The sequence below is a fragment of the Drosophila santomea genome, chromosome 3L, assembly GCF_016746245.2.
Source record: "Drosophila santomea strain STO CAGO 1482 chromosome 3L, Prin_Dsan_1.1, whole genome shotgun sequence".
NCBI lineage: Eukaryota > Metazoa > Arthropoda > Insecta > Diptera > Drosophilidae > Drosophila > Drosophila santomea.
The window spans coordinates 19,182,840-19,734,378 of record NC_053018.2 but is presented as its reverse complement, the minus strand read 5'-3'; the positions used below and the strand labels follow the sequence as shown (position 1 = coordinate 19,734,378).

Sequence of the window (551,539 nt, the reverse complement as noted above, 5' to 3'; positions counted from 1 at the left end):
TTTTATACAAAAACATTAGGAGTTTTCTTTCTTGCCCGTTTTTTTTTTTTTTGTATTACCCAGAAGCAGAACCACAAATTGTTAGTTGCCCACGTGTCGAGCAAATGACTTTCTACAACTCAATTTGAAGGCCACAAACGCCCCAAAGAATAACTCGAACACGTTTTCTATTGTTAATAAGTGTGTGTGTGTGTGTTTTTTTTGGGTAAGCAATTTTCACGCTGATTGGTTTCCAGTCATTTTTCGTTGTTGCCTTCGCCTTTCATTTATTTAGTTCTTGGGCCAAACAGAAAAAGTCAAAGAGCCCAGCCAAATGTCAACCACCCTTCGCCGCACTTTCGCCCCTTATCCCTTGTTGGTCCTTTGGAATTTATTAATGAAATAGCCCCGTCGTCCTTGGCCTGCGAACAATTTTCAATTTCCAATTTTCCACTTTCGGCTTTTCGCTTTTGGCCTTCGGGCGAAAATGCGTTTGTCAAATTTCCCATCGAAATCGAAAGAGGTCAAACTTTATTTGTACCACGTATCGTACGCAGTTGCAATTACTGCATCAAATAATCGTTAGCAATAACTAATTAAAAGTTTACCCAGTGCGGATAATTTCATTTCATTGCTAACTTCTTTCCTGTCGCAATCGATTACATATTCTCCTTCCCCTTCACGGCCATGAAGTGGAATGTGGGTCGTAGATAACAAGAAGTTAGGCACTTTCCCTTCTAGGGGCGTGGCAATTTGTGTGGGCGTTGCGGTCTATGTACGGAATTCTCTAGGGCTAAAAGTAAGGAAATGTTTGAGACAAAGTCTAATGCTGGGAAAAGGCGAGGAATATGGGGTTGGATTGCGATTTTTATCAATGAACGATGGCACACAGTTATTATACGAAATCAGTGGGCGGCCTTTCCCTTTTCGTCCTTTTCGTGGGAGAATTCTTATTTCTTGCGATGTGATGCGTGTCATTTGGCCAAGGATATTGGTAGCGTTTCCAAACATTGGGAGTCGAGGAAGATTGAATACTCTTAGGAGAAGATGTGGCTATTTTATTACCGGGTTTTCTTGAATCAACGTTGTTTTTGTAACAAATTTAACCGAAACTGTTTATGATTTAAAAGAGTAATCCTTTGAATCCTTCTATTCATAAAATCAATTGAGAAGTAGTTTCATTTAAATAAGAAACATGAATTTACTTATGCAGGGCTAAAATTTTATTTAAACTCTTGTACATTTAGACATAGTATTCATTTTAAACGAAATTTAAAAATAACGCATTAGTGTTAAGGGGGGGGTAGGGTTTTAAAGGGAGAAAAAAACAGGTTTTTACAGATTTTTTTTTGGGCGTACGGTAAAAGTAAATTTATTTCTGATTATTGTACATTAAAGAGTAGTATTTGAACTATATTCTGTGAATATTGGTTGAAAATATTGAAAATTGACCGAATGGCAGCAATTCTTCGTAGGCGCCTCAGAAAAAATACATTTTGCGGTGCACGTCATACCTCAGCACTGGATAATCTGATATGAAATACCCAACGTTTTTCCATCAATTTTTATGTCCCTCTAGGTATCCCTGTCGAGTTTTTCCATTTATTATAATTTTTGAACTTTTTACAAAACTTGAAAGTGAAAATACCGATTTTTGGCCAAAGTTCATGACTATTGTTGTTAATAATAAAAAAATTAAAATCAAAAACGAAAAAATCTCGACAGGGTTACCTCATAAATTATGTAAGGAAATACTGTAAAAAATTTGAGAACGATCGGTTGAATAGATTTTGAGATACAGAGTGCACCGACTCAAAAAACATCGATTTGAGAAAAACGTGTTTAAAGTTTTTGTTGCTGTCTTCCCTGCTGAGGGATTACTCAGGTTGTCGTTCGAGACCCGCCTACTTCCAAAGCTATATCTTTGTGAGTTTTGCTCCGATTGACTTCCTATTTACAGACAACAATCTTGAGTTACTATACTTTCATAATATGCAATTAAAAAAAATCACTTTTTTTGAACCCTCAAAACCCTACCCCCCCCTTAAGAGTGGCCGTAACAAAAAAGCCTAGTTAAGGGTATCGCAGACTTTGACTAGAAATCGAGGATAGAATTTCATTCAGTGAGCCATCTGTGGCTTAAAAATTCGTCCGCTTTTCAGAGCTGGCATCTCTTCTTCCCCATCGTCCTCATTTGGGAGCCCATCCAGTGGCCAGAAGATGCTGACAGCGTTCGAACTTTTACGACATCGGCATCGAGTACCCGGCTAATCATAACCGATAATGGCCGAGAGGCGGATTTTTGTGCTTTCAACTATCCATCCGGTAGTTAGCAAGTTTATTTTTTCGATTTTTTGACGGGTGACGAGCGTTTGCTGCTCATTAGGGCGATACAGTTGCAAGACTTTTGGTCCTGGCGAACTTGCTCTTTATGGCGGGGCTGTGTGTGTATTTGTGTGAGTGTGCCGGCGCACTTACACTTAATTGAATCCTGCGGGCATGGTGTAAGGATCCCAGTCGATGGGCGGTAAGGTGGTTGGGTGGCTGGGTGGTTGTGTGGTGGTGAGCCCCTGAGGCATGCGGCATGCCAAAGCGTTTAGCAACCAAATACGCTTTACTCCCGATTTCCCTCTGCCCCTTGGACTCGCCCAAGTCTTTGTTGTTGTTAGAGCTCACATCCTGCCGCCGGCGCATCCTCATCTCCATCTCCATCTCCATCATTCCGTTCCCATCGACACTCACATGCACATCCTCATCTTCATCCTCGTCCTCGTCCTTGTCCGCATCGCCATAGTCATCCTGTGAACCATGGAAGAACGAGCCACTGAGCGAGGAAGCGAGCGGCTCTAATTCAATTAGCAAGTTCAGCGCCGAAGCGGCAAATGGCTCGTTAAACACGCTGTGTTTTTGTTGCTCCTTACCCCCACTCTTTAAATGCACTCGGAAAACATTTTTAATCTATTTAGGAAATTTTTATGTCATTTTGTATTAATGTCCTTTCTACACAAAGAAAGCTATATTCTCATTTATAAATTGTCGCAGAAAGGTTTTCCAAATGTATGTGCCCCGATATTCTCCCTTTTTTATATTTCAGTTTACCTAGTTTATTCAGATAAAAAGTAGGTTTCGTATATTTGTCGATTACCTTAAAAAAAAGGTATAAGTAAACACTTTTTGTAAATGAACTTTGTTTAAAAATAATGGTCCCTAATTTGTATGAATAACCTGCTTTGTTATTAATATTATCATAAAATGTAATAACTTTTTCTGGTTTTGCCTAGTGTATTAGTTCAAATGCAGCATTTGGATGGTCTCTCCATCTCCTAGCATTCGGGTTTGTCCTCCTGCTTAATACCACTTCACTTGTGTTTGCTCGTTTTTTAAACATGTTTTATTACATTTTTTTCGCTAGCAGGCGCCATTTTCATGGCACCGGAAGTTGCCACACGCACAAAGAGACCCCCACACACACAGCTATAGAGTGTGTGGCAAAATGAGCAATGAGCAAATGAGCAAAATGTTATAAATTGCCAAAAGTCCGCTTTAGCGCTAGCTCCCTCCGTTTCCGGGGTTTTTCTTTGTTCTCAGCGGTTTTTTGTTACCCTGTTTGCTTTTGCAGATAATGCACGGTAAAATCTTGCGCACTCTGGTCACTGACCACCCAAATGTGTGGATTCAACTCCCGTTTCCCACAGGATAATTATGAGCTATGTTGGGAATGGCCTGCTCACAGTCTTACCTAAGATTAATTTATGCACAAATAACACGAGCAAATTATTCGCTTTGTTCCGCAAATGTTTTTCAAGTGAATTGTGTTTGGTCAGGAAACGGAGGAGTTGTAGACTTCGCCCAGCGTTTCATCTTCCACTCCAATATCTATGGAGATTAACAAGCATGTGGTAGTGGCCTCCTTTCCACACTCTCTTCCCCATCCATTCCTTCCCCCAATTCTGACCATAATCGGCTTTTCTTGCCAGTGGCCGGCATATGCCCATCGTTAGCTGGATATCCTGGCTGTCTGGTTTGGTCGCAGGACCAGCAAACGGGATACCGATTTATCAATCCGTTTGCCCTTTGCAGGCGCTTTCTGCCGAATTTCCCTTTTTGCTTTTCACACATTTAGTTGGGTTTCAGTTTTTCGCTTCGACCTTTTTTGCACCCTTTCTGTTTTTCCGCCAGCTGCAGCGGCAACAAAAGTCCATTATCCTCTTCGGCGTTATCGGTAATCAATTTCTGTGGACCATCGACGGAAAAAATAGTTTCTAGCCTTCCAGCAGCGGACCAACAAAGGCGGTAGCTTGCAAAAGTAACAACAACAGTAGCAATTGTTAGTTTTGAAATATGCACGACCCTAACCCGCTCAGCCACCCAATCGCCACCCACTCAAGGCCCACTCAAACGCATGGAGTCTAACAAAAGCTTTTGAAGTGCTGTTTGCTGTATTTCCATCACCCATGACCTACACTGCCAAAAATACTTCAAACTTACACCTTTTGAGAAACTTCTTGCCAATCATTTGGGATAAGGATATATTTTCTCCAATATAAAAACGTTTAATTATAAATTAACATTTTAGAGTCAATAAGGCTTTGATTAATATTTTTACTATTTCATTTGTATTTAGGATATTTTGCATTCAAATGTTATTAGTATTGTTTTTACTAAGCGTGTTGTAAATGTCAAATAAAGAAAACAGACATTTTTTAAATTTAATTTCTAAAAGACTTGAATTATTTTAAAAGAAAAATCCGGTTTTTAATCAATGTAAAACCAACTAAAATACATTGTTAATTGGCTGCTATTTTGATTTCCGTTTTTAAAAATTTTAGATTGTTTAAATAGTTTATTTTCATTATACCGCTTGCATTTTTCCTGGTACACGTAATAATTCAATGGCAATGTGCAGCAATTTTCGGTGTTGGTGCCGGTTGCTGTTGCCCAGTCACTTACACAGTTGTCGAGTTGTTGAAAGTTTGATTTTTTTGAACTAGCTTTTCGCCATTGCCGTTGATGTTGCACTCGCAATTGGCTACAAATTGGCTTGTTGAATTAGGAGCGAAGTCTGAAATGGGGGAGGTTCTAAATCAGGACTCAGCCTTGCGCTAGATTTCAGCTGCAAGTGGTTCATAATTGAATTCGAATAGCTGCAGGAGCATCTGCCAGGGATCTGCTCTCACAGATACAATTACGTTATCCTTATAAACGTGCCCTCTACACACACACGAACACCTCTCCTCCAGTTCTGTCTGATGAATTATGCAGATGCCTCTGCAGCTGCTTCTTCTTTTGTCTGGCTGTTCATTTCAGCGCAGTCCTTTATCCTGACGAGAAGTATTAAAAGGCGGCGTCGGGGAAAAAGTGAAACTGTAGCTCCGTCGCTCGCCCCAGTGAAAAGCGCTTTTCAATTTGGTGGCCTGCCTCAACAGAACTCAAACCATCTGAATTGGACTCTCGGCTTTCACTTTTCAATTAATTCTTTTGGCGGCCGACTTGTGGTATTTTATATAAGCGCTCCCTGGTTGCCATTTCAATGGGCTGAGGTTCAGCAAACTGGTTGGCTAGATTGAGCGGGAAGTCTGAAATTTAGTTAGTATTGGGAAATTTAAAAAAAGCAATAAAATAAATATCTATTTTTTTTAAGATATACTTAAAGTTAAGTAGAGTAGTGGTTAAACAAGATAGTAAGAAACCAATGAATACGAGTGCATACTTATAATACATAGTTATTTGCACTAAATAGAATATTAGACAACGTTCTTTAAGAGCTTTACCATTATTATATATATTGCATATATTAGCTTCAGTGCGATCTTCCTGGTAAGTTACCTGTTTTGCATTTTCCTAGGGCCAAAACAACTGGCTCACCATTTTTTGGCTCTGCCTTTTTATGTGGGTCAGTGCGGAATTTGGCTGGCGCTCAGAGAGGCTGCCAAGCCACGTGACTTTGTGGAGCAATTGCAGGGGGCAGCAAAGTCCGGGGAGAACACTGTCCAAAACCACGGCAACAATGTGGGCCGAGTGTGTCGATTAGCCAAATTGAAAATGACAAGCTGGAGGCGAACAAGCAGCTCCAGAAACTGGGCCAGGGAGCAGCTTATTATGCTGAAGATGATGCAGTGGTGGTCTGGGATGCAATGGTGGTCTTTGGAAAGGAAGCCACCAGGAAGTGGGTCAACTGCTTACCGAGTGACTGCCAATAAGGGCGCAAAAGGGAGCGTGTGACAAAAATAGGAAAAAAAAAGCAAACAAAAATGTTTATACCAGTGTATATGTTTATACAGTGTATATAAATGTATTGGCAGATCTCAATTTTCAGCGGACCACTCGGCGTATAAGTAATTTTTTCTAAGCGGCTTACAGTGCATGGTCCACTCTGTAGTATTTTCAGGACGAACGACTGGGGCTCAATGCTAAATCCGATATGCGTTTTATTTTGGTTAACTGCACATCCAATAAACTACAGAAAATCGGAACATGTATGGGGTTAATCGGGGGAAAAGCTGTGGAGCGCCTGAGAGGAGGAGAGGAGAGATGACGTTGTGTAAATATTGACTTTTGAAAATCGAAATCGTCAAAATGTTCATAAAAGTCGAATGGAAACCGTTCAGCGCAGCAAATATTTGGCTCTGTGAGCAGACATGACTCCACATCCTGTCCCCCAAGCTCGTTTCACGATTCGGGATTGGGGATTCAGGATTCCGGATTTTTCGACTGCGTCCTGCGGATGTGCATGACCATGGCAACTTTGACCAGCAGCCGGCAATCGCTCGCTTTCTCATTCTGACTTCAGCTTGCTGAAAATCACAGCGTATAAATAATGAAAACCGATTTAATTTTTAACAGCTGCAGTTTGTGTGTTGTGGAATAGAGAGTGTGGATGGTCATCGCGTGCTGGACCCGACTTCTTTTCCCCCCTTTTGTCGCATGCTGACCATCTCGCCATCCCTCAGTCCAAAACCCGGTTGAATCCCAGATATGTATAGGAACTAACCATAGTGGAACGACTTAAATGCTCAAATTTCACACATCATTTGGGCACGACTTGCAACCATGGCTGGGATTTAAAAGGATTTGTAGGGGGTTTCGCTGATGAAATTCGGGTCATCAATTATGGACATGCACAGGTGGTTGCGGTTTGTGTTCGAAATATCAAAGGTATGGGGTTACATTGATATTTGGGTTTCCGAACTGTTGTGTGAAATATTAGTTTATGTGTCTTAAAGTGTAAAACTATATCACTCAATCATCATCGGGTAAAATATTGAAGTTCCAGCTGAGATTAATTAGTACGACAATATAATCGACTTTCTTCGTCGTAAGTTTACACAGTAGGTATTTCAATATATATTTGAAATAACTATTTTGTCGTTTATTAGGAAAGTATGATCAGAAAAAGAGAAGAGTTTATCTCCCGACGATTATACAATATATAACCTAAAGCAAACTTTCCTTTTTCTTTTCAATTACGTAAACTTACTAAAAAATACTCCGTATATGAATACTAATTAACGTTCTTTCTTGAATTTCAATTGAAGAGATATGATTAAACAAAATAATAAAACATATATTTTCGTTATTAAGACAACTGCTCTACAGAAATATCTTTTAGGACATTAACATAAATTTTTCTCTAATTAACTACGCTGGTAAATTGATCCACAGGTTGCACTGCATAAAAATATGACTTAATGCCTTTATTTAGGGCCGTCTTAATTGGTAATAAAACTTGGTTGTAAAGAGGTAAGTGATTCGTTTTCAAGTTTAAAGCTAAGGACAACTTAGAGCAGTTTTCTTAGCTGCTCGATGGAATATAGCTGACAGCAAAGTTGACATTCATTATGGAGGACAAAAAGGAAAAGAAGGAGACAAAAGCGGAAGCTGCTTGGCTCGCCATTTTCTTCTTCCATTTCCGCCATTTCGTCGCTGGGACAATGGCAACAGGCGCTGAATTAGCAGTGGGTCGTAGGTAGTATGAGGAGTAGAGAGAGTCCTGTCCGATCCTGGAACTCCTCTGGAGAGTCCTGCCTCCGTTTGCTGCCCCTTGGCTCATCAAAAACTGTTTGAAATGAGTTTTTATTAGTTTTTGTTGCTGCCATTTTTTGCTGTCACTTGTTGTTTCCCATCTTTCGTTCCGTCCTTCCCCCTGCATGTGTATGGGTGTTTTTTTGTATGTGCGTGTTAATTAAATTTCAAATGCACAAAAGAACTAACGACACGTTGAGAGGAGCTTTTCTGAGAGAAGGGGGAATGAATGGCGGTGGAATAATGCCAAACCCATTCTCGCTTTAATTGCATCCATGTGTGTAAATGAAAATGTTTGCTGTGCGCTTTTCCTCATATTTTCCATCTTGTCCCTCTGTTTTGGTATTTTTGCATTTAAGCAGCACGAGTTGCAACAACAAGGGATGTGTGGCAAGTTCAGCGGCAAAGATTTAGTCGGACCAGCGCCAAGTTTCTGACCATAAACTTTATTCCGGGGCGTCCTAGTAAAATGTTTTCCTCTCTGCAGCCTCTATTTCCTTCTTTATGTATGGATGTTGTTTTGTTATGGTTTTAATTAAGTTTTAACTGGCTCTAGACCAAAAATGCACCACACCATATCTGAGCTCTAGGAGTTGGTATAATCTACCCTCAACACGTGGAGAAACTTTTCTTTCTTGATAAAAAATGTTTTGACTGGTTTTCCCCGAAATAAAAGGTGATTGTTACAACGTACTCTACTTACTTTAAATTGATAATCATTTTCTATGAAAGTTTGTGTTGGTTGCTCTCATCAATTTTCGATTTAACTGGTTTTGATTACTTTCAAGGTTGATTTCATTTAAATGTTTTCATCGCCGTAATGGAACATAAAGAATATATGTATTCTTGATTGGTTTCAACAGTCATGTTCGTTTATAGGCATTCAAAGTCTAGTCTCTCAGTTTCAAAGCTATGTGTATGCATATCGGAACGGACCGGCTTGGAAAACTATATTAAATAGCTGCTTAATAATCGAAAAATTGTTGTAAAAAAAAGGAATAAAAAAAATATTTCATAGTATAGCTTTTATAGTACAGCAATTCATTTTTAAAATTAGTATAGACATCACAGTTTTGTTGTTTTGGATCGTGTTCCAATAGGGTATACATCAGTGGAGCTTAAGTACCTAATCACTGCAAGGGTATAAAAGATTCGTCTTTCCAATGTTATATTCCTTTCTCGTTCCCTTTAATAACTATAAATTTTAGTGTAAAAGCCTGTACACAATGGAAACCGAAATCCTGCCCATGAGGCAGCTTTCAACTTTCGGTTTCGCTTGGCCTGGCGGAATCTAGTCCCAGCTTGAGAAGGGAAGAGGAATATTTCGAGGCTGCTGCTGCTGACATGCGCCGGGGAAATTGATTAATGCGACTTGTAAATGGCGCCAGATGGGAAACGGAATGGGAGCGGTTAGTAGTTCCCTGGTTCCGCAGCCCGATGTAAACGGTCTGCAAATGTTGACTCGAAACTGCAGCAATTTGTGGCAGAAGTTGTTGCGCCAAAAGTGTCACATGCAATTGGGCCCCAAGTCAGGCGCATGTTGAAAGGACTCTCGGTTATGGGAACACCTATTAGCCAACGACCTGTGTCCTTGGGGTGCGTTCAGTTAATAGCCTACACCATAATTAACAGCCGCCAAGTAAACAATTTTAATGTTCGCTCCCGAATGAAAAATGATTTTTGGCCTTTGTGGCCTGTTTCACGTGGCAAGGCATCATAAATTTACGGCCCGCTCTACGGGTTCGAAAATTTCATTATGCGAAAGTGAGTTCCGTTAATGTGTTTTCAGCGGAGGCGATGAAGAAAATGCGGGAAACTCAAGAAAAGCCCCGGCAGACATACAAAATTATGCACAAGACAAACAGTAAACATTACCGACGAGAAAAGCGGGAGCGACGAAGAAATAACAAGGCATTTTATTAAGGAGCCAGAACTAAATGTGTTTATATACCAGTTTTTTGGGTGGTGATTCTAAAACATTACTTCAATTTGTGTATGCGTCCTTGACAAAAAAATGTAACAAACCTCCGCCGTTTCTGGTTCCCATATGTATTAATATTAATACACAGGGCAAAGTTTACCCGTGGAACTTTTTATTTATAACGGGTGTTTTTTTTAGAGGTATAGAACTTTAAGTTGGCATTACTGTTCAAGATGGCGACCGATTTAACAGCTGTCAAGTGATTTATTCTCAGTTTGGTTTGGCAATTCGTCATGCGTGCTTACAAAATCCAACTCGTGCAAGAATTGAAACCAAACGATCATCAAGCAAGGCGTAGATTCGTCGAATGGGCCAAAACGAGATTGCTGTTGTTCCCGATTTTCATAAGCCTCCAAGATCTTGTGATTTAACACCGCTAGACTACTTTTGTGGGCTATGTAAAGTCATTGGTCTATGCGGATAAGCCACAAACGCTAAACCATTTGGAAGACAACATTCGCCGTGTTATTGCGATATACGGCCAAATGTTGGAAAAAGTCATTGCAATTGGACGTCAGATTGGACTACATCCGAGCCAGCCGTGGCGGTCATATGCAGAAATCATATTTAAAATGTAATGCACAAGATTATCTTTCATGTCAATAAAATTCATGTCAATCGAATAATCCATCGTTGTTTTATTGCAATTTAAAGTTCTATACCTCTAAAAAAAACACCCTATATTATTTTGTTATTGGTGCCCAACGTTTGTGAATAATGTTGTGAGGCACTGGCACCAAACCGATCTCTGATTTAATTTGTGGGAGAGGTAGGTGCGCTTTTTGCTTACATTGAAACCTGGTAAATAAAATTAGGATAATAGTTGGTGAAAGTAGTTTGATTAAGCACAAGAAGGTTATACCCTCGGTCAAGTGACCCAGTGCCATTAATAATGCCCTTGAAAGATATGGAAAGTAGATCCATGAAACGTCCTTCATCACACAAACTTGTTAAAGGTAAATGATACCTTTGGGATCTGCGTTTGATATTGCATGCAATTTAAGCTAATAAAACATAAACTAGTTACTGGTTACAAATGCTAGAGTCAAGCTATGAACGTTTACTCGAACAGCCGCCAGGATGAACATGAACCAATTAGCCAGTTAAAACATGGCTACCAGTAAAATAAAATATGAGTCACGGCTATCTCTTGTAGTTAGCATAGCTCCTTGGGACTAACTTTTATTTAAGAAATATATTAAGTCGACTTAAATCTACATTTATCAAATGTATATTCACTATATAGCAAATTTATACGGCGGGAATAAAATTGCCGCTTTTCCTACAGCTTCATTTAATTTATGCCAATAAATTGCTTCAGCGAAAACAACATCCATTTCCGGCGGAGGCTGTCAGCTTACAATTTAATGCCAACACCCTGGACTTGCATATAAATGCTGGGTAAAAATAAGTTTGCTGACTTCGAATTGGCTGCCTACGCAGCAGCTCCTGTAACGCGAAATTTGCAATTTCTGCATTAAGTCAACAGGGCGAATGAGTGCTTTCCATGGGGATTGAGTGGCAGAGGAAAAGCTGAGTGGGAAAACCCGGGAGAAACGCTGCTGGTGTGACATTTGTTTGGTTTTAATTTCGGTTCAAAGGTTGGCATGGCTGCCAGACTCCCGCTTTTGCAATTCCCCAAACCAAACTCTACGGCCGATGAAGTGTTTTGGGTGGACCATAACACTTTGCTGTCGTCGCAAATGGTGAATGCAAAATTGAAATATTGCATGAATTGCAGGAATGCACTAAGCCATGAAGTAACCACCAGCCTCCCACTTCCAACTTTCCAGCTCCAAGTGCAAAACGGGCATGTCCAACACACGACGTCGTGCAACTATTTAATAAACATCAGCAGGGAATGGAGGCTCCATCCCTCCGCCATCTGGGAGCCCGCACCTACTCCACTCATTTTAGCTGCGGTCGGAGGAGCTTTTGATGTCTCGCTCGGCTGCATTTAATAAGCTGCCGGAACGCCAAAGGGGAGGAGGGCGTGGCCGGGTCCTTTGACTCCAAGTCAATGAGGAAGCCTTTTGGGATTCCACGATCACGGTTTCTGGCTTGCAGATATACACTATCATTGGCAACAGTAGGGAGTCAGCGTTGAGCTTATGTGGTTTTTAGGGTTTCGAACTTATAGTGCTCTTCAAAAACGAAATAAAACATTTAATACTAATGCAGAAGTATCTCTCCGGTATCCCAAATGCCAGGAGTAAAGTTTCAAAGTGAGCTTTATAAGTTCTTTCCAGCAAATTTAATTCTCCATAAATTCAACCTCGTCAATGTTAAAATCTTGTTTTTTCACGCAACACACTTCACCTTTGGGGCAAAGACCCACGGGTCTGTTTATGAAGCATTCTTTCTGATTCACACAATAAGCGAGAAGCGAAGATCTGGTTATATTTGCATTGGTTTCCTCACAAACTGAAAAGTATAATATACTTTTTAATTGTCAGGGATGAATTAATATAACGAACTTACGAAGCGGCTTGTATATATGGCCCTGTACAAATCCGGTGCTAGTTGTCGCTAGTAAGCACATGAATACGACCTGTCTAATCATTGTGAGGGGACAAAAGGAAGATAGTTTACTTTCGAAACTATTATATATTTTAAATACCGAGGCGGAGAAAATGTAATAGGCTCCGTTCTGGTTGAATGTGCCCATTTATGCATGGCATTTTCCAGACCTTCATAAATTATATGCCCTTCGATTTGTTGTGCAATTTATTGGATTCCTGCACAGTTTACTCTCTGAGTGCGAATGGAATACAAAGAAAATGCTGTTTGCGAGTGCTGGTAAACAAAGAAAACCCACTGCCAACAGCTAAGCCCGTCCCTTTTGGTTCTTCCAACTGCTCTGGATGGATGCCAGCTGCTTGTTCGGATGGGTGGGAATCCACAATAAACCAGGTCCAAGCCAGGAACGGAACTACGAGGAAGTGACGAAGGCAACGGCAACGGCGACGGAGCATCTGGAGCGGCAGCAAAAACCCAAAACTATTTGCACTCAACGGCGGCAACAAATGTTGCTGCGGTGTTGCCTTGTGCTACTTACGGCTGCCACTTGATGGCGATGTGACTGTCGAAGCCGATGTCGGTGTTTTTGCCCCAAAATACAGCATCCTCGCCAGCATTCGAAGCCAAAGTATTCCTCGCCGAGCTGAGCAAATATGGAGGCGCCTGGTGATGTGTTTACAAGTTTGTGAATTGTTGTCATTGTCGTCATCTGGTTGGGCTTCAACTGGCTCTGCGGCCCCCAATCTTGGCCAGCACTCGGGTGCTCAGTCCCCGCCCGCTTTTCATTACCAATGGCTGGGAGTCCCCTGCCCCCCCTTTCCTGTCACCAATTGCAAACATCAATCAAGCTGCATTATGCAAATATTCGCTTGAAAGTTGCAACAAAAGCGCATCGAGCTGGGGAGAAGTGAAAGACGACAAATGGGAAATCGGAAATGGGTTTGGGTTTCGGTTCGGGTTTTGTGTAGGGTTAGTGTTTTTCGGGCGCTTGAGTTTGGATAGCAGCCTGTCAGACGTCAAAAAGCAGTTGCTATCCGTTTCACCGCCCTCCATATCCCATCATCCATCCCTGCTGTCAGTTGCATTACTGAGACAACAAGACTAGGGTTCATCAGCTACACTTGGAGAAAATACTGCCTATGGCTTTTTAAAATGTATAGCTTAGTTTTTTAGAAATCGAAGTATTTTCTTGAAGCAACATATTTATCTGGTTTTAATTTTTGTATAGTAGCACTTAAAATTCGCATAAAATTCCATGTTAAGTGGAGTGTGGAAAAGAGTTGGAAAGAATCCCCAAGAAAACACACATATCAATTGTACATCATTAAACTAAATAAAATATAAAGAACTCAGTGTATTTCACTAACATTTTTGAAGTGAAAAAATGTCAACATTTTCCAAGTATTGAAAAAAGTACAGGAAATAGAAAAAATAGAAGTCAGCTGCCAATAGTTCGACTCGACGGTATTCAATTCCACTGATTCTCTGGCTCGCCGTTCGCCTGAATTAAACGATAACGAGTTTTGGCTTCCATCGCTTCATTTTGAAACTAAAAGCAAGGGAAGGGTTGCCGGCTGCCAACTCCAGAAAAGCTAAGAGCCAAGAGCAAGGAACCGGAGCACTGGAGAACCACAGGGCCAGGAGCCGTCTTGGTTTATGCGTTAACTTTCGCGACTTTTGGGGTAGTCGAAAGGAGAATTGGAAAAATATATATGTATGAGTTGCATTGCAAAGAACAACAGGACGAAATTAAAACGTCTGCACCGATTTATGCCAACATTTTAAAGGCCAACTTCTACCCACAGATCTCTTCACATACATGCATTGGAGGTATTGGAGTACCATGCAGCAAATCCATATTTTTCCGAATTCCATTTCATTTGCTTTTTGCAAAAGTTCCAACGGAAGTGGAGTTCAACATTATTTTGCTGCTGACAATAAACAAAGGTAAAATCTTCCTGGATTTTGCAAAGGGGCGTGGGAGGCGTGTCTCTCGTCTGCAGTTTGTTTAGCTCGCAACACTTTGTCGGAAACTTTGCATAAAGTTTGCGTTTGGCCTTATTTTTTTCGTCCCCTTTTCGTTTTGGAAAAATCGTGGGGAAAAGTTTTTAAATTACTTTTACGATTTCCGAACAAAATGCAAGACACACAAGAGTGCAAAAATTGCCGTGTGCCGTTAATTGCAAGCAATTTGCGATGCATTAAAAGTTAAGGCCAAGTCTGGAATCGGAAAATTCTCGGCTTAAGCGCAGCGAACTCCGAAAATTGCAATTTAATAGTAGTTTCGCTATTGAAAGTTCGCTGATGACGGAACACAGTTTGAAATTAACATGCAATTTTGATGCTGCTGCAACTTCAATTCGTTCCGCCCCCGGGCCACGCCCACCTTTGCATAATCCTTCAGCTGTTAAGTAGTTCTGCTGAGGGAAATAAACAATTTAATTAGGCAGCACTGTTCTGGCCGTGTGTGTCTGCGAGAGAAATCAAATATGCGTAAACATTAGCTACAAGATTGCGGCAGATTGCCCCTGCCTCCGAAACCCAAAAACACACGCCCAATATCTACATACATATCTAAACACGACGCAGGCATGCGTAATTAAATTTACATGAATTTGATATTGAGCACACAGCTCACACACACGCTGAACACACACACACACGCGTGGCTGAATTGCGCGGCCTGCAATTAACATTGCCTACTTGCCGGCGCAGAAAGCAGGAGGCTTGAATTTCTGTTGCCTGCTTTCGAGCGCTTGGCTTGGAATAGAAGAATAGCGTCTGAATGCGTAGCTCTTTTACAGTTCGGGTCAGGATATTAGCACTGACAAGTTTAATCATGTGTGCTATTATATATTTCAATTAAATTTTCAATTTTGTATGCTGCAAAATATGTGTATGTGTGCCTTAATTTACTAATGTTTAAGCTGGAAGCCAAAAGTATTCTCCTGATTTTGTGCGAATGCAATCGAAGCAAAGTTCCACATATGAAGTGTCATACAATTAATTCCCAATCAATTAGTCATACTTTTAACCTGAATATGTTTAGTTCTGCATTGTTTTACAAAGGGTGTTCTGAAAATTAATGTGCAGTTGACAAAGCTGGAAAACAGAAAAAGATATTAATTTTGAAGAACTTTCAGCCAATTCTTTTGGCATTAATATTTTGTGCTGCACATGTAGAAAAGTATGGAAGTGAGACAACGCACTGGCACAAATGAACTGTGGCAAAAGTTCATTGCGAGGGGAAAAGTTTTGGCATTTGTGATTCTCCGTCCCTCCCTCCTAATTGGCTGTGACCCCGCCCCCCTTGTCGGGCCCAATGAATCTCTAATTTGGCGCATTTCGGAGTTCATAATAATTAAAATTACGCGCTGTCTGCAATGTTGCTTGTACCCGCCGTTGTTGTCCTTGTTATATGTATTATTTATGGCTTGCGAAACTTTGTCCTTGCGACTTCTGCCTTTGACTTGATGCCAACTTTTTGGTTTTCGTTCGTGACATTCATCAACTTTTTGCGTAAATGTCACCAAATCAGACGAGCGGAGGAAAAGAGTTTTAAATGGAGATATAAGTCAGTGCTTTTGTCACTTTTCGAATCGCATATCTGATTATGAAAAGCGATTAATTTCTGTGAAACATTTGCACTTTTCTGGGTATGCTGATTGAAAAAGCTTATATGCTGGCGAACGAGTTGTTGGAAATTCTGTTCGACAAGCACACGACAACAAAGCGAAATTTTGTTATTATTTTTGTTATTATTCCAGCTCTTGGCAATGTCAACAGTTTTGCGCTTTTATCTGTTTGCACAGCAGCCGGGTGCCCACTCATCCGCCCGCTTTGCCTACAGATTCAGTGTGTGTTTAACATAAAGCGATTAATTGCTTTTCATTAAACTCAGCTCGTATTCCCCATCTCATTTGCCACTCCGCCTTTTGCCAGCTGCGCTTATTTAACTTTTAATTTGAAGCCGCGCTCTGTGGCAATTTGAAAGTGTGTTTACCTTGGGAAAACGGCGTGTGCCAGAAACTTAAGAACAGTCTTAAGAAAGGCTTGAATGTACTCTATATAATGTGGGACGATTTTAAACCTATTCCACACTATGTGACTCACTTGTATGAAAACGATAGACATTCATTTAGAATCAACACAGGAATTTTTGGCGATGCAGTTGAATAAGCATAAACTTATAATTAAAAAGAGACAATAAGAATATATAATTTATCACAATGTGAAAATTTGAAACAATGGTATTAATTCAGCTCCAAAATTGTATCTTAGACAACACAGAAAAGAATAGTTTTATCTAAACCAAAAATGTATATGCAAATGTTGCCTTTAACAAATCACTTTAGCTGACATCAATAACTCAACTAAATGCGCACCAATTTGAAGAAACCCCTCGTAATGGTCCGTTAAGCAGTCTGCACTGTGAAAAATGCCATCTACAACCAGACAGGTGGGCAAACAGTCAGTCAACTGGCAAATATTTCGCCCAGACAACGCCCAGTCAGTGCAGGTCAAAGGTGGCTGGAGGTCAAGGCCGGGGCTACACAGGCGAATTTGAGGCAATCCTCGGCTAGACGATGGGACAACAAAAACAGCTGGCCAAGTAATTGGCGTGGGCCTAACTGCAGGGCAATCAACCGGGCTAATATCCCTGGCCAATACCATCGCTAATACCAAAATAAGCGATATATCATCTTATTTCAGCTGTCTGCTGACCAATCGTCTTCTTTTATGGCCTCGGGAAAAACCCATCAAAAGCAATAGAAACTTTACAACTTGCAGACATCTTTTGGGTCAGAGACAAGAATTTTGAACTCGACTTGACTTCATTGATGGCCAAGCAGTGGCCAGTGTAGCATGTTCGTGTATGTAAGCGTGTGTTTGCATACGATGTGGAACATTGGCCCTAAGTCCTCTTTTGGACATTGGCCATCCGATTAAGCTTGCACACCAGCAACAACAGAAGTGCATTGAAATCGAGCAAACTCTCGGCCTGAAGTTTCCGAAAAGCATTTCCTTGTCACCAACGAACTTTTCGACCCATTGTGCGCATTCCGCCCGCATTCGGCCAAACAAGGACCCTGCAGGACCAGCCTTAGCCTTGGCCCCCCGAATAAGCCATGGCTAACAGACTGCTGTTATTAACCACGTGCTTTCCTGCAAGTTGGCGATTCTGCGCAGTGAAGTACACGGTCCTCACGGTCTTCGCTCTCTGTGCTATGAGCTGTTCCCAGTATTTGGCTCACGGTGCGTATGATTGATAAACCAAAATAAATATTTGCCAGCCTCCGCAATGCATAAGGGGCCAACAACTCGGAGACCTCAGCTTGAGAGTGGCATTTGGGGGGCTTTTTTAGGCGTTGGTCGCACGTCGTCGAGGGGCTGTGACCTCCCCCAAGCTCTGGGGGCCTTCCTCCAAACATCTGTGTTATGGGCACAAATTTACACACATACCTACATACATATATATGCTCAATACAGACTGACAGCAGTGACCTTGAGGGGGCTTTTGCATTCCCTGTAAAGCTAGAGAGCGCGCGGCTCAGTGTATTTGTGTGCGTCACGTGGAAGCAGTTTGGCTTATATATTACAAATATATACGGAAATAAATATATAAGTGAAGGTGCTCTTATTTCGGCTGAACACTGGCCACCTCGGCGTTGTAAAGGCTAATGGAAATTTAATTTCTGTTTTGGGGGGGGGCATTAGCTTACTCTGAGCGGCTGCCATGATTATTATGCTTATTATTTTGAGAAGCAGCCTCAGGTGTCGATTAAAGCTGATTAACTGACACAGAGCAGCTGTAGTGAAAATTGCGGTTTTCCCTACCAACAACTGTCAATGCATTAAATTACAATTTAATTGTGAAGGCTGCACACCCACAGGATGTTTCTCCAGGATTTGCAACTGTCAACGTGACACACTTGGGCCAAAGGGGGTCCTTCCCACAGTTCAAGCAGTTATTTATGCCTTTTGAGCATTTGTACTGAGCACTCGGAGTTGTACAGTTCAAGTCATATGCAGTGGCAGCCACACACATAAATTGCATTTGACAAGCTCCGTTGACTTTTATGAGCATGGATTGTCTTTGGCCCTCCTACTAATTAGAGTCATGTCCTGGGGGTTGGAGGAGCATCACATTTGGGGTGGTTCCTCGTTTAAAGGGGAGCCATGTCAGTGGCAGGCTGCAAAACTGCAACCGCAATGGGAAAACTTTGCGAAATAGAAATGTTGCAAAATATTTTGAAGTCAAATCCCCTCCCTTTCCACCTCTTTCTCCATTTGCCATCGCAATTCTTCATTTTCCATTTTTCTCCGTTCCGGCTGAAACAACTTTTTGTTTCGTTCAGGTTAAATGCGCGCGAATTGTTTTTTGGCCAGCAGAACTTTGTGATTTAACTTTTGAATAACAGCCAAGAAGGGCAAGGGGCTTTTGGGGGAGAAGCCAAAAGAGAGAGTGTGCCAAAAATGTAAGTGAAATTCTTTTTCAGCTGACTCCGCAGACAAAGGATACTTGCCGGTGTCGTCCTGTTGACTAGTTTGTCATTTGCGAGCGCACTCAACGGCCAAGAGATAGTCAGCATCCAGGAGTTTCTGTTCCTGAAAATTGGGATACGTTTAATGCTCTAACCTTTTTATGCAAATTACTTTTTCCTCATTCATCCAGTTCCTGGTTCCTGGGTGTTGCAGCACTTTCCTTCCTTTTAGTCACATTTGCGGCTAGAAAGGCAAACATGCTTTCTGCTGCGTTCTCAACTTTTCTGTCCAAGTTGCTAATCAACCTGTTTGCTTAGGTCTTAGGACCATGTCCAGGACCTGGGCTAATGACCAGGGGATTTTTAATTTGTGCACACATGCTGAAACGTTGAGTGTAATTAATGCGGGCAAGATCAACCGCTAATCTAATTAAACAATGTTTAAATGGCGTTCTTTAGTATCACTTTTTGCAAGGGGAAAATTGTGCATTTTTATTATATAGTTTTCTTAGAGTGGATTATTTTTCCAAAGGAAAGTAAGAAAGGAAAGCCTTGGGCTTACCATAAAAATCTTCTTCTTTTGCTTCTTTATTTGCATTTCGTAAGTGAAGTTTGCTCGGCTATACAAGCTGCTTTTTATAGAAAGTTATGAAAAATATAAATTTGAGAGCAAAAGTTTCCGTTGGTGGTCAGTAGAAGTGGAAGGGACCAAGGCACGCGGTTGACCGACAATTTATTACAATCACGTCAAAACTCATTTGAATGGCCGGCATAGTAGCCGCAGTTGCCGCCCATAAATCAGATGCTGCACTGCAGCTGATAATGCTGAGAGTCGCTGAGAGTTGGGAGCTGGGCGGAAGTACAACTCCAATGTGGGCCATCTGCTCAATCGAATGGCTCGCTGACTTCTGGCCAAAACAAACGCTCAAAAGCAGCCGGATGCGCTGCTCGCTTTTTTGGTTTTCGGTTTCTGGGTCAAAGGCAAATGGACCAGACGTGGAGGAGCCCACATTGGAAGGCCGCATGAATCACAGCGAAAGTTTCCGAAAATTAAAAGTGAAAGATGCTCGAAATGTTACATAATTCTCAAACAATCTGGTGTACCTTATACCTCAACGAGTAACGTTAAATGGAATAATTAATTACATTTTCCCAGTTGATTAACGACTACTACACACCTATACCACTTAACGACGGTTTTTAAGGTCAATTTAACTTAGCGACAATTATCATTCCAATTGTTTTAGTAGATTTATATTGTAGGCATCATTTGCTGTCTTCCTCAATATGTGTAACTCCGTTTTTACCTTTCAGAAAGTACTACTAAATATGCAAACAAGTTCTGTGCCAACAATTGGAGATTAAACAAGAGAGAACGCTATAGTCGAGTTCCCCGACTATCTGATACCCGTTACTCAGCTAGTGTAAGTGCGAAGGACAGTTTTTGGCGGTTTGTGGGCGTTAGAGTGGGCGTGGCCAAAAGTTTTTTGGCAAATAGATAGAAATTTACAAGACTAATACAAAAATGAAAAAATATCAAAACATTTTTCAAAAGTGTGGGCGTGGCAGCTTTGGGCGGTTTGTGGGCGTTAGAGTGGGCGTGGCCAAAAGTTTTTTAGCAAATAGATAGAAATTTACAAGACTAATACAAATATGAAAAAATATCGAAACATTTTTCAAAAGTGTGGGCGTGGCAGCTTTGGGCGGTTTGTGGGCGTTAGAGTGGGCGTGGCAAAAAATTTTTTTGCAAATCGATAGAAATTTACAAGACCAATACAAAAATGAAAAAATATTAAAACATTTTTCAAAAATGTGGGCGTGGCAGTTTTGGGCGGTTTGTGGGCGTTAGAGTGGGCGTGGCAACCTGAATCGACAAACTTGCGCTGCGTCTATGTCCCTGGAGTCTGTATACTTAATCTCAACTTTCTAGCTTTTGTAGTTCCTGAGATCTCGACGTTCATACGGACAGACGGACAGACGGACAGACGGACAGACGGACAGACGGACAGACAGACGGACGGACAGACGGACATGGCCAGATCGACTCGGCTATTGATCCTGATCAAGAATATATATACTTTATATGGTCGGAAACGCTTCCTTCTGCCTGTTACATACTTTTCAACGAATCTAGTATACCCTTTTACTCTACGAGTAACGGGTATAATGAGACTGCTAACACCCGCTGCATACGACATGATTAATGGAATTTTCGTGTCTATCTAGTTCGCTTGTGGGTTGCAAGCTCAAGATCAAGATCATCTGTTCCTCTGCCATGGGTGCAACATGACTAGGCTGTATGCAATCCAGTTAGTAGTTAGTATATAAACTGGGCTGCGGTTGGGTTAAAGGCATCAGTTACTTGGAAGTCACTACCAGTCACGGATATCCAGTTCATCATGCGCTTCGCTCTACTTGCTGTTCTCCTCATCGGAGTGATCTTCACCATTGTGTCCGCCGGCGGAGGCGGAGGTGGCCAAGGAGGTTGGCAGAAGAATGGCGGAGGAGGAGGTGGTGGAGGCCAAGGAGGATGGCAGAAGAATGGCGGAGGAGGCGGCGGTGGTGGCCAAGGAGGCTGGCAAAAGGGCGGCGGTGGCGGCGGAGGTGGCAAGCATGGAGGTGGAAATGGTGGTGGTGGCAAGCACGGAGGCGGCGGTGGAGGTGGTGGCAAGCACGGAGGCGGCGGTGGCGGTGGAGGAAAGCACGGAGGCGGCGGCTGGTAAATACCAAAGATCCCCAAGCGAACCACCGAAAATACTCCAGCTACTACTATTTAGGACCTGGTTCAAAGAGAGTTCTTTGGCAGCGTTGTCCTCCTAAAAGCAATACCTATCTCTCCTCTCTTCTGTACTCAATTGCTTAACTATGTGTTTTCATTACTTCCTTGTTTAATTTAAAAATAAAATTCTTTTCCTGCAATACAAAAAGCCAACATATTTTACTGGCGGTGGTCCACTCTCAACCACTTCAAGTACTCCCAACTCTAGCTTCCTGCTGCACATAAAAACCATTTTCGGGACTTTGCCGTGCCACTCAAGAGAACCTGCATAAAGCTGCACAAATTGACTTGTTTATGCGATAATTTCGTGGAGAAACTCCAACAATTCGATTATTTAGTGATTTCGAGGGATTTCTAAAGATTGCCAGGGGAAAGGCTCAGAGAAAAAGGGGGGGAAACACTAAAAGAGGATAGTCTGGGCAGCTCACAGCTGTTTCCAGCTCGACCTGCCTCGGAAAATAAAACAAGATTTATTTAGTTGGTTCGGCATTAACTGTTGCCCTTTTGTTATGGCCAAGATGCCCCTGCCACTGCCACTGCCCCAACCGACAGGAACTCTTCTATAACGACTTTGTATTCATGTGTGTGTTCCGAAGCTTCGGAAGGAGCCAGCACATAAAACTCGGATGGGTTTTCTTTTCATTAAAAGCGGATTTACGCACACACACAAAGTGGGGAAAAGGTGGAGAAAGACACAGGACGGAGGACTGAGACTGGAAGTGAGAGCAGCTTATTGCACAATAAACACGAAACCAACCCCAACACCAACCCAAACCCAAGCCCCATACCACACATGCACACAAATTATGAGGCTGGCCAAGCGAAGAAAAGTCCCTTTGGCGTTCGGATGCTGACTCAGATACGAGGAGTTTTTCTTTCTTCAGCATTGACAAAAAAAATTACCAAAATGTTCCACATTCAATAGCCTTTTATATATTATAGGTGAGGCATTCGTATCAATAATAATTTCGCAAATAAATTACTTTTAAGTTTTTTATTGGATTTTACTTGCAATTTAGTAAAGTTCTTTTTATGAACTTTGTTAGAGTGCACATTCAAATAAAGTTATTGAACGAGAGTGTGTAAAATCGTTTTCTGTGTAAGAACTAAAGAAGAAGATGGCGAATCCACAAAGGCGAGGGATATGTTTGGTGGCCTTTGCGTGTGCTAGTCGTCAACTGGTCAATGTTGTCACAGACGAATGTCAACAAGAGATAAGCCATTCATTTTATTCATTCATTCTGGGCCAGCCCCCAGATCTCCGCTGCCCATCGTCCTTGGCAGTTAACTACTCCGTAATTTGAGACTTGTTTGCTGTCACTCGAGACGAAAATAATCGACTTTGCCACGCCGTCTACTCGCTATCTAGCCCTATCGCAATCCTCAAGGAATGTCGGGCGCGTCTTGTGTCAGATTTTGCTTTGCGAAGCGAGCAAATAAAAACACGTATACGCAGGGTGGGCCCTGTGGTCCTAAGAATTGAATGCGCCGAAGGATACGTCAATTATCGCGGCCAATGATCAAAATAAGCTGTGTATATAAGCCCCTTCGATTGGTGTTGTAAGCCGTCAGCAGCAGACGAAAGTTGCCCTGTGTTGCATATGATGCATTTTTCAACTTCTTAAAAATTGTTTTATGAGAAATGCTCCACTTCTTTCATGCATTTTTTTAAACTATATTTAAATATCGTATGGGCTACCAAATGTGGTAACACCATTTCCTAGGGCAGAAGAATAGGAAGCGAAAGTCCAGTTGTGATATTTTTTGTGCCATGGCTTGAATTATTTTTTTTGTGTGTCTGCACACAAGAGTAAGAAACCCAAAGTCCTTTTGCTAATTATGCCACAGAGTTTTGCTGTTGACTTCGCCCTGCTCTTGCAAATAAATGATAGGATGCTTGGTCAGCTCATTCACATCCTGGCCATGTTTGTTGACCATTTCTTGGGCTTTTGGCCATTTGCCCGAGACAAAACAAATGTTCCTGCATCCGGAGCAGACTCCTTTTGCCATTCGACTGGCCAGCTGGCTGTCTGCCTGGCTCGGCCTTACACATGTACCCGACTTCGTCCTGCGGCGACCGCCTCCAGTTTTTCTGTGTGGCCACGCCAAATGCATTTTTCAACTGCTGACCAGGGCAGCAGTCGCAGCACTGCAAAATAAACTAAATTTGTATTTTGTCCATCAGCGTATATTATTAAGAACCGATTAAGAATGGATAGCTTATCGATGATATATTTAAAAACCCTAAATTTATGTTAAAGCTTACTGTAAAAATTAAAACCTCGTTATTCAAACTCACAAACTCTCGAAATACAATGTTGTTACATTAAATAGTGCTTAAATGTGACTTTTAAACGCATATAAGAATGACATATCATGCGAGGCAGTGAGTGTGAAAATTGTTTCCAGTGTACTGATGACTCCAGTACTAATGCTTCTAGTCGGTCGGCCGCCTCGTTAGCCACAGCAGCTCCAACAGGGCTGGCGGATTTCGAGGGAAAATGGGTTTGGGCCAAATGTTGCACGGTGAAAAATAACAGAGCACCGGATGTGTCGCCTTTCATTCTTGCCTCCTGCAACATCAGTTGGGTTGAGTGCTGTTTGACTTGCGTATAAATGCAATTTACAGTTGCAGGCGACGCCTCATGAATTTTAAGGAGCTGGCAACTTGAACAGGCTGCCACGCCCACTCGGAATTACTTTTTCCGCCTCTCAGACCCAACACCATTTTGGTTGCTGTGTGTGGTTGCTTGGGTGGTGTGCGATAAATGCGTTTCTTAATTGTGTGAACTCATTTCTGATAGGTGGGCATATTGTTACGGAATTGCAGAATGCAATGCAGAATGCAGAATGCCCAAATGGATATTGAAGAATCGAAGAAGATCGCATATTGCGTATACGTCTACGTTCCGGGTATTTACAGTTTGCTGGCCCTTTATTTATTGCACATGTTTTTATTGAATTCTTCCCAGACAGGCAATCGAAGGGTAGGGAAGGGAGGGAGCGTTATAAATATTTATACCCGTTCGTATAACGTATAATATTGCCGGCATTGTCCGGTGGGCGGGTACTGAACTGAACCAGGAACTCCCTCTGGCCGATGGTTTTTAAATTGATTTCTCGCATCCGTTGCGCCAGGGCCGCCACAAACAGACAGCCAGCTTCAGTTCCAGTGCCAGCCATACAAAAAATATATATAAATATATATAGCTACGGCTTGCCGATCCCATGACCCGCGATGGCCAAGCATTTATCTTGCGACCCTTTTGGGACTTCGCAGCCCTTTTTGCCTTGGCCTGAAATTGGCTTGTCCGCACTTAAATAATAATCAATTCTATTAAATTATTGAGTAAGCTGCTTTCGCTAATTGTGGGTGGGCGATTGGGCGGCCAGCAGCAGTTATTACAGCTAAGTTGGCCAAAAACTTTTCCTATTTTCCCCTTAGCTGCGTCCTTGGTCTGTCATCGTGGCTGGATAAACTTTATTGCCAACTTTATTTTCGCATTTCCTTTCAGGATTTCAGAATTTGTCATTGAATTCCCCGGAGCTTTCCTTCTTTCTCTATCTCGATATTTTGACTGTTATCTGGCGCATTACTGTGATTATTGTCGTTTCAAAAAGGATGTGGTAGCAGGATACGCTAGCAACATGTGCCTCATGGTTGCAGTCCCTTTTCGATCCGCTTTTTTACACTCTTATTTCAACTGGTCTGAATTAAATTGCTTGTCACAGATAAATCAACAGAGGTTGCATATATTATGCGCTTTTTTATTTCAGATTTAATAAACGAGATGGCGAGATGAAAAATGCAATAAATATATGTATATGGCACCGCAGACAGCCTGACGTCTGTTTAAAATAAAATATTTCTTTAATAGCTTACAACGAGATTTCCTACATGATATATTTAATGAAGCTTTTTTGGCTGGTCTGTCGCATATAAATATGTTTTTATATGACACGACCCACAAGCAAATTGTTATTTAATATATCTACAATGTCTTAAATAATCCCAATAAGAATCTTTTTTACAAAAATATAAAATTTGTCGAAGGCTAACTAAAAACTATTATGTGCCACTTAGTCAAATAAAATTAAATTTTTATGGTGATATCCATAATAGCCTTAAATAATATTTAGTCCGAAAAACATGGCCCTTTTTGGGATCTTACAAATAGGTCTTACGATCATACGTTAAATTATTCTATTTTGATGAAGGTTGGACCCTTCGCTCTCTCATTATGTTAGTGTGGCAATAGGTCATTGAAGGGACCACTATCGCTCTGTATAGAAACACTTTGTTGCTATGGCTCAGCTTGCTCGGCAAGTTGCTCCAATTTTATTGGTGTGCTCCTTCACGTAAGCCGCTTGTCCAGGGTCAATCCCAGGTACTGCGCCTGGGGAGATTGAAAGATGAGCTGTAGTTTATGTCCTATAGATTAACCCTTGGGAGGATTTTGTACTTTAGGGAGAAAACACATTGCTGGGACTCAACTGGAAAGTTGAAATTAAGCATGCAAGTTTGTTGACCCATGTTTTGTTATTTATTCATTTTTTTTATTAGTCTGTTAAATATCTCTCGATTTGCCTAAAAAAAACCGCCAAAAACTGTCAGTGCTGAAGTCTCTCTCTCGCATATCCACTAGCTGAGTAACGGCTATCAAATAATCGGGGAACTCGACTATAGCATTCTCCTTGTTATGGATTATGTATATGAAGGAACTATAATCAACATTTGCTACATTAAGATACATTACTCGGGCTGCACCGAGCACTAGGCGCACCGGCAACGCTTTAAACCCAAAAGTGAGTTGGGCAGGAGAATAGAGGGCAACAAGCATTATATGTCAATGGCAACCACTGTCGCTACCACGAAAGGCTAAGGCGCCACAGGAATCGGCGGGCAAACGTCCTTAGCAGTAGTCGCCCACCAGTGTGGCTTAACCGACCATACTTGATCTCCTTCAAGGAGGGTGAGTGATTGTCCCCTGTTTGTAATTGTAATACATTTTTAAGTTTAGACACAAGCTCACAAAGGCGGAGTTGAATCCCCGTATGCCTTACATTTCTTTAAACATGTCATCCTAAAAGTATGCTTCAATATTATACCAACAATTTAACAGAGCTGTTAATAGCATTGTTATAGCACAGAAAACTAAAATACAAATGCTTCGAATTGAAAACTATGAAAAGCCGCAGGACAAGAGAAGAACAGGAATACAAAAACTCTCAAAATTATCCAACAAATGCAAGTAAATATTGTTTATGGGTATTCCTAAACGCCGCACAGACAAACTTTTAATGAGTCGAACCAACATGGAGATTGGGGAATTGGTGCTTTTGAGTTTAGCATGAAATTTAATTTGCACTCCCTAAACTAAACTATGGACTGCAAACCCTTTTGGGGCTCGGGGGCTTTCGGGATTCCGAGTGCGGTTTGAAAATGATTTTGTAATATTGCACACAAGCGGGGCGCTCATCTGGAAATAGCTGAGCGCATGGCACAAATGCGCATAAATAAACATTCCAGGACGAGCATTCCTGTGTTCCCGCAAAGGGATAATGCGATTGGATGGGGGAGTTCGGTGGGGTTGGTGGGTACCATGCAGGTAATAACCGGATGCAGCTAATTGAATAAAGCGTGTTTAAGCCGGGACATCGCACACAGGACATTGCACTCGGTCCTGGGATGTCAGAAAATCCGTTAGCCCCGACGGAATGCAGTCCGGTTCAGCTGGGAATTGCTCCTGGTCCACGGAAGCGGAAGTTGCACTCTGCTCATGTGTTAGTGTGGCTTCGTATATGGCTTAATGGTTTAAATATTTAAATTTTAATTTGCTTAGCGTTAGCAGTGTGTGCTGCGAATAACTCTTCATTATTATAAAATAAATAAAGTTAATCTACTATAAACTTTGATTTAATTTTATTTAATATTATATTATTTTATTTATATTATTATTTAAAGAGTCGAACCCCTTTCACTTCGTTAAGACTAAAGCAATGTGGCTCAATGGCTAATCCCGAATACATTTAGCAAATCACGTACGACACATCAGTTCCCGGACATATAAGTAGAGGAGCGCAGGCGACTTACCTGCTTTGATGTTACAATGATGATTAATGAAAATAAATCTATTGAATACGTGCTAGGCTGCCCCTTTTGTCGCCTTGGGTGCAAACATAATACCCCTAGAAGCCCAAAAAAGACTTACAATTTGTTTCCCTTTGATTGATTTGTCGAAGGCAGCCCAAACACTTCCTAATTGTTAAACTCAATGATTGGCAAAAAAATGGGTTTTATGAACTTAAATTTAAGGCGATTTTTGACATGTTGCTGGCATCGAGACCGGAAGTCCATGTGGAAGTCAGGAAAACAAAAGGGAGAATCGTTGTGTGAAAGCCCCTGGTAGGGAAAATGCCAGAGGAGAGGTGGGAAGGCAAAACAACAATTTGATTTGCCGGAAAATCAAATCAATTTCAAAACCGAAGCCTTGGGTGCTCGAACTGTTTACGGCTGACTGGGCTGGCTAATTATTTTGGCCAGTGCCCACAGACGACAGAGGAGCAAGGGGAGAAACGGCTGGAAGAGCAGGACATGTCCGGGGATCAGCATGCAAAGTCCATTTACCATCAAGTGACGCCTACACAGAAGACAGATTAACTAGCCATGTTGCCATGGTGCTATGTTGCAGGGGTATCCCCCCATTCCGCTCCCAAAAAGGCAGTCGGCCCAAAGTAGATTACCAAATTTAACACTTCATTGGGTATCCTGGTGCATGGACATGGCCTGTTGACAGCTCAGCCCGTTGACCCTTGGTCTTTGACATATTTAAAATTCCATTTCATATACCCGCAAACGCATCACCAATGGATATTTCATATATTTCATTTGCCGTTTTTAATCAAATTCGCACTCATCGCGCTCGCAGTCCCATGAAATATTCAAGTTTCGGCTGTCAACCAGATGTTGTGGGCTGACACTGCCGATCTGGTTCGGAATCGTAATCGGCAGTGGGATGTAGGATGTGGGATAGGGATATCATCCAGCCCACTGTCAGCTGCCAAAGGCTTCGCATTTCATTCGCTTTTTGGCAGGCATTTTTATCGCCTTTCGCATATATGAGTTTTCTCTTTCCTACGTTGACAATATTTTTAATGAAGTTCCCTCTGCTTCGGATTTTTGTTTGCCGGCACGAAGTGTCAAATTAAAATAATCAGAACATGACAGCTACCGGTGTGCTGCGAAATGCCAGTCCCCCTCATCATTAGGCCCACGCCCGAAAAAAATAAACTTGAGCCGCAGAAATATGTTTCATTAGCGCGAATTTCGGCGCATTTCTTGCAACTTACTTTGTGCGCTTCATTAAAGCGACAAATCCGATTAGGTCAGCCCGAAAGTGTTCCAGTTCCAAATGCCCCAAACTTTTATTAAAATAAATTGAAAATCAAATCGAACGTGAACCGCAACATGAACATTAGGCGGCCAGCGACTAAGCATTTAATGTCAACCCCCGGGATGTTTCCTCATCTCCGCAAAAAACTCCGCAAAAATCACCAAAAATCCATAACAAACACCAGGCAAAATAAATAAGCAAACGAGAAAAATAAGGCGAAACTGCCAGCCAGATCAGCGAATCTCTCGGTACCCTTCTCAATATTCTTTTCGCAAGGGTTCGGGCCGACTGGAAACTTGAGATTTATTAATTCTTAGAATGATTCCTATAAATTTGTCTCTGCATCTGGGTCCACTGACCATCGGATGAGCTGGGACTGGGGAACGGAAACTGACAGACCATGGAAATCTTGAAAATCTTGGGGTCGCCAACAGCACATTTTTATCCAGATAAAGTGCACTTTTGGCATGGGGTATCGGGGAGGGCGGATGGGTTAGTAAAATATGTTTAATAAGCGAAAACGCTCAATTAATCTTTGCTATCGGGGAGATACAAATTTCTTGGATAAAAACATTTTTTCTTCCCGTTTATTTTTCGCCATTATTCTTGGGTTCCTTTTTGACCTAGTCAGCTGAAGGTGGGATTAACCAATTATGATGAACATAAGGAAAATGTTTAAAAAATACTTGTATTTTATAACAGTGTAGAAATATTACCCTTTACTCGTAGACTCTACGGTCTTTTTTTAATTCAATATGCCAGAAAAATGTGAAAATTTAGTGCTCGCACTTCCAGTAACGGGTATCTCATAGTCGGGGAACTTGACTATTGCGTTCTCTCTTGTTTTTGTTTAGACATTATATATTAAGTATATGAATTTATAAATAAACGAGAACTACAGGTCTGGGTCACAAAACCAACAAACCCAACGAAAGGTTAAAAATGTCTTTGATGTTCCAGCCCCCAAAACCAAATCCACTGGAATGTATCTTATCTGTCAATGCAACTCACACAAATATCGCATTTAAGCTATCAGCTTTTATGAAGCTGCGCTTGGTTGTTACTATAACTATAGTTGCTGGTTGCTGTTAGGTAGTTGCGGCTTGCAAGCATCGCTGTTGCGGTTGCTTGTGGCCACAAAAGCTGCAACATGGATACTAAACCGTGGAGCAAACAAAACTCCCATGCATCATGTTTGGTTACCTAATACATTTCTCATATTTTCGAGAAACAGCTGAGCTTGGAGGAGGAACGCCAAGCACCTGGCATCTGTTGCTCTACGCTTCTCCCTTCCTTAACAACGTCCCACTTGCAACTTGCTATTTGCCACTTGCCACTTGCAACACCAGCCAACATCCACTCCCCCATGTAAAAGTGTGGCCCTACAAATTGCTTCCTCATTGGCCTCAGCAATTAAAAGTAATGAAAAGTTGCGCAGGGCAACAAAAAGTCGCACCACCACCTCCCGTTGCCCATTGCCCAATGCCACATCGTCATCCGCTGCTCCATCATCAACGGCTTCGGAGGTCTGGACTCGGTGGATTCGGTGGAATCGTTGGACTCGTCGCATTCGGCGGATGCGGAGCTGCATTAAAGTCAAACAACGGTAATTATGCAAATTGCAAAATGGAGCGACTGCAGCAACGAATGCAGCGACAGGCAACGGCTGTCAGCTGGGTTCTTCAGCCTCAGATCCCTCCATAGCCCCCATCGGCATCCCCATTCGCCACTCCAGATCCAGTTCCAGGCTTAGTCCACTGGCCACACATCGACCGCGACGTCGCCTTCGCCGGGGCAAGTGTTGCCAGTAGGAAATCAAATTAGCGCGCCACACCGGACAGCTCTGGCTACTCCCCTACACTGCCAGAAAAGTACTAGTTAATTTGGGAGCATTAGGTTATGTGATTGTCGGGATATATAGTATATATTATTGTGTATATATTTCTATCTGACAATGCAATACATTTTTTACCGAATAATTCGATAAATATTTTTCAGTGCATTCCTAGCTCCTGTACTAGATTCCGACCGCAGATATGGCCAGTTGTTGCTGCTGTTGCAGTTGTTGCGGTGACCACCGGCACGCACAGCAGCAACTGCACCACTGCAACTGGAACTTCACAACTGCACAACTGCAACTCCAGCTGCAAAGCGCAACTGCTCTGCATGTGGTGCTCATATAAGCAAATGTGATTATTGGTTTCGAGGCATAGAAACAGACCACAAATGAGCGAAGGATGAGGACGAGTGGGTCAGGAGGCATTCGACTGGAAAAGGAAGCTTTGGTCAGCGGAAAGACAGAAAGTACAGGAAATGGCCTCAAGCGATCATCTTCTAAGCTTTTGCTAAGCCAGAGCAAATTTGTTCCTGATGTGTATGTGCACGTTTTGCAAATGCTGCAGTTGTGACTTCCATCCGAGTGTCCAACAAAGTGCCTGAGGATTAATTTCCAGCAGGCAAGTGTTGTGAAAATATGGGAAGATTATTCATGCTATTTCAAGCTACTTGCTGAGTAGGGAAAATAATGTTTGTGTACGATGCTCCCCACAGACACGGATACGTAGTCAATAAAACGTTTTGTAAGCAAACAATGGCAAACCTGCATTTATTTAATCAATACCTTTTTTACATAATACCTTTTAGTTTTAAAAAACAAAAATACGGCCAGTAATAATTGTCAAGTTCATTGCAAATCAATCAGTCAAGAATTCCAAGTGAACTTTTAGGGCCAAAACCCATTTGGACACGTGGTCCACGACTGACGCAATTTTAATTAGTTGTGGCGGCTCGAATTGGGAACGCAATTCCCGGCTAGGGACACGTTTTTGGATAACGGACGTTTGACGACTCTAAGCCCTCTGACTTCTGGCCAGTCTCTTCGATTGCTTCAATGGCCCGAACTGGCTCGCCTCCAGGCCATAAACTTGAACTCGTTTCGCTGCGTTTGCTGCGACTTTGCTGCTGCTGCCGTTCCTGTTGCGGAGTTGCTGCTGGGCCTTTTGGTTTTGCTGCTGCCGTTGCAGCTGCAATAAACTGGCGGCCACTTGCAAGTTTTATGGTCAGCCCGCCTCGTTGCCGGACTAAGGGGAAATGCAAAATAGCGGAAATGGTTCTGCCTGAAAGTGGAATTAGAAGGCAAAGTGGCCACCATTTGAGGTGTTGAAAATGGCCAGACTGGAAGGTGACGTCTCGGACAATCTGCCCTGGGTCCGCCCATGACAGCTGCGCTAATTGCAAACCGCCATAAAAAAGCGCAACATATTCAAAGTGCTAGATGGCGAAAGATTCCAGGAGACTGAAAATCCCTCCAGTGCCACAAATCGTGCTCGACCAGATGCATTTTCCAGAAGCACTGCAGCAGATTAAGTTCGAAAAAGATATATATAATTTTTTTTATTTTTTAAGCAGTTCTGCTAAGTTTAAATTTAGAAAGCTTTAACTATCGGAGGTGAGGTATAATTCTATTCGTTAAATATAAAATTGAACTTCAAATGAATATATTTGCTTTGCAATAAACAACAGTTTCTATACAAAAACTTATAAATTAGTGTAATAAATGCATTTAATTCAAGGCACTTTAATTTAACCCACCATGAATAATCTTATTTAACAAGAATTCCTGCTGTCTGCTGGAATTATGTTAAGTTGCGGACAGTGGACATTTCCAAAAAGACTTTTCGATGACTAACATCATTGAAGCTGCATGTTAGAAGTTCGGTTTGAAAGTCCACCTCCAATTCTGCGGTTGTGTTCTGTTTCTCGCTTAATTGGCATCGAATTGCTTGGATATTTCAAATCCAAAAACAACATTGATGGGGCTGGGGGCTGGGGGCCGGGGGGCAGCAGCAGCTCATCAATACAATGGCCCAATCCCCTTCCGCGGGAGCATTTTTCAAAGTCCGAGGCGCGTTAACAAAAATCCTTTTGAACATGTCTGTGCTCCTAATCAAAATTCCAAAAGTCATCAGCCCTTGTTTGCCGACTCCACTTTGGGCACCCAGTTAACTGCTATCCTCCACGGATACCCATCCCCATGATCGAGCCCCTCGATCCCCCAGTTGCAGCTTAATGACTGCCGGCCAGGAATTCTTTAGCTGACTTGTGGTCCACTCGGCCGGCGAAACGCAACAAAAAAGGACGGCAGAAATGGATTTCTTTAATTTATAATTTATTGATGTTACCGATTCCCCGATCCCCCAATTCCCCGATGTCCCTGTCCTCTGAACCAGTGAATTCCCCACAATTGCTCATTAGGTGCCGGGCATTAATCATCCGGCAGTGACCCAGAGAGACGGCCACTAGGTCATCCGCCTGGATGGGGAAAGTAAACAATTTAACGCCCTCTAGGCAAAGTCCCGAAAACTTGCTAATTATCAACACATTTGATGCGATACAAGATGGCTTGTACGGAAAAGGGAAAGCGGGCATTTTAAAGTTCCTTCAAGTGGGAAGAAAGGATTTGCTAATATACTGGAAAAAATCTGGCAAAGCAAAAATGATTTTAAATACATTTGTTAGAAGCTTTAGTGTTCGACAATATTTGGACGCATTTTTTAATCGGATGTTATTATGTTGTTATAATATTATAAGATAAGAATATAATATTATAAGATAAAGAAGTATAAATATTCGAAGGCTGGTAGACCATTTCCAAAAATTCAATTCATGTTCAGTTATAAAAGCGATACTTCCTTTTATGTATTTTAAATATTTGTTGAATATTTTACGATGCATTCCAATTTGTTTACCGTGTAGATTGCGAAGGGGATAAGCCAGCAGCAGAAATCCAATTTCGTAGCACATCAGACTGCGCCACGCCTCCTTTAACGCCCCAAAAAAACTACCGAAGTAAGTGCTGAACCACCTTGCAGAACCCCTCTCCACTCTCCCCTTCCCCCACCCAATCATCTTTCTCCGCTTCCCCATTCCTCACCACTTCTGCACCCCGTGCACTTGCATTCCCTATTGCGTTCTTCCCTCGTTCTTTGTTTCCTTCCAGTGCGTAGCTGCAACGCAAAGGAAAAGTGATTAATTTTTGATATTGTTGAGGAGATTGCCTATAGGGGGACCGAAAAGGGGAGCATTGGATGGAGAAAAGGGAGGAGCGATGCAGGTGCCGCTGGAACGAGTTAGAGACACCACACCGAAACAGGATACCCCTTTGCCTCGGGTTCTCGAGGTCCTCACCTCGAGTTTTACCTATATATATGTATGTATATACCCTGCATAGCATCTTGTTCCTCAACACTCCTTCGACGCGTCTCGCTTCAGTCTGCCAGCTATCAATCAGCTTTTGACATTTTTAACTGGAATTTCATGAAAATTTATTCGATTTTAAATTAAAGACGAAAAAAGAGTGAAACGGAATTGCGGGTAGAGCGAAAAGACAATAAACAAGGACGGAGCAGTCCTTGATCCTTTATTAGCCCACAAAGGCTACAAGGCGCCTACAAAATACCAGCAATTTGTGGAATTTACATAAAAATTTCTGCTTTAACCAGTTTTATGTTCTGTTTATTAGGTGTTCTCGCTCAAATCCCCACAGAACGCAGAACACAGAACGCAGAACAAATAAAGAACCTTAAATGGCAATTTAATGAACTCAAAATCCATGAAGTGAACGTCGAGTATTGGCCATCAAAATTCATTTGCACTCGAGTGTTTCTGTCTGTCAGGCCAAGACCAAAATCCCATCCCGAAAGTCCAGAGAATACGAACCCAAAACTGGATCTCTGTCCGTTTTAAGCCGCTTAAAACATCAGATGATTGCGGCTGATTAATCAGAGGCAAGCATTTAAGCCCCTAGCGATGGAGCAACGTTTATTTGGGCCATAAAAGTGTCATTTATCAATTCGAATAAAAATGAATCTGTTTCTGGGTCCCCGGGTGCCCGGGTCCGCCACACGCAGTAGGTAGGCATTCCTGCACACACTTCATTCACTTTTAATAGATTTCGCTTAATTGGCCGCTGCTTTCTTTATGTTGCGACATCAATCAACAGATACTCAGAGCTCAATTCATAGCCTATTCTTCTACGTGTTTCCACCAAAATGCAGCTTCAGTTTCAGTTTCAGTTTTGGTTTTACATTGGCCTCGCGCATTCTCAATTTGGGTTTATTACCCATCCGATTTCCACTGATTGGGCTCCAATTTCCAATTTCTCCCTCGCATCAGTTCTTTGTCAATTTTATTTCTAATTGGAATTCGTTTGGCGAGCCAGGTGGGAAACTACAATCTAACCGCAATGCCATTAGGCCAGGACCAGCCTTCCACTCCACTCCTCTCCTCTTTCACCCAATGTCCCCGAGCACGCACAAAATCAAATGGGACGCACAGAGCTCCTGTCCGGTTTCATCCTGGCGTCGAACTCCTGTCAATATTTGCATTAATTCTCTGCGCTACGAGCACGCCTCGAAAACCCCGATTCGGGGCCTAGCAACAGCTGTCTGTTCAGTAATGGACACTGGACTACAACTAACCCAATAGCCAACTGCACGACTACACTGAGAACAACTGGGATGATTGTCAGCTTGTACACTTACAGCTTAGCCACATAGTAATGTATACTGCTACTCATGGACCATGGAAATGGTAAATTTCAATGGACTTTTAAAGACGTTTATTTAAGAACGTCTGTATATTTAGTTGAAGTTGGGTTTATCCTAAGTCACATTCTCAACTATGATAGCATGATATGCATTACCGAGTGAACAACCTTTTCTTTTCAGACGAAGCTCTTTATTTTTCACCCCGTGTACACCCAGGGCGCTTAACTCCTGCTGCCTGCGGTGGTCGGATGACTTTTATTCGTAAACTGAAACAGAAACTAAACCGAAACCAGGAAAAGTTGTCGAGCAGCAGAAAGTAGAAAAAGCGTTTTTGCTGCGGTCTCCGAAAAGGTGGGGAGGATGGGAATTCGGGCGGAGTAGAGTATATTTGAGCAAATTTTCTGCCTTGTTGTGGTCAGTCACCCCTAACTGAGTATCCGCTAACGTTTTTGGATTATATTGCTCGTACAACTTGGTTTTTGTTAATTTATTTCAATTAGCAGAAGAATGTGACGCAAACTGTTTCCGATGGATGGGCCAGCTGCAGTTGAAAAGCATCAGCAGCAGCAGCAGCAGCAGCACGACTGACACATGTCATACATACACATACCCCCATTTCCTTCCCGTTGCCATCCCCCTGGCCACCCCCGTTGACCACCAGTCAACCGCATTAAGCATACGCCACCGGACAAAAGGCAACTTTAACTGTGGCTTTTTTGCGCTTTTCCAGCTGCTTGATTTTATGGCTCGTGACAATTGTCCGGGGGGCTTTTTTCAAATACCCCCACCAGCTTCGCGATTCTCGCATTTATTGTGCAGCAATTGCATTTAAATTTGCCAGCGAATTTCGTTTAATTAACGTCAACTGGACTGGGGCTTGTGCCCCATGCCCCATGCCCCATGCCACTCGTCTATTGTTATTTTGCAATGAGGCTTGAAGCCTCGCCCTGAACTTGGTCAAAAAAAGACTCTGCTTTTAGTTTCGATGATTTGCAAACTAAACGTATCCAAACTTTCCTTCACATGACTCGCCAAACTTTGGCCAACAATTTTCGGTTGTAATCGAAACATTTTGAACTGGTCGGCGAGGAGTTTTCATGCATAGCTGCACAAAATAGTTTGCAAAAACATGCTGAGCATCGTGTAGTCTCTGTTAGTTCGAATAAGAAGAACTTTATGCAGATGAAAGTATACGGAGTCCTTTGTCTTCCTGTCAAAATATTGGGAATGCAGAAAGGGTCTCCCCCGCATTCAGCCACTTTTCAAATGGCGGTCAGATCAAAACAGCGACATTGCGAAAATTTATGAGCTACACAATGCACAATACACAATACAAAAGAGCAAAACACACATGTGGCAGACACGAGACGAAATCGGATGAAATACGTACAGACAATCGGCCAGAGAGCGATGAGAACCCCTTTGGATCGTTGAATAAAAATGTGTTTGGGTATGAAAACGGAACGAAACGAATGGAAATATTTCATTTTATGCTCATAATAATGACACCAACCAACTTCAGGGGGCTGCGACCCGAACCAAAAATGTTATAAAATGGTTGATGATTATGTGAGCGATTCAGCAGACTTCTGTCTATAATGTGTGAAGTTTATGAACTACCGAGGAGGCATTGTAAACAAACCAAACCAAAATCCCGAACGGCGCGACGGACATCTGGAGTTTTTTCAAGTGTCCGCCTCATAAAAAAGACATCAATTTCGAGTTTGTTTGGGCATAATAATAATCCAAGGGGCGGCAGAACGAGATCTACGCGAAACTCATTAACAAAGTGATCCAACAAAACATTGTAATTATGAAGACGCCGCCACAGAGGAAAGATGCTCCACAGTCCCAGAAGCAATCTTCAGATCGGACCAGCGAACGTGCTTCTCGATATGGCTCGAGGCTATTTTCAGCAGCATTCCGTAATTAAATTCTTGAAATGGACTTGGCTGTGGACCAAGTGGAGGCGCAATAGGATCCGCATTGGGCTCTGTTTTTAATACCCATTAACTTTAGCGAGGATACACGGACCCAAAACTAATGTACTTAAGGAAATGGGTAACTAAATAAATATGCGCAACTGTGCTTACATTTTAAATTTAAAAAAACATTATTAATTATATATCAGATATTGACAATATCAACATTGCTATAATTCTATTTTGAATACAGTTCTTGAAGCATACTTATCCCTATCTCGGAAGCCGTACTGGTACTTCGCAATGGCAATGAACATTTATTCCAAGTGCATGACACAAAATCCATTGGCTCACCCCCAAATTTGGAGTACAGAGTAGATCCCCCATTTGGCACTCTTTTTCGTTGTTTTCGCACATGTTTGCATTATGGTTCATAATTATAGGCGCTGTTCGTGTGCCAGTGGTCGGTCGGTGGAGTGTGAGTCTGTGAATCTGTGTGTTTGAATGTCAGAAGTTATGGCTTCCGAAGTGGGCGTGTGCCACAGCCCCTTCGTATTCCGTGGGAGAACGTACGAAAATGAGTTGGCAATAATCGCCGCTGGCCACACCAACGCCAACGCCCACGGGGAGAAGAATTCTTCACCTCTTCAAAACGAGATGGAAACCGAGATAGTCCACCTTTCTACCCGCGACTCGAACTTAACAATTTAAAGAACTCTGGCGGCCTTTGTTTTTGTGATTTCCAGTGAAACATGAAAACGGCAAATGAACTACGAATGGTCGGCAAAGACTAACTACTCAGGGCCACTTCAGATGGGCCAAAAGCGGCTGATAAGACGAACAAGGGGTACAAAGAGCACAAAACCCAAGCCGAAACACGAGAGTGTTGACGACCCAAAAGAGGCACTTTCAAACGAGACTTGGTACAGTAAGGTCTCCATAGCGAGACCGTCATATTTACTATGTCATATAAATGATGCAGCTTAGGCAAGTCGCTTCTTAGTATGAATATTAAAGGCGTTCCTATAACTTAGCTGTCAACATTGAGAATCGCATAGAAGAACCCTGTTACCTCTAAGCTATCAGATCTCGCTGGTAGCCTAGGAATATGTATGCTAAAGTGATATATTACCTTGTTTTTTTACGATTAAATTGAACTCGATGTAATTTTACTGTACTTGAAGGAATTAAGAAGGAGAATGGAATGAACTCATACCTTCCATACTCCCGTAACTTTTTCCAGATTCTTCTTCTGCTTTTTAGCCACTCGAAATGATGTTAATTTTGACAGAGCAAACAATTGAAATGAGACAAAAACACAACCTGGCGCTGAAAGGTGTACCCAATCGTCCCATCTCACTCCCGCACTCTGTGCACCTCTCTCTCACTCCCCATAAACCCAACGCACTCGACGGGGCTTGTTTCAAGTGCGTGCCAAAGAGGCAAGAGACAAGAGGCAACGCCTGATTAATTTGAACTGATAAGGCTGTCATTTGCTTTTGTGGCTGATGTGTACGCTGAAGAAACGTTGCGCAGGCGCAGAACATTTTCCAGGTCATAGGACCGACAACAGAAAATTCCCTTTATCTTTATCGCATTTTGAGTGAAACATGAGCAATGTTGTTACCATTGTTGTTGTTTACCGCCGGCCACGTTCGAAAACAATTACCCCACAAAGCAAACGGAGAGCGAATGAAAGGAGGATAGGCCCGATAAGCATCGAGAAAAGGTTTTAACGCATCGTCAACAACGCCACCAGCCACCACAACGCCCAGCGGCGACTTTTGACAACTGGCAAGCGGCAACATCGGCAATATCGTGCCGCTTGTCCGCTGTCCGTTGCGAATTTGGCGTAAACTCGCGGACGGAATCTGCAGGGCTCGGTGATTGGAGATGCATCAGATCCTCCGATGCGCCCTAATAAAGTTGTTCTGCCATGTTGCTGTTGCCTTTGATTTTTGATTTTGTTTTTGGATTTGCTCCTCCTGCTTGCAACTTCTGCTGACCGTTAAGTATGTTTGGCAAACGCTAATAGCCCGCAGCTGCGCTTTGCAACTATCTGTTGGCTATCTGCGATCGTAGAAGCAGAGTCGGGTGGAAAGCGCCTGGAAAAGCACCGCCCGACTGTACATAATTTAGCCAAGTTGGGGCCATAAACTGCAACGGCAGCTTTAAATTATGAGCGGGTTGGCAGCAGCAACTGCAGTTCATTTCGCTGCCTCACATTTCCAATTATAGACAGGGAAGCATATTTCACTGGCTGACTTGGGTATGCGAATGGAAAAATACCCATTGATGAAAGAACCGTTTATTTCTACTGCTATCAAATAGTTTTAAATTCTTATTTGGCAACTCAGAAAAAAGGTTTTAAAGAGATTGATTTTTATTTATATTCAACTAATCGTAACTATGCCCATTATACCCATCAACTACAGGGTATGGCCTGCTCTGGCACTCACCCCGGCCTGGCAGTTGATCTAGTCTGCTGCTCGTTTCACCTGTTGCTGATGCCAAACTGATGGCGATGCTTGTGATGGTGCTGGAATAGCGAACCCCATACCGCATCCACGCCCGATCGCTGGCATGCACAACATAAATTCAGGGGCTGACACACTTGGGTTTCGAAGGAGAGCTGGAGCTCCATCTCCATCTAAATCTCCCCAGGAGCTCCTGCTGCTGCACTAATTTATAGTTTGCGGACTAGGCTGAGTGACTGACAGGCAGGCAGGTTGAAAGAGTGGCAGGCCAGAAGGACGCTGCGACAGACGGACAAATTATTTGCTTGCCGTCGCGGCCAAAAAAGGTTTGCTACCGGTTCCATAAAGGCTCGCAGAGATTCGATTCAGAGCTCCGAGGTGGCTGCAAAGCTAAGGCATTTCGCTGGCAGGCCAAAATCGAATGCAAACCCCGAGGTTGACAGGGCTGGTCGTCGATAACAATCGCTCAGATACATTGGGCACGCAGTGAGGCCTGCGCATCTACGAGATACTTTGCGTTCCTTATCGTCGATCAGCTTGTTTCGGGCATTTTCTCGTGTAATTTTCGCCTCGTCGCCTGCTCTGCATACAAATGAGTCCGGAAAAAGCCGTTAAAAATACAGAGCTTGTTGGTGGAGCACTTGCTGTTTGACAATCAAATCCTTTTCCCAAATACCAGCCAAGAGATTCAATTAAAATGATGATTTTGCATAAATCGGGAGCATGGGAACGGATTCGGGGGAGTCGCCACAACTTGTATCTAATGAATCACTTGGCCACAGCTAACCGCAAATTAAATACTCTTAGACAAAAGAAACCCATCCGCTGTTAACTCTGTTTCGTGGGCGGCGCCAAGTCGAAATGAAAAAAAATACTGTGCTGCCTTTTGTTATTGCCACTGGATTTTCGGTTACGACTTTATCTTTCATTTGCGCTTAGATATGATGAATGAATATCCCAAAATTAATACAAAGAAATGCGTGTGCCAGAAAACTAATAGTGGGAGCTGTAGCCCTCGGGTTGTAAGGTTTTCCAGACTGAAGTTCATTAAATTCTGAGATCCGTAAAATATGCAAAGGCGTGCCCAAGCAAAGCAGATTATCTGAGGGCAACTGCAGCAAACTGACTTTTAATATATGATAATTAATTCATTATCGATGCTGCGACTCCAGACGGGCAGCCCGACAGCGCTGACAAGGATTTCACTTGCAATTAAAACGAACAAGGCACAAAAGCTTCAGGACCAGCTTCTTGTTTCTCCTGGCAGACAGAAAGGCAGACGGCAGCTTTCATTCATTAAAGCGCGCCCCAAACTGAGCCCCGACATGGACTAAAAACTGATTATCTGCATATAAGCCAACTAAGAACTGGATACAGCCACTGGACAGCCACTCTGTCCGCATCAGCAGCGAAAAGGCAAAAAATAATTGCCCAGAACTGTTTAACATATCACGAGAGCCGGGACTCGGAACGGGGGGAAAACAGCCGTCGAGTGAGTCTTTTATAAAAATTCGCAACATGTCATTGGAGCCGAGATGCCGTATCGTGAGGATTGGAGGTTTGGGCACCCTCAACTCAGCCGGCGGACGGAGAGCATTGTCTCTGGCTCTGGCTCTGGCTCAGGACATGGACATGGACATCGTCGGGCATCGACGTGGACATGTCAATGTCTATCTTCCTGCAGCTGGCTCACTCGCTGCCCTGTCTGCGAACCGTGTACCGCTCCGTCTCTGATCCATATCGGCCAAAAGTTAACGCTTTAGCGGATTAAACATGGCTTTTAGCGTTAATTAACAACGAATTTTCGCAAAAATGCAAACTGCGCACAGCAACAGGAAGCTGCGAGAACAACAAGTAGACAGAATGTTCGTTGACACGAAACTGATAAGCCGGCCAACCGCAGCAACATCGATGGGCTAACAAGTCGAAAACATCGAGGTTCAAGGACCCTCGGGGAAGATTTGCAATCGGAATTTCTGTTTGCCATTTTTTTGAATTTTTAATGGCCAATATTATACAAGTGCAGGAGACTTAAAAACCATTATAAACCAGTTCTGTGCCAGTTTATTTATTCTTTGGTTGATGCAGTTTAAGCCATTCAAATGTTTGGCGAAATTCAGTCATCCATTGGAATTTTTAATCAGAGTCAGCCACTCTTAAAACCATTTAACATAAAGAATCCATCAACAAAAGGGTTTGTTAACATTTATCGATATTTTTTCGCACCTAATAACATTGAGAAGCGCAGAGAGGGGTTCCGTTTAACAGTATATAGCTCAGTGATAGCTCGATACCAATTTAATTGACAACAGTCATATAGTTGATTGCAGCAGTTTGTTTCTTTGTTAAATAGGTCAATCTTCAAAACAAAAGTTTTAATAAAATATTCTGTTTTATTCAAGCAAACTAAAATGTAACAAAATGGTTTAAACATTGCTTAGTTAATTAATCTACTATATACATGCATTTTGCTTGATTAGGCAAACATTAGACTGCATTACAGTATTACACAGCAGAGGGTCAAGCGGTCTCTCTGAAGCTAAGATAACTTAAGCCTAGACTAGACCATTAATTTAACTACGCACTAAGTCGATTGGAAGAATCGCGTGTAACGCTATAGGGAAGCACTTGGAAGTGTTGGAATTGCAAGACCTACAGCTACAGTATTTCTTATACCATTAGGAAGCACATCTGTCCAGCTGGAAGCTGCTCAATACACACATATATACAAAGAACCTTATGTCGTTGCTCGTATACATAAACTTAATGTTAAATCACAGTGGCGAGATTTGATTTTGACGCCTGCCCCATCGGTTCACAACCGACCAAGTGCAGACGTGCGCCTGCAACAGCCAAATAGGATCCCCAGGGACTTCGGATCGGGATCATCCAGTTCATCTGGGCGGGCAGAAGCTGAAGTAGGGGAAGAGCTGGCAGTGCAGGGAGTAGAAGCGCTTGGGATCGGTCTTCATATCGAAGCCGTCCACCTTGATCACGTTCCACTGGTTTTTCATGTGGGCATAGCTGAAGGACACCTGGTCCTGGAACGTATCCTGGCGTATGAACTCCATGGGCTCCAAGTGCGAGTGGAAGTTGTCCACCACGGTTAGAGGGACTTTCAGAAGGTGTTCTGTTTAAAAGATAAAATATATAAGTTCAGGATCGTTTTGGTTTACTCCGTGTACAAACTTACCTATAATAAAACCCATTGTGACATCATCCGGAAAGCGTATCTTGTCGCCAATGCTGATAAACTTGCCGCCACCTGCTATGGGTAGCATTTTTAAAGTCAGGGCTCGACTGAGGCAGAAGCCAGCGCCGCCAGTGGCGAACCAGAAGGTTATCTTCTTGTTTGTTGTCGTGTTCTTCTGCAGATCGAAAGAAAGAGGAGAGGAGGGGCGAGATTAACGGAAGAACTGGTTTATGAATGGGTCCCCCCAAAAAAAAGAGGATGAGTGTACCAAAGGCTAAACTCAAATAAATATCCCTTTTTCCTTCGCCATATTTCTGGTTTTTGGCAATGGCCCAGAGAAAATTGACTCGAATTGAAAGACGAAACAAAAAAAAGCTTAAGACCGAAACGTGGCTTGATTAATTGACCATGTAAATGGACATGTGCGAGCTGGAAACTTAATACTCGGGTCTGGACCAAAAGTAAACCGAGACTCTACAGGATCTTTCTCCCGCAAATGAAGCGTAAAGTTTGGGGTTTTTTAATTATGCACGCTGCTGTGATCAGGGTTGGATTGGCTTGGTGTGCCAGATTTTGAATGGATTTCTGACCACGCAGTGGCGTTGCTTGGCTGCTTTTGCTCACATCCCTGGCCAACGTGGCTAAGCCGGGAAATCTATGGCCTGCACATTCATTACGGGATCAGTTCGCGGTATTTCAAATGGATCGGTCTGGAAAACGGGTTCAAATTCGGACTTGAACTGGGACTCGGATTCAGGTTGGTGCTGCTGCTGTTGCTATTGCTATTGCTATTGCTATTGCTATTGCTGTTACTCTTTTGCCGCGCCAGATCATATCGGTTATTAATGATAGCTTGCGCTGGCAGCTGGAAGCCAAATGGCGGCATAGACAAATGGCCCTGGTGGTAACATAAATAACGGCCACGGTTCGGCTTTTGGGCCGGGCCAGAAGATGGAGAAAGGCGATCGCAGCCAGGCTTGTAATTACGAGCTATATAGGAAAATATGCAGAAATAACTGGCATTTGCACTTACGCTGTCCAAGTGGATCTCCAGCGGCGATGAGATGCTCGGCTTGCCCAGATACCAATCCACACTGGGACTATACTCGTCCAGCAGTTTGACCAGCCTCGGCACATTGACATAGTTGTCATCGTCGAAGTGACAAAACCACCTGGAAAACAGTAACAGAGAGTTCAATTAAACTAAAATTACTATATTTCGTTTAAAAAATCGTAACATTTAAAGACGAGCAAAGATGCCAGCTCACGTGGATTTAACACTAGAGGAAATGACCTGGATTGCTTTGGGCGTGCCTGAGTTGACCCACGTAAACGTGGCTGTGCTCCAAAGTCTCATAAATGTTCTTCTCAAGAAACTCAACTGCCAGAATGATATGGTGAGGATAAGTGGCTTCGAGGGCAAGTGTATGGAGCGTATCCTCGAGCAGTCCAAGATATCTCCACTGCCCTTCGATGTGGAGGCAATCGTTCCCATTTCCGAGCAATTGGACAAGGTGCAAGAGTTGGAAAAACGCATCAAGGAGCTGGAGTGCAAGTTGGAGTGTCACTTTCAGCAGATTCGCATTTGCAACAAGGCCAAGGACAAGAAGTACAAGATCAATCATGCCGAACAGTATGCCTCTCCTTGCGAGGATCTGTGCACCGTTTGCGACGAGGACAACAAGATAGCCTGCAGTCTATTGGCCAACATGGACTTTATGAAAAAGCTGATGCGACGCATAGCCACACCGATTCTGACCCGAATGGAGGAGGTCAGCCTCAAGCTGGAGAAGTTCTACATTACACTTCAGTCTTTTCTCAAACAAACCGAAGCTCTGTTTAACCGTTTGGAAATAGTCAAGCAATGTGTGGTGGAGATTGAGGGTCTGAGGACTCTAGTCCAGGAGTACAACCTCACTTTCCTGGGCACCATGGAGGAACTGCAGGATATGCTGGACAGCAAGCTGGATAAGGTGCACATGCCTGCTCTAAAGAAGTATATACGAGATCGTTTCGATGACATAGACCGCCGGCTGAGATTGATTGAGGATAAGGATGCATGTCCCAGAGCCGCTGGATTTATCAATACGGGGCTATGCTGTCTATCCTGTAATAGTCCCAAAGTGGGTGCCGATGTGGGTCCTCAAACAATGGGACTGTTCCCAGACGCTCCGGTCAGGCACATGCCTCCCAAGTTGACCGGTTCACCGGTCAATTGCCAAAAGACCGTGGTCTGTAGGTCCGTCGAGAAGGAACCCACCTTAATGGTGCGGGTAAACAATCTCGATTTGAGTGTCCTTGCACATCGACTTAGTCGTCCTGCCTCAGGAAAAGTCTGCAAGTTGCCCGAAGCTAATGACGCCATCTATGGCGTTCGCAATTCCTGTATATCCGGTTAACTTACTGCTAGTACCCATCCAAATCGATTAGTTTATGCAATAAAGAATACAACGCCAGGCTGTGTCCGTTAAGCCGCATGTAAAAAGTGCACTAATTTAGACTGCAATTACCCGGGTTGAAGGTAAGAGCTATGTCTGTAAAGTCAGATAAAGATCTCAAGTCCGCGAGTGCAGCTGCAGTTTTTATAGTGACAAACGATCAGCCATATCCGGTAGCCCACGGTGGACTAATGATGGCATTAAGCGGCCAGCGGCAGCTGAAAGGTCCACGCTGACCATCATTTGCTATGGGTGCAGTTCCCTGTAGTCGAGGGGATCCCCTTAGGAAGATATCGGTGACGCGGGAATTCACTTGGGCTCCGGAAGGGGGAAGAAATTCGCAAGTCATACTCTGCGGAATTTCTAGTAATCAGATTTAGTACGCTTTTTGCTGTTTAAAAGCCTATATTTTAGTTGCGATGTTGTGAAGATCTAGCAGAGAAATACTATATGTTTAAGAAGAGATACACACTGATATTAAGGTAAAGTCGGACCATTTAGGATCTTAATCCAACAAGGACTTTATTTTTATATAGTACCTTTTCTTTCTAACATTTCTGTTTGGGGATTTTCCTAAAGAGTATTATCTTCTTCGACTAACAACGCAAGTTTCTTGGGGTTAAGCGACTTTCGTCGAGCTCGTAAGTATTCAATAAAATCGAATCGAATCTTGGAGGATTGGCTTGTCTTGGTCTTTTTGTCGTTGCGTCTGTTGGGTAATTTAATATAATTTTTATTGCATAAGACTAGAGTAGACAAGGAGGTGGAGCTCGTGTGTGTGTGGTACTCAGTTGATGCTACTCCTAAAGCCTGGCATTCATAAATTGCCTGGCTGCATGATGTTGCTGCTGTTGTCTACGACTTTGGCTGCCATTGCGGCTGCCACATGCGATACCTGTGCGAAAAGGCCGCAACTCCCCGAGTTTTAGCTACCTCTTTATCCCTCCGACATCTATGTCTCCCCCACCCAACCCTTAGTTTCTTCGTGACGCATAAAAATGCGCGTTTAATTTGCTTAATTATGCACAGAGCCACAGCACCTCCGTTTTTCAGTTCCCCATATACGCTTTTCATAGGCAGCTGCTTTCCCTGCTTCCAAATTGAAATCTAGACGCTGGTTTATGTTTGTTGTCGTTTAATTAACGCCAGTCCCCCTCTTTGATTTCATTGGCATTTATGAAAATGTTTTCATTCGGTGGTTCTTTCGATTCGGGTTATCAATTAGGGGATCGCTGATGTGGGGTTTTCTCCGATTCTCCGTGTCGAACACAGTTTGTTTATTTTGGGTTTGTCGGCTCTCTGTTTCTTTGTTTCTCTCTGAATCGGATTGCACTTCAAAGCACTGGCAGAAAATTATATGCATCATCTTAAATTAATAATAATTTAATATTTAATGATTTGTTAGAGTCCCAGAAACGGTCACTAATTAACTTGTTTCTTTTCATTGGCTTTTATATAAATTTTATGTCATATAAAATCAATAAAAAACCCTGATTTAAAACAAATTACTTAAATTCCTTCTTTAGTTTCATTGTTTAATTAAACAATCATTCTTATTTAATTTCCCATATAGATCCATACCAAGCGTGCTACTCTTAATAATTGCATTTATTCTCAGTAAAATCCTCTTCAAATATAAATAAACATCCCGAACTTTTCTGTCAGTGCATCGGAGTGTGTGGCCGTTGGCCGCGAATAAGCTGAAATGCGAAACGAGTGCACACTTTAGTTTATTTCCATAGCCGTTTTTCCAATTATTCGCGCTGCTGCAGCAGCTGCCTCTGCCATAAAGCATATACATAGCATATAGCTATAGGTTTAACCGATGCTGATGTGGGCAGATTTCGATCAGTTCGCCAGCTGGGCTCTTTCGTTGAAAAATCCAGCCCGACCCACACTTAGCCCCCTTTCACCCACTAAAACATAAGGAAAAAAGTTTTAAAAAAGAAGTAAAACGCTGGCGGGGCGTTGGCGGCTGCGTAGTCATTCCACATTGCAGGCGAAATGAGTTTATGTCTGGAGCCACAATAAAAAATGATTGACGGGGCACTTCAAGTCGGCCAAAGGAGATATATCTGGAGTTGAAGGCAGGCAGGCTGCCCAAAAGACGCGGGCTTAATAGATTTCGCATTAAGAGAGCGGCAAGGCAACTTAGTAACGAACGAGCTGCCTGCACAGCGCTAAAAGTATTTTGACAGCCGGCCAAAGATAAGCGATCGCCAAAAACCTCGTCAGACGACGATGACGAACTGATTTCATTCGGTTTCGGGTTCTGTTTCTGTTTCTGTTTATGTGTCTGTTTATGTTTTGTTTTTCGACTCGAAAAGTCGACTCCATTTCGGAAATGAGACTTGGACAGGCTCGCCTGCAATTAGCAATAAGTCAGCTGTCATCTGCCTGAACAGCAGAAAGTATCTTTCGGTCTCGAGTTTCGCGGATTGATACAAATCAATGTGTCATTTATGCCTGTCTGTGGGGGCAGACAACATGATATTTACATTAAGCGGCCGTCCGACCACTTAAGTCAACCGAAATGTTTGCCTCATCAACGGACTGCATCGAGAGTCGAAGAGGGAAATTAATCTTTTTCTTTTAATGCAGCTAGCAAAGCTTTTCAAGCGCAGGGGAAAACAGAAATTTGTGTGTAAATGGATACTTTCATTTATGGCAATCGTTACAAAATTATGCTTTTATTTCAACGAGCATGTTGCGGTAGCCTTCAACTGCACCTTTTTTAAGTAAATACCTGCTTAATACCTTTTTAATATACACTGCAGTCAAAAGTTTACAGAAAAACACAATAATATGATTGATAAAGTTGGAGCTTGCTAGACAGGTTGTGATCGTGTTTCATATTAGTTTTCTATCATGTTTTGTAACAATTAGATGGTACAACATTAGATAATTTGACTTATTAACCATTTTTGAACATATTATATTTTTTCACCATTTTTAATTTTATTTCTTTATTTTAGTGCATTTTTTTTGTGCACCCAATGAGTCAGATACTTACAAAGCCGTGCGCCTGCGCATCTACAAAGGCATTTCTGCCGGGCGGCTGGACAAACAATTGAAAGGCATTTGTCAACTGGCGTCTCTCCCGAGGCTGACAAAGCAGATCATTAATTCTGGGACAGAGTAGCTGTATCTTTGTATCTATATATCTTGTGGATGCGCGCACTTGAGCCCGCAAATTGAAGGCAATTGCCGGCGATTATGCGAATTTCTGTGGGTGTGAGAGTGGGTGTGAGAGTGGGTGTGGGGCTTGTGTTGGCGATAGGCGCTAATTGAAATGTAGAGCAAAGCAATGCAAGTCCACTTCCCGGATGTGGAGTAGCAATTGCATTTCCTAGTCCAACTCCAGTATCCATATACATACGTATATGTTGCTGTCACTGTTGCAATTGCAGTGAAATTGCCTGTTTCCGCTGCCACAATTCCGACCAAGATTTGAGCATTTTTTTTTAATGTTTCTCATGTGGCGACACAATGTCAACAAATGCATTTTGCGTTCTCCCTTTCACCATGGAATCAATTGAATAATTGGGATTGTTGTGGTGGTTCTGCCACAAGTGGCAAATAAATGAAATTGATGCGTTTCTAAGCGGCAAGAAGGGGAAGTGTTGGTGGTCGCCCCTTAAAGGAAAAACTGTTTAGCTTCACACGCATCTCTTCACTCTCTCTATAAATAGCTGCCCCTGGCCGCAAAAAAAACCGTGGAAAAGAGGGAAAATTTTCTCACACATTGCAGCCAACATAAGCATCTGGATTTCCCCACTCACATATGTGGGCAACCCTCCAGCCAACAAAGTGCATTAGTGGCATCAAACCGCGATTAAAACTGTCGCAGCCATAGATGGATATTCGAATGCGAGTGCGAGTGGCTCTATTATTTTATGGCTCAATATGGGATTAACCCCAAGTCGGTGCGGCTGGGAGAAAGGGTCCGGCGTGGCCGCCTGCCCTGGGAAATTTCCCTGATGAACCGTATCGAAAAGCGAGCGAATCCAATTCCCACGCACCCACAGACTACTTTTGGAGTAGCATGCAGCAGCATTAACATCATCATCATCACCATCAGCTGGGGCTTGATTGATGCGCCCCAAACCGATCCTTCGGCACCATTTCTCGTTTGCCCCATTTACATCTTATGCTGTGAATATTACGCATATTACGTGTTGTAATTACACCCAGGGTCCGGGGTTCCCGAAAAGAGGCGCTCTTATTATGTCAAAATGTTGATTACGAAACGTGCTCGGTCGCTCGGTCGAGAGAGTATCCGTGAGATGCGAATGAATGGCGAGATGCGGGGCAACCTCGAATTGCAATCAGATAAGTGCCCGTTTATACAATTGCCTGACAAGTTTCGCCAGCCACATTAGGTGTGGCCAGCAGCAGGCACACACCCAAGTCAGCCAAGAGATAAATAAGAACCTGAGACAAATAAATCGAAAGAGATTAGGTCGGGCAGCTTTGACTTTGGAATTCAGAGTCGAGAAAACACACAAAACTAATTAATAAAATACCCCGTGATTGGGAGCTAAGCCAAAGGCAAATGTCGCACACGCACACGCACACAGTGGGGCACATGGAACCTTTGGCGCCTCCGTGGCCTGGAATTTCTATATGCTCACATAATTGATGATTGCTGCTGCTGCTGCTGCTGCTGCTGTCGGTTTTTTTGTGGGAGTTCCAATGGAGTCTTGACTGGCAGGCCAGGTCATCGCCTAGCTGTCTGTCTCTCTATGACTTGCAGTTGCTATTGTTGCTGCTGTAATTTTAATTAAATTGCACTAATTGTTTGGTATTATAATGGATACCCAACACCGACAAGCAACAGCAACAGCAACAGCAGCCAGCAACGGCAGCAACAGCAACTGCAATTAGCCATTCAAGGCGAGCGAAAGGCAGTCCTCCAGCCACCGCACAGTGGGGCAAATAATTCATGTTTGATGGCAAATAAATTCACTATCACAATTCGCAATTCGCAATTAAAAACAACCCGCTGGATTTGCATTTAATAGTGCTACTTTTGAACGGGACGCCCCACGGTTGCCGAATCCAATTGCGAGCAACATGTTGCTGCCGTGCGTAAAAGTCGTTCAGCGGCAGCAGCAACATTCAGTTGTAAAAAGCATGGGGGCAGCATGAGGAACAGCAGTAAGCAGCAAGCAGCAAAGCACAAGCAGCAAAGCACAAGCAGCAAAGCAGTAAAGCAGCGTGGCATAATTGCCAGTTCGAATGCACGTTAATTAACCTCTTTTTCATGTTGTGCTCGGCTTTTTCTTTGGCCAGGCTGGGATTTTGCTGTTGCTGCCTGTTGCCTGTTGCCAGCCGGCTCTTAAACGTTGCCAATCAGCCAGAAGGATGCCCGGACAGTTTCCTGTGCCACCTGATACCATTTCATATCTCTTTTAGTCTCATTTTTGCTTTCTTACTCGCCGGCGACTGGGACCCACCAGCAGCAGCAACCGAAGCAGCCACTGCCTCATCTTGCTCATAACTGCACATTTTCATTGCTGGCCATTTATTTTGTTTCAACAATTTGTTGTAGTGCCTGTTGCCGCTGCTATTGATTGCATGCTCCGCGCTCGCATAATGACAGTTTCAAGTTCTAAGCCAAAACGGCCAGTCAACTTAAGATGAAAGCCAGCCCAGCCATCCCATTCCATCCCATTGCGACTCGTCTCATTGCAGCAGCAAAGCCAGCTAGTCTCGTCATCCTCATCATCTGAAGTCCAAGCATGTCCAAGTTGTTCTAGATTTCTTGGCTGCAGTTGCTGCTGCTTTTGCTCTTCGGCGTAATTACAAATAAGCAAAAAAAAAAAAAAAAAAGCGAAAAATATAAAGGAGGGAAGAATTTCTAGGCTGCTCCTTTGGGCGCTAGTTGAAGTGTCTTTTCTGGTCCGCTCCTCTTTCTTCTCGGACTGCGGTCGCTGGACAAGTTTTGAGTGGATGTTGCTGCTGCGTCTTAATTGCGCAAATTAGAACGCATGGCAGCTGCAGCACAGTACAGAGCACCGGGAACCAGAGAACTGGGTGTTTGTATTGGTTTGTATTGCCCATGGATAGAATGATGGGCTTCTCCTGCGGTCGCTTATTAAAAGCATTAAAGTCTATTATTACAGCAGCAGCTAACCACAAGGAGTCATTGCTCTCGCTCAAGTTGTGCAGCAGAAACGCATCGAACGGGCATCAAGCCCTGTAAATATGACAACATTTTAGGGGAGCCAGTCGAGATGCTGCTGCTGCTGCTGCAGCTCCTTTTGCTGCAGATGCAACTTGCAACATGACCTCTTAACTCACCAGCTAACGCCATAATTCTGCGTGAAATTGAAGCTGAGCACACGTATGGATATCCAATCAAGGGGAAATTACGAAGTGAAGACATTTTCATACACGAATATACATAAATGGTTTTTCAGCATCTCAGTATCGTTCCTAATATATCAACTTCTACTTTAGTATCTTCTTTTTTGTATTTAATAATACTGCCTACATAAACTCCATATTAGTTGTCACCGCTTAGTCGCTAAATTCCAACTATTTATATCCACAATATCATAAGGTATCATCTATCATAACTGAGTTTAATAATACTTACTTTTTGCCACTCTCCAGGAAGACATCCAATTCGGCGGACATTTTGCAGCAAAGCGCCTTGCGAAAGTGGCCCTGTGAGCATTTCGTGTTGATGAGATGGCCCTCTGAAAGTAGAAGAGAGATGAAGAAGGGAAACGAGGTGAAAAGGCTGATAAAGATTGGTAATTAAGCGGGCCAATACAAGAAACAGAAGGAGCCGATGGTCGATGGTCGGCGGTCGGTGGCTGGTGGCCGTGGGCCCACTTCTATGTTAATTAACTAAAAGACCAGGCTTCGCAGCCCCAGAACGAACAGTAGCTTGTTAGCCGAGAATGCCGCTCATATCCAGCGGATACATTTTGTATCGTTTGACAGCCGCCGCCGCCGCCGCAGATAAAGATGCCCGAAGAAAAGAAGCAAAAAAAATACGTATAAAAAGCGCAAAAGCAGAGCAACGCACAAAAACTTTTGCGCCTTAATTGGATGAAAATTGTTGAAATATTTAAACACAAGACAACTGGGGGACTGGAACTTATCCTTTGTCCAGCCAGCTCTGCACATAACTCAAAATCCCCGAGCGTGTTTAGCCGAATCCTTTTGGCCTAATCAAAATACCAAAATGGGTCTGCATGTCTGTATCGCATCTGAGTTGTTTGTGTGCGAAACTTGAGATCGTCTTGGGGTCTAAGGTTCTGGGGCCTGAGTTTTCTGTCTGCAGCTCTGTTCTCCATCCTTGGTCCACTGTCTGCTGGAGTATGCAAAATGGAAATACATACAATTTTTTGAGCGAAATTGAAATTTGAACTTTTTTTTTAATTAAAGCCCAAGAAAATCGAAGCGCAGCCCAGGCTGCAATTCAATTAAAATGCGGGTGAGTGATGAAGCTTCCTCACTCGCTGTGCTCCTCTATGCGATATGGAATTTATAAACTTTAATCGGTTTTCGGATGGTCCAGACAGTGGCCAATATTAGGCGGTGCCGATGGGCGTGGCACTTGGCTGATGTGAAACTTAATTGAGAACGGCCAAACCGAAGGCAACGGATTGAAAATACAAGGGATCGGGTTGATTTTTGGGTTCCGAATCGGGATCGAAAGGTAAGAGGTTGGTCGGTTGGTCGGTCGGTCGGTCGGTGTTTGGCCAGGTAAAAGGCTGTTCTTCTTTTGTGATAAATTCGATTTTCTCCGTCGCTTGGAAATATAATTTTTGGGCAACCAAGAAAAATAAATAAAATAAAATCATCACGATGGAATCGGTTAAATAACTAATGGCTTCCTCTACTCACTTGTCTTCTCCTGGTAGTAGTGATCATCGGTGTCCGTGAAGAACCAGGTCTGCAAAATAAAGGAGAGGGAATCAAGTTAGTCGATCCGATCGATATTTGCATAATTGTGGTTCATGTAAATTACAAGAAATCGTAGCATGGGAAACGTTGTAGTCTTTGTAGTCAACAGCCAGCCTACTTCTTTTCACTCGTCAGACGACGGCATAATTATTCAAACACAAAAAACGCGTTGGGTCAGCAGCTTTTACAAGAAAGCGTCCGGCAATCAGATAACAAAATTCCCACACACCCTGATGTCTTCAAAAGCGGTCCAAGAAATAACTCAAGCAAAAAGGCCCACAGAAGAAGCGTCTTTTTTATGCATCGCTGACTGCGGTAGGGTTCTGAATTCTCAGGAGGTAGTATGCACAGTATTTCCCGCTCATTAGTGGCTTTCTCCAGACCAAGCACATCCGAGCCACAAAATCTATTTCGCGACATTGCCCCAAGGGTTTGTAAGTCTTTGGTCTTAATAAATTTGTTACTCCAACAACTCAATTGGCTCCAGTTTTCCCTTAATAACTTTTTGCCTGTGCCTTTGTGTCAAATCAGGCGAAAATCGCTTTAAAGCTTTGACAAGCACACGAACGCGACTATATAGCTATGGTTATAGCTGTTGTTGTTAGCCAAGTTGCTGTTGGCCATGTAGCTGTCGTCGTTTTGCGAAGTAAGAGGCACGGCAACAACTTGGGCAAACAATACGCCCGCTCCACAAGCATTTTGAGCAACGACTTGTAACAGTTAGAAAGTCAACGTTTGCCAGTTTGCCTCCACTTGGAGTTGGAGCTGGAGTTGGAGTTGGAGTTCTTTATCCACAACATTGGAAGGCACACACATCCAGCACACCAGCAACATCGTCGTCGCTGAATTTTCATGGATTTTTACGAGATTTCCTTTTTTCCAGCTCACTTTTTCCACTTTTTTCTTTTGAGAGAGTCGTCGGGATGCTTCCCCGCTTTGGGGCGAAAAATGTTAACACCATGTTGCCGGCTTGTTGTTGCAAGTTGCTGCTATTGTTGCTGCTGTTGCTGTTGTTGCAGATGCTGCAGTTGCTGCAAAAGCTGCTGCGCTGCAGTTGCAGTCCGCACTTGACTAGCTTTTAATTTATGTGACTGTTCCAACTGTTGACAAACAGCATTACAACGTGTTTCGCAAATTTATGGCGAAACTTGGCCGCTCTGATGGAAGTGTCCCATAAATAGAGTTCTTTAGAACGCCCAGTTAATTGAAAGAAGCTATTGGAAATGCGAAGCCGAAGAAATCAGGGAGTAACAGTGTCTCTTGAAAGAGTAGAGATGCCAAGCCATTGAGGGTATACAGAATCGAACATAGCTGGGTTTACAAACCCAAAAATACATTTCATTTCAATTTCGCCGTGTTATCTAAGATTGCTGCACAATGTGTCATTTAAAGATTCCCATAGACTTGTTGTCAGATTAATGTGCTCTTGTAAATCGCTTAAAGTCCAGACGAGGTATATTGACTTCATAAATTTGGCCAACACTTGGTAGCAGAAATCTGCAGAGTTTTGCTGGATTTTCATGGCGTGGCATGCACTCAATTGGAACGAAGCGATTGCCACAACAATTCGTTATGTTTTCGGCGCCCAAGAGGGAAAAAGCCAACAGTTAAATAGGCGGCCCAGGAAAAGCACAAGCCAAACACCACACCAGTTGGCCAACTTCAGTTTTAGCCGTTGTTTTTAGTTGATGTTTCCGTTGTTGTTGTTGTAGCTGCAGCTCCACTTGGCCAACAGAGCAACAGCCGCAACAAGCAATGCATTTTCAATGGCGTCTGCGTTTCTAACTGCAGCTGCGGGCCAAAGGCAACTGTGGCCAACCATTTGGACAATCCATTCAAGCATTTTTGGCCGTTGGCTCTTGCCGTCCTCTTACCAATGTGCTTTGTTTTTTCTCGGTCGCGCTAAAATTTAATGCCCACCCTAGCAAAAACCCCTCCCCCATCCCCTCCTTTCAATGCGCCCAATCCTCAATCCCCACCTGGAAAGCACGTGGGGTGCGGTCAACTAGCCGCGCATTCGGTCTGCGGTTGCAGCTGGCCTTACATCTAGACCAGGCCCACGCTGAGCAACTCGCCAATTCCGAGTAAACCACCGGATCGGCGGCTTTGTCTGCATTTTTCTGCATTGGCCGAAACCGAAGGAAAATACGGAAAATTATAATGTATGGGCAGGGGGCGTGGACAATGGATATGCTTTTCCAAAAACTGTCCGATGCACCGCGAAGTCCAAGTGAAAGTTGTGCCAAAATGGATGGTCTCAGGATGTGACTAATTTCGTCGAGACTGCCAATAAAGTGGCCGCTGGCTGGGCGGAAAATGGATTTATTGATCGAATTTAGGAAGTTACCCATTACCCGTTTTCAAACTAATAAAAAACCCATCAAACTTAGATGGCAAAATTTTGGGCAGTATTAATTTAACCAATGCCGCATTGTGTGGTGATAAAAAGTTATACAACTCAATTTTTAGGTCATAACTTTGTTATACGTTTTACATTTTTACGATGAGTCGAGACAAGTTGAAAAAGAATGACAAATTACCACATAGTATTTTACATCTTTCAAATAACTTAGCAAATAGTTCAACTACATTCCGAGGCTCTGTTTTTGTAGAGTTTTAGGGCATGCCAAGCTCTCAATCTTGAACCCAAATACTCGATAACAGCCTGAAGATTAACCTCTTTGTACCTACAAAAAAAACTCTTTAAAAACCATAATTTATTCTGAAGAAGTCAGTAGGTGCTTCCCATAACTATAGGCTCATCAGCAGCTACGCACACGCATCGTTCAATTCAGGAAGCGACCACAAGATTCTGGGCGTTTCGCATTTTGCGTAATCTTCTCCAGCTCCAAAAACCACAAAGCATGGGATTTTAATTATGGGTTTTTGGGTTTTCTCTCTCTCTTTGGTTTTGTTCTTTGACCCTCCCCCGAAAACACCTGCTGACCCCGGGCCCTGAAATCTTTCTACACCTGAAGAGCCATTAGCCCTGGGCAAGCGAGTGTTAAATGGTCAGAAGAGACACAGCAAGAAGCAAATGAATCAATTACCTGATTTGTAGTGAGTCAAAGCAACTCTCTGAAATCGAACAGAGGAGGTACTCAGCATTCAATTAATGCGATGGCGAAGTGATTAAGAGCCAATCAACCGGCACATTTTGAATTCGAATTCGAATCGAATTCTCTGCTGTTCTGTGGATCAACAGAACATGCCATCCCATTTATATGAGGTATGAGGTGGATATGTGGATATGTGCATGCCGATATGTTCGCAGCGCAAATATGAAATGTGACAACGAGAACCATTAAAGAGGAAGTTGCATGCGGGCCTTTGAGGGATAAAAAACGAGATGAGTTGGGTGGGCGGGTCGTTTGGTTGCTTGGATGGACGGACATCTGACGAAATTGTGTCGCCGCCAGCAACAATTGAAATTCCAATTTATTGCGAATTGAATTCAATTGAAGAGCATTGAGAGCACAACTCAAACAGAGCAAAGGCCTCGCCAAAGTTCAGGCACGGGCTGTTACTATACGATAGCCCATGAATGCGTTTCATACCGTCGGTCTCAGTATCAACAATAAACTAGTGCTAAACCCATATTTCATTAAAGTATTCACGAGTTTTCCTTTACAGAAATTACTCTTCACGTCTAAGATTATCATTACACAAAATATTTTATCATTTAAGACAGAAAAACCTTTTTATGCATCCCTGTTTTAAAGCACTTTAGCGTCATGTCCCACTGTATGGAACAACTGCTCCATAAACATTCGTTTGGCTTTGAATTGTATCTCGTGCGTTGGCGGCACACTTTCGGTACGACTATGGTCATTAATTGGCCTTTGATTGGCGTTGCATGCTTAGCCACATTATTACGAATCTGAATCCGAATCCAAATCCAACCGGAGCAGCTCAAATAAACGCTAAATTCTTAACCAACGAGGTCGGACGAAGTGCGGATGGCAGTTCCGTGTTCTTCGTTATGAGCAGCTGACACAAGCAGATCTGCAGTACTTCATACAGTGGGCCCGCTGGTGATTCATCATTGGGCAATGGCCGGGAATGGCTGTCAACGTCAAAGAACCGTGAACTAGGAACCAGAACCATGTGCGTGGAGACCAGTGATTCAGCCGTGCTCAAACTCAGAGTAGCGACATTAAGGCGCAGAAATGCCAGCAAAGGAGCCGAGTTAATGAGATTTAAGCCGCAACTCTGGGACATGGCGCGTTTAGAATTTAATAGCCACAACTGGTGACCACGACCGGCATCACAAAAAAACACCAAAGAATATCAGCACCGAGTGGTCTATGTGAGTTTTACGACATTGTTTTTCCAGGGAGCCGGCGAGCAACTACATGTGAGCCTAATAAAATGCGACGAGCTTTAAAGAAATCTTGTTTTCCCCAGAATCAACGAGAAAAGAAGAAGCCAAGTGGTTAACTGGTTCCGTTTCCATGCGAATCAATCAAACAATAAGTCAGGCAGCCAAAACTGAAGCTTCATTAAAAGTAAATGTTCAATCTAGACAAGCAAATCGAGACAACCACCCACAGGAACACTCCGTGGACAAGCTGTCACTCCGTGTTCGCCGATCTATCCGTAGACTGGGATTCCGAGATCCTGAGATCCAGTGCTGACATTTGACATGCGTCCGCTGCCCCAACAAATGAGGCAAAGACTGCTGCGATTGCTGCCACTGTTGGTTGCATGCAAATCGGAGCTGCTGCGGAAAAATGGTAGCCAACGCTGGTCCAAAGTCAGAGCAGGTCGAGGCAAGAGTCAGTGGAAAATATCCAAGCGGGAATAAAAACGAAAAACGAAAATGAAAAACGATTTCCCTCCTTGTCTTAGCCGCATTGGGCATTCAATCAAAGTCGAGCTGCAGTTCGGCTCTCCATTTTTGGCCAAAACTATTTACAGTAATTTATGCTCATTTGTAAGCATGAAAAATTTGAATCATTCATCAAACGTCCGACAAACAATTGGGCGGAAAGGGGGTATTGTCAGGTACCAGATCTCTCGATCTTAAATGGAAAATATAGCCCTCTAAAGACTTTGTTAAAATATAGCTTATTAACATTACATTATTAACATTAGCTTAGAGTAGGTCCTTAATGTTAATTATTTCCGAAATTGTATGTATTAAACATTCATTGGTGTTACAAGACATCTTCAATATGAGTAAAACTGATTTGTTTGCTATTTATACTTTATTTAGGAGCAAGCGAATTTGAAGAGTAGTCCCTATTCTTAGGTATAAATAGCTCTCTTGAAGGTTTCTTGCTCTTTTGTACTATAAATGCCCACTTATTTCTTAAATAAATCCTTGCCAAGTGACATATCCAGTTCAGAAACGGCAAAGCCCAAATCCTGCTTTAATCGTCGGTAAAAGTTGCTCCCCACGGATTTTTATTAGATTGCTATTGAACGCACTTCCCACAAAGAAAGAGTACCCACAACCCAATTGATCCCCAATCCGAGCCATCTCAAAAAACAAGTTCAGCGTTGATTCGACATCGGGTTCGCCAAGTCAGGCTTTGCCCTTTTATGGGCGCTGTCTTGACAACAACACACAAAACATTAATCAACGGCTACAACAACAGCGAAAACAGCAACAAAAGCAGCTACAACATCAACAATAACATCAGCAGCAGCTGCAACTAGCAATTACAACAAATTGTTTTCAAACGCTGCTGCCTGCGCAGCCAATCAAATCGAACGCAACTTTGAGTTGTTGCCTGTCGCTGCTCCACATTGCTGTTAACCACACAGCAAATGACGTGCAACAACATGGGGCACAGATTTTCCATCAAAATAATTGGCCAAAAGCGAAAGAAAATCGAGGAAAAAGATGAGAGGAGCTGGCCAATTGTTGCCGGCGATATGTTGCTGTCGATGCTGCCAAATGTTGCACAGAACCGACTTATGTTGCATGTTGCATGTTGAAGGGTGAATGTTTCTCAAGCGTTTAGTGTGCAAATTGTGGCAGCCAATCGATGGCGATGGCGATGGCATAAACGATAACAGTTTCCACCTAAAATAAAAAAGGCTTTAAAGTTTAAAACGCTCTTTTATTTTTTAAGCTCCTTTCCGCTCCTGAGGGGTTTGCAAATAAGAGGGGAAAAAACCCCTTTTATTGCTGTTGCTGTTGAAAACGTGCTCGTCAAGCATTTTTACAATTTTCCAAAAGGTACTGTACACACACGGGCATATTCCCTCGGGGGTTATTTATTTGTGTTTTCGGTTCATGTTTTTCTTTTTTTGTTTTATTTTACTTTTGTGACGTGGTGATGTTGCTGCTTGGCTGCAATGCCAGCGAGGAACGTCAAATGGAGGGGACGAGTGCAGTTTTGTGTAAACAATAACAAAACACATTTGTGACGCGTGATTTTGCATAAGTTGGCACTTGAACACCAAACTGAACAATGACTACCATAAATATCCTTTCACAACATGAAGCTCTCTGACCGCACGAAATTCGATTATATTTCGGCGTAGCAGTTTAGCAGTTTAGCAGTTTAGCACTCAATGAAATCTTAAACATAAGCGATCGTTTTGGGAAAGAAAAAACAAATGCTATTAGCCGTGTTCGTAGTCGGTAAGCCCCAAATGAATGAAGACATTTTTATGGCCAATTAAGCGATCGCCAAAAAAAGAATCATAAATCGCCGGACATAAAATTAACCAAAGGAATCAAATCAATTCCCGCCAGCTTAAAAACTCATTATGCAAATTGGCCATGGCCAAGCCCAAGCCAGAGTTGCCAAATCTTAGCAAGCAGATCTCGTCCAACCTTTGGAGCTCACCCCACTTAGCCAATTGTCGCCCACCCGCCGACCTGGCAGCAAATTAGCTCCAGCTAATAGCTGATCGCCGGTCGATAGATCGATGTGGCAGACTCACCTGATCGCGGGCCAATTGGAACCAGGTCTTGATGATCAGCGCCAGCCGGGTGTCGTGATAGTTCTTCGTCGTCTTCACGCTGATGAAAATGTCATCCAGTTCGGTGACCGGCGGCTGGGGTGTCGCAGTGACCGCTCTTTGGGACAGATCGCGGAGCAGTTCCCCATTCCGGCTCCTTCTGGCCAGTTCGGTGAGCAGCGTGGCCGTGGGCCGCTCACTGACCTCGATGTCGCTGAAGTTGAAGCTGCGTATATCCTTGCGGATTATGACCGTGGTGGGTGAGGCAGCCGGAGCTCCCGCCCCCGGCTGAGTGGGCGTGGAGGACTGCACGTAGTCCTGTAGCAGCTGGTCGCGGTGTGTGGTCAGGGCTTCGCTGGAAAGGGCATCCACCTGGCTGTGCGGCACCTGCAGAGAGAGAAAACTCATGTAAGTAATAATAACAAATGTAAAAGTAATGGCTAAGTTTTTACAGAATAATAATACAAACTATCTATGAGAAGTCATTGACTTGAAAGAAAAAAAAACACTTTTTCCAAGACTAAATCTTAAGCCCTGGTGTTCTAAGAACAACACCCTTTTTTCCCAGTGTGAGCCGGAAGAAATATAGCAAGTGGCGTGGGGTTAATGTAAATTTGTTGTGTAAATCGCACGTAGGGCAATAAAAAGATGAAGACGCCCCCGCTCTATCGGAGACACTCAACTTGAACTTCAGCTGGAACGGGGACTGGTGACTGGGGACTGGGGACTGGGGACTAGGGACTCCCACTCCTCTCCAGACTCAGCTTCGTGCATTTTCACCTGGCAAACAAAGGCGAACTTCAATGGCAAACAACAATGGCAAACAAATGAGCGGCAGCAGGCAAAATAAACAACGGCAACACCACCATAAATGCTGAGTAAGAGCAAACAAAATGGGATCGGGATTGGTATTGGGATTGTAACCGGGGATCGGGATTTGGATTGGGATTGGGATCGGAATCGGAATAGGGATGTTCAGAGGAAGAGCAGAAACCCACTGAGATTGCTTTGAGTCGGAGTGAACTGCTTGATTAATTTCCACTGATAACAGGTTCATTTGCTTTTGTTGTCGGCGGTTATTCAATTGCTCTTCTTTGAGAGTTTCCCCCATTGCTCGTTTTAATGGCCCTCCACGAAAATGGGGACAGGTGGGGCGTGGAGTTTCGCCTTGATTGAGCCGGAGATAAAGGTCTGCTCGAATGGGAAATACCGCGGGCGAAAGACGGCCCAGTTCTAACACTCTATGCAAATCGTAAGGCAACTTCCGCTATAAATCTAAGCTCTATCTTCCCCGCTTTGTCCCGCCAAAAAAAAAGAAGAGATTTCTCTTTGGAACCCGCTGGCTTATATTGCTTCACACGATATTGTCTCGTTGATAGCCAGTCCACAAGTTGGGCTCATAGAATTTTATTGCCGCACGATCGACAGCCAAACGGTGTTCAATATAATGGCAGCTCCCTAATGAGGAAATCGGGAGTGAGACGATGAGACGATGAGACGATGACAGTGGCAGGTGTAAACTGCCGTCGTCGCCGATGGGAAACCGAAACTCAAAACCCGAAGCAATTAAATTGCTGAAATATTAATTTGGCTGCGGCAGAAATTGCGAGTATGGGAAATCGCACTGGAGATTTGCTCAAGAAAGATAGCAGAGAAGTCGTGACTTGAGTGAGGGATTCGGCTTAAAGCCAAAACAGTGAAAGCCACTTGGTTATATAACGCAGAGAACGCCTCTTTCAATTAAGCGGGTTCCGTAAATTCAAGGTTCGGATCGGATTAGAATGTGCGCCAGTTTTCCAATCCCCGACATGATGCAAGTGGCTTAACCGTACAAGTATGCAAATCAAGTACACGGACTACGGACTACGGACCACGAAAACAGCAATGCCTTGTGACACTTTTGTGGGATTTGCGAATTACTCGAACGTGATGAAACTGAACAAGCCCCGATACAGATACATAAGTACATATAGCTACAGTTGCGCACTCTGATTCAGTTGGAAGTACAGAAACACGTGTGGCCATATATGCAGGCCGCCTGCGCATTGTACATCTACAAGGTACAAAATACAATAAACAGATACGAGCAAAAAGCATTAAAAACATATAGAAATGAAGTAAACATGACCACACATAAAAAAAAAAAATTAAGCAGAATGGAAAAAGTTGATAAAGCTAATGTGTCTAATAGGTCTTTAAAAGGTATCACTTTTCGTTAGAACACTTTTATTCCATTACCATATATAATATTTTATTCCAACACTTTAGTAACCTTTAAAATTCAACAAGAAAATCGATTATTTTCGAATAGAACTCGATTTTTTTCTTCGAATGTACAACCTACAAGATACAAGTACCGGGTGAAAGGTGATTCAATAGATATAAAGCCGAACCCAAAATCCAAAACAAATTTAACACGGTCTACACAATAGCAACAGCTGCCCCCCACCACGCCCACTCGAATGACTAATGCTTCATTAGCCGTGTGATTAATATGTTTATAAACATTTCCATGTCAATTAATAACGAGCAAACCATAAGAATCGAGTGAAGAGGTGCGAGTGAATAATATGAAAGGGCGCCAAATGGAATCTACCCCGCTCAGGCGACCTTTGTGAAGATTAATTGAGTTAAACTCTGGTCGCCATAACGGAAAACATAAATCAGCGAAATTGAAGAAATCGAACAAATCAAAGGCATTCCCCAAAAAATGCAATCAGAACCGTTCGTTCGCCTCCAGCTGGGCGAGCGGGAAAATCTTCATTAAATGCTGTTTAACAATATTATCCGTAAGATACGAATCTAAGATAAGATACACACAACAACAACAGCAACCAGCCAAGCAGCCCAGCAGCCAGCAGCCAGCATCCGAGCTCATCCAGGCTCAATTAAGCGACCACCAAAAGATACCCAGATACCCAGATATGGGTATCTTTTACTCCGTTGCCCAGCTGCAGATACTGCTCCTTTTATCAGGCGCCTTCCGCGGCTTAATGTCGTCAACTTTTTCGGGCTGATTACATGAGCGGCGCGCAGAAGGAGGGTTTTGTGGATCGAGGGGCCACGGAAGGGAAGCTGGAACCAGCTGCAGCAAGTTGGCCATGGGAAGTGAGGAGTAGGCACCTGCTTTTGGCCAGGCCAAAAACAGGAATCACATCATCATCGTCGTGGTCTTTGTCTGTCTGGCTGCCTCGAAGGCTCATTGTGGCTGTTGCTTTCCTCAAGCTGATTTGCATGCTCCTCAGCTCAAGAGTTTGTTAATGTTATTATGTATTTACCATGCACTCGGAAAAAATGTTTGAAAGTCCCTACTGGCAAAATAAGTCTATAGAATAATAAGTTTATAGAATTGTTAGATCTCGTATCAGAAGAAATCTTTATTGTCCTACTTCCTATCTCTTAAATGCTAGAAGATAATCTATATCTTTGTAACATCAGCATGTTGATCCCAGTGTAGCTACAACAAACTACTCAAATCAATCAGCAACTGATGGCCATTTGGCGCGCCACTTTAAAGAAATTCATAAACAACCAAATCGTTTGACGATTATTATTCATTTCGTTTCATTTATGATTTATGCGTCAGCAACACGCGACATGGCAAACTGGCAAGCTGGCGACCTGGCGACGTGAGTTGCAACTGGACATGAGACATCAGATACTGGGAATCTTGGATAGGTGGGGTTTGTGGGGCTTTCGGAGGCCCCCATGAAAACCCCCACCCAATTTCGAAATTATTGCTTTATCAGACGAATGCCAAGCCCAGTTTAGCGCGAGTATGTGTCCAGTCAACTGTTTAACTGTTCAACAGTTCAGCAGTTCGAAGAATCGAGCCAAGACAAGTCAAGTCAACAAGCAGCAACTTTTGCGCAACATTTAGGAACAAAAAGAGAACACTCATATACGAAGTACGAAAAGAATTAAGCAAATTGTACTTGGCATGCAGTTTTTAAACTGGGACAAGTCACAGACCTCCGATGGGACAGAACTTCAATTGAAAAGACCAACAAGAGCAACCAGAACAAGCAACAACCCAGCAGTTGTCGACAGTTTTTTATCCGGCTCAGCATTTAGTAGTGCGATGTGTGTAGCACTAATTCCTGCCAAGTTTCCGGTTAGCCCCGAAGCAGAAAAAAAGAGCGGAGCAACTGGAGGAGCCACAACGTCAACAACATTGTCCGAATTAAAACAACATAAAGTTTTTAATTACACTAGAAGCAGCATGCGAAAACATTACCGAGGAGCCTCCACCACCAACTCACAGAAGCCCCCAAGTTGGGCAATTGAGTTGCAAATTGAGGAGCCGGAAGGTGGTGAATGGGCCAGGGGATTACATGGGTATTTTTGAGGATGCTGCAGCTGATTCAATTATGAGCTCTTAGCTCTGTTGCCTTGGATCTCCGATGGAATGAAAAATGTAGGGCTTAGTTAGGGAGTTTTGTCAGCAGAAGATATAACTGCGGCAGGAAACTATTAGGCATCATTTAGCAAATAAAGAAATTATTTAAAGAAATTAAAGGAAATTTAAAGGAAAAAAGTAATTCGGATTTTGTTAACCTATTTCTGATTATTTGAAGAGTTCATAAAGTATTGCAATCCAAGACAGTGGGCACATACATCCCTTATTCCAATTTCAAGGGTTTTAAAAATAGCCATGCCAAAAGGTGTCACAGGAATACCTATTCTTCTACTATTTTGGAATGCAATACGAAGCTAAGTAAGCCAATTCCCACGGACCTTAACTGTTTGATATGTGTGATACGACTGACAAGGTTCTCCACTGGACGAGTCCGCCTTGCAATCCCCCCTCGCAACCCACACGTTGGTAATATAAGCACACAATATTTTAATACACAAAAATGTATGCAAAAACCAAAAGTAAGAAGAGAACAATAATAAATGGGCAGAGCAGACAGGGCTCAGAACCCTGACAGCCCTGCAATCGGGCAACTGAAAGCTTTGGCGACGCTCTGCCGACGGCAAACCAAGAAATTCAGGAATGACTGACTAATCGAAACTGGGAATACTCTGGGGATTGGGAATGACGAGGGAAAACTATCCGTTCTAGGAAGGATTGCCAAAGGTGGTGATTTAAAAATACATACTTCAAGTATATTGTCAGATATATGTTAAACAATAACTTCAATAGAACAGAATAGAATCCTTGAATCAATCAACTACAAGGTTGATTAGAAAAAACAAATTTAGAAAGGACTTAAGAATCAAACCACTAAGCTAAACTAAGCTACTAGAACCACGTTCTGCACCATTTCTAAAGCAACGAAGTCTCCAGTTCCAAACATATGCTTACGTTATACCGGTCCTCATCAGCAATCTTAGGGTATATCCTTTTAAGAACTTCCCAGCCAACATTTGTGCTTAATTATGATACCCCCTATTAGGGTATGAGAGCGCAAAAAGCCAAGCACCGAAACTGTTTTATATGCAAGGCAAGGGCGTAAAAGGTTTTTTAACGGCCAAAGCCGGACGTTCGACGCATGCGCAGCTGCAAAACTCAACTCGCCGGCGTTGATTTATGAAAGTGCACGAATCGACGTTGATCGGGATCGGGATCGGGATCGGAATCAAAGGGGGATAATGCAAATTGGCTGGCCTCTGCAGCGTTGCAATTTATGCAGATCAGTTTCGAGCACACACGTATGACAGTTTCGCAGCGCTAACAACACCCACGCACACTGCGAATATGTCGCCCACTCGAACTCGCAACTCACTTGGATGCCCGGATATCCGTAGGCGCTCTGGTAGAGCAGCAGGGTCATATAGACGACGGCGACGGCTAACATCATGGCTTGCAGGATTCGCTTGAAACGTTGCGGTGGCGAGAGCACAGTCAGGCTCATCATACGGTTACGGACCACTACGCGCACATCGAAGCACCGCCGATTCGATCACTGGGCAGATTTTATATTCCAATATTAGGTGGTTCTTTTCCTCGATCGTATGAATTCTACTCTATTCGATGTCTGAAATTACGATTTCTCGAGTTATTTTCGATTTCGCAGCACGCGCGCACTGACGTCTTGCTTGTGGCAAGCTTGGAAAGCAACTGATTGTGGAAGCGCGATTCGAGTTGGCTTGGCGGCTCTGCTCGCTCTCTTTCCAGCGAAAATCGTAAACAAAACAAAAACCAGAAAGACCAGTAAGCGGTGAGAGAATATCGAGAGGGATAGAGAGAGAGATTACTCTTTAGCTGCTCCAATTGGAAACGTATGCCGCTGCAACTGCAGTTTTCCAATGGGAGCAGCTGGCGCTCTCTCCGAATCCGATCGCCGCTCGCTCTGTCCCTCTCTCTCTCTCTCTCTCTCTTTAGCTTGTGCCACAGTAGCTGCCGAAGGCAATTTTGATTTGCTCGTGTCGTGTATCGCCCCCCACTTCGCCCACTTTTGATCGGAATCGGGGATTCGGAATCGTATAAGACAGCCTTTGAAGGTCCCTTTTCCAGTTGGCGGACGTATCCTTAAAGTAAACATAGCTCAACTGACTTGGCAGCGCTCCAAATGCGGTGACTTCCTGGCTAAGTCATATACATATATATCCCCACTCCCCCCCAACTACCCCAGCCACGCCCCACCGCCCCTCGGCGACGACAATTCCATTAAAAGTTGTACGTTGTCACTTTGCGTTAACTTATCTGTGGAGCATGTTGTGCGATCGCATTTTTATTGTCGCCATTGTCTCTCGCTCTCCCCATCGCTCTTTCGCCTGGCTTCTTTACCCTGCCCACACAGGGAAGCCTACACACACTAAAAAATTACACTCGGAATAATAAGTGGAAGAATTTAGGTTTCCATTAAAAAACAGAGAGCAGTGGTCTTTTATATATACTTTACTATACCTTTTAAATAGCGTGTGAGTCTGTGGAAAACTGTATGGTTAAGTATAGTATATATGGATAGTAATTATTTTTAAGAAAAAAAAAACCATATATAAATATATATATAAATTACTTAAATAGAATACTTTTTATAAATTCATTTAAATCTATTAGTTTTTTAATCTACATCCTTTGCTCGCTCCGTGCATCAAATGCATCCACATCTCACGTGCGTCGGCAGCGTTCTGCGACGTTTCTTTGTCGCTCGCTTTTTGTGTAGCACTTGGCCTGCTCCCCACTTGACAATGCTTTGCATGCCGGGCACCATCCAGTATCTCCCCGTTCCACTGCTCCTCCTGCTCCTCCTGCCCCTCCTGCTGCTCACAGCCCATTCAGCTCGATCCCAACCCATCCCAATCCGAATCCCATCCTGCTCCTCACCAGCTTGTCATATTCCATGTTTGTGGCGGCGACAAAAGCTTTTGCGGCCGCCTCTGCCTGCGTCGACTGCGCTGCGCTCACAATCAGCAACTCGGCATCTTGTTCGCTGTCCCTTTGTGCGCCTTTCGCCTGAATTGCATTAAGCAGAGTCGCCGGTGCACTGCAAGAAAATACTGAGTTCATATTTAATTCGCTTATAGAAGAACAGCATGGAAATGCACCCTTAAATGGGGTTCAAATTCAGCTTAAAAATCAATCCAACACTTTAGTCAAACAACTTTCAGGATTCTTCTAGACTACAACTAAGTTATAAAAACTAAACTAGCTAATCCGAAATATAAAGCCTTGTTAAAGCAAAAACTTCATTTTACGCAGTTAAAATCTAGTTTTGTTTATCATGTGAAATAAACATAGAACCTTTACAGAATATACTTATGCAGTGTTTTAACTAACTAAAGTTTCGATACCAATACTGTGTATTAGTTTTCCGATTTGGTTTCACTTGGATATTTCTAGCAGTGCAGGGACGTTGGTAGCGGCGACGCAGGCCATTCCAACCTTGTTCTGCCTCAGAAAAAGACATCGCTCGGCTGGAATCAACCGCTCGCTTGCCACGAAACCCTCGAAACCCTCAAAACCCGCGAAACCCACTCCCCATTCCTCCGTATTCCGCCCACTCCCATTGCTCATTTTTAATGTGCAATTCCGTATGTACAGCTCGTAGCCATGGCCACCATTCCGCTCCCAATGTGTGTGTGTGTGTGTCTGTGTTTGCATAGCAGCTTGGTTGCTAGTTAGGCATGTGCCACCTCCAGCTTCAAGCTGCCAGTTCCAAGTTCCAAGTTCCGATCCCCAGCCGCCAACTTCGGCTGAAAACCCCAGATCACAGCTTAGTCTTATGACCAAACGAGTGCAGCTCCGTTTATCGGCGGCCTAACCTTGTTAGGATTGTAAAATGTAAACCGAAGGCGTTGCCTCGGACTCAGTGCTCTACTCGGACTTACACAGGCCGAACGACTCTGGGATCTCCCCCTTAAAAAATGAAAAGATAATTGTCCGCCCAATAACACTTTTGATATCCAGCTTTGAGTATTGAATTCCCTTTCTCTCAGTGTAGCCTAGCTCTAGCTCCTTCACCGATCGGCTGGGCATGCAGCTAAATTTCGCTCGACTGGCACACGCTCAAGATGCCTCCATCCGCGTCCTCGTCTTGGTCCTCAACCACGGTCATCGTTAATCGAAAACGGGCTGCGCCGTCGCCCTGCGGTTACGAGTGTCGCCAGGCCAAAGCGAGCCGCAGATTGAGTGGAGCATGGGGATGCAGCAGGGTAGAAAGGGGGGAGGGGGGTGCTTTCGGGGGATCCACGAAGGGGCCTTTAAGCCTGGCCAACAACTGTGCGCGTGCGCAGAACAGCCAAGCTGGCAATGTGTTCATTTCGGTACCATATTTCGTTCGGTGGTGCAGAAATGATGCCCGGTAGTCATGCAGCTCGAGCAACTCATGAAGCAGTACACCGGAAAATAAACCTGAATATTTATTTTATTAACTCAGCTTCTAAAAACTTGTTTTGTTTTATCAGCAACCATTTCCCTACAGGATCAGAAAGTATTGCCAAATAATCATTAATAATACAGAATCAAGGCATTATATAAAATACATGGAAAATACACATTTTTCCAGTTCTTTCGCTGATCGCGAGAAGGTCGAAATTAAAGCGAGTATTTGACTGATGGACTGACGCAGTCTCTGTGGCCAAAGTGAGTGACTAGTTGACTGCCAGACACGCGGCTTGATTGGACGCCTTGTCCACGTCGGCGTCCAGATTCAGATTCAGATTCAGATCCACGTCCAAGTCCACAACCGCACTCGCCTCGATGTCCGCCGAAAAGGGGAACGGGAATGGGTGGGCTTACATTTGGACCCGTTTGGTCTATGAAAATCGGAATGGGCACTGAGCACTGCACACTGGGCTTCGAAATGGAGGCAAATCAGGGACACCAAACGACCGACACCCAAGCGAGACGCAGCGGTTACACATTCGTCATCACAGTTGCAGTCAAGATAATAGCACTTCTTCTTAAAACAAATTGTTATCTTCCAGGTATTTTAAGAATATGTGCATAACTTTTAAAAAAAATATGACAAAAATAAAACCGATTGAACCAATTGTCTACTACTTCCAAAGTCTTGTCTTGTTTCAGGATTAGACATTCCCAGCAGCTTAAATAGCAAAACATCGCAATTATATTTTTGACATACCGTTCTAACTATCTTACCTTGCTGCTATTTCAATTATGACCTAACATTTTGTCCCAAGGTGTATTGCACATCCATCCATGTAAACATGCACTATTCGCATTCGATTTTGATGCGTATTGATGGCTGCCCAACCAACGTGACTGACGCTAAGCAGCTCCGTGATTAATGGTTCCAAATTAGTCAGTGTCGCTTAGTGGAACGTGGAGCTCGCCCCCTCCGACATCTTGGACGTGGAAAATGGACAGGAAAAAGGGGAAGTCCACGGCACTAGAAGCAGCTTAAGCGGATTCATTAAGACCAACCGCTGGAGTCAAAATAAAAGTCAATTACGATTCATCACAATGAGTTCGTACAATTGAAGGTAACAGATCAGACCGGAGAAAAGCCCGAAAACAGAGAACAAAATAAAAATTAATTTCGACATTGTGTTTACAATATCATCGATCAATAACTGTCAACACAGCGGTTCGATTTTTTGAGGCAGTGTTGCCCTATGTGAAGGGTATATGAGTTTTGATAGCCAGTTAGATGGGGAGTAGGATAAGAAAGTGTGCAGCGTTCCTTCTTTTCGTTAAGGTAAATATTGCGAGAATCGCATAGAAGGCCACCTTGTCATAATCCCCAATTCTCAATTGCGATTTTTTTTGTACGAATCGCAACGATATCGAAGAGCACATCGATTTCGGTTCGAGCACGCCTCCAATTTCGCTGCACCCATAATGTAATACAAATTACATTCCTTGTATTTTACCGATTTCTTTACCAATTTCTGGGGTTCTCCGATTTGAGATTGCGGGCGATGAGAGTGGAGATGCGAGAAACTGGAGACCACCTGGCGTCTGCAGACCCCGCTAATTGCACTGTGTGTACGCAGGGCACAAGGAAAGTTGCCAGGTGATGATATCAGCATGATCAAGCACTTAAGTAAGTACAAATGATTCCCCCTTTTTGTGCTGCTCCTTCCTTGCCCTTCCACCCCCAGTTAGTTGGATAGTACGGAAAAGTTTACAAATTGTTGATTCAACGCGGCATGAAATCGGCTTGAAACTTTGTACAACTTTAATTAACCGATTTCTGCCGACACAGCGCGGGAATGGTGGTAAAAGTCATAGAAATAAGTTAAATTACATTTAATCCGATTAAGGTCCAGCTCGCTTTCGGCCAAACGATTCGATTTGTCTCGTTTGGAAGGGCTAAGACCGCCGATGACCGTTCGATCGTATGGCGGCAGATGGTTCCACTCACAAAGTTCATTAAAAGTGGCCAAGTTAATGCGCTGGGCAAACAACGGACATAAAACTGGAAACCCCGATACGAAACTCAAGCCTGAACTCGTTCCATGCACACTTGGGCGGTGATTTTTCCCAAAACCTAATTTTCAATTTACCAAAACAATTAACAACAAATTTTATTGGCTTTTAAGCCAGTCAAACACTCGAAACAGTGAGCGCATCGTAAAACCGGGAATATGTATCTCACAGAATGCCGCTATTGATCCAGCATGTTTGTACAGACCCGAAGATTTGTTTGCTTTTCTATTCTTCTAAAAGTACGTGTGTATCTTTTAATTAACAGATCCCGGAATGGGATCTATAAAACAGTTGTAACCGAATCCGCTCTACCTATTTGATTTGTTTGATTGGCAAATGGCATGGATATCACTTGGGCTCGGGTCGGTTTTCTTTGCCTTGCATTACCAACATGGCTTCATCTGTAAATCTCTCGATGGGCAAAGTAGGTGCCAGCTAGCATGTTGTTTTGCATGTCGAAATCAGCTCCTATCCTACTGGCTACTCCATGCTGCTCCATGGTGCTCCTTGCCGATCCATGCTGCTCCATGCTGCTCCACGTGGGCCAAGTCGCGGCCTAGCCACTGCAACTGCCACAACGTGCCATAAATTTATGGCACTACTAAAAATAGTAGTGGTAAATGGTAGTCATGGAGTGCGCAGTCCGGACTCCGGAGTATCTGGGCATCTTCGTGCTGTTATGGCGACTCTTACATTATGTTGCCTTTGTTTCCAGTGCGCATTACATGGGAGAAGGACGAGAATTATATGCAAGTGAAAATGCCATTTAAAAGCAGATAAATAAACTTAATGCGAACCAGCGCCGCAGGAAAGGATGAAAAGTGTCATTTCTGTGGATATTTATGTCTGTTATGGGGGCATTCCATAGAGTCCAGTGAGGAGTATCCTGTGGCGCAGATGGAAGGAGAACCCGCCTCCACATCGCAACTTACTTGGCCAACTCTATTATTAGGCCCAGCTGAGAACCGTTAAGCCACAATCTACCTGTGACCCCAAATTGGCCCTTGCGTGCCACAAAACAGCGTCTGGGCCATCGCCATCGCCATCGCCATTGCCGTCTGATCTTAGCCCTTAAATGCTGCGTTTGCGAAGCGCAAAGGAAGCTATAAATAACAATTAAATGTATTATTAAACTAATTCGAAAATGCAGCTACAAGAGGACGAAAGGCAGTCAGTCATGCGATCTCCAAACCTGCCACATAAATTTTTGGTAGCCCCGCTTTCTAGCGAACTTGGCCGGCTAATTTACATTTCGCTGTTGTGTGTCCGTGTCGCCGTTGTTGAGTAAAAGTACTCAAGTCAAGCCGTCGAACGTCGTTTTTAAAAAATTGTGCCCCACGGCCAGAAGGCACAGCCCCAGTTTTTGGGCCCCGTCATCCCGGGACCAATCAATTATGGAATCGGTCAATGATCAGCATGGAGCTGCCTACTCCCGCCTGCACGCAATGGCCAAAAGGAGTCGGAGTCGATCGATGGTCACTCGCTGGCCGGTGGACCATGGTCGCGAAAGCTTCAGCAACTAACTTATAATGACATCAAATTAGCTCTTTAAATGAGTACTAGTGAATTAAAAGTCTTTACGAACCAAATATTCATATTCAAATTCGTACTCCTTTTATAAGAAGAGTGTAGTGAAAATCATATTCATTTCCTTTCAGCACAAAAAGAATCACAAAATGACATACTTCGATATGTAGGCCTTTTTAATATCAATATTTATAACCCTACTACTATCCTACTACCGCCTACAAAACATTAAACAAAAACCAAAATCATATTGAAGTTTCTTAATGCAGAATGTTTATTTCGGTGCTCTGCTTAGCGGGATAGCAACATATTTATGGTTCTTTCAATGAAAGGTTTTACGAACTGAACATCTGTATAGACACCGGGATACTTTCTGCTGGCACAACCGATTCCAAAAGACACAATGCCGCAGACTTGCTTATTGTAAACCAAAGGACCTCCTGAATCGAAGGTGCAAGCATCCCTTTTTCCCAAAACTGAGGCGCAAAACATGCTGTCCGAAATGGAAACTGCGTAGAGGGAATTCGATTTTTAGCAGATTGTTTTATAAATTCAACGCAAAAACTTGACACTGTAAAAACATACCAAATATGTCTTCGCTTTTATAATAAAGTCTAGAAAGTACTTTGATGTTACAGTGCAAGCTTTCTCACCTGCTTCCCGATAGACGTCGCTGCACAGTTTTTTTTCAATCACAGGCACTGATACGGATCGCAGCATAAGGCTCGGACCATCGCTTTCCGATTGGGTCATTCCCCAGCCGGCAACGACCAGGATCATTCCCGTAGTCAAGGGCGTAGAGCACAAGGATATAGTTGCGATGTTTCTTCCCACCATGGGCCGATTCAGCAGCAGCACAGCCACGTCCATGCTCATGGAGGATATTGTAAACTGGCTTGACTTGATGATGCGCTTAACTTGACGGCGAACGCCTTTGTCGCTAAGTCTCGAGATGCCACCTTCCACACTCCAGGCTTCGCTGAGGTCTCGCTCCTCAAAACAGTGCGCCGCCGTCAGAACAATTAGTTCCCTGATTAGGGCACCGCCACAGATGAAAGTGTTGTAGTAGCGCATTGCCATTAGGTAACCGCCCAACTTCTCGTTGGTGGTCACTCGGCCACCAACAACTCGGGTTTGATAAGCCCGGGGCATCACTATTTTGGCCAACTTATTCACGTCAATGGTCTCGTTGAACTTCAGGGCATAATTGTGCATTGCAGTGCCAATCAGCAGGAAGAGAACAGAGAGACGTTGCATTACGAGCGCTAAATGGATTCTAACAGCCGCTTAGTATCCGTCAGTATAAAAGTCGCATTAGGCAAACTAATTGAGGTGTAAAATATTTTAATGAGAACTTTTATTAATACATTAACGGCCACCAGTTGATGCTCTTCTAACAAGTCAGTTTGCAAGCCCGTTTAAAATATCTCCGTTCGTATGCCATCTTATATGCTTCTGTCTAACTGTCAGAAAAAACACCCCATAATGTACATAAAATACATATTTTTAAATTATTCGTTTTGTACTGAGCATGTGTTTTAGGCCACGCCTCGGTCTAAGAAGGATCACGAAACAAGTTCAAAAATGGCTTACTCGACAGCAATATCCAATGAGTACGGCCTCAGTTGTGGTCCAGTATCACGAAGCACCAGACAAATCAGAAGGTGACCGAAAACATTACCGTGCCCTGACCTTATCGAATGGATTACGTGCTATGCTAGTAGCGGATTCTTATACTGATGAGCCCTCAATTCATCGTGCTTCCAGCGAAAGTTTGAATTCCTCTATCGAGCATTTCCACGGAAAATTGGCGGCATGTGCAGTACTTGTTGGCGTTGGATCATTTAGTGAGCCGCGACAATATCAGGGATTAGCTCATTTTGTGGAACATATGATATTTATGGGATCTGAGAAATTCCCCGTGGAGAATGAATTCGATTCGTTTGTGACTAAAAGCGGAGGCTTCAGTAATGCGCATACTGAAAATGAAGACACTTGCTTTTACTTTGAGGTGGATGAAGCCCACCTGGATAGGAGTATGGATCTATTTATGAACTTAATAAAGGCTCCACTAATGCTTCCTGATGCCATGAGTCGCGAACGCTCTGCCGTGCAGTCGGAGTTCGAACAGACCTATATGCGAGATGAGGTGCGGAGAGATCAGATCCTGGCGAGCTTAGCTAGTGAGGGGTATCCACATGGCACATTCAGTTGGGGTAATTTTAAGACCCTTCAAGAGGGCGTGGATGACAGCAGGCTGCACAAGGAGCTTCACAAGTTCTGCCGAGATCACTACGGCTCCAACCGAATGGTAGTTGCAATTCAAGCTCAGCTGTCGTTGGATGAGTTGGAGGAATTGCTTGTTCGTCATTGTGCAGATATTCCTACCAGCCAGGCGAATCCCATTGACGTTTCCCAGTTTAATTACCAAAAAGCCTTTCGAGAGCAATTCTACAAGGATTTATTCCTAGTTCAGCCGGTTGAAGATGTGTGCAAGCTGGAGCTAACTTGGGTGTTACCCCCAATGAAGAACTTTTATCGCAGCAAGCCGGATATTTTTATTTCCCAACTCCTTGGTTATGAGGGAGTTGGAAGTCTATGTTCTTACCTGCGACATCGTCTCTGGTGCATTAGCGTTATGGCAGGAGTTGGTGGAAGTAGCTTCGACTCCAACTCAATATACTCCTTATTCAATATATGTATATATTTGACAGACGATGGGTTCGAGCACATGGACGAGGTGCTAGAAGCCACATTTTCGTGGATTAAGCTTCTTATTAATAGCGATCAACTTCAAGCTTCCTACAGGGAATTTCAGCAAATTGAAAATAATAATTTTCGGTTTCAAATCGAGCTACCCTCTATTGACAATGTTCAAAGCATTGTTGAGAGCTTTAACTACCTGCCTTCAAAAGATGTACTCACAGGACCTCAGCTATATTTTCAGTACGAGGAATCAGCTATTGAGCTTCTAAGACAGCATCTAAATAAATTTAATTTTAATATAATGATCTCATCCTATATACCATATGAAGAAAATGATTACGACCAGAAAGAGCCTTGGTTTGGAACTCAATTCAAAACCATCTCTATGCCTTCAAAATGGCAAACTTTGTGGGAACAGCCAGCGACTTTAAACGAGTTGCAATATCCGCAACCGAATCCCTTTGTAACCACGGATTTTACAATACATTGGGTAGAATCAGGAAAACCACATATTTCCAGAAGTCCGAAGGCCTTGATCAGAAATGATTTATGCGAACTGTGGTTTCGCCAGGATAACATTTTCAAACTTCCAGATGGCTATATAAACCTGTACTTTATCACTCCCTTAGTTCGTGAAAATGTTAAGCAATATATGTTGGGAGTACTTTTTACATATTTGGTGGAGTTCCGAATGGCCGAACAATTATACCCGGCATTGGAGGCTGGTCTTACTTATGGCCTATACATCGGTGATAAAGGATTGGTTATGCGTGTCAGTGGCTACAATGAAAAGCTTCCCCTGTTGGTAGAAATAATATTAAACATGATGAAAACTATTGAGCTGGATACTGACCAAGTGAATGCATTTAAAGATCTTAAGAAGCGACAAATTTATAATGCCCTAATAAACGGAAAAACTCTCAATCTTGACTTGCGACTTAGCATTTTGGAAAACACGCGTTTTAGCATGATTTCAAAATACGAAGCCGTTGATGATATAACCATAGAGGACATAAAAACCTTTAAAGATCATTTTCATAAAAAAATGTATGTAAAAGGCTTAGTACAGGGAAATTTTACGGAAGATCAAGCCAAAGAGTTAATGGAGAAAGTACTTTTCGCATATGAAAGCGAGAGTGTGGACAATATATCGGCCTTGGATAATCACTTACTGCAAATCCCATTGGGATCACACTATTTAAGAGCTAAAACGCTTAATGAGGATGATTCGAATACAATTATAACCAATTACTACCAAATAGGGCCGAGTGATCTGAAAATGGAATGTATCATGGATTTGGTGGAATTAATTGTAGAGGAGCCGTTTTTCAACCAATTAAGGACTCAAGAGCAATTGGGCTACAGCTTGGGAATTCATCAACGAATTGGCTATGGTGTGTTGGCCTTTCTAATCACAATAAATACCCAGGAGACGAAACATCGGGCCGACTACGTGGAGCAACGTATCGAAGCCTTTCGGTCTCGAATGGCTGAACTTGTCCTACAGATGAGTGATGCAGAGTTTTTGAACATACGAGAAAATCTAATTAGTGGAAAGAAGCTGGGCGACACAAGTTTGGATGAGGAGGTCCTGAGAAACTGGAGTGAAATTGTCACCAGAGAATACTTTTTTAATCGAATAGAAACGCAGATACAAACGCTGGGTAATTTATCAAAGGAGGATGTTTTAAACTTCCTTCATGATTATGATAAAAATAATTTAAGAAAACTCTCTGTTCAAGTGGTTGGAAACCATACTAAAACATCTGATTCGACAGCCCAAGCCAGTCGTTCCGGTTCCTTGAGTAACTTATTAGACGATGTTCAGGACGATATTGCAAATGAATGGGTTTCAGCTAAGCCATTGACCGATAAGATCAGACTTGAGTTTTTAGGAGAGAGCGATGACCCTTCAAGCATTAAGGATATTTATGCCTTTAAAAAGTCTCTATATGTCTTTCCGCTGTTCAACACCAATCCAAACCTTGCAAAAAAATAAAATCATAACTTCCAATAAATCTAGTTCGATTACCACTGCTTAAAAGACTTTTTAACGTTGCTCAGCATGATCAGTTAATAAAATGCTTTAAAAATGTATAGTCTTGTTGTAAAGCATAACCAGAACAAATTATGATTCTCTCCTAATTCATTGTGAATATGAACTAATGCCGGACTACGGCATCCAATCTTACCAGAGAAAATATGAAGCATTCCAAGCTAGATGCCTATAAATTACCGAGGCTAATCCGATAGACCGGTATTAAAGGCCGATATATTTTAAAAATGATTTCCAAATGAAGAAAGCTTATATTCATTGCTTTTCTAGCAACGCCTTAATGCTCTTCTCGATAAAAGGCTTCACGTACATAACATCCGTGTAGACGCCAGGATAACGTTTGCTAGCACATCCAATGCCAAAGGACACTATCCCACAAACCTGCTTTTTGAACACCATCGGTCCACCTGAGTCAAAGGTGCACGCATCCTTGCGTCCCAGCACAGCAGCACATATCATGCTATCAGTTATTTTAGCTGTAAAATGATGAAGTATATAAAATAAATAATACAAAAGGCCAATTTAGGATCCATTTTAACTTACCCATGGGCTGATAGGCAGCGCGACAGTTCTTTCTGTTAATAATTGGCACCGTCACCGTACGCAGCAAGTTTTGAGGTCCACGTCCCCGGGGAGCGGTCATGCCCCATCCGGAAACCACCAGTTCTACGCCTGGCTTAAGGCTCACCGAGCATAAATCTAGTTTACCGATGTTTTTACCCGTCATGGGAGTTTTCAGCAGCATCACCGCCACATCCATATTCATGTCGTCCTCTCGAAACTGTTCGGACAAGATAAAGTCCTTAACATGCCGTCGAATACCTTTCTGATTGAGACTCGACATGCCGCCAGCCACAATCCATTGGCCTGGCTGCATTCGACCCAGAAAACAGTGGGCAGCAGTGAGGACGATGTTATCCTTGAGCAGTGTACCACCACAAACAAATTCGTCCTCATAAAGCAATGCTGTTAGGTATCCGCCTAACTTGGTATTTGTGGTCACTTGACCACCAATAACGCGAGTCTCATGTGGCGGAGGAAGTACCAGCTTGGCCAGCTGTGAGACATCGAGGGTGTGATTTTTGCCCGGTTGCCCACCTACATCCGGTAGGGAAAGCACTATTTTCTCCTGTTGCTGACCGTTTACTTGGATCGAAATTAGAGTGCAAGCCAGCACGCAGCAAACCAGAAGACATGTCATCGTTCACAGGGAGTGGAGTGGAATGCCACTTCCTCACTAAACGTTTCACCCAAATCAGTACAGAAGTGTGGCGAATGGGGATAATCCGAGACAAACCGTACTTATCAGCGACACAGTCCAATAAGTATCAGATATAATCTCATTATTTAATTTGAAAAATTTAATCACCGTTTTGCCAGCAACACCTTAATGCTCTGCTCGATAAAGGGCTTCACATACATAACATCCGTGTAGACACCGTAGTATCTCCTACTGGCACACCCTATTCCAAAGGACACGATGCCACACACTTGATTTCTGTACACCAACGGACCGCCGGAGTCAAAGGTGCATGCGTCTTTTTTTCCCAGCACTCCGGCGCAAAACATGCTGTCTGTCAAATTAACTGCAAATAATTAATGTTTTTTAAAATGCTTCTTAAGACTTATTGTCTACATAAATGCGGGTTAAATACCTTTTAAAAGTATATCAAAAAGCTTGTGACTTTCCCAATCTAAAGTTACCAAAGTTATTAACCCGTTGATGCCCTGCAATATTCCACTCACCCTTCGGCCGATAGGAAGCACGACACGTGTTTTTATCCACGATTGGCACTGTCACCGTGCGCAAGAGTTTCTGTGGGCCAAACTCATAGATATCGGTTAGACCCCAACCGGAAACCCGGAGTTCCGTGCCTGGCACTAGGTGGTTTTTGCACAGTATTAGCTTCCCAATGCTTTTGCCCCTCATGGGTCTCTTCAGGCGCAATATGGCCACATCCATGTTCATGTCCTCCTCCCGAAACTGGGCCGACTTGATGACTTCCTTAACTTCACGCTGGATACCTCTATCACTGAGCTTGGAGACGCCGCCGACGGCCAACCAATCTCTGATCTTCATCCGGCCCAGAAAGCAATGCGCCGCTGTCAAGACGATAAGGTCATGGAGCAGGGTGCCTCCGCAAATGAAGTTCGATTCGTAGCGCAGTGCGATTAGATAGCCACCCAGCTTTCCATTCGTAGTGACCTCACCACCGACGACACGGGTCTGGAAAGCGGGCGATTTCACTACCTCTGCCAACTTTTTCACATCGATGGTCTCGTTGAGGTCCTGGGCAAGGACATCTGTGCTGGTCAGAGTGACGGCCAGCAAGCAGTAGAGCAACAGGCGTTGCATTGCAGACGAGGGGTGGAGAGCAAAAACACCAGACTGTTTCTGACCAACTACTCTATTAAAGCGTTGAGAAACAACTTAAGCCAAGCCAATGGAAATAATTCGAGACTTCGTTGTACGGCAATTGGATTTAATTGCTGGTAATTGGAAAGTGTACACTGTGGTCTGTGTTTGTTTGGCAGTTGCTAATTGAGCAGCGTTCGCGGATCTAGGAGAAGCTCAGGGGTCTGATCTCCTGAAGGAGCTGGCGAAGATAGTACATCTGGTTGGCATCGCGATTGCGCATATCCGTGGCATGTGGATACATGGAGTTGATCAGCTGATGCAGATCCGAGTAGGTCTATTGGGTAGGGATATTAAATACGTTTTGTTACAATATTATTGACATTCGGATCTCACCCCAATGTTACGCCAGGTACTTTTAAAATGCAGCTTTATCACTTTGCTGTCGTCCGAACAGAGCTCCGAAACTTCAACGAAGGTCGAGACCTCGGGCGTTACGCGGACCGTGACCTCCGAACCATCGTGAACATCCCTGGTATTTCGTAGACAAAGCACGATATCCCGATCTCTCGCTAGACGATTCCACTGGCTGCGGCTAAACTTCATCAGCTTAATGTGCACGGCGATGGCATCGTAGATATGCAACTCAGCCGCCAGGTGCTTCTGCGAAAAATAGCCCTGATCGATGTAGAAACAAGCGTCGAGCTCCGCAAACACGTTCAGGTTCATGTCCTGAAGGCGCTGTTATGGGACGACAAAAAGGAAATTATCTCTGGGAATTATCTCTGGAGGTTAGACATATTAAACCTTGCGAAGCTCGACGAAGTCCGAGATGGGTTTATCGATATTTATATACTTGAAGGGTCTAGCAATGTACTCCTTGGGTATATCAATCGCATGGCACCGGATGCCATCCTTGCTTATGAAGAAGACAACACGCACATGGTAGGTGTCCAAGGTTAAGATGATCTCATCGGGACTGCAAGGCAGACACAAAATATAATAATTATGCTAGACTCAGCTTAACACCCTACTTCTGCTCGTTCCTCTCCAATTCCCAGTGACTGAAGGGGAAATGCGCGTATCGTCGATAGGCGAATCCGAAGTGTCCCAATCGATCTGTCTTCACCAAAAGCACCTTACTTTCCCTATCAAAACTTGACTCCAGAATGAACTCGGTAGTCCATTGGGCGACTTTTATGGGCTCTGAACTTTGAGGCAAAGTCCGCGGGGGCAGTCGACTATCCTTACTGGTCTTAAGCAATTGCCCACCAGTGTCGCTGGTTTCACTAAGTTCGTACTCTATTTCCACCTGTCGAGATACGCTTAGGGTGCTTTCCTCCAACCCTAACTGTCTGACAGACCGTCTTCCGAAATAACTCTGTCGATGGGATCGAGTCGTAGGAAGGGGATCCGATAAAGATTTCTTGCTCATTCTGACGGCGTAGGTGTTTTGTTCTACTATTCTTCTCGGAGCATCTATGTATTTGTTCTTAATGCCTTCTAATGTTCTTAAAAGGCCAATCACGGTAGTATCCTCTTTCGAACTATCAATGCGGCCAGCTTTCACATGCAAGTCGGTCATCAAAGGAAACTTCGGGTACAGTCGTTCTGGATTGGACTGATCTTCGTAATTGAAACATAGCTCCTCCATTTGTGAAGATCCCACTGAGTCGGTCAATCGCCTTTTGTAAAGTTGAACAGCCGGTGTTTTTTTCAAGGCCTGTGCTTCCGTCTTTTCATCCTTGAAGTCTAGCGGGAACTTAAGCGAGGATATCATTCTGGGTAAACATTGATCCTGAAGAAGGCGAAGATTTCTTCTCGATATTGGCTCCCCCAGCAGCTTAAAGTTTTTAAACGTACTCTCATATGGTATCTGCTCCGTTTCCATAGCGCTCTGCCGCACAATTGCTAGAGCAGATGGGCGATAGATATTGATGGAGTTTTCTCGAGCCGGCTGGTGGTATGTCGGCTTGTTACTTTCTGATGACCTTTCTTCTACCGTGCTTACAGGCCCTGACGTGGTAGTCACTCCGTGTACCGGTTCGCTTTCCTTTCGGAGAGACTTTCGCATATATTTTTTCTTTTTATCTACCTTTTTTACCAATTCGTCTTCTTTGACTTCCTGCGGTCGTTCTATTTCACTCTCAAAAAATTGGCAAACCATGGGTTCTCCCCATATACACAAATGATCGGGCACCTTGAAGGTAAGAAAGTAATAAGGTAGCTCATTTGGCTCCAAATGCAGTGGAACATCAGAGGCTTTCTCGAATACGGTGTTACGCTTTATATCTGCTTCGATTCCCAACTTGGTAGATCGTCTACTAGATTCCTCTTCCTTCGATCCGTCCAAAATATTCAGTGACTTCCGCAGAAGGCGTCCATCCTCATGCAGCGTTATATTACATTTCTCAAAAGCGGTATGTTTAGCCTTTTGCACAAAAACCAATGAGACTATGCCTCCTATGATGATGAAACGACGCAGGTTCACCTATAGGTTCCATTTTAAAAAAATCAAAACGTTACCATTCTTTTAGACACATACCTCTGATGGCTGTAAGTTGATATTGTCTGGGTGGAAATATCTATTAAAGAAGTCAGAGCAATCTCTTTTCTCGTGTTCCAGAAATATCTTGTGTGGATCAGGAAACATGCCAGCTGGTAGCTCTTGTGGCATTTTAGGCGGCTTTGGAATCTTTGCTCTTTTCTTCTGAGGTTTCTTCTTCTCTTTTGCTTCGGCGTCGGCAATAAAACTGGAAAAAAATAAACGTTACGTATTACGACAATATGGCTTTATTCCTGACCCTGTATATATTTACGATATGGCCTCATTGTAAGCTCTCATTTCCGATTCCATGCGGGTCACGAGTTCCTCCTGTATATCCATCTGGGTCATCCATTCGCTCATTACACTATCTGCAATGTCCACCAGGCCGCAGTTTGGGCTCATAGAACTATCGATGACCAGCTCAAAGCTCTTGGCCAAATGGGAGAGCGGATCGAAGAAAGTGCGCACGCACCGCAGAGTGAGATTATCGCAAAGCACACTAAGTGGCAGTTGAATAGTTACACCCACGCAGTTCAAATTGGAGTGCATTAGCGGTAGCCTTAAAATAATGATTAATGAATCTTCAGATACTCGTAGTCCCAATAAGACAACGGCATACTTCAAGTAATTGAATCGAATGGGTACATCCTGCAGTCCCCATATCTCCAGGTCGAAGTTGCTGCAATTATAGCAGTAACTTGACAAGATACTGTCCTTGTTTCTACGAGATAAGTGCAAAGTTTCGATCAAAAGGGAAGGAAAGGAAAATAGAAATTCGCATGGCCTACGTCATCAAGGCATCAGGAGAACAGACCACGCGATAGGTCAGCTTGTCAAGGAACCTATCAATTTCCCCATAAAGTTCATTTGGAATCTAGACAGAAAACTAAAACACCTAGATTCCTAGAACCGTAGCTCCTATATACAGTACGATTTTACCTTATCCAACTCAAGGACTTGAAATGTTGGCAGACGTACCAGCTCATCATCGTTACGGAGAACTCTTCCTACCCTTTCTATGGTTGCCAGAATTTTTTGCACTGTTTCATCGTAGAGCTGTCCTATGTTTGGCCTTAATTTTTTCAAGTTTTTACGGGTCATATCCTCTCTATTAGGTGCTTGAGAGAGTAGACTGCGATCGTTCACAGAAAGAACCCAGCTTACTTCATTAGCGCAGGACTCCTGCTCCTTATAATTAAGCTGGAATATGAATTTTCGAATTTCGGCAGGACGACTGGGGTTAGGCAATCCATCACAGGCCAAGTAACTATTCCATTTGTCGTTACGCAACTTTTGTTTCTGAAGTACCCTGTGCTCTTCGATGGCATCTGAAGAAAAGACTTGCTCAAATTCTAAATATTTTACAGATAAGAATTATTGCAATACTCCACCATCAATAAAGGCAACACTCGTTTTAAGATCCGCCAAACGCTGCATATACGTATTTCTTCGGGCCATCCACTCGTCCTCCGAAAGAAGTTCCACTGTTGGTTTTTGGGAAACCGCGTCCTGGTTTTTCTTTTTTACCATTTTTTAACAAGTTTTTTTGTGTATTTTGTATAAGTGTATCTGGGTCAATTAACAAATGTAACTGACAGCATAGACATTTTTTAAAAATGACTGTAATCCGACAATATGAATCATTGTAAAATTTATACAGAAATCTTGACAATCCTAGGAGTAACTTAAAGGACGAATCTCATTCAGAAGCCTTTTAATATAGACGAAAAGCATCGCGTCTTTATTGGAACCCTCTAGGGAATGGGGATTTAGCGAGTAAATGGCCTGCCCAAAGTCATTATAAGTCTGCAATTAGGGAATTGTTGATAAAAGGCCTGAGAAGATTAAACATATATTCACGTTAACGTTCCGCCAAGTCTCCTCGTAACGAAGCTTGACCACATTCACATCATCGGAACACATCTCGGAGATCTTGACAAAGGTTGTCTTCTCGGGTGTAATACGCATTGTGACCTCCGAATAGTCCGAGTTGTCCTTAGCTATCTTCATGTCCATGATGATGTCACGGCGTTGGGCGAGGCGATTCCAGCTGGATCGGTAGAATTTCATCAGCTTGCATTGCAGGGCCATGGTATTGTAGGTGTGCAGCTCCGAGGCAATGTGCTTGATCGAGAAGTAACCGTTTTTAATGTAATAACTAGCATCGTTTTCGGCAAAAATGTTTAGGTTCTTTTCAATGAGCAACTGAAAAAGAGAGAATAGGGCTAAAACACGTTGCAAGCACTCCACAAGCCTACCTTTCTCAATTTGCGAAAGTCCGAGATTGGCTCAACAAAGTCCAGGTACTTCACCGGCTTGGCAGTATATCCTTTAACCAGATCGGTCACATAGCCCCGCACTCCTAGGGCTGTGATGTAGAAAATCATTCGCACGTGAAATGTGTCCAGACTGAGTATGATTTCATCTGGACTGTATAGGATGTGATTTTTAACATAAAGTATCTAAGCGATGCGTTAGACCACGTACTTATCCTCACTTGGCTGTATACACCAGTCGCGGAATGGAAAGTGCTCGTATCGTTTGAAGGCCAATCCGAAAATTCCCAACCGATCCGTCCTAAAGGTAAGTGTGTTTGTTTCCAGATCTATCTGTGATTCCATGATGTACTTTTTCGTCCAGTGATCTAGCCATTTTGGAGGTTCACTGTCCACAGGACGAGTCTTGTCCGTATCGTCAAACCTGGATGACTTTCGGGTTGATCGCCGTTTCATCGCAGAACCACTCCTAGAGTGCCTAGTTTTCGAAGCCCTTGGCAAATTAGTGTTTTTAAGCTTTATATCTGATGAACTTATGGCAATCATTATATCTGAGTCATTTATTTTGGTTTTAGCATCTAAGCCACTCCTTCTGCCATTTATATGTGCAAAGGATGACCTCTCCCTAAAACTTAAAGCACTTGATCTTCCATCAATACTTTTGATTTCCCACTTTTCCGCCTTTTTCTCGGACTTCTTGGACTTTTGGAGATCAACTTGATCTAACATTTCTAGGGGCCTCTGCAAGTATTTTTCTTTGATGGTCTCCAAAGTGGACACTAGTCCACACGCCGTGGCTGTATCCGCAGAATTGAAATATGACAAAAAGTCAGCAGTTGCGAACTCTAGAACACCCGCCTTGTCGAAAATAGGAAACGTCCTTTCTGGGCGATCTTGCGTTTCAAAATCAAAGAAGACTTCCGCTGGTGTTTTAGCTTCTATAGTTGTTTCGGTGTCAGACCTTTTTACTAGGCGGTTTGGCTTTGCCTTTAGAGCTTCGGCTCTTAGATGGTCTTCGATGAATTCGCTTGGAAACTTAAACGAGGAAATTATGCGAGGCAGACAAATTTTTTCGAGCTTTATAATTTCTATCTTATTTAACGGCTTCTCCAAATTGAAATCCGTTATCGGTTCTCCCCTGGAAGGAAAGGGTCCATAGATTATACTCTGCTTTAGAAGTGATTTCAGAGGTGGTGAAAACTGATTAGCCAATGTCGATCGCACACTGCTGTCCTCCCTTTTGTTTAATTCCGTTGATATACGTATGGGAGAAAGTAAGTTTAGCGTTACGAGAGTGGCCCCATCTGGAGTCCTTGTTGGGGTCTGGAGCTCCCTTAAATAATGGCACACTTCGGGCTTGCCCCACCTGCATAGATCTGGCGGCAACTGCAGGGTTACCACAAAGAACGGCAGCTCATCATCATTCAGCTTCATTTGGGAAGTACCGAGCGTCATTCTGGTGTACTCGGTAAGTCGGGACTTTCGATTATCTTTTTGGGCCACCACTTGGGGTATGACCTCTAAAACACGACCCTTCTCGTGCAGGATGATGTTGAACTTCTCGAATTGCGTTTGGTCCGGTCGCCGCACGAATGAGATGTTATAGATTCCGCCAACAATTATACACTCCCTAAGATTAACCTAAAGGAAAGTTATTAAAAGATATCAACCGTTGGAAACGTCTACTCACTTCCTCAGGGGTCAAACTAAGATTGTCTGGATGGAAATAGGTTCTCAGGAACTGCTTGTATTGATCCTCTTCGCGAAAAAGGAACTCATTGAATATTTCGGGATACATGCCCTGAGGTACAAGGGGAACTGTCTTCGGGACCTTCGGGATAACTATCTTTGCACGCTTATCACCATCGCCGCCCTTGCCAAACTTGGCCTCCTTGGCAGCCTGCTCGGTTCGCTCGACAATGAGCTGCATGAGTTCCTCATACTCCGCCCTCCTCCGATTCATGATGTTCAAGGTCTCCTCCTGGATATCGTTCTGCATCAACCACTCACCAACCACAGACTCCTCCATGTCAGTGAGTCCAGCATTGGGCATGAAAGCGCTGTCGACCGTCAAAGGTTCGTAGCTCTTGGCTTGCGGCGATTGGTGGTCAAAACTGGTGTGGACACAGCGGATGGTAAGACAATCCCAGAGCGCACTTTGGGGTACCTGAACCTTGACACCCGTTTCCTTAAAATCGACCATCATTAGTGGTACTCTACAAGAGATATGATTGAAAACTACTAGTCAGGTGAAAGTTACTGCGGGATCTCACTCCAATTGCTGAAACAATATGGGAACGTTGTAAAGACCCCAGAGATCCATGCGCCATAGATCACATGAGTGGCTCCATCTAGCCACTATTCCATTAACGGATCTTAAAGAGATTTTGAATATATTTAACACACAATGCAAATAAAACACATACTTCATATAGGCCTTTTGCATGCGCAATATGCGATAAGTAAGTCGATCAAAGAGGCTTTCAATCTCCAGTTGGACATCTCTATAGACCTGTGGGTCGCTCATTGGATTAGTAGCTCTTAAATTGGATGACCACCCACTTCCAAAAGATCAGTCAATACATTTTTTTGCATGCGTTCCATTTCCACCTCATTATCCATCAGAATATCCATCTGCTGCAATACATCCATACACTTCTTTAAATTGCTCTCAAAATAGGAACCAGGATTATCAACAGCGGTTCGCTGCAACACTGGTCGCGTTAAGTCCTTTTTGTAAATATCTTGTGTTAGAATACTACGCTCGTCCACCCCCATTGTCCAGTCAATAGAGTTCTTCGTTTCGATTTCTTCGAAGTGACGAATTTTGGCCAAGAAAGTTCGAATCTCGATTGGGGATCGCACCTTGGGCAAGCCATCACACCGAAGAAACTGATCCCAACGCTCCTGATTCGAACGCTCTTCCTCTAGCAGTCTAAAATGCAGGAGAGCCTCTACAAAGGGGATCACGATTTTTACCAACCCTATTCGAATTGACCAATACTTTACTTCTGAATGTAGAACAGGCTGCAGCAATATCGTGCATTCGAATGGTGTAATTCTTTTGACGCTCCATCATTTCAGCTTCGCTTATCAGAACCGTTGTTTCCGCATATGTCCCACTTTCTTTTCCCATCTTAACCTTTTTCTCCAAATAACTGGTATTAGTATCCTCCTAAACAATTTTTATTGTTTTTATATTTGTGTGTATATTTTTGTTGTTTTTTGGTTGAGTACATGTATACATCTGAAAGTTGAAACAAGGATTGTGTAGAAAAAAAGGTTGGGTTGCTTTGAAATTAATTGATAAAATACCATCTCGCGGAAGAACAAAAACCAGCAAAGAAATCTATAATTCTTTATGAAATCCCAGCCACTCGACAAGAAACACCATATAAATTTCTGTGCACTATTTATTTTACTCAAGATCAGATAGTATAGATGTACAAAATATATTGAAATTCTACGAAAAGCTTAAAAGCCGTATTTCTTTGAGCATTCGAGTTACATAATATAGAAGAATGGAATCCTTATTCCGCACTTCTGTGGCATTCGGCACCATTGAGTTTATAGCCTGATGTAGATCCGTAAAGTTCTGCAGTTTACATCATTAGCATTCCATATATGTACATTTGATAAGAAACACAACTACTTACTCCAATATTTCGCCAAGTGTTATTGTAGTTCAGCACAATAACATTCACCTTGTCTGAGCAATTTTCTGAAATCTGAACAAAGGTGGTTTTCTCTGGAGTAATGCGCATTGTGACCTCTGAATAATCCGAGTTATCCTTGGCGATCTTCATGCCCAAAATGATATCGCGTCGTGGGGCGAGACGATTCCAGCTCGATCGGTAGAACTTCATCAATTTACAATGGAGAGCCATTATATTGTAGGTGTGCATCTCGAGAGCCATGTGCTTCATTGAAAAGTATCCGTTTTCGATGTAGAAACTAGCATCGTTCTCGGCAAATATATTGACGTTTTTGCTAATGAATAACTGCAGAGAGAAGCCGTTGAAATTGGAATAACCCCATTTACTGTAGGCTTACCTGACGCATTTGCCGAAAGTCTGATATTGGCTCCACAATCTCCAGATATTTAACCGGGTTGGCCGTGTATCCCTTGCTCAGATCAGTCACATAGCCCCTAACTCCCTTGCATGTGATGTAGAAAAATATACGAACATGGAACGTGTCGACGCATAGTATGATCTCATCAGGGCTGAAAAAAAAAGGGAAGTGAGGAATATGGGTACGCCTCTGGATATTTACAAACGCACTTTTCCTCATTTGGCTGCAATGACCAATTACGAAACGGAAAATGCTCGTACCGCTTAAAGGCCAAACCCAAAAGTCCCAGCCGATCTGTCTTGAACGTAATTCTATTGGTCGCTTTATCGATTACAGTGTCTTTAATGTACTTGGTTGTCCAGTGGGTTACTTCCACTTCGGTCCCCTGATCAGTCGTTACTTGGGATTTCTCTGAGCTGATACTACCTCGATCCGACCTTTCCGCCCTAACACTTACGCGGATTCTGTCACCAGCCCTAGACAATTTACGTTTGTCTTTCTGTCCTTCTGCTAATTCATCCTCCTCCTTTAAGCCCAATTTTTTTTGCTTCTGTTTCTTGTCCTGCTCGTCGGGCTGGCTTAATAGGTCGACAGGCTTTTCCCGATACTTCGATTTAATGTTGTCGAATGTTTTTAGAACTTCGAGCGCAGTTTTGGGGCTAACAGGACCTGGTTCCGAATCATCCACGGGAATGGGATATTGGATGGGATCAACTTGTGGAAAGTGGGGGAACATTCGTTCCGGACTTTTCGTCTGCGAATTATAGTTAAAATCTAAGATCTTAACTTGATTAACGACTTCCTCTTGTCGTTTGACCAAAGCCTTTGGGCCCTGTCTGAAAAATTCTTTTTTTTCATCTTGAAGGTCGGCGGGAAACTTAAACGATGAAATGATCCGGGGTATACAATATCTTTCCAACGCTCTAATTTCCATATGGTTCAGTGTTTTCTGCAGCTTGAAGTTCTCTAAGGGAACTTCGGCTGTTTGAGCCGTTCCCACCTTACTCTGTCTCAGGAATGAACGAAGACTAGGTCGAAATATGTTTCCAGAATCACTTGAAATTCGACTGCCCAAATTGAGCGCACTCTCCCTACCGGCATATTCCGAATGCTTTATAATACTTTGCATGGTCGGCGCCCAGAGGGATTCGCGCTTGTAATCCGTCGGAATAAGATCCTGCTCGGTCATATAATGGCAAACCACGGGCTCACTCCATTTGCAGAGATCCGCGGCCACTTGCAGGGTCACGATGAAATATGGAAGTTCGTCATCCTCCAGCTTGATTTTGGTGCCCCGGTAGGTCTCCCTGGTTTTCCTGGCTATTCTCGAGCTACGCAGCGTTTCCTCCTTTATATCGGCCTTCATTTCTGTCAGTATGTGAACCACACGTCCATCCTCGTGCAAGACGATGTTGAACTTCTCAAACTGAGTTTGGTCAGGTCGTCGGATGAACATAATGCTGTAAATGCCACCAAGTATGATGTGCTCCCTAAGATTTATCTTAATGAGGTGTAAAGGCATTATTATTATATAATTATTTAAATGACCCGAATTCAAATAACTAACTTTTTTTACTCACTTCGAACGGCTGCATATCTAAATGCCGTGGATGATATACCTCATCGAGATACCCTAAGTACTGGCTATCCTCCATTCTGAGGAAATCTTCATAGATGTCGGGAAACATGCCTGTTGGAACCTCTGGGGGTTCTTTCGGTGCCTTTGGAATTAAGATTTTGACCGCCTTGTCGGGATCAGTTTGTTTGGCCGCCTTAGCTGCCTGCTCCGTTTTCTCGGCGATGATCTGCATCATGTCCTCGTACTCTCGCCTCCTCGCTAACATCAGACTCAATGTCTCCTCCTGAATGTCGTGTTGCATGTGCCATTCGTTGACAACCGATTCCTCTATGTCCACTAACCCAGCGCTGGGATAATTGACCGATGCTGCAACGGGAGTATCGAAGCTCTTGGCATTTTGCGAAATGTTATCGAAATCCGTGTGTAAGCTACGAATAGTTACGCAATCTGTAAGAACACTCTTCGGTATCTGGACTTCAACACTCGTGGCTCTAAATTCGGCCAACATAACTGGCAATCTAATAATTATTCCGTGCTGTTACTAATTCCGAAAACTGCTTCCTTCTGGGCGTTACTTACTCCAATTGTTCAAAAATAATTGGCACATTTCGTATTCCCCACAAATCTATTCTCCATGGGTTACACATGTAGCTCCACACAGCAACCCGACTATCCTTGGATCTAGGGCATATAAAGGTGGTCAGATAACCAGATACCCATTAGATAGATTTATACAGACTCCATATATGCATCTTGCAGTCTCAACACTCGATAGGTTAGGCGATCAAAGAGGTCACTAATTTCCGTCTCGACTTCGGTGTAAACCTATAGAGAATGGGCTCTTACTTTAGCTGATTGATCTGAACAACATACACCTACTTCAATTACATCTCTCTGTCTTTTTTCTGACATTCGCACCATTTCAGCCTCGTTGTCCAGCATTGCATCCATTTGCTTCAATGCATCCAAACACATTTGAACATTCCGGTCATAGTGAGTGGCCGGATTATCTTTGTTGAGCATCATCATACGTCGGGTTCTGTCCACCCTGAAGATATTCTGATTCAATATGGAGCGTTCGTCCACCGACAAGGTCCAGTCCATCGAATTATTCGTTTCAACGTCATCGTAAAAGCGTATTTTGGAAATAAATGTTCGTACTTCGACGGGAAGATAGGGACGTGGCAACCCATCACAACGCAAATGATGCTCCCAGTGCTCCCGGTACATCCTCTCAACCTCCTGATCATAGAAGTCGCGTTGGGCACCTGTATCAAATAGGTATTATATTGTATAAGTTTCGTTTTTGTTCTTTAATTGATACTCACCCTTGACCAAGTCCGCACTAACAGAAAAATCATTTAGGCGGCTCATGTACTTAGCTTCTCGATCCAATACCTCATTTTCGGATATCAGAGGATATCTGAGAATCGGATCCGCAGCGGCTTTGACCGTGGACTTACTTTTTCTTTTTACCATTGTGATATCGTATTGTATATCTCGGTAATGGTAGTATGGTGAGGGAAGTTGGGACCTACTGATTTTGGCAAGAGTTATTTATTAATAGTAGCTACTCCGTGCCTACTTGTTCCATTCATAATAAAAGCGTTCCCAGCGAAAACCATCTTAAAAAGTATGTAAACTTAAGAAACAATAGAGTATTTAAAAATATTAATGGTATTTTTTAGAACTTTAATTTCGAAATTGTATGTTCCTGTGTAAAGTGAAAAATGCTCATTTCAACAAATTTGAAGATTTTCTCCTCTGGCTGAGATCCAGAAACTGAAAAATCCCATAATTTAATGCCAAACTTTGGGCAGCTAGGTGTGGATGTGGGTGCAAGGGTCCGCCCCAACAAAGAGAAAAACGCAACTAACCACACGAATGTGAAAGATTTATCTTGGCCTTTGCTGCATTCGTGCCAAGAAAAAAGCATATCAACCTGAGACCTGAGAGTGGTGAAAGTGTAGATGCAAAGCCGAGGATAAGACCCAAAGTCGAGTAGACTCAAAGCTTAAAAGCCAAAAGGCACAAAGACAATAGCTCGTTTCCAATAAATTGATTAAATTTTATGTTGCATTGTGGGCAAGCGTATCTCTCCCAGGCTCCATTTACATACGAAGAGCATGTTACGTGGCATGTCAAAGCCCGACGACCATCGACATGTCTGATCGATTACATTGATGAATGAATTTCAACAAGCCATTCCAGCTTTACTGGACGTCAAAGGAGCAGGACAACGACGTGGACATAGTCTCCTCCACAGGCACCAGCATTCCACATCCGCCAAAGCCTGGATATGTCGATATCTCGCATCTCGCATCTGGCATCTGGCATCTGGCTTTGTTTATTTGTTGCAAGTTGTCTTTTATAAATAAATGTTGATCCCAACATACAGCCATCACAGTTGGTTACCAATTTAATGAACTTGGCTCGGCCAAATTGCTTTACATTTCATTCGCCTTTAGTGGCCAATAGTTTTGACACCTTTACCTTTAAGTGGGCCCCTACTTACTACTCAATATCCATGGATCCCCTTTCTTTCGACTTGGAGAAAATGACGAGCAAATCACTTGACTGCCATGCAATCATTCAATTATAATTTGCAACCAGTGAACAAGGAGCAAGGTCTACTGCGAAGTCACTCCGCAAATAATAACGATTTCGTAGCCCACAATTGGATGACTTGCCACGTAGCTCTACGGATTGTTGCAACTGGCAACTTGCAACTAGCTAACGAGTTCGGCCAGCAATTTTCTTCCCCCAATCGAATCGAATCCAATCCGCGGCGATCCAAAATTGCTAGCGCGCAACTAAATCGAAATAGAAGAGCTAGTCAGCTTCGCGCTCCGGGCAAAAATAATTGACATCTGTATAAGTCTGCCATTTGAGCTGGAGGAGTCGGAGGAGCACTGGATAACAAGTGGCCAAGTTGTGCTGTCCGCGAGTTTGTCGTCGTCTGCCAGCCAGACAGACCGTCTGTCCATTTTTCACCTGCACTCCGATTGAATTTCAGCTCTGATAAAATATACCTAAACTGATGCAGACTCACATAGAGAGAAAAAACCATATATGTGCATCTATATTACCAGAGAATGCTAGTTGATACGTAACCTTACAGCTTTAAAAAAAATCCATTATATACAAATCAACAAAGTTTCCTGTTTAATACTTATATAGTTTTTATTAAATTTATAATGCATTTTATCAACTAAGTATAGTAAGAAGTAAGAACAGAAAAATATAAATTAAACAATTTGCTTCAATAAAAGCTGGGAATTTCGTTAAATCAATTAGTCAATAGTCAAGATAATCAAGACATTATTCTTTAAATAAATTAAACACAATTTTTTGTCACAAAAATAAATTTAATTTGTAGTTAGATACATATGAAGTTAATCTGAGCTTGATGAAATATATGACCGAAGATACACATCATAATGATACAGTTGGTGAAGTTGTTTGAAGTCGAAGACTCTTCTGGAAGAGACTCTCCGGAAAAGTGTCACTTGGTAACTTGCCCCTCTGGTGCACCGGTGGACCTGCCCCTTTTAAAATTAGGCGGCGCTTTCTAATCGAAGTCAAATGGTGGCCGGCAAGAGGCTGGCATGTAAATGTTGACAGCAACATGTTTACCGTTTGCCGCTGTTTAACATGGTAAAACACCCCACCCCTTCCCCCGAATCGCGTTTTAACAATGTGGAAACTTTTGGCATTTACATGAGAATTGTAAGCGCAAACAATTTGAATTTTTTTGTATCTTTTCCTCCTCTACCCCCAAAAACATAGTATGAGCGTAGATGCAGCTGCTGTAGCTGTTGTTGCTGTTGCCATTGTTGTCCGTCTTGATGGTTGAGCAACAAATTGAGTCTAATTAATTTTCAGCAAACTGCAAAGACTGAATACATTGTCTTCCTTCATACCCGAAGAAAACTTGGGGCTAATTAGCATTTCCAATAGAATGCTTTTTATAGGTTTCTCTAACCAAAGGTAACGCAAACGACATCATTTTATTTTAAAATTTTACAACATTAAAATTTGGTTTTTAACTTGTTGGCAAGCAATTCTAAAAGAAGGAGAATTAAACTAGAACAAAACTACTCACTATTAATAAATATCTTCCTAGAATATATTACCAATTCCGAATATTTTGTCAAACAATAAAAAAAAACGTATATACCGAAACAATTGTGACCTTTTATGTACAAATTGATAGAATACTGTAGGGTATTAACAGTGCTTCTATTTCCCCTTTCTTTGACCATATTACTTGTCTGGTCTTAACGGTAGATGAATGTTTAAACAATGCACTGCCAAATGTAAAACATACCACTGTTGGAAATACATAGTTGAGTTCTCGAAAATCTATGCAAAGCGACATCAAAAGACGAAACGGCCATTTATCTAATGCCTTAGATATGCAAATCACCAAAATTCTTGACTTTGCTGGCTCCCAGTTGATTGGCTGCCTCCATAAGCTCTGCTTAATTGTTGCATTTCCATAAAATGTGATCTTTGTTTGGGCGTACCAGCAGCTACCTTCAAAGGAAAGTGAGCGTGGAAAGTGGAAAAATACATATACATACATACCCATCCATTTATGATGGGTTTTTAGGTCTCTGTGTCAGCGAAGGGCTCATTTTGGTGGGAACTAAACTTGGCCTCAACTCCAATTGAAACTCGAATTGGAGTGAAACAGTTGCGGCCGCCAAATTGACTTCTCGTGTCGGCTGTTGCATGCCACACCCAGGCTGCGCAGATATCGCCTGACAGCCGGCTATCCGCATTTGCAATCCCCATTCCGGCATCCGGATAGCTGGCCATTGGTATCGGTATCTGGTTTATATGGTGCATATGGCGGATGGCCAACGCCGGTGGCGAAAACTCAGCACTCAACTGGTCTTATCACTGGACAGGCGACGCTGACAGGCGACAATTTGCATGGCGACCAGGGGATCTGAACTCGGATCAAAGAACACTCATTACGAATGCGACAATCGCTTCCATTGGACAGTTGGAAGTTGCGAGTTGTGAGTTTTGAGTTACCAATGAGATGCACTGAGCGAAGTAAGTAACTTAAAAATACAAAAGGTGGATTTAAACTTAAACGAATTGATTTAAGTTTGAAGAGTACTTCTTTAAGCCCAAGCAAATAAGAACAATAAACTTAAAGTAATATATTTGGTATACTTATATATTTTAGATATTAAGTAGAGAATTTCCAGCACTAAGCTAACCATCTATTCATTGTGTAACCCATTTAAAATCGATCAGTTCTTTGGTGTTACTCTAAAATATAGTTAGTTTAGTTAGTTATCTTTATAGGGTAAATAAATCAGTCAACGTCGTGGAACTTCTGAGCTATAATCTCTTAGGAAAGTATTTACGTTCCTTAAAATAAACCAATATCTTTTTTCGACATTGTGCGGTTCTTTCTACTCGTCTAGAAAATATTAAATAATTGTACGATAATATTAAGTGGTAGCAAGTAAGTTGCCAAGCCCTTATAAAGAGCTACCCTCTCTGGTAATGCCATCAAAATGTTTTTGACACTCTTCTTGGTAACTATTCTCCTAAGTGGAGGCCAAGGAACTCCAGTCCGTTCTCGTCCAGAATATCAGACGGACGATTATTATACTTATGAAGAGATACAAAACTACCTTAAAGGACTAGCCGAAAGCTATAGTAACCAAGTGAAATTGACAAACGTTGGAAAATCCTACGAGAACCGAAACCTGACCACCATTACAATATCAAACGGAGATGGGCGTAAGGACAAAAAAGTAATCTTTATAGATGCCGGATTTCATGCCAGAGAATGGCTAACTCATACTGCAGCCCTAAATATCATTGATAAGTTGGTTGTGAGCTTCGAAGAGAACAAGCACCTCCTGCAGGACTATGACTGGGTTATTTTACCTTTGGTGAACCCTGATGGCTACACATATTCGCGATCAGGAAATAAGTTTACTAATGAAATTATTGATTGCTTATTCGCGCATACCAAAGATCTCGCAGTTAAATGTTGGCGAAAGAATCGCGAACCCAACAAACACGAATGCACCGGCACCGATCTCAACCGGAACTTCGGACATGGATGGGGTAAAGGAGACTCCTCGAGTGATCCATGCCAACCGACATATAAGGGTCTTTCCCAATTCTCGGCATCGGAATCTCAAGCAGTGAGAAGAGTTCTTCTCGACCTGGCAAACAACGGACGCGGCGTATTGTACCTTTCGGTTCATTCCGCTCTTGGCGAAATTTTTTATCCATGGGGATCGGAAGAGTAAGAATTCGAAAATATATTTTGTAGAACAGATCTAAATCGAAACTCTTTCAGAATCAAGGCTGAAAACTACAAAGAGCATGAGGAAGTGGTCCAAGCAGGCATAGATGCCATAGCCAATGGAAACTTTCAGTTCCCCTCAACTTACAAACAAGGTCCTTCACATAGCCTCTACGTTTCCGGTGGATGCTCAAGTGACTATGCTTATGAAGCTGGATTTCCCTTATCACTCATTTTGGAGCTTCCGGAAGAAAGAGGCAACTTGACTTTCGGGTTCCATCCGCCAACGAATCTTATTGGGGAGCTTGTTGAAGAAACTTGGATCGGTGTACGCGCCATTGCAGAAAAAGTTATGGACAAGTATTAAAGCAATTGGAATTTTATTAGGGCATATAATGATAAATATTGAGCAAAATGTATGTTATTGTATGCTTTGGAATTCTGAAATAAATATTTCTGATGCTGTTGAAGGAAAACTATTAAAAAAAAAAGAAGAAACATCCATATTCCTCAAACCAACAAGCTTTTTTTAAGTGCCTCTGTGCCCGTCTTCTTGGCAGAATAGATACTTTCTCGGTTAGCGGGGCGTATGAGTAATGTCAGGTCATCATTGTAGCGGCAAGACACTGCCGCAGCTGCATTCCAGATCCCACCAAAGCAAAACCAAATGAAATGCAAATTTTAAGTGCCCCATGCAGCTGGAACTGCAGTTGAAACTCGAATCGAAAATCGAGCTGGATGTCGAGGGAACGAACGGAAAAACTGGACTTGGGCGTGGAGTCCAGCGGGGAAAGGAGATCGCAATGACGTGGCCGGATTGGTTTAAAATAAATGTTATTATTTCGATAAGTTGGCGTGTTTTTGCGGCTGTGCCCACATTTAATTATGCCACAAACCGGACAGCAGAAAAAGCGAACGGCAACCAAAATCAATATCACTTCGTGCCGAGTTTTTAATGAACAATTGTCGGGGCACACAATTTTAGCACATTGTAAATAAGCAATTGAATTGGCGCTGGAGTGGCGTTGCAAGCTGTAAGTGAGTGGTACGAGCGCAACGATATCTGCTCTCTGATCCCAAAAAAATGAAGGAAAAATATAAAAGACACAGGCGCGAGCCTCCCGACAGTCGTCGCCCCATTTGGGCTGCATTTTGCGGGCTGTTCGTTTTAATCAAATTCACATTAACAACAGCAAAGGCTGCAACTTGAACCACTGCAACACCAACTGCAGCAAAGACAGCAAAGGCAGCAATTTTAGCGCAGCTGCAGCAAAGAAGGCAAGTCACAACTTTGTATGAGACACGCTAATCACTTGGCTCTCAAATCGGGTATAACAGACCAAGTGCAATCTTTGGGAGGCCAAGATGTGCGTAGCTATGAATTCGAGTGCAAAAAATGCGGTTAGAACTTTAGCTTATTAAAACATAATGCAGACAGTCAGTAAAAAAGGTTTGCAGCTATATCTAGTGGTTGTATAATAATTATTAAAGGAAGTAAGAATTTTTAAATATTCACGACTTTTCATATACAGAAATGTCGGTACATGTTAAAAAAAATATTTATATAATTTAATATTAACTGAATTAGAAAATAGCGGGAAATGGATAAACGATTTATTTAACACTAGTTCGGAGGTGAAGCCCATCAATAAAACTACTTATATCCAGAAATCTAATATAATTCGCATTTATTATTATGGTTCACATTATTTCATGATCGATAATATCGTCCCTAACGTTATGGTCATTGTATCACCATCTGAAGCACCATTAAGCCTTGTTTTATCTACCTCCACGGAACCAAGTTGGTCGATTGAGTCGATCTCTGCCGATGTTCAGTTATGGATATTTATAGTTTTTGTCTCGGTACACGCCCCAAAAACATTGGCAAACACAAAAACAATAGCCGCCTGCTTGGACAAGTTACCAAAAATAGACCAAAGCCGGTGGAACCGAGCGAAAAGGCAAAGCCAACTGAAATGGGTTTGCAGCTGAGATGAAGAAAATGTTATGAACAAGTTCGGTGTGGTTAGTCGGAAACTGCCGATAATTGCTGTGGTTTTATGGTCGAGAGTAATTCTTACACATATATAGAAAATAGCTGAAGTGCAATTCGCGTTGGACATTTACGGTGATGGAAAAAACCGGACCGAAAGGCACCGATAATTGAAAATGTAGTTCGAATGCGTTTGGCGATAATTTGCATGCCCAAGGTTGACGCCTCTAATTGCAGGCAAAGAAATCCACTGGGCGGTGCATCAAATTGCGGGTTTATGCCTTTCCGAATGCCGGTTCGTTAAGCGGACCTGACAGTTATTACTATGTGCCACGCCCCATAATGAACCTAGGACGCAGAACTAGGGCTGTGCCACATGGTCAGGCGGATACTGATAAGCCATTTGGACGGACTTGGTTGGTAGGTAGGTAGGAAATCGCGATTCGCGATTCGCGGCCGCATGTGGCAGTGCAATTTATGGGATCAACAGACCCGTTAGTGCCAAATTACAAATGGGCCTGTGGCAGCCCAGTGCGAAAGAGACGTGGCAATAACCAACAAGACATTAACCCTAAGCAGCCAGTTGCGGCGCATGCCTCGATGCCTCCGATACCTCCGATACCTCAGATACCCCGATGCTGCGATACCTCAACTGCCCCGATTCCTCGATGCCCCAAAGTCGGTGCCCCAGCTGCAATGCGTTCTGGCCGCATATGCTCCATCGCCCAATAATTGCCAGCCTTAAATCTGCTTCCCTCCTTGCACTCAACCAAATTTATGGCTACCTCCCTAAAACTTTACACATGTATAAAAAACCAAAAATATTAATCAAATATTAGGAAACAAATTAATTAATTTATGTTATTAAAAAGTAGCTTAGAATGTCTTCTTCATTAATAACTATGTACAGATTTATGTTTGTGAGTGCAAATTGTGTTAGATCTTTTTCTGGAAAGACCAATGTGGTTAGTCATCAATATCTTTCAAAAAATTCCACTCATATTTGCCGAGTGCAGTTGCACACAATCTTTGGCGAGCGGCAAGGGAAGCTGGAGTCCAAGCCTGTGGCGATTTTGCCAGATACGAGTGCAGTTGCAGTTGCAAGTTGGAGCTGCGGCGATCCAGCGGATTGCCACAACGTCAGAGCGACGGACGGACGGACGGACGGACGGACGGACGGACAAACGGCTAGACGGACGGACAACCCGAAGGACGGGTTTGCTGGCCACAAAAGCATAAAACAATAAAGTTGGGCGCTGCGCAAAGAATAATCGCATAAATCATGCGGACTCGCGGCGGCGTCTAAACTCCACTAACGGCAACGAGGCTAAAGCTCCGTACCTCTGCAAGAAGTTTGAACGGCACAGTGGCAATAAACCGATTGCATACTGCGATTGATACTGCTCAGATTGTGTGCTTAAAAGTAAACTATTATTTTAGTATATAATTTTACTTTTTCATGCTGCTACCATGCTGAATAGATGGCAAATTGGATCTGGGGATGCATATAAACTACTGATGACGATCAGTTCAATATGGAGTAGTTTTCATAAATATGGTTAAATTAAAAATCGATTAAACTACCAACATAATGTTAAAAGACCTCTTGACGATGTAGTCCAGTGATCCAGAACGCTTTACATGCATATAAGCCACATTATTAAGACCCTAACCTATGCAGTCAGCTCAGTGAATTTGGAAAATATAAAAACTAGATGGGCAGTGGAGCAGCGCTAATCCGCGTTGACATCTCGCCCGTTGTATATGAACCGCTTGGCCCACTGTGCCACAATGCAGCGGCAACACTTTTCTTGCCTTAAGCCAAATTTATAGCGATCTAAGTAGGTATAAAGCGCTCATTTTGTGGCAACAACAGCAAATGTGCAGCGACGACGACAGCGGCGACTTCGACTTCGTTACGTTTTCGAGGAGTGGCCAACAGGAGTGCGGCTATTGTTTTGGCCAAAAGCCTCCAAGAGAAAACCCCCCAAATCTCCTTCATCTGCTGCTATTGTTTTTGCCTTTGTAATTTCTTTATCCCGTTGGCAGTGTGGCTCTCTTTGGCCAAGAACAATAGAAATGCATTGCACGAAAGCCGCCAGGAGAGAGCGGGCCAAGAGAGAGCTCAGGCTGATGTTAAAGCCCAAAAAACCTGCGGCTATTCCAAAACCGTTGACATGCACAGGAAACAATTAGGGTATATTTCTTAATTCGATAGCAAAATAGTAAGTAGTATGCAGTAGCAAAACAATATTTCAGATTTTTTCTTTAATAATAATGAATGAAAATAAAGAATTCTAATTAGATAATCAAAAAGAATATGTAATCCTCTTTATATTTTGTATTAATATTATTTCAATGAGTTATTTGAGTACATTTGCATATTTCTTAGTTTAAAAGCTAAATGTTTTCTCAGTGTGTTAGAAAGCGGGCGCGGTTGCATATGCAACCAAAAAGGGGGAGAGTCGAAAGGCGGCTAAAATAGGGTTCCTACCTCTGCTCACTCGTGCGCGATTTAAAAGAACTTCTTCCTGGGACTTTCAGTTCGTTTCTGTGCTCGGCCTTCGTTGTGGTAAACAGTTGGCCAACACTCAATGGGGCGGGGGGAGCAGTGAATAACTGGGACAGTTTGGGCCAACCGAAAAACAAATCCGCTTAAAGCACAGCATTACATCCAAAATCTTTGTAAAAAAGGTTTTTACATTTTTTAATGATTTAAGTTATTTTTTTTAAACTTCAACTTTTGGGAAACATCTTTTTTAATTTATGGATATTAAAGTTGCTTTGACAAACACTTACACATTAATTTCTTCATAGATGTTTGAATCCCCAATAATAAAAAACGGCTATGGAAATGTTTTTTCTAGCTTGCCCAAAGACAAGCAAGAATTTCCTTTTATTTGATTAGTTCGGCGAGAAGCCTGCACTCCCGATTCAAGCCCAACCAATTGGCTTTCTAATTCCGGCCAAAGGGGGTCAGTTTGGACAACTTGAGGCAGAGAAATATCGAGAAAATCAGCTATTAATCACTTGCTATGACAAAATGCAAACCAAGGAAATGGATCGAGTCCTTGGGAGGGTTTCCAAGAGAGGTCGGTGGTAAGAAGTGTGGTATCGGGGTGTTAGACAGGTCAAACCGGTTTAATGCCGCTCCATCGCCTGATCCTCCCGCTTGGCCCCCCATCTTTTCCAGCTCCTGCTCCTGCTCCTGATACTCGGCTCATTATTATGCGCGCATTGTGCGTGGAAAGGCAACAGGAACTGGGCATTGCACATGGGCATAGGAATTTCAAAAGCCCAGGGCCCAGACCAAAAACTTGAAGCGTGCTCCGATTCTCAATTGCTGGCAGTATGGCACGGTATGGTGCATATGCCTCCAGGGACAATTCATGCAGCTGACCGGCGGAAAAAGGGGCAGCAGGGGGTTCACTTGGGGGAATCGTAAAAGGAAGCCAGTCTGGCAAAACTGCAAACTCGCAATTAAACAAAGCCCTTGCTGCACAGACAACGCATCCCGGTGGCAACGTGTCGGCATTGCATGTTGCTAGTTGCAGCAGCAACATCGCAGAGGCAACAACTCCGCCTCAAAGGACTCGAAACGCATTTCCGCCGACGCTGACAACGTCGCTGCATTTTGCATTTTATGCAAACATCGCGTATCGGGCCGATCTCGTTTCGACTTTGGGTGGAGACCATTCCCATCTCCATCTCCATTGGCCAAATGTGGTCTTGTCATATTTAGTTGGCAGAACAAAGCGTTCGCCATAAGCGCTTGCAAATCGCCAGCAAATCGCTGGGGAAACGCTGTGCTCACTGAACATGCTGCATTTTAAAGCGTTTTTAAACGCTAACAAAACGGAGCACAACCGTGAATGCATATATCTTTAGAAGGGGGGATATTTGCATTTAGGCGTTTTTTTGACTTGGGAATCTAGAGGACTGGGAGTCATTGGAGCTTTTAAACTTACTTTCTATTAAAATTTACAGCATTAATGTTACTGTTTGGATGTATTAATTACATATATTTTTGATGGTAAATTTTAAACAAACTGAATATTAAAGATAAAAAACTTATACCTGATTACAATAAACTGTAGATCTTTATAGCGCTTACATGTTACACAATTTTAAAGTATAAAACACAGAGCTGTCAACCCCAATTTCAGATGCTTTTGACCTATAAATCCTTTTGGTTTGGGTTGAAGCCAGAAATTGCTCAACCTGAGCACCATTCTCCCAAAACCCAAACTGTATCCCAGCGGTTGTCCCAATTTGATTAAAAAAAAAACCTGAGAGGAACTGAGGCGTGGTAGAAATTCACTCGCCATGTCCACAATGCAAATGAGGTCCTTTCAGCGATCCTGGACATTGGTGCCTTGAACAGTTCCATCTCCATCAGAGGCCTCATCATCCTCGTCGCTGTGACAATTTAACACACAAATTCAGTGAAGCGTCAACTTGGGCAGGCATAAATTTACAAAATTCACCGCTGCCAACTCTCCCTCGCCGATATGTGCTTTAATTTTCCTTTTTCTTTCAGTTTTTCCTTGCCAGTTTCGTTTTTTTTGCTGTACGAGTCAGTGAAGCGAAAAACTTTACAATCCATCAAATTAATGGAGCAATGTGTCACGAGGAGCCCTCTGGAGCAGATTCCCTGCACTTCGGACTGACAAACCGAGTGATACTGCTCCTTTTGTTCCTGCTGGTGAAATGTCATCAACTTGAAATTGTAAATCAAGCAAAAATTGATTGAACAAAGCGCTGCGCTTGAGGAGCCAAAAGAACTGAACAATGAAGTTAAAGGCCCGGGGAATGGGAGATGTACCCGTGGAGAGAAAGCCAAGGGGACCGACACTGACAATCTGTTGAATAGATTTGTGCACAGATTATGCACTTGCACCTTTTAGATGCCACAACAAACATCCTTTGAATGAGAAATCGAGGCTCTGTGGTGCTTCTAAGCAATGGCACTGGAAAAGGGCGTTTAACATTTGAGATTTGATCCGTATAGTTATAATCATTCTTTCAATAGCATTACGTCTTTATAAAGTGTATTCATTAATGTAAGAAATATTTGCATTAATTAATAAAGTCTTAAATCGAATCAACATAAATGCAAATTAAATTAATTTTCTAGAAATCTATGTCGATTTTGCCAAAACCATCGTTTTGACCAGTTAAAAAACTGGATGCTATTACCTATTTACCAGTTGAAAAAACTGGATGCTATTACCTATTTAATAATCGTATTTTATATGTTCTTATATAAGAAAATACCTCAGATTAGAGGTGCTGTTTCCTGTAGCCAGTAGTTGTTTTTTTTAACAAGGAAATATACAGTTTAAATCGAAAACCAATCGGTAAATCATAAAGCTGTGTGCGACTGCAATCTGTCAAAAGTGTGTGCACTCAAAAAAAAACGTAGCCCTGCGGCAGTGACAAAACTTTCGAACCTTTCACCTGGTACCTGATAGTACGAATTACAATTAACACAGATAATGTGCCGCTGGGTCAGCCCACTTGGCACCACATGGCCACTCCACAACGTCACAACATCACCACATCACCACGTCCACCGAAAAGTCGAAAGGCCTCCGAGAAGTGTCCCCACCTTGTCCAGGGAACTTGCAACTTGGGAACTGGGCGCTTGGGTGCCTGCGACCGCCTTTCACTACACAGAAGTGGCTTTAATGCAGTTTCCTGGGCAGCGCGGCGATGGCATAATGAAAGTCCTACGCCATTGCCATGGGTGAAAAACTTTCGCAAATATGCAAATCGTCCCACTGCCATTTGCACGTACAAATGTAACGAACATTTTATAGACTTATCACGCGACACGCGGCCGACGAGAGCGGTCCATAAATCTAAACGATATGCGCCCCATTGCCGCCCACTTGCAACTTGCCACTTGCAACTTGCCACTTGCGATTTGCAGTGCTGATGGTGGTGCTGCTGCTGTTCATATTGCTGTTGGTGTTCGGCACTCAGAAAAATTACGCTCAATTTCATTCAATTCTAAAAAGTATATTTTCAAAAGGTTTAATAGTTTGAGCAGTAGTAAGGTAACAAAAAATATGTCTAATGATGTTCATAGGCTTAATAATAAACAAATTGTTTCTCTATATCCCCTTAATTGTATCCAAAAGGATTTTTAATTATTCAGAGACCTAAGAATCAACTTATTTATGAGGCAAATTTGCTTAAACAGACTAAGAGCAAATACGTATTTGACAACTATAATCATGGGGTTTCTTTTTATTACAAATAGTTTTGAATTATTATAATTAAATATATACAAATATATAAAATGTAGAACAAGGATCGTTAGGATAGGGTACTTTTAAAGATTTTTTAAAATATGCTTTGCTTCAATTCTTTTTAAATTGAAACGGCTTGAAAGTGCCTAATAAAGTGCGTAATATTAAAAATTCATTTTTTTCCCAGTGTGATGTTTATGCTTCTGCCTCTGATTTCGCCTTTTGCTGATGTCGACGTCGTCACGAATGGCAACAATTAATTTTCATACGCAGACGCAGTTGGCCGTCGTGGCTTTGGGTCTGTGGAGCTGTGGTGCTGTGAAGATGTGGAGATGTGGAGTTGAGGCTACTCTGGCAGGACTGAGAGTTGGATCCGCAGACATGTGCACGGGAGTTTCGGGGTCTTCGACAGAGGCGACAAACAAATTGCACATCGATGCGACTGAGAAGATGTCGACTTGTGGCATTCTAGGAAAATAAATTTAAATAAACGCAAGCTCTCCCTTCCTGTATTTTATTTTCTTCCTTTCTCAGAGGACAAAGCGATAGCGAATGAGAATTGAAAATGCAAATTTGCGCGAAAATAAAATCAAGTGAAGTGGCAGCAGCAGAAGCATCAGGATAAATTGCTGAGCGGAGTGGAGTGAAGTGGCTTGGAGTTGGGGCCACAAGTGTTTTAACAATGTTTGCATGGCGCATTACGTGATTTGGCCTCCGCCCACAGCTCATCGCCCTTCCCCAACTCCTGCCGGCTCATCCTCAATCCAATCGCAATCCTCCCACTTGGCTGCTCCTTGCGTGTTAGTACCGTGTTTAAATTTGAATAAAACGCAATGCGAAGACAGCGAAAACAGCGAAAACAATGCGATGCCTAGTCCAGAGATCAGGTGATTTTGGAATGCACTGCGATTGGGAAGTGAATCGGCTCAATCGGTTCAATTAGGACATTTTTGAGGATTAATTGCACATTATATTTCGTGAATAGATGTACAATTCTTTTCCTTTAATAAATGTAATATCTATGAGATATTACTGGCATTAAATTATGCGGGGATAGTTGGGTCATCTTCCTTGTTTTTTATATTGTATGTCCTCTGGTGATGACAAGTCCCTTAGCAAAGTGGTGATACCCTTTTGTGGGTACAGTATACCGGCGATAAGAACATCGCATCGAAGTGGGTGTTTCTGGCGGCTGCTACCACTCGATCCCATTGACGCCTCCGCCTTCGTCTTGGCCCCTCACTGGCTATCATCGCCTCCGCACTCCGTCCTCTAGACTCCAGCACCGGGTCCTCCAAGAGCCACCAGCTCCCTTGTCTGCGGAGCGACACTTTCCGAGGCTCTGGGCGTAGATAACATTCTTGGCCGGCGACATTTGGCATGTCTGGGGCTTCCTTCGCGTCGAGAGTCGATAAATTAGCGCATGCATCTTCATTTCGATGGTTGGGAAGTGCATTAGTACCGGTGAAAGGCTTTAGCCGGAGACCTGGGGCCAAATCAAGAACAATGGGGTTGCAGGATGCCCACAACTCCGTTCAACAACAGCGTTCTCCTTTTCCATTCCGCTGCTGAGTCATTATTAGAATCTGCAGCTGCGATTGCACCGGCGGCTCAAATCCAATTACAATGCAAAATCAGCAAGCACACACACAATGGTTAGGGATTGTTGGTGCCCAAGACGCTCCGAACCTGAATACAGTTGCCTCCATTTCGATCGGCAATTTGGCCTTAGCTCCGGACATGGCCGAAAGCCGCTGGCGAGCATTGTCCACTCTCTGTGGCCTTTCTGCTTTATTATAGCAACGCTTATACAGATTAGAATAAATCAACTTGTCCCCCCGCGCAACGACTAGACTCGTTCTGCTCTCGTTTTGCCTGTCCGGCGATCGGAGAACACTACCGGCAACAAGAATCTAAACTGACCAGTATGCAGCTGCCTTGCTTGTGCAGAGAAAAAAAACATGAAATCTGATGATTTACATCATTTTTAATACTCTGGATACATTACCATTTTTAAAAGCGGACATTGGAACAAGTGCAAAATTAACGAAAAAGTATAGGAGGCATAAAACCATATAAATGATTCTTAGATTATTATTAAACATTTACGTTTATGTTTATTTTTTGTTGTAGTGTAGTATCTGAAATCCAGACCCTGGACTGACCACCCTACATCCCAGATAGTTCGCCGCAGATCCCCATTAACTGCGCACCGACCAAAACGATGTAAAAGCGGAGATAAGCAGGCAAATAAGTTGGCTTACGCTAGAAAAGGAATTAATAATGCAGAAATGATGCGCTGCACTTTTCAGGTTGCAGGTTGCTTTAGGACCGGACGACGAGGATCGGAAATGCGAAATGTATTTTGTATTGGGTATTGGGTAATGGAGAATGTATAACAACACCATTCCAATGATCTTCGGAGGAATTCGCTGTACTCGTTGTTGCGGTTGAAACTTTTCTGGAGCTGCAAGATGTCATTAAGCTTATATTTACATATGGTTTAGCCAGGTTAAATATGAAACGACTAGCAGATACTCCTTGCGAGTTTTCTTCCTTGCTAGACGAAGAGCGAATGAGAAATTTCATTATTTTCTGGCATATCCATAGAAATTATGGAAAAAAATAATAAAATAAACAAATATATAAAACATATTCAAAAGTGACAGTTTAGGGCGGTTTGTGGGCAAGACTTAGAAATAAACACGCAGTGAAAATTTATGTGGCTGGAATCTGCAAGCTTGATCATACTCTTTCTAGCTTCAGGAACTAATAGGATCGGCTATGGATCCTGATATTTTATATGGTCGGAAACTAACTTACTACTAACTATCAACTTCAGCACATTTAATTTATACTAAGTTGGCATTACTGTTCAAGATGGCGACCGATTTAACAGCTGTCAAGTGATTTATTCTCAGTTTGGTTTGGCAATTCGTCATGCGTGCTTACAAAATCCAACTCGTGCAAGAATTGAAACCAAACGATCATCAAGCAAGGCGTAGATTCGTCGAATGGGCCCAAAACGAGATTGCTGTTGTTCCCGATTTTCATAAGCCTCCAAGATCTTGTGATTTAACACCGCTAGACTACTTTTTGTGGGGCTATGTAAAGTCATTGGTCTATGCGGATAAGCCACAAACGCTAAACCATTTGGAAGACAACATTCGCCGTGTTATTGCCGATATACGGCCAAATGTTGGAAAAAGTCATTGCAAATTGGACGTCCAGATTGGACTACATCCGAGCCAGCCGTGGCGGTCATATGCCAGAAATCATATTTAAAATGTAATGCCACAAGATTATCTTTCATGTCAATAAAATTCATGTCAATCGAATAATCCATCGTTGTTTTATTTATATAATCTTACATATACATACATGTAACTTGGCACTTAAGTATCGTCGAAGGTCAAAGTTGTTAAAAAAATTGTTTACAACTTTATAGCCCTATTTAAACTTCTCTGTGAGACCCTAACCCCAACTCCAACACCACCTTGAGGCTTAATGTTCCGTCCAGTGCATCGGAGAACATAAACTCCAACACTTGAGCGACCAACAAGCATTGGACCCAAGCAAATCCTACAAATTAAACGCATTCAAGTGCAAGATGCAGGAATTTTGATTGGGTCAACCGAGTCGGAGAACTCCGCGCGGTAGCTGAAAAATGCCATAACAAAATGTGTCAAGTGCCAGACATAAATGCCTAAGTAAGAGAGCTCTGCGAAGAGTGGAGTAAAGAACGGACCCCGAGATTGGGGAACAATGATGCCGTTCGGAATCCTCCTGCTTGGTTCCATGGCCTGCGGCCCTTTTGCTGTTTGCACTCGCCATTCGACGTGGGGCTGCTCGAATCGAATCGAATGGAATCGAATGGGCTGGATCGCCTTGGATCCTTGAAACAATAAATTTTCGGTGCGTCACTTTTTGTTTGCTTCTCCCGTTGGCAGGCTTTTGGTTCTTGTGCCGAGCCTTTCAATTAAAAAAGCGCAATTGGGGCTATGCGGGCTAGCCAATCGCTGGGACTTGTAATTATTTGTAAGTTGCACGCATGCGGCTCCAGCTCTTTCTTTCTCATTCCGAAGTCAACGGTCCTTTCTGAGTTTCCATTAATTTACATAAAAATATCTTAATTGCGAGCCAGCGACAGCGGCAAATCGATTCGATTCGATTTTTTGCGCTTATCAATGCGATGTCATGTCGCCGACGCCCTGAGCTCAGAATCCTCCAGCAGTACACTGAAAAAAAAAGAAATCTATATGTTAGACGCAGGATACATTTACAAAAGAGAAATAAATATAATAGAAAACTCCTCATGCTTGTTTATGTACAAGATGATACTCACAAAATTAATTTGAATTTTTAATATAAGTTAGTGAAACAAATTTAGAGATCAGAGTGATCTCTCCTCCTTTCTGAAAAACGTACGAGTCACCACCACGTCAAGATCACCATCTCGGTCCACATGGCATCCACTTCCAGGGGGCAGCAACACATGTCGGGCGACACTTGCAACCCGCCAGTTGTGGAGCATCCGATGTCCTCCGTCCTGCGTCCGCTGTCCAATGAGCCCGACGACTCCTTTGTCCATGCATAATCGCTGATAAATGTGGCTTTCGGTGCTGCAAAAATGATTTGTTGATAATTAATGCAGTCGCCTTGGATGGGGGCAACAAAAAATGGGGGACAAACTGCCCGAAACCCGTTTGCCGCATGCCGCTAAAGAAACTTATATGTACGAGTATAAGAACAGCAGCCAGCAATTTGTGCCACTGTTGTTGTGGTTGTTCTTGCTGTTGCAATCAGGCCTTAAAGGCAATCAACGCACAGTAATTCATGCCGCCTGACAGCACCAGCTCCACTCTCCAGACTCCGACTCCAGACTCCAGGCTCCATCTCCAGATTCCAGATCCCAATCCCAGTTCCCATTCCAATCCAAAATAAGCCAAGTGAAAATTGTTTCCTACGATTTTCTGCGCCTGCGTCACGCAGTTAATTGTAAATAGTGGAAGGGGGCGGTGAAGTGGGGGGTGGGGCCAACATGATCGCAATTAATGGGGCCAAAGTTAGTCGGCTGCTTGATCGTGGACACTTGATTAATTTGGCACGCAATGCGATCGGTAAGGAAAAAATTTGTGAGCAGAGGGGAAAGGGAGACAAAACTAAAATTACAAAAAAAGACTACAATACAAATCACAAGCACTTTATACATTAGGCAGTAATAAAAATATCAATATCACATATAAAGCTATATATGTATATTCAGAATATCACTGAAAACTATACATAGGTATCCTGCTCCAGTGCTCTCGAATGGATTTTATGTAGTTTAGAGTTATTTTGTTTTGTGCTAAGTACCTGTAACTTGTTTTTAAAAATATATGTTCGATTACCAGATATTCTTAAGCTGAGTTCAGCAACTTTTCTTAAACCTAATTTCTTGATTTAAAAACCACCAGTCAGAAGACGGGTGCTTAATAGCACAACTTAAATACAACTCTGTTAATGGTGCAGCCCTGGTAAAGGTATTTATACCTTAACTAGGCAGCCCTGGGAGCTTTCAATTTACGTATTTTATTTCTAACTTCGTTCAACGTCAATCTATTTAATTGAGCAATTTCGAGCATGAATTTGAACAAAGCCAGAAATGAAATGATCACGATGTCCGAGCAAGTGTGCAAGGATGCGGAGCAGTGGCAAAGGGGGATCCAGAATGGTCAGGTGGCCATGAGGCAAATCAGGACCATAAATCTTAAGCTATTCAGCACGGAGAATAAGCTCAACAATGCGGACTCCCGTAAGGAGCTGCAGATCACGGAGAAACGAATCAACCAGTTGTACCAACGCCTCCAACGTCCTCTCGCTACGATAGACAAAATCTTGAAGACCCTGACCGAGATCAGGGACAACACTGCCAGGATGTTAAGCCGCTTGACCCTATTTTTGGACGACGATACACTGGCGAAGCACATGATCACGCCCAAGCTCAAGAGTTCCAAGCTTCTGGTGGTGCTGCAGTTCCTGAGCCACCGTTACGATGCCGAATGGGAGGTCAAGGAGATGGTCGTGAGTAAGTCGGCGATCGGGCATGGTTTTTCTTTTTGGTTCTATCAACATTGGGCCAATCCCAGATTCAAAAAGACAGTTGAAAAGAAGCTAAGAGGTAGAAGAACGCGTTTCCGACAATAATAAGAATATATATTATTAATCTGGATCACTAGTCAAGTGGATCTGGTCACACCTGTCTGTCCGTATGTCTGTCCGTATAACCGCTGTGGTCCCGGGAACTAAATATAAAAGCTAGACAGTTGAGAGCATGCAGATTCTAATGTCGCCTACGCTTTGCAATATTATTGCCACGTCCTCTCTAACAACACCCACAAACCGCTAAAAACTGTTATAATAAATTATTTGTCTTTTGGACAACTGCTACAACTGCAAAATGCACAAGTTTCCAAAATGAGTGCTTTCTTTATTCCAAGCCAAGAAAACATTTTTAAATTTCTCCTTCTCCTTTCAAACACTAAGCTAAGTACACAGTATGTGAACAGTATGTCTGTTGTTTTTTAATAATCAATAATAGTCATCGATACTTATGTTCCTTGCAGACGACCTGGAGAGCATCAGCAACTCCTATGAACTGGATCTTGTGATGGATTGCTGGACCATTTGCAGTCACGCAGGTGGTCCGGAGTTCTCCAACATGATGCGCGAATATTACCTGATCATTGATCGCCGGCAACCTTTGGTGAAGTCTGTGTGAAACGAGGAAATATCCTATTTTCGGTATACCAAGAGGGTCAATTATATTTAAATCCACTATATTAAGAAAACACGTTTTAAATTTGATGTTAGTTTTATTTGAAAAATTGTTTTTTAGTTTGTATTTGTTACCGCCTGTTTGCCAAACAAATCTATAATCTGTAAAGAAATTACAAAAAATTTGTTGTTCCTTTTTTGTGTCGTTTTTGCTTTGCACATTTAAAATTTGACCCATTTTTTGACCTTTGCTATTTGCTCTTCGATTTCGCTCTTGTTTCGTTTATGACTTGGTAGCAAAACAAAACTTAATTGTAATTTTACTACAACAACATTTTGTTTTTGCCCTTTAATTCAATTGTATATATTATATAATATGCAATTCTGTAGCTAGATTTTGACATTCATGTTCTCGTACAAATCTCGATATATATTTGTATATATATAGTGTGTGTATGGTGTCTATAACATGCGCTCTTTTGTTTTATAAACAAATGTCTATCCTCACTTGAAATTGCTCCGCGTCCTTCGATTTTGGGGATTTGTTTTGTTTTCGGGACTCATCGGTCGGATGTCCTCGAAACTAATTTAACTTAATAATTGCATACTAGGCTAGGCTAGTAAATGTTTTCCTCGACAACGCTTAATGCACTTTTTTGTTTGTATTTTCCTTTGCTTTGTGGTTTTTCTGCTTTTCTCTTTTTTGTTGTTTAATTTTTAATTAGTTCTCAAGCCTTAAACTTGTCCTAAATTAACTTTACAATGAACGTGTATAACTTGTAGTCGCTCGCCTTTCCTCAACTTAATCTCCAAGTGAATTCTGGTTGTCCTTAGTTTAATCTACTCCGTATTTAGAAAATGTTCAACTCGTAAACTGAGTTTTATTTATTAAAAAACTGTTCCCATTTTGGTTTTAAATCCATATCCATATATATTTTTCCTTTTGTTTTCTTTATTTATTTATTTTTTTTTGGTTTCGTTTGCTATGAATGCTTGTTGTCAATTGTTGCGGTAAATGTTTCAAGTTGGCTTTCATTTTTCATATTTCTGTTTTCAAGACATTTGTTGTGCTTTACACTTAATTATTGCTATAATTATTTGCTTTTATTGGCGCCCGGCAAATTTAGTTTCCCGGGAAAAGAATGAGAGAGTGTGTGGCAACTGAAACCTTAGCTAGGAAAAACTTGGCAAGCACGGTAATATCGATCTCTAGAAAATGATTGTAAGCGGTTCCTTATGTACAGCGTGCACTTGCGTGATATATAGATATGGGTGTTCTATGTGGGTTCTGGGATAGTTGGATCTGGATTTGGAGGCGGAGGCGGAGGCGAAATCAAATGAAATAATGAACAATCAGGTTTGCAAACAAGTTCGGTTTATTACACAAATAAAAAGAATACTAAATGAAATCGAAACTACTTAAAAGATATGCATGTGGGGTGTTGTGTTTCTATGTTGGTGTTGGTGTTGATAATTACTAGAAAACGTCTTTGTAATCGTAGGTTTTGTTGTTTACACAATTTACGCTAATTAAAATACACAGGTAAAAATAATTTCATTGTTTAATAATTGTTATCTTTCTTTACTTAATTGATTTTGTTTTAAACTTAAGCCTAGCGAAAATCGTTTAAACGTGCAAACTCAATTGTGGTTGTTGTGTTGTTGGTGAGTGTAGAAAGCTTTCCCGTTCTTTACAAACATTATTATTAATTTGTACACATTTTCGTTTAAGTATTCCATTATTAGAAAATTGGCTATGTGAGTGGTGTGTTTGTGTGTGTGTTAGTTGTTTGTGGGTTGGGTTCAGTATCTGTGTGAAGTACAAATGTTTCCCTAGGATTATACGAATACAAGAGACAACAAAAAACACACGAAATTAAAAACTCTTCCTAACCGCTCATCCTAATTCTACTCCTGTTCTCGTTCTCCACTTACTCCTACTCCTTCTACGTCCTTCTTCATCTGCGCTAGGCGTCCAGATATATATAGTTTTTATATATGCAATTTACAGTATACAGTTTCAGTTAATTATATGTTTTGTTGTTTCCATTGTGTGGGGCGTTTAATGCGTGTGTTCGGTGTTGTTTTACACTTCCTTCTTGTATAATTTAAATTTAAACTAATTCTCGCTTTGCACAAAAATTTACACAATTTATTGATTTAATTTATTAGATTTAAATAGGGTCTCCTCCTCTGCTTTTCCAATTTGTTGTAAACTAATTACTAATTGTATAATTACACTTCTGTTTTGTTTTGCTGCTGCTGCTGGTTTGCTGCTTACGGCGAATTGGTTGTAAATATGTACAAACTTTGTTACTTATGCTAAAATGTTTCTCGCGTTAACTCCACTCCGCTATTGTATATATATGACCTATATGCCTACATGTGTGTGGTTGTTTGTTTGTTGTTTGCTTTTCGCTATTCCATTCGCTCCTCTTTGTATATTTATAAATATTAAACACTAATCGAACGCCAGCCTATGTATATGTATAAAAAATAAAATTAAACAAACAATTCTTGCACTTGACACTTTTACAAATTCTCGACGACTAATAAATAGTAATGCTGTTGCTGTTCAAAACTTATCGGTAGACGATAATGTTGTATCCGCCGCTCTTATCGGTGATCGGTTTATGTTTAGTTTTCCTGTTGATTATGCTAAGTAATCTGTGCGTTGCGTTAACTGCTGCTATTGCTCTGGTTGTTCTGTTGGTGTTTTTGGATTCTGTTAACTTCTATTCATGGTTACTTGGTGTTGATTCTGTTTAAGATCCTTTCTGTTCTGAATTCTGTTGTTCTTTCAAGATTATATAGCTAGTGGAAGTTCTGCAAACGGAAGCATGCGACTGCGTTTGATTGATTTAAATTTTAGGTGATCCGAAAATCTAAGGATCTGAGAATCTTAGATCTGAGAATCCGGACCTTAGGCTATGGCAGCCGTCAGATAGTACAGATCCATTAGCGTCTGAACATTTATGGGTAGACAGGAGAGTCGATCGTGTGTGTTGGAGTCGAGCGCCAGCCAGGAAAGGGCATTGTATCCCTCGAGGACGAAGCGCAGAACATCCGCTGTGAGAATGGAGTCTAGCGGATGATCGTTGGCTGACTGATGTGCATTGGTCGAGTTGAGAATATCATCGGCAGACTGTATACTGGGCACATGGAGATGTAGGGCTGTCTTCAGAAACACGGGGCAAACATCTTCTAGATGCGGACAAGCGGACCAGAACCAAGCGGGCATGCGACCGGTTGGCGCCGTGGACACCATGTAACCCACTGATATTGGCTGCTGGTTAAGTGAACCAACCTGAAATGGTAGGTAAAATTAGTAAATGTTTTAAGTCAGTGGAATATAATGGATAACCCACCTCCTCTACTTCCTGGGGCGGCGTGCATTTGAAGTTGTTACCGCCTGCGCTCTGCCAACTCCGATTGTCATCCATGCGACCCGGACTACCATGATTGGAAACTCTGTCCATGTGAGCTGATTTAAGATAAACCTTTAGTATCCGCATTTAAAGACCAAAATTAAAAAACACTTACTTTCCCAGAACAGATCTCCAATGTCCGCATCGCTAAAGTCCTCGTTGCCCTCTTCCTCGAAGGTTAGGAAGTCGTCATCTACTTGCGGCTCATTTTGGAACTGGCGCGTAAAGGGCTGCGAGCAAGAAAATAAAAAGATATTATAACCAATCGTGTTAGATAAAGATGGATAAAAACTTACCGCACAGACGGCGCTAGTGGGAAAGACCAGGATGTGGGTGCAGGTCACGTCCTGTGGAGTAGCTAACGGGTTCTGCATTGAAATCTGTGAGAAGCGCTCATCTGGTGTAAACTGATCGGGCATCACGCGCAGCTTGGCATCCGGCTCCAGGGTCACAAGACAAGCACTCAGGATTGTGGGTGGATACATCAATGTACATTGTTTACACATATCCTTAAATTGCTTGGATGCCTTTTGCAGCTGTTGCTTGCTGAGCAAAAAACTCCACGACTTTAGTTCACTGTGTCCGATCCTTCCAATGCGGCCGATCACCAAACGCCACATTTGCGATGTCTGCGAGATGATTCCCATGATGAAGTCCATCAATTTCCTTAGGGCCACATAGCGAGCAGGAGCTTTTCTTCTCCGTGCACGATTTGGCACATCAATATTAATGCAGATCTTCTCCAGCATCTCGCCCCTTTCATCAGTGGCGGTGGCCAAAAGCCAAGCCTGATCCTCGCTCAGGCAGTAATTGCAATACATCACCGAATAACGATGTTCATTCTGACCATGCATACTTCCCGCTGATCTGGAGAAGTCCGTTTTGTCATTCCTCTCGTGCATGGGTGCAAGAACAAAAGGAGCCGTGTACATTTTGTAAGCCCGGCGATTGGGTTCATCCTTTGTCTTGAGAAACGCCTCCATATTAGCCGCCGTTCCAAAGCCAGTGAGACTTTTTACGGATTGGGCATGCACCAGATGCCGCCGGCACTGCGAAAATATATTAAGAGCAAGGCACCTAATCTCGTCCGAGAAACGCTTTCGATTGCCGCACGGTCCCAGTTCCATTACCGATTCTAGCGATATAATCTGTATGTTCATCTGCGATCGCACTGAATCAGGAACTGCTTTCAGCAGTTCCGCATAGCAACGAAGCAGAGCAATCAAAGCCAAACGCTCCAATTCGCAGCTATCCGAGGCGAAAGTGAACGGATTGACCACATAAAGGACAATGGCTGACGGGTTGATGTCCTCCAAAGTCTCACCCATTCCCAATGGATCTCCAAGGATCAAAGCGGGTTTGGTATCACCTGCTGCAGTGACTCCTTTTCCCACTCCGGGTTCCTGTTTTATTTCGTTGGTCTCCATCGGTTGTACTTGAGGTTCTGTACCCGGCTCCAGCTTGATATTATCAGTGCTTAAGTCCCCGCCAGGTAATCCGCTGACTGAAGAGCTATTCGAGGAGGAAGAGCTGCCTCCTTTGGTGTGCGAGTTCCCAGTGCCATCTGGTGGATTCAACAGCGTTTTATCATTTGGCACTCGACTCAGATATGGAGCCAACTGGTGAATAAAGGCAACTGCATACCGACGAATTTGCTCCGCCAGAGCAGCGTGCTCCAGGGTACGCAGCCAATCATCTAAAGGGGTCGTTTCCCGATCCGCGGGCACGTTGTTGCGAGCAGCGCCTACCTGAAGGAAGCCTTCCCATCCTCGAATGGGCGTGTGTTTTCCCAGCTTGCACATCTCGTAGGTGCTGCTTAGTTCCCGGAAATAGCTGCGAGTGCAACTCACCACATGCTCGTTGTCGGGACACACCACCACGTAGACAACATCCCGGGCATAAGAGTACGGTTCCAGGAGAAACTTATCCCAATAATGGATAGAGTGCGGTGCCACCGAGATCCAATCTTTCTCGTAGCCCACCACCACGGATGGTATCGGTTGGGGCTCACATTGTCCGGATGCACGGCCTGCCAGGCGATGGAATTGGCGCCAGGTTAGCGGTCCACTCACCGTGTTGTACGAACTGGCATCCTTGGAACCTGAACCGCCCCTCGATTTGCAATGGAATGCATTCTGCAGCATCGGCTGTATAGCATTCATGGTGCGTACAATCTCCTTATTGCTACGGGTGAAACCGACGGGAAGATATGGCCACTTGTGGACTGTCAACCGACCAGCACCAATACCCGCTAGCTTGTGACGCAAAGCAGCTGGTGGTGCATGAAAAGCTGTGAGTTGCTGTTGCTGATGAGAGCTACTGCTACCATTTCCATGGAAGTCCATCATGTTGTCCATACGTTGGTTTTCGAATGCCAATCTCGACTGCTCCAGAGCCAAACTTATAACGTCGTGTGCATCCATAAACTCTAGAACATTTGCAATTGATGCCAGTGAAGCAGTAGGTGCTCCATTGGTGCCGAAGATCCTTCGTTGACGGGACATTCGCCTCCGATGGGACTGAAGAGCTCTGTGCACCGAACTACTAGATGTTTGAATAATAGAGCACTGATCCAATAGCAGGTCAAATACAGCATGAGCCAATTGCTCCAGTTGACCACTAGGCAATCCACCCGCTCCGATTTTTTCCAAGGCAGAGCTCGGTTCTCCAGGTCCCTGCTTGATTTGGTTTTTCCTGCTAAGACTCTGGATGATACTGAGCAATGTAGGCTGCTTGTTCCTGCCCGGATCATCCGCGATGCCCGTGATCTCCACCTCATCTTCGTAAAAGAGTCCAGCGCGATGAGAGAGTCTTCGATTGACCACTGCACTGAAACCACACGTACATTCCACGGGATCATCGTCCACATAGCCGGTGATATGGGGATTACTGCTGGGCGGCGTGCAAGACGACGAGTTCGAGCCGCCATTCGGACCATGGCCATGTCCGGAGCCAGCTCCGGGCATCGAGGCTGAGGCTGGCGAACCCCCAAAGGCACTGATCATCCGCATGCCGCCAAAACCGGCGGAACTGGGTCCATTGAGCATTCGCTGTCCAGCCGCAGCACCTCCAGCTCCGGAAGGGAAAGGATTAAAGCTAACGCCTGGCAGGGGTACATATACTCCGGAATCAGCTCCGCGAATATTGCCGATCTTTTGTGTATCCGCATTGCACACACACACACTGCTACTATCGAAATTGTGATCCCGAAAGACATTCAAGGCGGTATCGTAAAGCAGTATGTTAACTAGGACAGAATTTACTTCTGGTAATTCCTGAAGCAGGGTCGAGGATCCGGCTGTCATCGTTGTTCCACCACTGGCAATGCCCGCATCGCCAGTGTAAGGTATCATACCCATGTGGCCGCCAGCTCCTGTTCCGTGACCCACACCTCCCGCTGCTCCGCCGCCCATACCATGCATGTGTGGATGCTCCTGCGAGTGAAGCGGCCGGTTCAAGTACGACGATGTGGAGGTAGCGGGACTAGCCACAGCCAAGTCATAGGGATATGGCGGTGGCGGATGCGTAGGAGTTGCCCTCGACATTGGACTACTTCTGGCGGCATACGGACCTATTCCGGGTCCCGGGGAAATTGGTGACATCCCCGCTCGGTGCATAAGCTGCTGCATGGATGCCCCAGGTGGTGCTTGTGGGCAGTTCAACTGATTCAGCAAATACTGACTGCCACCACTGCTCAACGGTTGAGGAACAGTGGAGGGCGTTAATGGTGTCCTCGGCGCCGCTGACAGGAGATCATGAAGATGCTGATGCTGGTGCTTCTGGTGGCCAACTCCTCCCGCTGCCGCCGCTGCTGCTGCGGCAGCAGCTTGTTGTTGCTGCTGATTCTGGAGCTGGAGCTGCTGTAGTTTCTGCTGATGCAATTGGATGCGCTGCTGAAGGGCCTGATGTTTCTGATGCTGCTGCTGTTGAGCTGCCGCTGCTTTAGCCAATGTAGCTGCTCTTGATTTGTGACTACTCCAGGTGGGTTGATAGAAGCATCCCGTAGGCAGAGTGAGCGGCGGCTGTGTTTGACTGGGCAGGTTGGTCAATGGAGCATATCGCGTGGAGCCTACAAACTTCTCCTGTTGCGGTGCTCGGTACACATAGTCCCAGTCATCAATGGGCTCTTCCATAGGGCTACCCAGTTCCAGGTTATATTCCTGCTTCACCATCTTGGAGACAGTCTGAATGGCCACCACGGTGACGGGCGCTTCAACGGAAGCCAGCATAATACTGTTGCTAGGGTTGCTACAGCCTGTTGTGGTGGTGTTGATACTACTCGTGATAGTGGTGTTGCAGGTCGTGGTGATACTACTGGTTATATTGGTTGTGGTGGTGTCCACACTGAGATCCGTCATGACCACGTCCGTTTGGCAGGGACTCGAGTTCGGGTGCTGCTGTTCGTGAGAGGGTGGTGTAGGAAACATCTTAGTAAGATCCTCCGCCTGAATATTGCCCGCTCCTGAGGCCGCAGCTGCTGCTGCCGCTGCCACGGCCGCACTGGCCACTGCTGTGCTCCGTTTGAGGTCTTCAATCGTATTGGTCACAGCACTGCAGCCACCATTCGAGGGGTTATTAGAATCGGGCGGTGTGTGGATTTGCACGCTGCTGCACTCGTCGTTCGAGCTCGTTTCAAACAACTGCTCCAGATCATTGAGAGAGGGATTCAAACCTTCAGCTGTGAAGAGATTACCCCCGCTACCACTTCCTCCACCGCTGCTGTTGCCGCCAGAAGATTTCGACGTTTCCTTGCAAGAGGGGGAATGCAATCCGGGCTCTGTCTTAATATTCAATCCCTGGAAGAAGCTGCTGCCATCGGCTTCTACATCACTGCCACTGGCAGTACTGTTGGCAATGCCCACTAGTCCTCCGCCGGAGCTGCCAGCCGCCTGTCCTACACCGCCTGCTCCTGCTGAGCCTGCTGATTCATCCAAAGAGAGCAACTGCGAGCCATAAACGGATCCTGGCGAAGGCATCACGGGCTTCACGTGGGTTTGCCCTTCGTAGAGGTTCTTGGCATACCTAGGTCGCCGTTGCTTTTCCATTTTCGGACGTTTCACCGTGCTATAGTCCCTGTAGTTGTGAAAATTCGAAAATAAAGCGATGTTTAGAAAAACAAAAAAAAACACGTACCAGTATTCCTGGTACTGAAAGTCGTAGATGACCTCCTTAAGCCACTCCTCGTCGTAGAAGCTGTCCGGATCCTTTAACGTCAGCTTTGGCGGGTTGTACAGTCGCTTAAAGTTGTTCAAGGCCTCCGTGGTGGAGGTAACACCTCCGACCCCCCGACCTTGAGCACCAGGTTCCTGCTTGATGGCCATAGCCGCCAATGGAGTATGCTGCTGCATCTCAAGCTTCTTGACACTTATAGTGCCCATTCCATTCCCTCCAATTGCATTTGAAGGTCCGCCAGATCCGGCGCCGCCAGCTGATGTTGCTGCCGTGGGCGTGGCCGGTTGCTGGGCGGGCACACTTCCTGGACCCGTACCAATGCCTTGCCCACCAGCTGCTCCTCCGCCGGCCGCATGATCCGTATAGGAGGGCGGCTCTACGCTGGGCGTCTGATGAACATAAGGCGAGGCCGTAATGCTCTTGTTGTCGTGCTGGTCAGTTGGCGTGGGAGCCGGTGTATTCTTGTCTAGCAGGTGGTCTATAGGCGTCGGCGGCTGTTGCAGATTGGAAACGGAAGTTGGCGCATGAGGACTCATATTGAGCAGCTGTGAAGTGGACAGAGATGGACATCGTGTTAGTGAAACAAGTTGGCTAGGGGTCAGCACATTTGTTTTTGGGTCGTCACTTTCACTCACTTGCTCAGCTGGCGGCACGGATGTCGGTTGCGAATGCGCCGAATTCGGATGCGGAGAGGGAGCTGGCGTTGCCGGTGATTCCACGGAGGCCACCGGCATCGATGAATCGCCACCCAAGGAATTGCGGGAGTACGTCGAAGCTCCGCCATGTGGTGTTCCATGAGGTGTATTCCCCAGATTTCTGTCGGAATAGAAAAACATGTATATTGAAATTAGCATATTGGATAAATTATTTTAAGATTAAGTGGTGTCTCATTATTTATCGAAAGGTTATGTACAATGTCTTATCTACGTATAATGTAGCTATGTATACAAAGGTATGCCAGTTTATTAATCATTTAAATATATATTATATTACTTGGGATACTCCAGCAACAGAAGTGCCACAAAATAACCATAGCAAAATTAATCATAAAACCATATCCATTGTTTTAGGATTAGATGTAATAACCAAACCGTTACAGCTGCAAAATAATATCGTTTAAAAGAGGTGCTCTTTGTTTAAGTTTATATGGAATTCCAACTACTATGGTGTCATAAAAGATAAATACATTAAAATAAAGTTTGAAAATCTATTTCTAATTTAGCTTTAAGACACTCCAATTGTTTGTTCAAGTAAACTTTAAAAATTCTTTGCACACCCATATAGTTTATATAATATGTGCTTATGTTATTTACAATAAAGAAAACCAGCAAATAAAACTAAAATCATTCCACAAAATGCATCAAACCTTAGAGAATTGAAACAAAGATACATGCGGCACCAAAACCAAAGTATTTAAACTCAATCCAGTATCGAATACGAGTATTTGCAAAACGGGCCATGAGAAAATGAGAACGACAATGGGGAAGTGGATTCCGGGGTGTACGAGGGTGGGGGGCAGTAGATTACTAAGCTAGGCTAGGTGCTACAAAACGTGTTGTATGTCCTCGATATGGAAAATATTATACAATTTGTTATTAGGCCGTTGCTTGCAGTCTTTTGTGTTGTAGCGTTGCTTTTTAATTTGCTTAGAATGTTGCTAGCTTATTTACCAATTACCAAGAGCGATTAAGTGAATTGGAATTAGAAATTGTTATTTCAAGATGACGACGCGTGAATGTTTGTGTGTGTGTTGAATCCTTTTTTTTGGGGGGGAGACGTGATGAATTAAATGCGCCCCTCTTTTGATTCCAATGTGTTTCGCAAAGGGCAGAAAAAATATTCTCAAAACTAACAAACAAAATAATAAAACATTAATCCAAAGGTTAACAGAGCGTGTGAACCGAGTGGAAATAAAATTATATTAATGTGGATAAAGAGCGAAAGTTAGAGGACTTGTGGTATATATACAGTAACAGCCAAAAAAGTAGCACTCTAGAAGACACCTTTCTCTAAATATTAAGATTTTTAGTTTTATTTTGCAAAGGTGCAACAGATTAACAGATCATAGATATCAAGTATATGTTCGTAAAAGAAAAGGCCAAAGTTTGATTTTGGAATACAACTCATTATGATTTTGGTTTGTAAGCATTTTTCAAATTTGTATTTTTTTTTGGATGCACTAAGATGCAAGTGGATCTTAAAAAAGTGACTGTTTAAGCAAAGTCAGCCGTTCTAGAGCAATGCAATTCGAAAATAAAAGACCTCAAAACGTTTATATATGAAAATGGATCCCATAGTGCTCTTATTTGATCGCAACGGTATGTTAAAAAAAGAGAAAACTGATAAGCGTTAACCTAAAATATAGGCAGCACTGGCTATAATGAACAGACGCCACTTCACTTCACTCCACTCAACACACAAACCTTTGTTTTGGTATATTGGTGTCTGTGGTGGTGTTGCTGTGGCTTTTGGCTCTAGAGGTGGAGGCCGTGGAGGAGGCGGTGGATGCCAGCGAATGGAGCAATCGCTTGTGGAACGGCACATTGTGACGCCGGGGAGTGGCCGCGGAAAAATTGGAGGCGCAAGTGTTGCCCAGGGAACTGGAATGATGCGATGATGTGACTGCTGTTGCCGGCGGCCCAGGTGTTCCCGGTCGCTGCTGCTGCAGATGCTGCTGGTGGTAATGCTGCTGCTGGTAGGACGACGACGACGAAGATGATGAAGATGACGAGGACGACTTATTGCCACTGGCACTGGTAACTGCTGCTCGCAGCGCAGGCGATCCCAGCGGTTGCTGCGGTCGCTTGTTGTTGCTGATGTTGGTAATGCTGCTGCTGCTGTTGCTACTGCTGCTGCATTGGGCGCTGAAATTTGTTTTTTTGGTTTGTTTCGGGTTTAGACACTAGCAACACAATACATTTAACGCTTCACTTTCGTAGCTCTGTCGCTTGGCTGAAGTTTTTATTATTTGTTGCTGCTGTGTGGGTTAGGTAACTCAAAAGAAAGTTGTATAGAAAAAAAAAAAACGGAAAAAATCTATTGCCTATCGCATGCAGAGATAACAATAAACATAAGGTCAACTACCGCCTTTAACTGCATATTGTTTCTAGGGTAAAGGTACTTTTTTTAGCATGCCATCAAAGCGGGTTCGTTTTGGTTTATTGGGTTTTTTCTAATTTCCCAAAGGAGCACAACATCTCCACTACATCAAGTTTATATCGATTTTATATGCAATTTAAAAAACATTGTTATTATATTAGAGGCAGCAACAAGATATTTAGGGGTCACAAAAAAAACAAAAACCGCGCGCAAGTAAAAGACGAAAGGGTATTTTTAAAATCTCTAGATGGAAACTTGTTTTTTTTTACAAAATGATTGCATTAGATGTGGAACTATAAAATAATATCAAAACACAATCACGGTAATAAGTAACGATAGCATATGCCATATATGTATATCTTTATGCTTTACTATTTTTTGTTAAAACCAAAACCTAATCAGCTTCTTAAAATTAAACTTGCTAACAGCACCCAAACTAACAGAATGAAATATTTTCTCGGATAATTCCAGACTCTTGAACTACAATTTGAAAACTTCTAGAGATTGGATAAATACCCTTGCATATAGAGAGAAAGAGCATGGCAGGAATACTCCACTATAATTTTAAAGAATCTAAAAGATCGAAACTCACTTGGTGCATATGCAGGGTGCCTTCTGCATGGGATCCACAAAGTTCCAGAGCTTTTGACGTTGCTGCTGCTGTTGCTGCTGAATCTGCTGCTGCACCAGTTGCTTTGAGTCCTGCTGCGGCGGTTTATTTAGCTCATTCTCGTCGCCATCCGCAGATGATGACACAGTTCCCGAGGCGGTAGTAGAAGAAGCAACTGCTGCTGCCGCCGCTGCTGCATCCACATGAAGCGTGTTCATCACGCAATCCTGCCAGGTTCGTTCCGGCATTTCCACGGCAGCCGAGGCGGGTATGTGAGTATTGTTGGTATTGAAGGTGAAGCCCGAGGTGGGCCTTTGATCATAGTAGGGTTGGAAGGCGAGACGTTCCAGGGCGCTGACCGCTTGTGGAGCTGCCTTGCGGGATATCTCTTTGGCGGCAGAAGATGCAGTAGCTCCAACTCCTGCTCCTGCTGGAGCATTGAGGGAAGCTGGACCCAAGGGAACCGCTGTTGCAGATGGAGCTGCGCCCATTGCTGGAGGAGCAACGGCTGCTCCAGGTGGGCAGGAAAGCGAGGCCAGAACAGGTACATCAGCCGCCGCTCCACCCACTGGGCTTTGCATCTTCTGCATCTCGACGAACTCCATGTGCTCCATGTCGTCCAGGTCTGTGACTAGTACGTAGTTCGTGGGATGATACATCTTATGACCACCTGGGGATGAAAATTAAACCAATTAGACTGCATCCCTGGAGAGAAATTAATCTAAAAGTATTCACTCACCCGACACCACTTCCACCACGGGTGGCACGTCCGTGTTGTCCTTATTGCACAGCGGAAAAAACGAGGCCCAATCCTCGAGGATCTTCTCGGCTATGGGATCGCTGGCCTTATAACTATTGCCGGTGAGTATGCCCGCAATTCCAAAGGGCGCCAGCATCACCTTACGCGCGTGCGGTGGTGGCGCTGCCTTGGCCGCTCCTTCTCCGCCGTCCAGTGCCTCCATGCCGGCTCCATTTGGATCCTGACCAGGATTAGGCACTGCTCCGCCTGCTGTCGCGGTAGATCCATTTGAACCTGGCGGAGAACTGGTCGCTGCAAAGGCTGCCGCAGCTTCGGCCAAATGCTCCTTGGTCAGCGGACGCACGGCGGGATGCTCGCGCAAATCTATGGAGGCACAAACGGTGTCGCCGTGCACAAAGAACGTAAATGAGAAGGACAAGTGCTGGGAGCTGCAAAAAGATTGGAAATGATTAGCAAAGTGGTTTCATGGAAGAGTTAAGCCTATAAGCCCAATATTTTGTTAAAAAAAGGTATTTTTGTTCATTAAAAGATTGTTAGAAATGTAGTTGTAGTAATGATATTAATCGAAAATTCATAGTTATGAATAAACTGAAGAATATTGATTCGTTATAAGAGAATCAAATAGATGAGAAATGTCGCAGGAAGAACGATACAATGCCACAAGCTTCAATGTCATTGCACAGAGTTCCTGTTCATTATTCTGGGATATTGCCGTATTGTGAACTTGATAAAATTTTCAGCTTTTTTACAAAAGATAACGCATATATCCGAACAGTCTCTGTATATGTATACCGAATCTGTTGCACATCCAGGCACATACCTGCGTCCAAAGAGGCGATCGCTGGAGGTGCAGGGCTGCACAAACCATTTTCCAAAGCGGACAATGTCCTTGGTAAGCACGAATCTGAGGTAAATTTTGATATAAACATTAGTTTAAATTTGATATTTATTTTCTGTATGATTCTACCTCTCCATGAGATTGTGCAGCGCCTTAAAGAGCAGCGATCGGCACTCGTAGGTGAGAGCTCCTTTCCAGGTGCCATTCCACAGCGCTTGGTTGGCTAAGAAATAAATAAACAAATAAATAATAGAAGAAAGTTATTAATGTTATATTAATTTTTAAAATATATATTTTATTCTTTATGGATCTAGGGTAAAAAATAAATAAATACTTAGATTATAAATCTAAGTAAAATCTTATAAATCTCTTTAAGGTGTACTAGGATTTATACATGTACACAACTTTTTGACAACAGTTGAAATCAGATCTTATAACTTAAAAATCAATAGGTTATTGCCTTATTCAATGTTGTCAAGTTTAATTAACTTGCGTTGGCGTATAAAAGTCCTTATATTCTTATAAGTAAAACGTTCCCGAAGCTCCAATTCTGAATGCATCTTCAAGCGCCAGGTGTATTTCTCTATTTTGTCAACATCTAGTTTTTATTTGATTTCGGGGCTTCATTGAAATGTAAAAGTGGAAAATACCCAAAAACAAGTGGAAGAAATAACCAGAACTAACAGCAAGAGAAATAATGAGAAGAGGCGTCTACAACGTAAAACAATCAGCCTCAAATGACCCCTCTCTTTCACAACCACTTTTCTTCTCTCTTTCTTGTACCGACGCGCGCACGCCTTAAGAAAAACATAACTTTTAAGACTATTCAAATTTGTTATTGTTTTGTTTTTGTTTTCGTTTTGCATTTTTATCGTTTTTTTAGGAAAATGACAAACAAACTTAGAGCGAGAGGGGTAGAATGCCAGAAAGAGAGAGGCACAGAGCGGCCCAAAAAAAGCAAAGCGGTGGATAAAGATAAAAATATGTGTAAAACGGAATATGTAAAAATGCAGCATGAGAAGAGAAGAGATGTAAGAGGTGGAAACAAAAAACCGCCAAGCAACAAAACAAAAATCCGAAGCGGAAGTGCAAACACTTGAAACATAAAGAAAAGGCAGTAGAAGACTGCGGGGAAAATAGAAGGGAGGATTTGTAAAAAAAAATAAAAAGGAAAGTCTAGAAATTTTTGGAAAATTCCTAGCATCCACCCCCACCTTTAACGGACACACATACACTTTCAAATATACTACGGGGTAAATCTCTCTTTCGCTCTATCTCTTCGATTCCCACGCGTGCATTGATTTCTCCTGCTTCTTCTTCGTGGGTCAACAATGTTGCACGGATAATTACGTAAAGGTAAATAACATGGACAAATAACAAAGCAAAAATGGCTTAGCAGTATGATAACTATTCTTGTTGTATTTTATGGCTACTGTTTTTCCCTCAATGAGATCAGCGTGAGTTTTTTTTACAACGACGCTTAAAAACTCACAAGCACACTTTGGCTTACAAGGGCAATGTACGATTATGCCAGTGTGTGTGTGAGTGCGTGAGAGAGTCTGCCTCCTCTCTTCATCCTCGTCCACCTCCTCATCCTTACCACTATTATTATTCCGCCATCTACATGTTCCCATGCCTATGCTTCCAATTTCCATCCTGCAGGCCGGCTCTTCTTAGTTTCTCTTCTTCTCTCAGGTCACACACCACACATACACACACATTGACACACTACTCAACGGCGAAAAGTTCAAAGCTCGCCAAAATTATAAATAAATGTCCGCAAGGGTAGGCCTGTGGAAACAAAAGCAACAACAACTGCAGCTTCAGCCACTCTCTCAGCAAACAAACAAATAAAAGGAAATCAAGAGACGAGCGAAGCGAAACGGCAAACAAAAAACAATACTGATGCAGAAGAGTGACTTCAAGCGATAGCAAACAAAATACAATGTTCTCGCAGAAGATTTTATGAGGTGGTAATTTAGAAAGATTCAAAGGATGTTTTTAAAATTTTCCGACATCACAAAATAACACAAAACATTTTTTTTTAACGTTTAAGTATTGGAATACAAAGTAAATGTTTTCTTTTTATGGGATTTATAACTGTGATAACATGTTTTTCATTAAGCTTTCTTTAGCTTCAATGGACTGTGGTACCTTCTCCCACCACAGCTGCTAAATATCATCATATTTCCCTTTTTCCTTCTTCATAGGAACAGGAATTGTAATCGGGTGAATCGGAATCGGGGAATCGGAATCGACGGCGACTGCTCAATGCAAATTCCACAAACACGTAGAAGCTGTCTGTGTGGGTGTATTTTTTTTAGCACGTGTGGTTTGTGCACATGTTGCTGCTTCTCTCCCTCTCCGTTGTTTTTAAAGAGATGGTAAAGAGGTGGCAAGTCGCTCTGTGGAAAGTAGCGAGTAAGAGAGAGAGTGGTTGTTTGGGAGACAAAGTGCCGCTAGGCGTGCACTCGTTCTTGTTCACCCACACACGCACACTCTCTTTACTGACCTTTTTGTTTGTGGCCCAAAAAAAAACATTGCTATTTTAGGTTAGCATTTTGCTATCGCAGCAGACCTCCTCTCCTCTCCCGCACTCTCTTTCTAAGAATGTGTTTGAGAATTTCACAAGAACTGTAACGTGTAATTAAGAGAGCGTTATTTAGCAGTTTTGCATTTGCGTGACACATAATGAAAACAAAAAACGAACACACATAACAAAAAGCAGCAACAAATGTTTAATCAAGGTCAATAATCTGAGCGCACACACATTCAAAATATGTTTAGTAAGCGCAATAACAAATCGAAAAGCCAAAAACCAGGTAAAACCACACGAATACAAAGACTTAAAAAAAAAAAACAACTACAAAATGAGCAATAAAGCGCATTGTAATTAAGCCCACGATTGCAAACCAGTTTAAGCTCATCGGGAGCCAAGAATCGCAAAAAGAGAGAATCTCTCTGCGACTCTTTCTCTATGATTTGCAGAGAGCAGCACGTAATTAGTGGCTCCAATTGTGAAGCACACACACACATCTGCCCCAGAACACACACACATAAATGTGACAGCTGTTTAAGGTAAAGTCGTATGCCATCGGAGTGCAACAACAAACAGTTTGAGTACAATGACAACAAGTAGTGTGTGCGGGTTGTTATTTTATTATTTTTAAACATAAATGGAAATTGGGGGTGTCCTTTAATTCTTCAGGGTATAGGTGTGTTTCACGTTGACGTCTACTGTGCTTTATAATGGTAAAAAAAATTATGGAAAAGGCAAACAGCATGAAGGGAAAAAAACGCAAAAGCAATACAATAAGCATGCAAATTAGTTTACTATGGCAGTGAAAGGTGTATTTAGAATAACAATAACTACATGAAAAACACATGATACATTCATACATATTCAATTAACAATACAAACAAAAAACATTTGTCCTTCCAAATTGTAAAAAAGATTTACCACACTCTCCGCGGAAAAAAAAATATGTCAAATCAAGATTTTAATAATGTGGAATCATAACTAATTTTAAAAATATAGAAATTACTTTTTACGGAATATTTAAACCTGAACTTCATCTCAAATTACTCAGAAATTTAAATTAATAAAACTCAATCGTAAAGAACATGTAATCCTAAAATATATTATGCATTAAAGTATCATTTTTTATTCCACTGTGCTGACTGGCTGAGATTTGCGGCGTTGCCGTTTTCATGTACAGCAAATCAGAGAGCTAGTAACAGTAACAAGGTGTTCTCTCTTCGTCTCTCCGCTCTCTTTCAGAATTTCATTCACACGCATTTGCGGGCACGCACACACACACAAAAACAAAACGACAATGTTTTTTGCCAGTTGCGTTGTTTATGGCCGAAAAAGCTATAAAAAGTATACGAAAATTCGACCAAAAAACGCAGACAAAGTAATGTCAATGCAATTAGTCAATGTCCTTGTCATTAAAAGTGCAATAAATAAAATAACGCAATGACAAAGGCTAACACGAAAAACAAGGCGAAGTCTCATCAGCGGTGGAATCAGCGGTGGAATCAACGTGCATTCAACTCTCAACTCCAGACGGTAAAAAAATGCGCGCCTCAAAAGGGGGCTAACGTATGACGGCAGAACAAGCTAACTGTAAAATCATTGGGCCACAATGACGTAGGCAGATATGAAAAGATACAGTCGGACTTCCTTATCTCGTTCGGAAACTTCAAAGAGAAACGGTGGGTAAATGAGAACTTCTGGAGGGCTACACGGATGCGAAATTTTTAGTTCTAAATAGGAATAAAATTGTATGTTTGATCAAAACACTATTGAAAAAATTATGATCTCTTACATATGTACACAGTACGACTTATAAATAATTATGCATTATAAAAAATGTATACGGCTACTTATTAAAACTTAAAAAGTCCAATTGAAAATTTTTTTTTAATCAATTCTCCAATGAATAATAATTACTTCTGGGAATTATTATAAGGTAGTTATATATAAGGTAACTTTTTATGATTTCAAGTAATAGCCTTCACATTTTTGTTGTATTATTATATTAACTTGTGGATAATAAGGAACCATTATATTTTAATAGTAATTCTTTGAAAGACTGTGATATCTTTAACATTCATATTTAATAAGATAACGGAATTACGGATCTCGAGCGATCGCGGTTGCTTAGTGGGTAATGGAATTTGCCATGGAAAAGCCGAAACCTCAATTTAAATTCTACGTTGAACAATGTACGTAGTGTAGTACGTAGTTAGCGGTCAGAGATAATGAGGCAATAACAAAAATATTTAATAAATAGTAGCCACACGCAATGGCTGATAAGAGACGAAAGAAATGGAGATGGGGTGTGCGAAAGAGAGCGAGCTTCTTTCGAAGGCCAGTTGTGTGTATTGATATTTAACAACCCTCGAAGGAGCAAGCGAGAGGGGAGCAGAGCAGAAGGGGGAGCGTGAGAGCACCTTCCTTCTTCGTTTGCATAATTACCAGAGAGCGACGGAGAGCGAAAGAGAAAAAGCTAGCGAAAACATTGCAAATGACAGGTGACGTTTCGGCATTACTGCTTCCTCTTTCCTTCTTTGATGCACTATAAAAGAATTGATAAGATTTAAGGAATATTAAAGGGTTTTAATGTAAGCTCGGAAAGCCGAGTTCAAATATTTGTAATTATATTATAATATTATTAATTATTATAATATTTAGTTAGGAACTTTTTAACATTTATGTTTAGAAGACACTGTTGCAATTAGCACATTTAATCTTAACATTTACATTACGTTATTAAAAAAAAATTATGTATGTATTTAACACATGGAACTTTTTATTTCCGTGTGAAAGTCGATGAAAGAGAGGAGACAACCGCCTACGTTTGACAGTTGTTGCTTTTTTCCTTTTATTCTTTCTCTTTTCTGTTGCCGACGGTTCAATACGACGCCATGTGAGTTGAATGACGCCAAAGGAAAATGAAAAGGCGAGGAAGAAAGATTGCGAAACGACGGGGATGGAGAAAAACGTAGAGAGAATCAGAAGAGCAATAATAATAATCATCTGCCGCAATCGAAATGTATTTTGCGTGTTTCTCTGTTTGTTTGTTTGTGTGTCGCATTTGTTTTGGCTTTTCTCACACAGATTCACCCACACACAAACGTCAAAGAGATGGCAAATTTGTTGTTGCAATTGCATGCGATGGATGCGGCCTTGAAGCTTTATTAAATTCATCACCCACTTGGATGTGTGAGTGAGAACGGGTATGTGTGTGTCAGTGTGTGGGGGTGAGAAAGGGAGAGCAAGAAAATACCACAATCGATCTTAAATGTAACACATAGCATTCAAACTGGTAAATAGTTTTACTTATTTAGAAACTTCTACGAAAATGTCATATTGTATACCTCGTAGCTAATACCGGACTACTTAAACCTTTGTGCTTTACGGCAGATCGTTTTAAAAATGTGTGTAATTCAACGCTTTATAATCAGCGTAATAATAGTTTTCAAAATATGAATGAAACCGATGTAATTCCGATGTTCACTAAAAGCAGTGTTATGAAAAAATAGCAACAAAATTCACCATGGCTTAGAAATAACATTATTTTTCTTACTAATATTTTGATTTTAATGTTCACTGGTTGGGTTTCGATCGGTTTTAGATCGCTGGGCATGGCCCAGCCAAGTCTATTTTCCAAAAAGTCAGTGAAAAAAACGTCGCTTACGAACAGGGACATAAAAAAAAAATACCTTTATATTTCTTAGTTCCTCATGCACTGCTATTTTAATGAACACAGCTGTATGTATATTTCATTAGAACCTTCTCAAGTCCAGAAACTTACCCGCCACTCGGAGCAGCTCGGCATCGACCAGTTCACTGAGATCGGGCTCCTCGCCGTACCAGAAGATCCAGAGCTCTTTGGCGGCGGCCAGCGAAAGGGGCGGGTGGACCTTGGTCGACGTGGTCATCTCGAAGTTTAAGGCATTCGGGTCGGCGTTGTCCGTCTTCGTGGATTGGACCCTCCTCCACACGCACAGCATGTCCGCCTGGATGCATCGCGAATAGGAGCGCAGGATCGGGTCTGCCAGAGGATCGCTCGATGCGTTCGGTCGCTCCCCGTTAACGAACTTCCGCCACTTTATTCCACATAAATCAGTCTGCAATAAGTTAATAGAGAGTTAGCAGGGAATTAGTCATAAATGCGTATGTAAGCAGGTAATGGTAGCCAGACTAATGCCCAATAGGTTCTGTAATACACTCTACTGATAACTATCGCTCCACTATCTATATATATCTGTAGGGAAGTTCCTATCATTTGTTTACCCTGCCGTGACAAACGTTCCGTGTCTGTATAATCTCCTTATAAATGACGTACGGAAAACAGCAAATTCCTAATTTAAGACATGTTATCGCAGACGCTGTTAGCGAAATCTTAAAAAGATAAACTTCACTAATAAAAATCTACATATTTTATTTCCAATAGATTCATTGAATGGAATTTTAGTGATAGCTGTGTTTGCTGATGCTTAGTGTAATAAATGTGAATTACAAAATTTGTTTATTAAAATTAAATGTATTGTATCAACAGTGAACTATAAAATGATTCTCTACAAGGCTAAAGTGATCAAGCTCATTTAGATCCCTTCAATATGTATAGTAATTTAATTAACTTATCCAACCAGTCCATTCCAGATGAATAAACTGTTGTAAAATCGTAGATGCTATTTTTACATCGATAAATTCTTTAGGTCTTAAAAATAAAGCCTTCATCATCCCAACCCATCTGACTCACTGAGATTTTAATAGTAAACTGCTTTATCGGATTTTTCATTAAACGCCAATTCTAACGATGACGTTAGATTGAGTTACGAATTGCTAATTTTGTCACGATTTGAGAATCGATGGAAAGTCAAGCAAAAAATATATTAATCTGTTACATTTTTTTTGTAAATACGAAACGACATAATACAGAAACTTTTCTACACAATATCTTATATCTTGAATACATCTTCAAGAACTGTGGTATAAAGACTTTTAACAAGTGTATTTCAATATATGCAAAAACGATAATAATCTTGAGTTGTTGCCCACTAATTTACCAGTGTTGCGAAATCTTTAAAAACACACACACATGTAAATACATTCCTCATTGCACTTGGCAGCAACAACGAACAACAACAACAAAAACAGGCCAAGCATAAACGACCAAAGCGAAGCTCGAAAATCTTCCGCTGCCTCGCAACTCAAAACAAAAGCACGAAAAAAACGGCAGAGGGTGGGAAGGAGGAGTGGGGAAGAAGGAGGAGCTGCAGCAGAGACATGAGAAACTTGGGGCACCGAAGAAGAAACAAAAAGCGAAAACGAGAGAGAAGCGCGGAGAAAAAGAAGAATGAGTGACTGACTAACTGGGCTTATGTAGCTTGCTGGCTTTTTAGCTTTTTTAGCCATCTGGGGTCGTCATTGGCTGATTCCGCTGCAGTTGCGTTGGCTCTATACAGCAGTCCCCAATTTTACAAACGAAAAATACTAGACTTCCGCACAAGACTCCAATTTTTCATTAATATAAATTTGGCAACAACGGTACATATCAAACTATGGCTTAACCAAATTGTGAATATCAGTTAGCAAGTCCAACTAAAACCGCAAGTCAATATTAAATGGTACCTTTCTATAACAATGACCAACGTAATTGAATCTTAAATCCTATTTGAAATATTTGAAGTCGGAATGCTTACACTGAAAATCCGTTCAATTTAAATAACGAAAAAACAAAATGATGTATCGCAATGAACTTTCAATATTGGCGTATGTAGGCTTGCACTTCTCCATCTCAATAGTTTGTCAAAAAAGTAATTATCACCGATTATTAAAATCCCAAGATTTGTGTATTCCTAGTTGTACACAATTCAAGTGGGGGAAACTAGACCTATGGAGGTTTTAAGATGGTAGAAATTGTATAAAATAGAAATAAGTTGCTGCTGTGGCAAGTGGCGAGAGAGAAGGCAAGCAAGCAGTCTGAAATCAATGGGCCAAAGCGAGATGGCGCCAAAATAAATAACTGCACCTTCAAACACCCACACACCCTCACATACGTACTGGTAGGCAGGCGGCCGCGCACGCACACAATCAGAGCCGAAAGGTATTCCCCCAAACCGGCCATTCTCCCCAATTCAATTCTCAAGCCCTCTCTTTTTCCGCCGTCTTGACGACAAAAATGTATGTTCCACATTCTTCCGCTGCTTGCTTGGCTGCTCTTCGTTTTTGCCATTTTTGTGTGTGTTTTCATTTTCGCTCTCATTTCGACTCGCTGCTTTTTCTTCGCTTCGAGTTGGTTTGTCTTTTATTTTTGGGCGAGTTATCTCGTAGGTTGATTTTTTCTATCTTTTATCTATCTTCCTCTCCCTCTCGCTTTTTGCAATCCTTCAACGAGAGAGGAGGAGGTCTCTGACTGTTATCATTCCGACATTCGCCTGTGTTTGTGTTTGTTCACGCGCGCGTGCCTCTCAAGTTCAACTTGCTCTCGCGCGCCGTCTCGCTCTGTCGCCACGCTCTCCATCTCGCTCAGAGAAAGTTTGGCGTTTGTTATTGTTTCGTTATTTCGTTGGCGTCGGCCCTCTCCCCCTTCTTGACCATCTCTCTTGCTGCTCCAAACTCTGCAAGAGAGTTGTAAGCAGACACAGGCAGAGAGGAATAAAGAGAGCGGGGAGTGGAGCAGGAGCACGTTGACTTGTATTGTACGCATTGTCGTCGTCATCGCCTCCTCTTCTTCCCTGACTATTTCACTCGGCTTTTCTGTTTCATTTTTTCGGCTTCTGCGTCCCCTCTCATTTCTGCTATCTCCTCTTTTCGACGCGAGATTCATTAAAGAAATATGCCAAAGCGGAGAGACAACAGCGCATTCACTAACTAGCTGGGCCGACAAACTAGTCGTCGGTCGTAGTCCCCGAGTCTTCAGTTTTTAGTCGCGGGTCTAGAGTTTTCAGTTTCGACTTTGGGTCTCGGGGAAAGGAGAACCTGTTATGGGCCAGAAAGTCACCGAGCCGCAGTCACGAAGCTACCCACAAAGTCACAGAGCAATAATTGCTGTGGGCTGCCACAAAGACACCCGTTTTTACTGCTACAGTAAACACCCGTAATCTTCTACTTTTATTTACTACAGATATCTATCATTAACAAATATCTGGAACTTCACTGTGTTGGGTAGAATAAATGTTTGACGTTTCCAGGAACGCTTATTTATTATTATTGCCGAAATAGTATAGTTTATAGATAGTATTTATTTCATAGCAGGGGTATCTGCAGCGAAACTAAAAATATCTTTTTACAATCAACATATGTATCTATATTTAAAATTGAAGCCAAATTTAAGCTGATTTTTTATGTCCTTCTTTACGTTAAAATGTATTTTTAAATTTGTAATTAATTAAGACAACACGTATAATTAAACTCTTTAGAAAAACGTCTGTTTTAATTAACACTCTACCAAAAATGCAGATACCATTTATATTGCCTTTTAAGCCTTACAACAAAATGACAATTAAGTGATTAAACACATATCAAAACTCTTCATTTTGAATGGTTTGAATGGTTTATGAATGGTTTGATATTGAAATTTTACAAGATAAGGAAATTACTTTTTAAGAACTGAAATATTTTGAATAACCTATAAATAACAGCCATAATTTAAAGTTTAAATATTACAATTAAAGGTAAAAGACCTTAGGAATGAAATAACCTCTCACAATATAAAACTTTAAAAAGTTCCACTTTTGTTCAACAGCAGGTTTACAAAAATACAAATATATACAAATAACAGCATATTTCTGTAGGATATTTGCGAAGAATCTGCAGCGATAACGATAAACAGCTGTGTCTGACCGGCGGCGTCTACATTTTAGCTGCCAATCGATAAGAGAGAGAGATGCCGAGCGAGGGTGGGGAAGAAGAGGATCCCATGATCGGTAATTTAAATGATTGTCTCTGTTTGGGTGACACACCCCCGCTAGCCAATAAGCCCCCCACACCACGCCCCCTCTTGAATCCTCACTGACCTAGATACTGTAGCAAAAAAATAAAGCCCATTGCGAAAAAATAAAAAACAATTGCACAGAAAAACAACACAGTACTCACCAAGGCATAAAAGTTTGTGTGGCAATCCTCCAAACTTGCACCGTTTGTCTGATGATTTTGATGCGTCATAGTTCTTGGCTTGTTTTCTTCGCACAGCAGCAGCACCTCATTTTCTCAACGTTGTTTGCTTATAGTGTATTGCTATTATTGTTATTTATCCGATGTGTTGTTATTTGTTGTTGATTTTGATATTCTCTAGTATTTTACACATTTGCTTGCTGATTTTTCTCCTCTTTTTATTTTGGATTTGAATTTTTTATTATTGATTCTGCTGCACGCACACAGCCACACTCTCACACACACAACGGTATAGGCACGGACACACACGCGAGAGAGACGACACACACGGATACACAAATAATGAAGAGCTCTCTTTCGTCTCGTTTCTTTACTTTCGATATTTTGTGGTTGTTGTTGTTGTGGTGTTGAATTTGTTTGTAATTAGCTATTTGATGTTTGGTTTTGATTTGATTTTTATTATGTGTATTTTATATTTATCTGCTCTCTGGGGAGAGATTTAAGCGTAAACGTTGCTTTGGCAATGAAACACACATAATGTAAAATTAAGCATGTTGCTTTGTTGTTTTATAGCTGGAATATAAGAAGAATTAGACTTTCAATGCACTTTTTTCCCCCGCTCGGTATTTGTTTCCTTTTCCGTAATAGCTTTGTTTATTACTTAATTTTCTTATTGTTTTAACTTGCTTATTTGTTGCTACACTCACTCGCACACACGCACATAGATCACAATTACAAGGGTTCGTTCATTCGTTGTTTCATTCATGCAAAAAGAGAGCAAGCCGAGAGAGAGCGACTCAGAAAATGACTTTTTTTCAACCAAAGGCAGCGAGTATACACCGCACACGCACACACACACATTTACTTCCAGAAACACACAAACGACGATGAAAGTCGTTGGATTTTCGTTAATCGTTGATGTAGACAAAAAAATAGGTAAGAGTTTGCGGCTATATTCCAATTTAGGCCCAGCTATTTTTTGTTTTTCGGAAAAGAAATACTTTTTCAGAGCTCAAATTAAGATGAGTAATAGGGAAGCACCAACACAAACACTCGCGCGTACTGTGAACACATGAAAGTCGAGGCAGCGGTTATTATTTGGTTTCAAAAAATTACAGTAATTTAAAATATATATTTGTATTTAATCTATTACTTAGGCTTGAGTTTCTTGCGCTGTATTTTGGGTTTTTTGCGCACAAATGACGAGTCAGAAATTTCCGAACCGACTGCGAACGCTGGTCGCCACACACAATGGAAATTTTGCTCGCCTAGCTTTGAATCGGCCATATATATGGTATATAGCCAGTATGTAGTGTAGTTGTGCCAGCGGCGAGTGGCGAGAGAGCAGAAGAGGCGAGTAGCGGCCGAATTCGAATAGCGGCTTTTGCTCTTTTTGCAGAGCAGAGAGAGAGAGAGAGGTGAGACGGAGAAAACAAGTTTTACCAGCTAACTGCATTTGCATTGGTGTGCGTGTGCGTTAGTGGCGGCGGCGTCTGTTTATCTCGCTCTCGCTCGCTCTTTGTGCATCTCTTGGGGATGCAACCATTTTGAGCGAGAGGCAGACAGAGAGAGACCGAGCACATAGATCGATTAAATTAAGGGAAAAATCTCAAACTAAAACGAAACTCGAAAGAAATCCGAAATTCCATAAATTATGCACTATACAACACTACACAGTCACACACACGCACGCAAATATGTAGTGTGCGAAACGTGATACATAGACGGGCAGCAGCATTCCTCTCACACACACGCACCAAATATACACCTACATGGCAGAGCAACCACTTTCGTAGTTTTCCTTTCGCCCCGTTTTCTCTGTTTCTGGGCAGTAATGTGTGTGTACACATCAGATTTTCTGATTTTGACTTTCGGCCTCTCGAAATAGCCGAAAAAATGCCACCGATAACTAAAATCGCACAGTTGTTGCATATTCCTCTTTCATACACTCTCCTCTTTTTCCAGCTCTTTTTTTCAATCACACACACACACTAGCATGGGCACATCGCCGGGGCAGCGACCGCTAGAGCAATTAAAAACCATTAAACATTTCCGCTGTCACTGCTTTAAACCGTCTTGAAAATCATGTAATGATTTTGCGCCACAATTATTTGTCAAACAACGGCACTTGGGCATTATTATTTATATTTAATTTGCTGCAGCTCTTCTCACACGTACACAAACATACAGCAAACACTCACACCCTCTCACTTCTCGGACAATCGCTTTCGCATTTGCATTTTTCAAACACTTTTCTACGTTTTAATCGTTGTTTTCGGTGTTCCTTTCGTTTACCGATCTAGTTTTGGATTGACTCTTTACATTTGGTGCCACTTTCTCTTTCGCATTCGCATACGGAAAAATCTGCGATCGATTTTTATACCAATTCGCAACAAATATTAGGGAAAACTTGCCGTCGGCGGTAGAGCCAGTGTTGCCAGGTAGCACAGACAGAAACGTACTAAAAAGTTGGCACAAAAGCGCTAAAAAATACCATAGAACACTAATTCTATAAGATGGAAAAGTTTAAAATATTACTTCTAAATTTAAGAAGGTCTAATTTTTTAATTGTTTTGTACATTTAATATATAAAAACAAAAAAAATAAAAGCTCTCTTTAAATTAAGTTATTTTTGATTATGACAACGAATCCTTTTAACTGGATTGTTTAAGTGTGTAAGTGCGTAAAGTGATTGGAATTAGGTGTAAGACTAAAATTATTTCTATTCATTAAAACTCTTCGTGTTAAATGCGTAAACTGATTGACTGATCTTTCCTTTCACTATTCTTTCTTTTATATATTATTTGAGAAAAAAAATGTTAATATGGAATACAAACTATGATTTATGATGAAATAAATTTATAATTTGAAAACTATCGAAACGGATATAAATATGTTTTGTCACCATTAGCATCCAATTGCATTGCATGCAGTAGCCTTTTGTTTCCCATCCCTAGAGTGACCGTACTCCTCATGGCCAAAAACTGTGCACCGAAGCGGCACTGCCGTGCGAAAACCTGTTCCTGCTCAAGACCGCCGTTAAAACACCCTCCACGCCGGCCCCTCGGAATTCCATGACACTGCGTGGGGCAATAAAAACAAACAGAACGCCTGGCGGCCACCTGAGAGCGGAGCAGCGACCAACTGTAAAAGTGGGCCGCTCGGGAAGAAGAAGCGGCGGCGGCAGCAGCAGGTGACGCCGACAGCGACGTTGACAGAGACTCGAGCAGCGACGGACCGCGCAGATTTCACTTTTCGACGAGCGGTTCAACGGAGCGGAGCTAAGAAACACGGTTTCTTCACAAGCAATTGCAAACAATTGTCGAAAATAGACGAAAATAACTAGAGAATTGCCATGTACCGCACCAGTGGGTTAAGGATTATGCAACAGCTGCGCCGCAGGATTCCCGCCGAGATGCAGGCAGTCCAAATGGTCAGAGCTGCGCCTGCGCTGCAAACTTTCACTTCTCAGCGTTGGACTTCGACGACGACGGTCAGTGGAAAGCATGCCAGTCCACAGGTTACGACCCCACCCCCGAGACACGACTGGAATAGGGCGGTCAGCGAGGCAGAGCGTATTGTCGGCTATCCCACATCCTTCCTCAGTCTGCGCTGGTTGCTCAGCGACGAGATCGCCAATGTGGCGCTCCACCTGCGCAAGCTGGTGGGCAGCGCCCATCCGCTGATGAAAACGGCCAAGTGAGTGGTGCTGAAGGACTCATAAGTCGTTTTAATTTACCTGAATCTCCCTCTTCAGGCACCTGCTCTACAATGGCAAGAATACGATGCAAGCTTGGGGATTGATAGTGCTCCTGGTGTCCAAGGCCGCAGGACATGCACCCAGTGTTCCAGACGTGGAGCAGGACAAGAGTGCCGGAGTGCTGCACTCCCAAAGAGCTTTGGCTGAGGTCACCGAGATGATACGGATATCACATCTGGTTCACAATGTAAGTTTTGGATTAAAAGAATGCATTCGAAAGTGACTCGTCAACTGCGTGTCTGCGTATGTTTATGCAAATGAGTTTAACTTTCCTCAAATTTACTTGACGGAACTGACGAAATGAACATCGATGTGTCATTAAATCAGTAACGGATATTTCATGCTTAAAACAAAAATATTGTAATGGATTCTTAAAATAATTACATTTTATCGCCTATTAGAGCGTGGTTAATCTGCAATCGAGCACCCAGGCTGGCCAGGATGTGGACACCTACGACGACATGTCGTTTGGCAACAAGATCGGCTTGTTGACTGGCGACTATCTTCTGGGCCATTCCAGTGCGGAGCTAGCCAATCTGCGCAACCAGGAGGTGGTGGAGCTGATCTCGTCGGCGGTGCGAGACTTTTCCGAGTCGGAATTCATTGGAGAACGTGATGAGCAGAACAACCCGCTGCCTTATAAGCCAGGAACCTTCCAACGACCATCTCTCAGCGTTGGAGTGGATTTCAACGAGCACGACGTGATGACGCCAATGCCGATAGCCCAGGTTCTCGGAAATCCGGAGGAGGAATGGGAGTGCCGTAACATACTAAATGCCGGTAGCCTGTTGGGCAAATCTTGCCAAGCTTCGCTAAAGCTGGCTGGACAAAGTGAGGAACTGCAGCGGCATGCTTATCGCTTTGGAAAACATTTGGCACTCGCTTGGCAGGCTTGCTTGGATGCCGAACCTTTTCAATGCCCCCAACTCCCACTAGATGTTACTTTTAGTCTTGTTAGTGCTCCAGTTCTATTCCACTTGGAGCACGACCCGGGGATGTATTCTCAACTGGAGGCTGGCAAGCAATCGGTGGATAACATCGACTACGACAAGATCCACAAGGCCATTCTAGCCGGGCCCGCTTTGACCAAAACCAAGGAACTGCAACGAAAGCACACAGCCGCCGCCCTGGCTGTTCTGCAACATTTCCCGGCGACTGACGCTCGACAGGCTTTGGAGAACATCATTCTGGCCATGCAGGATCTCTGATCCCAAACAGTAGTTACTGATTTTTCACGGGTTCAGGGCTTAGAATAGTGATATTTATTCCGTTGGGTAATTTTCATCAAAGCAGACATTGTTGACTAATCTTAAATGGTTCATTTAAAGTAATGTTAAATGTTTTACTTTTATGAAATCTATGTAATGCTTTATGCAAGTACACAAAAATATAACTTTTTAAATCGTTTTGTATACAAAAAGTTAATTTTTATACACTACATTCAAATATAACACATACGAGGGAAAATATATTTCGTCAAGTAAAGAGTTTCTACATATTTCTATTACATAGAACTGGATTTTAAAACTTTTGAGGCTTTTATTCCAGATACTCAAAATACATATCCAATCCATAATTCTCCAAACTAAATTTACAAAGCCATTAGTTTAACTCCAGTGATATCTCAACTTAACGTAACAAAGCCATCATTTTGTAGATTATTAAGGTACATTGAAGGGCAATTTGAATCTAGCAAGCAGAACGACTTCATCTGCGCTTTAGGAATTTTAACGACTGGTGATCTTGATGAGAACCAGTTGCTTGCAGCGATCGTACTCGAAATACTGGGGGAAATCCAGAGGCAAGTGCTCCATGATCCACGGCTTGTTCAACGTCTGTCGGACGAGGTACTCGTACATTGGAGCCACCGAATCACAATCCTCCAGAGTGAACACATAGCGCTTCTCCAGTGCCATGTATATCGTTTTGGGTCTTCCAGTTTGGCGACCCCGATCGAGGAGATTATCCAGGACGGAGATAAAGGCATCGGTAAGTGTATCGCAATAGATGACATCGGCAGCTAGGATTATATCACTGTTGTCTATGGCCTCCAGAAGATCCAGTGAATGATCGTTTTTTGACGCGAGAAAATCAAACTCCAGAACTGAGATTGTACCACGAAGGAGTTTGGCATTTCTTTGGACATTGCCGCGGATCAGCTTAAGTATGCATCCCAGATCCACATCCGTGCAGTAGATCTTTCCGGGGTTGTGTATCCCGGCGGCTATGCTGGTGAGGCCCACACCAGCTCCCAGTTCCATTAAGGTTTTTCCGGAAAACTCATCATTCTTAGTGAAAAGGTAATCCGCCAGAAGAAGGGCTCCCCGCCACACCTGCAGGCCCACCAGTCGAAGCTCCGTGGCCTCGGAATGTTCCAATTCGATCACGCCACGTTTTGGCCTTGGCACCTCAAGGTCGCCGTCCTTATCCGTCCTAATCCCCGCCAGCTTCTCCTCCGGATAGACGAATCGGAACTTCGACACCACCTTACCGCCGTCGCGGGTCGTCTGGTAGTTGTTCTCTCCGTAGATCTCCGACGTGACCGTGAACATGATCGTGTTATGTATGCGGCCAAGAGCATAGGGTATATGAATTAAATGTTGCGGTCGGTCGAGACATCTTCCCCGGGCGTCGTGGTCGATTACAAAATCGGTATCGCCAATCGGCAGACGGAAATGTCTTTGCACTCTGTCTTTGCACAGTGGGCCGGGTGGGCAAATCATTTCAAAAGAATCAAATTTAGTGTTTCATATTTTGGTCAAGTCAATTAGGTATGGAACCTCTTCTGAAAATGTTATATGTTACACTATTTGCACTCAATTTAAGGCAAGCATCGAACATCACAGCATATAAAACGTATACTTCGGTCGAGCTTATATTAAATTACAATTATAGGTAATGATTTGTGTTCATAATTTTTAGGCATAGAAACAGATAAATAGACTTAAAATTACAAATCACTAATTGTCAGGCATAGTGGGGATTGTTTTTATGGTGATGCCATTTATAGCCAGAGTCCGACTAAACGTAGCCCACTGTGCCAGTCAGCTGTTCGCAGTGCTGGCTTGCAATGCAGAGCAACCTGGTCACACTGGCCATTTAGGCGTGCACTCTCGGCAGAAAAAACTACAAATCGAATTTAAAATAATGGAAGATGAGGACGATTCCGTCGTGGAGGAGGTGAGTACGTGAGTGGCATTGTCAACCCCATGAGTAAAACGCCCAAAAATTCCCGCCAGATTCCCGTCTTCTTGTCGAAGAACCTGAGGGACAGCTTGTACCTCTTTCAATACCCCACGAAAACGGAGCTCCCAAACCACGATGATTCCGTGATTGTCAATTGCTGTGTAAAACCAATCGCCCAGGAGGTGAAAGTGGACTTCGGTCTGGACATTGAGTCGGCCCACTTCGATCGCTTCAAGGGCGAGCAATTTGCGGTGGCTGCCGACGGAAAGAACACCTATGGAGCAGTGCCCCCAAAGGGTCAGGAGCGACCCACCTACAAACGTGGCATCATGGACAAACAGGCCTTCACAAGCTCGCGTTCCATAACCGATGTGGCCAAGTACATAGTGGGCATCTTTACGGATCGGGAGGTGCATCTGTCGCCACTCACTTCCATAGTCCAAATGCGCCCTGTTCTCAGCCACTTCGATAAGGACGACAAGCGCAAAAAGGCGGAACAGAAGGCTCAAACGGAAGACACGGACGATGACGAGGTGCTGCAGCAGGTCACGGTTAAATTTGCTCGCGGTAATGCCAAAAACAGCGGAAAGGAGCAACGTGCTGGCACCTACGACGGTTTCGTCCAACGAATTGCGGATGAGCCTTGGTGCGAGGCCTACTGGCACTCTAGGGCCACGCCCACCGCCGAACTGGAGCGCCAAAAGCTCTTTGCCACCAGTCACCACGGCAGTTCCTCTTTGGCTCTCGCGCCTGGCGAATATCTTCGAAAGCTTCTGCCCTACGACGAGCATGTGCAGACGGTAGCCCCAGCTGCTGCTTCTGCTGCCGCCCAAGTACTTCCCGTCTACAACAAGGCCATGCTTAAGTCCATGCCGCTGCTGGAGCAGCTTACAGTGCTACTGAGGGATGCCCGGATGCTTTCGTTCAGCGATGTCATTAGTATTCTCGCCGAGCACGTGGATCCGCATGTGGCTGCCGACAAGGTGCTGGCTTTGCTGCCCCAGGTGGGCATCCTACTGCACGGCAACTGGGTGCCAAAATCCGAGGTGGTCTTTCCCGAGAAGGTGCTCTCCCATGCGAACGGTGTGTCCGCAGAGCAGATGATTCGCGCCAGAGATTATATAGTGAGTTCTTGTACGGCTGAACGATCACTTATGTACTAATCGTCTACATTCCATCTGCAGCTCTTCCGTTTCTCCCGCACGCCCTACCTGTTCCGAGCTCAGGTGATGGCCGCCACCCAGTTACCTCCTGCGGAAACACTTGACGTTTTGAAGACCGTGGCCCGAGTGAATAACACAAAGCGCTGGGAGCTGCTACTGCCACCCGATAAGGAGTTCGAGCAAAAGTATCCGGAACTGGTTAGCCGACAGGAGTACCACTGGACCGCTTCTGAGCAGCACTACAACGAAATGGACTGGGCTAGGGAAACCAAACGTGTTCGCAAACGATCGACGAGGAAGAGCGAGTCCCAGTCACTGACCTCGTCCATGCCGCCACCCGCAATGAATCACTCAACAACTGGCTCCGTGGATGCGTAGCATCGGATGATGATCTCCCAGAGGCGGAGGATCGGAAGCACAATTATACATCTAGGCACTAATAAAAAGACCAACAAGTTTATTTTTGTTAAAGAAGTGATTTTGTGATCTGTTCTATAATTTCGCCAGCCAAAATGTTCCTATTCGATCTGGTCACCTGGTAGATGTTCGATCCTGCTGACTTTCTCAGCTGCTCCACCAAATCCACTGTTGATCTCTCGGGTATGGTGACCAGTAGGGTTCGCTTTTCCTTTAGAAGATCAGCCATGGCCAACTCAAACCGCTTGCTAAGTAGCTCCATTTTGCCCACTTCATCGACGACCAGCAGATCCGGTTCTGGTTGGGAATCCTCGATGCCAAGTAGTGGCAGAGCGAGACTTTCAAAGTCCCGCACAAACACTGAATACTTTCCCACTTTGGGGCGCCGCAGCTGGTCTCCCGGATTCTCACGAGATAGGATTCCCCGCTTTCCGGACAAAGTGACCACATCGAACCCGATTCTTTGGCTGATTCCCTCACCGCGCACTTCCTCTGTATAGAATCCTTGAAGAATGCGTCCTTTATCTCGCAGAGCCGAGCAGATTTTATGGACCAGTGTGGTTTTACCTACTCCTGGAAATTATGGTACCAATTATGTCTAGCTTATAGTAAATATTTTCTTAGTTTTGCTTGCACCTGGTGGCCCTGTAATTATAACAGTTGTATTTGCGTTTTTCATGTCGCCTTATTTTTGGTTTAGGATTTTAAGGAATATTCTTCAGAGGAACTAGATCAACCAGGAATGGATCAGTGACAGCTCCAAAAAATATTTGATTTCTAAAAAACCCAAAAATCAATTACTATTTAGAACTTGCATGGAGGATTACCTTAAGATACTTAAAAGCCTTTTATGCACCTCTTAAAAATTGTATAAAACCTAAAAGTTTAAAATCAAACGGCCGTTTTCGAATGTCCCATTTGATGCGGTATATTTAGTATGAGCACGAAAGGGTATTTCGATTGGCGCGCTCTACGGTCCCACTGCCGGTATGCCGCGGCGCCCCCAGCACGGCCACACTGTTTCCAAACGTCGAACGAGAAGCGCGTTGTGTTTGTTCGTCGCGCGTGAATTGAAAATCCGTAATTCCGAGAATATCCGTAATCTGCCTCCGATCCGCACCAACTGTTGCTCGCGATTTGTAGTGTGTGCTGGCTTCGCTTTCGAGGCAGAGAATAATATACCAAGGTCATTCAATTACAATACGAGTGAAGTTTTCAACTCGCCGCAAGCTGCATTTTCAGTTCTTTATTGTGAGATTCAAAGTGGTTCTGCCTGTTTCGCTGTTTTATCACCCCTCCTCCACCTCTCCTCATTCGCGCGAGTGCGTGTGCGTGGCGGGGCTATAATGTTTTGGCCACAAAAGCATATCAAATAGGAGTGCAGCCGATCCCCGCAGAGGTTATAAACAAAATATGTCCGAGGCCGATCTGAAGAATCTCTCCCAGAACTCGGATGGCGATAAGGAATTGCTGCTCCATCAGACCACGCAGTCCCTTCTGATGGCCAGTTCCATGATGTTTGTGGAAAACCCTGGCGGAGGGGCAGGCGCATCCGGTGGGGGTGTTGCCCTTCCTGGAACCGTTTCCCTGCCCCTGCCCCTCTCCATCGCGATGCCCCATCACCATCTCCATGCGATCCCCTACAATGTGGACGAGCTGCTCAGGGAGAACAATGCCCTGCACTCCAAAATCAAGGAGCTGAGTCTGGAGCGCGATCGGCTGCTTTGTGAAGTGTCCAATCTACGGCTGGAGCTGGATATGTCGGAGCTCAAGCGGCTGCCCATCGATCTCGATGATAAGTAAGTGCCTCACTATGATAACCATACCATCTCAAAACTTGATATACATACATATATTTTATAAGGGTGAATTCGAGGCATATAGCTTTTCCTATTGGGCATTCAGAGTATGGGATCTTCCAATAGGAAAATATGGAATTCTTATTAGCGGTTGCAAAATCGTTTTCGATGTGTTTAGGGTGCCAGAATATTTGCTGTTCTCAGCACTTTGATTTCAATTACATGTTTCAAACGAATTTGTTCCATAATGTTTTTAATTTGCCAACGACCAGTTTTTAGAATTTGTATAATTCTTAGCTAAATACTGGTTAAAATAATAAGTTTTATTTGCATATTTCCCCGTTTACTGATTGCCAAAACATTCCGTTAAGTAATATAATCAGTCAAGATATAGTAATCATCTTTAAATTTATTACATTTTGGAACAATATATTTAAAATCGTTCAGTTCCCCTATATAATCTGCGATAAAAGCTCTTATCTGAGCGCATTTCGCTTTCAAGATTCGTGTCAAGGCCTTTGATGTGTCTTTGTACGTTTTTATTTATATCATAATTTAATCTACGCATATTTTGAGTTTCAACGCCGAAGAATCATATCTTCTTTAGCATTTTAGCAGACCCACAAACATATTTGATTTTTTGGGATCGTCATTTTTGGCTGCATTTCCGTGACCCCCGACCCCAATGCTTCCTTGCCCCCGGGTGTCGCTGTTGAGTCAACTTCTGGTTGAGTCACATGCATTGGTCCCCTTGTCCTTGTCCTTGCCACCTTTGCAGCTGCAGGCTGACAAGTCCGAGTGCGACTTCTGGTTTTTGCAACCCCTTTTTGCACTCCCGGCTACCTGTGGGCTAATCGACACAGACGCGGTCGCAATATTAAGTGCGCCTTTGCCGATTGGTATTTCCGTACTTAAAAAACGCATGCTTATCTTCGCCAGAACACTAGATAATGTATTTTTTTTGATGCCAAATTGAATGAGTCAGTTCTGCTGTTAGAACTACAGTTGCTCTCCGCTTATCGATCGACCAGAATTCTCTATTTGTTTAGTTCTATCGCCCGTGTTTCCCTTGCTGATAACTAATGTGAGTGCTACTTCGGGCGATAGGAGCAGTCTCAAGAAAATTCAATGTTAAGACCGAGTTTCGATCGCTTATTTGGGGTCTTTTCTGGGGAGATTAACCCGCCAAATGCTCGGGCAAACAAGCAAAGAAATATTATAAACCATACGCCTGGCATTTGCCATTGACAGCCGAATAAAGTTGGAAGTATCTCAGTATTCGTACCTGACTTTGCTTTGCATGCGGTCATGCCCCACCGCAGACAATCTTTAAATACAGATATTTTTCTATATATTTACACATACATATAAATACATATACAAAGTGGGCGCAAATAAAGCGCAGTTATCTTTTAACTGTTTTCTTTATTTTCGGGGCTTCTTGGCCTCTAAGGTCTGCTAGAAGAATCGTGGGCTCTTCCAATTATTCGCTTTGCGTTTTCTGTGTATATTTTATTTCTCGGTTTTTGCAGCTCACCTTCGCCAAAACATTTAAACACAAAACACCAGAAACTTTTTCCCTGGCGTTCATCGAAGTTGCAGATACTCTTTGTACTGTTACTATAAAGAAAAACGATTGTTTATTACATTGTACTTGTTTTATAATCACTCTAGATATCTTCTAATCGCATAGTTTTGTTTCACAATCATACATATGTATGTATAGAGTAGAGCTCATTCATTTGAGAGCTCTTTAATTTGAATAAAGATATTAAGTGGGTTAGTTAAAAGGCATAAGTAAATCAGGACAAGCAACAGAAACATTAACCTGTTTCATCAAACGTCCTCTATCTGCAAGGTAAGTTTTCCCATTTGTACCTTCATTCTTACCTTTCAATTAGCGAATCTAAATGTAATGTGGAAATGCTTACCAAGGCTTAGATCCACTTCTAGATTAGTTGCACAAGATAAGCTGCACGCACCCAGTTGGTATATCATCTTTTATTATGGGAAAGAGTATGTCACGATGATACATTAAACTCAAGATCAGAGATGTTGTTGAAAATGTGCGGGCAGCTCTTTGGCTTATGAGTAAGGTTCCGCTGCTCCGTGGTTGTTTCTTCTCTCTGGGTAAACTTCTTCACTTGGCCATACACACTTCACTCACAGTACGCTGTGAAAAATGAAAACTATTCTTAGGTGTATTTAAAGTGTTTGTGACACAACATTAATGTATTTTACGTATTATCATCAATATAAACAAACAAATAAACCAATTTAAATGAATGTACTTATCTTCGTTTGGCAGAGAAATATTTATCTTGATCTTTGTAAATATCTATGTTCCATTGATATAACAGATAAAGTGCAAAATAATTGTATTATTTAACAGTGTAGTCACAATGTCGTGGTTTAGCTTGCCGCAGAGTTCAACTCATTAGCCAGTTATCATCATCTAATAAAGCAGACACACGCACCACAGAAAAATGGGAAATGTGGAAAAGGGGGGTGGAAAACACTTGCCCATTTGAAAAGTGCTTTCGACTTTGCTCTGGGTCTCTTTGCGATAATTAAGCGAGTGTAGTGGAGAGTCTATTAATTTCGTACGCCCCCCTTTAAAATGGTCATGAGAGAGGGGGTGGGGTAGGGGGAGAGGTTTCCAGGGGTGGGGTGGGGTGGTCAAGAGGAGGTGGATGGGATAACGTTTTCCGACTACTTAATGAGTGTGTACTGTATTCTGTAGATTTAGTAGGTGAAGTAGTTCTCTGGCCTTCTTACCACTACTACTCTTCTGTTTCATTTGCATGCAACATTTGGAGTGAAGACTGCGGTTGCCTTATTACAAAAGGGGCGTAGTTGAGGGGGGTACGAGGGGACTGGAAGTTTGATGGTCAAAATGGGAGCCATGCGTGCTGCGAATATCTCTGAGGTTTGAGAGCAAAACTTTTGTTTTAATTAAAAGATACGCCAAATGGACATGCAAGATGGGGGTTGGATCATCTAAATGCACCAGCAAGCAGATGGGAACTACATTGAGAAGAGGGTGGAGTTGGAGATGAGATAATAATTGCATTAATAACATGCTGATTTTTAAGTGATTCCCTTTGTAGTCTTGGTTTCTATCACAGATCCAGATGGTTTCTTAATTGCGGCTACGTTTTTTGGTGTTAACCCATAAAACCAATCAAGTAAAGGCGGTACTTCTACTTTTCCGTGTTCTTCTTATGGGTGCGAAATATTTATTGTGGTTTGTATTGGGACTTTGATTTCCAGATGGAAATTATCGATTACTATTCTTAGGGCAAAAGTCCAGAAAAAACTTTTAAAAATGTACAGAAGTTTAAGTTGTGGTTTATTAAACTTCCTCCTTGTTTTTGTAAACCCTGTTACTGGTTTAAGAACAATTTGCGGTTTTTGTTTTTCGTAATAATGCCTTCTAAAATGTAATATGTAATCCTTGAATATATGAAGCTTATAAACTTGTTTTTCCATTAAACGCCTAACCATTTATGAATTTATGTTGATTAAACACAAATTGAATACAATTCTCTAGCTATTTCAATTATTATGACAAAGTATTTACCCATCACCAGTAATTTCTCTCAATTATTTCAGATGAGGAAGTGTTTAGATACCATAACTTTGCTCCCAAAGTTCTCGGCTGAAAATTAACACAATTAACTTGATCGCTTTTCTGGGTTATTCCAGTGATCCTCGAACACATCTGGATAGTTGGGGGAACCATGTGTCGGTGCTCCAGACTAGACCATTTATAATGCATGCAATAAGCGAAAACGAATTTCTCGGTTTTCAATCGAAAAGTGAGATCATCGACGCGCTGGCCAGCCGAAGCACAAAAGAACAATAATTAAAATCATTTATATGAAATGTTTAATAAACAATGTCATTGCCAAACGGTCCAGTCTCATGTGTTCCAACTAAACTGTCAAGTCACAGCTGAAAAAAGAGCTTGCGAAAAATTCCAGTTGGCTTAAAGTCTTTGGGGGATTAGTTTCCAACCGAACCATGTAATCAATTAGAGGGCGTCCCTCTCTGGATTTAGTCTTTTGCATATGTTACGTACTTTTTTCCTTTTTCCTTTTTATTTGTATTTGTATTTGTACACAACTCGCGCAGCTCGTTACGCAGATACTAAGATACAATGATTGATGAGACATGCGCTCATGATGTTGTCCCTGCCTAAAGTGACAACTTCCGAGTCGATTTTCCCCATTCAGCGGAACTCGCTACCAATTCCAAATCCAAAATGCCAAGTCGAACTCTTATTGCTCCAGTGGCTTGTCAATCGTGTTTGGCATTGACAGCGGCCCAGTACGCTTTACATGGCTATAAGTCCCGGTCTTGGCCATCTTCAAGTAATTTTTGCTCAGTTCTGACGGCTGCGCATGCGCCCCAAAAATGGCCATCATGGTGTGCCAGTGATTCGAACTACAAACTATAATGGTCAAAAAACACAAACTGTGGGACTCGCTTTTGTCTCGCTGACTGAAGGAAGTTGCGCTGACAATAATGATCAGCTACTCTAATCGTGTCTATAGGAATAGCCCCAATTTTGGGGGGATGGTTCTACATGGTTGATTTCGATGTGAGAACACGATTGCACGGGAAATGTTGTACTTGATGACTCTATTTTAACTACTTTTCGGTGTTTTAATATCTAAAATAAATTTCTTATGCAATTTATACAATTTACACATTAGTTTAAGCAGTTTAGCTATCATACGAAAGTCACCTTTGAATAATTGTATTGTTAATGACATTCTCTTGTTTGTATCCCATTAAAATGTGTCACACGTTCGAAAATCAATTAATGCTTCATCAAAATAGTTCTACCCAGTAAAATCATGATGATTGATGCTTGCAGCTGTGTTGTGTAACTTATACAGCCGATGACTAATTTTAATTTTGAGACTAAGTCCAATTGTTACTACCTTTTATTGTTGCAAAAAAAGTTAACAAACCTCATCAAGAACGAGTTTGAAATCCATCGAAGGCCATAAACAATCGAACGGATTTCCTTTAAAGGCTAACAGAAATACGAATAAAAACTAATATATGCAGAATGAGGTTGTAATATAACAATCATAGATAAATTTCATTTCGTTTTAATTTTTTGAAAAATGAATGAATAGCTAATGATTTTAAGTTGATGTCTATATATGTTTTTAAACGGTTTTTGGTTCATTAATGTAAAATTGTTATTAGTTATTGAAAATTACGATTTTATGGTTGCTGAATAACCGTTTACCCCCAACAATTTGAAAAGGTCTAAGTAACCATTAAAACAATCCATTAGAGGCTTTTACTATGTAACTATATTGTTGTTTCCACCCCAATAAACTTTCATCACCATGTCGTGAAGCCCTTGAGTCCCCTGTCTTATCTATGATGATGGTACTGGGTGGTCGTTCCAAGACAGAGTCTTTCAAAACGTCTAGGGCGACATCTTTCATCTGCTTATCTGCACTCCACTCCACACTTATCTGTGCTCTGGTTTTAGTGCTTTGACTCACTTATCTTAAAATAAAATACATTTTCGCCTGCTAAACTGGCAGACAACTTCCGGTTGTGGTTGCATCCCCAGGGCAAGAAGCCAACCCCATCCACCCACTTTGGAGGTCACCAATCGTGCCCGCGTTCAATCAATTAACACTGCCTGGAGTCGTAAAGAAATCAGCAAAGTGGGGGAAAACAAATGAGGGGAATTTTTCAGAAATAAGAATAACTAAATGCAGCGACTTTGGCACTCCACCCCAAAGTTTTTGACTTATTAATGTTGTAAAATTAAATGAAACCATCTAGGAAAAATATTGAAAACTATTCTGTTTCTTTCGTTCTCTAGGCGTGAACGTGTATTTTGTGTACATTGACCCAAATTTGGGGAGATCCCCCTCTATCTTTCGGTTGCCTTTCATCGCCATGGTTGAGTAGCGTACTTGGGCCCCTGCGACCCCCTTTCAGACATGCCCCAAAAATGCGAGTGCCAAGAAAATGCGTTGTTGCTTAATTTTCCCCCGTTTCCCCCTCTTTTATTTGCCAGAGTGCAGCGCCCTCGCTTCCTCTTCCTTGGGCTTAATATTCAAATTTTATTTGTTGCTTTCCAAGACAAATTAAAAGCTCAAAAATTCAACAGCTGTGGGTCGTTGCGTTTCAGTGTTGTCCAACCATTTGACTAACAATGTACAAATTAATAAATATATTTGAAGTGATATTGAAGAGATGTACATATTAATGTATGCTAAATGTATACAAATTTAAAACAAAAGTATAATTACATTATATTATTTTATATTATTCTATTATTATAATATCTACCATCTGGATATCTATAGATATCTATTATATCTACTTCTTGATATGCAGTTCTCTCAACCTCGAATACTTCAATAAATATATTTTAAACATTTAAAGGTTATTTTTCCTTACCCTTAAATTTAAAGTTTTAAAATTAAGGTGCGCATAAATTTGTCTAATTTTTGGCTACTAAAAACAGCCAAAAAGAGGGCAAACTGTCTGAGCTGTTGTGCTGCATTTGTTTGCGTAGGCAGGCGCCTGCAGAACCAACACCAAAAAGCCATCATACAAATTCATTGCGATTTATATGAATTTTTGTGGGTTTTTCGTTTGCGTTTCTTCGAACTCACTTTTGTCTTGCTCATCAGTCATCTGAAAACCAGAGCCCCAGGCCCTTCTGCCCCCCAATATAAAACGGCTGGCATTTCTTGACCTTACTATTCCATTGTCTGCGCAGCCCGATCGCCAACGTCAATGGACGCAGTTGCGCAGACGCCAGAAGATTGGCGCTGCTTTTGTTTATCATTTTTATTTTTTTTTTAGTTTTATTAATTTTATTGGTGACCCAATGGAGCGTCGCAGCGGCGCCGTTGAACGCACTCGGCCGAACGCCCACAATGTATAATAATTTCGTGTTTTTAAATGCTGTTTATGTTGATTCCATTCATCGAAGGGGAAAAAGCAGCGTAGTAGCGAGCCAAAAACGTAAAATGAAAACGAAAACGAGTCGAAAATGAGAGACACATGCAAATTGAATATTTATTTTTGTAAGGCGAACTGACCACTAGAGACCTGGCCACTGGTTATTGCACTGGGAAAAATAAGGCACATCAATGTTAGTTGTGGCACAACACGATATAATAAAAAGGAGAAGGAGGAGAAATGTACTACATTTAATTAGAAGGAGCCCTTTTAAAATACTATTCACCCATTTAAAATTAATTTAGGTATAAAGTACCATTTATAATATATTGGCCTCAATTTGTGGGCTACACTTTTCTCTGCGCGTCGACAACCAAACGCTGATGCTGAGCTGGTTAGCAACTAACCAACCAGAAGATAGCCATTTATATGTGCCATTAATCGATTGTCAGCAGCCTCGTCATGGTCCGCGATCGCCATTGCGGAGAGTGTAGAGTGGATTGGAGTGACTGCAAGGGGAGGGGGGACACCCGGAGGGGCAGGTGTGTTGACTGACAACCAGTTACCTGTCGCCAGATACCCTGAAGTGGCCAAGAAGCTTTGGCACTTTGATGGGGGATAGATCAGATCGTATTACTAGAGCTTATAAGATCAAATCGCGGGGAATCAAAATATCTTTAGTTTCTTCTTGACAACAAACATTTGTTCTTTGTGCTTTGACAGAAATCCAATACTATAAAATGGCATTTGTTGAATTCTATTACGTTCCTTTTTATTTATTTTATTCATATATGATTTCTTAAGTTATTCAACTAATTAAAATAAAAGGCAGGGCATGAGTGGTTCGATTCCTTGGCATCACTTGCGTATTGATTGCCGAGTTTCATTTTGCGCCTGTGACTGTTTTTAATAAGTTGCTCTCGTATTCGATTTCTGTTTTGTGTTAAACGCTGCGAGAGTTGCATTAGCGGATTGCATTACCCATTTGAGACCGTGCAACTGGCAATCATCACTGCCATCATCATCGTGTCAATACATCGATGGTCATTATTAGCCTCCACTTTTGCCGTGGGAAGGCAAACAAATGTTCGCTCAATATATATTCATTCGCTGCCGGATTTCTCCTACACCTGAAGCCATTTATATACATATATAAATAAATGAAAGGGGAGGGTGGGGGATCCGACAGGTGAAAATTGAGTTACCGTTAATTGCCACGGCGTCTACGACCTGCAAGTCTGGAAATATGTATAGGAGCACCCACCCCCGTGATTGCCACACTTAATTAACACCCAACCCATCGCATGACAAATTGCAGATTGTTATTTTATATTTTGAAACTCGGGAAATATCGCAGGCTCTTCCCGTCCTATTTTCGGGTGTTTTACTAACTCCAACTTGGTATTAGAAATTCGTGTTTGGCGCATTAACATGCCTACCCGACCAATTGAAAAGTAAAGCATTGGAAACTGAGGGTAACTAAGCCAGCAAGCGCCCCCACACACACTCGTGAGGCTGAATTTTCCTTCTCATGGCCGTCGAGAGCTCTAAAAATAGAGTTTAACAAACTGAAAAAATATTCCACCACATACAACGACACGCACACACTGACAGAATTACAAATTGTGGATGGCGGGGATGGTGGAGCAACTCTCTGGTCCCATTTTCACATTTCAATTTAACGAACACACACACACACACATCGCTCTTGCCTCTCATTCTCATCTTGCATTCAGATGCATCCTCGAAAACCTCCGCCCTGCAATCTTGCGATGATGTGAGACTATGCCAAAAGGGAGCAAATCCCAGCACACTTTTTCCGCGGGCTCCCTACGTCATCGTCCTGTGCAGCCAACATCCTTATACCTTCCTCATACCCTATACCTTTGTCCTGCGATTGGTCGCATTTCGTTTGCATCAAAAATCAGGGGTGTGGACCGACGGGAACGGTTCCTGAGAGGTTAGAACTCGCTAGTTATGTAAAATGGACCGCATTAATTGGCAATCAAAAGCAGATTCTGGTGATCACGGATTTAACGATTTCATAGTAATTAGGTGAGATGATCTCTGTGATTCCACTGTGAACAGACCCACTTTCAACTGGTAGAACACAATGTGAGAAGGGTAACTCCACTTTTTTTTTGTTACCAATTAGAAGTGTGATCCATCCTCATTACCTAAGAATATCAAAGCTAAGGCTTTGATCCTCACACGAAGAACTTTTCTTTGAAACCCCACTGCGTAGGTATTTTGCTGCACCACTGTGAAGAACCGCCGTTGGGGAGCAAAGGGAGTTTCCACCGACTGACTGATGAGCGAGTTCGCTGGCATGCATTCTTTGTCCTCACGGAGGATGAAGTGGGTGTCTGGAGGGGTGGCGTCCTGAATGTTGCAAGCGCCGTGGAGGATGCCAGCGCCTGCCACTTGGGCACTTCTGTAACAGCATTTCTGTTTGTTTTTGTTCAGCTTCTAAGGCTAAGCACCCGCGTTCCCTTTTCACCATGTCAAGATCTCTGGTGGGGTATGTGGCATCGGATGCTCAGTATGTCAGCCAAGCAAACTGGAATATGTATACCAGAAGGTACGAGTATCTATTGGATTCAATAGATTCGTCAATAACTCCTATCAAGTATTAAGTATCATGTATCGACAACTCGTCGATACAACTTATACAAGACTAACTTCCTGCTTACGCAAGCGATAAATTGCTCTATCATGTCCGTTTCCGTGTCCTGATCCAGGGATCAACCCATAAACCCCGTGAATAGTCTCATCCCCCACGATGTCGTTTCCTTTGTGAAACTTGACACCTTTGTGAATCAGGAACTGTATATGATTGCGTAAAATGCACTCCATGTAAGACTTACAGGGGAATGGAAGTATTTTCCTAAGCAAAGTAATAATGAACTTTTTGTGTCTTGTTGTAAGGTATGTATTTTACCGGAAGGTGTTGTTGTTCGATTCTAGATTCAAAAGCGAATAAAATCCAATATTTCAACTCTAGTTAGGGTATTACGAATTCATTGACTCAATGTTTATTTATTTTTGCTCGCTGACTTTATGTGTTACCATGCGCCACCCCAATGATGTTATGCATCGTGTTCCCCATGATGTTTCCCTGCCCTCTCCTTTCCATCCCAACAAGTCTCATTTTCTCTCCTCCAGTTCATCTGCATGATGTGTCGTGGGTACATGGAGTGCTCTTTAGCGTTTGCTGACATTTTCTCTTCTTTTTGGATTCTTTTTCTTTTTGCAACAGAAGCAACGATATGAGGGGTATGATATGTATAGAATGATGTAGCATGTTGCACATGTTGTACATACATACGTATATAAGTGTGCAGTTGGGACGGTCACTGCTCCAATTCGTCTAAAAATGTAGCCATGTATTTTAATAATTAGTTTTTATATATTTCGCTCTTGGCTGCGTTATGTGTGTACTGGTTTTAACCAGAGCGTTCTGCATCTTATTTTCATGAATTTATTAGGGCCTTGTTTATAGCCTTACTAATTTGGTAAGGTGTTAAATTAAACGAATGGGAACATTTTGTACGTGTGTTTGTTCTTGATACCGATTTAAAATAAAGTATAAGTTGCTTCAAATCAAAACTTGCACTTTAAAAGATAACTTTTATAGATTCCCCTATTAACCTGAGTTATTGTAATCCTAATCTCTCTATCTCATCATGATCATTGATTTATATGCTGATATATCTGACAGGAAGCTAATAAGGCTTAAGACTTGCTCCTCAACGTGCAGTTCGAATAGTAAACACACGCCTCGCTAATAACTTGTCATCTTTCTGGAACTTCATTTCGTACTAGTTCGTTCCACAAGTTCCCTAGTGCATTCCCTCGATGTGATATATGTCCACCACCTCCGACTGCTCCCAACAGCCCTGGGCGTTCTTTCAATATTATGACAGCCAAGAGGGAAAATCTTTTGTTGCCATTGCGCTTAATTCATCTCGAGCATCTCGAAGTTGGTCTTTCCTTTCGCGCAGTAGTCCCTCTTCATGTTCATCGTCATCATCTTCATCTTTTCCGCGTTTCATTTCCATTTGGAGAATGATAAAAAAAGAATGTGAAATTATTGTGGCTGCTCTTTTCTGTTTATTCATCATAAGTTGTGGATGAAGATGAAGGGGATCATCCTCGGAACTTCAGCTTTTGTTTGTTTTCGTTGGTTTTAGGTGGGGCACTGGTCTAGTGGGTGGGGTGGGATTAAAACTTTTCCTTCTTATCTGTCGGTAAATTGTATTCTTTTTTTTTTTTTGATATCCTCGTTGGCAGTTGCATTTTTGATGCGATTCATTGTCAGTTGACCCAATTCGATGGGCGTGGACCCGAGGCAAATAGCTCCCACACTAACACCCCGCCTTCTGCTCCTTTTGTGCATCGAGAATGACTTCCCGCCTTTCCACCAACATTCCCCTCAGGCCCCTCGTTGCAGCTTGGTGAAATATTCGTGTCTTGAGAAGCCATTCATCGTTTTGAACTTCTTTCCAAGTTGATTTCTGTTCACACAATAAAAGGCACGAAGTGGGATCACTGGGTGGCGGCATCACTGAGGAAAAACTTACATACTACTTTTGGTAGTAAGTTTCATTTGTAAATTATCAATAACCTTTACATTGCTTTTTAAACCAAAATCCTATTTTAGATACCACAGCAAATATACTGTGAAATGTTAGTATCAGACAATTTTTTTCCCAGTGTAACTAACAAATGCAGTTTGCAATTACCCACTGTCGATGTTGTTGGCGCTGCTGTTGTTGATTATTAAATACTTTATTGCTCGGGCTGAATTTGAAAACTGCGCCCAAGAATTAAAGTTGAAGGCGCTGTTGATTTGTGCAGCAGTGAAGAAATGGCGGGAAGAAGGGGTTTGTAGAAAGAGCTGGGAGAAAGAGACCTTTGTGTGGGTTAGACTGCATTAGGTTGCATGCAACGGGGCCATAGAAAGTGCCACCGAACCGCCGAACCCACTGAACCCACTGCTAGCTTCCCCACGGAGAAGGCAGCGAGACTTGAGCACGCACCAGACACGCAAAATAAATATGGACATATGGACGGGAATTTCCAGTTGCGGATGGAGAAGGGTGGTGCAGTTGGAAGCTATCACTTTTCTGGGTTTTTATGCTGCACTTCTCTAATCATGGGCACAAACCATATGGGAACTGTGTCTGCGCCTGGGATTCGAGTTCGAGTTTCATTGGTAACGATGTTGTCGGGTGACCTCGGGGTGATACTACTTATTGTCAAACAATCCAAACTATGGTAACTATGGTAATCACCTCAATTATTTGGCTCAGTACGATTACCCACTTTATAACTTAATATGAGTTGATGAACTGGGTTAGGGAAAAGTTTCTCACAGACTATATGGCATTATTGCCATTAATACTAGGGTTTGCTTTTGAGTTCATCTAAAAATTAAAAGAAAATCTTATTATAATATATTCTTGACTTATTATATTCTATCATTACTAAATATTGGTTTCAATTAATTTAAAAATAATTTTTAGAATTAAATTAAATTAGTATTTAAATAAAATAAAATTAGAATTGGTATTTATTATCCAGCGTAACCAAAGTGATTCCTTTCAGGCCCCAATTTTGACCAGTGCATTTTCTTAGGACTTTGGCATGGCAATGCCGTGCGCTCTCGATTTATAACTCTCTTCTCGTCGGCTCTCTCATTAGCAAAAAGGGGTTGATGTCGGTAAATTTCCGTTGTTATTCGCATTTTGCAAGGATATTCAAGAAGGGGAATATTTGAGGACATCCTGGCGGTTGCATTTGCATAAAACATATTTTTCGAACTTCTTTCTGGAAGTTGCTTTGCTTTGCTTTGCTTGCTTTTCCTTTTTATTACGATTTAAACAAAAGCCGCTAGTGAATTGCAACCCTCTCTTGACACGCGTCTCTCTCTTCTTGACTGCCCCCAATTTAATTTCTCCCTCTCTTTTATGCTCTCCGGAAATTGCCTTTAATAGTCGTTTTAGAATGATTTTGAATGTTCACTAAATTGCGTCGTAAAACTATTTGCGAGGCGTTTTCCAACAGGCTTTTCTCAGGCTCATTAAAATGTAGCGGGTGGAGAATTCCCCACGTTGGGCGCCAGTAATTTTTGGGGCTACATTTTCGCTGCATTTTCTCACCACATAGTTGCATTTCGAATATTTTTGCAACCCCCTTGGAGAGGAGAGAGAAATACAGAAGGAACAGAAAAAAAACAACCCGCAGAAGACATCTGTCTGGAAAACTCTCTACATTTTCTCTCGGCTCTCACTCTCTCGATTTTCTCGAGCGGAGAGTAAAGGAGCCGCTTTGGCTGCCGTCGACGCCTTCAGTAATGGAAATATTTTACCCAGTTCAGTACTCCATTTCAGTCAGTTAGCCGACGTTAGTTTTTCGCAGACGCTTTTCCGCCTAGCAGTATTTATACCCAACAAAAATGTCTAAAATTACCTAATTAGTAGGGAGTATCCCGCAGACTGCTTAAACAATATAAATAACACCACTTAACAATACAAAACAAGTGCCGCAGAATTTTCGCAATTTAACAAACGCCACGCCCCCCGCCCCTTGCGTACGTGTATGTATTCGCCTGTCTGCCGCCTCTACCGCAGTCGACGTCGCTGCCACCGCTTAAAAATCCCCAAAAACGTCCCTTGAAATCATATACATATATATATTTTATATACCCATCTACACTCAACGGCGATTAAAAATATATCGCGGAAAAAAATATAAAAACGAACTTCAAAGTGAAATTCGAAATTCCTCACCCTCGACGTATTGATTTTTCGTCATCTTCATATTTATCGGTGCCAAAGTGTTTGTATACCGTCCAAAAACAAAACACACTCACACACAAGAACCTAGTTCCAAACACAAAACATATATAAAAAAAAAACGATTCCGTTTCACTGAACATTCTGCCTTAAATTTATTTACCTAATACATAATTGAAGAGGAGCAACTAACTAGGGAATTAGTTAGTGGGACTTGCTTTAGTTCCCCCAATTCGCCACCCCCAGAAAACAACAACACATCGGCAGAATGAGCAGCTACACTGCCGCCCAGTATTACAAGACCACCAATATGATTACCTCCAATGAGATTTACTGGTAAGTTGCCCTTGTCTATCGGAATTCTTTCTTTGATTTCTGTGAGTTGGCAAGTTTATGAGACATATTTCGGAAGGAAATGAAAGTGAAACGCAGTAATATTACGCACTTTTGGTTAAATAATGTTGGTGCCTTATGCCTTACAAATAATATATGTACATTTGTGTCTTTCTTAGCTATTATATATATTAGCAACTTTATATAACAATAGAAATGCTAGTAGGTAAAACCAACTTTTGTATTTTCTATAAATAAACCTTTGTATCCTAAAAAAGTCGCATTTAAAAACAAATTTCTTAAGTGTATGTTATGCATAGTTGTTACGAGGACTGGTGGGTCCTTACCAAGTTATCCTTTAATTTTTTGTCGAGTGTATTATCCTTTTTGCACTTGTAAGAGCTCTGTCTGCCCACGCCGCCCCCCTTTTCCACTCACCAGATTTTCGCTACTAAAGGGCCAGAGTTCAAGGTTCGATTAGTTTTTCCCGAGGACAATTGTGACGCAATTGCTATTTCTTACTCTCATTCTCTATATCTCTCTCTCTCACAGCTTTTCAAAGCTGAAAAAAGTCAATGGCGTTTCGGTCTGCTCCGCAGCATCCGAGCCACGCCCCCGACACCGCCCACGCCCACTCCTCCGTCCCCCTTTTCAGTGCCATCAATAGTGCATTTTTGATGGGCTAATGCCCACACACGACGATTGCCTCACACTCGAATGGAAAAACAACAACGAGAAAGCGGCATATCCATGGCTTTTGATAACAACAAAAGGTCGAAACCGCCTTTAAACGCCCACGTCCACGCCCACACAACTCATCCAAGTTTTCCCATCGTGGGCGTACATCTCTCTCTCTCTTTCTGTCCTCTTCTCCCTCTCTGTCGCCCCCGAAACGGTTGTTAATTTGCCGCACTGAAGTATGCAAGTAATTTTTCGACTTTTGCCCTCTCGCCTCTTTGTATGAGAAATGCTTTTGTTTTCCTGCACATTTTTTGAATTTTATTTTTAAGCAGTTTTTTTAAGACCTTGTTTCTGAATAACAAAAATATTTTGCTCGGCGTTATGCTACTGAAATTGTTTGAAATTGCCAAAAAGTATGCAATATAGTTCGCAAACAAATGCAGCGTAGTTCCACAGTTAGCTGCATAGATGGCGCATGGTGATGGTGGTAGCGCTAAAAAGCGAAATATTCCGCTCTCTAAAAGTGAAAAAAAACAAACAATTGGCGAATAACAACGGCAAGCTGAAATAACACATTACAGGGAAACTAAATCGCCGTTAAGTTTTAGAAACAAACATAACAACTGTAGAAACTGCATGTTGCAGCAGTTACTTACAGCATTTTGAGTATTAAATATTAAGACAAAGAAGATATTAAAACATAATTACAAATTGATATTTAATTATTTAAAAATATATTCAATTAGAGCGTCAGGTAAAGCCACGCACAGTAAAATTGAAAAATATAAACATAAACCCAAAATTCCTCAAGCCCAACCAACTTTCCAGAAAATCTTAAAAATTTCTATTTATGTGGCATGGTCTGTGCAGCACACGAACCTTGAACTCTGGCATTTTTCGTGCACAAAATACATACGGTATATATAATGTTGTTTTGCACGGCCTGAAGTGGGCAGCATTGGGTGGTTGGTGTTATGTAGATGGTGGATGGTACGATATAACATCAGAACTCCCACGACGAAGGCACGCTCATGGAAATTCCAGCGATAAACACGTGATTATATGTACATAACCGTCAATGGCTCTGTGCGGCACAGACAACATTATCTAATCCAATGATAGTGCCCTCGAAAGAATAACATTTGTAGTTAGTGACCAACTGCCTTTACAATATCCGGGTTAGTTCAGTTATCGACCAGATAAGCACAGGTGTTACAGCTCGGTTCAGAGAAGAAGAAAATGTTGTTTAACGTAATAGAACTAAGTTCAAAGGTGTAGTATAGAAAAATAAAAATATGAGTAGACATTAAATTTAAAAAAAAATGTAACATTCGTGGTTATACGATTTATTTATTTTATAGATTCTTTATAGCATGACTTTTAAGATTTTTTCCACTTCCTATTGCATGGTTATATTTTTAGATATGGCTGATTATCTTGAATAGCAATTACATAGCGCAATCAAGGCTAATTAATCGTGGGTGCGCTTTACAAAACATATTTAATAAACGATAATTGTTAATATATATCCAGACAATGCAAGGTTCAAAATAAACCAACATCGGAAGCTTGCATAATTTTTTGTTTGCGATCTCGACTTTCAAAACTTTGCATATATGTACCTATTTGGCTGTACATATGTATATGTATGTACATATGCACAGAAATATGCAAATTAACTAAAAATTAACTTAGTTTTTAGTCGTGAATTCCAATTCCAAATGAGATCTTAATTTATAACAAACAAATTTCAAACGGATTTCTGGTAGTTTTAGGACCTACGGCAATTTTACTAGCAGTTTCCCTACTCTGAAAAATATAAACTAAGGCGGGGCTCACTAATCAAATTGCAGCAGAGGAAATGTATGCAACTGAGACACCCAGTCTCCCTTTTGGAATTGAATATATATCCGAATGGGTAACAATGAAAAGGTTCAATAAAAAATAATTGCATTTCTCCCTTTTGGTTTTGTTTTGGGTTTCCTTGTGAACGCGTGTTATTTAATACGAGTCTCGGTATTATTCCGATTACTAGATGGCATCTACTGTTTGACAACTGTTTCTCCTCCATGCGATGGGAAGTGTTTTTGTATATTATTTCGCTTTCGTCCGGGCTCCACTTGGATCATTATTCTCAAATCTCTTACCCCCGTGCCCCTCATTGCACCAGACTTTTCCAGTAGTTGAAAGTCGTGGGATTATTTAACGACTTTCTCACTTTTACTTCTTTACCTCCATTGTTGGATTGTCGCTGAGCTGTGCTCTGGCTGCCCTATTCCGTAAGGTGATTACTCCGGACAGTGATTACCTAGACCACGTGACCCACACCACTGACGTTTCCACTTTTTCCGACGTTCATTGGACGACTCAGTTTGCTTTGGTCCAGCGCTAATTGAATGCCAGACTTTGGTGGATTGATAAACGAAAAAGAAACGTGCACGTTTAAAGCAACCTGCTCTTTAAGGTACACGGTAAAAGGGTTTAGTAATTCTTTTGAACACTCAATCGAAGGTTTTATCAAGAAGTATTCTCCAGAAGATTAACTTTAATATAATTGATGGTTACCTGGTTAAATAATGAGAAGAAACTGTTAAAACAGTAGGTGTGCAACTTTTTCTGTATGTAGATGAGAAATCAAATCGATTACTTCCCGTTTTCAACTGGATCCCCAGGTAGTGCAACCCCCCTTCTCCCTCTTCTCCATCACTACTTTATAGGCTTCTGGGTTTGTAGGCCTAATGCAAAAAAGTAAATAAATTCAGATGAGGTGTTCCGAAATCAAAAAACCCGGTGAGCATCGCCGCATGAAAGCATCTAAATTAAAAGGCGAAACCAGTTGGGGAAGTTGACGTCATGCATGTGGGCGGCAGAGGGGAGGGGCCATTACTGGGGCCAGAGGATGGAGAGGGGGAGCGGAAAGTTGCCGGTTGCCGGTTGGCACACACCAAGCAACTAGCCAAGTTAACCAGTTCTTGCAGCAGTTGCTGTTTCTGATTCCATCGCCGTCGTCCTAGTTATGTATGAGCCAAATTTCTTGGAGCCGGCTCTTTTAGTCGGTTGCTACTCGCTTCTTGAATGCCTATCAATCGGCCCGCACCCGCCACGCCCCTTTTCCAGTCGGGCACCCCCATTTTATCAGAGAGTACGTGCACAATAAGATACAAATTTTCAGTTCAGTATTTTTGTTGAACATTCATGGGCTTTAATATAAAAATATTTTAATATCTTAATGTAAAATATCTATATGATTTTCTCAGTCATACATTTATTAAATATTCAGCAAATATTTGGATCGCCGTATGGCGTTCATAAGTCAACGGTGTTTCTTTCTGTGTAAGCTGAGCCAAGAATCAAATGCTTAGATTTCATTGTTGTTTCGTTTTGTTGTTTGCTGCTGTTGCCCAATTCAAGCAGAAATTTCAGACTTGCTCGCAAACGCATTGTTGTTTCCAGTTGGCTCTGTAATTTGCATTGAATTGAAACTGACGAAATGCAGCCTGGCAATGCAATTTCTATAGAATTAATCAGGCCTCTTATTTGACTTACCCTGGAAAGGGTTTTAAAAAGGCAGTAGCTACCTGATGAAGTCCAGCGATCGGTGGAAAGCCATTGACCCATGGATCGGAAATCCAATGTGTACATAATTACTTGTTATACATGTGAGAAATAAGATCTTCGGCTGAGGTATTGAGTTAAAAGAAAACAACATATCAGGCGATCGATTTCGTAATTATAGAAAAGGTTTAGCAGAGAACGGGTTTGTGTGTTTAAATATTCTTGAGAATTAAATATATATCCTATATGATATGCAAAGCCATTGGAAATAACAGACCCATCAAAAGCAAATTGAATAATTACTATCGACCACTTCCAACAATTATAAAACTCGGGTTCTACCGAATTACCCAACAGCAGTCTATTCACTATTTTAAAGCTCTTTCAAGTTCATTAGCTTCTGTTCAAAAAGGCAACAAGCAATCAAATCAAGTGGAATACCACGAAGTCAGAAGAAAGGCAGCCAAACATTCACCAACCATCCAGAAATAGTAAATGAACAAATGAAATTCGCATAATGATGACCATTTGTGTGGATTATGTAAAGCTCTCGAGATTTGTCTTCTCCAAGCGATTTCAGGCACAAACAAGATGAGCCAACAGAAGGGCGGGATATGAAGATACGAGAAGAGTGCGAGAAAACAAATGAAAATTGGGAAATTCAATTGGCAGATAGGCGGACGAAAAGTAATAATAATAAGCAGCTTATCGCTTGTAAACATGAATTTTCCAAAGAAAAATTCAAAATGAAAATCAATGAAGAGCCGCGAGAGTGGTAATAGTTAACAGACTCCTACACCGAGGAAAATGCGCAGTGCGGCAGAAAATAAAATATGAATTGAAAGTAGATAGTATGTTTCGAAGCCTAGTCATCGTATTACGATGTAATCGAATTAATTGTGTATTTACTAGTAACTGATAATCATAGATGAGTACAGTCACATTATGTATTATTTGGTTATATTATTTTCTCTCAGCTGATGTTGCGGTTGCAGTGAGGGCGGTTGTTTTCAGTGGGCGTGAGGTACGTGATTTAGAGCCTAACGAGCCGAGCAGCGCAGAACCCTTGTGGGCGAACTTTCCCAATGTGCCACTTGAGCAGCGAGCGATTCACAACCGCCGCTCGTTGATTGATGAAGGCGCCAGTGGCGGTGTGGAAGCAGCTCCACAAAATTAAAGAAAAACTCAACCACTGGGCTGCCCATCGAGAGGGGGAACAACAGGGGGTGGTGGTGCAAAAGGTGGAAAGGGGAATTGTTGGTTGGTTTTTTGTTGCCTCCATTCATGGCCAGCGCCACAACAAGTGACGCGCGGTGGGCAAGGCGAAGTGCAAGTGAAAGTGAAGTCGCGGCCATTCCGATGCGAGTGAGTGTGAGTACTCGGCTTCATGAAACCACAAAAATTTCCCACTAACATAATTTTGTATCTTTTGTACCCCCCTTCTGCCCCAGCTGTTGCTCTTTCATGTTTTTCTTTCAACATTTTCATTTGTATCCCATCATCCGTCACTGGCTCATCTTCGTGCGCTATACTTTTGATTTAATTGAATGAAAAGACAAAAAATAAATTTGGTAAAATCCGGACATCGAAGCTTTGTATACTCTTGTAGATCGATTTTCTCTTTGAAAGGTGTGATGTGATCTCATTTAAATGATTTGGTGATTACTGGAAACATATAGCTGAAACGTGTTTTTACAAAATCTTGAAAACAAATTTCCCTATTTTATGAAAAAGTTTTCCTAAAAACCATGTTATATTTACCGGTAGCTTCATTTAAGAAAGCCGGAAACAGTATGAAGCACTAACCATACCGAAAAAAGAAAGATGGATTTGCTCAGATATTACGATTTCTTGGAATCGATTTACAGCATCTTTGCAAAATCTGTGAAACTAAATCCAGGAGTAATAGGCATACCCAAAGTACCCCTTGCAGTGTATGGAGAAACTTCCTAATGACAGGGGCGAGGAAATCTCGATTGTGATGTGACGTGATCGTGATCGTGATCCGATCCCTTGCCCGATATCGGCCCTGTCAGGCTTCATTAGCTGCGCTCCAGAGACTCCGGCGCATTGTCTCGCATTTTGTCTCCCAGCCAGACCTGCGTTCACTTTCTAATGAGCCCGAAATGCCGGCGATTCGGTGGCAGTGGTTGTATAGTATAGTATAGGCAGTAGTAAGCCGTGTAGCCATGACCGAGCAATTCAATGGCCCCGCCAGCGGCAAGTTGAAGGTAGGAATCGGTTGGTTATATACTACTATACCATACTATACTGGGGATCGTAGCGGGGACCTAAGCTCTCGCAATCGTTTTGCTGGCTTTTCTGTTTTGGGGCGGACTGAAGGTCTCTTGCTTGGTTTGGCTGGGTTGCTGTGAATATTGTTTAGGTTCCTCCTTCCCATCTGCCCGCCCTTCGTCTGTTTACAAATTGGGTTCAAAATGCCTAAGGTCAGGCGAGCAGCGCACACAACGTGTGGGAATTGGGGGTTTTGGTGGGGGCCAAACGAGGTAATCGCATAGTTAGTAACTACACACGACAGAGCTTTCGCGATGCTTACTAGGGAAATATAAAATGCGTTTCATATGTGAGATACTCCGGGGCAGTGGGGAGATTTAAAGATTGCTAGGGATCTGAACGTGGAGATCGTTAAAGTGGTATTGGAATTAAAAAGCAGCAGCATCCCATGGAAACTATTCTGGGAAACGATATTTAATATTTATGAAAATGATGATTCTCATGTAATTATTCAGCAAAACGTTGCCCTAAAGGTTAATTGTCAACAATAGCTGGTAAGGCTCCGAGCACAAATAAAACCCACTAATATCAGCTGTTTAAGCTGATTTCGCCAGGAAAATAAATCACTTGCAAATTAAAGATTTCTTCTCCCTGTTCTGGTCGCACCTGCGACTCCTGCTGATGGCTTTGATAAGTTGAAATACCTGAGGCGACCCTCGCAGCACTGGGCTCTGGTTGTGTTTGCTTCTTTGGGGCTGTCATCATCGTTGACGGCTGTTTATTGTTTCATAACAGCAGAGACTCGGCCCAGACGAGTATGGCAAATGGGTTTGTGTACCTTGTACCTAATGCGTTAATATCAGCCCGCTTTTGGAGCAAGGGATAGGGGTGGGGGCTTTGCAGGGAACAACTGTGGCAAAAGTTTTGGTTTTATGTGTGCATATGTTTACGACTTACGAGTTTTAACGATGCCGCAGCTATGACAGCGTCCGCAGTACAGAGAGATAAAAACGAGGTCACTTTTGTTTTGATACGATCAGATTTCAAATGGATTTCGAATTATTGGCTCTCCCTGTTTAAAAATGGGGCAACACACCATTGTAATTTCGTTTAAGACTATAAAAATTGGATAAAATGTGGTAGCGATAAATAAGAAAAGTGTTTAGAAATTGGAAACCACCATCCCATCCTGAGCTTTTTTAATACGTATTTTCAAAAAGTGCTTTAAGTTTAAGAGGCTTGACACAGTTGACTGCTTAAAACCAAGCTTTTAAAGTTATATTATAGAAAACATATTTAGACCAAGTTTTAACATTAGTTACTTGGGAATATTTATCCATCATGTTTAGTAGATATATTCAATAGTTATGGACTCGGACTTGTTGCTTGACTTTTGGGATCTAGTCTTGGTCATTAAAAGCATATGATAATTGTTTTCTGTGCAGCAGCAGGTTTCAATGAAAAGTCAAAACAGGCCGCAGGTCCGGATATAAATGGTTTGTTGTCTGAAATACACATACAGATACTCCGATACTCGGATACTTGGACTCAGCCATACAGTCATCGGGCTTAACGCTTGGCTCAGTCGCTGAGCGGGTCGGAGTGAAGCCAGTGAGGCATTACGCTGCCCATTTTGTTAGCGGGCCGCCGCAAGCGACTAACTACCAACTAGCAAGTTTCAGGGACCAACTGCCAAGAGAACTACCAGGCCGCAGTGCCGCACACTTGCGCACATGCCTCTCCATATGGCACATATGGACGTCAGCAGTGAAAAACAATAAGAAAACACAGCCAGTAAAGCGCCCCCGCTCGCCCTTCGGCGCTCGTTAAGTGCGGTTCGCTCGGTTCGTGAGTCACCTGAGCGTAACGTAAGCCCAGCTTATTGTTCGTCCGACTACGCGCAGCCACAATCGATATACCCTCTACTGGGGGTATTGTCGATCGGTGATCGCTTTTGTAGAACATTCTAGGGTGTTATATCGGCGGCAATTAGCTGTGGTGTTTTCGTTTTTCCAAACTATCTATTCAAAATCCCATCTACCAGTTTACGCAGTTTTCGCAAATGGTCTAAATTTTTGGTGTCTTAAAAATAATTACTATATTTATACATGTTTATTCCATTTAGCGATGTATGTTTTATTAAATCCAACGTGATCGCTATAAAACATAAGTTTTAAGGAAGTTGTATCAAGATGAGATATAACAGCTAAAATGTAATGAATAAAGATCGGCTTACAGGGTACTAAATCTTCGACCTTCCAACCCAGAGACCATCTTTCATGTTTTGTTTTTGCCACAGCACACGCTTTTAATGCAGGGTCTACCTGTCCCTCTCCCTCCTCCACTCGCTCTCTCATTTTCTCGCTCTGCTCTCCTGCAAGTTGCAGCAGCTGTTTTTTCCATTCTCCGTGAGCCGAGCTTTGCTCTCTGCGTATCTTATTATTTTTTTTTTCAATTTTGAGTTTAGCTTGCGATTGTGATTGGATGTGTGTGTGAGATGCGGTCGTTTGCATATAAATTTACACCTCTTTACGACTGTTTTTCGATTTATGTGTGTGCGTATTTCGGATCTGTTTTGCAATTACCCAATTTGACAATGGAGTCAAGTGGGAAAAACACTGTTTGCTCAGGCCCAGCGTTGGAAACTTTTTCAAAACGCTTTTAGATCCGAGTCGAACTCATTTTCGTTCGCTTAAATATGCAAATATCGTGGATAATTGAGCGGCTTACTTTCTAGAAGCTGCTGCACTTCAACGGTGGGTTATATGGCGGGTTATATAATGACAATTAGACCCACTGTGACAGCACACGTCAACGCTTATGAAAATGTGAGAGCTAACTGCAGGTAAGTGCACAGGTGTGTGCGGGGCCGAAACTCATATAGAGGTAACTAGTAAATGTATATACATTGTTTCGCTAGTTCTGTACCTTTTTCATAAGTGAGTTGTTTTCAATACTGGGACCTATACTTGTAATCGCTAAATAATACAAATAGTAGATTTAATTTTTATTTATGCGTATATGCTATCAATATTATTAAATTTGTACTTTTGGGTATATTGATTCAAGTCTTATTTTAAAATTACAGGCACTATCTACAATAAATCAGTTTTAAAAATTGTTTCTGAACAGGCATTTTATTTTTGTTACTAGTAGATAATTACAGCTTTGAATTTCTTTGTAATAACAGTAGAAGACAGCTTATTAAATTAGTGGTCAAGGGAACAAGTTTTCTGTATGCATGTTATTTTAAAATTTTGATCTTTGAAATCAGATCAAGTGGAAAATAACAGCTTAGTATCCAGAGTATTCAAAATAACAACAATATTAGCCAGTGTTTTAAGTGGCCCACAAACTTGGCCAATAGGCAATAACAAATACAAATGCAAACTCAGCAGCGGTAGCAGCAACAAGCTCTCTTTCCACGCATACACCTGCATTTTCCACCCCACTCTCTTTCTCTTTCTTATCTCTCTGAACTCGAGGCTCTCGCCGCAGTTTTGTTTGTGGCTCAGTTTCATTCAAAGCTTCGAGGAGGCAGCATTCACGTCGCTTGCTCGCTCGTTTTGTTGTTTTCCGTTCGATTACACCTTTCTCAGTCGCCGTTGGCAGCGCTGCCCGCTTCGCAGTCGCCGATCGTGTGTGTTTCAATATATACCAAATATATTGTTTAATTAACGCAGTGTGGCAAGCGAGTATACGAATACGAAAAAATAAATATTTGAAAAAGTATTTTCAATAAATTGAATGAAAATTTAAATTTGAGTGTGAGTGCTAATCGAGAAGAAATCAACACAATAGTTTAAACAAAAACGCAAATTTCCCAACACGCATCACCACTATTTGTTTATTAATTTGACATCGCTGTCACCGTGACATGCCACAAAAATAAATCAAAGAAAAACACAATAAAACAAAACGGAAACAAGCCACAATTTTTTGATGTAAAAAAATATATATAATTAAAGAGAAAACCGCCTTTCTCCAAGCGTCTAGTGTATCACAAAAACAATAGTGCCGCCACAAGCAAAAAAATACAAATAAAATAAAAAACAGTAGCGGGTGCAAGGGGGAGAAAGAGGGGTTTAGAGAGCGGGATCGCTGGAAAGAGCGGAATCCACGGCCACTGCCCCGTTACGTTTCGGCAAACACACAAAAACAAAAACTGAAAAATCCGAAAAAAAAACACCTCATAAATCGCGTGTGTTTTTTGTATTTCCATGTGTGGATCCAACTGGAAATTTCTATTATTCTGTAATTGAATTCGAAGCACTTGCTTCGGCAAGATTTATTTTCAAAGTCGAAAAAAGCAGGCATTCCTGGAAAAATCCGCCCACGCTGACCGTCAAAATCGCTGAATCACTTCACTGATTTAGCATAAAGCCAGCTGTAAAGCGGTTCACCTTTTGAATCATCCTTTGTTGGCACTTAAAATGCAACACTTGTAAGCACTTCAAGTGATTTAAATGGTTCATAAAGATATTTTAAAAGCACTTAGAACTTCTTATTGTGTCTCACATCTCATTTGTTAAAGAACAATGAAAATGTTGTTTAGAAGAGCACGAAAGTCTTCTACGAAGTATAAGCTTAGTTTTCAACTAAAAGTATAAGGCAAATCCTAATTTTGAAGAAATATAAAAAAACCCAATTGGAACACTCTTTTCTGGAAGTATCTCACGAACTGAATAATATATATCTATTCCTATTGGAATAAAACATTTAGTTTAAGAGTATTAAACGTTTTTCACTCGTTTCGAACGGTGTTTGGTACTTTATTTTCGAGATCAGCTGATTCAGTGAGGTAAACATTGCTTGGAAAGCCAAAAGCCTTTGATCCGATTCAATAAATGTTGAATCAGTCTTTGAACTCTCTCTTGTCTTTGCTCACTCTCTTATCCCGTTACCAAAGAAAAGTGTGATGCATTTTTGATTTTGAATCACTTTGCTTTTGGTTTAAAGATTTTTGTGTGACGTTTGCTCTTTCGACTGCAGTTGTTGGCTCTTTGTGTTGCCTTTCGGCCAGGCTTGTATAATCGCTTGCCACCCAATTACGCTGCGTCGCCGCATTCAATGTTTGTTGCACATTGTGTTTCCACTTCCTCTTCCGTTCGGAGAGAAAACGGAGACACTGAGAGGGAGAGAGAGAGACAGAGAGCGACTGGTGCCGGAGAAAGAGAGGGAGTATATTCGTGCTTTTTGTTACGTCCGCCGTTACTAATGACACGAATGTGAATAAAAGCATTGAGCACGGGCTGTCCCTCTTCCTCTTCTTCCGCAAACGCCCCCCATCCCTAAAACACTGAAAAAAACTATCATGATTACATGGTAGTACTACCTAATTGCATTTCAAAGTTTAAAGAAAAATTGATTTCTAAAGCACTCATGATTTGAATATATTTTATGAATTTAATGAATTCGAGAATATAATAATTTTTCCGCTGCATAAAACTCTCCAGTTGTTTCCCAGTATTTGGTTTAGAGCGAGAGCGGAGCGCAATGCGAGTAATTATAAATTAAATAATTATACAACACAAGCAAGAAAACAGCTTTGCAACTGATTGTGGCTGCCGACGCAGTTGTTTTTTCCCCCACCTGCAATCGCCGCTGCTTTTGCTGCTCGTGCAGTGGAACACCTGTAAAACAAAGGCAGCGCTATCTGCCACAATAGATGCAACTCTTGCAACCGAAAGCAATCTAAGCCAATGTCGATGTCGTGCTCCAGAGCGGATGCAGCTTTAGATGTAGTCAGCAGAGCCCCAAAGCTCTGTACACATGGCATATACTACACAGTGAATGCTCTCAAAAGTCCACTTTCGGAATACAATTAAAATTTATAGCGACAGTAAACCAAAAAAGAGAGAACTATATTGTCGATTCCCTCAACTACTACATACCCATTTCTCAGCTAGATGGAGCATGGGAAAATAATTGTAACTTTTTAGCCAGATCGACTCGGATAGTAGTCATGCTTAAAAATATATATACTTTAGAGGGTTGTTCTATCTGCTACATACTTTTCAACGAATTAAGTATACTCTCGGCGAGTAGTGGGTATGCAAATTTGGCAGGAAAACGTTTTTGATACATTTTATTAGACATAACCAAACTAAATTTATGAAATGGAACCTGTACAATCTATTAAAAGGAAACAATAATAGAACAATTACACTTGAGTAAAAAATAATATTAATAAAAGAATATTCAAGATTGCCATTAAATTTGATATGTTCTTATGGAAAATTCAATTGCAATGGCTTAAGCCATGGCTAATTTAATTATAATTTTGATTAGTTTTTTACCTAAAAATAGTTCTTTCAGAATACAGAAACCCAAGCCTTTACTACCAAGTTCTTTGAATGTAAATTACCTCCTATCTGCCAATTAACCAAAAACCACTGCACTTTAAAGTGAACCAGAAAGCCAACACAATTTTCGTAAAAACTTTAAAACAGCGAAAAACTTGTTCAACAAAATTGCAATTACAAACAAAAGTTTCTAAGAAACGAACGAAGCACACAAAAAAAGAAAAACAAAAGGGAAAACAAGTTGGGACTGTTCTAGTCACAGCAAAACACATCAGCAGAAACAACTAGAAAAGCCACAACCACTAATAGTTGCTAAATAACACAAATATTCAGCTTTTAGCATTAGGTTGTTCTTTTTGTGAGCTTGTGATTTGTATTTTCTTGTTGTTGTATTTTCTGTACTTTGTGAGTGGGCCCCGGCAGCAGCAGCATTCTAAGCGATTGTGATTGAGAACTCCCCTGAAGCGTTTGCACCCGTACACATATTGGCAGTAGGCGACTTGTTTTGGCCAATAATTCCATGACTTGTTCCAAGGCTGGGCCCGAGTCGTGAGATTAAGCGAAATTCGTTTGTTTGAACAGCTTTTTACTCGATTCATTCGGTTCGTTCGGTTCTTATGGATGGTATATGGTGCGAATGTATATGTACATATATTCCATATGACGAAACACAAAAACCAGAGACAGTGGCAAGTGTTGTCACAATTGTAACAGAGATGTCTCGCGATCGTTTTCAAGCTCTTGAGACTCTCGAAAAAGGTTCTTGAACTTTACGACGAAATATATATTTAAAAAAACAAAAATCCACTCTTAAGAAAGTGTGGGGTTTACGGCCCGAGATTTCCATACATACATATTTATAACCATATAGAGATCTTGATCTTGGGACAACAACGCTCTCATACGTATGCCTGTGCGGGGTGTATTTCCCTTTCTATTCATTGTTTTCATTGCGAATTCTCACGCACTTCGCAAATAAACCTCATATGATTTATGATCACGCGGCCTTTGCCTTTGTGTGCAAAGTGGATCAGGTCAGTAGATTGCTAATCAGCTAATCCGATCGTGGGTGATCTGAAATAGTAAAACTAAACTTGGGCACACTGCCAGGTCCACTTTCCCAAGGCACGTTTTTGGGGCCTTCAGTGTGTCTGGATCAATGTGGAATATGTCGGAATATATCGGAATATATCGTAGTATGTGCAACTGTCTGCGCTTGGTGCCAAATCGATGTTGTTATGTCCGATGTCTGCGTGTCTGACATATTCAATTTGAATATTGTTTATTCACCAGTCCCGCTTCCACATCCACTTCCACTCTCTCTGGCCTGCTGTTTCGCTTTTTTCCTCATTTTTTCAGCCTGCTTCTAGTCTGCAGTTGACAACTGGCGGCTTTTACTTGCGATCGCCGAGCAACGATCAGCAATCGACGTTGACCCACAAAGCAGAACAGCCGCAAAGTTGATTGAATGCGATTGCAGACTGTAAACTGCGACTCTCTCATTGGGGCTTTAATAAACAAATACAGTTCTGTTTTTGCAAGTATCATTCGCCACCCTGTGGGTTCATCTCAAAAAGTGCTGTGTGATAGTTCAGGTTGTTGGTTCCAAAAATTACTTTTTAAAGTGGTGCATACAAGTACGTTCAAGAAACAATACATGGTTTTCTGTCAGTAAATTTCAGAGATTGATGCATCTAACTTCTGCATCTAGCGTGGTTATCTAATGATTTAGTTAAACAAAATCCTCAAATTAAGTAACTGCTGACTCAGTTGGAATTTAAAATTGCTTCCAATTAAAATGTTTTGACATCTAACGACAGCCCATATATGTATGTCAACTTAATTAATTCCATAACTATCCGTATTTGACGTGTGATTCATGTACAAAAGGTGAATCAATGCAGTTGAATGAAGCTAAATGTAAAGACACGAAATTCGAAAATGGTATAGAGTGTATACAACGATTCTTAGGTAACTTTTGGCTATCTGGGGTATACAACAGTCTGTAAGTTTCCCGAGAAACTTATTGTTCTAAGTGATCTGGCGCTCTCTCTCTTTCTCATAGTTTCATATATTGTCAAACTGGCTTTCTAACCCCGACAATTGCCAGTCATAAAGCGTGTTCTATGAATTGTTTTTATGACAAGCGCGCTTTTTGAAGGGCACTCTCAATCGTTGTCGTTTCGAAACGCTCGCTCTTTACGGGGCGTATACGCAATACGTGAAGAACAAATGTGGTTTTGACTAACGGAAGTGTCACGGTGAACAAATTGCAATTATTATCAAACAAAATGCTTTATCTTAGGCTAAAACGCTGACTTTGAATTGTGACCGAAATAGAAGTAAAAAACAAAAAGAATGTAGCCGCGCGACGCGACTCTTGGAATTCCAAAACTAAACCAAAGATAAAATGGCAAAGAATGATGCGCAGCCGCTCGTAAATAAATTAATACACCCAATCAACAAAGCAACGAAACGACAAGAAAACAAATCAATTTGCAAATGAATAACCGAAAGTAACCAGCCAAAAAGCGAACACAAAGGGGAAATTCCAATAATAATAATAAAAAACACAATTGCATGTCGACGGTGAAGGCGAAAGTAAGAGCCGTTGCCCCCTTTCACCCTCCGAATCGCATGAAGAATTCCACAAACCACAATGTCCAGGTGTGACAACCACAAATCCCGCCGCCAACAGCTGCCCGTTCCGGCGCCCCTGTCCTCCTCCTCGTCCCGCTCGCAAGGACACCACCACCACATCCATTCGAGCAACTCGGATCTGGGCGGCAGTGAGTCCTTCCTGCAATATTGCAGCGACAGCGAAAAGAGGCCACCGCCTATTGTGGTGGTTGTGGGCGATGGCAGGAGCCGGGTGCGTCGCGTGGTGCGCACCGCAACGCGGCACGTCACCGTGGTCAGTCTGTCCACCCGGCACAAGGAGACCCAGACGCACACCTCGCACCATGTGACGGCTGTCAGGTAAGCTTGGGGCTATCCCAATCCAGCTGTGCAGACACTTAAAAAAACTACGTTCGATTTCTGGGATAATAAATAAAAGTTAAATTTTGTTTGCAACCTTGATGCATTCATTAAAAATGTGTAAGGCAAATTAAACATGTTAATCCCACCATGCACGACCAAAGATATGTAAAAAGGTTTATTGCTATCACCATTTGAATATTTTAATGTGATGAAGTGGGATTTGCAAAAATATAATATGTATTTTGTTTGTTTTTCACTTGTTGTTCCACGTTTATGGGTTTTAATAAAAAATTTATGTGAAATAAATATATTATATTATATTTTGTAAACCCAGTGTTAAAAATCAGTTCAAAAAATTTAGTTGACAAATTTCATATATTGACAGATGGAAGTGCGCATTATATAGGCAATATAAATTAGCTTACAATATATCTGCACATCTTTGTTTTAGGGTTTTGAAAAATGTGCTTCTTGTTCAACGAATTCTGGGTAATCCGTTTCCTGCCAAATACATTTTTTTTCGAGTTCAAATATTTGTTCCAAGTGGTGGGCTTATCGCGCCCATTTGTTATTATCCGTTATCTTTATAGGACCTCCACATTGTTCTTGGGTCTGCTGCTGTTTTATGGGCCGACTATTCTTGGCCCAGTCAGCGAGTATCGGTGGAGATAAACCCGCTCAATTATTTATTAATACGCGCGGTATCGGAGTGTACTGTAAATATTTATTACTGGACGTTTAAGTCTTTGTTTTTATAGAATTCCTTGAAGGAAATGTAATTCGATTTAATTATGTGACGGCGCTACTGGTACCAGTAGAGTATAATTAAGCAAACATAAATGTTCTGAGAACTTAGGGTTTTTTAAAAACCTTAAATAATAAACATCATGGGTTTGAAACTTGTCTAATATGGGCTGTAAATTCATGTGGAAGCTAAGATAGGCTACCCCTACAAGTCAGCAAACAGAAAATGTGGCATACATATAGGCTTAAGATTAAGTACATGCGATCCACATGTAAAATTGCTGAGAATTACAAAAACAGTAAATGATATATAAATAGAATGTATAAAATGTAGTATATGATTTTCCAGTCAAGTTTTATTTATTTTTGTCTAAATTTTGAACAAGTTTTTGGCTGTCACCTGGCTCTCATAGACTGAAAAACTAAAAAAAAAGGAATGACAATGGAACTATTTGTTCGGCACAACCTTCAAAAGGTTGAACAGCTTACGACCTTCGAACTGAAATATTTCCTTATTATCTACGCCATCGTCGTCCTGATGATCCTGGGTGTTCCACTGGCTTTCTTACTTCAAAGCAAGGGCTCGGCAAGCGAGAGGGATCGTTTTCAATTGGAAGCCAATCGATCGCGCGACAATCCACTGAGGGGACAAGCCCGGCGACGAATCCGGGATTCGAGTGCCTAATAAGCTTTTAATATTGATGTTGATATTCATGGAAATACATTGAATGCGGCGCAGCAGCGGTCTGTTTGTAGTTTTTCTAGTCTCAAACCCCCCAACCCCAAAGTGTCTGGCCCGCTTGTGGCACACTCCATAAACGTAAAGCCCCCTTTCAAAATGCACATAAACCCGAGAACCCGAGAAATCTAATGTAAAATCAATAATAATTACGCCGAGTAGGCCATCGGCGGTTGGGTCACGTCAACCGATTTGGACACTTGTTGCATACGAAAACAGGAGGAAGTCCGGTGCAGTTTTGGCTCGCGAGTGCCAGCTGAGATACAAGATACGAGCTAGGGTACACGAGATACTCAGATATTCAGATACTCAGACAGATACACAGATACTTGTTGGGATGGTCAAACAGACGGGCAGTCTTGAAAATTTAGCTCCACCATGTGCAACGTGCAACGGCAAACAATTAGGGCGACGTGTGGCAGATGTTTTTCTTTTTCGAAAGCAGGACTCTTAAAAAATCAGAGGGTTGCGGGGAGGGGGAAGTGGCTACAATAACAAGCCAGTTCGGCAGGCAAAACTACCTGCCGTTGTTGTCCTTTCAGGAATTGAAAAAATGTATACGTACATCCCAAAGAAACCCATGCAAAGCCACGCCAGGTGCAGCTGGAAAACTGGCGAAAAGAGTGTAGAAGAGATAGGCAGCAACAAGGATGCCCCTTTCAATTTTGTGTTTTCGTTATCCTTCGGCTTTCCTGCTGATCCTGTTTTTGTCCAACTCTCGTCTATAGGTGCAAATATGCAGCTGCCCTCGAATTTTTCAATCGATCTTCTTCTGGGATGGTCCCGCTGCGTGAAGATTTCTGGTAGTCATTCGTATTGCATACGTAGATAATGAATTAGCTGGGATTTTCTGGCAAATCGAATTACGATTTCCAAGCTAAGGGAAAATCAATATAATGTTGAGGTGAATAGATTAAAGGAAAATAATGTTCTGTGGCCTCATGTTGTGGAAATAAATGATTTAATGGCATAACGAATCTGTTTCAATCTCTTAAACAAAATTCAAATCGAATGTATACATGCGTTACTGATATTCGCAAATCAATATATTCTGAAAAAAAATCTTCGTAAATCAGGAGATTAGCACAAGTTCAAATGTTCTTGTACCTCTGCTTTAACTATTACTTCACTTTAGTAATTTGGAGTTTTCTTCAATTCATCCCACGCAAATTCTACATCCTTCAGATATCACTGCCAAACGTTTCCTTAGCTATTTCCCCAATTGTTGCTTCAATCCAATAGCTTTGAGGATCCCTGTGCCGATCAATATGTTTGTCATCGTGGGCTAATCACTTCCCTCACTTTCCTTCCAACATATGGCGGGACTCTCTCTCTGTCTCTCTTTCTTACTCTACCTGTTTCGCTGTCTCGTTTCAATAATGGATCCTTTTACGCTTAGGATTTCTATTCTTTGAGTTAGGGGTAGTACAATTGTTCTTTTTGGGTAACCCGACGAGGGCAACACAAAACAGATGCATTTTGTGTGGGATTCGGCGTATACGTATGTGTAGGATGATCACCCACACGCACACACACACTAATTTAATGAGCCATGCGAAACACGTTTTTGGAGGGAGCGAGATGGGTAGAGAAAGAGATGGGTAGACAAATATACAAGAAGTATCGCTGCCGACGCGCTTGCGCAGTTAACTTCTTCCTCTACTTTGGTGGATCGTCGATCACCTTGTCGAGCGGTCGTCGAATGCTCGGTTTAGTTCAAACGCGAGCATCGCCGGGATCGGACGTTACCTTGGCCGACTATATACAACCTATATAGAGCTCCCTTCCGCCGGGATTTGGTTTTTTTAGTGCTTCCCCTGTCGTCCGAGCAAACGACCGAAATTCAATTTGAATATCATTGTAAAGCGATCGCCGGACGCGTATTAATTAACGATATAGCGGCGATATTGAGATTCTCTCAGTCCATAACTGTGTCACAATGTGTCTGTAGAAAGACCACACCACCGCCTAGTGCATAAATCTTGAACGTTTTGTGATATTTTCCTCATCATGATCATTTGCATATCGGGTTTTATAATTGGCGAAAGGTAGGAACCCATTGCCTGACCCAGAAAACGAAAGTTCTCCAATCGTCTACATAGATAAGCAAAAACTAAGGCTTGGTTTATTTATAAAAACTGGAAATTCCTTAGATGCCATGTTGATATGAAATTAAAGTACCTTCTTTAGGTTACCCTTGATTTGTAAGCTATTTGGATGTGAATAGTTTCGTGTGGCTCTCAAGAATAAGTTGATTTATATTGAAAGAACTGTTTTATTCGGTATAAATATAAATATATATAAATATATGTACAAGAAATATTTTTATATATTTATATTTATACCTAAATACAATTATAGTGTAATGTCTAAATTAAACACCGATTACTCTTGACTCAAAAGCCGCACTTGTGCTTTGAATGTTTGCTTATCAATTTCGATAGTGAAGCTTGATAAAGCCATTATTTATGCCTTAGTTTTGTCGGTAGAAACGGACTGTTAAAACGTAAATTAGTTTAATTCAAAACTTCAATTCAAGTTGTGTTCTAATCAGTGTCCTCGTCTTTCCACTTGCAGCTTTCCCCAGAAGAGCCTGGAGCGAAGTGGTTCCACCCAGTATGAGCTGGCTGGAGCGCAACAGCCGGGATCAGCCAACGCCTCCACCTGCACAGATAGCGGCAGTGTTGGCGGCTATGTTTACCTGCAGAATCACTACGCCCCCGGCGCCCACAGCTCCTCAGCCGCCATCAACTATCCTGCGCAACAGCATCCCCAGATGGTCTACCAAATCCAGCAGTATCCCACGTGCCATCAGCAGCAGCAACAGCAGCACCTCCAGCAACAGCAGCACTTGCATCAGACCGGCGCAGGTCACTACATGCAGGTCTCGGCGACGGGTGGTGGCCAGTATCATCATCACCACATGCTCCACGGGCACGGGCATCATGCCCACCATCACGGTGGGGCGGTGGTCATCGCCGGCAGTGGTGTGGGCACTGGCCTGGGATCAGGAGCCACCAGCGTGATCATGCAGCACCAGCAACAGCAGCAGCAGCAACAGAATATGCACAAGAAGAACTCCATCCGGAACGGCGGAGATGTCCTCAAGCGAACTCGAGCTCAGTCGGCGTAAGTATTTCCTCCGGGGATGTTGACAGTTTGGGGTGCATTCAGCTAGCAATTATGTGCAGTCGGATAGTAAATATTTGGAGGGACAAGGGAAGATTTCCGGGAACCGTTCTTATCAAAAAGTATAATTTGGGCGGATAATTCAGAAGGTTTTTTAAATACTATTTTATCGAAATGTGTACTTTATAAGTAGAAAAAGTAGAAAATAATGATAAACAGATGGTTCTATTTTTAATACGGTAACCAAATATTATAGCATGACTTCAGAAATATTATTGAATAGATAAGTCAAATCTATGACTTTATTTTTAGACCCACATTTTTTGTTCTAGAAAAAGTGACTAAGCTAAATCAATTAAATTAAATTTATTAAATCGGAGACGTACACTTTTCAGTTTTCAAAGATATGAGCAGAAAATCAGCAATAAACTTATTCACAGTTTTGTTGTTATCAGCTATAAAATATTTGCCATGATTAAAAATTCATTATCTCGAGAATGTGTACTGTATACAAACAAAAAACGAACGGCAATGCTTACATTTGATTTCAGTGCTTAAATTTTCTTTATTTGAATTTGGGAATGAATGTACTCCCTCTTAAAGAGACAGTTTTTATTTTGGCATTAATTGCATGATTAAACCATTTCACCATTTTTGTTTAAACAATCCATCAAGCTGAGGGTTAGCAACAGAAGCTCGTCTGCTTATCTAATTAGTTATCTGTGAAAAAGTAAAAGTGTGCCTCCGGGGGATTGACCATTCGTCAGCTGAATGAGTTTGAACTTTGCCCGCTCGTTGAGGACTTGAAAAGTCATCATTGGATATACAGGTGGTATCTTAGATTAGGAGCCGTCACAAGATAGCGACGTCCTTGCAAATATTTGTGCTACTGCAGTGCATCTTCTCATGTGGGTCGAGGCAGCTGCATAATGTCTAATTCGGAAAGTTCTTGTTGCTCGATAGTTTGCCATTGGGGGAATGTCCCAGAATATGTTTTCAAAACAATCTTTACAGCGCCGTGATGAGTAATTTTGACTGTCTGCAGATGGAGTGGAGTATCGATCGAAAGTAACGATTGCTTGTGGCGCGAGGCATACAGCAATAAGCAATATTATTGCCTCTCGAGAGGCGAATGTTAATCAGGTCGATAGCCCAGAGGGGCGACAGTGACGACGCCAGAGAGAATTGTATTTCAAAGATACTCGTGCGCTATCTTATCGGGCGGGGCAACAAAACATTCGGTCTCCGGCGTAGACTTTTGTCAGTTATTTGCAAATTTCCAGCCAAGCAAGCACACATCGCACCATCCATTCCAACACACCGGATGCCTCCAAATACTTATCGGATATATCTTTTCTCATCACCCCCAACAGCTACGAACTCTCACAAGATCTGCTCGAGAAACAGATCGAGCTGCTGGAGCGCAAGTACGGCGGAGTGCGAGCCCGTAACGCAGCGGTCACTATTCAGCGCGCCTTCCGTCACTACATGATGGTCAAGAAATTCGCCTCGATCACGGCGATGGCCAAGGCCGAGAAGCGTCTAAGCCGACGGATGGTGGTCACAGCCAGTAGTCTTGGCTTGGCGGAGGAGGGTGCCTCCTCCTCGTCTGCCTACGGGAGTGCCACGGAATCTCAGCTCACCGAGCAGCAACAGCAACAACAAGCGCAGCAGCAGCAGCAGCAGCAGCAACAGCAGCAGCCACGTGTCACAATCATGGCGGGTCCGGCGGGAGCAGCTTCTCCGGGTTTATCCCGGACGCCACCAACGCGCTCGCTTTCCATGCGGGAGCGACGTCAGCTGGACTGCAGTCCCATACCGCGTAGTCAGTCAGGTGAGTCAAGATAAGGGACGTCTGCCACCTGGATAGCAAATAGTGTGACGAAACTTGCATCAGCTAGGTCATTTATTTTCTTTGCAAGTTAAAGACTAAATACAGGTATTGAGACCTAAGGTTTCGTATAAAGATTTTCATTTTAATCCTTAAGATTTCAAAAGGTTATATTACTTAAATGCAAAGGCAATCGTTTCGCATGAAATCTTAAATGCAGTCCTCAGTGCTGTTCATTTTGTCTTGAAGTGTTTTAAATACTTAACAATTCGCCGAATTTGCTTTGAGTTCTGGGTTTACTTTATCTGTTGACCCTTGAGGTGACTTCAAAATAAATATAAGTTAAACGATCTCAATGAATTTTACAACGTTGACTTGAAGTGTACGTATACAATTAACTGTAATGTTAAATGTTATATTTTCAACATTCAGAAAAAACATTATCTTTATGGTCAAATACGCCATGAATAAACAATAATTGCGTCTTAACCTTGTTTTATCAAACACAAATAGATATGTTAAGCTTATAAGAGAGGTATTTGGTCTATAGTCAAAAGAATGTTTTTTGATCTTATCAAAGCAATCATGATTAACTTCTTTTAGAATTGAGATTACCAATAATATATATTCAAACTACACGTAAAGTGTAAACAAACCGTTCAGAAGTGCTATCTTGGAAGTTACTGGTTTCAAAACACTATTATCCATAGGGCATAAAATCGTAATACGTTTATAAGCATTTGACTAACATTTTCCTATTTGCAGGAGCGTCTCCCGCCTCCATATCGAGCTCGACAGTCAGCACATCGGCTCTAGCCTCACATCCACATGTTAATCTGCTGCACGCGGCAGAGCCACATTATTACAATGCCCAGGCACTGCCTCAGGGGGCTGCTTACTACACTAGTTACCATGGATCACCGCACGACATAAGCTATGCCAGTTCGGCGGACACCTCGCTAAATGCCTCGTGGGTAAACACGAGCGGCCACTCCCCGCACACGCCCTACTATTCGGCGGCCCAGATTTATATGCGACCCAAGGGCGGCAGCACCACGCCCACGCCCAGCTGCAGTGGCAGCACAGGGAGCGGCAGTGGAGGCAGCGGGAGTGGCAGCAGCAAGAAGGTGCCTCCGGAGGTGCCCAAACGCACCAGCTCCATTACGGCACAGCAGCAGACACAGCTTCTTTTGCTGCAGCGCCAGACACCGCCACCTCCTTCGCTGCTGAGGACGAATGGCCTGTGCAAAACCGCCGAGAACGGCAGTCTGACCTCCGTGCAGAGTTCCGGATCGGATTCGAGTGTTACCTCAGCGGAACGCAACCTAAACAGCGATTTGGGCTCGGATCGCAGTAACTCACCGCATACATGGAAACGAGGAACAGCCCTAAATAGTTCCCAGCAGTTCTCCACCCACTCGGCAGATTCAGCGGGAGCGGTGTCTGGTGGAGGAGTTGGAGTTACTGGAGGGGCCGGTGTTTATGCCGCTCAAATGCAGGCCGCCGTTGCAGCAGCTACAGCGGCAGGAGGAATACCACCAGCTGATGACCATGCCATCTCCTCGCACACGAGTGCCGCTCAGTATGAGCAGCATGAGCAGCAGCAACACGAGCAGCAGCAATTGCAAGCGGCAGCTGCAGCTGCAGGAGTGGCACAAAACTACAAGATGTCTGAGACGATACGCAAGCGACAGTATCGCGTTGGACTCAATCTGTTCAACAAGAAGCCGGAGAAGGGCATCACCTATCTGATTAGGCGAGGATTCCTTGAGAATACTCCGCAGGGCGTCGCTCGTTTCCTTATCACCCGTAAGGGTTTGTCCCGGCAAATGATCGGCGAGTATCTGGGGAATTTGCAGAACCAGTTTAACATGGCCGTGCTCAGTTGCTTTGCCATGGAATTGGACCTCTCCGGGCGGCAAGTGGATGTGGCTTTGCGAAAGTTCCAGGCCTATTTCCGCATGCCTGGAGAGGCTCAAAAGATTGAGCGGCTCATGGAGATCTTCTCACAGCGCTACTGTGAATGCAATGCAGATATAGTAGGACGACTGAGATCATCAGATACGGTGAGTCTAAGAGCTAATTTTAATTTGGTACGATCTCTAATTTATGTTTTCTTATTTTAAAGATCTTTGTCCTGGCTTTTGCCATCATCATGCTGAACACGGATCTGCACACACCCAATCTAAAGCCGGAACGTCGCATGCGCGTCGAGGACTTTATCAAAAATCTGCGCGGCATCGACGACTGTCACGACATCGACAAGGACATGCTGATGGGCATTTATGACCGTGTCAAGTCCGACGAATTTAAACCCGGCAGCGACCACGTTACTCAAGTGATGAAGGTCCAGGCCACTATTGTGGGCAAGAAACCAAATCTAGCGCTGCCCCATCGTCGTCTTGTCTGCTATTGCCGACTCTACGAGATTCCTGACGTGAACAAGAAGGAGCGACCTGGTGTGCATCAGCGCGAGGTCTTCCTGTTTAACGATCTGCTGGTCATTACCAAAATATTTAGCAAAAAGAAGACCTCTGTGACGTACACATTCCGCAACAGTTTCCCGCTATGCGGCACCGTTGTCACCCTTCTGGACATGCCCAACTATCCGTTTTGCATTCAGCTCTCCCAGAAAGTGGATGGAAAGATCTTGATCACCTTTAACGCCCGCAACGAACACGATCGATGCAAGTTTGCCGAGGATCTTAAAGAGTCCATTAGCGAGATGGACGAGATGGAGTCGCTGCGCATTGAGGCCGAACTGGAGCGCCAGAAGTCGGCGCGCAATCGAGCACCTGGCAATGCGGAGAATCGTGACAGTGGCGTGGCCGATGTGGAGGTCTGCCCATGTCCGTATCAGCCAGGATCCCAAGCAGCTGGTGAACAGGCTCCAAACTCCGCTGATAACTCGCAACAGCTGAAGCGCAGTGCGCTGAGCAACAGCCTTCTCGACATGCACGAACAATGTGAGTTTACCTCATTATACGTAGCAAAAACGCTTAGAGCTTAAGCTTAAGTTCAAATGTGATTTTTAATTTGTTAGAAAGCATGTATTGTTTAGTAGTTGCTTAGATTAAAGAATCTGTAGACTTTACTGACTGGTTTTTGTATCACCTTCCAGTTGGCAATGAGAAACCTCAGCGTCGTGGCAGCGTTGGCTCCTTGGACAGCGGCATGAGCATCTCGTTCCAGTCCACTACAACCTCCAGCGCTTCGAGGGAAAATGCCGCTGCCATTGCGGCCGCAGCAAATGCAGCTGCAGCAGCCAAGATGCGATTTAACATGCCGCCAACGGCAGCGATTGCCGCGCCCAGCAATGTATATGCAGCGCCGGGAATGCAGGCGTATACCCACGCCAACTTTGTGCAGCAGTCACAGGCCGCTTACATGTTGCAGCAGCAGCAAATGCTCCAGCAGCAGGCACAAATGCAAGCTCAGGCACAGGCACAGGCCCAAGCACAGGCCCAAGCTCAAGCTCAGGCGCAGGCGCAGGCGCAGCCGCTTACAGGCCGAATACCGGGTCGCGAGCGAAAGGCATCGCGGACGGATGAGAACGGACGGTCGACGGAGGTCTAAGTCATCTAATGTACATTTTAGTTATTGAGCAAAGCGATAATTATTAAATATATATAGCATATTGAATGAAATATCTGTATAATCCGAATCGAAACGACCCGAACGCCATTTTCTTCAACACCTAACCCACACACAGCGTACGAGTATATAGTGAATTCTTAATGTTCCTTCGTTCTCTGCTAATATTAGTGTAAATAAATTAAACATTTGTCAGTTTTACACTATCTACACACTAAAAATAAGTTTCTAAAACTAATTGTATATACATCAACATACTATAATACACCCACAATCTATGAAAATTATTCTCTAAATATGCATATGTATTATTGTATAACTCTAATCTTCTCCAGACACTGTAACACCAATTTACCCATGGGCATCTTTATGCCCATACCCGTTTTGATCTATCCCTTTACGAATTACAAAAAGCGATTGGCGAATGTAGTTTGATTAGCATATACTAACAACTCTACCCCGATAAGTGCGCGCTATGTATATTATATATTTGTTTATCCTACATTTTCTCTGTGTAACTAAAAAATGAAGTTCGTGTATACCGCGTGTGTGTGTATATACCCTGAATATTAATTTTAAAGCAATTAGCTATAATTATTCATATTTATAGAGCCAAAACTACCCAAAACCCAAAACCTAAAATATTAAATACGAATATAACAAACACGAAGTATATGAAAACAAAACAATATGTATATGAAAAAGCAAAAGACTTAAAAATTTCAATAAATGAAAAGAAATAATACCAATGATCAGTTGATCGTTTTTATTTATCTGCTGGGAGTTTAAATAATTTAGGTATTTGGTTGCTAGGTGAACTCGAATTTCTGAAACCCCCATGAAATGCAGAAAGAAATTATAGATTTACTTTAATATCGTTTTTATTAGTGATTCAACTTATTTTGTATTATTGCTGACTTTACTAATTAAGGCCTTGTACAAAAGTATTGTATTTCTGTTTTAGTGCTAAATTCTAGGTTCGTAGTACATCTCTGTTCTCTTGCGGTTCGCGTCAGTATAGATAGGATTGCATTTTGGGCGTTGTTAGTATAAACAATTATTTTGAATAATGTACACAAAAGTAAGGATGATAACATAGCGATTTTGTGGATTTTTACATAAATCGGATTGCTTAAACAGAAGCCGCTTGGCGGTGTCTCTCTGGTTGAAAGCGAAATACGAACTGGCATATGAAATAATAAGCATTAAAATTAATCTAAACGTATTTTGGCACTGTAAATTAAAGATTGCTTCCGATAAAACCCTAAAGAAAGATACATACAAATTGCTGCTATCGTCGAATGGGGAAATCAAATTGTAATAAATTACACAAGATTCTTGCCAAATGCGGACAGTAGATAACTCCTATCTAGACCCTAAGATCTTGTCGTTTGATTAAGCTAAGAAGCTAAGAGGCTAAGATGCTCCGAAAAACCCACAGCGATGATCTCTGTTGGGGAGGAGGAGATGCCTTTTCTCTGGCCTAGACCATTCCGAAGTCGGTGCAAACGGATGCAGTTGGTCCTGCCGTCGCTGGCTGGTTGTTCTGCTGCTTCTCCTGCGAATTATTTGCCACCGCTGCCGCCGCCGCCGCTGCTGCCATGTTGAGTTCCACCAGGGTGTCGATGCTGTTGAGGCTCACACCCTGAAGGATCTTTCTCGCTGCCAAGGAGGTGAAGTTGAAGGACAAGTCGGTCAGACTGGGAAAGTTATAAAGCTCTTCGCCGCCGTTGGCCAGTACGCTGCCCATTCCTTGCTCCAAAGATTCCTTGGTCAAGCTGAGTCGTCTATCGATGGCCTCCTTATCAATGGACTTATCATTCGCCAGATCTTTTAGAGCCAAGTTGGGCTCACTACCCAGTGGATTGCTTGATTTGTGTAGCAAATGAGCCAGCGCCAGTTCATCGCCATTCATAGAGCACTTCTGCAGCTGACATACAGACTCGTAGCACAGATTCTTGAGGTCGGTACTACTGTTCATCATCATGTTGTTGCTCTGGGAGGCACCCACATCCTTCGAACTCTTCTCGTAAAAATGCAGGTTGCCCACCGAGCCGGCAATCTCAAAATCCTGCTTGGCCAGTGCTGCCAGTTTATGAGGAGCATCCGCACTAGGCGAATTCGGTTGGGATTCATTCTTCAGCACGTTGTTCTTGTACGCAATGCCATTGGTCAGCTGGAGGCACAGTTTTCGACTGTTGTTCATGGTGGCATCGTTATTGGTGTTCTTGGCGTACTTTCCTCCATCATAAACAGGGGTCTCCGGTTCAGGAGGACACGTGCTCTCTGGGGAACACTCACTGATGAAGGATATGGAGTCGCAGGTTTCCGAATTGGCCTCCGTTTCACTAAGTGGCTGCTCGGAAACAGTTTCCGGCTTAACAGGCGTGGATGTGGCCACTGGAGCAACGGAAGTCTGCTTGGACAGGGTTTTCTTGATGATCTCTCCCTTCTCGTTCGTCATCGTCTCATTGTTGATGATAAACACATTGGAGTTCTCCAGCATCTTGCCGTTCTCCAGGGTAATGACACTCCTTACCGGTGAGTTTTGGACAAAGATCTTGGTGCTGGGTATGCTTTGATTGCCATTCGAGGTGGTAACCTGTAGTGTGATGGAGTTGTTGCTGTTGGAGGTGGTAACACCATTGCTTCCACTCGCCGGATAAATTTCCTCCATGATGCGACTAGGCGTACTGGCTCTTTGTCTCTGCGCCTGTGCTTCGGCCACTCGTGCCCGCATGGCCTGATGACGTGGTGTCCCCCGTGGAGAACCGTTTAGCAGAAGAATCGAACGAGAACTCCCATTGTTACTGCTCGATGGTGGTGCTATCACCGCCGTGTTGGTGGAGCATTGCGAGTCCAGACTAGAGTGGCCGCTGGTCTTTTGGCTAAAGGACACCTTGCCGCTGTCAATACTCGATGGACCGCTGGCGAGCATCGAGGTCGTCTTGCAGGACTCGAGGCTCGAGGGACCACTGCTTTGCAGGCTCCGGTATGTGGCCTTGTTGTCCAGGCAACTGTTAATGATCAGTCCGTCCGTGTGGCGCTTGGCCGCCGTCGCCTTCAGCGTGGCGGATCGTGATGGCGAGCTCTCGAAAATGTGTTTCCCAATCACCGACTTCTGTGCCGTCTTTGGCGGCGTCGGTGTCACAGATCCTCCGTGACCATGACTCAAGCGCGACGAATGATTGGTCTTGGCCGTGGTGGCCGGAATCGACTGCGTGGAACGAGGTAGCGAACTGCTGCAGTACACCGGCGATCGGCGGCGGATGGGCGAGCAATCCCTGGAGGAAATCAGAAACGTCGACTCGCTGGACATGTGGCGTCGATGGCGACGGGGCAACGTCGAGGAGCGCTGGCTCAGCTCTGAGCCGTCGTAGAACGTCGAGTTGGACAGCGTGTGAGCAACGGGCATGTCCTGTGGATGGAACATAAGGAAGGCGTTAGTACTTTGAAAATGTGTGGCCCACTACTACTAAGTCACTAAGGTCTTACGTGCTCGGCCGTTTGGGTGCCGACGCTGTGGAGGTGAACGGCTCTGGTGTTGAACCACTCGGCTGGAGGGAACTGGGCCGAATAGGTCTCTATCTGCCGCTGTTTGGCTCGACCGCTGCGTCGGAAAAGTCGTGAGAGCAAAGATCCTTTTTCTTAAAAGGGGAAAAAGCCGTTGAGATAGGTTCTTCATTTTTTCATTTTTAAGATTCCTCAACTCACTGGGTGATGACGAATCTGTGCTTTGGTATTCCGAGCTGCTGCTGTCCGTGGTGTTGAGCGTTTGGGCGTAGGTCTTGGACAGACTTCGCGTGGAGGCGCAGCGTTGCAGGCGCTTCGAAGAGCCAAAGAGCCGCAAACTGTGCCGGCGTTCCAAGCTGCGCGGGGTCGGAAACGATGCACTGCGTCGCTTCGCCGCCCTTGGATAGATGATCTTGTCATTGGGATTGCCTGTTAGTAATTTATTGATCGATTGCAGATTACACTGGCTGATTTAATTGACGTGGATATGTGTGTAGTTACCGCCACAGATCACATCCGCCAGATTCGTTTGGATGCACTGGTGGGTGAGGTCGCCGTCCCGCTCCGTTGAGATTTCTCCGTAGAGAGAGTGCAAGGCCTCGGAATTGGACATCAGCATTGTGCGTGCCTCCTGGGGAACCACATCATCACCGTGCTGCTGCTCCTCCTCCGCCAGGTGACCATAGGCTAGGCTGCCATTCAACTGGTGGTGATTGCTGCGCGGCCTCGAGCGACTTCGTCGGCGTCTGGAGAGGATTGGTATTTGGTCAATGTATTTGTATTACCATAACGTTCAAAATATATATGTATTTCATTAGGTAAACTAACTCTGGTGTGAAGATGAAGTATCCCTTGGAGGTCTGGTAGATCTTCTGCTCCTGCATCAGCTGGGCGAGGGAGTCGTAAATGACCTCGGTGGCCGGCGTGGTCATGTGTGGGAATCGGGCGCCCAGTTTGCCGCGCACATGCTCAATGGTCGCCGACTGGCCCTCGGCGGTAAGGTCCATGATCACATCGCAGAGTGCCTCTGGAAGCGGCGTGAACTGTCCCTGAACTGTTGGCGTCACAATGCAATCGTCAATGTCACCTGGAAAATGTCAAGGAGACAGGTGGTATGGTCAGAGAAAAACCAAAAACAAGTGCAACTGGCCTGCTTATATGGCTAATCACCGGACGAACGACTGCCCCATTTGGTCACCTAAACTGCTCGCATTTTTTCCAACGAAATCGGCTTTTCATTTGCTGGCATTTTGGGTGGCCACCTGGGAGAGTTGCCTTGACTCGCTTGGCATTTGGCCACGTTCGATTGACGGGGTAATTAAACCGCCTGAATGGAGTTTTACTTTTTAGTTATGACCTCTCGGCTGCCCGGAGGTCATGCGAGGTCTGCTGCGAAATGCATGAGTACACACGTCTTATAAAATTGAAAATACAAATTCAATTTTCATTTTTTTAAAGTTTAAGGTACAAATAGGTATGAAGAAAATCTAATTCTGGTACAGAAAGGTACAAATTGTATTGATCTTCATAGCATATGTGGTATATTCCTTACATGAAAACTAATCATTAAGGACTATACAACAACCTGAACATATTACCAAAGCTGAAAACATTTTTCCGCCTGTAGTTGCAGCATCAGCTACTGGCGTCGCCTTATATGGTCGGCGCATCGTTCACGCGGCGTATACTTAATTAAAACGCTGTAGCATCAGCCAGAGAAATCAAAACAAAGAAAAGAGCTCTGCACACCTTGCTGTCGTTTCATTATTATTTTTACCTGCGGGTGCCGCATCGTGCCCGTAAATAAAATGCGCCTCCACAAACGCTTCCTACTTGCAACTTAACCTCTAAAAAAGTGGCAAAAAACCAACGACAAGCTACGCCCCCGAGGCAAGTGCATAGTGGTGCATGCCTCAAAATTGCAATAATAAAGAGGGAGAGGATCGACGGAAACAGAGACAATGACATAAGACCAAGGCGGCTTGATGGCGGGAGGTGTGATGACTGCAAAATCAGACCAAGTGTGTGACGACCTCCGTTTTGGCCAGGCCAAGAGAGGCGGGCGCAGCACAGGCACTGACACAGGCAAGCCTCTTGGCCACAAACGTCCTTGCGGCAGTTGCATAATCAATTTTTCAAGTTTTCACTTTCCGCTGCAGCCTGCAGCTGTAAAATTACACAGTGAATAATGTCACCTAAATAGGTAAAGAAATATATTCTTGATAAAAGGTTTCTAAGTAGAAATGACTTATTTATTTATCAGCCCAAATATTTTTAGTTTCTGATTTGCCTACCATCCTTTAGCTTTAACTGGTGTATCCCTCTGAGGTCATAACCTTGATGCCTATTTTTGACGTATTTTTAACCTATTTCTCTCGGTGCACCAATACCCGGCAGCAATTTGCGTCAGCAGCCAGAGACAAAATAAAATGCCATGTGGGATGCACCGTCGTCAAGGACAATTAGCCGCCATATTCAACGCAGTTTGCAGTTGGTTGCTTTGCGCTAGCAGCTTGGAAGTTGGCAGTTGCAAGTGGTTAGTTGTGAGTTGTGAGCCTTGCAGAAAAACGGAAAAACAGAGAAACAGTCGCCTGAAATCCGCCTTTCCCTCTCACTCGCACTTTCACAATTTGCAAATTTGCTAAGCGATTAATCTTTGGGCCGCATTTGCGGCATCTGTGTTGGGCGTCACTTGGAGCTGCACTCAATCTCCATCTCGCCAGGCCCCAAAAACATTTGTTGTCCACCACTTACACGGATGCACTCCCTTTTTCGCCAGCCGAACAACCCACCAACTTGGCCTCCAGTTAAACTCGACTTGGGGATTTATTTGAACTGGCTTATCATCTGGCACACTCGCCTCTTTATAATACATTTCCCATTTGATTTCGCCACTCCGCAATTTGCCATTCGGCGCTGTTTGGCAGCAACGCCCTGATCATAAATTTGCCAGTAGTGCAGTAGCCAAATTGGGGCTAGATAAACAAATATGAAAGATGGCTGGGCAAACACGAGTAATATATGGATATGGATGGAAACTCTTGCGGCTTCCAGATGCCGCCAGTCATCCAAACGTTTGGCTTTCTGGCCAGAGGGGCGGACTTTGAAATGCTATTTGGCACAGGGCGCAGTTTCATATTCGAAGGCTACACTTATTGGGAAGGTCACGGTTTTAGACTTTAATTTAATATCGACTAAACTCCATATATGAGAAAGTCAAACCCATAAAAATGCAGCTTGAGATATTTGAATGTTTGTTGAAGCTTTTGCGAATGAAGTGTTTGACGTGGTACCTTTAATAAATACCATTTTTATGGGAACCTTTAAGGTTTAAATTTTAATTTTAATTTATTTAAGGCGTCCGTGACTAATTGGGCACATTTATTTCTCCTGTTATTTTAATTAGCTGTTCATTGCACAAGCATATAGCATCAATTTACTTGACTTAAAAGCTTTTTTATCTCATGCGTGTCATATTTGTGTGTTGCTATCAATTTTACTTATAAGGAATATAAATGCCAAAAACATGCTTGTACATCAAATAAAACATTTAAGTGGGGCTGTGGCTTGTTCTTACTTCTTATATAATATGAGATGCTTAAAAATACAACACGTCGTGATCTGAAATATAACACCATAGATATACCATTTACCATTTATATATCTATTACTGCTTTGGCTGCTGTATGTAAGACATATATGTACAGCTGCTATAGAAAGAAGGCTTTTGAAGAGTATGATGCAAATATGCTTTAGAAATGAGGTACTAAGGTACAAAGACACATGGGTATATAGACTTGACTGTTAAGCATTATGTATTGGATTTGATTTCAAGCCTTTTTGTGACATTTTCTGTTTATCCAAAGATTTACTTACGTATCTAATCTCTCTGCGCTTAATATAATTAATTTAATTAAGTCCATTAACTTATTTTCTTTATTAAGTCCATTACCCCTCAGCAATGGCAGCATACAAGATGTGGTATTTGAATAACTTGCACCACACTCTTCCCACATCGAATATCTGGCCAAGATCAAGGCCTCTGCTGGGTTCCGACTGCCCCTCGAGCACGCGCAACCCACTTTCGATGGATTCGCTCTGTGGTTGGTTCGATATTCGTACCAGTATATATCCTCCGATGGGGGAGTGTTATATGCAATTTGTTCGGCTTATCCGTGGGCTGGATATTAGCCGGCGGTTGTTGCCACCCCGTTGCAATTAAAATTAATAAACGAATCGAAAGGCAGCTCGTGACGCCCCCGCTTTAAAACATAAGGCCAGCGACACTGGCATTATCAATTGGCATTTCATTTTGATTTCGGAGTGCATTTCTCCAAAGCCGAATGCAGTTTCTATCGCCGGGGACTTCGGCGTTTATCGATTAAGGAAGTGTTAATTTATTTGCTCCTCTCTTTCAGTTTGCTGCCCGACGGGCAGAAACAAACTGAAAACAAAGCTGGTTGAAGGGGGAAAATAGTAATAAATTGCCATCGATAGCCAAAAATTATTGATTATTTCGAAATGGACAGCGTTATAAGTTTATGATGCTGCCGTGGCATCGCTGGCGGTTATGAGATCAAACAGAAAATCCCCCACTGCCATTCCACTGGAAAAAGCTAAGCGAAAATGTGCCAACAACACGATGGGCGCACAAGATTTCCTCTTTATTTTTTAACGTTTTTTCTTTTTCTAATAATAAGAGACAGCCGCGAAGGAAAAAAAATCATACATCAAGATTATTGTTACTCGCGGCAATTGCATCACAGTAATGGCCAACAAAGCAGCTGAAGACAACAAAACAACAACAACAACAAAAACAGAAACAAAAAATGGAAATCGTAAGAAACATTTTTCATTTGCATAAAAATTCATTGCAACTACGAGTACAAGCGCTAAAAATGTTTGCTGCATGTTTGAGCCCCATGGGGCTTCGGGGGTGATGGGGGGTGATTGGGGGTGGATGCCAAGGAGGGGGTGGGCCTGCCTTTAGTGGGAGGCTGTGTGGAAAACAACCTTCAAGCTACAAAACACTTGACTCCGAAAAGCCAAAGCGAACAATCCGGGATCCGAGGCAACCAAGACTACGCCGCGTTGACGGCGCTTTGGTTTGATTGAACACAAGGATATGTGTCCGCCGGCTAAAATAGCGGCGAAAAATCGCAAAAGACTTGTGTAAAAAGCACAGAAAAACTTAAAAACTAAAGCAACAATAACTTAAGCCTGGGCAACAACAATTGCAACTGTGGCCACGCAACACTTTCACTCTACTTAAGACGGATGAAACTGCGGCAAAAAGGAGGCGGCTCCAGGAGGTCGAAAAGTTGTGGAAAATTGGCGGGGAAAAGGAGTTGAAAATCGAGGGGAAGTGGAGCGTGGAGAGGGGAGGGGCTGGGGCGTGGGGCAGGGACGGCAGGTTGCCTTTCAGACACCATCTATAAAGCGTTGGTGGGAAAAACGCGGCAATCGTTTTCACGTCTTTTTCATATTTATTATCATTTGCAAGTCTCGTTTGGCTTTGCTTCGGTTCGGTTCGGTTTTTGGTTTTCAGTTTTTTTCGATTCAAGCTGAAAAATGCAGATGAAGCTTAGGAGAAAAAGATTTTCCAGCTGCAGGCAGGAGTTTGTCATCTGGGACAAAGACAGTCTTTCGTTTTCACTTGGCAATTAATCAATCAGTCTAGGTAGTCAGAGTTTTTGCACCAAGCTAAAAATCAGTTAGTCAGTGAGAGTATTTTATTGTGATTTACAATTAGGAAAGTCGTAGGTGAGTCATTAGTTAGTTTTGGTTGTGTTTCAAAAAATTTAAAAAGTTTTAGACTAAGGACAATCTTTTAAATAATAATTTAATAAAGGTCGTTGATTTAGAGTAATAAAATTTTAAAATGACTTTTTACACACTATTTTTAGATACATGAAATGGAAAAACAAAACCCAAAAATATGTACTATGTTTTTGGTATATATATATACCTTATATATGTATATACCTTATATATGTATATAGCATATATATATACCTAATAATATTTTATATATTTTAGTATAATAGTTTCATCTCAATTAAAGCCTGATTTCCTATATTGCTCCCATTTCAACTGCCATTCCTGGAATGCATTTTTACATAAGGAGTCAGGATCACCACCCCCAAGACCGCCCCATTGTTGACCCACCTTACCCCTTTTCATTCCCCCTCTTCATCAACATCTGGAGCAGTGCAGCAGGAACAACAGCGAAATGTCTGGCGGCCAAACGAAGGCAATCACGATTTTGTGTCTGAAACGTTTTTTGCGCGTTTTCAATTTCCCATTTTGGTTTTCCTTCTCGTACCGCTTGGGGGTGGTGGGTGGTTGGTTCGCGGGGGGAAAGGCCACGCAGTTGCTGGCAAAAGGAAACAGATACGCCTGTCCGCAGATCGTACAAAACAAAAAACAAAAATAAAATAAAAACACAAATAAAATGGAAATAAAAATAAAAAGGAGAGCTATGGCTTTAACTTTTTGGCCGGCGCTTGTTGCGTTCGTTGAGGCGACGCTAATTGTTTCCGTCTGTTAATAAAAATATTTCAGATCAGTAACAAATTGAAAACAAGGCAATGGGGATAACGAGGGGGAGCTGCTGTTTATGCAACGCCTCACGAAATGCAAATTGACATTTACGTGGTTGCAACACTAGCAACCAGCAAAATGCCAGACAGTCGGACATTGGGCCACCAGCTTTTTATAGCCTGGTAAATAAGGAGCAACACGATTTGCCCACAAAAAAAGCAATACTACATAAATAACCAAATTCAAGCCCAGTCCGAGGAAAGAGAAAAAATAGTTTGGCGACACTTTTTAACGTCCCTGTTCATTCACCGCTGTGTGTTAAAGGTCAATGAGTTTGGGCTTCGGTTTGGGTTTGGGTTTTGGGTTTGGGTTTGGGTTAGTGGACCTGAACCTGGGAGCCTGCCAAGTCTTTCGTGTTGTGCAACCTCCAATTGGAAGTTGCAGATGATGGGATAAAGTCAGGCCCTAGAATCGTGTCGCATTTGGCTAAATTGCCAGCCATTTTTGGTGCGTCGCAGCAGTGGAAAACAATGGCGGAACTGTACGATTTTTCGCAGAACACTTTCCCGCTAAATGAGGGAAAAGTCCGTCAAGCGTAGCCAAGAGCTAAAATCAAATGGGCTGACCTCATTAACCGAAGGGTTTTACGTAGAAGGGGGTAATCAGCGGTGTAGACAGAAGAATAGGGGAGAAGACCAGCCTCGGAAGAAAGAGAACAATAAAATTACAATAATCGCTTGGGTAAAGCTCTTCAGAATGGTGATGAGGGCGGTGTTCAAGCGACCATGATGATGATGAACTTGCGAAGACAACTCCCCAATGACAATGACTCCTATACTTTTTTTGGCAAGCTTGGTTACGCTTTAGAGAATTTCTCCCCCTACATAAAAGGTTAACAAACCTTTCAAGAAATTGGCCAGAGCTTAACGGTGAAATTATACACCGTCAAATCTGCACAGTCAAAGGAAATATATGGCACTAATGTTTGCTTACATCTTTGATCAATATTAATTCGAAATTGATTGCATGACGAACACAGCAGCTTATCATTAGAATTGACAACAATAAAATAAGTTGCAATTATTGGTAAAAAATGTACCAAATATACCCACAAGCCCAAACAACAATATGAAATGTAAATAAGAATATATTTGAGGTGCTAAATAAAATGTGCATTTAAGTTGGTAATTTTTTCAACGATCGCCACATTTTCATTTTATTTTTCCACTGTACTATCAGAGATCTCGTGGCAGCCCATCTGCATGTGATTGCCACTAGCAACATTTGACAGACACTCGATTTTCGCATTTGCTCGACCGTTCGGCTGCTGTTGACTTGGCTGATTTCTACCGACTTGCGATTTGTTAATGGCTCGAATATTAAGTTACAATTATCTGACGGACGGGCGATCGATGATTGTGGCTTCTCTCCAGATCCAGTGTCATGGCCACATTTCACTTTCAGCGGAGATTCAGCGACGAGAAATCGTGATGAAATTGATTTGCGGCTCTTTATTTTTTATTCGCCATCATAGTTACCGACAGCTCTCGCTCTAGCTGTCTCTCTCTCTTCACCGATATCTCCCATTTATATATTTTCTCGGCATCTGGGAAACTGCATAATTTTTCCGCTTTCCAGCTATTTTGCATTTGCCATTTGTCTATTTTGCCTTTCTGGCGCTTCCACCGATATTCCGCTGTCAAATTGCCAAAGCGGCAAGCGACGGCATTTTCAACTGATTTTCCTCTGATTTCCCCCCAATTTTCCCACCCACCACCAGTAAGAAAGAAAAAAGTCGAGTCTCCAGTTGGCTCTTTAACACGAAACTGAATTTAATTTGCTTTTCTTCGTTTCTTTTGCATTTATTTGGCATGTTTGTAGTCTAATTGAGCGAGAAATTGCCGTTGATTGATTGTTTTGCATGCAATGTGTTATTTGTTATATTTGTTATTGTTACTGTTACTGTTACTGCCATTTCAATGGTTGTTTTTATTTCCCACTTCGCAATGCTTAAGTGCGATTTAATCAACGTTCTGTAATTGTTGGCCAACAATTTGCTATGGAGAGCTATAAATCTTTTCCCCTTTAAGATAAATGTATGCTACTTCTTTTGTATGTGTTAGACCAAAGAAAACTAAAAATCTTAAACGCAGAGAAGTCTTTAAAATGTTTAAAGTCGACTGGTGTCAAGACTTTACAGTTTGTTAAGCATCGACAAGCTGTAAAAGGTTTAAATAATTTTTTAGTGGCAGCCAAACAAGCAGCATTAATTTATCACTGCGCTTCAATATAATGCATTCGAGTATTGACAATTCCCTAGATGCAAGACTGTAATATTATTTTAATTTAAAGCGACAACATTTTGAAAGTTAATTGTTAAACAGCGCCATAAAAGTGGTGGACAATGTTTGCCACAACATGTACAATAAATAACCATTGGAGTGTGTTTAAGTGCATGAGACTTAAATTTATGTCATTACTAATTTTAGTAACTATAGCTATCTTTCTGAATTACTGAGTGCTCTATTTGACCTTGTAACTAAAATTTACGTGTACAAAAATAAAACATCTGAAGTTCTAAGAACTTGAAACCTCCTCTCATGAAAAATGTGTTTAGCTTAATATATCGCATATATCGTAAAAAATAAACAGTTAATGTAAACCCATTGAAATACTTTTTCCTGTGCCCCTTAAGGATTTTGTGAGTGTATCCAGCGTGGTAATTGTTAGGTCTCCTTGTTGGCCAATGGAATTGTCATGTTTATGGTAATTAACAGTTAATGGGTTCTACGCCATTGCAGTTGTTAATTAGCAAACATGGAGCGGATTCTGCAGGCCACTCCATATGTTGCACACTGTCTGCATTTTTGTGTGTGTGTTTTTGAGTGCAGCTCTCTGTTTGTGCAGCGATATTTCCTCAATTGAATTTCACAAAGATAAACCGACAGTATAACCCCCAACCAAGAAAATATATTGCTGTGAGTTGTGGCCACAAATCGCAGCTTATTAATTCCCCAAGCAAAGTTCGCCAAAGGCCTTAGAGTTTCCACAACTTCGACGATCTCCGGCTGGCCGGTCATTTATCAAATCATAGACTTGGTTGGCAATGGACTTTTCGGCTTTGAACCTCGTCGCGATGGAAGTGTGAAAACCTGGAGGTGAGAAGGTGGAAAATGGGAAATGGGCAACGGCAGCATCGCATTAACTGCACAGGTGTCCACTTAATTGACAGCTAACGAGGCACAGAGGAGCAGACCAGTGACCATAAGCCGGGCCAGACACATAAATATTTGATGAAGTGCATGTCGCTTTGATTGCAGAGGAATAATGCGTCGATTGAAGGGGATATTCGCTCAAATATAAAATTTCATAAAAATATATCTAGTTAATATTCTACACTACGTCGTACTTTTTTCCTCTGTCTTATTCTCAACTTTCTACCTTTTATAGTTCTTGAGATCTCGACGTTCATACGGACGGACAGACGGACGGACAAACGGACGGACAAACGGACGTACAAACGGACGGACGGACAGACGAATCTAGTATACCCTTTTACTCCAAGTGAAACGGGTATAATTACGTGTAAGAGGGGAGCTTTTATTTTTTTACTGTGTAGACTAATTTATTGAAAACGAAGTGGTCAGGACTGGGTTTATTACAGGTCTGGCCTTTTGATTTATTTGCCTGATCAGAAAGGAGGTGGCAAGCGCAGGTGTTCCTTGTTGCAGAGAGGACAAAAGCCCAGACTTGATGGTTCCCCATCACATGTACAGGAATCTTCACTTTTGGCTTGAGGATTGCAATATTCGTTGAAAAGGGGTAAAAAGCGATTTTTAAGGGGTTCCTTGTGGGTTTGTTTATATCTTTCTGGGTTGCGAGTAAAGAGATCATCATCTGAATCTGAAATACAGCCACATAGGCTAGATCTCACTGGTTCCAGCAATCTCTGCCTTCCCCCACGAGTACGTTCCTCCTCCATTAAAGACATGGGTGAGGGAAAACGCTGGCAACTCCCTCGCAGGTGATTTATTTGGAGTTTCTCCTCGAGATCGTGCTGGGCCATTGCCAGGATGCACCAGATGGACGCACCACCGGATCCATAACGCTCGTTGTACTTTCTCTGCTCTTCGTACATGAGGTATCTTAACTGGTTGATTTTTTCCCAGCGCTCAAAGTCAATTTTTCGCAGTTCAAACGCAGCTTCCTTCCTCTTTATGTTTTCAAACCTTAGGTTGAGCTCCCCATCAGACATCCCTTCCACCTCGTGGGGCATCATCTGTAAACGTCCTGCCCAGAAAAGAAGTCGCCGTTTGGCCAATTCGCGCTGGCGATTGTAACGCGAATCACGAGCATACTCCTCTTGGACTGAATCATCCATTGATCTACCCTCTACCTTTTTCCCCCCAAAACCACAAATTTTGGCCAACCAAGTTCCGAAACTGAGTACTAGGCTTGCTACGATCTAAAAGGGGGAAGACTCACCCACTGAGCTGATTACATAAGTGGCTGGTGGCTTCAGGACACTTCGGGCAAAGGCTCCTCGCAGGACCTCCAGTGCACAGGGCTCAGCCGTAACCAGCAGCATTCCAGGCGCCACATGTCCTGCGTATTTCAGCGCTCTTGTGGCAGCAGTCAAAGGTCCATTCCACCAGCATTGCGCATTGGCAGCTAGAAAGTTCTGGAAAAAATGAAAACAATAAAATTCAAAGCTCACGAAAGGCTAGTGGTAACTGATGATAGTAAAATAGAAAGCCAAAAAATTGTCTTAAAGCATTTATATACTGTTGGTGCATTCAAATTTTACAACCTATGCAGGAAGCTCGAAAGAGGGCATTTTCCACCGACTGGTCTTTACATATATTTCCAGTGGGAGTCTGCATCTCATCAGCTAATTGACAAATTGCAGAGCACCGCGTGGCATAATTGGTGTGGTGCTGTCTGGCTTAAAGAGCTATCCATCTGTGGGCGTAGCGAGCGGTAACTGCCTGATGGCTGGCAACCGTCAATTAGCTAAAGCGGATCGCTGCCACGCCCCCGAAATGAAGGCGGGAGGGATGGTGAGGCGCCACAAAAAAGTAAGACCAAAAGCCGCTGTCTCATTGCTGGGAATATTTATTTTTTTGGAGCCGCCAAAAGCGAATCGAATCGCAACGAAACGAAACAAAATCCTTAACACGTTCTGGCCCACAGTGTTTTGTATGGAAAAGGAAAGATATGTAAAGGAAAAGTGTGAGGTGTGCGGAAAAGTGGTGACTGGGGCAGCAAATAAATGTCCAATTTGTGCAGTGACAGGAACACTTGAGGCACGTTTTTGATGTAAACACGGACAAAAAGGGTCGAGAGTCACAGCAAAAAGCGACGGACAATGGAGGCGGATGAGGATTGGGACTGCTACGCGGACTGGGAAATAAAGGGCAAGAGATCGATGTAGCCGCTGGAGTTTCACGCTTTGTGGCTTTCTGTGTCGCTAATGAACATCATCCAGTTTGAGCGATTTGACCTTTTTCTCGATGGGCCATAGAGGGCACCACGGGGTGGGCATCTCCCCAGGTATTGCCATTTCTTGTGGTCACTCCTCTTGGGCTTTAATGTCGCCTGGGTCTGGTATGCCGCTTATATAAGTTGCATGGCGCCCCGCCTCCTGCCTCCTGCCTCCGCCATCACCGTAACCATCTGCATCTCCACCTCCATCTCGATAGCCAAGATGCCCATCCATGCCCATTCCAACCTTTCGCCTGGGGCTGCTCAATTAATGCATGAGAAGGCGAAGAAATTAACTCGTCATTGCCTGCCCGTCAGGCTTTTGCTTTGGCTTCGGCTGTCACGCGCCGCCAGATGGCGCTCATCGTACACTCAGCGAAAATCATGGATATCCCTTGGTATTTTTGGTATCACCCTTCGGGGTATTATAAGCCTGATTTGCCAAGGTTCACTTATATTATTATCTCATGCATGTTGGAATCCTCGAAGATGTGAACTATGCAAGATCAATGAAGAGGGAATAAGTGAGTACAAGTCCGAATGGAAATGCAGTTTTAGTAGCCTACAGCTTTGTTGAAATGTAAAGGAATTTTGAATAGATCTTTTAAGCATTCCCTACTTATCGCAGATCTTTCTCATGGTGCAGTTCATCCTCCAACCATCACCATAATTATAGTGCTGCATCATTGTAAGACACGAGACAAAATGCCAAAGACAGTCATCAACAGCCTACTTATAGAGGCTTTCCATCGATCAAAGGGATCTGGTTTGGAGCTGCGCTTCGAGTTGGGGTGTCTGAGTTTCTCATTTCTCGGAAGTAATGCAAAACTTTTAATAATCAAATCAAATGCTTACGCCGGCCTGTGTCGCGCGTATGAAAGTCATTTTCACCGCGGGCTGAATTTGAAGTTTCGCTTTTTGGTTGCTCTTGATGTCGTTTCATGTCTTTTATTATTATAAACCTCTTTTTTTTCCTCGCGTTTGTATGTTTGTTTCGGGTGGCGGCTTTCGTTTTGGGACTTTTACTTAATTTCATGTAATAGAAAACTAAACAACACAACTCCCACAAAAGTAATGCCCAAAGACAAAACTATCACCGAGATACTGTAGTGGCAGAAGGCCTCATGTGGGGAGCTTGCTGCTGCTGTGCTGTGCTGCTGTGCTGCAACAGTTGCTGGAGTTGTAGATCTCTCGTGTGTGCCGCATAAAAAGATAATAACAATATACAAACAAATGCGCAGTCAGGCAGTCAGGCAGCCCGAAAGCCGGAGATTGCCAACCGCTGCCTGATGCGGACTAGGGGCTTAATAGAGTTATGATGAAGTATAATAATCCTTGACCTTTCCACCAGCCAACATCAAGTTGCAGCTACAAGTCAAGACCGCAGCTCTTAGGCACACGTCAAAACGTTTTTGGGCTCTTTGTGTTTTCCCCCTCCACATTTGCCGTTTTTATTTGGGGAACCCTTCATTTGACTTTAAAAGGTGCCATTTAATTTCGCTTTTGGGAAGCGACTGGCTCCCAAAATGAAAACGTTTCGCTTTTCTCCAACGGCATGTTAAATAGCAACGTAAAATGGTGACATGGGATTTATTTTTTGATCATTGGGTGTATGTTTCAGATGCGGATCAACTTTGCTAAAACTATAAATTTTAACTATATATTTTAAAATATCATCCGGGTCGAGGTCACGTTTAATTATTGGTTTCTAACTTTTTTTGCTTTGACGGCACCAAAATTATAAACGTCCATATTTCCTGGGAATTTTTAGTTATCAGTTTTAGGCGCAATTTAGTCTTTTTTTTTATCTTAATGGTGTGATATCTATCATGGGAGAGGCAAAGTTTTATTATAACTATTATGGCAACCTTACATATTTAAGAGGCCATTAAAGCGACGATTAAAGTCCAATAATTACATAATAGATAAATTATTTTCGCTAATCTAAAAGTTTTATGATTTAAAATGTTCTCTGTGGTGGAAGTTTAAGCTTGCTTTTTGTTATACTATTTGTCATAATTAGTAACTTCTTAATGGGCTATATACATATATCACTATACGTTGTTAAACGTTTGGATTAAGAAAATTATGGGTTCCCAATTAATAGAAAATCTCATTATTTGAATAATTTTATATTTAACATTTTCCTCAAAAGCTAATGACTTTGGCGATAATAATAATTATTTTGTGGTTGCTAAAAGCATAACGAAGACTTAGTAAGTTAATTATTTTCAGTGCTCGCCAGGCAATTTATTTAATCTTCTATTCCCCGTTGATTACTTTTGGGATTACACTTATTTTCTGCACTCGCAGCTGCAAATGAAAGCGCTCGTTTCCAATTATTTGAGGATTTCTCACGTCCATAACTTGTACATGAGCGCCCCAGGACAGTTCCGTTGTTTGTGCCTTATCCCTGTCATCATTGTTTATTTGGCTCTGGTCAAGTGCCAGACAAAACCGAGGGTTGAGTCCATAAAACGGAGCGGCCGTCGGAAGCCGCAGCCAGCATAAATACAGGACGAACAGTGCTCCGTTCCAATCAATGCGGCTGGTCCTGATAAGGATACAAATTGCATGGCCATGTCCGAGTGACGCCCACTTCCTACTCTAGATTCCCAACCACCCCTTCCTCCTCCACCCTGCGGCGGAATAAGATGTGTTCGGCTGAATGACTGCGTTTTTCTCGGACTTGAACTCGATTTGCACTGCACTTAAAATTCCTATCGGATTTAGGGGGCGCTGCACCCCACAGGCAATGACTTTGGTCAGCTATCGAGGGTTGCCAGGATGCCAGGATGCCAGGGTGCCAGGTTCAATGACCAGATATCTACTACTTTTGGCTAAACATGCGATTTGTTTTATTAGTTTTCCTCGAGCAAATACAAATACAGAAACAACACGAGCACAAATACCAACAGCTGTTGGCAAAAGTCCTGCCTGACTGCAAGCCTTTCTGCCTGCCAAACAATAACAGATCCCATGGACTGTGGCCTGGATATCTAGCAAGGCATCGCATCTGCAAATATTTCAACTTTTTGGCAGCCCATTGCGGTCGCTATTTTTGTTGCAATTAATAATAAAAACTTTCAACTGGAAAAGCTAAAAAACTCTCTCGAACTCTCTTCGTACGAATATGCCCGCTTTGTGGGGAAAAAGTTTTGCAATTGCTAAAACTTCTAAAAAGTAAAATCTAAAAGGGAAATGAGTAAAATGATATGAAATGCTTTCGACCAAATGATACCTGATATGTGAATTGCGTTTTTTTAAACTTTGGGGAGCATATTAAAATTGATAAAATGTTGATTATACTGACATTGTACGAATTTCCTAAAGTTGACTATGCTGACATTCTACGAATTTCCGAAGAGGAAACATATGGCGCCCAATGTGGGGCACTAATAAAATTAAAGCCAAGTTAACCTGTTGCTTAACAAGATCTCCTACCAGATCGGATACGGCATAAATAAAACTATTTTCAGATCTAGTTCTTGGATCTAAAACGATCTATTTACACAAATACGAATACGTCTTGGCACCACAAACAGTGGGTATATTTATGAGCTCTGCATTGACATATCATGTTATGCATGCACAAATATATATACATACACAAAAGCTATCAGCAGTGAAAATCAGCACCTCAATTTAAAACCAAAGCGTGAAAAGTGTATTAGAGGTTGACGTGGGGCGACGACGATGACGAAGGCGTCTGGGAGTACTGTGGGAACAATCCAGTGTGCTGCAGTCAGTTCAATTCTACCCCTTGGCCCCTGTAGAGCCTTCCAATATCTGGATTTTTCACTGCACCTGTAGTAGGTTCTGCAATGGTTTTTATGTGATTTGCCTTTATTGTTAGTGCATTTATTGTTATTTGTTGCTGCCTTTTGTGTTTCGGCGTTGAAGCTTCGCTGGCACTTGCTGAAATGTCTGGCCAAAATGAATACCAGGGGGCATTCGAGGTCTATTTGGGGCCTTTGTACTTCGAATGCGGTGTCTGTCATTCACTTGCAGGTAGTTAAACACCATATATATGAGTGTGTATAGCATTTAGCACGCAACTTGCCTTAAATGCAGCTTACCAGCCATTCTATACAAGCCTTGTCATTCAATCTATCAGACAAATCATGCGATCAGGGGAATTCATCTAGAAGATTGCCCACCAAGTTTCGCGAAATGGCTGTCAAAGTTGCTAATGAGAATCCAGCTGAATCCGACTGGGGGATGAGTGTACTGTGAAAATGATTAAAGTCTAGCTTCAATTGTTGGCTTACTACAACTTAAGCGAGGAAAGCGTTATTATGGGCAATTACTGCTCGGTAGCAGTACAATTACAATTGTGATACATTAAGAAATTTAAATTTCTCGCGGAAACTTGCAATCCATACAGATTCTAGGTGAATCATTCTACTCCTAATTAGATCAGTAATTTGTTAGCAAATGTCTGATATAATTCGGTTTATTTCAATAGCTGGGATAAGTTTTTCCCTTAGAAAAATTAAGGTTTCAACGAAAACCACTTTTGCTGCCCTTTTTACTCCCCCTCACAAGTAAAGTTACAATAACTCGTGGCTTTCATATTGGTTTGCTCTTGTATTTCCCACTCCCGAATAAACATGATCTCGCAGACGCGGCGAGAAGCATGAAGATTGAACTACAAGTACGTGGCCCAATGTTTCGGCTTTTATTTAATGCTTTTTGGCTGGTGCTGCAATCTCGGTCCCCTGGCGTGACCGAAAGCAAATAAATAAATGAAGGAGAAACGAGAGCTTCAACTTGAACTGAACTGAAGTTGTTTGCCACTGGACACCAATGGCCCCGAGCGACCTTGTCGATGGAAATTATGCAACCGGAGGGGCAAGCGAATGGCAAGCAGATGGCGGCAGGTGGAGCGGCAAGCGATCTCTGTTCAATGTTTGTCAATCAAATTAGTCGCCGATGATTGCAGTCTAAATTAATGAAATGCAATCATAAGGCGCACGCCAACCAATTAAACCCACTGACGACAAAAGTAAATTTGCGCTTAAACGATTGCACCATCGATTCAATTTCATTAAGCCCAATCAAACCAATCGAAGTTGCGAGGGAAGGGGTTAATAACAATTCAAATCGCTTTTCTTTTTGCTTTTTCGTAAGAGCCGCGTGCCGATAAATCAATTTGCTTGGCTCTGTGATTTGTCTTCTTTTTTTCCTGCGATTGCCTGAATTATATTTGAACAGTATAGAAGTAGCGGAGCTCCAAACTGTCCAGTTGGAGTAAATTGATTTCGGAGCAGAAGTTTTACAGGAAAATATTCTTTAAGTGTGAGCTGTACTTCATCGTCTGTAAAATCGGACTTTTAATTTACTAAAGATGATAAATAAATAATTGGTTTGTAAACTCAGTTGGTATTTAACAATTTCTTGAATAAGAATACAGCTGGAAGGTATACTAAAAACAGTTGTTTTAAAGCATATCAGCGAAAGTAGTCGTTAATTTCAAAAGTAAATTTATAAGTTTAAGTTTTCAAATTAAATTTGGATTAGGTAGATGGTTTTTTAAATTTATTTGTAACATAAAAACTTTGTTCAAAGCTTCCTTACTTTTTTATTTGTTCAATAGGTGATCTCATAAAATAATATACAGCCTCCTAAACAAAATATAACATATGCATATGTGATTAATGATTCCTATTGTAACGCCCATAAGCCTATGAAGGATATCACATTGTATGTATGTCACCTGAACGTGTCGCACTCAACCTTCCTTTTCCAAATCGCTTGTTTCATAACGATCACAGGTTTACCTTCATTCTAGACTGATCAAGATAATTCCGTTCCCATACTCTCCATTTCCCATATATTTTTCCAGAGCCAGTTCTGCTAACAGTTCATTTAGGTTTTTTATTTTTATTTCTTTATGATTTTATGGATCTGCCTTGCAGTTCTCAGGTTGGCGGTTCTCAGGTTCGCAGAATGGCAGAGAGCAACTCCCGCGCTCTAAACATGACGCAATCAGTTCGCATCCGTTGAGCTATTTCAAAACTTGTTGCAGGCTTATTAATTTGGCTCGGAGCACCGAAAGCCCAGCTAAAACAAGTTGATTTAGGTGAAGTAATTTGCGTGCAGCCAGACACTAAACACTGAAACCGAACACTAAACACGGCAACAGAAAGCAACAAAATTAAGCAAAAAACCAGAGAAACAACGAAATAGTTCAGAGATCAGCTCGGGGCACTCAGGAGATCAGAGTTTGAAGTCAAGTCTGGTCCTCGACTGTTTGTTGTTCGATACTTAAGTTTTTTGCATTTAGTTTTTGTATTTTTGCCAAGTTCCAAGTTTCAAGCCACGCCGCACGCCTGACAAATTTGCGCGAATAATAAAAACAGATTTTAAATGCCTGGAAATTGAGTCTGGCATTGCGGCCTTAAATCAGTTTCCTCTCCAGCTGAACTGACATTTAGAGTGTTTGCTGGAAAAAAGGCAACGTGATCCCAAACTCAACGCTTAAATAGGAGAAACTTTATGGGCTTTGTCTATATTCAGCGCATTAATTATTATTATTGCTAAAACTGTGTGTTTTTTCCAGCTTTAATTATGTTCATTGCTATGCTGCACATGGTCGTTAGGAAAGTAACAAATATATGACATGAACATGTATAATAACAACGAATTCCATTTGATTTATCGATCTTTTAATTGCGACAAAGCTATAAAACTTTAGGTAGTGTCAAAATGTTTGTTTTTGCTTGATAATAATAATTAGTGTCCACGGTAAACAAACTAAAATAGATAGTTTTTGGTTAATAAGTGTATTTATTAAGTGCAAAATCGTGTTTCGTCATATAAGTTAATATAACAACTTTTGTATGTTGAGGTTACGCAATCCCTTTGGTTTTTGCAATACCTCCCGATTTGTTTATCATTTGTTAAGATCGGATCACTTGATTTTGAGTAATATTGTAGAAAATGTTCAAAACCAGAAGTCTCTTAGCTGATTTTTTACGTTCGGCGAGGCCTCAAGGTTTTCAATAAAGTTATAATGAGTACTCTGTTTTGGGCACAAAAAGTGTATATATATTTTTTATAGGCAGAAATAAAATGTCTCAATCTTTGTTCTTTAACCTTATCATTGTATTGTAAGCGTTTCTCAGCGGAACAAAAAGTTTTTAAATTATGGCACGCCCTAAAACTTGAGAAACATCACCGGAAACTCTTGCCCATTCGATATGGTCGGTGGTTGTGCAGAAGACCCGCCTTAGGGAATGTATATATATGTATATTTATATATGTACATATATATCTCCCTTCCTCAATTCGAAGCGCCGGCACCTCAATCTACATAATTCACACTTCATTGAGCTTGAAAATTTACGATGAAATACTCGGTAGCTGCATTATTGCTGCCCCGAATCGAACTCTTCGGGCTTCCCATTCATCACTTGGTATTTTCCCATTCAAGTTCTGAACATTTTTTTCATCAATTCACGCATTTTTCTCCAGCTCTGCCCTAAATGCTTTTGGCCCCTAAATCTTTATATATGTGTACACATTCATAGTTCTATTCAGAGCACGCTCTGCATTGGCTCTTATCTTCGGGTAAACTTCACAGGCCGAACTGAGGCACGTAATATTAATTAGCCCAGCTCGAAACTCATTCGAAATACCCACAAATTAGTGCCAACGACTGTTATGTTGTGCCTTCTACTTACAGACAAAATAACTTAAAAAACTATATTAACTCAAGGGAATGTTTATGCGACACTTTTTAGTATGCAAAATGCAAAACCTAAAAGCAGCGCAAAAAACAGAAAATGAAAGAAAAATACAGCATAAAAGCACAAACGAGAACAACAGAAATTGAGCTTAACAAAAAACAAAGGAGACAGGCAAAATAATAAAGCGGCACCGCCTTTTCATGTATCACACTTTTTGGCAGCCAGCAATTAAATTGAAATTAGCCGGCATTGTGAGAAAAATTAAGTTATTCATAGAAAGGTGTTGGTGGACATTATCTCGCCAGAAACTAATAATAGACCTTGTAAGTCTCACTCTCATTATACAAGTTATTTTAGTTACTATACCAGTAACAGCAAAATGGGTGTATTAGATTGAAGAATAATAATACTACATTTTAATTCATTAACTTTAAAAGTAATGAATGTTTTAATTGGGTCTATAATAACTTTTCATTATACATTTTTTTAACTATTATTGACTATTATGCCTAGCAATTTTTCCTTTGTGAAAAATCCATTAAAAAGATCCTAATTATTTAATATATCCTTTCGTTGTATGCAGAGTTGTTTAAAGCGCATCAGTAGCCAAAATATGCAATGATTTACCAGCTTTTAGCTTATCATTTTCACCACATCAATTAACACTTCTTACTTGAACTTGTCAGAATGACGTCATCCCGATTGGCGATTTGTGCAATAAACAATGGAGAGAACAACAATAAAAATCAGCAACTGAAAAGCTAAAAAAACACGTCGGAAGCAGCAGCATCGGTCACAATAAAAGACCGAAAAAGCTGATTTAAAATTTTAATTCGTTTTCCAGCCGGTAAGAAACGAGTTTAAATGTCACCGAAACGAATAAAGCTAATAACTTCGATCGTCTGCCTAAGGGTTCCATGAACTCATAAGTTATTTTGGGTAGTATCTAGGGGCAAACGGCTTCCTGGCCAAAAAGTTTCGGAGACTTTGGCTTCTTTTCGAAAGTCATCAATAACAAAAGCGGTGGGTAATAAAGAAAAAGGGACAAGAAAATGGCAAATGTTGCATGTGCAATACGTTTGTTGCAAGTGTTCAATGTTTGTTTGTGGCATGGTCTGGGTCTAGTCTGGATGACGCCCTGGAGAACGGAACCCAGCAACCTGTTAGGGGGATTTGTTGCCCCGTTTCGTTCCGGGCCATTTATTTTCATGGGAAGTGGTCGCGAATAATGGCGAAACCCCACCGCCACCCCAAAACCCCAACGTAGCGACCTTGAGCGGGAGTTACAGTCCATCGTCACCTCCGTTCGCCGTCTCTTTCTGCCGCAGCATAGTGCCCTCTTCCTCGCTCTGCCTCACGCACTTTTTGCAGTTCAAAATGGACAACCAGTCGGCAAACCAGTTCCTTGCACATTAAAAGCAGAAGGGGCTGAAAGCAACGCGGGGGCCACACTCGGAAAAACACCAGTTAAGAATCTGATTCAATCAAAAGAGTCCCTAATTATATTTCAAACATTAAAGCTAACTTGTATATGCTATACATCATTTAGGAATCTTTTTCAGAGACCTTTAAAAACAAACAACATTCAAAGAAATGGTATTCTTAAGAATTTCAATGTATATTCTAGGAATTCTGTTTAGTTTTCTAATTGGTTTTTCTAATTGTCCTAAAATTTTGAAATCATTAAGCATTCATGGTTTTTATAATACTTTCTTTACCCAATTTTAAGTTATTCTTTCGCGAAATAACCAATAAATAAATGGTAAATTATAAACACGTGTTTCCTCATGGGAATTATGTTTAAATACTAAGCGCTAATAAATGTCAAGTAGTTTTTACATAGACATTGATTCCAATATAAGCAAAACGTAATACCTATGTATTTCTTATATAAAAGTTTGTCTGACACAGTTTCTGTGGTCTAAAGCATTTTCAAGCCAGAAAGTCCTAGTCATGTGCAGAAAATCGGAGGACTTCATAGGAGAAAACTCGAACGGTGGTTTTCTCTCTGTGCACCAATCGAAACTCACCTGAAATATCATATATCCCGAGTCGTACATCCAAAAGTCCTCGGGCGTGTGGCCGGGCTTGGTCAGCTGAATGGCCAGGCAGCGCTGCAAGATCAGACGGCAGCGCTGTGGACCACCGGGTGACTTGGTGCCCATTTCTGTTGGTGTCTTTCTGCTGGCGGGTTGCTCGGTGGCTTGGTTTCTTGGTTGCTTTCCCAGATTTTTTGTTAGCCGTCTAAAAATAACGCCAAGAGTTCCGACTTAAGGATCTGGCACTGCGCGCGTGTGTGTGTGAAAGGTTCTTTTAATGGTCAAGCACTGGGCAGTGAACAAAAAAAAATACCACACGGAGGAGAACGCGATAAGAACGAAACCCGTATTTGCAGAGCTGTATCTCTTTTATCTTTTTTGTTTTGCTTTTGGCCAAGCTACACTTTATTTTTGCACACTTCTTAGACCGGACTTCTGTTGCTTTTTATTTGGGAAATGAACTTTTCACATCAACATCATATTATCCCAGCATCTCCAACGCGAACGCGACGCCTGCGCACTAAATCACTCAGCAGTACTCACTCTCGAATGCGAATGCGAGTGCGAGTTGCGAACCGCACCGAACCGAACAGAACCGAACCGACCGAGCGACGAATTCAAACTGAAGTTGCGGCGCCAAGAAAAGTGGCCTCACGACCGCTCTTTCGCCGGAGAGCGAGAGCGGCGTTTGCGGTGAGAGCCAACTCGCCAACTTTTTGGAGACCTGAAACGATAGAAAAAATCGGAGAGCCCGCTTTAAAACCTTGATTATTAAATCAATTAGGTGTACGAAAAAAGGCAAAGAAAAAAAAATACTAAATTTATAAACTGGAGTCAGGCCGCCGAGATCGCTATCTTGTCGTCGTTCTGTCTGAGAGACAAACGGGCTCTGCTCCTAATAACATCATCACATCATCATAGTCGTATCATTATCGTTAACTGTAAGCCGTGTTTGGCAACTGTTTTTAAGCCACACAGTGGGGCTTTGAAAATTGTCATTCTGCATAGCAGAACAAAATACTTAACACAAAAGGTGTTCAAAAACGCCTCTTTATTGACAAAATATTTTACAGGACCTCTAATTTTCTTATGGGTATTTTTCATGGAATGTGGCATGTGACGTTATGATAGGAACTTTAATGCAGTTGTAAAGGCGCATAATATCATTCTGTCACATCACTAGGAATAAACCCATCTTTGGAGCCTCCACTGTATACTAATTTGTTGGCATTTGTTTTTGCATTGGGTTGTGTACATTTGGATTTTTTTGGTGTGTCTTTCAATCTTGGTTGGCGCTTGAAAGTCATTTCCTGCCCAAATTGCCGGATGAGCAGATGACTCAAAATGGGTTAATTAAAAACCATCTAGCAGTGATTTTATTTGGGCCGATGAAAAGTCATGTGCCCAAAAGAGTTGTTCTCAATACCACAGATCTCATTTAGAAACCCTACGGCGGTCAGATTCACTAATGGACTTTGAGCGCATGCGAAATCTAGGAAATGTCAGAATAGTCAGTCGCATCCATAATTGCGTATACGCCATGTGCGCCGACTGTCAATCACAATTTTCATGCAAATTCGTTCGCTTTCCGCTTTCCGCCCTGTCCAAATGCATTAAGTGGAAATGCATTAGGTTGACTGTCTTTTTTCGGTGCGTCAGACCAACGGAATTTGCATAAACAATTACGATTTAATGAAATTACACGATAAGGCGAATGGCGAATGGAGAATGGGATTTATTTTAATTTCCAGCACTACCCGTAGCCGCATTTGTGGAGCCATCCATCTTCCCAATTCGGTCAGAGCGCACGCCACAGCCATAACAAGAAAGTTTTGGGGGAAGACAGGCCAGAAAGCGAGATTCGTTTGGTTTGGGACCAATTAAATGGTGAGATCACCGCCCACATCTCTATACTATATATGTATATACATGTATTTACACATATGTATGTATATGTACGAATCTACCTTTACGATCTACAGCCACACAGATCAAGTGTGTAACCCCCTTCCTTTTGGGCATTTTCTTTTTATTATTTATTTATTGCGGCTTGTATTTGTCGACCCATTAAGCGTCGGCCTTTGTTAGAAAACACGTTTCTTCTGGCCACATTCCAAAAAAAACTAAAATATGAGAATTTGCCAGCAGCTCCGCTGGCAATCTTTTGTTTGTCTTACAAATCACTAACCATTTGAATTGGTGAAACGCTGACCGCCAAGCTCAAAAAAAAGGTGCTAAAAAAATTTACATAAATTATTATTAACAATTATAACCAGCAGTTGAGCTCCCAAAAAATACGACAGGTTTACCATGTTCTTTGGAGTTTTGGCCCTCGGGCTCTTTTTTTTAAAACTGTCAGAGAAATATGTCAGCTTCGGTTTTTCTTTCAAAATTAAATTGCGGATTTGATGAACTTAATAGAAAACCAAAAATATACCTGTCACCTGAAACAGAAATGTTTTCGTACACACTTTGACAAGGCTATTAAAGACTTCGGACCACCTTTCTTTTTTGGTTTTTCTATACTTGTCTTGCCGTGGGCAATTCTCATACTTTTGAAGGCTTTGCCTATGATTCAGTAATTAAATTTGCACATTACCACATTGAAGTAAGATTTCGAGAGGTTTTGGTCAAGAGCCCGTTTGCGAATGCGCAAAACAATTGAGCAAGTCCTTGAGGTTCAGCCTTGAACTTCAATTGAGGATCGTCATTATGCTTTTAAAATGGCACGAAAACAAATCGTTCAATTACCAACTGGCCAGCATTTTCTAGTGGTGAACTTGAACTTTAATTTCCGGCAGAATGAAAGTTCTTGCCTTACCCATTTTAAAGCAATCGGTTAAGTAAAAAATATTTTCAAGTCCGCTGGAATTTTTAAATCAGAAATTTGGTGTGCTAGATCTTAATTTATGCCAATGCGAAATCAATTAACTTTGCTAGTGCTTTGTTTAAACACAATTTATGTCGTATTTATATGCATTCTTTATGGTTTTATAAACATTTGGCTTAAGACCAAACGAATCAAACTTTAAAACAAAACTTTTAACCATTTTTTAGCCGTTACTCGTAGAGCAAAAGGGTATACTAGGTTCTTTAAAAAGTATATTAGTATGTTACCCAATACAGTATACACTATATATTCTTGATCAGGATCACTTTGGCCATGATCTGGCCATGTCCGTCTGTCTGTCCGTATGAACGCAAGATCTCTGGACAAATTAAAGCCAGAAAGTTGAGATTAAGTATGCAGACTCCTTCGTTTTAACACTTCCTCGTAAGTTTTCATCTTAAATGAAATGCATGCAACATTATTTACGACTCGGAACCGTCATCACTGGATTTCTGGATTGGAATCCTTTGCTTCATTATAATGAGGCTTTATGCCGCCGCTCACCTACACCTACATACGACATACTCCCCCGTCGATTATATTTGACAGCTTACTTTCAATTGCGACATCTAGTTAGCGCAAATTTAAGAGTGAAATAAAACAACACGATCGCAAAGAGTGGATCGAACTGGGGATCATTGAATGGCTGACTGGATGGTTGGATGGATGGATGAATAGCTTAATGAAGCAAGAGCCTGTTCCGCGGTTCGTGGTTCGTGGTCCGTGGTCACTCAACGCGATGCCAGGCTCTTGGCACTCCATCCGATCCGATCCGATCCACCCGCAAAGCACATCACCCAAAAACCCCCTTTGTACCGCTTCATATTTCAGTTGTACGGTTCAACGACAACGACTTCGCCAGGTTTGGCGGGGGAAACGAGGAGCAGGGGTGGCGATCCAATTGCCGCAATGTGGCAAAGCAATCGATTTAAGCGCCGCATAAATTGAAGCTGGGGCTCCAACTTCGAGGAAAACCAATCCAAAAGGTTCCTCCATGTACAACATGATGAATTGTTTTCTTTGTCGACTTGTCGACTGCTGCGCCGCTAGTGGGCAACTTGGAAACTGAAAACTGAAAACTGTGGCAGAGAAGTGCAAAAACTGAAGGAGATCGCTGAATGACGGAGTGGGGCTGCGATGGAGTGGGTGGTTAGGGTGGTTTGGGGGCAGAAAAGCGGTGCGGAAAAAATTGCAAATTGTATCAAAAATTTAAATTTTCGCTTTCATTATGCGGCGGCAGCTTGCGCTCTGCTAATAGACCAACTGCCATTGTGTTTATTTTCTTTTCTTTTTGCCTGGTTTATATCTCTTCAACCAACTGCCAACTAGGCATTTCCCTATTCAATTTTGACAGGCGCGTTTTTATCCAAGTAATGAGCTGCATTTGTTAAGTGAAATATCTTTAAGGTAGGGCTTTCAATAGTTAAGCTCGTCTGATGCAATCAAAAATAATAATTTGGGAGTTGTTAATAGATCCTAAAAGGCATAAAGATGTAAAAGAATATTCAAGTGTACCAAAAGCACTCTTAAATAATTTATTGTTTTTCTACCGCATTATAAGGATTTTTCTTCCCCAATCTGAAATAATTGTGTGACCATTCTCATTGAGCCCACCACTCGTATACGTGATGTGAATATCATTCGCGTTTACAAACTGATGAAGGCTGTAAAAACGAGTGAATAATTATAAATCAAAAGCAGCAAAAAGTAAAATGAGGAACACAAACCCAAGTCGAGGATTGTGGGGAAATACCAATCCAAAGACAAAAGCAAATTTGAGAAATGCCAAAGATGCTCGGCGAAGCCAAGAAATTACATGGCCATGTGCTCCTCACGGTATGCCATCTCATAGACGTGGAACAGTGGTCCAGACCACGACGGAAGATGCAGATTGCCGGCGGAGATGGGCCTGGAGACGGAGTTCGAGTTGGAGACGGAGCAGTAGCCGGAAAAAATGTCTGCCAGGCGGAGACACTGCGGCAGACGATGCAATAACACCAGGAATCTTCATATAGAAAAACTTGCCCGGTCTAATGCTCTATAAGATGTTTTTTAAAAATGTTTTCAAATTACATTGCAAAACATTTTTATATCAAAATAAAATGCATACTGTGGTATTTTTAAAAAACAATTCAATATTCATTGCATAGAAATAAATTGCTTCGGTTTATTGTAATGAGCAATAAAGTACTTTTATAACTTAAACACGGCATACGTATCTTACGAGTATACAAAATTAATGTATTCTATTATTTGCTTTAATTAGCCGTTAAATTTAATGATTTTTTTAAGATTATGTTGCAATCATGACAACATATCTGAGTAAGGATGTCAGAAAATGTTGCTAAACTTACAATATTCCCGTATAAAAATTCCTGGGTATGTAAACAATATGTTGGCGGATATTATTTAAGTACTTTCAAAATGCATTAAATCCCTCGCTTCTTTTTCATATCCCAATGAATCGACCAAGCTATAATACCCGATTTTGATCGGTAGTCAACAGAAGCCGCTAATACTAACCATTGATAACACCACAGCACTCCACACGCTCACACACACAGTCGAGATTCGTTATGCAAGCATCCAGTGCATTGCATCTTCAATTTCAGCATTCTTTCGCCAGTCTGCGTCTGCATACTTGCCGCTTCTGCTTCTCCATTCCCGCTCCCCGTTCCGCTTCCCCCCGCCCTCCGCGCTGGCCCACAAAATCCATGGAGCATTCGCATTGATTGCGCCGCCTGCTTGGAGCTTCAGTTTGACTTTAAGTTTACCGCGTGAAAGCAAACAAACACACAACAGGCTGCATATATAAAAAACCGAAAGGAAAGCGTAAAAAGTAATAAAATCAACTGAAATTGCTTAACACCCTGAGTAACGTTAAAATGGTTAGATTTATTTATTTGCTCGCTGCTGGGAATATCAAAACCGATTTAAAGCCTCTACCGACATCAAAAGTCGTATCATTAAATTGTGTGAATTTAATTACAATGCTTTGATTGGTTTTAAATATAAAGGGAATTTGTTAGATACTTCTTAGTCCGTTTAAAGTTTAAATCCTATTTTTTTATGTTTTATACGTTTTTATAATAACATTTGTTTAAGAAAGTTCTTTTGTTTTATTATAAGTAAATCAATTCGATCCGTAAAATTTTCTGTAAACCTATTGCTACCATTTTAATTGGGCTTGACTAGGCTAAAACTTTAATAACATTTTCGTTGGTTTTAAGAATTACAGTACTTATTTATGCTTGCAAATACCACGAACAAATATACATATGTATTATACCATACTAATTAAACTCCTTCTGGTAGCTGATATTGGATAGCCGCCACGCGCTGTGTGCAATTTGATCGTCCGTTGGGATTCGATTGGCTTCCCATTAATCCTGGGCCACAAAATGCAGTCTTCGCGGAGTTTTTTGTGTTTATTGCCGGTGGTTGTGGGCAAGTTTTGTCTTTTTCCTTGTCTCGTTTGTCAGACATTTGACAGTTGTTTGTTATTTTTGCACGTTGACTTTTCTCCGACTGCGTCTGTGTGTCATGTGGCTGTGGCATATTTTCCATTTTCCCCATTTTCCATGCCCCCACAGAGGTTGCCTAACAGACGCCCACTGTCCCATCGCCGCCTTCCGCGCGCCCCTTTCCCATTTTTTCTGCTACATTTTGGATTTCAATTTTTATGGCAAGTCAAATTTTTATTTTTTGTTATTTCCTTGCAACCCGCTGCATTTATTGCCATTTTCGTAGTGAGTCGAGGAAGTTGGAATTTGCATAGAAAAATGGAAATTAACAAGACCATTTGACTGGCTGTCCATCTAAGTCGGGGTCTTTCTATCAGGCCGTCTCTTTCACGCCGCCTGCATGGGTGCTATCCTGCTCTAGTGCAAAATGTTCGTTCGTCCTGTTTGTACATTTGTCCGTGTCTATATTTAGCTTTATGTAAACATGTTTGACCAACTGAACTGACTGAATGACTGACTGCCTCAGTTGGGAATGTAACTCCCCCTCAAAAGTCCGCACCCTCTCTTTCTTTACCTGTATATCCAACTCTTTCGCCGGCTGTGATGTAATCTCGGTAATGCATGCGACAAACTTTCATCTCGAATTGCAAAATCAACGCAACACGAAATAAAAGATCGCAAAGATCGGCTTACACAGTTTGAATAATAATTAATAAATAATACTTAAATCGAAGAGGTATTTCTCTCCTCGAAGAGGTGAGCTCTATAAAAAGACCATTTCTGTTGTGGTTGTTGTTCATCTTAAAAGTGTTTTGCTTGGGATCTCAATCTTTGGCTTACAGCAGCTGAAGTGAAATTGCTCGTACTTAAGATGTTGCAGATGTTTCCTACGTGACCTCGAAGACAAACCTCACGTACAAGGATTTCTTTTTTTGGTGTTGACTTGGCCAATATACACCACTTATATAAATAAGTATTTGTGTATCTGGTATCGTGGAAAGTTAAAATTGATACATGCATTGTCAGCACCATCAAAATCGGTTTCCTTATGGATTCCAATATTTTTATAGTCCAGTCACGGAAATTCGTATAATGAAAGCCAAGGCGGCAGGACAAAGAGGGATCTCTCAATAATAATATATTCCGTGCTGTTCTCTAATGTCAAGAGAAGTCCTTCCTATGCTCAAAGTGATGTCATAATCAAATATCAGCCGACAGCCAACTGAAAAGGGTATCAGAGGGTATCTTCAAGAGTCAAATTAATGCACGTTTACTTTGAAAAGCGATTTACTTAGTGAGGAAAGCTACTACCAAGTACCTGTGGTAAAAGAAAAATGAAGCTACCACCTCTTTTTAAATATATTTGATTAATTACAAGCTGAAGAAAAAATACCATTCAGGGTTAAACGCTTTTGAGGTCTTTCGTCACTAGACTGAAATTGTACCTTAACATTTGTTCTGTACCAGACTGTAAATGGTTTTTTTCGATCTAAAACTAAAAGCAAATGCTCCAAATTGAAACACAAACCCCAACGAGTTCAAGAGACAGTTGGAGCAGGTTAGTTGCGATGATGATGCGGATGCTGATGGGAACGGGGAGGCGATGGAGGGGTGGGAGCTAAAAGGAGTCACTAGCAGAGCACGACGAAATTAAACAGGCTTTTCAAAGGCGAGGGGGTGGTGGGAAAAGTAGCAGACAGCAGTCAAAACGGACAGCAAATACAGTAATTAGATCACAGCACAGACAGTCAAAAGAGTGCAGGGTGCGGGGATAGTGACGAATAAAACGAGGAGCTGGAACGTGACTGAAGAGAAGGAAGCAAGGAGTGGGAAATCAAATTCGAACGGAAAGAAATAAACGAAGTGAGAAGTGGACTAGGAAGCATAAGGTAGGTCAAGCAGTTGGCCTGCAAATCGTTTTTGCTTTTACATATATTTTAGTGAGTGCTTAGCTCTAGATTTTAAGAGGTATCTTTCACCAAATATGTATTCCATACACATAATTCATATTTTAGTTTTTATTAGCAATATAAAAAAATACGAATATTGCGCAAACGAGCTGTTGGCTGTGCGCACAAGTGCACATTAAGCAGGCTCAACTTTTAATTAATGCAATAAATTATTTCCGCAGAGCATAAAGCCCTATAAGGATAGAGCTATTTTGCAGCGTAACTTACAAATAGCCGAAGTCCACCCCCACCGCCCGTAAAATCTCTGGCTTCCTGCCAAGAAATAAAAAAAACCATGTTGCATGTGAGGCAGCTTCCTAATCGACAACGATAAAAAGAAAAACAACAATGGACACATTCGTGTGTGCGAAAAAACTATACTCAATTACTCAACAAACATAGTAACCTAGTTCATAAAAAACAACTGCAACAAATGCTGTTAACAGCAGCGGCCAACAAGAAAAGCAACAAATTCATTTTCGCCTTTGTTGTTTTGATTTTTGCTTAGGTTTCGTTGGCGCTTTCCACGAGAAAAGTCCTTCAAGCGTGGCAATCACATGGAAAACGCTCGCCGCCGTTGTTGCTGATTTATCGTTTTCATTTTGCAGAGCTTGTTGGATGTTGTAAAAGGAAATGTCAATTCCGCTGCTGCTGCTGCTGCAAATGTGGCTGCCCGTTTGCCAAACAATGCCGGCGAAATAAAAAATACCCCAAACCTTTAGGGGGGGGGAGAAGCGGGACATGCACCCACTAATGTAAGTCATATAACAAATTTCGTTGCTGGGCTACTTGGAAAACAGAATTTCGTGTGTCTTGGCAGCTGGCCGAAGGGCACTCTTCAAAAATATGCTTTGTTATTTGGCAACATGTCCTTTAGAATGAAATATTACAAGGAGTACTCATATTTCTAAAATTCAAAATAAAATAAAAGAAAAGTAACAAAAAAAGAAGATATATACCAAAGATTTTGAAAACCATAATTTTGAATTAATTTAATTTCATTTAATTTTTGTTAGAAATGTATTAAAATTTCATCCAATTTTTGATCTTTGCTTATGATAGAAATTTAGTGAAATTTCATCCAATTTTTGATCTTAACTTTTAATACAAATTTAGTAAAATTTCATCCAATTTTTGATTTTTTGTTTCAAAAACACAACAATTTTATTTATATCCGAATATATAGTAAATACAATATAATATTTATCAAGTTTATTTTAATATATAACAAACATATGTAATTGCAGACTCAGCTTTTTCTAAGCCACACCTTATTTATGGCTGTGGTTTTTCAATTAATTCTCAGTAGCTATTTTTTCGAGTGCATTTGGAAACGAGCATCAGATCTGGAGATTCTTTGCCGCCCTTCGTGGAGACTTTCTCCTACCTCCGATTCCGATAGCGATGCCACCGATCTGCAGCCTTTCGGTGCCTCCTTGCGTGATGTCCAGCAATGTGCTCAAGCCTGTTTTTTCGCCCTGCTACCCCTGCCACCTCTGAAGTCCCCCACGGCCCCAGTGGCCCCATCTCCCTTTTGTTTTGACCCTGCCAGAATTTGTTAGCTTAAGCAGAACAACAGGAAAGCCAAGAGAGACGCGACTAAGGCCCAAAGCGAAGCGCCGTTTCAGTCTGGGAATGGGATCCCATGGTTGGGTACATAAATACGAGAATGTACATATGTATGGAGCCTGGAGCTCTTCAGGGATCGTGAGTCAGCAGAGTTTTGGCCAAGAAATCTGCTAAAAATATAAGCCTCGATGATGATTTATTGTTTGGCTTATTAGAACGAGAGGGAGAACTGCGATAGGAGATCGGATTTATGCTGTTGACTTTAAAGCGCTCGAACCGTGTCTTATTGGAGCTTAGTGACTCACCGCGGGCCAGAACTTTCCACTCTATGAAAGGTGGTATGCGAAAATGAAATACGAGTTTGTAAGTGGGTGCTTTTTAGCACATCCACTTCAGCTGGTAATTGGCGGCATTTCAAACTCCAATAGTTGGTGCTTCTGATGGTCCTTGGTTCATTAGAAACTTGTGAACTGGCGTTTTCGTTATTTAAATAATAAGCTGTCATTGCTCGCTATGCAATTATCATTTTATCATAACAAAGTGTTTTTACAGACTCTGTTTCGGTTTCAAATAATAATTAAACACGCTCCCCCTTGGATTTAATAAGCATTATATAAAAAAAAGATAATATCAAAATCTAAATAGCATGAAATCAGAACCATGTCAAATAGCAATACACCCAAATGCATTTGTTTAATTCTACCTCCATTGAGAATAGGTTAAAAAGGGAGCTTGTGAATAAATTCGAAATCACTATGCATTTCTTTGAATATTTGCGATTAAGAATGCATAAAGTCGAATCGCTTGTCCAGAGTCAAATGGCTTTTTTTTGGCCTTACACTGGCTTTCTTGGAAGCGCTCTCGATCGGATTCCGATTCCAATTCGAGCTCGCATTCAATAACAGATTTATGCATTGGCCATGGCAATCTAATACGAGCCACAATAAAAGCTTGAATATGGTCATTTGGCAACACGTCAACAGCAACAGTAACAACAATAACAACAAAAACAACTGAAGCCAAGGCAATGAACGAAACGTGCCAACGTCTAAAGATCGTCGATAAGCCCAAAAAGAGGGAGTTATAGACACTTTGGATGTTTCGGGGGATAAGTCGGAGGGGAAGGGTAACACCACTCTGTGCAAAGAAAGTTTTATTTTCAGTGCCCCAGGACAAATTGTTTGGAGCCGACTGCCACTAGCAGATCATTCACGGCCATGGAAATTTGCATTTTATTTAAAAATAAAGTTTAAATAACTAGGATTTCATTTCAGATTTCTTTCATATTTGTTATATTAGTGTACCTAAATGGCAGAGTAATCAATACCAAGATTTAAGATTTTAACTACTGCATAATTATAAAGAAATAGAATGATGTTGAAAGGAAGAAAATAATTTAAGATATAAAACTTGCTTAGCAAGTATGTTAGTTTAAGTTTTTTCAAGTATTTAAGATAGTGGAAATTTTCGACAGATTTCTTTCACTCGATCCGCAAACAATTTCAAGAAAACTGTGTCAAATTCATTTGATTGCATAGATATGCATAAAAATGATTTGCGTGATTTGTGATCAGTGCATGTTGATGTTTATGTTTAAGGTCTGTAAATATTCATAAATTTAGTCGCTCATAAAGCCTTGGCTACTAAAAATCCTAAAACAGGCTTTGCGAACCCTGGTGTTGTTTTCCACCAGAGAAACTTTCCTCGAAATCTGCATATAAGCCGTGGTAGCTGAAAACTGCCTACTGTGAATGAGCAGCGATCTTCGTGGGCAGGAGAAGGAAAATTCAGGTGACTGGAGGAGATGGGATGGAATGGGGGATATTAAAGCCAGGTTGCCGCATTTGGTTGACGATTTTTATGGCCGGTTTTTTCTTTGCGTTTGTCTCTACGGTTATTTCTCCTTTATTTTTTTGGCTGTTGAATCCCATTAGCAATTAATAGTCGGAACGAGAAATTTGCATTGCAAAAGGAAAGTGACAAAAAGGCGAGAGGAAAATATAAGGAGACAGTGGCAGTGGCACTGATCACTGATCACAACTCGCCGATACGGCAGGGATGCCATAATTGCGTGTGAGTTTGGCCACTCGTTTTGTTGGCTAATTGTTATGTATGTAGGCTAGCACTACCGAACAAAAAGTGAGAGTGACACCTGTTATACACCTTACACACCAAGCGTGTCCAAGCATTTGCGAGTGTGCCTCTTCGATTCATCAGGCAGCCATCAGGCATCATCACGCATCATCAGCCTGGGTTCAATTTGATCCACCTGCCGTGCCTCCAGATCGATCTCTTTCGGCCCAGACGCATTAAGTTTCATGTGCCGTCATTATTTTAAATTATGCGCACAAGCGAAACTCTTGCTCCAAGCCTAACGAAAATTCAAAAAACGAGACCCGGCATAAGTCGAAAACTTCATTTGCATCTCGAGTTCGAAAACTGCGTTTCAATTGTGTGTGCGGAAAATTGTTTAGCACTTTTGGCCCCTGTCGCTTTCTGAACTTCAATTTGATGGATTGTGTGGCCACAGGTTGATGATTTCATTAGTTGGCGCCCAATCCGAACAGGTTAACGGTCTGGATTTCAAGTTGTGGCTATAACGAGGCGCAATGAAAAATCATTACCGTGCGCTTTTGAGGGATGCATTCGGAATTGGCATTTTAAAATAGGTAAAGTGACCTAATATATTTGGTTATATGCTAACTAAATAGCCATACGTTTCCCAAGTATCCAAAATCATTTAACATCTTATCGCGCATTTAAAAGTATTCTTTACAAAAATAATGTAAATATCATATATAATTTCCCAAAAAAATAAAAATATTATTAAACATAGATGATTTTTTAACTCGCACGTTAAATGATGTATGCTCAGTAGAGTTATGGCAACTGCCCCATAAATTAGGTGACATAGCTCCATAATTAAATGGCACCCTGCTCAGATAAATATTTATGCCGAGTAAATCAGTGTGGTTAGCCGCTATACATATATCCAGCGTAAAGTCCGTGTAAATCAGATCGAATGGATGTGCCACCTCGTCGGCGCAAACTCATTTCTCACTCCGTAGAAATGCTGAGGAGGAAAACTCCCACTTCGTTAGAAACTATTTCCACCCGCTGATGACACATTACTGTCACTCAGCGTTATGAGCTAAATTTATTGATGCAGCACGGCAAGAAACCGCGCCCTCACAATTTTCTTTTTGGCCCCAAAGAATTCTTAATGTTTTCTTCGTGTCAGCGCATGCCAAAAAGTATTTTTTCTCAAGAGGAGGCCTTCTTGCATGTGGAAATGTCACTGGGATCTTTGGCCCCATCCAACGTTTCACTGGACGGCGGGGGGAAAATCTCGTGTGCAACGGTATGAAAGAAAGAAAAACAAGACCGAATAGAAAAGTCTCATTTCGTAATGATGTTGCAGGAAAATTAAAAGAAATCACACACGATAGAAACACAAGAAAAAAACAAAAGCGCTGACATTTTTGCTAACTGAAAACAACGCATTGCTGGGCGACAGGGAAAGCCCCGTGTAATTTATAGGAAAATTCCTTTGGATTTGCTGTGCGGAATCATGACATAAATTAACCAACCAAGTGTGTAGAGACTTGCGTGCTGAAGTGGTGCGGTGGTTCCGCGGTGGTTCCGCGGTGGCTCTTTGGTGGGTTAGTGGTGCAAATGGGGCTGATGCAACCGCCCGCACAGGTATTTAGTTGAATTATCATAATTATAAGCAATTATTCAACATTTTGCTAAGCGAATGTAACTAATCGTTTTTCTTCTTTTTGCGTTTCTTCTGCAGCTTTCTTCGCTCTTTTTCACTTTCTTCTTGCGCACTGCTCTTCTTTCTGCTTTGGACTGCCTCTGCCGTAATCATTTAGTTCGAAATCAACTTTTGTTTTTAATTTTATGTAATTGCCGCTTAATCGCAGAGCAATTAAAATGCAACGCAAGTTTCGGGGGCGTCTAAAAGTTTCTGAAGCGTTTCGAGATTTTGATATTTTCGGCTTTAATTTTGGTTTTTCTCAGCAGTCATCATGCCGCATTAAACGGGGTCAAGAGCTTCAACCAGGAGCAACTGGCAGGTTGGGTCCGTCCCAGTCCAACGGTGCCACGGTTTTTCCAGCTCCATCGATGAGACCGCATTGCGTCATCATTCATAATTCGCTGTCCACTTGGCTGTCCACTTCAGTTGCACATTTTGGCGCTCTATCTCGCTCACACGCTCTCCGCCGATCAAGTGCATATAATTATGCACCATACCCTATATACTCGTAGTAGGGCAAGGTATAGTGAATCCCACGGTCGTTCTGGGCACTTCGCTTTAAGCATACACTTTTGTCCTGTTTTTCGTCCGTTTAATCACACTGCTGGATACTAAGGATGGTTTCTATAACTCATTTCTCAATCAATTTATGTACCAAGAACGAACCGATTTATACAAACTGAATTGTTGAAATTGGTATTGAATAGGTTCCCAAGTTCAACGCTTCAGAGCATATCAATGGTCGGTCGACTTCCTAATCAGTTTCCCTCGTGTTCCAGGCGTTTCTGGGCCACCGAGGTTCGTGTTTGTTTTCCACAACTGGCGGCCATTTAAATTGTCTTCAAAAGCGCACATTACATAATTAAGACAGCAGCACACTAGCAACCAGCATAACCAGACATAGAAACGGTCCGGCGTTTTAAAACAGACCGACAATGTCTGTCAGTCCGGCAGTTGAGTTGCCTGACTGACAAGCCATCAACTCCAACAAAATGCTCAACACCTCGCCAAAGAGCCGGCGGAAAACAAAAAAACAAAGTAACTGTGGAAAAAACAAGAGCCACTGCAGAGACTTTCCTCGCAGACTCGCTTTTTTCGATGCATCATCGCATAATCAAAGAGTCATAAAAACCAATAATCATTATTAAGCAAAACAAGCCAATTAATGCAGCAAGAGTTGCGAGTAATTAAACGAAAATAAAACGCCAACAGATTTGGCCAACATTGCAAATTAGCCAGGGGCGAAAAACAAGTCTATTATGGGCCCATTTTATAATATATGTAATTATAACACAGCAGCCGACATTTCACCGCTATATTTGAAAAGATAAATATTTTTTTTTTACTGATTTTGCTATTTGCGTGTCATAATAAAACGTTAAAAACTACGGTTACAGCGGAAGGCCAGAAAGGAAATGGCAGTTCCAGTTTTCAGTTGAGAGCAATTTTAATTATCCAAACACATGGGATTCTAGAGCTAAAGGAATCCTATGTAATCCTTATAATCCGTAAAAAGTTGAGGTTATAATGCTACCAAGACAAGACTGATCAAATAAATATTGGAAAATTCCATAGCAGTAATTAATTATCAATTTATTAATACCAAGCAGTTTCTTACCCTTGCAAGAAAGTAAACTGTGAAAAAAACCTAATTATAAATATTTAAATTGGTTAAAAATTGGCAAGCCAGTGCAAGCGAATCAGAAAATGATATCAGAAATCGTTTCAATTACAAATAAGTCTTTTAAATTGATTAATAAATATTTATGAACCACTTTTAACTACTTATTTAAATACAAGCTTTGTTATAATTGCACATATAAAGGAATGTAATTTATTTGCTAGATTGCCCTGTTATTATATTTTCATTTGAATGGTTTTCCATTAAGAGTATCAAAATTGGTCGGCACGAAAGTGGGAAGCATTCTGAAGTCCCTCGTGTCCGTTCCAATTAGTGTGGAAAATAAAGTGGAAAAGTGTCCAATTGATTGGGCATTTGGGCGAACTGGAAAATCAAATCAAACTCAGGTGGGACTGAGAATGGGTGAGAAATATTAAACGAAGTGCGTCCTGCTGCCGCAATTCACCGATCAAGTTTGCTCGCATTGAAAATTAGTGAAAGTTGCGCCCAAGTTGTAAGTTGCCTGCCTGCTGACCAGGTTGTTTTGGGCTTGAGTTTTGTTTTGGCTTTTGTTTGGGTCTTAGGTAGTGGCCAGTCGGAACGGTAGCCAAAACCTAGGGCAATATCGTGTCGGCGATCGCGGCCAATTCATAGAAAATGATCAATGGTCAATGGTTTCGGTGCGAAGGAAAGAAAGGGAAAATGGAAAACCTCCCGCGGCGAGTGCAGGTCCGAAGGGCACCCGGAGGTCAGAGCTAATTGATTGGGAAAACCATTTCTCGATCCGACGTCTCTGGCCGCCATTTACAAGCTTGGAATACATATGATCCAAGCCATGGCTAATCTGGTTAATTCCCCTAAGTGGCCAGCGAAGATCCAGAGATTTAACCATAATCAGGTAATTGGTCGGTTGGATTAGACAAAGCTTAAGTATGTGGGGAAATCGTAGTCGTTTGTTAAACGAAATTGGGGTTTCTAGCTTGAGCCAATAAAAAAGATTGTAATATGTACTCAGGGAAGTGTGTATTGGGCGACAGTTTTCATAACACCTATACTCAAATAATATTACTTGTGCATTACCCAACTTGACCTACGCCAACTCTCGCCTGTTATTTTCCCATGACTAATTCAAACTATTTCCCATCTCCAATCTCTAAAAAATGCATTAATTCGTTGTGCATTTCCAATTGAAACATTTCTCAGTGCGTTTCATCCCGAAGCTTTTGGCTTGGCATTTGATATGCCCCCTCCCCGTGGCTAAAAACTTAATGCCATTTGTCAAGTTTGCCTGTTCGAGTGCTGAATTTTTCATGTGCATTTAATTAGTTGAATTATGGCTGCGAAATGTGGCAACTGGCAACTTGCGGCACTGCAGCCAGCGGCAGCATTAAACATTACAATCTAATAAAAAGCCGGAGAAAATAAAACTTAAAAATACAACTTAATGAAAATGAAGTAAACACTCAACGCGCGACCATATTGTGCGACAACTTTCGCGAAATTATTTTTATTGACTCCCGTCCAGTTGGGCAATGGACCGCTTGGGATGTCCGACGTGAAAATCGCACGAAGCCACCTTTCCCCATTTTCATCGATTATTTTGGCGGCCGATAATTACTGGAGGAGTGAGGTGGCAGACGGAAATATCTATCATTTATCAAAAATATTTTTCTATTCCTGGGCAAACAAGCATTCAATATTTTGACATGCATCGAAATCCGGTCGCGGTGGCTTCTGGCTTAAAACATTCAATAAATAGTTTCACACCCATATTATAATATTCTGAAGGCAATCATATTTTAAATAACAACATTAGAAAGCATAAAGATAATTTCAAGATTTGTTAAGATTTAATTTAAAATTTGTTTACGGTTTTAAAACACTTCCCATGAGTGCGTAAGAGAACACAAGTCAGAACTTTTCAACTGGCATCACCGAGAGCGGAAACACCTCCCTCAATTCATTAGAATAATTGTGAAAAGGTAATTTCCAACAAGGCTGATTACCTCTAATTGCCTAATACACCCTAATTGGCCACTCTCAGAGTTCTCAAGCCTTTCTCCGCGCTTCTCGAGTGCGTAAGGTGTACAAAAGTTTTACATTGAAGATCTGAAGACCCATTGCTGGGGGGGCGTGTGTTTGGCTCCGGGCTGAAAACTTAATTGAAACTCGGCCCAGTTCCCCAGTTCGTCGATCCGGCCATCCAGCCATCCAGTCATCCGCCAGCGCATTAAACGTACGAAAACTAAACAAAAACCGAAAGACAACAAAATAAAACCGCAGATAAAAAGATCTTGAGATTTTCCACAATTATTTTGTATTTTTCAACGGCAGCTCCGGCAACAACAACTTGACCCAGTTACATTTGTTGATGTTTTTTTTAGCTGCTTTTTTTTAGAACTTGCGTCTCTTTTTAATTTGGTTCTTCAGCCATCAGCATCGTGATTAGTGACAAGAATCGTTGGTAATGAGTGGTAGAAAACTGCTGGAAAATACCAACAAATCTTTTGTGGGCCGCTTTTGTTTCATTTTCCGAGACTGTTGGAGCATAATTAAAAGATTGCCAGCGTAATTAGTCGGCGCAGCTGAGCCTAGCTGAGATTAATGTGCAGAGTGTAAAGTTCATGTCTTCAGAGCAAAGTTCACTTGGGCAAGGTACCTGCACTGTATTACTATATACATATATACTCTTTGCAAAGTAAAGGGCATAATTAATTTTGAAGGACAAGTTTCGGAATCATTAAAAACGAATTTACTGAGGTCGTTGTTTTATGCCCAACGGTTCAACGGAGCTTGACTGCTGCTGGCCAGAAGGGAAAAACTCTCCCGTAACAAAGGGCTCTAAGGTGATTAGAATTAAACAGGCGAATTAAGCCATTATTTAATATTAAAGATCTCTCCGTTCTAAACTAAACAAATTCCAAATTTTAATAAAATGTCACTAATAAACTTGTATGGATTATCAATTGTTAACATGCGATTCAAACTCCCATATTAAAAAACCCTAAGAGTTTAATTTTCCGTTAATAAATTTAATAATGATAATACGAAAGACAATATTATTAAGATCTTCTTTAGAATCCGAGGATGGTTGTAGTCTGGTATACCCGAAACCCAATAGGTTTCCTAGCTACCTCGCATATTTTACCCATACTCTTAGTGCACTTCCGGTCAAAAAAATGATCTCGTAATCGGAGCCCTTAATCAACAGCTTTTTGGAAGAATTCCGCAGACAGTCTTTACTCAGTGGCTGAGCACGTGCCCCCCGATTGGAGAATTGGAAATCTCTCGATGACGCAGAAGAAACCAAAGAAGAAACGGGAGGCCAGCGAGAGGGAAAGTGAAAAGCAGATACTCGAACATCAAAAAAGTCTAATCAGACCCAGTGCAACAAGTACACATCATGCTCGTGGTCTTCGAAGATTTAAACTCTCTTTCTGTGTCATTGACAGACGCGTCTCGTCTTTCGTATTTCGTCTTTGGTCTATCGCAGTTTTTGGTTTTGGAATCGGCTTTTGTTTCGCCGTGGCTGTTTTGACTGACAAATGAAAATCTCTATTGGCTATCGCCAGACAATCAAAAGCCGAAGAGACAAACAGCCATGAGAAGTCGTCTGTCGACGGTTGCAAACTTTACACACATTACGGCCCGGCTAAAAGAAATGAAATGAAATGACAACAACTGCAGTGCCACATACGAATGTACTTTCACTCATCGGATTTTTTTAGTTTTTTAGTTTTTGGTCTTTGAAAACGTCATCGTGTCGCAGACAAAATAACAAACAAACACCGGCCCCCAAAAAAGAAAAACAGACAAAATGCAAAGATCTCCGGCTGATTGATGTCAGCCAAATCTCATCTGCTGCGTTTTCCCAGGCTCAAAGGAAAAGAGGTTTTCTTGTCACTCGCTTCAAAGCAGAATAAATACACTTTGTCGCATCGCAACTTTTCTCGTATCCCTTGCTTGACTCGCGCAAACTTGCCCAATTAAATGCAAATTTCTTGTTTTAGAATTCGAAGTCAATCACTTAGATGCACAGAAAAAATATATAGTTCAGTATTTAGTTTTAGTTAAAAAATATTTAGTTAGATCGTGTGACATAAATAAATATATATATGTATCACTTAACTTATTAATTGGTTTTTCAGGTTTGTAGTTAACTATCTGCAAAAGTAATTACCTTAAATCTAATTAATCTTGTTGTATTGAACATTAATATTTGCAAAAAGGTTCCTTAATTAAAAGAAGGTCGAATGCCACCAAATTTCTGACAGTGTACAAAGATCTGCACACTTGCAAACCGGAGAGAAAGATGCAAATGGTCTTTTCTCCCATTTTCCACAGTCGACCACCCGCATGGACAGTGGGCGCCACGGACGTCTTACTTGGCAGAAACCGCACACACACAGACGCACACACACAACAGTGCTGGCCACAAATTTATGCGCATTTTGATCAAATCGCCAAAACGTCGAGTGGGCGTGGTCTAGTTATACGGGGCGGGCGGCTAGAGGTCCAGTACTTGAGCCCCGAAGCGTTTTTCGGTTTTTTACATATTTTATTTTTATTTTATCGCTTTTATTGCCGCCTTATTTATTTCGTTTGTTTTGATCGTTTTCTTGCCAGCGAAAGTGAGCATAACAAGCCAGAAAAGGCTGCCAGCGATACTAGAAAATGAATAGGTGTTTGTTTGGTCTATCATATTAATGGAAAATATGCAAGAAGTTTAAGCATTGGACACGAATTACTAGAAATTCTGCAGAACTTGATTAATTTTCAAAGACGTGGCATTTGCTTCAATGCTTTAGATTAGAGTCATTTCTTATTCTGTTGAAATTTAGTTTTGTAAAAGTTACCCAGCTGAATGATTAATAAAAACACCGTTATCCAGACATTTTCAGAAAAACCCCAAATAAATTCGTATCTGAAATATCAATGGCGGTAAAATTCATTGCACATTCGTGCCACAAGATTTAGTGCATTTATCCCGAGAACTTCAGCTGCAGACCATGTCGAATTTATAACCTTTTGCCACTGCCGATTCAAATATTTCATTCACAACCATTGAGTCCACACATATAAGAGTCCATATACAAAACAGCATGCCAGGCAAAATCGCAGCACGTTGCACTCTCAAACTTACTGTTATGGCCAAGGCCCCAAACAAACCGCAAAATCATGAGCTTGCAACTCAGGCGGAGATTTTGTGGATGTGGAAGTTGCAAAATCGAGAATCATTTGCTGGCGCTTCAAAACGTAATCTTGCAGCATCGTCATCATCTCGCTGGTTAATTACGTGGCTCGATTGCTCGAAATTAATCTGTTTCCGCTGAGGTAATTATTATGTGTCACTATAAGCAGATCAAACTTGACCTTACTTGCAATTAGTGCTTAATTTTTAAATTATATAATTTAATGTTCTTCTTTAGCCTTCAATCAATGGTGAGTATATTTTAAAAAATATTTCATAAATAGACACAGATTGTTAGAGAAAAATGGTTTGAGGGAAACCTGTACCCGATGTATCGCTCATTGTATTGTACAAGCAGTGAAGGGTAACATTCCACACATTTATCTTTCTAAGGTAATATGCAAATTGTATTTTCTACTATTTAAAAATACTGGCGAATCATTGCAGAAAAGTACCCCACAATTTGGCCAACATTTCGCTGGCGGCCTCACCCTGAATTTGGCCAAAAGACAAAGGCGGCAATTGTCTCCGTTCGCTGGTAGATAACAATTGTTTGGTAGATTTTTAGCCTGGGCCAGCAGTTTCTTGTCAATTCATTGGCTTTAATTGCTGTGTTTGCCGGTTTGCCGTTTGCAGTTTGGAGTTTGAAGTTGCATGTTGTTAAGCCAGGCAGACACTGTGAATGATATATGGCCTGCGGCAGAGCATAGCCTATCCTCCTTGCTTTTGGCCTGGTCAAAAGATTGATGGTGTTATGCAATGCGAAACCCTTTTTATTTTACTCACTTTGAATAGAGGGAGAGCAACCTTATCGGCAATGCGCATCGTTGTGTGCAGCATTAAAAACTTTTTGCGGCCAGGCACGCAAATATCAAAAACTGAACTCCATTGAACCCCTCCAACTGCCATTTTCCATAAGCTTAACCAAAACAAAGAGAGACCCCGCCAAGGTAATGCCGAAATCCGCTTTGAATTAAAAGTGAAATAAAAGCGAAGGAAAAATTTTATCATTTGGCTAATTTTTTTTTTTTTCTGATTTTTCCTGTTGCAAAGACGTAGAGTCACGCAAACGTGAAGCCATAGCAAAGTGCAAAATGTCGCGGTATTATAAATTGGGGGAATTGGGGGAAGGTCCTTAAGCTTCTGGTCTAAACCAAAGCGAAACCACCTGCTAAAAACTCACTTTTCGCCAAAAAATAGTGAAATAAATGGGAAATATAGTAATTAGAATAGAGAATGGAGAATAGTGAAAAAACGAAATAAAGTTTGTTTGCCGCAGTCTAGACAACAACTGCACTAGCTTTGCGGGGTGAGATATTTGGGGTGTGGCTGCCAAAAAGGACATTAAGTCATTCAGCCACGTTTGCAGGGCCAAAAATTTTAGAGCCAAGGCGAAAAGCCAGACAGACAAGGCTGTTTATATGTATATCTATATTTTTTGCATGTGTGCCTCTGCTTTGTACGAGTATGTATCTATGTGTGTTTGTTAGTTTATGTTGCGGCAAATAATAGTAATTTGGCTAACACAAAAATTGCTGGCTTTGGGCGTCGTTTGTATTTCGTTATTCGACGCTTCTAGCCATGAACTTGAAAAGGTTTTCCGATTCTCTTGGCCAGCTATTTTTGCCACTCCTTTAAAGAGAAAATTAACAAGCCATGAAAAGGGAACGCTAGACAGAAATAAACTCATGGTGCATTATTCGAAATTGCATTTGAATATTGAATTTGCATCTTTCTTTGTAAACAAGTTAAAGCAAAGGACGAACATTAAATGAAGTATAAGTAACAGTAAACTTGTCAGGAAGTTTTCAAGGCACTTTATAGAATTCTGAATTACATATTAAAAAAATTTAGAACTATAACTATATTCTGTTCTTATTATACCTAAGACTTAATTTATAAAAGAATAAAATACGATGAACAAATTGTTATTTGCAATTGTAATACAGCAACTGATTTTCAGATTAATCGGGGCCTTGGTTGCTTTAAATTACGTTTTCCCCGCCCAATCGACTGTTTAATTAAGCACAACTTCACACAGAACACAGTTAACAACAGAATCGAATGGCAGAAATCAATGCTGGGCCATAAATATCTCTGCACTTGAGTTGCCTCCTTGCGCGTTTTTCCGACTCATGTGAGCCATGACGCAGGGAAAAGCCCACGAAAGTCGGTGGGCGTTGCCATTGATTCGCGCATAGGGGCGTGTCTTGGTGTGGACGATGGGGCGTATGAGTAATCCACGGCGCTCATAATACGAACGCCTCCTTTGGCACTCGTAAAAGTGTTTGTGATGAGTTTAATTAAAGACCTGCGAGGGATTTGCATTCCGCCCAGCAGATGGCACAATGCGGAAGCCCAAAGAAGTAGACTTATTATGCAATTAGCATCAATTGAAACCAAGTCCGATTCCAAGTACAGGATAGAATGCATTTGCTGGCCCAAAACCACTCGACTGGGTCAACCGCTCATCAGGAAAACGGCGGGGCATCCAAGGTAACATCGTCTCCTATATTTTCCATTTCTATATACAGCCTCCAAAGCTCCATCTCATCATCTCCATCGGCATATCTGGCCTTTGTTTACCCACTTTGATGCAACGTTTGTGTTGCTGTCAAACAAATAACGAAACGATTTGCTTATTTGTTGATATTTGCATTTCGCAACGGTCTTCGGGGCAGAAGAAGAAGTCAATGGATGCCCTCTCCTCCCCACAAGAATGCAGATCTCAAGTGTGCTAAAGATTTCGCAATGGACTCTGCGATTTCTACGACCTCTCGGGGCTTGAACTCCACACGAGGAAATCACATATGTAAGCATATTCCCTGCTGGATGGCTGTGATGTAAATCGTAGCACAAGTCACAGCACATAAATAAACGTATTGCCTCTTTTTAGGAGGAAATACCCAAATATTTAACATGTTTTACTTCACATTTATGCATTATATTGAATAATTGGTAATTATAGCAAACTAACTAAATTTGGATTATGGTAAAATTAAAATAAAAGTTTTGTACTTTCAAAATCTATGAATTCCGGCTTAAGCATAATAATTTTTAAATGTTCTATCAAGAGAACGATTTTTTTAGCTCGGAAATTATAAAACTGCTTTTAACATTATTTTTGGTTTATACAAGCTTAATCTTTACAATTGATAATAATATTATTATCTGTTTTTTCCCCTGTAAGACGAAAGACGCTGCGTCATCGGATCGAAGATCTGTTCAAAGTCCAAAGCGCCTAGCTATAAATAGGCAAACAACTGCAGACTGCAGAAACTGGCCGACTCTTGCAGATTTGTAGACTTTCAGAGAAGACTCCGATCCGGCTGCCAGCTGAAAGCAATCTGGCTTAATCATATGAGAAGCGACCAGGCCAACGAGCAGGGAATGTGGCACTGAAAACAAACGAAAACGAAGAAAATCGCAGAGAAGAAGAAGGTGACTAGAAAAAAAACAAAAACCAACTGAAATCGAGTTTGGCTCTACTTAGTGGCCGCGTAACTCAACTTGACTCTCTTGGCCAAATCTAAAACCCAACTCCACTTCTGCGGATCGGGTTCTCCGGCCCGTTCTTGTGTTTCTCTGGCGGATCACATGACTCAACTGGAGATCGTTGGAAACTGAAAGATGCAGCCATGTGGAGAGAAAAACGCATTCAAACAGAAGATGCTTCACAGGGAATTCGATTTACAGCCCAGGGATTTTGTATTATTTAATACAGTTTAATATTCTAATATGAATGGGAAATTTGATCTAATGATTTTGTATATTGAGCTAATAAATTACAGCAGTAAACGGAAATGTGTTTTTTTTTTGTCTTAAATGTCTTCTTTTTATGTCTTAAATAAAGACATATTATAAAATGATCAAAGAAATCCTTATTGTTCGATTGCAGTAAACTGAACTTTATTTTGAAGCAATTTTTGTTATAGATTTTTTAATAGATTTGGACTGCAATGCATTCAACAGTTCCATTTTCATTTACTGTCATTTTATTGTGAAAATATCATTTGGACTAACAAAATTATAGTACAAAAACCGACCTCCTAAAAATGTGTAAGCCAGTTTTTATTAAAATTGTAAACAAAGAAAAGATGTTTAATATATATTATATGTAATTAAAAGACAAGAACGCGTCATGTCAATCTAAACACGACACGACGAAAACAAAGAATCACTGAGCTTCTATCCCAAATCATAGTCATCGAAACCCAAAACAAGTTAAGAGCCGCCAAAGTGCGGAAAAGTGTGGAAAACTGAACTGGCTTTTCTGCTGGCTGCGGTAGAGGAAACGTTATTTCCAGGAAATGCACTTAGCTCTTTCACTGCGTCTCGTTTGTTTTTTTCGTTACCTCTCGTGCTGAGTGAAAATTTGAGGACCCAATAGCTAGGAACTTTCTTTTGATCAAGTGAGAAATTGGTGTGCGAAAAACTACAGTAAGAAAAGCTCACTCACTCGGAAAAATAGCATTTGCGAGGCGGGATGTGAGAACGAAAGCGAAACAATTCCGATCCGAAGATGCCAAAGCACAGATGCCAGAGAGGCCAGAAAAGCCCATGGAGCTAATTAAGCCGCCTCGCATGAGTGCTGTGTGGTTTTCCACGGGGCCAGAGGTTGGGGGTGGCTCTGCATCAAGGGAAAGCACTAACTGCAACATCAACATCAACAGCAACAGCAACAGCGACATTAGCAACCAGAGCAACAAAGATGAGAAATCGCTGGCTTCCTGGCTTCATGAAGAAATAAGTCTAGAGTGCCAGTTGGGGAAAAACTTGTTCATCTTTGGCTCTAACGAGCTAACGGAGCGACAAGCGGACCAACCGAACTGATGGACAGACTGGCGGACGGACACTGCGTTGGACGGACGGGCAACTGTGAGCGATTCCACACAAATCAAGACGATAGGTAAACAAGCAAGCAGCAACAACAAGAGCAGCGGTACAAGTAGCAAATGGCAAGTGCAAGTGTAACAGCAACGGACTCTTGTACTTTCCTGAGGATGGCCGCGTGATCACGTGATCTCAGCCAGGGCTGAGCTGCAAGTGATTAAAACAATGTGGCATAAAAGGGTATTGAAGAATCGAATATAACGTGTACTTATATTATAGACAAAAATGTATAAGACTTCAGAAAATGGGAAATATAATTTTGTAAGCGCATATAAAATTGTGTTTACTAAAACGAATAAAGGTTAAGATACAACATTCATGATTAGAACTTCTCTCCAAGGAACAACACATCCAATAAGTTGGTATATAAAACTTCTGTTTGGAAAACCATACCTAATTCAGATGTCTTTATCTTTTGTGATTTTCAAAGTTAACAGACATTTTAAACCACACGACTAAAATCTATAAGTAATTCCACTCACGAATCACGCAGGCCGCCCATTCAACGAAGATGGTTTATGTTGGTTGCCTCCTGGAGTGGGTGTATAGTATACAGTTGATAAAGTATAGTAAGATGTGCAGTGTGTGTGCCATGCCCCAGTGTGTGTGTTTCTGGCATGGCCCTGGCCAAAACAATAAACAAATAAATTACATGAAAGCGGCTGCCACAGTTTGAATCTCCTCAACAAGATAATCACAATGAAGCGGCACGAAATGTGCAGCAATGTGGCATCCTCATTAACCCTCCGATTCCCCTAACCCCAACGCTGCCGCACCACGCCGGGCGAGAAAGTGAAAGTCACTGCGAATCCTCGCAACAAACTGAAAAAAGCAGAAGCAGGCAGAAAGTAATTGGCCAGGTCGCCTCGTAGGTTAATTAAAACGCACTTTGTGGCCAAGAGGAGAGAAAAAGAGCGCTCTTTTAAGCCCACTCATCATCGGATATCTATCCAGGCAAATCGATATGGTACTGGTATTCGTACTCGTACGAAATGTAAATATCCCAGTGACCACAAAAACCGCAAGATACGCATCCGCGAGATGCCTTTGAAATGTCTAAGACAAATTAATTTGCACGAGCCTTAAGACCGCGCACTTTTCACTTCTTCCGCAATAAACAAATCGCTGGCGATTTTTCCCCTGCCAACGCGAGCGGGAAAGTATAGAAAGCTGCTCAATGAGAATCAATAAATTTGCTCAGGCGGCGGCAGTGGCTGCCTCTTAAAGCCTGATAACTATATTTAAGTCAATTTTCCCCCTCTTTGCACCGCCCAAAGGCTTTTTGTGGGTCAGTCGATCAGGCGCAACTCGAGTTGGAAACTTCCATGTAGGAGGCTTCTAAAAGCGCATCTGAATTCGAGGCTGGTATTTTTTTAAGTGGTATTGGTGCACTGACCAATTGGGTCATCAGCCCATGGGTTGTTGCCCCCATCTGCTCCGACCAACCCCACACACACTTCCCACTTCCCACCCAGAACTCGAATTCAAATCTACACTTTATCAAGAAATCGCTTGCAAAACGTCGGCGTAAGTTGCTCGACCATGGAATTACTCATAAGAACAAGCAGGAGAGATTTAAAATGTCAAACAAAGTGCTTAAAAATATATATAATTTTTTAAAACATAAAGAACATAATATGAACACAAGTTTTAGAAGATTAAACAACTTAATTAATTATTATTTTTGAACAATTCTATTCTCAATAACCAATAACAAACGAAAGGCCCCAACTTTTGAAAAATAAATGGTTTTTTTTGTTAGTTTTGTATTGGTCCGGGCCACGCCCACTCTAAAGCCTACAAACCGCTTAAAACTACCGCGCCGAAAGTTTTGAAAAAGTGGTGACATTTTATAAATTATATTATTTGTCATTCCAATTTCTATGAATATGGTATTATTATTATATTATTAAATAGATCAAAATAGAATAAATAAATAAATTATATCATTATTATTTGTTTGCCAATTTCTATTGATATGCCAAAAATAATGTAGAACTTTCTCGTTCGCACTCCCACTAGCTGAGGAACGGGTATCTGGTAGTCGGGAAGCTCACGACTTAAGTAGATGCAAAGAGTTTACTTGATGGGTGTATAAAAAAAGAACCTTGCTGCAGTCATTCAATTCACCAAGGCAAAAGATAATTAGCCACAAAAAAAAAGTTCCCATTTACAGTTAAATTAACAGCACTCTTTATCGAACCTACGAAATGATTAAGGTTTTAAATATTTCCAGTTGTACAGTCAAATTTACGGACTTGAAGAACTTTCAGAACAATTGGCGTGACCTAAAGTAGTTAGCTGATACCTTTTTCGTATCCTACACCTTGGCGAACACTTTCCCTTCGAGTGCCCACATGCACAACATTAAATAGGCATGGGTATAGTATGACAAAACGAATGAGTGGCCACTCGGATGCATTTTGGGTTCGGGCCACTTGGCCTCGACGCGTGGGCATGACAGGTTGGGCTAACTGAGTGCAGAGCCAAGAACCGGCGTCAACTCGGACGACTCAATAAACTAGCTTTTTGTTGGCTTATTGACAGCGGGACGGCAGGACAGCCGCACATTCTGCGATTGTGCAATGGGTGGCACATGTGGCACATTCCGATACCCCATACCCGCACTCCGATTCGGATTCGTGGCAAGTGGCAAGAATCTGGGAGATCGAGACCAACTGGCAGCTGGCCGGCAGACCTTGCCGAAACGGTAAATGTCGTACACAGAAATAAATATTTCATTTGTATATTTTCTAAAGATGCGATTTTAAAAGAATCTCATAATTGTTGCACAAAATGTAGCGTTCTAGTTTATGATCAAAATAGAATTTATATTTCATTATAATATTTATAATTATTTATATTTATAATTTCTGAATTTTTTTGATAAAAATTCCAAAACCGTATAGTTAATTTTTCCAAGTGTTAAAAAAATGTGTAGGTTTTTTAAGAGGGCAACCGTGGCGGAAACAGGGGGAGTTGGGCTAACATTACCGGAGGCCCACATTGACATGCTCTGAATACTGGGATCCAGCTCATTGTTGTTGTTTTTAATGCCGCATGTGGCACTTGCAGCAGCCACCACAGTCTTGAGAATGGCATTTTGATTTATTGGCTAGTTCCACAGCTTCGGTTGCATAATCGCCGCCAAAAAACATTTGCGACTATAAAACTATATAAAACTGCACATGGCTGGAGTGGAAGTGGCGGGGAATCCGTTCATTTTCCCACAATTTGCAAACAATAATGAAACCCCAGCTCAGCGGCTGCTGCCCGACTACCTGGCTAATTAAATCAAATAAGCCAAGCAAGCGTATTAAAATGCAAGCAGCTAAAAAACTGAAAAACGCGAGCAAAACAAATAAAATTGGGAAATAACACATAAGCCATATAACACGTCGAACGGTTAATGCTCTCGCTATGGGAAGCATAAAGCTATTACGAATTCGAATTACAAAATTGTAAAAGACATTAGTTGAGATAAAAGTTCAGAAATAACCCTCCCACTGTCAAGTTCATAGAATCATTTTCTTGTAGCGTTTGGAAAAAGTCATTGAAATTAGTTTTCAAAGGATGGTAATATCTCAGAAAATATGGCTAATATATTTCTATTGTTACATTTAATGCTCGATTTAAAATACAGTATAAGTATAAGAAATACTTAACTAAAATACTTCAACTGAGCAAGTTAATGTGTTAAATTAAGGTATTTATGTAATGTTTTTTATTGATTTATAACCAATACTCTTAAACCTAATCTTTAAGATACATTTTCCCATCGCCCCTGATATTGTTATGGGGATTTCCAGAGGTTTCCTCTTTTCCCAAATGAAGCCGATTCCGCAGCAATTAGACCCGGCTAAAAAGGGCAGCGCAACAAGACGGCGACAGCGGCAAATAAAAAATTAAACTCGGCTGCATGCCACAAGTGGCCAAAAGTGCTTCCAGCCGGCCGGCAACGACCGATAAGAGAGCAACAACTGTGCAACAGGCCAACAAGACAACAGAAATATGGTCACAGCGGCTGCAACAGCAAACTGCAACCGTAGTGAAGCGGGGTAACAACAAAATTGGCAACAAAAAGGCAACCAATTAAGGCCAATTTAGTTGCAGCAACGCCAAGCGGCAGCGACACAAGAAATAATCAGTGAGAAAATAGCAACCAGAGCAGCAACAACAATATCGCAGCATGCAAATGAGAGCAGCGACCAAAGTAACTCGATACAAATTTTGCAAAAAGGCAACAGCAACGGGTAAAAAATTATGTATGTGCAGGTATTTGCAAGAAATTTGCACATTTTTTTTCTGCACCGCGGGAACTGTGAGAAAATATGCAAGGGAAACTGAAACGGAAAACTTTGATACAGTAAAACCTTCCTAAAAAGAACAATTCAAAATAAATAACTATATTATTTTTGTAGGCATTAGATTATATATTTTGAAAAATAACCAAATAAGTAACTAGTTTGAAAGTTGTATTACAATATATTTATGGATTTTTTATGGAAACTTTATAAAGCATATCAGCATCTCAAAAATATTTTTGTTTACTGATCACTTATGGAATATTTACTACATTCCAAACTAGTTTAAATTGTATCGTAAAAATCGAATCAAGTTTGGTTTGACTTATTTGTATCAACGGCCACGTCTTTTCTGGCTTTGTTTTAAAAAACTAAATTAATTAAAGTTCGTAAATATATGACTTTTCTCTTCGACATACTACATTTAACATTTCAATATTTTTTTGGGTCTAATTTTTATGTCGTGTAAATAGCAATGTTGTTGAATATGTGTTATATGTATTTCCTTGAAAATTAGTAGCACCTCAGCATAGTTCTTTTTAAAAAAGTTAACCCGTAGTTTCATGTTCTTGTTGCGGGCTCTTTCCAATGAGTGACAAGGAGGGCTATATTAGTGTGGGAGCAGGAGATGCTTGAAGAGTAAGACAGACAGCTTGGAGCTGTTCTGATTTTAGACATTAATGATTAATGCCGCCCGATGACACTAACCACTACAATAACACCATTTGTGTCAGGTTGCAGATGCAGTGACATCTTTTAACAGCCGAGAAGTGGAAGCGAGGTAGAAGATGTGAGAGCGAAATGGCTATAGAGGGCTAACAAGGTGCTCGCTTGCATTAAACAATTGTTGGTTTTTGTTGCTGTTTGTTCAGCCCAAGGCGGCCCATTAAAAAGCTTAGCAAGCAGCAAGTGCCGTGACCTTTTTCCCCCAACTTCCAGTTCTTTTGGCTGCCTTTGTTTTTTTTTGTATTTCGATGATTTCATTGTAGCCGCTGACTTTTTTGTTTGCCTTTTTTGTTGTGCTCGGTGGCCGCAACCGAACCTAATTGCACCATCGGCCTAAGATGTTCAGTGCACAAGAAACAAAATAGGGATCGCCTAAAGTTTATATTTGCCAAACTGGTTTTAAATTAACTAAATCCTTATTTAATTCTCTTCCGCCTGTTTTAAGTAACGATGCACTTGATATTCTCAACGCAAGTAAGCTTTTGACCATACACATAATAGAACATGTATTTTTGAAAGGATTTTCTGGACTAGGAGCTAAGACTTTTTTGAAATTTTGTATAAACAAACATTTGTCTGTCTGTCATTTAAATACCATTAATAGTTTATTTGTGTATATATAAACAAATAAAAAAGAGAAAACTTCTTCTTATCGAAACATCTGTTATAAATCCTTCCTAAGATACTATACATATGTTGTGATGACACTTCTTTTGAGAAATGAATGATTTTTGGAAGTGTATTCTTTGGGATCCCAAATAATAGAAGCCCTCATGTCTGGGCCGCTTGTGTTGTTGTTTAAGTGTGTCTTAAAGTGCACTATCTTTATTTTCGCCTTAATCAATTTAGGCAGATCACACACACACATACACTTTTAGGCTGGAAACATGCTCACACCCACATGCAGGTGGCAAAAACTCCACCTCACAACCCGTTTTTTCTCATTGCCAAGAAAACTACTGAGCTTTGCACACACCTCTTCACTTTCTTCTTGTGCGTGCGAGTGTGTGTGTCTCTGTGTGTGCAGCATCAGAAAGTAACTGTATCTCATAAATACACATTTAAAACTTGTAACATACATACCTGTCCAGCGAATTAGCAATGTCGCGTACAAAAGAATATGTGTTGCTTTCAATTTTGCAATTGCAGTTTCGCAGTCTCTTAAATGGTAAACTGAAAACTAGAAGCTAAGCCACCGGCTAACACACACATATGCATATACATAGGATCCAAACAAACACACACCGCGATAATCAGAGGTAAACAAACGAGGAAAACTCGCGACGCGAACGAAAAGCACTTGCGTAAATATAAATATTGGATGGTTCGATTGGGGAAAAGCGAGGGCCAAACACCAAATACGCGACTCGTAGTCTGGCACGGAATGAGAAACTATAGGGTCTCGTCTCGTCCGCTGCGAAGTCCAAAGACGATCTGAATCGCGAACGAGATACTATATCTGAACTTCACTTTTCCCACACAGCATTTCCTCTGCCAGCTTTGTTTGACGCCGACGGTTCGCTTCGAACTTGTTGTGCCCGCATTATTTTAGATTGCAGCGTTGCATCAGAACTATGTTATGTTAGTTAACAGAGTGTGAATGTATTTTGTAGCGTGCACTTTTATATACCGAAAATATACTGAAATTAGCGGCTCAGCGCCAAACTAACATTGTACCGTTATTACTAAACGTAGCTGAATTCGAAAAGAACAAAAGCCATACATTTCATGCAAACAGAGATTAAATGGTTGACAGTTTTGGAGCTTACGAAAAATATTTTATATCATAAAAGCACATGTATGTGCCTTGGGGATTTTATAAATTATGAAACATATTTGCCTCAAATGTTGTATGGGAATTTTGGAATATGGGAATGTATAACTAATATTTATAATTAATAAACTAAAAAATAGTACCTGAATGAAGGACTTTAGTGTGACCCTAAAAAACTGCGCAGTTGACAGTGCTGCGAAGCTCCAATTGAAATCGAATGGCGATAGACAGTGGAAAATAACGAGACAGCGCCACCCCACCGCCACCAACCGCCCCCCTAAACAACCACCCAGTGACGAAAAATCATCCGTAGCTAAAAACTGGAACGGAAAACGGCGAAAATATGCTCAAGTCGGAGGTTCAGCACCAGTTCTGGATCACCAAGAAGGTGGTGCAGCGCAAGCTCGGAACGAAGGAGGACAAGCACGTAATATCCTCGGACGCGGAGCTGGATTCTAAGATCGAGGTGTTCAAATCGATATCGGACACCAGCTTGAACCTGTGCAAAATCATTGACCAATACCAGGAGCGCCTCTGCATCCTGTCGCAGGAGGAGTGCGTGTTCGGCAGGTTCCTCAAGGAGGCGGGAAAGCGGAGCAGAACCACAGGCGGAAGTATCGCCCACACGGCCAAGGCCGTATCTTTCGCTGGACAGCAGAGGATGTGCGTGCGGGTACCGCTCCTGCGGCTCCAGCACGAAGTCGATGTGTTTCGCTGCCGGGCGGTAAAGGACACGGAGCAGACCCTCCAGTCGATGGAGAAGGAGCGCACGGAATATCGCGCCGCTCTCTCGTGGATGAAGTCCGCAAGCCAGGAACTGGATCCCGATACGGGAAAGGGTCTGGACAAGTTTCGCACGGCACAGGCCCACGTGCGGGTAGCCAAGCATAATTTCGATGGCTACTCAATGGATTCCATTCAGAAGGTGAGGGTGGTTTTTAAGGACTTATATTTGTATCAATGTATATCCAGTATCATACAATGTAACTACCATTAATCCTTTCCAGATTGATTTACTAGCAGCTGCCCGCTGCAACATGTATTCCCATGCTCTGGTGGCCTACGTAACGGAGTTAAAAAACTTTGCACAAAAGGCCGCCTCCACATTCCAGACCATATCCAAAGCCTTGATTATAAAGCCCAAGTACGACTTCTGCGTGCTAAAGGAACTGTCTCAAAATGAAGGCTCCACTGAGGAAGTTCCGCCAATCGAAGCTGTGGATAAGGACCAGTCATTATTCTTTGCCGTAACTTCATATTCATGAACCCTCATTCAAGAATTCCTACTAAAAATGCATTTCCTTGCAGAACGAGTACCAGGATAAGCTGGAAACCCAGCCGGAAACGAAGGAGTCTGAAGAGGAAAAACCAAGTGCACCTGCCACTGCCTGCGGCGACAATGAATCCTTGCTAATTGAGCTCTCCAAGCAGCTGGAGGACAGTCCGCTTATCGATGCGCCGCTGGATGAAGAAATACCTGCCCAAAATAGCAGCAACAAGCTATGGTCGCGCTTGTTTAGCCAGCAGAATCAACAACCCATACCGAGCCAAGTAGCCAGGGATTCCAAGGCAAGTGCAGGTGGCGCCACCCCGGTTCCCAGCAAATCGCAGTCTACTAACAATCCCTGGCTGGATCTTTTCGCCGACTTGGATCCCTTGGCCAATCCGCAAGCCTTCGATTTGAAATTAAGCGGCGGGCGCAGTGTGGCCGAGCAGACCTGAGCAGATGACCCTCCCGTACAGATGATATATTTATTGATCTGCGTATACCTGTGGAAACTAGCTAGTCAAAATGGAGAAACTTTGGATGTAACTTTTCGCTAAACGTTCAAAAACTTTTTATGTTTTATTTAAATAAAATGTATATGGGACACAGCAGCTAGAAGTGGATGAGGCGGACGAGTGGCAGGGGAAGTGGGAAGTGGCGTAGGAGTCCCACTCATTTGACCGCCGCCTGAGCTTCCTTCTTGGAGTTAACCAGCTCGACCAGCTCCTTGACGCGACGCAAGCAATCCTTTTTACTGCGATTCGGTATGCAGGCGGCGATGCAATCCCATCGATCGGGCGTCGTCGTTGGATAGGTTTTGATGGCCTGTTCGAGTAGGGCTTGCTCCTCCTTGGTCCAGGTTTTGGAGGCAGCTCCACCGCCCGAAGACCCATTTGTGGCCGGAGCTGGGGCTGCTGCTGCGGGGGCTGCTGGAGCAGGAGCTGGTGCCGTACCATTTTGCTTGGCCGACTGATTGTTCAACTTATGATCTACTCCGTTCTGTTTCACGTTCTCCTTGCTCGCCTGTGCAGTCGTCTCCTCGCCTAGGGTGATATCTTTACACGTCTGAACATCTTTCTTGGACTTCTCAAAACTGGCAAACGCCGCATCGTTGGCTTGGGTCTTCAGGGAGCTCTTCGAATGATCTGTGTTCTGCAGCGCCTTGGCTTTGTTAAGCACATCCCTGGCATTGACCAGAACAGTGTTACCCGGACTATGCTGGTTGATGAACGTGGCTATGACATCCCAACGCTGTGCAGTACCAGCGGGAAACAGATTAACCGCCTTGATGAGCAACTGCACGTTTTCATTGCTCCAAAGCTCATTCTTCTTGACCTCCTTAACGCCTTTTGGCGTGACCGCAGAGCTGGTGATCTTCTTGGCTTGTGTTTGGTTAATCTCCTCCAACTCGGCAGCTATTTTCTGCTCGGCCGTTTGAAGGGCAGCAACAAACGACTCACGGCCCTTGGTTTCCATTGCCTTATTTAGAGCTTGCAGTTCTGCTAGATTAAAGGTTTCGCAAATCTTTTCGGTACCCTCCATGTGCTTCAGTTGATCCTTGTCGTTCTTGGCATAATACTTGCAGTCCTTGACCTTGTCGCGCAATGTCTTGCGCTCCTTCTTAAGCAGCTTTTTTTGCTGCTCGCGTTCGATGCGGATCTGCTCGATTCGTTTCTGCTCGGCCTTTTCAGCCTTCTCTTTGGCCAAAGCCGCTTCACGGATGGCACGATCAGCTTCTGCCTTCTGGGCCTGGGCGGCGTCCATCTTGGCTCGCTTGGCCGCAGCCTTGCGATCCTTCTCCTCCTGCTTGAATCGCTGAATACGCTTGTCATTGTTGTAGGCCAGATCGACGAGCGCCCTGATGCGAGACATTTCCTCCTTCTTGCGCTTGATCCGAGCCGCCCTGTTCTCCTTTTCGATCCAGCGACGTTCATCACGGTCCTGGCCCTTCTCCTTGTCCTCTTCGTCCAGGTAGCTGAACTCTCGCCATGACTTAAAATCGTACCAGAAGTTGTAGAACCGTTCCACCTCCTCGCGTTTGGCGTCCACCTGCCCGAAGGCGGGAACATGCGGCTTTTCGCTCCAGCGCCCGTTAAGTGTGAAGTATTTGTTCAAGACCCCAAAGTAGTCGTTATCAATGTCGTTTTGAGAGGGCAGAGAGTCATCAAACTCGGGATCCACTGAGTCAAAGCTGCGTCGCGGCTTGGATGTGCCTGAAATACAAGATTAAGTATTTTATGGTTAATGGTTATGGAAGTTTGAAATACCTATTTACATTGTAAATGTAATTATTGCAATACCAATTCGGTTAAAAAAAAAACTACAGATTTTTAGATTTTTTAGATATACAAAAATAAAGCTTCAAGTTTCGCGCCTTAAGACAATGCAACATCAAACGAATGAATTAAACGGGACAAGGAATATTAACTAGTTAGAAACCGAAATCTAAATAGATTATAAATATCAACAGGATTTCAGGAAATGATTTTATATAACTGAAGTAAATGCTCTTAAACCTAATATCAAAGTTGCTTAGCAGTCGATTGTGTAAATCCCGTGTAGGGCAATGCCCAGCCCGAAGGACTTCCAAAAAGGACATTTTCCACCCACCTAGTATCTCGTAGGCTTTAGTTATGCATGTGAAGTAGTCGTCGTCCTGGATGACTTCCTCGCCCTTGGCTTTCCGCTTATCGGGATGATGCAGCAGGACCATGCGTCTATAAGCCCGCCGAATGTCATCCTCGCTGGCCTCGTATCTAAAGGGAATGATCCGACAACACAATATTAGTTGGGGAGCGCAATAAATTATTGATAGAAACTGAGCCGAGCACATGGAAATGACCACCACGTGCTGCCGCCGCACTTACCGGAGCTTGCCCAGACCAAGAATGGCGTAGTGATCCTGGTCCTTCCATTCCTTGGGATCCAGCGATTTTAGGTAGCTGATGTCAACCTCCTCGCCGACGCCCTCCAACTTCTCATCGCTTTCGCTGCGCTCCACGCCGCCGGGAGCTAGAAATTGGCGCCGTTGCGCAAAGTAAGCCAAGCCAACGCGCTCGATTTTGCGGCGAACGACCTTGAGCGGCAGCTGCACCTCCACCGCCGTCGCTACCGTACCGCTCGTCATCTCTGGTCAGGTCAGCTGCTTAATGTGCATTCACCGCCACTCCTGTGGGTTCACGTTTACTCTAAATTTGGCGATCCGCTGCCTTCAAATCGTCGAAATCAAGTTAATATAATCACACTTTTCCGCAGCACCGCATGTGTTTCGACTAGAGGTGGTGAAACATCGATGCCATCATCGATTGAAGCATTGCTAACATCGATTTGTTTCCAACTCTATATTCGACCACTGTTATCGATTACAGCCGATTACAGCTATTGCTAAGTGGTAGGGTTGCCCACTCCCATCAATGAAAACTAATGGCAAGTATTATTTGGCGCCAAAGTGTGACCGTGCCACAACGATCGGTTCATTTTGAAATATTAATTCAACAATTAACTGCTTGCCAAGTTAAGATTTAAAATTCTGTATAATGAAATACACTCCGCAATCAAAATGTTGTTGAATTGGGTCATTGAAAAAAGTATGTGTGATACAATAATTAAGTAAACTCCTGTTTATTGTATTGTTATTTTAAATGATAACTTGCTGTAAATTCCAAACACAATGCATTTCTACCATTTGTTTGTTTCGATTTATCACATTTAATTTTAACGAATTGTGTTAATATAGTAATACATCTTTTATTTGCCGTAATTAATTTCACATACCAGTAACACTTGTCCGCCTCTTTACATTTAGATGGTCGTAAAATATTTTACAGATAAGTATTCTTACTCTATTAACATTTCAGCTCTTCTATCAAAAGAAACGGTTTGTACAATGAATATTTGATTTACTATTGATAAAATTGACTACTAGTACTAGAAAAATAGTTGCTTCCTATTTTGGTTGAATTGAACAAAGCTAGTAGGTTTATTGGCATTTCGTACGGTTGGCATTTGTGGGAAGATCCAAATTACTTACTCTAAGCAGATTTCAAACGCACACATACAAACAACAATTCTTAAGTTAAACGACTAGATTTGTGCTGAGATAATGCAAGAATTACAATTATTTGATCTACAAGTTCAGGGATTGTGATTTAAAAATTCTACTAAGTAGCTTCACTGTCGTTCTCCACCATGTGATTTTAGTGTTAGGCTAACTCCATTTGTATAAAATCGTTCCAAAAATAAATTCATCAGACACTTTATCGGCTTGAGATCGACTTAGACCCAGTGAGTGCGCGTACTCGGCTATAACGCATCGTTGTGGCTTTTCGATATCGTCGTCTCGATCTGATCGATCCGGCGGAACGAGGGCATATAGCTGGAGCTGGCTTGTGTGACGATCGAATTGTTGGAGGAACTCTAAAATATTGAATGGGAGTAATAATTTATGATCATAATCTTAATGTCAAGAATTTTCTGATTCTATTAAATCATAAAAACCGCTTAAAATCGAAAGTCCAATGATTTTTGATACACTAACAAACTCACCTTTTTTTGTCGATATGAACGTCCCCGTACACGGGTTGTATTCCGGCGCACTGGATTGACCGTGGTGGACTTTTGGGACAACCGGACCGAGCTGAAAGTGCTTCCCCGATGTCCTCGACGGATTTGCGGAGAAGGAGTGCCCGTGGCTGGAATATTTTAATTAAATTATTCTTCTAAACATCTCAGTTAACCCGATTGGAGCTCACGTGTTCCGGCGATGGCTGTGCTGCGTTTGCTTGCCTGAAGCATTCCAAAAACCACGGCACTGAAGGATCCATGATGGGAGGTCTGCCGCTGGAGATTCGGGGTTTGGGCCAGGGGAATCCCGGCTGGCATGCGAACCGGTGAGATCAGCTGGCTCTCCGATATTCCCTTGGGATGCACATAAAAGGTGGTCATCATGCCTTTGCCCTTCACAGCGATTTCACCACGTTTCTGTGGGATTAGAAAAAAAATGTTGAATGATTTCGGATAGGTAAGAGAAGCCCACTTACCACACACGTGTAGCCTCTTGAGCACAGCAATTCCGCCGTGTTCTCCGGAACCTGAACTCGCCAGTTCTCGCCCGTGGAGTCCATTCGTGAAGCCACATTGACCGTATTGCCCCATATATCGTAGACCGGTTTCCTGGCTCCAATCACTCCACTTACCAAAGGACCACTGCAGATGCCCACACGCAGCTGGAAGTTATTGAAGGCATCCCCATTGATCTCCTCCAGCTTTTGCTTCATGGCAAAGGCGAACTCCACCAGGTCACAGACACTATCCTCGGAGGTCTCGCCGCGAAGTCTGAGATGCTCATGATTTAATCCCGCAGCCGCCATATACGTGGCACCCACTGTTTTTATTTTCTCCACCGAGGCGAATCTTGGCTCCTCCAGCAATTCATCAAAGTCACCTGGTTTGATTTGTGCCGTGCGGCATCATTAGACATTGGGAATCGGGAAACAAAGCTTAATCAATCAACTCACAGATAATCTCGTTCAGGATGCGAATGCAGGCCTTGCCATTGTCGATGTCCTCGGAGTAAAAGTCCTGGAAATTCGGAATCGAGGCGAACATCACGCCGCAGAGATTGTGCATCTTGGAGTAGAGCTCGTCCGTGTGCTCGTCGGATAGGTAATAGGTGGCCACATGGTCCGGCAGGATGTTCTGCAATAAAATAGACATAGGTTTTTAAATAGACATGACAAATGGAGGGGAAATAGCAAGTGGACTAAAATAAAATATGGTTTCATAATCCACTTCTTGTTTAATGGTTCCATATGGTTGTGATCCCACTTTTGGCCCCGTGTATCTGACCAAATCTCTTACCTTAATTAATGTGTCATTAAGCGCGCGGTTGGATTTCATGTTGGTCAGTTCACGCTCGGCTTGTTCCTTCCATATGAAGTCCAGGCGCGAGGTTACCTGTGCAAATCGGGATGAGAAATGAGCCGGAAGCGTTGGTCGCACAACCTCTTACCTCCACCAATCTAGCATGGTAGCAGACCATCACCAGGAACGATATTAGAAGTATTAGCATCTGGACTCCCAGGGGCATGCGCAGTCTGGAGAGCTCTACCAAACTAAATTCCTCGGTGGAGCTGAACTTCATCATGATCAGAGCGGTGTAGAATGCCACCATGCCCAAGGCCATCAGAGCCTTGACCAGGTAGTACAGCTTTAAGGCGGTGGCCAATGACACCAGGCAGAGCACCCAGGTGAACACCAAGTACTCCCGATGGGCGCACACCCCCTCACCATCCGCGGAACTTAGCATCACCGAAGGATCTGAATAGCTGAGGTTACTGAGGGAAACACTGTTCCCATTTGTGGTCACTGTAATATCCATCAAGGAAGTGGGTCCTCCACTGGCCGGCGTGCTAATTGTGATATTGTGATGGATGGTGGCCGACAGATAGACATTCAGCTTGAACTCCTTCTCCGGCATGGAGCTGTTGCTGTATGGCGAAATCATGCGCGGGAATTGGGAGTGCTCGTCGCCGGTGTACACATAGCTGGTCGAGGGACACAGGACCAGTCCAATGGCACTCAGCATGCACATGGACACAATGACGCCGCAAATGAACAGAGTGCGACGCTGCCGTTGGTGCACCAATTTCGCAGAGTTTGTCTTCAGGCAGCGGGGCAAACCTAAATAATAATAATGGTAGAGGGATTAGGAATGAGATATTGTGGACTGAACTTGGGCAGTTTATATGTTTTTGCATAATGCTCTGATTAAAAACTCAATGGAAACGCACCTGGAAACTCCTCGGCCATGACCAGGACACAGCAAAAAGTGAGAATTACGGTGCCCGCCGAGAGACAAATAATGAGACGCGTGCACCGTGGAATGATGATGACCTGGCACAGCACCATAAATATCCAGATGACAAACACACACAGCATATTGGATCTGAATGGAGTAGTTGGGGTCGCGGTACCAAATGGTAGGGGGAGAAAATCAATTAGCAACAGTTCATTAATTAAGAAAGTCCTGGCCTTTGTTTGCTTTCCATTAGCAGGCCTGCACACGCACCGGAACATATCCTCTCGCAGCTGGCAGAACTTCTGCTCCTGGCTCTTGTCCTTGAACTTGAGGGTCCAGGGATTTAGGTACTCGCGTCGGATTTCCTTATTCGAATTGATTTGAATGTTCTGCTCGATGAACTCGTCGATCTGTATTTCAGGGAATCAGGTTGTACAACAAGGTGACTGACTGCAAGTTGACCCCGCTTACCTCCTCATCGAGAACGGCCACCGAGACTCTATGATCCTCCTTGGTATCGACCAGTATGGAGTCGGCTCGATTGAGTCCTTCCTCGGGACTGTTAAGCTTTTTTCGCAAAAATAAGTATAATCCGTGTTGTGAAATTATTGCTGTAGCATTCAAATAAGTGATCTTACATTCTTGAACGGAATCTCGGGTATCCAGTCGGTGGTGGACTCATCCTCAATGATCAGACCCTTGCCCTCGATGGCCTCCGCCAGGTTTTGAATGCTGGTGGCTCCGGTCCTTGGTCGCAGCTGCACTTCCAAAGGGGCCGACATCATAGCCGTGGGCGAGGACACGGTGGACATGCCGCATGGGCCCGTTCCACCGCCTCCGTTGCCAGCTGCACCACCCATTACGCCACAGCCGTTCCTAATCCTGCGACTGTCCATGGCCACGCCCTCGACCACATTGGGCAGGGAGTTGAGGGATATGTTCTTCTTCTGCTGCTGCTGAAGAAGTTGCGTGGGCTGCTGGGCGGGCACAGCAATGGTGGCCACGTAATCCAGACTCCGCCCGTCGATGCTGGCGCCATCGTTGCCCGTCGCAGTGACCCCCCCGATGCTTCCGCTTCCGCTGGCCGAGATTGATTTGGGTAGGGCGGTGGGCGTGGCGGAGGGGGCAGCGGCAGCGGGAGCGGCAGTGGCAGTGGCCACACTTCCCGCCAAATGGGCGCTGCTGCGCGTGCCAAAGCGCCGTTTGGGTCTGTTAAAGCAAGCGATGGGTTAGCAATTGTCGGTTTTATATGGAAATGCACTCGCAGAAAAAATTGTAAAACACAAAATAAATATGTATGTAAAAATATTTATCTTCATAATTAATAGACTTAATAATCGCGGAAAACTATACTTATAAATGGAAATCAGTTCAATAAAAGAATAAATATCTGTAAATCAGAGCGATTTAGGGGTTTCTTCACTATTATTATAGATGTATTAATAAAAAGGTATTGTAAAAAAGTGAGTAAATATCATCTACTGACTAAAATTGATAATTATTTATTTATTATCCCAACATTTTCGCTTTGTGCGCTCTTCACTTACCTCAATGGCTCAGTGCGCTTGATGAGGAAAGTCTTAACGTTCAGCATTTTTAGGTGATTGTCCCGACTGCCTCCGTTTCCTGGCTCCACCTCGTAGGCATCGTTTAGGCACTTGAGCGTCGCCTCCGAAATGTGGACTCTTCTGCAGGAGGAGGAAAAGAAGGAGGCGTAACCAAAGCAGAGAGTATTAGCAGTTGGCCAGACTTCAGTTGAAAGTTCGGAAATGTAGTTGGCGAAAATTAAATTCAAATATTTGCATACGTCTTCTACGAATGTGCGTGGTGATTTGCCCAGAACCACCGACCATTTCCCAATTTCCACTTTTACCGCCCAGCTCTTTGTGTTTTCTTGTGGGCGGTAGGCCTTCATAATTGGGTCTCCGCTGGGTTCCTTGGAGCCTCTCTATATTATGGCTGGTTTCTGGTTGCCGCCCTGGCCACCATCACATCAAAGCATTTTGCATTAAATTGAGCTTTTCATTTCTGGGTCTTTTCATTTCGTTTCGGGTTCTGTGGTCGCTCTGATTTCCCCCATTTACCTTCATCTGCTGTTCGAGCTGTTTCTTTCTATTATTTGGTTTCTTGTGTCTAAACACGCAGAGCTTGCAAATTCCCGAACAATTGTTGTGCGCTACACAGGAGCAAAGGAGCTAAAGAAAGAGCTTGGACTAAGCCACAGAACCCGCAAATTGGCCAATTAAAACTGTGGCCAGGCTGAGACTACAGCCAAAGTCAAAGTTATTTGAATTACGAATAGTTTTACAAATTAATTTAAGACCGAGATGGTGTGGTTAACCTAGAACGTAAATTGTCAAGATGTCCAAGTTACACAGCTTAATGCTTTACAACATAAATAATATATATTAGGAACCTATTTACATTAAAAAACTTTGTTTACTACAAGGTCACTTTTTTTTACTAACTAAACATCACTATTACAAAACAGTACTTTAAAATATATGTCAGGTGTTTTTACGCAAATATTATTTTTTCATGAAGTGGTACTTTATGGTTTTAAGTGTAAACAACAAACCATTATGCCCGACTTATAGATAGAACGTGTGCTGCTGACTATGCAGTTGAACTTAGATCCTTTGACTTTTAAATCACTTGCCTGGTTAACAGCAGAATCATTTATGCGTTAACTTTGTTCCTCATGTGTAATTAGCCGGCCTTTTACCTAAATTAACATGCCAACATTTCAGGATATTCCCCTACGTAGAAACTGGATATCTGGTTTTGTCAACTCATTAGGAACGTACTCACATGCAGCCGTGTATTCGGATTTCTACGTGACTGGCTTACTTACCCGGGAATACCGCCGGATTCCATGTGATTCGCAATGATAACATCATTAGACCAGACGTCAAAATGCCATTTCTTGTTGCCCAGAACGCCGCACATCACCGAACCGCTGTGTATGCCGATTCGCATGTTGAGGTCCACCTGCAATTTGCGAAACGCACTCCTTAAAATATGCACAGCAGGGATATTTCATCCACGAAAATACACAGTACACTTAAAATGTGAATCAGAAAATGTTTAAAAATAAGCCCTGAACAGGAAATATCATTAAAGGTTCATATTTAAGTTTATTTTAGTTTCTTAGATGACAGAAGTTCGTTTAAGAATTGAAATATGAACGATTGGAAAAGGATCTGAATAGTAAATACATGGATTGTTTATATTATTATACATTATATCACTTTAATTCCTGGTATTTTACTTAAACTTTAAAAACAAAAGTATAAAATACTTAATAAACCTAAAGCTTGTACAAACGTTATTTCTGGAACTCACGTGGGTTAACTATAGTTTAATTTTCATTTCTCTGCCAGGTCTCATACCACTTCCTCAAAATTTCTCATGCACTGTCATCAGTTCAGGTTAGTTCAGTTCAGTTTGGTTCACAGACTGAGTTGCCCAGTCAATCGTCAGACTGCCGCAGCAATTAAGTCGCCGTTCCAATTATGCAACTGCAGGCGGCATAAATCCCCGTAAACGAATACGGGATTCCCCCGTTTTTCTGCGGCATGCCTCAGGCTACAGGCGCGCCGAAAAAATCAATTAAATTCCAGTGGCAAATTCGCCGTATAAAAATTTAACTCTCGCTGCTGCTTTTCGGCCGACGGTTGTCCGTTGCCTTTTGCTCTGTTGAGATTTGCATACAAATGAATTGTCAACACGTCCAATGTCCCTGCTCAACAGCTCCTGCTCCTACATATATACTGTATACCATACTATATACGTGCTTTATAGCCGCTGCCCGGGTCCAAACAAATAGGGGAATGCCAAGCGGTTGAAACTGAACAAAAGAACTAAAGCACTATAGTTGATTTCCTCGACTATCAGCTACCCGTTACAGAATCCAGATTCTCATATCATAGAAATTGGCAAAACAAATAATAAAACATAAACAATCTAATATTATTTCGGGACAGTTTGGGACGGACATGGATGATATGGATGATGGTATATCTAACTGTTGCGCACTTTTCAACGAATATCGTATACCCCTTTACTTTGGGAGAAACACATTTAAAATGGATCTTAAATATTTCAATGGTGCCGCCGACCAATCGGACCTCAACAGATGTCAGTCGGTTTGCGTTTAATGCAGCTCGTGGGGAACTAGTATTTGTTCGTTGTCGATTTCGAGAAGAATTTATATAAAAATGTGAAAGGACCCAAAAAAAGATTAAAATGAAATTGTGCAAATATTGATACATATGTTGTCTGCGTGCTAATTTCACAAAAATGTAGATCTTTAATTCTAGTTTCAATTTGCAACACATGTTTGTTAGCACACATGTCCTAGTTGAGAAAAGTTTTATTTAAGGGATACAAGTGATTTTATTTCCAACCCAGCCCTCTAGTGTGCTACACCTTAAATGCCTTCACCTCTTTTCATTGCACCATTTTGCTTTTTAAATTATTTAAATAACTTTGTGAGGGCCACACTTTATCGCGTCCGCACCGCACCGCATCGGTTCGATTTGATTCGATTCCGATTCGCATCGATTCGATTCGATTCCACTTACGTGCGTATGCAGGCGCACATCCTTAATGGCCTTTATCATGTGGAGGCCAGTTTCCACGCTGCACACCGCGTGATCCGGCCGCGTCTTCCAGTTGTCGCTCTCGAACTGCGACACACAATAGTAGCAATCGCCCAGCAGCTTCACACGCAGACAGTGGTTGTCCTTAAAGGAAAAAGGGCGGAAAAGCATTCACCGAATGCCAGACACCAAAGAAAATGTTTGAATATCATTTTAAAGCTAAATGTTTATAATCGCTGCTTACGTTTAGTGAATTTGTACCAAGAAATTTGTTTAAATGTGTTTAATTTCTTTAATTATCAATCAAAACTAATTTCTTTCCTATTTTGACTTTGGAATAGGTAGAACTTTTCGTGAACCACGAAGACAATTTGTGCATAAAAAAATATTTTAGTTGAAAAAGAATGTGTATTAAATACTTCTTAAGTGCCTTCTTTTTGATTATATAAATATATTTACTTTAGCCATTACTATATAATATTATTATAAACTGTTTATTTTTCTTAACTGCATCTTGCATCTTAGGTTGAAATATATTTTTTCATACAACTCACCTCCGCAATGCGATCGAAGCGGGCGAACAGGTCGTTTAAGATTTTCACCAGCTGCTGGGCCGATGTTTTGCTGGCCAACTCGGTGAATCCCTGGGGGGAAGGACAAGTAAAGGCGTCCAAATTCACACTGTAAACCTCTCAGGGTATTTTATGCACCTACCTTAATGTCGGCGAACAAAATGCTCACATTGTCCATGGGATAAACGTACAATTTGTTGAACTGCGTCTCCACCGTGGGGTCTGTGCCCTTGTACATTTCGCTGCGAATTTGATTGTTCACAATGTTGGGCAGAACTGCGAAAAAGGGAGTGGAATGTTACGGAGGGGGCTAGCACCAACTTGAACACGAGCCAAACGCAATATATATTCGCTCAAGGACCCGCACACTGGAGGCAAAAAGCATCACCAACTGCCTGCAGTTGTCAGGCAACAAGAAATTACCGAGAAAGGCTGAGGTTTCTCCTACCTGCTCTCTTTATACAAAACTGTACTTGGGAGTCCTTCGAAATAGCGCTTTCCACTTGTTAAGAAGGACATTCGCGCATTTGAAGTTTCAGTTTGAGTAAACAGCAATAAAATCTCAAAAGGAATGCAGCTAATATCAATCAGACATTTAAGACGAATAATTTATAGTGCGCAGCAGGGCATATCATTAGAGGAAAAATTCCTTGCATAAGACTTTATTAAATTTTTACTAATTAATTGGTATTTGTGCGTGTCTTTTGATCAGAAAATCACTCGTTGAGATCGATTTTCATTTCTTTGTGTATCTATGTATTAGTTAGTAGTCGCCTTTTAGTAAAAATTAAAAAGTGTAAATTAAAATGTAATAATAAATACATATACAGCTGTGTTCATAAAAATAGCAGTGCTCATGAGCTGCAACTTTAAACTTAATTTTATATATCAAAAAGTAAGTGAATGTTGACAAATTGAATTTTGTTTTAACTTTGTGATTATATTTATAATTAAAACATAATTTTTGTTTTAATCATTTACTCACTTGAATCCAACAGTTTTTGAGTGCGCTGGAGCTCCTTCTCCGATTCTTTTTTGTGCTCCATCGCCTTGTGGGTTTCTATGAATGCCAGTCGTTGTCCGCGATCCGTGAGATACTTTGTGTACATACCAGCCACGTTGATGGCCGTATAGAGAATGAAGTTGGCAAAGATCTGGAAAAGGACGCACTGGGCATTTATGGTGGCCTGCTGGAAAAAAATGGCAGAGACTTTAGGCTAAAGTAGCAAAACAATTTCAATTCCGTTGGAAGGCCAATTACATTGCCGTGCTGCAGTTTGATGATGGTAATTACGGCCAGGTGACAGCTGGCCGTGATGGTTCCGCCCACAACACACCACTTTAGAGGAAGTGGCAGCATCGCATACGGCACGAAGATGACGAACAGGATGTACCAAACCAGGTACTCGCGATCCGCAAATCCCACGCCTTGGCCAACGAATCCTGCAAATCGCGAGAGTTGGAAAATCACTTCTACGCTGTACAGCATTTACGACTCATCCCGCAGGGGTCGCCCAAAAAGGATTAGTCCTTTTGACGGTCCCTGCAGGTGACGCATGATTTACGACCCACTCACCCTGGATGTTGAAGAGCACCCATGTGCAGACCGCCGCCCAGTGCAAATAGTTGTTGGCAAAGCAGCGCCAGTAGCCCAAAAAGCAGATGGCCATGTTCGCAATCCCACAGCAAACGGACCAAGTGATGGCCGTCGCCATGCTCTGAAAGCAAATTGCAAATGTATGAGAAGCCAATAAACTGCTTAAATTAAAAGGAGGAACAAAAAAGAGGATAAAATATCCAAACATATTTCTAATGTGTGGGCGTGGCAGCTTTGGGCGGCTTGTAAGCGTTAGAGTGGGCGTGGCAGCATGTGTCAACCAACTTGCGCTGCGTCTAATCTCTGGAGTCTGCATGATTAATCTCACTTCTCTAGCTTCAATAGATTCTGAGATCCCGACGTTCATACGGACGGACAGACAGACGGACAGACGGACGGACAGGCGGACATGGCCAGATCAACTCGGCCATTGATCCTGATCAAGAATATATATACTTTATATGGTCGGAAACGCTTCCTTCTGTCTGTTACATGCTTTTCAACGAATCTAGAATACCCTTATGCTCTACGAGTAACGTGTATAATTAGGTAATTAGCTTACTTTTTAAGTAACACCTAAAGTTATTTCAATTAAACGAATATTCCACTCACCGTTCCATTGTCGCTTTCAATGGGCCCCAGTTTACTTCGCCGCATTATCCAGACAAAAGCCAAAACAATTTTTAGAACAAAGTCAACTACGTTCACAATGATAAGCGATTTCTGGCGCTGACGATGCGTGTAGGTCAGGTAGGATCGTTCCAGAGAGCTCTGCTTAAAGGAGTTGGTCAGCGAAGGACACAGGATTCCTTTGACCACGTTGCCACTCTTAAAGGCGGAATACATCTCGTTGTTTAAAGGACGCTGCGATTGGCCAGCAATGCTGGCTAGGGAGTTTCCGGATTCCAAATCGTTTTCTTTAAAGGATCATGACAAATAAGAATATTTATAAACAGTACAATAAGACTTCTAATACCAAGTCATTTTGGCCAAATAATGAAACAAATATTTAAACCAAACAAAGTGGTGTACATCCACCACCATCAACTAATTAACAAGGAAGAAAGTGGTCTTATAAGCAACTAAGTGAGCTAGTTATGTGGCTTTCTAGAAGTACCCTCGCAAAGTCGGCAAACCCAACTGGATTATTAGCTTTTCCCTTCCGCTTACCGAAATTGCTGTTGCCAAAGATGCTGCAGCTCTCAGTGCGGCGCTTGGGTCCGTAGGCCCGCTTGGCCTCCACAATCCGGACGGACTGCACCCGCAGAGGCGTCTGCTTGACCACGCCCCCGCGCAGAGGGCCGCCCTGCTGTTTCTTGCGCAAATTGGACAAAATTGATGTGGTGGAGGCACGCAGCGATGGCGGCAGGTCGCCAGTGCCAGTGTCCTCCATTTGGGCACCGTCGCCGGGAAGTCGGGGTATTTTCGACATGTCCGGAGTGGCCATCGCTGTGCTGGCTGCATCCTGCTGTTTTTGGTTTTAGCTTGGCTTTAATTAGTCCTAAGTGCGTGGGCGCACATTGACTTACCTCGGAGGACGCGCCATCTGCTGCTACCGAGGATGTGGCCGCTGCTCCAGTTCCGCTGACCGTAATCTGCTCGTCATCTGTGGTCTGCGCAGCAGGATTACTTACACCCAGTCCATCAACCCCACCCCCATTCTCCTCCGCCTCTTCGTCGTCATCCCCCTCTAGCTTTAGGTCGTCGATTTGCGCCAAGGCGACGGCTCCCTTGTCCACCGCCCGGCGCAGCACCACCCTCTCATCGGGGTCCCCCCCCTCTCCCGGAGCAGCTGAATTCCCGCCCATGGAGCCGCCTTCTGGTGGCGCCTCCTCTTTCGTGTTGCTTTCCCGACTGTGTTGCAGCGAAAACGCCGACGAGGGAGTCGCACTTAACTGGCGCAGGTGCACCTCGTCCGAAACCAGCTTGTCGTCATCCATGTTGGCCAACTGTCCCTCCTCCGCGGTCCTGGACAGGAAAGAAAGTTGAATTATTTACATATTAACCAAATTTTGAAGTATTTTAGTATTCGAAAAAATATTCCGAACTGTTTACCTAATTTTTATTAGAATTGTACAACTATAATGTTACAACATTTATATTTAATTAAAATCAACTTTATGCTTACAGTGCACGTCAATTTTCTACTTTCAATTTCAATCTTTCCTTTGAAGTTTGGGTACCGCCATAAGATTGTATGCATTCGGTAATGCGAATAGAAGCGTAACAAGAGGGAAACAAGCCGAATCTTATATACCTTGCAGAATTTATTTAAAAAAAGGTGTATATATGCCAATAGATTCTGAATAAGAAACCCGTCTCTATACTTTATATATTTTACTCTGACTAAAATCGATATACGGCCTTAATAATGGTCATATGTACATGTACATATTTATTACTGTCATTTGCGTAAGCCACTTTTCTTTTAAGATCTTTAAATTAAAGTGTAAAATCTGTATTTTTTATTTAAATTATTTTTCATTTAAATTATTTATTGACGTAGTAAAGCAGCTGATTTAAGTTCAAATGAAGGACATTGTATGAAATTTTAATTAGTTAACGCCTCTATGGGGGTCCTCATTTTCGCCTAAAACTAACAATAATTACCAATAAGTGAAAGTCTTTGTACAACACTCATTCGTCTTTGAGTCGCTCTTTGTTGGCTTCAATGTGAAATAGGCAGTCAATGTATAAATTAAGAAAATTAAATGGCCATACGTAATAACATTTGAATGATTTAAACTATTTGTCTAAAAGAGATAATTACAATTCTGAATATTGCTGTCAGAACTTTTAATCAGAATTGTAGTTGTTGTGTAGAAGCTTTCAACTGAAGCCATATTCATCTGAGTATTATTTATTGCAATTGCATTAGGATGAAAATTTAAAATTTCCGTAATAAAATTACACGATTTGTGGCATTTAAATAATTCTTTGATTTCAGTAATTTATGCATCAAGAATCTGGCAGTAACAGCCTTCAAATGTCTTTGTCACCCCTCGATGTCTGAAGGCTTCTGAATAATTTTATGTTGTCTGGAGTTGTTGTTTATGTTTCAGCTGATAACAGACCGGATATACATATGTATATATGTATACCTTTGTAAATACATTTCAATATGCTTTATATCAGCAATTTTGATGTTTAATTCCCGGTGCCGCAGCGGAAACGCAAAATGGCAAAGCAAGTCAGCACGAAGGCAGTGGAATATGGCGCGTTGATGTCTTTGTCATTATTCAAATTAGCAGGGAGACACTCACACTCACGAGTGCACCAATGAACGTGCAGGTATGCGTACATATAGACACACACCCATTTTATCGCAAAAGTAGCACACTTTTCAGGGAAGTGAATTTAAATCCTAGCAAAGGGACGATATACGGAATACCGATAAGTGAGGGGTCAAGTACGGCATGTTGGAAAGCCTTATAGCCTTAAAGCCTAAAGTAGTTATTTTCGATAATTTCTATAAATATTTTGTAAAACTATAAACTATTGTAAATAAGCTATTATTTTAGTCGCCTTTAATGTATTGACCCGTTTAATTAATACACCTCTTTAATGGAAACGACACGCTCTTAATGTGATACATTCATTGGTTACATGGCCGTTATTATTAGATTGATGGCAGGTCTTATCTGGCCAAAGAACCTGATGTATTTTTGGACTGTTTTACCAGACAGCGTGGATTGTATTTACCTTATTTACCTGCCTAGCCAATGTGCAACACTATCTCCCTATCAATACACCTTCCTAATCTCTTCTGCCAGCTGCAAAGAGAAGGGTAGTTATGCAAAGTATATGCCTTTTTAAACAACAAGAAACAAGGAAAACCCCTGACATATATATATTTATATTGGCACCCACATCAGATGGAATATTCCGCCATGCGTAAAAAACAATCAATTCTAACATCACTTTGCATAGCGATACACGGATTGAATGTAATTCTCGGGCTGTAAAGTTGCGGATTTTAGCACCTTAGCAGAAAATCAACCAACCATTGAGCATTTAGCATCTCCGCAGATGCTACTTTTTGTTAACGCACCTGTAAGATGTTTGGTCCAATAAAAGAGGGTATCACATGCCCGATCGCCCCGGATTATGTTCTGTTTCACTGATTAACACATTGTCACTCCGGTTGCACTACTTTTCGATGAGTAATTCCGCAGGGAAAAGCGAGCGACTGAACCGAAATCCGGTTGAATCGAGTGGAGTTTATCGCCAGCGGATGGATGTGTTCGAGATAAACTTCTAATATAATTATCGCGTATATAAATGTGTTGATAATGGCGCAACAATATTCAAAATACAAAATCGATAAATCGAACGCGGGGCTGGGTTCTCCTCGCCCATCATTGTCAGGTTCGAATATGCAAATATGGAACCTATTCCGTGATTCACCCAAGGAACTTGGCACTCTTCACCGTGTTTCTCGGCCTGGCGTCATGAGCCATGCAAATGTTGATCTATACCGTGTAGATTTACTGACATATGCTAGGTGCGACTGCTCAACAGGTTTTACTTATTATTATTATTATTATTTTATTTTTTTTTTCTGCCGCCAGCGGCTAGCTTCGGTAAACTATTGTTTTTTCGCGTCTTTCACATCGGACTGGCGTTTAACAACTGAGCGAGAAAAAATCGCCATCGCCATCGCCAATCGCCGGGATATAATATGATACTGTCGAGCGCAATTCTGATTTTGGGTTGGGTGGGTACTCTCCATATTAACCATATTTTTCTCTTTTTTCTCTCGCGGTGACACCAAGTGAAATCAGTTTTGGTCAACAATGTGGCTGATATGGTAATTGACTAGAGTTCGCTGCGTCGACTTGCCCGCGATAAACGATAATGATAATTATGATGGGTTCCCAAATGTTAAAAAGCTTTTTCTGGCTAAATGTTCGGCAGGACTAAGGTTAATTTTCCGAGTTATTAAGCATTACAGCCTTGACACAAACACACATATCGAAGTATATGAGTTGTATGACTAAATTTCAATGGCTTCAAAGTATGATTCGTTGATACAAACATTTTTAAAATATGGATAATGGAAAGTCAATCCAAGTAAAACGTCATCTTTGGAACGTTTTAGATTTGCACATATTTAGGTCTGGCATTTCAATTAAATTTCATGTTTAGCTTGGGGCAAGTGAAAGCCATTTTAATTGAAGTGTCCCCAGCACAAAAACATTTGAAATTTTCTAATAACTGTTCAGAGTTATTTTTTGTAAAAACGAAACATTATTCCCCTTATTTTCGCCAATTTCCTGGCAAGATTTCGAGGTGCGTTTTTAAAGGACGAAAGTCAGATATAAAATGTCAGATATAAAATGTCAAAGGCATGTCTGCAATGCTGGCTATTATTTATATAGACAAACAGTGGGGATAGTTTCAAGGCCCAATCAACCATTCCAGGCAACCAACCATTCCCCCCTTTTGGCCCAAAAGGGCTGGGATATCCAAGGAGGAAAGGTGAGGGGGCTGTCCTAGTCAGTCCTTTTTATGAGCTTTTGTTGGCTTGTTGAATTTATGGCCATAAGAAACTTGTTAAAGCACATTATTGGGTGTGTAACAAGTGCGTGTGTTGGTATGTTTATGTGTGTGTGTGGGCGTGTGTGTGTTTGTGGGCGTGTTTGCTTTCGGCGCTGTTACTTTCGAGTCGCAGACTCAGTAGAGGGAGTGGAAACTGGGGGTTTAAGGAGGCAGCTGCTAAGCTAAGTAGATTAAAGTCATATTTACACGTCTTTGCTATGTGTGTGTGCACCTGAAAAAAAAATTATAGTTTGCTCCGTCTATAAAATTCTAGAAAATATTGCTTTGTAATTTTACGAGTATACGTAATATTACATTACGTATTTATCACATGTAAGTAAACATATTTCCGTAATGCAACGAAAAAGTCACGAATTTCTACCCGCACTCTCACTACGCGAGTAGAACTACATCGTTATCCCTTTTCTTTATTTATAAAATGACTACATATGACTAAAATATTTTACACAATTGTTCAACATATAATTACATATTTATTTCGAATCCTTTTTTACAGTGTATGTGTGCCTCTGCGGTTGTATTTGAGTTTGTGCTCTGCGTTAAGTGGCAGCAATTAACACTTGACATATTTATGCTTAACCCGAGGGCCGCAACGGGCGGTTCTCATGCATTATTGTCATGCCCCGGTGCCACCATCAACTACAACCCAACTAATGCCACCAACTACTTGGCAAGGTTGAGCCATCATCGATATGGTAACAACAACACCAGCTACAACAACCACGCTGGCCATGTCTGGCCAGCTGCTTAGTTTATTTATCAAGCGATTAAGCCCTTCCGAAAGTGGGTGGGGCCAGACTGTCGTAGGGGGCGTGGCTGTCGGCCAACTGGTGCGAAAGCACTTCCTACTGCGTTAGCCGATGTATGAGAGTGCGCCAAATATTTAAAGATAATTAGTTTGAATTTGAGAAGTATTTCTCAGCAGGAAATTCATATTTATATGACTGACCATAGCATAAGAATAAGCTTTGGATATCACCAAAAGGTACACGATTTTTATAAATCACAACTTACCTATTAGAGAGTCATTTTCATAAATGTTAAAATATATTTACATTTTAATTTCATTACAAAAAAACAGTTTATATAACTGGTTAAAAATATCGAAGTAAAACCATGTTATTTAATAACTTTTCCCCTAAATTGCCCCTATCATTTAATAAATTACGGCATGACATGAGCATAATTTGATTGATAATTAATATCCGGCACAGGTCGGGAAATGGCAATAATCAGAATGACAGCTCAGAAGGCCAATACAAACGCAGCAGGTGGCCAATTCGCCGCAAAGACATCTGCCATTTCTGTCATGGATATGGCCATGTCTTTGGCAACTTCATTTGGCTAAGAGTCTTGGCCCATAAAAGACGCTTCTTCCAGGCAGACAACCATTCACCTATATACATTCATACATACACACTTCTGTGGGTATGTGAGTGTGTTGGATTTGGGTTAATGTCCACATTGGTCAACATGGGTGTGCAATTGAAGGCGAGCAACAAAGCAGAAAATAGAAAAATTACTCAGCGGCTCAGTTTGGGTCAGATAAAATTAAAGGAGTAACGAAACCAGTAAAAGGGACAAAGGACATGGTAAGAGAATCTTCCTCCTACACCGAAAAAAGATATTATTATATGGCAATACACATTACCTGTTACCTATTACTAGTGACAATGAGATGAAGAAATTAAAAATTTCTGAATCCTAAAATGAAATCAAACAATAAGTAATAGTTTGGGCCTGACAATTTTAGGCGGTTTGCAGTCGTGAAAATCTACAGAAACGAAAATCCGCCAACGTTTCTAAAATATGAATGCTTCATCTCAACTTTCTAGTTTTTATAGTAACGATATCCGATATCTTGGCGTTCAGTGTACTTTAAATCAGAAGGGACAAAAGAAAGTCGGACATGTTTGGGTATCAATCTGAATTGGACTGCAAATAATTCTTCCATTGTGGGCCCGAACACATCAGCTGGGACCTCTTGGCGGTTCTATAAAAATTCCATTATTATTCGATTTGCGCTCGTTCCTTCTTGTTAAGCATTATTATGCAGAAATTGCACTAAGCCAGGGCCACTGCTTTGATGTCCTTTTTTCCGCTTTGCGGTTCGAATCAAAGTGCCTTATTTGACGGCTGCCACTGATTTGGGTAAACACACTTAAAAATCAAAAGCAATCAGGAGCAGCTTCTGAGGCATTAAGAAAAAGGCAATAAGCCGTGTAAGTGGCCAGTTTATAGGGCAGCAATCAAGCTGGCAAGAATGTTAAGTCTATTAAATTTGACAAATCGCCTGGGAGAAACCCAAACCTTAAATCCCTCGAATATGGCATGCCCAAGTACTCTTGACATTTGCCAAAGAAATCTCGCAGACTCGTAAAAGTTGTCAGGACATGGCTATTTATGTTTATGGCTTACTAATTAGCTTAAGTCCTGATGCAGCAAAACTTTTCCTCCCATTAAAAGTCGCACTGTGTAATTTCCACTTTTCCTTTCAGTTTTTTCTCCTTTTCGCGAAAACCCCCCTTCCTGTGTCATTGTTGTTTGTCATTAAAATTCACATTTTATGGAAGATTCGGTTGCCTTTACCTAGTTTCTGCACTGTCGCCTGCTACAGAATTTGCCCCACCTTTCGATGCCTGCCTTTGTTTACTACGAGTGAAAAGAAAATTTGCATAGAAAAAGAAATTTGCATGGCATTAAGCAAACGCTTCAAGTCGTCCTGACATCTACAGCTGCTGCTATCCGAGGTTGAATTACCAAGTTCGACAGGAAACGGGAAAAAATGTTAAATTTATGGCCAGTTAATATAACTTTCAAGCGAAAAAGGTCCTCATTTATAAGTACTTACTCTCTGTAATTCTTGGGGAAGTTCCACCCTTTTGAACAAAATGTATTCAAAACGAAATCGAAAAGTTGATTGTCTGTGGGTTATTATATTAAAATGGCATAATTCGATTATTTCACGTGCGAGCGGTCCTTTGTGTCGTTTGTTTTTCCGAAGTGAATTGTCCGTGGCCACGTGGCGTATGTGCAATTTCCCAGCACTTGAATGTAGAAAAATAATGTTTGATCTGCTCACATTTTCTGGCATATTTCACACATTCATTTGGAGTCGTTTAAAGGTTTTTTCCCCTTAAACGAGTCTATTGAGCTTAGAACTTGAGTGAAGACAGCATCTTTGTCAGACGCGACGTCTGTTGCCATAAAGCATAATTGAAATATGAGATTGACATTGAATACCAGTGGCATTGTTGCTATTGTCGCCTTTTGTCCCAGGCTTTCATCGGCTGCAATTCCAGTCGACAGCAAATGCGACACATTTCTCGGGGCAGACCCATTTAATTGATTATTGTAACATAAATAGAAGCAGGGCGAAATTGGCGCCGCTGTGGGATCCATTATCGGTAGTAAACTAAATACAGTCGAACTTTTTTAGGTTCCAAATATTGAATTTTTATAATATAAAATTAAAGTATTTTAATATTGTATCTTATACAGTTAGTATAAGTTATATCGCTACATATGTAAGATTAAATGTATAAATGCTTTTATTTGAATTCAGGGACAACTTTTCTTATTATTCGCTGAAGGAATAATTGATTTTTCTTGTGTTCTTTTATTACCTTTCAATTACTTTTACTTGTTTGTTACATTTTTCAGGGGCAAACGAATGCAAATCGAGCCTTCAATGGAATCGCCATCGAGACCACTAACAACCTTTAAGCCCCAACATTGTGCCACACTCCAGGCCAAACTGTCAACACTCACCTGAGGCAAATGCGCTCCTCCTCCTCCTCGAGTTCCACGTCCATTGTGGCGGAGGATTCTGTCTACTGCTATGCTTGGTTTTCTACTTTATTGCCGCTCAACGATGCTGCTGCTCTCGTCAAGTGAGAGTTTTAACTGCCAACGGCAGCGGCACTACGGAATCCTTGAGCTTGACAGCAGGTTCTTTTGCCGGTGTCGGGCTTAAAGCCAACTCAAAGTGATTTAAGCTGTTGTCGATTTGCCTAATGCTGCCATAGATGGTAGGGAACGAGCCAGCAGCCAATTTCCGTTGATGACTAGCGTGTGTTTCTTGGTGCCGAAGAATTCGCAGGGGAATCTGCTCCCGATTTCGATTCCAATATCTGTAAGCAGAATGCGGAATATCACATTTGTCATTCTTAATAAACTCGAGAATCTTAACATCTTAAATTATTTCGCTGCAAAACGGAAATAACACCCTCTTCTCCCTCATACATTCTACAACACCCTCCACGAGTCATTCACATTTGACAATGGCAGTATATAATTTAATAAATAGTTGCAGTTGACAGATTTCAAGTGGGCATGGGTGCGACGGAGTGGTGAACACTACACGTCATCGGGTCTATAAAGTAACACATACGTATATAGTACGTCTATATAGGGAATGGCGACAAGTGCAAAAGTGTGCACAGTAAGTGGCATAAAAAAGAAACCAAAGGAAACAAAGGAACTGTAGTACGAAACTGACTTGGCATGGAAGGTTGTACACTCTTCTTCGTAGACAATAAAGATAGATACTTAGAGAAACACCAACATAGGTTAATGCTCACTATTGTTATGGACTCGTATATGAGCTTCTGTTGCCTTCTGATATTAACTAAAATTCGAAATTCTACCCCTTTAAAATCAGTTGTGTTATTCCTGTGCAAACGAAGCCCAAAGCACCAGTGTCATCTCGACAATGAAAATAAGCCAGGGAATGGCGAAATCGGTGCATATTGGCTTGTGTGTGTTTTTCACTCCTGCTTTGCCATTTAAACTGTCGCCTTTTGGTGTGAGTGTCCGCTTTTGGTGCTCCTCCACATAAGGCAAACACTAGAAATGTCAAATGTTTTGCCTTAACATGTGTGCCATGCCCAGAAGGAGCAGGATGCGAAGTAGGACGATCAGGGGAAGAGCGGCAGGACATGTCGGGAGAAGCAGTCAGGGGCATTTGTCGTGCTGTTGGCTGTTTTTTATGTCCTGCCCATTTCCATAGCAATTGGGGCACAGGGAAAAATTAACGATTAAAAATGTATCAATCATTTAAAAAATATGGTATAGAACAATAAAAAACGGAAATCAAGCAACCACCGGCGAATAACAATCTGCAGAATTTTGTTTACAAAATAATTATATTATTTTTTTTAATATATTTTATTTCAATGGATAAATGTATATATTTCAGTTATTCGTCATGCGTGCTTACAAAATCCAACTCGTGCAAGAATTGAAACAAACGATCATCAGCAAGGCGTAGATTCGTCGAATGGGCCAAACGAGATTGCTGTTGTTCCGATTTTTCATAAGCCTCCAAGATCTTGTGATTTAACACCGCTAGACTACTTTTTGTGGGCTATGTAAAGTCATTGGTCTATGCGGATAAGCACAAACGCTAAACCATTTGGAAGACAACATTCGCCGTGTTATTGCCGATATACGGCCAAATGTTGGAAAAAGTCATTGCAAATTGGACGTCCAGATTGGACTACATCCGAGCCAGCCGTGGCGGTCATATGCCAGAAATCATATTTAAAATGTAATGCCACAAGATTATCTTTCATGTCAATAAAATTCATGTCAATCGAATAATCCATCGTTGTTTTATTGCAATTTAAAGTTCTATACCTCTAAAAAAAACACCCTATATTAATCAAGCTTAAATAGCACTTAGTTTCATAAGGGTTGGTAGTGTCTAAAAAATGTTAGAATATTATTAGAGAAGGCCCGATTTTTTCATGTGCTCCACCATTGAAACTGAAAGCCACTTGAAGCATGCAACACCCAGGCAAATTCAATCAGTGCGTGCAACTCGCGGCCACTTGGCATGCTGTCTGTGGTTTGCCGGTTCCGCAATTGGATGCAAGATGTGGGCAGAATGTCCTGGCGGGTCCTTGGGCACAGCTTTTATTATTGAGTCATAAAACCCAATTTAATGCCGTTAAAGAGTATGCATTTAACCGCTATCTCGTACTGGGTGTCTGTTAGTCCGTAGGCAAGCGTGAGGATGGCAATTCGTCATACTTAAAATATGGCAGATATCCGCATGATCCCCATATGCAGAGCATGCTTTATTGCCCTCCTTGAATATTTATCGGACTGCGAATATATACTATATATATGTACATGTGTTATAGGTCTTGTTATGAGTTATGTGCATCCTGTTTTGTGAGGATATCCCAGCAATTTCCTCTCCTTTCATTTCATTTCTCGTTGTATTTTTTTTGCCCGCGCCTGACAATGTAACCAGTTTATGACGCTGCTAGCCAAGTTTCCGGTCTGTCTAACACGGGTTCCCCCTTTTTGGATTGCCCTCGATGGCAGGAATGCCATGTAACCATACGAGGAACCAACTTTAAGGCAAGTTTTTCTGAATCCTGCTTAAAATGGTGGGGAGGAGGGGATTCTGTGTGTGACAGTCATCAGCAGGTGAATGTCCAATACCCATTCCTACTAAAATCCGTATATCCCTTGTGGGAATGTGGTCCCAAAAACGCCACTCAAATGTGTGAGTGGGTCGACTATTTCGCTGGCCGGACAAAGGACTTATCGCCAATGGCAGTAAATTGAGTGTAAATATTCCTACGATCGTTTTTTTGTTTTGCTGATGCTGCAGTTGAGTTGTAAAAAAAAAGTTTGCGGGCTGGGTCAAAATGTCAGGCACATCGATTTATGTGGCACCTTAAAAACGCTTTGTATGGTACATAGAAAAGCAAACACTTGAATGGGTACAAATTAAATGATGTTTTAAAATATATATATGATTTTTGATGATAACCCTATGAAATAAATATTATTGGAGAAAATAATGATTCCAAATGGTAAGCAACTTTCATTACAGGTAAATAAATAGTCGTACATACTGACTAAAATCATAAATCCCTTTTTTGTGGGTATGCATTTTGCACCCGTGTATTTATCGTCCTGATGCTATCTTGTTTGTTTTGGGCGAAACAGTTTGCGGCATCATGCGGCTGAAAAGAATTAAGTTTCTGATTCCTGTCGGCCCCAGCGACTCAACTACTCATCTTGCTAAAAGGGCAGTGGAGTGGTACTGAAGTGGCAATGAAGGACCTGCAGCTTGCTCTTTGGATCTCCGAGCCCTTTCCTCCTTACGTCGCTTGCCACACGCTGTCGCCATAAGCCACCGATTTATGTTGGACGAAGGGAGCGATGAGCAAACAAACGGACCACAGATCCTGCAATCCGAGTGCTCCTTGCCCTTGTTTATCCTGCTGCCAGGTTGCACCTTGCATATCCTTGCACTCTGACACTCGCGCTTATGAATAAGCGTTTACTGTCCTGCAGTTCCAGTTACTGGCCCAGTTACCGGGCAATTATGCGCTTCCTAAAAATAAATTAATGACCAACCGACAATACGGAGCAACCAGAGAGGAAGCAGAAACATTGGACACTCCCGCGAGTGAACTTTACCGGACCTTTTTAATTAATTACACGGCACGAGTAGCCAGCGAAAGAGCCTTTGATAAGTCGCAGCTAACAATGAAACAAACTTTTTACGATCGCCGTGAGACTGATTGCTGCTAAATATATTTGTTGTTGCCTTAATTAGTCTTGACACTTTTTTCCAGAGTATGTGAGTAAAGGAGGACAACAAATAGAATATTTTACTTATGTATTATTGGAATATATTACTTGAATGTAATACTATATTGAAATTTAAAAGTGCTTGAAAGCTTTTAATTTAAAAATAACGAAATATGTTAACTAATATGCTAAATATAATATTAGAGTTTAGACAAATCGAACTTATTTTCTAATTTGGAAATCAAATCTCATTTTAATGTTATGATAAACCAACCAGAAAAGCTCATATTTATTCCTATATGTGTCCTTTATGCATTTATGAATAATTGGAACCTCAAAATAACATTTTATAGTTAATAACATGCAAGCCACCTCACCACTTTGGTCATATGCGGCGTATGAGCAATTTACCTGGCTGATCATCAGAAATCGTTGCCTACTTTCAGGCGGTTTCTGCTTCTAGCGTCAATTTAAATGCCCTTTCCACATTGATGAATTAAGATGGAATGGGGCAACAATATAATTTATTATTTAATGCGTTTCAATTTTAATTGCATGTGTTCAAACGACGGACTTAATAGAATTGAAAATGAATATAGCGCGCGAATGAATTGAATCAGATTCCAGGAGTTAGGTAAATTTTTGCGTGAAATACGTTAGTGTGTGTGTTGACAGGTGGCGACCAAAATAGCGAAAGTGTTTGTGTGTGTGCTTTTGCTTTGGCCAAACACATTTTTACATTTACCACGGAGCAATTTATTTTAATTTCCCCACAAAATGCTTGCTAATCATGGCATTTGCTCGTTCACATTATGTGGTTGCAGCTCAGTTTTTGCAGCTTGTTCATTTTTGTTGCATGCATCAGCTGCAGCTGCATATTGCGTGACTTTCCCTTAGAAATGTTTTCACCACTGCACTTTTGGGATTTTACATTTTACGCTTGTCATTGCCAATGAATCCTAAAGATTCCCGATATAGCGGAAACATTAGTGAATGAACCCTGATAATGGTGGGCTAATAAATCATTTACTTAAGAATCATTCAATCATTATTTTTATATTCTCATATAAAACGCTTGTGTAAACCTTTGTATTTACTGATACTCAAATAGCAAACGACAGGGCGGAAATAAAATTCTTACCCTGCCAAATTGTTTACACAAAAAAGAAAGCCCCTCTTTTTACGAGACACCGGTTCAAAGGGTGTAACACCTGGTGGGGTGGGGAATATTAAAGATTAATCCCACAACAAAGCCGTAAAAACGAAACAGGAAACATATACCCACAGGCCACATCAAACGCGCTGCACTAAGCCGGCCAGCTCACTTTGAATCCTGTTCGTGCACCAGAAAACAACTGAAATCTACATGAGTTTTTTAATATATTTTTTCGACATGGAAAATTTATAAGATATACTAGTAATGACACAAATATTAACCCAATGCATATGAAATCAGTATACGCTGATTTTAATGTTAATATTAATGTTTTTGATGTTTCGGAATAGATAATTCAAGATAATACAAGATAAATAAATACAAAAATTAAATATATCCCTACTTATTATTATATGAACGATAATTGTTTCTAAATAAAATATATATACATATCTAAAATAATAGATATTTGTCTCTGTGTAAACTCCCCCTCTTCATTCTGAAACGCATACACATAAACTGATAACCCCTTTGTGTTTCGAAAATGCTGCTGTGCAATGTGAAATATTTGAAAATAAAATAAAAATAAAATGCGAGGCACAGAGAATGGGCCAACGACAAACTGGGAATTATGTAGCATAAATTAAGCGGAGAACAAACGCTGGAACATTGGCAGAGAGTGGGTTATCCTCTGGACCATCAGCAGCTGACTTTGAGTGACGTTGAAGCGCGTCTTAATTATGATTAAAAAACAGGGAATTAAATGGTTTGTGTTTAGCCTTAATGTCTACATTGCCATTACGCCCCCTCCCCGTGAAAGCCGCTTCCCTAGCTGGAAAATTAATGAAAACCGTTGTGAGTTTCAATTATGTTTTCGTATTTTCTTGCCACCTTCCCCACTTTACCATCTGTTTTCCCTTTTCGCTCTGTTTGGACAATGACAAACTACTTGCATGTGTGTGCTGTTTACTTTTCTTTCGGCTATGAAAATTATTATCTTCCCATTAATTTTGCTCTCTCGGTAGCGGGAGATTTTATCAAAAATTAACTCATTGTGTGTTTTTAATTATTCAATTATTATGACTTTACGGCTGTTTGCCTTGGCAGCCGTTTCCCATTTTTTCGCCCAATTTATATGGGCCCGACTCATTTAGGCGTATTTTTTTAATAGCCGCAGCAAAAACATTTATCGGCCAAGTGAGCAAACAAGTGGCAAAATGGGAAGATCTTCCAAGTGCGATAAACGACAACTATTTTTGCTTCTACACTGTTTATCGAGAAAGACGAGAATACGTGTGCCATAGAATAGTTTGTAAAATGGTTCCAAGGGGTAAACCATCATCGAATGGCAACCATAACTTGTTGAAGGACTCTGGAACTTGGGTTGCAACAATGTTGGACAGCGAAGTTACCAAACTTTCTAAACATTTGAACTGACTTAGAGTCGGGGAAAACATAGGGCATGTTCGATGGCATTTACAAGTTGCATACACAAAGTTGTCACAAGAAAGGGGCTTAAGATGCGATGTTTATTTTATGTTTTTTACTGCAAGTTGGACGGAAAAAGACGGAAAAAAGATTTGAATGCTACAAATGAGTTAAAAAATAAAAATCTTATTTTCTATATTAAAATATATAATTTAAATACTTTTGGTAAAAGTCATTAATTTGTGGCTTCATTTTTTTCTTGATTTTTTTAGACCCCATGGTAAGCTCTTAAAAGAGTTTGAGTTTGAGTTCTACATGTATTTAGATTATAGTGCCCTATTGAAAGGGAGCTCTCTGCATAATTTCCCTTGATTGCCCACATATATCCCAGTGCACTTGAAAGTGCAGTTAAAACTCCGTATTTGTCAACTAGTTTGCGTTGTATTGTTTGCCACTTCAGCAAACAAGCCCCCCTGTTTTTACACACTTTTAACCCCCTTTTAACCCGAATGCAGACTGCGATGTCGCCACTTTGTGCAAAGCAAATAAATAGCAAAGTGAATAAAGTGAATTTTTATCAGCTTCACAAGTAAATAGACAGCAAGATATTCTTGGCAAACGCCCCACAACGTTTTACTGCAGATTTGTTTTTTTTTTTCTTAATATTTGTACTCGTTTACTGTGTTTGGAAATTGTACATTTTAATGTTCCACATATGAATGGATTTCACTCTTGTTGTTGCCCATTTAAACTGAAAAAGAGTGGGATACTGGGGGTAAACAAAACCGAGAAGAAAGCAAAGTCAACCAACTAAAAATGTATGCGTTTAATTATGTATCAGTATCTGTATCGTTGTACTTTGAACAATTCGCAAGCGAGAATTTTATTTTATCACTTTTTTGTAGTTTTCTGCTTGGCTGGCGAACAGTGAGTCATTCCGAGGTTTTATATTATGACACTCCGCTTAAATGGATTTTGTTTTCGGTACCTTATAAGGCAGCCAAAGCCATTACAATCCGCCAGATCAGGCCAAGTCCATATCCACAACTCGCATTAGCCAGTGGGGTATGCTGTTTAAAGCCACTAAATCTTGGTATTAAGTTGGCTTAGCAAATTATTGGTTTGGAAATCAATATTTCTGACACCTCATGTGATGGACTAGCCAGAAAAAGTTTCCTTCAATGTGTAAATTTGTTTTTACAATTTGTTTATGTTCTGTTCATGGGCTTTTTGAATTTTATCTATTCTCAGGCAGCTTAAGTGATTTCTGGGGCAGACTTTTGTCTGATTTATTTGTCCAACGACTAAACGGTCAAATTTTGGGCAGGGGCAAGAAAAATTGAGTCTGCCAAAACCGCCAGCCAAATTGTTGGGAGAAAGTTTTCCCTCGGTTGTTGCAATTTTTCCGGGTGTTTTGCTTTGTTTTGGTTTGGCTTCCTCCTCCTCGTTTTCGATTGCAGCGCAGCCTTGGCAGCAATTTGACAGACATAAACAATAGGGGAACTATGTTCACGGCGGTACAATCGTAGATGGATTTATCCACAGAGGAATTCCAAATGCTCTAATGCGGCAATGTAAAGGTATTTTAAAATAAGTTAATATAAATAAATACAATTTGTGGCTGTTAGTACTCAACATTCGCCAATAATATAATTCACCCACATTTATATATCACATTCAATGTTATTAAAAAAAAGGACTCATAAACATTACAGGCTGCAAGTTCCGATCACTGTTTTCATACTCGTTCGATTTGGATTGCCTATACCAATCTGACCACAGTTGTATTGGAACTAAAGTCAACATTTTGACCGGCTACCCTGCCAAATTGGTGTGTAGTTTTCACTTTGGCAGTATCCTCCAGCCGGGATTAAAAGCAATTGTTGGCTTTGTGGCCGATGCAGCCACAAGTTTTAGGCTGTAATATTTGTGCCGCTGCCAAGAGCCAAGTAGAAAGTAATAGCAACTAGGACAATTAGCACAGCCAAAACTGCTGGGCCATAAGTTTCCGTTGGCAAGACAACGCACACAAAAGTGAACCAAGTTCTGTCGTCTGGGGAGCGGTGTGTCAAGTACCTCTTTGTGTTCCAAATCCCCATATTTTCCGTTGTTTCGAAAAACTTGCAAGAGTCTAGTCAAGATGAAACTAAATTAAATGCGGCTGAGGGGACAATTATTCTGTCATTTATCTCTCATATGGCATAAAGTTACAGAAAGTTATCTTTTTGAACTCGCTTTGAGCTGCTTAGCGACACGTGGCCTCCTTCTTTGCTGAGGTGAACTTTTAAGCCTAGGATGCGGTGTAAAGTACAACAAGCATTCGCCCGACGGATACTTTACTCTTACTTACTTGTCGGGGCGGGGGCATATTAAATTTCCATCGCCACTCCATCGTCGGAAAGTTGAATGAATGTTGTTTTCAAGGCCCTCTTCCATTGAATTGCCTCCCTGGAGGCCCGGCGCGAATTGAATTAAATTGTGTGATTGAAGCATAAATAAATTCATTAAATACTTTGCCAAGATGCCATAAAAGCTGCCAAGTGCTGTTCTACCAGCCTAATGTTTAAGGCATTCGATCGGATTTCCCCTCAACCGTTCAACAGGTCGTCGAGGAAACCTTCAATAAAGAGAAGGACCAGAACTTGACCTTCCCAATGTGCCCTATTGATTCAATAATAAAAATAACTGCAGAACGTTTGTAATTCGTTTGTGTGCCTGTATATATTTGCTTGAGTATCTACCCATGGCTTTGGTGCACCTTGCATCGTCTATCGAGTATCTTGTATCTCAATGTGAAGGCTGTCTCGCAGCTGCCTCATTATGGATGGATTTCAATTGGACTTGCGGATTGACAATGAAGCCAACTGCATTGGGCGGCAGCCTATTGGACGCTCAACGAATGCGAGTGAGGTGTTTAGATAAATATGTGAGAAAAAGGTCCTGCCTCTACCCGCAGGTAATGTTAGACTCTAAAAGGCTATTCAAATAACAAAGCTTCGCCACAAAATAAATATTATTAAGATAAAGTAGCTATCCTCTCACAAGCCTATTCTAATTATATTATTTATGTTTAAGTTCGTGACTTAAGTACTCAATAAAATGATTTTCTGACTGAACTAAAATACAATTGTAATCCTATTTAATTTGGTCCACTTTACCCTTCTATTTTTAATCAAATTTCTTATATACGTATAAATAGCTCTTGTGCTTTTATTAAGCTCTTATTTAAAAAGTCCCTGCTTGTAGTGGGCTTAAATTAACTACATATTAGTCTCTGTCTGACCTTTCAGGCAGGTGTATCTTTTTTAAGCCCCTGTTTTTTTTCCGTTCGCAACCAGCCGCTTATTATGCATCATACTCATCAGCCGGGAGCCCAGTTAATTTCACCTTTCAGGTCCTAATCCCGCAGACAGAATGGTTCGGACTTAATGTCCTCACAAGCCAACAAGCTTGCCGGCATAATGCGTCAAATTGCTAATTAAGAACTGCAGCAGTGGCAAATTCTGCCCCGATTAGTGGGCATGTCATTAGGGTCCTGGTAAAAGGGAGCAGAAGTCTGGCCCAAAGAAGGGAAAGGGTCTGAGCTTGCGTGTTAAGATATTTGATTATGACAGACAACGGCACACACTGGCGCTCACACACACATACACACATATCAATTAGTAGAAGGCGTGTCCTTTTTTGTGGGCCGAGAAGTAGACTACGCTACTGGTCACTCAACTATTAGTGCCGAAAACAGAATTTGTGTCACGTCACACTGACCCCTAACAAAAAAAAAAGTAATTAAGAGCTTAAAGATAGCGACAGTCAGCGAGCGGACGATTAAAAATAGTCGGAATGGATGCTGCACACGCCTATTTTTAGGGTCACCCCGGGTCAATCACTCCACGCGGCTAGACACCAACGTGGTGGCAGAAGGCGGCCAAAGGGTCTAATCATCCCCAGATACGAGTGGGTCCTTAAAACCACCAATTTATTTGCGTTTTGCCCGCTGCGCACAAAGTTTTTGGGCAGCTCACTGAGGCTGCAGTAATGTGAATTGATTTCCGCCGACTGCAAACAACACGGTTATCCATTTCTGTCGCATCCGTATCCTTATCCATTCAGCATATCACACAACAACAAGCCAGCAATGCACAGTAAGAAAGAACTCAATCCGAATTCTATATTTGATTGCTGACCTACTGAATAAATTAAAGTGATTAAGATACAGTTTACATTGAAAATTATTATTATTTTAAATTATTAATTTTAAATCTTTCTATAATGAAATCCGCAGAAATTATATGACTCAGATAATAATTATTTGCGATTACGGGCAACAGAATATTTTAGGCGTTCAAAATCAAAGAGAACTCTCGAAAGTTACTCATAAAATATTATGACTAAATGTATAAAACGAACTAAAACTGAACATTCTATATACATAAATGTTGTCTTTCATCAATATATTTTTTGAAGTGCATCTTTCCTATGCGAATAACATTGTTAAAAACTTCCAGTTCGAATTTCACGCCAAAATACTTGGGAAAAATTGTTGATTTGATTTTGGCGATGTAAAAACTTTTTAATTAATTGGCCCCGACTTGGCAGTTGCTCTATCTGTCGGCGATTTTATGGCAATGCACATCTCGATCTGGAAAATGGGTCTTGGGCCATTTGAATTCGTTCAGCCAGCGAACGTGACCCAAAAGTTGGTGGCCCGCGTTTTGGCCATCTCACTCGGAATTCCGGAAACGGACGTGACAGTAATAGGTCATGCTCGATTCCCTTCGATTTTCGGGCTCGGTTCCAGTAAAACGTTTGTTGTATTTGATTTGGATTTGATATTTTTGAGTAGCTCATAAATTTACCCTCACCTTTCGTGTTGAAAGTTGTGTCCGTTTTTATGGTTTTTGGTTAACAACGCGTGCTAAACTTTGTTGATACAATTCGGAATTCCAAGATTGATAAGACGTTAATTTATTTTCCATTTCAAATTCATTTTTAAAGACTCTTTTATTGACTATATCTTACAGTCATATAATGATTGAGCTGTTACTTTTGTTTACAGCTGATAATAAACTTGTGTTTGCGGCACTTATGTATTTAATTTTTATTTATTTTGAATTGCGCAGCACTATTTCGTAAATTTTATTTTTTTATTCAATGAATGAGTTAAAACTTAACATGTTATATTTCACAAAATATTAAAAATCTTTTTCGTGACACTCTTATAATAAATTATTATGAAAATCTTTTGAACTTCACAGGCTTCCGCCACGAGCCATTTAATTTTTACGCAAAATTTCCGGCGGTGATACCCACGAAAATTCGCTTTGCAAATTTTGGCTTACCAGCCTCCATTTCGTCAACGAAACTCAATTTTAAATTCTTTTCAATTAATAGAATTTCCACTAATTACGCGCACTTAGCACCTTGACGGGCATTTTCGAAAGGAAAATTGATATCGAGGGGCGCGCGCCCATAAAAAGGACTTCCGATTCACGTCGCTGGCCGAATGACAATGCGTCGTATACGCAACTTCCTGCCGCACAGTGTCGCGTTCCATCGGCAACTGAATTGAAAGGCCGTTCGTCGCCGACGAAATGACTTGGAAGCAACAAGCGCGCACGCCAGAATTCCAGGAGCGGATTCGAGCAGTTCGGGTTATAAATCTCGGTTATTCACATTTGTTGTATGACATCACTGAACAAATTCGTCAGTGTTAGATGCGTAATTAAAACGTCTGCATAATTAAACACGGGAGATTTCTGTTTATCTGCGGCCACTTGACATATTTATCGCATGGACCGAAGTCGAAGTACGCGACTTGGAGCATAGGAAACCGAAACCACCTGTTGGCGTGGCGCCAGTTAGTTAACAGCGTGCTGTATTTCGGGGAGCTTTTCGGTAACATTCTGTTACTGCGGATGGTCAACAGATGTTACTGAGCTTTATTCAAAGCCGGTAAAATCAGGTTCTTAGTTAAATAAATTGTGCGGCCATTCAAAAAATCAACTATTTATTGCTTTCGTTGTGAATTTTTGTAATGTATATTGGCATTTATTAATATTATTAATATTAATATTAATATATTAATAGCTAATTACAAATCAAATTACATAAATTTGGACTACTTATTTTAAATAACATTTATTTAATGTTGTCACGCCCACTCTTACGTCCACAAACCCACAAAAAAAGGTGGGATTTTTCGTTTAAATAGTTTTGTACATTTTTATTAAATTGCCATAAATTTCTCATCTGCACTTCCAAAATCTGAATATTGGGTATCTGATAGTCCGGAACTTACTTAAAGCTTTCTTTCTTGTTTTTAAATACATAGCCCTGGCATGCAGCCAAAAGCAAAATCGAGCAACAACGAGAAATTTTATCAATATTTCATTTTTTAAATGCTAGCCTGCTGATACACACTTACTATGGTTCAATACAAAGTATTTGCTCTTATTTATTTTTTATTTCTTTCCAACACATAAATCTTCTAAACAATAATATTAGACAAAACAATTCAAATTTGTAGATATTTTATAACCCACATGGAAGTTTGCTTAATTAATATTATTTGATGGCTGAAGAGCTTAAGCACCCCAGAGCAGAGTAAATTGGATGACGAAATCGTTGATAAAGAAAAATCAGCTGTGAGAGAAACTTCAAAGAGCGTTTTTAGAGAGTAGGGCGTGGCAGCTTTGGGCGGTTTGTGGGCGTTAGAGTGGGCGTGGCCAAAAGTTTTTTAGCAGATAGATAGAAATTTACAAGACTAATACAAATATGAAAAAATATCGAAACATTTTTCAAAAGTGTGGGCGTGGCAGCTTTGGGCGGTTTGTGGGCGTTAGAGTGGGCGTGGCAAAAAGTTTTTTTGCAAATCGATAGAAATTTACAAGACCAATACAAAAATGAAAAAATATTAAAACATTTTCAAAAATGTGGGCGTGGCAGTTTTGGGCGGTTTGTGGGCGTTAGAGTGGGCGTGGCAACCTGAATCGACAAACTTGCGCTGCGTCTATGTCCCTGGAGTCTGTATACTTAATCTCAACTTTCTAGCTTTTGTAGTTCCTGAGATCTCGACGTTCATACGGACAGACGGACAGACGGACAGACGGACAGACGGACAGACGGACAGACGGACAGACGGACAGACGGACAGACAGACGGACGGACAGACGGACATGAAAAACACACAGGTAAACAGAAAATTTACCGGCATATTTATAATCAGGTTTTTGTCCACGGACAGCTGTTGTACTTGCCATAAGATTTACACAAATGATTAAAGGGGGACTCATTCACAGTAATTTTCGATTGAATCCCTAATTTCAGGGAGTTGTTTCCCCCCAACAATGCTGGGTCTCAGATTTTATTTAGGAGGAGCGGGATTCTAGAAACCTGGTGGCGAAACTAGTAGCACGTGGAAATCAGCGTAGCTGCTGAGTGTAAGTGGAGAGAATAAAACGAGAGATGTTGCGAACATGAAATCTAGAGAGCATCGGCAATAAATAGGACTGCACGCCAGTAAAACGTTCAGTCGGTCTTCGGACTTTGCAAAGTGCGGCCCGCCTGGTTGTAAATTAAAAGTACTAAATACAAAGTTAAGAGAAATATGTGTGGTATATTTTCCATATTTTCGAGGAATGGGGAACCGATACCCACCCAAATCCTCCATGGCAGCAAACACAGTCTGAGGGAACTGGCCTATCGACAGAGTGGAAAGCAGCGGCATCGAGGTCCGGATTCCACGGGGGTCCATGTGATTCCCTCGGAAGGAGTGGCCATGGTTCATGAACGCCTGCGAATTGTGGGCGTGGAAATGGGCGATCAGCCATTCGTCTCTGAGGATGGCAACCTCATCCTGGTGGCCAACGGAGAAATCTACAACTATTTGGAGCTTTCCGCTGAGATTGCTAAGAAACGTGGCTCCTACAACCCCAAGAGCGATTGCCACGTAATACTGGAACTGTACGAGGATTATGGAAAGGATCTTTTGCAGTACATCACCGGCATGTTTGCTTTTGCCTTATACGATAGGACGACCAAGGAAGTCCTTATTGCCCGAGATCCCTTTGGCATTATACCCATGTATGTGGGTGAGGATGCGGCGGGAAACCTTTGGGTGGCCTCGGAGATGAAGTGCCTGGTGGACTGCTGCTCCAAGGTGGAGACTTTCACACCTGGCGAGGCTCGCTTCGGTAAAGTTGGTGACCTTAAAACATGCTGGCAGTTTCAACAGTCTTGGATCAAGGAGGTGCCCACTCAAGCCTGCGATTTAGCTCTACTGCGGGCCAACTTGGAGTCTGCGGTGCGAAGTCATCTGCAGTGCGATGTTCACCTGGGAGCTCTGCTGTCCGGCGGAGTGGATTCCAGTCTTATAGCCTCCATAGCCACAAAGATAATGCGCGAAAGAGATCCCAACTTCCGACTGAAAACCTTTTCTGTGGGTCTAAAGGATGCACCCGACTTCCAGGCGGCCAGGAGTGTGGCCAAATATATAGACAGTGATCATAAGGAAATCATATTCGGGATCGACGAAGCACTGGATGGCATCAGGGATATTGTCTATCACTTGGAAACGTATGATGTGACCACCGTGAGATGTAGTTTGCCCATGCTGTTACTGGCTAGATATATCAAGAGCACCGGGATCAAGATGATCCTCTCCGGCGAAGGAGCCGATGAGATCTTTGGAGGCTATTTATACTTTCATAAGGCCCCAGGCTACGAGGATTTCCACGAGGAGTTGGTGAAGAGAGTGCGCCAGCTGCATTTATCCGATTGTCTGCGGGCCAACAAGGTAGCCATGGCCAAGGGAGTGGAGCTGCGAGTGCCCTTTCTGGACACGGGGTTCGTTAACCATGTGATGCAAATCCGACCGGAGGATAAGATCCCCGGGCCCCTCAACAAATTCGGGGGAGAACAGCAAACGCGATTGGAAAAGTATATCCTGCGAGCCGCCTTTGCCGATAACTACCTGCCCGATGAAGTCCTCTGGCGCCAAAAGGAACAGTTCTCCGACGGTGTGGGATACGATTGGATCGACAGCATCCGCACGGTGGCCACCAGCCATGTCAGCGATGAAGAATTCGCCGGAGCCGCCTTACGGTTTCCCTTCAACACGCCCACCACCAAGGAGGCCTTCTACTATCGCTGCATTTTCGCTGAACAATTCCCCGGAGAATCGGCAGCCCGAACCGTAGTCAGATGGGTGCCACGCCTCGATTGGGGATGTCCGGAGGATCCATCCGGACGGGCACAGGCCGTTCACCAGTTCAAGTCTAGTCTAAAGAATTCCATTTAATTTCCACAATAAATTTTTTCAATTGGGAGTCAACTTGAGACGTTTTCAATTCATTTTACATATTCATTTATATTTGAATTCACTATGCGATTCTGTACATCTGTGGCTGTTCGGTTACAAAAATATTGCCATATGCTGATCACCGACACGTGCGCCCCACTAGTCAACTAAGTATGAAGCCAGCTGGCGTCTACTACACTTGATATGCATTGTAATTAACATTGTCATATAGTAAATAAAACTGTCAATAAACTCATATTACATGGTTCTCGCTGCTATCTCTGAGATCATATATGTATGTTTGAGTGCGCCTATTAAATGAGGCTTGATTACACACTTTTAATATTTACACACATAATCATTTACACACTTTTGTTATTTGCATTTCCCCAGTATTTCATTATTTATAAATTTGTAAAAGTTAAACTTCGATTTTCACAGAGTGGAATACTTTAGAATAATTTGAGATCTATTTCAATTTTAAATTCAGATGGTAATTAAATTTCAATTTTATTTTGTTGACAGCTCAAAAGATTGATTTTTCTTGATAACCTTAGATAATGTGGCATAAACAATGTGAAAAATATTTATTTTACTTATCAAAACCGACATTCATTTTAAAATAACGACGTTAAGTTGTTTTACATTAAGTTGGCAGCGCGGCATGGCAGTGTGGCAGTAATTGTACATAAAACCATCAATAATCGATACGTCCCTTTAAGCCGCACAGTGGGATTTGCGCACCGCCCGCGTGCGGTCACACTTTTTGTAAATTTTTTTGCAACGCAACGGGCTGGCAAAACGCTGCTGAAATTAAGCTAAAAACCGTGTAATATACCCGCAACCCGTGGCAGAAACCGCTCACCGATGCCGAGACGCAGCAAAATGTGATGTTTGCCGGGTGCTGCAAACGCTCGGCGACCGCAAACGAAGTGCAAGACCTAAAACCTCTGACCCCAAGCGCGTCACCCACTAGAAGGAGAGAGCGAGACGGACGGATAAGAGTAACAGAGGCAGGAAAAAAAACTAGCGCTGGCCCAAAGACGTTGGAATTTTGTGAATTGTTGTTGCTGCAACCCAGCAATAACGGTACAGAGGACAACAGTAGCAGCAACAAATACCACAAATAGAAATGACAAAGTGAAACTGACTGCGCTGTCCCAAAAACAACGACTACAGCAATAACAATAATAACAAAACAAACCGAACTAGGAAGAGCAAAACTGTGATCTCTGCTTAACTTTTTTTATTTTTGGGGCAATTGTTCAATTTGGCTGTGCTCAAAAGTAAATTAAGTCAACTCGTTACGCCTATTTGCGGTGTTTGGCAACGCTTTTTCCAACCGACGACTGGAAAATCAATTCTTCGGATTGCCAAAGGGCAACAACAACTAGCAGTTGTTGAAGTTTTTCTTATATTTTTTGCGGCCCAGCCCAAAACAAAAAGCAGAGTAAAAGAAGAAGAGGAAGAAAGAGAAGCAGCGCAGCCGGATTTGCAAATAGGTATGTGTGTGTGTGAGTGCGTATCTCAAAGATACAGAAACAAAATTGTGTTAAATTAAGACACTTTTCCGCTCATTCCCCTCTTTGGTACTCTCTTTTCGTGACATTTAGCCGCTGAATGACGTCGTCGCCGGCTATTTTTCAACAATTAACCAAAAAAAAGCAAATTTATCGACGACCACAGCTGGCAAACATTTTGTTAGGTTAATTTTAACCTCGAAAACCAGCACTTTGATTAACAAGTTCATATCTTATCGCCGCGTAAAACCCTGAAAAATAGTTACGAAAGCAAGTTTGTTGATGTTTTATTATAAATAGAAAATTGCGTATGCAAATGCTAATTTTTTTAGTGGAATGAGCACCGATTCTCTACTGAGTTCTCGCTCTGCATCGCTCTCTCAACAAGTCGCTGTTGTTGCTTAGTAATTTGGATATATTATCTCATTCTGCCCCTTCCATTTTTGCACCGAAAGAAAAGTTTATTCATGGTTTATTCTTACCCATTTTGGATCATAGATGTACAAGCTTTGAATAAATATTGTTCGATTTTTCAAATAATGTTTTAACTTTCCTGTTAAAAGATGACAGTTATTAGAAAGTATAAAATTTATTTTGCAGTGCACATACAAAATATTACTCTCCGAACGCAATTTGTTGCTTTGTGACGGCATCGCACAATGCCAAAAATGTTGCCATTCAAATACAAATTCGATTCCGAATCCCCATGTACAAATCCATAGACAGAGCACATTGCTTCCTGTCGGCCATCCCCTTTTCCCCTGACTTCGTCACGCTCTCAGCTCCCTTAGATGATTCACGTTTCGTGCACGTAACAACGCCCCACCATCTGGGTGTCCGTAGCCCCCGAAAGCCACCTCTTCCACTTCCTACCCCTGAAGCTCTGGCCGTCAGGTATCCAAGTATCAATGCAGCCGCATATCCATATAGCCATATAGCCATGTATCCATCCACCCGCATAGCCGTTCACCTACTTTTTCAGCTCTCTTTGGGCCTCTGCCCACTCCCCAACTCTCTCATTTTATCGCCATTCTGGCTCTGACTTCACCTCACACGCAAATTGTTGGCCAACTAACTGCGGCTGTTGCCGCTTTTCGGAGCTCTACTGCGCACGAGCAGACCGCAATTAATAGGCGATTAATGAGCATGTACAGGAATTGGCGGGAACTTTTCTTCAGAAAAGTTGGAGCATTCAATTGGCTGTTGAATTGCAGTTCCTTGCTTTGCTGTGGAATTTGTAGTAGGATCAGTCGATGAAAGTTAAGGCAATATAAAAAGAGGTCACAAAAAAGAAAATGTTCTACCATGTCATAGTTTTTCAAAATTGAAGAATGAATTTTTAAAAAAAATTAGTTTCATTTGTACCTTACACTTGTAAACACTGTCGAAAACATTTTACACGCCGCTCTGAAACCTGGTCAGTTTTCGCCACCAATTTCACAATTTATAGCCTTATTCAGTTTTATGGTATCTGTATCCTTGCGCCAAAATAAGACCCTCAGACTCATACATCTTTAATTTAATTTGGCACAGATTGCACCTGCATACGCTAACAACAATCCTGGTTTATTACAGTTGCCGCTGGACGAAGGACGAATAGACACTTGGAAAGATGGCCTACCGCAAGCCCAGCGATCTGGATGGTTTCATCCAGCAAATGCCCAAGGCGGACATGCGTGTGAAGGTACAGCTCGCCGAGGATCTGGTGACATTCCTTAGTGATGACACAAACTCGATTGTTTGCACGGACATGGGCTTCCTCATCGACGGTTTGATGCCTTGGCTAACGGGCAGCCACTTTAAAATTGCACAAAAGTCCCTGGAGGCGTTCTCGGAGCTGATCAAGCGATTGGGCAGCGATTTCAATGCATACACAGCTACCGTTCTGCCACATGTGATCGATCGGCTGGGAGACAGCAGGGACACAGTTCGCGAGAAGGCGCAACTTCTGCTGCGCGACCTAATGGAGCACCGAGTGCTTCCGCCCCAGGCGCTGATCGACAAGCTGGCCACCAGCTGCTTCAAGCACAAGAACGCTAAGGTGCGCGAGGAGTTCCTCCAGACAATAGTGAATGCTCTCCATGAGTACGGCACCCAGCAGCTTAGTGTACGCGTCTATATACCACCAGTTTGTGCACTTCTCGGTGATCCCACAGTTAATGTCAGGGAGGCGGCCATCCAAACGCTGGTGGAAATCTACAAGCATGTCGGGGATCGATTGCGCCCAGACCTCCGTCGCATGGATGATGTGCCCGCATCGAAACTGGCTATGCTGGAGCAAAAGTTCGACCAGGTCAAACAGGAGGGACTACTACTACCTTCAGCACTTAAAAACACCAATGGCAATGGAGTTGGCTTGGATGAGGCCGACAATATTGGGTTGAGGGACCGACCCACCAGGATTATTAAGCGGCCACTTCACTCGGCCGTTTCCTCAACACTGCGGCCAAAACCCAGTGTAAATGATGTGACCGGCGATGCCGGCGCCGTAACCATGGAGTCTTTTGAATCTAGCTTTGAGGTGGTCCCGCAATTGAACATCTTCCACGCTAAGGACATGGACGACATCTACAAGCAAGTACTTGTGATCATCAGTGACAAAAACGCAGACTGGGAGAAGCGTGTGGATGCTCTCAAGAAGATCAGAGCATTGCTTATTCTCAGCTATCATACCCAGCCGCAGTTTGTTGCTGTCCAGCTGAAGGAACTATCGTTGAGCTTCGTGGACATCCTCAAGGAGGAACTACGATCACAGGTGATCCGCGAGGCGTGCATCACCATCGCCTACATGTCTAAGACGCTGAGGAATAAACTGGATGCCTTCTGCTGGAGCATTTTAGAGCACCTGATTAATTTAATACAGAACAGCGCAAAGGTCATTGCATCAGCTTCCACTATAGCCCTGAAGTACATCATAAAGTATACACATGCACCGAAGTTGCTTAAGATCTACACAGACACTCTGAATCAGTCAAAGTCGAAGGACATAAGGTCCACACTGTGTGAGCTGATGGTTCTGCTCTTCGAGGAGTGGCAGACGAAGGCGCTGGAAAGAAATGCCACCGTACTCAAGGACACTTTGAAAAAATCCATTGGCGATGCAGACTGCGATGCACGCCGCCATTCCAGATGTGCCTATTGGGCTTTTAGGCGTCACTTTCCAGAGCTGGCAGATCAGATATATGGAACCTTAGACATAGCTGCCCAGCGCGCATTAGAAAGGGAACGTGAGGGCGGCGGAGGTGGAACTGGGGCTGGACCTGAAACAAGACGCACTGTATCCCGCATTGGCCGAACCCCTGGAACCCTGCAGAAGCCCACACCTAGTATGAGATCCATTTCCGCGGTGGACACTGCGGCTGCTCAAAGAGCCAAGGCTAGGGCGCAATATACTCTATATTCGAGGCAAAGGAAACCTTTGGGACCTAGTAATTCCAACCAGGCACCGATGACAGGAGCAGCAGCAAGTGGATCACTGCCCAGACCTCGCCTGAATTCCAATAGCGGTGGCACTCCAGCTACCACACCAGGATCGGTTACACCACGCCCCCGAGGACGGGCAGGAGTATCTCAGTCACAGCCAGGATCACGATCCACCTCGCCAAGCACAAAGCTGCGGGATCAGTACGGCGGTGTTGGTAATTACTATCGTGGAGCTACTGGCGCCATACCCAAAAAGGCCTCTGGAATACCTCGAAGCACAGCCAGCTCTAGGGAAACGAGTCCAACTAGGTCAGGCGCTGGCCTGATGAAACGCAGTATGTACTCTACGGGATCGGGATCTCGACGAACGCCTGAGAGGAACAACCCAGTAAGACCATCGGCGGCGGCCCGACTGCTGGCGCAATCTCGTGAAGCAGAACATACATTAGGCGTCGGAGATGATGGACAGCCGGACTATGTTTCGGGAGACTACATGCGCAGCGGCGGAATGCGGATCGGCAGGAAGCTCTTGGGTCGTGATGAGTCCGATGACATAGACTCCGAGGCCAGTTCTGTGTGTTCAGAACGATCTTTTGACTCCAGCTACACTAGAGGTAATAAATCGAACTACTCACTTAGTGGGAGCCACACCCGCTTGGACTGGAGCACGCAGCGGGCGCCATTTGACGACATCGAGACTATTATTCAGTTCTGCGCATCGACGCATTGGTCTGAAAGGAAGGATGGCCTGATCAGCCTCACACAGTATCTGGCCGATGGAAAGGAGCTCACTCAGCAGCAGCTTCAATGTGTTCTGGACATGTTCCGCAAGATGTTCATAGATACACACACCAAGGTGTACTCCCTGTTTTTGGACACGGTCACCGAGCTCATTCTGGTTCATGCGAACGAACTTCACGACTGGCTCTTCATCTTGTTGACTCGGCTGTTCAACAAACTGGGCACCGATCTACTAAATTCGATGCACAGCAAGATTTGGAAGACCCTTCAGGTGGTACACGAATATTTTCCCACGCAGCTGCAGCTTAAAGAGCTATTTAGAATCATCTCGGATTCCACTCAAACGCCAACTACCAAGACGCGCATCGCCATTTTGCGCTTCCTCACGGATCTGGCCAATACGTACTGCAAAAGCAGCGATTTTCCCAGCGACCAGAGCCAGGCCTGCGAGCGGACGGTCCTAAAGCTGGCCCAGCTGGCGGCGGACCAGAAGTCGATGGAGCTGCGCTCCCAGGCCAGGAGCTGCCTGGTGGCCCTCTACAACCTGAATACCCCGCAAATGACCCGGCTACTGGCCAACCTGCCAAAGGGATACCAGGACTCTGCCCGCTCCTGCATCCAGTCGCACATGAGGAGGCAAAGCCAAAGTGGCAATTCGGGTGCCAATTCGCCTAGTAGCTCGCCATTGAGCAGTAGCTCTCCCAAGCCTTTGCAAAGTCCCTCTGTGGGTCCATTTGCCTCGCTGCAGAGCCACCACCACCAACTTAGCCTCAGCTCTACTAGTCCACGTTCGCGGCAGTCCTCCGTGGAGCAGGAGCTGCTCTTTTCCTCGGAGCTGGACATTCAGCACAACATTCAGAAGACGTCGGAGGAGATCCGGCACTGCTTCGGAGGTCAGTACCAGACGGCGCTGGCGCCCAATGGCTTTAATGGACACCTGCAGTATCATGATCAAGGTCAACAGGATTCGTGTGCCTCCCTGTCTTCCAACTCCAAGACGCAATCGTCAGCCAACACCACCCAGTCGAATACACCTGAGTCAGCAACTATGAGGCTGGATAATCTGGAGCGGGAAAGGACCACTCAGAATGCCAAGTCACCAACTGGCGATGCCAAGGTGACCACCGTCTCGATAAATATGGCGGAGAATGGAGAGCTTATACTGGCCAGCAACCTGATGGAGAGCGAAGTGGTGCGTGTGGCCTTGACGCTAACAAAGGATCAGCCCGTGGAGTTGCTCCAGACGTCACTCACTAACCTGGGGATTTGCATCAAGGGCGGAAACTGTGAGCTGCCCAACAAACACTTTAGATCGATCATGCGAATGCTTCTCAACATTCTGGAGGCGGATCACACAGACGTAGTCATCGCCGGCCTGCACGTACTCAGTAAAATAATGAGAAGCAACAAAATGCGTCACAACTGGATGCACTTCCTGGAGCTGATCCTGCTCAAGATCATTCAGTGCTATCAGCACAGCAAGGAGGCTTTGCGGGATATCGACTCGATGATACCAAGGATAGCACCATCTTTGCCGCTGGACCTGTCCATCAATATTGTCAATCCTGTTATTGCGACGGGAGAGTTTCCCACAAATTTGTGCGCCATCAAGATCCTGCTGGAGGTGACCGAACACCATGGCTCGGAGATCACAGATGCCCACTTGGATATTGTGTTTCCGAACCTTGCGCGATCAGCGGACGACACGCAATCGATGGTTCGCAAAGCGGCTGTCTTCTGCATCGTCAAGCTGTACTTTGTTCTGGGAGAGGAGAAGGTCAAGCCGAAGCTTTCAGTGCTGAATCCCAGCAAGGTGAGGCTGCTCAACGTTTATATCGAGAAGCAGCGGAACTGCATCAGTGGCGGCGGAAGCTCAACGAAAAACTCCTCCGCGGCATCGTCGTCATGATTGCGGGAGCCCTTGATAGGATTCCTGCATCAGCACCACCACAAACAAGACACGGACGCAGTTGCTTCCCTCGGCCTGAGAAGGAAGTGAGGAGCGGCGGACATTAAACAATATATATATTACATTAACTAATTATTTATAACTAATTATTACTGATGATCCGATAATTGTGTAACTGTTCGATGCATATATAAAGCAGATGCAAACGAAAGTCAAGGGCCATCGCCCTTCTAATGTGAGCAGAAAAACTATTTATACATGTACGGGAACTAAAGCGATTGAATCAGCAAATTGTACTAAAATTGTAGCCAACTCCGCACTCCTCACACCTCAACCTTTTACGTCCTATACCCTCAATCGCTCAGTTGTATGTCTTTTACCAGCTCCTAACTATAAACGCTGATTCTGTTTAGTTTGTAAGCCTATATACCGCTCTTTTTGGAACCTCAGACGTGTGCTTTTCTACTTTAGTTCCAGGCTACTTTGTATCCTTATTTCGTTTCCGCTCAACTAAATTCTAATTACCATTATTAATACGATTCTGCTCTTACAACTGAACTATTTTTGTAATTAATTTAAACACACAAACCCACACAAAAGATTAAAAACAAACACTTATAGGTTATGTAATAATATTTATAAATAAATTAAACGATTAAAACAGTTAAACAAAAGTCCCAAAATACATAGAGTAAACAACATGTCAGCCTTTTGTTTGCCATCAGTTTTGCGTGATTTATTTCATAAAATTCAAACTTTCAAATAATTATTTACACACGTACTTAACTATACTAAATAGTTGGTTTATTCTGTTTCCTTCTCGGTTCATTTGTTGAAGACGTCCAAATAGTAGGTCTAAAAGTCAACGCTACAAGTTTTCATTGTTTTTTCTTTTTGTTGGTGAGTAGTTTCTTTAGATATTATCTAGTTTCTTTAATAACTATAAAACATTTTTGAATGTCGCTCGATGTGTTTGGATTTTGTTTCCGTTTTTGGTAGTTCGGTTGTTTTTCTCTTCATTGATTTGTTCGATTTGCATTTGAAATTTTGTTGGGCCCCTTTGAAACCTGAACTTGGTTGTTTCTCTACAAGTAAATCATACAAATTCGTTACGTTTATTTGTTTACGCCAGATATTCGAAATCAATTCAAGTAAATTAAGGCACTCAATACAACAATGAAATCGATTAGAAAATTAATAAGTTGTTAGTAAATCGGTAGAAAACAAATCAATTTCGCCAAGTACAAATTAGTGCGGTGGTTCGAGTGTGTCTGCCTCTGTATGGGTGTATCTGTATCCGTGTGTGTGTGTTTGTTTGTGTATGTGTGCGTCAGTGCCCTAGACTAAAATGAATTGCATTGCTTAAACATTAACTATCTGGCTTTAGATTACCGTAGCTAATCTATCATTTGTATTTGTATTGTACATAAATTCCTAAATTATGGTGTTTTTAATTAAATATACTTTTCAATGGCACATCTATTTGCAATATGTAAGATTTTTCGCTCTGTTTTACTTTACTTATTTTTGGGATGATATCGGAATTTGTAACCCCAAAAACAATGGTTTTCAATCGGAAACGGTTCTGAAAGCGATTTTTGAGTGTTAATTACTTTAACGTTGAATTTAATAAAAATTCCCCGAATTCCTGGAGGCCTTGAAAAAATTTAGATCCAATTGCCAACTGCCCAAGTAATTTGACTAAACCTAGAGTTACATATACGAAATGCATTCTTATGTACAGTGGGACAAGATTTCGACTTACATTCTGTATCGATTTAAAACACATTCGATTTAAAATACCTTGAACTACTTATTTTAATATTCATGTACATGTATATGGTGTTGCTAACAATATTTTGGCTTCTGGTTTCCTTTGGTTTTTCTACGTTTTCTATCATTCTTGTGATAAATTTTGACTTGTTTTGAATTGTTAACAATGCCCCCCTCAACAACAACTCTTCGGGGGATACATTTTCTAATTTTGACCGAAAAAGGCACACACAGAGAATATCGAACGACAACTACTATGCACGACTACAACAACACTAACCCTAATCTATATATGATCCGTATCTAATAGCCGTTGCAGCGGATTTCCCCGTAGCGAGCTCTTGGTCTTCCGGCTCCATAGGCCGTGTATCGCTCATACGCCATGTAGTCCGGCACCTCGTAGCCGTAGTCTCTCATTCGATTCCTTGGATAGCCGCCTTGGTTCTGCTCCTCATACGGATAGTAGTTGTGCGTAGCCATGGCCGGGGACTCGATGTAGCCTCCAGCTGGATAAGATGGGCAGTTGTTGGGTGCACTGCCTGCATACTCCTCGGCCAATCGCTCGACTAGGGATTCTGGTGTTTGTAGGAAACGCTCGGAGAAGCGACCAATTTCGGTGGAACCAAAAGCCTGCAGGAATCCAGGTAAAGGCTTGATGTCCTGCGGGGATTTTAACGGTATTAATTAGACAAAAATGTACTAAAATATACCTTTAATTATACAAAAATAAAATAAAAAGTTTATTTTAAACATGGTTTTTAAGGAAAAAGAAGAACTAAATTTTCGAACTAAGAGTCAAGATCAGAAAATGATGCAACAAAAAATTGTGAGCTCACCCTAATTTGCTCCCTAACAATAGGCTCCACAGCCTCCAAATTCTCGCTTTCCCCGACTTCCTTTTTGGCCGTCTTCCGTTTTGATTTCTTGCTCGGAATAAGATCGCACTCGATGATGCGGCTGTTGCTGCTGCGATTCTTTCCAGATGTGGCACACCGCTTGAGGGTGCTAGCCTGCTGCTGCTGTTGCTGCTGCTGCTGCTGCAACTGCAATTGCTGCTGCTGCTGCAGCAGGTGAGCCAAGGCGGGTGGCACACTCGCATTTTGGCCGAAACCAATGGGCGAGTTCTGTGGTGCCGGCGGAGTGCGCGGGCGCCGCGGCGTCGGACTCCAGTTGTTCGTCACAGGATGTTGCTGCTGTCGCTGTTGCAAGTGGAAAGCACAAAAATCGATTTAGTTTTTTTCCAAGCTGTTTTGCAGCGGCAAAGTTGTTACGCTCAAGTAGCGGGTACTTGAACAACTTTGCTGCCAGTCCCCCCTCGGACTCCATACACACTATCATCCCCATTTCCCGCCAGCTGGCAGCTCGTGTTACCAGGCAACCCTCAAAGAGCCACCTCCTCCTTTTCCGAACCAGCTCCAATCCTACCAGTCAGCTAGCCAGCCATCCAGACAGCCGGGTGAAGTTCAGCGTAGAGCTCCAAAAATCAATAGGCGCCCCATTTTGTGTACGGCTGGAACACCCTGTAAAAAGGCTTCCGGCCGCGGTTCTCTCCATTCGAGAGCTTTTCCCGTGCTTTCTCTCAATTTTTACGGACTGCTCCGTCAGACCTTTTTATGAGGAAAGCCGGTCGATGGAGCTAAACGCATTTCGCCTTTGGCCTTCTCATTTTTGGCCAGGACTAGTGATGAGCGTGGGCTGCTGTCATTATCAGGCTCTGGTTGCTCGCCTGCTTTGGCCTAATTTATCCCGGCAGTGTGGCAAGATACCCGCCACCTGATTGCCTCTTAATTATACCCCTTAAATATCCGCGCTGCACCTGCAGCTTTAATTTGCAACTTCTCCCGCCCGCGCTAATTCGATTCAATCCACCACTTACCGCATGTCCTGGCCTCTCGTCGGCCGCCTCGATTATTGGATCACCTTTGGTGTCCTGCGGCGTCGTCGGCGCATCCGAGGATGCTGATGAGTCCGGCTGCAAATTAGTTTCTGCACGCTTGACAACTTCCGATGGAGTGGGCGCTGTGAGTTTCGCCTTATCAGCGCCCACTGGCGACGTCGCGCTTATGTCATCTGGAAAATAATTTAAAAAATAGGTAGAAGAAGGCTACATTTTTGCGCAAATCTGGAGCTCTAATTATTTTGTCATGCGTGCAGGCAGCCATCAAGGGTTCAAAACCAGGCCCAGAACATTGACCATTCAACGAGCAATCGCGGGGCTTTTTCGCACACGCTTATCAAATCACATTTCCCGAGGCCAGCGCGAGAGAGAGAGAGAGCAATGGTAAGACATGCACTTGTTGAACGTGGCTGACGCACACATACACACCGCCTCTTGCACCAACACAAGCAAAAGGGCGGAGAGTGAGCGCGGAGGGACATCAACAAAAAGTGTAGCGCACTTCTCGGCGCATGCGACTCTGCCTGCAATGTTTACGTATTGCCATCGGGTTTGGCCAATGTTTTAGACTTGATTTTTCTAGTATGGCAGTAACTATACATGCATATATACATATGTATATAATGCATTCAATGCAATATTCTAAAAAATAATTATATGGAATTTGACAAAAATAATATTAGATATAATATTTGGGAGTACATTTTTAAGTTCTTTAAGTTGGTATCCTAACTTTAGATTTTAAAAAGGCCAGTTATGAATGGAAAAGTGAGCAAAGCTCAGTCTTTATCTAGGGGCATATCCAATATTTGCACTGTTTTTTTCTGCACTTTATTTCACATAACGGACATTGATTTTTGCCTCCATATGGTGGCTAAAATCGGACGTTGAGGCTGAAGTCGAATTTGAACCCTGGCTATTGCACTAGGGAGCTGTTCCTGTTCCTGTTCCTCGTCTTATTTCAGGGTGTCGCTGGTTCCTCCCTTGATTAGTACACGGAAAAAAATACTGATTCAACATTATCAAGGCTATTCGAGGATGGTGGTAAAAAGAATTTTGAAACCACAAAGGAATTCTTATGATTTAAATACCTAGCATTATACTAATATTATAAACTCTAAAATAATCTAATCTTTTTCTTCCGTGCATGTGTTTGTGGGTGTTTGCCTGTTTTTGCTGTCTGTGTGGGCAGCTTGACTAACGGTAGTAAAGCGGCAAAAGCAGCGGCAACCACCGCATTACGCTGAAAAGTTCATTTACATGCTGGCTGTGATGACATTTCACGCACACACTGACGCCATAAAGACACCCTTAGATATTGCTGTGTGTGTGTGCTTGTGTGTGAAAGTCAAACGCCCATTGATAACGATGTAGCTCTACACAAAAAACACCAGAAAAACAGGCAAGCACTCCACCAGACTTTCAAAAGTACTACCTGAACATTGGAAAAACAGAAAAAAATACGATTTTTTTATGTATAATATCGTTGAGGGAAAATTAACCTTAAATCTTTCAATGAATCGGTTACCAAATCATTATACTACAACCGAAAATGTGTTATTTTAGTGATGTGTTAAAACTAAAAGCGTGAGAGTTCATATTTTTCGGATTTTTCCCAGTGCAAGAAGTTCGTTTGCACTGGAGATATTTAGAGAAAAGCTGTGGGTTTACTTCGCACCTGGTAGGTCATCCGCATACGCAGTTGACTTATTGATTTGCACACACGACCAAAAAAAAAAAATGAAAAGCCACACATCGGCGATTCTCGGTTGCTCCTATTCGCGTGCCTAAATAGACAGCTAATTTGAAGTTCGCCGAAGCACCATGACGTAGGCGCCCTCCAAAAGGCCACCCGCCCACTCATAAAGCCACCCTTTCTGTCGGAAAACGGAAGTATTTCAGCAGTTAACCAACGCTGATTGGTTGAGTGTTTGCAAAACGTCGGCTTGTCAGGCTTGTGAAATATGTGGGTGTTTGGAGGGGCGGCTGGAAGCGGAGGAGCCGGTGGAAAAACCTGACGGAAAAGCGCTTCTGATGAGGAGCTTTACGGACGACACTCTGGACACGCTGACAACGATGACGGCAACACGAACGGACAGTTCTTGCATTAATTTGCATGCGGAATCAAGCATAAGTCTATGTACGCACAGTGGGACTGCTTGAATCTTACCAACGAGTCTTACGATTAGGCACATTTTTCTTTTTGAAAATTGTAATAAAAACATTTTGCTGGAATAAAATTGTTATTTATGTATGAAGTCCTTACTAATTTTTTGGTCTTCCTAAGTAATACATGAACGAAGTGTTTTCCACTTAGGTTCCTTAAATATCTTCAGAATATTTTTCTCTTTAATCAGACTCAAAGTAAGCGATCGATTTCGAACCACCCGCAGTGCCTTAAATCGTTGATTTGAGCTGAAGTAACTGCCCGGTGGCTGTCGCCCGTTGCCGACTTGAATACTTGTTACATAATCTTGCCTGACATATGTTTGCATAAATTTTCGAATTCTCCCTCGCGGCCGTGCATAATTGCAAATTAAATAGAGTGTAATGAAGGAACGCCAGGCGAACGACATGCGTTGCGATGCGATGCGATAAAAAGCTGACAACTTACCGGCAATATCGAGCGGAGTGTCCGCCTTCCTCACTTCCGACGCCACCGGTGGCTGGTGCTCCTCCTCCTCGTAGTCCCGCGCATCCGCCGGACAGTGATAGGGCACACAGGAGGCGGACTCCACGGACATGTTAACCGGATATTCTCCACTGTAAACGGGCGTGCTCTGACTGCTGTCGCTCCTCGCCCGCGTGCTGCAATTGCTGATGCCGCTGTCCGTTCCGGTGGCACTGATCATGGGCGGCGAAGTGGTCAACCGCTGAGCGGGTGACTCGGCAACCGCCTCCACCTCGACATCCGGATCCTCGAGCTTTGGGGTTCCAGGCAGCGGCTGATGTTGCAGTTGCTGTTGGCTCAAATGCTGCTGCTGACTTAGGTGTTGCTGCTCGGCGCTGTAGCTGCGCAGCGGTTCCAGGTAGCTGGGTGGCAACACGGTGCGATTTGGAGCTGGCGTGGAGGATCTACCAGGTGGCGCGTAGTGGGGCGTTGGGCCCGCAAAGCCACCAAAGCCACGGGATTGGTATGAAGCGGAAGAACTGTATGGCAAGGGGGCTGGTGGCTCGTAGCCAGGCAGAGATTGCTGTGGATGTGGCTGCTGCTGCTGCTGCGGGTGTAGCTGCTGGTAAGGATGCGTTCTGGGCGGATAGTGGAGGACGCTGGAGGGGATTATCTGCTGACCGGCCGCCGTGAACATCCCCTGATGGTGCTGGCTATAGTGCGGCGAGGCGTACGGAGCATACCGATAGTAGTTGGGCATGTAAGAAGCACTAGAAGAAGACCCATAGCCATAGCCATAGGGATGGTAGCCGGTGTAACCCGACCTGTAGGGCTGCGGCGGATAGTGCGACATCGTCGGCGTCTGATGATGCGGGTGGTGATGCGGGTGGTGATGATGATGACTATGCTGATGATGCTGATCGTAGAAGCTGGCTGGATATCGATCCGACATGTTACTCCCTGGGACTCGTTACTTCTCGTTACTTATTCCACCGCAGCAACTGGAGGCTAGGAGTCGTGAGCCCCATGCCCTGCCGATTGGCCACCATGTCGCTTGTGCCCGGTGTCCTCTTACATGTGGCGCTCTTATTGATTTTTGCCTTTTCGGCCAATCACAAATCCTTCGGCTTGCTTTTGTTGTCCTTGTCTGGCCACGCTTGGCTGCCCTTTATTTATGTTCGAATCAATTTTCGCCACACTTGCAGTTTTCTTATTGTCCTCCTGTGAATGGAGCGAAAGAAAAGAAGTGAGCAAGGGATGTGGCTTTATTATCAGATGGAAATAGTATGTCCCGTGTGAGTGTTAATGCCGCCACATTTGACGGCCCAACGGAAATGGTAATGCCAATGGCGAGATCGTTAAACAGCAGCCCATGGCTGGGAATAACGAGACAATTGCGCGCGGAGGACCGCAGACAATTCAATTAACGTCGGGCCAATAACATTTTATGTGAGGTACATGGTCCTGTGGTTTTGTTGGCCGAGTTACGAGGGAAATTATGTGGTTTCAAGACAACTTAGCTGACCAGGACTAACAGATAAGTAGGGGCATTATGGAAATATTTATCGTCTACTCAAGATATGTGTGTGCTTTTTTTATTGCTTCCTTAAGTATTCTTGCTTAAAAATAAGTTTTTAAAAATAAAACATATTGACTGACAATTGAAAGAGTAAAATATTTGCATCGATAATTTAAAGAATCGTATTGAATGAAAGAAGCCAATCTTGTTATCTTTTTGAAGACCCCCTGATTCGCTTTGCAAAAGAACGACAAACCCACAAATTCCTCTATTGTGGATCCTTGAGTCTAACTGAGTGCAATCCAGACATTCCATACATGCTAATGAGAGCCAGCAACTCGCCGAATAATTGCCAGCGATGTTATGATGCACGAAATGCGGTTGCCGGATGAAGACTGCTGGTTTATGGGGAATGGATGGCAGGGTCTGGCAATTGGGGAGCTGGAATGGCGAAAAGTGTGGTGCAAGGTCCCTGGCCTGGCGGGTGGGTGCATCTCTTGATGGGCCATGCGCAAAATTCCGTTTGTTTTGCACTCACGCACAGGCTGCTGTGGCACCACAGCAACGAAACAAACAGCCACTCAACTTATCGAGCGCATCTCCAGCAAACACACACTCGCATACACATTCTTGCCCGGACCACTCACACTCTCACACACTCGCACACTGTCGCACTCGCTTTCAATGAATAACCGCATGCATTTGGCCGCATGCAAACCGTTAATGAGCCACAAAAGTGCACACATCTGGAGTGGGATTGATAAGGACCTGTGGGTGGGTGGGCGAGGCCAAGTCGTCACCAGGCAACCCCGAAACGTCTTCCAGCAGCTTCTCTTAGCCACGGAACCGCACGTCATCCGCACGGGACATTAGATATCAGCACACATAAATACTTTACACGCAGGAGAATATATAGTTGTTTAATTAATTATCTAATTATTAAGACAAAACGGTTAAAAATAGTCTTTAGGTGCATTTAATGTTATTTTGATATTCAGAGAATACAGTGAACAAATTATTTATGTTTAATTATTTACATATTTATGAATTCTATCCAATTTGTTATAAAATTACTGAAAGTCCTAGTAATGTAATTGGTTTCTATTTCTTATTATATTAAAAGTGAAGTTATAATATTAAGGGGAATATTCATTCACAATATTTTGACGTAGATATACAAATAGTAATATTTCCCTTGTGTTTCTCATTTACTTGTGTGCGCCTGTAAGCATGAGCTTGACGTGTGCGTTTATTGATTAATAAACTTTTTTGTGCAAAAACACCAGAAAAGGCGAGCAATAATAATTGAAGGCAATCGCTAGTGGGTGGTACGTGGGAACCGGGAAGGGGAAACCTTTATTGATTGGAGGGCCCGAGCGAGTGACGTTTCAGATGAGTTTACTGATGATGGTGATGATGATGTCCTGGCAGCAAATTAGCAAGTCAGGGGTGGGTGGGGGGTTGAGGTGGCAGGACAACTCTATTAGCAAAGTCAAACACGGCTGGCGGAGTGGATAACATAATCAATGTAAACACAACTCGGTGAGAGAAAGCGAGCCATTAGCCGGCGAAGAGTGAACTCGAGAGAGCTACAGAGAGATATATGGGGAGAGAGCTTTCGAGTCCAAAGGGTTAGTCGAATCGAAAACTGGCTGGCGTAAACGAAATGAGCCTCGAAATACATCTAGTTAAGCAACTGCAATCGCTGGGTCCCCAGAAAGGAAGGCAAGTCTGGCCTTTCGCTCTCTCTCTCTTTCTCTCTCTCTCTCTCTCTCTCTCTGTCGCTACTACGCTCTTTGGATCCTGCGACAGGAAACGGAAGTTGAGCACGACGGCAGTCGTGTAAATGGATGGATGGATGCTGTGCATGTGTGTGTGTGTTGGTGGTGCCTCTTTTTGGGACAGTGCGACACAACAGCAACAGCAGCAGCAGCAGGAACAGCAACAGAACAGCCTCCCACTTGCGGCCACCGTGTATATATAAATCAATAAAAACAGCAGCCCGAGACGGGGTTTCGCCTCAGCTCTTGCACTGTTTCTGTACATTTTTTTTGTTTTCCTCCTCTGCGTCCAGAAGCAGCGGCAGTAACCGAAGAAGGAGCAGGACGAGGAGCTGCTGGTGTACACAATCATTACACGGACCGCGCGCGTCACACGGTGCGTATGTGCAATGTGTCCCGAGCGAAGCACCCGAATGTATGCAGCGGAATATATAGCGATTTTAATTGAGTATCTGCTCGAAGGAGCGTTTCCAATAAATAAACGCCAAAATGGGGCAGGACTTCAAGTGCGCGTGAGGTTTTTGTAAAATATGCTTGGGTGTAACAATAGATGTTTTTTAAGGAAAGTGGGTTACAATTAATATAAAATATAAAATAAACATAAATGAGTTGCTTAAGTGCACTCAGTTTTTTGTTTGTTTTTAAGTATGGAAATTCTCTAAGATGTTTATCGAACAGATAAAAAAAAGATGACAAAACTGAATTTTTTACATATTCTTTAAAAATGTAACTTACCACGATTTAATTTAATAATAAACGATAATCTTAAGAGATGTTTTCTTAAAATATATTTTTAGATCTTTTAAATACATTATTTATTACCTTATTATCGATTATTAGTTGTATTTAATTTTCAACTTTAGTGACACAGGTGATTTTTGAAGTCTTTGTTTTGCATGTATTAAATATTTTCCTTGCGCCACTGCGATATTATTTGATGTAATAACTAGCCTCGCCTTTGATTTTGAAAATTCCCCAAATATTTTTCCACCACGAAAAGCCGTTAAATTTGAAATTCTAGTGCCCACACAAAGCAGTTCACAACGGTTCCCGAGAGGGACGCACTTTTCCGCCGACTTTTCTCTTCGAGGCTCGAGCGGAAAAATCGAAGAGCGGCCGGCCCAGAACGCCAAGTGATCGGAGCACGGCGGCGTCACTCGGACGGAGGCCTCAGTTCGGTGCGGAGTCCGCCGTTACGTATACGCAGTGTGCGACGCGCGCTAAAGTCCAACGTAGACTGAAACGCGATACGTGGGCGCGCTGCCATTTATACACCAAAGGCCCCCAAGATAAAGAAGAAAAGCTGGCAAAAGACACAAGCACCACAGCAAGGAGCAGACGGAAAACGGCGAAAAAAAATAGCTAGGAAAAAACAACACACAGAAGCTGCTGCACTGGGAACTTTGTGACCCGATTCGATGGGCAACCTGCCCACATGCGCGAGCGAGCTTTTCCTTTTCATTTTCGCCATTTTCGAGGGCGGAAAATGCGCTGCACTTTGCTCTCCCCCTCTCAATCTCTCTTCGCGGCTCTCTCAGCGCTGGCAGAGTAAAAACTATTCGCTTTGCTTACGAATTAGAGCACAAAACAGAAAGCCAACCAAAACAGAGCGGCAAGCCGAAAGGAATCTAGAACGTGGCGTTACTTCTAAATGGGCGAGAGATTGGCAATTCCCAGAGAGAATTTGAGCCACAGAGAGCCTGAGTGCGGAACACATTTTCCGCCAGAGTCCCGCTTGGGGGTTTCCCACGTTCGCTGTGTGAATGAGGTGAGGTATGTGTTGTGTATAGGCTCGATTTATCGATGTCCGGGCCACGAATTTCCAACAGCGTGCGAAAAACCATAGCACACTTTCCGGCGAACTCGTGGTGCACCACTCTGTGAAGGGATGTTTCCGCTTATGAGTCTCTCGCGAACCTGTGGCATTCGGCCAGCCCAACTTTAGATGACCGATAAGCCGCAAAGCAGACTGATAACCACGGAGGTGAACTTCTCGAAGAGCTGGTGCACTTTCAGGCTGACTAATTGCAATTCTTCCAAAGATTTCCAATTTGAAGCTAGTTATTCAAAGGGAGTTTCTAAAACTAAACAAATTTATCGGACCATATGTATATCTTATTTATGATTGCTTAAAATAAATGGATATGCAGATGTCTTCGACGGCGGTGACACATACCAATTATTATGAAACTGTATTTAAGTAAAATGTTTAATTTTGCATCTTAATAATTGTAAATATGAATATATGTACAATATTGCATAGAAAATAGGAAGGGGCTTGGTTTGACAGGTACATTCTTGAAATAGTGTGTTTTTTCTCTTTCACAAGAAATGGTAGTTAGTGGTTTTAAAATCCTGTAAAAATAATTTTTGAAATGCCTCCACCATCCCCTTATCAATTATTGGGTTTAAATTACGTGACCCTTGTGCCGCTGGCCACCCACTGCGCATCCGCGGCATTCGCTCTCTGGCTCTTTAGCCAAGTGCACGTGTTTGTTGCGGTTTTTGCATGCCTGGCCAAAGAGGAAAGCCCTCAAAATATTTGTGGGCGAGCTTGGAAAAAACGTAAACAATGTTTTGTGCGCACGCAACGAAGGAACAGAGTGGGGTAGGATGTGCTCCGCGTTGGTCCTTGTCAGGGGTGTTTCTGCTATTGATTGCGTAGACGACAAACAGGGTGTTGCTTAAGCAGTCTTTACTATGGTATACAATTTAAAAGTAGTCAACCAACAAAAGAAGCCCGTCGGGCCGACATACGACGATGACGAAGGACTAGCCGAACCAGTGGGCACCCATGCAGTCGCGTGTCCACTCAGTCTGGCAGACCCAGCACCACTCGAATCCGCAGCCAGCGCGTGTGCAGACCATGTGCATACAGCCGCCTGGTAGAGGGTATGAAAATGTTACAAACTGCGTCTTGGGTATGCTTGTCTCGATGCTTGTCCAACTCACCATCTCGCTCCGTAGGGGTTCGGCATTTTGGACAGGGTTTGGTGCTGACTTTGATGGTGACATTGCTGGCCTCCTCCCATCGCGCCTCGGCAGCTCGCTAAAAAAATCACATTGTTATACAATAACTAAGCCGCATAAGAACCAACTCACATTGGGGTCCACGGTGTACTCGCAAGAGTTTTGGGCACTGGCGGCTGTCCCCTCGGGCAAACACTCCCCGATATGGTAGCCCTGCAGGCAATTGCGGCAGAACACGTAGCCACAGCCGTTCTGGCAGGTCACCTTGCGACAATCGGGCTCTACCAAGAGTCCCATGCCGCAGCCTGGCTGGGGACAGAGTACTCCACCTGCCTGTAGGACATACTCCTCGGTGGCGAATCTCTGGTAGCGTTCGTACTCCTCGCGTGTCAGCAGCTTGAAGTGATGGATCTCCTCGATGAACGAGTGCTCGCAGCCTGCGGGACAGGGCAAGGTGTAGCCGAAGTCCGGATGCGGCATAAACTGACGCTCTCCTAACCGGGAACGGCAATAATGGCGGAAGCAGTCGATGCAGGTGACGTGCTGCGATGCGCATGGGAAAACCAAAACGGTATCACTGCGGACGTGAAAGGCTGATTATATCAGAATATATTTAATTGGCAAATACTATAATATTATTATTATTATTGAATTATTATTCCTTAAAGAGATTCAATATTGCTTATTGCATAATTACCTCACATCTGTGCAAGCCAGGCAAGGGACGTTCTTGATGTTATTTTTGATAAGGTTCAAGGGAGCTGCAAAGTCCTTCTCCCCGCCGGAAACATGCTCCGCACACTTGAAGAAGAACTCGGCGAATGGTGGATCGCCAGCCTCGTTGTCCACGCAGGCCACCTCCAGACTTTCGCAATGACCGGGAATTCTACGCGACTTCAAGACATCATCCCAACACTCAGGATCACGATGGACAGTAAATGCCCCGCCCTTGCATAGAGCGCAGCGCACACGAAGTTTTCCGTTACACAGCTTATCACATTGGCTACAATGCACAAAGAAATGCGCCTTGGCACGGACTCGTTCTAAAGAGAATACGTTGGGATAACAAGGGGTTTGGATTCGAAAAAACAAGTTGTGGCCTACCTTCATCGGTTATATTTAAACGCTCTTCGCTTTCAAGCTGCAAGTCCAACAGAGTTTCATTTAGCGGCTTGGAGGCTTCTTCACTCAGCGAAGGTTCCTCCTCCTCCAAAGTGGCCGACTGGATTTTTTGGCGCTGCACGGGCGGTCGCAATCGAATGGCATGCAGAATGCTTTGCTGACCCAAATCACATTGCTACTAAAAGTTCGCAAAAGTTAACTTCATGTAGGAGATACGTCAAAGAAACTTCTTACCTCTATAGTTGTGGCATCACTTAGTTCCTTACCGGCAAAAATGATCTTTAGATCATCCGGCTGAAGTCCCAGTTGTGGGGCCACAAGTTCCTTTACGTTCTTAATATCCCACTGGGGCTCTAGATTAACCGTCAGCGTTTTGCCCGTGTTTGTTTTTACATAAATACTCAGCGTGTGGGTTAGCGTTTTTCCTCCAAATTGCAGCAGCTCCAGCATTTTGCGTACAAAAGAGGCAATAAATTTAAAAATAAAACTCATTTGTTATCAGCTGGTCGGAGGTCTACTTTTAGAGCAGTTTGTGAAGTTCAGTGTTGGAAATCGTGGTTTACTTACGCGCTGCCAAACACCATCTGGCAGCCATTCGCAGGGAGGCGCGGACACGCAGAAAGCGCACAATTGAAAAAAAGTTTTGTGAAAAAGTCGGAAAAATATAAATGTAAGAGTTGAATGGAAATGTCAGGATTAACTTACAGAGAAATCAATGGCGACCTATTTAACTGCCAAAGTGGTTATTCCATGTGCCACTGCGTGGCTGCCGATTTGCGAATGGGCAGAGGAATAGCTGTAAAGTTTCGGTAGGTAATGGTTTAGGGTTTTTCATAAATATTTAAAACATGAACTATGATTTCTTGAAATAATAAGCAATTAAGACGTACACTTTTTTTTTAGCAATAAATTTGGGCAGTTGTTGAATTTGCAGAGACAAAATGTTCAGCCAGGCGGAGTGGCCATCCTTCAGGACCAGCAGCGATATATTTACTATCTGGTCACCAAGAAATCCAGCTGGGGAAAGCCCACCTACGAACTTCTCCAGAGTTCCTTGATCGCCATGCGAAAGCACATGGTATGTAGGTTTTCCTATCATCGTTATAGACTTAAATATACCAAACACCATTCGCAGATCTCCCACCAAGTACCCAAGCTAGCCATGCCCCGCATTGGATGCGGTTTGGATGGCCTGAAGTGGCCCAAAGTTAAGGAAATTATTTGCCAGGTTTTTCAAGGGGACGCTGTGGAACTGGTCGTTTATAATTATGTTGCTAAAAACTAAACAGCACATATGAAACAGAACAATTCCATTATTTTCCCTGTGGCGGCACAAAATTGTAGACAACAATCTCCAGCGGTTCTTGCCCAAAGACGTATTCGAGGACTCCGCTGACCTTTTCCCATTCCAATCCATCAATTCCACAGCCAATTTTTGGAATGGCAAGCTTATCCACGTTGTTTTTGCGCTAATTTATGAACGAGAAAGTATAGGTCTTATTAATATTACTTGTTTAAGAATCATATATATAAAAAAAGAAGGGATAAATCCCATTCAAAAAAGATATGTATCAAGCATGTATTTACCATATGCTCTCGCATCTGCTCCAAAGATGCTTGTACCGATTCATAGGTGGGCTTTCCCCAGCTCTGAGGCTTGGTCACCAGGTAGTAAATGTATCGCTGGTCATCCTTCAGCACCGCCACATCTCCACTGCCCACTTGTTGGGATCGCAGTTCGTCCAACCTTCCGAAGACTTTCTTGAACTGCACGGCAATCCCAGCTCCCATCGCAAGATCGGCGCCCACACAGTGCGCCAAGGAAAAGTTCTTGGGGGCGGAGAACAGATCTCCATCCACCTCACTTAAGGTGTACTGAGGTTTGGATGACATTCCTACGACAAAAGCCCGCCGAAAAGCGCCACGTAGTTCTAGAAGTTTGGGAGAGTACATATTGGGTTAATAAAGGTATTTAGATCTGTCGTTTTTTGGGTAAAAGGCAGCTACTAGATCAATTTTAAATCTCACGATATCTCTAGACAATGTTTAGAAACAGAATTATTTAGAATCATTAAATGTACATATGTATTAAAACTCCAATATTTGGTTAATCACCTCTCGAGGCCATGTTTTATTTATTAATACATTAAATACAGTATAAATACCCACATTTATAAATTTTGTGTGCTATAAAAAGCTCTTAGGTTTAACGTTCTTATAAACTATATAAGTATTTGGTGCATTCGGTGCCACAAGTCCCAAGTAAAACCATTTCGAGTGTCAAACAAAGTTGGCTATATAGTTTGCCGATCCATTAAAAGGGAGTCTTTTCGCGATGAAGCGAATTCCTGGATCCGCTGACGGACCTCGATGGCAAATGGATGGTCTTCATGTGCCGGCAGGTGGGACAAACCACGTTCAACGTGTCCTTAACCATTTGTGGCGGAGTGTAGAAGAAGGCAATGATGTCCACGCTGTCCTCGGCGAAAACCAGATCCAGCAGACTCCGCACACGCAGCCAATCTAAACGGTCGATGCCGCACCCAAGTCTGGGAATGGCCAACTTGGTCACTCCGTGCTCGCGCTGTAAGAGGAAAAGTGAGATGGTATTTGATTTCAGGTAACCAGTACTAATACATTCTGATGACCTCGATAATTATGTTTACCCTTTCTCTTTATTTTAGTAATGCAGATTTGGTATGTTAGTCCTTAAAGATACAATTCCTCACCATATGTTCCCGCATGGCCAGCAACGCGTAGTAGAGAGCTGTGTAAGTGCACTTTTCATGGCTGCGCTCCTTGGTCACCAGGTTGTAGATATATCGACCATCTTGCTCCAGGACTGCCACATTCCCGGTGTGCTTGTGTTGACGCTTCAGTTCATCCATTTGGCCGAATTTGCAGCGGAATTGCAGATTTATGCCCGCGCACATCGCGAAATCCGCACTGACGGAGTGCACCAAGGCGTAGTTCTCCGGCGCACTGAACAGGTTCCCCCTGGCCTCCGTAATCTGACACTTGGGAGCAGCCAGCTGTGGATAATCTGAGTATTAACCCATTGTTCTTTGCTTATAAACCATTATGGATGGCTCACCTCCTTGGACATGTCTTCGTGCTCACAGATGAGTATCTCGATGGGATACTCACTCTGGTAGAAGGTCTGCTGCAGCAGACGCTTCACTTGTTTCCAGTCGAGGCCGTCGTTGCCGCAGCAGATTCGGGGCATAGCCACTTTGGTGATCTCGTGGTTGCGCTGCAGAGACAGTACAGTGAGGATTGCCCAATACACAATTGTCAAAAGCTTGGACTTGGTGACAGAGGCTCTATCATTAAAGAAACTTTCAAACCGTTTCTAAAAAGGGTTTAAGTCCAATTCTGTTCCGAGGGCTAATATATTTCTATTTGACGGACAGACGGACATAGCCAAATTGACTCGCCTAGTGATCCTGAACATATAAAAGGGTCGGAAATATAACACAACATAGCATGAAAAACTTTTTAAGGAATCTAGTCAACGAGTAACGGGTATAAAAACTTTTGTATAAATCTTTTATAAAAATCTTAAGAAACTGACTACTTTCTCCTTGCTCAATTACCATTAAACCCAAAGATAATATTTTACAAAGGAAAATTGCCGTTAAGATGAGAAGACCATTTGCCCGATAGCTTCTGTGTCCCAAAGTCCAAATAAATTAACTGCATGCATATATCTCGAAATTGTTTTTTGACTAACATTTGGTTGACAAAAGACGCGAACTGTTTGAGATACCCACTGTATCTCAATGTACAAATGAATTAACTGTAAATTGACGAGGGCATCGCCAAAGAAACCCGTTTCCAAGCGTACAATTGTATTTACTCTTTGGGGGAAATGTCACTTGTTTACCGGGGAAACCCCCACTCCACCACCCAGACGGCACTCCAAGAGCACTCACCATATGTTCCCGCATGCAGATCAAAGCTGCCTGGACATCGTCATACGTGCTGGCTTCGTAGAGACTCGACTTGGTCACCAGATAGTATATGAATCGGGCATTATGCTCCAGAACGGCACAGTTGCCTCTGGAAACCCTCCTTTGCCGTAGTTCATCCACATCCCCGTAGATCAGGGCGAACTGCCAGGCGAGAGTTCCCCGTTCCGCGGTGAAGGATGACTCCACGGCATGGGCCAAGGAATGGGTCTGCGGTGCGTGGAATATGTCCAGCTTGGACTCCACTATCTTCACATTCGCCATGGCACTCTACACTCTGTATTCAGTATTATATATCCAACTGCAATTAGGCGGAAATTAATCTGATTGCCAGCCGAAACAGAAGCTCTCAATGCCAAAAATTATGTTCGTACTTACGTGCACGCAGCGCTGGAAACTTTCACGTCGAGGTCGAAACTCGCGATAAAAACTTTTTCGGTTTCGGAATGGTTTTGACTCTGTGTTTTGGTTCTGCACAGAAACCTGCACAAAACCAGAATGAAAACAAAGCTATTAACGGATTCTGAACAGTAAGCGGCTAGTTGGTAGCTTGTTTATTTTGGCGATTCGCCGATTTCCCACTCCCGATTCACAATGCCGTAGTGGATTACTAATGAATCGACTGCCTCGGCCGGCGGTCTGCAGCGGAATGCGCCATCGGAGCTCGATGTGGATGTGGGCACGGGATTGTTATGGTTATGGGTGAAGCGACGTGCCGGGCGAAAGCCCAGCGAGAATCTTCGAGCCTCAGTGACAACATTTCGCCCAGAGCCGCCGCCGCAAGGGGTTCAAAAAATTAATGATTGCACAGTGAAAAAACACATTTTCCACTTCATACTCAGTGATTTGAAGTGGAACAAGTTATTATTTTATATGTATGCATGTATATATGATTATTATATTATTGTGTTTCGTGTTTTGTTAGGAAAATTAATTTTACTTTTGTTTGGGCAGTAAATTGCCACGCTTAGATCGATTGGGTTTTTCGAATGGGATCATGTTTTCAGATCTAGAAATACTAAAATATGGTCGAAACTCATTGCATAAAAAGATGTGTTTGAAAGTTTACTTCTAAAGTATCATCATTTTGGACTAAATACAACTTTACAAAGCTAACTTTACAGAATATAACAAACACTAAAACTCCATTTGCTATTAACTTTATAAAAGACAAGCATGCTTTAAAAAACTATTTTTTTAAAAGATGTTCTTTGACTGCATAATTATAAGATATATTCTATAAAACACCAGTTCAAGTAGCCAAAATACAGAAAATCCACTGAAATTTTATATTGGTCACTTGTTATAAAATTTGACTGAACTTTTTGGTTAAAAAACGTCCCCTAGCAGGCATGACAATCCACTGAATCATAACGACGATAGTGTTGATGATTGGCGGCGCTGATGATGACATACATGTGCTAGCAAGTGTGAGTTGATGTTGATACTGTTTTGTTTGTTTGTTTCAGCGACAAGTTGACTTGGCATCGCCCAAAATCGTCAAAGCCGCTGTAACAGCCAATTAAGAACTTGTGCAGGCTTTTGATAGCGTTTTATAGATTAATGACGACGGATCGTTACCGATCGGAGCACCTGTATTTTAATTTGTACCTGAGCGTGGGCCGCTGTCAAAGGTAATCGGCGCCCATGCGCTAAATAGGGATAGTATACCGACTATATTGCATGTATAAATATAAATATGACTTAAATTATTCGTTAATTAAATGGCAGGTGAAATACAAAATACCGACACACCATCATACACACAAACACCGAACAAATAACCATATTAAGTGATAAGTTCTATTCTAAAACAAACAAAACAGGCAGCGGAGCGGCAGCAGCAGCTTTTCTATTTAGCGTGAGGTGAAAACTTTAAATTTTTTTGTCGATTGCTTACTCTCGCATGGAGATGAAAATATTTGCTTTACTAGTTAATAAAGAATAAACTATTACCAACAAATAGAGATGCTTTGAGCATTTATTATAAATAACACGAAAACGTAGCTTTACATTTACATTCTACAACAAATATTTAAATTTACTTAATGAAATGATTCAAATCGCAAACGTCAAAAAAAGAGACCACTTGGAACTCATTTTATAAGTGTTCATAAAGACTGACAAATTTGTAGACGAAAGTAGGCGTCTGGGTTTTAAAGGGCGTTATATTTGTAAAGAAAACTATACAAAAAAGTATTTATATTGCCATGTTTCTATATCATAGAGCATATTCTTTTAAATGGTATAGAAGCTTATGTCTCAATTGGAATGACTTGGCGCCCAGATGCGTGGGTGGTTGTCTCGGCTAATCGCTACTACGTCATCTTAGAATGCCACCCATTATTTTGCAGCTTTTCGCGAAAATAATAAAAAGAAAGGCAGCCAAAACAAATCAATTGCTCATGCTTGAATTTCCTAAATTTTTTTATAAACGCAGTGATTTTTAAGTACTTATTTTAATAGACGTTTCTAGTTAAACATAACACTTTTCATTTATAACTTTTTTACGCATGTCCCGCGGCAGCTTTGAGCGAATTGTTTCATTGAAATTTCGACTTCGCTTTTCCTCCCGATGGGAGGGCACCTTGTGAGGAAAAGCGATAGCTGCGAACGATGCCAGTTCACGGCAGTTCAGCTTGTCGCCTCGAACGATAAAGACGACCGATCCGGAGAGCTATAATATAGCTTTATAACACAAAAGTGGCGCTGTTTGCTGCTGTGGCTGCTGTTGTTGTTGTTGCTTTGTTTGTTGTGCTTATTACGTAAATTGCGTGTTTGTTTGTTAATTGATTTTAATACTTTACGTAGAAGTGAATTTGTTAGTTGACGACCCGCCAGATTTGTTTTCTTCTGGGCAATTAAACTGCGCGCGAGTAAATCTCCCCGAGAAAACACGAGAAGCGTGTGAGTCACTTGAGAATTAGAGAATAACTAAAAAAGTGCAAGCGAAAAAAAGCAAGCACAGCTCAGCTGATTCTGATTGGGACTCTTACTCCTCTCTATCTCTCTCAGCGTTCGTTACGCTACGTAACAAAACGTATCGTAATAAATACTTGCAGTCGCAGATTCTCTCTGTTTTTGTCCCTCTTTCTCTTCTATTCTGTTGTGGTTGGCTTTTTACGGATTACGTTACCTTATTTGCCGACATGACTGCGTTGACATTGCTACGACGATCGGTTAAGGCGGTCAGCTGCGATGCTTACGCCCACGTTCGCGTTACGAATTGGCGGTTTCTGCCACAGCTTCAAAGGCGCCAATTGCAGTTGCACGTAGGTGGGCGACATGCTGCTGCACTTTCGGCCAGCAAAACAACAGCAACATCAGCTGCTGCAGCGCCAAATGGGCATGCTAATGTTGGCGGTAAGTTCAAAAGCTCCATTTATGCAAATAGCGCGTGCACTCGGTAATTTATGATGCGGAGAAGTTCGGAATCATTTAAAATAAACAAAAGAAAACTAGAAAACTAGGTAGAATCGTAGTAGATTATAATTGCACGTCGATGATTAAGTACAAATTTTGAATTTAATTCGTAAATAAACTAATAATTTGAAAGTCATTATAAAGATGTCTGACTAAATTGTAGTTGCCATTATTAAGGCATAGAAAAATAAAATCAAAGAGTCAATCTTTCGACCATACGTTTATTAGTTTCAGCTGAAATGAAATTATTCTTAAATACGTTTGTAACACAAACCTTGTGTTAAAGCTCATGACAACTTTTGTTTCAAATGTTTGTTGTTCTCAGTTTTCATATTTCAGCCGGTTTTTGCAAACATATTCTCAAATTGACTCCCACACGCCTGGGTAACGAATTTCTATATGTATCTTTATAATTAAAACAAATGTTTCTCCTTTGTCAACTCAGCGAATCCCCAAAATAAAAAGGCCAGGCAGACAAGTGGGTATTTTATAATGAAATGGGGGACAGGCCTTTAATTTACGATAAAAACAATAAATAAAATCGAGTGGCACTGGGAATGGAGGCGGGTCTTAGTCTGCTTGCATTTATTACTAATCACAATTTAATAGCCTCATTGAAAGCTTATTAAGAACTCATTCCTCCTTTTTATTGCAGAAAGTGAAGCACAATTTAACAACTGGTTTCACTTCAATTGCCTTTTTATCACCGTAACACTTGCTCCAAAAGAGCAAATCGATCATTTTTCTGCTATTACTCAAAAAAGGTGATAACTAGCGCACCGAATCGGTCATAAAACGTGTTTAACCAAATCGAACACTTGTTGCTCTTCATTATTACCTAATGTACTCGTTTACCCCAGATTGATAAGGTTCTGTTCCCCAAAGCTCTGCGAATGTACGTTGGGCTATGGGCTAGACCTGATATGACAAATGGCCCCTGATCAGGCCAGAAATCCTATTATAACTGGTACAATATTAATTAATTAGCAGATGGGGTGTTGGCTATTTTTGCATTATTTAAAAAGTGAACCAAGTCGTGCTTGATCCATTTGAAGCGAAAATGAGTCAGGTTTGGTTCGGAAACAAAGTTGGTTATTCTCGAGATTGCTGTTGATGTCAGGTTTAAGCAACATACATACATAGATGTTTAGTAGTATAAAAGGGGTCATTGTTATCTTTTTAATTCATTTCAATCTCAACAGACTTTAATGGTTAAAAACCAATGGCGTATAACAACTACTGGCTAATGTAATATTTAGTAAAATATTTTACCTTAGGATTTAAGTTATTTTCCGTATTTTCCATGCATCATTATTTTGTGGCCCATTTAATTTTTTCTGAGTGGTGTGACTGGGTTTTGATAAGATAAAGCTCGTAAACCATCAACTTAATTGGGGCCTTAGCTGCGAGTTTGTATGTGTGCCAAGTGCCCATCTGTCACTCTCACTTTCCTTGTGTAAGGTCAACAAAATTATGGGGATTAAATAGAAATACATCCACCCCCTTCACAACACTCCCCCTTTTCGTAACCCACCAAGTAAATGAACTGAAATTGAAATGCCCTAGACCGTCACTTCTCTTCCAACTTGATCACTTGCCATTCATTTGAACACATCAATTTCTACGTACAGAGATAATTTTCACAAGTTCAAGGTCATTACCAGGCACACACAGATACTCAACCCACACAGCCAAGCGCAAATATCTTGAAATACGCACACACAAATAATAAATAAGCTAGTGAATAAATAATGTGTGTATATAGACAGCGAGCCCCCTATAATAGAAAAAAAACCGAGACGACACCGAAAGAAATAAGTAAAATAAAAATATAAACACGTTACACGCGCTAGACTTTTTTGAGAGATGGCGATTCCACTTCATATATACCTACTATATAAGGCTGAGAAACCCAGTAGAAACCCGACCAAACATAATGCTGATAAGCATATTCGCCCCTAGAATTTCGGGTTTGCCAAAAAGAATAAATAAACAATAGCAGATAGAGCATATATAAATGTATGGAGCCCCTCCATGGGTTGTTTGCCACCGCCGTCTCGTGGTTTTAGTATGGGTGAGAGATTGCCAGAACAATTAGAAGTCCGCTTCGGTCGCCTCAACACTTCGCATTTTGAACACTTTCCGTTCCGTTCGCCTCCAGTCGCTCATACGCCGCGTATCCGAAAGCACACGTTCCGCTCATTGAGACCGGTACAGTTCCAAATTCTAAAGTGAACCCAACCCTTTTGTAGGCTCTTTCATCTCACACCGCACCATGTCCTCTGCTGCTCCGAAACTGGTGGCCGTTGCCGAGTCGCGTCGTTTCATGATCGACTGCTTCAAGGCGGTGAAGGTGCCCCAGGCGCATGCCGAAGCCCAGGCGGATCTCCTGGTGGCCGCGGACCATCGGGGACACTTCAGCCATGGAATGAACCGCCTCGAGATGTACATCAACGATCTGGCCATCAACTCCACGGACGGAGCGGCTGTGCCTAAGATCCTGAAGGAAACCCCGGCCACCGCCTGGGTGGATGGACTGAATGGACTTGGCGCCGTAGTGGGCAACTACTGCATGGATCTGGCCATCAAGAAGGCCAAGACGGTGGGAGTGGGCTGGGTTTGTGCCAAGGGATCGAACCACTATGGCATGGCTGGTTGGTATGCCATCAGGGCCATGGATCAGGGCTTGGTGGGCATGTCCATGACGAATACCTCGCCGCTGATGGCGCCTACACGTGCCAAGGAGGCTGCTCTGGGCACCAATCCCTTGTCCCTGGGTGCTAATGCCACCAACGGTGATAAGTTCCTGCTGGACATGGCCACCACCGCCGTGGCCGTGGGGAAGATCGAGATCCAGCGCAGGAAGGGAGCTCCTCTGCCCGACGGATGGGCTCAGGATCCCAGTGGTGCAGTGACCAACGATGCGGAACTGGGTTTCAGCACCGGGTGCCTGATGCCCTTAGGAGGATCTGAGCTGACCTCCGGCTACAAGGGTTATGGACTTGGTGCCATGGTAGACATTCTGTCGGGCGTCATGGCCGGAGCTAACTACTCCACTCAGGTGCGGAAGTGGACACATGCTGGCGCCGATTCTGCAGCTGATCTCGGCCAGGTATTCATCGCCGTGGATCCCAACTGCTTTGCACCCAACTTCGAGGAGCGCATGACCGATTTCAACTCCCGCCTGCGGGGCGCTACCCCGGTAAGAATATGCCCAAAACAAATAAAAGTATATAGTCGAGTTGCTCGACTATCAGATATCCGTTACTGAGCTAGAGGAAGTGCGCAGTAGAAAGTTGAAAATTTTGTTAGCATAGCGAGAAAGTTCCAAGACATTTTCCTCGGATTGTAGGCGTTAGAGATTGATTTCCGACTGTTACTTAAGTTAATATAAAATAGGTTGAAATATGAGTAAAATTGTCCATTTCCCGGGGGTAAGAGCACTTAATAATCTTATCAAAAATACATTCATATGTACATATGTATATGTGTAAAGAATAGGTACCAGCACTTCCCTCACCATAATCTTAACCTTTAATGCCTGAAATAACGAATGCGAGCAAAATTATAGTTTAATATATTATTCTATAGCATTTCATGAATATCGACTTTTGTTCGTATCGATTTAAAAATTTGCAACAATTTGTTTGTTTATTCCTAATTTCAACATTTCAATTTATAGACCGATCCCAGCAAGCCCGTTTTGCTGGCTGGAGACAAGGAGAAGATTGGAATGGCTGATGTCGATGCCGCCGGCGGCATCCAGTATCTGGAGAATCAGTTGAAGACCTGCGCCAACCTGGCAGAAAAACTGAAGATCAAGCCCCTGAGCTTTGTTTAAGCAAGTGGTGGAATTGGTGGACTTATATTAGGGAGCCAAGCATACCCATAACCATATGTTGTAGACGCTTCTGCATTTTGACGGACCAAAGCACTATGTTACTTTACACTGAGAGAAATATTGATATTTGCAGCAGTTCGATTTGCACTGGTGCTGATTTAATGCTTGTTACATATCTCCTTGTTGCACTTAAAACATATTCTTAGTTCTCTAAAAGTCTGTCGTTACTCTTTTTTTTTTTTAGTTAGCAGACTTTAGGAAACGTTTAAGTCCGAAAGGCTAAAAATCGAATTAACTAAAATCATGAGTTTCGACATTCTTTTGTTGAATTAGTAATATTTACTAGAGTAAAGACTTGCAGTTTGCACATTTAATATAAGTAAAAGGGCCTCTAAATTGATGTTTAAAACAAAAACTGTTGTAAAATATACATATTGCTTCTGCCACTTTGAGATACCCATGCTGTGTTCAGCAATTTTGGAACTATTAAAATTACTCTGACAAACAAAAATTTGTTCGTATAGCGTTTTTATTGGTACTGCAAACAAGGTGAATATAATTATTAGACCAACTATTATTTAATTTAATTCAGATTTGAAATTTAATATTAACTTTGCAGGCGTGTCCCACATATATTTAAAAATCCAGAACCACCTCTTTCAAAGTGACTTCGGCCTCCCACTTGGCCTCCTTGTGTGCCGTTGGTGACTTCACCACCTTCCTGGACCTGAACTCCTGGCACTTTGTCTCGAAAAGTTTGGGTGGCACGGGTTGAGTTGGCGATGAAACATGCATGGCGGTTCGCAGCTCTTCCGGATCCTCGGTGACACTCATGGATTTGATAAAGTCAATCAGGCGCTGATTGTCCTCCGTGAGGCGACGCTTCTCCTCCAGCATCAGCAGGTTTTGGGCCTCGGCCATTGCCTGGCGACGCCAGAAGTTTTTCAGGCTTCTGTTTAGCTCCACTAGTTCCTCCTCGGTCATGTCCACGTGATCCTTCATGTTGAGGGTCTGCAGCTTGAAGTTCTCGTCAACCTCCACCTCGGTTTCGTCGAATACCTCGCCGCCGAGGATTACCTTCTCCGATTCGGTTTGCAGTTTCCTGCAGGTGATCGAGAGGGCCAAGAGAAGTTCCCCACTTTTCACATGCTTCTCCATTTGCTTGAATAATATATCAAATTAGAAGTAATATAATGATATAATAGGGTTATAAATGAGTAATAGGGCTAGGGATAAGGGTTCACCTTGGTCAACTCGTAGCACTCGCCGGTCAGGATGCGCAACTTCTCGTGGGTAATCTCGCGATCCATCTCCTGGTTGAGTTCGATCTTCTTGCGCACGTTGGTGAAGTACTGGAACTCCAGACGGAGATCGTTGAGCGTGGAGTTGTTCTCCGCATCCATGCGAACGATTTCTCGCTGCAGTTCCGCCTGCATGTTGATGTACTTGGACTCCTCGGCATTTAGCTTGCGTGACTCCTCCATGAAAGCCGCCTGCCTCTCCGTCAGCCAGTGGATCTTCTCGTACTTGTGGGCATCCAGTTCGGTGCTCCTCAGAGACTCCACAAAGTCATTCAGTTGCTGCTGCATGTGCGTCATCCGGCGGACAATCTGATCTCGAATCTTGAATCTGTTCTCAATCTCCGTATTTACACGGTCATCGCGCTGTTCCAGGTAGATGGTGTAATCCTCCTTAAGCTGATCCCGGGTGGTGATGTTGGTGGCATGGATTATGTTCTCCGAGTTCGTTTTCATGGCTTCCACCTCCTCGGTTCGCCGGCGCACCTCCTCATAGTAATCCCTCAGCATCTCGTCCGCCTGCTGGTCATACATGCTCTTCACCCCGCCCAACATCACGTGGAAGCAGTCGCGGATGTGGTCAATCAGCTCCACCGTCTTGCTGTAGCAGCGCACGTGCTGATCCTGCGTCTGCGACATGTCGTCCAGAAGCATCTTGATGTGGTCATTCTTGGCCTGAATGATTCGCTCCGAGCGCTCGCCCCACGCCGTCATCTCCTCGTTCAGCTCCTTGATCTTGATCTCGCGGCACATCTCGTGCCACTCCTCGTTGCCCTTCTCCTCCATGCGCTTGCCCATCTCCAGCTCACGCATCAGGGCATCCTGGAAGGATCATGGGATCATTTGAAATAAAGTGTGCCAAATTCAAGTATAGTCTTTAATTAATTTTAATTTTGAAATTCGGATTAGCCAGAATTAGAATATTGGGTTATGGTAGAAATAGTAGGACGGATATTGAAAGAAACGGATCATTGTAGAACACTTCTGAGGGTTTGCTCAAAATATCCTTGCGTTCAAATTGTATTAAATATATTTATATTAATAATTTATATTTAAATCTCTACACCCAGGATCCATTAAAGTTCAGAAAAGAAAGTCGGTTGAACCCACCCGCATGATGAGCCGCTTCTCATCGATCTGAGCCTGTCGCTTGGCCTCCTTCTTGGCGGCCTTCTTCTGAGCCTTGGTTAGTTTGGGCGGTCCTTGTGGCGGCGGCTCCTCCTCCATTTCTTGGAGGTAGTTTTCCGAAATACGCGTCAAGCGTGCCAAAATTTCAGCCATTTCGCTGATCTGTATGATGTGTATTAGTAGTTGAACCGAAGGCGTAAATCAATAGTAGAATTTGTGGAAAATCGGTTGGGGAGCTAAATTGAATTTGAATTGTGTGCCTGTTTGAAAGCTGAATCGAAGTTTTTCTCACAGCTTTCAACGGGCGAATTCCAACACTGGATACCAGCTTTTTAACGGCTTTTCGCACAGCATCTGAAGCTTTAACGCCCGACAGTGATTTCCTCAGTTGACTCTCAAAGCTTGGCACGCGAGGTTGTTTCTACCGCCGCGACTCCGGGATTCCCCAAAAACGGTTCCTTTCCGGGTAGTTGAAGCCTTGGCTTCCTCACTGAAGGCACGCCACATCGTCCTGTGTGTGTGTCTGTGTATGTGCGTGTGTACTTGTGTGTTGCGGTCCTTTTTCCCGGCAGGCAGTGCCTTGTAAACAAAAATAACTCTGCTGCCGAGGCGAAGTTTCCACCGAGGGTGGTTACAACCCCCAAATCTGAAACATCCGACGACAAAGGCAACTACAAAGCTCCGCGCAGGATAAGTGGCAAGGGCACTCCTGGCTGCCAACTTTTTCGGGGTTGCAGACAGTCGGCAAACAAGCTGCGAATGCGACTTTAAACGTCCATAAACATTCAGCCAGAAAACGAAAATAAAAAACATATTAACTGGATATCGAAGTACCTCGCATCTCGTATCTGCAAGTGAAACTGTTACTGTATCTGTATCTATTCGTGAGCGGTGAAAATGAGCGAATCCGGTGGCTATCAGAAAATGCCGCCCGGCTGGGACTGCAAATACGATCAAGCAACTGGAAACTGGTGAGTTGCATGTGAAGAGCCCGACGTCATAAATATTTATGCATCCATTAACCACAATGTCGTGAAATGCGGACTCTACTGGGAGATGTGTTGGCCAGTAGGGGAAAAGGGGTTCCACTGGTTTGGTTACCACGGGAGGCAACTGATGAATTTGCGTGCCATCGTTGCCTTGGGGCGGGTATATCGGTGGGCAGAGGAAAATAATTGGGTGGTGGTGGGTGTAAGTAGGGGCCTTGGGGGCCTAGGCCGTACTGAATGCCACGGTGTTTTTAAAACGCTTTAAAATGGGCGGTGGGTGTCCGGTTGGGGTGGTGTTTGCCATGTCTGACCTTTTCAGGATAAGTAAATTATTGGAGAATAAGAATAATTAGAAAAGTTAGTTTTTAAACACCTTTGTTATTCAAGATCCTGAGTTTCAAAAACGTTACTGCCTAAAGTTGTGCATGTTAATACAATACACAGTGGGACGGCTTTAATTTAGCTTTATTAATATGACATTTTTGTAATTTTGGCAGTATATTTAATTTATATTTACATATATATATTTAATATTTATAGTTTTAAATCATCAAATTCATTAAATATACCTTGATTTATATTTTCGCTTTTCAAATATATATTAATATTTAAAATTTTAAATTATCAAATTTATTAAATATACCTTGACTTATATTTTCGCTTTTCATTTGACTTGCGCTGCTCCGAGTGAACTCAAAAACTGTTTAAAATTTGAATTTATATTTTTGATATGTGAAGCAATTTTTCATCGATATTGTAAATTCATTAAGAATCCCCTTTATTTTATACTTCATTCCGCTATATTAAGCTCTAAAGACTCCCCGCCCGAGTGGGTACCATTTCCCTGTGGACTACTTAGGGCTCCTCAGCCACTCCAATTGGCCTCGTTTCAGCGGCATAAATTGTGTCACTTCCGCGTCGTCAGATGCCAGCGGGGTCTTTAACTTATCCTTAGCTGAACACACATGCATATATGTTTTTCATTAGGCTATATCTCAACCCCTTATGCCTAAAAAGCCTTGTGCAATTAAGCAACAAGCCCACCGACTGTCGTACGTTAATTCAAGAGGCCACTCAGCCGAAGACGAGCTTTCCATCCTTACGACGTCCTCATCTCCAACCACCCTCTCCATGGCCAAAATCAGAGCAGAGATGGCCTGCCAAACGGAGATGAAAATGACGACTGTGCGTCCGCCTTTTGGCAGCTACTTGGCACGTGCCTTGGTTTAGGCGGTTCCTTTACCCTTTACCTGTCCGCCCTCCCAAGGGACTATCAACATGTGGGCAGAGTCCCAATCCGATTCGCTCCAATCCAATCCAATCCAATCCAATCCAAACCACCACCAGCCGGCCGGCTTTAGGATGTGCCTCCACCCTTGGCCTGATTCCAGGAGCTTTCGAATGGCCCTGGTGGGGGAGGTCACTTGATGACCTTTGATTTTATAGAAGCTCATCTTCCATTTGGCTGCCCTTTTCCCGTTCCAGCTATTACATAAACTATCTGACAAAGGCCATGCAGCTGGAGGATCCGCGCGGCCGCAGTTACAGGCAGTTGCAGAACGAGCGCTGTTCCACGGAGTCGATAGCCTTGCAGGTAACCTCCGCTACCTCCCCTGCATTTTATTGATTTTTTATTGAAACGGAACCCTTGTACTTTGCAGCAGTTGGTCAGCCAGCCGCAGACGTCGCACAACAGCTCGCCGTACCACGTCCATCCCAGCAACAACTTGACTGCAATTCGTGCGTTCCAGGAGCGTCAGCAACCCACGCTGCACAACGTCTCGACCAGTCCATTGTTGTCGGCCTCCTCCAGGGGACACTTGGTGAGTAAAAAATCAGCTGGGACTTGTGGATGCGAAAGAAACTACAGCCATAATTGGCAATCAAGAGGCAATGCCTCTGAAATCACGTGGGTGCGCCTCCAAAATGTTTAGATATTAGATGTCTGAGAGCATCATCAATTGTGTATAAGAAGGTCGTTTTTCCACACAACAATACTCAATTATATTCAGATATTGTAAAGACTATACAGTCATACTGTCAGGAAAGAGGTATGTGATTATTGTGTCTTCAAAATTGTGATTTGAACTTTAATGCAATAGATAATTTAAATTCAAATCCAAAGCATAGATTTAAGTTTTCATATTACCAACATGAAATTGCTTTGGCACCTTTCTCATTTGGCCATCGAGTATCGAGTATCGATTATGAGTATGAATATTTTACTAAGTAAGTTTCCACCTAACCCACAGGAAATGTCTTCACCTTTGCCCTTTCAACGAGTTCGCGTGGGACCGAATCTCTCGCGGCGCTCCACCATTCAGGAGACCTCGTTTACCACGCAGGCGGAAACGGATGCTGTGGTGACCAAGATCCAGAACATGTTTCCCACCGCTGGCGAGAACCATATACGCCTCCTCCTAAAGCGGTAAGAAATGGGTCCCGCCTTCAGAGAGGTCTTTGTTCAGGCTTAGCTAATCGCCACTAATCTGCGTACTTACTCTGTCTTCTCACACGCCGCCTAACTCTGCTGCTTACTGCACCTGTCTAACCCCACGATTAAACGCTAATCCCACGCTTACTAACCCACCACTCCAGCTACTACAATAGCGAGGCAGTTGTCATCAGTGCGCTGCAGGTGGAGAAGCACCCGGTGACCATGCCCGGTCCCTTCGTGACGCCCCCTTCGCAGCGGCACCTCTTCCACAGCAGCTCCGCCTTCTACATGACGCCACCGGCACGTCGGCCGGACACGGTAGCTAGTCGGCGTACGTCGCGCACGGCCAGTCCCCTGCCCGGTGGACGCTTCGGTAGTCTCGTGAGCGTGCAGAGCGGTCCTGGTGGTCCAAGCGGACACCAGGCGGTCCTGCCTACCAGCTCGGCTGTTCCGCCAGCTCTGCATGGGTCGCCCCTGTGGCGCAGCTCGCCCAGACCGCACTCATCGCCCAAGATGAAGCTGAGGTTCGATGGGGTTCCCATTTGAGGGACTGGTAGATTATTTTAACATCTGATTTTCTTTACTTTTATACATATATACTTCAATACCTATTGATCTTGTAAATTTACTAAGTTGGTTTGTCCGCAAGTTGTCCGTATAGTAGAGAAATACCTAAAAGAGCGGGTGGAACTCGTTTAAACAGTCTGATTTGAAAACCAATTAAAAACAATTTTTTAAAGTTGGTTTGTAATAAACAATTAAGGGTTATTATTAGTTTTTAGCTTTTAATATAATGCATTTTGTTTTGAACTTACTAGCATTGTTCATTCTGTTGAAAATTATTTTATATTATCCAAGGTTACTTATTAGGTCACAAATTTCTGAACTCTCAATGTTGTAACTTCATATTCTTTACATTACAAATTTTATTTGGTTAAATTTTAAATTATAATTTATAAATATATTTTATATATTATTTTTTGTATATATTTAATAATATCCAAATTCCACCATAGGTACATGAAGAACATATTTCCCAAGGCGGACGAAGAGCTGCTCCTGGATATCCTGGCCAATGCGGACAACAATGTGCAGTTTGCATCGGAGAAATTGATTTCTTTGGGTTACATAAAACGAGATATGCAACAGCCACACAGACCCAACAATCGCCCGCCGGACTTAAATCAAGATCAGGAGGCTGGAGGAGATCAGGGTGGTGTACATATACCGCTGAGACCTAAGGAATACTCAGAAGAGGAGAAGACCAAAAGTATGTTGAATAACACATTTAAAACAAATTTAATTCAAATGTAATATCTTTTACTTACAGTGCAAACTTTGCTCAAGGAGAAGTACCCGCAGATTGCCGAGCGCATTATCCTAATGGCTTTGGAATCCGTAAACTATGCAGAGGATAGGGCTTCTCAAATCCTACAAATTGTCCAGGACGAGGACGAGCAGAGGGCGCAAAAGCAGGCTCCCACGAATCCCAAGCACCTGGATCTTAAGAAAACCACAAGAACCGACCAGGTTGACGGTGCCAACCAAAAAGACAGGTAGCTCTTGACTTTATGCCTTTCCTCCCGCTCACTCGAATAAAACCAACCGATCTAGGATGTGGGCACCCGCTTTTTCCACCCACCAATCAAGTTTCTCTCTTCGGCCCGCTGCTTTATCTGTATTTTAATCGACTGCCTATTTTCTATTTGAACTTTCTTTGCTGCCTCCGCCTCTGACAAAATCCCCGTACCAAAAAAACACTACCCGCTTGCCTCGTGTCACTTGATCATCCAGCCTGTCCGCCGCGGTGGAGCCCACCACTTCATCCAAGCCGAAGCCACCGCACAAGCGCCACATTCTTCCATCGATCAATGTCACCACACCATCGACGTTCACCACCCAGATCATTTTGGCCCAGGCCACGCCCACACCAACGCCCACGGCGGAGGAGCCGAAGCTGGCGACCCATCTGTCATCCATCTCCAGTGCTTCCTCATCGCATTCATATGCCTCACCCGCACAATCACCCTGCATCCGTCAGCAAAGCTACGAACGCCTGACCACCAAGAGCATCTTGGCCAAGAGCGGCTATAACCATTTTGGCCACCAGAGCGATACAAATAACTACAGCATCGACGGCTACCTGCATGGCTCCTCAAATGCTAGCTCCTACTCCTCCTACTCCGCATCAATGACGTCCTCATCGCTGGTCTCGTCGGCCCAGTCCAACTCCTCATCCATCGCGAGGAGGCCAGCATTCGAAAGTCGTGCTCGCACCAAAACCGATTCACTGAAGTATGCCCGCTAACACCCAAAACCGTTTCAATAACCGTTTCTGTTTCTGTTACCGTTTCGCTAAGTAAAATCAATCGTTTTGCGCATGAGTTTTTCAAGGATTTCGGATGGATTGTAGCGAGAGTCCGGTTTTGAGATATTATTTTTGAACCTGATAACTCATTTTCTTTCGGCATGCCCTAACCTGATATATTCTTTGAAATCTTTTAGTTCTAGAAAAAAAAGGACTTTAAATTTAATATCTTCAACAGGCATCGCCAGCACTCATTTGGAAATTCACATAATTCGGAATCAGCGGAGTTTCAATCTGTTATAGAACGCATGGCCAGTTTGGGACCCAACTCCCAGCTGAGCAAGGGTGCAAATGAAAATCTTTTGCTGTAAGAATTAAATTCAATGTCGCAGTACTAAAAACAAAGACACCTTTATTATTATTTGTTTTATTCTTTTCAGAGCCGATTATGTCACCTGGAATGGACCAAATACGAAGCTGCTTCAAAAGCAGGTCACCCAAGGACCAGATGCTAGTCTTCTTACAGATCGCAGCTACAAGCCAAGAGGTGGGAACTCGGAGCTCTGCAAAGGACCGCAGTCCGGACTAGCCAAGGGCAGCATCTACGCCCAAGGCAGCAACAAGAGCCCCAACATCAAATGCAATTAGCCGGCAGTTCCTGTTCTTGAATCTCCCCCAGAGTGCCGAAGAAGTGATGATGAATATTAGTAACTAGGCAAGCACCACCCTCCACAAGTTTAGATCTACCATTTACATGTGTCGTATAGTGTTTTTTGCTCTTATCCCAAAATGCTTACCAAATACCACACGAGTACGAAGACTCAGCACCAAAAAAAAACGAAGTCATATTCCATCCAAGCTCCAATTGTTTTAGTAACTCGTAAATAAACAAACTTTAAAACTAACAAACTTACTTAATAATGATGCGTATCTGGAGAGAGGGGATTTTGGTACAAGAAGCACATGGGGGAAATCTAGACCTCGTCCTCGTTGAGGAGCATGTTTGGTATGCCATCGGTGATGGGAAACACACGTCCCGTTTCCGGGCACTCCAGTTGACCCTCGAGCACGTCGATCTCGAAGAGCAGGTGGTGAAGCTTCTGCATAAGCAGCTCATTCTCCCCAATGTTTTCGGGCTGAACTGCAGGAATGTCGTCTGTGAGTTCCGCCTAGAAAATTCGAAATATTACAGAATTTACCAACTTAAGTTACCACCACACTTACCACCTGAGCAGCTCCATAGACCGCTGACCAATCCAATTTGGGAAGAATTCTCTCCACAAAAGTTGGATTAAATTCGCTCTCGACCACTTCCTTTTTGCTAATCTGGAAGCAAAAACAAATATTCCGTGAAACAATCAATAGGCAGGGTTTGGGATACCCGAACTCACCGTCAGTTTCAGGGGAAATCCCACTTTGACACCCTTGATGGCCATGGAGGTCAAGAAGTTGTATGTGCTGAGTTTCATTTTCGGGCTAGTAATGGTTTTATTAATACCAGAAATCGAGCTAAACAATAATGTTTTCAAATAATATTTGCGGTGCACGTTGTATTCCTTCTTCTTCTTTTTTGACATTCACTACTGGTGAACGATATCGATAGCTCGATACGCACTTGTCAATGCTCTGCAGCAGTTGGCAACGCGAGCAGTGAGTTAAATATTAAATACGTCCACACTGCACAAATTTTAATTAGAAATACTCACAACTGTCGCAATTTAAACGTTTTAATTTGTTTCTAGATGTAATTAAGGTTGGAAAACCTATAAAAACAGTGACTAAGAACGGAATAAAGGAGTAAGGGATAAAAATGGAGGACATATTCCACTGGTGCCGCGAGGGCAACTCGATTCAAGTTCGCCTCTGGTTGGATGAAACGGAGCACGACAACAATTTGGGGTAAGACTAAAAGAGGCACCTAGTTCCGACACTTTCGAATTGCTTAAGAGTGCACTTAGAAAGTTAAAACCTTCAGCAGCAACTTCTCCACCAACCTCCTGTGTTTAGTCATCGAAGCAATAAATACGCCCAAGATTTCGAGGGTCTTTCAAGTCTAAGTGACGTCATGATTTATTCTTGTGTTGTGTAAACAGACAAATCAAAAATATATATGTATACATATGTATGTTTATATTTGACTGTGTGTATATCGCAACATAAAACCCGCTTCCTGCAATAATTTTAAATTGAGTTTTACTTATAGACTTACTTCTTATATTATTATTAGTCTTATAGTCGCATAAAAAGGATCATACTAAAATTTCAGCCATCATACTTACAATTAAATTCCTGTACTTTAGAGACGACCATGGCTTCAGTCCGTTGCATTGGGTGGCTAAGGAAGGCCACGCCAAGCTAGTGGAGACTCTGTTGCAGCGCGGATCCCGTGTGAACGCCACCAATATGGGCGACGACATCCCACTCCATTTAGCGGCAGCCCATGGCCACCGCGACGTGGTCCAGATGGTGAGATAACATAAAAACTGGCTAGCTAGCTTATTCAAGAACTTATCTGCCTCTACAGTTGATAAAAGAGCGCAGCGATGTGAATGCGGTGAACGAGCATGGAAACACCCCCCTGCACTACGCCTGTTTTTGGGGCTATGACATGATCTGCGAGGATCTGCTGAATGCAGGAGCCCAGGTGGGAATAGCAAACAAAGACGGGCACACACCTCTCGAAAAGGCCAAACCCAGTCTGGCTAAGAGACTCCAGGATATTGTGGAGAAGAGCGGCAGGGAAGTTAAGGTGATCAGCTTCAAGGAACAAAGCTGGCAGGGCTTGAAAACGAGATCCCGGGATGCCACTTTGTCCCGTTTTAAGGGAATCAGCATGGGAGACCTAGACCTGCATACCAAGCTCTCGGTGACGCCATCAGGAGAAACTTGGCGCGGACGTTGGCAAAAAAACGATGTGGTGGCCAAGATCCTGGCTGTGCGTCAGTGCACGTCTCGTATATCGCGCGATTTTAACGAGGAGTTTCCCAAGCTGCGCATATTTTCGCATCCAAACATTTTGCCTATTATTGGAGCATGTAATTCGCCACCCAATCTGGTGACCATTAGTCAGGTGTGTTGCACTTTAATAACCTAAGATATTGCCATACTAACTAACTATAAACTATTTTATGTCCTTCAGTTCATGCCACGTTCTTCGCTGTTCAGCCTGCTGCATGGAGCCACTGGCGTCGTGGTGGACACCAGTCAGGCGGTAAGCTTTGCCTTGGATGTTGCGAGAGGAATGGCTTTCCTGCACTCGCTGGAGCGCATTATACCAACATATCACCTGAACAGTCATCACGTGATGATCGATGATGATCTGACGGCGAGAATCAACATGGGCGATGCCAAGTTCTCCTTCCAAGAGAAGGGACGTATCTATCAACCGGCTTGGATGTCGCCGGAGGCCCTGCAGCGCAAGCAGGCGGATCGAAACTGGGAGGCCTGTGACATGTGGAGCTTTGCTATTTTAATTTGGGAGTTGACTACGCGCGAGGTGCCCTTCGCCGAGTGGTCGCCCATGGAGTGCGGCATGAAGATTGCGTTGGAAGGTCTGCGGGTCAAGATTCCGCCAGGCACATCAACGCACATGGCCAAGCTAATTTCAATCTGCATGAACGAGGATCCCGGCAAGCGGCCCAAGTTCGACATGGTGGTTCCCATTCTGGAGAAGATGCGCCGCTAGAGGGAAGGGCCAAAATGAATAAATGCCAAGCCAAAATGTGCCTTGAGAAACCTTAGATTTGCCAACTAATTGTAATTACTATTTTGTGTTACTTTTGTCTAACTGATTCTAACCGAAAACCGAACCGAAATGGCAAAGAAAATGCAACTGCTTCGTCTAGAGCCTATGTTTCTGTGTCTCACTGTTCTCTACTTATGATTTTCCGTCGATGTTTAGTGCGGGTGCTCGATTTTTATAATTTTAAGTTTAATAACCATTACGATCGTATTTATACAGAAATATATTTGTTACTAATTAATTAAATGGATTGTGTACCTCAGCAAATGCGGAACCACTTACGAGGGCTTTAGTCTACAGAGCTTATTCGCTCAGAAGCAAAACAAGACGAGAGCTTTCCGCCGGAGTGGGTGGCAATGCATCAGCGCAGCGGGTCGGGTAACGTGAGCACGGCGGCCCTGACCTGGTTTCCATTTCAGCACGCGATATTGTGCAGCTCGCGTGGGCAGAGCAAACTCGGCGATTCAAGAAGAGCGCGCCGGCGTGAGAAATTCGCGAGAAGCGGAAATTTGTTGTATTTGCTGGAAATAATTTATATTTATATTCAATATGTTTAAAGTTTAAGGAAAAATGGGGTTAGTTGTTTTCGATTTGCCAGTGACAATTTGGATCACAACTCAGATTGATTTTGTAGCTCAGGCTTTTTTAAGATTTTATCTAGCATACGCTCCTTATTTCATATAAAGTCAGCGTCTTAAGTTTTTATTTCTGTTTTCTAAATTTATGTTTAAAGCGCATAAAATATATAGTTTTATAAATTAAATTTTTTTTATGCATTTAATTTTTTTCTGTCTTTATCCGCATTCTCTCTTGACCCGGCTCTCACCGGCTCCAGCGGCTCTCTGTTTATGTTTTTGCGGCAACGCTTCATTCGGGCCAGAATGTTGTTGCTGCGGTAAGCTTGCACTGAGCCATGTGATTGTTTTGCTGGGTCGCTCTTGCCTCTTGCCGCACAGGTCCTTTTGTGTGTTGCTGTTGTTGCTGTTGCTGCTGCAGCTTTAACAACTTTTTGCTGCATTTTGTTGTCGTCGTCGTCCTGTCGCTGTTGTAGTCGTCGGCGCTTTTCGGGCCCAGAGGCTGGTCGCTCGGTCTTCGCACGGGCCGAAACGGAAAAATGGCAAGCTGCAGTGGCCAAAAGCCGATTTACAGTATTCCACGGCAGTTATGACGGCAGCCAGCCAAACGGCAAGAGCATTTCCGCAAAGGATTCCCAATAAGATTGAAAAAGAAACATCAAAGAGATTTGGTGGAGTGGAGTGCAGTGCATACGTGAAATAATTGAAAATTAAAGGAACCCCAAAAGCTCTACATTTTAAACTTACCCACACACAGGCGAACGCAAACACTCACACGTTATGCAGTGAAAGTGAAACATTTAGTGGCATCTTTTAGGCGCAGCGGAAAAAGGCCGTTGGTCCATACTTTCACTTGGAAGTCTAGCAATCATTCTTGTTCGGACCAAAATCGGTGGTGCAGCTGCTTAAATGTATTTTAGTAACAGCTCGGAAAAACAGCCAGCCCCTTGGAGGGCCGGCAATCCATGGAGTATTCAAACACCACTGGTTTGACTCACAGCATCAAGGAGAAGTCGCAGAATCCGGAGCAGCAGCCCATCAAAACCAGGTTGGTACTTAAAAATAGTGCGCAAACATGCCCCATTTAATGACCACACCTGAGCCAAAGTGGTTGCCCCCCTTTGTGCTTTCATTTTTTTCCTGGTTTTATCTCCCTTATTTCAATTAACCATACAATTGCCCGGGATGAAATAACAAATGAAAAAAACATTGTAGGCATGAAGAGAATGGGAACTTTTCAGCCACAGTTTGCCGCAGTTACTCCATCATTCATTTGGCTGACGAGTGAGCCACTAACCTACTTCCTTCACACACAAAAGCCGCAGTTGCAGGCAGGCAGCATCTGCTGTGTTGCAGCCGTGGTTATTGTTGCTGCTGCTGCTGCTTCTGCTACTGCTGCTGTAGCCGGCGTGCCACGCCCACACAATGGAAATGGGCGATGGGGGGCCGCGGGCAATCTCGTGAAGAATGACGTTGGCGTTGATGAGTAGAAATGTGAAAATTACATGGCAGGCGGATGGAAATAAAGGAAGAAAGTGCATAGCAAATGATGAGATTTACTTCGCAAAATGCGCAGCCTTTGAACAAAATATTCATACATAATATACATATGTAAGTGAAAATCCTCAATGCGATCGATGGGTTGCCTGAATAAATTAAATGTTCCATTTTGCGGATATTAGCGCACACAAAAGGCGTTGCGAAGAACAAGCACAAAGAAAGTGGCGGAAGGGTCCTAGCCAAGACTAAAACTAATATGCCACATGGGCAAATATTTCACTTGTGCTTTCGAGAGGGACATTGAAAAGCGAAAATATTGTGACAATATAAGCAGCAGGAGCATCAGCAACCTAGTACCAACAACAAAAGCATGCCCGAGTGTCTTCCTCTTGTGTGAAGTGCATAACAACGTGGAAATATTGCAAAGGCAAACTACACACAAGGAGGGAAATAGCAACTAAATGCAATGACAGGCAGCAGCATCTCCAGCCACAAAGTAGAAAAGGCAAAAAAAAAATAGAGAAAACAAAAAGACATGTGGAAATGCGAAAAGAAGCCGCGGGATGTGTGAGTAGATGGCAGGACGACAGCACATGCAAAGCATCTATTGATTTTTATCCTTTTGCTGCAGGCGCTTTGGCGGCTTGGCTTAAGCCACAGGGCGTATGAGTAATGCAGATTGCGTATACTTGATTTATACGGCCAGCTGCATTTGTTGCTCCAGTTGTAGCCTAGCTGCTGATGGTGCCATCAACTTCGTATGCAAGTGCAATAAATCTGTACAAGCTGACCAACTTTAAGAAAAGCTAAGGCAAACAAAAATGCCCTTAGATTTCAACACAACCAAACAAACAATCGATCACAGTGGGTGGGAAACTGGACGTCGAAAGGCTTTGCTTCGGCCCACAAAGCGCTGATGCTCAATAAATTCTATGCCGGGCCTGAACTAGGGAAAATGGCCAATTACGAGGCAAAACGAGTTAAGAATTGTGCCAGGAGAGAGATGGCCGATACAGAAGCCCGGCGTCTTGCCCCTCCCGCCGATATATCTCTCGGAATAAATGGCCATAGCCGCCTGCACTTAACATGAATGGCCATTTTTCCAATCAATTACGTACAATAGATGAGCGGGTGGAGCAAAGGGTCGAATGGCAGCGGAAAATGGGGAAAAGAGTTAAAAACGTACAAGCGAAGTATACAAGGGATGGGTCTGCAGGGCGAGCCACTCAAGCTAACGATAATTACTTGAATTTTAAAGCAACACGGCTGCTTTTCTAGAGCCGCAATTACCTTTGGCATTGACATTGTGGAAACCAAAGCAGTCCAACCCTCCACCACCTCCGGATTATAGCTTCAAACTATTTTATAAGATATGTATTTGATTCAAATCATTTTCTCTTTAAAAAATCAATATCTTATGATCTAATAATTCTTCCTACACATTTTAAAATGTAAATTCCATATATATATTATTTGCTCAAAATGTATCTAGATTTTTTATTTTCATAAAAATGTAATAACAATTAATAATGCATTTAAAATCATGCATTTAAAAGGTTGTTAAAATTAAGTTCATGGCTCTCACAAATGTACATGGTCCTTTTACAGCTATAATTACTCTAAGATTCTTGAAAATATACTGTTAAAGTATTAAGTAAACACAATCACTCAATTGATTATTTTATTTGAAATGAATGTTGCAGACTGCCTGTGATTGGAAACTGCTACATCAAGATTGAATCGCCGACCGGATCGCAGTCTACAGCTTTGGGCAGCCAGCGTTGCCTCAATACGCCCCCGACCACGCCCAGCAGCCCGCTGAGGGAAGCGCCCCAGAGTCCGTTGGACGGCCACGTCTCCTCGCTGAGTTCGCACTCCGGATCGGGATGCAGTGACATCCTGCTGGGTGAGTGGAGCGCACCCCAAACCCCCGGCTTTTTCCCATTTCGTTTGATTGCGTTTCCCGGCGGCTGTTATTTATAGCTGCCCACAAAACAGATCATGACCTAGGGAATGGCAACATTTTATTGAGGTTGCTGACACTCGCCGCCCCTACTTCTTGTTCCCCCAGTTCGATTCCACCCCTGCACCTCGCAGTGTGCGCCACTTTTGGCTTAGTTTACTCTACATGCCACCAGCGCCCAGTGCAATGTGTTGGCTGAAGGTGCCAGCCCATCCCGACACAATCTGTCCCAGATTCCTGCGACGCACTGAGGCAAATCTATTCTGTTTTTGAAAAAATTAAAATTATAAATTTTATATCCGCATTTTAGGAATTTAAGAAGTTCTTAGTTTAAATGCTGGAATTATATGCTTATTTTCTGGCAATTGTTTTTCTGGTATTGTTAATTTCTGGATTTTTAATTTCTTTTTTTTTAATGCAGATACGTAAGACCATTTCTCACTGTAAGAGTAATATTTTTGCTAGGTGTATTCGTTGCTTGTCCTGCCTTTGACGTTTGCATGGACATCGCTTCTTTTGGCAATCTGTGCTCTCTGGTATCCAGTACTCGCAGATGGAAATATATGTATATACTATACATATGTATGTATATATGTATATATATGTGTATCTGGTGATGGAAAGATAATAGTTATATTCCTTAATATAAGGGGGTGTACTATACTCGTTGAATAGTATGTAACAGGTAGATGGAAGTCTTTCGAACGTAATGAAGTATATATATTCTTGATCAAGATCACAAGACGAGTAGATCTGGCCATGTCCATCTGATCGAATGGACGTCGAGAATGAAGAGCAGCAGATTGCCACGCACACGATAGCGCCAGCAAGCCTCACTAAGAGGCCAACCTTTGGAAAAATGTTTTGTAATTTGGAAAACATTTAAGTAATTTGAAAATTGCTCGCCTATAGCATCCTTTCCTCTTTGGAGTCTGAGTGGCGAACTTCAGTTGCCTCAGTTGCTCACTGTTCCGCCTAAATTCGGCCGTTGTTTGATCTTCAGCTGGGCGCAAATTTTCCTTCCATTCTCTCATCGTCCGTCGAGTGATAATTTCTAACGTTCATTGAGGCAAACTTTGTTTACCAGCCGAGTGCTATCAAAATCAGTCAGGCCTCAACAACAATAGCAACAAATGGTGGCGAGTGAAAAATGCGCAAAGTAAATAAGAATCAGCACTAAGGAGGCTGAAATCAAGAAAATACACCACAAGAAAATAGTAGAAGAGAGAGTACTGGATATCATAAAAAAGAATCCTTTATGAAAAATGTAAGCAAAATAGAATTTATATATTGAATTTAAATCAATTATCTTGGCTAAGACCTAAACTAATTAGTAAGAGACCAACAATTTCATAAATAAATAAATATCATATCAAATAGGTATCCAGTTTTGTTGTTGATAGTTAAGTTAGTTATGTAGATAGATAGTTAGTTTTATGTAGAATCTAAAGGCTGCCAGCAGTAGCATTATAAATAAGCAAATAATTTAAACTGAACGAATTTCGCGCCACTTTGTTGCTGTTGTTGCTGTTGTCTCAAATGCTGCCCATGACGTTGCCCACAAGTCATTGAACTTAGAGCGGCGAACGTAGAGCCGACAATAGCAAAATAAATAAACGCGAAAAAGCGCGAAGAAGCCAAGGCAACTGCCTCTTCACCCCCCGTGAGATGATAAGTGAAATGCAGTAATAATAAGAATAGTGCTCCCCTTTTTCACCCGCCCATCTTTAAACAACTCTCACTCACACGCACACACTCACTCGATTCGATTACACAATCTTAGCGAGCGGCATTTTCTTTTTCTCTTCCTGGTTCGTCGTCATCGCATGTGCCCCTGTATGAGTGAGCGTCTCTGGAGGAGTGTGCGTTGCGTATCGGTGTGTCTGCGGAGATCAGGTTTTATCGCCCGACGCAATCGGACATATAGTGTGCTATAGCATGCCGCAGCTTGGGGTGGATCGGTGGATCTGTGGATCGGTGGGGGCGGCGGAGTTATCGCTTCGATTGGTCGTCGTACCTCGGCTGCTCGCTGGCTTTTCGCTTTCGCGGAGGATCGTGGAAATGTGGCTCCACCGATCGCCCAGTTGCCGTTTTCCTGTTATTTACAGTTTCTGCTTGCTTTCGCTGCTGCCCGTTGGAAAAATGGCAAGCTAGCATGCAGTTGACGTCGCCGCCACCGCTGATCATTGACTTTCGTTGGTTCCCTTTTGCGCCAGGCATTCGCCAGGAAAACTGTGGAAAACGTTAGGGAAAAATGCAATCGGGAAATCCCAAGTTTTGAGGTTTATGTAGATGCTATGATATTATGTATGCATTATGCCCTATGCACTCTACATTCTATTATTTTTGTATCTTAGTGTTAAAGAACATTTTTATATTATATTTTCCTTCAAATTATATTCACTTTTAGGCAATCTTTGGCATTGTAAGTTTATCTTTTTGAAATCCAAATATGTAACATTTAACAGTTTTGACCCCAAAATTTCGAGATATGTATACTTTATTTGATCTTCAAAAATAATTTTCAAGAGAGTATTTTCGTGCCAAAAACTTCAGTTTTCCACTTTCTTTTGGGTGGAAGGCAGCCCATAGAACGCAAGAGCAACATGCAACACTTAAACTTCCGCATAGCAGAATGTTTTCTCCCACTCTGCCGTTCGCCCTTTCTCTTTCTTGCCTGTTCAGCTGAAGGTTCTTTGACTTGACCCCCCTTTAAGGCGCCCCCACTTCTGCCCTCTCTTTCTTGCATACACATACATGCCCATTGCCTTCTCCCTCGAGGACAGTGCAAACTAAGTAACGGTCCGCGTCCCTCTCTTTCGCTCTCGCTCGCTGCACTGGTGTGTGTGAAATTGATCTTGAGTGGATGTGTTGTTGCACTTGGAAATGTTGGAAGTCGACGCCAGCGTCGGCAGCGACGCCGGCAGCGGCAATAGAAATTGAAAATAGCAACCAGGAAAAGAGTTTGCAAATGAAAAAGTGCAGCAACAACATGCAGCTGCAACAGCGAGAGTGGCAATGCATGTTTCTGTTGTGCCGTCGCTGTTGCAACAGTTGCTGCTGCTGTTGCCGATTCTAGTGCTGCAGCAGCTTCTAATGTGGCTGCGGTTGTTTCCCAAGTTGTAGCTGTTGCTGCTTGTGTGGCTGCTGTTACTGGTGCTGTTACTGGTGCTGGTACTGTTACTGGTGCTGGTACTGTTACTGGTGCTGGTACTGGTGCTGGTGGAGATTAGAAAGATAGAACCTCCAGTACTAGCAGCACATTGACTCTCTCCACTCGAGCTGCTCCCCCGATCTCCTCCAGAGACTCCGCCTCGAGCTCGGCGGCGGCGCTTCGCAGTTTTCCCACTCCATTGGGCCACACAGCCGCACTGCATTCTATTTTCCTGCTCTTTCCACACACACACACCAGAACACAGTCACTCACACTGGCGCACAGGGACATGTTCTTATTCTTCTGCGCCGCTGCTCCGTCGTCGTCTTGGACTTTTGTGTTGTCGTAGGTTCTGCAGTTTGGCTTGGATTTTCCCTGGCGCATTTGGAGCGCTGCGAAGTTGGCGCTTGCATCTCGACGAGGCGAGAGTTTCGTACGCGCGATCACCATTTCTCCAAAAAATAATAAACCGCGAGTGTACCGCTCCATAACGAACATATGTATATCAAAACGAACGCCCGATTTTGGAACTAGCTTGAACTTGGAAGCGAAGGACTTCGAAAACAACACGGAAGTGAATTGAAAAATTATGCTATACGAGCTACTACGAAGGCTAAGTGCAAGTGACAAACTTAACGAGGGGATTAGGAGAGAGAAATGCAGAATGATAGTGATAATTGAATAAAAGCATTTACGAGACAATATCGCACATCTTACTTAACCTAAGTAAAAATATGAAATAGGGAATATTTGCCAAATAATAAATACTTGGGTATACTAGGTTGTTAGTACTTGATTTTAAAATGAATGTCTATTTCATCAACTTTTTTTAAACATAATGTTCACATAGCATACTTATGTTATGATTGGTGTTTTTTTGAAGTTTTTTAAAGATTACCGGAGCTCAAAAGATTGGTGTAGCTTTTAAAATTGGATAGCAATTTTTTAGGGGACTTTGCCATATGCTAAAGCCTAACTCCTTTTTTTAATTAAGCCGCAGCTGACAAAAGCGAAGAAAATCTGAAAGACCCTAAATCTTTTTGAAACCCCTCGCCCGGATTCCCCATAAAGTGCAAAACATATAAAATCACAGAGATTTCCCACAAAAATGCTGAGCAGGCGCCCTCGCAGGTTGCCAACGTCGATTTCCACCAGCAGGACGATGGTGAAGATGATGGATGTTCATCTGACCGATCCGATCCGAGCAACATGGATGTATACCAAATAGAGCTGGAGGCACAGGCACAAATCCGCTCCAATCTCCTGGTCGAAACCTGTGTGAAGCACTCGTCTTCGGAGCAGCAGCAGCTCCACGTTAATCAGGAGGACCTTGTCAAGGATTTCACTCGGGACGCGGAGGAACAGACACGTGAAGAGGGGGCGGAAGAGGACGAAGAAGAGGACGAGGAGGAAGAAGACGAGGACGAAGACAAAGAGGAGGACGAGGACGAGGAAGCCCTGCTCCCGGTGGTCAATTTCAATGCAAATTCAGACTTTAATTTGCATTTCTTTGACACACCGGAGGACTCGTCCACCCAAGGGGCCTACAGTGAGGCCAATAGCTTGGAATCCGAGCAGGAAGGGGAGGAGCAAACACACCAGCCTCCGCAACAGAACCAGCAGCAGCAGCATCACCGGGAATTGGAGGATTGCCTAAGTGCCATTGAAGCTGATCCATTGCAGTTGTTGCATTGCGACGATTTCTACAGAACAGCAGCCCCAGCAGAGAGTGTTGCATCCAGTCTAGGCCCACAGCAGCAGCAGCATCAGCACACCCACCAGCAACAGCAGCAGCAGCAGCACCCTGGACAGCAGCAACATCAGCTCAACTGCACGCTGAGCAATGGTGGAGGTGCTCTGTACACCATCAGCAGTGTGCATCAGTTCGGTCCGGCCAGCAACCACAACAACAGCAGCAGCTCCCCCTCCTCCAGCGGCGCCCACTCTTCGCCGGACAGCGGCTGCTCGTCGGCCTCCTCCTCCGGATCCTCGGGATCCTGCGGATCATCCTCTGCATCCTCCTCCTCGTCAGCGGTCAGCAGCAGCAACAGCAACAGCAGCAGGCGCAGCAACAACAGCGTCGTCAACCCCGCAGCAACATCTTCATCTGTTGCGCATCTGAACAAAGGTACGTGCAACTTGGAACTGACACAGCGACTCTTCCGCGTTGTCGTCTCTTCAACTGCGAACCATTGTTGTCGCTCTTGGAAATTATGTTCAATAAATTTGCATTCATTGCATAATAGCAGCAACAGCAATTGAAAGTCGTTGGGTCTTCGTCTTCGTCTTCGGTTTCTTCTCTTTCTTCTTTTGAGGAAACTATTAAAGAGCTATATGAAAAATGTGAAAATGAATATAATACGCTGTTATTGGCCAATCGCTGTTGCTGTTTGAGTTTCTTCTGTAGTACGAGGAAATTGCTTTTCATGTTGCATGTCCATCAATGTGGTTGCGTTTTCCGTGGCATTTGCTTTTCCAATAACGAGCACTGCAATTGAAAGCCGTGGAAAAGATGTTTTCATTTTCATAAATCGCCTTGAATTGCTCTCGGCTCTCATATTGCCTTGGATGATGGCATTTGAGTGGGCTTAGCCGGTCTTCCGGGAGAAGTTGGTGGTCTTAACGAATGGTTACTAGGAACCGAGACGGAAATGCAAAATACCTATGTTTTTTAACTATTACGGTCAGCTGCTGCTTACACAGAGAAATATTTTTAAATAATGAAAAAATTGTAAATTTCCTCATAGAATTTTTTTTTAATTTTTTAAAATGTTTATCAAAAACATATTTTATATTTTCAACATTAAATATAATTATTGCTCAATGATTTACCGCCACTAATATCCCCAGTTTTTTATTTTAATACCCAAAACAAAAATGACGCTTTTGCATTTAGTCATTTTTTTGTGAATTATTCACATTAAATTTAATAAAATTAATAATGTTTCAAATTTTGAACAAGTAAAAATTCTACATTTCCGGTGCATACTTCCTCGACCATAAATCCGATTATCACTTGGGCAAATACATCTTGGCTGGACTTGCAAATTGCCTTGATTTGCTGGCGAAGATTCATTTGTCGTCCTGAGACGGCCACATTTAATTGCCTTAATTAGTGCGGGTAGTTGCAAGCGAATATAAATTAAGTCAGCTAGGAAAAGGCTGGGAACACCCCAAACAGGGAATTTACCAAGGAAAATTTACCAAGTCGAAATCTCGACTGATTTTCGAATGGCATTCCAATTGATATTTCTCTGCCGGGGCAAATAATGTCTGCAATCGCTCGTTGTCCCCTCCACTCAATCAGTTGTCTTCGACCAGATAAATGCATAAAATGAAAATGGAAATGGGAAAAAATCGAGGAAATATGAAGTCTTTGTCGTCTATCGTCTATCGTCCATGCCTCTGACTTGTCTGACAACGCGGAAATGCCAAGCAGTTTTCCACCAGCCAGCCAGCCAGCCAACCCACAGCCCGCACCCCTTTTTCTTCGGCTGGATAAACAATGGCGTTTCAAATTGTCAACTTACAAAAGCCACCAAATGATTTGCATTTGAACGCGGCGCGAAAATGAAAAGCAGGCACTTGAGTTTCCTTTGCGTTTTCTTCTCTTTTTTCATTCCTGCCCGGCCGACGACATTTTCCAGACGCCGTCGTTGTAGTTGTAATTGTTGTTGCACTCCAATGGTAAAAATTCAATTTGCAATTGCACAAGAGCGTAACGCGCCATGCACGGAAAAAATAATATGAATTTCTAAAATATTAAAATTGATGGTATTGAATAGAGGGGTAGGTTTGCTCAGTACTGTTAGTAACCAAATGTAAACCAACATTTCAAAATGTATTATTTGAAATCTTTTGAATATGAAGTGTAATAGCAAATGCTCAATATTCGCGGAATTAGTAAAGTGCAGTTTCTTGAACCAGGCAGAAGGATATTTCAAGAAATAAATAACAACTTTTTTCGGGGTGCCCCAATAGTTGTCATTCTTTTCGCCGCTTTTTCGGCGAGTGTATCCACATTACTTTCATTTGTTTCGCATTTCTGAGGTGTGGCAACGCCAATGTGCACAGCAGCAACTAACTACACCAACAACATCGCGACAACAACAACAGAAGGCTGTTCAAACTCCGCGCTTAGTTCATTTGCCTCTTCCTCTGGCATTAGAAAAGCGAAAAATAGCAGCAAGACATGCAGTCAAATTGAATTCGAAATGAAATGCTAAGAAGCAAACATTGCTGCCTGCTGCCTGACTCCAGTTTTTCTTTGCTGCTTTGCTGTTTTTCCTTTCTTGTTTTTCCCTAATTTGCAATGCAAATTTTTTTCGGCGCTCGCACTGTGAAAATTGTGCGGCTGCAACTTTTCTCGTGACTGCCGTTTTTACAGGCAATTTATTGTAGGCGGTGGCGTATACGTGATTTTTTGGCATTTCTTCTTATCGCACATCGCCTGGAAGTTGAATGCACTCTGTGGCCATTGGATTTAACATTATTCGTCAGCCGACTTAAGCTTGATTACGATGGGAGTCTTAAGCCTGCCGGAAAAATCGAATCTAGCTATTGGGTGGCTTAAATCAATTACTGGTGACACTTGTCGATTGATTGTGATTGTGTGGCTGACCCGTGTTGCAAGAGGTGACATTTCGGAAGATGGCGAGTGGGTGATATGGCGGCAGTGACAGCAAACTCATTTGGCAAATTGCACTGCGACATGTTGCACACACGGCGTATGAGCAATGTGCCATTGCATAAGCGACCAGCGGGACAACTTGCCAGCGGAAGAAATGTGTAAACCAATGCAATTTTCCCTTGCAGAGCAACAGCAGCAGTCACTGCCGACGACACAGCTGCAACAGCAGCAGCAGCAACACCAGCAGCAGTTGCAACACCCGCAGCAGCAGCAGCAGCAGCAGCAATCTTTTGGCCTAGCGGACAGCAGCAGCAGCAGCAGCAACAACGGCAGCGGCAACAACAACGGCGTCTCCTCGAAATCATTTGTGCCCTGCAAAGTCTGTGGCGACAAGGCATCGGGCTACCACTATGGTGTAACCTCCTGCGAGGGTTGCAAGGTAAGTTTCTACAGCTTATGCGGGGTATATATCTTATTTATGCTATTTTCCTGGCAGGGATTCTTTCGACGCAGCATCCAGAAGCAAATCGAATATCGCTGTTTGCGGGACGGCAAGTGTCTGGTCATCAGACTGAACCGCAATCGCTGCCAGTACTGCCGCTTCAAGAAATGCCTTTCCGCTGGCATGAGCCGCGATTGTAAGTACTAAACCTAAGCCACAGGCCAGAAATATGACTACGCCAAATCACAAAAGCCAACTGCTTGGGACCAAAGTGAAGGGGCTGCACCTTTGCCGCTTTTTGTGCCCCTTGATAACTTTATTAGCTGGAAAACCGCTGGCAGATTTCTGCTAAGAGATCGCAGATTGTGTCAGTTGACTGTCATTGGAAATTGGCAACTGCAAGATACCATTTTAGAATAGCAATTCACAGTACTCCAAAAGCAGCTAAGGCGGTGTATTGTTTTGGTAACAAACATATTAAATTCGAAGGAATTTATTATTGTGTGCATTTATTGATTAATTGACTTTTATTTAAAGGTTTAAGAAGCAATTAAGTGGTTGTAAAGGCTAATTAAAGCATAGGTACCCCCATTTTTATATCTAACTTTCGAAATCTTGAAATGCCAAACCACTTATTGCTCTGCACGGTTCAAACCCTTAGACTTGATACTCTCCTCTTAGTAATTGAATCAGCGAGCATCGGTTAACTAGTTAGCTAATGCCCCTAATACGCTGTAGAGCCAATACTTAAGATAATTCGCCTATTTAAAAACTCAATTCGCGAGCAGAGGCCGTTTATCCAGCCTTAAAACGGGTTTCAAATACGCCCAACCTTTTAGCTAAGCACCCATAAACCACTCCAGAGTCCAGACGGGCGGAAACCACAGCTTAGATGCAGTTCAAGTTGGCTAAGCCACAAATTTTCCCCCTTTCCCGGGGCCTGGGAAATACTTCCTGCAAAGCCGACATCCACCCACGGACTAAGAGCGAAATTAGTTTTTATGACTGTTGTCAGCGGCAGCAGCATGGGCAACATGCAGCAGCTAAAGCTGCAACAACAACTGCTCCAGGGATCCCTTGGCTTTCAAATGCAATTTATTTGATGTTGCGCAATTAATTGCCCCGAAAAAGATCGGAAACAGGAGAGCGGCACATAAAATCAGGCAAAATGCGAGTTGCTGTTGCTGTTGCTGTTGCTGCTGTCACTGTTGCTGTCGCAGTGTTGCTGTTTCTGTTGCTGCACGCGAGCAACATTTATTAGCCGCGTCTATTGGCTGCAACATTTGTTGCAATTTTTTATGGCATTTGTCTTGCCAAGAGTCGAGGCTCGCAGTGTTGAACAAACATTTCCTTAGTTTTCCTCGACGCCCACGGAGAGTAAGCCACAAGGAAATGCCCCATGAACCACACGACCAAATCGTAGAGCTCGCTCTTGCCACAGTTAATGGGTTTGCACTGGACGAATATTTCTGAAAAACGATTTTAAATGCCCTAATAAGTTCTTAATTATGAATTGTAAATATTGAAAGAATTTTTATTCAAGCATGATTATTTAAAATCATTTTTGACTTAATCTTAATCAGTACCATTTTCCCAGATCCAACACATAGTGAAACATTTTAATGACAATAAGACCTTAAAAGTTGCATCATCACTTAAATCCCTCTTGAAACTGCCACATCTATTTTGCCCTATAAATGGATTTTCCTGCAGAGCATTGCAGTTTCGTATTAGGGCTTACAAGATTTTATTTTCATACTTTTCGTAACCCCACATCACTTTAGTGACTCTTCTTTGTGGGCTTTTCCTTGGCGCTTTTCCTCTGCATATGGAAAGTTCAATAATTTACTTAAATTGCTCTTAAGGCCAGTTTTGCTTGGGGCACAAATGGGCTGTTGCGGCTGCAACGGTGGGCGGTGGCAACTTTCGAGGCGCCTTTGGACTTTGCTTGCTTGCTTTAATTAGACTTGCCACAGACTTTGTCGAATCGGATGGGGTTATTATGGCTTATAGGTTGTGGCAATGCTGCAGCTGGCAATTGCTGATTGTCGATTGCCTTTCGCAGTTGCCGTGAGAGGTTTTCCAATTAAGTTGGCTTGGAAGCTGATAAAATCGTTGAAAGCGTAACGTGATCTTTAATATTTGCGTTTCCCTGCGCGAAAGCTGGAGTTTCAGACTTTAATAGGTCAAACCATTATTGCCCCTACACTTCCTGCTGCAAAAAAACGAAAAATGCAATTATACTGTCTGTGTGTATATTAGTGGGCGTGGCATGACTTTTATTTAATTTGCAAAGCTTTTGTTGGCAGCAGCACAAAGTACATCGCAAAAAAAGATGAAAATAGCGCGATGCTTACCGAGCTGAAACTGCATTTCGGATGTTGCAGCAACGGCAGCAGGAGCAGCAGCGTCGTCAACAGCAACACTTTGCATGGTTATACAGGAATTTAGGTCAAACACAAAGCACATAACACTCACACACAGCCGTCCCAAAGTTTTCATGCCGGCATGCGGCATTTTGTGGCAATATCAACATCGCTGCCAGAAGCAGTAGCAGCAGCCACCATCCTATGCCGGCAGCCACATCTGCCTTCTACGCCTTAGTCAATTATTTCCCAAACAATTTGATAAACTTTTAATAACATTTGGGCCAAATTGAATAGGGAAAGTAGGAAACATGAATACAAAAATGCACATAAAATGCATAAAAAGCACAATAACTTTGTCCTAATTACTGACTTCTCTGCACTTTGAGCTTGTTAAAAAAAGTTAAAAGTTACAAAACAAATGTAATGTTAGAAAATCGAAGCATATTATGGAAATTTGAGGACTCCTTTTAAAAGTCGATACTTTCCCAAGCAAAATTTCTCTCAAGAAAATAATAATGTCGAACTTTAGTCAGTTTTCTTTAAGTACCGCCCTTCTGCTTGTCTGTGCTCTAGGAACCCTGCCGGAACTCCGATTCAAAGTAGGAGGCAGTAATCAATTTTATGTGAGAAAATTCTTTGAGAAGGCTAATTGAAAACTTTCCGGTGTGTTCTCTTTCCCTGCATTTCTATTCCATGTTGCTCCTAATGCGCCCGTCACTCAAATTGGCCGCAAATCAAAATGCAATTAAAGCGCCAAGCGGCCCGAAGAACTTTTTGGACAAAGTTCTGGTTGTCCGCTGCTGGCTGTCTGGTTGTCTGCTTGAGAATGGGCACATTGCTGTCACTACCAGCAGCAGCAGCAGCAGCAACAACATCAACCGCCAAGGCGACACAGTAACACAGAATCAAACTGCTCTCGACTCAATTGTAGTCAATTTGAAAGCCAACTATCAAATGTCAGCTACAAAGATCCGAGATTCGTTCGCCACGATTCTTCTAGACGCCCAAAATCGAGTGCAAAACGAAACCGTTGCTGCCAAAAACTTCATGTTGCCGCTGCGCCTGCGCAGTGACACCGGCAACAACAACAACAACAACAACAACAATAACAAAGGCCGGAGAGCACGGCAGGCTTATAATTGTGGCGTAAACTGGGTCACTTGCCAACCGAGTTGGCCGGGCCAATCCGCATCCAAATCCAAGAGCCAGACCCCGTTGCTCGCTGTAGCGAATGCTCATTGTTGCTCGTTGTTGCTAGCTGGTTGTGTGGTTGTGGGCTCTAGGACTGACAACTTATTGTGGCTGCTCGCTCTGCTTCTGCGCGTCTGAAAATTGTCTTTTATTTGGCCGTCGGTACATTAAAGTTTGGGTGCATCCACAGCTTTATTTGCGCCATTGTTTGGAAGCACTATTTGGCAATGGGCAGAACGATGGAGAATACAAAGAACACATTCTCGAACATTACACGGTCTTTGATGGCCGGTTTTCCCATTCCCCACGCTAATAAAAGATCAATCGAAAGCAACAATGGTTCAGGAACATTCTTTTAAAAAGGCTACATTCATACCCGCAATGCGTTTTCCCCCTCCAAATCTACAGTATTTTAATTTTTTAAGTTTCTAAACATTTTTGGGGGATTCCCAGAACGTATTAATACTTCTAAATTTATCTGAAATCCTCACCCCGCGGCTTACAGTTCACGAGAATCTCTCTGGATCTCATTAAACCTCTTATCGATTTCCTCATCGGGTTCAACACACTTACAGATTTCGATTCCGTTTGCGATTGAACTCCCCGAGCGCCAGCCTTTCCTTTCCGCTTCCTTTGAAATTCCCCCGGCGCCTTTCACTTTCAGTCGTCGTTCGTTGCCGTTGTGGCTTTGGCTTTGGCTTTGGCGCTGAACTGGTGAGCTGCTTCCGCTGCCATTGCCCAACTTCCCAGCCGAAATCCCCTCCGGAAGTACCCCTTCTCGTCCAGAAGACCGGGCAATGCTCGCAGTGTTTATGACTTTTCGCGAAGCGAGTCAGCCACAACAGCAAACACAAAATGCAATAAAAGCAAGAACACAAACATGAACGGCGAAAAGTAAATAAAATATTGCCAAAAATTTGTAGCCGCTTAATTATTTAATTACGTATTCAAAGTGTTGTTATTGCGTGCGACTCGTTTATAAACAATTTTTAGCCGGGCTATGGCTGCATAAGCTGAAAAGTTGAGTAAACAGTTCAACCAGAAATGAAAAATCGATCGTAAAACAATTCAATATAATAACAAAGCGTATTGCAACAGCACCTGTTGGCGCTTGAATGAGTCAATCTGCGTTGCGATCTGTTTCTGATGCTACTGCTGCTGCGAGTTGTTGTTTCTGCTGTCGTTGCCCCCAGGTGTTGCAACATATTCTCTCCGACTAATTGCTAATGTTAATTAATGCACTCACCTTTGTTGCGGCTCATTGTTCGTTGTCGTTTGTGTCGCATGTTGCTGCCGTGCTACGCATGCGTGCCCCGCGAGCAATCTGTCCGCCAATTACAACGAAACTCGTTTGTATCCGCCCGGTAGATGTTGATGTTGCCGCCGATTGTTGCTGCAGTTGTCCTCTATTTAAAGTTCAATTATCACCTTGTCGCCTTGCTAAATCTACAAAAAGCTTAAAAACTTATTGGAGGCACAACACAAAGCGTAAAATTAAATTAATGCAAGCGATTTAGCGCATTTTGGCATTAAAATCACAGAATCGAGGTAGGTATTTGAATATATATACATACATATACATATATGATATTAATTATTGTGTAATTTTTTGTATACTAAATCAATTCGAGAACATTCTCTACACTTCTTTCAAAAATACTGTAAGTAATCATTAACCACATTCCATTTTCTCTTGAGTTTATTGAACTCCGTGACCCTTCAGAACAAACGTTATTCACAGCTTGCTGTGCAATTGGCACATTTCTGCATCACTTGCAACTTAGGAAATGTACACTTTTTGTGAGTCAGTAAATTTCCAGAGAGTTTATGCGTAATTTGTATCTATTTACTTTAAAATGAGAAGATCACAGGTGAACAAATTGGCAAACATGGCAGCAATTGTCATTGTTCGTGGGATATCCCCGCGAAAGACACATTGTCTGTGGCTTGCAAAGTCATAACCATTATATAAATAACTAGTTGATAGAACTCAATTGCAATTATAGTTGCAATCGAGGAGACACCCACTTGATTCATATCGCAGTGCAATTATGAGACCCCCCTCCCACACAATTAACGTCCCAAATCATCGATAAATTGCCAAGAAATGTCGCACACTTAAAGGGGTGGTAATCAGGGGGAGGGACTTTGGGTGGGTGGGTGACAAAGACAATGACGGCAAAGCCACCGCAGCAGCAGAAGCAGCAACAAAGCCACCCGAACGTTGACTTCTAAATGTCAATCACTGCGGACGCCCCTCGGTGCGTTTTCCCCCTCCCAACCAACGTGCCCGGCATAAGAATGTCTTAGTAAATGTCATAAAAAACGTAAATGCAAACTGAAACAAGAGAGAAAGCTCTAGTCGAGTTCCTCGACTATCAGATACCCGTTGCCTAACTAGTGGGAGTGCAAAACATATAAAGAGATTCAAAAAATCTACAATTTTTTCAAGAGTAAGAAAGGGGCGGCAGTGTTGTGTGTTGTGTGTGGTGTGTGGGTTTCATACGGGCGAACAGACAGACGGACCAGATACTCATACTTTTCAGCGAGTGTGGTATACCCTTATATTCTGCAAGTAACGGGTATACAAATAGTACAAAAAACTGAAAAAATAACAATCACTGACGATGCAGAAGAAAATAAGTTTATAAAATTAGCCAGCGCACTTTGTTGCACTGTGTTGTTGTCTAGTGCGAGAATAAATGATTATGATGCGCCGCCATTCCCCAGAATTCCCCCACAATCCTCCACAAATAGTTGACAACGCATCGCCCGAGGCGGCGGCAAGTGCACCCGCCTTTGGGTTCAACGCCCAGCTGCAATAACAACATCAGCAACAACAGCAGCAACATCAGCAGAAACGGCAGCAGCAGCAGCAGCAGCAACAGCAACACGCATTTTTCTTGGCACTTCCGCGATTCTGGCCATCGACTTCGACAATACGAGCTCGGGCACGAGTACCAGGGCATTATCTGGCTGACTGGGGAGTGGATTTGGGTATCCAAGTTCCCTGATTAAGCAGCTGTTTGGGTTGCTGCCACTTTGGATAATGTTGCTGCTGCTGCAACTTTACGCGTCGTTAATGGCTAACTGCCACCCGGAAGACGCCAAAACCTCACCAATTTGGAGCGACTTTATGGACGGATTGCAGTTGGCTATCCAAATTCCTTTTTTAATATAATTACAAAGACCTGGGGCGGGAAATCTGGGAGACATCAAAATCTGCACATTGAAGGGGAGCTTAACTTTATAACATAAGCTTCCCAATTTAAAGTTAAAAATTTTGATAGGATTATACATTATATATATGTATAAATGACAGAATTATACTTTCCAATTTCTCGACTATCAGATAGCCATTACTTAGCTAAAAAAAAGGAATATTTCCTTTGCGTGTGGAATTAAGCAATACAATTTTCAACAAAATCAAGATTTTAACGGTAATAAACAAACTTGCATAAACAACTAGCTTCCGAGATCTCGACGTTCGGACAGACAGACGGACATGGCCAGATGACATTGGCCAGTGATCCTGACTAGAAATATATATTATATAGGGTCGGGAACGCTTCCTTCTATCTTACATACTTTTTATCGAATCTAGTATACCCTTTTACTCCACGAGTAACAGGTATAATGTTTTTTTACTTTTTTAATATAATACGTTAGGTGTTAGCAGTTTGATGGCACTTTTTTTCCTTGTGTATTGTTATGAGTTTGTGCATGCCGCAGAAATGAGGAAGCAACTTCAAATGTGCTGCGGTGGCAGCAGCAACCATTGCATTACGACGGGCTGCCGCTGCCAACGCAGAAATCAGTGAAGCGTTTTGGATTTCGAACAGGCTGGCCAATGCTACGTAGCTCTATAGCTATATAGCCCCCTTTGATTCACTTAAGCCCCCCTTCGTCGGAGTAGCTGTCTTCAATTAACACGCCGCTGCCATGTTGCAGCAGTGGCAGTTGGTGTTGTGTGGCATTTCCCTCCACGATTTTGCAGAATGCGTTGACCTTTTCGCCGGGAAAGGAAAAGGGGCCAAGGAAAAGGCGGAAGGGTGTGGAGTGTAGTGGAGTGGAGTGGTGGCGATGAGATGTGTGTGCTCTCGAGTGTGGCCACAGTTGACGATGATGATCATCATGGTGGCGGCCACTTTGACGGCTCGTTGGGAACACCTTCAGCGCTCCTCCGACTTAACTGCTTAATCAACCCGAAGAAGATGAGGATGGACTTTGAGGTTGAGGTTGCATGGCAAATTGCTCGAGCTGCTGATCTGCGGCTGATCTCAATGCCCAGCCTTATGAAATGAAAACGATGAAGACGCTGGAGGAGCGTGATCGATGGTGGCTCCCTGTACCAAGTACTCGAGTTGCCCGACTATGCGCCTCATCTCTGCTCTGAGTCGCCACTAAATTAAATCAAAACTGGCAGCATGTAAAGACGTGCCTGACATGCCAAAAAGGGCAGGGAACTGCGCGAATGGCCAGCAATGGGGTAAAAAGTGCTTTTCTGGAGGAAGTCGGCCCTTGAGACGCGTGCAATTTTCAGGGGCAGTGTGGTGTACTGATTTGCTGGAGAATCCAATCCACGAGGAGGGGTCATAATACGATTTTAAAACACACTCAACCGCTGCGTGTTGCGTGCTGTAAATTAGCCAGTGCTCCTCTAACGGTTTTCGAGTGAGTGGAATACGGTCCACCCTAATAAAGGGAGTGCATTCGCAACCATGCTTTGTACTGACTAATTAGTCGTGTAAAGTACCTCAATTTAAGGTATTCTTATAAGAAATTTAAGCAAGTTTTAGTTGAGTAAGAATGTTTTAATTAATTGAAAAAAAACCTAACCTTATGTGCTTTCTCTTTATAAGTAATTGCCGCAAGCCAGCTATCAAAAGCCAAACTTTCATAGCAAATTGACTCGATTTTAAACTATCCAGCGGATGTCATTGGGTTTTTGTGTGGGAAAACTATCAAAAGTGGTTGGAAAGCAGGAAATTGTCAAGCGATGCGTCCTGTTGTCCCCGGGCAATCAGATCCAAGAAAAGCCAAGCAATTGCAATTCCAACTGCAACTAAAACAACAACACTGACATGAAAAGTCACTTCCTTATTGCAAAGCTCACGCATACATGCACATTTAAGCCGTCATCTAAATCAAGGCTTATGTAACTTCGGCTGAAGCGGAGGCTGCCTTTTCCTTGGCTCGTTTTTCATTTTGATTTTATGTGCCAACGGCTACATTGCCAAACTGCTGAAGAAAAACGTGCAAAACAGATGCAAATGCATCTAACACCGGTTAGGCAGCTTTTTCCTCTTTTGCAGTCGCCGAAGTCGCAGCAGCCGCAACAGCAGTTGCATGCAACAAACACAAACACATCAGCAGCAGCAGCAGCAGCAGCATCAGCAAATCTTGTTACTCAATTTCAATTGGTGCTCTGCCGGCGTCGCTGCAACTGCAATGCTTCATGCAAAAGCGTTCAGCAAAAGCTCTCTCTCTCTCTCTCTGAAAATGCTCTCTTATGGCCGTCTCTTTCTGATCTGTGTAGCCCTCCCTTTCTGATTTGTATATCCCTCTCTATCTCATTTTTGAGACGACTGCTCTTTTCGCTTCTTTGTTTTGCTTGGTGTATTCTTCAGCTGCTGTTGTGTTGTTGCTGCTGGCGAACTGTAAAAGCTTTACCCCCTTTGCCCTCCCCCAACAGCGACGTCGGCCGAGGCAGCGACTGCGACGTGGGCCACTTTTCGCCTTCGTTTCGCTGTCGTTTTCAGTTGTATCTCGTTGCTCAAAGCGCGCGGCACGCGAACGCTCCGAAACTCCCAAGTAACAGCAGCAACATCAAGCAGCAGCAGCAGCAGCAGCTACAGCTACAGCAGCAACAACAACAACAGTGATTCGCTGGCAAACAAACAAACAAAGCAACATATTTTTGTGTATCAATTGTCGGCCTAAAACTTCACATAAAAGTGCGTTCAATGCGAAACAAATATATTTGTATATATCGAGAGCAAAGCAAGCGGTTGCATAAATTGATTTCGGGCCATTTTGTGATTTGAATTTCAAAACCCGAGAGCAGAAGAACTCCTCTTCCTTAGCCCAAAAAAAGAAAAATATATAAAAAAAGAAGTAAAATTTAACCAAAAAGCAGAGCAGTGAAATTAAAGCAAAAGAAAAGAAAACCAGCTTAAGTGAAGTTTTCGAAATCGAACAGTAGAAGGAGAGCCTATTTTTGGATAACCTCCGCGGAAGGAGCTGAATGGTAAATGCCTGTTGTTTTTTCGCTTCATTTCCGGGAAGAAAATCCGGGGTTACAGATGCTGCGTGTGTATTTAGCATGCAGCATACACGCCGTATACGCAATGTCGAATTATCGCACCACAATCGCTGACTAATCATCCGCATCGCGGGGTCAGCGCACTTCCTGTCTTTGTGGTGGGCCAATACTTCCGATTTGCCTGCCAATTGGTATTTTCGTTCAGATTAAACATTACAACTGGACACAATCTAAACTGGTTTGCGATTGCGAAACTGGTTGGGCGCTTTAACTGTGTGAGCCTCTCTGTTTTGATTTGACTCCTTTGGCCCGTGGGGCAATTGATTTGCATTCCTTGGGCTCAAGATTCCCGCCGCTGCTTCTAATCAGAACCGGAAACATAAAGAGTCAGGCGAACGAACAGGTGCATGCATAGAGCCGATTCCTATTAGGCTAATGGCAGCATCTGTACTGCGATTCCTACTCGGGTTTCGTTGGTTCTCCTCGAACCTCGTATGTTCATTTGCATTGCATTCATTATGTTTGTTAGTACGACCAGCTATCTACGTATATGTATATGTATGTATGAGGCCAGGGGCCTCGCATAAAATAGTTGACAAATTCGCAAACTATACAAACAATGCCCCAAGATACTCCTACACAGATAGGTGGATACACAGATACAGATAGAGATACACGAACTTATACTCATGCACTTGTTTGCCGAGTTCATTAACATTAAGTGTTGTCCTTGTGCGTTTTTAGCTTTTTGCTAAGCGAATCAAATGCACAGCTCAGGGTAATTCGACTAGTGAATACACTATAGTAGCGCAGCATAATAATAATATTACCAACATTAATAACAGAGTTTTTATGATTTTTATCACTATCAATAATAATATAATTTCACATGCTTTAAAAAGAATACTTTGATAAGCAAGCATACTGAATAAGTCTGAGTAAAGGGTAACTAGAAGCAGTAGTAAATTAATGGAATGCTACACAAACTGGGTTAAGTAGGCCCCAAACTTTTTGGCCAGGTTTCACCTTTATTAAATTCAGCAGCAGTAACAGGAGCAGAAGTAGGATATAGATAGATATACATATGTACATGGGCGTGAGCAAATATATACCTACCCGTAGAATAACCCACAGAACGGCGATGATGATCTTCATAATCAACGTTCGCCGGCGTCATCATCGAAAAGTCAGTCGAAGCCAAGCGAAGCGAATGAACGGTATTTGTAGTAAAAAAGCGGCCAATAAACTGAGCGCGTGCGGTTCAAGGTTTGGCCAAAGCCAAAAATGAAACTAAAACGTAAGGCAAAGAAACAAAAGCAACAAAAAATATAAAAAAAATACGAACACACCGACGACAGAGCGACCGAATGAATAACAATTAAATCTGAAAAGCATGAAATCATCTGCCGAGCGGGGCTAAACTAGCACAGCCACTAAAATTTGTACCCACGAGATACGCGCACTCGCTCACTCAGATACTTGCCATATAAATCTGCTGAGTCTCTGTTCCAATCCCAATCCCAATCCCAAGCTCATTGACCAACAAGTCGTTCTGTTACCGTTAAGCCAAAAACCAAGTCAAGCGCCCATTAACAGTTAAGCTGCGAGCGGCGCTGGGGCCAATTACCCAACTCAGGGTAATTGACTTGGCCAAAAGACAAAAACAGGAAAACAAAAAAAAGAAAAGTTTAAAAAAAGTGGGGTTCATAACTCTGGGTGCCGCCTGGAATGAGCTGAAATCATTTGCAGCTCTAATTCCTGCGGATTCTGGCTGGGAATCTCTCGAAAAGTTCTTCGCTTCTGCCGTCTAGTTTATTACAAAATTGACCTACATATCTCTCTTTTTTCTTTTGCCAGCTACATTTGTATCTCGGTATCTGTGTGCCTGTTATATCTCGTTATTTATTCATTATAATTTTATTTCGTCTGCTTTGTGTATGTGTCATTAGCAAACGAAATGGGTGGGTTCGCAATGTCCGTTGACATTAATGAACTTATATGGATTGGTAACCAAATAACGAAATATCCCATTTTGCACAGTGGGAGAGAGAGCGCGGTATTTCGATGGTTTCGCCACTCGTCGAATGGAGAACTTTCAAAACCGTTTTGTGGGCCAGTGGATTGTGTTTGGTTAGCCCTCGTCATAATTGACAGTTTTGTGCCAAGAATATACCGCAAACTGTTTTAGTTTTGATTTGGACTGGCAGTCGCCACAAAACGATTCGCTTGGCTGCATTGGCAGGTCGAGATACAGTAAAAGAGATACACTAACTGATACCCATTCGAGTTGCAGTTACTGGTTGAGCACAAGAAGTGACCTTTACATTCTCAGAACGCCCTCGATCGTAGCTCTCAAATCTCTGGTATTCAGTTTACTCGGGTATATCATTTTTGTATGCTCTAAGATCTCTAGATCCGACCACAAATGTGGCAAGGTGGCAAGCATAACCACAGATGATAATGATGTTGGTACTGATGAAGAAAAAGTAGCACGCTAGTTCTCCGTTTAATAAATGCATTTAATGCACATGCACTGCAATAATAATTCTAGTAATAGCATAATATACAATTTATTCCCACTTTTGACTAGTTTTTAAACCATTTTCCAGAAATACAGGAAAAATACAGGTTAAAAAATATTACAACTTGACGATAAACCACTATAAAATATAAACACAAATTTTACAAGACACATATAAGAACACTACATACATAAGTGGGTACTCTAACAACATGTGATTGACAGACAGAGGCTATAGCCATGTAGCCATGCAGCTATATGAGTGGGACCTGCCACAAATGGAGACGGGTCGGCTGCTCCATTCAAAGCGTTAAACAGAACAGAACCGAGAATTCAGAGTCGAGAACTGAGTAAATTCAAGCCCCAGAGAACTAAACTAAACCAGACCGTAGTGAACTCAACTGAACTGAACTGAGCGGAATGGAATGGAATGGACACGGGCGTCTGCAATAACTGTTTCGACGGACCAGAGTGTGCGTGGCACACTCGCGGGAAAGTTGGGAGGTGCTGGACTGAAGTCGCAGAAGCGTATCTCGCCAGTTAGTTCCGAGCCGCCATTTAATGACGTCTGTTTTTATTACAAAATGTATTAAAATGTTGTACAGGTGGTTTTTGTCGGCTGTCTAGGTGATGAAAAGGGGCTTTTTCGAATGCGGGTGGAGGGGGTTTTGCTTGGGTGGTGCTGCAGCCACGACTCCGTGTGTTGATGAGCCTATTAAATGCTGTTGATGGCTCTCAGCGGAGACCGAAACAAAAAATAAGTACAGAAACAGAGGCTGTTTCCGAGACTCCGTCTCACCAGCCGATGAGACATGCGATGGATCTGCAGATAAAGATGGAGTTTTTGCCGGCTGGCTAATGACTGTGACTGTGTGCCCCGAAAACAGACAAGTTTAAAGTGGGTTAAACGCGTGGATCGGGGTCGCTTGTAAGTGTCTAACACGCCTAACATGATTTCAGCGGAGGATTTTGGCTTTTGGGGGGGCCTATTAATTAATTGCCTTTTAAGTTGGCAAATTGTCTTAATTAAGCTCTACTGAAATAAGGGTGCTTTTCTGCCTATATGTAACTACTATATGTTACTATATGTTACTACTAAAGCGGTCATAAGTAAAATAATTAACTTATCTTCATTTATATGAAGATATAATAGATTAACTTATAGTTCCGTATCATACTTACACCTTTTAAAGTATGTATATCTCTCTGCTTAAATCCATTTGGAGCACTTACTTGGAAGGTCTGCAATCCACGGCACTTTCAAATCCCTTTTAGAGTTCCTCCTCCACCAACTCTCCCCTTTTGTAACTCGTAACCCTCGAGCTAATGTGTGCCCATTTTATATTTATGCGTAGCCAGCTCAGCTCATTAGCAAACGCCAGACATTGGATGGGTTATGTTAAGGGCGATAGGATAGGATGGGGCGTCTCCTCCATGGTAGGTGCCGCAAGAGCAATCAGCGAGGAGGAGAAGCAAGACACACACAGTCCTAGGAGAAGAGAGCTGTGGTACTTGGCAACTCCATCTTCAGCAATTTTCACTTGCACTTCCATGCTCTGGCAATCGCTGGAGTTAATTTTATTTGCAAAATAAAGCGAAACAAACTTTAAATGGAGTCAAATGCCACTGCACACTTTCGCACACATGCACGCACACACGGACGCACTCACACAGATACTCACCAATACCAATGAAAGCCAGACGTCTGCCGAACAAAGATTGCACGCCAAACAACACAGCACAAAAAGTTCAAACGCCAGACAAGGATGCACCAAAGTGCAAAGGCAGCCAGCCAACCAGCCAGCCAGCGAGCAAACGAAGCAACGACCGAACTGCAGGGGCGGATCAGGGCATTCACGGGGTGCCGGGCCGCAGCCAGGAAGCAGGGGCGGAGCAGGGCCCAAGAAAGGAAGTGTGTTGCCTGGTTGGCTTGCCAGGCACTCGAGGCAGACGGCGACCAGGCGACGTTGCAAGCAAAGGGATAGAGCACCTGCCACAAATTTTATGGAAATGAAGCTAGCTTTGAAAACGTAGAAACGTAGTAGAAACGATGTTTATATTCAATTTCTTAGATAAAGGTCATAGAAACATATATAGCGTTATTTTTTGAGATCCACAAAAAACATAAATATGTTCTTACTCGATGAAGGAAAAGGTTCTTGGTCAAGTTCTTTTTTAGTAATACAATTTTACTTAAATATAATAAATAATATTATATACAGTCTTAAGAATTCGTCACAATTAGTCTGCAAACTTTTCTGAGTGCAAACTTTTCAGTGCTTGAAAAACGGAAAGCAAAAAGGATTGAGCAACCTAGGTGCCCCTCGGCAAAAGGAAGGTGGTGTGGGAAATTTGGCCCGGCGGCTGGTGCCTCCTAGGAGGAGGGGCAAGAGGGGGCCAAACAGCAGGAGGCGAAGACGACGGACGCACTGAAGCACACACGCACTACGCCGGCAAACACAATCACATAATCTCGCAGTCGCACAAACAGAGAAACACAAAGGCACACACACGCGCTGCACGGTTGAAACAAGAACAAGTGCATTGACACTTTACGGACGGACGGACGGACGGACTGGGCAGCGGTGGAGGGAGGAGTGCGAGTAGTAGGGCAGAAGGGGGAGCGGGGTGAGCGGACAGACGGCGGCAAGGCGACTGCAAAGGGTGAAGCACCGACAGCTCTGCATTTTGATAGCAATCCGCAAGCGGAGCAAAGCCCACAAAGGGATCGACCTCAAGGCGGCAGCAGCAACATCAAGCGAACACAGCTGATCGATCGACACGTAGAGAAAAACTTGGAGTTTGATGAACTCCATAATTCAAAATCTTCACCTTTTTTTTTTTTGAAATATTTGAAAGCGAATTCAAACTCGGAAATGGAGGTACAATACTATATGTATATCAACTTAAAATGTTTAAAAGGAAATATAACGAAATATAACACAGTAGACATTGTTCACTGTGCAAAAGAGAGTAACTTGAGCAAAAGATCCAGATAGGGAGTCACAACAACTCACCAATTCGCGTTCGTTGCACCGAATCCGAATTGCTAAATGAGCACAGATAGTGGAGAAACGGGAATCGGACGGGGGGCTTCTGATTATGATATTGCAAAACAAGCTGGCCGGGCAAACTCCCTGCCAGACTCTCAAAATGATGACGATCGTAATCGCCTGCTGATGACGATGACGTTGCCAAACAGCGCTCGGCAAAAACTCAAGAATGAAATGCCCCAGCAATAACAACAGCAGCAACAACAACAGCAACAGCAACAGTAACAACAAGAACCACAACAACGCCAAAGAACGACGTTTATAGTTCAACGCACTGCAGCCCATTGCCGATTCCCGATTTCCCCATAGCCAGTGGCCTGTGGCCAGTGGCCAGTGCCCCGAAAGGATCGGGGGAGCATAGGGGATTCGGTCGGGCATCGGAGTCCGGGAGTGCAGGGACCAGGGGACCAGGGAACCAGGGAACCAGGGGAACCAACTCTACGTCGCGGTCATTGATCGTCTGTCTTCATATGAGTGTGTTTTTGTACGTTCGAGTATGTGGAGTATCTGTGCGAGAGTGCTCCTCATAATGAAGACAACGACTCTGGTTGACTTTTATTGACAATATGGTGACGGATCTGATGTTGATCTTATTATGCTGAGACAGAAGTAGGGGCCGTCCAGTCGGACAGGAAGCTGATGATATCAGTGCCGCTCGGCGGGATCTGATTATGCCGAGATTCGAAGGAAACTTGATGGGGCTTACATGGAATTAGCAACTAGAGGGAAAACTTGGGACACTAATCGATAATGGGACATATCTTAGATAATGTTAAGTTGAATTACAATGCGTCTAATAAAATGTAGCTATCTGATTCATTTGAAAAATATCTACACATTTTACAAGTATAGAGCTAATCTATAAGATATGTTCAATGGGTTGAGCAGCATTTTGGCCCAATGAATAGTCACAGCTTCTGTTGTTCAGGAGCAATACACACACCTCATAGTTATGTTATCCACTATTATGATCCATATCGTTCCGTTGCTTTGATAGCTTCAGACACTTTGGCAGCTTCTGCAGATAAAAGCAGATGAAAGCGCCCCTAAACGCCCACCGTTCGACTTGGCCCGCGAACATTGATCTCACCTACTTGGCGCTGTTAATTCGTATTATTAATTCAATCAATCACGGGTTGGATTGGATTGGATTGGATTGGACTGGCTGCCTGACTGGCAGCAGCTGCCCTAACGATCGATCACCCGGCAATCGGCGATCGACGATCGACGGATCTGATGGGAGCGTTGATCTCATCTGCTGAGTGTATGTGTATCTGTATTTGTATCTGTATCTCGGCTCTATTAAAGTATTTGTGGTGATGAGAGTGTCTTTGGCATTTCACAAATGTGGCGGCGTTCTAGTTTCGCCCTGTCGAAAAGCATTTTTGTCTTCGGCCTGACGGGTTGCCTCTTGGCTAATTTAATTGTTTGCTCTGTTCATTAAGGTTCCCTCGACCGGATAGATAGATAGATGGGATCCGAAGGCTTTTTTAGTTCATTGAAACATTTATAGCACAAACGCGCGTTCGCTGGGCTGGCATTTAATTTGCTAATTGCTAATGCGCTCGCAGCTTATCAATGTGGAGCATCAAAACCTATTTTTCCTCTTCTATTTTATTTGATTTTCGTCCTCTTGCTACTTTTTTTTCGACCGTCTGCCTTGATTTGCTTGCAATTTTTTTTTTTTTTTTTTTTATTTAGCCACACATTTTGGTACAAATATTTGATAAGACCACTCGAATTCGCACGTCTCGCGGCGATAATTCAGCGGCATTGCTCATCCGCCGCGTTGCCCGCGACTTGTTTGCCCGCTTGCGGTTTACAGTTAGAGATGCTTCCGGCAGCTTAACTTTTAATTTCGAGCGCTTTAATTTTGAATTTTGCATGCCTAATGCGAGACTGAAATTCATTTTCGATTCTGACGCAGCATCCCATAAATGCGGTTTAAGAAAATGCTTATTCGAGCAGGTTCAAAATACTCTTAATGATGTGGTAATTCCGCTGACTCTACACCGCAAAAAATGCTTCTTTTTATTCTTTTCCCTTTCATTTTTAATATTCTCGTTATCTGATTTGTAAAATACGCTTAAGAATGTTAAGAAAACTTACACTGCCAAATATAAATTTTTTATTTTAGTTATCCGACACAACTTTTGCAGTTCTTGCAAATCCGTGTGTAAAATGAAGTTAACATTTTATTTAGCATTATATATGATAAACATGATATGATTTCTTTCGGTGTAGCGATATTTTTGGAAGTTGGCACTCTGCTGCCGATAATCTACGCTAAGCTGCTGGCTAATTGAAATGTTTATGGCCGGACGTGAAGCGCGCCAGTTATTACAGATTTCTGATGAAGTCTTGTCGCTGGCAATTTATCTAAGCCTCTGCCCATTAGAGGTTTATTTTCTGGCTCTATCTATAGCGAGAGTCCAACCACCCAAGACTCTCCGTTTTTATCTAATTAGGTAGTCAAAACAAAAAAAAATAGAGAAAAGAGAACGTCGTATAAACTGTGTCACTAAACAAAAATCCGAGCAGGGGCGCGGTGGAGGTGGAGCTCAACTTTGCCCAGAGAATTGTGTCAAATAGATAAAAAAGAAAAACGATGCCAGCGGCAACGACTGCGACAACGACGATGGTGGCAATGATGATGATGATGACGATGGTAATGGTGATGGCGATGGTGCTGGTCATATCGTTATAACGATGGATGAAGAAGGCGTCGGGGCAGCCACTCCTTTTCAGCACAATAATTATAACCCCGATTCCCCAGCTTTATGAGAGAAAACTGGCCCCGAAAATTGTGGAGCATTTGAATAATTTTACAAGAATGCAATCAACGTGAAAACAGAACGTAAAAGAAGAGATTGTCAAAAAAAAAGACAGAAAAAGTAGGCGGTGGCTTTGTTGATTTAAATGGCACCCGAAATTCCGAGAGGGGAACTTTGGCTATATGGACAACTATTCAAATTGAGGTCATTCATCTCGCTTCGTTGAACGCGCTTAAGTGAATTATGTATACGTATATATGTGAGTGGTCCGTGTGGATAGGGAATCAGAATGAGAATCGGAGGTCTGGAGTATTTGAAGGCGGGTCAGCAACTCAGATGAGCATGTGAATGGGAAAGAAAAAGATAAAGAAGAAATTATTCCCCCGAAAGTGGTTCCATTTACACTGTGTGGAAAGCCTTTCTCCAAATCCCCGCTAATTGCCCGCAATTTGCCATTGGAATCTGTCAACCTCCCGCTGCTCGAAAAATCCACAAAATGTGATTGACTCGAGATCGATGCCCTCCGCTAAGGATTTCCATAAATATTTGCCAGCACTTTGGGATTTTGATCTTTTTGGCGTTCTCCATCCGACTCGTTTCTCCATTTGGTATAGTTTTGTTTCGTATCGTATTGTATCGTATCGTATCGTATCGTATCGGTTCGTATCGCTTCGCTTGGCTTTATTTGATTTTCTTATGGGAGTAGGTCAGTTCAAAATTTGCATATATGGCTGCCTTTGATTTCTCGCTCGATTTTTTATTCATATTCTGACTGTTTGCCCTGCCCCAAAAACGTAAATGTGCGAACACGTGCTATACATATGATGATTTTCTTATCCATCGACTTGTTTGGATTTAATTCAGACCGATATCATAAGCGATGATTGGTTATAAAATAAACAAAGACTGAGCGTTATCTCAAGTGGAATGGATGTGGGGGTGTGAAATGGACATACCGGATAGAATGGACATTGGGTCAATTGCAGGGTAAATAAAATGCAACAATGGAACTGTTTGACCAGCCATTATGTAACTAAAAATCTCTATAAATCGGCTTTGTTAAACCGTAAAGTTTTAGTTGCGATTCTGAAAGATTGCTGAAAGCATGAAGTTGGGTGAGCATTAGCAGGCTTCTGTTTATATAAACGCAGATCTTAAGGACACACCTTGCAGCTGTGATCTTCTTGGGAGGACTCTGCATCCTCGGTGATTATTTCACTTCTGGACAGCGTTATGTCTACAGTGCAGATGAAAGTTGCATATGCTCGGGTCATTTGGTGAACGATTTAGTTCCGGACTGCGAAGATTGCTCCGGTTACTACATTTGTGGCAATGGTTCCTACGAGAAGGTGAAGTGCCCTCAGGGTCTGATTTTCGACATTTCCTCGAAAACGTGTGTGCTGGGTCATTGCCCCAGATTTGATGGCACTTGTTCAGGAAACACTACAACACCTACGCCCACCACACCGACCACTACTACCACCACTACCACCACTACCACAACTACAACGTCAGAACCTCCAGGACCTCCTGGACCTTGTGCCAATGATGTGACATGCCAATTTCAAGAAAAGAGTATCCCTCATCCGAATCACTGTCGAAATTTTTACACCTGCTATGGAAGTTGCGCCGTTTTGGGACTCTGTGAGCTGGGAAAATGGTTCGATCGGGAGAAGATCTTATGCGATTATTCCCATAAAGTGAAAAACTGTCCCGCTAACCAGGACTAAGACGTGGCCCTTTTAGGTATTAAAAAGCATTTTTATATTATGAGCTTATGCAAACCCATTAATATTGTATCAGCATCGAGTGCAATATCATAGTACTTTCTTTAATACCAATGGCAACTTTTGATGCTACACCGGGATTTATTGCTGGGGGCAAAATTAAATCAAATAAATATGTGTCATGGCAAATCGAAGTGAGGCAAAGTTAATTTGAACGGTCATTAAACTGCAATTGTACTCATGAATAGTCAGCGAATAGGCAAAAAACCAACAACATGGCGATAATTTACGCAAATTGCTTGACACAATTTTGCAGTTCATTGTTATTGTTGCTCCTAATATTATTGCTGCTTTTGTTGTTGTTGTTAGTTGGGGCGTGTGGGCGGTTGCTGCGTTCGAGTTTTTGTTGCTGTGGCTGTTGCTGTTGCCACCGCCGGCTGAGAAAAGAAACAAATTTAGCACGCAACTAACAATTTCAGCTGCTCCACATAGAGCGGCACACACTCGCTGACTGGCACACCCAGGTGCATATGAAAGGAATCAAAAGTACATGGGTTCATCAGTAATGCTTAGCTTCGTACACGGCGCGGAAAAAGGAGTGCAAACCCTTTTCACAAAACAAAATATACCATTAAAGTTGAGCTGAACATGGGCTATTCCAACAGTTGGCCCCCATAGCTTTGCTCTGTGGCACAGCAGGCAAACTACAAACTTTCACCCGGCAGTAAGCCGCAGCATTTTGGACAATTTCGTAACTGGGTAAACACACATAGTACACACGCACACACACTCCGGCTCGCCCGGGAAGTCATGCAAATGTAGAGAGTGTAAGGTGCATTAAGTGCAGCCAGCAGCGACAGGTGAACGAACGACCTCAAACGAGGTCATCGGATGGGCGGTGGGGGAAGGGGGAAAGGGGGAAAGGGGGCAGCGAGGGAGGCCATTCATGCGCACGATAAAGCCGAAAAGCATCAACTATATATGCTTATGAACGAACATACGTATCTGTGTCTGTGCATGTGTTACTACGGCATGGGGAGCTTTGGCAGTTGGATGTTGCCTGTTGGCAGTTGGCAGTTGGCAATTTGGCCCCCTTCGCATGCTAATGGCCCGGCTCGGTCCGCTAAGCGTCGAAAGAGCAAAAGCGACCAAAAGTTGGGGCACGAACGACAAGAAACAGAATCCAGCCAAATGTGGCAACTTTTGGGCACTTTGCGAAGCTGCTCGCACTTCTGCTGCCTCAGATCTCGGTGACCCAAATTTTTTGCTACAACCAGAAGTGCGGAGCGCGGCTTAGCAAGAAACCCCTCACCCAACTTTGTGCACTCGACAAATGGTTGCAGTACTCGGCTTTATATAGAAAATTGCCCGCTTTTTAAATACACCAAGATTTTTTTTATGAGAATTTATCATCGTAAACATTATTTTTAAACGATAATTTGCTTAATTTTAAACACAGTTTGGTTAGAAAAAAAAACCCTCATAAATAAACTTATTACTTAAATCGGCCTACTAGCTTACATTATAAAATATGTTTTCATTTTCCTAAAAAACTCGGGAATAAAGTTACACTATCATCATCATACGGTGTACAAAAATATATTCAACTTTTCGTGGAATTTAAAGAGAGCACAATGTGGGTTTCCCCGGGTGCATTTCACACTGGAAATCTGGCCTAAACGAGTTTTCCCGCTCTCTTCTGGATCCCCACTTCGCTGCTCCGCTTCTTCCCCACTTTCCCCACTTCCCTGATGCTTTCATGCTTGTCATTTGGCTGCACTAAATCACTTAAGATGCTTTTAGCTGGGAAAAAAGTTAGAGCTTAGGCCAGCAGCAATGCTCCGCTTATTTATGTGGGCTTGGGCTTGGGCTGCCCAACTCCCCAACTTGGCCCGATGCTTGTGTGTAATGGATGGTGTTGACCTGTCCTGAATGTGCGCCGCTCCGTGGGTGGTGACAGGTGACGTGCGAGTGGAGGCGCCGAGATCCAGGTCCATGTCCAGGTCCAGGTCGATTGAATAAATAATGATGGGGTATTGTGTTGGGGACTTTGCTGCCTTGTGTGTTCCCAATTCCGCAATCGTGGAGACTCCAATTCCAATACGGACGCACTCGCGACGACTGGAAACCTTGCTGAATTCACCTGCAAATCAATGTTTCGAGACCCTCGGTCGCTAATTGAAAACACCTTAGAACAAACAGAGCAAGAACGCCAAGTGACCGCCATAAGCAATTAGCGCCGTATCGAAGCTGCCGACAGCCTCAAAACCCAATGTCCAATTCTATATGAGGGTGCTATTATCATAGTGTGTGGCGAATTATGCCATAATTAATTTACGAGCTGTGACAATTAACGCCAACGAGACAATTTACGATCAACGCTCTTCGGTGGGCGGTGAAAAGCGTGACTCTGGCACAATGCGAACCTAGAAACCTAGACTTACGAGCGCCTCAAGGCTGGTACTAAAAACTCGTCTGGCGGCGGTCGTTATGGGATCACTAAGGTCAGGGAAGTTACGGCTCAGGGTCTTCTGGAGCTGCTAAGACTATCACCAAAATAGGTCAGCCACTCCGAGATTAGCTCATCAAATTTTAATAGAGCAAATATTTTCAGCAATAGACTCACCAATCAATACACAAATAGAATAAATAAGTTAACAATTAGTATTACACTTGACTTATATAATAATCCCCTTTTCTGCTAAGTAGTCAAACTCTGATTTATCTCGCTTATAAGTTATAAATCTTTAAATAATAAGAGTATACATGTATTTGTCCAATGAAATCTTCGCAAAATGCCAAGAAATTAATGATCACAAATGTCTCCGTGTGCAGTGCCAACGACCTTTGTGACCTAAGCACCATCGCAGCTGCCATGTTTTGGTGGGCCATAAATGGGTCAGTGTGCTGGCCATCTTTCACTCGGCTAGATTGTTATTTTTTCCCCTACATATACATATACATATACATATACATATGCTGGCGATGCTTTGCGTGCAAAAGAGTTTTCCGGCATCGCCTGTCCACGCCGCGTATGCGCAATGCATGCGAAGTTTCTTTCACTTTTGCTTTACGCTGAGCGTATTTTGTGTTACTTTATTTAATGGTGTCTTGCGATGTTGTCAGTCCAATATGCTGACGCATAGTAGGGGCAGCGAGGGGCTTTCGTCATTAGTGTTGTGATTGTTTGTTTGGAAACCGCCGGCGGCGGCTACCGCCAGACCACAACAACACGCAGTAACAGCCCAAGTCGGCAGAGCCGAGGAAATAGCCGCACATAAACTCAAATAAGGCAAGAGGAAAAACAACGAAATCACTTGCCTACGTTTTCATATTGAGCGCAGTGGGTCAATGTCCCACTGATAAAGTGAGCATTGAAAGCCGGCAACTGGAGCAACTGGAGCAGCTGCGTCTGCTTCTTTTTCAGTCTGTCTATCTATCTCTTTGGTTGGCTTTTTGTGCAGCCAAATGCGATTTTAATTAATAAAATATGTGCTGTCTTCGGTTGCACAAAGCGAAATCATCTCACATTTTGCAATTTCAAATACACGACACTCAAGATATTCAAGAAATGACGAAACAACCTTATGGCTAATGAAGACTTCAAACGCTAAGCGAAAAATTGAAATTAATTATTTTCCCCAGACAGAATGTATCGCATTTCGACAGACCAAGCAAACAACAACTTGTAGGACACGCAAATTTTCTAGTCGACAGAACAGATATGTTGGCATTTGCTTGAAAGATACCCGAAAGTATCTACAAGTGTGTGACGCATTTCTAAGATTTATGCGTGTGCCAGTTTTTCACTTTCCCAACTAAATGCAAAGAATTTAACATCACTTGTTGTGGGGCTATGATATGATAATCGCGTATATTTTAGGGAGCGGATTTTTAATTTAAATAGTCAGGTGACTAATAAGATACAAGCCATGAAAAAATACGCACTATTTTAATGGGTAAACATGCGCATCAGCATTTCTTGGCGATATAAATGGAATGTAACATGCAATTCATAGCATACTTTTTGGATGCACAGAAATAAATGTAAGTCTTACATGGATTATGTATAGATGTAAAAGAAGATGGAATACACTAGTCTCTAGTCTTCAGCTGTTACACCTGCAAAATATTAAATTATTAAAAACATTGAATATTTAAACATACTAAATACGGATATGCATACTTTAAAAAATAGTTGTTCGAACTTGTATGTAATATTCATGTATAAATCGACCTCTGCAGAATTTCCGACTTCCGGACAACCAGGGGTCATTAAAATTACAGCAGCTTGTCAGTTTATATACAAAAACTGTGGGGATTTTCGATTTGTTATGGTGCGAATGACTAAGTAACTCATTACCCCTTTTTTCAATATACTCTACCCACGCAGCTGTACGTTATGGTCGCGTTCCCAAGCGTTCCCGTGAGCTGAACGGAGCGGCTGCCTCCTCCGCCGCCGCTGGAGCTCCTGCCTCCCTCAATGTGGATGAGACCACCAGCAGCACACTGCACCCGAGTCACCTGCAGCAGCAGCATCAACAGCATCTTCTACAGCAACAGCAAAACCAGCAAAACCAGCAACAGCAGCAGCCACAACAGCAACTGCAACTGCAACAGCAACCGCATGTAAGCGGCGTACGAGTGAAGACCCCGAGTACTCCACAAACGCCACAAATGTGTTCGATCGCCTCCTCGCCATCGGAGCTGGGCGGTTGCAATAGTGCCAATAACAATAACAATAACAACAACAACAGTAGCAGCGGTAATGCCAGCGGTGGCAGCGGCGTGAGCGTCGGCGTTGTCGTTGTGGGCGGACACCAGCAACTGGTGGGCGGCAGCATGGTGGGCATGGCGGGCATGGGGACGGATGCCCACCAGGTGGGCATGTGCCACGACGGACTGGCGGGAACGGCGAACGAGCTCACCGTCTACGATGTCATCATGTGCGTGTCGCAGGCGCACCGCCTCAACTGCTCCTACACGGAGGAACTGACCAGGGAACTCATGCGTCGTCCCGTGACGGTGCCACAAAATGGGGTAAGTGCCGCAGAAGCCGAAAAAGTTCAGTACTTCTATGTACTATGTACTATGTCCCCCACTTCCACAGATTGCCAGCACAGTGGCGGAGAGTCTGGAGTTCCAGAAGATCTGGCTGTGGCAACAGTTCTCGGCCAGAGTGACGCCTGGCGTTCAGCGGATTGTGGAGTTTGCGAAACGCGTACCTGGCTTCTGTGATTTCACCCAAGACGACCAGCTTATACTCATCAAGCTGGGCTTCTTCGAGGTCTGGTTGACCCATGTGGCCAGGTTGATCAATGAGGCGACACTGACACTGGACGATGGTGCCTACCTGACGCGCCAGCAGCTCGAGATACTATACGATGTGAGTTCCGCCAGTAAACATTAAAGAAAACACGCGTTTTTAGTCTGGCTCTTTTTTAGTCTGACTTTGTCAACGCCTTGCTGAACTTTGCCAACACCCTGAACGCCTACGGGCTGAGTGACACCGAGATCGGACTCTTCTCGGCCATGGTGCTGCTGGCCTCGGATCGAGCTGGACTCAGCGAGCCCAAGGTGATCGGCCGGGCCAGGGAACTGGTGGCCGAGGCGCTGCGCGTACAAATCCTGCGCTCGCGGGCAGGATCCCCGCAGGCACTGCAACTGATGCCGGCGCTGGAGGCCAAGGTACCCGAGCTGAGATCCTTGGGTGCCAAGCACTTCTCACACCTAGACTGGCTACGGATGAACTGGACCAAGCTGCGCCTGCCGCCCCTCTTCGCCGAGATCTTCGACATCCCGAAGGCCGACGATGAGCTGTAGGATGTGAGGCGATGCCCGCGATTCCAGGGCCGTGCAAGCAAACCGCAATAAAAACAAAAGAATATTCTACCACTTGTAGGCTTAAGCAACGTAGCTATAGATCGAAGTGGGAGGGCCGGAGATCAGATAAACGTCTACTCAGCATTACTGGAGAGATAGTTCACTAAGCATATATGCATATTACTATACTAGCAGTGTTAGAGCGACTAGGACTCCCCGCTGAACATATCCATGCGCAAACATAAATTATTTATTTCATTGTTGACTCATCAAGCTCCACTCCAGGCATCACAGCATCAACTCATCCCCGCGAAATCCCAACCAAAATGGAGAAACGAATCCATCAAAATTCAAGGCATCTATCCAAGGCATCTATCTATTTAGAACTCGACTGAAGAGCGAGCGTTAAAGTTCGATTAATACTGGTTTTTTTAAATAATATTAACTACTATAAACGATATCGGATATGTGTACGTTACGGCTAGCAATACGGAAATAGCGTAGTCAAAAAGCAAAAAGACCCACAACGTTCGCTTGCAGTAGTTGGAGATCCCATTTGACATAATATGTTGTATACATATTCAAGATGATATGCTTAGTTTAAAAGATTTCAAATTGAAGATCGATGCGTTTATTGTATCTGCGTGTAAATAAATTTAAATTAATTTCTACCTTTAACTCGATCCGACTTGATTATTTTAAACCCATCTGCCCACTTGGTTGTCGGATGATCATCACCAGATCTTCGACGACGGCCACCTCCATTGAAAGTGTTCAGTTTCTTACTTAAGATCAGACATTTGACATTGTACGATTAAGATAATTGGGTTAGAGACCGTCTAAGTTAAGTGCTTTAAGGCTTCATTTGTAAAACTCGGAACAATCAAATTGTTTGATCAATTTTTGAATAGATTGGTGCTAAATTTGTGTGTTAAGTTTATATGGAAACAAGCGAGGAAATCGAGGAACCGACAGACAGACGAACAAAATATATGAATATAAACATTAAAATCGATCTATATATTAACTAAATGTATGTAAAAATCAAAAGGATTCTTATCTAAAAAGCTCTTCATTGATTGTTGAATTTATATAGAAAATTTTGTAAATTTTATTAGTGTGACAAAGGAAAATATTAAATGTAGAGGCAGCTGCAATCAATCTTGTGGCTGCCGTTTTATGCTCCATGTGTACCTTTTGCTTATTGAACTAGAATATCAAAATCAACATAGATCTATATACATAAATTTATAGATTATTCGCAATATATTAGAAGACACGAAACTTACAATGCTGTAGCAATTCTTTCTCCCGATCCGCAAAGAGTTACCCTCTATCACATCCACTTATATTTTCGATCCCCGCACATACCCAAGAAATCTCTGTGTTAATTTTGTAAACCAGTGCGCATAATGGAACCTTGTGAATGTAGCATTAAAAACGAGAACAGGAGCAACAGATTTTTAATTACATTATTAACTTATAACTAACTATTATATACATATATATAATAAATATATAGATACAATTTTTTACCTACCGTAGCTTTGATTACATTTTTCAATGATGTGTCAAATTTTAAATGGTCTTACCGACAGTCCAAAATACTCAGCAACTACAGCAGAAATACAAAAGGTCAGAAGTTACAGCGCATTAAGAAGGCCAACTTCCTACGATAATGGCTAATGTCCACTAATCGCTCAACTCGAATACAGTGCAAAGATCCAACCAGATGTATACAGTAATCATATATCAATATGCAAGACATTGCTTAGTTGTTTATTGATCCATACCAATGCCCAATCTGAACACATCGAAGATGAGACGGCAGTCTCGACCTTGCAATGCCCTGTACTACGCAAATTATTTGATGGAGGATCCGTGGTGTGCAGTGTGCAGTATAGGGCATATAGATATCAGATACGAGGCCAGCTCGCTTTACTGAAAACCTAAAACAAAAATAATAAATAGAACAAAACACCATATACATAACACTAGGCCGGAAAACGATAAGAATACTGCAAAAACTAATTAGAAAGCGAAATACATACGCAGATTGTAATAAAATTACAGAAAAACAAACAACAAACAAACGTCTTTAAATGATTTGATAAAGTAATGGAAAAGTAGGGAGGTTTATCAGCGGGTAAGAAACTATTTCAAAAGATATGAACTAAGCAGATAATTGCGATTCCAGAAATCTCTTAGATGATTTGCCAAATTTGTTTCTAAAACATTAAAATGAGCATGGAAATTCTCAACAGCTATAGTTTTTACATTAATCAATCGTTTTTATTCGGAATATTCATGACTTTTCGTAGTCAGTTCCGTTGTTAGGTACATGGTCGGTATATTTAAAATGCTTTTGGTTAGTTAAGTCCCATTTTGGCTTATTCATAGGTAGCCCAAGCGCCGGTACTTAATCATCGCGAGGTAGGGGATGAAACTGCGTGAGCACCTTGGAGATCTCTTGGGCCAACTCTGGTGTGGCTGCCGCCAGGACCCTCCGCGACATGATGTCGAATTCGCCGCCAGCCGGATCGATGACCACTCCTCCGGCCTCCCGGACAATCAAGTCTCCGGCACACACATCCCAGGCGTGAATTCCAAATTCATAATTGGCATCGGCGGCTCCCAGAGCAACCATCGACATATTGAGGGCGGCCGAGCCCAGGACGCGTAAGCTGGAGAACGTTGAAACAAATGAAATATTCTTGCATTAAAGTAATCACTTACCCATGCGCCTTTCTGGCCATCTTCTCGAAGTTTTCATGCACGACCTTCATCTTGGCCTCGTCCCGAGTGGTTCCGAATTCACTGGTGACCAGCGCCTTTCCCAGTTCCTTCTGACCGCTCACATGTATCCTGCGCCCGTTGTAGAAAGCTCCATGCCCTCGTCTCGCGGTGAAACGCTGCTCCAGGATGGGATTGTAAACCAAGCCCAGCTCCGTGACCTTGTTCACCTTCAGACCAACGGAGATGCAGGAGTGGGGAAAGGCGTGCACAAAGTTCATGGTGCCGTCCACGGGATCAATGATCCAGGTGGGGTCATCGGTCAGCTTCTTGACACCCTCCTCCCCGCTACTTTCCTCCTCGCCGATGAACCTGTAACTCGCATAGTCGAAAAGCTGGCCGGAAAATCTGCACGAATCTTACTTGTGCTCCGGAAAGTGGCGACGAATGCCGTCCATCAGCAGCTGCTCCACATCCTTATCTGTTTGGGTCACCAAGTCGATGTCATTGCTCTTGCATACGAAGTCCTGTCGCTGCTCATTGTTCCGAGCGATGAGCTGGAAAATGTGCCGGGAAGAAGGAAAATTCCGTAAGCTTACTATTGATGGTTTTTCCACTGCTAATTACCCTTCCAGCTTCTGAAACCAGGTTGCTGGCCACCTCCAAGCACTTTTCCACGTCCACGTTGTGCGACATTTTCCAATGGTGCTCTCTCTGGGATTGACTCTGGATTGACAATGAGCCGCTAACAAATCAAAAGTTGCAAGTATTAATTAAATTATACTATAACGGGCAAAGTGACCAAAGCTCGCGACCGTTAAATTATTCCAATAAAGCTCGGGAAAATACTAATAAAATACCAAAAATATTTCTGATTGGACAATGGACCGTTGTTGTAGTTAAAAATTACATTCTCTAGTAATGATAAGGACCCCTTTCAACTTCCTTGTAGATTTTCGTAGCCTTTGATATTAAATTAAAAATTTGTGAGGACCTTGATTGGTCATTTATCTATGACTTAAACGACCATGTAATTGCCGCAAACTTCAAACCTATGTATACTAAAATATACCTTTGTGAACCATGCACCAAATAACTTCCACATTTTAAAGACTTACAATAAACAATTTTGGAAAACATAACATACAAATGGGATCCCATATCGATATGGAAAATATGAAAACATCAATTTGTCTGTACGTAGCATTAGAAATTATTATTCATGGCTGCCTAGAGGATAATTGGTATTGGTATAAATAAAACTCAACTTAATTTAAGAAAGTTGGAAAAACCATGCATTGTCAGTTTATTAAACAACTAAAATTTGTAAATTCAATTTTAGCTAGCCTTCCTAGTGGTCAGTTAGCAGTCGTCGCACGTTTTTCGGTGGCCATTTCGGTGTCAGTGGTTTCCGGTGTATCCGAATCGGGGAAGTCCGTCTGGCTGGTAAAATCCCTGGTTTCCGGAGCAGGTCCGTACTCATTCGGGTTCACGGAACGCGGCTCGTCATCACGCGGAGAAGGATAATTCTGCTCGAGGAAGTTACCCAAATCGAGTGCAAGGTACCCAGAAGAGGCAGCGAGACAGCGACGGGACATAATATCCAGTTCATCTCCGTCCGGATCCATAACCACTCCTCCAGCCTCCTTGACTATCAAAGCTCCTGCTGCCATATCCCAAACGTGCAACCCAAAGTTGTAATAGGCATCCGCCACTCCGGAGGCAACCATTGCCAAGCCCATGGCGGAGGATCCAATGGAACGCAGCCTGCAAAGAAACAGTAATAGTTGGTAATAGTTGGTCTTAAAACTGACTGACTTGACTCTCTAAATTTGGAATACTTACGCATGGGTCTTCTTTACCAGTAGCTGGGCATTCTCAATTGCCACCTGGTTACGCGCCTCATTGCTGCCCGAACTGTACTCCTGCAGCACCATGGCCGCGGAGAGGTTCCTCTGGCCAGTGGTCCTAATGATCTCACCGTTCATTTGAGCACCCTTCCCCAGTTGTGCAGTGTACATGTTCTTCATGGGCGGGTTATAGATAATACCAAACTGCGTCACCTGATTTACCAAATAGGCCACGGAGATGCAGTAGTACGGAAAGTGGTGGACATAGTTCATGGTGCCATCAATGGGATCGATTATCCAGGTGGGCTCATCTGTCAGGGTTACCATACCAGTCTCCGACTTTGAAACTCTCTCTTCGGCAATAAACCTGCATGGGTGATAATATACAATCCACATTAAAAAAAGGAATTTTAATAAAACTTAAGGATTAAATATATCCAACTTACTGGTGATCGGGATACCGTGAGCTGATGGCCCTAATGAAGGTCTCCTCGACAATGTTGTCAGTGGGAGTGACGATGTCATTCGTGTGCTTCTTGGTGGTGTACTCCATGCTCTTTTCGTTTTCCGCAAGAGCGATGGCACCAGCCTTCTTCACCTCCCTGCAGGCCAGTTGGAACAAAGTGTCCAGGTCGCCGGCGGAGAACTGATCCGGTAGCCTGGGGTATTCCTCTTCCACCTGCTCATTTTCCTCGTCGGAGTAGAGCATGCCGGAAGTGTTGGTTCCCTTCGAGGCGAATACCTTGGATGGGTGAAAAGTGATGTCGGTGTTGGTCAACTTGCTGTTTAAGCTCTGCACATCGTCTTGGCTGTCATCAGTCGGCAAGGACGACATCATGGGCGGTGGCAAGGGTACATCCTCCGGTCTCTGCGGCGGCGGGGCAATGGGCTCCGCTTCCTTGGGCGCAAACTCAATGGACTTCTCCTGAGGCTGAGATTGTGGAGGAGGAGGCGCCGATGCAGCAGCACTTGGAACGGGTTTCTGTGGTTCTTTCTTCATTGCTTCCTCCAATGACGAAGATGAAGAATCAGTTAGTACTTTCTCCGATTTCCTCTTTTCCGGTCGCTTATCCACATCGGAAGATTGAATATCGGCGTCGGTTTCCGAGGAGCGCTGAGGCTTGGGTGGAAGATCTGGCGCCACACCTCTCGCCAAAGAGTTCTGCGACGAGATGTTAACCAAGGGCTTTGGTGTTGCTGGTGGTGTTGGCGCTTCACCAGAATTAGGGCCAGGCCGATTCGGATCCTTTAAAGTGTTTATTCGCGCTTGCGAGATCTTCATGGACATCGCCCGCTTATCGGGAGGCACCATGGAACCACGTCGCTCTTCCGCTTGCCGCAGTGTCGTCACCCGGGCATCCTGCTGAGTAGCTTCGTGATCCTCCAAGCCGAATCGGGTAGCCGCATTTCCGGTGGTGGTCTGGTCTGGAGGCCGTTGAGCTGGCTCCTTGCTCGGTGTATTCGATCCGTCGGCCATTCTGGTGGTGCTCGTCCACAGCCCAACAACAACCAAGACCAAGTTCTGGCACTGCCACCCAGGTGTTAAAAGACCGAGCCGAAAATCAACAAAACAAACTTGACAAAGGCCGAGAGTTGACTGATTCACAGGAAGTATTGAGCTCGGCTAGCGCGATCTCGATTTCATAAGAATTTCTAAATATAATATAGTCGTTGGATTTTTTAGGTTCAAACACATTAAAACAATAAACTTTATTATGCACATACGTTCATATACAGAAATATATATATATATATATTGATATGTAAATTGCAATCTTTCGTTCGCCAACGCAGTAAAACTAACAATCTTTTTACAATCAGACTGGGGACCGCTGCCCATGATCAGCCAATCCATGGTATCCATTACTTCTAGGTCGATCTCCCCAAAACAACGATCTCTAACAATAAAATCCTCTATAATATCAATAGGCTTGCAGCAGTAACTTCAATGATATGTTTCGTTGCAGTAAGTCTTCTGACCGTGTAACATATATATATATAGTGTATATAGTATATCCGAGCGGTTCTCTTTAACATGTAGATCGTATGTAGGAATGTGGCAAGCATTATTCCACAAAGATATGTATCGTTCTCAAACTTATGGGCTAATGGGACGGGGAGGAAACCGCTTTCCCCGATCGTCTCCGGACTTACGTGCGCATCTTCTCAGGTCTGAAAAGGTGTAAAGGAGATACTACAAAAAAAGGATACAACAAAAAATAAGTTATTTGTGTAATTTGTGGCGATAATTGGAATCGTGTATATATTTTGTCTCATATCAATTCTACTAAAAATACATACATAAGTAAGATATAATTAAATTTGTATCACAACGAATTAACGAGAACTTAAACTACGACTACAACGAAGAAACAAAAGAGCTGGAAAATGTGTGCGTGGTGAGCATGTTAACTACGGTGAACAGGCAAGTACACAAAATTATATGGACGATAGATAACTGGGATCAAAAATCATCATCCAGTCACTTACTTACGCACACGCTTAGGCCTACGAGCTAAGTAGAATTTTAGAAGTGCTAACCACGTCGCAGCCCGGAACGGAACCAACATTAAGCAGTAGGTAATTCATATAAGTAGAGGGAGATTTACAGGATACGTAATCGGGATACGTATGTGGTAGAAATGCGATGGCAAACTGGAGTGGTCACTGCAACCGGGGAAAGCCTTGTGTGAAAGGATTCTGGCTGCAGCCAGTTGGTCCAACAACTACCATCTACTTGGCCTCCACTGGCCGGTTGGCGAACAGTTGCTCCACGATTTGCTCATCGGCCAAGGTAGATGTGTCGCCCACGTTGCGATCGTTAACCGCGATCTTGCGCAGCACACGGCGCATAATCTTGCCGGAACGGGTTTTGGGCAGTCCGGGAGCGTTTTGAATGACATCCGGCATGGCAAAAGGGCCGATGCGTTCTCGCACCATCTTCTTAAGGTCGGAAATCAGCTTTTGATCAAAGACCTCGTTCTCGTTGGGCGTGATGAAGCAGTAGAGACACTCGCCTTTGACGGGATGCGGACGGGAAACCACGGCGGACTCAGCCACGCGAGGATGCTCTGTGAGAACCGACTCTACCTCGGCGGTGGACATCAGATGACCGGACACGTTTAGCATGTCGTCCACACGACCAGTGATCCACAGATAGCCATCAGCATCGCGACGCGCTCCTATGAGGAAAAGATCAAAACAAAAGTTAGCAACCTATATCCACTTTAAAATCACAAAGAAAAACAGTTCTAAACTTGAAAACGGATTCAGACTCACCATCGCCAGTGCAGTAGAAACCTGGGAACTTGGAGAAGTAAGTGTCCTCGAAGCGTTCATGGTTGTTGTACAAGGTGCGCATCATTCCCGGCCAAGGCTGCGAGAAGACCAAGTAGCCCTCGCCCTCTCCCTTAATTTCGATTCCGCACTCATCCAGCAAAGTGGGCTTGACGCCAAAGAAGGGGAATGACTACGAGTGTAAGGAAATAAGTTTTAGTACAGTCACAGACATCAACTAGCCAACGTGATTCACTTACAGCAGATCCCGGCTTCATGGGAGTCGCTCCAGGCAGGGGTGTAATGACATGTCCACCGGTTTCCGTTTGCCAAAAGGTGTCCACAATGGAGCACTGCTCCTTTCCAATGTACTTGTAATACCACAGCCAGGCCTCCGGGTTGATGGGCTCACCCACGCTGCCCAAAACTCTGCAAGACAATAACATTGTGACATTAGGAAAGTTGTTTTGGTGATCCTAAGCGATATGTTCAAACAAGTAAGAATAATGGGTATAAAACCTACTTGAGTCCGCTCAGGTTGTGCTTCAGAACGGGACCCTCGCCGAACTTCATGAGAGCGCGAATCGCCGTAGGAGCTGTGTAGAACTGGGTGACCTTATATTTGTCAATGACACTCCAGTACCGATCGTTTCCAGGGAAGAATGGTGTGCCCTCGAACTGCAAATGCCGGGTAGTAGAGACAGTTAGTCGGAAATCAATATTTCGTTACATTTAATCAGCCACTTACAATCACTGAAGTGGCACCATTGGCCAACGGTCCGTACACTACGTAGGTGTGTCCCGTGATCCAGCCAACATCGGCGGTGCACCAGTAGATATCCCCTGGCTTATAGTCAAATACGATCTTGAAGGTTGTGGCCGCATACAGCAGATATCCGGCGGTCGTGTGAAGCACTCCCTTGGGCTTGCCAGTGGAGCCACTGGTGTAGAGCATGAACAGCGGATCCTCGGCATCCATCCACTCGGGATAGCAAGCCGGCTCCTTGTCCTCCATCTCCTCATGCCACCAGTAATCGCGGTCATCAGTCCACGGAATTTCCTCCTCGACATGATCCGGCTGGCACGGAGTCACGCGCTTCAAGTGCGACACCACAATGCACTTCTCCACGGAGTGACCCATCTCCTCGACCTTCTCCAAGGCCGTGTCGCACAGCGCCTTCAGGTACAGGGCTTTCTCTCCACGCCAAGCTCCATCCGCTGTAATCAGCAGCTTGGCCTTGCAATCGAACATCCGCTCCGCCAGCGAGTCCGGTGAAAATCCGGCGAAGACGATCGAGTGCACGGCTCCAATGCGGGCGCAGGCCAGCATTGCGATGGGCAGCTCCAGAATCATGGGCATGTAGATGGACACACGATCGCCCTTTCGAATTCCATGATCCTTCAGCACATTGGCGAACCGGCACACCTCCTCCAGCAACTTGCGATAGGTGAGACCCCGAGAATAATCGTCGGGGTGGTTGCCCTCCCTGAAACAATGGCAAAAAGAAACACGACCATGAGGAAACACACTGCATTATATTCCAACATACATAGTAGTATTACTTATACGCGTATAGTATTTACATTGAGCACGCGCCGGTGGCGTTCCCAAATGGGTGGCCGCGTACCGGGTGCCCCACAATTGGACTAATTAGCCCCACCACAAGTGGATCACTTACTGTAATGCGAGTCTTCCTAATTGCCCGAGCAGACTTAATTCGATTTTCTGAGCTCAAATTGTCACCTAATTTCAAGGGGACATTTTATGTCTATCGTGAAAATTAGAAAGTAATGCTATGGGTCCTCATTTATTAGACGCTTGTGTTCTTACGGTGTACATAATATGACTTGGCATTGTGCAATTGTATATACAAGTACTTTGTATTCCTTTCCCTTTTTGTTCTGAACTTGGCAACAGAAGCCAGTGCCAATGACCTACTTCATTGAATAAATACACTAGTTATATGTAGTATGTGCAATTAGCGGTAACTTACTAAAAAGTAATTATACTCTTCCAAAAATAAATAAGAAAATTAACCCCATCGAATATCCATTCCTAATAATCCAAAATTCACGAGCAAGTAGTGGGCACTGTTAGTGTTGCCCTAATTGTTGCTATTAAATAAACGAATTTAGAACCCAACACGAAATGGAATGTGAAATTTGTCAGAGCTTTGAAAGCTTTGAATGGGTAAACAAAGATCGTGACTGGGCTAAATCGTGAATGGTTTCAGCGTTCAAAACGGATATAAACACTCGCGATCACCAATGGTCAAACATGAAACTTGGAGAGTAAGGGGAAAGCCATTTCCATGGCTGTTTTGGAGGTCAAGGCAGATTAGCAACGCAGAAAAACAGTAATAAACTGCACGACAGGTGGACTAGAAAGGTAGACAATGCAATCAGCACAGTATAAATCATCACCTGCTGTCCGTCACCAGCGATAAGAACTCGAATTAGCCGGCAATAAAGCGCCTATTAGTTTGGCCCAAAAATATGTATTGCCAAAGAAAAAGGAGGAAGCAGGCGGAACAACGACAAAAGCTCGCATCGTGACGTTTTCAAAGGGGTTATTTTAGTACTGCTGACTAGTCCGCAGTGTGCAAAGTTCGCCCTGAAAGGGGTGACGAGTGCCAAGTGGGGCTGTTTGGTGTTTGGACTGATTTTACCGGGCCAGAACCACTTCCGTGAAATGATATTCCACTCGAACGAAATACCTGTTTGTACTTGTACTGGTCAATTAGTAAGATGGTAAAAATAAACAAAATACGCCATGAAAACACCCCTCGACTTACTGGGCTTAGTCATTTTCATCCCTTACCCTGTACTGCGATATTACTTAAGGTTGCACAGGCTTTCCACCGAGTCTGTCTCGACGGTCATAGGCATAAAATCAGAACGAAAACACCCACAAGTTACTTGAATAGTACCTCTACCATATAGTAATTCCTCATGGTGCGACCCTTTCCAAATCTTTTATCCATACTTATCGGATATCCTCACGGACGAGCAGCTAACAACTTCATCATTTGTACATTGAACAAGCCGTTCCAGATGCCCAACAGCATCACTAGCAACAGCTTCTCTAGCTTTCCAGATCAGCAATAATTAAAATAGCCCCTCAATTTCTTACGTCATGACTTATGGATAAGATCATAAAAATAAAAGCAAACTTAAGAAATATATGTGTATATTTTTTCAACACCTGGGGATTGCCAGCCTGTGCCGAAATTCTAATCAGTCGGCGACAGCTGACAGACATGGAAAACTAAATTGTGCACCGGCGGACATCCTCTTCACTTATCAGAGTTTGGAGCACTAGAGGTGCCTACTCCTCCGCGTGAGTAACCAAGCCATTGGGAAAAATGTGTCGCGACGAGGTTATTAATTTCCAATTTAGAGGCGTAATCGGGCCACTCGCCTCGTAATCTCGTCGCCGGATCGCCAGACAAGAAATTTTCCATGCTGCCTTAAAAACACCTCATGCACCGTCCCGATCCGATCCGCCATCTACCATTCCATTCACCTCTTGACCAAGGGAGGACGCGTGGCCGTCTCCCGCTTATCAGAAATCGGAAATCCGAAAATATACCAAAAACCGCCACTCTCACCACACGTGCGAGCCAAAAATGAAAAAATTATGAGGAATGGTATAACAACTACGGCGAGAACAAGAAGCACCGGCGACTTATCTTAATAACAATAACATCAGCTGTTGATTCGCGTGTCGCATGTATCGCATGGAATATTTCAGTTTCCCTCCTACACTGTGCAAAAACCTTTTTAAACAGCTAAAAATAATTTGTTTGGCAAAAAATTTATGATAAAATTTATGAGAAAATCTCTTTACGTAAAACTTTGAATATTTAGCGCTTCGATGTAATTAGATTTTTTATTACTTCAAAGTTCCCAAGCATTCGTATTTATGACCGGAAAAAATTACTACATATGTTTAACCTCTAGGGCCTCGCGGTGAAGTCTATATGTTTGTGCTTAAAAAATATTGTAGATACTCTCCAAACGAACAGAAAGTGGATTCCAAACAGTAGCACCTAGTCATGCTAAGATCGAAATTTGTTTGGCCACAAAACATTCTGATTTCTTGCAGTGATTTCACTCTATCGATCTCTTTCTATCGCGTCTCCGTGTCTGCTCGAGCCCTACAGTTTGAGAGACATTATCGTACGATGCTCCTCCATTCTACTATGTTTATCTAAAGATCGTTTATTTGTTTTAACGGCTTGGCGCATTTTTGATTTGTGTGAAGAGAGTAGCTTACAGTTTACATAATTTACAGAAAAGGGCCTGTCAACCTGTCTCATGTGGAAGCACTGATAACAATGGCGATAGAAGTCACGAAATGCCTACGCAGCATTTTTATACGTATGTGGGATTTTGCCGCTCTGTTATTTTTTAGCAGGTAAAACAGACAGTCCATTAATTTTTTTACAATTATGTATGTATGTAGCTCTCCCTCTAATATCTCTCTCCTAGTCTTTCTTCGTGCGTGGAGCGCAGTGGCTCTCTAATTGGTTGTGAGTGAATCAGACGATGTGATCGCGTGATTTTCTAGACGCCCAGTGGTTGCCAAACTGTTAGCGCTTACTGGGAAATTATAAATACTTTATTTCTATACTTTTTGGTTAATTTCCCAATTTTTTCCGTATTTAGCTTTAGTCAATTTCCCCGTGTTTTACCTATTCTACTCCACCTTTTGCCCAGACGCCGGCTGACACAAAAATTAATGGAAAGGAAAAATGGCAAACTGTTTAACGCAAAGACGCGCTTCCATCAATTTGAATAAACAATTTGCGCGCATTGTCAAATCGTTTACATAATATTGCTCGGCTTTCGCCTCAGGCTTTCGTGTGCTTAATTCGACTTCATTTTGTTGCTAACGACTCTCGAAATTGAAAACAGTTTTCGTAAATCGGTTGGGTTCGAAACGGTTATTTTGGGATTGAGGCACGGAAACCGGAAGGTAAAAAAAATAATTAAGAAATCCAAAGATATTGCTTTTTAGGCTTAGAAAAAATTCTCATAAAATTCACTAATTTTAAATTTGAACAATTAATTAGGCCAAACAGACAAACTTGAAAGAACAAGAACATTTAAAATCCCAAATACCAGAATTCTAAACCTTTTCCGATTCGCTGCGCCTATCTATGCAATAAAATTGGCACATAAATTGTAAGATTTTAGCTTGCTGTGGTTTGCAATAAAATTATCTAAGACGGTGGTTCGAAAAGCGTTAATTATTACTCATTACGTGCACACGGTTTTTTCAGCCTTATTGGGTCTGTGTCCCACTTTTTATCTTATCTGAGGAAAGTGAGGACAGATTGTGGGCTGGGATTAAATAATTCCCAGCAAAAGTGGGAAATAGCCGAGAATAGTAGTAGTGATGGGCCGTCGTATAGTAACTTCGACGCTGAATGGGAACCAATACTTCCAATGACCTTGTAATTGCCTTTCAGTTACCTGACTTTCATTTGCATTTCCTCCGGCACACGCGCCCCGCCCTCTAACCCGCCTCTCAAATGATAACCCCGAGATAAGCTCATTAGCATTAACGTTTGTTTAACTTTGTGTTTTTTGCGCCCTGACGCATTACTCGGCGAACTTTGGGTCTGAAAACAATAAAAAAAAACAAAAATCCATCCACTCCGAGCTATTCAATTTAATTGCGATTTGAGTGGGCACTTGAGAACCTCAAAAAGTAATATATAGTACTGGGCTTTTCGGTAGCTAATCAGCGAAAGGGAGTGTCTGTAGCCTAATCTCAGTGAACGAAGTATGTTGACTTAAAGTGGGAAGAAGTCCCTAGTTATTATTGCCTTTGATTGTTTAATTTTGGTTACGAACGAATGCCTCCTCGTGTGTAGAAACAAACAAATGATAAAAAGATGAGTTAAAAACTGAACTTAGATAAGACATCAGAATGGACGGATAATGTTCCTTTGAGGCAAGTACAAAGTTTTGCGAATAAAAAAGGAGCGAGCTTGCTTTTTGTTCAAAAGCAAAGAAAATGTTCTTCAAAATAATTGGAGGTACTGGCAAAATAAGGAAACATAATTAAAAAAGAGTCCAGTGGCACACGATTTTAAATTTATGAATAAAGAAGAACATTCCTACTCACACTAAACAGAAAAGCTAGCAAAAACATGTGAAAAAATCAAATAAGAGCAAAGTTTCTTCTTTGTCAGGGCTTCCCCAACCGGTTTCTCTGTAAATCGATTTTAACTGAATAAATAAAGAAAAACCAAGCGTAAACTTGGCCGGGTCACCCCCTTATGGGGGTCGTCTCGAGGAACGAAGACTAGCCCTGACATTGACCCAGAGTCGGAGTGCCTAGCAAAGCCGCATTTGGAAAGCCAAATACCTCCCGAAGTTGAATTATTTTAGGTCGTTAATCCCACTGTCACATTTGGCATGCAGACGATTAAACCAATTATTGGCAATCAAAACGAAAAAAATTGCTCAAATTAACAGACAGAAAAGTAATAGGGGAAAAGTTCCCAAAAGTTCGAAAACCGATGGCAGGTGAGGAGCCACCGAGTTGCATCCTTGTGCACATATATAAATTATGCAAAAGGAGAGCTATCATCTGTTTTCGTGTGGTGTGGTGCCTGCGCAGTAAGTCCTGTTCAAAAAGAGCCCACCTTTCTACGTCACTAGGCGAGAGTTTCGTAACATACGAAAAATCAATAATCCTGCGCTGCCACCTAAATACTTTTGTTTTCGTGCGACCTACGCCACCCGAAGGGAAAGTGGGCGAGGATTTCCAACCAGACTCACCAGTAGTAGGCTATCTGGTCGCCCAGACCGTTCCTAACGTTGCGATCCAGTAGATTGTAGCACAGATTGGTGGAGGCACCCTCCATCCATTTGATCGAAATGGGTCCCTTGGAGATGTTGAAGTTGTACTTTAAGAACTTCTCCGGGTCGGCGGGCGTTTCCCAGTGGAACTGCTTGGCCACGCGGGACCAGAACTCGGCCGGATTGTCCAGCGACTCCTGGTAGAACTTCTGATACTCCTCGAAGCTGGATATGTAGGCATTTTGGCTGATGGCCGGATTGGGATCGTATATTGATTTTTCAGCTGGCATTTTGTTCTTGATTTGTGGTCTTAGTTATTGGTGTATATCCTTGAAATGTTTTCCCTTGTTTGCGGTCTTCAATTATCCTGTTTTGCAATTATCCTTAGCTTTGTGTGTGATTGTTTTTATTAGTTTTAGGGGTTGGTTCTCGAGCAGCACGCGCTTCTCGCACCGCACGGAATGAGTTCTTTTTGAGCACTGACCACTCGAGTGAGCTCTGCCAAGCTTTTCGCCTCCGTTGCCATAGCTTTCCGAACCGAAAAGCTTTGGCGAACACGCTCTTCAAGTTCAATGGGACATGGGCGGCGCTTTTTGGAGGGCTTATCATCTTGATCGGGCATATTTCCAAGGCGCGACTTGGACATCCTTATCGCCAGAGCACGGCGTAACTTTCCAGAGAGGTAGGTGTGTCATCGGTCCATCATCGAAACAATCAGGTGATGGCTGAGTGCCGTGGCGTGCGCCATCGCGTGTCCAAGCAACAGTGTTAAATGTTTTTCCTAAATCCGGCCAAGCACGCCGCATTAAGCTGATCTGTGTTATTATGAAATTGAGTGCCTTGTTGAGTGACTTCTTATCATTGAGCAACTCTTAACACGTTTCTCTTCGGTCTTCTGGTCTTATCGCCTAGAAGGTTTCCATGGGGGAGCAGGCGACGTCTGCCACCCGCAGGTCAAGATTCCCAATTTAAATATAATATTTAGATTTACTGTTGATTCTTATTCGTAACAAATTTCAAGAGCTACAACAACATGTGTATGACGATGAGTTTTTGTGTATGAGTGTAGCGTTTTTCAGCTGATAACAAATGCTAGTTTTCCGTTTTAAAGGCTACAGCAAAGATGCTTTCGGGTTAGGATTAGCTGTTGGTTCTAGTGATCACCACTGCTGCTCAGAAAGGCTTTGTACTGATCCTCGGTCATGAGGGCTTCGAGTTCCTTGGGATCCTTCAGGTCTACCTTGAAGAGCCAGCCTAAGAAAAGGAGTGTGTTTTTAATAAAGTTAAAAAGGTTTTTTTTGCAGAAATTACCCTTCTCATAGCAACTACTGTTGACCAGGGCCGGTGTGTCTTCCACCAGAGCATTCTTTTCGATCACCTTGCCGCTAACTGGTGAATACACCTCGCTGGCCGCTTTCACGCTCTCCAGGGCTCCACATTCGTCATCCTGTTTCACTTCCGTGCCGGGTTCTGGGAGCTGAGCGAACACCACATCCCCGAGAGCCTCCTGGGCGTAACTGGAGATGCCAACTATGGCATTGCTGCCCGATACCACCTCCACCCACTCGTGTTTGTTTGTGTAGCGGCGTTCTGGCGGAGATTACAGTTTGAGATTCAGTGGGTATTGCATAAACAAATGGCTTACCTTTGGCGAGGAGGTTTGTCAGGTGAAAGGCGCGAGCCTGGACGCCGCCAAGGGGCGTGGCACTTAGCTGGCGGGCGGCCTGCAGCCCAATTCTTGCAAATTTCGTAATGAAAACCATATTTTTCAAGTCAAAAACAAAACCAACTGTTGGCGAGATGAATTTTCCAACTGTTCCCGGGGGTGTTTCGGTGACAAATGATCGGATTTGAAAACGCACACGCTACGTTTAATGCCCGGCAATCGAGATGAAAGTTGAATACTGCCGGGCTTATCACCAGCCAGAATATAATTTGTGAACTTTTGTTGACCCGAGGAAACAGCGGCTTCTTCGAAATGGGCCTAAAAATGCCGTACGGCTTGCATGCCGATAACGATAATCGGACTACCGCCTTATCGCACTGCCCAACATTTTGGAGGGCTGATTGAACACTTTAGAATGTATTTTGTTGGTTGATGGACAATATATCTTATAATAGAAATTGAGTTTGAGCACTTTTATTTAAAAAAATGTAATTTCGCATATAGCTCAATTTAGAAAGTAAAACAGAAATAGAAAGGTATTTTTATAACAGTTCAGACCACTTTTATATCTTCTAAATGTTAAGATCAGACTGAAGAATAAATCGGTCATACTAAATTCATATAACAATTCGATGCTCCTCCTGTATTTCTTATCTCCTCCCAATTAATCGTTGCTGGGGGCCGATTACTTTTCTTATCAGCTCTATAAGAAAATAATTTACATAATTTACATATAAACAAATACCATTCCACTGTGGAACTAGAACGTCTTTATATATTTACAACTGTACACTTATTTGGTTATAAACATGCAAATAAATAAGAATAAACAAGCAGAAGAGTTGCTCCCGCTGATAAAATTTGAACTAAACTTTAGCTGTGATTATTTGAGAATTATAGTATCGAAGAGGGCTTTTTGGAGGGGCGCCAAGGGGCTTAGTAATCTAGTATTGGTGGGGACGAAGAATGCCATTGGGGCTGGGCTGCGGGGAATAGTCCGGTACGGGGAATCCCGAGGTGGCCACCACAATGGTCTCCGTGGGATTCTGCGACGACGGCTTCAGCGGGCGACTTTGCTGCGGATTCGGAGGCGGATACTGCTGGAACGCGTTGAGGTCTCGGAATCGACGATCCATCAGGTTCGAATCCATCGACAAGTGCGCTGCCCGCACAATGGCTCCCTCGTTCACCTCGATGGTCTCGGCCATGGAACGGGTTTCCGGAACGTAAGCGGCGTTGTTATACGCCTGGACCTCCACCCTGTCAATACAAATCGAGAATTAGTTTCAAGTTGTTATGGATATTATGAGCGTTTCTACTTACTCCTCGTATGCGCGGATCGGAGTCCTGGTGGTCAGAATATCATTGGAATCCTTGCGAGGATTGAACAAAGTATCCTGCGGAAAATTACATGTTTGTTTATTTTATTACAGAAGATATTTGAGTTTTTTGTTTTTGCGAAAGTAGAATTTTATACTGGCTTTAGAGCATTTTAGTTCCAGGAAGCTAAGTACTTCTTAAGAACCCCCGCACTTATTGCACAGTAAATCATCACTTTCCACTGTGTTCGGTGATTCAAAACCGAAAACCCAAGAGCCCGCTATCAGGCAAACCCGATGCCAAATTGGAAACCAGCTTATCAGCAATTACCACCACCACATTGAATTAATGGCGACAAAGTGCTAAGTTTAGCCATGTCGTAGTCGCTGCCCGCCGACTTCTACTTTATACGTTGCTGGAATTTTTCGAAGACAGTGTCGAAAATTTATGAAATCAGAATAGACAACGGAGAAGTCACCCAACATACATAAGTGAACGATGAGCTCACAACTTACCACATTGTCCTTATCGGTGGAAATGCGAATGGCTCTCACGACTAGGTATACGAGCAGTCCAAAGTTAATGAACCACAGAACAAATCCCTTGAAGGAGATGATCATCATGGCAATGGCAGCCACTCCTCCGGCGATTAAAGTAGCAGCCAAGGGATAGATGACACCATCATTGATACTATTGGCATTGTATCTCAGAGCCTCCTCGTGAAAACGTCCGTAATCCACGCCGAAGATCACTCCGGAAGCCACATCCATGCAGCATATGGCGGCCACGAAGAAGGCCCAGATGGAGATGGCAGTCACGGTCTGCTTTGGGTTGTCCTTGCGCACCCCTGAAATGGAAAGAATATGAAGGGGCTATAAATTCAAGTATAATCCATCACGGGCGAGACTGTCAGAAAAAAAGCAAGGCGCTAAACATGTGATACTTAAATGGGCTTACTTATTGGTGATACATCAATCAAACTTATAATTAAGTCATTAAATAATATAATTTTAAAAACCACTTTGTTTAGTATCCCCTGAAATGTGTCAAAGAGCCAATAACTTTCGTTTTAAAATTTAAGTAAATAAATATCTTTTATTAAATTTTAATTAATCAATTACTAGATAAGATATGATTTTTCATGATTTATGATTTTTGTATTTGAGCAGTATTTAGATTGAGTCATAATATAACTACAAATGTATGTACGTACTAAAATGTTTATACCCTTTACTTGTAGAGTCCGTCTGTCCGTATTTAATTTTTTTTATTTAATTTTTTTTTCAAAAATTTCTACCGATATTCCAGAAAATGTCGAAATTTCTCGTTCGCTCTTTCACTAGCTGAGTAACGGGTATCTGATAGTCGGGAGACTCGATATAGCATTCTCTCTTGTTTAAGTTTAGAAAACGACATGTGACTTCTTAGTTGCCTCATTGCTTAATTTTCTTAATTTTTTGTAAGCCAGACGACAAATGCTAAGAAAGTAATATTCTGGGGAAGTACCATCAATGAAATCGTTATATAACCCATCATATAAGTCCCAAGCGAACTTATCATTAAGTTTTGTTTATTTGGGCTTTACGGCTTTGTGCCATGCGAGGGGCTTTTGATTTTATCGAAAGTTTTGGCTGCTTGATAAACAATATTATAGATTTCTCCTAGTGAATCATAAAGGTTTCAATATCTTAGTTCTATATGCAGTTCATTTCCGGTTCTTGAAATACTTACACAGTAGCAGCACAACGGAGACGATGAGCCAGCAAACCGAAACGCCCAGGTAGACCGAATTCCAGATCAAAATCTGGGTAGGATCAAACACAGTAGTCACTGTATTCAGAATGGTTTGGTCGTAGTTCTGGTAATCACTGGGGTTCATCCTGCAACCGCCCTTGAAGTACACGTCAAAGAATACAGTCTTGACCATGGAGCCATAGCTGAGGTCATTTGTAATATACAGGACACAATTGAAGGCACATATCGCTGTTATGGTCAAACCCATCCAGATGATAGACTGAGCCTGATACAAAAACCGTCATAAAATAAGAAAACAATTAATTTATAAATAAGTCATAAGTTAACTAAATAAAGTTAACGAAATAAAAATATTGTATCGTTTAAAGTTGAGTTTGCCCTTCTTGTTCCGTCTTAATTGAGGTGAATGGCTTCTAGATACTTATATTATTCACACTCGAACAATTAGGCAACTTTTTTTATTATATTTATTTCCGTTTTATAATGACCCTTTTGTTCATTCACTTGTTTACACACGTCAATCGGCATTATCTGTTTATCTGTTATCTTTGTCGCTTAGTTCTTCTCTCCACCAATTGGAAAACTGGACCTTCCGATAGGGAGAGACCATCCAATCTTAGTAAGTGCGTTCAATGTGAGGTCGAACACCACAGTTTATCTCTTATCAATGGGCTTGAAACGGGGTCGCGGTCGTTTGGTGGCCTATACTGCAATAATGAATTCCAGCCGCTGACTTACCACTCCGAGAATTCCGGCCCAAACTGCTGCCGTTCTGAGGGAGCCAAAGTGCTTGATTTTCGCCGCTGGTGCTGGATACATTTTGCTGTGACTGTTTGATGTATAGGGGTGGTCTCGATTGCCTGATATTCTCACGCCCCGGATGCGGCACTTAAATCGATCGGGTTGAGTGCGCTTTTGCAGTACGCGACGTCTGTGGGCCAACTGAACGATCGGGCCGGACAATTAAGTTTGCCACCCGTTTACTATATTTTTCGATAAACTTGCGATAATGGTTCTTTTAACAAATAGCCAACTGGCCAGGGGCTTTTATTTTTTTATGTTTCGCTTCGATCGAGGCGGTATCCGCTCGCTTTTCGTTTCGTTCGTTAACTGAATTCCGTGGTTTGGCTGGAACATTTATCAGGTCGTAACTTATATTATCACTACTGATAAGAGAGCCCCTCCTCCGCGACTTCCCCTTGGCTTGAAATGTAAAAGAGAGACCTAAATCGAATGGCTAAATTTGGAATTCCAGAATCTTATCGGTCTTCTGTATTAGCACATTAGTGCTGTTGGCCTTTATCACTGCGCAAATGCAAGTATTTAATGCTTACCTCAGAGTTCAAGTATGCCAACTATTTACTGGCAGAATTTTTTAAGCATTTAAATTGCGCGGGCAAAGGCGCCTTCTGCTACCTGCGAAACGCACTGCTAATGCTTGACGTTGCATGACAGACATGACGCGTCATCGCCTTTCAAGCTAAAACGTTCTAGTAACTAGCTTTTATAAAAATAATTACAAGAAAAAATCTTTATTTGTATTCAATCACTTCCCAATCGCACTAAGCCTATATAATGTTTTATTTTATAAAGTAATTAATCCCGTCATCGTATAATACGGCAACGCTGTTACATTTTCGCTGTCTAGCCGTACTAGACCTCCCAGGTGGCCGCCATTTCCGTGGCGTGCGAGCGAAACAACTAGCTCATGTTTTCCCGCCGTGCCAGGGCAGCTAGCATGCTAAAGAGTGAGACGACCATACGCGGCCGACGAGAACCGCTGCAGCACATACGCATTTTTAACCCTAAAAAATACAGCACCGAGTCTTTAGTACAGTCAAAGTGACGCCGCGACAGCCCAGAACGAAACCGAGAATTAAAAACGGAGAAGATTGTTGTTTCTGGTGTCCAAAAAAGATAGATAGGTTCGTTCGAGTGGCCGATCCGATAACGAGCAATAAATAAAGTCAAGCCAGGTGCCCAACCTGAGTGCAGAAGTGCAGTTTGTCGTAATCGCCGATTAATATTGAAAAGTAGCGGCTTGCAGTTGCGCGTGTAGCGCCCGCACAAACCGAAAAACACCATCACTACGGCGTGCTCATCCAAATCCAAAACGCTACGAGATGAACAACCAACTGAATCCGGCCACCTACCGCAAGTTTAACAATCTGCTCAGTAGCGGAGCGGTCACTGTGACCGGTCCCAGCCAGCCGCGAATCCTTAAGTCGACGCGTCTGCTGGTACCCGGCGGTGGTGGAGGGGGAGGCGCCTCTGCCGGAGGAACCGCATCTGTCGGCGGAGTAGCGCAGCAGCAGGCGGTCAACGATGCAGAGTCCGGTGGTCTGGGTGTCGGCGGACTAGCCACGCGATGCTACATCTGCGATGACCGCTGCGAGCCGCAGACTTCGCTAACCGAGATGTGCACTACGCACACCTCCACCAAATTCCCCAACAAATTGGCCCAGCTCGTGGGCGAGGGTTTCCTCGTTATTGTATGCGGCGAGGATTACGTGTGCTCACGCTGCACCAACCTGGTGAACTACTACGACCGCCTGGAAAACGACGTGGAGCGCGTCAAGACGAACCTCATCAGTTTGCTTAACAAGAAGTATGCAATTAACGAAGATTTGGGCTTGGAAAGCAGTCCGCCGCTCAAGATGCAGAAAATGGTCGGCGGAGCCGCCAATCGCTCTCTGGAGGAGAGTCCTAGTGCGGATTTGCTGCGTCCACGTAAGGTCCTGCAGGGAAACCCAGGTAAGCACTTGAATACAGAAATTTTAAATATGTTGTAACATCAATTCTGTAATCAAACAGTTGGCCAGTCTAAGATCGCCCCAGGAACCACACAGAGCGGCGTCCAGGGAACTCAAACAGTCCAACGCAAGGCCACCAAGATCTATAAGTGCACCTCATGCGACTATAAGACCTCCGATATGCGACTGTTTAACACGCATTATGAAACCTGCAAGCAGCAGACCTTCCAGTGCAAGACCTGCCGCAAAATCTTCCCGCACTTTGGAGCCATGAAGCAGCACATGGTCCGCGACCACAACACCGCCATGGATAACACTTGTGCCATGTGCCACATTAACTTCGTGAACGAGAACAGCCTGCGCAAGCACATGGAGACGAATCACGCTACCAATGTACTGGTGACCAGCACCACCACCATACCGGCATCTGCTGCTCCCGTGGCTGCTGCTGCAGCCGCCGCTGCTGCTGCTGCCACCGAGAATCTGAACGTGGTTGGAACATCGCTGTACACATGCAACCATTGCCAGTTCAAGTCTACGGACAAGGGTGTTTTTGATGAGCATATGCGCAAGCATGCCGCTGGTAAACCAAAGCCATTTAAATGCCGGCTGTGCTCTCAGCGCTTTGAGACCCGCGAAGCGGCTACTGTGCATGCCAAACAGCATCAGACCAACTTCTTCAAGTGTGGTACTTGTTCGATGACCTTCCCGAAGCGAGAGCTGCTCGTTAAGCACTTCGAAGTGCATCAAAATCCTACCGCCTCGACGGTATCGCCCAAGCAGCCAGTTAACCAGAACCTGAACACCCAAAAGCTACTCCAAGAGACCATTGATGAGGCACTCAGCGATAGCGTGCCTGCTTCGGCATCTGCAGCTGCTGTGGTGGCGACCACCGAGGCGGAGAACAACATCCGCTTCTTCTCGTGCAGCATTTGCTCACTGACCTTCATCCAGGAGACATACTACAACCACCACATGGAGACCCACAGACGTGACAAGAAGGGATCTTCGGCCGGAGCCACTGCCCTTAATTCGGCAGCTACGGCTTTACTAAGCGATGAACCCGGGGACGCATCTGGAAAAACCGTAGACGAGAGCGGCGAGCAAAATGCAGAGGCCGACATTGAGAGCCTGTTTGAAAAGCTCCACTCCGACAAGAACGAGAGCGGAGAGGCGCCCAAGTCGGGAAGCAAAGGCGGCGAGATGGTTATTACATCGCAGGAGGGCAGCGGAGGAATAACCTTCAACATTACTATCCCGCAACCGGACGGAGACCAATCGCAAAAGGATTCGCCCAATGCCACAGCACCTGTCTCTGTTAGCATTGACATGCCAAATCTGGATCAAGCCGAAGACGAATCCCAGTCTCAGGGCAGCATTGATGCCAAGGGCGAAAGCGGTGAGGCCTCCTCTGCTGATAGCAAATCCAACGCCGCTCCCGTTTCCATGCCCAGTTTAGATGATGACAACGAGGCTGCAGCTGCTGAAGCTGAGACTTCAGAGGAAACCAAGACGGCTAGCAAAGCAGGCCAAGAGAAAGCCAAGGTCAAGGCTGGAGAAAGTGCCAACTCGAAGGAAGCCGCCGCTGCTGAAGAACCACAACCATCGGACGAAGGAGAAGTTGGGTCTAAGCGTGAGACTACAGATACGCCCACAACTGAGTCGGAAGCCACAGCAGCGACCGCTGAAGGCGGTGAAACAGGCGAAGGCGAGGTTACTGCCAGTACTGGAGCCGAGGGCGAGGCTGGTGAATCTGCAGGTGGCGAGCACGTGGCTATGGAACTTGACGAAGCGATGCAGGCGCAGGTGGAAGGTGGCCAGATCAAGTTCATTGTTAACGAGAACGGCCATCTTCTTCAGTTGGACAACCACATCCTGACCGACGCCGAAGGCAACCAAATAATTGTGCAAGATCCCGAGCAAATACAGCAGCTGCTACAAAGCGTTGGAGTACTGCAGTCCGGCGAGGGACTTGAGGGCGAAACCCTCCAGATGATGACCGATGGCAGTGGCCAGATGGTACTTGTGCATGGCGACAACAATGAGCAGCAGCTTATCGATGCCTCCCTATTGAACTCTGAAGGGCAGTTAATTATCCAGCAGGGACAGGATGGTGAGGAAGGCGCTCATGTCATTAGCGAGGATGGTACCCGCATCCCAGTGTCCGTGTCGTACACGGAAGATGGCCAGCCCATCGTCCAGGTTCAGCAGCAGGTACTGGAGGCCGCTCAGCAAGCAGTCAGCGCTTCCGAAAGTGCAGATGACAAGGAGGCGGTTGCCGCCACGGCCGGCGAAGAAGTGCAAGTGTCGGAGGCATCTAGTGCCACGGCATCCACCACCGTTGTTGCCACGAGCACAGCCAGCAGCACTGGTGGCCCCTCTGGCGGCAGCTTTTTTGCCCTGGAGGAGTTTACGGAGACAAAGGCCGACTAGGATTGGCCTTAGGGGCGTGGCGATGACCACTATACCATACTGGCATGCGAAGAGGACTGGTAAGTTAACGGAAGTACCAGCGTGAACTGGGATATTAAGACTTTATTTACTACAGGTTTTAGCTGCGGGCGCGCTCAAGATCTCTGGAGGACTTTTGCACACCCCGATTTGGAACGTACACCCTGACACCCAAAACCGAAACAACTTCACAGACAACTGAACACGAAGACAGAAATACACACATGAACTTTTTCAATATATATTTACATTTAGTATATGTATTAAACACTCCAGTAAACTAAAAGAACTATTTCTTATTCCCGAACCAGAAGATAAAACTAATTCAATCAATCAAATTGTTCATTCGGTCCGTTTCGCACTAGGCTGCCAGGGATCTCAGCTCAGATCTCTTTGGCTGCCTCGTAAAAATCGTGTCTAGGTTTAGTAATAGTATAGACAAAACTACAAGATGAAAGCGACAAAAAATGTATAAACATAGAGTTTATGTGAGATACTTGAAATATGATAAATGTTTGTATTTACACGCTAACTCAACAATTACACTAAATAAATCGATTTAAACACAACCAAAATTGGATAGTGATGCTTTCTAAGAACTATTGATCCCCGTAAAATTATTAGAACAGGTGAACAATTCCCGCTTCCGATTTCCATAGACTCCAGATTCACACCCAAAATAAACAAACCCAGGCCACAAATACACCCAGATATATACATACATATATGTCAAGCAACTTGAAATATATAATTGTAAAGAAACAAACGAACATCGGTTTCGTGTTCCTTTTTATTTTGTTTACGATCTTTGGAATTCGGTATGCATGTAAATCAATTCAGATAAGTTCAGTTAACAAGCTGATGGCAACTTTGTTCCAATGAATACAGATGATCCATAATTCAGGAGGCAGTTCCAACGTTTACATTCATTCATTTCTCAAGTCAATAAGTTCGTCGACCTTTATAAATAGATTAGTCGGCTATAAATGCATATTTAATAACCGAAACTTTTGACTCGTTCTTAATTGCCCAACACCTGTTGGCTGCTGAGGTATTTATATGACTATATTTAAATTTTCAGGTAGTTGATTAATAAGATTTAATACTAAGTTGGATACTAAACTCCCAGCGGTGGCATTAAAGCGTTTGGACTGTCATGAAAGCTTTATGAATGCCCCGTTCCGATCCGTAAATCAGCGAGTGCTGTGATTCTGAGAACATCAACCGGATTGGCACGTGGATACGGTTTGAGAGGAACTAATCTGATAGTTATGTATACAAAAATAGGAAGTGTACAAATTGGTGATCTGCGCCTGCGGGTTGTTTGTCATTTATCCAATGAATCTGTTGAAAGGAAGATAAGATTAGCGACCCCGCCATGAATAATTCATATTTGAATAAGTTGAAGTGGGATGGAGTTCTAACAACTAACTGGTGGTTCAGATGCAGCAGCCAGCAGTGGCATTCATATATGTACATTCACTGTGAACTTTTGGAGATGCCCGCGGTAATCTTTCCGAGGCCGGAACCAAATTGGGGATTAGTTTGAGGCGACAGCATCAATCAGCAACTTGTTTCGGTTCGGTGACATTAAACGGTGTCAACTCCACTTGGTTTATTAGTCTGCTGGTTACATTAAGTCGCTCTTCGAGAGTCGGTCAACATTATGCAACGGCCTTAATTAGGCGCCCACATGCAAATGAGCAGCGGCAGGCGCAATCTTCTCGCTGATTGCCCCATCGCAAAAGCGAAAGTCGTTCTTAAAGACAAGGTCGCTCATCGGATCGGATTGGTATGACAAATTTATAGCAAAGCTCACAGATCAACAGTGAACTGATGAAAGCTGGCATTTCAGTGCGCTCGATTTGCTAGTCATTAGCATAGAAAACATGACTTAGACTAGTTTTGCAGTCCATAAATCTTTGGCTCTAAAAGGAGCATTCTTAGCATATTTTATAATAATAGTTGCCGGTTTCAACACGATTTCCATAAATTATGTCAGACTGAAATGGCGCTTATAAAAACTGAGTTTCACTTTCAAGTCATAAGCATAAAAACTTTATTTAATTCGTTTGCAGTCCACAAGTCTAAGAAATTTGTATTTTATGAAATATTATCAAGAGATAAAATATTTGTACATTTACATAAACATAAAAATCGTTTAATTTTAATCTATCTTCTCCTTTGCAACTATTAAAAATATTTTTTAAATTTTTTGTTCAGACACTTTAAGTTTACTTTTAATAATTATTTATCTTTGTTTACCGATTTCCTTTTCTGCATCCTAGCCAGCAAAACCTTTCAAATTGAAGTATCCGCAGCTAAAAATTCCACTGACTTGCTTATCATATTTTATCCCGTTTCGCAATTTCGATTGTTATTTATTAATCATAGTTCCTTCCTTTAGGCAAACTTTCCGGACTTCAGGAACGCAGATCAATTAAGTCTAGTACTTTATTTATAATTCTAGAATATTTATTGACTTGCCATATACCTCGGCATGCTTTTGTTGTTGTCTTTTTGTACGATTTGCATGGAAAAATAATTAGCATAAATACGAAATAAAAATATTGCGAACTGTATCCAGTTGTATATTCAGCCAGCCCATCGGCAGCTATTTAGAAGTCAATTTATAATTACTGTAATGTCGTAGAGGTTTTTACCAACGTCTCGAGCGTAGCTCATCCACCGGTGGATGCGTGCGGATGTACTCCAACTGGCGGATGACGTGCAGCGGGATGGCCGGAATCTGATCTCCGGTGGGCTGATATCCATTTGCATCGGCCACGTAGGAGAATGTAACGGGTATTCCCTCAAGAGAAACGAACTGCACCACTCCGACGGCTCCATTCTCATTACCAGCTCCTCTGGTGGTAATGCCATTTGTGGTCTGGAACTCGAAGTTGTAGTGACCAAACGGATCGGGTGGCGTGTTCCGGTAATAGATGGTCCTTTCCAAAGATGCCGAAGTAAAAGCCGCACAATGCTTTAGGTGAACTAGGACTAGGGCCAGGAATACCACAATCTGTTCGGGTGGTTGGGGGTTCAGTTGGTTAATAGATCAAATACCAGTCATAAAAAGTCGCACAAACCTTGCCGAACGACATCATCGCCTAATTACATTAAATTTATTCCAAATGTTTGTTTTGCCGTGTGGATCTTGAACCTGATATATCGATACTGCTGCTTCTGAACGAGAATCAAAGTCAGTATCCCAGTATTAACCGTTATGGAGCGGCAGGTAATGCGACGCGATCTGCTGCGCTCGAAAGTTTAATTAAAACTGGCCAAAAAACATTTGGCCAGGCCGAAAAGGAAGCTTTCGATTTCTACAGAGGAAGCTTCAGCTAACCAGTGAGCTCTCTGGAATTTGTTCTCGAGATATTAGATGAGGAAGGCAAACAGCATAGCCAGGGAAATGGTGCAACCAAAAAGCAGAGGCATTATTTCCCTAAAACACAAATACATGTTCGTGGACCGGGTTTTGATTTATATTGATTTTGTGGTAATGCCCGTCCAATATCGCCTCCGAATGAAGCTGTTTTGCATTTTTCGGGGTCCATTTGTAGGTGTGCCTGCATGCCAATCCGATCTAAAATCGAAAGTTATGCACAGTGGTTCGACTAAGATTCATATGTCTAACTTGCAGACTCCCAGCCGCTGACAAATTGAGCCATTTAGTTATTAATTTATAATATTTAAATTCTATTTTCAGCTCTGAAAGGTCATGGTTCAAATTACTGCTCAGCCAAAAAATCCAATACTATATATATATTAAATTGATTTAATGAGGCGTGCTAAATATACGTTTAATGCGTCAGCTTCGATTATTCGATTAACTTTTTCGAGATCTCAAGCGAAACTAAAGGTTTTTACTGCACAACCATTGATCATGGTTGATTCGGATTTTTTTTGGTTAAATGAGTTTTTTAGCCTGTCAAATAACTTCGGTTTAAAACTGGTTGCTTGGTTGTCTCAAAATAAAGTGTCCAAATGGGTACATTTTGAAAATGAAATGCTTAAACTGAAAAACGTACGGGAAAGATAATTCATGCATTTATGTATAAATAAACTACCTTTGGGTCGCCTATTTTTTAAAGGTTTTAAAAAACGTTTATTTCTTAGAAATATAGTTTCCTATTTATTATTTAAAGTGCAATAAAAATATCTCGACCCACTGTGTGAAATATGGAGCTATGTAGACCTAGACCTTGCACGATTTGTATAATGTAGCCCCGCACCCCGTCTATTTGCATAGCTTAAAAACTTTACAACTTCGCCGCTTGTCAAGGTGTCGGTCTGAAGAATCAATCAGCACATCAATCAGAATACATTTGTATTTGCCTAATCATATTTGCATTATCTTTGTTTGCGTTAAGCACTGTTTGCTAATTAAGATACAATGCCTGTGTTTTTTGCTGAGGATTTACACGGCAAAGGGGCACTCGACGAAGATGAAAGCATGAAGCAAAAATAATCTCCGGCTAATTTTCAGACATAAATCTTCAAATCAAACGAGTTGTGATCTTTTTTCGCGGACAACACTAATAAGTAACACAAATCGACGCCAAATAGTTTAACCTTAGAATCGACTGCGAAACGCAAACATGAAAAACTAGAAAGCCGAAATCAAAAACTACAAATGAACTGCCTTTTCCAGTTCTCCTTCTGCCAGAGATGGTCTTCTCATAGTCTATGAACTATTATACGTTGCACGACTCTTGCGGAGTGGGTTTTCTGACACATTGGAGAACAATAACTTAGGCACAGGAAAATATAAGCATAAACAACGGCTGATTATGCTGAGCGTTCTACCAAAATTACCATAATGTATGCTACACTCTCACATGTGGAGCGCAAAACAAAAGATTTAGGCAACGAACTTTATAAGGCTCAATCAGTCTGCTGCGAAAGCTATGAGGAGCATAGTCGCTTTTATTCCAATTAAGGAACTCGAACCTTTAACTATGTTTTATCAGCTTCAGATAAACAAATAAAAAATTGTTAACAAAAACTTTGTGTTAATCTAGCTTCTGGTGACTTTTATAATTTTATGGCCTATTTTCTACGATTTGATCACATCTGCTATGATTTTAATAATTGTCATTTGCATTTGCTTCAAAACCAGAAAAGGCTCTAAACTTAATTTAATATTTTTTGATGTGAATATTTCAGAACATGCTGGGCGCCAAAATACTTCCGTGTTGGGAACCCTAGGTGGTATCATATGTTACGGATAAATAGGTGCAAAAAGTATACACTTTCTTCAAGCGGTTATATAACAAACTTTAATTAATTACACACTAATGTCATAATAGGTAGAAATTGACAATGGGATGTGATTCATCTATTGATCTAGATTTTACTACTTCACACAGTTAACTTAATTCCGAACTAGTATTTATATATTCCACTCCATATAATGCTGCCTTTTAATAATAACAATAAAACCAAAATCGGAAACTGGCATCATAAACTCCACATGAAATTGGCAGCAGATCTTCAAGAACTCGAGCTACTTATCACATTTTATTATCGCGTTTATTAGCATCCGAAGTATGATATCGTAAAATATGAATAAGCAAACATGATAAACGGAAATGAATTATATAGTGGCTTCGACATGACCTGCTATCGAGAACCAAAAATTGGTGGGCAGGGTAACCACAAAGAGCAGCGTCTTGACTCAGAAGACGCCAGAGCCACCGATTATTGGCATTTGGTTATGCTTATTAGATTTTCGTGGCTTACGTTTTGGCCCGTTGCTTACCTCGTATAAAGTTGAAGAGACCAGCTGGCCGGAGTGTCAGTACGGTGGCTAACTTTAAACCTCGCAGACGTCGGAATTCCGCAGCGGATTACATCAAATCTGGATATTACAAATTATTACAAAATCAATCATAAAACCCCGAGTGGATATCGTGTATTGCAGACAGTGCGAAAAGGCACACTGAAATAAAACCGAGAAATATGCGAAATTTTGTAAGCACTTCGACCCTGTGTCCATTTGTGTTCCCCATCCGATCTGTGAACTTGATGGCTGATAAGACCTCTCTTGGTTTCAGCTAATTGGCCTGGTGTTTTTGGCCCTGATTTGGGTGGAGGTGGATGCCCGTCTGGTGAGGGTTCGCCGGATCAGAAGATTGGTCGGCGCCACTGAGCGGGATGCCCAGATAACAGACTTCCGGGTTTCACCCCAGGATGACGAAGGAGTGTTCAAGTTCGCCTTCAAGACCAGCAATGGAATCGATGTGCAAGCGGCAGGATCTCCGCTGGAGACCATTGGCATCTATAGCTACACCTCACCGGAGGGCGTTCCCATCGAGACGCGCTACATAGCCGATGAACTGGGTTTCCATGTAGTGGGTCGTCATCTTCCACAGCCACCGCCCACTCCGGACTATATCCTGCGATCCTTGGAATACATTCGCACACACACCGAGGATGGCAAGCTAAAGAAGCCGCACTTCTTGTGAAGTTCCTGACTGGATTCTATCCACCATACACATCAACTTGGATGCAAGTGTCCGTGAAGAAGGCTGAACATACCATAGCATGTACTAATCACCAACTAACTTTAGTAGTAGTTTTAAGACTTAAGACCTAGGCTATGTTGTTGCTAGATGTTCTAAGCATTTCGAAATGCGCAAATGTTTCTTGCCTCCGGGCTGTTCTGCTTGGGTTATAAATCAATCCATCCATCCATCGATTCTTTCACGGCGTGAATTTACGGTCTTCGTGCCCATAAAGAGCGAACAATGGGGCTAAACCAAACAGAAAACACAAAGAAAACCCCCACGAATTCTAGCTTGTTATCCCATTATCTGCGAACAGCTTTATTTGTCTGCGTGTCTGATTAATATTTACGTCTATTCTCAGATATGGAAATTTGAAAACTGGATGGAAAACAGTCGTAACTTTGTTTGGGCGACCTTTCGATGGCTTAATAAACGGAAGTTTTTTCCGGGTTTAAAGAACCCTCTTCAAAAGAGCGTCTCGGGCAGCATTTGCAAAATTTCATCCAAGTTCGGCTCGCTCGAATTTCAAACCGACCTAACATATCTTTTAAGCGAATAAAATGCCTCAAATTGAGAAAACCTGTGTGAAGCCTAGTGTTTCTTTTTTGGTTGGTAGCCCAAAAGTATAGTTTGTTAAACATGTGATTTATCTCATATTTGGATCATCGTTGGCTAGCACTCCAAAAATTTAATTACTTAGGTTTGGGAATAATGATGAAGTTGTAAAAATGAAAGTAGAATACTTTATGACAGATACCTAAAACTTTTTATTTTTATCGAAATGAGGGATTGACTGGTCATTTTTGAATCAAGTTTAGTTTGTTTCAAATGATTTTGTTTTATAACTGTTTTTATGTTCTAAAGCAATTTTAAAGAGAAAGGGAGATAATACAAATTGTTTAAAATGTAAATGCTAAATTCCTGATATTTGTATTCAATTATATGTAGTGTTTACGCAGACTTCCTTGTCGTAGCCCAAATATGTTTCTATATTATTCGAAGAACTATAAGATGCTCAAACGGATAATGATATGAATATTTTATTTTCCAGGTGTACTATATATAAACGAAAGTGATCTGTATCGAAATCCTTTATTAACGATAACTACCTAAATAACAATGACTGGCCGCAGTTTTAATGTGGGGTTTCTGCTTCGGAGTGCTGGTGCTGCTCCAGGTTACTGCTCCTTCTGGGCGGGCGCCGGGGGATGTGTGCGGATGTATTCCAGGGCACGGAGCACGTAAGCCGGCACTGGGGGCGGAGTGGGCAGATGGTCACCCACTGGATGGTAGCCCTCCTCGTCAGCGGTGTAGGTCAGCGAGATGTGCTCGCCCTCGGGCGACACGTAGGCCACAGCACCTCGTGCTCCGTTGGGGTTGCCCGCCTCCTGGAACTGGATGCCATTGCTAGTCTCGTAGGCGTACTGGTAGTTGCCCTCGGCATCAGTGGCGTCGTTTTGGAAGCTACGGATCTGGGCATCCTTGTTGATATTGTCGGCGCAGGCGCAGCCGATGAGAGCCAGGCAGAACAGCTACGGAAGCAACGTACATGGATTAGAGTGGTGGCCAGATGGGGGATGAGGCGTACCAGGACCATCCGAACTTACATATTTGTACATGGTGATGGGAATTGGGATTTTGTTCTCTAAAAGCGGTGATGCTGTGATGATGATGCTTGCAGTGCAACTGTTTAATTTGATCGGCTCAAGTGCGTCTTTTATATGGATGAGACCCTTGTCTTTAGTGGCGCGCACCTAAACGGGTTTTTTTCTCGTTGAATCACAAGGACCCGAGAGGTGGGTATAATTGCCAAAATGTCTTCTTATCATACTACCAATAATGGGAAATAATAACAACAATGCTCGGATGACCTATAGTTAAAATACATGAGTCATTTGCCAACAATTTATATTGCATGCTTTAATTCGGTTTCAGTTTCGGATTCGGTTTCGCACGAGATACCACTAATTGTTGAATTACAATCAAATAAAAAGTGCTGTTTAATGCGACTCTTTCGGTTCATTCAAGACGCCGTTGGAAATTCCCAACACGAGCTGAAGATTTCTTGTTACAACTTTCAATTGGAGCTGCGCCCTGGGCTCGGGGTTTTCAAATGGAGTGGCAGGTGCGATGGTACATATACCTTGTGCCCCTGGCTGTTGAAACATGGACAAGGTCGCCGAACAGCATGTCACCCGGAGCGCCGCCGAAGACGATCCATCCAAGCAATGCAGTGTGTGATCTTCTGATACCCTACATTTATGACTTTAATTAATTGTTCACTTTGATCTTCGGGGAATTGATTAATGTGAGCAAAGTTATTCATTTTTGTTTCGAAATCAGCTTAGCAAACATCATCAACCGTTGCAAACTGGTGTTAATTGCTGAGAATCATTTTGGTAAATAAGGAAGTGTGCAAACTCTGGAGTAAGCTAGTAATTTAAAATAGTTCGCACCTTTCTATGTATATGTAGACTGCGTTTGAAAAACCCGATAAGCAAACCAGCCAGGAAATAATCGTCATAAAATGGTATATTATTCCCAGCCCAGGTAGAATGAAAGCGAAGCTATAGACACACACTAATCTGTTGGGGTAATCCTTAGGTATTTACAGTGCATTTTCCTTCTTCTAATATTTCTGGCTGTTGAGGCACACCCGTTTCCCAAATACCACACCAAATCTGATGGCTATGTCACGAATGTTATCAATTCAGAGGTGCAAATTCTGGACAATGAAATACCTGGATACTTCCACTTTAACCTGCCCGATGGAGGACACATACGGGTGATTTATCATGTGGATAAGTACGGATTTTATACCGAAACTTTGTCCTGACATATGATTTTTTTTTTGGCCGCGTTTGTCTGCAGTTTTGCCATAATTGGAAACCAGATTTATTCCAACGAGTCTAATTTGTATTTTATTTTATGAAAATAAAAACAAATGCAAATATAGATCAAAATGTTGTTTTAGATCGTTATTGAACTGCTGTTTAATATCCAGTGATATTCGGAATGCATCTATATGGCGGTAAGCAGACGTCGAAATGATCTGAGAATTTGTGTTTATACATATATTTTGATAATTTAGCAATTCAGGTTTCAGTGAATGTTGCCATCTGTCCAATACGTCACAGATCTCGGATAGGGCTCGGATACAGGAACGTGGAGCGTCGATTGATGGGCATTTTATTAGGCCGAGTGCTAAGTGCGATTAGGCCTAGAAAACAATTTATTACTGGACAGCAAATTTGTATGCTAATAAGCTGATCTTGTTGATTTTTTTGGGAATTTAAGAATTCCTTGATGAGCAAACAGGTTGTCCGCCTGCGCTCACAGCAAGCCAAATGGCCAATGAAAATAAAATCGAAACGAATGATAAATTAGATTGAATTAAATTAGCTCGCCACGAGCTGCTGCCCCCTTCCAAATCCAGGTCCATCTCTGAACTTACCCTCTATGGGCGAATGTCACAGTCACATGTTCCATTACCGTCGACAAGACTTCAAGCCGCCAAAAGCTAACCAAATCTACTTTGGGCCATTAAGTGCAGCGTCAGATGATTACCGCTACCCATGCAGAAGTGTGTTGATCCATCGGCAGATGGATCCACTTGGAATGGGTTCAGGTGCTTCATGATACCCTTGCTAAGGCTGCTACATTGGGATCAATGGTTTTGCGGAACAGCGATGATTTTTTAAGATTAAATGCAAATGATTAATATAAATATCATAGACCACACCCTTCCAACGCTCACCATCGAAGAGTGAAGATACAAGCCAATTGAGTTACCCAAACTCAACTGAATTTCAAAAAAACATTTAATTTTAAATGACAATACCTGCTTGTTTGTGCTTTTTTTGAGGAAAATTTCAAACTTTTTAAGTCATTATAGTTCCCTACACGTAAGCTGTGTTTTTCTTGTATAATAACTTGTATAATACCATAATGCATAGCTCTCACAGTAGTGAAAAGTCTTTAGCCCAGATCTAGACACAAGTCCGATTAATCAAAAAGAAATTAGTTTCCGGCATTATTTATATATCGCGGGAAGCACCGATTTAGATAAACAAAAATGCAATGCAGATAATTAAATTAAGCTAAGCTACATGCCGATGATTTCTAGGTAATCTCAGCTATATCTGGCAAGGGTATTTCACATTCCGGTGCTCAAATCCAGATCTCCTTTCTATTTTTTTTGCCGGCAGCTGAGCGGAATTTTATTAAATTCGATCGGTATGCTGCTGCCGAAAAAAAAAACCCACAAACATATTAAGTTTGATATTTAGTTTGGAGCGGCTTTTGGAGTTCAGAGCCAGATTAGAGACGTCAGCGATGGCGACGCCAACGCCAAAGTCGACGTTGCCGTTGGTTGCCTATAAAAGCCACCGCCTGCGAAGATCACCCAACCAGTGTGGATTATACAAGCCCAGAAACCAGCAAGATGTTCAAGCTAGTGAGTAGACTTAGCCGCCGTCAAGGATTCAGTGATTCAAGTCCAGACGTGACCGTGTGTTACCATTTCAGTCGGTCTGCCTGCTCGCCGCCTTGATGCTGTCTAATGTCTATGCGGACAACATTAACAAGGATGCCGTGATTACCCGCGAGGAAGTTGATTCTGCCGATGCCGATGGCAACTATCGCTTCGCCTACGAAACCAGTAATGGCATCCAGGCCCAGGAGGCCGGAAACCCCAATGGAATTAGCGGAAGCAGCTCCTACATCTCCCCCGAAGGCATTCCCATCTCACTGTCCTACGTCGCCGATGAGAACGGCTTCCAGCCTCAGGGCGCTCATCTTCCCACCGCTCCCCCAATTCCAGAGGCCATCCTCCGCGCCCTGGAATACATCGCCGCCCACCCCCCACGGTCGTAAATACCCGATCGGACCCCCATTTAAAGCCTAGTCAGTGCTTTTGCTAAACATGAGTTAAATCTAGTTATAGAAAGTCTGTACATAAATCCCCTCAAAACAAAAACATAAAAAGTTACATCAAATATACCCACAGCAATGCTGATCATTTGAACAGAGTGAAGTATGTTATAATGTTCATTATACAAATCGGCAAAAATCAGCTGTACCAAATTTCAAACTTAAAAGTCCAGCCGTTTTTTTACGAATCCATAATTATTAGCCCCAAATTGCATACAAAATATATTATAATATCTTATTTGCTTTTTAACGTCACACTTTAGAGCTGAAATAGCTTTTGGGGTAAGGTTATTTATTCAAAGATGCAAATCAAAAAATTTAAAATCGATGTCGGGTTTGTCAGAATACTTTATTTTAACTAGACGTTTCATAACCTTTTAAAGTACGCCTCCATTATTGGTTTATTCATCAATTTTCGATCAGAGTAAGGAACGTTGGACCAACACTGTTCTTAAATGCTTTTTATAATTAAATCAACACTCTTGCGTTTGTTACCATATTAAGACAAATTAAACAGCTGTCCAAGATCATTTATCACACTGCAAACCAGACCCAGGAACTAACCAAGGCAAAAGAAAAAATTCAGCAGAAGCAACACCAGACGAACATGAGCGCAGACAAATGTGGAAGCTGCATGGCCATCCACTTACTTGGCTTCTTTTCCCTGTTGCCTCAGCTGAGTTATTTTTAAATATATATACCTAGCAAACAATCATTTCCATGTAAATCCAACCGACAGTGACCTCCAGAGTGGACGCCGACAACTGGCCACGATCATGTTGCCTGGAAAAAGTCTAGATGATGCAACAGCCAGCTGGGATTTGCGAAACTGGTTTGCGGGTTATTAACACTTTCGCTGCTTGGATTCTACTCGTGAAGAAGATGTAGGTCATCTGCCGGCGTTCGGAAGACAAGTTACTTCGGTAAATGGGCATTACAAAAAATATATAAGCCCAATGACAGTGAAATACTTATACTGAACACACAAACGCTGCATATTGAAATATTAAAATATGAACATTGGCTAAAAAATGAATTATAATAATATTTATAAATACTCATAAAATAATAATTGTATTATTTAAAAGTTTTTCTGTTATAACTATGTTAACTAAGTACTTTGAAGATAATGATTTTCGAATCGAAGAAATATTTAAATTTTATTGAACAACAACATGGTAAGCTCTTCATTATAGTACCCATTTAAAACAAATTTATTGATGCCGGAGCCTTACAAAATTAAAAAGTTTTGAAATCTACACTATGGGCGCTTTACTAAAGGGTAAGCTTCCACATAACCAGTTTCCCGGTATCCTTCACGACTTCCCCATTAATCGGAGTCGAAAAACCTCTCGGCTGATAAACATTGTGTATTTATAGCAGAGCCGAGTCCTCTGCCGCGATCACATAGCATAAACAATGAAGTATAAAAACCTGTACAATCTGTACATCAATAAATAAGCTCTAGTTACCACTGTAGTGGTCTAAAGCTTGCTCTCCTTCGCCTCCTTGGCCTTCTGGCGGGATGCAGCCGCTGCCGCCGGTCCGAAGCGCTGGATAAAGTTGTTGAACGGCGCAATGATGGCCTCTGGATCGTTCATGTGCACATGGTGTGAGCCATTAACCTCCAGGTACTCAAAGTTGGGCTTCTTTAACAGCACATCCAGCACCTCGTCGTAGTACTTCTTGTCTTCGAAATACGAGGACTGGGCGGCCTTGATGAACAAGTAAGGACATGTGATCCGATTGGCCATTTCCACACACAGCTCCTGGGACCCAATGGCATAGTTGTAAAACTTGAGACGCCGATCGCGGCAGAAGAAGTACTTATCCGGGTACTTCTCGGACTTGCCAATGTTGCGAGCCATTAAATGCTTGCAGTGCTCCTTGTTTACCGAATGGAATGTACCGATATAAACCCTCTCAATAAGTTCATCGTAGGTGTAGCTCGGCGGCTCGTTCTTACTCCGGTTCCTTTCGTCCTCCCGCAAGAACTCATCCAGACGGGTTTCCATGGTCCTAATAACCGACGGATACGGACGCTGATGAGGTTTCAGGGCATCTATTCCAATGATCATGTCCACCTTGTCCGGGAAGACCGCGGCGAAAACAAAGCAAATAATGGACGACATTGAGTGTCCTATCAAGGATACCTTCTCCCACTTGTACTGCTTCATGATCAGGCGGATCACATACAAATTATCCACGGAGTTGTAGTAGCAGCCATCGGGCAGTCGGGATGATAGCCCGTGGCCAGGAAGATCGATCGCGAGGAAAGCCACGTCCGGCGACAGCAGTGGCACCAGGCGATCAAAGGTTCCCGCATTATCCTGCCATCCGTGAAGTCCCAAAATCGGTTGGACATTCTGCGGACCGTACCACTTGCCGGATATGTGTCCCCATGGAACCGTAATGCTGATTTCGGCGAACTAAGGTAAGAAAAATACAAAAATACATAAAACACTTAAAAAGAGTCTGCTTTCCTATATCACCATCATTCCATCATGCGTATTGTTTTATTTTTAGAGAAGTAGATCTTAAGGGATATTTTTGGAATGGTAAACCATTTCCAAAATACAGTTATGTACATATACAAAACTCTACAGAATCTGGAAGACACCTGCATATAGGCAACATTGCATTCAATGTATATCCATATGTGCATACAAACGGAGCTTTATCAACGTTGATAAAGAATATATATTTTTTTTGAAATTGCATCTGTTTGCAAGTTTTCCGGGAAAATAGTATTTAACCCCCTGGAAGCTTACGAAAATGCAGCGAGGTGGTTCAAAGTACACTTACGGGTCTGGTTGGGGCTTCGCCAGTTAAGTCGCCTGCATGCCGATAACGCTGGCCGAGATCACTGCCGGTAACGGTGCCACTTGAGTTGTCGTCCGAGTCCATTCCTGCGCTCTGATGTGCCCAAAAAGCTAATGAGCTTCAATTCCAAAGTTTAGCCGATTTCGGCGCTTATCAGTAACGACCTGTGGAGATTAGCACGGCGATTAGTTAACGCAAACAGGCGGGGAAGCATACATGGAAAATGCTAAAGTAAACATTAAAGAGAAATCGTAAAAAATAATCCAATATAATATCCGAATCGATGCCGGTGGCTCATTAGAGTCAAAGGTCAAGGTGGTCGCCTTAGTGAATCATAACTCACGTTGTCGTTGTGTCACAGATTTGATTGCAGGGTTTTTATATTTACCTGAGCTCTCTCCTAGTTTATACAGCATTTATTTCATTGGATTACTTTAATTACCAATTATGCGCCCAACAAACAGGTTAAAACTGCGAGCGAACGAATAATAAACACTAACCTAGCTACAGCTGTTCACTAAGCGTTCGCTTGCTGGCAACGTTTATGCGGCACACATTGCACGAAGCTTACATTTTATTTTCAATAGTTAAATTAATTTTAAGTATTGCATGGTGGAAGCATATTAGACTTTGCTGAGATATATATTTTTCACATATAAATGATGACAAATTAATACTTGCAACTAGCTTATGTATTTCATCTAAGTTCTCGAAATTTTGTTCATATAAACGAAGATTTAGTGTTGTAAAACATACCAACCAAGTTTCGGACCAGTGTTGTTCGTTAACAGCAGCCGCCAGCGAATGACAAGATTAAAAACCTTGCTGAAACATAGTTTTCTCAGATATTACGTATAAAGATCAAAGTTCACCTGGCATCGGCGCCAACCATCCATGTGTGGTGAAATCAAAGCCAGAATATCAGTGTCATTCTATTGATCGAGGAAGAAGAACGTGAGATTACTCAGAGGAAGTAGAAAATTATCTTACCTTGAAATGAAGGTGTCCAGAGGTCTCCGCATGCTAAAACTGCTGCCGAATGTCAGAAACTCCAGCAGTGGACCCACAAAACCCTTCAAAATCATCAACAAACATGTATGTAGTAGAATCCTTTTGGTCTTCATTTAATGGTCACATTGGATTTCTCTTCGCAGTTCGATGAAATCAGCATACCAGTTCCATGGGGACACATATCGGGTAAATGGTATGGACCCAAGCACGTACGACCGATTGTTGGCATGCATGGCTGGCAGGATAACGCCGGTACCTTCGATACTTTGGCTCCGCTCCTGCCGTCCCACCTCTCCTTCTTAAGTATCGATGCTCCGGGCCATGGGCTGTCCTCCTGGCTGCCACCTGGCACTTCCTACCACTCCATCGACCTCGTGCTGGTCACTCGCCGGCTAATGGAAGAGTACAACTGGGATAAGATCTCCATAATGGCCCACTCGATGAGCTCCATCAATGGCTTTGTGTTCAGTGCTTTGTTCCCCGACAAAGTTGATCTGTTTGTGAGTCTGGATGTGCTGAAGCCGCCTGTTCGAAGTGCTCGCAGTATTGTGGATTCGTTGTCCGAACGAATTGAGTCCACTCTGAAGCTGGAACGGCGTTTAAAGAGTGGGTCCGAGCCGCCCTCCTATGATTGGGATCAGTTGGTGACCCGGTTGCACGAAGGTTCCAACAAGTCCGTCTCAATGGAGTCCTGCAAGTATCTGCTGCAGCGGAACTGCAAACCATCAACCCACGAACCGCACAAGTATTACTTCTCCCGGGACAACCGACTGAAGTCATCGCTATTCTACACTTTGCATCAGGAGGTGCCAATGGAGATGGCGCGCAGAATTAAGTGCCCTCATCTGTTTATAAAGGCCCTGCAAGCTCCCTACTACGAACGCAAGGAGTACTTCGATGAAGTGTTAGCGGAACTGCAGAAGAATCCTCTGTTCGAATTCCACGAGGTTGAAGGGACGCACCATGTTCACCTCAACGAGCCAGAAAAGGTGGCCCCCATCATCAATTCCTTCATCAACAGATACCGACCCTTATGACATAAACTCGACGTAGAGACCACTGTACAAACTAGCGGATTGATATACCTTATTCCTAGTGTTAAATTTCACCCGACGCAGATTGATGATATTGACTGGATATTAGATGAAAATCAATCTCAGTAGACAATACCCAAGCATTGGAAATTTGGTTGTTTCTATTTAATTTATTATGTACAATCGATACCGGCAATAACATTAAAGTTAAACACTATATTAAAAACTTCAAAATATAGGCTTTGAGTTGCTTTTTTGTGTGGAATTTACGCCGTAACTAAAACTGGCCAATAAAGAGCTAAGACAAATGAGAGCATACGCTTAGAAACCATGAGGAATAGACAAGAGTTTGTGAATTCCCCGCATATCCCACGTAGTTTTCTTTTGCAAAGCGTGAAAATAGTGTAATAATCATAATATTTAAGTAATAAGTCTATGGGCTCGATTTGGAATTATCTGTGCACTGCACGGCTCTGAACCCATAAAGTCAGCACTTGATATTGGATAATTGCTAATAGAACATGTTAAAATAAATATTACGTAGAGGTTGTGGTTAGCTAAATTCTAAAAGTATTTTTAAATCTACATATGTATATACGTTTTTTGGGGTTTCCTTTGTAAAATCAGTCGGCGCGAGGAAATATAATATTAAACAATTACAACATTGGGATAGCCAACTTCGCAAACGTGGTGACTACTCGAATATATGCATCTTCTATTGTATATATTTGTAAGCGTAATCAACAATTGCTTCTGTTTCGCATGGAGTTTTTCTTAGCTTTTGAGTGTCTTGTGTTGTTCTCAATCAGATTCAAAGTGTTATAAAAAATATACAATATGTGGTAAATAAACATATGCAGCATGTACATACATATCTATCTACGCTTCTGGTTTTACAATCTATTGCATTGGCAAGTTAAGCAGTCGCAGCATTTCGCTCATTCACAAAATGACAGCCAGATCTTAAAGAACGATATTGCAGAAAAAAGAAGAAAAGGTTACATTAAAATAGGAGAATATTCAATCAATGCAAAGCTGATAAAAGATTTATCAAAAATGTATATATATAAAGCCATTAGGTAAATGTTCGACTTGCGCTTGCTTGAACTACTCTTGCACATTAAACATTGTAATAAAACAACAAACTAAAACCTACGTTAAAAATAAATACAATAAATAAGTTAAGTCCTAAAGAGAAAATGCTTAGCAACATTTAGTGTGGATTTCTCTGGATATTTACCCTCTCAACTTTCCCGCATTTTGGTTTGTCTATTTACAATTGTATCAATTTTCCGTTTCGTTTTCCCCACATTTGTTTGGGTCGAAGCTCAAGCTACTGGCGACGAATCACCCTTCATGTCGCGCTCCCGAAAAAAACCCCGCTCCGTTTTGCACTCGCGTATGGTGACGGTCTCTAGGTTTACGGTGACATCTGTGATCACCACCCGGTTGGATATGTTGCATTTGGCCGGCAGCCAGAAGCGCGGCGGCAGGGCACGCGGCGAAAGAGGAGTAAGCGGCTGTTTCTGGTTGATGGCCAGGTTGTTGCACGGTTTTGGTATGTTATTATTCTCGGAAGGAACCTGTGGCGCCTGTTGGTTGCCTTCCTCGTTGGCTACTTCTTCTTCCTCAGCTCCAGATTCTGCGGGCGTTGTGTTTATGACTTCTGTGGCCAATGGGGTGGCCTGCAGCTCAGATTTCAGTGGCGTTGCAGCCTCGCTGGCAATCTTTTCCGCTTGCTGCTGATCCTGGAAGGGTTGCTGCTGGATGGGAGTTATCTGCTGGGTCGGCTGAGACTTAATGGTGGGACCATCTGGAGAGGTCTTAATCGTCACTCCAATCTTGCCTGATTCCTTGAGCACCTCGGCTTTGCGCTTAGTGCCGATCAGCGGCTGATCCTCGGAGCTGGAGGAGTTGCTGTCCGGCTCGGGGACAAATGAGTTGTGCGTAAAGCTGCTGTTGGAGGAGGAGCTGTGATCCATGCGCTGACGCTTGGACTCGTGGTGGTGGTGATGATGATGGTGGGTCAGCGGAGATTCCGAGCGCCGTCCACTGTTCCGTTCGGACTTGATGTGGTGGTGATGATGATGGTGATGGTGCTTCTTTTCCTTCTTCAACTCCTTATCGTGGGTAGCCGTTGAGGTGGTGGCTTGATGGGTGTCCACATCGTCTCCGGTGAACGTGTACTCATCCTCCTCGGATTCCGGCTCCGGATCGGGTTCCTTTTCCTTCTTCTTTATGCCTCGCTTGGAGGGAGTTCCGGAGGATTTGTTCGTTTGTTCGTAGATATCGATGAGGCGGCGATCCAGGATGTTTACCTCCGGTTCCCAGGTGTTGTAGCGCTGATTCCAGCCCTTCCACTTGACGCGGTACTCCACGACGCCCTGGAAAATCGAGTAAGTGAAGGAGTGGGGGTGGATTGCATTTTCTTAGACTACTAATTGATTTTCCATCCAGCGAAACAAAAACACGCCTCGCATACACTCACACACACACACACATATGCAGCGTGCAAATGGTGGTTGCAGCAGCAGATGTCCTCTGGCCAAAAAATGTCGAAGGACATGTGACCTTGTGGACTAAACATGTATCCTGCGTGTGCTGCGCATATTGCGTTTGGCATTTTTAGCGGAGCATCTCGTTTTGGTCGCCTTTTCGCATTTGTTTACGCTTAGCTCACCTTTTTAACGCGCTTTTGGATGATTTTCTCAGCCGCGTACACTAAATCGACTTGATCGTCGGTCGCGTTGTCGCGCCCCAACTTCCCCTTACCCCCCTTGCCACGACCAGTCATTTTTAATTAATAATCTTCGCGGAGCGTTTTATTATTCGTATTATTTGCAATTAACTTCTGGTTTACAATTCTGCGTACGTCGATAGTCGTCGGACTCGATGATTTTCATTTAAACAATCGATAGTGTTGAACACGCAGAGTGACCGTGCCACACCGAATTGGGTTGTTAACTTAACATGTAGCCGTGTCACAAACCCTTCTTGACAAAAATTCTCAAAAACCCTGATAACTGGCCATACTAAATTAGGCGTTTTTAAATGTTTAAATGTTATGTTTAAATATATTATTGATTTCTTGCATTTTTTTAAATTTATTTAAGTGCGAATATATTTAAATATAAATAGCACAAAATACTATGATGATAGTACTTTTTATAGATTTGCCAAAAAACCTTTTTGCATACGTCCACAAACCACCCAAAACTACCACGCCCACACTATTAAAATATGTGTAGATTTTTTTGGATTAATCGTGTCTTGCTAATTTCTATAGATATTCCGAAAACATTATACCCATGCACTCTCTAACGACCACAAATTAAAAACCCCCATATAGAAATATAGACTTATTTTTACAGTAAAAGTATTAAATAAATACATACTACATCTAGATCCCAGTGCAGTTTTTAACAGATTCTTCTTATATTTTTATCTATATACTACTTAATAGCACTAGAAGGTTAGACTTTAAAGACTTGCACTTATAATACTATTAATTTAGTTAAGTAAAATTTAATTAATTAATTTAATTTAATTAATAACAATTTAGACTTATGACTTAACCTTTAAGACTTTTTAAACACTTTGTATATAATTTTAATGGTACCGCAAGTATAAGTCTTTGAAAAGACTTATACTTCTATTAGCTTTAATTTAATTAGATTGATATTTAAAATAATAATCGGGGATGCAGAGCAGGGCGTCAATACAGTGTCGCGAAGGTCGATACGCTTGATTCGTCCTGTTCGTGCGATTGAGCAAGTTTCTAATTCTCAGTTTCGTTCTCAAAGGTCCTGCGTTTCGAAACTCTGCTGCAGACAATTCTCGATATAAATAATGCAAGTTGAAAGACAATTAAGATAATGAAAAAAATTCAACACATTTTTCAAAACTGTGTGCGTGGCAGTTTTGGGCGGTTTGCAGGCGTTATGGTGGGCATGGCTGACAGTTTTTGGCATATCAATAAAAATGTACAAGACCGTAACAAAACTAAAAAAATATCAAAACTGTCTTAAGTTAGAGTGGCGTGGCAACATAGCAACTAATGACATTAGAAGAGGCAATTTAAGTATACGTCAATAGCTATAGTATCTTGATCAAAAGTTTATTTCTGGCACTGAGATGTCTGCTCAGGAAGCCGTATATGGATGTCTGGGAATGGCGTTGTTAGCACCTCTCTTACAGAGCGACCTAAATCAGAATTAAACTGACATATTTCTGAAAGAATTGCTGGATAGATACAAACAAAGACCATATTTCCATGAAGGCTTGTGTTTAGTTGATTTTGCTGTAAATTATGAGTTTTGTAAAAGACAGAATTACTCGCCAGAGGGAAAATAGTGACTGACGATGAAACTGAAATAGGCTTAAAAAGACACATGTACATTGTGTGTATATCCAGCTTATATACCAAATTCTGTTAAAATTTTACTGTGTGGTTCCACAGGCAAAGCTGCTTTCGTACCGAAGGATCCACTTTTCATTACATGTACTCTTTCCCTGAAAATCAGGCACCGTCCTTTTAGGTTTTTTTACCTCACAGGGTTATTGCTACAGGGAGATGTCTAACCATTAGCTATTGCACTTAATAACTTGGCATCCGGCCTAAGGACTTGTGATGATTTTTGCCTGCTTAGATCTCGAATTTCCGATAAAAATCAAGCGTCAAATTGTATTCCCCTTTTCTCGAGTAGCTAGGACACAGATCGGAAGTTAAACTAGATCCCCACTGCTCAATTTTACTCTAAAGCTATAGATTCAACGAGGTCCTCTCAAATATGCTTAGAGCAGAGGACCACATGTCTCGGACCCACTAGGACCTTAAAAAGATCTGAAACACAAGGTTTAAAAACCACTGCCCGGTATATAACTTTTTATCAAAGTCAGGAGCTACGTATAGTAAAGTGTTAGTTCACACTAACTCCAGCATGCAGAAAGCTGCGCTGTATGTAGCCTGTAGTAGAGCATAAATTTTCCTTTGCTCTACTTTTATTATCGTATCACAAATTGACACATATACATTGCCGCATATTCCGATTCAATTAAATTTGATAATTAACTTGATTACAAGAGAACTAGTTACCCTCTTCGAACTCTTCAAATGGCAAATCCATAAAGGGAGAGAGAGTGCGAGAGAGCGAAAGCACAAGAGCGCCGAAAGCTCAGAAAGGATGTGAAAGGAAGTGGCCGACTGCAGATATTTTATGCCAGTTGTATGTTGGCCGAGGGTTCGCGTGGCGGGGGCGGCAACGACGATGACATTATTTTATTTATGCTGTGATAGTGAAATAACAACAACACCAAGACCAACAACTGAAATAACACCCGTTCCCATAAAATCAATCGCAATATTTTCGACGAGGGACGCGAAACGCACGGAGGTCTTCACTTTTAACGATGAAAAAAGAAATTAACCAAAAGCTTTAACCAAAACATAAAGAAAAACACCAAGCAAATCGTTGCGAACCGTATAGATAAATTAATATTTAATTCATAGTGAAAACAGCACCAATTAGCGCATAACCTATAAAATATTAGTCAATATGTTTAGCTAGCTACAATTTACATAGATAATATTTAATTAGTGGCTTCAAACAAAACACCAAGCAACCAAACAACCAAACAACCATACAACAAAGGGGAAAACCAATACCTAGTTCAATTGAACGGAACGAAAAACTAACGAATAGCGATTAGGAAAACTGGCCAACTGATAAGGCTGGCGAAAATATTAAGCTTATAGCATATAGGAAATAATAATAGCAACGGCAACCCACCCCATCCCCAAACGAAAGCCCCGAAAAGCGGATTCATTCAGTAAAACGTGCCACACAACCGGACGGCAGCGACGTCGACGGCGGCAGCGGCAGCGACGGACTACAGTAAATGTCAAAGTCATAAAGAGAAAGCACGGAAACGCCGATGAGAGAAAGCTCAAAGGAAACGTCAAAACTACGCGAGGCGATAAAAGCTAGACAGTTATTTTGGGAGAAGCAATGCCAAGTGTCAAAATCTCAAAGAGAACGTACGAAAAAAGAGAAATAGCTTAACAAAGAAACCCTCAGATTATTTTGCTAACCAGTGGATCAAACGAAACCGCCATTAAAAAACGTATCCTGTCCTGTGGAATGCTGACACAAGTGTCCGATAACCTCTGCTTGAATTTGAAAAAGAGTTCAGAAAAAGAAAAGAGAAAGAAACGTCACAAAAGGAGGTCATCCAAATCGTCAGAAGAGAGGTCCTTGATAATTTGACACAATTCAAAGCTAAACCAATGAGAAAGCCTTAAGTGAAAGCTCAGGATAATTGCTTCAGCACAGCTTTTGGCCAAGACACAATCCACTAAAATCGAATCCAATGGCCAGCACAGCGCTAGCAACGGATGGCGGTGAAGGTGGTCCAGGGGCAGGAGGAGCGCCAGCAGGATCAGCGCATCCCGACGACGCGAGCAGCATGAGCGACGACGTCTTCGAGGATGCGGAGACCACCCAGGCCAGGATCGAGGAGCTGCGTCGCCGGCCCTTCGGCGATGGCTGCTACAATCCCCCCGCAGCGCCCGCCTCTGTTTCCGCCTCGATAACGACGACAACGACGCAGCAGCAACACCATCACAATCCTTCGCACCACCACCAACCTTCCCATCACCAACCATCCCACCACCATCACCACCACCACCACAACCAGCAGAGCTTGACGGGTAGCCATCACTACCACGACGATGCCATCATGGCTCCCGTCCAGCGCTCCGCCACTGGATATCCTGGCTATCGTCCCTCCCGCGAGGCTATGCAGATGTATGCGTACGGAACGGATGACTACGACGATGACTATAACGATGGTTGGCGATCGTATCGCTACGATGAAGTGGACATGCACCCAGCCCCGTCCACCGCCTATCAGCAGCCCTTCGATGATACGGTCAACCACAAAACGATCCTGCTGGGAGACTCGGGCGTGGGAAAGACCTCCTTCCTGGTCAAATACAATACGGGCGAGTTCCGACTGGGTTCCTTTTCCGCCACGGTGGGCATCGCGCTTACGGTGAGTTTTGAATCTAGCAGTACCACAATTTGTAAGTGGAACTTCTCTAACCCCATTCTCTGCAACTCGAGCCAAAGGCTATTCATTGTATAACCTATTTTCTCGGTAAAAGCAACATCACAGAAATGTGCATTGTGCCGAGCAACAGTAAACTGGTAGCCAAACCAATGAATTTTAAAATGATATGTAAGCTTAAATGCGAAATGTAACTCTCTCAGATTTTGGTTCGAGTTGCAGAGTTGCGGAACTCGCTTGGCCTTAAGCTTGCGATTGTGGGCGAATCCGTAGCGCTGCCTGCTGCATGAAACCCGCACAGTAGCCTGACCCCGCCCCCTAGCCAGACGCCCCTGACCCCCGCCCATGTATTGACGCACATTCGAATGGGTTCGCTTTTGTAGTAAGAGTATGTCTGTGTGCACTGGCCTGCTGTGTGTACCTAATTGGGGAAGAGCTGCCCAGCTGCTTTGGTGAAACAAGTTTTGCCTTCGGGGCACTGGGGACTATGGCTTAGTTATAATCGCATAACTAAACTAAATTCATTTAATTGTTAATATTTGTAGTAATGCCAGTTATATGTAGGTTATATATAGGATTTGTGGTAATGCCAATTATTGGTTATTTATAGGTTTCAGTAGAAAGACATGTTATTACTATAAGACAGTACCAAAAATTAGTTTTGCGCCTAAATAATTTCTAAATGACGAGGACATGTGTAAAACCTTTCTCGCAGTGCACTTTTTTACTCCGCTAAATAGGCAACATATTGTTCGGGTAATCGCGGAGATTTTCTATTTTTGGCGGGCATGTTGAAATCCCCGAAATTGATTTTTTCTCGCGCGGTAAATATAAATATCTGCGTTCGACCTTTTCCACGTTGTTGTGCTGACATTGATGGCTGCCTGTGTGTGACAATGTGTGCAGCGCGCACACACAGACTCGCGCGACCTGTTGCTGTTGCCTTTCACTTTCACTCACCACAATCAGCACCACACACAGTTACACACTCACTCACCCTCACGCCCGCACACAGGCACACACGCGCACACCCTGACACAGACACAGACACAGACAGACAGCCACCGCAATGGCCGCCAGTGAAGTTCAAGTGCAACGGATTTCAGTTGCCTTGGAAGCTGTTGCTGCTGATTTCCCTCCTGCTAACCCGCTTTTCCCACTTCCCCATTGCAACACTAAGCGCGTGCTCAACTTCGGGGCATGAGCATTTCTCCACCAGGGTGGGTCACTGGTTGAGTGAGTAACAACTGAAATGTGTTAAGCATCGGAACATTATATACATAATATTTAAATTTATTTATTTTCTATAGCTGGAGCATTTGTATTGCATATGTGTGTTTCAAGAATTTTCTTATATATATGTATATTACAAATATAAATATTTTTGTGTATTCCCCATGAGTTCAATTCGAAAAGTAGCTGGACTTTTGGCTCTAAGCAACGCACTGAAGCAGAATTAGGTATGGAAGTGAGGAGAATATTCTGGCAAGAAATGGAGCACCCTATCGAACAGACACCTGAGTCCTGAAATCTTCTCAAGCCCCTTCCCTTTCCGTTCCCGTTCCCGATACCCTCAACCTTTCACGTTTCTAGGCCAGGGTTGCTGCTGCGCCTGATTCCAAAGCAAAGCCGAAGTAACCGAAGCCACACGAACTGCAACTCGAACTGAAATCGAAGCGGAGCCGAAGGACTCGGCTGCTGCGAGGGATTGGGACTGATGTGACGATGCTTTTCTCCTGGGCCCGCCAGTCAGTCTAGCTGTGTGTCCCGATAAGCATCGGTCGCGCATCCTGCACATCCTTCGCATCCATCGCATCCCTCGCAGCTTATCCGAATTTGCCAGCCAGGTGACCAACCAAAGGCTGAGCCAGCAGCTGCAGCCGAAAATACACTCGGTCGCGAGTTTCGAAACCAAGTAGATTGAAGTGCTGGTTTGTGTTTGGCTCTTTGGGGCGCGCTTATTAAAGACCTACTACTTTTCGTAAACATTTAGTAAGCACTTGCATTTAAGCGGCAGTTCTTATTTATTACCTTTCTTATTTTTATTATTTATACCCTTTTAACATCCTGCGCGCGTGTGTGTGCTGGTGTTTGGTGGTGTCTGGGTGATTTGACAAGGTCCTGCGCGAGTTAAAAATAAATGAAAACAATTATGGTGAACTGGCTTTCGCTTGGTACTCAATAATTCAAGGGCAGCGGAAGATGTTTGTAACCAACATTCTTTCGGCTTTTGTGGCGTTGAGTGGATTTCGGAATTTCTGGTTTCTTCTAATGGGTTAATCTGTTCAAAAGAATGGTGTTGGTACAAAAATATAAATGCTTTATAAAATGTGTGCAACTGCGTTAAAAATTCCACATATGCACATTTCTTCCAAAAGTGCAAAAGAAAACCAAATGAACAAATTGACTGGAAATATTTAATAGTAATGTTAAGTGGCCAAGTCTCAAGTATTTGTTATAAAAATAAACTGGACGTATCATAGATGTTTCTCAATACTAAGAAGTTAAAAATTTCCAAAAAGTTTGGTACAGAAATATTATACATTATTCTGGAAATTTGTGTTTAACGATTTCGCAACTTAAAGAAACAAACAATTTTTGTTTATATTACTTCTTATTATTAAAATTCGGTTAAGCAAATATGTAAATATATTTCAAAAGACAACACATTGCCGCCAAAGTTTTAGTTTTAGTTAATCAGTTTAGTCGTTTTCGAAGAATTATTAAATCAATCAATTATTTTGTTGAATTTTCGACACGTTTCCCACTGGCTTATTGTCAAATGTAAATTGGAATTTGTTCAAAGCAATTGAATATAAGCCAAGTTATCCCCGAACCTGATGTCTGTCACATTTTAACCAGGTTCTATTGTTGTTTACCCGGACTCGGGTTTCATTCAAATGCGCATTATATATAACAAAAGTTCCGAGGATCAAGGCGATGATTTCCCATTGAAATCAGCTTTATGAAACCGAAACTGAGGTACATTCTTAGGTTGCTTTTCGTTTTAAATATTATTCAGAGAGAGAGGAAGAGAGTGATAGATTTTTGCAATAATAATTAGTTTAATTAGTCTCCACGACGGTTTGAAAAACTTCAAAGGCGCGTGGGTAAGGAGAATATGTCTAGGAAGCCCCCAAAACTTTTCTTCCACTGCCACAGGTGTCCTGTTTCTTGTCGTTTCGAAATTTCCTGGGGCCGTCCCCTTGGGGTGGAAGTCACTTGAATCGTCGTTTAAGCCGATTACAAGCACAAATCTCCTGGGTGGCGAGTGCTCTTCCTCCAAAATAACCTCCTCCTTTGTCTCTCCGCTCTGAAGAACCACTAATATGCACTGGAACTAAATTGTTGTGTGGCTGGCTGAAAGTTTTATGAAACCGCTTTATGCGCAAGCATTTCTCCTTTTGTCCTGTGAATTGTCTATCTCGCCCACAAAATTTTCAGTGGTGAGTAGTTCTACGGAGATAAGCAGAATAATAGAGCTTTTAATAAAGTATTTACCCTATTAATTCACTTCTTAATACATTTTAAAGCTGGATTGATATGTGGAAAACTAAAAAAGAGTGGCAGAAACTTAATAGTTCATAAGAGTTTGTTTTTAAAATTGCGTGTCGGGGTCTCCAATACCGGTAACACTTTATCAAAATGTAAAGCCTACCATATGAAGTATATACATTCTTAATCGGTATCAACAGCCTAGTCCATATAGTCATGTTCGTCTGCCCATCTTTTACCCGAAATTGCTTATTAGCTTTAAGGCTATCTGCCAACCTTTCCAAAAGTGTTCTTTCTATTGCATTATTACATATGTAATTCAAACGACCCGGTTCGGAACACTATATCACATAGCTCCCATAGGAAAAACCAAAAAAAAAATAGGAGAAATATCACAATGCGCTGTGATTTGAAAACACATGTTGTTTTGCAATATGGTTTTATTTGAATAAAATCGAGCGACTAAAATTAATATATAATTACATCGGCTTATCGGTAAGTTTTTTTCTGTTTATTGTTCTAAAAATTGGTTTTTTGTTTGTCGTAGTCAATGAATATAGGCTTCTAGGTTATACTATTGGGATATTATTATATAAATTTGATTTAATGTTTTTTAATTGCATTTGAGCAGATTATCAAGTTTATCATTTTCTGTTCCCACTTTATATATTCGAACTGTATGTCCTTTTGCGTGGATTCCAGTCCATCCATCTGGCTCGTCATTTCCTTAAAGCTGTCCGTGCAATCAGGAAACCATTGTCTGGCGCTTCTGTCTGCTCCTTGTTGCCGTTTAAGCGGCGTGATTGAACGCTAAATTGAATGTAAGTCAGAGTGCCCTTACATCTGTGTGTTTCTCGTTGCCTCGTGGTTGTGTCCTGTTGTGCGTGTGTATGCGTGGGCAGGAGCTACTTGTACGCTTACATGAGCATTCTGTGTTGCGTGGGAGCTTCGTTGGCATCGGTGGCATCGGTGGCTGTGCACAGCTGTGCAATGAACCGTCACGGTGGCTATTCCTCCACTTTCTTCCCGGCGGACAAAACACTTTCTCCTTTCGCTTTGTGTGCTTACACGGCAAGCTGCAAATGGGAACGGGAACGGGAACGGGAACTTCTCATTCTACTTACCCAATTTATGAAAGGAACTGAAAAATGCTGCTTAACTTTTAACTTTGGACAAATTTTGTGTACTCTGGGAAAGGAAATTTCGCTTTTCCTTTTTTGCTTTTCCGTTTTTTGGTTGTTGTCGTTGTCACCTACAGCGATGGGATACACTGGAAAAAGCATCTCCGAATTTAATCATCTATTTCCAAAGTTAAAAGTCCTCTGAATGGAATGAACTTCATACGGATACCATTTACATGAATTGTATTAATCATATTTTAGTTGCAGAATTTGTATTTAAAGATAAATTCTATTCAGTAACAGTATTATTTCAATCTGTAGGGTGAGATAGAAAAAAGAGCTTCAGCTGGGGCAAAAGCTGCGACAACCCAATTAAAAACTTTTGTTATCAGGCACTGCGTTTTAAGTTGATTTAAGTGAATTGCTCGATGGACGTTGGAAAGACTGTTTCATGGATTGACACCTCATTGACCCGCGAGCCGGGTAAGATGGGTGAAAAAGGGTCAACTTTTTGAATATCATTTCTCATATTTGCATAAGGGCAAGCGAAATGCCCGTAGGCCGCAAAAATGTCTATGTAGAGTTACATTTGATTCGGGCATAATTAAAGGTCCCAATTTGTGTGCGTTGCTAGGAATGTGTTCGTAATTGGTAAAATTAAACTTTTGTCCTTGGCTAAAATCCTATCCGATTTCAATGGTTTCTGTTGCGGAATCTTTTATAATCAATTTGCTCATGAATTGTTTTTTTCAGGTGCTTTTGAAATATTTTAAAGTATCTGCATTTTATAATCCTCAGTTAATAATTTTTGTTAAACTTAAACACAAAACTTTGCCTTACGGCTTTTTAGGAATCAAATATATACAAAAATATTAAAAATTCTTCTAAAAACAATTTAAGGTGCTTCAGTTAGTCTTAAATTATAGTTTATGCGCCTTTCGCCATTTCTACAATTTGTCCCTGTGTTAACCGATTTCATTGTTATTCCATCCTTAGCACTTTGCCCCGTTTTAACTGCTCTCAGAAAAGCCGTTAACAATGCGCACGTGTTCGCTACCGTTGACCTGCATTTAACCATCGAAGGCCGCAATAAAAAGAACGCTTTAAGGAGAAGTTAACGAAATAAAGACAGGTTGCAATTCGCGTGGGTTGGATGGGATCTACGGGTCCCAAAACTTTGATAAATCAGCTTGGAATGCCTCAATCCCATCCCAAATCAGGCAAATCAAAAGGGGTTTGTCTGGAAATTGAAAGCCCAACAACCATATTGATTTATGTATTAGCATTTGGCCATTTGTTGAGCTGCGAATTAAATTAAATTTCGGATGAATTTTGCTTTGCTGCCAGCAGCAATCCCAAAGCCATCAAAGTAAATAAGAGTTCAGCAATTTTAGGTAGATGAAATGTGATTTCTAGTTTATGTAATCGGTTAGGTGGGAAATGTATGCATTGTGTATTATTGAAATTATTGATTTAGATTCAATAGAAACCTTCTAGATGTTTATGTGCGATTTTATCTTCTGCGCACTTAAGCTAGCAGCAAGCTGATTGCTTTTCTTATTATAGAAAACTTAAGAATGAATTTTTGTTTAAGCAATAGGCACTTGTAATTTTTATTTTCAAATCTAATCTTTATTGTCTTTTATACACGAATAATGTTTTATGTTAAACGTTTCCTTATCTTGTAATTTACAAATAAATGTAGAAAAATGGGAAACGGGGAACGCCACCTTATCAACTCAACTCTTTTCGGCCCCAAAAAGTATGCTAAGAATAGTGGCAACATACATACAAGCTTTGTATTTGTAATCACTTAATTATATGGGCGCCTAGGCAATTCGTGGCTACAAATGAGCGGTAGTTAATCACAGAGTTGGACCTATACTAACCTTTGACACCGCTCCCTTCACCCCTCTTCCCACTCGGCCACTCCAGCAACTTTCTCCTGCAGGACGAGCCAATGCATAATTACCAAAAATTTAGTTAGCCACAGCTACGGTTCGCTGATTTTGCTTCTGCTTTCGCTTTTGGTGGCCTTGCGGTTTGCTTGCCAACTGTTGATTTAGCGACAGCAACCGCAACCAAACACCGCCCAACGCCCACCGCCCACCACCCACCATTCCATTTGTATCCACCCCCCGCCCACTTTCACCACTGTTGTCAACGACAGTTGTTGTTTTGTGGCCCCGGAGCACCGGAGCATTTGTGGGTTTCGGTTTTCATTTCATTTGGCCAAAAAAGAGAAAGCGTGGAAATTACATTCAATTTGCATCTGGTCGTTTATTGTTTTATGTCAAAATATTCATGTACTTTCTGTACAAACCCGTACGATAATGAATGTTCCCATCTTGTTTATGCTTTTAATGAGTTTAAATGACTTTGTCGGAACCGACTGAGTGTAATTATGAAAGTCTGTGTGCGTGTGAGTATGTATCTGAGACCTAAACAAACTTTAGTTTTGGGTTACTTCCCCCTGGGGGTTGGTGTTTTCTGCCCATCAATAATGAAGACACAGCCGACATCCGAGGCGAGATTATTGATTTATGTGCGTGTGTTAAATATAGAATCCGGCCAATCAGCAGGAAGTAAAGAGGTTTCAAGAAGATGCGTCGACAGCAGACAAGATATCGGAGTGACTCCATCGCTAGTCCATCGGGCTCCCGCAAGCCCTCCATTTCGTTGGCCACCCCATCACCGTTGGCCAGTGGATCCCCCACTCGCCGGGAGTCCCTGGTCAAGCCCACCTGGCAGCACATTACACCTGGTCAGCTGCCACCCAAAACCCTGGACAAGATCAATGGCATTGCCTCTGACGATTCGGACGACGATGGCTACCCGAAGAGACGACCCAGCGTGATTGTCCACCAGCGCCAGCAGTCCATCTCCCAGCAGCCCTTGCTGCCGGAATACATGACATCTGCCTCCATATTCCGGGATCAGGCTCCGCAGACATCGCAGTTGCCATCGCAATCGCAATCACATCATGTGCCGTCTGGCAATGGTTTCATGGCCCGGTTGAATAACGTGCGATTGGCCAGCGCGGCGGAGCAACAGCCACTTTTGGATTCCGGAGGAGGAGCCGGAGGTGGAGGATCGGGAACTGCAGTGGCTAGGCCATCTGTTGCACCTGCTCAAGTTGCTCCGGGACCGGGAAATGAGGGAGCCAGCGCAGCGCTCTGCAAGAACGCTGGACGAGCACTCATCCGCATGATTTCATCGAGCAAGGCGCCGGAGGAGGAGGACGAATTCGATATCATGGGCAAGGTGAATAAGACTGGGAAAGTGGGGAATTAGTGAGGAAAAACTTGGGAAGTAAGTGCAATAAAAGTGTGTAAGAGTGTAAAAGTTATGGGGGCATTAACTAATTTAGTATTGAGTAAATATTTCAAAAAGTATTATATGAAGAAGGCAGTTAAAGAGTTTCCACTCATTTTTTGTTTCCATATAAGTTGGAAGTTGAAATATTTATTTATTTGCCAACAATAACACATTACACTTCGTAATTAATACTTAGGAATACTTCCCCATTCATTTCAAAATAAAGTTGCACGATGAAAAATCCCTTTTTTACTTCAGCTTGTCAACTGCCAATTTGCATTTTCCGAAAGGCGACAACAAAGGCGTTCTCAAGAAAAAATAAAATATATGTACTTTATTACGTGTATTTTTTTATTCCAACTTGACGAGTTACCTCGCCCAGTGACTTGGTCGTGAGGCCGCAATTTGATTTATATAGTATACCTTTTGTTTGACTGCCTGCGACTTTTACGAGCCGGCTTTTACTCGATGCCGCCCCTGATCGGCTTTTGGCCTGGTTTACAATGTGATTTACATAAGCAGCCAAAAATAAAGTCATAAAATTCAATAAAGTGCAGAGTGACAGAGGAAAATAAATGCCCAGACAACAAGGACGAGCAGAAATTCGGAGAGCAAAACCAAAGTTTTTTGCGACATTTTGATAGACAGACCTGCAGCTGCTGTTGATTAGAATAATTCTGGGGAATTATGATAGGTCTTCGGGCGCCCGAAGACTCCCCGTCGTCCAAATGCCAGCCAAGTCGTGAAAATGAAAAATGTACATATATAACAGGAGCTGCATAAAATTTCATTTACTTGACTCGCTCGTTAAATCTTGAATGTGGAGTGTTGAAGAATCCATCGAGGCAGCTTTAACACATTTAAAGACATCATTTGAATTATTATTTCGCACATGAATAGAGCGGATATTAAACTCAAGGCAAAGAGAAACACTTTAAAATTGGCATATTGATTTATTAGTATAATTTATTTGTTTATTTTCCATTGTTTTTATTATTTTTTATTCGTGTATTTTAATGGGTTTCCTCACTGTTTTGATGTAACTTTTGTGCTTGGTTAGCAGCTAGCACCTGGGGTATTTCCTGAAAATCAGCAATTGCATGTTTGCACAACCAAACTAACTTTGCGTATTTTAGTCGAGTCAACACCAGCCATCAGCAGTAACCTTTAAAAGGATTTTAGGTGTGTGTGCAGGGGAAATTACCTAGGGTAAGGATATCCCGCAACTGAGTGTATTCAGCACTCCCGCTAGCATGTAAAATTCAGAAGCAGTTCATTAAATATTTAGATGGAAACAGTAGGGTGCGGCATAAATTATAATGTGAAAAATCGAACCACGTCAATGTACATAACAATTTACGTATCACATGGTTTTCTCCGGCTTTTCTTGGCTTCCTTCGGCGCCCCATCCGAAAAATAGGTCATAATGCTGGGCGATTCGGGAGTGGGCAAGACCTCACTTTTGATCCGTTTCCGCGATGGTCGATATGTGCCGAGTTATTTCCTCAGCACGGTTGGCATTGATTTTAGGGTAAGCGCTTTATTCCCGCCGTGTATTCTTTTCCATTCTGTTCAAATCTCTGTGTGTTTGTTGTCGGTTCAGTTCCCTCTTTCTGTATACATATTTATTGTTGTCACTGTCATTATCCTTCTTGTTGTTCATGTTTTTGTCCTTATTGTTGATGTTGTTGTGGATATTGTTCCTATCAATGTTGTTCTTTCCACATAAGTGTTTTCTCCTTCTCTCAGTTCAGTTTATTCACATCTCTGACTTGTCTGTCTACTAAATCTTCATCATTTATCTATCTATTTGAGCTGTCCAGCATTGGGTACACTAGGAAAATTATTTGTATTAAAAACATCAGATGTAATTAACAATTAAGTTAGTTATTTAACTTGTAGAAATTTTAAACTATTTAATATTCGTTAAGGGTTCATTAACACCGACATAATAGTATGTGCTTTTGTTATTGCGAGAATTTTAATCAGTAAATCAGATATAAAAGTGAGAAGGATCACTAGCCGATTTAATTCCGCAATTTTCGTTTGTCCGTTAGTATAAACATCGAGAACTCAGGAACTGAGATTAGCCATGCAGGATCTAGTCACGTAATTTATGCCAAAGTACTCGTTTTACTGCTCGTATATTACTATGGTGTTTTCTATTTAGTTTAGCAGGTAATTGAAAGACATCTACAACGCTACAATTGTATAATCCATTTTAATGCTACTATACCTATAATTTATAATAGTAGAACATAACAACTTCTTTCTGTGTGCCACTCTTGCTCCTTCTTTCCATCAATCTCTGAGTCCTCTCAACAGTTGTCAAGGCTCATTCTCTGTCTGTCTCTTTCCACCCCACCTGATTCTGTCTCCTTCTACCCGCTTGTTTCCGTCTCTTTCGCTGACCCGTCTATGGGCTGTGGTTTTCATGATTTTGTAGTCGCCTGCGGTTGTCCTCTTTACGTTTAGTACTTGTTCAACCCCAACTTCTTGCTCTGTTGATAGAGATAAAGATCCTTGGGGTACTATTTATTAAAAAGCATGTGAACTTGAAAAGGACTTGTAGATGTCTTACCCGTGTCTCTGTGTGTGTGTGTGTGTGTGTTTGCTCTCCTTTGGGGTATTTAACTAGATGTTGTTGTTGTTCAGTGTGCTTATTATTGTGCGCGGTTTAACATTTAGGTGCTTTGTTATCCTGCCCGCAGGCATTTCCTTTGCTCCACTCTGTGACCTTCCATACATCCTCTTTCCTCTGTGGTTCATGGCTCATAAATTTATTAAGCTACCCGTGTTACATATCTCCCACTATCTCTTTCTCCGTCCACTACTATTTGTCTCCGTACCGGGAGATTTTACAAGTGCCCCATGCGTTTGGCGTTTCCTTGACTTTAAATTGTTGCCATGTTTTCTATATTAAATATGTCGACTCTGCCATTGTCTAACTGTGGCCTCGGGGATTCACCTCCTCTCCATTGAGTATCCCACACCCACCTCACCGGTTTCAAAGTGGGCCATTGGGGAATGAACTGAAATTTAATTCGCTGGGGAGTTGCTCATGTTGATTTTTCAACTTGGCTGATTCTTGGCCAAAGTATAAAGTAAACGAATATTGTATATGACTGCCTGCCAATTTATGGATAATTAAATGTTTGAACTACCTAGACGTACGAAAAGTTATCCATTTGAGTGTTGTATGATATGTGTCCCAATTCATTTATTTATGTTCATATTTCAGAATTGTATAAACCTGAATATACGTTTCCCACGTTTCCTGTATGTTTTTGCTGAGGCTACAGTTGAAAAGCAACAATTAATATATAAATTTAAGTAACATTTTTAGTTTTCGTGAGATTCTTATCAGTACAACAAATTTTTAATTGTGACAAAGAATGAATTAATTTCACACATTTCTTTACTATCATTAAAATAAAAAATCATCTGAAAAAATCATACATATAAATGTAGCTTCATTAGCCCATCCTATGCTGCGCAAGAAATTCTCGGCTCATCTTTTCAGTCGTGTTACTTTCTCAGAAATAGAAATCAAATCAAAGCATATGCCACATATTCACGTTAATATCATACACCCCGTACATGAACCTTTTGCTGTATGCCGTGTATATTCTGTGTAATTCTTTGTGTATTCCTTGGCTTGTGCACTTTAATGATATTGACTGACTGTCTAAGTAGTTAGTGGTGGAATGACATGGGGCCATCGTGATGCCAATGGCCGTAAAAACCCGCAACGTCTGCTGCTCATTATTTGGATAAAGGCAAAACGGAAGAGGAGGTGGCTCTGTCTGCCGGATCCTTCGACCTTTTGGCTTTCATCATGGAAGTCGTCTGCCCGTCCTTATGAATACTCCACCAACCTCGTTCTCCTTTACTTCTAAGAAGTCTGCATGTGAATTCTGGGTAGAGACCACGCTGCGCATAAGTGATATGTATTAAGCATACGCAACGATATCCCCCTCCTCGGCAAGCATTTTACTCCCCTTCTACTTGTAGTGCGGTGGCACGGTTTTTGTGCATGAGCGTTTCGTTAATTGCATTTTACATACCAACTGCATTTCCACGGCCCTGTTTCGCGTTTGCATTTAATATAATAAAATAATAAATTAAATATCGCTCAATTATAAAATACCAACAGAACAAAGTGGTGGTCGTCGATGGAACGCGCGTCAAGCTGCAAATCTGGGACACAGCCGGTCAGGAGCGATTCCGGAGCGTTACCCACGCCTATTACCGCGACGCGCATGGTGAGCTACCCACGACTTTTGCAACAGAAAATCGCGCAAAAAATGTTTTCCATAAGAAATGCATTAGATATGGAGTACAAGTTTAATACTTTATTTTGTAGGTAGCTGTGCAAATACATGTTTTAGGTATTTTTTAAGTCCTTAACTTAAAATTATCATTATTTTGAATATTTCGGTCCAATTGAGAACTGTAATCAATCGCACTCCTAAGACCCAATGAACAGTCGCTCTTTATAAAAGAAAGGAACTTCTCGGATGTCATTAAAATTTGTTTAAAATTATAAGAGGCACTATTTATTCAAAGAACTTCAATTTTTAGGGATGCTAAAAAACAGATTCTATAATATTTCTGGTGCATTTTAAAATAAAGAGGTATTATTTATTATTAGGATATATTAAAGGGGTAATTTATTTGCGGATATATTCATATATATTCACATATATTCAGTAATTTATGTATAATGACAAATGTAGTAGTTTGAAGTCACACCTTATCATCCGCGTATTTATTGAACCCTGAATAAATATTTATAGTTTTAATTGTTTTATTTTTAATCCTATTTCTACACTTCATTCAGTTGACCCTTGTCTGCATATTGAGACTAAACCTAATTAAATTTTTCAACCGAAGCTCTGCTGCTGCTATATGACGTGACCAACAAGACCACCTACGACAACATACGCGCCTGGCTGGGCGAGATCCGGGAGTACGCGCAGGAGGACGTGGTCATCGTTTTAATTGGTGAGAGATCGGCTAAAGGGCTTTGATTAAGCTTAATCAACTTACGAGTTTCGAATCGAATCCACTTTTCGTTTCGTTCCCAGGTAACAAGGCCGACTGCAGCGGCAGCGAGCGACAGGTGAAGCGGGAAGACGGGGAGCGTTTGGGGCGGGAGCACAACGTGCCCTTCATGGAGACCTCGGCCAAGACGGGACTCAATGTGGAGCTGTCCTTCACAGCGGTGGCCAGGTGAGTTCTGCCTTGCAACTCCATTCTAAATTAGATTTGTTTCCAATTGGGCAGGTATATTAAGGGGGATATTGATTTAATACACATATTACGGCAACCATTAAACACGTTACCTATGCTTGTTTATATAGATAGTTTTTGAATTCTACAACTAAATGCAGCAGAAATAATTTTTAATTTCTTCCATAGTGTTTTGTTTGATTTGTAATACTCGAATCCATACTGTGTTTTAAGACCTAATATCTCTATAAGCAGATAAGTGAATTACTATCAGAATTCAGAATGTGGAATTCTTAGAAAGTATCCCATCCCAGTATCTAATCGCTTTATTCTCATTTTCAGGCAACTGAAGAGTCGCGGCTATGAGCACGGCGATGATGGAAAGTTCAATGTGCATGATTTTGTGCGTGACAATACAAAGGCGCGCTCGGTTTGCGCCCAATGCAGGAACATGTAATTGTCGTTGGCCAACTTGTGGATGACAGAAGAGCCATATCCTCCCGATCCCGCGCACAAAGAAAACAATAGCCCCGCAGTCCGTTCAGATGGGAAGTGGGGCACTCGAAAGAATACAGAAGGATAAGTTGGCGATGGCGCAGAGTCGAAATTCTGCATTTATTGAAACCAAACCCAAAACGACAAAAAAGAAAATCACAAAGACACTCGATAAGATTGCACCAATTTTGTAAGACCCTAGAGGGAAGGTAGAGAACTCGGCATGTTTTGTATGTAATGGGGATTTCGGGGCGGAACGGGACGCGATACGCATAATTTTTATAGGGCAGGCCATTGGCATTGCGGCATAAATATTGAACAATATATATATAGATGTATATATATACATACAAATATCCATATACAACTGCATAAATTACTTTAATGAGAGAGCCGACGGAACGCAGCAAAATCATGCAACATTGAGATTTATCCAGCACGCCGTTGGATTTCTCTGAGGATGGCACTGCTTGGAGAATATAAACCTACCTAAAACACCTAGAGGAGATCTCGGGATGCTACAATTCCAATTAATGAGAAACAATCACTCAATTTACCTACTATTAGTTCTATTGATTCACTCCTACTTGTTAAGTGTTATGGACTATCGTTAAGTTTTAGGTCCACTCGAGGGCCCTGGAAATTGTTTACATTCCCCACTAATGAATACCCTACGCAATTAAGTTAATTATTACTAATTACGCCAGTGTAAGCCCAGTCATAAACCCATTCGAAAATAATTTGAATAGCGCGCCCAGACAAAGGTGTTGGAAATAATCAAAGGCAGTTGAACATACATATACTATATTCTGAGGCACTACAGCAAAAGATAAAGAATCCGACGCATGCGTATATCACGGGATGGATGTAAATTAGCTACTAAACAGCGTTATATTCAAGCAGACGTCAAGTCTATACCATAAACAGCAAATACATATTTACATTGAATGTGGTTTAAAAAACAAAGAAGCTTTTTGTTTCATTTTTGGGAATTGAATATACCATTGGAAGGGCTGTACAGTACAATAACAGATTTTTGAATTTGGCGCCCAAAACAGCAGCTGTTAGCAGCTGCGTTCTAGCATACTCACCACTGCTGTTAAGCGCTAAGGCGATGTTTTGCAAAACATCGCTTCACATCGATATCAACAATAACGTAGAGATATCGAGAAAAACATTGTATTGTCAGAACATGTGCTCTAGCTTGAGAAACTAAACAGCGTAAATTGATTGCAATTTAACGTTAACTATGGCGGATCACGCGTTTCATCGGCCCGGGCCGCTGAAACAAGCGAACAAGGCTCACAAAACGGGTCGTCATCGCTCCAAAGGAGCCATAGACAATGCCCAAAAAGGTATGTGAAAATCTTAAAGGAATCCTCCAGAGTTCTAACCCACATGGTGCTACCTACCACAGGAAAGATTGGACTGAGGCCCATCTCCCACAAGCACAAGCAGCAACAGCGCAAGGAGCAGCGTCGCAACCAGATGAACCAGCTGCGGAGGAATAAAAGGGAGGAGGTGTTGGAGCAAAAGAGGAAGCTAGGTGGTCAAAACACAGCTCCCTTTCTCGTGTGCCTACTACCCATGCACGAACAGATAGATCCCAAGTCCGCATTGGAAATCCTTCAGAGCTGCGACAGCGAATTGGTGGTGGAGAACTCCCCAAGTGGCATTGTTTACATCAATCTTCCAAGGTTCAAGCAGCGTTTTGCTTTTGTCTCACCACCTGTGGGTCGTGGAAATGAGCTAATTGCCCTGGATTACCTGAAGGTTTGCGACACCACCCTGCTTTTGACCTCCGCCGCCTTTGGCGATGACGAGATATTCGACCGCTGGGGTCAACGAATCTTTAACATGATATCTGCTCAGGGAATACCCACTCCGGTGGTAGCCCTAATGGATCTGGAGTCAATCAATCCCAAGCGTCGTTCTGCTGCCAAGCAGGCGGCTCAAAAGATCATTTCAAAGCTGTTGCCCGAGGAGAAGATTATGCAATTGGACACTGCCAGCGAAGGTTTAAATGTGATGCGACGCATTGGCGGCCAAAAGAAGCGCATCCTTCATAACGTTGCCAATCGGCCACATCTCTTTGGCGATGTGGTAGAGTTTAAACCGAGTTCAGATCCCAGCGACGATCTGGGTACCCTAGAAGTCACTGGCTTTTTACGCGGACAATCTCTAAACGTGAATGGTTTGGTTCACATTCCCGGTTTGGGTGATTTCCAGCTTAGCCAGGTTGTTGCCCCTCCAGATCCGTATAAGCTAGATAAATCTCGCGACGGCGAACATGACGAGGTGCGTCTCTTGGATCGCAGTGATCCCCTTAAGCGCACTTCTCTCCAAAGCGAAAACATACCCGACCCCATGGACGCAGAGCAGACGTGGCCCACTGAGGAGGAGATCGCCGCCTCGCAGGCAGAAACTAAGAAAATGAAGCTGGTCAAGCGTGTTCCCAAGGGCTATAGCGAGTACCAGGCTGCCTGGATTCCGGATGTCGAGGAAGTGGAAGACCCAGACGGCAAGGAGGATGACGATGACATGAGTAATGATGACGATGATGAGGACGAAGAAGACGATGATGGGGACTTCATGTCGTGCGACAACAAATCATTTGAGGATGAGTACGAAAGGCGGGATTCAGACACTGAGGAGTTCCAGGATAGCGTGTCCGTGGCCTCGGAGGCTGCTATCAACGACGAAAAATACGATCAGCAGATGGACTTCCAGGAGGAGCGTGAGACTCTTAAGAAACTGCAGCAAGCACGCACGGATCAGCTTTGGCCCGATGAGATTGACACTCCTTTGGATGTGCCTGCTCGAGAGAGGTTCCAGAAATACCGCGGCTTGGAGTCTTTCCGAACATCGCCCTGGGATGCCAAGGAGAATCTGCCCGCTGACTATGCTCGCATCTATCAGTTCCAGAACTTCGACCGCACCAAGCGTAGGATTCTTAATGAAGGCAAGGAGTTCGAGGGCGTGTTGGTAAGGATATTTATTAATTTAGGTTTTATAAGCTTACTTATTTTGCTTTCAGCCTGGTTTTTATGTAACTCTTTATGTGATCAATGTTCCTGAAAGTCGCTGGAATGCCTTCAAGTCTGCCCAGCTTACAGACAATATTATCGTGTATGGAATGCTACCTCACGAGCACCAGATGTGCGTAATGAACGTAGTACTGCAGCGAATGCCCGACTCAGAGGTGCCGCTGAAGTCTAAGGAACAGTTGATCATCCAGTGCGGCTATCGACGCTTTGTTGTGAATCCCATTTACAGTCAGCACACCAATGGGGATAAGCATAAGGTAATATTTGGACTCATATCAAATTAAATCTTTATTAATGGATTATATTTTTCCAGTTCGAACGCTACTTCCGTCCATACGAGACAGTTTGCGCCACGTTTTACGCACCGATTCAGTTCCCTCCGGCAGCCGTTCTGGCCTTCAAAGTGAATCCCGACTCCACCCTGGCGCTGGTGGCCCGTGGACGCCTGTTGTCTTGCAATCCGGATCGCATTGTTCTCAAGCGCGTTGTTCTCAGCGGTCATCCCATGCGTATTAATCGCAAGTCAGCTTCAATTCGATACATGTTCTTCTACAAGGAGGACGTCGAGTACTTCAAGCCAGTGAAACTAAGAACCAAGTGCGGACGCCTGGGACACATCAAGGAGTCGCTGGGCACGCACGGTCATATGAAGTGCTACTTTGATGGGCAGTTGCGATCCTACGACACTGCTTTCATGTACCTCTACAAGAGAGTCTTCCCTAAATGGACCTACGAAGAGTGTCTAGTGCGAACGGCGGAGCACGAACGACAACATGCGTCGGCAAACAGAAGAAGCTCCCAGCAAGTCGCCATGGAAGAGTAGGTGTGTAAATGGATGGATAAAACCCACGAACTCGTATGGGAATCTGAAGTAATCGATGGACAATGTGAATAACTTCTGAAATGATTTTATATTATTGTTGTTACATTTAAACCTATAAAAGTTTAAACTCTAAGAAATGTCCAAACGGGAAAGGTCACCCGAAAAGTACATAAAGTATGTATAAAAGAAAACCACTTCGATCATTATTTATATGTGACTGCGTTGTATAATAGGAATAATAGAATTATATTCACAAACAATTGTCTTAACTTAACGGTAGAGGCAATACAATATACATACATATAACATGGATACGTTTAAAAGCTTGTCGCATTGCACAAGGATAAGGGGTCGGTCAGGTTCTCATAGAATATGGCTAATACATTTTTGGGGGGATAGGAAAGGGATAGGACTATGATAATTCAGTAATTGGTAGACAAACACTTCCGCCGCTTCTTTTGCAATTGCTCGATCTGTTCGCTTATTTGGATGGATGTTTGGAAACCTCTTACAATGCTGTTGACGGTCAAAACCGTAGCGATGAACTGGCTGATAGATATGTGCCAGGACTCGGAAATGTTAGTGCTGCTGCTGCTGCTGTCCCCGCTGCTTGTCGTTGTTGTCCGGGACTTTCCGCTCGCCTGACGCAGCTCCTCTTCCAAAGCCACAAAGAGGCGTGTGGTGCCAATGGGCTCTGCTGCGGGAGTGGTCGGATTGCCATTGCTATCCGGTTGCTGAAGGTAGATCCAGTTTTTCTGTGGTTATTGAGTATCTTTCAAAGGACAAAGCAAGACATACCTCATCGCTACCCATGTTTAGCTGGGTAAAGCTTTCCAGGCTGGGCTCCTTCTTAATGTTGCTGTTGCCAAGCTCAAGGAGATTCTCATCTCAAAAGTGAATAACAGGTTTGAATGGTACTTTCAATTTTTAAAGTCTTTACTTACAAGCCCTTTGCATCTCTTCATCCTGGACCAGACCCATGATCTCTATGATGCTCCGCCACAACAGCTGAAAATTCTCCTTACGCATGTGGGGAATGCTGTGCTGCGAACTAGAAGCGCCTTCATCCGGCTGGTCCAGCAGATAGCCAAGACTGCCCAAGCTGCGCGAGTCCGTGGCATTCGAGTCGGCACGCTCCAGCCGTGTGGCCGCAACTAGGTCGCTGATCTGTGAGAAATTTGAAATAGTCTCGACATTGAGAAGCATGTGATCAGCGGCCGCAGCAGAGGCTGCTCCGGCTGCCGCAGCCAGTCCGGGCGGCGTAATGCGTGCCGCTCCCAGATCTGAAATATCCGAAAATGTGTCAATCGATTCGTAACGGCCCTGCTGGCGAAGCTCTCGCTGGAGTTCGTCTTCGTCCCGCCCAGCATCAGTGGATGTTGCAGTACCCTGGAGTCCCGGCAGGTCCACATAGAAGGTTGAGCTGCGATGCGCCAACGAGGAGGTGTTAGAGTTCAGCGACAGATTGGGAGTGCGTGACAGGTCCATAAATGTGTTGCCCGAGATTCCAGCCAGGTTGTGCAGATGCTGAGTGGCACTAATCAGGGCAAAGTCATCGGCATCAAAGTTGTGATCCGAGGGCGAGGGCAGCGCTTCCATCGACTCAGAGGCGTCATTACTAAATAAGAGATTCATGGTTTTAGTTCGTAATAGGTTGGTTCTCAAAAACAACTCACTCAAAGAAATCCTCCGCCTCGAAAGCCTCCTCGGCATCATCTTTTATGCGTGGGCGCGGGCGACGTGAACGCTCAATCTCCGCTTTGGACAACAGAGGCGGAAGATGCAGAACGTAAAGGAGTTTCAGCTTCTCCATGTTCTTGTTGGAGCAGACCAGGCCCAAGGCATTGATGAGCTGTCCAAAGTCGAGAACGCCAGTTCCCTTCTTATCTGTAAGCTGGAAAACGAAAACAGAGACATACAGTTTCATGCCAATGCTTATCCCACGATTAGTTACATACCCTGAACAGTTTTTCGCCAATGTCTACACTGACGCACTTGCGCCAGGGCGTGAGTTCCGTAAAAAGCGTGTGGAATACCTCATAGTTGACACTGTAAGCCTCGTATCTGCCTCCAAATGCGCCGGCATCTTGAATCGGTCTGCTTGGGGACTGAGGCACCAGCTGGGGAGTCTCAGATAAGGGGCATTGAACCTTTTGCTGCTGCTGTTGCAGAGACTTGAGGGCGTGCTTTTCCTCCCGGATTATGGTGAGCAGCATATGCAGTTCACTGCGGCTGAAATACGCATTCTGGACGTAGGCCTTAACAATGGTCTTCTCGTTGTCGATATCGAACTGCCGCATCGTTAAGCGGCGATGTTTGTTGCGTAACTCCTCGATGCGCTGCTGTGTGATTTCCTCGCCGAATTTTGTGTATGCCTCGTGGATTAGGGTCTGAACTGTTTGTGTCTGGACTTTACGCTCCATCTTCCGTTTGTCCGTCGTAGGAGGAACCTGGTACTCCGGATTGTAGATTCCCTCCAAGTAGTTCTGCAAAACTAGCATGGCTTCGCCATCATCCTGGCAGTGCAGCAGCTTTTCCCTGTTCCATTCAATGATTTGCAGTGAAATCATAAAGATAATCTTCGCGCCCTCGTAAAAGAAACAGTCCAGGATGTGCAGCGAGCTCTCGTAGCTGATCACGCTCATGAAGATGGTAAGAAACCAGGAAATGGAAATCATCTTAATCACTCCTAACTGCTCCAGGTGGCCGTGCAAATCGGGCAAATGCGTCTCCACCAGTTCGTTAAGCACACCTTGATCGATTTGGGCGCCCACTACCTTATCCTTGTAGTAATCCGGTAGTAGGTTCTCGCAGAGGCTGGCCAGCATCCAGAAGGCATTCTCTTCATCACAGAAGAGCAGGAACACCGACGACACAATATTCATGGCCTGACAGTAGCCTACTTGTGGGTTGCGCAGTGCATAGGCCTGAAGGACTCTCCGCAGAGCACCTATGCCATCAGTGCTTTGAAATGCCGGATGCTCGGGCAGCGAACGCGGTAAGTCCCGATCTATTTCGTCGTGGGCAAAGCAGTTCTTTATGCAGGCTGCCTTCTCTACGAGATCCTCGTACAGTCCGGGATTCATCTCTTTGTCGTGGATTGCCCCCGAGAATATCAGCCAGATCTCCTGCCGCAGTTTGTCGGGAATACCCTCCACTATTAAATTTATCACATCTGTTGTGCGAAACATTCCAATGCCTCGTCCGAAGTCCCGGAAATGCGCCTCCCAGCGCATCATCTTTTCCTCCTGCTTCTGTATGATCTCTGCGCTGAACTGTGTCTTGAATGTGTTCATCAGCGCGGTCTGCTTGCTCCACGAAATATCATATTTGGCACGTTCGCGACTCACAGGACTGCGTTGAATAGATGGTATTGTTAGGATCGAGAATTAGAGAGAAATAGATTTTCAATTTAATACTTACACATGAATTCGTGCCAGAAGGTCTGTGATCTTGGAGATTAACACATCCCTGTCGACAATATGAGCAAACATGAAAGGCACATTCTCCGATGTAATAATTACAATTTGGTTTTCGAACCGTTGCTGGCCATCGTCCTTCTTTTCAACGCTCTAAAGTGGAAACCATAATTAATTTAATCGAAATTAGGCAATTTCTTCAGCGAACCTTTATGGTCTTCATGGGTATAACAACGCTGACCAAATCCTTTACATCGCTACGAAAACAAAAGAAGTTCGGCGATAAGTAGATAAATCCCGAATTGAACCGCTTTGAGTAGGGTGTCCAGATGTTAGCCTTAATCTTTCCGTCAATTATTTCCGATTGTGGCAATCGAAAATAAATTCGGAACTCCTCGGATTTCTGGCGAGCTGTCAAATCGCGCAGTAGCACGGGTTTCTTGGACGTTTTGGCACCCAACCGTGAGAAATTTGAAGTATCGTGGTCGACTACAGGACTATCTGGATCATGGATTAGCTGCTGTATGGCCATTTTGTTGAGCTGCTCAATCAATAAATGCGCCTCGCTGGCGTTAAAGAGCATTGTAAAGTTGTAGGTCATGTTATTGGTGGTTTTCAGATAGATGGTATTCGCATTTCGGCTGATGTCCTCAAGCTCTGCGAAGCGTATAATACGCTTTATCTCTTGACCCAGCATGTAGGAGTAGAAGCAGACATGGTTTAGCGAAATGTAAAGCTGACCCTGCCTTGGTATCTTGTTTTTTACATAACTGGAATTCAATATTCAGTAAATAGAGACTTTTAAAAGAAACATATGCTTACGTGGCCGAATAGCAGTTAACTAAACGCTCTTCCTCGGGCATTTTGAAAATCTGTCTAAACTTTGATTTCATAACCTTGAAATCAGCCGATTCCCCAGTGTCATCTTGATTGTTTTGCGTGTACAGAGATTGGATCTTGCATATGGTGAAGTTGGTCACCTCGTCCTCGTTCTCCATCTCGTCCAGCACTTTAAAAAGATTTGCTTTCAGCCATTCCCAATCCTTAACAATCTCATCCTGGGTTATACCAATGGCGATTTCTGTAAGGAATAGATTCTAGTTATTAAATAAATTTTGAACTATAGAACACGTGAACTACAGAACAAGTAATTTAACTGATCCTTAATATAATGGGCATTATGGATTTTGTGATAAAAAATGACTTATAGTGGGGTATATACCCCACTCCGTCTACCGCATTCTTTTCTTAATATAATATAAATTGAATAACAAAAGGAACGAGCCAGCCTCCAAAGCTTTTGTAATCAGTTCCGTTCCGTGTTTACGTAAGCGCTGAGGGAACCGTAGATGAAAGAAATATTGGCATACTCCCATAAATGCGAGTCAAAGCCCGATGATTCACGGTCACAGATTGCTAGGCATACTGCACAGGCTTGAGATGCTGGAACTGATAGAGCGGATGAGTCCGAGATATTGAACCTACCGTAAGACACCTCCGACGAGGGCGTCTGGTGCAGGATGCGATAGGGAGCCGGTTTGGTGTTCATCACGCTGTCGTAGGTGCCCACCAACATGGAACCGAATCCGCGGGATTCCCCATGACCACGTCTCTTCTGCAGGACAAAATATCTCGAGTGCATCTCGGCAATCCTGTGGGCGAAAATGATGGGATTCTCTTTGAAAATCGGCGTATCAAGGTGGGACGGCCCCACTTAATAGGAGCTATATTCTAGAGGGAGGGTGTCTGCATTTTTCTACGCAGCAGGAAACAGTTGGAAATCAATTTTCAAGCTGACTTTACACAGCTGCCACTTTTTGCGTTTCGAAATCAGAACCGACGAGCCGAAGAGTTGGAGTCTTGAACTTTTGGCTTACTGAGTTATCAACAAATGCAATTTAACTAACGGCAAGTAAGACGTTTATGCATAGTCCAAATACGTGATTGACTGTTCCCCGTGTCGCCTGCACTTCGCGATAATCGCATTCCATGAGATATCTTCCATAAACATAAAATTGCTTATACACATGCCGTCCATCCCAATTCACCCACACACTCATGCAGCCCTTTAATTTAGACATTCGGAATTCTGCGATTTAGCTGCGGATTTGGGCTATAACTCACCAAAATGCCGAGGGCAGGAGCAGCTCCTTGGGCTGAATCCACATTTTGATTGTTTTTAGCCCGTGCGAGGCTCTAAATACAAAATTACTCTTTGTTTAATTCTGCATCGAGCGTTGATTGTTGTTTTTGTGGCAAGTGTGCCCGTTAGCTAGAAAGCGAAAAAACGGACGAAGAACGAAGCGATCTATTGTGAATGGGTGCACACAGCGCGCGATTTTTGAATTCAAAAGATTACGTTTAGTTGTACATAAGAATAGGTATCAAAATAATTATTTCTATCATGCCAAACGATATATGTTGGATTCAAATAAATAACTTGGTGGCTCTAAGGAGTTGAATAGAGAAACAGCAAATATTCGTTACTTAAAGTTTAATATTACCCTAAGTCACAATTCAAATTACATAGTGAGCCTTTATCTTGAAATCAAAACTGAAAACCTCTCATTTGTATAACAAGTTCAAAGCCTAACGAACGTGTCGTGCTACAAAATTACTAGTTTTATTCCCAACTCCTGCAAAATCGTCAGTGTTTTGCAAAAATGTTGAAAAAATTCGTGGAAGTGAACGCCGAGTGCGCTCCCTCGAACAATCCCTATGAGATTCGTACCTTTCTGGGCAACGAAACGTCGCCGGAATGGAAGGCGGAGAACTGTCCGCCCCGCGAACGCGTGTGTAAAAAAAAGGCTCCCAACTCCACGATCTCCCAAGTGTTAACCATCGAGGATGAGCTGCGTCGCATCCACCAGAAGGCGGAGGAGTCCCGCTTTATAAGGCCTTATAAAAAGAAATGTGCCCTCTACGACGAGTACACCATGTGTATTATACCTCAACGAACTCCTGCGGAGCTAAAGACCCACGCCGAGATGCGTGAGCGTCTGCTGGCCGCACGCAAGGACTTTGGACTCGTCGAGCACGATGCCAGGGTCGATAGGACCTGTCCCAAAGATCTCGTCGTCCTCAACAGTCCTATGGACATGGGAGAGGAGGAACAACAGGCCGAGGAGGGCGAGGAAGAGGAGGAGGGCGAGGTCAAGCCACAACTAGCCACTCCCGAATGCAGTTCTGATATGATAATTATACCGGACAAACGCATGGTATGTTTAGCTTATAAACAATTACAACATATGTATATTTCTGCTACGTTATCGAAAATTACCATCATTCATTCAAATGATCTTGGAATTTTTAAATTGAAAAATGTTCATAATAAGCAGTGCTGGTTTATTGACCCTTTAATAAATCAAAGCGAATTTGATTTACAACTAAAATACTTAAATAAAATCGAAGTCCTAGGTACTATTAAGGTAAAATGAACTCATTGTTTCCGATTTAAATCTAAAATCTTAAGTACTTTTATAACGAAACGTTGTGTTGATCATAAATAACAGACGACTACACTGTGGCATTAAAGTTTAGACTATTTTTATCCTAGTTTACTTTGGGGTTGTTACTCAATCAATTCGATGTCATCGATATCGGCGTAAATACTTCCCGGTGGCAGTTCCGGAAGACTGACTGCCCCGGGATCCGCTTGCCCATCTCCTCCGGTCGTCGCCAGCGACAGGGTGTGGTAAGCTCCAGAAACAGCCTGTTGCTGCATGTGCACGCCCAATTGGGAGATGATTTCCAATGCCTGTATATCCGAGTTCATCAGAGCGAATTGATGGATAATGGCTAGATGCGGAAAAACACCATTTAGAAGAGTACTGGTACCAGCGTTTATCTGATCATCTCGGTTTTCCTGGTCGCCCTGTTTTTCTCCTTCTACATCTTCTGGTGTGCTAAATGGTGAGGACATCACTGTGGGCTCACAGGTTACCAGTTCCACTTCATCATCCTCCTCTGGGTGATCAGACATCACACTGTTTTCGCTGGAGAGATTGACAAAATCTGGTAGAAGAGCTCCTTTTGTGACTGCTTCGCCTGGATTGTCCAGCTCCCGTTGCATAAAGTTCGGCAGTGCATGCTTGAACTCTACAATAATGTCTTCGACGGGCAAATCCTGGTTCAAGGGATTCTCGCCCTGGTAACCCAATTCATCAGCCTCGTACTTGTACTTGTTGCGGAATCGGCTTAGCCATCGATAGGAAGGTCTAAAAGAGGGCAGGTTCAGGACAGCGGCCATCCGGATGGCGGTTTCCTTCAGTTTTTGGTTCCTTATGCTGATGTTCAAGTGCATTTGGATGCACCTTTCCACCCACTCGTGTAGAAGGAAACTGATGGCACTCATCTCAAACTTGCGACGCTTGCGCGTCATCTCTTCGATTATAATGGAGGCATCTGCTTCGCTTAAGGTGGCCAACTGCTGGAGCAGATCCTTTTTCTTATCCAAGATTCTACGTATTTGGGTGGCGCAACAGTGGAACATCTTGGCCAGACTGTTCCTCGAGATGTTGGTCTCTTCATAGTAACGGATCACGGCAATCTTTTCGTAGAAAGTTAGGATGTTACGCTCATTGCGACGGGATTTGATCTAATATATGTATGTATAGACGAGAATAATTCGCACAATATTAGCATTGAATATAAAATAGCCATTTAATAACATAATAGATATCTTATAATTATCAAGGCTATATCGCGATGACAGTTTACATGTACAAGTTTTACTGGGCGGATGAGTAATTTGTTATCTCAGTGACTTTCATAAAAATATAAATTGTAAAACAGGGTTATGTCCATATACATATGTCTTATTGAATACCTTGTGCACTCGAATGAGTTCTAAAAAATTTGTATGCAATAAAAGATATTATTGCTCTATATGAGCATCGTTAACAAATATTTAAACATTCTACATATTTAAACGTAATAATTTGGCAGTACACTGAAAACAGAGGCCTCTACAAGCTATAATATTAGGCGCAACTAAAGGATTAACAAGAGAGAACGCTATTATCGAGTTCCCCGACTATCTGATACCCGTTACTCAGCTAGTGGAAGGGAGAAGGAGAGTCTTAAACACAATTTTTGGCGGTTTGTAGGCGTTATAGTGGGCGTGGCAGAAAGTTTTTTGGCAAATCGATAGAAATTTACAAGACCAATATAAAAATGAAAAAATATCAAAACATTTTTCAAAAGTTTGGGCGTAGCAGCTTTGGGCGGTTTGAGGGCGTTAGAGTGGGCGTGGCAAAAAGTTTTTTGGTAAATCTATAGAAAATTACAAGACTAATACAAAAATGAAAAAATTTCAAAACATTTTTCAAAAGTGTGGGCGTGGCAGTTTTGGGCGGTTTGTGGGCGTTAGAGTGGGCGTGGCAACATGAATCGACAAACTTGCGCTGCTTCTATGTCTCTGGAGTCTGTATGCTTTATCTCAACTTTCTAGCTTTTGTAGTTCCTGAGATCTCGACGTTCATACGGACGGACAGACGGACATGGCCAGATCGACTCGGCTATTGATCCTGATCAAAAATATATATACTTTATATGGTCGGAAACACTTCCTTCTGCCTGTTACATACCTTTCAACGAATCTAGTATACCCTTTTACTCTACGAGTAACGGGTATAAAAATGTACGCTTCGATCATGAAAAGGGTGTGCATGTTAAGGTCCTCGATTGCTAGCAACGGTGTTCAAGGGTAAATGAATGTACGATACTCGTCTGTATATAAACATATGTACATACATACATACATATGTATGTATATGCTTGAAAACAAAAGTATTGGTGCAACTGCCGCGTGTCCACTCGAGGCACGTTATAAAATCCACCCTCAGAGGGTCGCTTAAAGGCCAAGTTAACAGACATATCTGGCTTTCCCTTGCGACAACTTACCCCTTTGTTGTTGCTGTTGTTGCTGCGCCGCATCGTTGTTGTTGGCAAGGCGGCAATAGCAGCCATTTCAGTACTAGTTAGTGAATTTCAACCAGGTTTCTGCTCTCTTCTTCCTTCTCCTTTTCCTTCTTCACTTCTTTTCCGATAAATGCGCAGCAGCTTCTTGCGCTCTTATGGCTGTAGTCGTACCGCTCTCGCGCCGCTAAGATCATGCGTCAGAGAGGGATGGCCGATGGGCGCGTGTGCGTGTGTTTGCGTGGAGACTCCTTTTTTAAGCTGTCATAGAGAATTTGTAAGAAAACAGAAATTAAAGCATTATTAATACTGTCGATGCAAATGGCTAAGCGTTTATTAGTCACTTTTTTCATGAGTGTTGGCACGGCACGTTCTCAAATTCGCTTTGCCTCTGTATTAGCTTTTGTTGTTGCGCCTCTGACATTTTCACAATTACTGAGTAATAACACACTTGTGTGCCCTGTTTCTGTTTCTTGGTTCCGCTCTTCGTTTCTCTGTCCCATGTGTGTGTGTGCGTTCAGTGCGCGCTCCGTATGAAATAAAAACGGTTCACTATGCTCAGTCCCTTTTGAATGGTGTTTGTTGTTGTAGCAACACAAACGACACTTGCAGCTGTTACTTTAGCACAGTGCAGGTCAAGATACTAGGGGCTATCAGTGAATTTGAAGAACTAGGCAAAGGCTAAGATCAATTGATTGTTGGAAAAGATAAGGACTGATTCTGATACAATAAATATAGCATATAATGCCCTATTCCTTATATTAATAACAAACGCTGTTTTCAACTGCGGACAGTAATAATACATTTAGAAATCACAACAAAATGGTGATCATAATGTATTTGCTGACCTTATATTGTATATGTATTTATACATATCTGCACCAAAAGAGTATTACTCTCTATTTGCCCGCTGCTGTGTGCGTTGTTGGTCTATTGCATTGGCAGTGGGCATAGTATGCAAAAGCAGTGCGGTTGCAGTCGCTTCGCTTTTGTGTCATTTGCGTTTCGCCGCGTTTGTTGTTTGCTATGGGGGAGGAAAAGCGCGTGGGCGATGCCAGCCCCTCGGCAAGGCTATATGCTGGGTTACCGATTAAAATCCGATTCCTAGTCGGATTGCTCGCTGCAAAATCTCGCTCTATCTTGGCTAATTACCCTATGCGTCGCAGATAAGGGCCTGTCTACTTTTACTCTTTCAACGATTCGTTTGGTACTCGAAGTGATATGAACTCGCTCCAATGTGTTAAGGGCATAGCCAGCTTCTTATCAATAGCCTAAAAGCGATTTCGGTTCAGATTGTGTTACACCTGGACAAAAGGAAATTTCTTTACAGTTCGGGATATACGGTTCTATTTGACCTAATTGACTAAAGTATAGTTTACTGCATACCACGCCCCTGTATTTACAGACAATCTCTTTTTTTCTTAGTCGTCAGACCGATGTTACCTAAAAACATTGGCTGCACCTTGCAAATACCAAATGTAATATGAGTTTAAAGCCATCTCCAAGGTTGTTTTTGCAGCCTCAGCATCTTCGATGAAAAGAGCTGCAGAAAAGTGGATTACTTCAGCAGTTTCTATAGCCAATTCCTATTTCTCTTTCTTCGATTGTGGTCTTTTAATGAAATTAATAACCACACATGGTTATGATCTTATATTTAACAGTCTTCTAATTACATTTTAAGAATATTCGTGGTGGCGTTATTTTTACATAAGCTTTTAGGTAACTCAACAAGAACATGTCCTTTGGTTCCTAATACAAAATATTATTTTATCAATGAATATAGTATAAGCACTTATCTTCTCAGAATACTGTTCTTTATTTAAAGAACAAGACGTTGTAATTAAGTGGACATCCCAGCACACTTCTTTGGCGAATGATCTTGTGCCAGGTGCGTGGAGTACCCGGAACATAAAGAGCCCCATCGTAACCCCACCTAGTTTGGCATTTTGCCAGCAAGCTTGCCCATGGAAAGAGGGTTGCGCTGTTGGAATTGTAACCGACTTGTACTGTTGGCAACTGCGCCTTGGTATTGGTGTTAGTATTGGTATTGACGTGGTCGTATGCTATAACAGTGCGATACTGCGCCGCTCACCTGGTTCACCTGGTCGTCGATTTCGATGCCTGTAGTTTCTGTTGTTGCTGCAGCACGCTACTTACTAGATGACTTGTTTGTTCTGCAGCCGAGACAGCTTCGTATTTGCTCGGGGTCCGGGTTTCTGGTCTCGGGCTAGTCGGTTTTTTGGTCTGGTTGGGTTTTTGGCTTTTGGTCGACCGAACGAACGAGAGCGATAAGATTCCGTGATGTGGCACTAAGCGCTGTTCGTTGTTTACTGCTCTGTGCATGGGACGCCTCTGTTGTTTGGTGGCCGTCATCGTGGCCAGCCAGCCATAGAGGCACACTCACCAACACGGACGCACTGCGAGCCCATACACATATAGCACATGCCATCGTATACCGCATATAGCGCGGCGACATCATGTCGTTATAGTCAGTCTAGTTGGCATTTCGTGCTTACCTTATGCTGCTAACTAACTTCTTGATGAGCGCAAAAAACAGCGGAGGAGAAAAAACAGGCCTCCCGCAAATACCGTACCCTACCTTGCCATTCAACACCATACTGAAAAGCCATACCTAGACCAAGACCAAGACAAAGACCAACGGGGTGTCGGGCATCGGTGGCGTATGCGTGCTATTTTCAGCCGCATTAAAAGCTTATGGCCATGGCCAGGAAAACCGAGTCGCCGAGTGAAAGCACAGAGCTTGCACAGAGCCAAGCGCTGATAACTGGCCATATGTTACCCAACCCATCGCCAGGCAAGACTATTAATTCACTGACTATAAGTTCAATTTTTCAATTGGCTGGACATATCCTTACTATATTTGGGTTTTACTATGTCCTCCTTCTATTGACCACACACACAGACAGTTATTGGTTATATGTATGTATATTTTCAGCAAACTTCAGTTCTTTAATACAAATTTATTCCAAATGTAGGCACTGAGACTTACGTGACGGCTAACCATTTTATTTAAATATTAGATATAAGTGCACATATAATCCTCATGGCTAATTTCTAAATAATGGACTATGGAATTACTTATATAACCTTAAATAAATAATTATATAATTATACACCCTGCGCAGTTGGAGCTAAAGCGTCCCAAGAGCCGCATATACTTAAACGAGACTGAAGTTGGGCCCTTGGAGGAGCTCCCCTTTCCATCTTACAATCCGCGAGTCCTGCAAGAAGGCTTAGAAGGAGAAAACCTCAAGACCTACGACATCATTGAGGGCTGCAGTCCTCAGGACTTGTGGACCTGGAATGTCGGCTACCAGAAGAGAGAGGAACAGATGGATCAGGAATTTATTTCCGCCTCCCTGCCCAAATATGGTTTGTAGTTAGCGGGCGGATCTATTTTTTTCCGATAGTTTTGCATTCCTATTTAGGCTTATCCAAATTTTGCAGAAAACGACGGGGAACTTACGCTCTATAACATACCTCAACAGCTGGAGAAGACTTTTACTGCTGAGATTGTGTTTGGCAATCGGAACATCTATCCTGAACCAAAGAAGGAGCCTAACCGTTTGCAGTAAGTAATCCAAACCATAACAATATTTCTTTGCTAGTAATACTTAGTTACCAATAATGGCCGAAAAATAATTTATATCTCCCTCCCATTAAATCCAGGTACTATTATCGGCCTAGTGAAATCGGTGCTATTATAGTCGCTTTCGTAGAGACCTTTCGTTTGAATCCCGACTTCTGGACGGGATCTACTATGGATGGGATCCTAAAGCGCGGAGTGAAGTTGACCAAAAAGAGCGCCGACCTGAACTACAAGTCGGAGGTGAATGATTTCGATATTATCCAACAGGTGGCGGAAAGAGATGCCGCCGTTGAGATTAAAATACACTTTTCAGGACTTTTAAAAAACGAACCAAATATGTACAAAGCACTTTCGCTATTCTTCTCGAAATACAATGCCTGCATCTTTACGTCTCGGGATCTTTTCCTGTTGATCTGGAAGCGCTGCTTAAACTCCTACTATATCTTCGATCCCAATGGACGGGATGAAAACTGCGAACGGAATTTCGAGGAGGGGAAGTGCTCACTGATGGCCACTCGTTATACGGAGCACTTGGTCCATTTGATCACCAAGTTCAGCGATCTGCAGCCACAGGATGAGTTTAATATCTTTGAGATATCACTGACTCAGTATGGAAAACTTAAGGAGTTGCCTATTGATTCGGCGGAAAACGAGGAGTACCACAAACTTTGGGCGCCAGTCAATGAGAACTTTGCGGTAAAAACTGCGGCCACAGGTGGCATTCACCAACCAATCTCCGGAAATGAGAAGAACGCATCGCTGGTGGTGTCATTAATAGCTCTGATTTACTCGGAATTTGAGCTGGCCAAACTTTGGAAACCGGGCACCGTGGATGACATCATCAGGTATGGTGTGGCCTACTACAAAACCCTTCGGAAGAAGTTCCGCCTGGATGGCAAACGCTGGAAGAACAAGAAGCCCCATTTGAATGTGGTGGATTTGCCAGAAATGTTCCTCATGGGTGCATTTAAGGCCACCGTACGAAAGCATCCCTTCATGATCAATGGTCATGTGGCGGATTGCAGGAACTATTTGGAATCCCAGCTGACGATGGCACTGCACCAGTTGTTCAACATGCCCCAGTGGCCATCTGCCCTGCTTCAGATCGATAATTCAGTGATGGCTGTATGGCGAGACAGGGAGTTCTTCTATGTCTTTGATCCCTTCCGGCGGAATCGAACTGGTCTGGTGGTGGATCCCGATGACTATAGCATCAAGGGATTGGCCGTGGTGCAATTGCACGCTACCTTCGATTCCTTTGTCCGTGTGATCTATATGAATGCCCTCAAGATGCGAAGGGGTGGTAAGTTCTTTATCCATGGCATTCGGACTGGATGCATCCGACCGCTGCAGGTGATGACCCCGCAGACAAACAGGTTTCCGGGATTACAAATGGGTCTGCCCACATTCACAGATGAACCACCAATGCCAGAGCTTAAACAGAAAAAGAGTATTGAGAGTATACCGGAGGAGGATCGCTTCCCCACAGTCGATGAAAAGGAAATGGTGGAGGAGCTGATCAATATGATCATCAATAGTATTATTAAGGAACTGCCAGAACCACAACCCAAGAGACCACGTCTCTATAAGCCTGCCCAAAAGGTCCTCCTGCGTACGGATCAAGAGAATCTAAGGGCTCTGCGTCTAAAGATCAAGCGGGGCTATGAGCTTGGCCAGGAGGAGGAGGAGGACCTGAAGAGAGTGCTCACAGTGGAGGAGGAGGTGGCTCTCAAGAGCAACTTCAAGGCGTTGCCGGATGGCTCCTGGATCATCGTGGGAACCACTCAACTGCCCCAGTTGGACGAGGAGATGGCTAAGCTAGGAGGTCTCCTGGCTGGCTTGGTAGCCATGGCTGTCTCAGCGAAGTACAAGCTGTCCACCTGGAATTCTGAACTAATTGAGTTTAGCTTGGAATCTGCAAACAGCTTTGGAGATGATTACCAGAACTACGAATCCATATTGGGCTGCCTATTGGCCAAGAAACTACCGGATATTTCCATCGGCGAGAGCAACTTCAGTTTGGAGGTGAAGAAAGTGGTTAAGTCCTCGGTTATGGTTCCCCTTCGCCAGGTACTTGTGGATCTACTGGTGGACAATAATAGGCTGCTCCTCGTTTGTCCACGTTTTTCCTGTGTAATCTTTAAGCGTTACAACTTTGTCTACATGTTCATTGGGTTCCCCTGCAGCGTAATTGGATATAGGAAGGGTGGATCCGGTCCAGCTTGTCTCCTTCGATTTGTGGAACTAGATGCATTGATCAAGCGCATTGAATTCGGCTGCAATCCCCAGGGTTGTTCGGTTATGAACTTCATTGTGGCATGTATCCAAATGGTAGATAATAATCTTCATGGACGCTTTAGACCTTGGAGAAAGGAGGATGATGATAAGGAAGTGAAGCAGGAGACGGCTAGGCAGAAGAAACTGCGCGAGCAAAGACTGGAGAAGATGCGCTACATCGACGAGGAGCTCCAAAAGGAGAACGAGCGCATACAGATGTTCCTCAAGGCCAAACAGGAGCACATGGACCGCAAGGCTGGAAAAAAACGTAAGTGCCACTATTTATACAAAATAGTGTGCTATGTTTTTTGCAGATCCTTGTTTAAAAGGAATTTATTACTAATGTTCCATATTTGTGTTACCTTTCAGCCGAGTACAGGGACATTGGCATCGACGAGGGCGAAGGCGAGGAGGGCGACGAGGAGGAGGACATAATGGGTGATGGAGAGGGCGAAGAGGAAGGCGAAGGCGAGGAGGAGGTGGAACTGAAGCACCGACCAGGCAAGAAGTTACCCAAGGAACTTCGTCGGGCATACAAGCCGCGTCCCATAATGTTTGGCTACAGAATGCGCGAGAAGGACTGCAACTTTAAGATCCAGGGCAGCCTGGCACTCGAGGGACGCGACGAGGGTTCATTCAAGACCATCAAGCCGTGCTACTTCGCCTCCGCTCTGGCCATCATCAGTTGCTCCTTGCGTCCCTTGAACCAATGGAACTCCTACCGCATCGATAGGGTAATCAATAATGCCAAGACCATTTCCAAGGGTGTCTGCGAATTGGAATCAGTATTCGAACGGGTTGTCCGCCACGTTACCATTGATGATTACGAGTTTGACATCTGGATCCGTTGCTTTGAGCCGGCTGGCATGTGGACCCCTAGCCCGATGAAGAAACCGGATACTCCGGAAGTGGGCCTTATGATCTTCAAGAAGAAGTTCGGCAAGCTGTTGAACCTGCGTAAATATATGATTATCTTCACGCCCAATGGAAGTTACGCCATCTACCACGACGAGTTCTTCCACGTCTTTGATCCCTATGGCAGTATGGAGAAGCCTGGACAGGATGAGGAACAAGAGGACGAAGGCGATGAGGAGGGCGGCAAAAATAAGAAGCGATGCCCCAAGGGACCTAAGAGGTGGCCCGAAAGAAACACTGCCTCCTGGGTTCTCCTCTATGATGTTGATTCGCTGCTCAAGTACATCGACGAACGAAGTGCCGTGAAGAACTGGAAGGAGAAGAACCAGTACAAGTTCTTTGTGGTTGATATCCTTTCCCACAAGAAGGCCGCTCCCAATGCCAGAATTCTTCAGCTGCTCACGGATCTCTCGATCCCAATGACATGTACAAATAAGCAGTATGGTAGACCGGAATACGAGATCTGTGCCACCAATGAATCGCTCGGATGGCTGGAACTGGAGAATTGCCTGCCCGTGTGGAGCAGATTGAATCGAAGGAATACGGCGGGCAAGTATCGCAACCTGCCTATCAGCAAGATTAAGAAGTTCGACATCGAGATCGAGGGTCGTCTATGGTCCCTATGGGGCAATCTCCATCCAGAGGCTCCTGTCTTCGAGGACGACGTTAGGGGTCGTCAGTATCTGGGCTGCTATGTGATGGCCTGCTGTGCGGCCAGCGTTTACCGGTTGATGGACTGGAGTCCACATCTACTGGACACCATTGTGGTCAGCGGAAGCACCTATTTCAAGGAGAGCATTGATCAGATCAGTAAGGAGGACTACGAATTCTCACTGGAGAACCTCAACATCGACTGCTCTATGGACACCATCAACTTTGTGGTGCACATAGAACATGTGTGCTATGGGAAACTGTACCGGGTCCCCACATTCAATCGAATGAATCTATCCGAGGCCCTTATCTACTTCTTCAGTCACTATCAGTTCGGAATTGTGAGTGTGCGAAAGCGGTCATTGGCCATTGGATTCTGCCCCAGCCACGATGGCGGATACTTTATGTACGACTGCCAGGAGAAGGATCACCCACTGTTCCCCAAGCAGCAAGGTGCTTCCTACATGCTGCGCACCCGGCATCTGCAGGTGCTCCTCTACTGCGTCGTGGTCACCCTAAATGTGCCATTCTATAACATTGACTTCAGCATCCACAAGGTAGAGATGCTGCGCGAAGGAGCCACCGTGGAGAACGAAGAGGAGGAGGGTGGCGAAGAGGGAGATGATTGACTGGATTTGGGATGAGAATCGTTTGGTATTCGTTGGGTCTGGAACATTTAATTCTTTTTTTACTAATAGTTTGGATACAATTTGTGGAAAGCATAAATAAAATATGAAATCTCTTTTTAAGAAGATCGAAAGTGGAATAATACAAATGCTTCACACGTGACTAATAGAGTTGCGACAGGATTTTCTAAAGCATATAGTTTACTTCAAATTCGAAATTGAATATGCTCTTTAAGAACTATGGTAAACATTTCTTCAAATCCGAAATTTAATATGCTCTTTAAGAACTAAGATAAACATTTAACAACAATTAGATGACGCATCGTCGTGTGAGTCGATGTCGTCATTGGGTGACTCAATTTTGTGTGACTTAATGCCGCAGACGACGCTGTTCTTCGGCCTGTTTATAGTAATAGCCATCGGAACGGAGTTCGTGGGCGGGCTCCGGTTCCAGAGGCTCTTGGGTCTCCACATCGGATGGAGCCATGGGCTGCTGGACATCCAGAACGTACGTTGCTTGCTGGTCCTCCTGTTCCGGCTGTTCCTGCGGTTGCTGGGGCTGCTGTTCCTGGGGCTCATCGTGCATCTGAATCTGCTGCATCTGCTCCTGGTATTGCTGGTAGGTCAGCTGCTGCTCAGAAACTGGTGCGGGAGGCAGGTAACGATGTGCGAGCTCTGGCTGTTGCTGGACCTTCTCCATCACTTCCATCTGGGGCATCATCACGGGTTCAACGGTCATCTCAACTGGAACGGGAACAGGTGCAGGTGCAGGTGGCAGGTAGCGAGAGGAGGGCATGGCTTCCTGCTGATCCACTGGAGCGGGAGGAGTGAGAAGACTGCTGGGCATGGGCTCCATCTGACCCTGTTCATTTGGACGCATGTACTCCACTTGCTCGGGCAGCTCTCGCAGCTCCTGTTGCTCGATGCTCATGGACACAGCGTGTTCCGGACGAGGAGGCGGAAGGTAGCTGGTGCTGGGCTGTAAGTGGGACACATCGGCGGCGGCCAGGCAGGCGCACAAAGCGAGAGTCAGGACGAAGGTTTTCTGAGAAGCAAAGAATTTATGAAGTATTTATAATGTAATAATGAACAATCAATACATAACAAGGATACATAATGTAAGGTTCAAAACTATCCAGCTATCCGCATTAGTTCGAAAGTAGATATTAATTCTTGATTCTGTTGTTTCATATCCTTTGTTATCCTCTTATGAAGTTTTAAAATCCTTGCCGGATACCTACCATCTTGTTGGATGTATGGCTGTGGAGCGTCTGATGTCGGAACAGATCGAAGTTATGATATTTATATGAGTACAGCCTCAGTGGAGACCTTCGCTGGGAATAGCCAATAAGTTAAGGTAGTGGGTTTCGAGGCGAGTTCCGTTATTTGATTTGTCGACGGTTTTGGGCTTTGATTTTCTTTAGTTTTGTCGCATCTCAACAAACAATTTGCCAAACAAACATTCGAATGGCTAAATATCCAAGTATTCCAGCTGAATCATCACCACTGCCGGCCGCCAAGCAAACCATAGCAATACGATCCCATCCGATTCAAGTCAAGCCTCAATTGGACTCAGTTTAAGCCACTTTTGTCTACTTCTGTACCCTTGCAGAGGGTAATGTGCTTATTAGTGCACACGAGGAAGCGATTCTATCTAAACAAATATTTGACAACATATTTTATGGTTAATGTAAAAACAAAAAAACTGCCTTTTTAACAGTACAATTATAATGGAAAACAGACTTTATTTTGGTTTCCAATTTATAATTATTATTGACTTATTGACAATATAAGTAAATAAAATTAAATAATACAAATGATTGTATTAATTATTATTATTAATAAAGAATCCATATATCCATATCTAGGTTGTAAGACTCACACAACTCCATACAATTATTAATATATTAATATACATTATAAAAAAAGGTATTTAAACGTTACGGTGCCAAAAAAACATATTCTCCATTTTTAGGTCTTCTCCTCTCTTTATTTCTGTCCTCACCTGCTGACAGGTGCCACTTGACGGGGCGTTTGACAATCTCAATTGGGCTCAAGAGCTCCGGCTCGAGGCGTATAAACTGGAGTACGCTTGGTCTGGGAATCCAAGGTTCCCCGAATTCGCTTTTCACTCTGTGAGTTTTGCACGTACCCTCCTGACCTTCTTCTTCGGATTTCACGGTCAATGGATAGATTGTCCAACCCCGGGCGAACATGGTTGCCTATCTCCAAAGGGGCCGGACCGGAAAAGCAAAAATAGGAACTTCAGCTTAAATAGGTTGTTTCCTTTTAAAATAGGGTACATTTGTCTATACAAATTTTTGTTTATCCAGTTTTTAATATTATTACAATTAGCTTTTAGCTCGGCATATTTTTTGAACCAATGCTCTTCGTATGGGTCATTTTTGCGCCTTATGCCAATTTTTATTTTGTAATTTACATTTTCTTATATGCTATATTATAGATCTTTTTTAATCCAGTTGTCAGGTTTTTTAAAGTCCGTCTGGATGTGTACATAATATTTTATTTTCACACTGTTTACATTCCCATTTATGGGAACAAAACCAAAAAACTTTAAGCAATTTTATATATTTATTTCGGTAGCGCTTTTATAAATTGTCTTGTAGGTCTCAAAGAGCTTAGACTTAAATGTACGAGTGCATTCGTTGTGGTCATCAAAGAAACAGTTTGAGTCCACGAATTGGCGACAAATTCACATTCGGCAGAAAGAATTATGTTGAGGGAGCTTCGAGCTGGTGTAACTTCTGCAGCGAGTTGACCTTCTTTATAAAGAGCAAGATAGATTGTACTCTGGATTTGATTGAGTCGGCATCAACTTCTCGCAAAAGTTTGGATATTCGAAACTCACAGGGCGACAGTATGGCTAAGCGACAGAAAAATTGGGCCGTGGAGGCCGTGGATCCTCCGAAAAACGGGGCATCCTTCACTATACTGCCCAACAGGAATGGGTATTTGAATCGGTCTCTTCAGATTCCGCGTGATAATGATGCCCGGCCACCTGTTACACCACTTAACGTTTCTTTAAATTCTAGTACTCGACCCCAGACTGATAAGCGGATCCTAGGCCACTCAAGCCCAGTAAAGAAAACGAAAAAAGCTGAAATGGTGCCGCGAGCTGCAAGATCTCCAAAAGTTAAAGGTATTGAACTCTTACGATCTACGCCACCCAAGCATCTGAGTCTAGATCCGGATCGTCACTTGTCGCCAGTTAACCCGTATAAGATGAACCAAAAGCATCGCGATGAACGACATCAAAAATCAGGCACATCCAACAGAAAAGTAAAAAGCTCAGAACTGTATATGGGATATTCTGGTCCGGGTTTTACCCTCAAGGATATCAAGAAGCTGCAGCGTCACTTTGCTGCCGACGATTCCGAGCCGGGGACTTCAAGGCAAGGCAGCCATGTTCAGAGCATACCAAGGAGTGAGGGGAGAGTTTTAAATTCTAGCCACATTACTTTTCAAAAGAAACTCATCGAGAAGCGGCGACAAATGAGGAAGTTGGCCTCAATGCGAACGAGGCTTAATGTGAAATATCAGACGACTCTAAAGGAACTGGATGACCTGGAGAGCAGGAACCATCGATCGCCAACAGGACGAAGTAAGCGACAGAGTGGTGGAGCTCACATCACATTATCACGACTAGGGTCGAAAATGCAAATCGGAAAAAGAATGGAAGAAAGCAGGAAGTTGCTCAAGGAGGGAAATCTTGAAACCCTACTAAAAGCTCTAGGCGAAGATAATTTACCATTTCTGAACGGAACGAACTTGGTTAAAGATCAGGAATCGCTGGAGAGTCTGACAACGGAAACGGAAATGGAAAGTGTTGCTGAAACCGTTCCTAATAGCGATTTCGGCTCGGAAACGGAAACTCATATAGATAGCACCTCATCCGCGGCTTGTAAATCTGTGAGGACGAGGAGTATTTATATACCCTTGCCCCGACAGCTGAGAAACCCCTTGGCATCCTCCGCCAAAGTGGGATACTACATGCCTTCTGCCTATCATCCCAAGGATTATATTCAACAATCGCAGCCTTTGGCCACGTCTCCCAGACTTTGCACCCTAGTGTCCTCGGCACAACGGGCACTCTGCACTCGCATCGTCAACGATCCCTTGGATATAGTAAGGCTAATCCGAAGTATGGACGAATCGACGGAAGTCTCGCTGAACGCGCCCAGAGCTCAGTTCTCCACCATAGCTTGTGCGGAAACGGAACTGCTGCGTTTGATCGAGAAGAAACCCTATGTGACCAGGATGGGAAGAGCCAAGGAACTTGATGTTTCCCGATCACCAGTCCGTTGTCCCGATCACGACTGTCAGCGGCTGTGCTTTGTCTCGGATTTTAATATCCACATGCTGCTTGACCATCGTTCTCTAACCATGGAGCGGATTAAGGTAAGGCATACCAAGACCTTTTTCTTGGACACCAACATGACGATGCTGGACAAAGCCAAGTGTCACATGGCTTATATGGTGCGGGACAAGGTTATCGACACCCATGGCGAGGATTTGAACGATCTGTTCCCCGTGATGGTAATGAGTGGCCGCACCCACTGGTCGAAGACTCTCGGTCATGCGGAACTTCGTGCTACGGGAGTTCTTAGTCGGCAAACACCCACTTCCGATATAGAGATCTTTGTTATCTGGCTGACTGGATTTATACCTCGCGATATAAAACCACTGGCTACCATTTCGCTCTGGTCCACTCTGGGTCCCCAGATGGCCGATTGCGTTAGCGTTAACACTAGTTATGTCTACGATATCCGAGCACCCACCGATGTGGGCCAAATCGCCCGCAGTCGGTGCTCCATGATACTGCCCATGAGCATGATCACAAAAATGACCAATAATGCGCGCAGATTCCTGGCCGTTCAGGTGCAGGTTTATTAAATTGTTTAGTACTGACCAAATAGGTTTTAATAAAATGCCACTTTTGTACAAAAGTGAAACCTACATCTTTTTAAAAATTGATTTATGTTGCTTTTAAGGGGCAGTGTACTTGATTCCTAAATCATATCATATCAATAGCATGTGACTATTTTAGATAATTATACATAGAAATTGTAATCTTTTCAAACAGCAATTTAGAGTTGCTATTAAATCTGTAGAAAACATTGCATACTTCTAGGCTTTGCATTGGTTCTCCTCTATACTGCCGGTGCCTATCACGGACGTCGATATGACTCAACCAATAATACAAATTGGATTACGCTTGGTGAAAAATTTATAGCAGGTGGAGACGGTTGTTGGGGAAACTCAAGAGCCCCCGCTAGAGACAAACTCATTCGAAGCTTTCAAGGATCACCTGTCTGAACTAATCGACTTAAAGATGGAAATTTAAGGGACAGAAGGTATTGACAACACTATCAACTTATTTATGGAAAACCTGAAAGAAAAACCTCCTGCCTTCTCGGAAAGGAATTTGCAAGAACATTCGTATCCAACAGGTCTGCAGAAGGCTATCGAATCGGCTTCATAAAGTGCTGACTCACAGAAAACAGCACCAGATAGAAAACCTCTTAAAGAACATGGGTACCGACTCCTCCTCAAAATTCTCTCTGTGGAGAGTCACAAAAAGGATAAAGTCTTAGGCACATCACAGGACAAAGCAGAAGTGTTTGCAGGGAACTTTGAGCAAAGATTTAGGCCGCTTGCATTTGTTCATGGAAATCATTACCATCTGTTTGAGCAGTCTCTCGAAACGCCTGCAGATCCTGTGACTCGCGACGAACTGAAACTACTTCTTTCCTTGTTGAAGCCAAAAAAAGGCCCTTGTCATGAAAAATCCAACAGAGGTAGGCTCGTATAGGTCGATCAGCCTCCTCCATTCGCTTGTTAAGGTGATGGAAAGTGTGATTCTCAACAGAATTCATGACGTTGAGCCTGTATTATTGGCGATACCTGACTTTCAATTCGGATTCTGGACCCAACATTGTACACCCGAGCAACTGCATGAAGTTTTCAGTTTTTCGCTAGAATCCTTAGAAAGGAAAGAGTATGCAGTAGCAGGTTTTCCGGACATTCAACAAGCCTTTGATAGAGTGTGCGATTCTGGACTCTTACATTAAGCTAAGCAAATATTAACACCTCAGCTATTCCAGCTTGTAATGAGCCTTTTGCTAGGACGTACTTTTTGTGTGATGACTGGTGGATGCACCTCTTCCGTTAAAGCCATCAAAGCTGGATTACCTTAAGGAAGTGTGTTAGGCCGCACTCTATTCTCAATCTTCTGCGCGGGGATGCTCATCAAGACGGCAGCCTCTGGACTAGATCGCAAACACTAGATCGCAAAGATGTGCTGATTGCGACTTATGCTGACGACACCGCAGTTCTGACAAAGAGTAACAGCATTACCGAGGCTTTGGATGCACTGTAAGAGTACCTGGACGCATTTCATCAATGCAAACATCACTTTCACAAACCGAATAAGTAGTTGCCGCGATGTCTCACTTAAATGAAGACATCTTACAAGTACCTCTGAGTGAGTTTAGATAGGAGCTTACCCAACTGATCCAGTCTACTGTTGTATGCATATATCCTATGGTAGCATATTCTTTGTTAAGGCTTGAGCAGTGCCAATATTGTGGGAGAAAAATGAAGTGGTCCGGGGGCCTCTCGACGAGCAAGCAGAGCTGGTGGCATTGTTAATATTCACCACCTCCCGGATTTGCATATTGACCTCACTCAGTTCTTCAAAATGGGGTTTGAATGGGTTTTGTGTTGATATTGTGAGCAAGTAGACGTAAGCGTTGCAGCTTTTAAACGGCGTAGCTTGCAAAAAGAGCCAGAAAAGGTAGAAGATCTGTCGAGATTCTTGAAGAGTTTATACATCTAGCCTGACAATACCATGATTACTACGAAAACAAAGGCTGATATTGTTAATAAAGGGTTGTAAGAGTGGATTCACCCGTAGCCAGAATTCGGTAGTACCCTTGTGCAATGACTTCTTGTATCATTTTACCTCTAGTGCAGCATCGTGGGTTCTCCACCATGCATGTTTGGCATTGTAATCACCACCATCAACAAATTTGTTGTCTAACGCAGCACACATTGATTCGAAGTTACTGTCCATCTTTCTGCTGGAGGTAGATACATATACAGCAGCTACAGTGATGGTCCCAACCGATGTTTCCATGTACACGATCGCTGTATACCTGTCATTACTAGATATAGAAGGCTGAGGGCTGTGACTCATTCGATATTTTACGATGACTGCAGAATCACCTCTACAGTTACCAGATATCCTAGAAGGTAGATGAGCTGACCAACTCGCATGTTTGTTATTATGGCAAGCATTACGTCTAGAAATAACCGAAGCTCTTCAGAGCCCCTTGTTAATCCACGAGTTTGGTTGGATGGCTTCGAAATACGTGTAATATGAACCGTAACCAGTTCTCTGAAAGCTTTATCGGCCTCTACAGTTTAATGCTTATGCTTAAATAGTTTGTCTATTCTCGAATTAATGGACCGAATGGAGCTGTCTATCATATGAATTTATCGTTAGGGCTGTTGTTAGACGTTGGTATATTTCCAGGTGCGTCGAGGTTAAATGCCTCAGCTTCTGCAGGATTGTAAGTCAATGGTAGCCTAGTCCTTGGTTTTATTTTTCTCTGATCTGACAAGGCCGCCTTTGCCTGTTGAGATATGATCACCACCTCAATTTACACACAGGCATTTATCGCTTGTGCACAAATCAGACATTGTCATATAGAGCACCCTAAACTTGCCTTTAATGGTGTAATATTTCGCTATAGTTCTTATAGTGTCCAAAAAATTGGCCACATTGACATTGTAGGAACTCTTTTCTATGTATAGCACGCTTAACCGTGACTCTTTATCTGCCTAGTGAAGTTAACTTAAGAGCCTTAAGAGAAATATGTATATCGATATTAAAATAGCACAATATTTGTTTAGTATTAAAATTTATTGTTGCTTCATTATCATGCTCGCTCACCTGAATGTATTCCCAGTCAGCTTTTTTAATGCTTGTTATATTTCTAAACTAGGGATATTAGCACGAATTAAACCAAATCACTGCCCTAAAGGGTTCTATTCTTTAAGTTTTTGATGCCAGAATTGACAATTTAACTTTTTTAGTTCTTGTACAGCTGTCCGGAAAGCATTGAAGGATTTAAAAAAGGGTTTTGCACGTAAAAACTTAATATTAAACCACGTTTAATTTTTTCCCTAAGTTTATCCCTTGCTTTTTCTGTCTGTTATAAGACAAGGCAAGCCAATATCACTCTTATTAGTTGACAAGAGATATTTTACTTTTTGTGTGTCAACTCTTTAAAGGAAAACAAAAATTTTGATCTATCAAAATTATCTCGGCCCTAAATTGTCTGTTCAAAAGGGAATTTGCCATATTTTTTTTTTCAATCCCAAGACCATGTCATCTCAGTTTCGTGAGAAGCGCGGAATAGCTAGCAGTGGCAATAATGAACTGCCCACCATGGATCCCACGGAAAGTGACTTTGCTCTGGAGCTGAAGCCAGCACCCAAACAGACCTGCATTCCGGAGCACCAGCGCCAGAGATTGGCCAGCTCGGACACCAGGTGAGTTTAGGTTTGAAAGAAAAATCTAAAACCGAATAGTCCTCTCGGAAAAGGCAATTTAATTCGAGGTATATAACACGTAGAAGGAACAGTTTCGACCCTATAAAGTAAATATGTATATCTTTAATCGGGATCACTAGCTGCGGAATGCAGGTTCGAGAGATGTCCTTAGATAAGACTTTTAGAAAATGTTTTGATTTTTTTACTTTTTATTTATGTTGTTAATTATTATAGTTATGCCAAAAACATGTAAATAGTTTTTCTTGACTACCAAATTTTAAAAAATCTTCCCAGCCATCCCACTAGCTGAGTAACGGGTATCAGATAGTCGAGGAAATCGACTCTAGCGTTCACTTGTGTTTCCGACTGATAAATTGCCTAGTAATAATATTATTTATTATAAGTTAAATGTATGAAGATTAAATCACTTTGCTTGCTTATATGAATAATTTTAGAACATTTTCTACAATTTTATAACACTCTCTATACCTTTTAGCGTTTACCAGCGTGAGAGCGTGTTTGATATTCCGGACAAGTCCTGGTCAGTCCTGTATTTTGGATCCGGCAAGGGCAGACCCTCGAATTAACTGTAATAGAAAGTCATACTTATTATATATAAGACTGCTGTTTCCCATCTCAACATTCCGTTTAGCACCACTTTAAATCGAATGTCTGCAACCGCCTGGCCCACTGATTGACTCCTTCACCACCACATCCATCCATCAGTCATCCATCAGATGTCGCGAAATGTTATATAAAATTGAAATTCGCCTTCGTGCCAGTGCATATTTTATCTTTTTATGTGGGTTTTCCTTGGGATGGCTGCAATTGATGATCGTGTTTCTGGCGATTCTGGTTCGTACGATTGTGATTAATGGAGACGGCGTCATTGAGCGCGATCTGCGGCGCTCCAGAGATACTATACTACATGATATTTGCACAAAGATCGCAGAACGATCCATGATATCATTCAAGATTGCTCTTCAGAAGTGTCAAACGAGCATTTCTATTTAAAGCGGAAATAATGGCTTAATGAGGCAAATGACGCGATACTGACACATCTGACAGTTTCTAAATACGTGTGAGCTTTAGGAAATGGATGCCCAATTTATGCAATCGTGTCAAAGTTATGATGAATTTTTAAATGGTTGTTGTATGAAATGCTAATCTCTCAATAAATAATCTATCATAGCGTTGATAATAATAAACATTTTTTAGGGGAACTTCCCCAAGGTTTAAGCCATGTAAGATGTTTTGAAATATTCATTGATTACAGTTAGCTCTTTAATTAAATAATAGTCTTAGCAATATTAAGCAGAAGTTGATTAACCCGTTGGCCGCATGGTTAAGTTAAATTAAAAATACTTTTAAGCTTGGGATTTCAGGCTCAACTGACCTTTTGTGTTTCCTCGTCCATTAATTTATGGTCTGTCTGCGTTTGAAAATAGCTCCGAAAATAGCTTTCTTTTAAGCGTGCCAAAATCTGTTTGTCTGCTCGTTAGCATATCTGCATGCTGAATATTTGGCACTGCTTGCAGATGGGTGGATACAAAGATTCTGAACCGCGTGACAGCTAAAATCATCAAAAGCGAGTAATCTAGATACATAAATATAATATTTAGATAAGGATACGTTGTTATTTAGCTTTCCAAGTGGGTTAGAAAAACAACCCACTAATAAGTAAAGTATATGTTATTTTGTAATAATATCAAATGACTTTGTAAGATATTAAAGTTGTCCGCTAATCAGACAGTGCAAATAAATGCAGACGGGCCAAAGAAATGTCGCATTTCCGCTAAAAATTTTTGTTTGCTTGCTGCATTTTTCCCTATTGCAAACTACAATTTATATATGTGCTGAATATGGCAGTGACATCAGTTGGCACTCGGCTCTAACAAGAACACATTAATACCTTTCGAGTAAAAAGTGAGATCACCTTGGCCAAATCTATTTATTCGGCGTGTGAAAGTTCCGAACTGTTTACTAACAGTTTATTTGGCCTAATTCCTGGGAGTTCCTTCCAAATGTGTTCACACCAAGACCATGTAAATAAGTAATACATACATTACCCGTTCACTTGCCACATTATGTGTTTGCTACTATGTTCTAATTGAAATGGACCACGAATTGCTGGTCTCCGAATGTGGCATGCCGCAAACTTCAAAGTTTCGATTTCCTTTGGCCGATTCTGATTGATGCTTATGATTGATGGTGTCGCACTCGGTTTTTGTTTATTTTTGTCATTCCTTTTTTCCACCAATTTGATACAATTGAACTTTGTCGTGTGTCCACACAGAATTCTTTCCATACATTATGCCTAGTTTGCTTAAAATGTATGGGCAAGCTCAAAGTCCAAAAAACAAAAGTCGCCTGTGTTTTCATTTCCTCGTTTTATTCTCCTTAGCATTTTTGGACGTCTCATGTTTTTCTTTCTTCATATGTAGTAAAATCTCACATTTCCATAAGGCAAACACGAGCATAAGCATAAAGTTGTATGTATGTGCTCAAGAATTGGCGGAGCAATCGAAGCAGCAACTTGCACTTGCCAGTTGCAACAATCTGAGCGGTAAGTATACCTTATCCCATTTGCTTTGTTATTATGATAAGCATGAAAACCTATTTCAAATTGAATTAAATTTCTATTACTCTATTTCTCCAGTATTTCTTCAATCAAGAAGGTTTGAAAATCTTGAACAGGATTTCTTTCCAGTGTATTTTGATGGGGTAAGGAGGGTAAACAGAGTGCAGGGAGTTTCTTTGCTCTGGCCAAATTTTGCCTTACTTGCTGTGGCCGTAAATGCAGCCGCTTTCGAGGGGCCAAGAGGAGGGTAAGCTGTGGGCGGTGGGTGGTGAATGGAATACTGGTATCTGTCATTGACATGGATGGTCGTCGTGCTTCGTGCCTGCAGCTTAAATGCGTTTTGCATAATTTTAAAGCCTCTTTAAAGCGAAATGCAATTACGGGCTGCGATTTTGTGACCGAAACTATTTTGCGATCTTCCTCTTCGTTTTCCTATTTATTTTTTTGGAACAAATTGAATTTCACTCTTCGCTTCACCTCGGTGGGGGGTGGATGGGGGAATAGCCAGGGTTTTCATTTCCCATGCGTCGTATACGTGTTATTTGCGAACTCGCAAAGCGCAAACCATTTTGATCAATTTCTATGCAATTACTTTCTGCCAATTAAAGGGAAATTGATTAATTAGCCTTAGCCAGTGTGGATGAAATATGCTTATTGAATTATTGCTGATGCCCGGGAAAAGGTTTATGGAACATGTCTGGCGTTAGTATTCATTTCATTTTATTTTTCACAAATTAAATTCTCAATGAGAGCCAAAACTAATATGCCAAACACAATTTTCACATTATTCATAGCTGAGAAAAATGTAGAAGTGATTTAGGTAGCTTAGATGATTCAGAGAAAGCTGTATATTTAGTAAAGCTGAGTCAGTTAACTAGCAAAAGAAAAAAATTATTATAACTTGTTTCTTTTTGTACAAATTTGTGGTAATGACGCACCCCGAACTTGAACTTTATGTCAAGTGACAGTAATTGAAGTGTCTTCATTTTGTTTCCAAAATTTGGGTCAATTCATGCTAAAATTCATGGAATGCACACAAGTGAATAATTCGAATAGTTTTAATTACCCGTTGTGTACTGTACAGACTCGGGTTAAAATTATTCTTTATTACAGGTTGCATAACTTTATAAAGAATTATGAATATTCATAGAACCAGATTGCCGTCTGAGTGTAAAGATTTTGAAATCGATTAGTTAAAAGCGAATAAGAAAATCAACCTTATGAAAAACGCCAGACAATGTGGCTCTTGGAACTGGTGGCCACGCATAGTTCTTGGGCGACTGGCTTGGATCAATTCTACTGAGAAAAATATTATATTATATTATTTAGATTGGGATAATAATTAAAGCCTAGTTTGGTAAAATCATAACCATATCCCCCGTAAGAACTAACATTGTTCCCGTAATAATATATACACATTCTACTAAAACTTAGTAGGAAATAAAAAGCTTTTATAATTATTTTATTGAGTACAAATATTTAATTATTTTTATTTGATTAATATTTGTATTTTATGACAATACAAAAATAAAGTAAACAGTAAAAGGAGTTATTCATATAGTAAAAGGGCTTACTTAATTCGTTCATATGTACATAGGTAACAGAAAGAAGAAGCCCTGCCAACTTTTTTGTTTTCAATGATTTTTGTTTTTTTGTCTTTCAAGTTTCTGTAGATATGAATTTCTCCTCTGCAGTCCAATCAGCTGGCTAACGGGTATCTGATAGTCGGGGCATTCGGCTATAGCGATCTCTCTTGCTTGGAAGTGATCTAGTTGATGCGCATTATGTGCGGATTTTGTTTTTCTCGGTGCTTGACAATTATCAATGATAAAGTTTTTCCGACGTCCGGGGACAGGTTGCGGTTGCCTCCGATTGCTGGCCACCGGTCAGGAGTAACCAGTAAGCATTGACCACCATCTCCATCTCCATCGGCAGCTGTCCAACAAGTTGTCTTCAATTAGCGCCAATCGCGCCACAACAACGAAAAGCAATTAAGTCACGCAGCGCTCACCAACTTGGGTGTTCGGCTGCTGCCTCTTATCAAATATTTTTTAATTGAAAACTTATTACTGAAAGTATCCCAAACTTGGTTATCTGCCGCGTAAGCTATGTTACAATGACATTTGCATAATTGAAAACACGTTAGTCAGTTGGTTTAAGGTATTCATCAGCGCCTCTCTCTTTAACATAAAGATTTGCATAGAGCTTTACTCACCGAATAGCTGGATGATTCAGAGTTGTAACCTTCAATTGTTGATGGAACTACTATATAAACTGTATCTATACATAACGGCAGTAAAATATTATTGAAAACGTCTGGCTTTATTGAGCAATTGTCTTCGAGCAAGTGCAAGTTTGCATATTTTCGTATTTAGGATTCAGCATGTTTATTCGCATTTTATGATCGTTTGGTTTGCTCGATTCAAATATTTCGCATTGGGGTCTCGGTGGTGTGGTTCAAAAATGTGGCGATCGTTCTGGACCAAATTTTTGTTCTTATTAGTGGAGCATACCCAGACGCGAATCCCCGGGCAGCAACACATGTTGCGCCTGCCGATCTTATTCTAATATTATAAATATATATATTTGTATATAACCAAAATGTGCGAAAATCTAAGACATTTGCTACATCTGGCATATGCAATGAGTAGGAAACTGCGGGGCTTACGCGGAAACTATTTGTCTGGTTTAATTAGCTTGGAACTTGTGAAACGTTAGCAAAAGCACTTTTACAATAGCTGCCTTCAAAGGCAAGGACTTGAATCTAGAAGCATTTGTCTTCCGTCGTCTATACAGAATACAACTTTTATATGTTGTAGTATTGGTAGTTAAGTTAAAAAACAAATTTGTATGGTGTGTTTCCATATAATTTCTAGAAGATCTAGAAAAACACGAAATTATTTGGTTTAGTACAAATAAAAAAAACTGTTACGAACCAATTAATGTTAAAAATGCCTAATAAAAGTGGTGATTCCAAGTGAAGGGGAAATATAATTCCAGAACAACTTTTAAAGCTTATCTTTGATTTCGAAAAATGAAATTTAAATAAAATACAGGAAACGGTTCTCAATTTATTGTTTCTCATTTCCTAATTATACCCGTTACTCGTAGAGTAAAAGGGTATACTAGATTCGTTGAAAAGTATGTAACAGGCAGAAGGAAGCGTTTCCGACCATATAAAGTATATATATTCTTGATCGGGATCAATAGCCGAGTCGATCTGGCCATGTCCGTCTGTCCGTCCGTCTGTCCGTCTGTCTGTCCGTCTGTCTGTCCGTATGAACGTCGAGATCTCAGGAACTAGAAAAGCTAGAAAGTTGAGATTAAGCATACAGACTCCAGAGACATAGAGGCAGCGCAAGTTTGTCGATTCATGTTCCCACGCCCACTCTAACGCCCACAAACCGCCCAAAACTGCCACGCCCACACTTTTGAAAAATGTTTTGATATTTTTTCATATTTGTATTGGTCTTGTAAATTTCTATCGTTTTGCCAAAAAACATGTATTTAATCATATGAACTCCGCACCCAGCACCCCGCACCCAGCACCACGCACCCTGCACCCCGCACCCAGCACCCCGGACCACGCACCACGGACCATGCACCTCGGACCCCGCACCACGGACCCCGCACCCCGGCCACGGACCTCGGACCCCGCACCACGGATCCCGCACCCCGGACCCCGCACCCCGGACCCTGCACCCCGGACCACGCACTCCGGACCCCGCCACACGGACCCCGGACCCCGCACCCCGCACCCCGGACCCCGGACCCCGGACCCCGCACCCCGCACCCCGGACCCCGCACCCCGGACCCCGCACCCCGGACCCAGCACCTAGGACCCCGCACCCCGGACCACGCACCCCGGACCACGCACCCAGCACCACGCACCCTGCACCCCGCACCCAGAACCCCGGACCCCGCACCACGGACCACACACCCCGCACCTCGCACCACGGACCCCGCACCCCGGACCCAGGACCCTGCACCACGGATCCCGCACCCCGGACCCCGCACCTAGGACCCCGCACCTAGGACCCCGCACCCCGGACCACGCACCCCGGACCCCGCACACCGCACCACGGACCACGCACCCCGGACCCCGGACCCTGCACCACGGACCCCGCACCCCGCACCCCGGACCACGCACCCCGGACCCCGCACCCCGCACCACGGACCCCGCACCCCGGACCCCGCACCCCGGACCCTCCAACTTGTTTCGGTTAAATTTTTGTTACATGTACTTCATTACACCCCGCACCCCGGACCGCGGACCCCGGACCCAGCATTCCGGACCTCGCACCCCGGACCCCGCACCCCGGACCCCGGACCCAGCACCCCGGACCCCGCACCACGCAACTTTTTGGGTTTTGGCATTGGGGGACCTGCGTGTTTGCCATGCTATTGCATGGACTACGGACTCCAGCTCCAGCTCCATCCCCGTACCCGTACCCGGATCCGGACCCGAACTCCGGATCCAAGCAGGACCCGGATCCAACTGGGTCGGGTTGGTTTTGCTTTTGGCAGGGGTTTGGGTCCTTGAGTTCTTGTGTTGGGCACCCCGCACCCCGCACCCAGCAACCACGCACCCAGCAACCACGCACCCAGCACCCAGCACCCCGCACCCCGCATAGAAATTGATAAAAAACAAGAGAGTACGCTATAGTCGAGTTCCCAGACTATCTGATACCCGTTACTCAGCTAGTGGAAGTGCAAAGGAGAAATTTCCACACTGACAGTTTTTGGTGCGGTAGCACCCCGCTGAGTAACGGGTATCAGATAGTCGAGAAACTCGACTACAGCGTTCTCTCTTGTTTTATTATTTACACAGGAAATGTTTTCTAGTTTTTAAATCATTGCTCTTTTACAAAAGTACTTTTTAAATGGTTGGTTTGCTCAAAAATGCTCTCCGTCCCCTCACCACCTCTGAGTTATCTCTATTTTTAATTGATGTTTTTCTCTGATTCAAAGTGTGTGCCACGTGCTGCTTCTTTGGGTCAATGTCACGCCAGAATGACTCTCCACCGTCATATAAGGGGGCTCACCCCCTTGGGGCAGCTGAGAAAATCTTTAAATTGCCATAAATTACAAGAATTAGGGGGCATTATGTTAGATACGGTTGCCAAAGTTGCGCAAACACTCGGCGGAGTCAAGTGCAGAGTGTCGATGGACGAACTAGATCGAGATCGAAACGAAGGCGTATGCGGTTGGAATAGAAACCGAATTAATAGGTCTGGCCTTTGATGGCCCCAAAAGAGTGGAGCTACAGCATAAATCATGGGCGACCTTCCCCTGCGATATCGTCGATATAGTTTTTATTCGAATTTTCCGGGTGTTAATGGGGGGCGAAAAAATGTAGGCACACAGTTTCTTTTTGGGTTTTATATCGGTACTAATTGTCTGTTTGTCTATATATGTATGTATGTACATGCCTGATTTTATTATTTATACACCTTCAACAAATTCTTTTATCCTTTTAATCACATTGAAGAAAATGAATAGTTTTTATAAAAATCCACATGTTAATGGTGGGGCCATTCCTTAAAGCCCTTATTCTTCCAGATAATTTTACTAATAACTAATAAAATGTATTATTATGGCGTAGTTTTAGTTCCGGCTGCAAAAGAATACATTTAAAAATGGTAAATTGTTATATAAGAATGTTGCTTAAATTGACATTTAAAGTGTTCCTTTTCAAATCGAACTGTATTCAATTTTTAGATTTAATCAAATAATAATCAGTAAAAATATTTGGTTTTAAATAGTTCCTGCGCTACAATGAATGATGAGTAGCTATACCGATCCATTTTATCCGGGTGTACACTCGTAACATTACACAAAAACTGACGTTTATGCACGGATTTTTTGGGGCAGCTGCCGCACATGCTGGCAGCGAGGCGCCACGCCACGCCACCACCCAATGCCAATGTCCAGAGCAGATGGCGGCACGCTCACCCACGCCACACCACACAACTCACCCACACCCACACCCCCACCAACATCCACATCGACTTACCCACATGCCCAGATCGGCCCCACCCACTTAGCCCCAACCCCAGCGGAAAGGCGATTCTATTTCTATTTGGAAGTCATCCCTATTTTTAGCCAGCATGGATCATCCTGTGTGGCCAAGCATGGTAACTCTTTCGCTTTCCATAAATTAATCTATTTCAATTCGCGATTCCCATTTCCCGTCCGGGAAACTATTACCCATCTCAAAATTATGATCCATTTGCCTTCAGTGGGGCTTTAATATTTTGTCGAATTATTCCTTTGTTTACAATTTGTTTGCTGCCATTCTCGAATATATTTTTGTCGAGTGCGCTCCATTGCCCTGGTTTGTAAACATTCCGTTTTGTTTATCAGCTTACAAAGTGCAACAGATTAATAATAAACTGTTCCGTCAATTTGACCACTTTATTGGGTGATTGGGTGACCCCTTATCAAAAGTACTGTGGAATTTCTTGAAGCACTTGTAGTGGATTCGTAATTTAATCCAATTCCTGCAACTTTGATATAGAGACCATGCTGACCATGAAATGCATAAATGCCAACATCTGCAATTCATCCCATATATTTAGGCATTATCATATTATTAAGCATATTAATCATGTCATAAAAAAAAACAAATTGTGTGTGTCAATTTTTAATATACAATATTACACAGCCTAAAAAATTATTTTAAGCCCATTAATCCTATTATTATTCTATAAGGGTACTTTAGATTCGGTCCTAAGAAATCACCCCTCTTGTTATTCAAAGTCGGTCAGGCTCGCACAAGCAATGAAAATGTTAATGTTGCTCCTTGAATACATTGCTGTTGTTGTTTTGTGACTATTTTTGCACTTGTTGATGTTGCTTTTGTTGTTCAACCACGAAAGCAACAAGTTGCTGAAGTCTGAGAGCTTTTAGAAGCACATTGTTGAAGTCCTACAAATATTTGATAAAACTCTGGCGCTACTTAATTGGATTATCGTATTACAGTGTACAAATATTAACGAATATGTTTAACTTTTTAATTTTCCTAGAACAGTTCTTTATTGGTATGCAAATTTCACAAGACCTTTGCATGATTCATTAGCGCTGATCTACGTAATTGTTTATAAATACGGTCGCCAGCGGCAGACAGATGGCGTCATTTGTTTGCATTGAATGTGGTCAGGAATTTCAGTATTCTTTTTCCGACCAATTGCAGGTCGACTGACTGAGCTGCAGAAGTAAACAGAAAATCTGCCAGCAACACTTTCGGTGTTGGGCAACAAAAAAGAATTCGGTTTATTGCTCTGCTATTCGAAACATTCAGTTTTAGTTATAAAGAACGAGACAAGACGCACCCGTTTCGCCCATAAATTAACTGGGCCAAGCACTCTGATCTCATGCAAAAAATCGAGTCGAATTGGCGCCCATAAATTTAAATGTCTTTATAAATAAGCATGGCGGGAGGCAGCCAAAACAAAAAGCAAATCCAAAGCGAAAGCGAAACTAAAATAAATTCAACTGTATGAATTAAAAATCAGGCATCACCAATTAAAAGTAAAACCAGGCATTTGGAATACAACTCAAATTAGTGGATCACACTTCAAACAAAAAACAGCGCGCCAAACTTCGCTCCGCAACATGTTGCTAGAAGTGGGGAGCACTTCTCCACAATAGAGCGAGACATGTGGAGCCGAACCGGCAATTTTGCAAAAGAGCACACTCGTACTCTTTCAGTTTTAGTTTTGAAAATACGGAATAAAGCTCTCATTGCACATCAAAAATTGACGGGGAGTTTGAATGGAAGCAAATATTTGGTATTGTCATTTAATTTATAAAGGCTTTCACAAAACAAAGTTCATAGTTAAAATATATTAGTTTATATAGATAAGTGTAATTTTAAAATTTGTGCTAATGAAAAAACATCTTATATTAAATCTCTTCTGTTAACTTGATACAAACTCATTAACAGAATTTGATTCATAATACTTGAGAAATAAATATTTACTGATTTAAGTGTGCCCAGTTAAGACAAACCGCACTGGTACCATTTCTCATATGGGAGTTTTGCTGTTTTTCCAGTGTACCTATCTATAGCTCTCTCTTCTTCTCTTTCTTCCTCTTTTTCTCTTGGCAACAACAGCATCACAACAGCGGCAGCGGCAGCGGCGACTTTGCTGCTTTTCTGTTTCTGGCAAGCCGGGAGCTTTGCGTTCGCTTTCGCGATTGCCAGTCGCAATTTTCCGTTCGTGGCGAGCACACGCGTTTGCGCAAAAAGCCGGCACTCGAATTTCGAATCTCTTGGCCGCTAGAAGTAGTTGGCCAAAGGCGAGAACTAACTGTCAACAACTGACTTAAACTCCGAGCGAAAACAACAAGTGCCACTAACAATTAGCTGAAAAGTGATCCCCGGCTTCTTGGCTTCTTGGCAGGTTCGTTTTTTGCCGCAGGTGAAATTTCGGTCGTGCCGGTTAGCTCGACATTAGCTCGACACCTTCAACGATATCCTACATCCGATATTTATATTCCTCTTACTCCCCCGAAACCGACTCCGTGTGTTAAGTAACCCCCGCCAAAATCGAGCTAATTGGGTTGATTTTGGATCGAAAACTAAATATCAAGTTTCAATATTTACCGTGTGTTCGCGAAATCGGACAGTCTGTCACCTGCGGAAGCAGAAAGAAATCTATATACAAGCATATATACTCGTATATATATATTTTGGGCATCGGGCCAGCATCGGTGGTGAAGTGAGCTTGGAAAGCAGGGAGTTCTGCCTATTTGCATTTCAAATTGCTGGCGAACATCTAAGAACGGTAAGTGGCGGCTCGCCGGCCAAAAAAATCAGAAACCGAAAATGGCACTGGCACTGGCTAAGTGAAAATCAAACAAGAAGTGGTACAATTAACTCGGACGGTTTTCGATTCGATTTCTGGATATTTCGGGCGCATATTTGCATAACCCGACGCGAATATACATATATATCTTTAAGCTTGCCATTTCCTTTCGGCTGCATAAATTATCCCACTTTTCTATTCTATTCGGTCGCAATTCTAATTAAGTGCCGAGACCTGCCCCAATGATGTTGCCGCTCCCACGACCCTTGACTGACCTCAGACCCCCTGATTGCTACACGGAGAAAAGCTTATTAGTGTATTTCGTTTTTCATATCAGTTCGTGTTTTATTTACATTTAGGCCTATTAGTGCAAACGAATGTTATCAATCATTCAAAGCTAATATAATTTGTGAATTAACCCTTGGCAGCACTTTACCACGTGTTTGGTCAGAATAGGATCTCTTTATAAATTCAAGGAATTAGAACCAATTCATTCATTAGTTTTTAATTTATATTTATGTTGTAACTCCATAACTCCATACATTTTGCATATTTTATTTATTAAATATTAACAACTTAATTTTGAAATAAATACATGTGTATATGTGCTAAAAATACTACAAATACTTTCACCGGAACTATGAAGCGTCACAATGATAAGCCAAAGATAGTAGCTTACTCTATAGATTCCAAAATTTATTGATTATCTTTCGCCGTGCATTTGGTTTCCACTCGAAGCTTTTTATTGCTCTTTTTTGCTATCTGTGCTCTTGTAGAAATTGTTAACAAAACTGTAGATTTATGCAGTAGATTAGCTCGTCAACGGAAAGTGAAGGCCGAAGGACATGCTCAGCCCACCGAATCCGCTTATTAATGAGCTGTCACAGGGCAATGGGATCAGGGATTTGGGAACTGGGAGCTGGGCAACGGGAATTGGACTCCACTGGAAAATCGAGATGGTGGTCATTATGGTCATCAATTAATGTTAATGGGGCGATGTCGTCAGAGCTGCTCGCTTGCTAATGTCCTTGCCACACTTTTGTCAATCACGGGTTTTTTTCTTCATGTTTTTACATTTTTTTTTATTTTTGCAAGCCGTGCGAATGCATTTCATATTCATAAGCTGTCGGATCGAGTGAGTGAATGAGTGAGTGAGTGTGACTAAGCTGACAACTTCCACAAGCCAAGAAATAATAATCGTTAAATCGATTTGGTTTATTTTTCGGGGGGAGTAGTAGATGGGGTACGTGATGGTGACCAATGGTGACCTTCAACGGAGCAGCCTGCTCCTGGTAGATTTAAGCCAAATGCACGAATCGCTTTTCGAGGGTCATAAATGAAAAAGCTACCCGTACTCCCGTCTCAGTTTCTCAGTGCCACTCAGGTACTCGACATGCCGCATATTTTTAGAAGCTTACCAGAACCCAATAAAATACATTGCTTTCTTCAAGAAAAATAGCAAAAAACAGCATACACAAAAACGTAAAAGTGACGCGGGAACGAACAAAATATCCCGCAGAATAGAAAAAACAAAGCCCTGCACTCAGAAAACGACGGAATGCGCTCTGGGATATCATAAAATGCCGAAATGCAGAAAAAGAGCCGAAAATACGAGAAAATATACGTTAGTCAGCACATGAGGCGAATCTAAGGAGTTGTCAGTTGGGATTAGTCGAGTATGGATTACCCTGGAAATGAATATGATTGCATAAATAGGTTGGCAGCATTGAGTGCGAGATTATCATGCTGACAATAAACTAAAGTGTTCAATTACCAAAGTTTTCCTTCGGCCTTTTGGCCAGAACAATAATCAAATTAGTATTGATTTCTTGTTAGCTTATTGGCTTTCATGTTCCAACATATATAAACTTGTTGCGTAAAACAACGAAACCAAATTTGGGATAATTGAGTTTTGTGCATATGAGAGCTTAATAACTATTCCTAGTGTTGAGGTTTTCAAATTATTTTCTACGTTGTATCCAGTACAACTCCCTTTGGACGTATCATAGTTCCTTAGAACACAATGTTCCCTTTCACTAAGACGAAAATGATATACATTGGATGTTTTTTTGGCAAGGGAACGGACAATGCGAGACAGAAAAAACACAAACAAAAAAGGACAGAAAAAACATTTGGCAGAGCATAAAAATAAAAATGAAATAAAATGACATAAAAAATGCAACAGTTCAGTGAGATAAACACGAAAAAGCCAAGGTAGGAAAGGTATGAACCTGGGTAGGTTGTCCGAAGGCGAGGGAAGATGGCTTAGGATGAGGAGGAAGCTCGAGCAGAAGCATCAAGACTGAAATAAAGAAGGATACAAAAAATGGGCCAGTGGCTTGGACTTCGAGCACACTCACACATGAACGCACCTTGCCGAATTTTAAATGAGTCAGCCCACGATTCAGGTGGCCAAACGTGGGCGTTGGAGGGGTCGGAGTGGCCTCGGGGTGGCGGATCCTTCAATAAGTGTCCAGTTGTCCGGCTCAACTGCTTTCGGCCAGCTCGGGGGCCCGCCTTCGACACTTGGCACGGTTTTAATGCCCTGCCCAAGGTTAACACGACTACACAGGGAGAAAATAGTAATAATAATTTCCCAGTGTAGGACATTGTGGTTTGCAGGTGAAGAGAAATATACTCATGTAACTTTTGTTTGTATGTTTGAGAATTTACAACAATTTGAGAAAACTATGAAATATCTGATAGAATTTGTATCTGGAACAGCTGATAGCAGTTACTTTATTGACTAATATCACAATATCAAGGTAGACCCTTGTGTTCGTTCAGTGCACTTACACAAAAAGAAATACAGACACTCTCACATAATAAAGAAAAGGCGGATAAAGCTAGCAAATAGAAATGAAGAAATACAAATTGTATAAAAGCGGAAGGGGGTCTTTTGGTAAATGTGCCACAGAGATAAAAGCCTAAATAGAAGCGAGGCACGAAAATTTTTTCAAATTACCAGCACAGAGGTTGAGGCAGGGCCACCCACCACCCCCTCTTTAGAAGCCATCTGTGTGTGTGTGAACTTATTGAAAGTGCTAACACACACGCCACTGAAAAAGCTCGTGCACTCGTGTGCGTGTGGTGTTTCCACATCCTGCCAAGCGACCGCAGAGCAAACAAACTGCTTGGCCTGCCCGTGTCCATGTTCCATATACTATACCACACCATGCGGAGAAGTTGTCACCTTTCTCCAGTTTCCAGTTCCACTGGCCCATCGTTCAACCACCCAATCTCCACTGCAAAAATAATACGAATTCCTATTCCCCTATAAGCTAACTCTTGATCTTGAATTGTTCGTTTTATGATTAGGATAATTAGATCTTAAGTGTACTTTTTTATCTACTGTTAATGGTTGTATATATTTAAAATATATCAACAAACAAAAGGTGTCTTTTATAGAAAATCCCCAACTGAGGACCCATTCTGGAATATATATTTTTTGTGTATTCTCCCACCTCCTCTCAACTACTGCTGACTTTGCGTGTGTGTAATGAATTTAAAGTTTGCTCGGTATACATTTTTCATACGCTGGCAAATTGTTATGGCTTTTGGACCGCCACCACCCACCCACTTCCCACCCACGCCCCTTCTGGAACCGCCCAACCACCCGCACGTCCATAGATTCTCCTTGTACTAAGTGTATGTTAGCTTTTGTCCTTGTTATCCCCACGAGACATGATTATTAATTTGCAATTCCTGCTAATTGCATGAGCTTCAGCCACCCATTTTTCCTGCCCTCTTCCCTCAGGTGTTCAGCCACCCAAGTGATCGTTTAAAAACTTACTTTCTGACTAGCGAACTGAGGCGAATTCCACCACACAGTGCTGCTGTTTAAATAGATAAGCCTAGATTAGATTAGCGGTCACTGGAGCACATGGGAAACATATTATGATGCGTTCTCTACAGGAAATTCTAGTGGCCTAATGGGATCTTGGAATAGTTTTCTATTTTCGTTCTTTAGACTGGCCACTTGACTTTAAAATGGTGGGTCATGCAAATTCTCAGAATTATTTCCATTGCTCTAGCAATTAGTTAAGTTTTTAGGAAAAGTTCTGGAAGAATCTTGCTCATTGGGATCAGTAAGGTATTTGTATTCCTTACCGATTAAGTAATCATTATTAACAAATGCTACTAGATGGTGAATAATGAATGCTTCATATATGTTGTGCTTATATTTTTCTTTAATTCATTGTCGATCAGAGAAAAATAATGTTTTTAATCCGAGATGTTAAAGATTATTTTCTGAAAAATGAAATACATAGCAAGTGCTCAAATTGAAGTGTTCCCAATGATCAAAAATGATACTAAACTATTTATTTGCGGAGCTTCCTCTCCATTAATCACACTTGATGACGGAATCTATATTAGGAATTTATATTGCCGCTCCATTACATGGGAAATTATTGGAAAACTTGTATGTATTTTGTAGCAAAGTAAAATCCATATATTTTGTAATAAAAATTAATTTGCCAGCAAACTGCCAACCATTAAGAAGTCAATATGCCGGGCGTGGGCTCTGCTCAACGCAGTGCAACTCGTCAAAGTTTTTCTTGGCTCAATAATGAGGTGATGAGGCTCGCACTTGAGAACCGATGGCTGTCATGTCGATGCATTATAAATTGTTGACATTAGCTGGCGAATCGACGCCCAGACGGCGGCAATAGGTTCAATTTCGATGATTGTACAGCATCGAGCAGCGAAGCAGCTCCTCTGGCTTTCAGCTCGAAATGCTCCTATTTAGCTTATAAATCGTTGGCAATCTAATCGATAGGAATACTTAGGCATTTGATGCTGTAGGGTTACCGGCTAAGTGCTGTTGCTTTACTTCCTGTCCGCCGGCGGCCAAGGGGCGGTTGTTCGGTGGGTCGACCTTGACCCGACCGCCCTTCAATGGGCGCCTATTATAAGGCTCGCCTGAACGAAAAGTTTCACTCTTTGGCAGCCTTTGTGCCATTGCGCATACGCCCCGTTGCTAGACTTCGTTTAACCCTTCACAAGGTTTTGGTAACACAATTTCGCCATTTTTGAAGCTTTTTAAAAGTACCTTTATTTTATGAATAACATGAAAACAAATATCTTTAAGCAAAAATGTGTAATTTTAAAAAAATATAGTCTGATGAAAAATCATAATTTTAATTTTAAACAGTAATCTATAGAAGTTTTTTTTATTATTTATATAAGCTATTAATAAGCCTGTGGATATTCCATTAAAGTTGTAAATCCTATCTTTAGTAATTGGAGAAGGGAGTAATTTGAACACTTTTAAATTGTACAATCGAAGTAAAAGGGTTAAGCTCAACAGCAGAAGCAGTACTTTTCCTCTTTTAACATTTTCCTTTTGAAGCTGCACTAAAGGCCGGGTCCTAATTAAGTCGATGTTGGCTTTCCAGCTGCGCTTTTCATGGCCAGTCCTAGCTTTGAATCAGCTCCCGATTGCTCCCCTGATCCCCGAAGCGAATCCTGCTTCGTGAGAGTTGCAGTGCTGGAACGAAGGACACGCACAGCTGATAACGCACAGCTTGCAAACTGGCGGCCAAATCCCAACAGGCCAAGCCACAGATCCACCGCTTGACAACTTTCATCGGACAGCAAATTGTTTTCTTTTCTGCGGTTTTTACTCTTAATTATGCGCAGTTAGGTGGAGTTGACTCGGGAATTATCACGGTTTGGGCACTGGTAATGGTACCCGCGTTCTTCGCTTGTTGGGATTCGCTGACTTTGACATTCGAGTTCAGCTTGGCTCCAGTTTTTGTTTTTGGTTTATGGTTTTTTCTGCCAGACTGTTGCGAGTCGCCAGTTCATTAAACTGAAGTGTCATTCGGCGAACGTTTCACTGCCTTTTTTTAAGTCTTTCACGGCAACGGGGCAAAGTACAAAATTGTGGTGTTGTGTTGTAATGGCAGGGGAAATTATGGATTCAGGAATTTTCAGAACTGTTTTTAAGCTGACCTTAACCAATGTGGGAGCGCTACCCTGGAAAGAATAATTCTAGAGAAACATAAATAAAAATACTGGTTAAGGTGTTTATTTGTATGGCCTCATCCACACCATCTAACATTTCTGTATATGATTGAATAATGCAGAAAAACTCATAATTCGAATACCTACCTAACAGAGAAGAACAACCAATTTCACAAAAATGGAAGCTAGCCATTCGATACATATTTTTGCCTTTCTATATCACTACAATATTAAAATACGTGCTATAAAAAGCTTACCTTAAGAACGCATAATAAGAGCGGTTAAAAAATCCCCCGATGATTTTATCCCCATGAATTTATTATACTTCGTTTTCCAAATTCGCACTCATCGGGATTGGTAACACCCAAAAGTTTTGACTTTGCTTGAATTACATCATAATCTGCTCGTTCGCACACCTTTAAGAGCATTAAACGCGTCGCTTTGCCCATAACAAATCGAAAAACTTTCAAATTGCTAACATGCTCGTAAAATCAGTTGTTATGGCTTCACCCAGCACCGACTACGGAATCTACCCGACTCCAATCGGTGAGATATGGCACCATTATGATTGCACAGGCACAGACACTCGTCGGTTTTTCTGCCTTTTTTTTTGTTTTTGACAAAAGAAAGCGGCGAAAAAGTTTTTTATTTAGGCTTCGACATGCAAAATTGTCAAGAACAATAAGGCGAAACCATATAAAATATGTTTTGGGTGCGTTGCGCCAGTTCACCAGAGAATCGGAGGTGGAGACGCGCTGAAAATGCCAATTAGGCTGAAGCCAGCGTCTCAAAAGCAAAAATGCACAAAAAAATGCCCAAATTCATAAAAAACTTTAAAGTTTATTGTGCGCCTGGAATGCGAAATATACAAGATCATGTTGCTGGGAGAAAAAACGAACTAAACAAACAGAACTATAACAAGGGACCGAAAACCGGCGTTTCTTAAGACCCCTTATCATAAACGATCGTGCTCAGGAAATCAAATAAATAATGTGGTCAGACCGAAAGAAAACAGACCCCAAAAAAAGCTTAATTTCTAAAGCCAGAACACGGAGACAATGTTGTCGCCAACGGATTGCTATATTGTTTTTTTACGAACTTTGCTTTGATTTTGATTGGGGCAGATAAAAGCGTAAGCACCACAAACGCGTTTCTGGCCTACGAGGTGTTAATTATATTTCTAATTAAGCCCATCTAGTGGGTAGCGTTCAGTCATAAAGTCAGCTTTAAAGTTCAACAAAATTAATCAACTTGGCTTATTTATCGCTGCTCCCTTGATGGATTTGGCTGTGTAGAATTAATGGTGTAATACATTAGGCCAGCTTCTTAAGACAACAGCCTCCGTACCTCATTATGAATTCTATTGCGCCGGTAATGAAAACACCATAAATATGCAAAATGATGGCCAAGATGGCGTTGACACAGTCGATGACGAGGCTCCTGATAAGGTGAACCTGTTCCCAAGTACATAACATAGCCCACCAAACTGGAACAGATAAAGGGTATAAGGTAGTTGCGTGAATCTATGCAGATAAGATAACTAGGTCTCAGGATTACCCTGAATCTTATCTGACAGAAGAGTCTGAACCTTAGTCATTCAGGAAACAAAACGTTCTCAATTTAATTATTTTAAAATTCTGCGAAGTAGAATTAGTCTAATTGGTTTAATTATGTATATACTGGGCGAGTCTGTTTTAATAATAGGTTTGTTTTTTTCTTTCGTACACAGCCTAACTTAATTTAATTAGCCGGCAAAGTATTTAGCATTTAGTCATATTCTTTGTATCCACAGAACACAAATTTCATTTGCTTAATAATTTTTTTAATGTATTAATGAGTTAGAATTCACACTAATTTAATGACATTTTAGTGATTACGCATTGCCAATTTTTGCCACGCAACTCAATTAATATTAAAAACATATCCGCCAGCAATCGTAGGAGGGTTCTAACTCCATCTATCATATTTCCGGCCTTTGAGCGACTTCCTCCTCTTCGCCCCCAGACTTATGACATATGAAATTAATGTTCATTTAATATGTTTTCAATTTCAATGAAAATACCAAAAATATGCCGTAAAATTTCCGGCATAAATTGGCGGCGCCCGTGCTCATAAATCTTTCCCAGCCAGGACAGGATGCTGCTCCTCCACGTCAACATTGCCATAAGCCGATGCTCATACCCAACTCCAAAATTCAGTATCGCCCCGAAGGGCTGTCCGCTATTTATGCAAATTGCAAACAATCCGAGGTTCCTCATTTCCTCCCGCTTCAAAACAGCATAATGGCAAATGGAATTCATATTTGTGGCCTGTTTGTTCTTTTTCAATTAGAGTTTGGTCAATGATTTGTTATACAATTTAATGGAAAATCGATTTTGGCCACAGGCAAATTATAAATATATTTATTTTATCTGACTCTTTGTATATTGTGTCGATTTTGTTGTCAAATTAGTTATTAAATAGGGAAAGACAACTGCTAAAAGGAGCTGCATTTTCGTTTAAAATGCAATTTCCCCTAGTAAGTTCCATGCATGTAGAATAAGTTGGCGGAAAATTCTGCAGCAGAAGGAAACGCGCAAATGCGAGGAAAGGAAAAAATTGAAATATGTGCGCCAAGCAAAAAATGTGTTTTCCTCGCACACACTCACTTACTCACACCCCCGTCCCAACCCCCTGCTTGTTGTGCATTTATTTTTGCTAGTTTCGTTTGCTTTGTGCAGCTGCTTTGCAATTTAACTCCGACCCCTTTCCCCCCTTTCCAACCCATTCCACCCTTCCCTTGGGGAATACCCCTTTAACCCCTTGTTGCCGGTTTGCTTAGCTGCTTCGCATCGCTAATCCAGTGCGAGATATTTTCCCGCTGCTGCCGTAGATTTTTCTCGAGCATTGTTCGGCTGACAAAAAGTCATTTGTTGAAGTTGCCACTGGCAAACTGAGAAAAAAATATATCTTTAGCGCGAAGACGGCTTCTTATGATGCGCTTAATTTGAGTTTTTTAGCAGAAATGTGAGATGTGAGAGAACAAATTGTTGTGCCAGGACGTTACTTGGGATGACTGATTCGAAACAGCAAACAATTTCGCTAGCCGTATATGATTTACTTTTAAGTACATGAACTTTTTTCTTTTCATTTAATTTTTTTTCGGTTTCCAAGTGACAACCTACTATCCACTTATCAATGACACCACCTACCAGTCAGAACAATAGTATTAATAAGCTGTTTCTTTATTTCCCTTTGCAGGTAAGTTCCCATGGCAACCGGATAATCTTGGTAAATATTTCCAGCTGACCGTCATGAATACTGCCTCCAATTTCGTGCAACTTTTCCTTGAAACCAAAAATAAAGTGTGCAATGCAACATTCGATATGCAAGCACAACAAATTGTGTTCAGTTGGCAGAAATATTTCAGCTTTTAGCATGTTGATTTTCTCGAAAACGAAGCGAACTGCGAGCCGTACACCAGTGCGTATGTGCCATGCATTGCGGCGGGCACGAGGCGCATAACGCATACGCCGCGTATTGCACGCCACGCGCAATTAAGCCAAACAAAATGCGATCGCAAAGCGTTAATAAAAATAAAAATAAAAATCCCAAAAGCGAGATGCGAAAAACGCGAAATAAAAATTAACACCGAGCATAAAATATTCCCAATTTAACGACGGCGTGTGCATGATAAATTTACTTGCAATGTGCCCGATAATTAATAAATATTTAGGCGAGGGGCCACAAACACTATGCAGTCAACCACTTGACCATAATCAGTCAATCAGCCGGCAAAACGGGGACGTTGTTGTTTCACCCATTAATGAAGTTGTTGTGTTTGCTTGCGCCAGCCCACGCATATAAATATGTGCGAATCCATAGAGATACAGCTACATATATAACGCGATATGGCGATACATAAATGCAATTGCCGCTGGCAATGGTTTCGATCCAAGCCAATTAGGCGCATCAATTTGGCTCGCTTTGCTTGTTTATCGAAGTGCAAAGCGACGGACACGAGCCACATGTCGAATGGCTAATCAGACACTTTGGGGTCATTTCCAATGCAGATTTCGGTGCGGAGTTGTGCCCGAGTTGTGCCGGAGTTGTCGCCTATTCTCCCCCAGAGACGAAGCCATGTCCGCAATTGTTCAATTCTCTACAAAGTTCATACTCAGTTGGGACTTTGGCACCCCTCCATTTGTGGGCAATGCGCTGCCTTTAGTTATCACTGCCGGAACAACTACGGACTTTCAATTCAGATCATCTCGGACTGAAGCATCGCGATGCGAGTTTTCACTGCAAATACCCATTTCGTTTCGCCCCTTTCCATTCACATATCCACGTGGAGTAGGGTGAGTCGATATGATTTTCTGTGGAGAAAAGAAACGAAATGAAGGAAAGACCTTCGACTGCATTCATAGCATGTATTTCGTATCATCCTTAGTATGACAGAAATGTAATTATACTTATTTGAAATCGCACAACAACAAAGAGTTAGATGTTAACCAACAAACTTTATTAGATCTTTAACGTTTAGAATGAACTATAATCGTCATTAAGCAAACATCTGTTTAATCAACAACTCGTTAATTATTTTATTATTAACTCAAAAAGGGGTCACCTGAATGCGTAAGATTGACCCAGTTGAGTGGTGCAGTGCGTGCATACATGGCTGGTACTGGTCAGCAGGCCAACAATGGAGTGCCACTCAATATACAAAAGCACGGCTATCCGCCGATGAATACAAACAACAGTGGCAACAATGACTTCTGCATTGCTAGCAATCGGCACAATTTTAGAGGCTGGCTAGAAAGGCAGAGAAAAATAACAATTTTAGAAAGGCCAGAAAGAACGTGAGGAAGAACCGAGAGGCAAATTGCTGAAATCTTTTGAAGACTGAGCGCGGAAAGACTGGCCGGAAAGGATACGCTTGTTAGCAGCGGAAGTAGCACCCAGGCTGAGAAAGAGGCAGCGCCGCACAATTAGAAAAGGACAGTGGAGTGGCAGTGGCAGTGGGAAAGGACACCATTGTTGCCAGGACACTGTAATTAAACGCTTAATGCGATTTCACTTGCTGCTGCTGTTTTTGTTACTGCCTCCTCTTGTTAATTGGGTCACTCGAAATGAATTTTTAGCGTTTATTCAAATAGCCGGGCATAATGAAGATGTTTTCCCAGGCTAAGCCACTTAATTGACTTTCATTGTTGTTAGCAGTGTTCCACCTGCAGCACAACTCAATTAGCTGAATGGCAAAGTTCTTGCACAACTTTCGCAGTCTGCATAATTTGTAGGTCAGCTTGCTTTGGCACAAAAGCCTCTCGAAACAATAAATTGCAGTTAAATGGTATTGCCAAAGGATTTTCCCCAGCCAAGTAGCTTGTAGCCCCTTATTTGTGTGGCCAACTTCGAGCCAAGATGGTTCTTTGGTCAACTGATCAACGAGCATGTAATTAATTTAGTTCGTAGATGGAAGTGAGAAAAGCAGAATTATACTATACACACAAAAAAGTTACTTAGTACTTAAGTGCATTGAATCAATGGACCCAAATTTATTCAATAATATTTATTCCTATTTTCGGCTAGAAGAAATCGAGCGAAGATATTTAAGTTTTCCATTTCTGTAACTTTTCCTCTTCCAGACCTTCAGAAAAACAAAAGCCGAAGTGAGCGATATATTTCTTATTTTTTCGGTCTTTTGGCTGTCAACATTTTGGCAATTTGATTAAGTCCAATTTGTGCGACGTTGTTCTGCCACGCCCACTCACCAACACAACAACGCAGCAGCCCACCGCCCACCAAGCCGATCGGTTTATTTGCGCTCAACTTTGCAGTTAAATAAGACAACACAAATTTTCTTGCCAACTTTTCGTGTGCGTATGTGTGTGGGTGGCTGGGAAATTGTGATGCCATTAGGAAAAGTCTGCAACTCAAATGACATTTAAGTTTATCTAAAGGGCTGGTTTTTGGGTTTTTGGGACCGACCTGAACTCCAGGGATTGGATGCGGAAGTACTCTGGAGTCGGAGTAACCGAGACAGACAGCATTTCCATGGCAAATATAATTACAAAGAAACAGAAAATTCAATTTTCCGAGCATACTTCTGGGCAATCCAGCTGGAAACTCGAACACACACACACGCTTGTTTCGAGGCTAAATTCGGTAAACATACGTGCATATTGTAGGGATCGATGTTTGGACCAACTGCCAGCTCGCTTGCATCAATTAGAGTGTCCAATGAATATTTCACAATTTCAATTTGGCCCAATATATAGCTATATAATTATAAGCAAATTGATCCTTTTCAATGCGAATTTGCCACAGGCTGACACCCAAATGCACAGGGCAGTGCACTGAAAGAAAAAATCAAAATAAAAAAGGGTGTAATACATAATGTGAATTACTAAAAAAAGTTCAATTATATTGTTAAAATTTTCAACATTTTACATGCGAACAATACTTAATAGAAACTCAATTATTTTATTTTATATATTTATTAAACCCATTCTTGTATGCCTTTCTTTTGTGCCTTTGCAAAAGTAGTATGTGTTTTAGGAATTTGCAGCATTTTTTTGCAGTGTGCTGGCTGAATACCCCACACACACATGCTGAGCAGTTGAGCTCACTCAAACTAATCAGTTGTTTCAATATTTGCCCGAAGGAGAACAAGGACAAAAGTCATCAGGAATGGATGGGGGCGGGGGAAGGGAAACTGCAATGCAGGCAGGAAACGGAAACGAGTGGCGAAGAACAACGGAAACAGCGCAGTGCGCTGCAGATATGAGAGCCACTTCCTCGTCCTCTACCTTCATTCACCTGCCACGCTCACCTTCCACCTTCCACATGTCGATTAGGAAAGAGTGGAGGACACTCAGCCAAAGGCTAATTGATTTTCTCGCACTCGCACAACTCGAAGTTGCATCACCAAATCACATTTTCCATGTTCTCGCCCGCAGATCTTTTCAGTTTTGTCTCGTCTTATCGCGAGGGGCCCACTTTCAGCACTCTTTTGTGGATTTAAATTCGTTTGCATAAAATGCGGCTAATTAAAACTTTTGAAACGGACAAAAAATAGGCAAAAACGGTTACGCCAATCGAAGGCATCTGCTTGAAAAGTGCCCAGAAAAAAAGGAGCATAGGAATATTCAGGCAACGACCGACTTCATTTAGGGAAAACTTATTATGTTTTCATGAACTTTTTCGCTTAAAAGAGCGGTAGACGTTGGGAAAAAATTCCAGAAAAATAGGCCTTTCCCATATTAAATGATACCCTTTTATTTGTATAGAGACAATTAAAAGGTATTTAAAGAATAAATTGAAAATTAAATACGGCTTTTTTTGGTTTTATTTATAATCGTATAATCGTATAGTCTAAGAAACTTTTACCAGAATCCCTATAAATCGCAACATGTCCAAGATATTTAATCTCAGAAAGGAAATTTCATACGTTTCTCCACCCCAGGCATTTCCGCTTGGCCAAAGTGCCATCGCTCATTGTGAGTGGAATAAGCATAATGTCGTTACCGCCGCCTCGCTTTTCCCCACTTTTTTCACAGGACAACCGACGACTGTGCAAATGAGTAATAATAAAAGCCAAAACTCTTGAGCTGTTAATGCTCGCGCATTAAAATAAAAATCCCGAAAAGGCGGCATAAAAAAGGGAATACGGAGAACAGAATCCAAAAGGAAGTGGAATAAATCGCACAAAAAGCGATGGAGCAACGTGCCACGCCCTTTTAGGCTGCCTTTGGCCACCAGGCATAATCAACTTGCTGCTTAAGTTATAATTTTATTTTTTCCTGTACTTTTTTCTGGCCTCCGTTTGCAATGCTAATGTTCCATTAAAGATGCCGCAAAACTTCTCATGGTCCTGAAGTGTGAGGTTTTGCCACAAACATATCCAGAGCGTTTCTTGCAAGGCTGTTGCATAAATATCCGAAACTTACGGCCCATAAAAATCAATTCCCCCACATCAGCGAGGGAACAGTTCTGTTCTTTTCTGGATTTTCTGACTGGGCTTTGTTTATTTGCATTTCCTGCCCCGAGAAAACGGAAGTTCGCATGTCAGTCGCTGGGTAGCTGGATGATCATAAAATCAGCCAAAGGCCAGCCGCAAAACTTCTCTTATTTATGGGGTGGATATTCATGGGTATATTCGCAACTCACAGAAACTCACAGCCCAGGGCTTTACTTAGCAAAATGAGCAGACTACTTGACCCGGCTGGTCGTGAATAATTTCTAACATTTAAGATTAAAGCTCGTGGCGAGGACACTCGAATGATTCTAATCTGAGGTATATGTATGTATATTCTTAACATTTCTTGGCGATCATTAAAAAACAAAAAAACCACTTAAGCACTGACAACAAAGTGATATGACTTAATGTTTTTGATGACACAAATACAAGAAGAATAAATCTAGGAATAAATTTTATTTGAATTTAGATGAGTAACTGAAAAGTGGCATGATATATATATTCTTTGATCTATTTCCTTTTCCATTTCGTCATTTTCTATTTTCAGATAATGTTTTATAATTTCAGTCGTAAAAAAAACATTATTGCGCCAAATAATTAATACTTACAGTGTGCAGAATGTACATTAAATTAAATTCTTTCCTTTTTGGCACTACAAACCACAAACATTCTAGCCACCATAAATTCAGTTTCAGATAAGCCTTAAGGCTTTTCCCCATAACTTAGTGGGCTAATTGGTTCACACTTTTATTTTGCTGCTGTAGTTTTCCTCAATTTCGGGGTAAACATTTGTATTCGTTTTCTGCTCTTTGTGAGCAACGAGAAGCGTGCCAATTTTCTTGGCAGTTTTCCCCTGTATTTTTAGATGTAAATTAGTCATACTCAACGCAATTCGAGACTCAGACGTTCTCCATTTTAAAATATTTAGAAGAGATAGAAGGGCAAAGCAAACACTTGTTGCGAAAGGCTTCCCTCGAACCTAATTGAAAATTAATTGTTTCTTCAGACACTTTGGGCTATTTTCAAGGCTATTTAGCTAGAGTTCCCAAGAATTCCGGGGATTATTCAAAATTTATGGCAACTGTCATCCATTAGGCCTTCGTTTATGTCACAGTTTCTCTTGCTGAATTTTAATTTATTAACATCAAAAGTTTTCTAATTTAATTGTAGCTTTCTGGCTTTTTCTGTTCGTTGAATTTGGCTTAACCAATATTATGCTTCGATTTTAATTCGCCGTTGTACTCCTTCCCAAATTTTATTTTTGATTTTATTGCCACGCATTGATATTGACTGAATGTTTGATGATCAAGCGGTTTGCTGAAATGCAGAAACATGAACTACATAAAAAAATACAAAAGCCCGAATATTACATTTAGCTGCTCTGTAGATCATGGTCATTACTTTGGAGTTCAACTCTTTGCTTTCCACATGTATGCAAAATTATGCGACACATGAGATGCAAGTGGATAAGTTGTCACAAGAATTCCAGAACCTGTCAAATAAGTTAAAAAATATGTCAACTGCATATGCGAGGCTCTGAATTCTGATGCCTGTGAGTGGGCCAACATGATTGATGTTTTTTGTCTGATGACATGGACAGGATGAACGAAAAAAAAACATTTCTTTTTATTTAAGAGTACATGAGAACATGTAGGGAACTTTTTATTTTTTTTGGCCGTGTGGAGGACTTTTATACTTTGAAAAACAATTGGATTTGGCTGCGATTAATTTGCCAAATTTAAGGTATTCGACGTTTACTTTGTGCAATCAGCAGGCTCAATGCAATTTTAATGCGTTAACCGAATTAAATAAGCCAGCTCGAAAGTGATTCAATTAATCTGCATATAAAAAATGCATTTTTAATTTATTTAAACACTCAGTGCAAATGGGAAATGCACAAATACCGACCGCAACAAAAGGTCGAGCGCAATTAGCCGAGCCATAAATATATACCCAATTCAGGGACAAACGCCGTGACATCCAGCAGAGATGTTCCACAGGGCGTATAAATAAATAATATTCGAGAACAAAGTCCATTCCGCGGAACAAATGGACCGGCTGGGGGGAAAAGTTCCTGAAAATACATTTTCAAGTTCAGGCCAACGAAATCGACTCGGAAATAGGAACGGCCAAAGGTCATGGGGCATTCCAATGCCAAAGCGGGTGGTTGGGCTGCTTCGTGGGTTGTTCTCGGTTTTTTGGGGTGGGTCATGTTCATCTGTTCAGCTGTTCATCGCTGAGCCAACAGTTAAAGTCCCCTTGGAGTGCACCGCAAACTGAATGCAAATTCGTAAACGTGCCATCCCATGTGTGGCAAGCAGTTGAGCGCTGCTTTTTGGGTGGCGCACCAAATGGGTGGTAGTGGGTGGTGCCCAGTCCATTGAGTGGTGCTGTTTCAGCTAGTCAACTGTCTGAGAGTCTTTGGGAATGGTTTTGAGTGTAAATCATTTTATTGAGTTAAATGCAATGTAGCCAAAGGTAGTAAACATTAAATAACCAACAATTGTAAACCATTTTTATCATAAAATTGCATTTAAGATGTTGGTTTTTATGTTAAGAAGTTAAGTCAATTTTTTAACCCCGGAACTGAAAATATTCATATGTATATATTTATTTACTTAAAATTTTCGTTCAAGCCTTTAATGCTTTTTGCCTAACAGAAATATCAAGATAATGTTGAATAACATTGGTGCATTGGCATTCGTTTTTTGTTGTCAAATTTTTAAAATAATAAGGAGCATACAGAATGCACTTGGTAATCATTCCAGCGTCTCTTGAATTAATCAGCATCAGCTAATCTTACGTCGTTAGCTTTGCCCCAACTCGTCCCCATTATAGAAATGAAAGTTTATGCTGACCTGATGTGCATTTTCCACTTGGAAGCTGGCCGTTCAATGGATGTGTTTGCGGATATTTTCAAATGTTTTAAATTTATGACCTGTTGCTGGCATTATTTTCATGCCGATGACAGGCCTCCTTATGGATGCTGTTTTATTTTCTGGTTATAGTTGTTGCTTGGCGGGCCTAGTCTTGACAAGATAAAGCGGCAGCCATATGGAAAATATTTCAAAGAAAGATTGCCAAATCCTGATAAGAGCAGCACTGAATCCCACCGCCGCGAACTCCACGAAACCATTTCAAATTGATTAGAGAGGGAGTGAGAGGGCAGAAGGCCTTAGAACGAGACGGGAAGATGGAGCCAGCGGAGCATCGTCTGCGATAAACATTTAAGATAGCATCGAGCCATTAAAAGCACAGATCTCAGGGGCCAACTCAGGGGGGTTCCAAATCAAGCAAATCCCCTGAGATTTGACTATCGAAATTATTCTACGGATTGAAAATTCAAGTTGCGTTATATATTCTCTGGGTAATATGGTAGTTGTAAGAACTGAGAACTGCTTACAACCTAGAATATAATATATATAATTAATAATAAGCTGTTACTTGTAACATTAATTCGAAATGAAAAAAGTCGTTTTTCCGAAGCCCCTCTTAAATATTGTTGAACATCGCCTCTGATAGCTGCTCCTACTACTTTCCCACTACAAATCTTTTGAAATACTCTGTGGCTGGCGTAGACTGCCTTGCTGCTCACGTCACAATGAAAAACCGATTTGGCAGATTGCGGAAATTCAGCTTGCCACCTGAAGTGGAGCATTCGGGTGACCCTCGAGCGGGAAATTCGAGATGCGCGAAAAGCTGCGCCTGCGCCTTCTGCCCTTGCCGTTGCTGTTGCATGCCTCATTCATGGCTGCTTGGCCATTATATCTCTTACGTACTTGGAATGGTTCCATAGTACCGCACTACCATTGTTCGGCAAGTCCGTCATTGTTCCAGACAGCTTGCCGCAAGCTTTTGTGCCAACTTTGTTGTGATTATGAAATGATTCGCATCCACTTTTTGCCTGGCAAGTGAACTCGCTTTCATTGCCATGATGCCGGACATTGGAGTACATATATTTCGGGTTGTGGCTGGGTGAAACTGCTTAGAATGCATAAGCTGGCAAGACAAGCTAATGAGACAGGCTCCTGACGGAAGTCGGGCCAAAGAGATATATCTGTAGGAGACTTGCATTCGGCACCGCTGCTTTGACATGCTGATATATCTGCGCGCTGTCACGTTTCTGGCATTATAAACACATTAGGTATTCGGAAAACATTTTCATTTGCCAATGATTGAGGGAGCCAGGCAACAAGGTGTTCCTCTGCTTTTCCTTTGCAGCAGACAAGCTTTATTAATTCAATTCGAAATGCATTTTCGCCGAAATTGCTGCCTTTTACCCCAAGAGCTCCGTGAGCGAGGGCCAAAAAATTTGCATAATTGCGTGTTGTCAAAGAGGCAAAATCGACAGGTGAACCAGGCAGTGGAAGATGTAATTGCATCCTCTTTGCCAAGTTGGCACTGGCGGCAATCAAATTCAATCAATTTAATTAAGCTGAAACGGGGGCGTGGCTGCAGCAGCATTTCGAAATAGAAGAGTAGACACGGCGTATACGCAATTTGCTTTATTTTTAACACGTTACGCACGTAGAGCGATGCTAAAAATATAATCGCGTATACACTTGTCTTTATATAGCCGCCATAATATCGAGTAACACACGCGTACCAAACACGCACATACGCACAAAAGCGGGAAAAGCGGGAAAAGCGGGAACGGGGGAAAGGGGGAAAAGCTGGCCAGAAATGGAAGTGAGTTTCCCCAGTGGCCTGCCTACATAATAAAGCGGCCATAAAGCAACAGAACGTGCCTACAACACGTACAAATGGGCCAAAAGGGATGTGGCTGCACAGTTCTTCTGTTTCGGCTGCTGTTTGGCAAACTATTTCCGAGAAAAGTCATTTGATAAAAATTGGTAACAATATTAGGTTGGCTCTTAAACTTATTATTTGTACAAGTTTTTGTGCCTTTTGGGCACATTTTTTCTACTCCGAATTCCCAATAAACATTACTTTACCATTTCTTTTATTTTAAAATAGCTTTGTAATTTATTGTGTCAAATTGAGAATATTCAATTGAGAATTTCAATGAAGTGTAATATAAATTATGTTTTCTAAAGCACTTTAAATAAATATGTGTGTCAGACAACTTCTTTTCTTACAAATGTAACAAAATATATGAAATACGTTAGTGGCCCAGAGCCCTACAAGTTCTTTTGAAAGTACCGGTATTTGCTAGATATGAGTTCTTCTTTTTTGCCACCCAACATATGAATATTGCAAGTTAAAGTTTTTGGGAAGGTCCCTGACAGTGGATGATGCTCTGCAGTGGCTTTGGGCCGCAGAAATTTGTAATTCCCAAACGAGGCAACGGCGCATTCTCATGCTAAACACGAACCAAGAGCGATTTACTGGCACTTTTTCCATATTTCCTTCGCTTTTCCTCTCGACTCCATACTCCCGAGTATGTGTGTCAAAAAGCAGACAACATAAATAACACAAGCCACAAGAGAAGAAATTATGCCCAACAAGGGCACAAAATAAAACACGTGCAAAAAGTTTTTTTTCCTTAAGACGGTGGATAATAAAAATCAAATAAGAGCGACGCAAGTCGAAGAAATTACTGAAACCGCAACGCAAAAGAAAGTGAGACCGAGAAAAAGGCAGTGGAAAGTAAATTTTCACACACGCGCCGCTCAAAGAAAAAAATGGCGAAAAAAGACAGGAAAAACACGTAAATAAATAAGAAGCGTGAACTTGAATTGATTTGCTTAAGAGAGCCCAACGAAAATCGCAAATGTTCAGGCGTAAAAAACATCATAATTATAACGAGGTAGCAATTTGCTTGTTTCGCTCAGACAACGAGGCGTATGAGCAATATGCGGGCAAGAAGCATTTTTATGGCACACACGGGCATCAAATTTAAAGCGAGTGCCAAGAGAAAAAGGTTAAACGCAGCTGTAAAAATTCAACGACAGTCGGTTGCAGGACTGTGAAAAAAGATTTATGAAAAATTGGCTTTCGTTGTTATGGCTGTTATGTCGTTACTGCTACTGTTGTTGTTGTGGCTCCTATGCGTCGAGGGGCTGCACAAGTAAACAAGATAACATGGTCGAAACACACACTCACTCGAAACGAAACGAAACGAGACCAAACGGAACTTACACACACAGAGAAAAGACCGCGACCGGAAATGAAAATGGGAAGTTTTTGACAGAACTCGCATTTTTGCCATCGCCACACGACCTTCTCTGTTCGTTAGGATATCCGCTTTTTACCCGCCCGCATTTTTATCAACTAGCATAAATAAATCAGAAACTATATGCCCTGAGGTCAAAAAGGTTTATCCGCATGCATGCACAACGAAAACTGGGGCTATTATGAAAAACAAAATCCGAATGCGAAATATCGTATGAAATGGTTGAAATTTTTGAAGTGAAGTATTTTTGGTTTTACACGTAAAGGCATCTTATAAGTTATCACAACATTCCTTATTATCATAAAAAATATCGATCATATAATGATTTTTATCTCGGCAACATACAAAGGTACCTTAAATTAAAAATTATATTACATTTCTAATTGCTACTTTCATGTAAAGCATTATTTTTTCCCAGTAGTAAGTAACAAATGTGTCATCCTAAAATAGCGTATTTTCTGTGTTCTCACAAAAAAACTGAAAACATAGAATAGCGAAATAATAATCAAAGCAGCCATAATTTTCATTCTCGTTTTCATGTTGAATTGAATTTTATCTGTAGACCGCAAAGTAAACAAAGATGCCAAAGCAATTTTGTGGCCGATGGAAATCACAACAAACACATAGTTGGTTTTTATGCATAGATAAATGCATATTGGCTAACATGGGTTAACTGGGTTAAAATGACAAACGCAATTGGGAACGGCAACAAAAAAAGCAGCACATTTTTGTTAAACATTCGTTGGCCTTTCTCGACGTGGCTTCTCTTTCTTTTAGCGATGTTTTCCCACATAAATGTAATTTTATTTTTATCGCTCTTTCCCAAATTTGTGTACCGTTGTTGCTCATGCTAATGTTTATGCATTTTAATGGCACAGTAACAACAGCAGCCTGAGCAGCACGGACGGCCAAGAAAAATCGGAAAATTTGGCAAGTGAAAAGCGAGCTGCAAGCAGCCGGCGTTTGCCAGCTGTCTGATCTCTGGCCCCCCAAAATAAAACTGACCCACCCCGACCCTGGCACAATATCAAAGTCAAATTGTGCGTAAAATTCTGATGTTGCCTGTGCCAAATAAAACCATCATCGTCGTCGGCGAAAAATGTTGAGACCAATCGAAAGCTGATGACTAAATGATGAGGCAAATGATGGGCAGAAAAGGGCCAGCATCTCGGGAATGTGGAGCAAGTACGTCATGTTTCCAGCTCATTAGACTTATTTATTGAATACATTTTGATATCCAAATGTAAAAGATTTTATTTAGGCAGAACGGTAAACTGAATATATTACTTATAAATCGTATCTAAAATATACAAAAAGTAACAATAACCAGTCCTAAAATAATTAGCGTGTAATGAAAAAGCCCGGGTTTCCTTTATGATTGACAGTTAGTCATGGTATTTAGAGTAAGTTTACCTATAAATCTGTAATGGTTACAACTAGTGGAACGAAAAAATGGCAATGGCTTATCGATTATTGCCCCAACTCTTCCCCTGTAATTAGTCTTCCGAGTGATTGTGCTCGTTCCCCGGGATTATTAGCTTGTCATCCAGGGAGACTCCACCCTACCCAAACATCACCCAGCATCTCTAATTGCATTCAATATTCCCCCTCTGAGTCTAAACCCTTCCAATCGCCAGATAAAATTTCAAGTAACTGAGGGTACTTCAGCGGAAGATAAGAGGAGGAGGCAAATCCCCTGTAATCCCAGCCAGGCGAAGAAATCACAGTCACAATCCTTTGGCTACGGACCTTGGACTGCCAAGCAGGAGTGTCGCCCGCTCGATGGCGAGAAGTTCGGTCGAAACTTGTTGAAAAATTGCAAACGTTAATCAAAGTTAAGCGGCGCAGCGCAGCGCATGGCAGACGATGCGATGCCGACGTCAAAGTTAATTAAATTACAAAGTTATTTAATACTTTGGAATCGCAGACGTTCAGCAGAACCAGCAGGAGGAGCATCTGCTGCTACACCAGACGCAGGACCTTTTGCTCCTGCGAACTCTTGCAACATCATCGCAACGTGTGGCAGTATTTAATGAAATGTAATTGAAATAAATTAATTTTCCTCACACTTTATTCTGTGGAGTAGCTTGGTCTGGTAATGGAAACATTTCGTGTGCTTTTCACCTCTTCCTGAGCTGCAGTTTAATTCGGTTTTCCATCTGTAGTCCGGCTGCGAGCAGGTAATACTCTACGTAAAGTCCTGCATGGACACTCCTCCTGCACCCTCATTGCTGGAGGGATCCTCCATTTCCACGTCTTCGCCTTCGTGATTTTCAGAGGATGGGCGTGAAATACGCAACTTTGGCTCCTCCAAGAAGCGGCAGTCGAGTGCTGTCGGGATCAAAGTTTTTATGACTATGCGAAAGTGATGAAATAAGCTCGGCCAGGCAAAAGCGATCAAAAGTTATAAAAAAAAAGTCCGGTTCGGTTCTTCTGTGGATTCTCTAGGTTATTTCACGTAAACCAAATATTATAATAATTATAATGTCCTTGCTCGGACTTAGTCTGGAGGGTTAAGAAGAAAATCAGTTTTCGAGTGTGAAATTCGAGTGTTCTGTCTGTCCGTATGAAAGATGGAAACTATTAAAATTTTATAAATTTCAATAAAGTTATCTTGACAATGCAAAAGCGTTTAATGCAGCAATGCTACAATGAATGTATAAATACCTTTATGAGTTATCAACTCCCTGGGAGCATAAATGTCCGTATCAAAAACCTCACTTTGCGGCATCAGGGCGTCCGAGTAAGAAAGGTTATTGGGCGGACCTAGATCCAAAACATGACCACTTCCATCGCCTTGGATATTTTCGAATAGCGATATATTGGGGTCGCACCTCAAGTAGAATGCATTTAAAGCCTTTTGAGTGTTTAGCTCATTCTCGGCATGACGATTCCTCACGGCCACATAGCCACGATCCGTGATCTTCTCAATAAGCGTATTCTTATAGGTGTGCGCCCCTGGAAATGGTGGCAAATAGTCCGGAATGTACGACGTAGAGGCCATTTCCCTGGCCTTTGTGGCACTCAGCATGGGTTTTGGGCCCTTGTGGAAATCCTGCTCCTGTGTCTGGTGTGCTGGACATTCAACAACGGCCAACGAATGCGTTTGACCCCGGCAAATGGACTTGAGGCCGCCCACCTGGATGTTCATCAGGGTGAAGGTACGCTCCAAATCAAAGTAGCTGGGTGCACTGCGACCGGCGTGATTGGACCAGTTGGTGGTTCGATGGGCAATCTCATGGAGTCCTCAAGGAAACCGTTGATTAACAAAAGTCTGGACATGAAATGAATCTTATTCTCGCTACTTACTGCCGCGCAACAGTTCCAGCAACGACTGGCGTAATACTTCGTCAACCACCTCACAGTTCTTGGAAGCCAGCAAGTTGTCCAGCACTTTCGACAAGACTTCGTCGTAGGTATTCATTTTTGGGCAAATCACTCGAGTGACTGGGAAAACGAAGTGTCATAGAGTTGCAGAGCTTAACACTTATCGACGATAACTTATTGACATTTGATACATTTTCCAGAGAATTGCCAACGTTCTTTTCAACACACACCTGAAATATTTTTATAATTGGTTGAAATATTTTTCAAGAAACCAATTATTCATACCATATGTTATACATATGTAGCTATAAATTAATCATAAAAGTAATAGCCAAAGGCCTTTGCAGCCAGTGCTATAGCTTTAAGTAAAGTTATAAATTCACTTTGTAACTTAGCTCTATATAAATAAATAAATAAATAATCATAAAAGTTAACAACATAACAGTTCAAATAATTTACACAATCTTTCCAAAAGGCTGAGCACTAGAGACCAGCAGCTAACAACCAATCGGGAACTGTCCGCACCACTCCCCTAAAACTAATTATAATATTTTCGCCTTATGCGATCGCGACCCACTGCAAACGACTCGACATATAGAGACTCGTATCTTGAACATCTCTCCTAATGAGTTATGCAAATATTTGCAGCCGAATGGGTTCCAAGAAAACCAAAGTGGGAGCCATTGTTTGTCCGATGACAAATTCTCCAGACTCCGTCATAGACTGGCCCAAACGTGAGGCATAATCAGTCATAAGGCGAACGAACAACAAGCGGCGCGAAAAGAGAATGGGGAACGGAAAACTGGGGGAAATGGGAAAATCCAAGCACGAGGTCACTGTGTCAAAGTGGAAAAACTACTTTAGATGCAGACAGATTCGCGTTTGCGACGCCCAAGAGGCTGCTGCAATTGAACAAATTGCACCTCCTTCCAGAGTCCCTCCCCCATCGTATTCCCCCACTTTTTATTTTTACGATCCCATCATGATGATGTAGATGATGGGGATTATGCTGGCGGTCGTGCATTGTGGGCGTTCCGTGGCTGACATTTGTACAAAGAACTCGCCCGTATCTATCTGGGATCTAATGTTTTTGCCTCCAAGCGCTACCGTTTACGTCCCACAGAGAAAAAAACCTCTGCTGAATTGAAAACTAGCAACTTGTTTGTTATTAATACAATAAAAGATAATAGATCTCCAAGTCGTAAATGAAATAGTCCATCAGGTTTTGATAAATACTCGAATAGATAAAGAGTTTTGAAATTGCCTTATTAAAACTTATCTTTTTGGTAAAAAAAAGGACAAGGAAATGTCATCAGATACCCGTTACTCGGCTAATAAACTGAACAATAATATATATGTATGCCTTTATATACGATTAATATTAGGCGCGTGACTGTTTAAAGCGTTTTGTTGCCGTTACAGTGGGAGTGGAAAAAGTATTTTCGGTTCTCTGATAGAAAATACGCTTCTATGCTACGAGTACCATATGAGCATTTCTTTATTTTAAGTGTAATCCCAGGAAATAGGGTTAAACATATTTTAAGTTCTTGTGACTAAATAGGTATTTATTATGTGTTTTAAGTAGTGTTTAAAGCCTTTATACATAGGTCACATGATATTTTTCTCTCTCTGTTGCAAAGTTTAAGTGGGATCCGCTTTCTAGACACTATTTCATGTTTAATTTATGCACACGCATCTGCGGTTGCGCCCATTGTCGCATAAATTCATTCTTAATTAACAAGAATGAGGAGCACATCCCGACATGCCAACAACTAGCGATTTGCAGGTTGTTTGCGCAGATGACAAACAAAATAATTGCTGCAATTTAGCCACTGTCCAAGACTCAAACATTCGGAGTATCCGTATACGTATATACAAATAGAGGAAGTGCAGTCGGCGCAAATTGAGCTGTCTTGGGCTAATTCGAACGATTAATTCGATAAGCTTGCAGCTCAAATCGGCAAACAGAAAGACGAACGACAGTTGGACAAACTGGCAGGCAATTGATTGAGCAGTCGATTGCGATTACTAGGGAAGTCTTTGCCAAAGGCCCGGTGCAAATTGCCGCGTCGGCTGGTTTGGAGCACAAAGCCCCACAAATTGTTCCAGTTTCCGAGGCGCAGATAAATCTATTGAGATATCGGGACCCGGTTCCTCCATCCATCGCCTCGTTCCTCATCGCAGATGCATTTTTGCTGGACCGTTAGCCCCACGCAGGCCAAATGCATATCGGCGAGAATGTCTGGATTTCATAGAGTTTATGGCACGATCTTCTGGAGAACTGTTGCCCGAAAGCAATCACTTGACTGAGGGCGGCATAATCTTTATGACAGGCCACTGACGGAACTTTTCGACAGGTTGAGCCACGTCCCAAAATAAGGGATTAGAGGTTAACGGAGCCAGTTGAACTAGTGACCTTTGCCAATTACACAATTATACATTTAAAAAAAAAAAACTGTGTTCATGGTTTTGAGGTTTCATGGAAAGTCAGAGATTTAAAAAGTTATCTGTTCTTCAATTATTCACCTTAATCTACAAATGTAATAATTGCTGATTGGCGATCTTTCTTTGATAATGACCACTTGGTTAAGGCCTTATTACAATCTCCTGCATCGAAGACAATCAAAATCAGGAATCCGCACGACTTTTTGCCGGTCAAACAAATCGCTAATGACACAATCAATGCAAAATTGCGTAATTAGAGCCAGATGGCGAACGGTTTGGGCCACGTTTGATTTTGATCAATGGCCAGCAGTCAACCCACGGAAGCCAATTTACCAAACACACAACGCGCGTTCGTCAACCCGTCAAGTTGTGTTAAATTGTATAATGACTACAGCACTAACAATAACAATTATTGTAAGTTATTGTATCGCAAAGGGGAAACGAGTTTAGATGACTAGCAGGTGCCACATTCAGCATACATTTTTAAAACTTGGAGTCGGAATTGGGACATCGGTTAACTCCATTCTTTAAGTACTTACAAATGGGTCATGTGCAAATAATGACGGAATCAGTGAGCAAATTTTGATAAATCGCTTTCTTATCTTATCAACCTAAAAACAGCTTTTGACATGACTAAAAATAGGTTATAACCATATTTGCTCAAGCCTCTCACTGATTTTTGTAAAAAGCATAAAAGTTTTTACACTCGGCTGAGTTTCTGGAATTTGTTAAGTACTTAGTGCGAGAACTACATTAAAGTTCAACGCTCTGGGAATGACTTTTTGGTCGGGCTTACTTGTGGTTTTGCTAATAAAGCAGCAGTTTAATTTTAAATCAAAAAATATTATATTGTATAATATGCCTTGGCCAGACTAAAGCTTATATAAATATGGCTTAAAGCCATTTGAGCAAGAACTATTTTTCGGATATTATTAGGGCACTTGCACTTTGCAAGTTCTTTTAAACTTCTTTGCACTTCGACATTTGTCAGTTGAAAAACTTTTACACAAATAAAAGTTGCTTGCATTTTTCACCCAACTCTGACAACGTTTCCGTGTACTTTTCTGTACATGGTTATGCAAATCGAATATAAGAGATTGAGATAGTCAAACAGACAATGTTGCAATTTAGCCTTTTATGAAGTTGACAAAGTAATTTTGCCGTCACTTTCATGCTTTCATGTTTGGCACTGCCCAACTAATCATAGACCAGGTTGATATAACTTTATATCTGAAAGGAAACGCGAAGATAGCAATCGAAATGACTTTATTACTTTCAATTGACACAATTTTGAGGCTATGCCTGTTTTTCTTCTTTGGTTTGACCAAATTGAAATTTATTGCCGAAACAAAAGGAGAATTATGTCGAACGGAATTTAATAAATTATCAATTCTAGTGAGGCTTCATGTGCGAAATTGGGAATTAAAAGCGGTCTGCGAAGCTCGTGGCACTTTTAATAATTCAATTGTCTTTTCCCGAAACGCGGCAAGAGTCTGACCCGATTTCGATTCCATTTAAATTCAAATCAACTTTTCAAAGCTGGCAGCAAATTTATGCAGCTTCAGGTTCTCCATCTACTTTGTGCTCCTCTGTTCCAGAAACACACAAAAATGCAAAATATGTGCTAAAAACTAGAAACCTTCTGAGCATAATTACGCAGCTCAACATTAGTGAAGAGCTTCAGCTCCAGCATCATCAAAATTTGCGGGTAAACGTAGAAATTTCCGAGGGGATTTTATGTGTGTGCGTAGAAGTTTCTTACAACTTTCAGTATCGTATATCGACAAAATAAACATTTTCCACTGACAGACAACGTCGAAGCCAACGAAGATAAACAAACAAAGCCCCCGAATGCAGTTGCTCAAATTATGAAAGAACTGCGAGATCAAAGGGAAGGGTAGAATAGTTGGAGTAGCACAACATATAGGGGCAAATGGGAAAACCTGACAGATTCAAGTGGCAGTGATCCGCCATAAGTTCCGTTGCAATTATTATTATTTTTGGACTGAATTTCGCTGACGCCAAGTGGCTCGCGTAGAGGAGTTTTGATTATTATTCGCCTCGCGATATGTCAAAATGCTTTGCTTCGAATGGTTTGCATTTTGCGCATCGCTTGAGACAATAGTATGGAAAAGGAATCTCGTGAATTAAATCTACATATTTATTCTCGCATTGGGAGCAATTATTGATTATTGCTGTATTTTATATTTCAGGTTCGCCGATTCTGTTGTAAAGACGTCTTTTCCATCAGGTAATTAATTAATAAAAGTATTTCATTTTTAACATTATTTATTATGTATTTATGTTGAATTTAATTGTATATATTGGGTGCAGAAACAATGAAACCTGCCAATTAAATGTACATCTTTGAACTTAAAATACTTGGAAATCAAAGAAATCTCATAAACACTTCTCTCATATTATATTTAGATATTTCTCGAACACGAATTTCTCTTCAATGAATTCCCACTTACAAATGTGTACTGGAATTGTGCTATAAAGTTCTCTTGGAAAAATGCAATCGTATAATTCAACTGCAAGTTCGATATGGATGCAATTTCTCCAGTTCATTTGGCTAATGCAATTTGTGCCACCAAAAACCGCCCACTCCAATGTGGTTACACCTTCCGGCCCCCTTGTCCATATTCACCGCACATTTTGCGCAATGCTAGGCGGCGACTTTGGTTTTCATCTTTTGGACTTCGTTTTTTTCTATATACCACTCGTAGACGGTTTTCATTACACTTATTTATATTTATATTTATTTCCACACCTCGACTTCGTTCGGAGACCCATTTCCACCATTTATTTATGCTGATTCCTTTGAGCACTATCGCCATGTGTATTTTTTAGGGAAAAGGCACTTGCAACTGCATATATAGTACAATAAGTTAGCGATAAGGCGCTGGAGTGGCATATAAATTAATAAGATATAAAAATATAAAAGTTTAGGCCCCCTCACATGGTGCATACGTAATAACTTGCAATGGCATTTCCGTGGCCTTACAGCCACAATTTACTTAATGCCACACGAACAATATTGATACTTGGGTAATATTTGAACAATTTGTTTCAAAGTCACAAACACATGTGGCAACTGAATTGGTAGAAAAACCTGAGTGAGTCAAATTGGAGATGATTCAGTTTCTCCCGTGGATTGAAAACACACCTATGTATAGCGCCATTTGGCTTAGTCAGCAAAGATTTTAACTCATTCCACTATTTTATGACCAGAATCAATTTGCATGCCATTTGCTATGTCAAAGTTTTCTGTATTTACTTATTATTTTCGCATTTGACCATATACGCTGCGCTGCCTATGCTGCATATGAGAACGTAATTTGATTTTCAGATATCAAGTTTGATTTGTGATTTTTGTGGCGATTCTAAATGGTTCGCCTTGACATTTCGTGCTGGATAAATTTAAATATAGATTAAAAAACGACGAAAGCGGCTGGCAAAGTGGTGTCGAGAGCATCATCATCTGCCGGGCCATTAGTAAAAAAAAAGCTAATGCCACGCCCACTGTCAGCCCACTGTTCGCCCACGCTGCCACTCAATCTATAAATATGCCAGACTTTGCATAGCCGTAAAGTCAACAAAAGGCATCCGTAGAACGGGATGGGATATGATGATGCAGCAGCTGGCCAGGATGCCAGGGATGATGGTTAAATGGGAGCTTTTGGGGGGTATTTTATGGTAGTTCTGGGGGTTCTGTATGGGGAGTTACTGGAGAGGTTGAATGGTGAGCAACGAGTGCAGCAGACCGACTGCCTATAAATTACAGTCAAACGGAAATCATTTTGCATGCATGTCCTGCCTCCTGACTTGTGAAAAGAAACCACGTCCTGTGGAACTTCAACATTTTAGTAAATAGGCGGGAAAATACCCACTTGGTCTGCCATTGTCAACACTGCGTATACGTTATGGGTCCAGCATTAGCCGAGCCATAAACTAAAATTCCATAATGCGATTAGCCCCAGCAGCAACATGCAAGTCCACCTACCCCAATCTGCGAGAAATTTGAAATTTTCTGCAGCACACGCACAAAAACGAAAAGCGAAGCAACACATTTTTCAGCCTGAAAGTGATTTCAAGGCAACTCATGTGAATGCGAGATGGGGGTGGTGGCTAACAAACAAGATAAAACTTTTGATTTATCGTTGACACGAACGCCAAGAACAGAAAGAACAAGCAGGTCCAGGAACCAGAGGACCAGAAGCATAACCGAAACCAAGTTTGCACCCAATCCAGGAGCCGCACCAGGACCTAGGTCCTGCTGGAATTTTGGCCAGACGAACTGGAAACTAACTTGGCACAGAAATGCGAGCGTCGATAACAAAAAGCTGGGGCAGGTCATGCACATACAGAAAAAACACAACAAATGATTTTGAGTTTTCATCATTTTTGCATTAAAATGTTTTCTTAAAAAAAATAGCTTCGAAGAATTTTGTTCAATAACACAATAGTAGCAATAGGATTTCGAGCTATACCAAAATATTCTTTTTTCTCTGAGTGTGCCTGCATTAAAGGCAATTACACAGCCATGAATAGGGAGGAGAGGGAACCCAGGGGAAGTGCGTAGGAGGCAGTGTCAAGTGTGTGTTACGACACGCGTCGACAAATTTGTGGGCTCCCAGCCGAAGTGCTGCAAACAAGAGTCAACTGAGGCAGATGAGGGGGGTTTTGGGGGAATTGGGGTCCCATGTACTAGGAAGACGAGAGGCACGGACAACAATGGGCACCTAAATGGTCAACTTGCTTGCCGGACGCTCGGATAACATCGCCAAAACAATAAACCCCAAACCAGATACAGTAGCAACAACTCTGAAAGCAAAGTTCCGCAAAATTTCTTTGTTTTGTCAGCCTTAATTTCCACAAATATTAGCTCATTCGCATTTTTTCGTTTGTTCGCATTTGAGGGGTTGAACTTGAAAACAATTAATAGAAAATATTTGTACGGTTCGGATGACAACGCGTGAAAAAGCGCTAAACAAAAATTCTACAAGTGACATTTTTATGTCAATGAGGGGGCACACAAACAAGCATATCATGGGAAACACGATCTTAAAAGAGGTGATCGATTTAGCAGAATTTACATCATCGCTGTATTGGAACTATAAGCGCACTCCAAAAATAATCGTCTATTAAGTTTTGTTTTTATTTCGAGACTAATGAAATATATAACTATATTACAAATCATTATAACCAATAACCAATTTATAATTATTAGGTCGGTATTTTAATAGACTACATGTTCGCACATCCAATTTTTGTTTCGCTCATACATATATAGTGAGAAATAAAGAGCTATTGCTTTTTAAATGTCATAAATTATAAAACAACATTTAAATGAAATAATCTTTGTTTATTACTTTTAGTGACATTGCTTTCAAGTCAACTTTCAGTTACCAATAATTAATTCGTCACATAGTCTTTTCTTCCACTTTCCTTCAAAATGTTTAATGTGGTAGAACAAAAATAGATTGCCTTCGTGTGCCAAAAAAAAAGCCATTCTATTTTCTTCGAGTGTACGAACTGATAGTGTCAGCTAGGCTGGGACACCCCGACATCGAGTGAATTACAATAACTTTGAGCGGCATGACATCACTTCAGTCTACTGCCTGAGTTCCAATTGCCGGCCGAGTACGTGTTTTAAATGCTGACGTAGCCGCTGGCGCCTGCGCCCAATGCAAATCTCCAAGTTTATTTGGTCGATGACGTTGTCTTCCAATTCGGCATGGACATACGTGCATACATACATATAAAATCTGAGTGGTTGGAAAATATCGGAATTGCGGTTACATGCGGCAAGTCAAAGGCAAACTTGAAGCGATTGCCGTGGCCGATTATTTACTGGGGGACCCAAGAGCTCTCGGCTGAGTTATGTCATATTATTTTTGAGTAGGACCTCAAAAGGTGCGCACACCTTTTAGCAAGCAGGTAGAAATGATTGATAGGTCGGTCTTTGGATTTTAAGCTGCAGCCAAGTTGATTTGTGATGAGTTCTGACGAATTGCTTTTGCTTATGGAGTTTGAATTTATGGCTTCAAACTCTAGAAACGCGGGATTTAAGGGTTTCATTTAAATTGCCCATTCGACCCAGACAAAAATAAAATAAAGAATGTTCTCCATTTGCTTCATTAGGTGAAACATCGACCGGAAGGAATCCATTTAAAATTCAACTAAACTCAATTAAATCTTTTTTCGTCGGCGAAACTCTAAATTAATTTCAACTTGGCCCGCAGCAGCAGAAAAACACAGTCCAAACTTTAAATGCACTCAAATTCAACTGAAAAGTGCAGCCTCATGATGGTCTGGCACACTACGTATACTTGATATCGCGCATACGCCGTGTGGGACCACTAATGCTGCGTTGCCCTGCAGCGCCGTCGTCCTGTCAAAGCAGCAAACACACAATACTAGACACAATGACATGTCAGCAACTAAATGACTTTCACTTTTCCGGCTCGAGAGTGAAGCTTAGCCAGGAATTAAAGAAAGAGAAATGTGAAATAAAACTTTTAGCAAAAAAAAATGTATTTCTTCCGAAAATATAACGAACTAAACCTACAATATACTACATTTAGAGTTGCAATACTTATATTTAGAGTAACTTTTTGTTACATATGCATCCCTAATTTGCCTGCGTGTACGTTTAGCTCGGTGTTGAGATGTGTATCAGTGAACAGCTTTGAAATTCCAAGAGGACAAAGTTGAGAGCTAAATAAAGAAAGTAAGCTTCAGTCAGAAGGCTTGACAGATGCGGAGATAGCACATCCAGCGACCACAACCGTTACGTGTTGGCTCCTCACCGATAGATTCTGCACAGGTGAAGCATGAAAATGCAGGCAATTGCACACAGGTAGATATTTTCAAGAGCGCAAAAATCGTAGAAAATGGTAGAAGCTTTAGGAATGGCAGAAATGGCAGCTGTGAAAACGTTTCTCGGCTGCTATTTGCCGAAATCGAGGGAGACGGGACAGCAAGTGATTGAGTGGAATCTGGTAGAGATGCGTATAAATTATATTGGCCGTCGACGATTTTCGATTTTCCTCATTTATCCCATAGTCGAGGAGTTGAAATGCTGCAGTTCAATTTATTGCCACAATTTACGCCCGGTTTGCAACTGAATTTGAACTACTTGGTGTGGCGCACGTTGTGATTGCATTTAAATCAATGAAATGCGCATAAATTAATTAAGCTGGGGCGAATCACAATCGAAAAGAAAACCATTCGTTGTTTTTATAAATGTTTAACTTCCTATAGCTACAAATTAACCGCACAAAAACATTTACCTTTCATTAAGCCGCAAACTGGTATTTTAGCCAGCAATTCGCTATCGATTTTAGTGTTTGTTTACTTGGTCGCCGAGCTAACAGAATCTATGCAAATGCGTTTGGCAACTTAATTATGCCAAGAACGGGTTGAATCCCCGGTAATTAATTACGACATCTGCTGGCCAGGAACTCCCCCAACGTTGTAGATATGACACGGCCAAGATTTATGCCACCAATTTGTCCACTTCTTACCCAACCGAATGCCGATTTTAAAGCTCTTTTAATTTATTTGGCAGCCGTTTGCATTGAACCCGACATGAAGAGGTTAAGTCCAAAAGATGTGTTTCCTTTTTTGCCATTGGCGGGGAGCCATTCAACTTTTGCTTTTTAACTTGAATTCGTGTTTGGGGAATTTGATTGATGGTTGGCGAGTTCTGCGAGTGGGTGATGATCTACTCAAGAGATCTCAATTATAGGCAATCATTTTGGTTCGCAGTTTTTAAATTTTCAGCGCTGCTTGTGATGCGATTCTAATTACGACTAAATTACATATCATATATCATCGCATAGGCATAAACACTTCGTGGAAGTCCATAATTTATGCTAATTCCCAGCGCCAAACACCGAAAATAGCACGTCATAAATGTAAATTCGGCTCTCAAGTAGAGGAATACCCCTTCCAGAGTAATCGCCCCTTGCTCATTTATCAGCTTCTTTTTGAGATTGGAACCACACGTGTGTTCTTTTTTTTAGTTTTCTGAGTACGATACTCGTTCTCATAGGCTTGTTATTCCCTTGGATATGTAAAGGCACCCAAAAGTGCTGATGAGCTTATTTCTAACCTCGAATGGCTGGGGACAAGGCTATGAAAAAGGTTCGGACTTGACAGATTCTATCTTCAAAAAGCATAAATAACATTTTTATACTTTTTGGCTCTCTCAGCTGGCTTCTGATTGATTCCCATGTTTTGAAATAATTTTGTATGTCTCCGCTTCCCCGAAATTGGTTGGTACAATCCGATTAATAAAGCATTTTCAGCTGCGCGGATGTCGTAATATCTAAACTCGAATTATTGCCGACGCGCCCAAGTTCAAGATCAAGGTCGGTCGATTTCCCCTTCATCATTTTCCGCGACATTTGAATGTCGTCTGGGCTCCCACAACCGACTGCATTCGAAGTGGGTCATAAATCAGTCAAATACAGCCCACTCGCAAACATTTTCCCTGCGCCTACTTGTGTGTGGGTGCTGTCTCTCTTTTTATTAGCCACTTAAAGCGATGTCGAGTTGTAATAATGTTGACAGAATCGTGGATCGGCAGTGAATTGAAGGTCCCTATCTACCGGCAACTCTCTCGTCATCGCGTCAACAGGTCGGGCAAACAAACCAGAAGTGAAGTAAATAATTTGACTGCGGATCCAGCAGGTATGGCTTCTGAACATAAGCAAGATCGGTACACTGAACAAAAAATGCGATAATCGGAAAGAAATTAAAAAACTTCATGTTCCTATACAGCATTTTTTAATACCAACATAAATATGTATTACCCTAGTTGTATTAAAAGAGGTTTTAAGTTTCTGTTCATCATATGTCTAGGATCAGAATTTGAAGGCATGGGTATATTATTCGTATCCAGTTGGTTAATAAAATCCCAACGCTGGGATTACTTTTATATATTACATGCATTTCGAATCTGGCATTATACTACCCATTACTCAAGACACACCCATCCGTTTTCAAGAACTCCCAATTAGTTTATTCGCATTTTATTATTTTAAAACATTTTTCCGTGTGTCGGGCCCATAATGAATGTCAAGTCGTCACCAGTGAGGAATTCGTTGTCGGTTGCCGTTGGCCAAGAAAAGCCAAGAGGCACAAGCCACCAGTGGTTGATGGCTGAGCCCAGCCAGCAACTCCGGCCTGTCTGGCGAAGCTGTCAATCCAGTTGGGCCGGCGTGCGCTTGCTACTTTAACTCTTTTTTTGCTTTCCCTCCTTTAATTTGTTTGCTTTCGTGGTCATGAATTATTTTACAGGAATTATATATGATTATCAGTGTGCATACGTGTGCACATGGTGCGATGGTCTTTGGGAAATGAAAGGGGCGGCGTTGAATTAGCCGCACGCTGAAATGGCTCAATTAAAATGACACAATCTGGCTTATAATTTGCTAGGAGAGTGCAATTGAAACCGGTATTCCACCGCTAAAACTTTTAAATTGATAGATCATTTAATTTTGTGTAGTGGTATGTCAAAGGTGAAAGACATGGTACGTCCAAACTTTTAATTACATTTCGGCTTATCATTCGATCTTATTTACTCTCACTTGGCAATGTCGAGTTTTTTGTAGCTGTTGTAAAAATATTTATTATACCCGTAATTAGATTCGTTGAAAAGTATGTAACAGCCAGATGCTCTTCCAGCCCCAACCGACCTAATATGGCCATGCCCATCTGTCCGTTAGAACTTCGAGATATCGGGAACTATAAAAGCTAAAGCCAGTGTTTGTTTCAGAAGATTGCCATGACCACTCCAAGGCCCAAAGCTGTCAAATGTGTTGATATAAATACATTTTTTTTGTATTTTTTAAGATTTTAAAGCTAGAAATCTTTATTAGCATTTTTTACGTTGAAATACAAATAAGAAATACAAATAAACAAATATTTAAACTATTTTTTAATAATATAATAGACCTAGTCATAATATCAAAATTAAAGCGTTATACAAGGACCTTTTTTATTTCTTAAAGAGTCAAGTTCAATTTGTTTGAGTATCTTGTCCCATATACCAAACACAATTTTTTTAAGACCCTCAAATGACAGTTTTTCTAATTATAAACCATAACAGACCCTTTAAAACAGTTAGCGGATAAGCCCGCGGCATTTCAAGTCATTTACTTAGTGGTGGAAAAGTGGGTCACTGCAACCGACACACACAACATTCACACACTCGGCGGTGGCACTTGGTGTGTCAACAAATTGAAAATAGAATGCAATAACAAGCCCCAGTGGCAGTGGCAGCTACAGTGACGGCTTTTGACCGGGTTGTCTTCCACTTGACGAGGTGGTTAAAGTTATGAAAGTGCTAATTGAAACGCCACAGAATGAGCGGCCGAATGAGCCACTCGATGAGTGGACGCTGCACTGACCAGCCCAAAGTCGACGATGACCAGTTTCGTGGGCAAAAGATGTTTATGAATGGGGACCAATAAATAAAATAAATCTGTTCGAATACATGTTCGTCGACTCAATTTGTTTTCGCTGGTGCGGAGGCGTTTGTGTGTCCATCCATCAACGGATACACTTGTTAGAGACTTCTCCGAAATATATTTGCATAAAACAAACATTTGCTGAAATAAAATGATGATATGCAGACGAGTTGAGAGATTAACGAATGTTCATCGTTAGTTTTCGTTTCAAACCCATTTTTCCAGCCCGTCATCCGGAAGAGCGATGTAAGAGTGGCCTGAGCGAACATAGTACAGAGCAACCAAATTCATCCTAGCCCCGAAAGTAAGGAAAGAAACCCGGCATTAACCATCATCAAGAAGCAGGCAACAGGATGTGTGGCAGCCATAAAATGTGGTGCTGTCAAGTATTTATCTTAGCTTTATGTGAGTTGTTTGGCATCCAGCTATTTCGATGATTTATTAATTATGTGTATCATGTCCACAGTTGCTCACACAATTGCGGCGGACTTCCACGGAAGTGCAGCTCGCGCCGAAATAAACTTCGAAGGTCCCCCGCCGTCTCACAGTCAGGATGCAGTTGCTCCAACTTCGAGGCCAAAGCGCCGCGTATACGCATTGTGTCCACCGAAATTTCATCGCGTTGGCACCGATTGCTACTCGCTGGTCGATCAGCGCAGCAGTTGGCTAGAGGCGCACTTTTTCTGCAAGGACAAAAATGCGAATCTCACAGAGCCGGGCAAACACGCCGACCGCAAGCTGAGACTTTTCCTGCAGAAACAGGATGCTCTATCAGGCGGTAAGTAAATCGTTGAAGAGCTACCAGATTTTCCTTCCTGAATAATTTTGAAATTAATGAATTCTACATTTCCGCTTTAGAAAAAGACCCAATCTGGCTAGGAGCCACCTATGACCACCACAACAACCGATGGCAGTGGAGCATGAGTGGCCGCAATCTGTCCACCGACTCCTTCAGCCGCACTGATCCCGCGTAAGTGATCTCTTCGATGCTCTTTCCTTTCTTCCTTTATTTCCGTAGATTGACTTAACGCTTAAGCAACAATTCTAGCTATGTGCAACTTATCTCCAACAGCCAACCGCTGGATAATAACTGTGCCATCTACGATCCAAGCCTCAAGTACCGCTGGTCGGCGCGACCATGCTCGGATAAGTTGCGCTTCATATGCCAGCACAAAATGCCAAAGGTGAGCGGTCCCAATCGCTACAAGATCTATAACCGCTGGAACGCCACCTATCCGAATGAGCAAGCCAACGAGGTGGTCCTGGAGATCCTTGAACCGCGTGAGAACGATCGCAGGTAAATGTCAACTAAGGGGTGGCGTCTCCTGGCAACAACTGGTTTTCTGGCGAGTCGAGGTCCTCCTCCTTCTTTTCCTCTGAAGCCTTTTTATCGCTTTCTTCTTCTGCCAAGAATTCATCCCATTTGGATAGCCGTTCATGCGCCTCCACAGCTGATTCATCAATTCTAAAAGATTATGGCATTAGCAACTCTTTTTGTAGACTATCCAATTTCGAAACTCACTTGTATTTTGTCTTGCCATCCCAGGACTCGGCAGTTAGTTGTCGCTGTCCAAAATAACGGCCCTGCATCATTTGAATGACGACGTCGGCTTCCTCCGGTGAAGCCATGTTGATCTGGGCAACGCCCTCAGGATGGCGCTGAATTAGGGCTGATTTTAGAGAATATTTCGAGAAACTTTGTTTTCTTACATCATAGATAACCACTTTTCGGACCATCCCGCATTTGCTGCACTCCTCCCGCAGATTGTTTTGGTACTCCAATATGAGTTCCACTTCCTTCTCGAAGAGTTCTGGAGTAAATAGGTTTTTAATAATGACAGTTTTCTCATTCTTTGACCGTTCGCCACGCATTTTATCTGGACGCCAATCAAATAATCTAAACATTTGAATGAATGAAAATAATGAAAGTCGTTTTAGTGTACAATTAAACAAGCTTTTAAATTTTTTTTGTTTTAGTTACATACTTTTCCTTCATCTTTTGCAATTTCTCTTTGTCCTTCTTTTTCCGTTTGGGCTTCAGAGCAGGATTGTATTCTCCACGCATTTGAAACTGAGCCCTCTGGACACGAATCTTGTGGCCTCGCAGATTGTACTCGTCTAGAATTTTTAGTGCCAGATTAACGCTCTCCACCTGAAAAAAAAAACTAATAAGTAAATGTTTTTTTCTAGGTACCACCGCCGTGTCAAGGCCGAGGACAGTGACGAAGAGATGATTATTCCCGACAGACGACGCAATAACAATCGTCGCAACAACCACAGGAGTCGTCAGATCAAGAATCAGAATCAGCATCCAAACGATGTGAACTACCAGCCCGCACAGCAACGTCAAAGAAATCGTCCTCGTACTTCTACTGTTGCGACAACCACTACGCAATCGGTTAACCAATCAAATGATGTCCAGGCTCCCTCGCCCACGCCTTTGCAGATGACCCAGTATGATCGCAAATTGCAACGCCAACGGGAAAGGGAACGTCGCCGACAGTTACGTCGCGAAGAACGCCAGAAATTGGCTCGGGAGCAAAAGCGCGAGAGGCAACGCCGTCTAAAGGAGGAACGCCAGCGATTGCTGCGGGAAGAACTGCAGCGGCGGCAGCGAGTGCAGCTAGATGAGCCCAAACCCCAAGTGATAGATGAACTGCGTCAGCGCTCTGATGAGGATTTGGATAAGAAGAAAAGGGATGAACAGGAAAAGAAACTTAGGGAAGATCTGCTGAAGCAACGCGATGAACAGAAAAAAAAAAATAGGGCGGAGCAGGAAAGACTTAAACAGGAGGAGGACGAACAGCAAGCCAGGAAGCACCAGCAACAGCTCAAGGAAAACCAGGAGCAGCAACTACGCGAGCAGCGCGAGGCCGAGCAGCAAAAGCGTGAGCGCGAACTCGAGCTACTGAAGCAACGGCAGGTGGAAGCAGACCGCCAGCACGCAGCCGATGAGGAAGCAGGGAAGCTAAGGCTAGAGCGCATTCAAAAGCAACGCGAACTGGAGGCACAACAGCGACAAGAACGCGAAGAGCAGCGCCGCAAACAGCGCGAGGAACAAGAGGAACAGGATCGCCAAAATCATGCCAAGCGTCTGGCTGAGGAGAAGCGACTGCAGGATCTGTATGCCGAGCGCATAAGGCAGACAAATAGCGAGCGGGAGAGGCAATTGGCCGAGGCCCACGAAGCCAAGCGACGTGAGGAGCTGAGGCTGCAAGAGCAGCTTAAGAAACAGGAGGATGAGAGGCAGGAGCAGATTCGACGGGAGCAAGAGGAGGAGGAAAAGCGCCTGGAACTGGAGAGGCTTGAGGAGGCCCGCCGCTTCGAGGAGAAGGAACTGAAGCGCCTGCATGAGGAGAACCAGCGGCGCGAGGAGCAGAAGCTCCAGCGCGAGCGGGAAATAGCACTCCGTGAGGCCGCGGAGAAAAAACTAGCTGAGGAGGAAGAAATGCTGCGCAAGGAACTGGCTGAAGAGGAACGCACAGTGAAGCAGCGCCTGGAAGATGATATGCGTCGGGCGGAAGAAGAGCGTAAAGCCAAGGAGACGGAGGAACGGGCTGCCGAAGAGGCTAAGCTTGCCGAGCAGAAGCGACGCGTGGAAGCGGCCAAAAAGAAGGCCGACGAGGAGGTGAAGGCCAAGTTGGAGGAGAAGAGGCGTGAGTATGCTAGTCGAATCTCGGCGCTGAGTCCTGAGGACCAGAAGAAGTTCATCGAGATGCGCAAACGGCGCAAGCAGCTGAAGGAGAAGAAGGAACGTGACCAGCGGGCAAAGGAACTGAAGAGGATACAGCAAGCCATGCGATTGGACGATAACGAGTAGAAGTCCGTAGAAGTCCAGGCGGCAGTAATATCACCCCGCACTAACCAATACTAACAGAGACATATCGATCACAATTGGTTCCACATACGCACCGTTGCCCAGTCGATCCCTTTTCGATTGTTTTCTTTGTGCTTTAATTAAATCAAAACACAAAATGAACACGCAAAAGTATTATTTACCAGAAGAGAAAGGAGAATGGAGGAACATCGCTGCGAAGCGGATTTTGTCGGTTATGGGGAATCAAATCAAATTTCAATTTCAATTGCATTTCGATCGAGCACGAAACCCAACCTCCATGCGCTTCGCTAGCTGTTTTAGTACTGTACAGTAAATATATACTATATATAGGTCTAGGATATGGACGCGCCACATACTCACACAGCCCACAGGACACAACGTAAACACACGGCAAGCAGTCACGCATGTTTCCTTAATAACCGAACTAGAAGTTATCAATCAATTTTAGAGCCAATAAACGCCACACACACGCAAAATCAATTTTTAAACTCAAGCACAGAACCACGGAAATATATTTATAGTGAGTAAAACGTAAATTTGAAAGGAAAACTCCTTTGGGTCAAAGCCCAGCAATGTCCAAGTCCAATGCCTCCCCACACTCGTTTTGCCTATAGTGTCCTCGAATCGGGCACAGCGAAGCAATAATTTACTACTAATAATCTTTTGATATAATCATCGGATGGTCACTGGCCATTTCCTAACTTCTAGATTACAAAACTATATTTTACAAAGATGTATGTAATAACTAAAGTATGTTTAAATGTAAATTTTTATGTATTTTTTAATACCTCAAACGCGAAAAGCAAAACAAAAAAAGTAAAAAAAAAACCTCGAACGCAACTTTCAGTCCTTTTTGTTTCGTTTAAAGTTGAAATTGAAAGCTGGCAATGACGGAAATGAAAACGAAAGGAAAAGCAATTTTACAGCCAAGTAAATGCATTTTAATAGTAAACTAACCAATTTTAATTATTATTACTTTACACACGGAGAAACATAAAAGCGAATAAAACTAAATAGTCAGTGAAACGTTAGCAAAGAAATTATGAAAGAGGAAAGCAGTACAGAAAAGTAATACGAAAACAAATGATAAATTTACCATATAATATTTATGCAAGATAAATTATAGATAAGAAGCAACAAAGTAAAATAATAAATAAAGTTGGAAAAAAACCAAAACAAAGAGATTGAATCTGCAGTTTTAATTGAACACTTACCTTGATGTAATCACACAGTCCATCGCCCTTGATTTGCCCATCCTTTTCGGCATACAGTTTAAGCTTAAACTTCTGGGTCTGTGGATCTCTCATGACCATGCCACACTTGCCCATCAGATCGGCAAACTCGTCCATAGTAATGTCTAGGGGCAAATTGGAGACATACACCTTGGTATTCTGCGAGGGATCCATTTCGAACCATTCTAAAATAAGATTATCATTAGACATCGTAAGAAATTAAACCTAATGTCGAATATAACGTACTTGGGGGCTCCTGGACTTTTCGCTTGCCAGTGGGCACCGCATTGCTGGTGGCTGGACTCTCGTTGGACATTGCAGCTTCCGCCTCTGCCGTCATACGCTTCAGTTCCTCCTCCTTTCTCTTGGCCTCAGCCGCCTCCTTTTCAGCCTTCTCTTTCTCCCCCGCTGAAGTGTTGTCAATGAATCCATAGTTCATTTGGTAGCGGGCCATGAAATCATCATCGATCTTGGGGAACCACGCACTCTTGGTTGCATCCCAAAAGAACTCGACTCCATCCTTGTCGGTGTAGGTACGCTCACCATGTTCATCCACGCCGTAAACCCCTTCCTGGCCAGGGTTTGGTTGCTTGGGTACCCACTTTTTTTGCTCGTCATCCCACTTGTAGTGCTCCGTTTCAGTTTCCTGTTTTTTGGGTAACCACTGTTGGGTTTTGGGACACCACTTGTAGTGCTCGTTTTCGTAGGGATCTTCAGCCCCACCTGCTTCATCAACACTAAGAGGTTGCCAATTGTTTTGGGTGGAGCACCACTTGTATTTCTGTTTCGTGCTAGGATCCGTGTATATAGCTCCGCCGTCCGCTCCGTAGGTCATGTGCTCCTCGTAGGCTGCAAAATCCTGAGATGGAGTTTCGCCCGTTTTATCCGCGTTGTTATCTAATTGGGTTTTCTTTTCCGCCGATTTGTCATCAACTTCTGAAACAGAAATGCGGTTGGGAACTGGTGCTGTTACTTCCTGCCCTTCCACGTTCTCCCTATTTTCCTGGGCTTCATCAGGTTTCTCCAGCTGCTCCGATTTACCATTACCTTCGTCGCTCATTTTGCGACCTGTAATTAAAGCAAGTCGAGAAGTAGACTACATTTAGTTTCTTCCTTTCCTTTATTGCTGCGTGGGCGGGACAGTCGCCTAATTCCCGGCTCATTTCATATTTTTTTCCCAGGGCAAGAAATAATCCCCACGTGAAAAAACAAAACTAAATGGCAGGAACGTGCCCATATTGCTTGACATTGAACAACAATACGGGTGAGGAATGAGAGAACATTCCAAGAAGCCACCGGGAAAATAACAAGTTTCTTTTTTTGCACCTCTCAGCAAGCGAGGTAAACAATTTACACAATGATTGCCATTTTCCCCCATGTATTCCAGTTCCAGTGTGTGTGGGTCAACCTTTGGGTCGGGTAATAAAATGAAATGAAAAGCGCACGCCACTTTCTGGTCGGCATAAGAAAAGACCAACACAAATCCCAAAAAGAACACAAACACTAAAGGGGAAAAAAAAGGACTTGGCTGCCACCAGTCTGCTGAAGGTCAACTAATTTCGTGTTATATTTGGGGCAGGGAAACCTTCTTCTTTTTCGCTTTTCGAATCGATTCCTTTGAACTGGGCAGGTTCAATCAACCTTTGGCCCGGGAAGTACAATTCAGAAGCCAAATAGATTTGTCAACCTATTGACACATCGCTTGAGAGTTTCGGCAGCTGACTTGCAGGTTCTTGACCGATTCGCTTTACGTCATCGCCAACATCTTAACCCAATCGAAAAGGGTTCAATGGACTCGGACTAATTGTCACAACTTAAGGCCACTAAAAATAGGCTCACACCACAGAGGTTCCGAGTTCAACGCTCAACGAGTGGGCAGCATTTGCATGTACCCGCACAAGATTCACCTTTCCTGCACAGTCAGCGGATAAAGGCGGAGTCACCAGGGGATTTTGGACAGGGTGGGGAACTGCCTGGCAAACTGGCACATGCAACAGACCATACCCGCTCCTCACCCACAAGGAAAAGCGGAATAGGGCAAAGAGCACGGCACGGGCAATTGCAGTTTGCAGGCCAAACAACTTTGTTAGGGGATTCATAAATTACATAGACATTTGAGTACATACTCGAAGGCCCACGGCTTCCACATGAAGAAGGCAAAGTGTCGGCATACAAACTAAAAGTTTAGAATAAAAACGGGGACTACACGTTGCAATGCAAAATAAAATACTGAACTAAATAGAAAACCAGAGAGAACGCTGTAGTCGAGTTCCCCGACTATCTGATACCCGTTTCTTAGCTGGTGGAAGTGCGAAGGAGAAATTTCAACACCGACAGTTTAGTTTTTCATTTATTTAGTTATTTTTAGTTAATGAAGTTCATCGACTATTAGATACTTATGATTGTACTTATCGATAGAAATCGGAAAAATATATGCTTAATTGAAAACGAATTTTAAATTTTTTATTTCTCAGTTTTGTGAACGACTGATTGATTGCTCGTGGCAATATGTGTTAGTCATATTGACATTTTACGAGAATTTTAAATTTTTTTTTGCACTTCCACTGGCTGAGTAACTGTTATCTAATAGTCGAGCAACTGCATTATAGAGTTTTCTTTTGCTTTATTATAAAACTGCGTTATATTGCAATGCTTCTGTAATTTCTAATTTGACATAATTAGGAGTTTGTTAGTTTTACAAAGATAAATATATAGATTCTAAATCATTCTGAAATAAAGGTGCATAGTCAGACAATTATTCAACCTTTGACTGCACACCTTTGGCTTTTCCCAGTCGACGCACTTATTGCATAACTAAGTACGGAAATCAAATGAAACCTTCTTGGGATGCCAGCAGAAATCAATTAATTGACGCAAATTGTCTGCGAAAACGTGCAAGTGTGGGACGAACTAGCCAGTTGGCTTAGTTTTATGACGGCGCCTTGGAGGTCATAAAATAGTTACCCAAGTTTGGCTATTCCAAAGCCCAAACGCGAATTAATTAACTTTTCAGAAATGTCGCGAATTTGCTGGACACTCGTCCTGTCCAAATGTCAACAGGTCAGGGGAAAGGAATTGGGCTTCTGGGGAAGACGAAACCGGGACTTATACGGCGCAGTGAAAGGGAAAGGAAGAAACCCAATCACATACAAAAATAATGTTATTTTTACCGTGGCTCGTATTCCGAGAGATTTGCAAACATTACTCACAAATGCCATAAATACCACGAAGGGGAGCGGGTGAACCGAAACTCGAGACCGAAAAAACCGAATTCCCATACTCGCTCTTTGGCGCACGGAATAACTTAACTCGGGAAAAACGGACAGAGTAGGGTGACTCACTCCTCAGCCGGGCCAAACACACTCTCTCACATTTCCATAGCATACCTATAGGGGCCAAGCAAAGCCAGCCAAAATGGCCTAATATTGATGGCCCGTTCGTGGGTGGGGTGGTAAGAGTGATGGCTTATAGCTAGCCACCTACCCAGCTAGCCTGCTAGAGTGCTAGCCCTCGTGATAGTCCTCGCTGACCAGTACGCGCTGAGACGTCCGACTGACCGCAAGTGCCGGCCAGTATAACCACGGAATAAACCGGGGGAAAGCCTCGGGAATTGGGAGCACGCAACTCCAAATGGCATTGTTGTGTACAGATATGTGCACCTAGCGGCCGCCTCCCCATAAGCATTTCAAATGCAGCCGGCGAAAAATATGCAAGAGACTCACTAATACTAAAATCAATAAGAGTTTAGCATATAAAGTTAAAAACGCAAATACAGAGACGCATAAAATCGCAAAATGGATATACCAGTCAGCGGGGCCATTTTCACCCTGGGCAAATCCCATCTAGCGGAGAATACCCAAAGTTACTTCTACATCAAAAACGATCCTGTGAAGCGCCTGATTTCCGGTCCAAACCAGAGCGCTGTCATTTGTGGTAACTACGTGTCCCCAAAGTCCTTAGACTGTCCACCACCAATCCATTGACTCCAGTCAAGTGGTCAAGTGAAAATCCATTGCCGGTCGGTTGTCTCTGCCCCTTGCATCGCATGTGGAGTGCAATTTTCTTTAAATAATAATAAGCTCCGTCGTTCAGCTTACTTTCACTTTCTTGTTGGCCCAGTCTTGTGTCCGTGCTTTCCGACAAAGTTATCCGAGTTTTTCGTGTGGCTGGGTCTATTGAATTACTAAATTATAGTCGGCTTTTGCAACCCGACAAATTTGTAACCAGAATTAGGTGTATTGCAGGGGTGTTTTAAATATTTCATCCTGCCAATCCGCACCGAAATTAGGGATATACGTCTATTCCCTGAGAATCTTACACGTAGAGAAAATATAAACTTTGGAAAATTATTTAGTAACCTAGGCATACATGGTATATAACCGTACTACTAGTTTATTTTTTTGAAAATTCTTGAAACGATTAAATGTTTTCTGATGATGTATCAAAAGAACCGTTTAAAATCAATTACTTTCAATGTACTATATTTATCCCACACTAAGCCCGTATTACATAAGCTTAAAATCCACTTTAGAACGAGTAAAGCTGACCAAGCACTTCAAATCACGGCAACTTCGACAACTAATGGGGTCAGACGCGGGGCTAAAATACCTGAAATATGGAGAGAACTCACGAAGTAAACCCCAAAAACAGAAAGAGAAACTGAAACTAAACCGAAGCTAACGTAATTGAGGCGTTAACTTATGCGGGGGAGCAGTTAAATAGTTGAAACGTTGTGGGATTGAGGGTTCGGCTTATTCATGGGATTGGCCGACACCCGCGCTCACTTTATCAATCAATAAAAGTCAAGAAAAGGGAACAACCCCCCGCCAAACATAATAAAACAACCAAAAACAAAAGCTGCCAGCAGCAGGTGAAAGCCAAAGCAAATGTCAAACCGTTCTTATCAATTACAGAATCTGGACGGCTATTTGTTTGGGGCGAGAACCACTACGGACAGCTTGGAATTGGTGGCCATGGCGGAGCCTCCGGCAAAAAGGGCGGCGGCACCCACAACAGCAACGGGGACATCGTCACCAAACCCACCTGCGTGAAGGCCTTGAAAACCCTCGGATTAAGGATCTGCGACGTCGCCTTCGGCAACCAATGGGCCGTGATGCTCACACGTGAGTGAATCAACAAATATGGTGGAAGTTCGTCAACTCGAAGCATGTGTCGTCTAAGAAATTGGTCTAACCTAAAGTTTTGGTTTTGGGAAAAAAGATTTGGTGAACGGCAGCAATTTGGCCATTGTTATGCTGCTCAGTTGTGTATTTATGATTTAATGAGTAGGATATACTTATATAAAGAGTTATTAGTAAAAACAAAAATTTCGATGCCTGATGAAATTGATCAATATAAAAGTTTGATCGTCTACGTTTAAATGGAATATTTAGAAGCAATTTAGAATATTGAAAGGTTATACCTCAAAACTGGAGAAAAATACTATGTTGAAAACCAGGTGGCTACGACAACGCACTTCCACAATATTTTTAATCATTTTGATTAAATCTATTTATAATCCACATATAAATTATTTCACAGACTCCAACGAAATCTTTTTCACGGGTCGCAATATCTTTCCCGAGGATACCCATGTGGCCCAGCACTTTACAAGCGCTCAAGTTGATCAGCAGCCATGCGCCATCATCCGCAAGCCTTTTCGTTTGGAAGAGTTCGATGATTACCTCTCCAAGAACGAGGAGACGGACAACTTTATGACAGTCCAAGCGGGCAAGGAGCACTTTGCTGTGCTGACTAGTAAGTATTCAAATGAAAAGATAATCATAGTGAGTTAATCCCTCTAATTTTTCTTTAAAAGCCACTGGTCGTTTGATTGGATGCGGCTCCAATGCCCAACTGCAGCTAGGTGAACTGGAGGCAGACTACGATGGTCATCCGGTGGAGATTCGGCTAGATGCACCGGTGCAGCAGTTTGCCTGCGGACCGGAGTCCACGCTGGTTTTGACCGCCAGTGGGAACCTCTTTCTCACCGGCCACCTGAACGAGTTCGTCTTTCCGCGCTTCACCGAGCTGCAGAAAAATCTGCCGCCCACCGAGGCAATCACCTTCATGCACATTTCCAAGACCAGCGAAGTGTACATAGTGACCAATGCGGGCAGCATCTATCGCAGCTTCGAGTCGCTGCGGAACAAAAGTCTGGTCTTCCAACGTTTTTATGACTACGACTGCGAGGAAAACGGACCCATCGGGAAGCTCCTTAAGGGATTCTCCTTCTATGCGGTTCTTAGTAAGGCCAACAAGTTCTTCACTACGTTCTCGGAGAGCGGCCATCATTTGAAGACCTTCCGTGAAATTTCCAAATTTAAGAACCTGCGACTATTGGACATCGCAGTGGGGGATCAACACGTTCTGGTGCAGGGCATTCCGCGCTCCTCGATGTCGTCTGCATCTGTAAATGGATCGGCTGAATCACATCGCTACGTGAGCCGTAGTCTTGCGTTGCAACAGGCGGATGCAAATGGAAACAAAGAAGAGGTCAGGACTCACAGCGGAAGAAGCCTGAACAAACAACAGGGCTTGGAGGAAACCGAGGATCAATCAATGGCGACTACTGTGGGAGGCTTGGCAGCAGGAGCCGGTACAGCGGCGGCCATGGAGGCAGTGAAGCATTTAATTAATGGGGAGAAACAAGATTTAACGCGTTACCAGGACATGAATGCAAATATCGAGAGTGGGGAGCTGATGCTTAAAGAAAACCAGGAGCCAATGGGTAATGATGAAATGGATCTAAATTTAAATATTTCTGAAGAAAAAGAAGCTAATCAAATTGAGGAGCGGACTAGATCTGGAAATAAAAATGACAGCGGCGCAGATCAAGAAAAATCAGATAGTCCGAAGACAGCTGGAATGGAGCCAACGGCACCTGTTGAGTCTCCCGTAATACCATCGGATAAAGAAGAATCATCAATAAAACCAAACGATTCCCCTGTGAAAACAAAAAGCTCACCAGCAAAAACCAATGAATCTTCTATGAAATCAAACTCAAGTCAACACAACTCTCCTGTCAAGCCCATGGAACCGATGCAAAAGCTACCCACTCCTCCTATACATACACCCACCCCTCCCAATTCCCCCACTGAATCTTTAAGATCGAATAGATCTGCGCACGATATGCAACTAGTTGATCCCAAGACGAAAATGCCAGGCAGCCAGGAAACGTTTTTGCGCCCACGCACTCCATATCCGGAGAGTAGTAATTCAAGCACACCTCAGACGATAAAAAAGACACCTATACGAAACTTTTCATACGAATCTGCCATGAACCATGACCATCTGGAGAGGACTTCTCCCGAATTGGTCTCTAGTCTGGAGACAGTGGAGGAAGTACCTACGGCCAAAATTCACGTGAACACACCAACACCACCCTCGGAAGACGACGAACACCTGGCCGTGGAAATAACCACAACAAAGGACTCAACGGACAGCAGCAAAGTGATCAACGAAATACGCTTCATAAACGATGGAGTGGATGTGACGTCCAAGGTAGAGGAACAAATGCCAGACACACCCCTGGAGAGCTCCGTGGAGGATCTGGAATCTGATGGAGAGCAAATAATGCAGCATGTGGTGGAACAAGTTGACAACATTTTGACAAACTCTGAAGAGTCAGCGTCTAAAGCCGGCGAAGAAGCTTTGGATGTCATGGACTCCACGCGTAACTCCATTCAAACAGCGGTGAGAAATGCAGCAAATGAAGCTCGTGATGCAATGGAGGCTGTAGGCGAACGAATGGCTACTGGAGCTCGAGGAGCCGTGGATACCGTTGGCGGAGCAGTAGGAGCGGCGAGTAAAGGAGCCCAGCGGATAGCTAGCGATGCAATGCATGCAGTGGAGCAGGCGGGTAGTAATGCAGTCAAAGCAGCCTCGGAAACCAAGGATTCTATGGGCAGGGCCATGGACTCGGTGACCAGCAAGATCTCTACCGAAGTACAGGGCGCCAAGGAAAACATCTCTTCATTGTTTCAGATAAAAGCGGCCAGGGAAGCTGATCCACAGACCACACCATACTCCACACCTCGCGGCGAAGATGACTTGTCATTCAAAGAGGGGGCACCAAAGACGACTACAACGTTGGGTTCCAACGAGGAGGATGAACGAACAACGGCCTCTGTAAACTCAAACCATGGCAATGGGAATGGCAACATTTTCGAGCCCAGCAACCCCTTTGAGGATCCGCTGGATGCGGTGGTAGAGCGCAGTAAGAAGGCTATGCAGGAGGACATACGGGCCATGCAACTGAGGGCTAATTCCCATGTGCAAGCTGTTGCCCAGCAGAAAGAGGAAGACGCTAAGGGATTTGTGCAGCAGGTGATGGACAGGCTCTCGTGTCGTAACGAAAAGGCGGTCAGGATTGAAGGTACCTATTAATGGATGTGAAATGCAACAAATCTTTATGTACATACTTACCAAAATCCTGCTTATCCTCCAAACAGATGAACTGCGCCCGCCGGCTGGAAGTCACAACAAAAACACAAACAAAGTCAACAGCGAGCTGAGCTTAACCAATGGACAGGCACATGGCGATCAGTCGCAGGCGTCGAGGGTCTGCACGATTTTATAAAACTTGCACCAGCACTTTTCTGAGCAATTGCATTTGGTCTTGAAGTACAATTTAATAAAAAATAATGCAAACGAAATTTCTATAAAAAGTTCTGCAAGGCTCAGTGTGACCGTACTGCGGGGAAGGAAAAACCCGCCCAAAAACTATAGAAAACTTGGCACGTTCCTTTAGTGGAACTAGCTCATCAGCACAGATATGGCAAATTCGATAGTCACGTAAGCAAGTGACTTGAGATTTTTTAATACAATTCTGGGAATAAATTAATAAAAATATGCTGGCGCCATATTAATATGCGAGTATTTCCAAATTGTAAATCTAATGCCAACTTTTCCATTGAGTCAGGACCGTCAACAAATTTCATCACACTCGTGATCAGTAACAGGTCCCCCAGAGCTATCGTCCATCACCAATTGGCACTAGTTCATTCGCGTCTATTTTGTACGCGAAACAGTAAAAAAAGAAAAAAAATATTTTTACTATTTTTCTAACGTTTATACGCTTTTTATAAATGAAGACCCAGCCACAGATAATGCTGTGAGGACTCGATTCCGATAGGCGAAAGCAAAGCGCGAACACCCTGCAAAAGGCCCATATCTCCCAAAAAACAGATTCGAGTGCGGAAAATGATGTAAAACGGGGGGAAATCTAAACCTGAAAGGCCCCACACAGCACAGCCACAAAATGGAAAGGTAGGTCAATGTGTGGGCGACCGAGGAGAGTTTAAATGTGTCTCTCAGAATACCCAATTCGAATGTGGAATCATTTGGTAAAAGTCGAGTTTATAGGCGTGTGAAAAACAATGGACATTTTCGAGCGGAGAGCTCCAAAATTAAAAGTCTCCTAACCTCAAAAGAGCTTTTACACAGTACGTGTACGTGTGTGCTAGTGTATGTGCATGTGTGTGCGACTGAAAGTGGTTGTGACTTTTAGGTGGGGAAGGGAACGAGAGGGGCGATCTGAAGGCAACGTGTTAGTGGAAAAACTGCTTTTGAAAAAAAGGAAAAATATCCCCCAAAAAGCCCGCCCAAAAAAGGTCAGTCCGGAATCCTGGCGATCTCTCCTCCGTTTCGTGTTTTATCTTATTGGTAAAGTTATCAGTAACTTCTTTAGTTGCGAGTAAAACACATGTAATTTGGCGAGAAAGTAACACGCTGTCAATTCAACAAAAAAAAAAGAGAGATATCTGAGTGCTCCATGTGTGTGCGAGTTGTGTTGGCCTTTCTGTGCGCGTGTGTGTGGTGGGCGGAGAGCGGGGGGCGCGCCAGGTAACTTGTCCGGCGGACGTAAAAACCAGCGTTCAAATATATAAAAAGTTACATGCAGCGCGCGCGTATTTATTTTGTTTCAAAATGCATAATAATTAATGCTCTTAATCGCCTCATAGTCGATGTTTTTATACCCTGAGGTTTATAAAATCTAAGGAGGATTTTGCTTATGATCATCCGATTTGGATCTAAAATTTGTGTGATGATGATAAAGGAGTAATAAGCCCTTTAGGACACAAAATGGATTTCAATCCGTTTCACTAAAAAGGCATAAATAGAACCGTTGGAATGTATGAAAAGAGGGCTGCAAGGGGAGGAGGTGGAGCTGGGAGCCCAGCTATCAAAGTGTGTCAGCTATTGAATAATTTAGATTTATAATTTCGCATTTAGGTATTTCGTATGTTTTGGGAATTCCTCACATATTTTTGCATACCAAAAAGCCAAGCCGCCGACTCAACTAATCCCAATCTCCGTTCTCCAAACCCAGGCACTAGCAGCTACAAAATCAAAGAAGCGCCCAAGATGAGCATGTCGTGGCATTTTTGAAGCATCGATCTTAGTTTGTTAGCCAGCTTTCTGTTCAAGTCACCAAGGTACCACAGTCTCCCTGTACTATTCCATCAGATTCAACTCAGCTCCGAGTCCCGAGTCCAGGCTACCTAATCCCAGCAAGAGCAGTCCATGATGCATATCAAAAGCCTGCCCCATGCCCATGCCGCTGCTACGGCGATGAGCAGTAACTGCGACATCGTCATAGTGGCCGCCCAGCCCCAAACCACCATAGCAAACAGTAATAACAATGAGACGGTCACCCAGGCCACGCATCCAGCTCACATGGCGGCGGTCCAACAGCAGCAGCAGCAACAACAACAACAACAACAGCAGCAGCAGCAGCAGCAGCAACAACAACATCATCAGCAGCAGCAGCAACAGCAGTCGAGCGGACCACCCTCTGTGCCACCGCCACCCACGGAACTCCCCTTGCCCTTCCAGATGCACTTAAGCGGGATCTCGGCGGAGGCGCATAGTGCCGCCCAAGCAGCGGCCATGGCAGCTGCCCAGGCTGCAGCAGCTCAAGCTGCTGCGGCGGAGCAACAACAACCACCGCCACCGCCTCCACATCTGACGCACCTGACCACGCATAGTCCAACAACGATCCATAGTGAGCATTATCTGGCCAATGGACATAGCGAGCATCCCGGTGAGGGCAACGCTACCGTAGGCGGAGGGGGAGCTGTCCGCGAGCCGGAGAAACCCTTCCACTGCACCGTCTGTGATCGTCGCTTCCGGCAGCTAAGCACACTGACCAACCACGTAAAGATCCATACTGGCGAGAAGCCCTACAAATGCAACGTTTGTGATAAGACCTTCCGTCAATCGTCGACACTGACGAACCATCTGAAGATCCATACGGGCGAGAAGCCTTATAACTGCAACTATTGTCCCAAGCATTTTCGACAGCTGAGCACTCTGGCCAACCATGTGAAGATCCACACGGGTGAGTGATGAAGTGAGTTATTCTACGATATTGACCAAAACTAAATGTTCTCCTATTTTTTAGGTGAAAAGCCTTTTGAGTGCGTCATCTGCAAGAAGCAGTTTCGACAGTCCAGCACGCTCAACAACCACATAAAGATCCATGTCATGGACAAAGTCTACGTTCCTGTTAAGATCAAAACAGAGGAGGAGGAGGGGTGACTAGGACGAATGCCGTTGGCGGCACACCACCATCAGCACCAGCAGCAGCAACACCATCACCACCATCAACAGCAGCAGCATCAGCACCACCCTCCGTCCCAGCAGCAGCAGCATATCGACCAGCGAGGAGTCACCATCACCACGTTGCCCTCCGCCACAACAGTGGCCCAGCATCACCAGCAGCACCAGCACATTCAGGATGGCTCGCCGCACCATCATTTTAATGTGGCCGCTATAGGTGATTTATCCAGCGCTATGCAATTGGGCGCTGTGACGGCGGACGGGAGCTTTGTGACCATGGGCGGCGTTGTGGTGGGCCGCATCCAGCACACACGCGAGGAACTGCAGCAGCTTGGGGTGATCAAGGTGGAGTCACCATCGAATGGTGGTACAACCACTACGTCAGCGGCGGCGGAAACGCAACGCGAGGGATGAGTCGATGAGCTGCTCCTCGAGTATATGCTCAAGGAGGAGAATGTAGATGACGAGAATGAACAGGAGCAGGATTCGGAAGTGGAAGCGGATGTAGTGGAAATTCAGAAGCAGAAAGAGGAGCAGCGATCGAGCTAGAAGTGAGCCATGTTTGGTGTGTACGCTTACGTTGTTGTTAGTTGTTTAATTGTAGCGAACATTGTTGTTGTTGTTAGGGTTTAAATGTGTGACTAAGAACTTACCAAGATGAATGTATAGCAAACGCTTCAAAAGTAGCTAAACGAAAGGCGCCAACACCAGCACCCAGAGCTCCCAAACCGTTAACAAAAAAAAGAAATACTAAAATAATAGTAAAGCTAAACAAAAAACAGATGAAAGACCTTAGCACAGAGTTGTCTCTTTAGCAGCGCACCCCATCTCACATTCACCACCCTCTCAGCCCCTGAAATAGATTAAACCACTCTCTACTCAATTAAATAATTCTAACCCTAACTAGAGTGAAAATAATTTGCTAATAGTAAAAGTAAACTAAACCCGTAAAAAGCAAAAAGTCATTGCGTGTAAGAAAAACAACTAAAATGCTTCCCGAAGTGCGAACCTGTTTCAGATTTTAAATTTGTCAATCCGACTCACTTTTAAATTGTTTAATTTAGCATTTAAAGTTAAAAATTGTTGCACAACTCAAAGTTGGCAACGTTTTTTCGCCATCTTGCAAGGGCGTGTTTTGGTCTGGGCTAACACAAATACAATTTGTTTATAAAATTTATAGCTTAATTATTTAACTCCGTAAACTTATCAGCAAAACTTAAACAAAAATATCCTGAACAGAATACGGCAAACAAAAAAATTCTAATAGTGTTAAGTGGTCGAAACTATCTAATTAGCTCTTAGTCCCTAGAGAGCCATAGTTTTAAAATCAGCGTTTTGTTAATTTTAATTGATTAGTCTTAGTAGTTTTAATTTCAGCATTGGCATAATTTGGAAACACAAAAGCTGTCACTATGGCCTTCGCTTAAATATTAGTTAATGAAGTAAACACAAAGTAACGCTAATTAATTCATAACTAATTACGATTGTGAAATAGGAAAGCAACAAGTTCTGTACAAAGCCCAACTCCAATTTGTATGTATAAAGCGAAAGCAGCGGCGTTAAGGAGAGAGTTTAACTAAATTGTAAACGAAAACCTTTTTAAAAAAGAAAATAATATTTTCTAAAAATACAACATGTGACTTTTTATGTTACCCCTTTATTTTATGTAACCCTTGGTTTCCTCACAGCTTGATTGTCCTTTCCTTTTGTTTTCAATCCCTGGTCGCCTTTAATACCTTTAAAAACTGCAGCAAGGGTCAAACAGAAAAGACTCCTGTATCAAGTTCCTATAGATTTCAAAGCGCAACAAAAATGGAAGTCCCCAAATGTATACGAATCAATTTCAAGCCGGGAAGTCGAGATACATTCAAAGAAACCTAGCCTATATGGAATGAATATTAAATAAATGTTGATAAATGTGTAGTGTTAACAAATACAAATACAAAACAAGACAGCAGAAACGAAAAACAAATCCCAACCTAGCAGAGTATGAATCCGCTTGAATCCGTACTATGACTTTCGAAGCCCTGAATGCAGATCGTCACTAGGATCTAAGACTCCTAGAGTATTAGATAGGTCGCTTTAACATGAAAGCCTAATACAGAATGCAGATGCAGTTCGGATTGTGGCATTGTGGCAGCTTCTCTAACCCTCCCCAGCGTATGCATAAACTTAATATATAAGTGAAGTAGTGAGATTAGCATTTAAGACCATAATTTAATGATAGTTGAGTGTGTAAAATGTAAAACTGCAAAGAATTTAGACATACAATGAACAAAGACAAGAATCGTTAGGCAATTCGAGGTGGCAGAAGGATGAGTAACTGCAAAAAAACCAACAAGCAAAAGGCTTAAAAACAAATCGCGATAATATTGTATAATTATACACATATATATTTATTAATGTATGTATGTACATGCGCAGTAGCTGTATTTATATGTAAATGTGTACGTAATTGTGTATTTAGTTACAGCATAAATATATATTTGCAACGGAGAAATACAGAAACGGAAATTATGACAAATGGCAAATGAATCAAATGCATTCTTATTTAAAACCATTTAGAATACTTCAAGTTAACACAAGAAAAAACAAAAAACTTTTTACACACTGATGTATTCCATAAGCTTAAAATAACTAAGTTTGAACTTTCGGTACGTTATTCCTTAACGTAGGTGAGCCTCGTATATAAAATAATTTTATGGGCACTCAGATTCCCCCCGATTCAAAGGACTCGGGTTCGCCAATGAAGTTGTTCAGATAGATTAACCAGTCCGACACATCGACCTCTTTGTAAACGTCGATTTGAAGTAGTCGTCTCAAAAATCTCATCTGTCGGACATCCTCGCCATAGCGCACACACATCTTGGCCATATTGATTCTGGCCACCGGCAGATTTACCTTTGGCTGACCTTTAAATATCTTATTGTTCATGTACGCGTCCCAGGTGGGTACCTTCTCCTCTAACGTATCTAGCCTGAACACCGGCGCTTCGGTTACAACCATTTCCGCAGAACTGATCCTCGCAGTCAATGGCTGCACGAGCTCCTTGCTCTTTAGGTACTTCCAGAAGCCTTCAAGATTTAACCACTTGTCGTAGTCTTTTAAGGCGTTAAGAAGTAATGCTAGGTAATCCTCACGAGACAACTGCTCGTCGTCGTCATCCGCAAACTCACTTTTTAGTTTGTACTTTATCCATTGACGAGCTCTGAATTCTTCGACAACCTTCTGCGGTCCAAATGGAAGTTTTTTGGGAAAGGAAAAGATCCTCAAAAAGTGGTCAGTGAACTCGTAGCGGAGATATGGGTGGTCCAGCAGCGGAATAGTCTTTAGGTAGGTGCTAATCTGTTTGGGATTCTGTGATCTAAAAATCTTGAAGAAGTCTGCGATGAGCAGACGTGTTTTGCGTCCCAGGCTCGGATAGATTACAGCACTATCCACGTATTTTAGCTCGGCAGTATTGCTTACCTCGATAATGAGAGAAACAAGGCGCTAATAGAACGGAAATAGTTACATAAAGCTTTAAACCCAAAACATGACAAGCCTACCTGGAGAATTCTCTGGCGTTCTGGGAACATGGACTTGGCCACTGCCTGTCCATACAGCCTCATAATTTGCTTAACGATGTCGGTTAGACGCGTTTCTGCCGACATTCCAAATACAATCGAGGCAAATGACTTGAAGTTCTCCTGATACAACTCCGACTCCGACTGCCTAAACCTGTTATGATCCAGCCAGGAGAGGAACTCCATTTCCAGTACCCACGTGAGCATATTCAAGACATCACATAGCCGTGCCAATCGGACGGCGGGTGACATTCTCTTAAAGTCATCCAGGCAAAGCTTCCCACTCAGCCAGTCATACTGCTGTACATGTCGTAAAAATACCGTCTCCTGTGACATATTCGCATCCTCTTCTTCTGAAAAATTAAACACAAACTTTTCATAGAATTTGGTATTTTGCCGTATTTCTTCATCGCTGCAATGCGTGAGATTTTCCTCAAAAAGATCCAAATAAAACTGCAACTTTTGGGGAGTATCGCTTGAACGTATATGACGTAAGGCAGGACTCTTAACACCAAGAAAACTCAAGTAGTAAGGACGCAGTGCTGTCCAGCAGGGAGGAAAGGCGTCGACCAGAAGAAAGAAGGTGCGTATAAGCTTGTTGTAGGTGTCGCCCAGCTCCTTCACGCTTATCTCTTTGGCAATTAGGATCTGCATAAGGGATTTACAATATTATTACAATGTGACAGCAGAGAATTATATAATTAACCATGGCCATATCTATCAGTCTGTCAAAGACTCCTTCGCCTGGGTAGACACCCTGCATGACCATCATCTCCAAGATGTCCAGGAATGTATCGTAGTGCTGGCCATGCAACGTGGTTCGCAGCGCCTGAACGGCCGTAAAATTGGGGCCATTCGGGAGCACCGAGCACCGATGTCTTTCGGTGCACAGGCTAGTATTGTAAAGACACTTGGAAACACATGCTCCCGGAAGACGATCCTCGGTCTTCATGTACAGATTTGAGATCAAGATCCGAAGGTTCCACTTCCAGTTTAGTTTCTGGGGAGTAGCATTTAACGGAGCAGGACATTCCTTGGTTCTCTTGAGGTGCCCCTTTCTAGGGGAAGCCTCCACCGGGTCCGCCTGAGGTTTGACTTCCGACTCTAATTTTGATCTGCCGTCTAATTTGGCATTTGATTTTGCACATGTTTTGGTGTCTGATTTGGTATCTGATTTGTTAGTATCCGATTCGGCATTTGACATGACGGAGGCCATTTCCACGTCCGAATCCGGCGGTGGATAGAAAGGAACCGTTAATGGATTTATGGTGGCATGTATGCTATCTGAGTTCCTTGCAAAACTCATTAATACTTCTCTTTATTGGAATCCATTTCAATACCGGTGAGCATTTACTATTCTTCAGGTTCTCTTTTTCAGGATTCCGTTCACTATATAGACGAGTACTCCCGTTGTGTAGTTATTTGTGGTGGACATCAGAAAGCGTAAACAGTAATTAAGCTAGAATTTCACAAGTATTTAAAACGCAATTTGTTTTTCTTTTGCCGGTGATAATTTAAGTGTGACCGTTGATAGACCGCCTAAAGATATCTGAACGGTAAAACAATCGATACTAAAGGGTCTAACGGTTTTTTCATCTATGCGATAACATCGAAATTAAGTGGAGTCAAAAGTATAAAAAGTATGTAAAGGCCAGAAGGAAGCGTTTCCGACCATGTAAAATACAATATATATATCAATAGCCACACCCACAAACAGCCCACAAACAGCCCAACTTTGTATATATTTTTTCTACCAATATTCTACTACCTGAGTAACGGGTATCTGATATTCGGGTACTCGACTATAGTATTCTCTTTTGTTCTGTTTTATTTTCATACCTATTATTTGTCTAGATACACACATACACATACATATGTACTATATACGTTGAAAAGTTAGTAACAGGTAGAAGAAAGCGTTTACGAATCTATATATCTTTTTGTATGGCCGTATAAACGTCGGGATCTCGGTAAGAAAGAAAGTTAAAATTAAACAAGCAGATTCTAGAAACTCCGGCATAGTCTCAGAAGATTGCCATTCCCACAAACCGCAAATAACAGATATTTGAGATATTTGAGATATTAGATATATATTTTTATTAAAGTCTTTACATTTAATATCCTAGGCTAAACATTTTCAATTTATTCCTAGGCAATATTCTATGGAGTGTATCTCGCTTTTGGCTGCAGATCGCAATATGTAATTCCAGGTCCTAAGCAAGAAGCAAAGCCCATTAAATGAGGTAGAGTGCTTTGTTCGTAAACTCCAGTGAAGAGATGAGACCATGGACCTTAAAGAAGATATAAAAAAAATTTATAAATTTAAAAAGTTTTAATTTGTAGTGAATATAGATTATATAGATAACTTCAAACTAATCTAGACATTAAACTTCAAACCCAAAAAAAAAACATGGACCTCCAACTCACCATGAGCATAGACGGCCACATCGCCACCGCCGTGAGTCTCCTCGGTCATGGGAACTCCATGCGGATACATTGCATCCGGATTGGAAAAGTCCAGGGTACGAAGATCTACGCGCTCCACCTCTCCATCCGTCGATTGATAGAATCTCTCGTAGGCCGGGCCGTTGGCATATGAGATGGCCGTGTAGGGCAGCTGGTCCACATTACTCAGCTCGGAGTTGAGTCCTACTATGCTGTTGTTTACATCCGGATATCCGCTGATCGTGACCGTGTGTCCGTGGTCCGCACTCACCACGATTAAGGTGTCCCAGGGATTTGTGAGTTGTCGTGCCTTTCTTACTGCGTCCGAAAACTGGACGGTTTCATCCAGAGCTTTCTTGGCCTTGGTCTCATGATGGGCATGATCGATTCGACCTCCTTCCACGAAAAGGAAATACCCATTTGGATCTCGGGAAAGGACATTAATAGCCGCCGCCGTCATCTCGGGTAGTGTGGGTGTGTCTATGCTGTCGTCCATGTGGTAAGCCAAGTGAGAGGCATTGAAGAGCCCCAGCAGGAAGTCAGTGTTCTGCGGATCGTTGTTCAGAAGATCCGTTCGATTAAACACCACCTTAGCATTACCCGGCTTAGTTTGTTGCCATTCCTCGATGAGGTTCCTATTATCCAACCGCTGACCCTTGTTTCCGTACACATCGGTCGTGGTATTGGGCAGGAATTTAATAGTCCCTCCACCCATTACCACCCGCAATCGCTTGCCCACCTCTCCGTCTATCAATTGCTGGGCGATATCCGGACAATTTCCCGGATTTTGACCCAACTTCGTCACGTCGTAGTCGCTCTCGAAATCGCGGTTCGAGGTGTGCGCATAAACCCCGGCCGGACTGGCGTGGGTAACCCGAGTGGTGGTCACCAGTCCGGCGGATTTGCTTCCTTTAAGCGCCCAGGCGGCGATAGAGGACAGCCTGTTCTGTGGCAAGCGCGATCCTTTGCAGTCATTCAACTCCACATCGGCGGTCACTCCGATGGTCAGATAGTTTGCCTTGATCCCAGACAGGTAGGCCGATGCTGTGCAGGCGGAGTCAGCCACTTGTTTATTGGCGCAATAGGTCTACAATGAAAAAAGTTGTTAACGGAATTCCTAAATTGATTAGCAATTTATTGGGACTGCGAAGGACTTCGTGTACTTCAAACGAAGACTTCTTAATAGTGCAATAATATAATTAATATATAAAATGTTTATAGTGTAGGTTTTGCTTGCAATGCCTTTGTATATTGTATTTTTATAAATAACTTGTTGAGCCAAGCAAAATAATAATATTAGTATTGATTATTTTATTTTAAGCCATATATTATGGCTTGAAATAAGAACATACGTACCTTTGACAGACCCACATAGTTGAACTTCTCGAACTCCAGACGATTCCGCTCGCCCACGACTCCACGCAGCTGTCCATCGAAGATCCTTCCTGCGGTTACGGTGGGAACGGACATCCCATCGCCCAGAAAAAAGATTACATTCTTGGCACGGTACTGGTTTGGTGGAGTGGATAGCTTATTGTAGAGCGTGCGCTGGGCGTCGTGGAACCAGAACTCCTTGCTCTTCAATTCGGAAATGGAGTCTAGGTCCCAGGATTGCTCTGAAAGGGATACAATTCAACCTTTTTACAGCACAAATTAGGAATTCATATTATTCAGATTTATTGAAACCTCTATTATTACTAGCTGATATGCATACATATTTCAAGTACAATCTCAAGAATTTATAAATTCCAAGCACATGTGTCGTTTTACAAAACAAAAGCAAAAACACGAACACAATTGCCATTGTTTTTAACTCCACTTTCGAATTAATCATTAAAAAGGGAAATTGCTTTCAGAAGAAAGCACTTTAATAGAAGGCCGCAAGAAACGTATTGAAATCAAGCACTAATTACATAAAACTATTATTATTATCCATTTTATTTTATTATATCCAGTTTCGTCAAAACATTTCTCCTACGAAAATTTGATATTTGATAGCTCTTTTGGTGGGGTGTCAAATATTTAATTAAATTGACGAGTATTTTGCTAACACCTTTATACTCCATTTAGCACTTGATTAATCAATTCTGCATATGTTTTGAGTTTGCTTTCGGCCAGGTGCACTCTCACTCTTTTTTCATTATTTCATTTGGGCCCGTTTTTGATCTCGACTTGTCCATACGCACCTGGCCCATATTTGTACTGGCTGCTACACGCCGTGAGTTGGAGGGCAAGAGCCACAAAGAACCGGAGAGCACTCATCGCACGGAATTTTAATGAACTAACTTTCGACTGTTCGGGGCGTTACGAAGTCTACGGATCGACTAAGCGGCATTTCGGAATGGAAGGCCTATTTATACAAGTCCAGTAAAACTGGGCCCGAAAATGCGAGTCGCATTACCAAGAACATTGAGACAATAAATTAAAACCCGTCCCTGTATTAGAAAGCTTCTAAATTAACTTACCGACCGGAATTTCTGAATGAAAGGAAGGCATTAATGCCCTTTTTTAAATGATGCAGCAAACACAGCTGAGATTCAAATGACATCTTCCCAAAATCAGGTTCCTTGCATAGGTCATTTGCATAATATCTTTCGCAGTAGGAGATGATGTAATTAGTGGATGCATCGAAACAGCCTAGTTCATTCCAATATTAAAGTTCATTGACCCTGGCTAACACCGGATACTGATAATAATCTTCAATATACTGAATTAATTACAATCGTTCTTGCTTTTGTTGTTATCCAATTGATGCATTTATTTTGTCTACCAGTTGTTTGATTTTTAATGGAAAGTAATAATCTTCAATGTTTTTTTCTGCTCAACAGGTTTTAAATTATATTTTTATCCTGGGTTGTACATTGTTAAATTTTAAGAAAATTTAAATGACATTCTGGATGAGCTAAAGATTATTGTATATTTATTATCTTACAAAATTGGGAATGTATTTATAGAATCGAGAAAAACTGCCAGAAATTTATTTATATGTTTTCATAGGGTATATGTATACTAACTCTTTAATTTTGGAGGAAATGTTGTAACATAATACATAATAATAATAAACATTATATCGCTTAATTTTATACATGCATCGATTTTTAATAGTTACATACTTAATTTTAGGTACTTCATTTAAAAACAAGAGAGAATGCGAGTTTCCCGACTCTCTTATACCCGTTACTAAGCTAGTGGAAGTCCGAAGGAGAAATTTCAACACTTACAGTTGTTGGCGGTTTGTGGGCGTTAGAGTGGGCGTGAAAAAAAAATTATTGCAAATTTAGAAGACTAAAAGAAATGTGAAAAAATATTAAAATATTTTAAGGAGGTTTGTGGGCGTTAGGGTGGTCAACCAACTTGCGCTTCATCTATGTCTCTGAAACCTGAATGCTTAATCTCAAATCTCTACGTTCTCGACGTTTATATGGACGGACAGACGGACGGACAAGCAGACATGGTCGACTCCGTCTTTGACGCTGATCAAGAATATATATACTTTCTATGGTCCGAAAAGCTTCTTTCTGCATGTTACATACTTTTCAACGAACCTAGTATACCCTTTTACTCTACGAGTAACGGTTATAATTATTTGGTTTTATAGCACATAACTATTCGAATGCCGCGCCAAATATCGATATCGTTTTAGTGCTGTAAAGCGTAGCAATGAAGTTCTGCAAAACATCTGTGTGCCATTAACGCACTATGGCACTTTTAGGTGTTATTCGAAAGTGGCTTTCTCGCAAGTTGGCAGTTCAGTTCCAATTGTTGTAAAAACCCAGCTAATATTTCAGTTTTGCGAGCATTTTGCGGACTTAAATCAACAAATTATAGATTGCGAAACGCGTAAAAAGTGCAAAGGAAATGCTCTAAGATCAAGGTCATAGGCGAAGGTCACCAACGGCAGCTAGGGCAACCACAAACGGTTAGTGATTGCGCTTCAAACAAAGGGAATGTGAACTGCAAACATTCCGACAAACTAACAAACAATCACGAATATAGAACCCAGAACCTGGCTGCGACGCAGAAAAAGTGAATGTGATATCAGTGGGCCACAGGGCTAATTCGATTGTCTGTCTTGTTCGCTTTTCCAGGAAAAACTTGTCTCCAGCGATAATTCGAAGGTCACCAAAGTGTCTGCCTACGAAAGCATGGACCTTCAGCATATGGAAAATGGCCTAAGTGGCGGGGGCGGAGGAGGTGGTCTCAGCGAAATAGATTTCCAAAGGCTGGCCCAGATTATAGCCACCAGCATCCAGAAGGTGCAGCAGAATGGTAAGTGGTGTCTAAGCACTTGCCAACTTTCGCCTATGACTAATCTAGGTTGCTGTCTCGTTCGCAGTGTCCACGATGCAGCGCATGGTCAATCAACTGAACACGCCCCAGGATTCTCCGGAGCTCAAAAAACAGCTGTAAGATGATTCTCATTACGATCTCTTGGTTTGGAATTTAAAATCTTCCCCATAGAGAAAACCCATTGCAGAAATACATCGATAAATTGAACATCTGTCAGACAAATCATAAGTTCATAAGACCTTGTGCAGATCTTTAGAATAACCTTACTTACAATACGTTAAAAAAATCTTCTAAAACACCTTGTTATATAGTTTGGTTGATATAACCGACCACAGAACCAACAGAACAGTATAATTTTTGCATATGAAATGTAGTCATAGCCTTTGAAAGTTAAAACGTATCAGCCCCGTGTGATTCACCAATCAAATCTATGTAAAACACAAATGAAAATAACAATCCCTTACCCCAACAGCCACCAAATAATGACCTACACCAACCAGCTGGTGACCGACACAAACAATCAAATAAACGAGGTGGACAAGTGCAAGGAGCGCCACCTGAAGATCCAGCGGGATAGGCTCGTGGACGAGTTCACGGCGGCATTGACCGCATTCCAGGTTTGTTTTTGTTCTCGAAGATAAGCAAATGGCTTTGTGAGTCATGCTGATTGTTTATCATTGGTATTTTCAGGCCGTCCAGCGCAAAACGGCGGACATCGAGAAGACGGCGTTGCGGCAGGCGCGCGGAGATAGCTACAACATCGCCCGTCCACCCGGCTCATCGCGTACCGGCAGCTCCAACAGCAGTGCCAGCCAGCAGGACAACAACTCCTTCTTCGAAGACAACTTTTTCAATCGCAAATCAAACCAACAGCAACTGCAAACTCAGATGCAGGAGCAGGTGGACCTGCAGGCCCTCGAGGAACAGGAGCAGGTCATCCGGGAGCTTGAGAACAACATTGTGGGCGTAAACGAGATATACAAAAAGCTGGGCGCTTTGGTCTACGAACAGGGACTGACTGTAGACTCAATCGAGTCGCAGGTGGAACAGACTAGCATTTTTGTCTCACAGGGAACGGAAAACCTGCGCAAGGCGAGCTCTTACAGGGTAAGCGCCTTCCCTATAAGGTTTTCCCTTAATTATTATAATTTATTTTTCAGAACAAAGTGCGAAAGAAGAAGCTGATTTTGGTGGGCATCCTGAGCGCCGTGCTGCTGGCCATCATCTTGATACTCGTCTTTCAGTTCAAGAACTAGAGCCAGCCGGCCAATCCGAATATTCAAACCAAACTAGTTAAATGTTGTGAAAAGACAAGAGTTTCCGCATGAAGGCCCCTAACCCCATAATAACCCATAATTCCCCACCCACTCCTTTGGACCTTAGGCGAGATTGTGGCTTCAATCCTTAATCCAACTTCCAATACTGGCTAAATCGCAAAACTCGAAGACAAAGATTGAGTGTTTCCAGGAGTATTCACCGGCACGTGCATATGTTATATTTGCTTTAAAAAATATCTTATATTTTATGTGTACTGCTTTTATTATTACGCACCCTGTATATTGATTATTAGTATTGATAAACAACTGTTGGCTTTAAATTCTAATTATGTTCCGAAATTCATTCGCCAGCGCTTTGTATTGTATTGTATTTAGAGTTAAGAGGCAGAGGAAGCCATATATGCGATGGCATACACACATGTACGAAAAATGAAATAATAAACATGAAAATCGATCCTGCGTGCGTTGAAAGCACTTGGAGCACTTCATTTAGGGCCCGACCTGAATGAATCAATGAATGGAACTCGCCAGCTCTTTTGGGCATTCGGAAAAGTGCACGATCATCGACTCCTTCTTGGCTTAGTGATCATTAAGATTTCGTGTTGGCCATTGTTACGCATGCTTTAGCGGCTTAGGAGCTGGACCTCCAACTCCCGTCCCGATCTCGATCCCAATACCAATCCGACTGGGTGTTCAGCGCACACTCTCCTCTGGCACATTAATGCCGCGACAGACCTGGATGCGGTGGACCCACTTCAGCTTGCTGCATCGTTGAGGTGTGTCAGCCGCAGCTAAAGGGTTTCCTCGTCGCCGGACCCCATCTTCCTCCGCATTTGGAATTCCAACTCCGCTGGCCTGCATACAAATTGAGTTTAAATTTTTTGCCAATTCACTGACATTGATAGTTCGTTTGGGCATCATTTGTGTGGTGGCTTCTTATCCACTTGTTGGCATCGAGTGGTTTTCTCGCATGCATTTAAGTGCAGCTCATTTCCTTCTCGATCTCGCCCCGGGGCTCGCCAACAATCATTTCCCGCCAAGTCATCCAGTTATTTCTGGCCCAAGTCGATTCGGATACCTGCCCTGCGGTACGCGGGGTATATTGAATCAATCAGTAAAGTGGATTAGGTATTTCAAAATGTGAAAAGGTATATTGTTATCAAATGGAATATAAAGTTTATGGGTTACTAAACATCTTATTTTAAATTTGGGTGTTTTGTAAACAATTATTATTATCTGAATTCTGTTAATGAAAAGCGAATATTTATATATTTTTTTAATTAAGGCAATAACATGAAATTAATCATTTAAGTAATCTGAATTTTAAATCTATATATTTGCTTATAAATTTTATTATTGTAGTGTCAACCGTAAACCATTATAAATATAAATAACAAAAAATTTGCAGTTCGCAGAGTATCTGAAAATAAGCTTGTGGGAATTCTTGACCATTTTCTGGTTGTTTCTTTTGGGCCGCTTGGCTGTCAGTGGCTGTCCAAATACGTCACCGAAACGCCCGACCACATCGATTGGGAATTATTGATTACTCGTCCGTGGGGGCCAAGGGTTAGACTCCGATCGTTGCACAGGCATCACGGCCTAATCACATCGATTATGACTACATGTGGCACTTGGCAGGTCGGTCAGTGGACAATCCGGGACCAAATCCCGACCCGGGGCCATGGGTCACGTTGCGAGCTCGAGTGGCGGAGGAGTTGGACATTAACAGAAACTATGCACACCTACATGGCCCTTGGAAACAGCAGGTAGTCTGGTAGCCTGGTAGTCTGTTAGTCTGGTAGTCGTGGCCAAAAGGCTGTTGTTTGCATAGGCCGGAATCGCTAAACCTGGAACCATGATAATATTGACATCTTCGGTGGTCGACGGCCACAGCCACCGAATCTCATTTGCTCATTTGCTCATTTGCAAAGTCATTTTGTCCAAATAAATCCAGCCTCCGTCTTTGGTGATTTTCCCAACACAATGTGCGAACACAAGCCGCATGTTTTGACTTTGGATGACAGTAGAACGGCCAGTGGAAATTCCCAAACTTGCTAAGCGGTGGATTGACTTACCAACTTGCTAGCCAGGATTTTGGAATTTCTGGCCTGGGAAAATTGAAGTTTAGACCGAGGGAAAACTGTGAAATGGCAATCGCGCATATCTTCCGGTTTCTAAACCCCGATAATCCCTGCACGTTTCGCACGTTGCTTTACGATCAGCTCCCTTCCATAACTCTGATGAATGTAGTAATGATTTGGTAGTGCGTGGTGAATAAACATCCGGTTGTGGCATTTCCCAAATCAATAAACTTATTATTATCCCATTTCCAACTCGCTACCACGCCCCCCATTTTATTTGGAAAAATTCTTAATTAAGCGTTTTTATGAATGGAAGACGTAGTGCCAATGCCCCTCGATTCCTCTTTTCTTACAGCGTCTTAAGTGGAATTACTTGCGGAGAAGTGCTGTAAATCTTTTGAATTTTTATTAAAAACAAAAATGCCAAATCAAAAGTTTCGTTTGATTGTTCTGTTTTCACCTGTTGGCGGGCGGCAGGGGGTACAGCACCTGATGCCCAACACTTTCGACAGTTTTATTAATGAAATTCGCAGAAAAAGTTTCCCACTGATGTGCTGCCTCTCCCTTTCACTCGGAGTGGTTTTCCACGATACGAGTATCAGTTTTTCCTTTATACAGAGGAAAAAACAATTCGTCTAATCCAAAAAGCATTATATATATGTATATGTAAATTAATGAAACTATTTATTTATATCATACTACTGTTGTTCTGTTAACCCTGTTAATTGAAATTGGATTATTTATAAACCTAAGAGGAATTATATTCATCCTTCACCTTTCGATTTAATATCTTCATATTCCCATTTTCCCTTACTGCATATAAAATAAATTATTGTGACAATGTAAGGCTAAAGGTGCAACATTATTTCCTGTGTAGCTGCGAATTTATGAGCTGTTTAAGAAGACTCCCCCCTGCACCTCCCTTGGCCCACTAAGACCGCCAAACCCCCCTTTTCTCCATCTGGTAGCTGGTGCGCAGTGCGCACACTTCTAAACAAATTGGGTGTCAAAAAGTGCGCACATTTCAAAAGATTTAACCGATTTGCAGGCAGCGCTCGCTGCTCTTTGATCTTGGCCGCCCCAAACGGCAGACGCCGCCGGTGCCCGTTTATGTGGTTGCCACTGTGGCAGCACAGTGGAGCCTGCTGCTGCCGCTCAGTGGCAAGTGCCCCACCGGAGCACAGTGGGCACTACGCCTTATGCCAAATTAGGTTTCGGGCACTCCAAATATCAGGCCATACGAGATCAAAATGTATTTCCATTTACAGAACTGAAATTGTCTATAATAAAGACAAGCACTTGACCTTATGCCATCCACACAGATAGGATTCAGGAGAACTATATACTAAATCATACTACACGATATTTTTGGAATGTTGATAATATTAAAATGTCAATATATCATCAAAAAATTATTAGGGTCAAGCGAACTATCACGTTAAATGACTTTTTTCAGGATCGTCAAGGGATTAATATGTGATTTTCTGCAGATAATGATCTAAGATATTACCTTGTGCTTATCAGCATGGTAAGCTGAAATCATCTACGAAGCAATTAATTTCAGTTGCAGCTACTGTAGCACCCACTGTAGAACTCTAGCTACTCTGCTCTTCGCTCAATATAAACACGCTCGACTATATCTTTTATCTGATTCACTTCATACACACACCACGCGCCCGGCGAACTGTGTGAGAAAAGCGTCAACACAGCAAAAAGATAGCGAAAAATGAACAATTTCCCGAGCCAGGGGCGCTGAGGCTGTTTTTTATAACAATTTGCAGGGATCTTTGAGGGCCCCATACCACCGACGGGGCTGGGATTACGACTACAAAGAGATCGTCCATAAATTCGAGCGCATCCGAAAATCGAAATAGCATTCGCAACTGTAACGGAGTATTGAGACATGTGAGGCCGCAGACCGGGATTAGAGTCAGTCTGACGGACAACTGAGGCTGGCGATATAGTCGATATATAGGGATGCCAGTGCCACCGTGCTCGAGTTCTGACATCCTATTGTGTGCGATTTGTGCGAGGATTCGGGGAAGGTGTCTCTAATGCGTCGTGGATGGAGTATCTACTTTTTGTGGCCCATTTGCCGATGCTCTGTTGTGTAATTGTTTGTTTACGAATTGGCAACAAAAGCCAGACAAAAGGCCACGGCCAGGGCGAATTTCGTAGTTCATAGGGTTCAACCACACGTACCAAAAAACAAAAAAAATGGGTCGAAAGCTGCAATAACAAAATGATCATCATCGGATGATCAGCCTCATCTGCAAGCGTGTAGATATATATCTCAATTTTCCAGACCCCGACCCCGATGGCTGTCAAATTATTTCTGGTTGGCTCGTTGATCGTTTTTTGATTGTTTCTTTTTCCAAAACGCCTTGTTTTTCTTCCTTTTCGCTTTTCGCTTTTCGCTTTTCCGCTGGCGTTTTCCACCCCCACTAATTGTGGCTGACATTAATGTCACTCTGTATTAAATATAGCCCATCGCCGATTTGCAGGCCTTCTCCTCCTTCTGGCCGCTCCATTTCATATTCGGGAGTAAGGGCCGTGACTTATGAGGGGACCCACCCATCCATATAGGGAGGATATCTGGGAGGATCGGGGGGCCTGCTCCTCGGCAACGTGTTGACAGCAAGTGACAGACACATTCATTAGGCGGAATGATTCATATTCGAAGGCAGGGAGGGTTGCCGTGGAAGTGGAGATGGAAGTGGAAGAGATCCGACAAATGGCAGACTAATTTGAGGAGCATTAGACCAAGTGATTTAGGGCTTCGATTTGCGGCTAGTTGGACTCTATCAATAAGATGGATCGTTGGGATTTGTCCGGGCATGTTGTTAGTTGATTTGGGATAATTTATGGGCCATCATTGATTTCGATTGCCTTGGCAATTGCAAATCTTTATATAAATATAAAAATCGGATTTGTTTTCATTTTGAATGAGCGAACAACTCCTGAATATTAACCTATTTCGGTGTAATTGGTTATTAAGATTTATTTAAAGAACAAGTATCACTCTATAATTCTATTTTTTTTATATTATATTTCATCAATATGTTCTTACATTTAACTATAGGTTTTCAGATATGGGGTATGATGACACCCCCACATTGTTCAGTACATGAATGCGCCAATCTCAATCGACTTTCCATCACCCAATAAAATCCAACTCCCCTCACTTTTCTCACTCGAAATTACTCGCATTTGTGTGAGGCGCAATCTCTCGAATATTTTCCACTTATGGAGCGAAATGGCAAACGGTCAAACCAATTATGGATTACGTCCTCAAGTCCATATGCGCGAATAATATTTACACAGTAAATAGTGCCGGGCGGGGACTCCAGGGTCCCATGGCTCCGGAGGGATTTCGAGCGGTCATGGGGAAGTCACCCATCATCATTTCGTATCTCGCAATTTCGCAATTTCGCATGCAAGCCGTGGGCGCAGCTTGGACACGAAACGGGCGCGGCCAAGTAGCCGCCGGATGCTTGGCCAAAAAGGGCGACAATGCGAAAAATTGTGCAATCGATTGGAGGGAAGGCCGAGACCAGAAACCTCGGAAGTGCGATACGGATGTGGTTGGTGGAGATTGGCTCTGGATTGGCCAGGCCATATGTTAAATCAAAGAAGAAATCAGGAGTGGGTCTGCGCCGCTCGCCTGGCTGCTGTATCCATATATCCTGATTGTTTTTTATCCATAACAAGCCGCAGGCTACAATTTATAATAGACTCCCACATATACGCCACATACATATGTACATACATACATTTATGTGTGCGGAGGAGTGTCTGTGCTTGAGTATCGTATCTATGGCTCACAGGTGCCGGAGTTCACAAGCCAAACGGTTTTTTCTTCGTATTTCTGTGGAAATTCAATGGAATTTCGGAACGGGCATTCCCAAAAAACGGTGCAGGGAACTACTGCCCCATCTGCGATCAGTAAATTATACAACAAAACCTGTCCCACTGCGGACTTAGGACTTAGAGACCGATTCAAATTCAAGTGTCATGATATTTTTGGGCGAGCACACACACAAAATTTGTCGCCGGGTTTCCTCAAGTGGCCACCAGACCAAGACCCAATTCCAATTCCAATTCCGATTCCTACACTCATTTTCCAATCGAAAACCCAAGCCCAAGTCACTCCAGACTGCCGGGCACCACGACTGTGGACGTCATGCCCTAGCCCTCATCACACTATTTGCTCATGTTACATCTCCTGCAGCCGATCGGACCCAGACCAAGGCCCTAACATTGTCTGGGGATAGGGAACAGTGGTTCTAACTAATCAAACAATATATATTCACAAAAAGAAAAATTATATTTATTATAATCGCTTTTTATCATTCATGTGGAAAAGAAATGTTTATTAAATGCAAATCTTGAATATTTGACCACTAATCTGATATGTCTTTATACAGATTAATGTTTAAAACTTTTTCAGTTTTCCAGCCTCAGAACCACTGTAACTTAACTGCCCCTGGTGGCTTCTTTTATCGCTCGAGCCGAAGACCCGATTGGATGATCTTGGGCCTGCTCCTCGCACTTAATTGTTGGTCATGCACTGACGCTGCATTTATTTATGGTTTTCTTAATGAGTCTCATATTTATTACACAGTGGACGGGTGGACTGACGGCACGGGCAAAGTCATCCAGATCCACATCCACATCCACATCCACATCCCCATCCACATCGATATCCATAGCATGGTTTTGGGTCAGGGGAAATACGTGTCGCATTTCATTAACGGGCTTGGAACTGGGATGTCCCATCGAAGGCAAGAGTTCGTAAAATATATCGAGTGTAATTTGAATATGCACTTGAAATTGCATGGAAATTATTTGTCGCGTTGGACTTAACACTTATTCCGGTCGGAAATGACCGTACTTGGATGCGGTTGGTATCGGATTTGAATGGGCTCGGGTCATTCGGGTATATTTGTTTTGGGACTTTCTTTCGATGCAGTCCTCGAGATGAAACGGGGAAGTGGGTGTGTCGGAGAACATGATCGATTTTCCGGCCTTTACAGATTTCATTTGGCGCATAACCCAATTACAGATGCATCAAATTTTGGCTACCAAGATAATCCTCAACGGAAGGGCAAACAAGTAGTTTCCTTTCGAGGTCTATAATCTAGAACGCTCGGACGTCTGCTGGGAGTCAATCCTTCCCACAATCAATTAAAACGCATCCTTCCCCACAAGCTAGTCGTCGTTCCACACCTTTGAGCCCACCCTTTTTGGCCAACCATGGCAACTGAATTGCCGCTGGGCCAAAACAGATAACATTGTAACATTGAATTTTCTGCATATAAATGAATTAATTTTCTGCCGACGCATCCTCGAAGCTATATGGCCCCGTCTCCATCTCCGTCTCCGGCTCTGACTCCGGCCTTTGTCCTGTCGCCGTATCAGCAGACTGCCACTCCCATCCCAATGCCTTCCAGTCTGCAGGCATTGTGTACCGGGCTAATTTCCATAAACCCCCCTTCTTTCGAGTAGAAAGAGCCGAGAAAGTCGCAACGCCATTGTTATGCTAAAGTTCGCCCTGCGAATTGCGAAAGGGGTTGCTAAGTCTTAGCCACGCTCGAAAACCGGGCTGCTGGCTGGGGGTAGGAAAAAAACCGAAGACCACCGGGCTCGAGTGGGAATCCGAGTGGGAATCCGCTAAAAAACTAAACTAGCCAGCGGCCCGGAGAGGATAAGCTCACCACCAAACCAAATTGTTGCACAAATGTCTTTCGTGGAATCCCGGCCAAACAGAAGATCCGAATAATGGACTAGAAAGGAGCAGCCCGTGTAAGCACCTTAAATGTCGGGGCCGTAGCGCCCCTGAAACCTGCCTTCCTTTATAGGTAAACACGGACAGAAATCGTTACAAATTTGCAGATATAGTAAGAAAATGTAAGTACACTGTAAAACGCGAAATGAGGAAGGAAGAACTTTTTTCCTAACAGCTCCCATTTGGTGATGGTTTTAATCGATTAATAGTATTTTCCAAGTACTAAAATATTCGCATTCTAAATTAATTTAACAATTATTAAACACTTATTTCTGCCGGTGTAGGGATATTGGCCAACTGCAGCTACGCCACTACCATTATCCCAGGAACCTAATCGTGCGTGAGTAAGGGGAGGATCGATCTTTCTCCGGCTGAGCTGCTTAGGTTATTGTGCAGTGTTGCCTGCAATTGCCTGTGAAATTGCAATGAAATGCGAATTGCATTAGGCCCGAAACAGTAGCAACTGGAAAGCCGTGGAAACTGGGGAAACTGTGGAAACTGTGGAAACTGTGGAAACACCAAGGGAAGATCGACGCCCCGGCAGTCCTGTCAATCAAAATAGATCGCTTACGGATAAAACTCGAGGGAGGGGGGCAGTGCGTGTAAGGTGTTCGCTGTCAGATTTCCTCCAAAAAGAATCGCCATAAATATTATACGCTTCTCGAAACTTTATTTTATGGCTGTGCCAACAATGGCCAAAACCCAAAACGAGCTGTGGGAGAAGAAAAAGTAAAATAGAGAAATTACCAGCGGAATGGAACGCCGTTAATTTACGAGATATACTCCCCATGGTTTCCCAGTTCTATTTGCTCCATTTTGTGTATACAAATCGGGAGAGGGCAGAGATCGGATCGGATCGGAGCATTGGTTCTTGGACTGCGGCAAGTCTTCCATTCGACTGAATTTGAAATAAAACACACTGCACCTAGTAGAAAGTGTCCAGGGGCGGATTAGGGGGTGGCCATCACCATAAATTTGCTGATGGGTGATAACATAGTGGGTAACCATTAACTGAAGAAGCCTTCCTAACGATTTTAAGATAATGTGGTACAATAGTATTATAATAGAACAGTGCACAACAGTTTTAGTTTACTTTTTCAGTATGCATCTCCATAAGGAAGTCCCCCTTAAGTACGCCTATGACCCATCTGACGAAATCTGGTAAGTTCCCTCGATCTCCCGCCTCCAGCTTCTCTGTGGCATCCGCAGATGCCAGCGACATGCCACAAATGGACTGCGGACTTCCCCAATCCCAATCCCGACCCCGATCGTTGCGCTGCATCCATCCATCCTCTGATAGATAGTGACAGCAGAAGACCCCAAAACTCGCGGCTAAAGCCTCGCGACCCGGACATGTGTCAAATCAGCGCGTTAAATGTTTGTGGAGCATTTAAAAAATATTTTCATGTAATTTGGTAAACTAATTGTTGCTCCTGCCGTTGATGATGCGCTGGTGTTATTGTTGTTTTGACAATAAGGCATTTGTAGCTTTTCAGCGCCGAGAGAGGGACGTGATTCGACTTTGATTGACTCGGGCTGACAGACGTTCTGACTGCGAGTTGTACGAGTTGTAGTTCCAGTATCGAGGCACTTTTCCTGTGTGCCGCGGATCGGGGTTTTCCGGTATTCATTGCCCTGTTGCATTATGTTCGACATCGACATCGACATGTAATTGATATATTGGCTGCAGGCGCTCGCTCCACCAACGATCCACCCACTCTGCTAAACAGATGTTTTGCATGCTAATGTTTGTTTACTTAGTATTGTTTTTAAACTAATGCTGATGCTTCGGTCTGGAATTGTCGATCCGTGGATGCGGTTTCCCATCTGCCAAGGGGGAAAATTCTTAATTGGTTGGGTATTGAGGAGAGCAATTAAGAGCTGAACAAGGTGTTTAGCTTTCGCTTTAGTAGCTTTACAATAATAATGGATAAAACACTTTTAGAACGTTTAAAGATGTGGATGGATGGAGCAGTACCTATGATAAGTTTCTACGGTCATTGAACAAGTAAATATATATTCCTATAAATATATGCAAACTGACATTTTTCCCATTTTCTGACTTCATCCGGGAAAACTACTTGCTTCCACATTCTTCCGACTCCTTCATCCGCTGCAATCACTAAAAAATTCTATGGAAAATGCATAAAATCTCAAGCATGGTTTGTATACACAAATTTGTTTGCTAGTAATTAACAAATTTAGGGGAAACAATATCATTAATCCTCGACAATATAAAATCAGAGTTTATTTCCAACAATAATACAAACATTTAATGCCCTGCGATTCCGAAACCCCGTTGTCGTAGGGCTTCCCCTGTCCATTCCTCAAAATTTCCCATCCTGGCCTCCATATATCAAATCTGTAATAAGTGCTGAGTGCAGGGGGATGGGGTATGGGGGATGGGAAGTGCAGGATTGGGGCTGTGGGGAATCCGGTTGGGCACATGCCTCAAATGGGAAACGGACCGATTGTGTGTTTTTCTGGGAAAAACTGTCGACGCAACGTCTACGGTGCTGCAGCTTCGGAAAGTCCATAAAAAGCAGGCGAGCGCATAATGGCAATGCCCATTAAAGAAGGTGCAGAACGTTGTTGATGTTTATGGCCACATCGTTCAGATATATAGCCCAGATATTATTCGAACCGGTGCCAACTAGCTGGGTCTGCTGAATTGGAGGTGTCAAGTGATAAAGACATCAGTGGCACTTATGCTTAGATCAAATTATCAACGTTATTCAGAGAAAAATTAAGTTTTAAACTGAAACTGATGGCAAATATTTAAGAATATGACGAAAAAGTCTAAACAATTTAATTTTTATTATAAAAAATCAAGGAACCTTCTGAAAAAAGACCAGGATAATTAAAAAGTTGATGGCACAAATGTTAAGGATCATTGTATATATTGTCAAAAATTAAAAGAAAACTGCTAACATTAAAACATGTTTAAATGCTTAAATTTTCAGATTGTGTACTTCCTGAAATCGCAACGGTTCCTTCTACCTTTTACATACTTTTCAACGAATCTAGTATACCCTTTTACTGTACAATAAACGGGTATAATAGCTTAAAACATAACTATGTGATATAGTGAGAGCCATGTTCAACAGTCTGGAAATGCAATCTACTTCTGTCATTTTCTGTGTGGTGAAAAGTGCCCTTGACATTTGCCTTTTACCTTTCTCCATTCCTGAGCGTTTCCTGTTTGCGTAGTTGATTTCTTTCCTCGATTTCCGAGGGCCATGCACTTTCGGCCACCTTTCCCGACAACTTTTCCCAGCAGTTGCTGGCGAAAATGGCCGCCGCTACAGTGGTAACTGCCATGGAGTGCATGGCTGGTAGGGCAAGGCAAGTACAGAGCCACCCCGAGAGCACAGACTAGGCAAATATTGAGTTTTTCAATTAGCACCCCGAAAAGTTGTCTCCCTGCCGTTCAGCCGCCCCTTCTTGCGGCGGAGGAAAACTTACCCTTACTTGGAACACATCAGCAGCAGCCCGTCTCTTTTGCTTCGCATAGTTGCGTCTCTGTCTGGTTTTCTGGTTTTTTGGAAACGGGAGTGTTTGTCTAAAGGATCAGGCTTTTGTTTGCTTACGGCCGCGTTAATTGCCCATAGTGGCGAGCGTTTAAAGCCGCCACAAATCCCCACCGACAAAATGTCATGTCGCCCCTCGCCACGTGTTCTATGTACATAGGTTTTACCTTTCGGAAGTAGAACTCCTCCGCCCATCTCTTCCACTTTTATGTTTTTTGTGTGCGCAAAAGATAGAGCAAACCGATCCGGGGACTCCTTGCTGTTTGTCCCAGCTTGTTTTTCATGTTGTAAAGTTAATTATAAATTAAATATTGATTCTGTGCGTGCGTGCGACCGGCCCTCTCGATCTGCCCATGTTCCATTTATTGGCAAATGCGCCATTGCAATTATTTTTACTTATTTTTTGCAGCCGCCAGAACGGCATGAAATTGATTGGCCACGTATGATTTATTAATATTTTCTTTTCATTACGCATCCGCAGCGTTGACAGCAGCTGTTTTAATTGGTTTAAAATTTGCAATGCACTTCAATTGGGCTGCCAATTTCGCCCGCAGTGGTCTGAGGTTTAATGGGCCACACTTGTTCGGCATCCGATTTGCAGTTGGATATAGATATCGATATGGGTATGGATACGGATACGAATATGGATATGGACACTTGCAGTAGCAAGTCATGTCTTGTGCAGGGTTAATGGATGTGTATGCTCTGATTTGCGGCTGCACAAGTTGCTATCTGCCTATTTTATTTGGTTTTATTAAATGTTTTGCTTACGTAATTGCAGGCTTAGTGCTCTCAAGTCCTGTTGAAAGGTAAATATCTTGTATCTTTTAAGTCCTCTAAAGTGAATGCGTTAATTTATTATTTTGGGGTGCTAATTAGAATTTGTGAACTAGTGTTGCCGTGTGAGTTGTTATATGGGTGATAAATACCCTACTAAATAGTTAATTATTGCTTGGATACATTTGTTGTCTAAATGAATTAAGCTTCAAAGTGCTGTGTAAGTGAAAAAAAGGTTTATTTGCTTATTAAAGTATTCTTAAACAGAAAATTTTTAGTAACGAGGTACAACTAAAAATACACGCAATTTGGTGTTAGAAATTCTTTAAAAAAGTAACATTATCTAAAGCCAATTAATCGAGTCCCGGTTGTGTAAAATTACTATAATAAAGTGACTTAAATTCTGTTCAGTTTAATTAGCTTTAGTAAACGATTGTTGACCGGACAATAATATTTTAATATTTCAAACAATAACTTAATAAATATTGCTCGACAATTTTCATATTTTTTTCCTTAGAGCTAATTGCACCTGGGAAAAGTATCTTGACTTGCGTAAATTATCTCTGTAAACCGAGCTCACCGCAATGCTCGCATAGGCAAAAAGCGACGGCAAAACCGAAAAGATGCACAACAGTTCACTCACACCAGCACAGGTCCAACACTCTCGCACACACCCGTGGAAACTTGTATCTATGTGCGCCGACAGGTAAAAGCAGCCAAGATGGACAGGTCGGAATAGGAGCGGGAGGGGGAGAAGAAGGGGCTTCGAGGGGTCTGGCTGGCAGTAATTTATGTGCGGCCATCGATGGTTCAGGTTTGGTTCAGGCGGTGGAGGTGGAGGTGGAGGTGGAGGTGAGGAGGCAAATGGCCACGCCGCTGACCGACTGGTCAAAACAAGTCCACCGGGGGTTGAGAAGGGATGGGATGTGGGATGTGGGATATAGATGTGGGAATATAGATGTTGACGGCAGTAGGAGATCTTGGGACCTGGGCATCGAGAGGCAGACTGCGCGGCCCGCACGGGTTGTACTGTTCAATTGCCAATTGTTGTAGTTGCTCCCGCACCTCCCCTCCCCGTGAGCCCCTGCTCCTGAGCACCCGATGGCAGCGACGTCGACGCTCGTTCTCTCTGCTGCCGCAGTGCGAGTGTGTGTGAGATACTTTTGCAACTGTGGGCGATAGCTCGTATCTGTGAGATACTCTCGTGTTTGTGCTGCGCAGCCAACGCAGTGGGCGTGGCCTGTATTTTGCCAAAATACTTTTCCGTGTGTCGCTCAATTTGAATTTGCCCCTGCTGCTCGAACGGCACGCCCCAGTTAGATACATAAATATTTATAAACCATAGATACTTTTCGATAGGGTTTTCTGCCAAGGTGTGAACTCGCTTCGCAGAATGAGAGAGGCACGTAAAATACGTAAAGTAAAGGTAAAAAAAATATCAGATTATGAAAAAGTTTTGCTAAACGACGGAAGCCAAAAAGCAAAAAAAAAAACAGATTAAAAATGGGCGAAACGTGAAAATGACTTCAACTGAATTTGGCGGTACGCCTTCTATTTATTTGGTTAACGATTTCGGATTTTTTACAAGCCAACACAACCTGGTCAGGTTGTCTTCGCATTTATCTATTTTGCATAATTTTGCTAATTTTCATTGTTTATTTTTGCATTCGATTTGCCTTCTCTGTCTGATTTTTAGCCCGCATTTATTGGCTTTGTGTTTGTGTCAATAATCGTTATTCCCTCGCCTTTTTCTATTTGTTTTTTTTACAACGATTGTGCTAATTTGTTTTATTGCATTGTGCAAATGTGTGGGTGAGCTGTGTGTGAGCTTTGTAATTGCTTTGATTTTTGTCTGCTTTGGCTAGAAATTTATTTAAAATTTTAATTGTGATAATATTATCCCAAGGATTATGCGATTTATTTGTTATTAAACGGAAGTCATGAAAATGAAATTGGAAATTGTAATTTCAATTGGTAATTACCAATTTCGTATTATTGTTTTCGCACCGTCCGTCTGTCCGTCTATTGTTGTTATTTATTTGAAATGTATCCGGCGGATAAATTGTGCACACAATGCGCACATGCACTATCCATGTATTTTTTAATGAAGCCTGAAACATTTCAATTTGAATTTCCATTTCCATTCCGAATGGCTCTGATTGCCAATTTTTGTTTGTTATTGAATGATTTGTTCTAAAATTTTATGATGCATAGATTTGTGTAATATTTCAATTAAATAGTCAATGGAATCACATGTACACATATGTGCGGGCGAGCAATGCAGCTCTCAGGTTAATTAACTTTTATGAAATGAAAATGTTTGCATAGGTGGGTTTACCTTTTTTGCTAGCCTTGTTTGGCTGCTAATTTGATACACAAACACGGATTAGAGACTAAGATGCAATTGCCAGTTCTTGTATAAACAGTGAGGATCTAATGTCTAATCTTAGCGACTTGAAGTCATGAAATATGTAGATACTATCCATGCGACGAGAATCTTTCGGTTTTCAAGGTACTTTCTTTCTACTTTTACAACTGGACTCGTTACCAAAGTAAAAACCGTGGAAGTATATGTTATTTAATTAACTAAATTGTAAATAAAAATGGTTTTCTTTGTATGGTGTATAGAGTGAGGATTTAAGACTGCAAAAGCCACCATGTCATATTAAGTTTCCAGTTTCCTTCGCCTTTTCCACAGAGTAAACACCATAAATCGATTATTGATTACTCGAAGCGGCTCTCCATTCACTCCAAATGCATTTAAAGCGGCATTCAGCTGAAATTGAGTTCCCAGGGCGTAAAACTAATTAACTGGAAGCACTCTGGTGGCCACAGCCGCCGAAGGAGTCGCAGTTGGACGAAGGGTTTGGACACACTGGATGGGATGGACATAAACGAGGCAGATAGTCGCCATTACGAATGCCAATTGAAAAGGCGACAAAACGCAGCCACGAGTGGATGGTTAGAAGATTTCCGGGGGACGGGAAAGTCGAAGGCAAAAGGCTATGGCTATGGATATGGCAATGGCAATGGCAATGGCAACAGAACTCAAACTCGAATTTCGAATTCGGGCATAAGTGACAATTCAATAAGCCATGACGTGCCCAAATGTTTACTTAGCATATAGCGACGGGCGAATGGGCGACGCTCGACTGGATCGGGGATGCCAGGAACTGGGGAACTCGGCACTAGGGGAAGTGGCCATGGCTACAGCTTCATCCACGCAGGAAAAGAGAGACGTAGCCGTAGCATAGACGTAGCATAGCTGCTGCGGAAGTGCGCGCAGGGAGGAGAGGCGAAGTGCCCCGCGTCTGCCTTTAAACGGTGGTATATTTCAGGCAGACAATTCACTCGACCCATCACCATTGTCATCACCATCCGCGGCAATACACTCAGGATATATCAGCGAATATGGATTACCACATTTGGATCTAATTAGATCTAAAAAAAAAAGTGAAAAGTTCACTTAAGGGTGTGTTTTAAAAACTTGTATCGAATTCGGTCTACGGAATTTAATTGGCTGTAGATAAAGGCATTTTTAAGTCGATTACAGATGTTAATGCAGTTGGTTATTCTTTATTGTTAATTGTTATATTATATTGTTTTATTATATTTATATTTTTTATTTTTAAAACAATTAAAAATTAATATTTGGGAGACTGGATTCCGCTGAAATCAGCATTTCTGAGTCTACAATGACCTTTCAAACGAACCTTCAAGTGACCCCCTGAATAATAAATGGTCTTCTAACAGTTTAGAATTAAAACGCAAAGTGCATAAAATTTTCTCTCAGTGCAGCCGTGCCTCGTTGGCCGCCACTTTCATTAAATGTTGCTGCTGCTGCTGCTGCTGCTGCGGTTGCTGTGGCTGTTCAAGAGAGTTGAAATGTTTATTTAGGACAAATTGTCTTGGCTGGCGGTGAGTGTAGGCAGCAGGAAATTGTTCAGTGCAGGGCGGTCGAGGGTTATACGTCGTGTACCTTGTTAAAACCTTAGCAGACTAACCGTCCCGCAAAATGGCTTACCAATTAATAATATATGCCTCGGTCGGGCATACATACATATATACATATATACTATGCGCAATAATCACTTTCATGGGCGTTACTCGTCAAATTGACTGCGAAATCTTCGGAATTGTTGACATCTGCTTGCCCTGAGGCGGACTCCCCTGGATGCCCCATAAATGTGGATATCCCCTTGAAGAGCCAACCTTGACTGCATCTTTTTACCAACAGCTTCTTTTTTGGGCCTTGTTTGCTTAGCCGCGCGCCATTGACGACACGTTTCCCAGTCATTCAACTTCCCAGCTTCCAGCTTCCAACTTCCAACTTCCCAGCTGCCCGTGCATCGCTCAACTAATTTTGTTATTTGTTAATCTGCGCTCGCAGATACAGATACAAAATCAGCACCAGATACATCCGTCCGGCCTTGTTGATTTTCGGATGTGTTTTCATTGCTTATCAGCTGCATAATTAATGGCCGTGCTGCCGAAAGTATCTGTCAGATGCGTTTTTCATAATCTCGCTGATGATGGCTTCTTGTGGATACAGATAAGCATCTCGCTCGAGTGGCTGCCATTCGTGGGATACTTATCAATTAATGCCAAATTATAGCATTATAGGATATAGACGATTACATCGATTACATCATTATGAAGACGTGCAATTTTATTCTTCTCTCACGGAATCTTACATGGTGTCCACTCTATTATACATTTTTAAAATCAAGATATTATTATATTAAGATATAATATATTTCTTTATGAATGAAGCCAGGCATTGAGTAAGTCCATATAATGTTACAAACCTACCATCAAGGTTACACTTTAGATCTCCATGAAACCACGCCCATCGGTGGGGGATCCCCATACCCCTGAAGGAAGCACCCCCCTGCACCGCCCAGAAGTCTCGCAAAGACAAAGTCTTACATGTTTGTCAACGTCTTCGTCGTGGTAGACTCGTTCTCCTCGCTCGCCTCGCTGCAGTTGTTTTCCCAATGTAAATATTTAAATATTTTCAAGACAAACATTTGCGTGTTGTCTCTGAAAATATGTTGATAAAATATTTGCTCAGCAAACTGGTTAAAAATTACAACAATTCCCGCCGCCGTCTTCGTGTCTGCCGCTGACTTTGGCATTTGTTTTATTAATTTTCTCAACACTTTTCCCGCTAGGCGTGGAAAAACAGCACACAGGCCACAAGCTCAAACCAAATCTGCATGCACTTAGAAAAGCAATTGCATAATTGAAATATTCGTGTTTAATATTCAGTAGATATCATTGGTGCGCCTACTTGCTGTTCAAATAAATTCATTTATTGCTTATTAGTTAGGACACGGTTTTAAGTGGTTTTTTGTAGTAAAATAGAAAGAACATATCCCCTGTTTTGTGCGCTATATATGTAGGTATATTTTGCATCTGGTGTTGAGCTCTTTTCTATGCACAAATATGCAGTGATTGTGTGCGTTTCTTTTTGCTGCAATTATTGTGGCCGCTGTCCATTGTTGTTGTATCATTGTTGTTGCGAATCTTGTTGTTATAATTGGCAGAGTTGCTCGTGCAGACAGCGCGGCACCAAGTGTTTCACATCCCAAATCCGCAGAAAATCAAAAAAACAGAAAAAAACAGAACCGAATCGAACCCGAAGCGAAA

General features: G+C 42.5%; 72 protein-coding genes, 3 long non-coding RNA genes and 1 other non-coding gene across 118 annotated transcripts; 36 read left to right on the top strand and 40 right to left on the bottom strand.

Moving 5' to 3' along the window:
• Positions 1–12,221: 12,221 nt before the first annotated feature.
• Positions 12,222–12,590, bottom strand: LOC120447801. The gene is made up of 2 exons (XM_039629372.2): positions 12,464–12,590; positions 12,222–12,406 (listed from the first exon to the last, which is right to left on the bottom strand). Exons 1-2 carry the CDS (start codon positions 12,543–12,545, stop codon positions 12,237–12,239), a joined length of 252 nt encoding a protein of 83 aa, XP_039485306.2. The 5' UTR covers positions 12,546–12,590; the 3' UTR covers positions 12,222–12,236.
• Positions 12,591–12,721: 131 nt separating this feature from the next.
• LOC120448463 lies at positions 12,722–13,186 on the top strand. The gene is given in 1 exon segment (XM_039630482.2): positions 12,722–13,186. A coding segment is annotated over 1 exon segment (303 nt). The 5' UTR covers positions 12,722–12,846; the 3' UTR covers positions 13,150–13,186.
• An 8,160-nt stretch (positions 13,187–21,346) lies between these two features.
• On the top strand, positions 21,347–21,881 carry LOC120448718 (glycine-rich protein DOT1). The gene has a single exon (XM_039630888.1). The coding sequence runs from the start codon at positions 21,387–21,389 to the stop codon at positions 21,708–21,710; it is 324 nt and encodes a 107-aa protein (XP_039486822.1). The 5' UTR covers positions 21,347–21,386; the 3' UTR covers positions 21,711–21,881.
• A 20,599-nt stretch (positions 21,882–42,480) lies between these two features.
• On the bottom strand, positions 42,481–66,641 carry LOC120448916 (fringe glycosyltransferase). Its single transcript, XM_039631139.1, has 7 exons — positions 66,318–66,641; positions 60,568–60,972; positions 53,605–53,653; positions 52,343–52,445; positions 44,334–44,472; positions 43,301–43,475; positions 42,481–43,237 (listed from the first exon to the last, which is right to left on the bottom strand). The coding sequence occupies exons 1-7, from the start codon at positions 66,447–66,449 to the stop codon at positions 43,002–43,004; spliced, it is 1,239 nt and encodes a 412-aa protein (XP_039487073.1). The 5' UTR covers positions 66,450–66,641; the 3' UTR covers positions 42,481–43,001.
• LOC120448917 lies at positions 44,448–45,785 on the top strand. The gene has a single exon (XM_039631140.2). The coding sequence runs from the start codon at positions 44,557–44,559 to the stop codon at positions 45,697–45,699; it is 1,143 nt and encodes a 380-aa protein (XP_039487074.1). The 5' UTR covers positions 44,448–44,556; the 3' UTR covers positions 45,700–45,785.
• A 2,868-nt stretch (positions 66,642–69,509) lies between the features above and the next one.
• Positions 69,510–70,557, bottom strand: LOC120449133. Its single transcript, XR_005616181.2, has 3 exons — positions 70,475–70,557; positions 70,139–70,398; positions 69,510–70,082 (listed from the first exon to the last, which is right to left on the bottom strand). It is a non-coding gene; the product is annotated as an uncharacterized LOC120449133 (long non-coding RNA).
• A 2,651-nt stretch (positions 70,558–73,208) lies between these two features.
• On the bottom strand, positions 73,209–74,246 carry LOC120448117 (seminase). Its single transcript, XM_039629923.2, has 2 exons — positions 73,612–74,246; positions 73,209–73,467 (listed from the first exon to the last, which is right to left on the bottom strand). The coding sequence occupies exons 1-2, from the start codon at positions 74,213–74,215 to the stop codon at positions 73,250–73,252; spliced, it is 822 nt and encodes a 273-aa protein (XP_039485857.1). The 5' UTR covers positions 74,216–74,246; the 3' UTR covers positions 73,209–73,249.
• A 75-nt stretch (positions 74,247–74,321) lies between these two features.
• LOC120448114 (nardilysin) lies at positions 74,322–77,718 on the top strand. The gene has a single exon (XM_039629918.2). The coding sequence runs from the start codon at positions 74,490–74,492 to the stop codon at positions 77,661–77,663; it is 3,174 nt and encodes a 1,057-aa protein (XP_039485852.2). The 5' UTR covers positions 74,322–74,489; the 3' UTR covers positions 77,664–77,718.
• Positions 77,719–77,874: 156 nt separating this feature from the next.
• Positions 77,875–78,956, bottom strand: LOC120448115 (seminase). The gene is made up of 2 exons (XM_039629920.2): positions 78,264–78,956; positions 77,875–78,196 (listed from the first exon to the last, which is right to left on the bottom strand). The coding sequence occupies exons 1-2, from the start codon at positions 78,919–78,921 to the stop codon at positions 77,976–77,978; spliced, it is 879 nt and encodes a 292-aa protein (XP_039485854.1). The 5' UTR covers positions 78,922–78,956; the 3' UTR covers positions 77,875–77,975.
• A 37-nt stretch (positions 78,957–78,993) lies between these two features.
• On the bottom strand, positions 78,994–80,089 carry LOC120448116 (seminase). 2 transcript variants are annotated; one of them, XM_039629921.2, is made up of 3 exons: positions 79,467–80,079; positions 79,376–79,414; positions 78,994–79,306 (listed from the first exon to the last, which is right to left on the bottom strand). In XM_039629921.2, exons 1-3 carry the CDS (start codon positions 80,074–80,076, stop codon positions 79,086–79,088), a joined length of 870 nt encoding a protein of 289 aa, XP_039485855.1. In that variant the 5' UTR covers positions 80,077–80,079; the 3' UTR covers positions 78,994–79,085. The 2 variants fall into 2 exon arrangements, with proteins under 2 accessions (XP_039485855.1, XP_039485856.1); XM_039629922.2 differs by lacking the exon at positions 79,376–79,414 and having other exon boundaries at positions 79,467–80,089.
• A 93-nt stretch (positions 80,090–80,182) lies between these two features.
• LOC120448111 lies at positions 80,183–84,257 on the bottom strand. 3 transcript variants are annotated; one of them, XM_039629914.2, is made up of 10 exons: positions 84,016–84,256; positions 83,564–83,952; positions 83,413–83,498; positions 83,244–83,345; positions 82,896–83,183; positions 82,622–82,829; positions 81,111–82,567; positions 80,884–81,055; positions 80,473–80,817; positions 80,183–80,413 (listed from the first exon to the last, which is right to left on the bottom strand). In XM_039629914.2, the coding sequence occupies exons 1-10, from the start codon at positions 84,152–84,154 to the stop codon at positions 80,282–80,284; spliced, it is 3,318 nt and encodes a 1,105-aa protein (XP_039485848.2). In that variant the 5' UTR covers positions 84,155–84,256; the 3' UTR covers positions 80,183–80,281. The 3 variants fall into 3 exon arrangements, with proteins under 3 accessions (XP_039485848.2, XP_043861912.1, XP_043861913.1); XM_044005977.1 differs by having other exon boundaries at positions 82,896–83,345; positions 84,016–84,257; XM_044005978.1 differs by lacking the exons at positions 80,183–80,413; positions 80,473–80,817; positions 80,884–81,055; ... (2 more) ...; positions 82,896–83,183; positions 83,244–83,345 and having other exon boundaries at positions 83,413–83,510; positions 84,016–84,177.
• A 7-nt stretch (positions 84,258–84,264) lies between these two features.
• LOC120448112 lies at positions 84,265–88,134 on the bottom strand. 3 transcript variants are annotated; one of them, XM_039629915.2, is made up of 9 exons: positions 87,910–88,134; positions 87,463–87,854; positions 87,327–87,412; positions 87,174–87,275; positions 86,591–87,116; positions 85,112–86,541; positions 84,883–85,054; positions 84,485–84,829; positions 84,265–84,430 (listed from the first exon to the last, which is right to left on the bottom strand). In XM_039629915.2, the coding sequence occupies exons 1-9, from the start codon at positions 88,034–88,036 to the stop codon at positions 84,299–84,301; spliced, it is 3,312 nt and encodes a 1,103-aa protein (XP_039485849.1). In that variant the 5' UTR covers positions 88,037–88,134; the 3' UTR covers positions 84,265–84,298. The 3 variants fall into 3 exon arrangements, with proteins under 3 accessions (XP_039485849.1, XP_039485850.1, XP_039485851.1); XM_039629916.2 differs by having other exon boundaries at positions 87,484–87,854; XM_039629917.2 differs by having other exon boundaries at positions 87,463–87,835; positions 87,910–88,038.
• Positions 88,135–88,308: 174 nt separating this feature from the next.
• LOC120449887 lies at positions 88,309–92,122 on the bottom strand. Of its 2 annotated transcripts, none has more exons than XM_039632564.2 (9): positions 91,882–92,122; positions 91,433–91,821; positions 91,293–91,378; positions 91,133–91,234; positions 90,555–91,071; positions 89,184–90,475; positions 88,954–89,125; positions 88,557–88,901; positions 88,309–88,495 (listed from the first exon to the last, which is right to left on the bottom strand). In XM_039632564.2, exons 1-9 carry the CDS (start codon positions 92,030–92,032, stop codon positions 88,364–88,366), a joined length of 3,186 nt encoding a protein of 1,061 aa, XP_039488498.2. In that variant the 5' UTR covers positions 92,033–92,122; the 3' UTR covers positions 88,309–88,363. The 2 variants fall into 2 exon arrangements, with proteins under 2 accessions (XP_039488498.2, XP_043862050.1); XM_044006115.1 differs by having other exon boundaries at positions 91,442–91,821.
• Positions 92,123–96,072: 3,950 nt separating this feature from the next.
• LOC120450003 (carboxypeptidase B-like) lies at positions 96,073–97,306 on the top strand. Its single transcript, XM_039632715.2, has 2 exons — positions 96,073–96,839; positions 96,894–97,306. Exons 1-2 carry the CDS (start codon positions 96,094–96,096, stop codon positions 97,204–97,206), a joined length of 1,059 nt encoding a protein of 352 aa, XP_039488649.2. The 5' UTR covers positions 96,073–96,093; the 3' UTR covers positions 97,207–97,306.
• Positions 97,307–110,662: 13,356 nt separating this feature from the next.
• Positions 110,663–111,855, top strand: LOC120450158. Its single transcript, XM_039633002.2, has 2 exons — positions 110,663–111,162; positions 111,701–111,855. The coding sequence occupies exons 1-2, from the start codon at positions 110,718–110,720 to the stop codon at positions 111,853–111,855; spliced, it is 600 nt and encodes a 199-aa protein (XP_039488936.1). The 5' UTR covers positions 110,663–110,717.
• A 1,349-nt stretch (positions 111,856–113,204) lies between these two features.
• Positions 113,205–138,834, bottom strand: LOC120450157 (mediator of RNA polymerase II transcription subunit 13). Of its 6 annotated transcripts, XM_039633001.2 has the most exons (14): positions 138,711–138,834; positions 136,371–136,961; positions 132,082–132,397; positions 125,888–125,981; positions 125,741–125,824; positions 124,900–125,348; positions 124,143–124,830; positions 122,875–123,315; positions 121,087–121,267; positions 120,413–120,996; positions 115,576–120,352; positions 115,395–115,509; positions 115,220–115,335; positions 113,205–115,158 (listed from the first exon to the last, which is right to left on the bottom strand). In XM_039633001.2, exons 2-14 carry the CDS (start codon positions 136,437–136,439, stop codon positions 114,775–114,777), a joined length of 8,298 nt encoding a protein of 2,765 aa, XP_039488935.2. In that variant the 5' UTR covers positions 136,440–136,961; positions 138,711–138,834; the 3' UTR covers positions 113,205–114,774. The 6 variants fall into 6 exon arrangements, with proteins under 6 accessions (XP_039488935.2, XP_043862139.1, XP_043862143.1 ...); XM_044006204.1 differs by having other exon boundaries at positions 120,413–121,267; XM_044006208.1 differs by lacking the exon at positions 122,875–123,315.
• LOC120450673 lies at positions 125,551–125,692 on the bottom strand. The gene has a single exon (XR_005616320.1).
• Positions 138,835–139,304: 470 nt separating the features above from the next.
• On the top strand, positions 139,305–141,568 carry LOC120448892 (all trans-polyprenyl-diphosphate synthase PDSS2). The gene is made up of 3 exons (XM_039631109.2): positions 139,305–140,087; positions 140,146–140,335; positions 140,550–141,568. The coding sequence occupies exons 1-3, from the start codon at positions 139,744–139,746 to the stop codon at positions 141,354–141,356; spliced, it is 1,341 nt and encodes a 446-aa protein (XP_039487043.1). The 5' UTR covers positions 139,305–139,743; the 3' UTR covers positions 141,357–141,568.
• LOC120448893 (methyltransferase-like protein 22) lies at positions 141,396–142,804 on the bottom strand. Its single transcript, XM_039631110.1, has one exon. The coding sequence runs from the start codon at positions 142,698–142,700 to the stop codon at positions 141,876–141,878; it is 825 nt and encodes a 274-aa protein (XP_039487044.1). The 5' UTR covers positions 142,701–142,804; the 3' UTR covers positions 141,396–141,875.
• Positions 142,805–143,180: 376 nt separating this feature from the next.
• LOC120449393 (DNA-directed RNA polymerase III subunit RPC5) lies at positions 143,181–144,971 on the top strand. Its single transcript, XM_039631836.1, has 3 exons — positions 143,181–143,328; positions 143,388–144,458; positions 144,519–144,971. The coding sequence occupies exons 1-3, from the start codon at positions 143,296–143,298 to the stop codon at positions 144,873–144,875; spliced, it is 1,461 nt and encodes a 486-aa protein (XP_039487770.1). The 5' UTR covers positions 143,181–143,295; the 3' UTR covers positions 144,876–144,971.
• LOC120449394 (cancer-related nucleoside-triphosphatase) lies at positions 144,926–145,663 on the bottom strand. The gene is made up of 2 exons (XM_039631837.1): positions 145,551–145,663; positions 144,926–145,487 (listed from the first exon to the last, which is right to left on the bottom strand). The coding sequence occupies exons 1-2, from the start codon at positions 145,591–145,593 to the stop codon at positions 144,964–144,966; spliced, it is 567 nt and encodes a 188-aa protein (XP_039487771.1). The 5' UTR covers positions 145,594–145,663; the 3' UTR covers positions 144,926–144,963.
• Positions 145,664–145,931: 268 nt separating this feature from the next.
• LOC120450645 (IQ motif and SEC7 domain-containing protein 1) lies at positions 145,932–187,226 on the top strand. Of its 5 annotated transcripts, XM_039633800.1 has the most exons (7): positions 170,807–171,041; positions 175,885–176,558; positions 180,622–181,173; positions 182,547–183,007; positions 183,770–185,070; positions 185,133–185,970; positions 186,126–187,226. In XM_039633800.1, exons 2-7 carry the CDS (start codon positions 176,239–176,241, stop codon positions 186,578–186,580), a joined length of 3,927 nt encoding a protein of 1,308 aa, XP_039489734.1. In that variant the 5' UTR covers positions 170,807–171,041; positions 175,885–176,238; the 3' UTR covers positions 186,581–187,226. The 5 variants fall into 5 exon arrangements, with proteins under 5 accessions (XP_039489733.1, XP_039489736.1, XP_039489734.1 ...); XM_039633799.2 differs by lacking the exons at positions 170,807–171,041; positions 175,885–176,558 and adding an exon at positions 145,932–146,713; XM_039633802.1 differs by lacking the exons at positions 170,807–171,041; positions 175,885–176,558 and adding an exon at positions 160,567–160,806.
• LOC120450646 lies at positions 177,658–178,046 on the top strand. The gene has a single exon (XM_039633804.1). It carries the CDS (start codon positions 177,742–177,744, stop codon positions 177,988–177,990), a length of 249 nt encoding a protein of 82 aa, XP_039489738.1. The 5' UTR covers positions 177,658–177,741; the 3' UTR covers positions 177,991–178,046.
• A 235-nt stretch (positions 187,227–187,461) lies between the features above and the next one.
• On the bottom strand, positions 187,462–243,656 carry LOC120448359. The gene is made up of 8 exons (XM_039630327.2): positions 243,325–243,656; positions 211,863–212,595; positions 201,140–201,335; positions 190,940–191,198; positions 190,613–190,857; positions 190,313–190,540; positions 190,094–190,245; positions 187,462–190,016 (listed from the first exon to the last, which is right to left on the bottom strand). Exons 2-8 carry the CDS (start codon positions 211,995–211,997, stop codon positions 188,082–188,084), a joined length of 3,150 nt encoding a protein of 1,049 aa, XP_039486261.2. The 5' UTR covers positions 211,998–212,595; positions 243,325–243,656; the 3' UTR covers positions 187,462–188,081.
• LOC120448361 lies at positions 200,234–201,115 on the bottom strand. Its single transcript, XM_039630328.2, has one exon. It carries the CDS (start codon positions 201,033–201,035, stop codon positions 200,346–200,348), a length of 690 nt encoding a protein of 229 aa, XP_039486262.1. The 5' UTR covers positions 201,036–201,115; the 3' UTR covers positions 200,234–200,345.
• On the top strand, positions 234,913–235,165 carry LOC120448363. Its single transcript, XM_039630330.1, is given in 2 exon segments — positions 234,913–235,020; positions 235,022–235,165. Coding segments are annotated over 2 exon segments (252 nt in total).
• Positions 236,276–237,526, top strand: LOC120448362. The gene is given in 3 exon segments (XM_039630329.2): positions 236,276–236,377; positions 236,447–237,131; positions 237,134–237,526. Coding segments are annotated over 2 exon segments (375 nt in total). The 5' UTR covers positions 236,276–236,377; positions 236,447–236,854; the 3' UTR covers positions 237,232–237,526.
• A 515-nt stretch (positions 243,657–244,171) lies between the features above and the next one.
• Positions 244,172–245,737, top strand: LOC120448696 (islet cell autoantigen 1). The gene is made up of 3 exons (XM_039630850.2): positions 244,172–244,940; positions 245,023–245,262; positions 245,324–245,737. Exons 1-3 carry the CDS (start codon positions 244,359–244,361, stop codon positions 245,735–245,737), a joined length of 1,236 nt encoding a protein of 411 aa, XP_039486784.1. The 5' UTR covers positions 244,172–244,358.
• Positions 245,738–245,825: 88 nt separating this feature from the next.
• LOC120448695 (dnaJ homolog subfamily C member 2) lies at positions 245,826–248,585 on the bottom strand. The gene is made up of 3 exons (XM_039630849.2): positions 248,150–248,585; positions 247,893–248,038; positions 245,826–247,495 (listed from the first exon to the last, which is right to left on the bottom strand). Exons 1-3 carry the CDS (start codon positions 248,407–248,409, stop codon positions 245,955–245,957), a joined length of 1,947 nt encoding a protein of 648 aa, XP_039486783.1. The 5' UTR covers positions 248,410–248,585; the 3' UTR covers positions 245,826–245,954.
• A 422-nt stretch (positions 248,586–249,007) lies between these two features.
• LOC120448724 (adenylyl cyclase 78C) lies at positions 249,008–279,550 on the bottom strand. 3 transcript variants are annotated; one of them, XM_039630896.2, is made up of 24 exons: positions 279,420–279,550; positions 268,188–268,549; positions 260,384–260,822; positions 260,025–260,319; positions 259,467–259,771; positions 258,834–258,975; positions 258,519–258,700; positions 258,243–258,444; positions 257,400–257,533; positions 257,240–257,329; positions 256,668–256,829; positions 254,936–255,072; positions 253,629–253,769; positions 252,720–253,290; positions 252,553–252,648; positions 252,352–252,491; positions 252,074–252,228; positions 251,293–251,963; positions 251,142–251,237; positions 250,799–250,979; positions 250,322–250,725; positions 250,034–250,262; positions 249,828–249,973; positions 249,008–249,698 (listed from the first exon to the last, which is right to left on the bottom strand). In XM_039630896.2, the coding sequence occupies exons 2-24, from the start codon at positions 268,229–268,231 to the stop codon at positions 249,585–249,587; spliced, it is 5,076 nt and encodes a 1,691-aa protein (XP_039486830.1). In that variant the 5' UTR covers positions 268,232–268,549; positions 279,420–279,550; the 3' UTR covers positions 249,008–249,584. The 3 variants fall into 3 exon arrangements, with proteins under 3 accessions (XP_039486830.1, XP_039486828.1, XP_039486829.1); XM_039630894.1 differs by having other exon boundaries at positions 258,243–258,447; positions 260,025–260,322; positions 279,420–279,549; XM_039630895.2 differs by having other exon boundaries at positions 260,025–260,322; positions 279,420–279,549.
• A 2,311-nt stretch (positions 279,551–281,861) lies between these two features.
• Positions 281,862–283,888, top strand: LOC120449298 (asparagine synthetase [glutamine-hydrolyzing] 1). Its single transcript, XM_039631689.2, has one exon. It carries the CDS (start codon positions 282,164–282,166, stop codon positions 283,853–283,855), a length of 1,692 nt encoding a protein of 563 aa, XP_039487623.1. The 5' UTR covers positions 281,862–282,163; the 3' UTR covers positions 283,856–283,888.
• A 723-nt stretch (positions 283,889–284,611) lies between these two features.
• LOC120448246 (CLIP-associating protein) lies at positions 284,612–291,699 on the top strand. Of its 2 annotated transcripts, none has more exons than XM_039630155.2 (2): positions 284,612–285,357; positions 286,951–291,699. In XM_039630155.2, exon 2 carries the CDS (start codon positions 286,988–286,990, stop codon positions 291,446–291,448), a length of 4,461 nt encoding a protein of 1,486 aa, XP_039486089.2. In that variant the 5' UTR covers positions 284,612–285,357; positions 286,951–286,987; the 3' UTR covers positions 291,449–291,699. The 2 variants fall into 2 exon arrangements, with proteins under 2 accessions (XP_039486089.2, XP_043861943.1); XM_044006008.1 differs by lacking the exon at positions 284,612–285,357 and adding an exon at positions 286,650–286,792.
• Positions 291,700–292,157: 458 nt separating this feature from the next.
• LOC120448247 (vacuolar protein sorting-associated protein 27) lies at positions 292,158–302,274 on the bottom strand. The gene is made up of 6 exons (XM_039630156.2): positions 301,852–302,274; positions 297,733–298,950; positions 295,098–295,291; positions 294,058–294,420; positions 293,502–293,881; positions 292,158–292,533 (listed from the first exon to the last, which is right to left on the bottom strand). Exons 2-5 carry the CDS (start codon positions 298,679–298,681, stop codon positions 293,525–293,527), a joined length of 1,863 nt encoding a protein of 620 aa, XP_039486090.1. The 5' UTR covers positions 298,682–298,950; positions 301,852–302,274; the 3' UTR covers positions 292,158–292,533; positions 293,502–293,524.
• A 1,433-nt stretch (positions 302,275–303,707) lies between these two features.
• Positions 303,708–305,823, bottom strand: LOC120448249 (E3 ubiquitin-protein ligase parkin). 2 transcript variants are annotated; one of them, XM_039630159.1, is made up of 7 exons: positions 305,689–305,823; positions 305,356–305,635; positions 305,104–305,296; positions 304,697–305,042; positions 304,132–304,576; positions 303,982–304,078; positions 303,708–303,911 (listed from the first exon to the last, which is right to left on the bottom strand). In XM_039630159.1, the coding sequence occupies exons 2-7, from the start codon at positions 305,611–305,613 to the stop codon at positions 303,802–303,804; spliced, it is 1,449 nt and encodes a 482-aa protein (XP_039486093.1). In that variant the 5' UTR covers positions 305,614–305,635; positions 305,689–305,823; the 3' UTR covers positions 303,708–303,801. The 2 variants fall into 2 exon arrangements, with proteins under 2 accessions (XP_039486093.1, XP_039486094.1); XM_039630160.1 differs by having other exon boundaries at positions 305,356–305,623; positions 305,689–305,812.
• LOC120448254 (ADP-ribose glycohydrolase OARD1) lies at positions 305,791–306,406 on the top strand. Its single transcript, XM_039630167.2, has 3 exons — positions 305,791–305,930; positions 306,025–306,199; positions 306,257–306,406. Exons 1-3 carry the CDS (start codon positions 305,803–305,805, stop codon positions 306,404–306,406), a joined length of 453 nt encoding a protein of 150 aa, XP_039486101.1. The 5' UTR covers positions 305,791–305,802.
• Positions 306,351–312,034, bottom strand: LOC120448252 (ADP-ribose glycohydrolase OARD1). 3 transcript variants are annotated; one of them, XM_039630165.1, is made up of 3 exons: positions 311,900–312,034; positions 306,709–307,052; positions 306,351–306,590 (listed from the first exon to the last, which is right to left on the bottom strand). In XM_039630165.1, exons 2-3 carry the CDS (start codon positions 307,012–307,014, stop codon positions 306,435–306,437), a joined length of 462 nt encoding a protein of 153 aa, XP_039486099.1. In that variant the 5' UTR covers positions 307,015–307,052; positions 311,900–312,034; the 3' UTR covers positions 306,351–306,434. The 3 variants fall into 3 exon arrangements, with proteins under 3 accessions (XP_039486099.1, XP_039486100.1, XP_039486098.1); XM_039630166.1 differs by having other exon boundaries at positions 311,895–312,015; XM_039630164.2 differs by lacking the exon at positions 311,900–312,034 and having other exon boundaries at positions 306,709–307,122.
• Positions 307,224–312,017, bottom strand: LOC120448251. Its single transcript, XM_039630162.1, has 6 exons — positions 311,900–312,017; positions 309,471–309,575; positions 309,057–309,393; positions 308,216–308,374; positions 307,851–308,153; positions 307,224–307,705 (listed from the first exon to the last, which is right to left on the bottom strand). Exons 3-6 carry the CDS (start codon positions 309,354–309,356, stop codon positions 307,436–307,438), a joined length of 1,032 nt encoding a protein of 343 aa, XP_039486096.1. The 5' UTR covers positions 309,357–309,393; positions 309,471–309,575; positions 311,900–312,017; the 3' UTR covers positions 307,224–307,435.
• Positions 312,035–312,163: 129 nt separating the features above from the next.
• On the top strand, positions 312,164–316,867 carry LOC120448250 (uncharacterized oxidoreductase YjmC). The gene is made up of 3 exons (XM_039630161.2): positions 312,164–312,455; positions 314,768–315,717; positions 316,198–316,867. Exons 1-3 carry the CDS (start codon positions 312,242–312,244, stop codon positions 316,354–316,356), a joined length of 1,323 nt encoding a protein of 440 aa, XP_039486095.2. The 5' UTR covers positions 312,164–312,241; the 3' UTR covers positions 316,357–316,867.
• A 45-nt stretch (positions 316,868–316,912) lies between these two features.
• On the bottom strand, positions 316,913–319,055 carry LOC120448248 (dynein regulatory complex subunit 2). The gene is made up of 3 exons (XM_039630158.2): positions 318,765–319,055; positions 317,601–318,476; positions 316,913–317,517 (listed from the first exon to the last, which is right to left on the bottom strand). Exons 1-3 carry the CDS (start codon positions 318,933–318,935, stop codon positions 316,993–316,995), a joined length of 1,572 nt encoding a protein of 523 aa, XP_039486092.1. The 5' UTR covers positions 318,936–319,055; the 3' UTR covers positions 316,913–316,992.
• A 130-nt stretch (positions 319,056–319,185) lies between these two features.
• Positions 319,186–325,405, top strand: LOC120448477. Of its 5 annotated transcripts, XM_039630502.2 has the most exons (11): positions 319,186–319,753; positions 321,257–321,365; positions 321,433–321,594; positions 322,024–322,199; positions 322,370–322,732; positions 323,225–323,478; positions 323,539–323,764; positions 324,003–324,503; positions 324,755–324,883; positions 324,957–325,231; positions 325,284–325,405. In XM_039630502.2, exons 1-10 carry the CDS (start codon positions 319,680–319,682, stop codon positions 325,162–325,164), a joined length of 2,202 nt encoding a protein of 733 aa, XP_039486436.1. In that variant the 5' UTR covers positions 319,186–319,679; the 3' UTR covers positions 325,165–325,231; positions 325,284–325,405. The 5 variants fall into 5 exon arrangements, with proteins under 5 accessions (XP_039486436.1, XP_039486437.1, XP_039486438.1 ...); XM_039630503.2 differs by lacking the exon at positions 325,284–325,405 and having other exon boundaries at positions 321,436–321,594; positions 324,957–325,222; XM_039630504.2 differs by lacking the exons at positions 322,370–322,732; positions 325,284–325,405 and having other exon boundaries at positions 324,957–325,222.
• On the bottom strand, positions 325,365–326,101 carry LOC120448479 (multifunctional methyltransferase subunit TRM112-like protein). Its single transcript, XM_039630508.1, has 3 exons — positions 325,908–326,101; positions 325,741–325,842; positions 325,365–325,685 (listed from the first exon to the last, which is right to left on the bottom strand). The coding sequence occupies exons 1-3, from the start codon at positions 326,091–326,093 to the stop codon at positions 325,491–325,493; spliced, it is 483 nt and encodes a 160-aa protein (XP_039486442.1). The 5' UTR covers positions 326,094–326,101; the 3' UTR covers positions 325,365–325,490.
• Positions 326,102–326,183: 82 nt separating this feature from the next.
• On the top strand, positions 326,184–328,504 carry LOC120448478 (integrin-linked protein kinase). Its single transcript, XM_039630507.2, has 4 exons — positions 326,184–326,415; positions 326,817–326,982; positions 327,041–327,586; positions 327,656–328,504. The coding sequence occupies exons 1-4, from the start codon at positions 326,327–326,329 to the stop codon at positions 328,199–328,201; spliced, it is 1,347 nt and encodes a 448-aa protein (XP_039486441.1). The 5' UTR covers positions 326,184–326,326; the 3' UTR covers positions 328,202–328,504.
• An 8,093-nt stretch (positions 328,505–336,597) lies between these two features.
• Positions 336,598–368,319, top strand: LOC120448557 (ecdysone-induced protein 78C). Of its 2 annotated transcripts, XM_039630612.2 has the most exons (6): positions 336,598–337,578; positions 340,266–340,519; positions 340,577–340,718; positions 364,816–365,462; positions 365,533–365,808; positions 365,868–368,319. In XM_039630612.2, the coding sequence occupies exons 1-6, from the start codon at positions 336,660–336,662 to the stop codon at positions 366,243–366,245; spliced, it is 2,616 nt and encodes an 871-aa protein (XP_039486546.2). In that variant the 5' UTR covers positions 336,598–336,659; the 3' UTR covers positions 366,246–368,319. The 2 variants fall into 2 exon arrangements, with proteins under 2 accessions (XP_039486546.2, XP_043861941.1); XM_044006006.1 differs by lacking the exons at positions 336,598–337,578; positions 340,266–340,519; positions 340,577–340,718 and adding an exon at positions 364,742–364,759.
• LOC120448559 (probable endochitinase) lies at positions 358,405–360,611 on the top strand. The gene is made up of 3 exons (XM_039630615.2): positions 358,405–359,682; positions 359,768–359,810; positions 359,869–360,611. Exons 2-3 carry the CDS (start codon positions 359,801–359,803, stop codon positions 360,423–360,425), a joined length of 567 nt encoding a protein of 188 aa, XP_039486549.2. The 5' UTR covers positions 358,405–359,682; positions 359,768–359,800; the 3' UTR covers positions 360,426–360,611.
• A 191-nt stretch (positions 368,320–368,510) lies between the features above and the next one.
• LOC120448558 (inositol monophosphatase 1) lies at positions 368,511–369,763 on the bottom strand. Its single transcript, XM_039630614.1, has 4 exons — positions 369,606–369,763; positions 369,402–369,535; positions 368,982–369,350; positions 368,511–368,929 (listed from the first exon to the last, which is right to left on the bottom strand). The coding sequence occupies exons 1-4, from the start codon at positions 369,672–369,674 to the stop codon at positions 368,665–368,667; spliced, it is 837 nt and encodes a 278-aa protein (XP_039486548.1). The 5' UTR covers positions 369,675–369,763; the 3' UTR covers positions 368,511–368,664.
• A 487-nt stretch (positions 369,764–370,250) lies between these two features.
• Positions 370,251–372,430, bottom strand: LOC120450634 (phosphatase IMPL1, chloroplastic). The gene is made up of 3 exons (XM_039633783.2): positions 371,275–372,430; positions 370,824–371,195; positions 370,251–370,745 (listed from the first exon to the last, which is right to left on the bottom strand). The coding sequence occupies exons 1-3, from the start codon at positions 372,303–372,305 to the stop codon at positions 370,337–370,339; spliced, it is 1,812 nt and encodes a 603-aa protein (XP_039489717.1). The 5' UTR covers positions 372,306–372,430; the 3' UTR covers positions 370,251–370,336.
• A 618-nt stretch (positions 372,431–373,048) lies between these two features.
• On the bottom strand, positions 373,049–381,423 carry LOC120450633 (acetyl-coenzyme A synthetase). Its single transcript, XM_039633782.2, has 6 exons — positions 380,903–381,423; positions 374,853–375,591; positions 374,628–374,782; positions 374,365–374,533; positions 374,108–374,297; positions 373,049–374,010 (listed from the first exon to the last, which is right to left on the bottom strand). The coding sequence occupies exons 1-6, from the start codon at positions 381,211–381,213 to the stop codon at positions 373,562–373,564; spliced, it is 2,013 nt and encodes a 670-aa protein (XP_039489716.1). The 5' UTR covers positions 381,214–381,423; the 3' UTR covers positions 373,049–373,561.
• Positions 375,598–377,960, top strand: LOC120450637. Its single transcript, XR_005616296.1, has 2 exons — positions 375,598–377,444; positions 377,505–377,960. It is a non-coding gene; the product is annotated as an uncharacterized LOC120450637 (long non-coding RNA).
• A 480-nt stretch (positions 381,424–381,903) lies between the features above and the next one.
• Positions 381,904–382,937, bottom strand: LOC120450636 (glycine cleavage system H protein, mitochondrial). Its single transcript, XM_039633786.2, has 3 exons — positions 382,569–382,937; positions 382,235–382,513; positions 381,904–382,177 (listed from the first exon to the last, which is right to left on the bottom strand). The coding sequence occupies exons 1-3, from the start codon at positions 382,684–382,686 to the stop codon at positions 382,077–382,079; spliced, it is 498 nt and encodes a 165-aa protein (XP_039489720.1). The 5' UTR covers positions 382,687–382,937; the 3' UTR covers positions 381,904–382,076.
• Positions 382,938–383,312: 375 nt separating this feature from the next.
• Positions 383,313–386,768, bottom strand: LOC120450635. Its single transcript, XM_039633785.1, has 5 exons — positions 386,403–386,768; positions 385,641–385,929; positions 384,425–384,756; positions 383,913–383,986; positions 383,313–383,849 (listed from the first exon to the last, which is right to left on the bottom strand). The coding sequence occupies exons 1-5, from the start codon at positions 386,481–386,483 to the stop codon at positions 383,534–383,536; spliced, it is 1,092 nt and encodes a 363-aa protein (XP_039489719.1). The 5' UTR covers positions 386,484–386,768; the 3' UTR covers positions 383,313–383,533.
• A 686-nt stretch (positions 386,769–387,454) lies between these two features.
• Positions 387,455–391,371, top strand: LOC120448279 (RE1-silencing transcription factor). The gene is made up of 3 exons (XM_039630208.2): positions 387,455–388,418; positions 388,479–390,909; positions 390,966–391,371. Exons 1-2 carry the CDS (start codon positions 387,788–387,790, stop codon positions 390,848–390,850), a joined length of 3,003 nt encoding a protein of 1,000 aa, XP_039486142.1. The 5' UTR covers positions 387,455–387,787; the 3' UTR covers positions 390,851–390,909; positions 390,966–391,371.
• Positions 391,372–393,099: 1,728 nt separating this feature from the next.
• Positions 393,100–394,691, bottom strand: LOC120449007 (pupal cuticle protein Edg-78E). Its single transcript, XM_039631281.2, has 2 exons — positions 393,961–394,691; positions 393,100–393,893 (listed from the first exon to the last, which is right to left on the bottom strand). The coding sequence occupies exons 1-2, from the start codon at positions 393,976–393,978 to the stop codon at positions 393,528–393,530; spliced, it is 384 nt and encodes a 127-aa protein (XP_039487215.1). The 5' UTR covers positions 393,979–394,691; the 3' UTR covers positions 393,100–393,527.
• Positions 394,692–396,838: 2,147 nt separating this feature from the next.
• On the top strand, positions 396,839–397,344 carry LOC120449926 (pupal cuticle protein Edg-78E). The gene is made up of 2 exons (XM_039632619.2): positions 396,839–396,850; positions 396,934–397,344. The coding sequence occupies exons 1-2, from the start codon at positions 396,839–396,841 to the stop codon at positions 397,342–397,344; spliced, it is 423 nt and encodes a 140-aa protein (XP_039488553.2).
• Positions 397,345–398,520: 1,176 nt separating this feature from the next.
• Positions 398,521–399,445, bottom strand: LOC120448636 (pupal cuticle protein Edg-78E). The gene is made up of 2 exons (XM_039630760.1): positions 398,994–399,445; positions 398,521–398,918 (listed from the first exon to the last, which is right to left on the bottom strand). The coding sequence occupies exons 1-2, from the start codon at positions 399,003–399,005 to the stop codon at positions 398,565–398,567; spliced, it is 366 nt and encodes a 121-aa protein (XP_039486694.1). The 5' UTR covers positions 399,006–399,445; the 3' UTR covers positions 398,521–398,564.
• Positions 399,446–399,459: 14 nt separating this feature from the next.
• LOC120448634 lies at positions 399,460–400,295 on the top strand. Of its 2 annotated transcripts, none has more exons than XR_005616121.1 (2): positions 399,460–399,916; positions 399,991–400,121. XR_005616121.1 is itself a non-coding variant. In XM_039630759.2 (2 exons), exons 1-2 carry the CDS (start codon positions 399,914–399,916, stop codon positions 400,220–400,222), a joined length of 255 nt encoding a protein of 84 aa, XP_039486693.1. In that variant the 5' UTR covers positions 399,855–399,913; the 3' UTR covers positions 400,223–400,295. The 2 variants fall into 2 exon arrangements, 1 of the variants encoding a protein (XP_039486693.1); XM_039630759.2 differs by having other exon boundaries at positions 399,855–399,936; positions 399,991–400,295.
• Positions 400,296–400,343: 48 nt separating this feature from the next.
• Positions 400,344–401,256, bottom strand: LOC120448635. The gene is made up of 3 exons (XR_005616122.1): positions 401,144–401,256; positions 400,841–401,042; positions 400,344–400,606 (listed from the first exon to the last, which is right to left on the bottom strand). It is a non-coding gene; the product is annotated as an uncharacterized LOC120448635 (long non-coding RNA).
• Positions 401,257–401,347: 91 nt separating this feature from the next.
• Positions 401,348–402,444, top strand: LOC120447527 (pupal cuticle protein Edg-78E). 3 transcript variants are annotated; one of them, XM_039628962.2, is made up of 3 exons: positions 401,348–401,622; positions 401,676–401,842; positions 401,914–402,444. In XM_039628962.2, exons 2-3 carry the CDS (start codon positions 401,831–401,833, stop codon positions 402,259–402,261), a joined length of 360 nt encoding a protein of 119 aa, XP_039484896.1. In that variant the 5' UTR covers positions 401,348–401,622; positions 401,676–401,830; the 3' UTR covers positions 402,262–402,444. The 3 variants fall into 3 exon arrangements, with proteins under 3 accessions (XP_039484896.1, XP_043861864.1, XP_039484895.1); XM_039628961.2 differs by having other exon boundaries at positions 401,350–401,512; positions 401,595–401,842; positions 401,914–402,443; XM_044005929.1 differs by having other exon boundaries at positions 401,348–401,842; positions 401,914–402,443.
• Positions 402,445–403,451: 1,007 nt separating this feature from the next.
• On the bottom strand, positions 403,452–405,687 carry LOC120447525 (probable serine hydrolase). The gene is made up of 3 exons (XM_039628958.2): positions 405,530–405,687; positions 405,124–405,305; positions 403,452–404,747 (listed from the first exon to the last, which is right to left on the bottom strand). Exons 2-3 carry the CDS (start codon positions 405,223–405,225, stop codon positions 403,803–403,805), a joined length of 1,047 nt encoding a protein of 348 aa, XP_039484892.1. The 5' UTR covers positions 405,226–405,305; positions 405,530–405,687; the 3' UTR covers positions 403,452–403,802.
• Positions 405,688–405,916: 229 nt separating this feature from the next.
• Positions 405,917–407,420, top strand: LOC120447526 (probable serine hydrolase). The gene is made up of 2 exons (XM_039628960.2): positions 405,917–406,236; positions 406,296–407,420. The coding sequence occupies exons 1-2, from the start codon at positions 406,138–406,140 to the stop codon at positions 407,187–407,189; spliced, it is 993 nt and encodes a 330-aa protein (XP_039484894.1). The 5' UTR covers positions 405,917–406,137; the 3' UTR covers positions 407,190–407,420.
• LOC120447524 (polycomb group protein Pc) lies at positions 407,330–410,088 on the bottom strand. The gene is made up of 2 exons (XM_039628957.2): positions 409,867–410,088; positions 407,330–409,570 (listed from the first exon to the last, which is right to left on the bottom strand). Exons 1-2 carry the CDS (start codon positions 409,978–409,980, stop codon positions 408,515–408,517), a joined length of 1,170 nt encoding a protein of 389 aa, XP_039484891.1. The 5' UTR covers positions 409,981–410,088; the 3' UTR covers positions 407,330–408,514.
• A 2,336-nt stretch (positions 410,089–412,424) lies between these two features.
• LOC120447522 (ras-related protein Rab-26) lies at positions 412,425–428,864 on the top strand. 4 transcript variants are annotated; one of them, XM_039628954.2, is made up of 7 exons: positions 414,162–414,239; positions 421,435–422,134; positions 423,609–423,719; positions 426,345–426,453; positions 427,085–427,195; positions 427,279–427,423; positions 427,766–428,864. In XM_039628954.2, the coding sequence occupies exons 2-7, from the start codon at positions 421,475–421,477 to the stop codon at positions 427,878–427,880; spliced, it is 1,251 nt and encodes a 416-aa protein (XP_039484888.1). In that variant the 5' UTR covers positions 414,162–414,239; positions 421,435–421,474; the 3' UTR covers positions 427,881–428,864. The 4 variants fall into 4 exon arrangements, with proteins under 4 accessions (XP_039484890.1, XP_039484888.1, XP_039484889.1 ...); XM_039628955.2 differs by lacking the exon at positions 414,162–414,239 and adding an exon at positions 416,025–416,246; XM_039628956.2 differs by lacking the exons at positions 421,435–422,134; positions 423,609–423,719 and having other exon boundaries at positions 412,425–414,239.
• A 210-nt stretch (positions 428,865–429,074) lies between these two features.
• LOC120449342 (pre-rRNA-processing protein TSR1 homolog) lies at positions 429,075–431,979 on the top strand. The gene is made up of 4 exons (XM_039631749.1): positions 429,075–429,273; positions 429,336–430,903; positions 430,956–431,222; positions 431,279–431,979. The coding sequence occupies exons 1-4, from the start codon at positions 429,168–429,170 to the stop codon at positions 431,786–431,788; spliced, it is 2,451 nt and encodes an 816-aa protein (XP_039487683.1). The 5' UTR covers positions 429,075–429,167; the 3' UTR covers positions 431,789–431,979.
• A 9-nt stretch (positions 431,980–431,988) lies between these two features.
• Positions 431,989–437,484, bottom strand: LOC120449341 (TBC1 domain family member 9). Of its 2 annotated transcripts, XM_044006103.1 has the most exons (11): positions 437,332–437,484; positions 436,693–436,859; positions 436,030–436,288; positions 435,416–435,977; positions 435,212–435,360; positions 433,747–435,142; positions 433,465–433,682; positions 433,177–433,406; positions 432,733–433,071; positions 432,587–432,675; positions 431,989–432,522 (listed from the first exon to the last, which is right to left on the bottom strand). In XM_044006103.1, the coding sequence occupies exons 1-11, from the start codon at positions 437,373–437,375 to the stop codon at positions 432,211–432,213; spliced, it is 3,765 nt and encodes a 1,254-aa protein (XP_043862038.1). In that variant the 5' UTR covers positions 437,376–437,484; the 3' UTR covers positions 431,989–432,210. The 2 variants fall into 2 exon arrangements, with proteins under 2 accessions (XP_043862038.1, XP_039487681.2); XM_039631747.2 differs by having other exon boundaries at positions 432,733–433,406.
• Positions 437,485–437,778: 294 nt separating this feature from the next.
• On the top strand, positions 437,779–449,331 carry LOC120449340. Of its 2 annotated transcripts, XM_039631745.1 has the most exons (5): positions 437,779–438,425; positions 444,273–444,519; positions 444,595–444,718; positions 444,817–447,281; positions 447,383–449,331. In XM_039631745.1, the coding sequence occupies exons 1-5, from the start codon at positions 437,871–437,873 to the stop codon at positions 449,206–449,208; spliced, it is 5,217 nt and encodes a 1,738-aa protein (XP_039487679.1). In that variant the 5' UTR covers positions 437,779–437,870; the 3' UTR covers positions 449,209–449,331. The 2 variants fall into 2 exon arrangements, with proteins under 2 accessions (XP_039487679.1, XP_039487680.1); XM_039631746.2 differs by lacking the exon at positions 437,779–438,425 and having other exon boundaries at positions 444,319–444,519; positions 444,576–444,718.
• LOC120449344 lies at positions 438,532–443,462 on the bottom strand. Of its 2 annotated transcripts, none has more exons than XM_039631753.2 (3): positions 443,219–443,462; positions 441,112–441,387; positions 438,532–439,804 (listed from the first exon to the last, which is right to left on the bottom strand). In XM_039631753.2, exons 2-3 carry the CDS (start codon positions 441,175–441,177, stop codon positions 438,779–438,781), a joined length of 1,092 nt encoding a protein of 363 aa, XP_039487687.1. In that variant the 5' UTR covers positions 441,178–441,387; positions 443,219–443,462; the 3' UTR covers positions 438,532–438,778. The 2 variants fall into 2 exon arrangements, with proteins under 2 accessions (XP_039487687.1, XP_039487685.1); XM_039631751.1 differs by lacking the exon at positions 443,219–443,462 and adding an exon at positions 441,471–441,629.
• Positions 449,332–449,413: 82 nt separating the features above from the next.
• On the bottom strand, positions 449,414–459,250 carry LOC120449345 (activating signal cointegrator 1 complex subunit 2 homolog). Of its 2 annotated transcripts, none has more exons than XM_039631754.1 (2): positions 459,182–459,250; positions 449,414–450,250 (listed from the first exon to the last, which is right to left on the bottom strand). In XM_039631754.1, exons 1-2 carry the CDS (start codon positions 459,200–459,202, stop codon positions 449,576–449,578), a joined length of 696 nt encoding a protein of 231 aa, XP_039487688.1. In that variant the 5' UTR covers positions 459,203–459,250; the 3' UTR covers positions 449,414–449,575. The 2 variants fall into 2 exon arrangements, with proteins under 2 accessions (XP_039487688.1, XP_039487689.1); XM_039631755.1 differs by lacking the exon at positions 459,182–459,250 and adding an exon at positions 450,306–450,425.
• On the top strand, positions 451,723–454,184 carry LOC120449343. The gene has a single exon (XM_039631750.2). It carries the CDS (start codon positions 451,855–451,857, stop codon positions 454,117–454,119), a length of 2,265 nt encoding a protein of 754 aa, XP_039487684.1. The 5' UTR covers positions 451,723–451,854; the 3' UTR covers positions 454,120–454,184.
• Positions 457,479–458,571, top strand: LOC120449346. 2 transcript variants are annotated; one of them, XM_039631756.1, is made up of 3 exons: positions 457,481–457,785; positions 458,282–458,374; positions 458,438–458,571. In XM_039631756.1, exons 1-2 carry the CDS (start codon positions 457,619–457,621, stop codon positions 458,370–458,372), a joined length of 258 nt encoding a protein of 85 aa, XP_039487690.1. In that variant the 5' UTR covers positions 457,481–457,618; the 3' UTR covers positions 458,373–458,374; positions 458,438–458,571. The 2 variants fall into 2 exon arrangements, with proteins under 2 accessions (XP_039487691.1, XP_039487690.1); XM_039631757.2 differs by having other exon boundaries at positions 457,479–457,785; positions 458,282–458,571.
• A 9,318-nt stretch (positions 459,251–468,568) lies between the features above and the next one.
• LOC120450573 (trichohyalin) lies at positions 468,569–510,520 on the top strand. 3 transcript variants are annotated; one of them, XM_039633691.2, is made up of 7 exons: positions 468,569–469,158; positions 497,228–497,265; positions 505,724–505,903; positions 505,965–506,276; positions 506,357–506,468; positions 506,571–506,795; positions 507,689–510,520. In XM_039633691.2, the coding sequence occupies exons 3-7, from the start codon at positions 505,852–505,854 to the stop codon at positions 509,316–509,318; spliced, it is 2,331 nt and encodes a 776-aa protein (XP_039489625.1). In that variant the 5' UTR covers positions 468,569–469,158; positions 497,228–497,265; positions 505,724–505,851; the 3' UTR covers positions 509,319–510,520. The 3 variants fall into 3 exon arrangements, with proteins under 3 accessions (XP_039489625.1, XP_039489623.1, XP_039489624.1); XM_039633689.2 differs by having other exon boundaries at positions 506,547–506,795; XM_039633690.2 differs by having other exon boundaries at positions 505,698–505,903; positions 506,547–506,795.
• On the bottom strand, positions 491,296–492,760 carry LOC120450575 (transcription initiation factor TFIID subunit 8). The gene is made up of 3 exons (XM_039633694.2): positions 492,552–492,760; positions 491,910–492,488; positions 491,296–491,573 (listed from the first exon to the last, which is right to left on the bottom strand). The coding sequence occupies exons 1-3, from the start codon at positions 492,664–492,666 to the stop codon at positions 491,431–491,433; spliced, it is 837 nt and encodes a 278-aa protein (XP_039489628.2). The 5' UTR covers positions 492,667–492,760; the 3' UTR covers positions 491,296–491,430.
• Positions 506,795–519,132, bottom strand: LOC120450574 (HIV Tat-specific factor 1). Of its 2 annotated transcripts, none has more exons than XM_039633692.2 (7): positions 518,996–519,132; positions 510,815–511,636; positions 510,551–510,753; positions 507,484–507,650; positions 507,209–507,395; positions 507,021–507,157; positions 506,795–506,963 (listed from the first exon to the last, which is right to left on the bottom strand). In XM_039633692.2, exons 2-7 carry the CDS (start codon positions 511,626–511,628, stop codon positions 506,807–506,809), a joined length of 1,665 nt encoding a protein of 554 aa, XP_039489626.1. In that variant the 5' UTR covers positions 511,629–511,636; positions 518,996–519,132; the 3' UTR covers positions 506,795–506,806. The 2 variants fall into 2 exon arrangements, with proteins under 2 accessions (XP_039489626.1, XP_039489627.1); XM_039633693.2 differs by having other exon boundaries at positions 518,992–519,128.
• Positions 514,339–519,162, top strand: LOC120450572. 2 transcript variants are annotated; one of them, XM_039633688.2, is made up of 5 exons: positions 514,339–514,501; positions 515,482–515,691; positions 516,110–516,325; positions 516,387–518,945; positions 519,022–519,162. In XM_039633688.2, exons 1-5 carry the CDS (start codon positions 514,363–514,365, stop codon positions 519,147–519,149), a joined length of 3,252 nt encoding a protein of 1,083 aa, XP_039489622.1. In that variant the 5' UTR covers positions 514,339–514,362; the 3' UTR covers positions 519,150–519,162. The 2 variants fall into 2 exon arrangements, with proteins under 2 accessions (XP_039489622.1, XP_039489621.1); XM_039633687.2 differs by lacking the exon at positions 514,339–514,501 and adding an exon at positions 514,971–515,201.
• Positions 519,163–520,044: 882 nt separating this feature from the next.
• LOC120447916 (adult enhancer factor 1) lies at positions 520,045–523,766 on the top strand. Its single transcript, XM_039629568.1, is given in 3 exon segments — positions 520,045–520,182; positions 520,902–521,912; positions 521,976–523,766. Coding segments are annotated over 2 exon segments (1,389 nt in total). The 5' UTR covers positions 520,045–520,182; positions 520,902–521,095; the 3' UTR covers positions 522,548–523,766.
• A 742-nt stretch (positions 523,767–524,508) lies between these two features.
• On the bottom strand, positions 524,509–527,230 carry LOC120447915. Of its 2 annotated transcripts, XM_039629567.1 has the most exons (4): positions 527,040–527,229; positions 526,406–526,869; positions 525,682–526,347; positions 524,509–525,625 (listed from the first exon to the last, which is right to left on the bottom strand). In XM_039629567.1, exons 1-4 carry the CDS (start codon positions 527,047–527,049, stop codon positions 524,843–524,845), a joined length of 1,923 nt encoding a protein of 640 aa, XP_039485501.1. In that variant the 5' UTR covers positions 527,050–527,229; the 3' UTR covers positions 524,509–524,842. The 2 variants fall into 2 exon arrangements, with proteins under 2 accessions (XP_039485501.1, XP_039485499.1); XM_039629565.2 differs by having other exon boundaries at positions 526,406–527,230.
• Positions 527,231–527,851: 621 nt separating this feature from the next.
• LOC120448549 (alkaline phosphatase) lies at positions 527,852–530,455 on the bottom strand. Its single transcript, XM_039630602.2, has 4 exons — positions 530,331–530,455; positions 529,501–529,760; positions 528,127–529,231; positions 527,852–527,990 (listed from the first exon to the last, which is right to left on the bottom strand). The coding sequence occupies exons 1-4, from the start codon at positions 530,404–530,406 to the stop codon at positions 527,860–527,862; spliced, it is 1,572 nt and encodes a 523-aa protein (XP_039486536.2). The 5' UTR covers positions 530,407–530,455; the 3' UTR covers positions 527,852–527,859.
• A 1,423-nt stretch (positions 530,456–531,878) lies between these two features.
• On the top strand, positions 531,879–534,165 carry LOC120449461 (syntaxin-7). Its single transcript, XM_039631933.2, has 6 exons — positions 531,879–532,063; positions 532,233–532,413; positions 532,481–532,550; positions 532,907–533,051; positions 533,125–533,541; positions 533,595–534,165. The coding sequence occupies exons 2-6, from the start codon at positions 532,290–532,292 to the stop codon at positions 533,688–533,690; spliced, it is 852 nt and encodes a 283-aa protein (XP_039487867.1). The 5' UTR covers positions 531,879–532,063; positions 532,233–532,289; the 3' UTR covers positions 533,691–534,165.
• The last annotated feature ends 17,374 nt before the right edge of the window (positions 534,166–551,539 follow it).

Coding starts and splice junctions, on each gene's coding strand:
- LOC120448696 (XM_039630850.2), top strand. CDS start 244,359: ATGCTCAAGTCGGAGGTTCAGCACCAGTTCTGGATCACCAAGAAGGTG. Junction 244,941..245,022: donor CAATGGATTCCATTCAGAAG/GTGAGGGTGGTT, acceptor AATCCTTTCCAG/ATTGATTTACTAGCAGCTGC. Junction 245,263..245,323: donor ACCAGTCATTATTCTTTGCC/GTAACTTCATAT, acceptor ATTTCCTTGCAG/AACGAGTACCAGGATAAGCT.
- LOC120448111 (XM_044005977.1), bottom strand. CDS start 84,154: ATGGTAAAAAAGAAAAACCAGGACGCGGTTTCCCAAAAACCAACAGTG. Junction 82,568..82,621: donor TCAACTTACAGCCATCAGAG/GTATGTGTCTAA, acceptor TGGAACCTATAG/GTGAACCTGCGTCGTTTCAT. Junction 80,818..80,883: donor ACTTCGTCGAGCTTCGCAAG/GTTTAATATGTC, acceptor GTCCCATAACAG/CGCCTTCAGGACATGAACCT.
- LOC120448114 (XM_039629918.2), top strand. CDS start 74,490: ATGTGTTTTAGGCCACGCCTCGGTCTAAGAAGGATCACGAAACAAGTT.
- LOC120449394 (XM_039631837.1), bottom strand. CDS start 145,593: ATGAAAAACGCAAATACAACTGTTATAATTACAGGGCCACCAG. Junction 145,488..145,550: donor TATAATTACAGGGCCACCAG/GTGCAAGCAAAA, acceptor CATAATTTCCAG/GAGTAGGTAAAACCACACTG.
- LOC120448634 (XM_039630759.2), top strand. CDS start 399,914: ATGGTATATTATTCCCAGCCCAG. Junction 399,937..399,990: donor GTATATTATTCCCAGCCCAG/GTAGAATGAAAG, acceptor GGTAATCCTTAG/GTATTTACAGTGCATTTTCC.
- LOC120449345 (XM_039631754.1), bottom strand. CDS start 459,202: ATGGACGAGGAAACACAAAAG. Junction 450,251..459,181: donor TGGACGAGGAAACACAAAAG/GTCAGTTGAGCC, acceptor TTTGCTTCTCAG/AAAACCTTCGTCCTGACTCT.
- LOC120449340 (XM_039631745.1), top strand. CDS start 437,871: ATGTTGAAAAAATTCGTGGAAGTGAACGCCGAGTGCGCTCCCTCGAAC. Junction 444,520..444,594: donor CGCCTCCCTGCCCAAATATG/GTTTGTAGTTAG, acceptor CAAATTTTGCAG/AAAACGACGGGGAACTTACG. Junction 444,719..444,816: donor AAGGAGCCTAACCGTTTGCA/GTAAGTAATCCA, acceptor CATTAAATCCAG/GTACTATTATCGGCCTAGTG.
- LOC120448558 (XM_039630614.1), bottom strand. CDS start 369,674: ATGTCGCACAACGTGGACGTGGAAAAGTGCTTGGAGGTGGCCAGCAAC. Junction 369,536..369,605: donor TGGTTTCAGAAGCTGGAAGG/GTAATTAGCAGT, acceptor CACATTTTCCAG/CTCATCGCTCGGAACAATGA. Junction 368,930..368,981: donor ATGGCCAGAAAGGCGCATGG/GTAAGTGATTAC, acceptor AACGTTCTCCAG/CTTACGCGTCCTGGGCTCGG.
- LOC120448549 (XM_039630602.2), bottom strand. CDS start 530,406: ATGAGTGCTCTCCGGTTCTTTGTGGCTCTTGCCCTCCAACTCACGGCG. Junction 529,761..530,330: donor CCAGTACAAATATGGGCCAG/GTGCGTATGGAC, acceptor TATCCCTTTCAG/AGCAATCCTGGGACCTAGAC. Junction 529,232..529,500: donor ACTATGTGGGTCTGTCAAAG/GTACGTATGTTC, acceptor TTTTCATTGTAG/ACCTATTGCGCCAATAAACA.
- LOC120450634 (XM_039633783.2), bottom strand. CDS start 372,305: ATGGCCGACGGATCGAATACACCGAGCAAGGAGCCAGCTCAACGGCCT. Junction 371,196..371,274: donor TCACGGTATCCCGATCACCA/GTAAGTTGGATA, acceptor TCACCCATGCAG/GTTTATTGCCGAAGAGAGAG. Junction 370,746..370,823: donor CTGGTAAAGAAGACCCATGC/GTAAGTATTCCA, acceptor GTTTCTTTGCAG/GCTGCGTTCCATTGGATCCT.
- LOC120448893 (XM_039631110.1), bottom strand. CDS start 142,700: ATGTTCACGGTCACGTCGGAGATCTACGGAGAGAACAACTACCAGACG.
- LOC120450158 (XM_039633002.2), top strand. CDS start 110,718: ATGAATTTGAACAAAGCCAGAAATGAAATGATCACGATGTCCGAGCAA. Junction 111,163..111,700: donor GGTCAAGGAGATGGTCGTGA/GTAAGTCGGCGA, acceptor TGTTCCTTGCAG/ACGACCTGGAGAGCATCAGC.
- LOC120447801 (XM_039629372.2), bottom strand. CDS start 12,545: ATGATTAGACAGGTCGTATTCATGTGCTTACTAGCGACAACTAGCACC. Junction 12,407..12,463: donor CCATATATACAAGCCGCTTC/GTAAGTTCGTTA, acceptor TATACTTTTCAG/TTTGTGAGGAAACCAATGCA.
- LOC120449461 (XM_039631933.2), top strand. CDS start 532,290: ATGGACCTTCAGCATATGGAAAATGGCCTAAGTGGCGGGGGCGGAGGA. Junction 533,052..533,124: donor CGGCATTGACCGCATTCCAG/GTTTGTTTTTGT, acceptor TGGTATTTTCAG/GCCGTCCAGCGCAAAACGGC. Junction 533,542..533,594: donor GCAAGGCGAGCTCTTACAGG/GTAAGCGCCTTC, acceptor TTTATTTTTCAG/AACAAAGTGCGAAAGAAGAA.
- LOC120447524 (XM_039628957.2), bottom strand. CDS start 409,980: ATGACTGGTCGTGGCAAGGGGGGTAAGGGGAAGTTGGGGCGCGACAAC. Junction 409,571..409,866: donor TCCAAAAGCGCGTTAAAAAG/GTGAGCTAAGCG, acceptor TCGATTTTCCAG/GGCGTCGTGGAGTACCGCGT.
- LOC120448718 (XM_039630888.1), top strand. CDS start 21,387: ATGCGCTTCGCTCTACTTGCTGTTCTCCTCATCGGAGTGATCTTCACC.
- LOC120447525 (XM_039628958.2), bottom strand. CDS start 405,225: ATGGACTCGGACGACAACTCAAGTGGCACCGTTACCGGCAGTGATCTC. Junction 404,748..405,123: donor GCGAAGCCCCAACCAGACCC/GTAAGTGTACTT, acceptor TTCTTACCTTAG/TTCGCCGAAATCAGCATTAC.
- LOC120450574 (XM_039633692.2), bottom strand. CDS start 511,628: ATGAGCGACGAAGGTAATGGTAAATCGGAGCAGCTGGAGAAACCTGAT. Junction 510,754..510,814: donor AAAAGTCCAGGAGCCCCCAA/GTACGTTATATT, acceptor ATCTTATTTTAG/AATGGTTCGAAATGGATCCC. Junction 507,651..510,550: donor GACTGTGTGATTACATCAAG/GTAAGTGTTCAA, acceptor TTTTTTTTTCAG/GTGGAGAGCGTTAATCTGGC.
- LOC120450003 (XM_039632715.2), top strand. CDS start 96,094: ATGTTTTTGACACTCTTCTTGGTAACTATTCTCCTAAGTGGAGGCCAA. Junction 96,840..96,893: donor TATCCATGGGGATCGGAAGA/GTAAGAATTCGA, acceptor AAACTCTTTCAG/AATCAAGGCTGAAAACTACA.
- LOC120447526 (XM_039628960.2), top strand. CDS start 406,138: ATGAAGGTGTCCAGAGGTCTCCGCATGCTAAAACTGCTGCCGAATGTC. Junction 406,237..406,295: donor TCAAAATCATCAACAAACAT/GTATGTAGTAGA, acceptor TTCTCTTCGCAG/TTCGATGAAATCAGCATACC.
- LOC120448112 (XM_039629915.2), bottom strand. CDS start 88,036: ATGGGAAAAGAAAGTGGGACATATGCGGAAACAACGGTTCTGATAAGC. Junction 87,413..87,462: donor TATTGACTGATCTTTTGGAA/GTGGGTGGTCAT, acceptor AGCGACCCACAG/GTCTATAGAGATGTCCAACT. Junction 84,830..84,882: donor ACTTTCGCAAATTGAGAAAG/GTAGGCTTGTGG, acceptor TCTCTTTTTCAG/TTGCTCATTGAAAAGAACCT.
- LOC120448477 (XM_039630502.2), top strand. CDS start 319,680: ATGAGCGAATCCGGTGGCTATCAGAAAATGCCGCCCGGCTGGGACTGC. Junction 322,733..323,224: donor TCGCCCAAGATGAAGCTGAG/GTTCGATGGGGT, acceptor ATTCCACCATAG/GTACATGAAGAACATATTTC. Junction 323,479..323,538: donor AGAAGAGGAGAAGACCAAAA/GTATGTTGAATA, acceptor TTTTACTTACAG/TGCAAACTTTGCTCAAGGAG.
- LOC120450157 (XM_044006204.1), bottom strand. CDS start 136,439: ATGACGCATCAAAATCATCAGACAAACGGTGCAAGTTTGGAGGATTGC. Junction 125,982..132,081: donor CGAGCTGCTCCGAGTGGCGG/GTAAGTTTCTGG, acceptor TTTATTTCTTAG/CCAACCAAGCGCTGTGGAAT. Junction 115,336..115,394: donor TGGAGATCTGTTCTGGGAAA/GTAAGTGTTTTT, acceptor ATCTTAAATCAG/CTCACATGGACAGAGTTTCC.
- LOC120450645 (XM_039633799.2), top strand. CDS start 146,328: ATGTCCGAGGCCGATCTGAAGAATCTCTCCCAGAACTCGGATGGCGAT. Junction 146,714..180,621: donor CCCATCGATCTCGATGATAA/GTAAGTGCCTCA, acceptor TTCCACTTGCAG/CTTTCCCCAGAAGAGCCTGG. Junction 181,174..182,546: donor CGAACTCGAGCTCAGTCGGC/GTAAGTATTTCC, acceptor CACCCCCAACAG/CTACGAACTCTCACAAGATC.
- LOC120449344 (XM_039631753.2), bottom strand. CDS start 441,177: ATGGCTGCTATTGCCGCCTTGCCAACAACAACGATGCGGCGCAGCAAC. Junction 439,805..441,111: donor ACAACAGCAACAACAAAGGG/GTAAGTTGTCGC, acceptor TACATATATTAG/ATCAAATCCCGTCGCAATGA.
- LOC120448724 (XM_039630894.1), bottom strand. CDS start 268,231: ATGGACGTGGAACTCGAGGAGGAGGAGGAGCGCATTTGCCTCAG. Junction 260,823..268,187: donor GAGGAGCGCATTTGCCTCAG/GTGAGTGTTGAC, acceptor TTTCCTGTCCAG/GACCGCGGAGGAGGGACAGT. Junction 249,974..250,033: donor CACAGCCATCGCCGGAACAC/GTGAGCTCCAAT, acceptor AAAATATTCCAG/CCACGGGCACTCCTTCTCCG.
- LOC120448478 (XM_039630507.2), top strand. CDS start 326,327: ATGGAGGACATATTCCACTGGTGCCGCGAGGGCAACTCGATTCAAGTT. Junction 326,416..326,816: donor GAGCACGACAACAATTTGGG/GTAAGACTAAAA, acceptor CCTGTACTTTAG/AGACGACCATGGCTTCAGTC. Junction 326,983..327,040: donor ACCGCGACGTGGTCCAGATG/GTGAGATAACAT, acceptor CTGCCTCTACAG/TTGATAAAAGAGCGCAGCGA.
- LOC120448892 (XM_039631109.2), top strand. CDS start 139,744: ATGTACCGCACCAGTGGGTTAAGGATTATGCAACAGCTGCGCCGCAGG. Junction 140,088..140,145: donor CCGCTGATGAAAACGGCCAA/GTGAGTGGTGCT, acceptor CTCCCTCTTCAG/GCACCTGCTCTACAATGGCA. Junction 140,336..140,549: donor TATCACATCTGGTTCACAAT/GTAAGTTTTGGA, acceptor ATCGCCTATTAG/AGCGTGGTTAATCTGCAATC.
- LOC120449393 (XM_039631836.1), top strand. CDS start 143,296: ATGGAAGATGAGGACGATTCCGTCGTGGAGGAG. Junction 143,329..143,387: donor ACGATTCCGTCGTGGAGGAG/GTGAGTACGTGA, acceptor AATTCCCGCCAG/ATTCCCGTCTTCTTGTCGAA. Junction 144,459..144,518: donor TTCGCGCCAGAGATTATATA/GTGAGTTCTTGT, acceptor TTCCATCTGCAG/CTCTTCCGTTTCTCCCGCAC.
- LOC120448115 (XM_039629920.2), bottom strand. CDS start 78,921: ATGACATGTCTTCTGGTTTGCTGCGTGCTGGCTTGCACTCTAATTTCG. Junction 78,197..78,263: donor CGCTGCCTATCAGCCCATGG/GTAAGTTAAAAT, acceptor ATCATTTTACAG/CTAAAATAACTGATAGCATG.
- LOC120448252 (XM_039630164.2), bottom strand. CDS start 307,074: ATGTACTCTCCCAAACTTCTAGAACTACGTGGCGCTTTTCGGCGGGCT. Junction 306,591..306,708: donor AGCAGATGCGAGAGCATATG/GTAAATACATGC, acceptor TTCATAAATTAG/CGCAAAAACAACGTGGATAA.
- LOC120448248 (XM_039630158.2), bottom strand. CDS start 318,935: ATGGCTGAAATTTTGGCACGCTTGACGCGTATTTCGGAAAACTACCTC. Junction 318,477..318,764: donor AGAAGCGGCTCATCATGCGG/GTGGGTTCAACC, acceptor TGATCCTTCCAG/GATGCCCTGATGCGTGAGCT. Junction 317,518..317,600: donor AGTGCTACGAGTTGACCAAG/GTGAACCCTTAT, acceptor ATATTATTCAAG/CAAATGGAGAAGCATGTGAA.
- LOC120448117 (XM_039629923.2), bottom strand. CDS start 74,215: ATGCAACGTCTCTCTGTTCTCTTCCTGCTGATTGGCACTGCAATGCAC. Junction 73,468..73,611: donor CGACGTCTATCGGGAAGCAG/GTGAGAAAGCTT, acceptor CCCTCTACGCAG/TTTCCATTTCGGACAGCATG.
- LOC120448361 (XM_039630328.2), bottom strand. CDS start 201,035: ATGGATGATTCAGTCCAAGAGGAGTATGCTCGTGATTCGCGTTACAAT.
- LOC120449887 (XM_039632564.2), bottom strand. CDS start 92,032: ATGGTAAAAAGAAAAAGTAAGTCCACGGTCAAAGCCGCTGCGGATCCG. Junction 91,822..91,881: donor TAGTGCGGACTTGGTCAAGG/GTGAGTATCAAT, acceptor TATTTGATACAG/GTGCCCAACGCGACTTCTAT. Junction 91,072..91,132: donor ATTATTTTTGAACAATTGGA/GTAAGTAACGCC, acceptor AATAATTATTAG/ATTGCCAGTTATGTTGGCCG.
- LOC120448479 (XM_039630508.1), bottom strand. CDS start 326,093: ATGTCAAAAAAGAAGAAGAAGGAATACAACGTGCACCGCAAATATTAT. Junction 325,843..325,907: donor GATTTCCCCTGAAACTGACG/GTGAGTTCGGGT, acceptor TTTTGCTTCCAG/ATTAGCAAAAAGGAAGTGGT. Junction 325,686..325,740: donor TCTATGGAGCTGCTCAGGTG/GTAAGTGTGGTG, acceptor CGAATTTTCTAG/GCGGAACTCACAGACGACAT.
- LOC120448250 (XM_039630161.2), top strand. CDS start 312,242: ATGACTGCGTTGACATTGCTACGACGATCGGTTAAGGCGGTCAGCTGC. Junction 312,456..314,767: donor TGGGCATGCTAATGTTGGCG/GTAAGTTCAAAA, acceptor ACCCTTTTGTAG/GCTCTTTCATCTCACACCGC. Junction 315,718..316,197: donor GCCTGCGGGGCGCTACCCCG/GTAAGAATATGC, acceptor TTCAATTTATAG/ACCGATCCCAGCAAGCCCGT.
- LOC120448246 (XM_039630155.2), top strand. CDS start 286,988: ATGGCCTACCGCAAGCCCAGCGATCTGGATGGTTTCATCCAGCAAATG.
- LOC120448249 (XM_039630159.1), bottom strand. CDS start 305,613: ATGAGTTTTATTTTTAAATTTATTGCCTCTTTTGTACGCAAAATGCTG. Junction 305,043..305,103: donor TTTAAATATAACCGATGAAG/GTAGGCCACAAC, acceptor TATTCTCTTTAG/AACGAGTCCGTGCCAAGGCG. Junction 304,079..304,131: donor AGTACACCGTGGACCCCAAT/GTGAGTTGGTTC, acceptor TGATTTTTTTAG/CGAGCTGCCGAGGCGCGATG.
- LOC120447915 (XM_039629565.2), bottom strand. CDS start 527,005: ATGAGTTTTGCAAGGAACTCAGATAGCATACATGCCACCATAAATCCA. Junction 526,348..526,405: donor GACTGATAGATATGGCCATG/GTTAATTATATA, acceptor TCCCTTATGCAG/ATCCTAATTGCCAAAGAGAT. Junction 525,626..525,681: donor AACGCCAGAGAATTCTCCAG/GTAGGCTTGTCA, acceptor CCGTTCTATTAG/CGCCTTGTTTCTCTCATTAT.
- LOC120449341 (XM_039631747.2), bottom strand. CDS start 437,375: ATGTGGATTCAGCCCAAGGAGCTGCTCCTGCCCTCGGCATTTTG. Junction 436,289..436,692: donor CTCGTCGGAGGTGTCTTACG/GTAGGTTCAATA, acceptor TATTCCTTACAG/AAATCGCCATTGGTATAACC. Junction 433,407..433,464: donor GAGGCGGAGGATTTCTTTGA/GTGAGTTGTTTT, acceptor TCTCTTATTTAG/TAATGACGCCTCTGAGTCGA.
- LOC120449342 (XM_039631749.1), top strand. CDS start 429,168: ATGGCGGATCACGCGTTTCATCGGCCCGGGCCGCTGAAACAAGCGAAC. Junction 430,904..430,955: donor AGGAGTTCGAGGGCGTGTTG/GTAAGGATATTT, acceptor TTTTGCTTTCAG/CCTGGTTTTTATGTAACTCT. Junction 431,223..431,278: donor CCAATGGGGATAAGCATAAG/GTAATATTTGGA, acceptor ATATTTTTCCAG/TTCGAACGCTACTTCCGTCC.
- LOC120447522 (XM_039628954.2), top strand. CDS start 421,475: ATGCGTCGACAGCAGACAAGATATCGGAGTGACTCCATCGCTAGTCCA. Junction 426,454..427,084: donor CTATTACCGCGACGCGCATG/GTGAGCTACCCA, acceptor TTTCAACCGAAG/CTCTGCTGCTGCTATATGAC. Junction 427,196..427,278: donor CGTGGTCATCGTTTTAATTG/GTGAGAGATCGG, acceptor TTTCGTTCCCAG/GTAACAAGGCCGACTGCAGC.
- LOC120450633 (XM_039633782.2), bottom strand. CDS start 381,213: ATGCCAGCTGAAAAATCAATATACGATCCCAATCCGGCCATCAGCCAA. Junction 375,592..380,902: donor GACCAGATAGCCTACTACTG/GTGAGTCTGGTT, acceptor CCATTGTTTCAG/GGAGGGCAACCACCCCGACG. Junction 374,011..374,107: donor TTTCTACTGCACTGGCGATG/GTGAGTCTGAAT, acceptor TTTTCCTCATAG/GAGCGCGTCGCGATGCTGAT.
- LOC120449346 (XM_039631757.2), top strand. CDS start 457,619: ATGTCATCTCAGTTTCGTGAGAAGCGCGGAATAGCTAGCAGTGGCAAT. Junction 457,786..458,281: donor TTGGCCAGCTCGGACACCAG/GTGAGTTTAGGT, acceptor TATACCTTTTAG/CGTTTACCAGCGTGAGAGCG.
- LOC120449298 (XM_039631689.2), top strand. CDS start 282,164: ATGTGTGGTATATTTTCCATATTTTCGAGGAATGGGGAACCGATACCC.
- LOC120450646 (XM_039633804.1), top strand. CDS start 177,742: ATGACAATGGAACTATTTGTTCGGCACAACCTTCAAAAGGTTGAACAG.
- LOC120448917 (XM_039631140.2), top strand. CDS start 44,557: ATGCCAGCTCACGTGGATTTAACACTAGAGGAAATGACCTGGATTGCT.
- LOC120448247 (XM_039630156.2), bottom strand. CDS start 298,681: ATGTCGGATCGATATCCAGCCAGCTTCTACGATCAGCATCATCAGCAT. Junction 294,421..295,097: donor ACGAGAGGCCAGGACATGCG/GTAAGTGGTGGA, acceptor CACTTGCAACAG/CGACAGCAGCAACATCCTGT. Junction 293,882..294,057: donor TTGTTAGGGAGCAAATTAGG/GTGAGCTCACAA, acceptor AAATCCCCGCAG/GACATCAAGCCTTTACCTGG.
- LOC120448916 (XM_039631139.1), bottom strand. CDS start 66,449: ATGATGAGCCTGACTGTGCTCTCGCCACCGCAACGTTTCAAGCGAATC. Junction 53,654..60,567: donor TCCAATTGGCCCGCGATCAG/GTGAGTCTGCCA, acceptor TTTATTTTGCAG/ACCTGGTTCTTCACGGACAC. Junction 43,476..44,333: donor TGGAGATCCACTTGGACAGC/GTAAGTGCAAAT, acceptor TTCGATCTGCAG/AAGAACACGACAACAAACAA.
- LOC120448254 (XM_039630167.2), top strand. CDS start 305,803: ATGGAAATGTCAGGATTAACTTACAGAGAAATCAATGGCGACCTATTT. Junction 305,931..306,024: donor GGAATAGCTGTAAAGTTTCG/GTAGGTAATGGT, acceptor CTTTTTTTTTAG/CAATAAATTTGGGCAGTTGT. Junction 306,200..306,256: donor TCGCCATGCGAAAGCACATG/GTATGTAGGTTT, acceptor CACCATTCGCAG/ATCTCCCACCAAGTACCCAA.
- LOC120448251 (XM_039630162.1), bottom strand. CDS start 309,356: ATGGCGAATGTGAAGATAGTGGAGTCCAAGCTGGACATATTCCACGCA. Junction 308,375..309,056: donor TCTGCATGCGGGAACATATG/GTGAGTGCTCTT, acceptor CTGTCTCTGCAG/CGCAACCACGAGATCACCAA. Junction 307,706..307,850: donor TGGCCATGCGGGAACATATG/GTGAGGAATTGT, acceptor TTCCTCTTACAG/CGCGAGCACGGAGTGACCAA.
- LOC120448279 (XM_039630208.2), top strand. CDS start 387,788: ATGAACAACCAACTGAATCCGGCCACCTACCGCAAGTTTAACAATCTG. Junction 388,419..388,478: donor GGTCCTGCAGGGAAACCCAG/GTAAGCACTTGA, acceptor GTAATCAAACAG/TTGGCCAGTCTAAGATCGCC.
- LOC120448116 (XM_039629921.2), bottom strand. CDS start 80,076: ATGCAACGCCTGTTGCTCTACTGCTTGCTGGCCGTCACTCTGACCAGC. Junction 79,415..79,466: donor TGCTTCCTATCGGCCGAAGG/GTGAGTGGAATA, acceptor TGGTAACTTTAG/ATTGGGAAAGTCACAAGCTT. Junction 79,307..79,375: donor TTTTGATATACTTTTAAAAG/GTATTTAACCCG, acceptor AATTATTTGCAG/TTAATTTGACAGACAGCATG.
- LOC120450572 (XM_039633687.2), top strand. CDS start 515,042: ATGTACTATATTTATCCCACACTAAGCCCGTATTACATAAGCTTAAAA. Junction 516,326..516,386: donor GCACTTTGCTGTGCTGACTA/GTAAGTATTCAA, acceptor TTTCTTTAAAAG/CCACTGGTCGTTTGATTGGA. Junction 518,946..519,021: donor AAAGGCGGTCAGGATTGAAG/GTACCTATTAAT, acceptor TCCTCCAAACAG/ATGAACTGCGCCCGCCGGCT.
- LOC120450573 (XM_039633689.2), top strand. CDS start 505,852: ATGTGTGGCAGCCATAAAATGTGGTGCTGTCAAGTATTTATCTTAGCT. Junction 505,904..505,964: donor AGTATTTATCTTAGCTTTAT/GTGAGTTGTTTG, acceptor TCATGTCCACAG/TTGCTCACACAATTGCGGCG. Junction 506,796..507,688: donor CCGCGTGAGAACGATCGCAG/GTAAATGTCAAC, acceptor GTTTTTTTCTAG/GTACCACCGCCGTGTCAAGG.
- LOC120450635 (XM_039633785.1), bottom strand. CDS start 386,483: ATGTATCCAGCACCAGCGGCGAAAATCAAGCACTTTGGCTCCCTCAGA. Junction 383,987..384,424: donor CCACCGATAAGGACAATGTG/GTAAGTTGTGAG, acceptor AATTTTCCGCAG/GATACTTTGTTCAATCCTCG. Junction 383,850..383,912: donor CCGATCCGCGCATACGAGGA/GTAAGTAGAAAC, acceptor TTGTATTGACAG/GGTGGAGGTCCAGGCGTATA.
- LOC120450575 (XM_039633694.2), bottom strand. CDS start 492,666: ATGAATACCTACGACGAAGTCTTGTCGAAAGTGCTGGACAACTTGCTG. Junction 492,489..492,551: donor GCTGGAACTGTTGCGCGGCA/GTAAGTAGCGAG, acceptor GGTTTCCTTGAG/GACTCCATGAGATTGCCCAT. Junction 491,574..491,909: donor GGAGTTGATAACTCATAAAG/GTATTTATACAT, acceptor TGATCCCGACAG/CACTCGACTGCCGCTTCTTG.
- LOC120448695 (XM_039630849.2), bottom strand. CDS start 248,409: ATGACGAGCGGTACGGTAGCGACGGCGGTGGAGGTGCAGCTGCCGCTC. Junction 248,039..248,149: donor CTTGGTCTGGGCAAGCTCCG/GTAAGTGCGGCG, acceptor CATTCCCTTTAG/ATACGAGGCCAGCGAGGATG. Junction 247,496..247,892: donor TAAAGCCTACGAGATACTAG/GTGGGTGGAAAA, acceptor CTTGTATTTCAG/GCACATCCAAGCCGCGACGC.
- LOC120450636 (XM_039633786.2), bottom strand. CDS start 382,686: ATGGTTTTCATTACGAAATTTGCAAGAATTGGGCTGCAGGCCGCCCGC. Junction 382,514..382,568: donor GACAAACCTCCTCGCCAAAG/GTAAGCCATTTG, acceptor AATCTCCGCCAG/AACGCCGCTACACAAACAAA. Junction 382,178..382,234: donor CAGTAGTTGCTATGAGAAGG/GTAATTTCTGCA, acceptor TCCTTTTCTTAG/GCTGGCTCTTCAAGGTAGAC.
- LOC120448359 (XM_039630327.2), bottom strand. CDS start 211,997: ATGGGCACCAAGTCACCCGGTGGTCCACAGCGCTGCCGTCTGATCTTG. Junction 190,858..190,939: donor TACTTCATCTTCACACCAGA/GTTAGTTTACCT, acceptor AATCCTCTCCAG/ACGCCGACGAAGTCGCTCGA. Junction 190,541..190,612: donor GGCGGATGTGATCTGTGGCG/GTAACTACACAC, acceptor AATTACTAACAG/GCAATCCCAATGACAAGATC.
- LOC120449343 (XM_039631750.2), top strand. CDS start 451,855: ATGTACGAGTGCATTCGTTGTGGTCATCAAAGAAACAGTTTGAGTCCA.
- LOC120448557 (XM_039630612.2), top strand. CDS start 336,660: ATGGATGTATACCAAATAGAGCTGGAGGCACAGGCACAAATCCGCTCC. Junction 337,579..340,265: donor TGTTGCGCATCTGAACAAAG/GTACGTGCAACT, acceptor TTTCCCTTGCAG/AGCAACAGCAGCAGTCACTG. Junction 340,520..340,576: donor CCTCCTGCGAGGGTTGCAAG/GTAAGTTTCTAC, acceptor TTTTCCTGGCAG/GGATTCTTTCGACGCAGCAT.